This window comes from Urocitellus parryii, chromosome 3, assembly GCF_045843805.1.
Source record: "Urocitellus parryii isolate mUroPar1 chromosome 3, mUroPar1.hap1, whole genome shotgun sequence".
In the NCBI taxonomy this organism is placed as follows: Eukaryota; Metazoa; Chordata; class Mammalia; order Rodentia; family Sciuridae; genus Urocitellus; species Urocitellus parryii.
In genome coordinates this window covers 162,879,149-163,455,864 of record NC_135533.1, presented here as the reverse complement: position 1 = coordinate 163,455,864, position 576,716 = coordinate 162,879,149, and the positions used below count along the sequence as shown (strand labels likewise).

The 576,716-nt window shown below is 45.9% G+C and overlaps 1 protein-coding gene and 2 long non-coding RNA genes across 4 annotated transcripts; 2 read left to right on the top strand and 1 right to left on the bottom strand.

The window, feature by feature from the left end:
• Positions 1-182,190: 182,190 nt before the first annotated feature.
• Adamts9 (ADAM metallopeptidase with thrombospondin type 1 motif 9) lies at positions 182,191-336,722 on the bottom strand. Its single transcript, XM_077796192.1, has 40 exons — positions 336,608-336,722; positions 335,635-336,035; positions 330,683-330,845; positions 308,544-308,836; positions 305,734-305,817; positions 305,516-305,631; positions 303,423-303,463; positions 303,199-303,304; positions 299,808-299,954; positions 298,255-298,396; positions 295,063-295,167; positions 289,465-289,610; positions 281,375-281,556; positions 281,148-281,284; positions 279,358-279,475; positions 279,031-279,126; positions 271,621-271,787; positions 271,418-271,547; positions 270,122-270,248; positions 265,730-265,940; positions 264,900-265,064; positions 262,565-262,726; positions 258,591-258,710; positions 256,947-257,051; positions 256,652-256,819; positions 254,299-254,568; positions 251,667-251,828; positions 249,135-249,311; positions 225,004-225,171; positions 218,629-218,802; positions 210,023-210,193; positions 206,553-206,747; positions 204,970-205,102; positions 204,460-204,554; positions 204,280-204,374; positions 204,042-204,175; positions 201,703-201,794; positions 195,111-195,215; positions 184,742-184,836; positions 182,191-182,878 (listed from the first exon to the last, which is right to left on the bottom strand). Exons 1-39 carry the CDS (start codon positions 336,720-336,722, stop codon positions 184,747-184,749), a joined length of 5,808 nt encoding a protein of 1,935 aa, XP_077652318.1. The 3' UTR covers positions 182,191-182,878; positions 184,742-184,746.
• On the top strand, positions 225,825-233,949 carry LOC113189195 (uncharacterized). The gene is made up of 3 exons (XR_003301625.2): positions 225,825-225,897; positions 229,573-229,765; positions 233,841-233,949. It is a non-coding gene; the product is annotated as an uncharacterized LOC113189195 (long non-coding RNA).
• On the top strand, positions 333,967-574,317 carry LOC144253666 (uncharacterized). Of its 2 annotated transcripts, none has more exons than XR_013343358.1 (4): positions 333,967-334,390; positions 411,322-412,120; positions 486,240-486,346; positions 573,954-574,317. It is a non-coding gene; the product is annotated as an uncharacterized LOC144253666 (long non-coding RNA). The 2 variants fall into 2 exon arrangements; XR_013343357.1 differs by lacking the exon at positions 573,954-574,317 and adding an exon at positions 494,834-495,042.
• Positions 574,318-576,716: the final 2,399 nt, after the last annotated feature.

Here is a 576,716-nt window from a genome sequence, read left to right as displayed (position 1 = left end):
TGTGCTACTTCCTGACGACAGGAAGTCACCTACCTTTTCTTTACATGAGTTGGCTTCGTCCTCTGTAAGATGAGCCCAAGTATAATACCCATCTCCTAAGGTGGTTGTAATGATTTAGTGAATTAATACATGTCAAGTGACTAACTCAATGAATGGCATATAGTGACTGTTCAATAAATCTTAGTTGCTATGATCATTGTTATAATTCAAAACACAGCATAGAAAAAATGATTATTTATTTTTATTTTATTTTAATTTTTTGGGCACATGGGTGTTGAACCCAGGGATGCTTAACCACAATCTCCAGCCCTTGGTATGTTTTACTTAAAGACAGGGTCTAGCTGAGTTGCTTAGGGCCTTACTAAGTTGCTGAGGCTGGCTTTGAACTTGCAATCCTCCTGCCTCAGCCTCCTGAGCTGCTGGAATTATAGGCGTGTACCAGTGTGCCCAGCAAAAAAAAAAAACAAAAAAACCTAATTATTTAGAGCAACACCTTAGGAACATGGGTTCTGCTGTAGCAATTCCCTACAGCAGATGATTTCTGAATACTTACTACCTATTAATAGACTATGTGCATTCAAGATGAAGAGAACTTGGTTTTGCCTTCAAAGACATCTTAACAAGAAGAAATAGTGTTTACTCATATTTTGTACCAGGCACTGTTCTGATACTGTTCAATCCCACTCTGCCTTGTGCAGGCACAGTATCTGGGACTGACGGAGATGGAATAATCTGCCCAAGATCTCACAGTCAATCAGCAGGCCAACTGGAACCCTGGTGTGCCAGGCCAGGACACCCCTGCCCTTTACCAGTACTCTGAAGATCTACTTGGAGGCGTGGCCAGATCCTGAAAAGTTCTGAATTCACTCTGATCTTCACGGAAGATGGACATACATCCTCACCCTGAAAAGGCCTGGCGAAATCCCAATCATCCACTGGTGTGAATCTCCTGCTACTACTGAAGCCCACAGAGACATGAAGAAAGGCATGTGCCTGATTTTGGTGTGGGCTGAAGAACAGGACTGTTAACGGGAGAGGAAAGATCATGAATCTCAGTCTTTAAAAAAAACACCACTGAAATGAGTCAGGCACCAAGGAGCACACCTATCATCCCAGCAGCTCCAGAGGCTGAGGCAGGAGGATCGTGAGTTCAAAGCCAGCCTCAGCAACTTAGTGAGGCCCTAAGCAACTCCGTGAGACCCTGTCTCTAAATAAAATGCAAAATAGGGCTGGGGATGGGGCTCAGTAGCCAAGTTCCCCTGAGTTCCATCCCCAATACCTCCCCCACCACAAAAAGAAAAAAAAAACAGCAAATGAGCCACATTAAACCCTATTACAGGACGGGGGGCGTGGGGCATGCATGTTTCGGGGAGCGCTCTGGGCTTTCAGGCAATGCCAACGAAAGCAAGAGCTCTCCTTCGGCCACAATAGAGATCACCTCCAAATGAGACACGGAAATGTCACACACAATTTGTAGCCCCAATTACCAGCCATCCCCCTTACTGTACAATCTTTCAGAGAGAACGAAATGTGCCCCAGGGGCATGAAGCATACAGCTGGAGCCAGCCAAAAATATGGCCTTTAGGAAGAGCGACGATAAAGCGGCTATTATTTTTAGCAATTTCTCCTTGTTTGTCTTGGGAGGGTGCTTTTTCTTTTTCTTTTCCCCCCTCCTTCTTTTTCTCAAAAGATTCATCTTCGGATTAGTCATAAGGGCTGGGGAGGGGAAGGCGGCTCAGAGACGTCTTTGGGGGCAACGCTCCAAAGCTTTTCAGGGAAAAGAAGGATGCCAGGCGAGACCCCAAATCTGCAGGGGACCGCGGGAAGGCCCAGCGGAGGCCGGGACCTGGCCCGCCCGCCCTGCCCTGCAGCTGGACTTGGACAAGACCCCCACACTCAGGGAGCAGCTTCCCTAGGAATTATGGGAGCTGGACACAGGCTCCCCAGGAGCATCAGTGCCAAGGGAAACACTGGGGAAGACGTCCTGCAAAGAGAGGGGAAGGAGAAAACTGTCCAGAAAGCAACGTTCAAAAGAAATCCCTCATACAAGGTTGACACAAGCTACGCGGGGTGTCACGGTTTGGATCTGGACTGTCCCCAAAGGCTCATATGTTGAAGGCTTGGTCCCAGGCCAGCAGTGTTCAGCGCTGGGGCGTTTGGGAAATGATCAGACCATGAGGGCTCTGACCTCATCCGTGGATTAATCCATGGAGGGATTCATGGCTGAATGGACCATTATGGGCTGTTACAGAAACGGCAGGAGGTGGAGCCAAGTTGGATGGAGCAGGTCTTGGGGGCATGCCCTGGGGGACGATCTCTTTTCATCAGCCTATTCCTCTCTGCCCCCATCTCTCTCTCTGTGCTTGGGAGCCACCATGACACAAGCATCTCTGCTCCACCATGCCTCATCCGCCATGATGTTTGACCTCACTGCCAACCCTCTGCCATGGAGCCAGCCAACTATGGGCTGAAACCACAAGCCAAGATAAATCTTTCCTCCTTTAAGTTGTTTGTTTCGGGTATTTTGTCACAGCAATGAAAAGTTAACACACTGCGGGATTATGGATTGTTCAAAGAGAGCTTCCTCTCTCTAAAATATATATATATATTTAAATATATGTACACACACACACACACACACACACACACACACACGGCTGTGGAATATAAAATATCAAACAGAAAATGACCAGATGATCCAACAACTCCACTTTGTGCACATACCCAGAGGAACTGAAAGCAGGAAAGTGAACAAAAATTTGCAGACCCAGCTGGACATGGTAGCACATACCTATAATCCCAGCAGCTCGGGAGGCTAAAGCTGGAGGATCAGGAGTTCAAAGCCTGCCTCAGCAACTTAGGGAGGCCCTAAGCAACTCAGTGAGACCCTGTCTCTAAATAAAATATAAAAAGGGCTGGGGCTGGGCTCAGTGGTTAAACACCCCTGGGTTCAATCCCTGGTACCAAGAAAAAAAAAAATTGTGAACCCATGTTCATGTGCACAGAAGCACTATTTCCAATAGCCAAAAGGTGGAGGCACACGGGAGGATAAAGGATGAGTAGAATGTAGCATATACATCCACTGAAGTATAATTCATCCTTAAAAAGGCAGGGAATGCTGGCACATGCTACATCATGAATAGAGTTTGAAAATATTATGCTAAATGAAATGAGCCAGTCACAAAAAAAGAGACCCTGCAAGATTCCACACAGATGAGGCATCTCGCTAGGTCATACCTAGAAGAATGAAATCCACAGGTAGGAAATAGCATGAGGGTTCCCAGGGGACTATGGGAAAGGGACAGGAGAATGGGAAGCCGTCGTCCAATCAGGATGGAGTTCCGATTTCAGGGGAAGAAACAAGATGCAGAGATGGATGGTGGTGATGGTTGCAGGACCCTGTCAACAGAGGACCCTACAGAGGTCCCTCACTGTCTGTGGCTCCAGAGTCCCCTGCAGATACCAGCATCTGAGGGTGCTCCATTGCCTTCCACGGATGATCAGCATATCGTCCAGCTATGCACGTCCTCTGGTAGACTGTGAGTCACCTCCAGGTCACTCGAATTAGTTATGATACCTTAATACAAATTGAGTGACCCTTATTCAGACCGGAAATATTTTGGATTTCTGATTGTTTCAGATTTTGGCCCATCTGCATAGACAGAATGAAACTGTCTTGGGGAGAGGACATAAGTGTAATTCGCTTGTGTTTCCTGTACCCTACACACGGCCAGAAGGTAATTTTAGACATTTTTTGTGCACCTGCGTTTTGACCGAAACTTGTCACATAAGATCAGGTGTGGAATTCTCTACTTGTATCATATCAGCACTCAGAAAGCTTTGGATTTGTGTTTTTTTTTTTTTTTTTTTTTGTACCAGTGGCCCTTAACCACTGAGCCCCATCCTAGCCCTATTTTGTATTTTATTTAGAGACAGGGTCTCACTGAGTTGCTGAGGGCCTTGCTAAGTGGCTGAGGCTGGCTTTGAACTCCTGATCCTCCTGCTTCAGCCTCCGGAGCCACTGGGATTACAGGCCTGCACCACTGGCCCAAAGTTTTGGATTTTTAAGCATTCCACATTTTGGATTTTCAGAAAAGCAACACTGAACCTGATCAAAGAACTGTAAATCCTTGAAATGCTGGAGTGCTTAAGGGACAAGGACAAGGGTAAAAGGTCAATGTCTTCAGGACAAACACAGTTTCTTCCTGAATATCTTCCACCTGTGGTTGCTGAAATCCACGGATGCAGCGGGCTGACTACCTAATGCCGCTGAACCGCATACTTGACAATTGTGAAGGTGGCCGATTTTGTTATTTACCACTCTGATAAAGGTAAACTGAAGCATACATACAAATGTGCATGCACACACACACACACACACACACATACACACAGGCACACACACACACACACACAAACCCCAGCCCCTTTGCTCTTTCCAGCCCCTGTGTTCAAACCCTCTTTGCAGTAAGATATTCCTGACCTTCCCACTCAAAGCCAAGGTCTATCTCCCCAGCCCCTTTGTCTGAGTTGGCTCTGGGACTGCCTTTGACCCACAGAATGTTCTGGAAGTGACATTCTGGGAGCTGGAAGCCGAGGTCCTGTGAGGCCTTTGGAGCTTCCACTTTCACTCTGGGAACCCAGCCATCGTGAAAAGAAGTCCAGACTATCTGGCTGAAGTGAGAGGCCACAGGGAGAGACAGGCCCCGGCCGGGTGAGAGGCCATGCACGGAGGGAGGCCACCAAGGTTTTCCCAGCCACCACCAGCACCAAGAGCCCAGGGAGTGAGGACAACTGGGATCCCCCACCACCAGCTGAGGTGCCCCAGCCAGCACCATGCGGAGCAGAGACCAGTTACCAAGCCAAGCCCGGCCCAAAGAACCACCAGCCTGGCCCAGGTGTTGTTCTAAGCCACCACACTTGAGGAGTCTGGTGTCACGCAGGTTCCTGAGGCAATTGTGCAAATACACACCACAGGCTCAGGAAATTTCCTCTCACTAGTATTTATTAGTAGTGTTGATTATTAGCATTAATCACCCACTGGTTCGCAGATATTTATTGATCACCTACTACACAGCACAGATCTTCCCTGGCACTCAAGATGTCATAGACCCGAAACAAAGACCCCCGTCCTGCAGAACCTCACGCGTTCAAAAGACCAGGTCATGTCAGATCAACGCAATTGGTAATCATTCACCATGAGGGATGAGTTATAAAGTGTGATCGAAAAGGAAAAGATGGCCCCGGGTGGGAGACACCAGCTGAAGGGCGAGGGAGACAGGCATTTCTTCTTTGGGGATCCGTCCAAACTTGTTCCTGTGAGAAAAATCATTCATCTTTTCTGTCCCATGTTTTTTTTTTTTTTCTTTCTTTTCTTGTCATCTGACCTTTCCTGATGATGCCGTGGTTTTGATTATACGTAATCACTGTGCTAATGGAAATAAATATAGGCAATTCAGTTCGTTATGTTGATTACAGAAAAAGAAAAAACATATGATCTCTCGCCCCGCTACAACTATTTTAAAGAAACTTCATCTACAGGCCAAACCTTAAGGAAAGACCTGGGGATCTAAGATGTTCCAGAATTCCCACCCGGATCTAAAAGGGCACCTGTGGATCGGCTGTAAGTCTTTATGCAAAACTTGTACAGAAGCGTAACTCCACAGCCTGTCCCACCACGAGAATGGGATCAAAATTGGACTGGGTTGCACCCCATGTGTGTCTATGTAAAATACACCCCACCGTCCTGTATATCTAAAAATAACAAATAAAAACATTAAAATAAAACAAAACCCCCAAACCCCAAAACCTTGAAACAACAACCACAACAACAAAACTTGCACGGATCCCTGACCCTTTCTTAATGCTTAAAATGATGAACAGCACAGCCTTCTCGGCAAAGGCTTCTAAATGCTCCCCTTCACCTCTGCTTGAGATGAATTTGAGGTCGAGACGACAGCTGTGGTATCTGACACACCGTGGCTGGAATCCAAGTCCCACCACCTCCGTTTTCTGGTTTTGTAAATGGGATAATTGCCCCAAGCTCTGGCGAGTGAAGGACTCAAGGAGACCGTGGGCAACACCAAGCTTTAGCCAGTGGCCAGAATGTAAGCAGTACATAAATGTTCCCTATTATGGTGTGATTACTTTTAGAAGGTAATCGAAGACATTAAAAAAAAAAAACCCACAGGAAAAAAAAATATAACCGTGGATAGGAGCGTATGTAACTACGGAGTTATTTATGACTGGACATTTCACGGGTGTCTGCAGGTCTCACTGGGAATGTAAAGGAAAGAGCTCTGGACTCCAGGTACCTCCCTGGTCTGAAGCTAGATCTAAGTGACCTTTGAACATGCCTGACCACGTGTGGAGTCAATCAGAAGGGGTCAAGCTGAAAGACAGGGTCAGGTTGGTGCCATGGTCAGCTACTGTGAATGGAGCTGCTATAAACATTGAAGTGGGGCTCTGGAGGCTGAGGCAGGAGGATCGCGAGTTCAAAGCCAGCCTCAGCCACTTAGCGGGGCCCTAAGCAACTCAGAGAGACCCTGTCTCTAAATAAAATAGAATAAAGGGCTGGGGAAGGGGTCAGTGGTTAAGTGCCCTTGGGGTCAATCCCTGGCACCAAAAAAAAGAGCCTAGATCAGCCACGGCATAGACGAGATGGTGACCATGAAGTGACTACCAGCGCTCCTCCCGCACCCCAGACAGGGGCCTGTGGGGGGACAATCCTGAAAGCTCAATCCTTCCGCAGAGAAGCCCTCTCTTTGCCATCTCTCTTAGGGTTCCATGGCTGCACAACCAAGGGCCACAAGTTTAGCAACTCCACAACCTCATTTTCTCATGACTCAGTCCACTGGACGTCCACGGGATCTCTTGAGGGGGACGGCAGGATCCGCCAGCTGGCCTCTGGTCGGAGCCTCTGGGGGAGGATCTGCTTCCAAGCCGGGAGGCTCCTGGCAGAATTCTGTAGCTGAGCTTCTCAGGCTGTTTCCCTGAGAGTCAGTGGTCACTCTGGAACTCTGAAGGCTATCCCCAGGCCACCACGTGGGGCCTGTCCATGTGCACAGCCAGCAGCTGTGTTAAACCCTCCTCGTGTGTCTACACCCTTTTAACCCTTGCTAGTGTGACCGGGTCAGGCGGATCTCCATCATGCCCTGGGCCCTCTGTCACGCTCGGAACACAAACAGAACCAACACGAGGAACCAGGTGGCAGAGCCAGCGCCCGATTCTCGGGCCGGCTGCAGCTGTGATGTGGATAGTTTGAACAGAGTCAGTCTCCCCGAGTGAGGTTTTTTGAGTTGATCGAAGAGCAGGACTACTTTTAAGGTGACATGAGAGAAGTGACTTCAAGGACCAAAGAGGTCTAGGGGAAGGGACTGACAGCAGAGGGGCTGCAGGTGCAGTCCTGAGGAGGGGACTCAGCTGAAGGGTCTGAGGGACAGCATGAAGGGCAGACAGCCATGGCAGAGTGGAGATAAAGTCCCCAAAGGTGACAACTTAGAGGAGGAAAGCTTGCTTGGCTCGGGTCCCAGAGGCTCACTCCATGTCCGTGGACGGCATGCTCTTGGCCCAGGTGCGGCCATCGCCATGGCGGAGGGGTGTGGTGGAGGAGAGCAGCTCAGGACCCAGTGACCAGGAAACAAGGGATTTCTTTGCACCCCAACTGCCAAGGCGAGACCCAGTGACCTGCTTCCTCCAGCCCACCTATCTACAGCTACTACCAGGAAATCCATACCAGGGGATTAATCCACGGATAAGGTCACAGTCCTCAAAATCCAATCACTTCACCTATGAACATCCTTTTTTAAAAAAAAAAATAGATTTTTTAGTTGTAGTTGGACATAATACCTTTATTTTATTTATTTTTATGTGGTGCTGAGGATGGAACCCAGTGACTTGCATGTGCCAGGCGAGTGCTGTACTGCTGAGCCACAAGCCCAGCCCCACCTATGAACATTCTTGCATGACTTCACACATGAGATTTTGGGGTACACCTCCTATCTAAGCCATAACAGGAGTCCAGGTAAGGAATTTGGCTTTAACGCTGGGCAAAATGGTAGCCTCTACATGACTGTGTACTAATTCACAATTGAGAACATTATTCTTCTGTTGTGGTGTGGATGTGAGGTGTCCCCCAAACGCTCACGTGTGAGACGGTGCAGGAAGGTCCAGAGGAGACATGACTGGGCTGTGAGAGCCTTAACCCAACCAGTGAATGAACTCTTGATGGGATTAACTGGGTGGTGACTGGAGGAGGTGGGTGTGGCTGGAGGAGGGGGCATTGGGGGCGTGGCTTTGGGGTCTCTATTTGTCTCTGGAGAGTGGAGTCTCTCTCTGCTTCCTGATCACCATGTGAGCTGCCTCCCTCCACCACACTCTTCCTCCATGATGTCCTGCCTCCCCTGGAGCCCCGAGGAGTGGAGCCTGCTCTCTGTGGACTGAGACCTCTGAAACTGTGAGCTCCCAAATGAACTTTTCTTCCTCTACAGTTGTTCTGGTCGGATTCTTTAGTGCAAGCAGCACAAAAACTGACCAAAGCACTCTTCTCACCATGTTGAAGAACGTAGATAGCAAATGTGATTGTTGAGAGACCAGCTATGGGGCTGTTGCAATAATCCAGAGAAGAAATGATGGTGGCTCCGATCAAGATGGGTGACAGAGAAACTGACAAAGTGGTCAGACTGTGAACATATTCTGAAATAGAGGCACCCAGAGTGAGAGAAAAAAGACAAGAACGAGAAGGGCTTTGGAGTCGGTCAGCCCTGTTGTTAGTTCTGGCCCTAGCTTTAGCAAGCTGTGTGTCTTCAGGCAAACCAACAAAACTCTCCATGCTTAGTTTACAGGGTTGTAAAAATAAAACAGGGCATTACATATATTTCATGGGATTTTGTGAGAAGTAAAAATGGTCATGTGTTCCGGAGTCTTACAGCACTCCAAATGGCCATTTTTTCTTATTTGTTACTAGTTGTTTTTGAGTACATGCCTACTATAGAACCCCAGAGTAAGAATCAGAGTCTCCTGCCATGGTTCATTCTTCTTCGTGGCTGAGTAATATTCCATCAGATCATTCATTGCTTGTTGTAACCTCCTTTTCTTCTTCCCCAGCACTGCTCCTAAGTTAAAGTTTTAAAAAAGAAAACCCAACTCAGGTTGGCACTATAAATGGGGGAGGGCATGGGCACTGGTGCAGTCTGTCACCCTACATTTTAATCAAGGAAACTCAACAGGAAGTCTCCAGACAGCAGAAACACCTTACAATCCTCTCACTAGTGGGTATTAAAATGAGAAAAAAAGCTATTGGTCTTCCTGGTGGAACACCCCTACGCCCCTCTGACTGTCAGAGTGTCTCTCTGCTGGGGGGGGAACAGCTCAGGAAGAATTTGTTAAGTGAAAAGAAAATGGTCTCTGTACTGGGGATGGCATCAGGGGCCTCCCGTGTGCTGGGCAAGCACTGTGCCACGGAGCCCCCAGCCCGCAACGAGATCCCGAGGGACGAGACATCTCAGGTGTGAAGCTCTGACGTGGGTCTCCACGACAAAACTTCCAGGTTCCAGCAAAAGAACCCCTAGTAGGGCAGCAGGTGGCATTCGGATATCAAGCACCTATTATTTTTTTTTTAAATATTTATTTTTTAGTTCTCGGCGGACACAACATCTTTGTTGGTATGTGGTGCCGAGGATCGAACCCGGGCCGCACGCATGCCAGGCGAGCGCGCTACCGCTGAGCCACATCTCCAGCCCAAGCACCTATTATTGATGTGGCGGAAATGTCACCATCCTTATGGTCCAGTCCGTGATGAGGTGTGGCACCCTGGACAAATAACCTGAGGAACAGTTTTGTCACGGGCATTTCCTCAGGCACAGGATGACCTAGGTATAATATACTTACATATTCTGTGTATATGTTATACATTATATATCTATATTGTATATTTACATGAAATATATGTTTATTTTATATGTAGTATATTAATATCATATTAATATATAATATTTATATTTTACAAATAACAGAATGTATGGTATAGCATATATTTATATAACATATATTACATGTATATTTTATATATTTATGTTTTATATATGTATTATATATTGTATCTATTTATTTGTTACATATACAGAATTCACGTGCCCAGTGGCTGCCTGAGGAGTTGCATATATGTAGATACATATTACATATCTATGTGTATATTCATGCTGAATGTCAATGCCCAGGGCCTGGTGAGTAATCAATAAATGGCTAAGGGTCATTACCACCCTCGGTCCTATGGGAACAATGGTCTCAGCCGTCAGCACGCCCTTTCATAAGCCTGCCGCCCTGCCGCCCGACTCTCCTCCTGCTGCGAAGCCTGCGGGTTCCTCTCTGTCCCTTCCCCTGCCACCCAGCCAGCAGAGCCCACCTTGACCTGTGCGAGTGACTCCCACCGTGTTCCGAGGTGCATCGGGATCTTTACCCAAAAGCAGTGGCGATATGTCATTGGCAAATTCCACCAGCCTGCCTGGGAGAGGGCTGGCATTTACACAGCTCCGGGCAGGGTGACCACGCGGGGAATTTCTAATGAGCGAGGCATCGGGTCTAAGGAAATGACTATTTGGCAACTGGAAATTTCCAGAAGAACATTGATCATTTTAAACAGCCATTTCTTCTTTCCCCCTGGCCTGTAAGCCATGTTTATTTCCTACCCAGGTGTCTAGAGAGATGGGCCGAGAAGGTCCAGAAAGGGAAGAGGTGAGTGGATTGTCATCAGACAAGGTTTGCTGAGGTTAGTGACTGTTTGTGGTGGGAAAGTGGCAGGATGCCTTGCCCTCCAAAATACAGAGCATCCCAGACAGTGCCTGACCACAGGCGAGATGCTGCTGGACAGACGGCAATATTATTTATGTTTTCCAAACCTCCTTTGCCTGTTCTTCTAGAAAGAGCAGAGCCGTTTTCTCTTGGGAACATGCTCTTTCCTCAGTTTGGGTGGAAATGTCCATTAAATTCCTTCCTCCCCCAAACCAGACCCAGGACCCCAAGCCATGTATTTACGTCTTTCCCGAGCCATAGAGAATTTTAAGCAGAGGCAGAACAAGTTAGGCCAACCGACATCAGCGCCTGCTCTCTTGATCCGGAGGCCCCGTTCCGAGGTGAGCTCTGCTTGGCCTGGGAATCTATGGGGCACTCTGTGGATTTCCTGTCTTCGGAAGTTCGTAGAATCCGTTTCTGTTGCTTGCAATCAAAGAATCCAGAATGACAAAATCTCTGAATCCAGCCTTTGCAAAGAGAGCCTATCGTTTTAGAAAAGCAGTAAGGGGGACTGAATGTATTTGTGGGTGCTATTATTTATTGCAGGTAAGAAACTACTTTTCAAGACAGTAAGAAAATTGCCACTTATGTTATCTTATGGTTAGTTACTCCCATCCCTCCTGCCAGGCACTGGGGAGAAGTGGAGGTGCGTGGGAGGCTGAAGGGCACAGGTATAACTGATAGACCAGAACTCTGGTGGATTAATTAAATGAGGCTGGTGACTTTTATCAGCATACAAAAAAGAAAATGGTGTGAAAGGAAAAGAGATGTATGTCAAAATACTAATGAAGAGAAAGTAGAAATAACAGAGACATCTTAGAAGCTAGGTTCTAAAGTCAAGACACAAGGTGAAACTAATGTAGAGTCAAAATTAACCTGTACGCCGGGCACAGTGGGGCACGCCCATGATCCCAGTGGCTCTGGAGGCTGAGGCAAGAGGATCATGAGTTCAAAGCCAGCCTCAGCAACAGTGAGGCCCTAAGCAACTCAGTGAGACCCTGTCTCTAAATAAAATACAAGACAGGGATGGGGATGTGGCTCAGTGGTCAAGTGCCCGAGTTCGGTCCCTGGCACCAAAAAAAGAAAGTGTTAGTAGCCCCCGCCCCCCAGAATACATACAACTGAATATCAAAAAGTCAATCAACCCAATTTAAAAATTGGCAAAAAGTATTTCTCCAATTTGCCAAAACAAAGACCAAATGTTTTTCTCTAATCTGCGGATGCTAATTCACAATAAGGTAGGGGGCACTAGGGAAGAATAGCGTTACCTTAGGTTAGGTAGAGGGAAGTGATGGGAGGGGAGGGGAGGGGATGTGGGAATAGGAAAGATAGTAGAATGAAACAGACATTATTACTGTATGTATCTATGTGACTGCATGACCAATAGGATTCTGCAACATGCACACTTGGAAAAATGAGAAATTATATTCCATCTGTGTATGATAATCAAAGTGTATAAATGCATTCTACTGTTATGTATGACTAATTAGAACAAATTTAAAAAATTAAAAAGAAGATTAAAAAAGTTGCAATGGCCAATGAGCACATGAGTAGATGTTCAATATCACTAGTCTTTAGACAGTAACAAGGCTGATAATGTGGGGAAATCGAACCCTTACCCATTGCTCACGGAATGTAAGCTGGCGCTATTCCTTTGGAAAACAAATGCACAGTTTCCCAAAAGTTAAGCGTTGACGTTGACTTACTGCATGATCCAGCAATTACACTCCTGGTCCACAGCTAAAGGAAAAAATAAAATACGTCCACACCAAAATTTGTCCTCAATGTTTACAGCAGCATTTATTGACAGCCACCAAAACACAGAAGCAATCCAAATGTCTCCCAGCGGCAACGTATTTATACAACGGATGACTATTTGGCTTTGGCCCTGAAAAAGGAATGCTGTGTATTCAAGAACCCCTCCTGAAAGACTATGGATTGTCGGATCTACATAGGAGAACCGGCCAGAAACACAAATCTATGGGAACAGAAAGTAATTCAGTGGCCACGGGGGTGGGGGGGTGGGGGGGTTTGAGGGTTAGAAGACAGTGGAGAGAGACTGGGAATAGGAATGGAGTTTCTTTTTGGAATAATGAGCATGTTCTAAACCTAGATTCTGGTGATTTCACAACCCTGAGAATATGTCTACCAAGCAGAACTATAGGCTGGGCACAAAGGCCCATACCTGGGATCCCAGACACTTGGGAGGCCAAGGCAGGAGGACGCCAAGTTCAAGGTCAGCCTGGGAATCTAAGTGAGACCCTGCCTCAAAACAAAATTTGAAAAGGGCTGGAGACATGGCTCAGTGGTAGAACACTTGCCTAGCATGTGCAAAGGCCCTGGGAACCATCCTTAGTAACACACACACACACACACACACACACACACACACACACACACGAAACTATACAATTTAAATGAGTGAGTAGTAAGTGAGTTATATCTCAATAAAGCTGCCTTAAACACACACAGACACAATTATGGCCCCTAAACTGTTTACAGGCAGCTCTTCCTCTAGTCTGAAGGTACCCTCCTAGCATCAGAGTTCTTCCTCTCTGCTACAAACTCAGTCGTTTTCCCTTCCCAACTCCCTGCCATAGCCCCTGATAGTTGAAGGAGAATTCACCGGCAGCAGAACCCGCCTTCCTCCCCAGCAGGGGTGAGCGCTCAGGCACTCCAAGTTCCTTCCTCCCACATGGAACAGCAGCCCGTACCAGACTGTCCTCGGGCCATGATCACGGTACAGATCAGCCCGGAAACTGCTCTCTGACGCAGTCTGCTGCAGGAGCATCTGTTCTCTTAGCCGAACTGGGAATTTCAAAATGAAGAAAGAAGGAACCAGGTTTTTAAAGGGATAGAAAGCACTTTCTGCACCGCTGAGGGGAAGGAAAAGAGGAAAGGGAGATGGGGACAGGGGACTGGAGTCGTCCTGGAGTTTCCGCCAGTCCACCCGTCTGTCCTCGTCCAGGACAGAGCCCAGTTACCAAGGGGAAAGGCTTCCCGACCCTGGGTCTGGTGGGGCTGAAGCTCAGCTCCAGAGGACAGGCCTCAGCCAATCAGAGCATGGGTCCCATCAGACCCAGTGACTGATTGGTTCAGAGGAGATCCAAATGGGCCAATGAGATTCAGCCCCGGATTCCCATCAGAAGCTGGAGGAAGAAAAAGACTCTGTGCAGATTCCAAGCCATGGCCCGGGGTTGGGGGTGGGGGTGTTGTATTGAGAATGCAGAGGGCACAGGGAGGTCATGGCCACATCACATGAGGCTTGGATCTAGAACCCCTGGGCAGTGTGAGAGCAGAGTAGATCTTCCTCCATGCTCCGGCCCCACCCTTTCTCCTTAAGCCACCTGGGGTTAGAGGCTTGATTGCAATATAAAGAGTCTGTCATTGCAATATAAAAATTCTGCTTGACACAGAAGGCAGTCAGTAGAATGCCACCAGTCATCCCTGAGTAGCCTCCCAATGACAGAAACACAATCTGTGATGGTGCTAAGCCACCATATCCAGATACTTGATCCAGCATTCAATATTTTTGTGGTGTTTTTTAGATTGATGTTTAAGTCCGAAGAAGGTTTTGAGTAAAGCAGCTTACCTTTGGTGGTGTGGGTGGGCCTCATCTAATCAGATGAAAACCTTCATTAAAAAAGACTGACCTCTCCCAGAGAAGAGAGAATTCTACCAAGGGACCACCTATGGACGCCAACTAAAATTCTTCCATGGATGTTATGGTTTGGATGTCAGATGTTCCCCAAAAACCCATATGTGAGACGGTGCAATGAGGTTCAGAAGAGACATGACTGGATTGTGAGAGCCTTAACCAGTGAATGGACCCCTGATGGGATTAGCTGGGTGGTGGCTGGGGACAGGTGGGTGTGGCTGGAGGAGGGGGCATTGGGGGCGTGGCTTTGGGGTCTCTATTTGTCTCTGGAGAGTGGAGTCTCTCTCTGCTTCCTGATCACCATGTGAGCTGCTTCCCTCCACCACACTCTTCCTCCATGATGTCCTGCCTCCCCTGGAGCCCTGAGGGGTGGAGCCTGCTGTCTATGGACTGGGACCTCGGAAACTGTGAGCCCCCAGATAAACTTTTCCCTCTACAATTGTTCTGGTGGGGTCTTTTGTCACAGCAGGAAAAAAAAAAAAAACCCTAATAACACTGGCTCTCCATCCTCTGGCTAACTCTGCAGATTTGGGACTTAACCAGTTGAAGGAGACAATTCCCTAGAACAAATCTCTTTCTTTATGAACTGTATGCACATCCCATCCGTTGTTTCCGGTTCTCTGGGGCCTTAGTATATACTCCAATGGTGGTTCCAGGGCAACACATGGGCTGTCGGCCTCCCTTCACCTGCTTCGCCTCTGCCTTCAAGGAGACCACAGCCACTCACACCAGGATCCACGCCCCACCCCTGCCTCTACTAGCCTCATCCACAGGAACAGCCCATTTCCATTTTACAGATAACAAGAGTGGAGCAAGACCAGGATGCCAGTGCACAGTGACCAAGATTCCAAATAGGTCTCCCTTCATCCACCCCAAACCTCAACCACTAGGCAAGGGCCCAGGTTTCTGGGAGGAGATCCCTGAGGAGGCTGTTTTCCTTCTCAAAGACACGGAGCAGATTTAAAGTTACAGGAAGAAGCAAGACCACACCCATAACTCCTCTCCATTCAGTTGCGATTTAGACATCTCCTTGTGGGTGGCCTTTTCTGCAAGAGTCGCTGAATCTCAAGGCCATGGTCTCTGCTCCTGGAGATGCCAATGCCCCCAAAGCTGATCTGATTGGCTGCCTGGAATTAACAGATGCCCCATCCCCAGCCACTTTTTTATACTTTATTTAGAGACAGAGTCTCACTGAGTTGCTTAGGGCCTCGTTAAGTTGCTGGCCTAGAACACTTGATCCTCCTGCCTCAGCCTCCTGAGCTGCTGGGATGACAGGCATGTGCCAGGGAGATCCGGCATCCTGGGGTCACATGGATGCCAAGCTACCCAAGACAGCTCCCCTCTGTGTTTAAGGAAGGGCTGTAGGAACTCTGCTGGGACAGAATGGCAGACCTTCCTTCTTAGGATAGAAGAGCAACTGTTTCCATATATGGTCATCTAAATCCCACCTGCATGACAGATGCCATACTGGGGCTCAGAAAGTGGTACCCTAATGCCTGGCGTTTCTGTGAGCCCATGACTTTACGTTGAATGCACTTGCTTGGGGACTTCCCACACCTGCTTAAAGACTGGATCCTCCAGGCGCTTTTCTATGGACAAGAATCCCTCTCCCAGACAGTGCACCACCTGGACAGACCGACCCCTGTCCCAAGACCAGAGGCGGACGGCCAGCATCGCCCAGGGAGACTTGGGCACAGCCCGTCACCCACCCTTCTGAGGACTTCTACCTGGGAGATCTTTGTGTTTTTCACTGATGTGCAGTAATGATACAGATTTATGGGAGACAATGTGACATTTCCCTACATGTGACCACTGGGTCGTCATCCAATCAGGATAAGTGACACACCCATCACCGTAACATCGATCGGTTCTTTGTGTGGGGAGAGCCCAAACCTGGCAACTTTGAAGTAGACAGTTAACTTTGGTGTTGTTTCTTTTAGATCACATGTCAGCGGAGTGCGTTTTGACCTATCCTACAGACATGGAGTGTAGCTTCCCATTCCTGTGCTTGTCCACGATGTGGGGTCTCCCTGGTCGTGTGTTCACAGACGAACAGAGGAAAGTTCTGTCCACCACGCCTATCCGACTGTGCCAGAGAACACTTATCAGCATGGCAACAGAACCCCTGGTCACCCCACGCTGTCTCTCTCACCCTCCTGTCCCCTCACACAGAAGCCCCAAGCCCCTAGATCCTTCTGGAGCTCAGGGCACGACACTAACTTCAGTCCTCTGGCCCTTCTCGGAATCTTGGATGTTGAGAGGCTCTCATGCATATGCATGGGATCAATTTGCATGTCGTTTCTCCTGCTGATCTGTCCACTGTCAGCTTATTCCAGAGACTCCAGTGATCAATCCTCCAGAGAACCCAGAGAAAGGCCGAACTCCCCTCCAGCCAAAGCAGAAGATCGCCTTTAATAATATGCATTGAGCATCGGTATCACTAGATCCTTGTTTTACTCCCCCGCAAAAAAAACATTTTAAAGCAAGTTTTATATGATCATTACATGAAAACCACTTTCACTTGTAGTACATAGAAAATAAGTAAATTTTAACAAGTTGTCCAACTTTACTAAATACTTCCTTCTCCTTCAAGGGCTCCAGAGTCTCAAGCTAACACTTGTGGCTTGAGAGAGAGAGAGAGAGAAAGAGAGAGAGAGAGAGAGAGAGAGAGAGAGAGAGAGAGAGAGAGAGAGAGAGAGAGAGAGAGCATGTAATAGGAATAATTAAAGACCTGGAGACTGAATCCCTGTGATCAGAGACTAGATTATAAATCACTTGAAGAGGCCCCAGGTATTCTATTTTTAAGATTATAATTTTTGTGTGTGCAAACACCCAAAGGGTGGGAGTTCAGCAGACCCTCACTGAGCATCTACTTTGTGACAGATTCTTGACCAGTTACCCTTGACTGAACATTTCAGTAACAGTTCTCCAAGAAATGGTTATAGAAGAAGATCCGGCTTTTAATTCAATTACATTTTAATATAAAGAAAAACAGATTTTTACATGCTCCTGTGTTTAGGTGCCCATATGCATTCAGAATTCCCTGCTTTGCATGCCAGTCTTTGAAACAGTTTTCCACTAAGGTAATTGAAACCGGCAATCATTTTTTTGGTGGGAAGGACCAGGGATTGAATCCAGGGCACTTGACCACTGAGCCCCATCCCCAGCCCTATTTTGTATTTTATTTAGAGACAGGGTCTCACTGAGTTGCTTAGGGCCTGGCTTTTGCTGAGGCTGGCCTCAAACCTGGCAATCCTCCTGCCTCAGCCTCCCAAGCTGCTGGGATTCTAGGTGTGCACCTCTGTGCCCGGCTGAAACAATCTTAAACATTATGACATCAGAATTCATTTAAAAGGAAAAAGACCTGTTAATTGGATTCATCTTTTCCTTCAGCACACAATACATGTGACCACTCTTCAGTGGGAAGGTGGACACTGGCTATGTCCCTTCTTGTCAGGGATGACCACCTAAGGGACCCCAGGGGCCAGGCAGGTCCCATGAGAAGGAAGGAGGTGGGTAGCATTCTAATGAAGAAGTAATGCAGCCCAGGTTCTGTCTCTAGAGGCACAAGGGACTACTGTCATGTCACCAGCAGGAGCATTTGTTCACCTGTTTAAGGTCCATGGGCTTCATATCCGCTCACCCGTGTGACCCTTCAGTCCCAGGAGCAAGGCCTTGCTCTCATCCCCTGGTACACAGGGCAGTGGGGTCACAGGGAGACAGACTGTCACACCGCAGAGCTCGCAAGTGCAAGCCCGGTTTAAAACCCAGGCACCCGTCATTGAGAGCCAGGGACCACGGCCTTGGCGGTGGTTCTCCAGCATCAGGGTGGATCAGATGCCCGAGGAAGCTCTGCTAAGGTCAACCCAGCCAGTCAGGGGAGCCGAGGTCGGGAGACACAGGGCGGGGGCACGGACGTGCATCTCCTCCTCGTCCACATTCCCTGGCCTTCCTCTCCACTGCTGAGACTTTCTGGCTGAATGGAGAGAATCCTGCGCATCCCGTCAGGTCACCAGGGAAGAAAACGAAGAACCCACAGCAAGGAAAAGAATGGAAACCACGAAGATGCGTGAAGACGGAACAACACTCCTCTAAAGGAAGAGTGGATCATAGAGATGAGAGGAGAAATCAAGAAATTCTTAGAAACAAATGAGCACAACCTATCAAAATCTCTGGGTCCGTATGAAAGCAGTTCTAAGAGGAAAATGTGCAGCACAGAGTGCCTACATCTAAAAATAGATCCCACTGGGCTCAGTGGCCCACGCCTGTCATCCCAGCAGCCCAGGAGGCTGAGGCAGGAGGATCGCGAGTTCAAAGCCAGCCTCAGCAACTTAGTGAGGCCCTGAGCAACTCAGTGAGACCCTGTCTCTAAATGAAATACAGAATAGGGCTGGGGATGGGGCTCAGTGGTTAAGTGCCCCTGGGTTCAATCCTTGGCACCAAAATAAATAAATAGACGAATAAATAAATTAGATCCCAAAATAAATAAGCTTATAAGTAAATATCTTGACATATAAAAACTTTTAATGTTATATTTTAACAGTTTTTGTGCAAGACCCCGCCACCCCCAAAAAATAAGTAAGCAAAACCAATTCAGTTTCTGAGCTGTTAGTTTGTGATTTGTGCATCTCTAATACATTCTAAATGACATTTGCGCAACAGATGTTTATTAAGCACATGCTACATGCCAGGAAACTGGGCATACAGAATAAATACAGTACAAACAAGAATGTCGCTCTTCATGGATGTTACATTCTGGGTGAGAGAGTGTGAAGACAGTGGGAAAAATAATTAAATTGGTGCATACCTATGATCTCAGTGATTTGAGAGGCTGAGGTAGGAGGATTGTCATATTTGAGGCCAGCCTTGGCAACTTATTTTCTTATTTTAATTGTTGGTACTAGGGATTGAACTCAGGGGCATTCCACCACTGAGCCACATCCCTAGCCCTTTTTATATTTTATTTAAGACAGGGTCTCCCTGAGTGGCTAAGTGCCTTACTTTTGCTGAGGCTGGCTTTGAACTCACGATCCTCCTGCCTCAGCCTCCTGAGCTCCTGGGATAATAGGCGTGGGCCACTGTGTCCCCGCTCAGCCTCGACGACTTAGTAAAGCCCTAAGCAACTTAGTGAGACCCTGTCTCTAAATAAAAATAAGTCAATAAATAAATGGGGCCGGGAATGGGCACGGCTGGGTTCCATCCCCGGGGGTGGGAGAGATGGTTTCCCTAGCTACGGGAGGCTGTCTAAAGGAAAAACCCCGGGGTGGGAGGCTAGATGGCTGCCGAGCTCACTTAGCCCTCTAGAAGGGGGAGGGCAAGTGTGTAATTGTGTAATGCGCCTCTCCAGGAGATGAGAAGCAGGCACACATGCACACAAAGATTCAATTACGCATTACCTCCTCAGTCCCCGGGGGCCTGGAGGCCAGCACTACTCCGCAGACTTTCCCGTAAATGCTGATCCTATGACATCAGCCACCTCCCAGGGAGGGTGGACTCACCCCCGAGTGTGGAAGGTCAGACCTCCTGTCCTGCAGCCTGTCTCTGCGGGTGAAATGGGGCTTTAATTGTCTAATTGCTGCTCTGGCGGGGGCTGCCGGGTTCCTTGGAGCCCCAGGCACAGGTGCGCGGGGCGGCTCCGGTTCTGTTTTCAAGGAGGAAAGCAAGGAGCGAGGGAGCCTGATTTGTTCTGCTTCAGGAGTTAAGATGAGGTTATTTTTTCCCCCCAATCAACGCGTGTTATCTCATTTCAATTTTCCAGAGTGTCTTCTCATAAATTAAACTGGGCTGCCAAATCCCAGGGCAGGGGACATGGAAGGGTAGACAGGAGATGGAGAAGAAAAAGTGGGGGAGCTCACTGCCGAAAAAGGCTTCTGTCCTTGAAGTCCAGCCACGACAGAAGGAGCTGCATGCGATGATAATCATGCTAACGAGGAGGAGGAAATCATAATGGTGATGTTGATGATATAACCAAAAGGTGAGCTTGGGGTGGTGGCACACGCCTGTCATCTCAGCGGCTCAGGAGGCTGAGGCAGGAGGATTGAAAGTTGGAGGCCAGCCTCGGCGACTTGGCAAGGCCCTGAGCAATTTAGCAAACCCTGTCTCTAAATAAAAATATTAAAAAGGGCTGGGAATGGGACTTAGTGGTTAAGCACCCCTGGGTTCAATCCCGTACCAAAAAAAAATTCAAAAACCACCACAAGGTGATAATGCTGCTACTGAGGCTGCCCAGGTCTGGCACTGATCGCAGTCTGAGGGAGGTAAGCAGCCTGAGGCCTATCATGAATTTTTACAAAACACATTTTAAAAGCTCAATGTGAAGTTCTTAAAATAGTTCCCCGCATTCTCGATTCCAGTAGTTAACTCAATTTTAACAAGACAGTTTTCTCCCCCCTTCAAACACTTGGAAGACGGATGCGCTGATGTTACGTGTACTTCAAGTCAGCACAGAGCAGATGAGCTGCAGCCAGTGGCAGGCGCTTTCACACCCTTGACATGGGATGGAATGAAAACGCCACAGCGGAGAGCATTCACAAGGAGAATGCCAGTTAGTAAGTTCCAGAGCCTTCTACAACCTTCACAGTCACTCCAGAAACCAGCCCGGGGCCAGACCCGGACCCTGGAAACGTCATGCCAAATGCTGGTGGAAAGATGTCATTTCCCGAAGCCCCAGGCCCCACACCTGCCCAACGGGGACACAGGCTTGTGTGCTCTGACTGTGTCATGTCCTGGGTAGATGAGGCCGTGTGGCAAGGGGTCGGGGCTTGCAGGGGTCACGCTGGGAGCCCTCGGGAGTCAACATGCTCCCCTGCGGTAGGGAGGAGAGAATGGGGCGTACAGGGGCCCTGGCTACCCTCCGTGAGCTGCCCAGGGGACCAAACAGAAGAGAAGCTCACCTAGGAAACTGGAAAGTCACAGTACCACAGAAGCAAAGAGGTTACCCTGTGGGTGCTCTCCCCAGCTGGACTTGGGAGCTACTCCTGTAAAACAAAACAAAACAAAACAAAACATCTCGTGCTTTTTTTTTTTTTTTTTTCTTTTTGAACTCAGGGACACTGGACCACTGAGCCACATCCCAGCCCTTTTTTATATTTTATTTAGAGACAGGGTCTCACTGAGTTGCTCAGGGCCTCACTCAGTGGCTGAGGCTGGCCTTGAACTCACCATCCTCCTGCCTCAGCCTCCTGAGCGGCTGGGATGACAGGTGTGCTGCACCACTGTGCCCAGCTAGCTCATGCTTCTTTATACCTCTTTCTGCACTGTCCCCACACAGAAATGTCAGACAGACGAGAGGCTTGGTCAGGGCTGTTGATTTACAAAACTCTTTGTCCCTCTACAAAACCACACACCTGAGGTCATTTTTAGTCAACTCGGCCAACACATTTAAAATATGGTCTGATAATCCAGGAAATAGACAAACAGTCCTGGCTAAGCTCAGTCCTCTCTATCACTACTTCTTGGGCCACTGTTCCCATGACAAAGACACATATAGAACACAAGAGGTTTTTCCCATTGATTCTTTAAATTCCAGAACTTGGATGGGGGGGGAGACAAGCAGGGGTAGAAATTCATTGCATTTTGGTGGCTCAAGCCCTAAGCATGATTGGCCAACTTTATCCTGCCTTATCCAGGCTAAAGCTGGTTAAAAACTCAGATCTGAAGCCAGGTGCAGTGGCTTGTAATCCCAGCAGTTTGGGAGGCTGAGGCAGGAGGATCGTGAGTTCAAAACCAGCCAACAGCAAGGTACTGAGCAACTCAGTGAGACCCTGTCTCTAAATAAAATATAAAAAGCAGCTGGGGATGAGTCTCAGTGGTTAAGTGCCCCTCCGTTCAATCCCCAGTACAAAAAAACAAAAACAAAAACAAAAACAAAAAAACACAAGGTCCCCAAGTGAATCTATTATGCAAGAAGAATTATGAGGTCCAAAGACCTCAAGAGCTGCCCGCCATGCTGGCTCAAGGAGGCACAGACTCCCACCTCTTCTTGCGGAACACCCACTCCCCTCCTGGAGAGCAGGCCACGTGGACCACATGTTCAGGGGAATGGTCTCCAAAGAGGATTAAGTGGAAGTATTTGAGTTTAATTTCATTTTTACCTAAATTAAGAAATTAAATGTTACAAATACTTGACACCAGGGTCCCCACTTGATTTTGCCATCAGACTGTGGTAGAGCAAAATGGGGACTTCAGCAGTGTAAGAGGTGACGGGCTGTGGCTTTGCACACTCACACACAGCAGCTCTGCTGACTGACACTTAACCACAGAGGCCTGCAGTGGCTGACAGGTACCTGTAAGAGATAACTGCAGTGGCAGAAGCAGGAAACACAGCAACGGGACAGAACAGTCCCCCTTTAGGCTTAGGGCAGTGGAAGTCCCTAAGTGGTATGAGCTCAGAGTCCCTAGGCTGTTGACAAGCTTATATCATGTAAGCAACGCCCAATGCACCCTCCCATAGAATTGCACCAACTTGCCTTGATGTGCCCAGAACTTGCTTATGTAAAAGTAAAGGCCCTGCTGCACTCGGGGCTCAGACTTTGGGAATGATCCCTCTGGGCCATGGGGCCACTAATAAAGTGCTGCTTCCAGATCTCCGTGTCCTGACCCACGTTTCCTGCAACAAGATAGATGTGCCACCTGTGTGGTGCTGACCATGACCCCGTGGAAGGGTAGGAGGGTTTCAAGGGGAGACAGGAAACAGCAGGGGTGTCAGGGTTCGATTTTAGAGTACAGCAACATAAGACTGATGTTACCAGGTTATGGATGTGGGACATCTGGTGTCGCTTGAACTAACTTCTACCAATGACCTAAGCAGATGGCTATAAAAAATGCAGAGTGCCCCTGTGATAATGCAAGCTCAAGAAAGGCGGAGAAGGCTGGGGAGATGACCTCCTACCCTTGATACGGGCTCTTCGAATGCCCCGTTATAAAGTAAAAACAACACTGAGAACTAGCAACTGTAGCCAAGGGTCTAATGTTTTCTATCATATGCAGAAGCTAGAGAAGAATATGAAATGTAAAAAAAAAAAAAAAGGAAATTCCAAGAAAAGAGGAGGGAAAACAGCAAAGTAGAGGAAGGGGAGCCACGGGGCAGGAGGGAAGGGACAGGGGAGGAAGTGCAGAGGAAATTGACCAAATTATGCTCAGTGCATGTATGACCATATCACAGGGAATTCCACTTCGATGTGTACCTACATTGTACTAATTATCAGTGTGATAAAGAAGTGAGGTGCAGTGGCGCAGGCCTGTCATCCAAGCGGCTTGGGAGGCTGAGACTGGAGGACTGTGAGTCCCAAGCCAGCCTCAGCAACTTAGGGAGGCCCTAAGCAACTTAGTGAGACCCTGACTCTAAATAAAATAAAAAATAGGGCTGGGGATGGGGCTCAGTGCCCCTGAGTTAAATTCCTGGTACAAAAAAAAAAAAAAAAGATAAAGAATCAGAAGAGCCGGGTACAGCGGCACATGCCTGTAATTGCAGTGGTTCAGGAGGCTGAGACAGGAGGATTGTGAGTCCAAAGCCAGCCTCAGCAACCTAGCGGGGCCCCAAGCAACTCAGAAAGACCTTGTCTCTAAAAAAAAAAAATATATAGAAAAGGGCTGGGGATGTGGCTCCGTGGTTAAGTGTTCCTGTGTTCAGTCCCCAGGACCAAAAAAGAAAAAAAAATTAGAAAGAAGACCAATAGCATAGAGGATTGAGATTAGGGAGAGGGAGGAGGGAAGGGAATGGAGGACATACTGGAGATCGCAATGGAGTAAATTCTGTCTTACGCAATAATGAACATGTTGAAATGAACTTCCTTAGTCTTCAAAACTACAATGCACTACTAAAAACAGTACCAAAATGCTGATGACCACGAAAAATATCAAAATGATGAAGATAACTGAAGCATGGATTAGCTATGCATCAGGCTTTGGAGTGGAGAGTCCTCATTTTGCACAGCCGCTGTCTGCGCACACCTCAGTTACCAGGCTTTAAATAACACCACTTTCCCACCGCGTTCCAACTCAGTTGCCACAGTACATTCACTTCCAGACGCATAAACTACAGACTTCACGGTGGTCTCAGTCCACCAATCACCGTGTCCATAAGAAACGCACAACCCTCATCCATGACCAATCACATCCCTCCTTTCAAAGTCTGCCAGTGATTGGTTACTGTGTATCTGTCAGTCAAGTTGCTCCCAGACAGCAAAGCTGGTAGGTGTGCGGCTTCCTTGTCTCCCAGGGATGCATGGACGTGACCTTTTCCAAAAAACGAGGGAGTTGGCCACCAAAATTAAAAGTGCAGCCAAGAAACCAAATAAGTAATAATGCCCAGAGTGAAATTCAAATAGAGCATAAATGGAATGATTGGGGGAAAAAAATAGGTGACCACAGAGTGATGAGATTTCAGTCTTTCAGCCAGACGAATCTGATAAAGGCAAAGTTACTGGCGTTCCCAGGGAAGTGGCTGTGGCAAAGAGAAGGAATGTTCTAGAAGGAGTGATGGAGACCAACCAACAAACAAACACAAAAACTCCCCTCTAAACAAATTCTCGGAGATTTTTCGCCAGACCAAAATCACAAAGCATGAAATGCTAGAAACTGATCCCTGCTACGAATGGAGGACAGCCATCCGCCAGTCTGTGGCAGACGTGCTTGCTCTGTATGGTAGCTACATACCGGGAAGGGGCACTGCTCAAACCCTACTTGGTACATTTTTTATACAGAAATGAAATATTTTAATTCTCAATGTTTCTAATTTTAAGTTGCACTGTACTAAATAAATATCCCTTTTGCTATTGTTCTTATTTCCCCGTGCACGCATAACCAACAGTAAGAGAGTTTCTTTCTTTTTTTTTTTTTTTTTTAATTTTTAAAGGTCACATTACAATTGTAATTTCTCCCACTGCTTATTAAGATGGCTTTGCCAAAGTTTGGCTTGTGTGGTTTTTTTTAATGGTCCCATACTGCCTTGCAAAGCAAGTGCTGCTTGCTTGAGTTCGTCCCAGTATATGTGAATAATTTATGGATGTGTAAATGTACATGGATTGGCAGCTTATGTCTGAACGTTTTCTATGGAGCAGGTATGATTAAGAAAGTCTGCAGACTTCTGACGTAGGCAGTGTTAATTGCAGAATACAGGATGGCCAAAAGGAATGGTCTAGAATCCCAAAGAACTAGAAAACCCAGGACTCCTGGTGGTACCTCCTCGTTTCCTGCTTCTTCCCCTTGCCCCCCCAGCCTGCCCCCAGTGACAGAGGCCAGCTTGAAGACCTCTATCTGGGCTTGCCCGGGAGGACTCGCCACCTCTGAGGTGGTACTCAGAAGCACGTCACCCAAGAACATGTTAGAAATGTAGGCGCCTGGGCTCCACTCCAGAACTTCTGAATTAGAATGTGCATTTTAATACGATTTCCCCAAGTGACTCGTGTAGTCTAACATTTGAGAAGGGCTACTGTAGACTTCTTCGTGTCTGGCCTAAGAGAGAACTTAAGGGCCAGGCAGAGAGAGGGATTTCCTATGTCTTATAACCAAGGACTACATACTGAAGTCTTTGTTTTGTAGACAGACATCATCATAATCAAAAATTCCTGTTTCACCGGGCGCGGTGGTAAACGCCTGTAGACCCACTGGCTCAGGAGGCTGAGGCAGGAGGATCGAGAGTTGAAAGCCAGCCTCCGCAACTTAGCGAGGCCCTAAGCAACTCAGCAAGATGCTGTCTCTAAATAAAATATAAAGAAGGGCTGGGGATGTGGCTCAGTGGTAAAGCACCCCTGGGTTCAATCCCTGGCACCTATAAATAAAAAATGTTAAACAAATTCCTATGTCCCAAAGGATACCATCAAGAAAGTGAAAAGATAATCCACAGGCTGGAGGAAATATTTAGAAATGGAAACTATGTATTTGACTTGTATCCAGAATACACAGAGAACATTTAAAACTCAGCAATACAGAGATTAATCATTCGAAAACAGGCAAAGGACCTGAATACACATTTTTCTGGGCCAATAAGCACATGAAATGATGCTCCATGTCATTAGCCATCAGGGAAACACAGATCAAACTCACAGTTAGCCAGACACAGTGGTGCACGCCTGCAATCCCAGCAGCTCGGAGGCTGAGGCAGGAGGATCACGTGTTCAAAGCCAGCCTCAGCAACTTAAGGAAGCCCTAAGCAACTCAGTGAGACCCTGTCTCTAAATAAAATATAAAAAGGGCTGGGGATGTGGCTCAGTGGTTGAGTGCCCCTGGGTTCAATCCCTAGTACCAAAAAAACACACAGTGAAATCCCATTCATCCCCACTAGGGTGATGATAACCACAAGAAAGAAAATCAATACTGGTGACGATGAGGGCGAATGGTGACCATCATGCATTTCTGGTGGGCATGTGCCATTTCTATAGTAATTCGTATAGTGATTCTAAGGAATTCTCTGGATTTACTATATAACCCAGCAATGCCACCTCTGGCTATTTATCCAAGAGAAAACACATACCCACACAAAACCTGTACTTATATGTTGAGAGTAGCATTATTCACAATAGTTAACAAGTGGGAAAACCAAATGCACTTCGCCATTGGTGTAATCAGAATGCGGTAGAGCCACACACTGCAAGATTACCCAGTAATAAGAAGAAGTACTGATCCATGCTACTACACGGATGAACCCTGAAAACTGTGCTGGATTTTTTAAAGGAACAAGTCAAAAATGACCGGATATTGCATGATTCCATCTGTGCAAAATGTCCAGAAGAGGCAGATCCACAGAGACGGAAAAGTAGGGATGGTCTCCGGCTGGGGGAGGCTGGGCTGGAGGGGAAACAAGGAATTCCCCCCATCGGCAGAGCCGTCTCCTTCTGGAGTGGGCTGGGGCTGGGGCTCAGTGGCAGAGCGCTTGCCTAGCACGTGTGAGGCACTGGGTTCCATCCTCAGCACCACATAAAATACAGGTATTGTGTGCTTCTACGACTAAACATATTTTTAAAAAAAGAAAAGAAAAGCTTCTGGAGTTAGAGGTGAGAGCTGTCTTACCCTGTGAATATGCTAAGAAGCACTGAATTGCATAGGTGAGTTGGAGGATAAGTAAGTTATATCTCAATAAAACTGTTGAAAAAATTGGGGGCCTAGGGTCACCTCTCTCATTTACCTACCCTAAGGACAGTCCTGATGATTCAGGTCAGGGGCTGAAGGCCACCTCTCCCCTTCAACCCCAGCCAGTCCCACTTCTATATTCACCTGCTGCTGAAAAGATAATTTTTAAAAAAATTCTTGAGGCCTAATGAACCTGACGGGTGGTAGGTAAGGAGGTCCTTCCAGGCTTGGGGCTATTTTAAGAGACACAGCAAAAAGCTCACAGGCCAAGCCTCCCGGGTATTTTCACTACCTTCATGTGGCACTCAAGTTCCTGGTTTGAGACCCTTCTCTGGGGGCTAGGGAAGCCAACAGGGTGACTGAGTTCATGTCATGGCCAGGTTCAGTGGCACACACCTGTCATCCCAATGGCTCGGGAGGCTGAGGCAGGAGGATCTCTAGTTCAAAGCCAGCCTCAGCAACTTAGTGAGGCCCTGAGCAACTCAGGGAGACCCTGTCTCTAAATAAAATATAAAATAGGGCTGGGGATGGGGCTCAGTGGTTAAGCACCTCTGGGTTCAATCCCTGGTACCAAAAAAAAAAAAAGAAAGAAAAATAATAACCCAGCCTAAGGAAGAGGGCTCGGGAGAAATACTGTCAATGTGCTACAAATGCAATCCTGAATTTCTCTTTTTTCTCAACTAATTAGACTTTTCTCCTAATTAGGCGAACTCCATCTGCCGTCCCTTCTTCAATCCACGTACTAAAAGAACACGAGAATGTATCAGAATCCAAACTTTCTACCCGGATGGCTTTGAGACAGCAAAGAATTAAGAGAAGCCTGAATAATGGGAACGAGGCTTGTCTAATTAATAATTCAAAGAGCTCGGATACGAAGGGTAATTTACATTTCATTTCTGATCTCCCCGCCCCCTGCCCGTCCCCCATGCATGCATCAACCCAAGAGAAGAGGGCCTCCTCAAAATGCTAGAAAGACCTTCCCATATACCTCGGAGGTCCCCAGGACACCAGGAAAACCAGACAGAAACCTGCAGGCATGACTCAACAGAGCTGAATTCCCACTGGTGGTTACTCATGCTGCTTGGGAGGAAAGAAGACTCTCCAGTATCAAGTTGAACACAAATACGTCTGTTCCCTGCACATTTTCCAAACGTCAAACGCTGGGGTTCCTTCCAGACTCCCATTAAATGGAAAACGAGGTTAATTGCTCTGACCTACACCCCCCACACACACACAAGAGCGGTGCAGCTTAGCAAATGGGTGCATCTCACCAACGTACACGCATGCGCACCTTCCTCTAGGTCTTATGGACTAACATGCATTGCTGTCATTCCAGTGGTTTGGGAGGCTAAGGAACGAGGATCACGAGTTCAAAGCCAGCCTCGGCAACTTAGTGAAGCCCTGAGCCATTCAGCGAGACCCTGTCTCTAAATAAAATACAAAATAGGGCTGGGGATGGGGCTCAGTGGTGGAGGCCCCTGGGTTCAATCCCCCATACCCCTTCCCCCCAATAAAAACAATCTGGCAAGCACACCTGCTGTGTCCTGTGGTCACTTCCTATAAAGTTCTTAGCTGCAGTGGTCATTGTGTCAACAGCCGGGGTTTCTGAGGGGGTCACTCATTTCAACTCTGGGGACGCTGCCCATCAACTAGGAAATAAAAGGCCCTCATTCGTTATCATGTGTATACTCTTTTTTGTTGTTGTTGGGCAGTTCTGAATTTTCATGGCTCTTACCAGTTCAGTGAAGTTGTCGTCAATACCTTAAAATGAGGCCTGGAAAGGAAAAAAAAAAAAAAAAAAAGAAAGAAAGAAAAGAAATAGTCCTCCCCCTCGGATCCAGCTGGAGTTCCCAGTGACTTCCCAGCCTGCTGTTCCTGACCGCCCCCACCTCCCCTCTCCCCTGCCTGAGAACCAACTGCATCCCAGCCTGTTCACACTGGGCCGCCAGAAGGGAGCCCTCCGAGGTGCGGGGACCACCCACAGCCCGCAGCTCTGTTTGGACAGGAGGACCCAACCGCACACAGGGAACATCCTGCCCGCTTCCAAGAGGGGGCTGAGTCACCTGGCTTCAAGGAGCCAGCTCTCGCGAGCAGTCACACCCTGCCCACACCTGGGCCACTTACAGGGCCAGAGGAGGGTCCCATCTAGAGTCAAGGTGACCTGTGCTTTGTCAGACAGAGCACGGGACCTGCAGAGGTTGATAACACATTCAGAATCCAGGGCCCACACCCAGAGGTTCAGACACAGCAGGTCCTGGCCTGATACTGAGAACCTGCCTTCTGTGAAGTCCCCACACGGTGTGGGGGGGGGGTGGGGTGGGGATGGGCAGCCAGGCTGGGGGATTACTGGTCTGGAACTAAAGGAAAGGCCTTCAAAGAAGTGAGATGAGGAAGAACTATGGGTGGAAAACGACATGTTTCTTAACAGCAACACGATGGGACCTTTTTCTGGGTACCTTCCAAAAAAAGACACACATTGTGGGTTTAAAAAAACGTGTGCCTAGCTGGGCACAGTGGCACGCACCTATAATTCCAGCAGCTTGGGAGGCTGAGGCAGGAGGATCTCAAGTTCGAGGCCAGCCTCAGCCACTTAGTGAGGCCCTGAGCAACTCAGTGAGACCCTGTCTCTAAATAAAATACAAAAGGGCTGGGGATGGGGCTCAGTGGGGAAGCACCCCTGGTTCAATCCCCAGTACCCCCCCCAAAATTTTAAAAAGTGACATCTTTGCAAGTGAAGAAGACATGGCTTCCGGTATCTCTGAGATTGACAGACCAACTTCCAGGCCTCTTTATTACGTAGGAGGAGGGAAATCCTCAAGTGATAAGTGGGGATGGTAAGGCCAATGGTGATCAGGATTGTCATGAACAATCTACTCCCCGCTCTCTGCTCCAGCATTATAGACATCTGTCCCCCGGGGTGTTGAGAGTCTGAAGTCAGATATTTCCTCTAATGTGCTCAGCACACTGCCGCAGACACTGTTCAAAAGAAGCCATTGTTAGGGCCTTAGGGCCTTGGCCAGGAAGATAACTGCCCCTACTGTCTCTTTGAAAAGGATGAGGAAGTTCCACTTGCCTCCAGCCAAGGGCTGGCGGTTCCTGGCCCTGCACCCCTGTCTCCTCCTGCCCTTGACCTTGTTTGTGAGGTCGCCACTGGACACAGACCTTTAGGCTCTGGCATGACAGGTCCTGGCTCAAACAAAACTGTTCTCATGGGATAAAACACTTTCCTGTTAGACGTGAGAGAGATCATACTTCAGGTACAATTTGGTTTTCCAACCAATTCCTTAGCAGGATCCTAAAGAGTTCAGGATAAAAAAAGAAGACGGGGAAATCAGAAGTCAAAGTGTAAACCAGGGTAAAATTTGCATATCCTTCCAAGTTACAGATCTTCATCTGGGGAACAGAGATACCTCGGAAGAGCTCTCAGGAGCCACGCACTCTCTCTCCAGAGAATCCTAGGTGGGTGTGCGCATACATGCGTGCACATACACACACGCACGTGCGCACACACACACACACACACACACAGAAAATATTCTACTTGTAATTTCAGGGGATTCCATCCACAGTCTACAAAAGGCCATCAATAAATGCCCTTGGGAAATTGTGGCCTCTAAGTTTAGAAAATGGATTTTTTAGGCCAGGCACAGTGGCTCACACTTGTAATCCTAGTGACTTGGGAGGCTGAGGCAGGAGGATTTCGAGTTCAAGGCCAGCCTCAGCAACTTAGTGAGACCTTGTCACAGAATAAAAAATAAGAAGGGCTGGGGGATGTAGCTCGGTGGAAAAGCACCCCTGGGTTCAACTCAGTGTGTGTGTGTGTGTGTGTGTGTGTGTGTGTGTGTGTGTGTGTAAATAAAATAAAGAAAAAGGCCTGAGCATGTAGCTTAGTGATAAAGTGCTCCTAAATTCAATCCCCAGTACCAGAAACAAAACAAAACAAAACTTTAGATCAAGGCATGGTCACCTTTTTCTGTAAGGACCCAGATAGTAAATGTGTTCTGGCCTTGGAGGTCCTATGATCTCTGTCCCACTTACTCGGCGGTGCCTGTGTAGGAAACATAGCATCAGATGGTGTCTGACAAATCCTACAGCTGGGTTCCAATAAAACTTTATTTATAAAATGGCAGTGGGCTGGATCTGGCCCTATGGCTGCCATTTGTGGACCCTTGCTTTTGAGTTCTAGAGTGCCATCGTGAACCAGCCCCCAGTCAGCACCTGAGAGGACCCAAGGCTTCCACGAGGTGAGCTGGACAGGTGAGATTACCTGCTGCCCAGGAGGTGTGCCCAGTCTTGGTTGAGATGCTCCATGGTGTAGTGTTCTGGCTCAGGATGTAGCTCAGGGCTACAGCACTCTCCTAGCATGCAGGGGACCCTGGGTTCAGTCCCCAGCACCCCAGAAAATAATCCTAATCAACCATTCGCACAGTTTAGTATTCTGGATTTGTGGGATCATGGTAGCTCTGAGAAGGTCTTGCCAAATCACATCCAATAGGGTCCTCAGGAACTTAGAGCCCCCTAAGCTGTTTGCATTAAACCGTCTTCTATCTAAACAAAACCAGCTATTAAATGGAATATTTTCATCCCTGGAAAGTGCACATCCAAATACATTTACAGGATTGGATGGAAGCTGGGAATGAGGGTGCACCCCTACACTCCCAGAGGCTCGGGAGGCTGAGGCAGGAGGATCGTGAGTTCAAAGCCAGCCTCAGCAACTTAGTAAGGCATGAAGTAACTCAGAGAGACCCTGTCTCTAAATAAAATATAAAATAGGGCTGGGGATGGGGCTCAGTGGGAAAGCACCTCTGAATTCAGTCCCTGGGAGGAAGAAGGAGAAGGGGAAGGGGAAGGGGAAGGGGAAGGGGAAGGGGAAGGGGAAGGGGAAGAAGAGGAAGAGGAAGAGGAAGAAGAAGAAGAAGAAGAAGAAGAAGAAGAAGAAGAAGAAGAAGAAGAAGAAGAAGAAGAAGAAGAAAATATTGGATTGAGAGATTGGCCAAGTGGTACCAGTTCATTCCAAGAACCTGGAAGCGGGGTGGAGAAAGAAAAGAAATGCAAACCCAACCACATGGCCTAGAACAGGCTGGGCTGTCCCTGGCCATTACCAGAGTTCCCCAAGTGAAGCTGGCACAGGTTAGAAAGCGCCTTATTAGATTTGACAAATTCCATCGGAAAAAGCGGCCTCTGAACGCGAGACGTAATTAGAACATCATCCGCAGACAGCAGGAAGAGCCAGCCACTCCATCTTCCCCTGGGTCATGTTTTTTTCAAGGACCTTTTAAATAATACACAGGGCTGTAATCAGCTGCTACCCAGAGAGAGCAAGGACGCCACTATTCCCCACGGAGAGGGGCCCGATCCTCGTCCCTCCGGCTGCCACGGCCAGTCCAGGCCCACGTGGGGTGCACGTCGGGGCTGGTGCTGAGGGAGCCTTCTGCTGGGCGGTTGTCACAGGCTGCCTTCCCTGTCCCCAGTCTGGACTCACCCACCCACAGCAAGACAAGAAACTGGATTCCAACACCGTGTGGACTGTTTCAGCTCAGGTCCCAATTCCCTTTCTTCATTTCTGAGGAAACTCTTCTTTGTCATATAAATGTCACCCTCGTTGACATGAGTGGGGGAGGGAGGACAAGCCGGTTTGCATCCAGGGAAAACCGTGAGCTCAAGGACCAGACTCACGGGAAAGGTGTCTGGACCCGAGACCCCACATGCCACAGGATGAGTGGATTTAGTATCCTCAGGGTCTGACCCTGGAGTCCTCCTGCAGACAGTCTCTGGGTCACATCATAAAACTTTTGTTTTGTTTGTTTGTTTTCTTTCTTCTTTCCTTCCTTCCTCCTTTCCTTTCCCCTTTCTCCTCTCCTTTCCCCTCTCCTTCCTTCCTTCCTTCCTTCCTTCCTTCCTTCCTTCCTTCCTTCCTTCCTTCCTTCCTTCCTTCCTTCCGATTGAACCCAGGGGCACTTAACCACTGAGCCCCATCCCCAGCCCTATTCTGTATTTTCCTTAGAAACAGGGTCTCACTGAGTTCCTCACGGCCTCTCTGTTGCTGAGGCTGGCTTTGAGCTCGTGATCCTCCTGCCTCAGCCTCCTGAGCCGCTAGGATGCCAGGCGTGCGCCACCGCCCCCAGCTTTACATCATAAAACTTGTAAAGCCCCACGATGATCCCACAAGTGTGAATTCTTGAGCTCACTTGATTTGAAAACACACAGAGCTTGGGAACAATGCATCCTGCCCGGGACAGTTTCCGTGCACAGCCTTGGCGACCCTGCCATCAGAAAGGGTGCGTTTGCCTGTCCTACCTGTGTTCCCACTGACTTGCCCACGCTGTCCCAAGAACGCTAGGCGACGCAGGCCTGTTACTAGGTACACATTGGGTTTTCATAAGAGAAGTTTTCTCTTCCTAATGAAATCGATTCACAGCTTGCCCTTGGAGATGAGCGGGGGACGTCTCCAGGTCACCAGCGGCTGGGGGGCTGCGGGCTCAGGTATTTCCCCCAAAGCAGGAGCTCTGCGCACTGGTGTGTGTCCTTGGAGAGCTCTCTGGGCTCCTAACCGGGAAGGCCTGGAGAACCTCAGAGGTGGAGGATTATGCACTTGCTCCCCTGATGCGCTCTCCCCAGGCGCAGGTGACTCTCTCCCACAGGCAGCCAGAAGGGCAAGCTGCGGCGACCACGAGGCTGCCAACCTCCGGGCGGGGCGCAGGCCTCCTTCCTGAGCATGCGCACAGGCCTCCTGGCGGCTCAGCGCAGCCAAGGGCACAACTCGGGCTCCGTGGGAGGTCAGCTCCCTTCCTTGCAAGTGCAAGCCCAGTGGGCCCCCAAACGTTGTTACCTGGAGGAATGCAGAGTGGAGTCGACAGACACCCTGTTTCCTTGGTTCCAGAACTTTCTTCCATCACCCACAATCTGCTCCTTTTCTATTCTGTGCCTCTCTTTCCCCCTTCCTCCCCACCCCACCCCTGCACCTTTACATCAACCCTTTGCGTTCCCTGGAATAAAGCACTCCATCGCTTTTCTTTCTCGGTCTCGAATCTGTCACTAATTGGGATCCGAATTTTTTAGTTACATAAAGGAGCCTGGGTGGCTTCACAACATATGCTGACAGATCACTGGGAAACGGCTTTCTCTTGCAGCAGCCAGGCGCTGTGGAGGCCCGCAGCTTTGGCCACCACCGACCTCCACCTGTAATGAAGCAGCAGAGATAAGGAATTCATCTCCTGCAGACGGTGGGCTCTGGGGAGCCAGAGTCGTATTCAAAAGGAAAACAGTGATCTATGACGTAGGAGGGATGTTCCCTGCAATGCTTTCCAGATGGATCCAAGAGCCTCTGGGAGAGAGGTTACTAGAGAATTATGCAAGGGTCACTTGGAGAGCGCTGGCAAGTCACAATTTGCTTTGGAAGGATCTGCTCCCAGCTTTATCAATGTAATTAAGCCCCTAAAGAGGGCTGCTTCAGGCTGGACGGTGCACCAGGTTAAACGACAGTAAAGAATTAAAATTGCCCTCACTCCAGAAGGCAGAAGGCTGCACTCAGTCATTCAATAAAGGCAACCGAGAGGCCACTCTGCACTGATCTAGGCCCTTCAGACACATCGCTGCCTAGGACAAATATTCCTGTCCTTACATTCAGCACAAGACATGAGGGCCTACATTGAGCAATGGCTGACATAGAAAAAAACAGGCTAAATAAATAAGTTACTTGCTGTGTTAGAAACTGGCAAGTGCTTTGCATGAAAGAAAAACAGTATACTTAAGGGGACAGAGAGTCCCAGAGGAGGAAAGTTGAAATTTAAACAGACTGTCAAGGGAGATCAAAGTCAGACTGGAAGGAAGTGAAGGCAAAGGAAAGGAATGGCTGGTGCAAAGGTCCTGGGGCAGGGGCAGACCTAGCATGTTTAGCAAACTACACACAGCCCATCTGGCTGCTACGGAACAAGCCTGAGAAAGTGTAGTGGTGGGTGAGAAATGAGCAGAACAGTGGTGGGGGCTTGGGGGTGAGGATCACATGGTGACTCAGAGGCCATCAAAGGATTTGGGGTTCTTGACTGAGAGAGATGGGGAGCCACTGCAGGGTTTTGATTAGAATCCTGACTTATGCTTTCCCAGGACCTGGGAGGGGGGATGGTACTGGATGGAAGGGTGTGGTTGCTGGAATCCAGGCAGGAGATGGCAGTGACTGGGAGTGGGGTGGTAGCAGTGAGGTGCATTGGTCAGAGAATGAATCTATTATTTTGGGGTGGGTACTGAAAACTCAGGGACACTCGGCCTCTGAGCCCCAGCCCCAGCCCTATTTTGAATTTTATTTAGAGACAGGGTCTCACTGAGTTGTTGAGGACTTCATTGCTGAGGCTGGCTTTGTACCCATGATCCTCCTGCCTCAGCCTTCCAGGCTGCTGGGGTTACAGGCCTGCGCCACCGCACATGACTAATTTGAAGGTGGAACCCACAAGCCACCCAGGAGACACTGAGATGGCCACTCAATATGCTGGCCTGAGTTCAGGGCCAGGTCTGGACTTGAGACAAGAATCTGGAAGTAGAGTCGTGGGAAAGGTGGATCTTTTTTTTTTTTTTTTTTTGCAGGGGGGGAGGCATTTACAGAGGATTGAACTCAGTGCTTAACCACTGAGCCACATCCCCAGCCCGTGACAGGGTCTCACTGAGTTGCTTAGGGCCTCACTAAGTTGCTGAGGCTGGCCTCAAACTTGTGATCCTCCTGCTTCAGCCTCCTGAGCCACTGGGATGACAGGCATGTGCCACCGCACCTGGTGGGAGAGGTGGATCTTAACCCCATTGCTGGCATTTAGTGCACAAAGCCCTCCAAATCCAGAAAAGGTGTCCGAGTCCCTCACTGTCCAGTTCTGAGTCAGATTGCTCCACTGACCAACCTATCAATGGACAGGCGTGGAGAAGCAGTCAACCCTTGCACCCCCACAGCTGAGCGGGTCAGCCGGGAATTCAGTGAGACAGAGTTACGTGGAGGCGGGTGGGAGCCTGGCAGAGAGAGCAGGGTGGGTGACTCCTGATTATTCTGAAAATTATACAGCACTTCCGGAGGAGGAAGATAATGGGAAAACCTAGCAGGAAGTCTAAAGTCCCAGTGTGCAGCCCCTACAGGCAAAATAACCAGTTTGGGAATGAAAGGCGCCCTGACTAATCCCCATTGAATTCCCATTTCCTGTGCCTCCAAGGTGTTGGGGTCTCCCCTGGAGACCTCTTAGCCCCCCTCCCGTTCCCTGGAGGCCTCAGAAGTCACCTGGGAAACAGCGACTCTGTGAATGCACTTTATTTCAGACTCTCCTGAAGCTCTCCTCTCCACATCTTTCAAGCTGATGGATGGATACTTCGTCTTGCTTCGGAGAGAAGTTCGGGCGGTTTAGGAGGATGCATGAATACAAGATGGCATCGATTAAAAATAGGAACAAAGAGAAAAGAAAAATGAGGACAGGGACGTGAAATGGATCCAAGAACGAGGCTAAATTGCATCCCGAAAAGACGTATGGGCCACAAATTTGGCTCTGAGTTGGTTGCAGTCGGTGTGGAAAAAGAAAAAAATTATACAATTACACAATTCACTGTGTCCAAAAAGTAAAACTCAGTCCAGGAGCTCTGGAAAAATTAAAACACTTGCATGCATCCTAAATAACATCACTGCATCCCTGTCCTGCTTTGGGGACCCAGCTGTGTCCTGCCTATAGCATCTGTGGACAGGTGAGAAGCCAATCCATTCACCCATTTATTTATTGTTATTATTGGTTCTCTCAGACTGTAAATACTTCCTGTGTATAAAGGAGGTGGCAGGCCCCAAAGCAGGAGCTGGAGATAGGAGCTAGGATGGCCTCTGCCCACCTGGTTCTTATGTCACAGTGAAGGAGTGTGTGACAATACAAGTAAACCAACAAATAAAACAATTATAAAGTGCATCATGCCACAAAGGAAGGTTTGGATAAGGAGGGGTATGATGCAGACTTTGGATAGGTGTGCTCAGGTAAGGTCTCTCTGAAGAGGTGAAGATGTATGATAAGACCTAAAGAGAGAGGGAATGGGCTACATGAAGGGCCAGGGATTTCTAGGAGTCCCATGCAAAGGTCCTGAGACAGGAAAGAAACCAGCCTGAATAAAGTGCAGCCCAGCAGAGCCACAGATTGCGGCACCTCAGGCACAGTCAGCAGAAAGTGGCATTAGGTGACGCCTGTCCGTTCAGATCGGGTCTGGCGGCTGTGGAAACTGTGGGAAGAAGTTGGTTTTTATCTAACATGCAATAAAGGGCTTTATACCAGAGGGGTACCACTGTGGATTTGAAAGATGGTTCTGGTTGCATCTCGGAGCACAGACAGGGAGGGGAGAAGGAGGAGGATCAGGTAACAGATCGCTGTTGGCATGAACTAGAGAGAGGAAGAGTGGGGGAGAGGGAGGGGCCAGCTGATTACAGATGCCACCGTTGGGATCTAAATCGCCCCACTAAGAGCATGTGTGTTAGGAAACGCAGCCATGTTCAGAGGGTAAAAAAAAAAAAAAATGAGGATTCACCCATTGATGGATTAATTTGAATGGACCCCTGGGTGGGAACTGAAGGCTGGTGGGCGTGGCTGGGGGCGTGGCCTTGGACTATATCTGTGCCTGTCCACCCCCCCACCCCCTTGCAGAAGCTGGGAGCTGGCCAGCTCGCCCACCAGCCCTCCACCCCCCCTGCCTCACCCGGGGCCCAGAGTTAGGGCACTGGCCCACGTGGACAGAACCTCTGGAACCACTGTGAGCCCCAAACGTCTGCCCCGGGTTTCCTTGTCAGGGATCTTGGTCCCAGCAACAGAGAGCTGACAGGTAAACAGAGGGCTCGGAAGGCACGCGGATGCGCAAGCGGATTGGACAGTCAGGACACAGACAGAGGGAGGAGCTGAGACACCCCAGGAGTGGAGGGGAAACTGAGGCTGCATCTGTGCTGGGCTCTGTGCCAAGCCCCAGGTGCTAGGGACCACGTGCTGGCTCTGTGCGGCTGTGCACAGAGGAGGAGAGGTGGGATACAGGAGACCACAGACCCCAGGCCTCTAGTATAGGTCTGGGATGAGAAGCACATGTCAGCCGGGGCGGTGGCCCACAACTGTCATCCCAGCAGGAGGATCGCAAGTTCAGAGCCAGCCTCAGCAACTTAGTGAGGCCCTGAGCAACTCAGTGAGACCCTGTCTCTGAATAAAATATCAAAAGGGTTGGGGATGGAGTAGTGGTTAAGCACCCCTGGGATCAATCCCTGGTACCAAAAGAAAAAAGAGGAAGCATATGTGTGTTTAATACAGTTACCTGGGTACCGCCAACCTCCTGAGTTGGGAATCCGGAGGTGGAGCACAGCATTGGAACTTTTAGGACAGTGTGGGGGTGAGCCCATGCAGGGTCACACAGATGGGCTCTACAGTTGAAGAACGATAGATCTCTGCTTGGCTTACAAAGTTATGTTCAGAATACACATTACTGCTGACCACATGTGAATGATTATTTCTTCTTTTTGTAAACTGTGATTTTTTCCAGGTCTTGGGTGTTAGTGTGTGTGTGTGTGTGTGTGTGTGTGTGTGTGTGTGTGTGTGTGTTTTGCTGGGGACTGAACCCAGGGCCTTGTGCATGCGAGGCAAGTGCTCTACCAACTAAGCTATATCCCAGCCCCTTGGGTATTAAATTTTAGCAACAGAACCCACGCACCAAAGGTTCTGGAATCTTTTCTTTTCTTTTTGGGGTCCAGGAATTGAACCCAGGAGTGCCTAACCACTGAGAAACACCCCCAACTCTTTTTATTTAGAGATGGGGTCTCACTGAGTTGTTTAGGGCCTTACTAAGTTTCAGAGACTGCCTTTGAACTCATGGTCCTCCTCCCTCAGTCTCCTGAGTGCTGGAATTACAGGTGTGGACCACTGTACCCAGCTTCTAGAATCTTTCTTTTTTTTTTTTAATTTTTGTTTGCTTTAGTTAGTTATACATGACAGTAGAATGCACTTTGATATATCATACATAGATGGGGTATGATTTCTCATTTTTCTGATTGTACATGTTGTAGAATCATATTGGTCATGTAGTTACATAAAGTAATAATGTCCATTTCATTCTACTATCCTTCCTATCCCCACTTCCCCTCCCATCACTTCCCTCTACCTAATGCTTATTGTGAATTAGCATCTGCATATTAGAGAAAACGTTTGGCCTTTGTTTTTTGGGGATTGGCTTATTTCACTTAACATGATAGTCTCCAGCTCCATCCATTTACCAGCAAATGCCATAATTTCATTCTCCTTTAAAGCTGAGTAATATTCCACTGAATGGCACATTTTCTTTATCCATTCATCTATTGAGGGACACCTAGGTTAGTCCCATAGTCTAGCTATTGTGAATTGAGCTGCTATGAACATTGATATGGCTGTGTCACTTTAGTATGATGATTTTTAAGTCCTTTGGGTATAAACCAAGAAGTGGGATAGCTGGGTCAAAGGGTGGTTCCATTCACAGTTTTCTGAGGAATCTCCATACTGCTTTCCATAGTGGTTGCACTAATTTGCAGTCCCATCAGCAATGTCTGAGTGTGCCTTTTCCCCCACATCCTCACCAACACTTCTTGTTGCCTGTATTCTTGAGGATTGCCATTCTGACAGCAGTGAGATGAAATCTTAGTTTTGACTTGCATTTCTCTATTCGCTATAGATTTTGAACACTTTTTCATATATCTGTTGATTGTATTTCTTCTGTGAAGTGACTGTTCAGTTCCTTATTTATTGGTTGGGTTATTTGTTTTGTGTTTTTTGGTGTCGAGCTTTTTGAGTTTTTTATATATCCTAGAGATTAATGCTTTATCAGAAGTGCATGTGATAAAGCTTTTCTCCCAGTTATGTAGGTTCTCTCTTCACATTATTGATTGTTTCCTCTGCTGAGAAGAATATTTTTAATTTGAATCTATCCCATTTATTGATTCTTGATTTTACTTCTTGTGCTTTAGGAGTCTTGTTAAGGAAGTCAGATCCTAGGCCAAGGAGGTGAAGATTTGGGCCTATTTTTCCTTCTATTAAATGCAGGGTCTCTGTTCGAGTTCCTAAATCTTTGAAACACTGAGTTGATTTTTGTGAGAGATAGAGGGTTGATTTCATTCTGCAACATATGAATTTCCAGTTTTCCCAGCGCCATTTGTTGAAGAGGCTATCTTTTCTCCAGTGAATGTTTTTGGCAACATTGTCTAGCATGAGATAACCGTATTTATGTGGGTTTGTCTCTGTGTCCTCTATTCTGTACCATTGGTCTACATGTCTATTTTGGTGCCAATTCCATGCTGTATTTGTTACTGTAGCTCCATGGTATACTTTAAGGTCTGGTATAGTGATGTCTCCTGCTTCACTCTTCTTGCTAAGGACTGCTTTGGTTATTCTGGGTCTCTTATTTTTCCAAATAAATTTCATGATTGCTTTTTGGTTATTCTGGGTCTCTTATTTTTCCAAATAAATTTCATGATTGTCAATGAAGAATGCCATTGAGATTTTAATAGGAATTGCATTAAATCTGTATAACACTTTTGGGAGTATGGCCATTTTGACAATGTTAATTCTTACTATCCAGGAGCATGGAAGATCTTTCCATCTTCTCAGGTCTTCTTCAATTTCTTTCTTTAGTGTTCTGTAGTTTCCATTGTAGAGGTCTTTCACCATTTTTGTTAAATTGATTTCCCCAAATAGAAGCTACTCTAACAAATTGGGATGAAATAATTTTTTTAAATATTTATTTTTTAATTGTTGGTGGACACAATACCTTTATTTTATTTTTATGTGGTGCTGAGGATCGAACCCAGTGCCTCACACATGCTAGTCAACTGCTCTCCCTCTGAGCCACAACCTCAGCCCAGGATTAAATAATTTTTTAAAAAAAAATATTTTTTAGTTGTAAATGGATCTTTTATTTTATGTATTTATTTATATGCAGTGCTGAGGATTGAACCCAGGGCCTCACACATGCTAGGCAAGTGCTCTACCACTGAGCAACAACTCCAGCCCCTAAATAAAACACTATTGAATGATGAATTTATAGTAGAAGAAATCAAGGATGAAATAAATAATTCTTAGAGGTAAATTGGAACACTGATACAACATATCAAAATCTCTGGGACATGGGGCTGGGGATATAGCTCAGTTGATAGACCACTTGCCTCGCATGCATAAGGCCCTGGGTTCAATCCCCAGTACCACACACACACACACAAAAGAGAGAGAGAGAGAGAGAGAGAGAGAGAGAGAGAGAGAGAGAGAGAGAAAAGGAAAGAAAGAAAGAAAAAAGAATCACTGGGACACTAGGAAGGCAGTACTAAGAGGAAAATTTATTGCATTGAGTGCATTCATTAAAAGAATAAAAAGTCAACAAATAAATGACCTAACTACAACTCAAAGCCCTAGAAAAAGAAAAACAAATCTACACCAAAAGCAGTAGAAGACAGGAAATAATTAAAATCAAAGCTAAAATCAAAACAAAAGAAACAATTGAAAAAATTGACAAAATAAAAATTTGGTTCTTTGAAAAAAATGACAAAATAAAATAGATAAAGAAAAGAAGGAAAGAAAAAACTCAAACTACCATAATACAAGATGAAGAAGGAAATATCACAACAGACATGCCTGAAATACAGAAGATAATTAGAAACTACTTTGAAAATTTCTACTCCAATAAAATAAAAAATATCCAAGATATCAACAAATTTCTAGAGACATATGACCGACCCCAACTGAATGAGGTGGTCATACATGATTTAAACAGATCAACTTCAAGTAATGAAGTAGAAAATGCCATCAAAAGCCCACACACCAAGAAAAGCCCAGGACCAGATGGATTCTCAGCCGAGTTCTACAAGGCTTTCAAAGACAAGTTAACATCAATACTCCTCAAAGTATTCCATGAACTAGAAAAGGAGGGGACCCTTCTAAACTCATTTTTTGAGGCTAATATCACCCTGAGACCAAAACCAGACAAAGATACATCAAGGAAAGAAAACTTCAGACCAATATCCCTGATAAACATAGATGCAAACATTCTCAATAAAATTCTGGCAAATTGCATACAAAAACATATTTGAAAGATAGTGCACCACGATCAGGCGGGGTTCATCCTAAGGATGCAAGGTTGGTTCAACATATGGAAATCAATAAACATAATTCATCATATTAATAGACTTAAAACAGGAATCCTATGATCATCTCAAAAGATGCAGAAAAAGCATTTGACAAAATACAGCACACCTCCATGTTCAAAACACTAGGAAAACTAAGGATAGTAGGAACATACCTCAACATCATAAAAGCTATCTATGCTAAACCCAAGGCCAGCATCATTCTAAATGGGGAAAAAATGAAAGCATTCCCGCTAAAAACTAGAACAACACAAGGATGTCTTCTTTCACCACTTCTATTCAACATCATCCTTGAAACTCTAGCCAGAGCAATGAGAAGAAAGAAATTAAAGGGATACAAATAGGAAAAGAAGAACTCAAACTATCACTATTGGTTGATGACATGATTCTATATCTAGATGATCCAAAAAATTCCACCAGAAAACTTCTAGAACCAATAAGTGAATTCAGCAAAGTAGCAGGATAGGAAATCAACACCCATAAATCAAACACATTCCTATACATCAGCGATGAAGCCACAGAAAGAGAAATTAGGAAAACGACCCCATTCACAATAGCCTCAAAAATAAACAAACAAACAAACAGAAAAGCCCAGAAACTTTCTTAGCAGCTCAGACCAGAACTGAGCCTGAAGAGCATTAATAGGGAACATGCAAGATGTGGAATGAGCCCCCCCTCCACCCAATTTAGAAGCCTTACTGCAGGCTGTTCCAGATCATGGCTTCTCAGGTTTCACCAGAACCCAAGAAAGGCCACTTTACCCCTTGCCCTAGCTATGAACTCCCAGTTGGGTAACTTTGTCTGAAAGTTCCTTCTTATATCTAACTTAAGTCCCAAGGGCTGTTATTTAAACTCATTCCTCCTCAACTGCTGATGGAAATTCAAAAGAGTTGGCCTTGATCGTCTTTGAAGCAATCCTTCACATTGAATAATAATGCGAAGGACTTTTCTGAAGTACTTAGAAGAAAAAGAAAGGGATACATAAAGTTAGAGGAAGAAAGAGAAAGGAGAAAAATCGCTCTCGACTTCCATTCCCAAGAGTTGCCCTCCATGGAAATATAAATTGATTTATCGCAAGCATCTGGTGTGAAGCTAAGGCCTGCGCTTATGGTGAGCTCCGCTGAATCTCAGAGGCAGAAAGAAGAGAACGGTTAAAGGAGAACAACACCTAGAGAATAATAACTGTGACTCCCAGGAGCTCAGGTTTCTCATTTCATCCTCTCAGCCTCCTACAGAAAGAAATTAGCAGGCCTTCATTTCAGGGCCAGAAAATCAAAGCTGATAAGATCCCAAGGTCACAGTGGCCCCCTGCCGAAATGTCAGAACCCAAAAAGTCAAGACAGATCTGGTGGCAGCTCTCAACCAGGGTGACTTTGCACTTCAGGGAACATTCAGGGCCATGTGGAGGTATTTTGGGTTTTTGCACCAGGAAGGGAGGTGGAGTTGCTACTGACATCTAAACTATTATGGTTTGGATGTGAGGTGTCCTCCAAAAGGTCACGGGTGAGATGGTGCAGGAAGGTCCAGAGGAGACATGACTGGGTGGTGAGAGCCTTAACCCAACCAGTGAATGGACCCCTGATGGGATTAACTGGGTGGTGGCTGGAGGAGGTGGGTGTGGCTGGAGGAGGGGGCATTGGGGGCTTGGCTTTGGGGTCTCTATTTGTCTCTGGAGAGTGGAGTCTCTCTCTGCTTCCTGATCACCCTGTGAGCTGCTTCCCTCCACCACACTCTTCCTCCATGATGTCCTGCCTCCCCTCCAGCCCTGAGGAATGGAGCCTGCTGTCTATGGACTGGGACCTCGGAAACTGTGAGCCCCAAGAAAACTTTTCCTCCTCTACAGTTGTTCTGGTGGGTCTTTTAGTCACAGCAGTGAAAGGGATAACTAAAACATAGACTTTAAAGCCAGGATGTTGTTAAGCATCCTACAATGCACAGAACAACCCTACACTAGAGAATTATACGACCCTATATGCCAGAAGTACCCAGGTGAAGAGACCCTGATTTAGCAAATTCTGCAGTGAAAGCCTTCTCTGTCTCTCTCCCTTTAGTGCAGGGGATCAAGTGCACCTCATGCCCAGCCCTTTTAATCTTATTTTGACACAAGGTCTCACAAGTTACTTGGGTCTTGTTAAATTGCTGTGACTGGCCTCACACTGGCAATCCTCCTGCCTCAGTCTTCTGAGTGGCCAGGATTACAGGTGTGCACCACCGGCTTGTAATCCCAGCAGCTCAGAAGGCTGAAGCAGGAGGATGGCGAGTTCAAAGCCAGCCTCAGCACCTCAGTGAGGCCCTCAGCAACTCAGTGAGACCCTGTCTCTAAATAAAATACAAAATAGGGCTGGGGAGGGGGCTCAGTGGTCGAGTGCCCCTGGGTTCAATTCCTGGCACCATAGATAGATAAATAAATAAAGCCAGGTGTGCACCCCCCACCCACCCTGCAGAAAGCCTTTATTTTTGACAGATTCAGAAATAGAAGCACAAAGATTTAAATACAGAAAGATTTATTCACCTCAAGTTAATAGCTTGTTTAATTATCTGGGAGGTACCTGGAAAGAGTTCACCTCCTCACATACAGCAGGATACATCTGATTGATTTTGTTTATCATTTCAAAGATCTGGTGAAATAAGAAAAAAAAAAAGCATTTAGGGAACAGGCATAGCTCATTTCCTTCCAAAGCCAGACTGAAACCTGCTTAGAACAGGCTCAAATATTACTACCTGGGCCTTAAAGGAGTAGGCCAGGTTCTAAGTATTGCTCCCTGGGGTCTTTTGGACTTTTTATTTTGTTTTCTTTTGTTTGTTTGTTTGTTTGTTTGAATTAGGGGTTGAACCAAGAGGGGTGCATAACCACTGAGCCACATCCCCAGCCCTTTTTATTTCCTTTTGACACAGGGTCTCCCTAAGTTGCTTAGGGCCTCACTAAGTTGTTGGGCTGATCTTGAATTTGCGATCCTTGTGCCTCAGCCTCCCAAACTGCTGGGATTAGGGCAGTGGAAGTCCCTAAACTGTATGAGCTCAGAGTCCCCAGGATGTTGATGAGCTAGGACCCATACAAGGAATGTCAAATGCACCCTTCAATAGAATGGCACCAACCCCCTTGCCTTGATGTGCTCCAAACTCACTTATGTATAAAAGTAAAGGCCCTGCTGTGCTCAGGGCTCAGACTTTGGGAATGATCCCTCTGGGCCATGGTGCCACTAATAAAGGGTTGCTTCCAGATCTCGGTGTCCTGACCCACGTTTCCTGCTACACAGGCCATTACTCCTGCTCTTGCTTTGATCACAAGGAAAGGTCACCCATCAGGGGACACTGGCCTCTCCAAAGTTGTGAAACTTTTCAAGAAATATTAGAAAGTGGTCAGGTCAGGAGTGAGAAGAATTTGAAAAAGAGTTTCTTCCGGATTAATATGCAGAGCAAAACAGTGGCAGCTGTAATAGGGTGTGTGACTTCAATGTGGCAGGCACTAAGTGATATGGGTAAAATAAAGAAATAATAATGTCTATGTGTGTGCCTTTCCCCCTTAAGCGACTCCAATTTGCAGAAAAAGAAACTGAGGCTTAAAGAGTGGGTGCACGTGTCCCAAACGTGCACTGCTAGTACATGTGACAGTCACGGTTGGCACCCAAGCTTCTCATAATCAGAAACCAGGAATCAATGTTCTCAGGCCCACACACTGCCACCACCCCTTCCCCTGCCCTGCCACATCAGACAAGGTACCTTGAGTACTAAAAGCTACTTAAATACAGGAAGACCACACTCTGTGTCGTCTTAATTTCTAAGAACTTGCAGGAAATTCAAAGTCTGTTCCAAAGAATCGTCCCTGAAATGAGCTCATCGTTTTAGTGAATGTTCTGCTAAAGGCTTTTGTCAACAGGAGAATCCTTCTGCACAGCGTGTACCTGAAAATGTTTTGCACAATTTTGTTTTCAGACACAGCATTCAGCTGGTTTGAAAGGGGGACAGGGGGAGGTGTTTACATCTGCATTGCTTTCAATTCCACTGTCACCCTGGGTACATTAGAACCCTTCAGGAACTGACGGTCTTCCTTTGCATTATCCAAAACATCCAATTTTCCTTTCAACCTGAGAAATAATGAAAGGAAGAGGGGCAGTCAAATGGAGGAGGCGGCTGTACTGGCAAAAGCCCCACGTGAAAGGGGTGGCAGACGGTCAGCACTGGCCAGCCGTGCCATGCCGTGGGCCCAGTGCCAGGTGACCAGTTCTGAAACCCTAGCAATGGACTCCATTCTTTAAGGAAATCCGCACTCGTGATCCTCCTGCCTCAGCCTCCTGAATCGCTGGGATTAAAGGCGTGCACCATCGTGCCTGGCAGCCTCCGCACTTTCAAGGTGCCTCTAGCACTATTTGTTAAGGCCCCATTGAAGTTGTTGCAGGACCATAACATGGATAATAAATCAGGGCTGGTAAGTAATTGGCATCTAATCAATGGTTGAAAACTGATGAATGGGGCAAAGTGAAATAAGCTAAGCATTCAGAGAAGGAAAAAAAAATGTTTGGTGCTGTGGCCCACGCCTGTCATCCCAGCCACTCAGGAGGCTGAGGCAGGGGATCATAAGTTCAAGGCCAGCCTCAGCAACTTATAGAGGCCCTCAGCAAGTCAGCGAGACCAGGTCTCTGAATAAAGTATAAAAATGGCTGGGGATAGGGCTCAGGGGTTAAGAGCCCCTGGGTTCAATCTGCAGTACTGGGGGGAAAATAGGAGAGTGAGTGGAAATTCTACAAGACAGATGTTCAACCACCATTAACATTTTAGCATATTTCCTTCCTGTTTCTTTATACATTTATTATTTAAAAAAAATAATAAATCACAGGGCACAAACTGAATATACAACACTCATTTTCAACAGAGCACAAGCTTTCCCCAAGTCATAAAGATCTCTGAAAGCATCCCTTTTAATAACTACATTATTCCATATTAATATATTCCTGTTGCTATTGCTAGACTGTTCCATAGCCTTCCTGCTAGTTATATTGTTTCCAATTTGCAGTTATGAAAACATAACACTGTTCTAAATACCTGAGCAAGACCATTTTTTCTTCTTTTTGTAAGATTATTTCCTCAGGAAGGATTCCTTAAAGTGACATTATTGAATAAACAAAATTAATAGCTTTTAGGCTTTTTTTTTTTTTTTTTTTTTTTGTACCAGGGGCACTTAACTACTGAGCCACATCCTCAGCCTTTTTTATATATATTTTATTTAGAGACAGGGTCTCACTGAGTTGCTTAGGGCCTCACTAAGTTGCTGAGGCTGGCTTTGAACTTGAGATCCTCCTGCCTCAGCCTCCCAAACCACTGGGATTACACATGTGCACCACCTTATCCAGCCATTTGGAGCCTTTTGAGAACGTCTTGGCATTAGCTTTGTTCCTACAGCGTATGTCCCTAACAGCGCTGTATAAAATGCCCAGCTCCCAGCACTGAGCATTACCACTGACGACCTGAAAACCAGCGAGTCCCCTCCTCCCTCCAAAAGCCCTTGCTCATTGAACAGGCGAAGTGGCGTGGAGACCTGCTTTCATTTGCAGAATGTTGGGAGTCAACCAGCTCCAAAGACTAACTTCCCCCCCCCCCCCAGAAGAGCCCTCCAATGGTGAGCCCTGCTGGCTCACATGATCCTTACCCACCAATCAGAAAGCACCCCATGTCAACTGTCAAACCCTTCAACCGTTAAAGGGTCATGATTGTCAAACACCCCCCCATAAATATGTAGAGCTGTTCCTCAATAAACGGGCATTTTCTCTGACGAAGAGCCTTGTTCATTCTTTCACAGAGCACACCGTGCTGATGGGCTGAACCTTCCCAACTTGCCACGTGGGTTTGGCTTCTCCAGACTCTCTGTCTGTATCCTTTGCCCATCAGAAGGCACTGTGGAAGCCCACAGTCACCATGCAGGAAAAAGAGAACAGGTTCCCCCCTGCCCTTTAATACTGATAATGATAATACTAATACTAATATTATTATCATTATTATTATCATCATCATCATCATTATTTTAATGCATCTTCCCGCTGCTGATCTAGCACTGTGAAGTGAAGGTGGAAGCCAGCTAATCCCTTCCCACCTCCCGAGGAGAGACTGGCCTCTCATTCCCCACGCTGGAGTCCGAGTTCTGCATGTCTTCGACCTTCTCATCCCTTGGAAGCCGGAGTCTGCCGATGTCAGAGGGAGAAGGAGGCTGCCGGCCTCCGAGGGGGCTGGAGCCAGATTCACAGGGAGGCCCGCCCTCCAAGAAGAGCTTTCGATGAGAGAGGAAATTAGACACCTGTCAAAACCCATCTCTTCAACCATCCTTGCCCCTAATCTGCCTCCCAAGACCCAGGGAACCTGGTGCTGACCAGTGCTGGCCCTCACCACAGGACAGCCGCTGAGCAGAAGGCTCCGGAAAGCCTGCAGGAGGCAGGATGGAAACTCAGCTCATGGAAGCTGGTGGCCTGAGGAAATGGCTCAGGAGAGGCGCACCTGCGACAGAGCCGGGCAGGCGTCCTTTGGAAAGATCTTTACTGGAGCATGAGGGCGGCACAGATTGTGGGCTTGGGCTGCGTGCAGAGCTGCAGGAGTGCGGGGTGTTCGGTGGAGAGTGAGTGAACAACTCCATCCTTAACCCACCGAGGAGACCAGAGCCCCACCAGCATCACACAGGCCGCTAGCACAGCTCAGAAGCAGCTTCACTGCGAGAGACAAAGGAGGAGCCCTGGGTTCTACCACACAGCACCGCCAGGATGAACGGCGGCTCCCGGACAACAGAGCTAGGCTAATTTGCCAGAAGGGCCCACTGTTCTCTGGAATAAAATCAACAGGGAGCAGGACTTGGTGGTGCAGGCCTGTCATCCCAGTGGCTCAGGAGGCTGAGGCAGGAGGATCGAAAGTTCAAGGCCAGCCTGAGCAATTTATCGAGGCCCTAAGCAACTCAGTGAGACCCTGCATCTAAATGAAGTACAAAATAGGGCTGGGGATGTGGCTCCATGGTCAAGTGCCCCTGGGCTTAAAATAAAAAATAAAAAAGGGACCTTCATTCACTTTGGTGGACTTTAGGAACAAAAGACTGTTGTATTTGGTCTCTTTGTTCATAAAGCTAACTTCACAAAGGCCTGAGCTTACCCTACCTTGCAGGCACTGTACCATGAAGTGACCAGTATGCACTGAACCAGGGACCAGCAACTGCTCCTGTCACCCCTCTGCTCCTAGGTGCTGCCCAGCCACTCAGTCAGCTAGGGGCTTGACTGACTAGACCTCACCGAGGCAGAACCTCCCCCTGTCTCTGCATCTGAACACTTAGCTTTTCAGCAGAGTGATCAGATAAATAATCAAGCAAACTGACCTTGACCTCAGACTGCTTTTGACTTAATACCCAGCTCTGCTTTTACAGGTTGTACCGCAGCGGTCACGTTACCGATCCTCTCTCAGAGCAAACAAGCTGATAGTCAATGAGTTCAAATAAGACTATTCAAACAGTGCCTGGAACGTGGTAAAAATGGAATAAACTGCTCTTATTACATTTCCTCATCTCTAAGATGAACACTTATTTCAAACCCAAACTACCTTTTGAGGATTAAATGGTGGGAATTAAATAAAAGCAGTAAAATGTTCAGCATAAATGCTAATGCTCCATAGGGTCAGCTATTATGTGTAATTAATGAAGAGCTTGGGATTTAAAAAGAGTTGTACCTAGCATACTTCTGTGATGCAGCCACATCAATGTTTATAGCAGCTCAGTTCACAGTAGCTAAACCGTGGAGCCAACCTAGGTGCCCTTCAACAGATGGATGGATTATGAAAATGTGGTATAGATACACAATAGAATATTACTCAGCCTTAAAGAAGAATGAAATGATGGCATTTGCTGGTAAATGGATAGATCTGGAGACTATCATGCTAAGTGAAATCAGCCAATCTCAAAAACCCAAATGGCAAATGTCCTCTCTGATATGAGGAGGCTAACCCACAAAGGGGGAAAGGGAAGAAAGAAGTTCATTGGATGAGACAAAGGGGAATGAAGGGAAGGGAGGGGGATGGGAATAGGAAAGACACTGGAATGAATAGGACAGAACTTTTCTGTGTTCATATGTAAGCACACGACCAGGGAAACTCCACATCATGTCCAACCACAAGAATGGGAAGTTAGACTCCATGTATGTATGATAGGTCAAAATGCACTCTACTGCCATGGATATCTAAAAGGAACAAATGAAAAAGGTGGGGCTGGGTATGTGGCTCAGTGTAGAAGCACCCTTAGTTCAATCCCAATCCCTGGTACAAAACACCACACACACACACACACACACACACACACACATCAGGCTGTGCCACAGACATGACACCTTTCACCAACAGCACGCTACAGTGACACAGCCACATCAATGTTTACAGCAGCTCAATTCACAATAGCTAAACTATGGAACCAACCTAGGTGCCCTTCAACAGATGAGTGGATAAAGAAACTGTGGTCTATATACACAGTGGAATATTACTCAGCCATAAAGAAGAATAAAACTTTGGCACTTGCTGATAAACGAATGGAACTGGAGACTATCATGCTAAGTGAAATAAGCCAGTCCCCATCCCCCCCCAAAAAACACATGTCAAATGTTTTCACTGATAGTTGGAAGCTAATCCAAAATAAGGGGTAGGGGCAGAAAAGGAGAAAGAAAAAAAAAGGGAGAGGAATTTTATCAGGATAGAAGAAAGATCAGTAAAGTAGATGAAGGAGATTGAGGAGGAGGAAGGGGGAAGAGAAGAGGAAAGAAAAGTGGAATGAATCTGCCCCAAGTTTTGTAAGTACATACATAAATAGTCCACAGTGAATCCCAGCGTGAGGTATATCACAAGACACTAATTTAAAAAAACTATAAATAAATTACAGAAAGAACAGTACAATAGAGGGAAGTGGGGAGGGGGAGGGAGAGGGGGAGGGAGCAGTGCTGGGCACTGAATCAGAGCAAAATATATTCCATGCTTTTGTGACTATGTCAGGATGCATCCTCATGTTCCGTGTAAACTAAAAAGGATTTTTAAAAAGAGTCACATCCAATGTTGAGACAACTCAGTTCTAATCCTGGCTTTATCAATTCCCTCACTCACTCTGTGACGTAAACTCATTCCAGTTGTCACCTGGGAATGTGGCATTGGTGAGCCAATACTCATGATGTGAGATGCATAACTCAAACCACAGGATCAGGTGTGCGAGGCAAAGTCCCCAACAGAGGTGAAGCTAAATGAGAGGGAACCCAAGTTCAAACAAGACCACTAGTAAGGAATCCAGCCTGCACTGCGTAGCTAGAGGGGCCAGCTCCCGGGGACAAGAGAAGGTCCTTGTCCTTCCATGCTCTCTCTCCAGCCCAGCCTTGGAGAACCATTACAAAGATGGGTCCTGGGGATTGAACCCAGGGCACTCAACCACAGAGCCCCATCCCCAGCCCTATTTTGTATTTAGAGACAGGGTCTCACTGAGTTGCTTAGGGCCTCCCTTTTGCTGAGGCTGGCTTTGAACTCATGATCCTCCTGTCTCAGCCTTGCAAGGATTTTAGGTGTGAGCCACTGTACCCAACTCCTGTGAGATCTTTTTTTTTAAATAAGATATTTATAAAATTGTTCATGAAGTATTATTGTAAATGAGTAAAAATAAGCACACAACAAAGAGAAACAAGAAAATGGGAAAAATGTATTTGAAATAAGTTTAGATTTATAGATAGTTGCAAAAATATCTCCCGGCTTCCCTATCATTTATATCTTACCAAATCATTATACAGTGATCGACATTATATATAGACACACACATATATAACATGACATCCGAGCAAGAGAACATATGTATATATACATCTATAACTATATGTGCACTATAAACAGTACATATAGGTGTATACAACTGTACAAATATCTATATGTCCGTACAAGTGTATCTATGAATGAAAATTTCAGTTAAGTTTATTAGGCAAACAGCACAGAGATAATTGTTGCAAGCAAAAATCACCCATGGAGGCTCAGATGGGAGAGTGGATGGAGAAGTCTGGAGTAAATGAGGGTATGTGCAGAGCCTGGGAAGTCTCCCTAGGAGATATGTGTTTACCACAAAGTGAAAAGAGGATCTTCACCCAGAGCAGTGGGCAGGCAGCACTTTAAGCTGATGGTTACGATCAGCCTCATCCATAACCAGGCATGTCAATCAATCAGCCTCATCCATAACCAGACACGTCAATCAATCAGCCTCATCCATAACCAGGCACGTCAATCAATCATCCTCATCCATAGCCTGGCCTGTCAATCAATCAGCCTCATCCATAACCAGGCACTTGAATCAATCATCCTCATCCATAGCCTGGCCTGTCAATCAATCAGCCTCATCCATAACCAGGCATGTTCATCATTCAGCCTCATCCATAACCCAGCATGTCTATCAATCAGCCTCATCCATAACCAGGCATCCGGGTCCCGGGCCCCCTGATGCAGTGCACTGAGAAGGTTCCAGCATCGTTCACCTCAACTCACTCGTGCAAACAAACCAGAAAACTGCAAACGGAAGGACACTCTGCTAATCGTGGACCAGCTCTCTTCCACCATGTCAAGGAAGACAAGGACTGAGGCAGAGTCCCAGATGGGGGGAGAGACCGTAAGGAGATATGACAACCAAATGCAGCGTGAGACCCTGGATGGGATCCAGGAGCAGAGAAGAGGGTGTGAGTGGGGAGGCTGCTGTCACTGCGTTAGCGGTGCTGTCCCCACGTCAGGTCCCTAGTGTTGACCATGTGCAAGGACTTGCGACAGGAACCACAGAGAGGGAAGCTGGAGATGGTATTCAGAACTCCCGACTAGTTTTGCAATTGACTGCAAATCTAAGCTTATTTCAAAAGAAAACGTTTTTAAAATTACTGAATGAGCAGGACAGAACTTCCCTATGTTCCTATATGAACACACGACCAGGGAAACTCCCCACCAGGGACAAGCACAAGAATGGGACCCTCGGTGGAATAAGTTAGACACTCCGTGTAGGTACCATATGTCAAAACATACCCTAGTGACATGTGTATCTTAAAGGAACAAATAAAAAACGATTACTGAAATTTAGTAAGGTAAAAGTAAATATAAAGGGGTTTTTGTTTTGTGGGGTTTTTTTAGTATTTTCTTCCCTTCTCAACCGGGTCACCATGTGCATGTGCTCCAGAGATTCTGAAAGAAGGGATCAAGGTTGGCTGAGGAGGATGGACAGGGACCCCCATGGATAGAGGCGGGCTCACCCTTGAATGTGGAATTTTCATTCTAAAGCTCACGCTGATGGGCGTGTGAATCAGTGCGACACTTTGATAAGTGAGACGTACTGGGCAAGTAATGAGGGGATGATGGCAAAGTCCCGGATTGGGGTCCAAGGGACGCTCCAGTGTCGGTCCCAACCCAGTCAAGCTTTGTGACCTCGACTGGGTCTCTGTCCCACTGGGGATAAACAGACTTCCCTGCAGATGACCCTTGTGAGGTTCAAGTGAACAGAGGCTTCTGAGAGCATTGGTAAGTGGCCAAGATTAGCCATACCCTCCTGGCCAGCAGGATTCTGCAGCTTTACTCCTAAGTCCCGGCACCCCAGCATCTCATGGTCTCCACCCCATATGGAAGCAAATCTGTCTTACCTTCTGCCTGACCCTGGAGCCTGGGGCCACCAGTCTTCACCATCTGTCCTGAGTTAACACAACTCCTCCTTCCTTGAAGCGAGACACTCAGGCTGCCAGCGCTGGCTGAAGTCTAAATCCATGCAAGATGAAGGCTTCCCTGTTCTGCTTCTAACTCTGGGCAAGTGGCAGTCACCCCTAGGTGCCTACCCATCTGAATGGTGGGATAAAATGTTTTTCTGAACATCTTTTACAAGCATATAGATGCATTTGGTTCTCCTTTTGCTCACGACTCCTTAGCAAATAAGATATTAACAATGATAACAAGAAATAAAAATCAGTGAGAGGCTGGACTTCACTGCAAATCTGTTTGCCTGCTGCCCATATATTCCCTGTGGCCACCCTCCCCTTCCCTCCATGAAAAGCCCTAAGAATTGCTAGGCTCACTGTTCCTAGGTCATTTTTCTCATTGCTTAACAGTATTCTACTATGGCACCAAAAGCAAGCTTAGACATTTTGTTCATCCTGTTTTGTTGTTGTTGTTGTTTGTTTGTTTGTTTTTGGTACCAGGGATTGAACTCAGGGTCCCCTAACCACTGAGCTCCATTCTCAACCCTTTTTTATATTTTATTTAGAGACAGGGTCTCGCTGAGTTGCTTAGGGCTTCCTTAAGTTGCTGAGGCTGGCTTTTGAACTGAATCCTCCTGCCTCAGCCTCCCGAGCCTCTGGGATGACAGGCGTGCACCACTGCACCCGGCTATGCATCTGTTCTTTAAGTTGCCTCCAGATTCACTCACATGCATGCTAACAGCACCCAAGTTTTCCTTTGGGGACCCACCTTCCCTTGGCTCTCAGCCTGAGGTTTGAGGAGACTGGGCACCTTCCATGCCAGACTGAGAAGTCACAAAGGGACAATCCGCATTGTCGTCCTCCTGGCTGGGGAGCTCAGATAGGGGACCTGGCATGAGGCCTGCAGGAAGGAGTGGAGGAGCCCTCCCTGGCCCTGGGGTGCCGAGGGCTCTTCTTCTCTACCAGGCCTTTCTGAGCAAGGACACACCAAGAGGAGAAGACAGAGAGAGGGAAAGAGAGAGACGGGCAGACCCTCAGGCAGGGGAGACCCCGCTGATGTCACCACACCTCTGTGCTCCAGCCTGAAGCCAGCACCACCCCCTACACGCCCCCCCACAGACTGCTCAGCTACACACCCAGTATCCCGAGGTGTCCCCCCCAGCAGCCCAAAACGGTCTGAGCGAGAAACCAGGTACATACACACTAAGCGCTACCCTTTCTGAGCACAGAAGGCACTGCTAGCATAAATCAGGGGACGGGGATGGGGACTGAGGGGGACCCACAGATCTCACACCCTCCCCTTACAGTCAAGGGAACAACTATCTGCCAAGGAATCAGCAGGTGTGTCTGGCACCTGAGGTTTTCCATGCAGAAAATCCCCAGACCACCGGTCTAGCCCCGTCGGCCAGGAGACTCTGATACTCCAGACACAGGACGTCCTTCTTTTCCCTAATTCACAGCCAGCGGCTTCACGCTGCCCTACTAACGCACTGGTTCTCAGAGGCTTCCCAGGTCTTCCCCAGGTGGAGCTGGGGGCCCTTCCCATGGATTCCCATAGCACTGAGGGGGACTGAACTACAGCGTGGGGCCTCAGTCAGGGAGGCTCTCAAAGTGTGGGGCTGGCTTCTTTCCCTAGCATGAGAGTCTCCAGCTCCATCCATTTACCAGCAAATGCCATCCTTTCATTCTTCTTTATGGCTGAGTAATAGTCCATTATGTACCACATTTCCTTTATCCATTCATCTGTTGAAGGGCACTTCCTAGGTTGGTTTTGTAGCTTTGCTATTGTGAATCGAGCTGCTATACAAAAAGCCGGATATTTTCTCTGATATGTGGAGGCTAACACACAATCAGGGGAGGAGGAAAGAACGGAAGGTCACCAATTAGACAAAGGGGCATGAAGGGAGGGGAGAAGGGATGGGAACAGGAAAGACAGTGGAGTGAATGGGACAGAACTTTCCCGTGTTCCTATGTGAACACACGACCAGGGACACTCCACATCATGTCCAACCACAAGAACGGGGAGCTAGACTCCATGTCTGTGTGAGGTGTCAGAATACACTCCTTTCTCCCTGGCAGTAGCCCCATGCAGAGGTGACCATGGGACGAGACAAGGACTGATGTCCTCCCTCGCCTCACTGACCTGTGTTCTGCTCTGCCGAGCGGTTTCTCCATCAGCTCCCTGCACCCCGTCTCTGAGGACCTGTGTTCTCTGGGGATTGGATGGTGGGCCTTGGAGGAGCTGAACTGAGGGACAGTGACAACAGAAGAGAAGAAACCAGAAGGACGTGGGCGTGAAGGCCAGGGAATGTGTGTCCTCTGAGGGATTCTGGGGGCAGTCTGCAAGAAGAGGGTGGACAGGACCACAGCGCTGAGCGGAGGGGCAGTGGGGAGCGGGAGAATCCTACAGAAGCTCCTCCAAACAGAGCTCGGTGATGTCCTCGAAGAACCAGGGGAGGGCTTGGTGTTCGGCGATCCCCTGGGGTTGTCTCAGGGGCCTCCTGACTGGACACACAGGCCCCATCAGGCACCCACGGCTGCAGAGACCCAGCGTGCGTCCACTTCCCTCCTGAGCAGGCTCACTGATTAGGCACTCCTGGGTTCAAGCCCTATTACTCCCCGCCAAAAAAATAATAATAATATGGACTGGCATTACCCTAAAAAACCTACTATGTGCCAGCCCAATTAGTGGTACAAAGTAGGTTTTGCAAAAATAGACTGAGTCATTCAAATCCAATGTGAACCTATGTCCCGGTCTGTTCTGTATAAGAAGTCCCCAAGCTTCTGAGTGTTCTCCTGGGAATGTCTGGCTGGATTTCCTTCCTGAACCCCTCCGGCAGGGCAGGGCCATCCTTGAATAGTGTGTCGAAAACCCAAAGAATCAAGCCCTAAGCTCCCCACACGCAAAGCTGCAAGATGGACTCATGAACCTGGGCTGGGATGAGACCCAGAGCTCCCTAGGGGACCGGCTGTCGTGTCCATTGGCTCCTGGCCAACCCCTCACCAAATCCAACCCCATGGCTGACTACCTCGGGTTTGTTTGGCTTCAAAACACACACTCAGACAGAAAGCCAAGAGAGGGTGCCTGGGTTCTGCGGGCCACGGTCCAAGCAGCAGCCAGTCAGCTGGTGGCCTCCATCAGGAGCCGGGCAGCACGGCCTGCCCACCCTCCTGCGGTGCGCTGGACCTGGGTCTATACCTTTGCATGGAGCAGATCCAGGATCCCACAGTTTCTGCCCCCACATAGTCCAAAAGGGCCAGGGCTGCCTGGCATGCCAACAGCCACCCAAGACCCACCCGGGAAGAGCAGACCCAGAATATGCCCCAGCAGGTCCAAGCAACCACAGTATTTTATTTTACTTTCTGTAGCATCCAGTGTTTCCCAGAGAAACCGAACCAATAGGAGACAGAGAAAGAGGTTTATCTAAAGCTTTGGCCCCTGCGTTCCTCAGGGCTGGCAAGTCTGAAGTCTGTAGGGCGGGCGAGGAGGCTGAAGGTGAGGTCTGAGTCCTTACGGCAGCCTGGAGACTCAGGCAGGGATTCTGCTACAGTCCAGAGACAGAACTCCTTCCTCCTTGGGGGACCGTCTGTCTTTTCCCTTCTGATCTTCACCTGATTGAAATAAGGCATACTCACATTGCAGAGGGAAATGTGTTCTACTTAAACCTAACTAATGATAAAGGTCAATCATATCTAAAGATACCCTCACAGCCGGGCACGGTAGCGCACACCTGGAATCCCAGCATCTCAGGAGGCTGAGGCAGGAGGATCACAAGTTCACAGCCAGTCTCAGCAAAAGCCAGGCTCTAAGCAACTCAGTGAGACCCTGTCTCTAAATAAAATAGAAAATTGGGCTGGGGATGTGGTCGAGTGCCCCTGAGTTCAATTCCTTGTACCCACCCACCCCTCCAAAAAGAATACCCTCATAGAAACATCTAGACCAACCTTTAACTATTAAAACAAGTGGGCACCACAGCCTAACCAAGCTGTCACATGAAATCAACCACCATACTTTAATCCAACACATAGAGTGACTTGGTGGTTTTCAATCATCTTTGGACTGTGGGGACCCCCTCTTTAAAAAGGTCACTGAGGCACATGCTATTTTCATATCATAAAATTCACCCCCCCCCCATTCTAAGGGTACAAATTCACTGTTTTTAATAAATTTACTGAGTTATGGAACCATCACCACACTCAAGTTCTAGAAGATTTTAATCATGTCAGTAAGATTGCTCACGTCTATGGCAATCTTTTTTTAAATTTCAAGGGACACATAATGATCATCCACATCTATAGGTCATAGAGGGACATTTCAATACACGTGTACAGTTTGTCATGACCAGACAGGGGTAACTGGTACCCATCCCCTTCCATCTTTACCATCTGTCTGGGTGTGAACACCCTCTGCTAGCTACTGGGAAATCAACACTTCTCCTGTCTACCAAGATCCTCCTGGGCTGCAGAACTCCTGTTCCCCATCCTCTGTCCACCTCGCCCTCCCCAACACCCTTCCCAAGCCCGGGTGACCTCTATTCGACGCTCTCCCTTTATGAGATCAATTTCTAGCTTCCACACAGATGTGAGGATCTGTATCTGTCTTTCCATGCCTGACTTCTTCAACGTAACCTAACATTCCAGCCATGCGGCTGCAGATGGGAAATGAATGGATAAAGTAATCTGATCACTTCACTTGGAAGAAACAGGTAGAATCCTAAGGCTGTTTCCACCCAGCACCCAAGTCCCACCACTGTGAATCCCGTCGATAACCCTTTGCACACCTGCAGTCGGGTGAGGGATTTTAGGGGTCACGCACTCCGGTGGCTTTAGCTGTGCGTCTGGGCTGACGCCCCTGGTCTGAGTGTTCTCTAACCCTCCACTCCCTCTATTTCTCTGACCACTCTGTGCGACTAAACCCCCATCAGTCACACTGGAAACTGCAGGCTCCTTCCACGTCTCCATCTGGAATCCTGTCCCACACAACCATCCTCCATCCCTTGGGGTCTTCTTCTTTTTTTAAATTTGTTCATTTTAGTTATACGTGACAGTAGAGTGCAGTTTGACCTATCATACCTACATGGAGTCTACCTTCCCATTCTTGTGGTTGGACATGATGTGGAGTGTCCCTGGTCGTGTGTTCACATAGGAACATGGGAAAGTTCTGTCCCATTCCCTCCACTGTCTTTCCTGTTCCCATCCCTCCCTTCCCTTCATGCCCCTTGTCTCATCCAGTGAACTTCTATTCTTCCCTTTCCCATCTGCCCATTTATTATGAGTTAGCATCTGTACCTCAGAGACAACATTCAGCCTTTGGTTTTGGGGATCGGCATGAGAGTCACTAGTTCCATTCACTTACTGGCAAATGCCATAGTTTTATTTTTCTTTATGTCTAAGTAATATTCCACTGTGTGTATGCACCACATTTTCTTTATCCATTCCTCTGTGGAAGGGCTCCTAGGTTGATTTCATAGCTTGGCTATTGTGAATGGGGCTGCTATAAACAATGATGTGGCTGTGTCACTATAGTGTGCTGATTTTAAGTCCTTTGGGTACATCCCAAGGAGTGGGATAGCTGGGTCAAATGGTGGTTCCATTCCCAGTTTCCTGAGGAATCTCCACACTGCTTCCCAGAGTGGTTGCACCATTCTGCAGTCCCCCCAGCAGTGTGTGAGCGTGCCTTTGTCCCAGGTCCTTGCCAACACTTACTGCTCCTGTATTCCTGGTGATTGCCCCTGACTAGAGGGAGACAGTCTTCTAAAGTGCCATCACCCTTTGCTTAGAGCCCTTCCGGGACCCTCACCCCTCCACTGTCCAGTCCAGAGGTGGCGTCCACCCTCTCCATAACACACCCCAGACTTGCTCCAGCGCAGCTCCTGGCCACTCCCACTTTCTAAGCCCCGACTGCTTTCCTAAGCCCAGCTGCTCCTGCGGGGCGTGCTGTGGCCCTCCCACGTCTGAAGCTGGGAGGAAGAGGAAGGTGGGGCGGCCATTGCCAAAACATCCGCCTTCCCGTGGGATTCCAAGCAGCACCAGGATCTGTTCTGGAAGCTTCTCAGATATGGCAGGGAAGCCTGGGCCCGGCCGAGCACGTGTCCCAGAGCTACCATGTTCTTCCTCCCCACCAAGAGGATTCTGTTCTCACTGAGGGGCCTTGGCAGTTGGCCGTCCAGGAGACCCAAGGCTCCTGTGTGGCTTCAGATGCGGGATGGTCATCCCTACTGGCTGGGGACTAGGCGGCGGAGAGGGATGGACCGTGGGGCAAGGGGACGACTGAGCATCTCCTAACAGTGGGAAGAGGAGAGGAATTAACTGTGCACTTAGAGATGTGGATCCCCCCACCCAGGGCCAGCAATGGAGGGGGAAGGAATGTGGGTAAGGGCCATCCACTGCTCTGCAGGAAACCACGTTCACTTTGTTTACAGAATTCAGTCATTTGGTGGAGGTGGGAGTGGGGGACCAGGGATTGAACTCAGGGGAACTTGAGCACTGAGCCCCATCCCCAGCCCTGTTTATATTTTATTTAGAGACAGGGTCTCACTGAGTTGCTCAGAATCTTGCTAAATTGCTGAGGCTGCCCTTTGAACTGGTGATCCTCCTGCCTCAGCCTCCCGAGCCGCTGGGATGACAGGCGTGTGCCACCACAACGCCAGGATCAGTCTTTTATTTTGATCACAGAAACCCCAGTGTTTCTCCATTTTTTCCTCCATGGCGTTTATTTTAATAAGCAGCTAACAACAGGGATATTTATTAGATGACTCTTTATCTCTCTCTCCAATAACTTGAGGGTACGTAGAAACAAAGCAGCCTGGGTCTGTTGACAAGCATGCCCTAGGGGGACATTGTTCCCCCTTCAATGACCACCATGGGAGGCCCTGTGAAATTGTCATGGTAACCATTCAACTATTAATCAGTTGAAAAGATGATGACAAAATCCATCAGTCTGTCTGCATTGACATCTGCCATGAAAACCAGATCCTCTTCTGATCCCTGCCATCATGAGGCACGGTTGTCCTGTGTCTTCCTCCCCATGGCTCCAAGGTGGCTCAGGGGAAAATGGGGCAGAAGAAACACGGCAAGCCCAGCACGCAAAGCCTGGACAGGTTCAGCGCCCTTCCTGGCTTAAGACTCACTCCGAAGCATCTGTCCCAGCCCACTAGCTACGTGTCAAAATCTAACAGAGAGTCAAGAAGTGCAGACCACGCGGTAGGCTCTGAGCTAGGTGGCGACCCCAGGACCTTGAACGTGACCCATTAGGACTGTCCCTTCAGGGAGCTTACAGTGCAGTGGGGACAATGGACAACAGACGAGGAATCAAATGAGGGAACGGGAGGAGTGAGATGGGGCCCCGGAGGAAAGAGTGAGATTGACAGAGCACCAGAGACAGGGAGGGTGGCGAGTGGAAGACCCTGAGTTCACAGAGAGCTGCCCTGTGGGGGACAGGGACAACCTCAGCTGGGCAGGAGGGTCGGCCAATGCCAGGAAGCTGAGGCGGGACCGAGCCGGGTGTTCCAGAAGCAGAGGAGGCTGCCAGCGCCCAGCTCCGTGCAGTGAACCGGATCAGCCCTCGGGCCCTCGGGATCCACCCGACGGAGCCAGACTCTGCAAAGAGGGGAAGCAACCGTAACAGTGCCATCCACCACGGCGGATGAGGTGGCCTGAGGGCAAGCCTCACAGGTGAACTTCACCCGCCAACTCACACTTGGCCAGCAACACTCCCTCGACGTGAGACGGGTGGCACCAAGGCCACCGTCTTTCAGAAAAGCACTCTCAGCAGGGAGGGGTCCCCTCTCAGGGTTTTCCTGCAGCCGTTGAGCGGTGGTAGGGCTGGGCTTGGGACCCAGGCAGCCCATCCTGGACCCCCACCTCCCCGCCCCTGCCCACTCCAGGGGACAGCTCCAGAGCCTCGCTTAGGTCTTGCAGTCATGGGGATTCAGGTCGGCGCATCCACCACCCAGGCAAAAGCCAAGCCATCTTAGATAACGAGGCAGGAAGACAAAAGCCATTAGTCCCAATTTTCTAGCAGAGCTGCACAAGATTCTGCCTGCCGCCCACACCCTCTTTTATTAAGCTATAATAAGCCTCAGATGAAAACTGTTGCCATAGGTGAAACTCACTTTAACATATGGTTGATCCAACCAAAGGAAAACATGCTCAAATGCATTTTGAAATTTCATTTTACTTGTAAAAGATTTCTTTTCTTTTTTTTAAATCATTTATCATGTCTCTGGTCTGCAGACGCATTCCAAACACCAGGGTTTGGACACGTGTCAGGGTCCTAGGGTTGCCTGGTAAACTGATACCAAAGGTCCTCTGCCCCACCACCCGCTCCGCCCTGGCTGAATGTGGCTTTCGCTGTCTGAGCCGGTGCGTTGGGGTTTGGTAAACTTGGTGAAGGACAGCGTGTTTCTAACTTGAAGCTGGCTGGGATGTGTAAGCAGGATAAGTGCAGCTACTCGGATGCCCTGAGCTGAGGAAGGGGCACAGGTATCCTGCTCCCTGGGAGGTGAGCAAAGGGCCAGGGAGCAGGGACCAAACTGGGAAAGGGTGGAGGATGGCAAGGATCGGAGCTTCCTCTTGGCTGTCATTGAAATTGGCCAGCAGCTGACGCTTCATGGGCATTTAGGACCAGGCGGGGTCCCAGATGCTTCTCAGGTGACAACCACCTTTTCCTTACCGCAGGTCCACGAAGCAGACCTCATTAGCCGTGCCCATTGGGCTCGCTTAGCAAAACAGGCACTGAAGTGCAAGGTCCCCAGCACCAAGAGGTAGACAGATGCCTTGGATGATGCACATGTGTGGCCCCCGGAGACCCTCAAGGCCTGCATGACTCTGGGCCAGAGGGGAATCTTCTTCCTGACCCGTCTAGTCCAACAACATCTACGCCACCACCGGGCGCCAGTTCCCAAACCTGCTCCACTTGCATTTAACCGCGAGGGTGTCGAGTCTCTGGCCCGCCACCCATCTCCAAGGCCATTTCTACATTTTCTGTACACGTCACCTCTACTCTTTTAATCAAGTGTTGTGCAAGCTTACTAAGTTCTTGTTTGAATATATTTATTTTAAAGGGGAACTTGATAATCTCATAGAAAAAAAACCAATATACTCTGCTATAAATAGAAACCAACCATGATTTTTAAATCCATGAAATGTCCTGAACAAATATAGAAAGACAGAAAGTAAATTAATGGTTGCCCAGAGCTGGGCCCGGGAGGTTGAACTGGAGGGTGGTGGCTCAGGGTCACAAGTTTTCCTCTTGAGGAAGTAAAAATATTTGAAGATTTTCATGACAGATACACAACTCTATATTAAAAGCCATTGAATTGTATACTTTCAAAGGGTGAATGGTGTGGCATGTAAATTATATCCCACTAAAAGCTGTTTTTTTTTCAAGTCACTATAATGACTTCACTTTAAAAGAGAAATAAAAGGAAAGTATCGTTTTTTTTTTTTTTTTTTTTAAAAGCACACACACACACACAAAAAGGCAAAATCCTACTTAGACCCTACAGTTTCCCAGCTGACAGCTCCGAGGATCTACTTTCTCTGTTAAAAAAAGGAAATGCAAAAATAAATCCATTTCCACACACACTGAAAGATAATAATAAAAAAGGCACACAATAACAAGTGCTGGCAAGATGTGGAGGAATAGTGAGCCGCACATGCGGCTGGTGGGAATGGGAAACGGTGAGATCAACTTGGAAAACCAGAACGCGATGCCTTGAATGTTAAATTGCAGAAATCCCTGCCGGGTACGGTGGGGCACACCTGTAATCCCAGCAGCTCGGGAGGCTGAGGCAGGAGGATCTCGAGTTCAAAGCCCAGCCTCAGCCACTTAGCAAGGCCCTAAGCAACTCAGGGAGACCCTGTCTCTAAACAGAACATAAAAAAGGGCTGGGGATGGGGCTCAGTGGTTAAACACCCCCTGGGTTCAATCCCTGGGACCAAAAAAAAAAACCCTTGAAAAACTCAAACAAGACCAAACAAAAAAACAAAAACAAACAGAAATACCATTATGATTTAGCAATTCCACTCCTAGGTACATAAATCCAAGAGAACTGAGAACATGTGCAAAAGCACATATGCAAATACGCCCGGTAGTGCTACTCGTAATAGCCCCAAGGGGAAACAGCCCGAGTGTCCAGCCAGGTGGAGTGTCACACAGCGGAGCCTGAGTCGGCCTAGCCAGGAGTGAGGCACCGACCCTCGCTACAACATAGAACAGCCGGAGAGTGTAACAGTCAAAGAAGTCTGACACACACAGAAGGCCACACATGGAGGGATGACGTTCGTATGACATGCCCAGAATAGACAGAAAGTAAATTAGGGGCTGCCTGGGAGGGGTGGAGGGAGGGTGTCGGTGGAAATGCAGGGGCTTGTGACATATATGAGGCTCCTTTTCTGGATGGAGAGACTGTTCTAAAACAGAAGATGGTTACAGTTGCAGAACTCCATGAATAGACTTCAAAACACCAAATCATACCATTTGAACGGGTGAAAGACATAAAACGAGAACACTACCAATAAATCTGTTAATAAAATAAAAATGTACAACACACTATTTCCAAAATTTAGGAAAAGTCAGTTCACACTGTGACTTTGGGGTGGGGGCGGGGGTACCAGGGACTGAACTCAGGGGCACTTGACCACTGAGCCCCCATCCCCAGCTCTGTTTGATATTTTATTTAGAGACAGGGTCTCACTGAGTGGCTTAGTGCCTGGCTTTTGCTGAGGCTGGCTTTGAACTCGAGATCCTCCTGCCTCAGCCTCCAGAGCTGCTGGGATGACAGGTGAGTGCCACCAGGCCCGGCTCACACTGTGATTTAATAGTCACTGCTCTGCTTGAACATGTGTCCCCATTCCACCCCACCCCACCCCCAACATGTGCTGAACCTAATCTCCAATGCCACAGGGGTGACACGCAGGGCCTAAGGAGAGGTGGCGTGGTGAGTCGACGCCATTATCTCAGGAATAGGTCCCTAAGAGGGGAGAACACGTCCCTTCACACTGAGTCACAGAAGCTCTTTTGCCCTCTGGTCCTCTGCCATGGGACATGCAGGGAGAAGCTCTCAACATGTCACAGCCTCTCCACACTGGACTTTCCAGCCTCCTGCGACAGGGACCAGTACCTTTCTGCTCATGATAATGAACCAGTCTCAGCTAGTCCATTAGAGGAACACAGACGGATTAAGGCAGTCCCCTGTCCATGAGCGTCCGCGGCGCCCACAACCAATGCTGAGCATTGCACCACGGGCCAGATCTCACAGGAGCCCTGCCAGAACCGGAGCTCTGAGCGAGAAGTTCAAATGAGTCACAAATCCAAGACCCCCAACCAACTTCCTAGGACAAGGAAGTGCTCAGCTTTTCTCGTAGAAGCCTCCGGGATCATTTCCCTGTGTCGGGCTCTGTTAGGAGGAAACTCACTGTCGGGATTATTTTTGATTGCACAAGCTTCTCACGGGTTAATGCTGTCCACCAGGACTCACGGCGTCCCTCCCACGAGGCCAGCAGTGTCCTAGACCTAAGTGCACAGAGGTAAGGAATCCAAGAGGTCCCTGTCCTTACAGAGTTGACATTCTAGACAAGAAAATTTCCCCGCCGGATCTATTATTCAAATCTATGATACATGATGCTAGACGGTGAAGCACTATGAAGAGCAGTCCTCAGGTCCAGGGGCTGGTGGACGTGAGGGATGGCTGCCTACTCCACAGGGGAGGGCCAGGCAAGGGCTTCCTGAGGAGTCGAGATGGAGGAGGCCGGAGGGAAAGTCGGCAAGAAGGTGGGCCAGACGGGGACAACAGGACGGGGACAGGGGCCTGGGGAACTCTTGGTGCACTTGATAAGCAACAGGCTGATGTGGGTGATAGAACGTGGAGACTGAGGAGCTAAGGATACAGACTGAGCCTCGGGGCGACCTTTCAACCCATCTTTAAAGAAACAACTGAGTCAAAGTTGTCCTGGCCCTGCTCTGACTTAAGAGTCCAGGACAAACAGCCCATTTATTATTCTCAGGGCTGAGGGGTGTCTGTCCGAGACCCCTCCTTTTGACAAGAGAAATGTGGTTCTCCTAATCGGAGGCTGCAGAGCTCAAAGCCTGAAGGTCCAGGAAAAGAAAACAAAAACAAAACAAAACAAAAAAAAAAAAAAAAAAAACAGAGGCCGGTGTGGGCCAGAGTGACCAAAATCTGCCTTGGGTCCTTAACATGATCTCACTATAATTAAAAAATGTTTCACTCTGTGGGTTTCACTTAGATACTTATGGGGTAAAAACATATGCAGGAGAGACTTAAAAATCTGATACAGTCTTACTGTCATTCAAAAGAGAGAGGAGGCGTGGTGTCGCAGGCCTGTGATCCCAGTGGCTCAGGAGGCTGAGGCAGGAGGATCGCAAGTTCAAAGCCAGCCTCAGCAAAAGCGAGGTGCTAAGCAACTCAGTGAGACCCTATCTCTAAATAAAATACAAAATAGGGCTGGGGATGGGGCTCAGGGGTTGAGTGCCCCTGAGTTCAATCTCTGGAATTAAAAAAGAAAAAAAAAAAGATAAAGGCCTGAATAGACATTTCTCAAAAGAAAGATATACAAATGGCTAACAAAGATATGAAAAATGTCACCATCTCTAATCATCAGAGAAATGTAAACTCAAACCACCATGAAATATCACGTCACACCTGTTGGACTGGCTATTACTTTTTTTTAAAGGATGTGGAGAGAAGAAAACTCTTACACACCACTGGTGGTTTGTAAATCAGAAGAGACATTTTGGAAAACAGCATGGGGTTTCTTCCCAAAAAAACTAAAAATAGAGCTATCATATGAACAAACTCCCTCCTGGGTATATGCCCAAAGGAATGGAAATCAGTACGTCAGAGAGACACGCTCCCATGTTCCTTGCCAAGAGAAGGAGGCAACCCGAGTCCCCACCAGGGCACCAGTGGAGTCTTTAAATGTGGCATAAACGTGATGGAAAGCTATTCAGCACTAAAAAGGAAGGAGATGGGGCTGGGCTGGGGCTTGGTGACAGACCACTTGCTTAGCATGTGTGAGGCCCTGGGCTCCATCCTCAGCAGCACATCGAAATAAATAAGCAAAATAAAGACATTGCGTCCACCTACAACATATGCATGTGTGTGTATGTATATATATACATTTAGAGAGAGAGAGATAGGGAGAGTGTGTGTGTGTGTGTGAGAGAGAGAGAGAGGTGGGGGAGCAGGAAATTCCCCCTCCAATCTGACGACACTATGCAGGTCCAGAGAGAGAAAGAGCAAACTCACTCCCTGATCCTTCTCATCTGAAAAAGCTGAACTCCAGGAAGCAGAGAACAGGATGGTGGTTACCGGAAGCCGCGGAGGAGGGTGGCCGGGGACAGAAGAGATGCTGGCCAAACAGCACCAGGTCTCAGTGAGACAGGGGGCCCCGGGCTCTGGGTCTGCCCCACAGGAGGGACACGGGAGTTGATCATAACGTATGAAAATAGCTGAGAGGGCGGATCTTACGTGTTCTCACCACAAAGAACGGATGAGTGTTCGCAGTGACCTGGGTGTCAGTCTGATGGTGTCATTCCACAAGGCATCCGTATCACACCCCATAAATGAACACAAAATATCAGCTGCTATTATGGCTTGGATATCGGGGTCCCCCCAAACCTCCTGTGTTCATGCACGAATATCCAGAGGTGAAACGGTTAAGTGGGGAGAGCTGTAACCTAACCCGTCCACGTCCCCCCCCACCAGGAGGATGGACTGGCCGGGTGCTAACTGGGGGCACGGGGTGCTGCTGGAGATGGGTCACTGGGGCCGTGCACTGAAGGGTGCATCTTCTGGTGGCCAATTCTTCTCTCTCCCTCTGCCCCGAACACCACACCCTTCCGCCATGAGGCTTGGCCTCACCTGGGGCCCAGAGCCAGGGAGCCTGCTGTCTGTGGACTGAGGCCTCCGAAACCCTGAGCCCCCAGATAAACATTTCCTCCTCTTGGTCATTCTTCTTGGGTATTTTGGTCACAGCACCAAAAAGTTGAGTAAAATAGTTGTCGATTAAAAATAAAATGAGGGCTGGGTATGGTGGCGCAGGCCTGTCATCCCAGAGGCTCGGGAGGCTGAGGCAGGAGGATCCCAAGTTCAGAGCCAGCCTCAGCAACTTAGGGAGACCCCTGAGCTACTCAGTGAGACCCTGTCTCTAAATAAAAAGGCTGGGGTGTGGCTCCGTGGTTAAGTGCCCCAGGTTTAATCCCTGGTACCAAATAAAATTACATTTAAGTTAAAGAAAAAGCAGGAGAGAAGGGACATGAAGAGCTGAGGAAGGACAAGCAAAGACAACTGTCACCCAGATCAAGAGCTCTGCTCTGAACAAGCATAAAATAAACCTTCACCCAGGGGCTGTCACCCAGGTCCCAGGGCCTCCCTGATTTCCACTCCACTCCTTGTTCGACCCATCCCCCACACAGGCCAACACGTTTCTTTTGGTGTTTCCAGATTCCTTGGGGACCCGAGTCTTCACAGACGGGTGCCGTCCCCGTCCCTGTTTGACCCAACTGGGAAACGTGACCCGGCCCCAGCCACCGGAGCCTGAGGACCTCCCCCACTCCCGACGTGCGTGTGGGTCATTCACACCTCCACTGAGCACTGCCCGCCAACACAGGGGAAGCCACGTGGTCCAACACGGAGCTGACCTGCAGCTGCTGTGTCTATAAATGGCATCCCCCCAAAATATATCAACTGCATTTGCAAAATCTTTAAGCCCCGAGGAATCTCATACCCAAAATACATCCACGGCTCTTACTCCTCAAAACCATTTAGCTTTTGATCAGCTCCAAGGGGGCGGGCTACCTCTCCAGGACGGAGGAAAAGAGTCTCCCCCAGGGGACCCGTCAGTCAGCACTGTTCAAAGAGATGGGGGCGTGCACGAGAAGGCTCTCTGTCTGAGCCCTGATGAGATAGAATGAGTCTTCATCCGAGCAAAACTCCAACACACATCAAACTACCACTTAGCTCTTGGAATACACACTGGAGCATTTCTTCTGCAACGAAAGGTTACATAATAGGATTGATCTTAGAAAGCCAGTATAAAATCCCAGACCAGCACCGGGCACGGTGGCTCACACCTGTCATCCCAGTGGCTGGGGAGGCTGAGGCAGGAGGATCACAAGTTCAAAGCCAGCCTCAGCAACTTAGCAAGGCCCTAAGCAACTCAGTGAGACCCTGTTTCTAAGGAAAATACAAAATAGGGCTGGGGATGGGGCTCAGTGGTTAAGTGCCCCTGGGTTCAATCCCTGGTACCCACCCCCCAAAAAATCCTAGCCCAGGGGGTTCCCAGAGATAGAATAGACCTTACCATGGGGTAGAGTCTAATCTACTCTTCTATCCCCAGGCAAAAGAGAAAGTGTGGCTGTCTCACAGTAGGATAGATGGGGATACGTCAGTTCCTGTGAACTTTATTTTAAAACACTAATTTCTTCTTGCTAAATGCTCATCACTTCTTTGCAAGCAGGAGACAAGCTGTGGATGTGACTTCCCTGAGCTCTGGCCAGCTCCCCTGGCCCTCTGTCCCAGGTTGGCCAGTCAATATGCCTGGGCTCGTTTTTAAGAAAGAGAGTGAATCCCTTTATCCAGGGCCAAATCCATGCCAATATTTTGGGGACCTGTCTGAGCGTGGGGAGGAAAGAGAAATGATGACTTTTTATCCAGTGAACAAAAACTCCTTATAATTAGGTTGGTGGTTTCTATGGTAACGAGGAGCTGACTCTTATTTGAAATAAAAAATAGCAACACTCCAGCTGTCCTTGCCGTCCGGACGCTCCAAAGCAAACGAGAGAGATTTCTATTGCACATTTGCTATGGCTGCTGACGGCTTGAAACCATGGATTTTACTTGGTCGTCAAGTTTGGGCGAGACCCAGAGTTCCGTGCCTCCGAGAAAACAGGTGTGAACAACAAAGCAGAAAACAACCACAACCAAATAACCTTCCCTCGCCGCAACCAACGTGCTGTTTGTTCCTGTTTTCCTAATTATCATTTTTTTTTTTTTAAATCAAGCAGCTTCTTGATGAAACTACTGTTGATGGTTCATCTTGAAAAACCTTGGGGGAATCACCAAAGTGAATTTCTACATTGATAAGAACATTCACCATCCCGGGGGCTTTGCTATGTGCTCTGGGCTGTGACAAGGGGGTTTTCTGCAACATCTTGTGAAAGGCTCACAGCAGCTCTTAACATATTGTCATGTCCACTTAGTAAGAGATTTGTTCAAATTTATTCTTTTTAGATACACATGGCAGTAGAGCACACTTTGACATATCTCACACACATGGAGTCTAACTTCCCATTCTTGTGGTTGGACATGATGTGGCGTTTCCCTGGTCGTGTGTTCATATAGGAACATGGGAAAGTTCTGTCCCATTCACTCCACTGTCTTTCCCATTCCCATCCCCCTCCCTGCCCTTCATTCCCCTTTGTCTAACCCAGTGAACTTCTAGTCTTCCCTCCCCTGCTTTACTGTGTGTTAGCATCTGCATATCAGAACGTTAATCCTTTGGTTCTTTGGGACTGGCTTATTTCACTTAGCATGATAGTCTCCAGTTCCATCCATTTACCGCCATTCACTCTTCTTTAAGGCTGAGTAATATTCTATTGTGTATATGTACCACATTTTCTTTATCCATTCATCTGTTGAAGGGCATCTAGGTTGGTTCCATAGCTTAGCTATTGTGAGTTGAGCTGTCATAAACATTGATGTGGCTGTGTCACTGTAATGGGCTTGTGGCTCTGTCACTGTAATATGATTTTATGTCCTTTGGGTGTATCCTGAGGAGTAGGATAACTGGGTCAAGTGGTGGTTCCATTCCCATTTCCTTGGGACTCTCCATACTGCTTGCAGAGTGGCTGCACCAATTTGCAGCCCCACCAGCCGTATGTGAGAGCACCTTCTCCCTACATCCTTGCCAACGTTTCTTGTTATTTGTATTCGAGATAATTGCCAAGTCAGGAGATTTAAAAGGTGAAGTAATCGACTTCCTCCACTAAGTGCCCAGAGTCCCACCCAATTCTGATGACGGCAGGGCACACGGGCTGGGCCACTCTGCTTAAACTATCATTTTACAGCCTAGACCAGGAACCATCACGGGGACCGTGCTAGAAATGCCACCCGGAGGACCGTCACCCTGGAGGACCCTCGGAGTCGTCCTGGGAAGGCCCACTTTTCCTCTAGCCTCCCCTTGATCTGGCGTGGTGCCAGCACACCCAGGAACCCAGGAAGTCACGTCCCCTCTCGGGAGGACCCACCCGAGAGCCACAGGCCACAGGCACACCAAGGCCACGTGATGGCAAGGTCCAAGGGTGACTGGGGCCTGTACCCAGAAAAGAGAGTCGTGGAGCAAGGACAAGACCAGGGAGGCTCTCGGAGAAGGTGACAGGCCAAGGGGAAGCGTGACCCGGGTGACGGAGACAGAGAAGGGAGAGAAGGTGGCCCAACGGATGGCACCTTGAGGAGCCCGGCACCTGGGCCTGGGGCAGGGCTGGAGTGCAGCCAGTCAGGGGGCAGTGAGCACCTGCCTCCCTCTGCCCAGAGGGGGCCCTGAGGGGGGGAGGGCCCACTGGCCTTCCACAGAGTTCTAGAAGCCACAACTGGCTTGGCCTTCCCTCTGGGTGGAAGGGCTCTGGGTGTGAGCCCTACAGAGGTTCTAAGTAGTGCCAGGATGGTCAGGGCCCAGGAACACCCCCACCCCTCGGGGACACCAGAGCCCTTCCCCAGGAGTTTATCTTTGTCATCTTGATGCCACAGACAGTGGCCTCACCGACAGCAAAAATGTCACGACCCTGAAAGGAAGGAACCTAAATGACCGTGTTAGTCTGAAGATAGAAATTAAGGCATGTCAGCCCCGACGATCAGCCAGCTGCCCCACAGAGCCCGGTGGTGGACACGGCGTCTCAAGCACTCACCACACTCGCTGTCTGTGGGAGACCCCATGGAAGCCTCCTTGGTAGATTAAGAAACTGAGGCTCGGAAGACCCAGAAACTCACCGGAATCCACCAGGATGACAAATGGAAGAGTCCCAGTTCCATCATCCCAACGATCAGGCTCTTAACAGTCGATGGAGTGAAAATCAATTTGAATGACCACTGCAAAAACCCATGGCTGGCTGGACGCAGTGACACAGGTCTGTCATCCCAGCGGCTCAGGAGGCTGAGGCAGGAGGATCGCGAGTTCAAAGCCAGCCTCAGCAACTTACTGAGGCCCTAAGCAACTCAGTGAGACCCTGTCTCTAAATAAAATATAAAATAGGGCTGGGGATGGGGCTCAGTGGTTGAGTGCCCCTGAGTTCAATCCCTGGTACAAAAAAAAAAAAAAAAAGAAAGAAAAGAAAAGAAAAAACATGGAGGGTTTCAAGATGGCAGAACAGAGAAGGTCTCTTTCCTGGCTGCTCCATGGTGTGAAACCAAGAAAGCAGACAGGCAGCTTCTCAGCCAGGTGGGCAAAAAAAAAGAAAAAGAACACATGGTTTCATAACCCACCAATCCCAGCACACAGTAGGTACACAATGGCATTACATGGAATGGAGCCGTTATTAAAAAGCTGTGGTGTGCCACGTCCTGGGCCATGCTCAGAAACACGTGTGCTCCCTCCCTGAAGAAGCTCCCGGGCTGTGGATGAGCAGGAGACCCTGGGACCGCGGCTCTGGAGGTAGGGGGGCTGCGGCTTCTCTGGCAAGATTCAATCTCATGGAGACACAGAAAAATGACCTCTTGGAGGTTTCCACAGTGACCTTTCCATCCGCTCTGCCAACTGCATACCACCATGATAAATGAACTTTAGCCTTGAGACATCCGAGCTGCCCTTTCCCTCCACTCCAGCGGCCCAGGAGAGGCTGACCTCACACCCTGATCCAAGGTGGGGCTGCCCAGACCCCGCAGAACAGTCTGCTCGGCCCCAGCCCAGGAGGAGGAGCAGAACCGCAGGTTATTTCTCTCGGAGCAAACTGGAATCTTGGGTCCCCTGGGGTGCTGAGCCGAGGCTGGACATTGGATTGACATCTGATGGACAGGGGTGCAGACAGCCTCAGAGCTGAGCGGGTGTGCGACAGAGCACTGCAGCCCAGTGACCCGAGCGTCCGCCTTCCGACGCAGCCTTGCTGGGTATTCAATAAGGTCAGCCAGTGACTTCTCCTTGTTTTTAAACTAAATCCCTTGGAGATTGGTTTGTTGCTTCCAAATCACAGTCCAGTAAACACAGTTCTAAAGAGAGATTGAACCAACAGATGTGATCTGGGCCGAGAGAGGTTGGGCAAGATAAAGAGGGAGGGCGGTGTGTGCAGTGACTCCTTTTTTCTTGTTGTTGGTTTGGGTGACAAGGATTGAACCCGGGGCCCCTGAGCGACTGAACCACATCCCCAGCCCTATTTTGTATTTTATTTAGAGACAGGGTCTCACTGAGTGGCTTAGTGCCTGGTTTTTCCAAGGCTGGCTTTGAACGAGCGATCCTCCTGCCTCAGCCTCCTGAGCTGATGGGACTGCAGGTGTGCCCCACTGCCCCTGGTTCTTCAGTTACTCTTGAAGGGCCTTTTTATTGGATGCCTTAAAGCACACTCCACAATACAGCACAAAAGTGCTCACTCCACTCCTCAGCATTTACCTGATTCCTGCCTCGAGGCATACAGAGTTAGTCCCCTGGTGACCAGGAGAGGTCTATACAATTTCCAAGAGAACAGAAGGCAGTCATGCAAAGTCCTTTCAGATAACACAGCTCCAGGGCTCAGTCCCCAGGAGCCTCTCCATCAGGGTCACTCGCAAGGTCAAGTGGAGGGCTACTGTGGTCTGAGTCTTGGTCCCCTCAAAATCCACATGTTGGAAGTTAATTCCCAACCTATTAATGGGGAGGGGCTGGAAAGTGATGAAATTACAAGGATTCAGGCCTCATGGATTGAATCGATGCCTTTATAAATACGGAAAGGCACGCACCTGAAGATGCAGCAAGAAGGAAACACTTTTTTCTGGTACTGGGAATGAACCCAGGGGTGCTTGACCACTGAGACACATTCCCAGCCCTTCAAAAAAAAATCATTATTATTTTTAATTTTGAGACAAGGTTCACTAAGTGGCTGAGGCTGGCCTCCAACTCACAATCCTCCTGCCTTGGCCTCCCGAGTTGCTGGGGTTACAGGCGTGCACGGCCACGCTCAGCTAAGAGGAGCTATCTCTGAGGCAGACCCTGGGCACCTTGGGTGCTAGACTTTGCAGTGTAGGGTCATCTCTTCCCTCTGAAGATGGGGTCTATGAAATAAACTGGCAGTAGAGACATGAACAGGGAAAATTTCACACCAATTTATTAACAGGCAGAAACACAGGAGCCATTCCTAGAGGAAGGGCCAGCTAGGTGTCAGACCCTGATCCACTCTTCCTCCAGGCAGACAAGACAGCGAGATGCGGGGGGAAACCCACGTCCACTGCCCACCGATGACCACACACACACACAAACCTTCTTACCAAAGTACAGCTCTGCAGAACCACGCCTCTGGCTGCCGAGGTCCCCAGTTTCTCTGATCAGCCCTCTCGGTGACATCACAGAAGACCTCTGGGGCGGGGCCTTTTGCTCTCCTGTACCACCCTCCAAAAGTGTCAGAAATGAACTCCGCCTGCGATGGAAGTGGAATGTGTCCTTGCGATGCCCAGTGGAAAGGGTCTTTATGACCACAGCCCATGCAGACCTAAGACCAGAGCCCAGACACCAGGCCCAGGGCACAGAGATCCATTCTGCAGCCCAACACAGAGGAGGAGGCTGCCCGGCCTTGACCTTGGCCAGCACAGGCCTCCATCCACACCAGGGCTTAACTGAGCATCAGTGCAGAGCAGTCAGAGCCCCTGGAAGTCCTGGGAAAGCAGCTGCTGTGCTTTGAAAGACAGGCCCGGCTGCTCAGGACCCTCCTCGGATTGAAAGCAGCCCTGCTGCCCAGAAAGAATTCAGATGTCTGTGGAGGAGGCAGAATCAGCTGTCTGTTGGCTGTGGGTCTGAAGCTCCAAAAATCATGTTTTCTTTTCTTGTTCTTTTTTTTTTTTTTTTGACAAATTTTACTTGTTCTTACAACAGTCACAAGCAAAATATAACACGTCACCCTCCCGCCTCATAAATGGAGCATCTGAGAGGCCTTCGAGTCCTGCTGTCCAACAGCAGTGAGATGAGACACGTGGATGGTTTTAAATATCTACGAGCCACACCAAAAACAAAAACAGGTGGAAAATTTGTTTTCTTCTTTCTACATTTAAAAAAATATATATATTATTTATTTATATTTTGTACCAGGGATTGAACTCAGGGGCACTCAACCACTGAGCCACACCCCCAGCCCTATTTTGTATTTTATTTAGAGACAGGGTCTCACTGAGTTGCTTAGGGCCTCAGTAAGTTGCTGAGGCTGGCTTTGAACTTGCGATCCTCCTGCCTCAGCCTCCCAACCCTCTGAGATTACAGGTGTGGGCCACTGTGCCCAGATCCGCATTTTTTCCTTGGTGCACGACAGTCATACATAGTGGTGGGATTTGTCGTTACATATTTGCACGTGCACACAAATACAACAATATAAATTGGCCGATATCCCTCCCAGCACCTCCTCTCCCTTGGTCCCTTTCCCCGACTGATCTCCCTTTGATGTTCGAGATCCCCACCCCTCGGCCTTTTCTTTTTCTTTTCTCCCCCTGCCTGCCACATATGAGAGAGAACATAGGACCCTTGAACTTCTCAAGTTTGGCTTATGTCTCTTAACATGATGGTCTCCAGTTCCATCCATTTTACCTTCACATAACAAAGCTTCATTTTTCTTTATGGCTGAATAAAACTCCATTTGGGTCCATATACCACAGATTCTTGATCCGTTCGTCTGTTGATGGACACGGAGGCTGATTCCATAGTTCACTGTCCCATCGTGAATTGTTCTGCTGTGAACACGGGTAGGCGCTATCACCGCAGTAAGATGACTTCAGTGCTTCAGGATAAATACCAAGGAGTGGCAGAGCTGGGCCCCAGGGTGATTCCATCCTGGACTTTTGAGGACCTCCACACTGATTTCCACAGCAGTTGTACCAACACACAGTTCTATCAATAGTTGTAAAAATGTTTCTTTTTCTCCAAACCTTCTCCAGCATTTATTATTATTTGTATTCTTGATGACTGCCATTCTAAGATGAAATCTTAGTTTTGATTTGCGTTTCACGAATTGCTAACGAAGTTGAATACATTTTCATACCTTTGTTGGCCATTTGTATTATTTATTTATTTACTTATTTACTTATTTATTGAGTGCCAGGGATGGAACCCAGGGGCGCTTAACCACTGAGCCCTATCCCCAGCCCTTTTTAGTTTTTATTTTGAGACAGGGTCTTGCTGAGTTGCTTTGGGCCTCACTATGTTCCCGAGGCTGGCTTTGAACTCTCTATCCTCAGCCTCCCTCCCGAGCCACTGGGATTACAGACGTGCACCACGGTGCCCGGCCTATGTTGCATTCTTTAAAAACCAACTATAAAAAGTTCCTGTAGAAAACACCCTCGTTACAAGTGGAAAGAAATTGGACGAACCCTCCCCATCCGCCCCTTACCCATGGATGAGGAGAATCAAGGACTTTCACAGGGCTCTCCTTATACCCTGTCATCTAGTACCACTTGAATTTGATGTGTCCTCTCTCCTGAGCAGAAATCAATATGACACATTCCCTCCGTGGGAAACAGCCAGTCCCTCTGAGACAGCCCAGATCAGGAGAAGGGCTTCCGAGCTGGACCCAGGGGCCTGGAATCCTGCTGGCCTGCCTGCCTGGGTGCTGACTGGGGGCCGCTCCTTCTCAGTGCCCCCATTCCTTCACATCTAGAGCAGAGAGAGCCTCTGTACCTACCCCTGGCCGATTTCATGAGTCAGTGCTTGCAAGTGTTTCCTGTGTGCCTGGCCCAGGAGCTCAATAGAGGACAAACAGCGTCGCCAACATGATTAGGATGATTTTATTAAAAGCATCCATGTAGAACTTATTACCAGGGCGGGGACGGGGGGCAGGGGGAGCGCCTGAGACAGTCACCTGGGGAACACAATTTAAGAGCCCCCCCCCCAAAAAAAAAACTCAGTGATCAAGAGAATAATATGTTCATGCAATATTTATGATTGCCAAAAAAATGAACAATGAACAAAACGTCCAGCATTTGAAATAAAAATAGGGTTGACGCAACAGCTTTCTTTTTTTATAGTCTTCAGGCTCCAGTATAGCGCTTGTGTGACCCTGTCAATGTGGTTTTTATTTTAAATTAACTGAATTGATTTACTTAAACTTTTGATATTTTATTCTTCCACCAGGAGGGTAGGGAGAGATCTCTAAGCCCAGGTCCTTGGCTCATGGGAGACCAGGCAGCTCTTGGTCACCCAGCTCCTCTTGTCTCCTGGAGACTTGGCAAAGGAGACCAGAGTCCTAGGACAAGGGGAATTGAATGGGAGGCCCAGCTGTGAGGGAAACAGGGCGCTGTGTATGTCACATGGTGAGAACAGTCGTGAGGCCTCCATCCATCAGCCCCCAGGAGGAGCGAGGGGCACCAGGCAGCTAAAGGCCCCAGGGACAGCCACCGCCCTGGGTCATTCTGAATTTCACGTTGCCTCTTCTTCCCAGGGGATCTCCTCACAGCAGTCCCCTCTCCAGGGACGGCCACCCCTTCACCCTTCCTCTCTTAAAACCCCAGCAATCAGATGACGCAGACCAAGACTGTCCTCCAAGGTGATCTCCATGGCAAATGAACACCGTCTGTGGGGTCCAGCAAAATCAAGAAAGGTGCGAGTCCCACTTCAGGCCCGGATTATTTCAATGCACGAGCAGAACTGTCCATGAGCTGTAAAAGGAAGATCAGTAACTAAAAGAGAGAGGGGAAGAGACCACCATCGGCCCGGCATGGCTGGATGGAAAGATGTCTTGCATCTTCTTCTACCCGGGGCTACATCTTTGACTCAGGGAGGTGGCAGCTGGGTCCCCAGGGCCTTCTGTGCTGTCTTGAGTTTCATCAACCAAACTTTGCTCCCGTGGTGCTCTGGAGGTCAGGCCTGGTCTAAGAGCTGCTAAACACAGGGCCTTGCGGAGGAGAAATGCATCCTGCTCACCACAGACCTGTCCCTTTTACAGTTCTTTTCCAAAGCCTCAACTGAATTTTTCTTTCTTTCTTTCTTTCTTTCTTTCTTTTTTTCAATTTGGTGTCAGGGAAGCATCTTCTTTTAACAAAGATGCAAAAAAAAAAGGAAAAGAAAAATCCCTACCACACACCAGGATGGGTTTCTGCCGCCCTGCTCTGGAGGATGGCTAATGTGGCCCAGGCTTTCTGGGCCCAGGGGATTCTGAGAGAGAGTTCTGACCCGTCGGGTCTCCTGCTCTCACTCTGGGTCTCACTTCAGTTCAAGAGTGGCCGGGGGCACTCGCTCAGAAGAAGAAGCGCAGTCTTGATGGATTCCACCTGGACCCCAGGGCTCTTCATCCAGGGAGAGTCAACATCCTCCGTTGGATGCTTCCAATGGCGTCCATGTCCACAAGGGTCAGGATGCAACATCTTTTCCAGAAATGTTCTCTCCCGTTTCCCGAGCACGAAGAAAAAAAATCTTACCCGTTTTAATAGTGGAGATGATCAGACTCCTGGATAACGAAAGAAAATGCAAATTCCGTCTTCCCAGGGCCATAGTTTTTGAACACTTTTCCTTAAGAAAAACAGTGCCTTTGGCACAGTGAGTGTGGACAATGTCACCGTGTTTTCGTTCTCTTTCAACTGTTCACAGTCACACAGGGTGACACACACGCACATTCCAGGCTGTGGAGGGAAAACTTGGGCAGACAGAAGTGAAATGTTACCCTGAGCCATGAAGACAGCCCCCAGTAAGCAAGAGATACCGCTCAGTCCGTTTTCCCACCATTCCCACGCCTCCCCACCATGCCCCAGGATTCCCAAAAGATGCTTCATCATTTTCTGGGGGAAAAGAGAGAGCAATAGAGAAAAAAAATTGCTTCTGTGACCAACTGAGTTTGGGAAAATGCACCCTAGATACCCTTCTACAAAGTCTGTGATACATAATCAATATATTGAAAGCTCTAAGTTTTATGATGAAAAAAATAAGGCCAACAAACAAATTGATACAATCTGGACTCTTTGACTTGGTATGAGACAATATTTCCCAAAAAGTGGAAGCCCACTGTTGAGGGTATCTCTGTCAGATCTCTACTGGAATTTCCTCCATGGAGAGAGGCTCCAATAGGATCCCAAACACATTTTGTGCAAGAAAGATAAATCTATGTGTGCAGAGTGCCTTTTATTCAAAATCCTTGGTTGGGAACATGAATTGTTTTTACCACATCCATGTTTATTGCAGCTCAATTCACAATAGCTAAGCTATGAAACCAGCCTAGGTGCCCTTCAATAGATGAATGGAGAATAAAATCATGACATTTGCAGGTAAATGGATGGAGTTGGAAAGATCATGCTAAGTGAAGTTAGCCAATCCCCAAAAGACAAATGCCCAATGTTTTCTCTGATATCAGGAGGCTGACTCATAGTGGGGTAGGGAGGGGGAGCATGGGAGGAATAGAGGAACTCTAGATAGGGCAGAGGGGTGGGAGGGGAAGGGAGGGGGCAGGGTATTAGATGGTGGAATGTAATGATCATTATCATCCAAAGTACATGTATGAAGACATGAATTGGTGTGAATATACTTTGTATATAACCAGAGATAAAAACAAATTGTGCTCTCTATGTGTAATAAGAATTGTAATGCATTCCGCTGTCATGTATTCAAAAAATAAAATCAATTTTAAAAAAAGAAAAAGAAACTCAATACTGCACTGTAAAAGATACCGTAGACACACAGAACGTCAGAAACTTATAACAGAACGTAAAAATAATGCATTAGAAATGCACCAGCTTGGCTGAGAGTGGCCAAAGAGGGGAGGTGTAAGCAGTGGCATTGAGAAGATGGCATGGCAAATCACAACAAGAAATTAATTAAATAAATTTAAAAAGAGAGAGAGAAAACGTGGTATATCTATACCATGGAATATTACTCAGTCATAAAGAAAAATGAAATGATGGCATTTGCAGGTGAATGGACAGAACTGGAGACTATCCTGCTAAGTGAAATGAGCCAATCCCAAAGGCCAAATGTTCTCTCTGATCTGTGGATGCTCACCGACAATAAGGGAATGGGGAGGGAAGACTAGAAGGTCACTGGATGAGACAAAGGGGAATGGAGAGAAGGGAGGGGGAGGGGAACGGGAAAGACAGTGGAGTGAATGGGACAGAACTTTCCCATGTTCCTATGTGAACACACGACCAGGGAAACTCCACGTCATGTCCAACCACAAGAATGGGAAGGTAGACTCCACGAATGTGTGATCGGTCAGAATACATTTTATTGTCACATATAACTAAACAGGAAAAAAAAAAACAGTGCTTCAGACTTCACGGTGTTTTCGAATTTTGGGATCTTTGTACATGATGAGATGTCCTGGGGAGGGCCCAAGTCCCAAGATGAAGTTCCATAGGCACCTCGCGGGCATGGCTTGGAGGCGATTTCACACGGTGCCTTCAGTGCACCTGCACTGTGACCCCCCACCTAGGCTCAGTGGGGGTCCCACCTGTAGTGCCCAACAGTCCTGGATCTGGGGGCCTTTGGATGTTGGCCATTTGGGTTCGCCATCTCCACCTGTCTAGCCCCGTCCTTTTCCAATCTAATGTTGACTTCTCGGAGCCTCTCTGTCCTCAACAGGAAAATGAGGCTGATAAATGTCGTCCTCCTAAAGTCCTGGGGATGGGGAGGATGATCCAATCAAGACCCTGGGCTGGTGTCTATGGTGGACACTCAGCTTGAGCTGCCACTTCCCCTGCTGCTCTCCATGGGAGTTTCCATCACGGTTCATCATGACGTGAACAAGGCCCGTGTCACACTCACCGGGCCCCGTGCTTGGGGACCTCCTAGGACTAATCAGCCGGGCTCAGGGCTGGCCCCAGCTGCTCTGGCTTCCTTAATGTTTTTCCAGTTTTAGACGGACACGAGACCTTCATTTAATTTATTAATTTCCTATGTGGTGCTGAGGAGGGCACCCAGCGCCTCACCCGTGCTGGGCGAGCCTCTACCACTGGGCCCAGCCCAGCCCCCGGCCCCTGCTTTCCTTCCCTACTCTTGACTCCGTCCTCCCTCTTGGAATCTTACCTGCTTCTCCATCGAGTACCATGTTCTGTGCATAAATCCTCCAGCAATCCCTACTTTCTCCCTTAACTCTGGTCCTTAAAAGCCTTCAGGAGGGATGTTGGAAACAGAAAGCCACAAATGGAAGCCAGACGTGGTGGCCTGTGCCTGCAATCCCCGCTGCTGGCTCCGGAGGCTGAGGCAGGAGGATGGCAAGTTCAAGGCCAGCCTCAGCCACTTAGTGAGGCCCTCAGCAACTCAGTGAGACCCTGTCTCTAAATAAAATATTTTCAAGGGCTGGGGATGGGGCTCAGGGGTTGAGTGCCCCTGGGTTCTACCCCCCATACCAGAAAAAAGAAAGGAAAAAAAAAAAAAAAAAGCAAGAAATGGCTCAGAGCCCCAGGAGACCAGGAGAGATCCAAATGGGCTTGGCCTAGTGACTTTGAAGGAACAAACCAAGCTGCGTGTGACAACCCAGGGAGGGCTCCCCGTTTGCTCAGTGACACGTTCCTTTTGCTGAGGTTTTGATTGGTGACTAAATAATTATCTGTTTAAAAATTATTCCTGGGCAGGGTTTCAGCAATACAAGTCGATACAGATCTGATTTGACTACCATTAACCACGTCCTCTATGGAGGCCCGACTTTCTTTTCTGGAAGGCGGGTTGACAAATTAAGTCCTTTCACCTAAAGCCAAGGACAAACCAGGACTTAATGACTTAGGACCCTACCAATGTTGGCTAAACAGTCCTTTGCTACTCCCTGGCTCAAGCACATTTTGCTTTCAAATGCTAATACCCACTCAGGGGTTACGATGGGGATAAATACCCCCTTTTTCAAATTCTCATTGGGGCTGTTGATCATTATCAAATAGATTCAAAGTCATCCATTTCCTCTGCGCAGTGCTGAAAGAGCCATCTTAAAATAAACCAGGGAGCAGAAATCAAACGCATTTATATAGACGTTGGATCCTTTGTGCAAATACAAGGCACTGGGGGAAAAACCACTCCTACCACGTTGAGGGTAAGAGCAGATAGCAAAGCAATTATAATATTAACACACCAAAGCCAAACACACATTGGATATGGCCAAGATCCTTCAGGCTAAGACGTTATCTTGCCAAAGAAAACCAAGAGAAAAATCTCAAAAGGTAGCAATTTGTAAAACGAGAACGCCAATCAAGTTCAGTGAGCTCTGCATGCATGTGTGTGACCGCAAACCACCATGTTGGACAAATGTGAGGGGCCTGTCTTGAAAACCACAAAGGCGACAACACAAGCTACAGGACCCAGCTGGGATTCCCAGAGAACCCGCAGGCTGTCAGCAATCCGGATTAAAGGAGGGTGGAGCCACCTTTAGAAAGAACCACAGGGGGCTTGGGTAAGAAGATCTAGATCAGAACTGGTACAGAGTGGGGGAGAAGCCCCTGGATCTTGGCTTTAGAAAGTCATTACATTCTCAGCCAGGCACTGTAGCACTCACCTGTCATCCCAGTGGCTGGGGAGGCTGAGGCAGGAGGACCAGGAGTTCAAGGCCAGCCTCAGAAACTTAGCGAGGCCCTAAGCAACTCAGGGAGACCCTGTCTCTAAATAAAATATAAAAAAGGGCTGGGGATGGGGCTCAGTGGTTAAGCGCCCCTGGGGTCAATTCCTGGTACCAAAAAAAAAAAAAAAAAATCCATTTCCTGTCCAGTGAGATGGGATGGAAATCAAATGGAAATTCCCTGCCTGGGCTTCTGCTGCCCAGTGCTCTCAAGACAGAGGTGTTGACCCATTCTGTCCCACTGTCCCAGATGTTAGGCAGCTACAAAAACCTGAGTATCCAATACAGCACCTAATTACATAACGACAAGTATATAAAAACCTAACTCTAGTACAATAATATTACTGTTCTATATGATATATATGATATTATCGTAAATATCATACACAATGATATTTATCACCTGTGATATTACCTAAGCTTTAGATTGTGATTTCCGACGGACTGTAATGCACCTGGGTCAGCCTCCCTGCAGACCTCCCAGAACCCCAAAACTTGGAACTCACTGGGTTAATGCACTTCTGCTCAGCTCACAAATGTGAGTCCCTCAAGGACAGGAATGACATCCGATGGCCCACTGTGTCTCTGGCCCGGAGCCCAGTCCCTGGGACAGCGGGATGGCTGCATGGAGTGACATGAAAGATCTCCGATCCGCTACCTGTCACTCTTGAAAGGCAAAGGTCAGCTCTGGGTGGCGAGGGAAAGGTTCAACAGCTATTTTTATCCACTCCGCCTTTGTACCTTTTATATCCCCAACATATTTATAAAACCCAGCGAGATACTTCTCTTTGGCAAATCACACACTGGTTCTCCACCAAGGACGTTCCTGGGGAGCCCTGCGTGACCCACCCTCCTACCAGGAAGATCTAGAAATATTTGGGGACAATTTTGGATGCTCTCTTTTCTCAGTGAAGGACAAGGATGTTACTTAGGTGATTCAGTCCTATACCACAAAGAATCCACCCCACCCAAGATGCCTGCCGCTCTCTCACCTTGAGAAACCCAGATTCTATAAGTGAACTGGATTTTTCTTAGAAAATGAAAGATTTAGTAAAAACGCCCTCAAACTCCCTCCCTCTGTTACCTGTGCCTGGATATTTGGAACATTTGGTCACAGGCCAGGTGTTGCTAGACTTGGAGTTACGGTTCTCATGGACAGGTGTCGGTAAGTCACCTCTGAATCATTGATCTTGCAAATCCGTGCCTGTCAAGTCAGCAGCCAGGGGCGAACACTAAAATATTTAATCTACTGCACCAACCAGTCAGGATGGAGGTGGGTGTCATTAAGGGGTAGATCCTGCTCCTCGGCCCTGGAGGTCAGCTCTGACAGTGGCCTCCAGCTGAGAGGCAGGCTGAGGGTCAGGAGCTACTGGTAGCACAGATCTTATTTTTGGTGGGAAGTGGGGATTGAACTCAGGGGCACTCAACCACTGAGCCCCAACCCCAGCCCTTTTAATATTTTATTTAGACACAGGGTCTCACTGAGTTGTTTTGGGCCTCGCTGAGTTGCTGAGGCTGGCTTTGGACTCACCATCCTCCTACCTCAGCCTCCTGAGCCACTGGGATGATAGGTGTGCACCACTGTGCCCGGCTGTGTCCTCTTCTTGAAGCCTGCTAGGACAGTGTCTTTCTCATAGTTCTACTTAAATATTTGCCTATGGATTCTCTTTAGGGGGACATATGTCTCTTGTAAGCATACCTTAACTGTATTAAAGTGTAAGTTCCATCAGCATCGTCAGCAATAACGAAGTATCAGCTGTGTATTTAGCGTGCCAGGCACTGTGCCAAATCCCATGGGCCTGATGGGACAATTCTCACCCCACTCCTACAAAGCAGGGACTATTCCTAGTGCCTTGTATGTGAAAACTGAGGATCCAAAACATGACATGACCTGTGCATGATCACACATACCTCTAACTCTTTTTGTAGTCTTCAAAAGTACATGTACCGGCTCTGGGCTGCTCTCCCTTCTTGAGTGAGCACAGAGTCCCAGCGCGCTGGAATGGATCCCCAATAAATCCCCTTTTGCCAATTGCATGGAAAAAAAAAAAAAAAGTACATGTACCCACAGAGGGCTTAGCAGCAACTTATCGAGACATAACAGTATATCATTCATTCATTCATTCATTCATTCATTGGTTCATTTATCCCTCCACTCATTAATTATTGAGTTCAAACTATATTCTGGACAGTTCATGCACAAAAAAAGAATAAGCCCCACTTTCTGCCCCTAGGGGAATCAAGTCAACCGGGAGATGCCCCTTGCTTTAAAAAGGCGAGTAATCTGGGCATGGTGGTGCACAGACCTATCATCCCAGCTCGGGAGGCTGAGGCAGGAGGATGGTGAGTTCAAAGCCAGCCTCAGCCACTTAGTGAGGCCCTAAGCAACTCAGTGAGACCCTGTCTCTAAATAAAGTGTAAAAAGGTCTGGGGATGGGGCTCAGTGGTTAAGTGCCCCTGAGTTTAATCCCCAGTAACAAAAAATAAAAGGCGATTAAAGCCTCACGAAGTGACAGTAGATACTCAGATTCCTAACTGCTGTGGGAGCAGATATGCGGAAGGAGGTAGATCCAGGTGGTCCTGGGCATCGATTTCTGCCCAAGTCCCTGCCAGCGGGTCCTTCTGGAGAGCACCCCCAGTTTGTAAAACACTCAGGACATGTCACACTTGGTGCCATCCTGAGCAACAGTCAGTACACAGTCCAGACCTCCACAGCAGCTGCGATCGCCTCTGAAGTCTTGCTTGGTAGTGACCCAGAGACCTGGGATGTCACCCCTCTAAGTCCTCATCAGTAGAATTCTGTAGAGAGAGGAAGTCCCCTTCTTGTTTTTATAGATGATGGCCTGTGGCATTTACAAGCAGCTTCAAATGAGTACACAGGTTTTATTTCCCTGCAGACCTTCAATGGCAACGTCCTGCCACCCGCTGGAAATCTGGCTGGCACTCCTGAGGACACGCTGACTTGCAGTCACCGTCCCTTTGAGGCTTGGAACATCGTTGGAAAATGAAGAATTCAAAAGGCAAAAAAAATCCAACACTGTCCCCATGGAAAAACTGACTACGGGAACGTGGAGCTTCCTCCAGCCGGCTGTGTCCTTACGCGTGGAAACGATAATGCGGGCCCTGGTGGCATTTATTTCCCATGAACCTTTAGGGCTCACCCCAACTCGGCCGGGCTCCCTCATGCATCTGGGTGGCGGACTTGGGTGGAGGCAGCTGGTCTACCCAGCTCTCCTTCACTGGCTGCTCATCGTCCTGGACCCAAAGGCCACTACAGGGCACATGTTCCTCGAGAACAGAATCATATGATGCTGTTGGGAGTTTCTGCTCGCCACTGTGGTCCCGCCACTGGGCTCAAGGTCAGAGTGGAAGGGTACCGTAAGCAGTGGGAACAAGAGCAAGGTGAAGAATGATCAATGTGGGTGTGATTAGCCATGGAGCCACATCCCCAGCCCTTTTTTAAATTTTCTATTTTGAGACAAGGTCTCCCGAAATGGATGAGGCTGGCCTCTAACTTACGATCCTCTTGCCTCAGCCTCCCGAGCTGCTGGGATTACAGGTGGGCTACCTTTTGATGATATATCCCAAGTAGTACACAAATCACCTGGAGGGACGTTTCAATAGTTGGGACTGTAGTGAAAACCAGGAGGGATATCAACAGCAGACGCAAACACCAACGCACCTCTGAGCAAAGGTTGAGAGTTTCTGACAAAGATGGAGAAGGGTCTGTTTCCTGCCTGCGACTACTTAACAATAGAAACAGCAACAGAAGCTGCAAACTTTGGCTCAGCAATCACCTCGTCTCGGGCACGATGCTAATCAGCACTTTCAGCACATTTAATCTTTATAACCGGCCTATGGGATACAAATGTTTGATCGCAATGTCCATTTTAAAGATGAGAAGACTGAGGCCAGAGGCTAAACATGTGGGCAGGATTACTTCCTTCTCCTGAGATAGAAGGAAGAGGCAGGATTTGAACCCCGGACTGTCTGGGCACAGCCTCACGTTATCCTCCCTTGATTCCCATGAGCCCCCACGGCTGTTCACAATATGCTCTTTCTTTATAAAAAACCCTCCAAGCTCCAGAATGCTCCACATTTACTGACAGAAAGCCTATTCTGTCGACATTTTACCCAACGCTTGACTAGGCGAGTTTAGTGTTTTGTCCTTTTGCACATTAACTGAGACAGGTTCTGTGGAGCAGTTGGAGAAGACTGAAGACACAATACACATCCCACAGAGAGGAGATCAATACAGCTCCCGGGAGCAGAGGAGGGGGAAAGCCCAGCGTTTTGGTGTCAGACACCCCTCGGTGGCTCTTGTGTAAAATGAGACTTCTCATGGATCACATTCAACCTAGTAAACGTGGTAACATTGATCTGCAAACACAAGCCCAAATTTCAGAACCCGATTGATTCCCTTTGTTCTCTCCATGACACACCCGCATGTGCATCAAAGTGAGCTCTTACCAAGAACCGCCCTAGTCTATGCCATGCCACGTCCGTCGGATGCATCAAATTATTCTATCATTTGTTGGTTTGGGGCTTTGTGGGCACACTCTTGTCTGATGCGGTGGTCACTAGTAAATGATGCCCCCGTCTGAACCGTGGTTGGCAGAGGGGACCGAGCTAAGCTCCTTCAAGGACATTCCATGAACAGTCACCAGGAGCCCAGCCCCTAGCACTTTGCTGTCACCATAAGGAGGCCAGGTGCCACCCGTGCACCTTGGCCAGCAACCAGGCGTCAGCTCTCCCCACATGACCTACATCAAGAGACCCAATCTTGGCCCCTGATGACAATGTCACGAGCATCCCTGCCCCGTGTCCTTCTCTGAGGTCCTGCCTGGTGCCATCCACTCTGCAACTGTGGGCCCACTCTGTGGTCCCAAGACCTCCCAGCCTTTCCATGGGCACGCTTCCTGGCTCTCTCCACCACCATGCTGTTTAATATCGGTGTCCATCAATCCTGGAACCACGGTACAGCTATTCCAGGGCCTTATGACTAAATTTCAATGCTGAGAAATACTTATTTCTGTATCCGCCAGGGATTCCTGTGTTGTTTAAATTAGTTAATGCATGAGAAGATGTCTTCCCAAACAAACAGTAAATATTGCTTAAAATATGCTTTGGGACACCTTTTTAGCGACGGAATGTGCACTTGGAAAAGCAAAGAACATCCAAGCATTAGTCTCCTGTTCTTCATTTGCTCTCTGTTTACTAATTCTAAGAAACAATCTGCAAAGCACGTCAAAGAAACTATTTTAGTCAGCTGTTTCACTGCTGTGACTGAAGGACCCGATCAGAACAACTGCAGAGGAGGAAGAGTTAATTTAGGGGCTCACAGTTTCCGAGGTCTCCATCCCTAGACAGCAGGCTCCACTCCTCAGGACTCGAGGGGAGACAGGACATCATGGAGGAAGAGTGTGGTGGAGGGAAGCAGCTCACATGTGATCAGAAAGCAGAGAGAGACTCCACTCTCCAGAGACAAATAGAGACCCCAAAGCCAGGCCCCCAATGCCCCCTCCTCCAGCCACACCCACCTGCCTCCAGCCACCACCCAGTTAATCCCATCAGGGGTCCATTCACTGGTTGGGTTAAGGCTCTCACCACCCAGTCATGTCTCCTCTGGACCTTCCTGCATTGTCTCACACGTGAGCTTTTGGGGAATGCCTCACTTCCAAATCATAACAGAAACCAAAGGACTAGGTGTGTCAGCATACTGCAGAGCTAGGCAGAGTTCAAACAGTTAACACAGTAGGGTAAAAAGAGTGTTTTTCGGGGCCATCATGCATCTTATAGGCATCTAATAAAGGCAGTGCTCCCAGCACAGAGGGCCCTGTAATAAGGGTGAATATCTTCACTGGATGTGAAGAGTACCAAGACTTTCATCCCAACAGCATCCAGAGTCTAAGAGGCAGATGGTGCCTGTTCAAGGCCTTTCAAGGTCGTGGGAAGTCCGAGACAGACTGTGCAGAACAGTGGCAGAAAGCATTCTAGTCGTCGAGGTTCTCTTAGAGCAACAGAACCAGCGGCACACATGACAAGCTCATGTGTTGTGCAGTACAGCAATGTTTGGAGGGGAAAAGACTGGATCATGGGGGGTCTGACCTCACCAGTGGATTAATCCAATTGATGGATTAATCCACTTGTTGGATTAATCATGACTACTGAGAGGTGGTGAATGGGTGGAGGTGGGGTATGGGTGGAGAAAGCAGGTCCCTGGGGGTGTGGCCTTGGAGACTGTGTCTCTCCTGGCTCCCTCCTGTCTGTCTCTCTCTTTCTGACTCACAGCTACCTTGAGCTACACAGCTTTTCTCCCACATGCCCCTCCGCCATGATGCTCTTCCACACCACCAGTACAAAGCAATGGAGCCAGCCAGCCACAGACCAAGTCCTCTGAATCCGTGAGCCACAAGACACCTTCCTCCTCTGAATTGTTCTTTGTGTTTGTCACCATGACGCAACATTAACAGAGAGAGAGACAGGGAGAGAGAGAGAGAGAGAGAGAGAGAGAGAATAAGGAATCAGCTCACGCAATTATGGCAGCTGGTCAATCCAAAATCTACAGGATGGACTGTGGAACAAGAGACCAGGTAGCAGTGATGTCCAAGGTCAACGGCCAGAGGAGCCATTCATGAAGACAAAGTCAGAAAGCAAGTCAGCCAGGGATTTCTCTCATGAGGAGAGGGTCTGCCTCAGGTCTCCTGCAGGACGTCAGCTGCTCAGATGGCACGGTCCATGTCATGGAGAGCCATCTGCTTTACTGAAGTGCACAGGTTTCAAGTTAATCTCACCCAGCAACACCCAGAATAAGACCATGGTCAAATAGGTGGGCGCCTGGTGACCCTGCCAAGCCGACGTCAAGGTCCCCACAGCAAGCAGACCAGTGCGGGCATCGCTTAGCCACCATTGATGGTGGATGGTGGGCAAGATTCCTGGTTCCCTGCTCAGGAACAGCCCAGAAGGCTCAGGATTTCTGGTGGATCTGGAGAGATGGATTCTGTAGCACCTGGAAACCTGTGCCCAAAGTGGATGAGGGGCTGTAGGGGACAGGGAAACCACAGGGGGAAGGATGAACAGACAGTGAGTGGTCATCTCACTCCCACTACTTCCTGTCACCAAACAGCATCTCCGCCAGGCAAGGTCATGCTGCAGGGAGGGGCCAGGCAAGGTCATGCTGCAGGGAGGGGCACTGGAGAAAGGCTCCCCGGGATGAGACTCCCAACAGGGACCCCCCACGGTGCACAGTGCGCATGGCTGAGAGCGCCAGGCTCCGCCAGCCCTTCCCAAGGACGCCTTCTCCCCTTCCTCTGTAAATCCTCACTCCATTCTCTCCCCCAGGGGTCCCACTGACAGGCTGAAGTGCTACCCATGTCACTCCTGATTCCCAAATGTACCCACCCCACCCCAGATCTCCCTTCCCAAGCAGCGAGGGCACGTGGTCCCACTTCAGGTCCCACCGTAAGTCCTCTTCTCTGCAGTGGGGTGGCTTCTGGTCATGTGATCTGTAAACCCACAAAACCATTCAAGGATCTCACCCGTGGCCATGTAGAACAGCTGATGGGCCAGTTTGGAGGTGACCAAGGGACACCCACTGTTACTGCTGGGCCACTGAGCGTGGACCTTCCACTTCTGCCCTGTTGGAGTCAGGTTTTTCGCTGCTGTGACCAAGAGACCCGAGGAGAACCCGTTCAGAGTTTACTGGGCGCTCATGGTCTCTGAGGTCCAGTCCATGGTGGGCCAACCCCACAGCGCTGGGCCAAGGGGAGGCAGAACGTCACAGTGGAGGGCGCAGCAGAGGAGGGCAGCTCGGGACATGGCACCAGGAAGCAGAGAGAGCTCTGCTCATTAGGGACAAAATCTAAACCCCACAGGCATGTCCCAGGGAGCCACCTCCCCCGGCCACATGCTGCCTGCCTGCAGTTGCCACCTGGTTCGTCCCTTTCTGGGGATAAATGCACTGATTGTGTTCAGGCTCTCATCATCCAATCACTGTCTCACACGTGAGTTTGGGGGACACCTCACGTCTAGACCCTAACATGTCCCTATTCCACTAATGCTACACAACACCCAGCGTCCGGCCTAATAAAAAGGATTAGAAACACTCCTCTGAGTCTTGTGAGAGCGGTGGATGCCTCGTAGAATAAAACTTCCATCTAATAAGATGGCCACCAAGCCTGGCACGGTGGCGCACGCCTGTCATCCCAGAGACTGGGCAGGAGGCTGAGGCAGGAGGATCATGAGTTCAGCCTCAGCAACAGTGAGGCTCTAAGCAACTCAGGGAGACCCTGTCTCTAAATAAAATACAAAATAGATCTGGGGATGGGGCTCAGTGGTCAAGTGCCCCTGAGTTCAATCCCTGGTACCCAACACCCAGAAAAAAAAAATGTAAAAAAAAAAAAAAAAGAAAGAAAAAAAGTCTACTTAAAATGAACTCCCTTCTCTCCTTGAAGGCTCCTCCTCCGGGTGACAGGCGGATGGCCTGTGGGGCGGCAGGGGAGCTGCCTCCCCATGAAGCCTCCTGGTAAACCCCAGGGCCCTTCGGTTCAGGAGACCTGGCGGCGGTGCAGGCCTGACCGCGGGACACACTGCCCTCTACTGCCCGTTGGCGTTAGTGCAGGCGGTGTGCACCTCCTGCAGGGCCTGGGCCAGGCAGCTGGCCTGAGGCTCAGCCCTCCACAACCCGACAGGGTGCGCTACCCAGTGAGGAACCCCAGGGGTGTGTAAGCGTCCCAGACCAGAGGACCATGCCCCCAGCTGACCCCTGACGAGGCGGACCTGAGGCCACTAAGGGCTCACAGGTAGAGTCCAGGCCAGGTGCCTCTGGAAGCATCCCTCAGGTAAGGCTTGGCAAACTGTGACAGGGTGCCAAAGTGTGGGGCAGATGAAAGATGGCACGCTCCTCTTTCTGTAAAACTTAGACTCTCCTAAAGGTCACTGTGCCCATCAGATGTCTCTTATGGTACTGTGACTGGCTGAAAAATGTCACACACTTTAAGAACGATCCAACAGGGCTGGGGATGTAGCTTAGAGGTAAAATTTCCCCAGGGTTAGGGATGCTTGTGTGACGCCCTGGATTCAATCCCTGTACTAAAAACAACAACAACAACAACAACAAAACAAAACAAAAACAGATAAGTAAAGGATCCAATGGTCACATCTGACCAGTGACGGCAGCTTCCACCTCTCAGGGGTGATCAGGGTGTGGATGGCTCCTTGGGGATGGGGGGAATTCTCAAGACTCCAGCTTCAGAAGAGCAGCGAGTCGACTTCAGTGCTTTTCAGAGTTTGAGATGTTGCAGGAAAGAAAAATGAACAACACCGTCTTAAGGAGCTACGCAGGATTTAAGGACATTTATTAAAGCTACTATTTAATATCACCATGATTTCTTAGAAGAAGAAATGGCTTAAAACAGATTTAAATATCAAAGGAGAAGCATCAAGAGAGAAAGAACTATTCTTTGAACGGATCAAACTGGGTTCAATGCACTTCACAACACAGTCTCCATATTTTGATGTGAGCGGGTGATGGATACTCATCAAGCACTACTGCTGACCCTTAGCACGGAAGAAACACTTTTGAAAATCCAAAAAGTCGGACAGAACCATTTTCACTTTGGAAGAAATGAGAAAAGGTCCCACCCAACCCGAGTGTTTGCATGTGAGAGTTTTTAGGCACTTGAAACCATCAGAGGGGAAGGCCTTGGGAGTTCTATTTTTCTTGAATTGTGGTGCGAAGAATCAAACCCAGGGCCTTTTGCATGCTTTTTTGGTACCAGGGATTGAACCCAGGGACACTTAACCACTGACCACATCCCCAGCCCTTTTTATATTTTATTTAGAGACAGGGTCTCACTGAGTTGTTTAGGGCCTTGCTTTTGCTGGCTTTGAACTCGTGATCCTCCTGCCTCAGCCTCCTGAGCCTCTGGGATAACAGGCCTGTGCAATGTGCCTGGCTACCATGGCTATTTTTAACTGGAGATTTCCCTACTCCTGACCCAATGCTTGTCTTGGACAATGGCAACCGGGTAGAAATGGTAATGTGCCACCTCCAAACACAGGCCTTAAGAGACCCTGTGTTGGCTGGCTTGTTCTCTCACATCTCTGTCCCTGCCAGGAGAGAAAGCCCAGGCTAGCCCACTGGTCCCAGGAAAAGAATAAAAGAAGGAGCAGAGCCAGGCATGGTGAGGCACAGCTGTAACCCCAGCAGCTCAGGAGGCCGAGGCAGGAGGATCACAAGTTTGAGGCCAAACTGGACAACTTAGCGAGGCCCTGCTCAAAATTAATAAAAGAAGCTGAGTGTGTGGCTCAGGAGTTAAGCACCCATGAGTTCAATTTCCAGTTCCAAAAAAGGAAGGAGGGAAAGAAAGGAGGGAGGGAGGGAGGGAGAAGGGGAAAGGAAGGAGCAGAGGACCCTGCCAATCCTAAGGGAGAAATGGACACTCCGAGTCACATGCTGCTGAGATTCTGAGGTTAGCTGTTAGCCATCTCTGTGGTGGCAAGAGCTGACTAATGTAAGACCCAGATTCCAGAATTCTCCTAGCATAAAAGAGAGTAACTGATGCCCACAGGATTCAGTGCGAGACAGTGACATAAGGCACATTACAGTGTTCCCCTCCTCTCACCCACTCCCAGCTTCTGCCAAAGCCCTGGAGTCCTTGCCTATCGAGCTCCAGTGACTGGGTAAGAAGTCAAGAGTGCACTGCCCTTGAGCAATGGCCACTAAGAGCTGTGAGGTTCTATTCCAGCAAAGAAAAAACAATGACACAATGGAATATTACTCAGCCTTAAAGAAGAATGAAATGATGCCATTTGCTGGTAAATGGATGCAACTGGAGACTATCCTGCTAAGTGAAATGAATCAATCCCATCTGCAACACGGGGCTCCTGCTCACTTCCGAGAGCCGTAAGGAGGAGTGACTGAAGTTACGTCTGCCGTCCTTGGTTGTGGAAGGCACTCCTGACACCCCAGGTTGACCTGCTGATCAGTCTGGACCGCATCTGGGGATTGGGGAGACCACCTGGGGATGGGAAGAGGGCTCGGGTCTCACAGTCAGAACTGCATTCTCTTCCTGGCTCTGTCCCATGCCACCTGAGCTGAACAAGCCACCTTTCAGGCCCTTGTCAAAGGGTGACCATAAAAACAAACATAAGAGCTGGGGCTTGGGCTAAGCAGTAGTGCACTTGCCTGGCATGTGTGAGGCCCTGGGTTCGGTTGTCAGCACCACATAAAAATAAATAAAATAAAGGTCTATCAACAGCTAAAAAAAAAAAAATGCTCAGTATGCTGGCTGGTGTCATAAGATATATGCAAAAAGGTTTTAAAACTTAAACAAAAAAAAGAGTAAAGAAAGAATGGAAGGAAGAAGAAAAGAGAACTAGGGTTGTGGCTCAGTGTAGAGCACTTGCCTAGCAGGTTCGAAGCACAGAGTTCGATTCTCAGCACCACTATAAATAAATAAAGATCAACTGACAACTAAAATATATATATTCCAGCAGCTTGGGAGGCTGAAGCAGGAGGACTGTGAGCTCAAAGCCAGCCTCAGCAACTTAGCGAGGCCCTAAGCAACTCAGGGAGACCCTGTCTCTAAATAAAATACAAAATAGGGCTGGGGATGGGGCTCAGGGGTGGAGTGCCCCTGGATTCAATCCCTGGTGCTGATAAAAAGAGAAAAACTGCATGAAACTAAATAGGATCCATTTATTGAGAACATCTCATTAAAGATAAAAATGGACCTTACAGGAGTCTGGGTGGAAAACCTACAGCTCTGTTTATCTCCAATATTATGATGAACGTTCCCTTCCATGAGATCATATCCCAGGACCCAAAAGAAGGAATGCAGGATGCAAAGTGTCCTCATTTTATGGGCGCGAAGGAAGAGGTCCACTGCCACTCAGAGAATCCGGCTCAGAAAATCCAGCCCCTGAACACGGAGAACCACAATCGAAGTGGAGCTTTTATGTGGCTCGTGATCCAACCTGACCCGGGTTCACGTGCCGGAATGTATTCAACAGATGGGTCATCTTTCCAGAAAAATCTTCAACTTTATTGTTTTTGCATAGCTCTGAGCTGATGTCGCCGGCTGTCAACGGGGCATTGGCGGAGCGGGATTCCAAGCATCCCTTCAGCATGGCGGTGAGGTCTGTGTGCAGGAACTGGCCCCGGGGTGAATGTCGCAATGAGTTCCATGTGTGAGAAGGGGTGAGACGGAATACATCTCCACATTGTTCCTGCAAGATTTCTTTTTCTTTCTTTTTTTTTTTTTTCATCACATAGTTTTAAAGAGAACTTTTGTAACCCTGCTGTGGGACTCAGATTCCCAAAGATAAACGAAGGGGCCATAAAACAAAATATGTAGATACACTGGGTCTATCAGGACCCTGGTAATAAATCCCCTAAAATCAGGGGATGCATCTGAATAGGGGAGGAGAAAAAAGTTAGCACCCAATGAACAAATACCACCTTTTTCTGGTATGCATGGTGGGATTCAGTCTGGCTAACAGGGATCGCCGATTCCAGCCAGTGGAAGAAGCTCTTCATTCTTACAGGGAAATTGAGGGGGACTGCCTTGTTGGCCTGGCCTCAAGTTCAAGAGTAGAAATCAGCTACTCGAAGCCGGGCACGGTGGCACAGCCCTGTGATTCCAGTGGCTTGGAAGGCTGAGGCAGGAGGATCGCCAGTTCAAAGCCAGCCTCAGCCACTTAGTGAGGCCCTGAGCAACTCAGGGAGACTTTGTAGCTAAATTAAATGGCAAAAAGGGCTGGGGATGGGGCTCAGTGGTTCAGCACCTGTGGGTTCAATCCCTGGTACCAAAAAAGAAATCAGCTATTTATCATAATATTTAATAACAGCTTTCAGCTAGTGCCAGGCACTGTATGAAATCTTGACACGCACAGTTGGCCCTTCCTATCCGCAGGCTGTACATGGGGTGGGGGGGAGGTAGAGACTTCCTCTCCTTGTCATTGCTCCCTGAACAATAACGTCTTGACTGTTAACAGGGCATTGATGTTGCGTTAGGCTTTATAAGTCATCTTGAGACAACAGCAAAGCAGGAGAGGATGTGCCTCTGTTATCTGCAAAAGCTTCGCCATTTTATCCACAGGACGTGAACATCCTCAGGAACTGAACCCAGGCCCGTCTGCACCTGAGGCCACCCCCAAAGGAATGTCCACAGAGACGTGTGTAGCACCATGCACACCTTTTGATCTTCTGGAGTCAGAGGTCACAAAGTCACTTTAGGTGACAGGACAACTTTCAGAGGAGAAAGGGGTCACACAGCATCCCTGCTCATGCCAACTTGCCATCTTCATGAGTTATGGCTTACCCAGACAGAAACTGCAGCACCAAGTCCTGTGCCACTAGAGCATTTATGGGCTCTGAATCATCCATTATAAGATAGGAGTTCTGTGTTATAATGAATAAAATGATTTTTACAGAAATATTTTAAGGGCTGGGGATGTGGCTCAAGCGGTAGCGCGCTCGCCTGGCATGCGTGCGGCCCGGGTTCGATCCTCAGCACCACATACCAACAAAGATGTTGTGTCCGCCGAGAACTAAAAAATAAATATCAAAAATTCTCTCTCTCTCTCTCTCCCTCTCTCTCCCCCCCCCACTCTCTCTTTAAAAAAAAAAAAAAGAAATATTTTAAGCCATGTCTTTAAACTTTCAGAGAATGTTTGCAAAGGACCACACGGAGACGCAGATGCTGGCCTCAGCCATGCCACCAAGTAGGGTCCCCTTAGGGAAGGTCTCTGGTTCGCCCTATAAACCAGTTTTCTCAAGTGGATGTACCAGATACTCTGCAGGGGTCTTTGTAGGTCTAAGATTCTGTAAGTCAAAGAAAGAGAAGGTGGTTCCTATTTAGATTGCTTAAGAAAATTCTGTTCATCAGGCATTGAACAGTAGAAGCTGGGTGATATGGCCCACGCCTGTCATCCTAGCAGCTTGGGAGGCTGAGGCAGGAGGATCGCGAGTTCAAAGTCAGCCTCAGCAATTTAGCCAGGCCCTCAGCAACTCAGTGAGACCCTGTCTCTAAATAAAATACAAAATAGGGGATGGGGCTCAGTGGTAAAGTGCCCCTGAGTTCAGTCCCTGGTACTGACTCCCCACCAAAAAAAAAAAAAAAAAAAAAAGAATTGCGCAGTAGGGTGTAGGAAGACAGCAAGTCCCATGTTCAAGAAATTTCTCCAGGTCCTGATATGGATGTATATTGCAAAAAGAGTTTAATGAGCCAAATGATAGTGTAAAGGTAACAGCGGCAACTCCGACTCAAAGACTAATGACTGAACAGTGAGATCCTGTCTCAAAAGAAAAAAGAAAAAAAAATTAGATTTCTTCATGGAAAGAATTCCCTCTGAGGGCTACCTCTGGTGTAGTGAGTTTTCAGATCTCAAAGGGCACGTCTGTGCCTAGTTCCCTCGGGCTTCCTCCACCATCTTAAGATCAATCTTAACAAATCTCAGCAAGAGGCGGGGACTGGCATTTATGGAGTACACGTTAGGCATCAGAGGTCCGTTATTTCCTTTTGACGAGTGCTCTCTAATCAAGCACACGGAGGTCCATGGGAAAATTCTAGAAGGACCAAACTCTTTTTTTTCATACCAGTGACTAAACCCAGGGGCACTTGACCACTGAGCCCCATCCCCAGCCCTTTTTTGTATTTTATTTAGAGACAGGGTCTCCCTGAGTTGCTCAGGGCCTTGCTAAGTGGCTGAGGCTGGCTTTGAACTCATGATCCTCCTGCCTCAGCCTCCCAGCTGCGGGGATGACAGGCCTGTGCCATTGCACCCAGCCAGCACAAATCTCTTGATGGCCAACCTCATGATTCTGACTGATTGCCAGGTCCTAAACTACCTCGTTTGAGGACATCAACCCAAGAGAATAACAACGGAAGATAAGTCAGGCCCAGCCTCGGTTATGAATTCTTTTTATACAGTGAGTTCCGGAGGCAAAAGGAGACGACCCGCCCTGCTGGGAGAAGGATATTGCCTGCAGGAAATCCTCCGGCTCTCTATCACACACAGAGATCCTGGAGAAGAAACCCTGCTATCTGGTGACCCAGGAAAGGGCTGAGCAAGAGAAGTTGCCAGCAGCTGGTTCGACTTATGCGATACATTTCTCAACCGAGTTTCCAGCATTTTGGGAACGAGGACCTACACCACGGATCGGCCTGAACTTTGGATTTCCTTTCTCAGCTTTCCTGTGGAGCCTCTCCCAGTGGCCTGGCCAAATTCCAAATGCAAACACCATACTCCTGGGTTCCTGCCTCCAGCAGCCCATGGGTGCCCCGGGCCCGTCCCCCAAAGAGACACTGGATCAGAAATCCAACTTCCCCCCCAGAAAAGTCCTGATGTTTATGACAGACGGTTTCCAAAGGGGGATGATATGTTTCTGGAAGAATTTGGAGCATCTCTCTGAAGGGACCTAAAGGATGGCTCATGACCAAGAGCCCGGGAGAGCCGAGGGGAAGGGAAGGAGATGAAGACCACTCTCGGGCGTCTCAGAAACAGAAACCATCCATCTCTGCACACGTCAGGCAGGACGCACCCCGTCCTGTCCCCTGACCTGGGAAGAAACAAGAGGCCAGGAAAGAACCTCTCCTGGCCCTCCCCAGGCGAGCCAGCCTTTGGTCCTTAAGCCTCCTTAGAGTACAGGTGAGAAAGATCTAGAAGGGCCGAGGTGGCCAGGGCAAGATGGTGAGTGAGGAGGTCGGGGCGGGGCCAGAACAGAGGAGCACAGGGAGGGGCTTCTGATGAGGTCAGCCTCCTGCTGGACCAAAGTGCTCATAGTGGACACATGCGGGGACCCAATCAGACAGACACCTCTGTACTCGTGCTCCCAAGCAGGGGACCCAATAGAAAAACTAAAACAGATGTGTGCACAGGGGGGCAGCAATCAGGAACAGCGAGGAGAGCGTGGACGGGAGGAATTGATAAGCCAGGGAGAACATTCTAGAATGCATAAAAAGAACAGGCCCAAACGCCCCCACTGGACTCCCAGCCCTGGGCCCCTTCTCTGGGGAGGGGTCTGTCTCTGCATCCCTGTTGCTTTTGCCATGAACCTGCAGCTGGCTGGCTGTGTCTGCATCCTGGGCTTTAGTTCTTGGCTGAACAGAGACGACGCACCCAGCCCCCCTGGACGGTCACACAGCAGAAGGGAAAGGCATGTCACCTCCAGGCACTGGGATGATGAGGAGATCCGTGGGGGCCCCCGCATTTCTACTCACCCAGTCGGGAGGGAAGGGGGTGCGGTGGGAGGGGAGCGCGGGCTGCAGGCCAGGTTTCCCATGGTTACAGCTGCTATGGAAATCGCGCTCTCCTCTGGGGTCTCAGAGACCGTGCGGCTGGCTCCCATCACCGGTTAGAGAAGGAGAACAAAAGGCAGAGCTCGGGCAGGAATGGCTTCCTTGATTTAAAGTTTTAAAAAGGTTCCACACCGGGGCGGGCGGAGGACAGGCCCAGTCGCCCAGGGCGGCCAGGATGTCCAGACACTCCCTACCTGAGTCCAGCAGAGGACGAGGCCGATGGACCCTGGTCTGGAGAGCAGCCTGTGCTCCCCCGGCCCAGACGGGGACACAGGGATGACTTGGAAGACAAATGGATCAGGTCACTCCTGGGACGAAACTCCTTCCACAGCTTCCCGGTCACCGAGCTCAGGATGGAACCCTGCGTGTCCACCACGCTCTGGCCTGGGCACTCCCGTCCTGCTTCCTGTCCCTCTCCCCGCCAGGGGTCCCAGGTCTCCACACCCCTGGGTGTTAGCCCATCACATGGTTAATCTCCTTCCAGCTTTGGGGACACTGTGCACCCAAGTCCCTGCCTCGACCAAAGACTCTGTCCCCCAGTACTTCCCTCCTTCCACCCAGTGACCTTTCAGTTCACACTCAGGCCACCTTCCCGGGTCCCCCTAGAGCTGGGTCAGTCCCACCCTTCCTTCCCGACAAGGCACTTCCTGCAATTTAATTAATTAACTAATTAATTAAGGTACCAGAGATTAGACCCAAGGTTGCTTGGCCACTGAGTCACATCCCCAGCCCCTTTTAATTTTTTAATTTTTTAAATTTTAAGTCAAGATCTCACTAAGTTGCTTAGGGTCTCACTAAGTTGCTGAGGCTGGGGATCCTCCTGCCTCAGCCTCCCAAGTTGCTGAGGCCTCTATCATTTGATGTCTCAGGCTTTCTGGGTTCAGGGAGTCAGAGCCTCCTGAGCGCAAGGGAAGGTCAATCCTTGACCTGGCTGCTCCCAGGCCTGGGTTCATGGGTACATGGCTTAAGGGAAGAGGAAGGTAGATTCTGTTTGTCTGTCTCCCCACATCCCAGGACATTCTGCCCATGGAAGCTTTCCAGACACCACATGGATACGGACACAGGTGACATCTTAGGCAGGACTGAGGTTTTGCATTCAACATCCAGGGTCAGGTCAAGGACAGCAGTGATTCTCCACCAGGGGATTTGCTTCCCAGGGGACACACGCATCATCCAAGAACTGGGAATCCTTTGGGTTGTCACCATTTGGCTGTCACGACGCACAGGACAACCCCAACAATGAAAGATGATGCAGCCTAACCTGTTCATAGTGCCAAGGCTGAGAAGCCCCGTGGAACAGTGGAACTTCTTCTTCAGCAACCCATGGACAAGGGGTTTGTGACCGTTTTCCCTCACAGTTCATTTGGGCCACCTTAGAAAGTGGTATCCAGCTCTTCCGGGCTGTTCCAGCCAGTTCCCCCAGCTTGGGTACCCACTCTGCTTCCACTTGAGCACCAGAGAAGTTACCCGCTGAATTCAAGGGCCATTAAAAAATGAAACAGAGCCAGGCGAGGCCCACACCTGTGATCCCAGCAGCTCGGGAGGCTGAGGCAGGAGAGTTACAGGTTCCAAGCCAGCCTCAGCCACTGAGCAAGGCTGTAAGCAACCTAGTAAGACCCCGTCTCAACATAAAAAATAGAAAGGGCTGGGGATGCTGCTCAGGCGCTAAGGGCCTCTGGGTTCAATCCCCAGTACTTGGTGTGTGTGTGTATGTGTGTATGTGTGTGTGTGTGTGTGTTGGTCAGCTTTTTCCCTGCTGTGACTAAAAGACCTGACCAGAACAACTGTAGAGGAGGAAAATTTTATCTGGGGGCTCTCATAGTTTCAGAGACAGCAGGCTCCACTCCTCGGGGCTCCAGGGGAGGCAGGACATCATGGAGGAAGAGGGTGGTGGAGGGAAGCAGCTCACATGGTGATCAGGAAGCAGAGAGAGACTCCACTCTCCAGAGACAAATAGAGACCCCAAAGCCACGCCCCCAATGCCCCCTCCTCCAGCCACACCCACCTCCTCCAGTTACCACCCAGTTAATCCCATCAGGGGTCCATTCACTGGTTGGGTTAAGGCTCTCACCACCCAGTCATGTCTCCTCTGGGCCTTCCTGCACCGTCTCACACGTGAGCTTTTGGGGACACCTCACATGCACCCCAGAGTAGGTGGGTGGCTGAAGCTGGGGGACATCATGGTGAGTGGAGGGTGCAGACACTGCACGCTGAGAAGAGTCCAGTCACTCGTCACAGACTCCAGTGACACAGACCCTCTTTCCTCAGGATGAGAGAGAGTGGAAATGAACTAGGAATGCTTTTCGTGTGTGTGTGTGTGTGTGTGTGTGTGTGTGTGTGTGTGTGACCAGCATGGTGAGCTCCCACCTGCAGGAGGGCTGTGTCACCTCGGGCTCTCCTCTGGGACCCATGCTTCCCTCCCTCACCATCCCTCCTCAGCACCCCCTGCCCTGTCCTGAAAGGGACAGGTGGCAGCCTCTTCCATCCCCACCCCCACCCTGCACAAGCCCCTGGTCTGAGGCAGGCAGGGGAAGGAGAGCACCGTTTCCATGAACTGATGGACTGTGACGTCTGTGTTGATCCCATTGGCCAGGACGGGGTCACATGACTACCCCACCTTCCTGGGAGATGGAAATGGCACTGTCGAACTGGATTCTTTGCCATCTTGAGTTCCACATCAGGGTTCTGTGTGCAAGACTCTAGGGCCAAAGGGATGAAGGCCTTCATGAGTTAACAGTCAGCAAATATGTATTGAGCACCACCTGTATGCAAAACACGTGAGTATCGCCCCTCTAATGGCTCTGCTCTCACTCTTTTGGGGGGGGGGGTACTGGGGATTAAACCCAGGGGCACACGACCACTGAGCCCCCTCCCCAGCCCTATTTTACATTTTATTTAGAGACAGCGTCTCTCTGAGTTACTTAGGACCTCGCTAAGTTGCTGAGGCTGGCTTTGAACTTGCGATCCTCCTGCCTCAGCCTCCCCAACAGCTGGGATTATAGGCATTGCCACTGTGCCCGGTGGCTCTCCTCTCTTTATTGGACAGTCTTCTTTCAAATGGATCATGGCCAGCCCCGAGTCAGTTGTAAACCATACGTTGAGTATTTACGAGTCAAGAAGGGGTCTAAGTGCTTCACATTTGTTATTGCATTTGACCTTCACCTAGAATCTTCTGAGCTGGCACAGTTATATCCATTTCACAGGGATGGAAACTGAGTCACAGAGAGGTTCAGTCACTTGCCTGCTGTCACACAGCTGGTGGCACTGTTTTCTGTATTCTTTATGAACCATTCCAAAAATGGACCCAGATACTGTTCTGGTGTGGATGTGAGGTTTCCCCAAAAAGCTCACGTGTGAGACGGTGCAGGAAGGTCCAGAGGAGACATGACTGGGTGGTGAGAGCCTTAACCCAACCAGTGAATGGACCCCTGATGGGATTAACTGGGTGGTGGCTGGAGGAGGTGGGTGTGGCTGGAGGAGGGGGCATTGGGGGCGTGGCTTTGGGGTCTCTATTTGTCTCTGGAGAGTGGAGTCTCTCTCTGCTTCCTGATCACCATGTGAGCTGCTTCCCTCCACCACCCTCTTCCTCCATGATGTCCTGCCTCCCCTCGAGCCCGGAGGAGTGGAGCCTGCTGTCTGTGGACTGGGACCTCTGACACCCTGAGCCCCCGAATAAACTTTTCCTCCTGTACAACTGTGCTGGTCGGGTCTTTTAGTTCAGCAGAGGAAAAGCAAGACTCTCCCCTTGACCACCTTGGTCTGCTGTGTGCTGTGGCAGCAGGACTCGGAAGTGGCTCAGACCCAAGCCCCACCCTGCCCTGGTCAGGCCACGAGGGCGCTCAGAGGGTCCCGGGGGAAGGGCAGGTCTTGACAAAGGCCTTCTGGACGCTCTGCCCTCTGCCAAGAGCTCCTGACGTGGTGCCTCACCCGGGCCCTTGAATAAAGAGCCATGTGACCGCCATGTTTTATGACATGTGGCCTCTGTGGTCAAAACAAAGCAGGCAGAGGGGACACACGGCCAGCCCAATGAGTCTGACAGATATTGCTATCCTGAATCCCATGGGCACTTGACGGTGGCACTCAGGTAGGTTCATGTGGAGTGGACGATGTTGCAGGGGTCTGACTCCATCCCCCCTTACTTAGAAGCATCCCCATAACTAGCCAATCGACTCTGCAGTTTTACGAGGCAGTTTTTCCCTCTTAATTCATACTGCACCCCACCAGGACGAAATAAAAATTCAAAAGTCTTGCCAGGCGCAGGGTGCACACCAGTCACCCCAGCAACTTGGGAGGCCGAGGCAGGAGGATGGCAAGTTCCGATGCCAGCCTCAGAAATTTAGCGAGGCCGTCAGCAACTTAGCCATACCCTCTAAAAATAAAAAAATAAAAATAAATAAATAAAAGGTTGGGGATGTGTCTGTGTGGGTCAGCAGCCCTGGTTCAATCCCCAGGATCAAGAAAACCACAGAAGCCTTCCAAAGGGCACACCAAGTTGACCACGATGCATGCAGCTTAGCAGATGATGAGAAGAAGCATCGGGCCATGCACACCCCTGTGCTCCTACTGCCCCCTTTGGAAAGACCCTCGGCTTTCTGCGACCACACAGGCATCTGGGAATAACGTCCATCCATCTTAGCTGATCTCCTCTGTGATAACTTCATGATTATTTATGGGCAGCTTCAAAAGCTCAGAAATGCTACACAAACAGAGAGATAAGTTGCCAGGATGTTCAACATTTGCCCTGAGGGACCTCACAAGATTTTGCTAAGGGGAATTCTTCTCCAGCCTTGGAAATTATCACTGGAAACCAAATGCCGTGATAACATCTTTAAAAAAAAAAAAAAGATTTATCCTAGGCCAGACTGAGGAAGCTCCCAAACAACACAAGGTTATTTTTAGAAGGTTGGCTCCTGAGAAAAAGAAATAAGACGGGAATACGATTATAAAGCTTGGGTTGCTTTTTTCTTCACAAACTGTTTTGACCTTTACCAAGCCTGGAAACTTCCGGAGTTTAGATTAAAAAAAAAAAAAAAGCCTAATTAAGAATCACTGCTGTTCTTTCGGTTCAAGTCAAGGTAATATGCCTTTAAAATTGTCAGGCGAATACATTTCATTTTCCAGAGCTCATCTTTCATAATATTCTAAATTGGATATCTGTGAATTTCTTCCTTTCCTTTTTAAGCGGGTGATGTTAAAATGATTTTCTCAAATGCCTTTTTTTTTCTTTTTCTTCTCATTTTTAAAGAGCGTGGACAGATGTGAACACAAGGACAAGGGGAAAAAAATGTGCACTCTTGAAGAAACAAAAGAGACAGCACTCTTTTCACAGAATCTGTATCCACCACGGCAGAAAACAAAAGTTAAAAGTGAACTAATTGGCCAGGCACGGTGGAGCACACCTGTAATCCCAGATGCTTGGGAAGCTGAGGCAGGAGGATTGCAAGTTGGAGGCCAGCCTCAGCAATTTAGTGAGGCCCTAAGCAACTCAGCGAGACCCTGTCTCTAAATAAAATACAAAATAGGGCTGGGGATGGGGCTCAGAGGTGGAGTGTTCCTGAATTCAATCCCTGGTACCAAAAAAGAAAAAGAAAAAAGAAAGTGAACTAATCATGCAGTGAAAGATTCAATGGATAAGAAGAGGCTCTGTCTTTCCAGAGCATTCTCATTAAAAAGCCCTTCCCACAAAATCACATGTTCTAGCCCCAAGGAACAGCCATTACCAGATAACATTAAAGGCACACGCTCAGTAATGAGATTGAACACAGACCTCCAAACCTTCTGGGCTTCACAACAACAAAAGTTAACATTGATTAAATACATCTATTTGTCAAGTATGGTAATTAGCATTTGTGGAAGAATTCAATATGTGCCAGATACGTTTTAAAACATTAATATACTATCTCATTTAATCCTCAAACAAAAAAACCCCCTTCCTAAACCAGACACAATTCCTCGTGGGTTGGACCCCATCACAATTACTGTGTGGATGGTGCCCTTGTTTTCACATTCAGGTGAAGCAGGACAGGTGGGGGAAATCAAGCCACTGTCCCATCTTTTCAGACCAGCTGGGGCCTGAATCCAAATGTGGGTTCTAGCATTTATCAGCATCAAGAGCTGAGCCAAGGCAGGGCGCAATGGTGCAAGCCTGTCATCCCAGCGACTTGGGAGGCTGAGGCAGGAGGATCACGAGGTCAAAGCCAGCCTCAGCAAAAGTAAGGCCCGTGAGACCCTGTCTCTAAATAAAATACAAAATGGGGCTGGGGATGGGGCTCAGTGATCTAGTGCCCCTGAGTTCAATCCCTGGTACCAAAAAAAAAAAAAAAAATTATGCTGAGCCAAGACCTGAAGCTGAGAATCAGTTGGTAGAGCGCTTGCCTCACATGCCCAAGGCCCTGGGTTCAATCCCCAGCACCGCCTAAAAAAAAATAGAGCCCACCACTTAGGGCTGTTGCGAGGACCGTGTGTGACGTGCACAGCACAGAGCTGGGACCTGGCTGGCCTTGGTGGTCTTTCCCTTCTGTAGGGCCGTGTGTGTCCCCCCTGCTTTGCCTGGTGGGTAACGCTGGTGTCTCGTGGTCTACTGTCCCTGAGCCAAGTGAGCCAAGAGCTATTAAACCCTTCCCGATGTCACAACCTGTTCCCAGACCTTGTGACTCAGGACAAGGAGCAAGACCCCCCCCCACCCCCCCACCCCCCCGGTGACCGTTCCCATCTGGTCTCTTCTTTGGAGCATGTGGCACACATACCATGGGGGTGGCACTGAGTGTCCCAGTCTGGTCGTGTGTCTCTAGATGTCAGTCCTGAGGGTTCAGCTTAGGGAGGGAAAGAGTTCAAGTTCTCGTTGGTGAACTTTCATCCACACGTTACACTTCAACACAGGTTTATGTCCACGTTTGCGTAGCCTCTTGGAAGGACCTCCATCGTAACCCTCTGGGTACCCACACCCCAATCCAAATTCCAAGCCTCAAACACGGCCCCCTCTTCCCCGCACCATCAACCTTGGCCTCTGCCCTTCCGGCCTCTACCCCAGGATTCCTGGCCTCCACCCTCAGGTTCCATCCTGCCCCCCGACACAGCCTGGCTCTTCCCATGGCTTAAGTTGCAAGTAGACCCACAGCACAAAACTGTCTCTTGGTGACAGAGAAGGTCCTCAGATGTGGCAAAAGGAGTGGAGGGGACACAGAAATGTGGGCTCTGGGAAGAACTGCTCTATACATGCTGCCAAGCCCCATCCCTTCCCAAGGGGCACATGGCATTTTCCTACAGTGACCCTGGCAGGCCCTGGCCACTCCTGGGTAGCCTTCCTCTCTTATGAACACTGCCTAGGAGGAGCACTGGGGAGCACGCAGTGAGTCAGAGGGAGGGAGCCCAGAGGGACCTGTGTGTACACGTCAGTGTACAGGAGGGACAAAACCATGAGCCAAAGAGACATGCACACGACCCTTTTCTTTTGGTACCAGGATTGAACCCAGGGGCACTGGACCACGGAGCCTCATCCCCAGCCCTGTTTTGCACTGAGTTACTTAGGGCCTTGCTAAGTTGCGGAGGCTGGCTTTGATCCTCCTGCCTCAGCCTCCCAAGCTGCTGGAATTACAGGTATGGGCCACGTTCTTGCTTCTTTTTTTTTTTTTTTTTTGGCTGGTGCTGGGGATTGAACCCAGGGCTTGTGCACGTGAGGCAAGTGCTCTACCAACTGAACTATCTCCCCAGCCCTTTCTTGGTTCATTTTTAACAAAACTTCCAAGTCATCTGCCCTTTCAGTCTGCTTCCAGTGACACCAATTCCATTGTCCCATGTTAAATCTTTTTTTTTTTTTAAAGAGAGAGTGAGAGAGGAGAGAGAGAGAGAGAGAGAGAGAGAGAGAGAGAGAGAGAGAGAGAATTTTAATATTTATTTTTTAGTTCTCGGCGGACACAACATCTTTGTTGGTATGTGGTGCTGAGGATTGAACCCGGGCCGCACGCATGCCAGGCGAGCGCGCTACCGCTTGAGCCACATCCCCAGCCCCCATGTTAAATCTTAAGTGACCAAGATTGAATGGAAACGAGGAGTAAGATTTGTGAGAATTCGTAAGAATGTTGAAGAATCAGCGCAGCCCCTTCGCAGAAGGAGTGCAATTAAGAAAGGCTCCGTGGGTTGGAGCTGTAAAAAGCGATGAGTCTCCAGGACAGAGGCCAGGAGGCCTGACTTCTAGGTTCCTGCCTCCAGCAAGAGCCACCTAATTTTTTATTTTTGCATTGCTGGCGGGAACATGGGTTAATGCTTTTTCTTTTATTTGTTCTTTTTAGTTATACATGACACTAGAGTATATGTTGACATTTTTATACAAACACAAAGTATGTCTTATTCTAATAGGGGATCCCAGGCTTGTGGTTGTACACGATATGGAGTTTCATTGTGGGGCAGCGTCACTCCACTGTCTTTCCTTTTCCCATCCCCCGCTTCCCTTCATTCCCATTTGTCTAACCCAATGAACCTCTATTCTTCCCTCCCCTTCCCTCTAGTTATGTGTTAGCATCTGCGTATCTGCAGAGAAAATTCCACCTTGCGTTTTTCGGGACTGGCTTATTTCACTTAGCAAGATAGTCTCCAGTTCCATCCATTTACTAGCAAAAGTCATTCTTCTTTAAGGCTGAGTAATATTCCATTATGTGTATGTACCACATTTTCTTTATCCATTCATCTGTTGAAGGGCAACTGGGTTGGTTCCATCGCTTAGCCATTGTGAATGGAGCTGCTAAAACCGTTGATGTGACTGCATCACTGTCGTGTGCTGATTATAAGTCCTTTGGGTATAGACTAAAGAGAGGGATAGCTGGGTCCAAGGGTGGATCCATTCCCAGTTTTCTGAGGAATCTCCAGACTGCTATCCAGATTTGTTGCACCAACTTGCAGTCCCACCACAATGTCTGAGTGCCTTTTCCCCACATCCTAGCCAACACTTACTGTTGCTTGTATTCTTGATGATCGCCATCCTGACTGGAGTATCCAGCTAAGAAACTTCTTCACAGCAAAGGAAACTATCCAAAGCATGAAGAATGGGAGAAAGTCTCTGCTACCTGCACCTGAGATAGAGCACTCATCTCCAGGACATATAAAGAACTCAAAGACCACACACACACACACACACACACACACACACACACACAATGACCCAATCAATTAACGGGCAAAGGAACTGAACACGCACTTCACAGAAGGAGAAACATGAATGGTCAGATACTGGGAAAAGTGTTCGACTTCTCAAGCAGTTAGAGAAACGCAAGTCAAAACTGCACTGGGTCTCCATCTCCCTCCAGTCCCAAGGGAATCTGGGTTAACTCTGCACCTCAGAGGCGTCCCTGCTCCTCCTTTCTTTGAAGACGACTAGAGAAACGGCTCCTGCTTATTTAGAACCTGTTTGCTCATTTATTTCATCTAGAGACGACTCTTAGCACCCGGCTCAGAGACATCCTGTTGGGAAGAGGGTCAAAGTCAGCACTGCGGCCTGAAGTGGAGCAAATTATATTCCACGCATTTCCCATTAGGTCAAAAAGAATCCCAATGAATCATAGGAACCCATAAAGAATGAAGAAAAAAGAAATCTCCTGTCCCACCCGAGGCTGACATCCACGCTTCTCCCAAGAAGCCTCGGGTGGTAACTTTGTCGTGGAACTTGCCTTGCAGTCGGAGGCAGCCGCGGGGTGAGTCTCCCTGAACTTCCTCTGGTCCTGTTTCATGTCCCTGCACCAGAGGACATCAGGACGGACAGCACTCCCAGCCACTCATTCCCTTCACCAACCAAGCCTCCAGCACCCACCACGGGCCAGGCACAGTACTGCTGGGTCCCAGGACTCAGTCCTCCCAGAGATCACTGTCTTAGGGCAGGGAGGAGACAGGGTCAGAGAGGAGACAGGATCAGAGAAGCGTTCTGAGAAGGAGACGATCCAACTGAGCGGTGGATGATGAGACAGAGAAGCCACAGCTAGAAACAGACATCCCAAGGTGGACGGAGAAAGGACGCTCCAGGAAGAGAAAATCAAACCTGCCAAGGGCTGCAGAGACGTGACGGGATTGAACACAGACAGTCAGTGCCGTGGCCCACGCCTGTAATCCCAGGCGTGGAGGCTGAGGCGGGAGGATCATGAGTTCAAAGCCAGCCTCAGCCACTTAGTGAGGCCTTAAGGAACTCAGTGAGACCCTGTCTCTAAGTAAAATATTAAAAGTGGCTGGGGAGGAGGCTCAGGGGTTAAGCACTCCTGGGGTCAATCCCTGGTGCCCCAAAAATAAAAAATAAACATAGACAAGAATGAGAGGCAAACGGCAGGTCACCCGCTGGTGGAAGCACAAGCTGCCCCAGCCCTTTGTAAGGCAACACGCCCTCACCTAGGAAACCCGTGGCCACACGCTGCAGGCCTGGCACGCTCCGGAGAAGCTCTGGCACCAGAGTCCCCGAAACAACACATGCAGACCCACCAAAAGACACCCAGTGGGCAATACTTCAGGAAGAGAGAGAGAGAGAGAGAGAGAGAGAGGATGATGATTCCAGACAGTGGTACCTGGGAGGGGGGAGAGGATGGAGAGGGAACAGATCATTACAAGGCTCTATTTCCTAAAGGCAGGTGGCAGGCTGGGGGCGCCCACGGTGTGACTCCTGCTTATACATATTTAATGGATACTTTTGTATTTTGTATCTGCTCAATATTTCATAAGAGCTGCTGCTTTTTTTTTTTTTTCCTTCATTTTATTTTTAGTGGTGCTGAGGACCGGACCCAGGGCCTCTCCATGCTCGGCCAGCGCCCTGCACGGAGAAGGGCAGAGCTGCCTCCCCCTGCAGGCGGGGAAAAGGGTGGAGGGACAAGGCGGGAGAAGAGGCTGGGGGTGCTGGTGGGGGTCGGTGCTGGGGAGGGCAGGAGGGGGAGACTGCTGGGTGCTGGGGAGCAGGTGGGGTGGGCGCCCAGGGAGTCGGCGCTCACCCCTTAGCGATGCTGTGTATCGGCGATCGTTGGCAGCAGAGCCGGGCGGGGGTGAGGTGGGGGAGAAGGCGCACCCTCAGGGCACCTGGAACCTGGGGTCTCCACCTGGCTCAAGGGTGAATACAAAGTGGGGACTCTCGCCTCCAGTCCCAGCGGCTCAGGAGGCTGAGGCAGGAGGATCACAAGTTCAAAGCCACTTAGGGGGACCCTGAGCCACTCCGCGAGACCCTGTCTCTAAATAAAACATGAAAAGGGCTGGGAATGGGGCTCAGGGGTTAGGCACCCCCAGGTTCCATCCCAGGTACAAAATCAAAACAGTCTTTACAGCCAGGGAAACCTCTGGATGGCGAATTTCGTGTACAGGCTGCCAGGGCTCAGGCCACCTATTTCTGCACCTTTGTCTGCCAACGTGATGCCTGCCCAGTCTGGTGGAAACACGCAGGGGCCACCAAGGGAACTGACCGCCTGCCTTCACCTGCACCCTTTAAGGCTACAAGCAGTGTGAAATGCACTCCCCAACAGCAGCACGTGAGCTTCCTCGGGTGACATTCCTGAAATGTCCCTGATTATTCCTCTGTAGATAAAGGTGCAAGTTTGCAGAGCAGCTGGATTCCTGTTGGGGGGCGGGGATTCCTGTGGGGGGGGGGCGGGGGGGCGGGGTCCAACTACCCTATGGAAAGTCAAGGTTTCAGATGAAGTCATCCCAGCTCAAAACGGAACGCGTGTCCTTCACCTGCACTTCAAAACCTGAAAGAAGTAGGGTGCAGGGGCACGGGCCTATGACCCCAGCAGCTGGGGAGGCTGAGGCAGGAGGACCACAAGTTCAAAGTCAGCCTCAGCAACTTAGCCAGGCTGTAAGCTGCGTAGTGAGACCCTGTCTCTTTAGAGGGGATGTGGCTCAGTGGTTAAGTGCCCTTGGGTTCAATTCCCAGTACAAAAAAAAAAAAAAAAAAAAAATCTAAAAGAATGATTCTGGAGTCTCCACCATGGAGAACATAATGTATGTCATGTTGTTGGAAAAGAAAGTTCTAGCATTCTGTTGGAATAACCTAATTTAATTCTTGACCTGAAGGCAGTACCTGGGATAAGAGAACTTTTATTAAACATAATCAACATCTATAGTTGGTCAGTTAATTTTTTTTAAAAATGGAACTGGTATGAAATTCAATTTAAATCCCCAAATAACAGTGTCTTTAATAAGATGGAAAGTCATTTCTTTCCCTCATAAATATAGCACAGCCTGGAGTTATGCAGTTCAGGCTACCACAGCATCTCTATGACCATCAGAGACCTGGACACTGCCTCTCTTTGTTTTCCTCCATACCAGGCTTCCAACTCACTGTTGAATGTAGCTGCCTGAGCTCCAGCTATCACATCCACATTCCAATGGAGAGGAAGCAGGGAAAGGTAGGCACATTCCTTCCCTTGAAAAGCACTTACTTTCCAGGAGTTGTGCACAGTACCTTCACTTATCCCTTTGACTAGAATTTATTTAAATAGCAAGCCTTACGAGAAATGAGGGCTGAAAAATTTTGTCAAGTCATAATGGAATCTTAAATCTTTACACATATTTTTTTTTTTATATTGGAGATTGAACTCAGAGGCACTGGACCACTGAGCCATATCCCCAGCCCTGTTTTGTACTTAGAGACAGGGTCTCACTGAGTTGCTTAGGGCCTCGCTGAGTTGCGGAGGCTGGTTTTGAACTGGCCATCCTCCTGCCTCAGCCTCCTGAGCCACTGGGATGTCAGGTGTGCGTCACCATGCCCGTGGAGATTTTTGGTTGCTTACAAGGGGACTGAATGAAGAACTTCTGTTCTCTTGAATTTCTTTTCCACAAAACTCCCTCCGTTGGCTACTCCCACAGCCATGCCCAGCCACGCTATGGCCTAGTATTTACCAAGGTGGGTGTGCCCCTTCCAGACTCTACCATCTCTCTCAACTTCCAGAGAAGGAAACTGAGGTCCAGAGAAGGTGAGCGGGTTTCCAAGCCCGAGAAGCACAGTGCACCTTCCCAAGGCCTCCGCGCTCTCCAGACCCCTCCACTGCTCCCCAGGTCAGAGGCTCCAAAAGCACTAGACAGGGCTACCTCACAGACTACACCTTAACACCCCAGCCCCAGCCCCCCTGAAGGCCAGGGGCACACCCCCAAGTCACAGTGACAAGAAGAGACACGTACATGTGGCTGCTGGTCATGGGTGCAGGTCTCAAGACTCAGGAGTTAGTTTTTTAAGGTTGTAGGTCTATCCTGCTTAGATCCATGTCTATCCTGCTTAGATCCATGGGCAAGTCTAAGGAAACAATTCAGAATGTAAGAGAGCCGGACAAGGTGGCACATGTCGATAGTCCTAATGACTTGGGAGGCTGAAGCCGGAGGATCACAGGTTGGAGGCCAGCCTCAGCAACATAGGCCCTAAGCAATTCAGTGAGACCCTATCTCAAAATAGAAAATAAAGGAGGCCAGGGATGTGGTTCAGTGGTTAGACCACCCTGGGATAAATCTGGGTACAACAAAGACAGAGAGGGAGGAATAATCAAGTAAAATGCATTCCTCAAAAAGCTGCCTCCAAGTGCCGGCCCAGCCATCCTGGGTCACCGCAGTCTGACGAGTAGCACATCTGGAAAGCCCTTATCGGGCACAACACTTAAGGGACGAACTGTGTCTATTTTATTATCATCATGGCGACTGTGGGTTGAATATAGTGTCCCATCCTCCCAAAACATGCTGGAAGGAAAGATGTATCCCCTCCTCCCGAAAAAAGGGTGGTCTCCCTGGAACCTCTAAATGTGATCTTGTTTGGAAAAAAGGTCTTGGAGATGTTATGAATGCTCTTGAGAAAGATCATCCTGGGCTAGGGGTGGCCTAAGTCTAATGCCAAGACTGTACAGAGGAAGACAAGAGCCTGGGATGAATGTCATGTGACGGGAGGCTGAGATCCACCAGCCGGAGACACCCAGGGCTACCAGCAGCCACTAGAAGCTCGGAGGGAGGCACGGGGCAGGTGGGCCTCAGGGCCTCCAGGGGAGCTTGCAGACACCTTGAGTTCGGACTTTTAACCTCCGGAAATCAGAGTAGATAAGTTCCTGTTCTTTTTTGAAAAAGTCACTCAATTGCTAGTAATTTGATATAGCAGCTCCAAAAACCTAAGACATCTATGTGAAACTCTATGGAAAGCCAAGACTAGAAAGAAATCACACCTTGCTGGGCACAGTGACCCATGCCTGTAACCCCAGCGGCTCAGGAGGCTGAGGCAGGAGGATCTCAAGTTCAAAGCCAGCCTCAGCAAAAGCAAGGTGCTAAGCAACTCAGCGAGACCCTGTCTCATAATAAAATAGATATTAAAGAACAAGGTCTGGGGATGTGGCTCAGAGGTTAAGAGCCCCTGGGTTCAATCCCTAGTAACAAGAAATAAGAAATCACACCTGAACACTAGAAGTACTCATCTTATTTCCTCATCACTTAACTTTGCTGATTTTTTTCACCGTGTGTATACTTATGACCCAACAACTTGATCAAAACTGATTTAAAATCAGAAATGAGCATGCCTTAAAAATTCTGTTAGCACCAGGATTGAGAAAATAATTTTTTCCATGACCCTAAATCCCTAACGGTTGGACACATCCCTTAGTTGTTCTATGCCTAGAACCCAAGGAACATACTGATGTGCCCTTCCCCGTGGCTACAAAGGGTCGAGGTCCAAGGGGAAGCTGACATTCCCCGGTAACCGGTAACCTACTGTCTCCAAATGTGGGGCTTCACCAGGATCAAAGGAACCTGTCACTGCGATTTCCCAACGATTCAATAAGTCACTGGAGAGGTGCCAAAGGCCCAGCCATCAAGGAGGTAAATGACAAGGGGCACCCCTGGGTGCCTGGTGGGAGAACAAAAGACTCAGAGAAATCATCTCATTGGAGTAATTTTAGAGTCGCTGAAGACAGAGCCCCTGCCTTCTCTTAATAAGTCCCCTGGAGGCCTGATCTCTCCGCCCTGCTAGTGGGGACGTCCACGGTGGGTGTTCTACGCACACATAATCGAGCCCGCTTTAAAGAACCGTAAACAGCAGCTTCTGCATCACCAAGTAGTTTACCAAACATAAAATCGCTCATTAAATGCCTTCCACAGGCAAACGTGCTGGCGTCTGTTTGGTCACCTTGACACCCAGATCGCCCAAGTGGCGGGTAGCCCAGGTTCCAAAGCACAGGGCCACCGGCTGGCCGAGGGCCACCGACTGGCCGAGGGCCACCTGGTTCATCTCGATGCATGTTGATTCTAGCTGGCTGCAGAGGGGCTGCGGGTACTCCCTCCCTAGGCCGATCCCCTTGGTGGAGATTTCTTCTAGAAAACATGATGCAAATGGCATTGATAAGATGTCCTCGTGCCCCCAACGGAACCCCAGGGATATTTGCCAGCTGAAGGGGGCTTCCCTGGAACAGAGGGAGGTCTGATTAGAAAACCAGGAGAGACCCCCCCAGAACAGGAAATCCTGCTGGGCTTGAGTCCACTTCTCCCAAGGTGGCACCTGCCAGACACCTCAATGTCACCCCGGCTGCTTTGACAGGAGTCTCACCTGGAAGATGGCAGCCCCCAGAAAAATCAGCTCACCCAAGGACTTATGTCCACAGCAGACACTCATCAGATCCCACCCCCCAGGCCCCTGAGAACACAAGACGGTGCCCCCCAATGCACAGTTTTACCTCTAGACTCAGAGACTCAATTTGCCAGAACTAAACACCTTCCTTTGGTTAAAGATCTAACATCATTTTTTTTCTTAGCTGTAGATGGACACAATACCTTTATTTTATTTATTTATTTTTATGTGGTGCTGGGGATCAAACCCAGGGCCTCCCACATGCCAGGCAAACACTCTGCCACTGAGCCCCAGCCCCAGCCCAGGACAAGCCATCTCGAGCCCCAAAGATCTGGGTTCCAATTCTTACTCTGCCACCTGCTACTTGTGTGAACGATGGCTCCTAATTTTCTTATATTTAAAAAGTAGAAAATAAAAGACATGCCACAGAAGACTGTTTTCAATATAACAGGAAGTAGTTGGAGCACGCAGGAAGTCAGGCACAGAGTAGGGATGCAGTAGCGTTAGCGGCTTCCTCACACCATCTCCCAGACAGGGAGGATTCTGCTGCTTAGTGCCCTGCCCTGCACAGCGGTCCCTGCCCAGCAGGGACTTTGTTCCATCTGCCACTCACATCATCCTTCCAGGCATATACATTATTCACTCACTAGTTGCTTTCAAAACAACAAATAATGTCAATGAGCAAGGCAGGCCCGGGGTAGGACTATAGAGAACAGTGAGGACTGTGGAAAAGTTGAACACACGTATTTCATCTAAAAGCAAAGAAGAAACGTAAGAACACAGTTACTAGATATTCTCAGTTTCCCAGAGGCAGCCCAAATATGCACTTGGACACGTACTCAGATGTTCACAACCAACCCAACATTTCAATCCTGTGCAAAGCTAAGAAAATCCATACGCAGGCCAGATCTAGCCTCAGGAGTTGCCAGAAGGTGACCTCACGTTCACATACTGTAGAAAGACCCTGGTTTCTCTTGCCTCAGGAGAGAGAAAACTTGGGCTTGAAGACTTATGTTGGGGTCAATGGAGAAGTGTAGCCGGGTGCACACTCACAAGAACTCACATGTTCTAGGTGGGCTAGAGGGAGGCACGATACATAGAGTTGATCCCATGTCAATGACGTGGATTCTCATCTTGGACTTGAGTTTTCAAGATCCAGCTGGTAGGATACACCGGGGCTGGAGTTGGAAGTGATCCTCCTCTTACCGTTAGCAGACTGTCTTTATGATCCTCCTCTGTCCTCAGCCAAACAGACGGTGAGAGGCCAATTCCACCGACTCTGTTTCACCTGAAGTCTATGTGCCCCTAGGTGAGGACGTGACATGCCATGTACACCACTCCATCAGGAAGTCTCATTCCCTCAGAAACGGATGCCCCATGTGAGGGCAGAGGGCAACTCTACTGTATTTTATTGCATAATGGCTGCCCCTGATTCCTTTCAGTCCAAAACTTGGTTTATAACCTTGCACTGCATCATCGTCGCCTGGTACAAGTCTGTTGTCTCTCCGTTTAAAAGGTTAATAGCAGCACCAGGCACGGTGGTGCAGGCCTGTAATCCCAGCGGCTCGGGAGGCTGAGGCAGTAGGATCGCAAGTTTGAGGCCAGCCTCAGCAATTTATCAAGGCCCTAAGCAACTCAGTGAGACCCCATCTCTAAACAAAATACAATCCCCAGTACAAAAAAAAAAAAAAAAATTCACGTAATAGTTGCATCCCACATTTTTGCCAAAAAAAAAAGGCATAAAATCTGCTACAGATATGCAGTAAAATATCTCCTCTCTTCAGAGCTCAGTCCATGAGCCAAGAATTGTCACTGCCATTTAACCAAGGAAGGGCTTCCGTTCACAGTGCAAAAGTGGCTTTTTATCTGTCACAGGATCTACCATTTCTAGGGTCCTAAATGAGCATCTTCTTACCCCTCATTCATCCCTGTTTCCACTGAACCTTCTGAAACCAGAGCACTGTCAAGCCAGGCCACTCGCGGTGTACAGAAGGACGCACTCGGCAGGCATCGTCCCACTTCATCCTCAAAACCACCCCAGCAGACAAGTAATGGCATCCCCATTGGACTAAGGAGTAAAACAAGGCTCAGAGAGGTTAAGTCATGGGCCCTGTGACAGTCAGCCAGTAAGAAGCAGAACCAAGGCTGGATCCCAACAATCCAGCCCTTTGGCCACTCAGCGTCATGTCCCACATAAGCTCTTAAAAGCTTCAAAGCGATTTTTCTAACACTGGCTAGAAACACATTTCTCCCCAGAGATCATCCCCCAGGATACTCCATAGATAGGCAGGTAGAGTCCCTCTGACCTCAAAAGATCAGAACTCTAGGAATCCATTCCCGCCAGGGAATGTTCCCTCACTCCACAGGGAGAGCCCTCAGGGCCCTCATTAATGGAAGGGGTGAAGGATAACCTTTGAGCCTTCTTGAACCAAAAACAAAACAAACAAACAAAAAAAAATACCCAGCATTTTCATTAGGTCTTCCTTCCTCCCACTACCCTCAAACTATGGAGGCATTAGGATCATTAGGATGAATGATCACCTCTCAACAAAATGAGGTATTACTTTCAGGATTTAAGACAAAGAAATGCATTTCTGGGGGGAAAAAATGAGACTGACTGCTGGGCACAGGGTGCACACCTGTAATCCTAGCCATTTGAGAGGCTGGGGCAGGAGGATGGCAAGTTGGAGGCCAGCCTCGACAACTTAGTGAGACCCCGTCTCAATTAAAAATATAAACAGGCCAGGCACGATGATTTTGCATGCCTGTAATCCCAACAGCTTGTGAGACTGGGGCAGGAGGACTGCAAATTCAAAGCCAGCCTCGGCAACTTAGCGAGGAGGCCCTGTCTCTAAATAAAAATACAAAATAGGGCTGGGGATGTGGCTCAGTGGTCAGGTGTCCCAGAGTTCAATCCCGATACCCAAAAATAAAAAAATAAATAAAAATAAATAAAACGGGTTGGAGATGTCGCTCAGTGATAGAGCACCCGTAGGTTCAAATCCTAGTACCCCCCCCAAAAAAGATGGCTGATCTCCATGCGGCCATGACTCCTCACTATTCATCAGGCACAAGTTGTCACTGGGGGTGATTAAACAAGGATTAATTACCAGCTTGCTACCAGAGCTGAGATGTTTTAACGGTGCTGCCCAGAGAGCACACAAATACACTCAGACTTTTGAAGGACTGAGGGTGGAATTTGGCACCATTTCTTTGGAGGACAATTTGACAAAGAGCTCTTAAAATAGTCAATGTTCATATCCTCTGACCTGGAGATTCCAATTATGCCACAGAAACATAATTGGGGAAATAAACACAGGCATGTTTTAGCCCAAGAAAAGTGGTTGCTACAGCACACAAACAGCAGATCCCGTCAACGTGGCCGTCGACAGAGAAATTTTTAGCTCTATAAAAATATCCATGTAATGGATTCTAAAAGCTAATAAAGGTATTAGACTTTTATAGACTGATAGGGAAAGATGTCCAGAAAGTATTCCTAGGTTTCATGAAAAGAGAAAATGAGGTAAGACAATCCAAGGAATGCTTATTTTCTGTCATGTTAATAAATACTAATTTCAATGAATCAGAGGAAATAAATGCCAATCTGTACACACTATATCGTTCTAGCTTCAGGGTCAGCAAACTGATTCAAAACCCTGTCAAGTAGTAAATACTTAGTTTTTCCAGCTGCAAGTTAGTTTTAACTAAGCAACTTGGTCATGGCAAACGCAGCCCAAGATGCCACTAAATGAATGGGTGTGGCTGTGTTCCAATAAAACTTGATTCATGGACTTTAAAAATGAAATTTCATGTGCTACAAAATGTTCTTCTTTTTTTTTTTACTCCCCCCCCCCAAATATGGAAAAATATAAGCTGGATGTGGTGGTGCATTCCTGGAATCCCAGAGACACTAGAGGCTGAGGCAGAAGGATCATCAAGTTGAGCCAGCCTGGGCAACTTAGCAAGACCCTGCCTCAAAACTAAAAAATAAACAAAAAGGGCTGGGGACGCGGCTCAGTGGTGAAGTGACCCTGGGGCACAATTTCGGCTACCAAGAAGAAAAAAAAAACAAAAAAAGGAAGAAATAGAGAGGCTGGGGGTGGAGCAAAGGGGTAGAACACCTCTGGGTTCCATCCCCAGTATTAAATAAAATAAAAACACAAAACCAAATAAAAAGATAAAAGCCGGGGCTGGGGCTCAAAGCGCTCTCGCCTGGCATGCGTGCGGCCCAGGTTCGATCCTCAGCACCACATACCAACAAAGATGTTGTGTCCGCCGAGAACTAAAAATAAATAAATAAATATTAAAATTCTCTCTCTCTCTCTCTCTCTCTCTCTCTCTTAAAAAAAAAAAAAAAAGATAAAAGCCATTCTGATTTTGTCCCACTAGCTACAGTTTGCTAACTCCAGACCTCAAAGGTGCAATTAAGAAGGGGTTTCTCTTTTATGAAAGGTATGCTTTATATGTGCGTGTGATTTTACTATCTGTAACAACAGTAATAGCTATTGAAAAATCAGAGATAATAATACAGATATCTCAGACTGAGTTGATTTTGTTTTCCAAGAGAAAACCCCTATCAAGATACTTCAGCTTCTGCCAAATACGGTGGTGCGCTCGCCTGTACTCCCAGCAACTCGGGAGGCTGAGGCAGGAGGAGCAAGTTTGAGGCCAGCCTTAGCAACTTATTGAGACTCTGATTCAAAGTAAAAAGGGCTGGGAAATGGCTCAGTGGTAGAGCTTCCCTGGGGTCCAATCCCTAGAACCAATAAAAAACAAAACACAACAAGGGACCTCACCTTCTCTCAGACATGTTCAAATAGGTGGGCCAACCAGCAGCCTTAGCTGCTAAGCATCTTCTCTGGCTGGAAGGTTCCAAAAACCAACTGTGTCTGTCTGTCTCTCATACACACACTTTCCTTGTTGGCCTACCCATCATGGGCTGAGAGTGTTTTTCCTTCCAGAGCAAAATCATCAGCGGGAACCCACTTCTAATCCAATTTGCAATCCTCTGCAGGAAACCAGGACTGCGTCACCCCCCAAATTGCGGGCCCCCCGTCATCAATCCCCAGAATCGCCAGGGCAACAGGGGAGGGGCACTGCTTTGCAGGCTTGGCTTGGCTGGCCCAGCCCCAGCCCCAGCCCCAGCCCCAGCCCCAGCCCCTGCGCTGCTACTGGAGCAACGGAGATGTGGCCAAAGCATGCTGCCTGGAAGGGCCTTGTCCAGAGACAAACCACGCCACAGGATCAAGCAGACCTCAGGGGCCAGCCCCGCAGCCCCGCCCCCGGCTGGGGCCAGCCCCGCCCCCGGCTGGGGCCAGCCCCGCCCCCGGCTGGGGCCAGCCCCGCCCCCGGCTGGGGCCAGCCCCGCCCCCGGCTGGGGCCAGCCCCGCCCCCGGCTGGGGCCAGCCCCGCCCCCGGCTGGGGCCAGCCCCGCCCCCGGCTGGGGCCAGCCCCGCCCCCGGCTGGGGCCAGCCCCGCCCCCGGCTGGGGCCAGCCCCGCCCCCGGCTGGGGCCAGCCCCGCCCCCGGCTGGGGCCAGCCCCGCCCCCGGCTGGGGCCAGCCCCGCCCCCGGCTGGGGCCAGCCCTGCTTGGCTTCCCAGGTCAGCTGCGCCCAGCCGGGGGCTACAGGGGACCTGTTGACTGCCCGCCTTCTGATGCTCCAGCCAATCTACAGTCATCAGCAAATGGCGACATTAAGGGGATTACAAGGGGCTTAGAAGCCACTGGAGATTCATTGATGTGGTGTCGCTAGCCTCATGGCCACATGCCCTTTAGGAAGGGCTTTGGTCTGTCCAGGGTTCTCGGTGGCCTTTGATCTTACCACCCCTCTCTCCTCGTGGTGGGGACGTTGCCTCCACCCGACTCCACGCCACTTTATCCTCAGGCTACTTTTATTCTTCAACCTAAAGAGCGCCGTGCATATTCGTCCAGCTGGACAGAGCAGGGGTCACCCACTGCCTGGAAGGAGCCGGACACTGAGGAGTCGTGGGGGTGCGCACGGGACCCTAGGCCGCAGCTACCCCGCTCTGCGGTCCACGAAAGATCCCCCTGCGGAGGGTCAGCATTCGGACCTGCACCTGCTCAGCTACGCTTTATTTGTGAGCACTGAAATTTGAATTTCATAATAATTTTTTTTGTAAAAACAAGAATGCTCCTTCAGGATTTGCAAACCCCAGTGACTTCTAGTACCTGGGAAGGGACCGGAATATTCAAACAAGTCCTTGAACTAACTGGCACACTGGGAGACAGGGGTGAGTCCACAAAACACCCATCTAAAGGGAGACCACTCACGTCCTGCCAGCTATTGGAGATGCAGGACCACTGGCCAGATGTGACATCTCTGGTGGTGGCTGTGTTTTAATGGTACTGGGGATGGATCCTGGGGCCTTGTGCATGCTGGAAAAGTGCTCTCTCACTGAGCTGAACCTCACAAAGAAAGTTAAATATCTGAATATTAGAAAAAGCTCTCTTAGCTAAGTTCAAAGCCAGCCTCAGCAACGGACTGAGGCCCTAAGCAACTCAGTGAGACGCTGTCTCCAAATAAACTATTAAAAAGGGCTGGGGATGGGGCTCAGTGGTCCAGTGCCCCTGAGTTCAATCCCTGGTACAAAAAAACAAAACAAAACAAAAAAAAACCCCACAACTCTCTTACTTAATATGTTCTACAAACCAAACAACACCCATCTGCAGAGTGGATGTGACGTGGGAGCCTCTGGTTTGTGACCACCGCCTAAGTCACAAGAAGCGTCCAGCCACAGGAAATAAGCCTAGGTTCTGGAATTGAATCACTGCCCCAGCCTGGTGACCCTGGCTACGTTACTTAAGAATCAAGAGCCTCAGTTTCATTAACAGGAAAATAATCACTTCGATCTCACAGGGCTTGGTGAGGATTAAAAGAAAATGTGTGTTAAACAGGGGGACATGACACCTTCATGGGATAAATCCTCCCAGTGATTGATTGCCAATGTTTTTTGTTTCTTTGGTACGAGGATTGAACCCCAGGGATGTTTAACCACTGAGCCCTATCCCCAGCTCTTTTTATATTTTATCTAGAGACAGGGTCTCATTGAGTTGCTTAGGGCCTCCCTGAGTTGCTGAGGCTGGCTTTGAACTCACGATCCTCCTGCCTCAGCCTCCTGAGCCGCTGGGCTTATAGGCATGCCCCATGGCGCCAGCTTTGATTGCCAATATCACTTAAGTACTATTATTACTATAATTTCTTCAGTTTTGGACACGCATGGAGCAATTCTACACTGTAAAAATGGCTCTTTTTCTCTCCCTTCTCAAACTGGTTGCAAATAAGCAAGCCCACTGGCCCCCCTTGGAGAGGCCTCTTGTAGCAGATACACCAAGTGCCCAGTTTTTAATGACTTGGTTCCAGCCACAGTCCATGGAACTGCCATCCTCTTCCTGTTAATGGACATTCTTCTGCAGCCTGGCAACCTGGGGCTTCCCCTAGGCGACAGGGAGGTGATGCTTCTTCCAGGCTGGGCCACCTGTAGAGAGCAGAGGCCAGGTTTGCTCTCCAGCTGCCTTACCTTACATCAGTGGAGGGGAAAGGCCAGCCATCTGCTCTCCAAGACACACAAACCCTCGATCAGTTTTGTTTTTAGAATTTCTAAAAATTCCCAAATTTGCCACCTAAAGGTATGCATCACAATGAAAACACAGAGATTAGGGTCACCCAGGAAAAATCCCCATAAAATGGAACAGATTTGAACAAGAACATGGGCATCTTTACTCCCCCCAAGGAAGACCTAAGGTGGGGAAAGCTGTCTGCCATCCACGGTGCTTTGACCTGGTGCCTCTCCATCTTCAGGGGCACCTGAATCAGCCAGGGCTCTTGTTCCAGCTCAGATTCTGGTTCAGTGGGTCCGGGTCAAGGCCAAAGCCCATACATTAAAAAAAAATTTTTTTTTAATTATAGATGAACAAAATACCTTTATTTTATTTATTTATTTTTTTATATGGCACTGAAGATTGAACCCAGTGCCTCACACGTGCTAGGAAAGCACTCTACCACTGAGCCACATCCCCAGCCCTTTTTTATAGTTTATTTAGAGCCAGGGTCTCACTGAGTTGCTTAGCACCTCACCAATGTTGAGGCTGGCTTTGAATTTGCAATCCTCCTGCCTCAGCCTCCCCAGCCGCTGGGATTACAGGGGTTTGCCACTGCACTCGACTGAGACGACGCATTTTAAAAGGGTCCCCCAAGACAAATCGAGGATGCTACCTGCCCCCTGCACCTGCATGAATCAGCACGGGCTTGGCTTCATTTAGGTCTCTGCTCAAAAAAATCACCTCTTGAGAGGGTCCTTTCCTGATGGCCTTATCAAAAGTGTCACTGCTTGTGGAATGGGGTCCTGGATCCCATCTGTTTTGTTCTTTGCTGAATCCCCAGCATCAGTGGAACACCTGGTACCAAGCAAGCACTCAAATATTTGTCCAGTGCACAGATCCCGGTGTGACAAGCAAGCAAAATGAAACTCAGGGAGCCGAAGCCATGTGTCCAAGGTCACACAGCTAATCAAAGCCAGAGCAGAGGCTGGGCCTGCTCTGTCTGCACTTCAAAGCCCCAGGTCTCTCCACCAGGCCAAAGGGAAACAAGTCTGTTTACAGCAGGCTTCCTCCCGAGGAAGGGTCTTCCTGCTGTGAGGCAGTAACACAGTTCTGCGGGCTGTTTTTTAAGAGCTGCCTGGTTATGTGGACAATGACTGGAGGGGACCAGAGTGGAAGCAAAGAGGCCAGTTCAGAGGATGCCACAGTGGTCCAGGACGATGCATGGCAGTCTCAGGGTTCCTCGGTATTTATTTATTTATGTATTTGGTACCAGAGATTGAACCCAGGGGTGCTTACCCACTGAGCCACATCCTCAGATCTTTGTATATTTTATTTAGAGACAGGGGCTCACTGAGTTGCTTAGGGCCTCGCTAAGTCCCTGTGGCAGGCTTTGAACTTACGATCCTCCTGCCTCAGCCTCCAGATCCCCTAGGATTAGAAGCATGGCCCTCCACACTCAGTTGGTTCCTTGAGACTTGGGGTAAGAGGAGCTCTACTCTCCTGGGGTCAGAGCCAAGGCAGCCTTCCTGTTAGGTCTCTATCAGGCCTACTGGGGCCCAACCCTCCCTCCAGGGGGTTCATGGTCTCCCAAGGCAGAGGAGGGTAACATGGATTTCAAACTGCCAAAAAGAAAATTGTGGTGTCACACAAAAGGTCACCCAACAGTACACCTGTGGGGGAAAAGGAGGAGCGGCTTCCTTTCCAGCAATGGGTGGAAATGCTATGAAAAACCCTTTTCATGGGTCAAAGCGAAGCCCTTCTGCTGCTAGCAGGGAAATGGCTTCAACATGAAAATCCTTCCCACCCCAATGAGAGGGTCTCTCTCCAAAGGAAAAGCTCCAGAGTCGACTGAAAATCAAGCACTGTCTTCCCATCGCAAAATGAGTTGGGTTAAATGTCTTAAAATTCTCATCGCAAGTTCAAAGCTAGCCTCAGCAACTTAGAGGCCCTAAGCAACTTAGCAAGACCCCGTGTCTAAATAACACACAAAAAGGGCTGGGGATGGGGCTCAGTGGTTAAGCACCCCTGGGTTCAATCTGAGGCTTAAAATCCTCCAAGAAGCTGTGGTCATGAGGTCTCAAGGGACCCCAGACACCTAGCATCCTCAAAGACCCTATAAGTCCTCCTGAGCAACAGTTGAGAGGAAGCCAAAATAGTTAACAAAATGAGTGAATATTCCCTGCATACCTGAGAGTAGGCAACGTTGACAACTTCTCCCCTCATCCCTGCAATAAGTGTGTAAGGGAAGTGCCCTTGTTCTTCCCACTGAACAGCTAGGGACACTGAGAAACTGGGAGTGTTAGTGACCAACCAGGGGTCAGAGGTCAAGCGGGAGGGGAGGACAGGCACCAAGCTACACCCCCACACTACCCACAGGCCTCTGGTGGGAGCTGAGCCACAGGCAGGTAGGGGAGAAAAGAGAAGTTGGAACCCACCTACCCTGCCCTGCCTCATCCCCTCTAAAAAGCAAATGGATCAAAAAGGGGGCAATAGAGCCAGGTGCAGTGGCAGGATCCTGTAACCCCAGTGGCTCCGGAGGCTGAGGCAGGAGGATCCCAAGTTCAAAGCCAGCCTCTGCCACAGCGAGGCCCTAAGCAACTCAGTGAGACCCTGTCTCTCAATAAAACACAAAATAGAGCTGGGGATGTGGCTCAGTGGCCAAGTGCCCCTGAGGTCAATCCCTGGTACCCAAAAAGAAAAAAATAAAAATAAAAAGGGAAACCATCAGTCTTCTCTCTTACACTGAGTTTGTAAAATAAGCCTTCTACACCCAGTCCCATGTATGACCTGTGATCACGCAGGAGCCCAGCACAGCCCACCCAGGAGCCCACCTACTGGGGCTACAGCATTGGCACTATTGATGGACACCAACGTCTGCCAATTACATATTTATAAGGTCGCCTGGCTGGACTGTGACACAGGAGTTATTAAATGCTCCAGAGCATCAGGGTTGCGCTCAGTGCCCTGAGACAAAGGCAGAAGAGCTGCCAGACCCATCCAAGCTGGAACAAAAGCATTTAATTTCTGAAGAAATCGACGGCGGGTTTCCGTAGAACTGGGTGCCGGGCACACTTGACCCACGAGACCCAGGAAGAAAACCCAAGTAGACTTTCCTCCCTGGCACCCAGAAACAGCAGCGCTCTTGCCAGCAGCGTAGGACAGTAGGAAAGGCGCACACATCCAGACAGAATGCTACAGGCAGCAGTGTGTGCTCACTGTCTCCTTCCTTTGAATGAAGCCATCGAAGAGAATTGACCTCTTCTCTTTCCATCGCCAAACGGACAGCCAGTTTGCCTGCACCCCAACTTTTTCCCAAGCAGTGCCCCAGCAGCCAGATGCACTGGAAGGACACTCAGATCCCTGACTCCCAAACAAAACCATTCCGCTCCAGGCTGACTCTGCCTGGAAGTCAACATTCAAGGCACATTAATAAGAAACATCTGGCCACCGAAGACGGTTGACACAGCACAGGCGGGCAGTGGTGGATTTGTGGTCGGGACCCAGAGTTACAGGGACTGAATTGAAAACACCAGCCAGTCCAGGCAGTGCTCCACACTGCTGCGCTATGGCACTTGGTGACGCTACCAGGCCCGGGTTGAGTTGTTTGGGGCCTAGTTACCTAGGCACAGGGTGGTGCCAAGCCTCTCAAGCTCTCCCATCAGGGAAATGCAGCCTGAACCGGGCTCTCCTGTGTCCTCCCATGTCTGGCCACCACTTCCACCTTGAATATTTGTAGCAGATGTAGCCCGGCTTTTAAAGGCACAGACTTTGCATTCTTTCCATGTGACTTACAAGTCAGATTGAAAAGGGGAGAATTTTATTTACTTTTCTCCCTGCAGTGTTGTGCAGGTTTTAAAGAGTCCTACCTCCATTTATGCAAGGCGAACCCAGGACACTGGTCACCGCAGGTGTTACATGGCTGGCCTCTCTCTATCCGCCCCAGTCCGGTCAACTTCAAAACAAAAAGATAACACAGGCCACGTGTGAAGATGAGGGCTTCCTCCAAAACCCCACTGTGCCCCAGATAGGATGGCCTGCCTCTTCCACCCCACCTCCTGGGATCTGAGTCAGGGTTCCTCTGCTATGTGGGGGCCTGGGTTGGGGGGCTGCCAGTGCCCCAAGTGTGGCCTCTGCCTAAGACAAGGCTGCAGACCCAGGTGGGCTGTCTCCAGTATCAAAGCACTAAGAAATGGCTTTGGCTGGGGCTTTGTCTCCCCCCAGACACATTGGTCACAGGTTTCTAAGAAACAAAAGCAAGATCCTTTGGTTCCCCCAGAGCGTGCCCGAAAAGGGACTCTCGGGTGCCTGCCGAGGTCCAGGCTGCTGCTCCTGGGAAAGGGGTAGCAAAGGACACCCCCAAAGACAGCCCCAAAGTGCAAGCTCCAGGCTGGAGCTCCACACGCTGGACGCTGCATGGTGCTGTGGCTTCCGATCTGCTTTCCCTGGGCGCCCCAAACTGGGACACTTGGGGCCATGGTTCCTGGTGGCACTGTGGCCCGGCTGCCGGGGGTCGGGTCTTGGCCCCTCGCGCGCTCCCCGGTGAGCTCATGGGCGCCCCAACTGGTTACCTGGGGCCACAGGTGCGCGACCGAGGGGCGGAGGGGGCTGGGCACGGGCGCCGGTGGCGACTGCAGGTACCCGGAGGGTGGGTGGGGGACACTCACCGAGCGGCTGGACAGTCTTTTCCGCGAGCTGCGGCTGAACATGGTCGGGCGCCTCCGGCACGCAGCGCCGTCTGTCGATCTGTCCGTCTGTGCTGCGGCGGGGAGGGCGGGTCGCCTGGGCGGGCCCCCTCGGCGGCCACCGGCTGCTGTCTCCGCGCAGCCCCGGCTCGCGCTCCAGCGCACGCCTCCCTCCTCCCGGCCACCGCCTCCCCGCCCCGCCCCGCCCGCGGCCCCGCCCCCTCATGAGACCCCGCCCCGTCTGCGACCACGCCCCCTGGCTCGCCCCGCCCCGCCCCATCCCCGCCACCGCTGCGCCCGGGCTCTCCCTTTCCCAGCCTCAGGGGCCCAGAGGTCCAGCTACCCAGGGCTGAGCTCTGGTGGGTCACCTGATCCCGCTCCGCAAGATCCTTCCCTCACCCTGTGTCCGAAGTTCGGGGCGGGGACCCCTTCACGGCCCCTTGCTGATGTAGCCGGGGTGGCGGGTGGAGATGGAAGGATGAGGGTTTTTTACGCGATGGTGTCATTCACGGAGAGTTGAAGTCAACCGGTGCGGTGCACAGTGCTGCCTACTGGGACAAATTCACACAGCCTTGGAACCGCCACTACGTGGAGTCTTGTCACTCTGTGAGATGAACTATTTTTAAAGTTTGCCTGGAATCTAGTTAGTATTGGATGTTGGAGGAGGAGGAGGAGGGGGCTGGGAGAATGAATTACGCCTCTCATGGTTCAGAGCCTGGGATGCAGTAGATGCTCATTATGTCATTCTCAATTATTTCATGCAATCGTCAGTCTTTGAAGCCACCGTGCCTATCTATGTTCCTTGAGTTTCTCCGCCATTTACTAGCTAGTGATCTACAAATTAGTTAACTTCCTGTGCCTCTTCTGCCTGCCTGTCAACTTCATTTACACACACACACACACACACACACACACACACACACGTCTTAATCTCACAGTGTTTCTTGAGAGATGAGTTCAGACATGTATAGTTGTTAAGACAGGCACGAACTCAGGATTCATTAAAGATTAGGTGTCAGAAAAAAAATATTGTAATTTTCAGAGGTATGGCCATGATGTCCACTTATCATCAATGTTTTAGCTCAAATATCCTCTCCTCTGAGAACCTCATACTGTACCATCTCTCTCATACTTCCTGACCTCATACTGTACTCATCTCTCTCATTCTTAGCCCACATAGCTTTTTTATTTTTCTTCATACCTGGAATTAAACCCAGGGGTGCTCTAACACTGAGCTCATCCCCAGCCCATTTTATTTTTATTTCGAGAAAGGGTCTCACTTGTGTTGGCCTCAGCTTGCCATCCTCCTGCCTCAGCCTCCCGAGGCACTGGGATGACAGGTGTGCACCACCATGCCTGGCTTGTAGCATACATTGAAATGATCTTGTTTACTTCTTTGACTGTCCTCACCCAAACCTAAGTTGCATGACAAAAATATGTTCACATTAGTTGTATTAGAGCCTGTCACAGAGCTTGCACATAGTAGGTCCTCCATGAATATTTGTCAAAAGTGGACATTCTTGTCAAGGTTGGAAAAGATGGCTGTCCTGCTTGGCATTTTACAGAATAGACACGGAACTTGAATGAAGAAAAGCTGTTGGGCTGGAATCACTGCAAATTAGAGCAAGATCAGTCTACCTATCCCTGAGATTCAAAAGACGGGAGCGCTGGGACCCAGAAACCCTGTGTCAGCTGACTGCCTTCATTGCCCAGAGAGTAAAGTTCAGTTTGGTTTCTGGGCTAGAATTGGGGTAAGGCACACAAGGCCTTTCCCTCAGGAGCAAAACTGACCGCAGTTCCAACAAACTCAGTAACCACAATAAACAGTATTTATATGCAGTATTCCAAAGAGTCAGAATGTAAAAAAAAAAAAAAAAAAATCATTGAGGACCACGTATGGCACTGCACACCTGTAAACTCAGACTCAGGAGGTCCCTGTAGGGCAGGAGAATCACAAGTTCAAGGTCAGCCTCAGCAACTTAGATTTTTAAAATCTGAGAATTTAAAAAAAAAAATCCTTGATTTAAAAAAAATTCTAGGCATCGTGGCATATGCCTGTAATACCAGCACTCCAAGGAGGCTGAGCAGAAGGATTGCAAATTCAAAGCCAACCTCAGCAATTTAGTGAGTCCCTAAGCAACCTAGTGAGACCCTGTCTCTAAAAAAAAAAAAAAATATATATATATATATATATATATATATATATATATATATATGGCTGGGGATGTGGCTCAGTGGTTAAATATATATATATATATATATATATATATATATATATATATATATATATATATATATATATATATATATATATATATGGCTGGGGATGTGGCTCAGTGGTTAAATGCCCCTCCACTTAATCCTTGGTACCAGAAAAAAAATTTCCTGGTGAACAGACATTAATATTTTAAATAAAAGAGGATCCTAGCCCATACTTATACTTCTCTGTCTCATTCACCTCACCCTAATCCTATTCCTGGTTAATATATATATATAGTCCCAAACTCAGACACTGAGAATGGAATCCCTTATATTGTATTTATCTCTGTAGTTACCACCCACTGTCACATTCGATGGTACCTTGGCAGAGGCTTATTTATCTCTCTGCCCAGCCTAGCATAGAGGCTGGATCACTTGAAATGCTCAACAAACATTGGTTAAGTGACAAAGTAAAAAGCAGACAGAGGCTCCCCTACACTCTCAACAGGGCTAGTGCATACCCAGCCCTACTGCACGGTGGCCTCATACCTTGTGGAAGGGGCGGGTGGGGTGAGAGGGCGACGGGGATCCTGCAGAGTGGCCCATGTTGTCTATTTGTATTTTAATCACAGAAATACCTTTCCTAGCAAAGGTCAGTAACTGCATAATTAATGCATTACAAATTCCTAACAGATGGAAGACAGGTGTCTTGGTGCATTTTTTCCAAATCCTGTCAAAGGAAGGACAGAAGCTCATGGCAGTTGCCCTGTCCCACATCTTGCTTCAGGATAGATGTGGCTGCTAAAGCCTGTGATGATCATAAGCTCCTTGGGAGCATGGCTCTTTTTTTTTTTTTTAACTTTAGTTGTTTTCTCCAAGTGGAAATGTGGAGAAGAGGTCCGTGGACGTCACAAATGGTCCATTAAGCCACAAAGCACTCCTGACATGTGTCATGAAGGAACCTCCCCAGGTCTGTTTCCTCTCCGGGGGAGCCGGTATCCTACAAGTTATTTGCACCTGAGTCTCCGGTAGCAGGAACATCTCCTGATCTCTTCAACAACCACTTGATCTTGCTTAGGAAGACACAGTTTAGAAACCCAGGGAGGACAAAGGATCCTGCTGTCAGGCGTAGGTGAACAGTAAGCGGTTTCCTCGTGCTTCACCATTTCCCTGGCTATTCATAGACATCATCTTGGTGATGTCTTTTCTTTGCTCATCTCTCCAGGCAATAAATTACTAACAGAACTTGAAATTCCTCCAGAACAGTTGCCAACAGGGGAACGCGCCTTTGTCAAAATGTAAAGTGGAAATCCCAAACCAGGAAAGGCTGTTGGGCTTCAGTTAGTCTTCCCATGTGTATTCAGAAACTAGAAAGACATCCACAACCTCTTAAAAGTGGATTGATGGGGAAATTTTTAAGGTTTTCCTCTTTCTGGCTTTTGAATTCATGTGCTCTAAGGAACATGTGTTCATGTTATAATTAGAAATCTAAATATAAAGTTATCCAAAATGGAGAAGTGTGTCCCACCTGACTGAGGTCTTCTAACGTCAGATCTGAATACAGTAAAGTAGAACTGTGTGTCATTGCCAAGGCTGGTGGCACACCCCTGCGGCCCCACGGAGGCAGGAGGATGGAAAGTTTGAGGCCAGTCTAGGCAACTTAGCAAGGTCCTAAGCAATGTAGTGAGGCCCTATTTCAAATTAAAGAGTAAAAAGGGTTGGGGGTGTGGCTCAGCGGTAAAGCATCCATGTTCAACCCCGAGTGCCAAAAAAATAAAAAATAAAAAAGACCTGTGTGTCACCCTTTTTCAGGTGCCTGGCTTCTGTACTTTGGCTTTCCTGTTTTTTTCTTATATAAATCTGTGATTTTTGTTAAAGCCAAATGAAGCTTCCGGACTGCTCTTCCTACTTATGGGCATTCAGAGATGTGTTCATAAGGATTTCTAAAACGGGGAAGAAGTCAGATGCAGTGGCTCATGCCTGTTATTTCAGCGGCTGTAATCTCAGGATTGCAAGTTCAAAGCCAGCCTCAGCAACTTAGCAGGGCCCTAAGCAACTCAGTGAGACCCTGACTTGAAATAAAAAATAAAAATGAACTGGGAATGTTGCTCAGTGCTTAAGCACTGATCAGGGGTTGAGTGCCCCTGAGTTCAATCCCTGGTACAAAAACAAATTAGATCAGAAAAGAACTAGAATAAAGACACTGCTGGTAGGCTAAATATCTCAGAGTGGGGCTGGGGTTGTGGCTCAGTGGTAGAGCCCTTGCCCAGCATGTAGGAGGCGCTGGGTTCCATCTTCAGAACCATATAAAAATAAATAAATAAATAAATAAAGGTATAAAAAATTTCAGAAGACATTAAAACATCTGAAGTTTGTAAATGCATTTTAATCTATTTAAAGCAAAAATACTTGAAAAGATAGAATGTATTGCACTAAACAACTTGTATCCTTTTTCCTGAAATGTCTTACAGCTTGCAAAGCCATTAGCCTAGTGTATCCTAGATTTTCCTAATGTATGGTTGATAGGCATCAAGAAACCCACGCTATTGATTTGACATAGAAAGTTGATATTCTTCCTCAATCCAAATTCAAAATGCAAGGTAGGACAAATATGTGGATAAGGAATAGGTCAGCATTGTTTCTAAGACAAAAAGGAAAATACACAAGAGATCCAAATGCCTAACAACAGAGGACACACTAAAGAAAAATAAATAAGGGTTTGTCCTTTGAATGATTAAACATTAAAAATGATATCGGGGGACAGGAGAAAATCTGCAACAATATTGGTCCCTTTGTAAAACACTTTACAAAATAACAATACAAATTCATATTTGGCTACCCATATACTTCCAAAAAATATACATGTATTTGAAAAAAAAAAAGTCCAAAGATTACAGTGAAAAAAATTTTACTGTTTTTGTTCATTTGTTTTGGGGGTGGAATTTCAAGTGATTCAATCGTTTCTCTTTTGTTATATCTAATTTTTCTAAAATGAATCTGTATTTCTTGTATAATAATTAAAGGTGAAAATATAAAATAATAAAGAATTATTTGACTTTAAAATTCTTGAATTTTAGTGGGTATCTTTAGGTGATAGAATACTGATTTTTTTCCCCTAATCTTTTAACTACATATCTCAATTTTTAATAATAAATAAGCATTATTTTGAGTTAAGAAACCTTTCAAATTGAACTTTAAATGTGTAAATAATTATAAGACAAATACTAATTTTTTTAGAAGAAGAAATTGCAACTTATATCTATTTGCAATATTGTATGTTTTCAAGGGTTGTTTTTCCCATGAACAGAAATCCGTAATAACAGAAAAATGGTTTTAATCTGTTTTGTTGTTGGTGGTGGTTTTTGTTTCGTTTTGTTTTTGTACCAGAGATTGGACCCAGGATCCTCTTAGCCAGTGAGTCTCACTAAGTTGCTGAGGCTGGCTTTGAACTAGTGATCCTCCTGCCTCAGCCTCCAGAGCCGCTGGGATTACAGGCATGCGCCATGCCACCGGGCTCTGGTTTCTCCCTTCATCCAGGCATTTGAGAGCATATTTACCATGTTTCACTCCTTGTTTTCCTAATACCTGTGCAAAAGCTCAAAGATGCGGGACTGGTTTGTTGATCATCTTTTCTTGCGTCACGCTCCATTCTTCATATTCTTAAGTGGCATCTTGGAAACCGAAGACTCATAATAAGGTCGGAAGCAAAAGCTTGTTGAGGTGGGTGACTAGCCTGAACTGCAGCAGCGTGCTGCTAAGAGGTGGTCTGGTCCCCAGTTTCCAGGATCCTTATTGCCTTTGGGGACAGCTTTCTATCAAAGTGCTCCCTGGAGAGCGCGCGCACACGCACACCCAGGACTGTCCCCACGTGCCCCAGTGTGGGAGCTGGGTACCTCGAGAAGAAGGAGTACCTCCAAATTTACACAAAGCTGTACTTAAACCACCAGAGTCATTTATGGGATGTGCATATTTGGGGGAGTTCGGTGGATATTCACTCCCCGCCCCCCACCCGTGTATCTACATTTCATTTTTATTTATTTTTTTTTAATTTTTTCCCCTTCTTTCGTTACTGAGGATTGAACCCAGGGGCACTCTACCACTCAGTTACATCCCCAACTATTTTTATTTTTCACTTTGAGAAAGGGCCTCGCTAATCTTCCCAGACTGGCCTCAAATTTGAGATCCTTCTGCCTCAGCCTCCAGATTCCCAGGGATTACAGGGTGTGCCACGGAGTTTGCGCGCCAGGCTGCCTCTGCGCTGGAGCGCTCCCTGCATGCTGGTGCTGTTTCTCGGCTTCCGTCAAATGCAAGGAAACCATGCAATGGACAGAGAAAAGACCTTCCATGCACAATGCCCCCGCCCCCCACAATTTCCTAATCTGTGCTTCATAGGCATCAAGAAACCCAGGCTACTGGTTTAACACAAAAAGTTGATATTCCTCTTCAACTGTATTTCAAAAATAGGTTATTTCTTCCTTCTGTCCCCGCCCCCTCCCCTCTGAGTCTGTGTTTCTGAAGAACTTTGTATTTGCCATGCTCCGGTGCAGGCAGCCACCTGCAAGGTGCTTAGGAGAGGGCCATTTATTGGCCTCTTGGTCTTTCTGAGATTCAGAATTTCTGAGTGATTCTCGAGCTTTCTGCGCTTCTGCTCATGGAAGGGATTAAACACGCGAGCTCAGAACCCAGGCAGAGCAGCTACAATGTACCCACCAGGGCTCCTTTCTACTTGCCCTTTAGCACAAAGTGGCTTAGGTAGAAGGCTTCTCTAAAATTTGGCTACACATTAGGAAGGGCAAGGGGAACTTTGAAATCCTAATGCCCAGCCCACGTCCCAGGTCAATTAAATCAGAATCTCCAGGGGATGTGGCCCAGTCACCGGCGTTTTAAGCACTCCTGGTGTGGTTCCAAGGAGCAATTATGCCACAGGACTCACTGTGTCGGCTTGACCTTTAGATACAAGCTTGCCGTGACCAGCCTCTTTGGCGGGAGTTTTCTTCCTACTGGAAGCTGTATTCTGCCTACGGGGCCTGGAATGACCCTGTCAACATCCAGGTAATGGATTACAGTGTCTGTCTAAAAGGCTGGGTCTGCATTTCTGGAGAGCTTTGTATTTGCCATGCTTGGGTGCAGGCGGCCACCTGCAGGGTGCTTAGGAGAGCTGAGGCTGGCTTTGTCTTCCTAGTATCAGGAAATGAACCCAGGGGTGCTTAACCACGAAGCCACATCCCAGCCCTTTTTAAAAAATTTATTAGAGACAGGGTCTCGCCGAGTTGCTTAGGGCCTCACTAAGTTGCTGAGGCTGGCTTTGAACTCGTGATCCTCCTGCCTCAGCCTCCCGAGCCACTGGGATGAGAGGTGTGCACCACCATGCCCGGCTTGGGCTTTGTCATTTTTAAAAGGAACAAAAGAATTGGCAAGAGCTGGGGGAGGGTGATGGAGGAGAATCCCCACATGGGCTACGTGGACAGGGATTCTGGAAGGTGTTTCTAATGGGGATGGCTCAAATAAATGCTCAGTGTCTGAGTGGAGCCCACCCCAGGACAGAAGGAATCTTCCACAAAAACATAACATTCCCAGATGATTTCCAGGCCTAGATCTTAAGGATTCCTGAAAGTGGGCTGAGATTTGTGTCTGGTTAGCAGAGGCCATCTCTTAGCTGGCTTCTGGTCACAGGGAGCCCCCTACACCTGGGCCTCAAGAGTATGAACTCAGTTGCAGCAAAATTCACGCTGCTTCCTGGCCGGAATGTAGGAAGCCCTGTGCTGGGCAGGGTGGTGCCATGAAACAGCCCCAGTGAATGAGGCCTCATTCGTTAATGCTACCGGAACAGGCGGGCTGTGCACTCAGGGGACATCAACCCACTGTCTCCATGACCAGGACCAACAGACCCACATGTTAATGACAGAAAAGAAAGTCCCAACTCTAAGAAGTGGCAGAGATCGCTCTTTTTCCATTTGCTCCTGAACTTCCCAACAGACACATCACTTTAAGCACCTAGATTTAACTTGTTGTTTGAGTTAGGGAGTGTTTTCCTTTTATTCTGGGAGGTGGGTACTGGGGATTGAACCCAGGGGCACTCAGCCCCATTGTGTTTTTTATTTAGAGACAGGGTCTCACCGAGTTGCTGAGGGCCTCACCATGGCTGAGGCTGGCTTTGAACTCATGATCCTCCTTCCTTAGCCTCCCAAGTCACTGGGATGACAGGCGAGTGCCACTGTGCCAGGCTAGTGTTTTTCTAACTTGATCAAATGAACCTGATTGTTCAAGCTTTCGCCCAATTGATGTGTCTTGCCTGTGATTTCCATGAAGCTCTTTTTTTTCCTGACCTAACTAGCAGCTCTCCCCAAACCCAACCTGACATAATATCTTGATAAGGTCATTTCAAGTTGGAAAAGGCTGCGTCTTGGGTCTAGTGCAGCATTTCTCAACCCTGATTACACACAGAATAACCTGGGGAGTTATTTTCTTTAATATGTTACATCTGGCTCCATCCCAATCAATTAAATCAGTATTCCTGAGGCGGGACCAAAAAATGGATAGTTTCCAAAGCCCTCCCGGTGAGCTTCAAGTCCAGTCCGAGTTGAAACTCTTTTCTCCTCTGTTCAGGATTTCCTTTGGTGTGTTTACTCTACATTATCCTCCTTCTCAATGTCTTCCCGCCCTGGCTACTCAAAGTAGACTGTACTTCTCTTTTATGTGGGTAACAGAAGAGGAAAACACAGGACACAACCTTTAATTCCTTGCTCCTCAAACGTGAGGTCAGCTGGGCGCGATGGTGCACACCTGTAATCCCAGCAGCTAGGGAGGCTGAGACAGGAGGATCCCAAGTTCAGAGCCAGCCTCAGCAACCCAATGAGGCCCTAAGCGACTCAGTGCAACCCTGTCTCTAAAAAAGGGCTGGGGACGTGGCTCAGTGGTCGAGTGCCCCTGAATTTAATACCTGGTACCCCCTCCCCCCCAAAAAAATAAAGAAACAAAACAGGTGTCACCGCACAATGTTCAGAAACAGGGATACAGAGTAGGTCATTTGCTGCTGTCACCCCAGCTCTTCTTGCTTTGGACTGAAACTTAGAAGACTCTTTCTCTGCTGCTACCAAAGAAGCAGAGGGCTGTTGTCCTGCTCCAGTGGCCAGTCAGCTCCTCACTTTGGCAATGAAATGGTAGCGTGGTGTCTACACCCAGGCTGAGACCTCCTCCCAAGGCAGCTCTGTCCTCTAGCCTCTGGGCAGATCCTCCCTGGACCCAATTCATTTAGGAAAGCTTTTCTCCATGTGCTCTTCTTTCAAGTGAAAAAATTTGTCAAACCAGATGGCCTTTCTCTGTCATGAATGGGATCTGTACAGTTTTATAAGGGTCGTTTAAAAAAAAAAATGGAACTTGATTTTAAATGGGATCCAGTCCTCCCTACATAGCTTGCAGCTGGGGTCCGTGTGGCCAGATGCTGAGTGCCCGTGAGGTCACCTCTTATCTTCAACAGCAGGATGATCAATGCTGTAGTTGTGAATGAAAGCCCCCAGCCCAGGCCCTTGGCATTCCTGGAGCTTGTGAAACAGAGGACGAGTAGACGGAATTGTCGTCGTTCCTTTGTAAAAGCGGTTGCCAGGATTGGGGTATTAGTCAGGGCAGCTTCGCTAGTCCTCAAACGCCAAGTCTCATGGACCTATCGAGAGAGCTCTTCTGCCATGTGCACCTGGTATCCCAGACACCTGGGAGACAGAGGCAGGAACGTGGCAAGTTCAAGGCCGGCCTGAACAACTTAGCAAGCCCTGTCTCAAAGTAAGAAATAGAAAGAGCTGGGATGCAGCTCAGTGGTAAGTCACTTGCCTAGCACGTGCCAGGCCCTGATTGATCCTTTTCACTGCAAAAAGTGGGTGGTGGGGGAGTGTTCTTTTGCTTTTGTTTTCGTCACAGTGGACTAGGGGGTGAGGGGGGACAGCAGCAGGAGGTAGAAGAGGGTAGGGGGCTGGGCTACACCTAGATCTTTGGGGCCTGTACTTCTTTTTTTTTTTTTTTCCAGTACTAGAGATTGAACCCAGGGGTGCTTAACTGAGCCCCATCCCCAGCCCTTTTTATATTTTATTTAGAGACAGGGTCTCACTGAGTTGCTGAGGGCCTCGCTAAGTTGCTGAGGCTGGCTTTGAACTTATGATCCTCCTGCCTCAGCCTCCTGAGCTGCTGGGCACCGCCCCCGGCAGCCTATGTTCTTCCGACAATTGCATCTGTCACCTTCCAGAACTGTGCTGAAGAGGGCAGTCACCAGTCATTTGACTACTGACTTTTAAATGAAGTGAAAGTCAAAGCAGACTCTGCAAAATGCCAGGCGCCATCCTGACTTGTTTACAGACCCTAACATTTCCCCCTTTTGTTTAATTTAAATAACGACCATAGTAGTTTTTACACAAACACCATAAATAATCTGCTAAAAGCAGAAGGGGAGGATACAAAATGCCATAACACCAATCCAATTGATGGCTCCATGCAAGAAGCCCTTGGAAAAATTATACCAGCAATGACACCGTTAGCAAAGATACAGTTTGTTGTCTCAGTCCAGGTAAAGCAGTGTCTCAATAGATTAACTCACAGTCCAGGTAAGTTCTGCAGGCAGCTAGCTTGATCCGAAGTCTCATCCAGTTCTCAGCAACACTGGAAATTCTTCCACCTTTGTCTTCACTGGCACTGGGACGAAAGCAGGAACTCCTATGGCTAAAGAAAATCCTGTAGTATTCCAGCAGGCACTAAGAAAACAACCTTCTGAACAATTTAGTACATTATCTCAAGTTTTTTTTTACATTTGAAATAGGCCTTAATGGTGCTCATTACTCATTCGCTTTCAGGTGTGGGAGAACCATTGTAGTTATTGGAAATGATCAAACTTCAAATGATCAAACTTCAGGGATGCCATGTGCATCCTCCGCCCGGCTGCAGCGACCTCGGGCAGCCCCAGACGGGGAGTGTCCAGTGTCTGGGACTCAAACTGCCACCGGGCACAGGGAGCAAGAGCCTGTGATACCATGCCTCCGGGTCAGGTCTGGGTTTGGGCTCTCAGCAGTGGCTTCCTGTTCCCTGGGCGGGGAAGAGCCAGCTGCCACCGCTTGGAAAGTCCTTGCTGTGCTGTGTCCCGCTCGCGCACGTGGCAGCCCCCACACCAATTCACGCACCCTCCTGTAATGAAAAGTATTCCGTAATAGCCTTTTGCTGCAACTTTTTTCCTGATAATTCTCTTCCCTCTGAATTTTCTTCTTCTTTCTGACTAGAGTTCCTGGGCTTCCATCAACACATGCCCTAACTATTCTTGGTTCCACTGGGGTGTTTCCTTCCCTTAGTAATTTACCTAACACCCCTTCCATATTTTCATCACAAAGACAATACAATACACCAAGACAAAACAAGACACAAACATACTGTATCAATCCTCTCCATTTTCTCAAAATGACCATTTTTCCTCTCGCCCTATCTAGGGACGAGCAGATTTGCTCCCGTCCTATCTAGGGACGGGCAGCTTTTTTTTTTCCATCACTTACCCCTGAGTGTCCCGGAGCTCCCCGTACGGGCCACCATCTGCCGTAGTCTGGCTGCAACAAGATAACGGGGTGGGGGGGGGGTGACGAGCAACTTGTGTACATTGATACAGCAGGAGTGGGAGCCGTTCATTGTAGGACAGGAGCGGTATATATACATTCCACACAGCTTATCTAATTAACATAAACTAGATACAGCAGTCAACCAATAAGGAATCTCCACACTTAATGGCTCACTGGCACTGCCTCACAAACCACTCCCTCTGCAAAATGCCAGGTGCCATCTTGAGTTGTTTATAGACCCTAACAGACTTCCTCAGTTGCATGAGCCTCATTTCCAGTGTTCCACAGCCACATGTGACCAGGTGACATTTTACTAGACAGCGCAGAACAGAAGCAACCTATTCTTCCAGAAAGCTCCATTGGACAGCTTGCACTACACTTGGACCCTGCATTAGGTGGAGTCTGTCTTGCGGTCAACAGAGAGGAGAGAATGTGCAGGGTTCTGAGAAGGGGGGACTTATTTCATCCCCGTTTTCAGTGGTGAAAACTTGAGAGCTGACCTCCAGGAGGAGGATCAAATGTACACTTACAAAGAAGCCGAGAAGCACCCGTCCCCGTGAGCCCTTGGGTGCCCCTGTTCTGGTGGCCTTATTAGAATTTCAATCCTATGTCCTACTCTTTTCCCTGTATTCCCAGTAGAACTCGCCAAGCTTTTAAAGGACATGCTCTTCCTTGGGGTGGTGGTCAGGTTTTTGTGGGTGCTGGGCAAGTTTCTACCATGGAGCTCCCTCCTCAGTGCCAACACCTCTGTATTGCAAAGGTAACCAGAGGAGCCACACTGCTGTGTGCCATGACCTCGGCCAATACACTGGGTGAAAACTGGTGGTGTTTAATTTTAATTATTTATTTTTTTATTTGTTCTGATTAGTTGTACGTGACAGTAGAATGCATTTTGACACATCCTACATAAATGGAGGATAACTGCTCATTCTCAGGTTGTGTGATCACATATGCACACAGGGTAATAATGTCCAATTCATGCTACTATCCTTCCTACCCCAAACCCCCTCCCCTCCCTTCATTCCCCTGTGTTTAGTCCAAAATACCACTATTACCCACCCACCCCCCACTTATTGTAAATTAGCATCCACATATCAAAGGAAACATTCAGCCTTTGCTTTTTTGGGGGGATTGGCTTATTTTGCTTAGCATGATAGTCTCCAGCTCCATCCATTTACTGGCAAATGCCATCATTTCATTACTCTTTAAGACTGAGTAATATTCCATGGTGTGTGTATGTATGTGTGTGTGTGTGTGTGTGTGTGTGTGTGTGTAAATATATACAGACCACATTTTCTTTATCCATTCATCTATTGAAGGGCACCTAGGCTGGTTCCATAACTCAGCTATCGTGAGTTGAGCTGCTGGAACACTGATGTCGCTGCGTCACTGTAGTAGGCTGACTTTACATCCTTTGCGTATAGACCTAGAAGTGGGATAGCTGGGTCAAATGGCAGCTCCATTCCAAGTTTTCTTAGGAATCTTGGTGCGGGGTTCTTGATTGGGCTTCATAGATGTAACACTTTGCTGGGGAAAAAGGGACAACAACTTCACTTGACGAAGAAGATCTACTATGACCTTCAGCTGGGAAAGACCATGAGACAGCTATTCTGTTTTTATACTCTAGGCCAAGACTCGACAAACTCGTAAAGAGCCAGATAGGGCATACTTTGTGCTTTGGGGGCTGTAGTCTTTATAGCGCTAACTCAACTCTGTGACTGCACAGATGAGGAAATGGGGGTGCAGTTTATCAAACAGGTTGGTGAGTCCAATTTGGCTCTTGGATATGGTTCACTGATTCCTTCCTCCAAGTCGTTCACCAGATCCTCCTCCTCTCCTGCACAAAATCACCCTTGCCTTCTTTCTATCCCCTTCAAAACTGAAAAATGGAAATAGTGGTGCAGATATAGAGTCAGTTCTTCACTGTGCTGAGCCCTTTCATAGAGTGAAACTTAATTTCATTTTCTCAACTCTTTGGATTAGATTTTACGGTTGCACACTCACAGATGAAGAAACGGAGACCCCGTCAGGATAAATGACTCACTCAGTGTCACACAATAGGCGAGGGGTAACGCTGGGTCCAAAAGCCAGGTGTAGTTCATGCAGAAACCAGGATTCAAAGTTCAGGGGTGTAGACTTCTCTATAAGTCACTGGTATGTGTGCAAAACAGTGTGGCTTAAAATCCCCCCGCAAGGCCATCAGGGAAGAACTTGCCATAGACACTCCCAGAGGGACAACACCAGATCAGGGAGGGGGTGGGGAAAAATCGCAGACAGCAATGAGAGTTGTGGGGATTTGATCGTGAACACCTGTGTGCTAGGATGAACCGAAGAGGAACCATATTAACCACACAGGGCGGGTGGTCCTGGGATAGCAGACAGCGAAGGCATGACCAGGATGAGCAGGAGACTCACCGAAGTGCAAGGAGCCGACTCCAACCCTCCCCCATCCTTTTCACTAAAGGGAAATTTGTCCTTGACCTCAACTTCTCCTTTCCTTTGTTCTTGGCTTTAAAAATACAGTAACTCGGGCTGGGGCTGGGGCTCAGTGGTAGAGTGCTGGCCTAGATGTTCGAGGCCCTGGGTTCAATTCTCAACACTCCATAAAAATAAATAAATAAAGGTGTTGTGTCCAACTACAACTAAAAAATAATTTTAAAAAAATACAGTAACTCGTTCCCCTCCATCTAATCCAAAGAACTTCTGTTCTCCCCCAACCTTTATTGTGAGTCAATATCTGCACATCAAAGACAATATTTGCTTTTGGTTTATTTGAGATTGGCTTATTTCACTTAGCATGAGAGTCTCCAGTTCCATCCATTTACCGGCAAATGCCATCATTTCATTCTTCTTTATGGCTGAGTAATATTCTATTCCAAAGACAGTGGAATGAATGGGACAGAACTTTCCTGTGTTCCTATGTGAACACACGACCAGGGAAACTCCACCTCATGTCCAACCACAAGAATGGGAAGGTAGACTCCATGTTTGCATATATGTCAAAATGCACTCTGCTGCCATGTAGAGTATCTAAAAACAACAATAATGACAACAAAAACCCACTAAATCAGAATGTTGGGTATCAGGAAGCAGATCCAGATGGAATGGGCGGAAGGGGGAAGGTTTCATCAGGTGGATAACTAGCGGGCTCTCCTTTGTGGTGGAGTCTGGGTGGTAGGGAAGACAAGAGAGAAAGATGAAAAACAGGCAGAGAGTAAAAATTAATCTAGATACTGTATCACCGGGGAGAGAAAGAAGGCGGAAGGAAAGGGCCTGACGAGGCCCATGATGGCTCTTGGAGAGCTTGGGGCCAGGGGATCAGGGGTGTAGACTTCTTTATAAGCCTATAAAAAGGAAGCGGCCGCAGGATCATCTCTGATGCATCTAAGAGAGTGAAGGGAAAAGGATTTTGAGAAACACCGCTGGGGATTATTAATGGACCACTTAACATCTTTCTTTGGGAATTGAAAGTCAAGTTTCCTTTATAATGAATTTTTTGCTTTTGAAGATGTGATTCTAGGCAGAGATTGGACCACATGGGGCATGGTGATTTATCTGGGTTACATTAGCAAAGTGACTCCATTTTACATTTTATGGGGGGTACCAGGGATTGAACCCCAGGGCACTCGACCACTGAGCCCCATCCCCAGCCCTGTTTTGTATTTTATTTAGAGACAGGGTCTCTCTGAGTTGCTTAGCACCTTGCTTTTGCTGAGGCTGGCTTTGAACTCGAGATCCTCCTGCCTCAGCCTCCCCAGCCTCTGGGATGACAGGCCTGGGCCACCACCGAACCTGGCTAAGTGACTCCATTTAAAATCTTTGAACTGGTTGAAGAAATTCAAATCATCTGCAAAAGGAAGATTGGTCATAGGTACAGCTGTCCGAGAATGGAGCAGGCCAGCTCAGGAGTTAGAAAACTCTCAGTCTGTTTGGAAACCACCAGTGGTGACCTTGAGGAGCGGGAACGGAGGTGCTGTGTAGAAAAGGGACCTTCCACCTGGCTGATGGTGGAAAGAATCAGAGCTTTTCACAGTCTCTCGCCCCAGCCCCTTCTATTTTGGGAACTCGGTGAAGCCCTGACATTGACTAAAGCTCTCCAGGGGATTCAGAGGGTTGGGGACCGTGGATGGCAAGAGCCGGGCAAGGTGTCCTCTAATGCCTCCTCTGACGGAAAGATCCTCATGAACCTCTCCTTTGTGAGGGCACATCAGAGTCAGCCACCCACCTCCTATAAAAAGGCAGCGGTCACAGGATCGCTCAGATGACACAAAGGCAAAGAACAAAGCCCAGGAGGCAGCATCCGCCTCCTCTGGGGTCTCCTTGGATGATATTTTGGTCCCACTGAACGAGTCCACTGACTTATTTTTAGTGCTCTTTCTCCTGGTCTGTGGGATGCCACTGTGTCTCTGAATTCACTCCCCAAATACTTTTCCTAGGAAAAGAGAGCCCGACAGAGAGAAAAAATAAAATAAAATAAAAGAGAGAGAGAATTGGTCCTCAGGTCTGCCGTACCAACCACCACTGTTCTAGAGTCCAAGGAACTGGGCTAAGAATTGTACCTGGAAAGTGGTTGACAAACTGAATTTTTAGAATTACAGTCTTATGTGAAAAGCCCCAAAGGTTCTCCTGATCAAGAGTCTGGAAACGGGATGGTATCAAACTAAAAAGCTTCTTCACAGAAAACGAAATGATCAAGAGTGTGAGGAGAGAGAGAGCCTACAGCATGGGAGAAAATATGTGCCACTTGTACCTCAGGGAGAGCGTTGATCTCCAGGATAAAAAACCAAACTTAATATCAAACACACAAATAACCCAATCAACAAATGGACCAAGGAAGTGAACAGGCACTTCACAGAAGAAGAAATATGATCAGTCAACAAATATATGAAAAAATGTTTAACATCTCTAGCAAACTAGAGAAATGCAAATCAAAACTACAACACTCCAGTCAGAATGGCAACTGCAAAGAATACAAGTGGCAATAAATGTTGACGAGGATGTGGGGGAAAGGCACACTCAGGCATTGCTGGTGGGACTGCACATTAGTGCAAACACTCCGGAAAGCAGTGCAGAGATTCCTCAGAAAATTTAGAATGGAACCACCATTTGATCCAGCTATCCCACTCCTCAGTCTATACCAAAGGACTTGCAATCGGCATACTACAGTGACACAACCACTTCAATGTTTAGAGCAGCTCAATTCACAGTAGCTAAGCTATGGAACCAACCTAGGTGCCCTTCAACAGATGAATGAATGAAGAACATATGGTGTACATAAACAATGGAATATTACTTGGCCATTAAAAAAAGAATGGCTCTGACATTTGCCAATAAATGGATGGATCTAGAGACAATCATGCTAAGTGAAATAAGCCAATCCCCCAAAACAAAACCCGAATGTTCTCTCTGATACGTGGATGATGACACACAATAAGAAGGGCACAGAGAAGAGAAGTTCACTGGATGAGACAAAGGGGAATGAAGGGAAGGGAAGGGGATGGAATAGGAAAGACAGTGGAGTGAATGGGACAGAACTTTCCCATGTTCATATGTGAACACACGACCAGGGACACTCCACGTCAGGTCCAACCACAAGAATGGGAAGTTAGACTCCATGTGTGTATACGATTTCAAAATGCACTCTACTGTCATAGATATCTAAAAGGATCAAATTTTTAAAAAGAAAAATACTAAGTTAGAGGAAACTTACTATAAGCTGAGGGTATACCACTAAGGTATTTATTTTCAGTGTTTTCCTGGATCTCAGAAGCAATATATTTTTAGAAAACAAAACATTTAGAAAAACAGAAGAATTTAAAGTATGTGTAATACCATCATTGAGAGAGAGGTATTTTGAATATTTTGAAGATGAACATAGGTACGTGCCTGTGTGTGTGTGTGTGTGCGCCACACACACACACACACACACATTTGTATGACTAGATATGTACATGCCATACATTTTTCCAGAAAATGGGATCAAACTGTTTACATATCTCAATACCTTTCCCCCCAATTCATCTCTCCTAAATATTTTCTCACATCACAAATTTTTTTTTCACAGTCACATGCTGTACATGCGGCATGAAATCCTATCATATGAATCATTATTTTTTGGGCATTGAGGTTGTTTCCAATTTTTGACCTTATCAATCATGCTGCTTGCCGACATCAGTATTGTTTGAAGTCAAAAGGGCACTGCTACATGAAATGGTGACATTTCTGAATGCATTCTGAAATATTGAAGCTGAGTTTTGGGAACTGACTAACTATGGTGCATGTGAATTCATCACTCTCTCTCTGGGTGAACTGTGGCTGCTGACCGGCTGGGTCAGCCTGCCTGGGGGTTAGGTGAGATCAGTCTGTCCCCGAAGGTGCTCCAGTACCTGCCTCCTGCTTCCCTGGGCTCCAACCCACAAGACCTTCCTCAGTCACTCCAGGAATAATAATGGGAAAGGGACAGCAAAGACAGGACAGATGGCTTCTACCGTGGGCTGCATGGTGCTCCCTGCAAATTTGAATGTTCAAATCCTAATCCCTCGTGTCTCAGAATGTGATTGCATTTGGGAAAAAGAGCTTTAAAATGATCATTAAGGGCTGGGCATGGAGGTGCACGCCTGTCATCCCAGCAGCTTGGGAGGCTGAGGCAGGAGGATCATGAGTTCAAAGCCAGCCTCAGCAACTTAGTGAGGCCCTAAGCAACTCAGAGAGACCCTGTCTCTAAATAAAATACACAATAGGGTTGGGGATGTGGCTCCGTGGTGGAGTGCCCCTGGTATTTAAACACTGGTACCAGAGTGTGGGTCGGGGGAGACAGAATTGCTTTGTCTAGCCCAGAAAGTTGCTTTTTTAAAACTTCAAATTCATTGCTGATATTTTAAAAACAGGAAAACCTACTCCAATTCTGGATTTCTGGCTTTTTGGAAAAAGAATCACAAGATCTGACAGTGCTGGGCCCTATTCTCTGGCTCATTATGGTTCCTGGGTGTCACGTTCCTAACGACTGAATCACTCAGGGTCACTCCAGGGGAACTGGGCTGCGTGAAATAACCACACAGAGACACAGATACCTTTTCCTTTGGGTCCTGTGACGGCTCCTCTGACCTTAGAGGCCCATGGAGAGGGAGAGAGCGAGCCTACACTGACCCCTTTTATTGGGGAGAAGCCATTCAGATGAGGCCAGGGGTCAGGTTTCAGGGGCTGAGTCTAGCTTCATGATGTCTGCTGTCAGCAGGTTGATTGACACCTAGGAAGGCCAGAGCCAAAGGCAGAGCAAGAGAAGGGGACACACAAAGGGAGCTTCCATGGAATATTCTATCCCAACCAGGGCAAAGGGGTAGGATGACAAAGGAACAGGTGAGCTTAGCTCAACCCCACCAGGTGACACGCCTACACCTGAAGTCACGCCTTCTACTTCCCAGTGCTGGGACAACGCCCAAGTCACCAGGAAATGTAGTGATTGGTCAGAGCTGGAAGGCCATTCAGAGAGGCCCCCACACCTGGGTATGAAGTCTATCTGTGCACCTGCCCAGCCCTGTTCACCGAATTTGTCTCCCAAACCTTAATGTTACACTAATTTTATAACCAATCACACACGCACATGTATTCATGGATCTGTGTCTATGTTAGCTTGTGTTTTAATGTGTATTCCACAAGTCATATGGAAATTATTATTATTATTATTATTATTATTATTATTATTATTATTATTATTATTTTAGTACATGAAATTGAATCCAGGGGTGCTTAACCACTGAGCCACATCCCCAGATTTTTTGTTTTTTTTTTAATTTCAATACAGTGTCTCACTGAGTTGCTTAGGGCCTCGTTTTGCTGAGGCTGGCTTTGAATTTGTGATCCTCCTGCCTCAGCCTCCCGAGTCGCTGGGATGACAGGCGTGCTCCACCACGCCCAGCGTGACTATTTATTTTACACGAGGTCACACAGCTAATTGATGGCCCCAGTTTTAGTTTTGAAAGTGGCCTCAGGAATTACCCAGCCTTCGTAAAACCCTCACTGTCGCCAGACACCTCATAAATTTAGGAAACATTTCTGTTATCTGATTTGATTTTTACTAAAATAAAAACCAAATCAAATAGGAAGTTGGAACATTTAATTAGCCATGTTAATTTTCTTCCTTTCCCTTCCAACGATCTCCAAGTATCATTAAAGTACTCCAGGTATTCCTAAAACAGGCTCACCTCCACCCAGCCCGTGAGCCTCAGTTGTCTTGTATCAGTTGCTAGGTAACGGAGGAAGATTTATGCACATCTATTGTTAATTTCAAAGACAGTTTTCAGCTCTGCTATAAACATCACTGAAAGCAGACACCACACTTGTGCAGACACTCCTCCAGCCTGCCCTGAGGTGGGGCATTTCAGGGCACATCTACAAAGTCCACAACATTCTGGTAAAAAAAGAGAAGGAGAAGGAGAAGGAGGAGGAGGAGGAGGAGGAGGAGGAGCAGCAGCAGCAGCAGCAGCAGCAGCAGCCAGGCTCAGTGGTGCACACCTGTAATCCCAGTGGCCCAGGAGGCTGAAACAGGAGGATCACAAGTTCAAAGCCAGCCTCAGCAAAGGTGAGGCCCTGAACAGTGAGATCCTGTCTCTAAATAAAATACAAAGTAGGGCTGGGGATGGGGCTCAGTGGTGGAGTGCCCCTGGGTTCAATTCCTGGTACCAAAAAATAGAAGAAGAAGAAGAAGGAGGAGGAGGAGGAGGAGGAGGAGGAGGAGGAGGAGGAGGAGGAGGAGGAGGAGGAGAATGATGGTGAATTCACAAATATCTGCAAAAGCAGTTGAGCAAATCTGAGACATTTGGCCCATCTGCAGGGCCCTCTCATGCCAGATCCATTAGAAGTTTTATTCACAGAATATCATCTGCCCTCCTAGTTTGCCTGCATGAAATTTAATACGGTGCTTCTCTCCCTACTCTTTCTAGCAGTGCCAGAATTCCCAGAAGCATCTGCAAAATGATTTCTCAAGCCAGTGGCTTCATAAAGGCTAGTGTTATGGACAAGTACCATTTTTACTGGCTTGGACCATGTGCACGGATGTTATGGTCACAGCTTGGGTAAGAGATGAGGAGACCCAATTTTCATAATGGGCCCCCAAACCAAAGATTTATAGAGTTATCATCATCCTAATGACCCTTTGTGTGGGGAAGCTGTTCCTCTTTCAGTCCACACCTTCCTGCATCAGATTTACACCATGAACCAGTAAGAAGCTTGGCTGGTGGCCTCATCTCTTCTGGCTAAAATGACTTCCTGACTTTCAGGATCCACCAACAGGTGGCTGGCTGCACCTCTTCCTAATTCATCCTCCAGAAGGGTCTTTCCAAAATGCAAACATGAATGTGGCACTTTCCTGCTTAAGATCAGCCATTGAGCTGGGCCACGTGCCGTGGTGCACACCTGTCATCCCAGCAGCTGGGGAGCTGAGGCAGGAGGACTGAGAGTTCAAAGTCAACCTCAGCAACTCAGTGAGGCCCTAAGCAACTCAGGGAGACCCTGTCTCTAAATAAAATACCAAAAAGGGCTGGGGATGGGGCTCAGGGGTCAAGCGCCCTGGGTTCAAGCCCCAATACAAATATATATATATATATATATATATATATATATATATATATATATATATCCATTGATATTTTCCTGATTGTCAGGATTTCAATTCATGTTCTTTGGCCTCTTCAGGCTCCTCTCCCAACATCCTCCCCTGGCATTCTACCTTCCAGCTGACTGCTTTTTAAAATATCCCCTGCACACTGTATTTTTTCTTGCCCCTCGGTCTTTGTTCATACAGTTTTTCTTTCTTTCCTTTCTTTCTTTTCTTTTCTTTTCTTTTTTTTTTTTTTTTTTTTTGGCACCAGGGATTGAATCCAGGGGTGCTTAACCACTGAGCCCCATCCCCAGCCCTATTTTATATTTTATTTAGAGACAGGGTCTCACTGAGTTGCTTAGGGCCTCACTTTGGCTGAGGCTGGCTTTGAACTCACGATCCTCCTGCCTCAGCCTCCGGAGCCACTGGGATGACAGGCGGGTGCCACCACGCCTGGCTGTCCATTCAGCTTTCTCTGATGGAAATACTTCCACCTCCCAATTACTCCAAAACCTTCAGGGCTAACACGTCCTGCTTCCCCGGCCTCGCTCGCCCCTCCCTTCCGTGTTCCCAGCCTGGTCTACACCGACCTCCTCCTCCACCAGTGCGTCTGCAGAGCGGCTTTATGATGACGTGTTCGTTTGTCGGTTTCCCCAGGGCGGGGCCTGCTCATCATTTCACTCCTGTTAGAATCCCCAGAGCCCAGCACCTCAGGGGCACCTGTTTGCTGGAGGGAGGGATCCAAGGGAAAAGGAGCGGAATTATAAGGAGGAAGCCCAAGAGCACCATCATCCTGGGGCACAGAGGAGGCACCCAGCCTCCAAGAGATTTAAAGACCCCAACCACATGTTTGTCTCTAGGGAGAACCAGGGAGCAGGAACCTTAGAAATAACCCAACTCATTCTTTATTGTTCCTTTTCATTTTTTTCCCTTTATGGTATTGATTTTTGTGTGGTGCTGTGGATGGAACCCAGGGCCTCACGGGGCTAGGCAAGCGCTCTGCCCGGAGCCCCAGCCCCAGCCCCTGAACTCCTTCTCTCATGAGGAGCAAGGGCTGCTGTCTACCAGCTTGCAGGGGTGGGGTGCTCCTGCCCCTCCCAACAGCCACAGTGCAGCAGCTCTTCTGCGGGGGAGGGGGCTCTTCTTTCTTGGGCGGTGCCCAAATCAGCTCTTCCCCCCTTTGCACCAGGCTGATTCCACTTGGGTCCTCCATGGTTCTCGTCTGAGGGGAAACCTCATATTTCCTGTGTTCTTTGCAAATCACCCTCAAACTGCCTCCTTCCATCCCTATCAAAACTGCAAAAAAAAAGGACCAGATTGAGCCTGAATGGAAGGGCTTTCTCTGCACCATCTAATCCCAAACGCCGCCATGAAGCACAAGTCAAAAAAAAAAAAAATAATAATAATACATGCATGCCCCAAATCACAAAACTAGCAAGTCCCCAGTCAGGCCCAGACCCCCAGGGGTCTAACTCCAAGTTCACGGACTTAACCACCTCACAATGCTCTTGCCTGTCTGAGCCCCTCAGCTGTCTGGCAGTGAAAAGCTAAGCAGATTAAAGGCTCATAATTCTCTCTCTCTTTCTCTCTCTCTCTCCTTTTCCCTTTGCTCTAATACCAGCTTTATGGAGAGACCTAGACGCTCTCTTCCTCCAAGGATTATTTTTTTTAAAAAATGAGTTTCTTATTCCTGCCCCCCTCCCGAGGCTGCTGGGGGACCCCCATCTCCGGGGTGCTGCCTTCGCCTGCACCAGGACAAGCCGACTCATTAGTTTCAAAGCCTCGAATGAATCTTACATGCCGGCCCCTGGAGGTGAAAGGTCATGTTTTATCTTCTTAGCTTTATCCTCCACTCGGGAGGAAATTGGATCTTGAGGCAGGAGGGACCCTCTCGCCCCTAGAATCCCCTGAGGCCTCCCCTTTCTGTTGTGAGTCAAATCAGACCCAGAGAGCAGGGGTCCATGCTTTAAAACCAGGGATTTTTTTTTTTTTTAAGTAGGAGCATTTTGCAAAACGCAGGGCACAGAGATGAATAGAGGCTGCTACTAGGAGTGTTGAGAAAGCTCCAAATAAAACAAAGTGCTGCTGTCGGAGGGAGGCTCAAGGGAACGCAGAGGTGGAAATCCCTGCTCTGCCCTCCAGCGTTGAGGCCGCTCTCTGGTGCCGCCTAGTGGCGGAGTCGAACATGGCACCAGCCGGCTGGGAGAGACCCGTGTTCCAGGCACCAAAAGGTGGCTGGGCTTGGGGTGGAGAGACAGCGGCTTCCTAAAGGTCACTAGCGGTCATGCATGGAGCATATGTGTGCACTAACAGCAGTTGGCTCGATGTGTGGAGGCTCTGGTGGGGTGGTAGTCTGTGATCATGGAACATGGCAAGCTGGGTCCGGACCATCTCCCAAATGGTGACAGAGGAGGCATGGCCACAGCTTGGGGGACTCCAGTTGGACTGCAATTCCTCCTGGGTAGCCGGGCCGGGATCAAAGTTGCTTTGAGGACTAAAGAAAGCTGCATTGATATGCACTGGACTCTGCCTGCTTGTGTTCACAGTAACCATTGTCTGGACCTAAGGGTGTAATCAGAGCCAACACATCACCAGGGTTTGCTTTCCCCAGGCCAGGCCCTCTCCCAACACGGCTCCCAGCTCCACGGGGAGGTTGGGCATTGAGATCAGGGGGAGGGCCACCCCTGGGGATCAGAGAAAGTAAAACCCTCTCTTTAAAAAAAAAGTTGTTTTATTTGTTCTGTTTAGATATACGTGACAGTAGAGCGTATTCTGACATATTACACGTACCTGGAGTATTATTCTAATTAGGATCCCAGTCTTGTGGTTGGACGTGATGTGGAGTTTCTCTGGTCGTGTGTTCATATATGAGCCTAGGAAAGTTCTGTCCCATTCATTCCACTGTCTTTCCCATTCCCTTTCCCCCATCCCTTCCTCTAATCCAGGGAAGTCCTATTTTTCCCTCCTCCCACCCTTATAGTGTGTTAGCATCCCCATATCAGAGAGAGCACCCAACCTTTGGTTTTTTGAGACTGGGTAAAGTCCTCTCTTTACAGCTCTGTTTTGCTATCACAGATGCCCCTCAAGAAAGGGCAGATGCCAGGCAGCTTTGGGATACCCTCAGAAGGAGACAGGAAGTTGCCCTGCCCAACTCAGTGCCCATCAGAAAAGCCCCATGATGACCACGGAGCTGAGTGGCCTTCCTTAAAGACAGTAGCCACTAAATGGAGCAAGCAGAAAAGGTCAGACAGGTGGGATTCGGGAGAAGAAAGCCAAACAGAGCCACTGCGGGTTTTAAATCAGCCTCATTGTAAGTCGTATTCAGCAGAAGTATAATGACCCCAGAGAGCAGGGCAAAAGGGTTAAGTTTATTGCACATCGAGCTTCCAATTCAGAGCTATTCTTTGTCAAGGACGGACGCAGAGGAGCACCAGCTGCACTGGAGATTACAGCCCCCGGAGAGCCATTGAGGCCCAGGACTGGCAAAGGGGCACTTGGCCAAATCAGGGCCAGGCATGGACCAGCAACCATTCTGGCCATTAGTTTTCTCGTCTGAGCTGAGCTGGCTCTGCAGGGAGCGAGTCAGGTGCCAAGTGGCAGTGTATTAGCCGGCCAATTCCACCTTCCCCCATTCTGGCCTGGAAAGGGAGCCAAGTAAAGGTTAGGTCCTGGTGGTCCGAGTGGACCCCACACACCACCCATTGCCCTTGCTACCTGGCCAGCTGATGGCTGGTAGCAAGGTAGTCAGTTTTGTTATTGTTGTTTGCCCTTGTGACCTAAAGACCTGACAAGAGCAATTTTAGGGGAGGACAATTTTATTGAGTGCCATGGCTCTGGGCCTGAGGCAAGGCGGAGCATGGCGGTGGAAGAGCTCAGAGACAGCGGCCACTTATCAGGTTCAAAATATAAACCCCAAGGGCAGGTCCCCAGGGCCACCTCTCCAGCCACACCCCACCTGCCTCCAGTTACCCTCCAGTTAACCCCGATCACTGATGCTCTGATTGGGTGGAGGCTGTAACTCAATCCTTTCTCCTCTGACCCTTCCTGCATTACCTCCTACATGAGCTTTAGGGGGCACCTCACATCCAAACTTTAGTACTGCCCTCTGCAGGTAGATGTAGGTAAGGCAGGTTCCTGGCTTCACAGGGAGCTATGGGACCCGGTTTCTATAGCCCCCAGTGGTGACACAATAAGAATCAGTCATTCTGGCTGCTCGGTAGCCTCCTTATTTCCTTCTTCAGAAGCACGAGAAAACAAAAATGGCCAGATGTGGTGGAGCACGCCTGTCATCCCAGCTGCTCAGGAGGCTGAGGCAGGAGGATCGAGAGTTCAAAGCCAGCCTCAGCAACTTAGCGAGGCCCTAAGCAACTCAGTGAGACCCTATCTTTAAATAAAATACGAAATAGGGCTGGGGATGGGGCTCAGTGGTCGAATGCCCCTGAGTTCAATCCCTGGAACCAATAAAATAAAATAAAATAAAATAAATAAAAGGCGACAGACCATTTCTCTTAAGACCCAGACTTAGAGTGGACACACTGTCATGTACAGCCATATGCCTTGGGCCAAAGTAAATCACATGACTGTACTCAGCATCCGTGAGATGGCACATGTCCTCCACCTCTGCAAAGTCACCTGCACAAGGCCAGCACACAGGAGCAGCCATGCCCGGGAACGGTTTCCACTGGGTTTCTGTCATTTGCGACAAGGAGACACCTGGCCCATTGGTGTCCCCCAGGAAGCAGTGAGTCCATAGTGTTCAGTATACAAAGCTGGAATCCAGGGAAGCGGGGTCTGGAGGTGAGCCCCGAAGTCCACCAGTGTCACTGGACGTGGGTGACAGGGTGGAGATGTGCAGGAGCTCATGGGTGCGGACAGAACACTGAAGGGACATTGTGCCCTGGGAACCCTCCAGCCCAAAGGAACAGAGGGCTTTTGTTCCTTTGGCATCTGATAGAAATCAGACACACCCTGGAGGGGTCCACACTGACGCCAGCCACGTCGCCAAGCCCAGGGTGAGAACGTGCGCTCGGAAAAGTGCCATCGGGGTGGAGAGTGCAGGCTTCTCCAACCTTGATCTTGTGATCCTAAAAATGGAATCAAAGATTCCAGAAGAGCAGCTGGGGAGGCTGAGGCAGGAGGATCGCCAGTTCAAAGCCAGCCTCAGCAACTCAGTGTGGCCCTAAGCCACTCAGTGAGACCCTGTCTCTCAATAAAATGCCAAATAGGGCTGGGGAGGGGGCTCAGTGGTAGAGTGCCCCTGAGTTCAATCCCTGGTACCAAAGAGATGTGGGGAGAAAAAGACCCTAGAAGAACAGAAGACTGTGGCCCTCGAGGCAGAGTCCCCAGAATGCTCACATTTCAGCAGCAACTGTGGTCCTGTAGGAGGCCCAGCCTCGCCACGCCCCAGGGGAAGGGTTGGCCTGCAGGGCATCTGCACTCCTGGCAGCGGGTTGGCGAGGTGGGTGTTTTATCTCCACTGGACGAGGGACAGAAATGAAGTGAGCTGTTCCATCCATCTCATGTCCCAGGGCCCAACTGCTGGCTGTCCCCAAACCCTGCCGTGAACCCAGGCTCTGAGCCTGTCTGACGGGTGACTCTTTGTCCCCCCTGACCCGGGAGCCCTGCAGGGACCTTTTCATCACACTTCCTTCCCTTGCCCTTTTTGTAGCCTCCTGTTCTTTGAAACTTGGGCCCCACATCAGACTGCGGAGAAAAATACCCTCTCTGTGCAACGCTTCTCTGTGGCCCCATTGTGGAGAGCCAAGGGCTGCGCCTGCCAGGCCCCCGCGTCCCTCTCCCCTGGAGGAGCACCGGGGCCCCCGTGGGGCATCACCTCCCCACCTCGGATCTGTGCAGATGAAGTGAGCTGACCCCTCAGAGCTGCCGCCACCCCCACTCCTCATGCCCCCCACGGACCCCAGTGTCCCTGGGTGGGTCCAGAACCTTAGAGAGACTCACAGGTCCTTGGAGCCAGAGTCTGCCAGCTCTGTGGGCTGGGGCCATTCACCGAGTCACTGCTGTGCCTCAGTCTCCCCGTCAGTAAAGTGGGATGATGATCTTATGCCCTGCTTTGTGGAGCTGTGGAGAGGAACAGTCAGGATCGTGTCCATAAGGAACACTTTCTCTGGGCACAGTGGTGCACGTCTGTCATCCCAGTGGCTCGGGAGGCTGAGGCAGGAGGATGGCTAGTTCAAAGCCAGCCTTAGTAAAAACAAGGCGCTAAGCCACTCAGAGACCCTGTCTCTAAATAAAATACAAAATAGGGCTGGGGAGGGGGCTCAGGGGTGGAGTGGCCCTGGGTTCAATCCTTGGTACCAAATGAACAAACAAAAAGCCCAAACAAACCACTTTCCACATCCTCCAGGAAGGAGGGCTACATGATCATTGTGGGTCCAGGCCAGGGCATGTGACATGGCCAGGGCAGGGGGACTCTTGGTTGGTATTTTGCAGGAGCTACGGATAAAGTGGATCAGGGTCCATGTGTCCGACTGTCCATCTGTCTGTCCCTCTCACCTCCCCTGGTGGGGGTGGCAGGCCTGCCTGGACCAGCTGGTGGGGGGAAGATCTGATGGACCGATCCTCAGCATCGTTGAGAGCCTGGGTCTGAGGGAGGCCCTGGGCTCCCTGGTAGCTGGCAGAGATGGCCTCCTGGGCAAGGTCAGGCGCAGGTGGGCTGTGCTGGGGCAGGAGGACGGCGGGGGACTTCAACTCCCTCTGCCTCTCCTCTTCCAGCCCCAGTCCCAGGGAGGGCAGGGAAGGACGAGGGAAAGACCCCGTGTGGCCTGACCCCTCCCTCCCCCTCACCTGGGAAGGAGTGTCCCTCCGACACCCCCAAGACAAAAACTCGGGGCCACTTTTGCAAGCCCTTGGGAAAGAGCCACTTCAGGCTCGACTTGGAGAAATGGGCCTTTTGTCTGTCCTGAAATGATGGCGAGGGACAGTGTCGCATCCTTCCAGGGAGCAGTTCCCCCTGTGGAGTCTGGCTGGGATTAAGTGAGGTGACATGTGCCACTCTCCATCACCGTGGCAGATGGCCAGGGACCGTCAGACATGGGAACAGGAGCACAGATCCCAGGCGACGTGAGCGCTACTGATTTCAGTGAGGGACTTGGTACTCCACTGTCCTGATGTCCCCATGTCTTGCTCTCTGGGTGTGGGCTGTTACTGACCCCACGGAGGGTTCCCAGAGGTCACACAGGAAGCTGGGGCCTGAGGTGTCTCTTCCTCTGTCACGAAAAGATCCTCTAGGGTCCCTGGGCTAAGTCCTGATCACCCAGGAGAGAGGAGGGGAGGGGAGGGGAGGGGAGGGGAGGGAAGGGGAGGGGAAGGGAGGGGAGAGGAGGGGAGGAGGGGGAGGGGAGGGGAGGGGAGGAGGGGGGAGGGGAGGGGAGGAGGGGGAGGGGAGGAGGGGGAGGGGAGGGGAGGGGGGAGGGGAGGGGAGGGGGGAGGGGAGGGGAGGGGGGAGGGGAGGGGAGGGGAGGGGAGGAGGGGGAGGGGAGGAGGGGGAGGGGAGGGGAGGGGCTGTTTCAGGATTGCCTCTTCTATTTTTAAATATCTCAAGTCAATGAAACCCTTTCCAATTCAGTGACAACTGGAGTATTTGTTTGGATCCTGGGCTCCTCACCCACCAGCCAGTTATTTCGGTTTCAAACAGAAGAGCATTTGTTTTCTGAAAGGTGAGATGTGATGTATCCTTTATTCTCATTTCCTAAGTCTTCAGGGTGTGGCCACTGAGTTATTCAGGCTGTCCCCTGAGGAGGGCTTAGAACATTCTCCCTTCTTCTTTTTCTTTCCTTTTTTCTTTTTCTTCTTCTTCTTCTTCTTTTTTTTCTTTTTTTTGGTACCAGAGATCGAACCCAGGGGCACTTAACCACCGAGCCCCCTCCCCAGCCCTATTTGTGTTTTCTTTAGAGACAGAGTCTCCCTGAGTTGCTCAGGGCCTCACTAAGGGCTGAGGTTGGCTTTGAACTCACCATCCTCCTGCCTCAGCCTCCCGAGCGGCTGGGATTTCAGGTGTGGGCCACCTCATGGAGCGCATTCTCCCTTCTGTGCACCTTGTTTGCTCTTACAGAGGCTTAGCTTCAGTGTGACTTCATGACCCTCCTGGGTCACTGTCCGTCTCCTGGCCCTGCTGCTGCATGCCCCCGTAGTACTTGGTAATTGTTCTCATAGTGCATTATCACTCTGGAATCTTCTTCCCTGTGTAATGTTCTACAGAGAATCCATTGTTCCTACTGGGCTCTGGGCTCTGAGATGGCAGGTACCGACTGCTTCTTCTACATTGTCCCCAGGACCTCACTTGATGCACGGCACACTGTTCATGCTGATAAAGTATTAAATGTATGAATTAATTATTTGATAATTCATATTGCTTTAAAAAAATTCATTGATTGGCACAGGCAAGAGGTTGCAAAGATGCTATCTGGTTCATCCTTTCAGAGAAAAGCAAAAGGAAAGAAAATCTTTTGATGTTGGGTGTGATGGGGCACGCCTGTAATCACAGCGGCTTGGGAGGCTGAGGCAGGAGGATCATGAGTTCACAGCCAGCCTCAGCAAAGTAAAGGGCCTAAGCAACTCGGTGAGACCCTGTCTCTAAGTAAAGTATATAAAAGGGCTGGGGATGGGGCTCAGTGGTTAAGTGCCCCTGGGTTCAATCTCCGTACTAAAAAAATGAAAAAGAAAGTTCTGGAAGAGCCAAGGTGGATTTGCAAGAAAGAATGCAATTGAGGGACCCTGTCTCAGGTAAAAGGGAAGATTAAGTAGGATGATCATCTAGTAACTGTGAACATATTTTTCTTTACTCTGGCAAAAAACAAAAAACAAAGTGAGTCATCTTAAGTCAATAAAATCAGAGTTGTTTTTAAATAAGAGGTTGGCCATGCGTGTCCTTCTAGGTCTCACCAGACATGAGACAGGATTCTACCTCTTGCCTTTCCACCAAGGTATGGCCTTGGCCATGGGACCTGCATTAGCCTCTGAAATACCCAAAGATGTGAGACTTTTTTTTTTTTTTGTACCAGGGATTGAACCCAGGGGTGCTGAACCACCAAGCCACACCCCAGCCCTTTTATATATTTTATTTAGAGTCAGGGTTTTGCTGAGTTGCTGAGGCTGGCTTTGAACCTGAGATCCTCCTGCCTCAGCCTCCCAAGTCTCTGGGATTACAGATGTGCACCACTGCATCCAGCTTCCAGCAAAAGTCTTTAGAAACCAGCACATGGCTGGAGCCCCCGTGCACTGCTGCACTGACCAAGCACATGCAAGTGACCACGTGGAACTTCTGGTCAGGGAACTCTACTAAATGACAGGAGGGAAGACCCCTGCTGGTATTCCTTAGACACGTAGCATAATCCAGAATTCAAGTCTGTTGTAGGAAGCAGAGAGAAACACAGACAGATGGACAGACAGGAGGAGTGGATTGGGGTAAATAGAAATGATGGACATGGAAAATAAGTTGTTTTTAAAAAATATGTTTTAGTTATCCATGGACACAGCATCTTTATTTTGTTTATTTACCTTTACATGGTGCTGGGGATCGAACCCAGCACCTCACACGTGCAAAGCAAGTGTTTTACCACTGAGCCCCAGCCCAGCCACCTGGAAGCTAAGTTCTCACTAGGAAGCTGCACGTAGGGCAGAATCTGCAGTCTGCCGCTCACCACCACACATGTCAATAGACAGGGAGGGCCAGGGCCCCAGGCCTGACGCTGCCACAGAGCCTACTCCCTCCTGGGAACCTCTCTCTTAATACAGAAAATGCGTGGAGTCTAAGGACCCACCCTCTGTAGTCCTTCTTCCTTCCTTCCTTCCTCTGTCCTGGAATTTAACCAAGTGGCATTCTACCCCCGAGCTACGTCTTCAACTGTTTGTAAAAAAAATTGTTTTATTATTCTGTTTGGATATACAGGACAGTAGAGTGTATTTCGACATGTTGTACCTACATGGAGTCTAGCCTCCCATGCTTGTGGTTGGACACGATGTGGAGTTTCCCTGGTCGTGTGTTCACATAGGAACACAGGAAAGTTCTGTCCTATTCACTCCACTGTCTTTCCTATTCCCATCCTCCCCTTCCCTTCATTCCCCTTTGTCTCATCCAGTGACCTTCTATTCTTCCCACCCCCTCCTTTCTTTGTGTGAGTCAGTATCCACATATCAGAGAGAACATTCGGCCTTTGTTTTTGTTTTTGTTTTTTTTTTTTTTTTGAACTGGCTTATTTCACTTACCCTGAGAGTCTCCAGTTCCATCCATTTACCAGCAAATGCCATCATTTCATTCTTCTTTATGGCTGAGTAATATTCCATTGTGTATACATACCACATTTTCTTTATCCATTCATCTGTAGAAGGGCACCTAGGTTGGTTCCATAGCTTAGCTATTGTGAACTGAGCTGCTATAAACATTGATGTGGCCATGTCACTGTAGTATGCTGATTTTAAGTCCTTTGAGTATAAACCAAGAAGTGGGGTGGTTGGGTCAAATTCCCAGTTTTCTGAGGACTCTCCAGACTGCTTTCCAGAGTGGTTGCACCAATTTGCAGTCCCACCAGCCATGTAGGAGTGAACATTTCCCCTCACATCCTGGCCAACATTTATTGTTACTTGCATACTTTTTTTTAATATTCATTTTTTTAGTTGTAGCTGGACGCAATACTGTTCTTTTATTTATTTTTATGTGGTGTTGAGGATGGAACCCAGGGCCTTGCACAACCATAACCCCAGGCCCCGTGACTTGTATTCTTTTTTTTTTCAATATTTGTTATTTTGGGTGTAGATGGACACAACAAAATGCCTTTATTTTTATGGGTGCTGAGGATTGAACCCGGGTCCCACCCGTGCTAGGTGAGCGCTCTACCGCTGAGCCACAATCCCAGCCCACTTGTATTCTTGATTGTTGCCATCTGATTGGAGTGATATAAAATCTCAGCGTAATTTTAATTTGCATTTCTCTAATCTTTGTAAAAATTTTTTTCGAGATAGGTTCTCCCTAAGTTGTTGAGGGAATTTGTGATCCAACTTGTGATCCTCCTGCCTCAGTCTCCAGAGTATCTAGGATTACAGGTTTGTTTGCCACTACGCCCATCAAGTTCAAAATCTTTCTAATATGACCTTTATGAATATAGAATCTGAGAGCAGATTATAGAAATAAAATAAAGTAGACCTTGACATATACCTCACCATGTTTCCAATGGTTCGTTGCACAAAGATAAAGGGCTTGTGCCAACTTCAGGGTTTCAGGGTGGTCTAAGGGATTCTTCAAGATCAGGGGTGCAGTCTGGTGCCGTGAGTGCCAGCAACACAGGAGGCTGAGGCAGGAGGATCGCGAGTTCACAGCCAGCCTCAGCAACTTAGTGAGGCCCTGAGCAACTCAGTGAGACCCTGTCTCTAAATAAAATACCAAAAAGGGCTGGGGATGTGGCTCAGTGGTTAAGCATCCCTAGGTTCAATCCTTAGCACCAAAAAAATAAAATAAAATAAAATAAAAAATCAGGGGTCTAGAGAAAACTAAATTGTAAGAGATCAAGGGCAAGAGCAGCCTGTGGGGGAAACTCTTCACACACACGCAGGAAAATACCAAATAAAAATGCTAGAAAACTGCACTCCAACTCTGAGGCTCCAGGAGGGCTCTGATGAGGAGCAGAGTCCACGGGAACCTGAGCTTCGTCTGTGATCTATTAAGTGTTTTCAAAGGAGCACGAATTCACTCCTACTCGGGTAATTAAAGCAAAATTGGTAAATAGCGCTGCTCATCCAGGGTCCAGCTCTCCAGGGAGGAGAGAGACACTTCTCTGGCTGCAAACCCCGAGGCCAGGTCAGGGTTCAGAACCCGGCTGCGGAATTCCAGCATTTCACAGGTGACTCTGCCAACTTACATCACGAACTGGAGGAAATGAGTGACTTTCTGGAGGCTGAGGGGCCACGTAGACGTGGATGTCAACGGGGAGACGTCTTTTTTTTTTTTTTTTTTTTTTAACAAAGCATCTGGTTGTGTTTTCCCAAGTATCATGAAGACAAAATTAGACCAGAAGACAAATGTGCGCATATGGCTATTTTGGGGGACTCCTGAGAAAATCTTTAAAAATGAAGTCAATGAAGCATCAGGCAAATTCGTCCAGCTGTCGATGGCACGGTCAGTGGTTTCTCAGTTAATCGCACATCCCTCCCTCCTCCTCCTGATCCTCAGGGGCTCCGATGTGGAAAATCACGTCGTCTAACCCTGTGACAACCGTCCACGGATCAGACACAAAGATGGGGAATGTGTCGCCACAGATCTCAACATTTCCAGGCACACTGCTGTTTCCCAAATGCCTCCTCTGCCGTCTAGATCAAATCCACTGCAAAACCACAGATGTATAGACTTGGTAGCCACGCTCTCCTCTCTCCTGAGCACGGGAGAGTTGCTGTGAGTTCTCCCTCCCACTGTGCCCACAGCTGGGTATGAAAAGATGTTCCTGCCTCTTGAGGCCTCCGCCCGTGGCACTGTGGATTCCCAGAACTTCACAGAGGACACTAAAAATCATAATGCAATGTTAAGTTTCTTTTTATCAGTCTTTACCAGCAACTGTGGGGTATATTCCATCTAAAATATGAGAACTAGGCCACAGGCTGGGCATGGACAGTGCACATCTGGAATCCCAGTAGCTGGGGAGGCTGAGGCAGGAGGATCGTGAGTTCAAAGCCAGCCTCAGCAACTTAGTGAGGCCCTAACAAATCAGGGAGACCCTGTCTCTAAATAAAATATAAAAAAGGGCTGGGGATGGGGCTCAGTGGTAAAGAATTCCTGGATTCAATCCCCAGCACACACACACACACACACACACACACACACACACACACATAACAAAATTTGCAAACTGGCCCCAATACTGTCAGAGTAGAAGTTACCCTCAGGCTAAAACAAATGAGCATCCCCACCCCCGCACCCCATGCAGACTGGACTCTACAGAAACACAGGCCTCCAGCCTTCAGGAGGCCCAATACGTGAGCTCTACCAACTGACCACCGCTCACACACAAAGCCCAAAGTCCTACTGAGTTTTGGAACTGAGAAACACACAGAGGAGCACGTCTCCTGGGGTCTGATTATTATAATATTTACCTTTTAAATCTTTAAACCTTTTAGAGAGGGTGTCTGGTTTGCAAAATTGCAAAAAAAAATCTGAAGTCAGGGACATAAAATAGGAAGATTTCTTTAGTCAGTGAATTTAGTCATGAATAAGGGGAATTTGAGTGTACACTATTAACTAGGACATATTTGTTCTCTGTCTCCTGCCCTCCCGCCTCCTCTATGGGTAGCAAAGAAGTATTTAAAATTTTTTGCTTGAAGCCGGGCAAGGACAGCAAGCCTGGAATCCTGGGAGGCTGAGGCAGGAGGATCACTAGTTTGAGGCTAGCCTCAGCAAGACCCTAAGCAACTCAGCAAGACCCCATCTCTAAATAAAATATTAAAAGGGCTGGGGTGCTTAGTGGTTAAGCGCCCCTGGGTTGAATTCCTGGTACCTAAATAAATAAATACGCGCTTATTCAGCTTATCATTGAATAAGGGGACAGCACAATTCTGGGTTTTCACAGTGGTCTCTACCTCCTATGAAAGCATTCTAGGCAGAAAAGCTGCCATTCACTGAGCCCTTCCACTGAGCCATAAAACAAGGTTCTGGGTTAGTTATGTAAGACCACTCCCCAAAGCCTCACTATCTCATATCTCAACTTATTTTAGAGATGAGAAAATGAGCAGCATGGAGAGGCTTAGTAACTTTCTCACCATCACACAGCAAGTGAGTGGCAAAGTCAAGGCAACTGGACCTTGAAGCCTTGGCTCAGCCTGGTGATGCCACCATCCAAGAGCATCTCTCCAAGGATAAGAAAGCACACCATGGGTAAGTTGGGGATCCAGTCCTTTCTGCCAGGAAAAGTGACCACAAGCCTTTAGGGTCAGACAGGATAGAGGACCAAATCCATTTCTGCCACTGCCTAAGTAAGTGACAGTGGCCAGCTCACTTCTCTGAGTATGTATGGGGTGTGTGTGTGCTTACAGCACCCATCTTTTTTGGGGGGAGGGATACATAGGATTGAACTCAGGGGCACTTAACCACTGAGCCCCATCACCAGCCCTATTTTGTATTTTATTTAGAGACAGGGTCTCACTGAGTTGCTTAGGGCCTTCCTAAGTCGCTGAGGCTGGCTTTGAACTGGTGATCCTCCTGCCTCAGCCTCCTGAGCCACTGGGATTACAAGTATGCGCCATCGCATCTGGCACAAGACTCATTTGAAGACCTATGAGGATTAAATGGGAAAACACACGTGCATTTGGCGTAGTATTGGGCAAAAGGTAGCCACTTAGTGAAGCCTGCAGGATCATCGTTTCCGGAGTCAATCTTTCCCTCTTGGATGCCTAGAAGCCAGGATCTGCCTCGCTCGGCTGCGCACATTTCCGAGTCTGGCGCGCCCCCTTCTGGGCACTCCTGTGTACGTCATTAGGTCCCGCGTTCTCCCCTAGGGGACCCATCCTGAGCGTGGAACTCGGGTGACTTGGTGAAAAACAGGAACGTCCTGAGGGTTCGGACAGACATGTGCATTTCAGCTCCTTTTAGCCTCAGGGGAGACTTAGAACCTGCTAACTCTGCTGCCATCTTCACTGCTGCCTGCTCTGTCGGGCGGAGAGAGAAGATGAGCCTGTGGGGTCCCCATTCTCCAAGTCTGGCCCAGGGGGGTCTCCCCGCGGCAGGCCACCCACAAGCACAGGGCTGGGATTCTCACGGCTGGCATGACCTCCCACCTGATGCTGAACGTGAATCTCCCCTCCCGCCCCCATATCCTGCAATCGACAAGTCCCATTGATAATTTTTTTTCCTCCTAAATATACTTAAAATCTGTTCATGTGCCTCCTTATTCTCTGTGACATCTTAGTCTAAGCTGGAGTTTTAGTCAGCCTTTTTGCTGCTGTGACTAAAAGACCCAACCAGTGCAAGTGTAGAGGAGGAAATGTAATTTGGGGATTCACAGTTTCCGGGGTCTCAGTCCACAGACAGCAGGCTCCAACCCTCAGGGCTCCAGGGGAGGCAGGACATCATGGAGGAAGAGTGTGGTGGAGGGAGGCAGCTCACAAGGTGATCAGGAAGCAGAGAGAGACTCCACTCTCCAGAGACAAATAGAGACCCCAAAGCCACGCCCCCAATGCCCCCTCCTCCAGCCACACCCACCTGCCTCCAGCCACCACCCAGTTAATCCCATCAGGGGTCCATTCACTGGTTGGGTTAAGGCTCTCACAGCCCAGTCATGTCTCCTCTGAACCTTCCTGCACCATCTCACACGTGAGCTTTTGGGGGACACCTAATATCTAAACCATAGCTGCGTTAACTTCCTCAGCTGCATCTTCAGACAGGGACCTGAGCTCTGGTCCTAGTTACTGCAGTTCTGGACCACCTTGGGGAACATTCAGGAACTACCAACAGCCAGGTGCTAATCCCTGACTATTGCATCAGTCTTGAAGGTGGGGGTGGGGGCGCAGGAGTCCCTCATCATTCATTGAAGATGATGGGTAATTTTTTTTTTAAATTTAGTTTTACGTTGTGCTGAGAATTGAACCCAGGGCCTCACACATGCCAGGCAAGTTATTCTACCACTGAGCCCCAGCCCAGCCCCCTCCTGGTGGGTTTCTTCTGTGCATCTGGCGTTGACAGTCCCTGAGCTCCTGGTCTCCACCACCAGCAGCCTCAGCCTTGGGAAGGCCGGATACCAGAAGACAGCCAAGGCCCACTCCCCAGAGTTTCTGGAGGCCTCAGATGGGCCTGAGAATTGCCATTTCTCACCAATTCCTAGGTAATGTTGCAGGTCTGAGACTCACAGTGAAAACCGTTGCTGTCACACTGTCCTGCCATTCTAAAACCTCTGTTTCCACGTCTCCTAGGCTGGGGGCACAGCCAGCAGTGGAGGACTTGCCTGGCACACCCGAGGCCCTGGGTTGCATCCCCAGCACCAGATGTATGGACGACTTCTCATTGCTCATATACTTTTCAAAAATTCACATTCTGTACCGTGGCCTGCCAGGCAGGGTGTGGCCACTCCTGAACCGAGGCCATTCACCCTCGGCCATACCCCGGCCTCCCGTGTGCCTCTCCACCCAGGATCCTGACCACTAGAGACCTTGGCACCAGCTGCCTTCCCAGGTGGGTGCTCTTTCAGCTCTTCTGTCACCTGGTTGCCTTTCAGTCCTCAGGGGTTATAATTTGTCACCTCCTCAGGGGACCCTTCTCTGATTGCCCTATGCAACATGTACCTCACCTTCCTCTCACCCACCATTCTCTGTCTCAGCAACCTATTTATTTCCTTTATAGCACTCTTTTTTTTCTTGTGATACTGGAGATTGAACCCAGGGGAGATTGAACCCACTGAGATATGTGCATCAATCCTTTTTTTAAAAATTTTGAGGCAGAGTCTTGCTAAACTGATGAAGGTCTGGCTGAACGGCTGAGGCTGGCCTCGAAATTGCAATCCTCCTACCTCAGCCTCCCAGGTCACAGGGATTATAGGCATGAGCACCTGCTCCCAGCTCCTTTATAGCATTTATTAAAATGTCCTACTTTTTAATGGGTCTGTTTACTTGGAATATATTTATCCATCTGCCAGAAGGCAAGCTTTATGAGCACAGGGACTTTATCTTGTTGGTCACTGCTTAGCACGTAGTAGGTGCTCAAAAAAAAAAGGAGGATTGAATAGAGACACAGAATGAGAAAATGTAGCACTTGTAAGTTGCAGTAATCATAAGAGCTGGAGATACTTGGCTCTGAGGGCTTCCTGCCCCTCTTGTCTGATGGCACTCCATCTATAACCCACCCAAGGACCTGTCAAGGTAGGCAGCCTTCTCTTCATTGCAAAGATGTGGAAATGGAGACCCAGAAAGGTAGAGCGAGTTGGTTGAGGTCACACAGCTAAAAGTGGCAGTGCTGTCCTTGAATATCCAGGCTGCCAGCTTCCACATTCATAAGACAGGGAGAAGGGGGGGGGGAGGGACGGGGGGCGGAGCAGGGAGAACTCTTCCCAGGGGGAATTTTTAACTCTAAATTCTTAGCCAAGGCAAAAATATCAAACGGAGCTGAAATCAAAGAACCCTTGCCCTACTTTCCAGCTCTCTGATTCGGGAGAATCAGAGAAGTGTCTCTTCAGAAGCCAGCGATCAAGCCATGATGGGTAGCTCAACTTTTAAGATTTTTTAAAATAGCTCCCTGGGAGAACAGCCCAGACAGGAAGTGGCCGAGGGGACCTAGGCTCAGCCCAGCCTGCCCGACCTGCCCTAGCCTCATTATCTACCACCAGAGAGGACTGGTGTCCCTCCAGTATGCAAGGACAGTTCTAGGATCCCGCACAGATGCCCAAGTTCAAGGATGCTCCTGACCTCTGTGTGAAACGGCATCCTAGGTGCATATAACCCTGCACTTTCTCCCAGAGACTTTCAACCATCTCTCCATCGCTTAGAACCCTTCATACCATGCCAACATGATGTGAAGGAGCTTGTAGACAGCTGTTGTGTTGCACAGGTTATGGAAGAGGGATGAGGGGACGGAGTGTGTACATGCTCAGTACCGAGGCAACCGCTGTAGCTTGACTGTGCAGATGTGCCAGCTGTGGGTACAGAGGCCGAGTGACCGCCACTCGACTGCCTTTTGGGGGACCCAGCTCATGGCTGAACTAGTTAAGGGAATACTAGATACTGTCATGGTGCTCTGGTTGGATGGGAAGTGTCCCCAAAACCTTATGTATGAGACGGTGCAGGAAGGTCCAGAGGAGACTTGACTGGGTGGTGAGAGCCTCAACCCAACCAGTGAATGGACCCCTGATGGGATTAACTGGGTGGTGGCTGGAGGCAGGTGGGGGTGGCTGGAGGAGGGGGCATTGGGGGCGTGGCTTTGGGTCTCTATTTGTCTCTGGAGAGTGGAGTCTCTCTCTGCTTCCTGATCACCCTGTGAGCTGCTTCCCTCCACCACACTCTTCCTCCATGATGTCCTGCCTCCCCTGGAGCCCTGAGGGATGGAGCCTGCTGTCTGTGGACTGAGACCTCGGAAACCCCGAGCCCCCAGATGAACCTGTCCTGCTCTACAGTGGATCTGGTGGGGTCCTTTAGTCACAGCAGGGAAAAGCCGACTGAAACACACAGTAGTCAACCCCCTCCCCAAACCCAACAGCTTAGCACCACAAAATGTGTCTTTCACTCCAGTAAAGGCCGAAACCGGTCCTGAGGTGCAGGGAGGGGACTTTGTCAGGGGCCCCGCCTCCCTCCATCTGTGGCTCCTCCTCCTCCCGCAGGTGGCCTCCAATGGGGCGCCAAAGGAGAAAGAGAGAGCAAGGCACAGGGCAGCTTCATGGGTCAAGCCCGCAGGCAGCACCCGCCACCCCAGCCTCCAGCCTCAGCCAGAAGGTCACATGACCACACCTCCCAGCCAGGGCAGCGGGAGGGAGCCTCCCGGTTCAGACTGCGGAACAGCCGGGAGCCTCTGCCTCCGTGGGTGGGACCACCCGCCACCTGGCACATCTCCTCGTGCTGCATCGGGGTCTGCCTCCTTCCAGAGGAGGCTCCCAGTGCAGCTGCCTCCGCCCCATTCATCTTACAGTCAGGGTAAAGAGCGAGGAGGGTTTCTCCTGGAGCGGAGGCTGGAGTGTAGATGGAGGCCCAGGGGAGGGGGAGGCGGCTGCCTGTGAAATTGGCTCCAGTCTGATTCTAAGAGCAAAAGACAGCTTGGTTCACCTTTTTGGTGTGGGTTACCTTACCCGTTTGACCTTGAATTTAATTCCAGACTTTTAAAAAAAAAATTTATTATTTTTTTTAGTTGTAGTTGGACACAATATTTTTATTTTATTTGTTTATTTTTTAAATGTGGTACTGAGGATCGAACCCTGGGCCTCATGTGTGCTAGGCCAGTGCTCTACCCCTGAGCCACACCCTAATTCCAGACTTTTCAAAATTTCACTAGAACTTTACTGAACACCCACTATTTTACAGACATAGTCCTAGGCCTTTGGATAACCGAATGAATAAAAGAATAAAAGAGAGAGAGAGAGAGAGAGAGAGAGAGAGAGAGAGAGAGAGAGAGAGAGAGAGAAGAGAAGAGAAGAGAAGAGAAGAGAAGAGAAGAGAAGAGAAGAGAATTGTAAGCCCTATTCTTTTCCTTTTTTTGTACCAGGGATGGAACCCAGGGGTGCTTAGCCACTGGCCACATCCCCAGCCCTTTTTATACTTAATTTAGAGACAGGGTCTCACTGAGTTGCTTAGAACCTCACTAAGTTGTTGAAGCTGGCCTTGAATTTGCCATCCTCCTGCCTCAGTTTCCAGAGCTGCTGAGATTATAGGTGTGCACCACAGTGTCTGGCTACTGTATTCTTTCTGTGACTGAAATTTTGAAGGCAGTTATGATACAAGTTTGACACAATTGTAACAATAGATAGGACTGTTCTCAACACCTGACAAAGGATCTCATTTAATCATTATAGTAATCCTATGGGGTAAATATTATTATTAACCCCATTTTACAGAGTAGGAAACTGAGATGTAAAGAGATGAAGATTTGTTCCCAAATCTCATGGCTTTAAGGAGCCAGGAATGATTCTTAGCTATGTCATACTGTCCTTATGGTTAAAGTCCAGGACTAGCTACATGTTGGCCACATATAAATACAATTTGATTTGTTTCAAAAAAAAAGAGAAGAGGGTGGTAGAGTTCTGAATAGTTCCTGAGGAGAGGCTGGGAATAGCTCAGGGGTAGAGCATGTGCTTAGCATGCATGAGGCTCTGGTTCAAGCCCAGCACCAAAACAGAGGAAATAATGCTCCCAAGTAATTCAAAGGTGACCATGGAGCCAAACAAGCTCTGGGATCCTGGAGAAGATAATCTGTCTCTCTGTTCTTATTTCTCCTTTCATAAAATAAGGGAGCTGGCCTCCCTGACCTTGAAGTCCGCCTCCACACTGGAGATTGAACCCAGGGGCACTTAACCACTGAGCCCCATCCCCAGCCTTTTTTTATATTTTATTTAGAGACAGGGTCTCACTGAGTGGCTTAGGGCCTCACTAAGTTGCTGAGGCTGGCTTTGAAGTTTCGATCCTCCTGCCTCAGCCTCCCAAGCCGTTGGGATGACAGGTGTGCACCGCGGTGCTCAGCTTGAGGTTTCTTTAGTCAAAGCAGCACTGTAGCGGGAAGGGCACTCACTTTCATCAGCCAGATTCAGGGTGAGTCTTTTTAGCCTCTCTCATTTACAGTTCCATCTGTCAAACTGGAATTAGATCTGATTGGTTCTTTTTTCTCTCCTTAGTTTCTGGCACAGGGAAATTGATAAGAGCTCAATAAATCCTGGGCATTGCCTTAATCTTCTACCAGATTGCAGGTAGCAGAAATCCTTGGGCTTCTAGCCACCTCAGAGAGCACAGGGCATTTGCACCTCCATTCTGGAGCATCTCAGCCAGCTGCCTCCTGGCTCGGGGAAAGGGTGCACAGCTGAGGACCCACAGCTGAGGAGCCATCTCACAGAGCCCCCGGCTGCCTCTGTCCCCCCGCCCAACCCTCCCCATCCAGCACAGGCCCCAGCCATCTACATTCCCAGCACCACTCAGACTCCCCAACAGGCGAGCTCAAGGCTTCAGGGCTCAGGGCTCAGAAGGCAGAATAGCAGATGTCCCCTGGGCCTCCCAGCAAGCCTTGCTTCTTTCCTGACTCTGGGGAAGGTCCCAGGAGCCATCTGCCTGACAGATATTGAATAAGTCAGAAGCCAGCGAGGAGCGGAGGCAGCATCTTGGAACCGTTGCCTGGTTACAGGGTGGTCCAGGCCAGGCTCCCTCCCTTCAGGGTGAACTGCTGAGGAGGCCAGCAGGGGGAGGAGGCTGGAGCCAGCTGCTGAGCGCCCTGCCCTCCTCCCTCCCCAGCCCACAGGCCAGGCCAGGCAGGGGATGGGTGGGCTGACCCAGAGGTCCCTCCCTCCCTCCCACAGCGGCCATGGGATTTGGGCAAGCTGACTTAGCCTACTTGGACCTCTCTTTCCTCACCTTTGAAGCAAGTCTCATAAGAGTTGGGGACAGGGGCACACTTGTAATCACAGGGACTTGGGAGGCTGAGGCAGGAGGATCACAAGTTCAAAGCCAGCCTCAGCAACTTAGCAAGGCCTCAAATAATTCAGGGAGACCCTGTTGCTAAATAAAACATAGGAAAGGGCTGGGGATGGGGCTCTGTGGTTAAGCACCCCTGGGTCCAATCCCTGGTACCAAAAAATAAATAAAAATTTAAAAATATAAAAGGAGACTAAGAATAGTACACAGCTCCCTGGGTTGTCACAAGACTTAAAAAAGGACAAAAATGGAATTTCAAGAATGGGCTTCACACAGGACCTGGAAGGCAGTAGACCCACCGTGAATAAGCCACCGTGTCCAGCAAGCTGCCCCCTGGCTCGGGGAAGCCATAGACAGGCGTCACAGAATTTCTGAGTCAGGACTGGCCAAGGCATTAAGATCCCAGCACAAAAATGTTCCAAAGGCTGCAAAAAGCACCCAAGTACCAAAGCAGAAGCTCCCCTGTGGCCCTGTTTTTTGTTTTTTTGTTTTTTTTTTTTTTAAGTACTAGGGATTGAACCCCTGAGCCACACCCCCAAGACTTTTTATTTTTTATTTAGAGACGGGGTCTCCCTGAATTGCTGAGGCTGGCTTTGAACTTGTGATCCTCCTGCCTCAGCCTCCTGAGAGGCTGGGACTCCCGGCCTGCGCCACCACACAGGGCTCTCTTGTGTTTTTTAGCTGCTGCTTGCTGTCACTCTCCCTTGGGAGGCCTCACAGGGACCCCGGAGCCTGCCCTGTCACTGGGCAGTGATGTGTCCTGGGGAGGCTGGAAGGGGAGCCCCGCAGCCTCCTTTTCCATGGGTCCTTTGAGCCCAGACAGGCAACCCGCAGATCGCACACCATCCAGCGCAGGACGCCCTAGGTTCCTGAATCCTGAGGGGCATGAGGCTCGACTCTGTCCAGGTGCCCAGTGGCCACCCACCTAGACCTGTAATGACACCCTGCCCAGGGACACCAAGCAGTGTGCACTCAGCCCTCCCAGGGCAGGCACCTGCTGGATCCAGAGAACTGAGGGCAGCTGCGGGGAGGAGGGCAGAGCCCAGGGGACAGCAGGAGCCAGGAAGCTGTGGCTGAGAGACCACCTGGGGAGGCATCCGCTGCACTCACCCGCCTTGCTCCACCCAAGCAAGCCGGTGCCCTGCGCTTCACAGACAAAGGACGCACGGGTTCAAAGGTCAAAATCTTACAGATTTCACTGGGCTGTGGTGGTGCCCTCCCGTAAATCCCGAGGCTCAGGAGGCTGAGGCAGAAGGATCCTGAATTCAAGGCCAGCTTCAGCCATTCAGTGAGGCCCTGAGCAACTCAGTGAGACCCTGTCTCTAAATAAAATAGAAAAAGGGCTGGGGATGGGGCTCAGTGGTCAAGTGCCTCAGCTTTAATCCCTGGCACCAAAGTAAGTAAGTAAATAAATAAATACCTTACAGATTTCAAGACTCAACGGCAGAACCTTAAATCTCACCTTCTTGTGAGACCGGAGTGGTGGCACGTGGTGCTGAATTGTTCTGAATTCTACCCTAATTCTCACTATCTTGCCATCTCTGAGCCTCAGTTTCCCCCTCTGGACATCAGCAGACGGGCCTGGATGGGTTTAGACCCTCTTTCCGTTTTAGAAAGGCCCCCGTGGACGTGGCTGTGGCGAGGGGGCAAAATGGTGTCGTATGCGGTCGAGGGGAGAAATAAAGAATGTCCACGCACCTCTGCCCCTTTCAATGCTTTATTCACTCACATTACTCCATACGGCTCCACTCTATGGGACACTCTTTAGTGCTAGGCCCTGCAATAGACAGGATCGATTCACAGCAAACAATTCTAGATTGATTCTAGCACTGCAAACACACTTGATCGTGACAGGCTCATGACAGACGTGTCCTCTGCAGGCTAAGTTCCAAAGTCTCAAGACTTAGACTTCACGTCCAGCAGAGGCACACGCAGACGGCGGTGACCAGGTAGGGAACCCAGGCAGGCTTTCCCTGGCGTGGAGTGGACGACCGGTTGAGGAGAGGGTCCTAGGGAGGAGCTGCGGCTCTCACCAGGGTCCAGAGGAGGCGGTAGAGTTTGAGAGTGATGAGGATCACGCAGAATCTCAGGAACGATGGCAAGTGACGGGATGTCAGGTCCTCATCAGGCTCTCCGGCTCCGGTGCCTCCTTGTTTCCGCTGGCTGAATCCCTGTTCATTGGCTCTATTATTTATACTAGATTGGGGAACTTGCGATCCTCCTGCCTCAGCCTCCTGACCTGCTGGGATGACAGGCGTGCACCACCGTGCCCAGCAACAAGGGATATTTTTGCCTGTGTGTTTACTGCTCTGTGCTCCTCCGGGCTGTGTGTGGTATATAGTAGGTGCTCAGGAAAATTTTGTTGAGCCTAGATGACTACTGTTTGCCCTTGGCCCTACAGCTCCTGGGAGCCTTGTGCATCCTAGTGAGACTAAGGATGGAAGGTGCCCAAGATTTTACAGAAATTCAGATCGAAGGGTGGGAGGACCTTGACTCCCTGTGCTCCTGCTCCTCAAAGTACTTCTGCCACCTCCTTCAGGAAGTCCCCACTGCAATGAGAGTAAGTCACATGGTCCCCATGACCCAGTGGTCCTTGTCCTTGTTTCACCCCCTCTTCGGGGCTGCAGGGCTCTGAATCTCCACACCATCCCTGAACGAGCCTGTGGTGCCTTCGGAAAGCACATTTGTGCCCCATTGAGATCACAGCCCAGGCTCCTGGGTCAGACGGGTGGGATCAAACCCCAGTTCCATGACGCAGTCGCACGAGGCCTCAATCCATGTTTAAGAAATACGATGAGAGCCAGGCTCCGTGGGGCAACTCAGGAGGCAGAGGCAGGAGGATCGCGAGTTCAAGGCCAGCCTCAGCAACTTAGTGAGGCCCTCAGCAACTCAGTGAGACCCTGTCTCTAAATAAAATACAAAAAAAAAAAAAAAAGGCTGGGGATGGGGCCTCTGGTTCGATCCCTGGTATCAATCAATCCATCAATAGATAGATAGACAAATAAAAAATAAACCCCAGCCTGGATCTGCTTACCAGTTGACTTAAGATATGCCCATAGACACCTGGCTGCCAAGGGCCAGGCCCACCAGGACACGCCGGCTTCCTGGGGGGCAGTCTGAGATGGTTTCTACCTGGGCTTCAAGATTCATCCACGGAACCAAATCCGGAGGGAGGACGGAGCTGGAGAAGATGGGCCTCCCCTTAACTTGTTCAGGAGGCACCGGAGCTGCTTCCCGGTTGGGCCAGGGAAGCTCCACGAGAGGGAGAGGGTGGGTTGGGTCCAGCTGGAGGGGAGGGCGGGAGGACAGGGGCGACAGAACACACTGCAGACCACTGCATGCAGGCGGGTCTCCTGGGATCTGCTGGAATGCAGCTTGTGACTTGGGAGCTGAGCTGGGGCTTGAGACGGCAGATGTCTACCAGACCTCCAGGTGACTCCAACTCTGCTGGTCTGTGGCCCACACTTTGAGTAGCAACCTCTCCTAGGAAGCGTTATGCAAAACCCGCAGTTAAAGCAGACGTACAGACAAATAAGCTGAACCCCCAGAAGGAGCAGTACTGGCCAGTCCTTTGTTCTTATTCATCTCAGGTAGGTGTCCTAGAAATGGTGCCTTAACATTAAAGCACCTTGGAACAAAAGCTGGTCAGATTGATTTATTTACTCCACATATATTTATTGAGAACCTATTACGTGCCAGGCTTTGCTCCAAGTTTTGAGGTGCAGAGATGGACAACCACGACAAGTTCTCTGCCCTGGAGGAGTTCACACTTCATTGTGGGAAGACTCACAAGAGTCGCACACACTCACAAAAGACAGATGTAAAACAGATGAGATTGTTTCCTCTTCGGGAACTATGATAAAGGACCAAAGGAGACAGTATAGGATTATGGGCTAGCAAGTAGTTTGGGAAGAAAGTCTCTTGGGAAGGGGTGAGAAGTGATCAGTCATTGACCATTCTAGGGGGAGAGGCTCAGGAGGCTGAGGCAGGAGGATCGGGAGTTCAAAGCCAACCTCAGCAACTTAGTGAGGCCCTAAGCAACTCAGCGAGACCCTGTCTCTAAATAAAATGCAAAATAGGGCTGGGGATGGGGCTCAGTGGTTAAGCACCCCTGGGTTCAATCCCTGGGACCAAAAAACCAAATAAATAAATAAATAAAGTTCTAGGAGGAAAGTGTCTTAAGCAATTAATACAAACATCCTAAGTTGAAACAGCTTGCCAAATTCCAGGGAGAGTAATTCAGTGTAGTGGAGGCCTAGTGACCAATGGCTAAAGCATTAGCCAGTGGCCAGGTAACAGAGAGGACAGGTGTGTCCTGGGGCGCTCTCCTGGGGTTCTAAGCAGGAGAGTGGTGTTGTTATGGGCCGATTTGAAATGGAGTCAGGCTGACCTCATTCTGCTTGGACATCTCACCTGCGCAGACTCGGACCCCCTTCCTCACGGGCCACCGGCGGAGACGCTGACACCTCCGCCCTCACCCATCTGCACCCGACCACTATGTCTTTAAACTACGGAGGAGCAGACCTTAGCCTACTTCCTGAATGGGGACAATAAAAGGCCACTTCTGAGAATGTACTAGGACTGTGCTTGCCTCCCTGCCCTGTCCTCACGTGGCCCCCAGCTGCGTCCTGTGCCTTGGGCTGCGGAGCTGAGTGCTTCCTGCTCCCCTGGCCCCAGCCAGAAGAAATCCTTTGTCTTTACCTCTAAAGGACCCAGAGGGCGATGGCCCCGTTGGTAGAGCGCTTGCCTGGCAGGCACCAGGCCCTGGTTCCATCCCAGCACCATCAAAAAATAGAGCCGGAGCTTGACTTGGGATTTTGGAATAGGGCCTTCAGAAGGGGAACACTTAGAAAGACCGCTCTGCCCCTCTCCAAACCTCAGGTGGAGGCACACCTGGCCATCGCCTGAAGGACACCCTGTTACTTCCAAAATAGTCCTGCCAAATAGAAGGAGCCTCCAGTTAGGGTCGGGTTCACAGGAGCCAGAGGAGTTAGAGGAGCCAGTTCAGGGACACATCCAGAAGATGGGCCTGCTGTCCTCCTTTCTTTTAACAAGTTGACAGTTTGAAAAAAGGGTGGTGGTGATTCAGATTAAAAGAGAGTTAAAAGGGACAATGAAATGACATCTTTTTAAATTTGTTTTTTTGGTACCAGGGATTGAACCCCGGGGCACTCGACCCCTGAGCCCCATCCCCAGCCCTGTTTTGTATTTTCTTTAGAGACAGGGTCTCACTGAGTTGCTTAGTGCCTTGCTAAGTTGCTGAGGCTGGCTTCGAACTCTCCATCCTCCTGCCTCAGCCTCCAGAGCCGCTGGGATGACAGGTGTGCGCCACTGCGTCCGGCTAGTTTTGAATTTTTATGTGGCTCCAATGGGTAATTTTTCTTATTTATAACTTCTGCAATTTTCTGCTCTTTCTAAAAGGGTGTTCTTTCTCCATGATGATGATGATGATGATGATGGTGGTGGTGGTGGTGATAGAGTCAGAGGAGTGTCAAAACATATTTCCTGGGTCTTGTGCACCCGGCACCCCCTGGGGACTCTGTGTGTAGGATTTCACGTCTCCCTGAATGGCACCAGGATGTGGGCGCCTGATTCTAACCCTGATTGGCAGACAAGGAAACTGAGGTCCAGAGAGACGTCCCCTGTCCCCATTTCAAGCGGCTGCCCTCTTCCCCAGCCTGCGCTCCCAGAGGCTGTGTTTGGCAGGGGTCCTCTGTGATCTTATGCCCATGCAGAGCACTCTGGCCTGGGTGACCACAGCTCCATTTCCTGGGTTCCAGGGAGGGTTGTCATGATTTCTCTTCACCAAGGAAGCCTTTTAAGCCATAGCAAAGTGGAGCCATAAGTGATTTTGCACATTCAGGAGGCACACAGGGAAGTCCTTGTTGAGAGCCAGCCTCCATCCAAGCCCTGGTTTGGGACTGGACCAGAAACCCTGCTTTCTGAATTGCTCACAGCCTATACCCATTAAGTGTTGAGGGACGAGGACAATGGCTTCCTGATGAGCAAATCCCTTTGAAATACAGGAGTGGGTAGTTAAAGCCATTAGTCCCACTTGGAGTTCAAGGACAACCTCAAAGAAAATGTTTTGTAGATTGTAGGAGAAGCAAGGATTGGCCAACCCCTGGGTCAGCCGAGCTGGTCAGGCGATTGCTTTTAACACTTTACTTCCTAAATGGACTAATACCTGGGGGGGGGGGGTGGGGGTGACAAACCTGACTTTGGGAAGACACCCCGGTCTCTTTGCATGAGTAAAGGACTTGGCTCTTTGCTGGGACCAAGAATTTCTATCTCAGTCCCAGGACGGAGCATCCAATCAGCCCAGTGCTTCTTGCTGACCTCTGTGCCCTGGAAAGTTCTGGAAATAGCCGGAAGGACAGCCTGGCGGGGTTTCTAAGTGCTTCTTGGCCACATTAAAAGTCAAGCCACAAAGAACAATGGAGCAGGAGGGACGTCTAAGTAACTGACTGGAAAATCACTTTACCTTGAGTTCTCCGAGGCCCGTGGCTCTTGACTGTCAGGATCCACTACAGAATGTACTGGACGACTGTAGGAAGCACTCCAGCAGGGACTCATTCTTTCTTTCTCTGCTTGCTCAGGGGAGGCAAGGTTCTACGTTTATTTTATTTTATTGTCTTTTTTTGTTGTTGTTGTTTAATATCTTTGTTCTTTTTTTTAATTTTTATTGTTTTAAATTTGAGATAAGGTCAGGTACTGGGGGTTGAACCCAGGAATGCTTTACCTCTGAGCCACATCCCCAGTTCTTTTTAGTTTTTATTTTGAGACAGAGTCTCACTGGCCTCTAACTGGCCATCCTCCTGCCTCATCCTCCCCAGGGAGCTGGGATCACAGGTGTGACACTTGGGCTCGGCTCATCTGTTCTGTGAGGAGGCTCGCTGTGGGGAAGGCCAGTGTGTCAGGAGCGAGAGGGTGTTGACTCTGGTATTGGCACTGCTTTTTTGTTTTGTTTTTTGGTACCAGGGATTGAACCTAGGGGCGCTTAACCACTGAGCCCCATCCCCAGCCCTATTTTGTATTTTATTTAGAGACAGGGTCTCCCTGAGTTGCTTAGGGTCTTGCTAAGTGGTGGAGGCTGGCTTTGAACTCACGATCCTCCTGCCTCAGCCTCCCGAGCTGCTGGGATGACAGGCGAGCACCACTGTGCCTGGCTGTGGCACTGCCTCTGACCTCATTGAATACCTGAGGCGGCAACTTTGGGGTCACCTACTGGGTATGAGACTTGGGCTGTGACTCCCCCTGACTTCTCCATTGTGAAAATGGGGATCAACACAGCAGCTTATAAATAAAATTTCCATGGGAGGACAGGGTGATGTTGACACGATTTCTGGAACACTGGGCTCAGAGTGGGTGGCACTTGCTGGAGGTTATGTCTGGCTCTGGATGATTCTGTCTCAGTCATCCTCAGGGTTCTCTGGACCAACAGAGTCAACAGGATGCAGAAGCAGAACCAACCTGAACTAGAGGGGTCTCTAGAGATCTGTATCTCCGTCCACACCTATCTATGGGTGGGGGACACAGGGAGCTCAACAAGCTCCTGTGACTGTGGGACTGGCCATCTGAAGTCTGCAGAGAAAATAGGCGAGCAGGCCGGAGCCACAGAGATGATGTTGCACCCTGAGGCAAGGTACTGTCTCAGGTCAAATCCCTTCTTCTTTGAAGGGGGCCTCAGGCTCTTGGGTCTTCAACTGGTTGGAGGAAGTCCACCCACACTGTGGAGGGGAGTCTGCTGAGTCGGATCTCAATCTTCACCACATCTCAGGCAACATCTTCACAGAAATATTGTTCTGGTGTGGATGGGGGGTGTCCCCCAAAAGCTCTCGTGTGAGACAGTGCAGGAAGGTCCAGAGGAGACATGACTGGGTGGTGAGAGCCTTAACCCAACCAGTGAATGGACCCCTGATGGGATTAACTGGGTGGTGGCTGGAGGAGGTGGGTGTGGCTGGAGGAGGGGGCATTGGGGGCGTGGCTTTGGGGTCTCTATTTGTCTCTGGAGAGTGGAGTCTCTCTCTGCTTCCTGATCACCATGTGAGCTGCTTCCCTCCACCACACTCTTCCTCCATGATGTCCTGCCTCCCCTCGAACCCCGAGGGATGGAGCCTGCTGTCTATGGACTGAGACCTCCGACACCCTGAGCCCCCAGTAAACCTTTCCTCCTCTCCAGTTGTGTTCTGGTCGGGTCTTTAAGTCACAGTGGTATAAAAGCTGACTAAAACAAATGTCTACCATGGTGTTTGATCCCAAGATACTGTGGCCTACTCAGGTTGACACATAAAATGAACTGTCACATTTGGTAAATGGCGAAGGTGACAGAGTTCTAGTGCAGAGTCCTTATGAATGGGACCCTTTACTGTGTGGGGTTACAGAGGGGACGCAGAAATCAATGAGAAAGTGACCCCTTGGCAGACATGGAATGCTCTGGAGTCTGGATCTTCGACTGCCTGACCTCCAGAACTGGGAGGAATGAACTTCTGTGGTCTGTAAGTCACCTGGTCCTTGTTGTTTTGTTGTAGCAGCTCACAGGGACTGAGACTGGCTCTGTAAATGTATTCCCTATTATTCTTGTGACACAGTTATTCTGTCTGTTGGTCTGTACGTCCTTCCAGGCCCTCTCATGCTGCCTGCTGTCCTCCAATTCACAACTTTCATTCACATTTTGGAAAAACAAACAGAACTGCAGTAGGGTGTGTGCAAATGGAATTGGAGAAGGGGGCGGGTAGGAAAACCCAGTTTCCTCAATCTAGGTTGAGGTTAAAGGTGAGGCCAGTAGCTTCCCCATAATAGCGGACCCCCAAGTAAAGCAGAGCCCATGATTCATTCATTATGTATTTCCCTAATAGCTAAGAGAGGCAGAGCTCTGGCCACACACTAGGCTGTCTGGTCAGTGCTTCCTAGGTACTACCCCGTCCACGCCTCAGGGCCACACCAGACCTGGGAGCCATTAAGGCCCCTGGTCTCTCTGAAGAGGAAGGTGTGAGTTGTGTCCGAGGTCTCATGGGGGCAGGGCAGCCAGTGCAGGGCCATCACCTTGCTCTAGAGACCTGCATATGGGCTGAGCACTGGAGAGGTGGCCTGAGGGTGGGGTGGAGGCCCCCAATTTGGTGTGGGAAGGAGACCTTGGAAGGGGGTCCTCCATGGTGAGCTCACTGGTCTCCCAGGGAGCTGCAGAAAGGGACACAAACCAAGTAAGCCCGAGGGGTGCCCAGGAGCCTAGGAGCCCTGGGGCTCCCAGACACGCACGCACGCTGTGGTGCCATGAAGCTGACTGAGAGCACGGGCGGCGTGTCCTGGCCCATCCGGAAAGATGAAGGCTCTGTGACCAGGCTGCCCATGGAAGAGCCTGGACTTGGCAACAGCTCACGTCTGACCGGCTGTTCTGTCATAAGAAGCCCCACAGGGCATGATGAAACCGGGGATTGAACCCAGGGGCACTCAACCACTGAACCCCATCCCCAGCCCTTTTTATATTTTATTTAGAGACAGGGTCTCACTGAGTTGCTTAGGGCCTCGCTAAGTTGCTGAGGCTGGCTTTGAATTCATGATCCTCCTGCCTCAGCCTCCCTCCTCCTGCTGAATGTGGCTCTTTTATTTAAATGTCTTCTTGTCTTCCCGGCAGCTCTGGAGGCTGAGGCAGGAGGATCGGAAGTTCAAGGCCAGCTGTGGCAACTTAGCAAGACTGTCAGGAACTTAGTGAGACCCTGTCTCAAAATAAAAAAATAAGCCACACTGGGAATGTGGCTCAGTGGTTAAGTGCTCCTGGGTTCAATCTCTAGTACCAAAAGAAAAAAGAAAAGCAAAAAAAAAAAAAAAAAAAAAAAAAGAAGTAAAAAGTTCATCGAATGCATAAATTTTGAATAAAATAATTCATAACTTTAAATTTCTAAGTTACAAATGAGGCAAACCTTATTCAAAAGTATTTTAGTAAACCTTAAAACCCAAGTTGACCAATAAATAAAATCACAGGACCAAACTAGGCTTGGTGGTGCATGTCTGTAATCCCAGTGACTCAAGAGGCTGAGGCAGGAGGATTGCAATTTTGAGGCCAACAAGTTAAGGAGACCCTGTTTTAAAATAAAAAAATAAAATGGGGTAGGGATGCGACTCAGTGGTTAAGTGACCCTGGGTTCAATCCCTGGTACAAAAACAAAACAAAAACTTAAGAAAAACATAGGTTTTTTTGAACAGTAAATTAAATACGAATTGCATTTCCTACACACAAACCCTCCCTCAACCACACTGTGTGGTTCATGTCAATGGCCCCAAAGGCACTTAAGCCTAAGTCCTGACAGAGTGCACGACACCACTTACATAGGCAGGTGCACATTTCTATGCACAGGTACATTTTGTTTCTCTCCTCCTAGTTGGTGCCCCCTCTATGACTCTTTGTGCCTTATGTCCCAATATCACAGTCAGAATGAAGTCAAACTAGCTGGGCCACCTCCCCGGCGAAGCTCATGCCCAGGGCCACAGCAAAAATGCTCTTCTGGTATCTGATACTTGGCATTAAAATAGTCTTCCATGAAACAGACCAAGTTCGTGGCCTGGAGGTATTTTTAATTTTGAGGCACAAATGCAAAGGGAGCTGTCTGATCTTTGCAGGGCTCAGGCTCTACCGACCGCCAACGCCTCGGCCCTCGCCACCACCCAAATGAGCAGAACCCAGCGACAGCGCAGCAGTGCCACTGCTCAGACTCCCGCCATCTGTTGGTGACAGGTGGTTTCCACGCCCACTGAGCTGGGTGGCAGGCTTTGAGGGTGACCCGCCGCCGCTTTGTTCGCAGCTATGGAGGCACATAAAGAAGAACCTCTACCTAAAAGAGCATCATGCTCCGCCTCGGGCTTTCTTGGCCGCTTCTCTCCATGGATTCTTTTGGGGGGCGGGGGCGGATATCCGAGATTGAACCCAGGGACACTTAACCTCTGAGCCCCATCCCCAGCCCTATTTTGTTTTTTATTTAGAGACAGGGTCTCACTGAGTTGCTTAGCACCTGCTTTTGCTGAGGCTGGCGATCCTCCTGCCTCAGCCTCCACAGCTGCTGGGATGACAGGTGAGCGGGACCGTCCTGGTGAAAGGATTCATTTCTTTTGTTCAAGCCACTGAGCCAGTGGCAGTTAGAGCAGCCTCATCAGACCAAGCCTCTAGAACAGCGGTCGGAAATTAATAGGTGTGCAATAAACAATATTTGGGTAAATGAATGAATGAGCAGGACGCTGCTGCTTTTGCCGTCTCCCTTCCATGGCCTGCTTTCTGGTAACTCACTGGGTTTCTCTAAGGGACACCACCACCTCATTTTCAAAGCTGTCAATCCCTGGATTCTAAGTGGGTGCTCAGTCCCACCCCCTTCGACAATGTGATTGGTCCAGATGTGGCATTGTGGCCCAATCAGAGCCTGTTGCCACTCATTCAAGCTCGGGACTATTTGCTTTTTAAAAAAATTTTGTTTTGCTGCTGGAGATGGAACTCAGGGGTGCTTAACCACTGAACCCTTTTTACTTTTCACTTTGAGACAGGGTCTTGTCGAGCTGTTTAGGGCCTCGCTAGTTGCTGAGGCTGGCCTCAAACTTGAGATCCTCCTGCCTCAGCCTCCAAATTGCAGGGATTACAGGTGTGCCTCACCACACCCAGCCCAGTCTGGCAACTTTAAAAGACAGACAGTCTTATTCCAACTTGAGTCCAGAATCCAGAAAACAAAGGGTTTGGATGTGGTCATGGTATTTATTCATAATATGTTTTCAACATGTGTTAATAATGGAAAACAATACTTATTCATACACTGAAGATACCTCTCCCTGGAGCACTGTGGAGTTTGCTTGGAGTTGAATATGGCCAGGTGTTTTTTTTTCCCCAATCTCTTTGGTTTTTGGACATGGGCAGAGTTTTTCAAACCAAGGGTCTTCCATGGGCCACTTCCCTTCCAATCAAGTTGGAAGGGCACAAAGACCAAGGCTTCCCCACTTCTTGGAAAGAAGTAATAAAATGTGGATTCACAGAAGATCAGAAAGAAACCGGCACCTTGTGTTCCAAAGTCCATCTCTTCACACAGCATCGGATACTACAGGCGAACGGCGGGGTATCAGGCCAGTCCTCAGCAAAGGAGAATCCTAATGACTCAGAACCTTCCGGAACATCTCCAGGGTGTGCTGAAGGACACTCGTAGGCTGTGCTTGCTCAGTGACCTTGGATGTCACTCTAGAATACCTTGGCCAAACAGTGTGAGGATTTCAATGTCCCAGTGTGTCTCTGCCAAATCCTCTGTCCCAATGCAGAGAGACCCAGGAGCCCCACACGGAAGCGGCAATACCAGCGAGAATAAAGTTCCACTCTCTTCCAAAAAAGGCATGTCCAAAACATAAGGGTGTCGTTGGTCTTATTCTATCCAAGTGACTCTGTCCACTGGAAACTGTCTTTCTGTTGCTCCCTTTTTATTAGAAGTCTGAAAGTCACTTAAATACATACAACATTAGCACCAAGGCAGCATACATATATATATATATATATATATATATATATTTTTTTTTTTTTTCCCAGAGATCACATGAAACCGAATAGCTACTGAATATAATTCCCAGTTGGCACAGTCTGCGTGCCATGTCACTAACTGGTTAGCTAATGAGACTCATTGGCTAACGAACCTTTTCCAGAAATGCCCAAACTGCCCTTGTACGACTCTTGTAGCACCTTGATGATGGGATGGCTGGATTGTTTCAAAACGCAAATCACAATGTAAAAAAAAAAGTATCAGCAAAACACGGACAGATAAAAAGTAAACCGCAGTGTACCGTGATAAGGAAGAGTCACCTCTGTCGTAGTCCTACATATAACGTAGAGTACGTAAAACGCAGTGGTCTTGACTGCAGGGGACAAAAGTGATTAACGTGAAGGCAGTCACAATAAAATCATTTTACGTACAAAAATATTACATCACAATAAATAATTTCAAACATATAAATATTAAACTTTACATCATCAGGCTATTCCACAGGTTGAAGATCCCTGATCCAAAATGCTTGGGACCGGAAGTGTTTGCAGATTTCAGATTTCGTGATATTTGCACACACGGAATCTGATGTTCAGATTTTTGGACTGAGGATGCTCAACCTGCACATATATATATTTATATATATATATATGCATATGTACACACATATACACACACTCTCTCTCACACACACACGAGCATACAGGCCTCTCACACACACACAGGCACCCAGATTTAAGGTGGAGGTATTGCATGACTATCCTTCATCCATCCCATAATGGCTTCCTCTTCAGAGCACCTGAAATAAACAAATCAGAAAATGTAAACCTTCTGCCTCAAATGTCAAAAGCCAAAGAGTAGGTAAGCCATATATTTTTACATATATAGTTTTAAAATGACACTATTATTTTCTACTGATTTAAAAAAAATATATATTTTTTTCTATTTTGGTATCAGGGGTTGAACCCAGGGGCGCTTAACCACTGAGCCACATCCTCGGCCCTTTACGTATTTTATTTAGAGACAGGGTCTCACTGAGTTGCTTAGGGCCTCGCTAAGTTGCTGAGGCTGGCTTTGAACTAGAGATCCTCCTGCCTCAGCCTCCCCAAATGCTGGGATCATAGGTATGTGCCACCTCATCCAGCTATACTCAATGAATTTTGCCAGCATTAATTTTGTTCTCCTTTTTCTGATAACAAATATGTTCTTGTCCCTTAGGAATGATGTCTCTCTTGAAGCTATCAGTCACTTGACTCTAGGAGGGTATGTGATCTCAGGCCCTTGGATATTGTGATTGGTTCAGAAGTAGCTATGGGACCCAATCAGAGCCAATCAGAATTCTTTTGCATAATGGATGCTGGGGGTGAGAATTTATTGGGTCATGAGCTATGATGAGGATGATGTCATTCTGGAGCTGCCAGGGACCATGGTGTGGGGGAGACCATCTGTCTGAGAAAGAAGTTATTTAAGAGGCAATCGCTGCTGATCAATAAAAAAAAGAAAGAAAACCAATAACTTTGTTTGAGCCTCTGGACGCAGCCGTGCCCAAGCCAGCCACTGGACATCTTATTTATTTAATATATTTCCTTTGTCCCTTGTAAATAGAAATAATTCCAATTTAAGAACATCATTTCGGATGTGGATACTTAATTAAATATTAAAATGCTCATAAATGTCACATAAGTACTCCTGTGTCAGGTTTTCATAAAGAGCTGCTGAAAGATCCGGGAAGATTAGGAGGCCCACGTGAGTTGGCTGAGCTTGTCCCTTGCGGCTGAACACACCAGGACGATGTTAAAACATAAAAATAAAAAAATAGTGACCAATTCCACCCTGCGTCCAGCAGAGGGAGCCCGCGCCAGCATGATGCGGTTAACCAGGGACTGCGGATCTTTATGCAGGATTTCTCTTCCCCAAGAGAAATTTCTCTTCCCCGTTTTGTTAAAATGCAGATTCTGATTTTTGTGGGTGCAGGGTGGGGTCTGAGACTCTGCATTTCAAACAGGCTCCCAGGTACTGCTGCTGCTTCTGGTCCCAATGCCACACTGTGAGTGGCAAAGCTGGTGGCACTGTACCTTGGCCGAGAGCCCTCCTGAGCACTTGGAGGGACCGTGAAGCCGCTTTTTAATAGATGTGGGCCTCAGCTTCTGTAAAGCCCCAAAGCCTCACTTCATGGGTTCCTTGGGAGAATTCGATTAAATCATGCCTGTAATTTGCTTAGCATGGCGAGGACTTGACAATTACCATTGCTATTATTATTATCATCGTATTCCTGGACAGTAGCTCTCAAAAGATGGTCTGTGTGCTCCCTGCATTAAAAATACAGATCCCTGAATCTGCCTGAAGCAAGACTCCTAGAGATGGAGCCTGCCGGTAGAGAAGATTTTAAATACTCAATGCAGAGAAATTGCATTCATGTGGCCTTGGGAGGGACCTCATATTCAAGGGTGGAGGACAGATGGCCTCACTCATGAGAAAGCAGATGGGCAAGAGAGAAAAAGATAGGATAGTATCAGGCCAGTTTCAGTACCCTTACTAGTGACCCTGACTGGGGGAAATGACTGGCCCACAGCTGCTCCTCAGTAGGCGGCAGAAGAAATGGTGGGGGTGGGGGGGTATGAGAAAAGAGAGAGGAGAGACAGATCAGAGATGGAACACATACCTTAGCTATAAAACTTGCACCTCCAGGCCAGTACCAGAAGATGGAGTGCATTTTCCACAGTAACCACCACATTTCCCTACGACTCGGGTACCATCCTGCAAAGAGACACATCAACTTAGATTACCTAACATTTTCAGAGCTCACAACACCTTTTGTGAAAAATCATGATTGTACACACAGTAGGCATGACCTTCTGAAATTAAATGAAACCTAAGATGCTCACCAGGGTCTAACGCTGGGGTTGGCCAACCATGGGATAAGGGCCAAATCCAGCCAACCACTTGGTTTTTCATGGTGGACGAGCCAAGATTGGTTTTTACATTTTAAAATGGTGGATCAGGGCTGGGGTGGTGGCTCAGTGGGAGAGCACTTGCCTGGCATGTGTGAGGCACTGGGTTTGATTCTCAGCACCACATATAAATAAATAAAATGAAGGTCTATCAGCAAGTAAAAAAATATTTTAAAAAAGTCCATCAACAACTAAAAAACATTTTTTTAAAAAGTATTTTTTTTAAAAAAATGATTGATCAAAAGCAAACCAAGAATAACATTTTTTTTGACATGAGGTGATTCTATCAAATTCAAATTTCAGTGTCCCTTAGTAAAGTTTTATTATAATCAGCCATGTTCACTATGTTACCTAAACTCTATGGCTACTTTCACTTTGCAACAGAAATGAGGAGTTAAAACAGCGACACTGTTTTAACTTGATACATCTTATTTATTTGTTTTGTACCAGTGCAATCATGAAGACAGATGAAGAAAACAAGGGAAAGTGGGCTTTGCATGCTATACTTTTGGGCTGGGATTAGGGGTCCAGCTCAGTAGTAGAATGCTAGTCTTGGGTTTGATCCTTAGCAACAAATAACCATTCCCCTCCCCCAAATGAATGTTATACTTTTAGGATATAATGGCAGGTAGGTTGTTTTGTTATCAAATTTAGATGACAAAGCATTGCATTCATTATGTAATGACAATATAGTCTTGCTAAAGAAAAATGATATACACCAACATTACCAAACTAAAATCATCACAAATATTCCCGTAATGGTTTAGAAATGTATAAAATGTAAAATGGGGTATATTACCAGAGCATGATTCTTACCCAAAAATAAAATATGAAAATGAGTAAGTCTCCAGTTTGCTCACTTGTTAGTTTGGCAAGGAAAACAATTTATTCATATGAATTAATGTGAACTAATGACACCTTATTTAATTGCAGCAGCTCAAGAAATGTGTCCAGCAAAAATAAACTAATTTAAGGAAACTACCCTTTTGGCAAGAAGAATTGCCCCAGAAAGTTGAAAACGTTGGCAGCCATGCCAATAGGTACTTAAGAACAAGGCAGATGATTTTGAGTGGGTTTCTTAAGTTCTTGATGAGTCAACAGATATTACTGATACTATTTAGGGGCTGTTGTCATTTGTGGAGACAAGGGCCAATCTGAACTGACTTACAAATTAGCCTTTATGAATGGCTCATATGAAACAAGCATGGGTGACAATATTTCAATGAGGTTGAGAAAAAACACTCTTGCAGAAAAACTGAAGTGGAATCTGCTAAGAGGTGTTGAAACAGATTGTGGTAAAACTAGGTTTGGAGTGCAAAGAGTTTTAGTTGGAAAACTTACAAAGCTTGTGAAACTGTAAGATTTAAAGCCTATGGTTATTCATTGTATTATTTATCAGCAGGTACTGTGTGGAAAATAATTGAACCTATCAGGTTTAATAATGTATTGAATATATAGTATTGTCAATATAGTAATGTCAATCATGAATTGTCAATAATTGAATATATAGTATTACCAATGAAGTATTGTCAATATAGGATTGTCAAGAATTAATTCATTTGTTATAAGTTAATCATCATCAGTCTTGTGCCTTTTTAATTTTGTAAAAAAACTAGAAGCTGAATACCTTGACTTGTCTTACCACTGCAGTGTAATCACTTAGCAGTAAAGTTTTATTTTGACTTTTGAGCGCAGGACCCAGATTAAAAGTTTTCTGAGTAAGAATTGTTCCCAGTCATTCCAACTGGATGCTTAGTGTTTGAACTTTAGTCTTGCTATAGACTTGGCAATACTTCCTAATGAAGTATACCTAGGGTGATATGGCAAATCTGCAATTACTGGCGAAACTCCTACTGTGGTAAGGGCATTTCAATGACAAGGAACATTATTTAAATCACAAGTAATGTTAAGCTGCTTTAACACCTCCCCAGACTGTCAAAAGTTAAAATGAAAAAAAACCAAAAAAACTACATCTCATCGCACACAAATTTACAGTGGTTGTATTTTCTGAGTTTAAACGGCAGTGTGATTTGGACTTTGATGTAAGTGCAAAGGAAATGTTCATATTTCAAAAGTTCATTTAGCTAGGTAATTGAGGAGCTTCCATTTCATTTTCAGCTGCAAGTGTTTAATGGTGATTAATGTGCAATGAAATGATATGCTAAAAGGCAAATATCAGGAGAAAACTCCAACAGAATTCTATACAGGCCTGCCAAACCTTGAGTACGCTCAAATGAAATTAGACAGCGTGGACAGATATAGGTGTCAGACAATATGTAGGCATGTAAAAGAACACTTTGCAACAGGCATGAATTAGATATGATCTCATTTCAGATCTGCATCAACAGGTAAATATCTACAATACATTTTGATAACTAGAGAACACTAATTAAGCCAAATGTTTCCTCCACCAATACGCCAGTCTTCTCATTGGTAGATTTGCATTATAAAAAAAGTACTCAATCATTACATGATGCATTTATCCAAAATTTTTACATATTCTTTCTCTCTTGACATATAAATACACATATGACATCACTGATTTTGCTTCTTGGTCCTCAAAGCCTAAAATACTTGCATTCCGGCCCTTTCTTTGTCGATCCCTGGTCTACAGACATGCGTAGTTTGTCTTTGACTTTTCAGATTCATCTTGTGCTATTCTTTCCTTCACGATGGTATTTCTTTGGGCTGTTCTTCTGATATGCCCCTTAGAACACAGGGCCTCTGCACATGCCCAGTCTCTCTAATTGGAACTTTCTTCTCTTTCCCTGCGTGTGTGCATTATACCCACCCCATTATTTGCCTAATAAATTCTTCAGAATTCAGTCAAAGGTCATCTCCTCTAAGAAACCTTCCTGACCCAGTTACTCGCTGCACAGCACCCTGCAATTGGGCAATTAAAAAAAAAGTTTTTTTTGTCTTCTTGCTGGAAGGTAAGCATCATGATGCAAGGTGAAATTTCTCTCTGTACTTGGGATTGAACCCAGGGATGCTGAACCACTGAGCTACATCCCCTGCCCTATTTTGTATTTTATTTAGAGACAGAGTCTCATTGAGTTGCTTAGGGCCTGGCTAAGTTGCTGAGGCTGGCTTTGAACTCATGATCCTCCTGCCTCAGCCTCCTGAGCTGCTGGGATGACAGGCATGTGCTACCATGCCTGGCCTAATTTCTCATTAAAATCCAAAAGCATCCATAACTTAGCATGGTGTGTGGCTTATAGTGATGCCAAACACATATCTATTAATGGGTAAATGAGTGAATGAATGAATGTGGCTGAAGCTGCCTTGTGTTTCTGAAATGTGGAACACTGCCTTGCTTTAATGCTATAATTGTTTCTGTTAATTGTAGCATTGCATTGCATTATGTATTTACCATGTCACTTAAATCCTTTTCCACCTCCCTCTCCAAACCATGTTCCACTATTTCTGCTACTGGGACTAACACAATGACGAAGAGATCAGGGTCTTAATTTCAGGGTGTCTTTGGGCTGTGTTCCCAGAACTGGGTGAAGGGGTATGAAGATTTGGCTCAGGTAGCCCATCTGTGAAGCCTCCTGCAAACCAAGGATCCCCTCCTTTTCTTTTTATAAAAGAAAGTAAGAAGTGTGGGGGAGGAGGAAGAAAACAGTGAGTTTAACTATGAAGAAGAACAAAACATTTTCTCTTTAGTTTAAAACTGAAAGAGACCCTGCCTGGAAGAGTTCTTCCTTCCTTCTTGTTGGGACGGAACCAGGACCTTGCCAATGCTAGGCAAGGGCTCGGCCACTGGGCTCCTCTGAGCTCAGGAGAGTTGTTTCTAGGACCCTACTTGGTTCTGGTTTTAGGGGTCCATGTTAGTTCTGGAACTAGTTGGTACAGGTACTAGTTGGTACAGATACCAACAAGAACTAGGTTTGATGACAGAACAACTGATCCCCTAGCTAGGAACTTCTCCCAGGCATGAGTCTAGGGCTGGTGCCCTTCAGGATGCCACAACATGCTAGAAAAGCCTTTAGGATCCTCAAAGCTAAGCTTTACCCAAACTCTCCTCATCCAGCAGAGGAGGTAACTTGAACCAGATTTGCCTGGTACTGGCACTGCCTCTCTACACAGGCTCCTGAAAGCCTTCGTGTGCTGGGGCATCTGTAAAATGGAAAGCACGAGAGTTTCTCTAACGTGTTTGCCGTAAGCACTTAATAAGTGCTCAGCAAAGTGCTTGGCCCAATGCACATCGTGCTCAGGAAGGGTTTGCTCTCTTGATCATAAAGGCATTGGAGGGCGGGGGGCTCTCCATCCTGTTTTCCTGAGGACGAGAAAAAAATGTGGGTAATTATAAGATTATAAAATCGAAAGGTAAACGTGGTTCAGGCTTCACGCCAATCCTTTATTGGAAGTCTGTTAATTTGATTTAGGTAAAAGCAGAGCTAAAATTTATTTTTACTATAAGATAAAAAAAAAAGCACCATACCAAGCAAGCAAATAAGATAAACACAACATTGTCATGGAGACGGTGTCTCTTTCAGGGGGAAAAAAAAGCAAAAAAAAAAAAAAAACAAAAAAAAAAACAAGTAGATAAGAAGCATCCACCCACACAGCATGCAGTGTTAATTTTTATTCCTTCATTAGAGTGGGCCTTCCAGAATTCTCTTTTCAGCTAATGTGCAATTAGCGTAGTTGAAACTATTACATATAAGTCAAACGGATGGATCTCTGTTCCATTAAGAAGAGCTTGTATTTTACACTTGGCACTAATTTTTTTCTGCGTTCTCAGTTATATAACTAGGGAGTGACTACCGTGATTTAGGAAGGCACGTGCTTGTCTGATGGCAGGGCATTTACCGGTGTGTCTTTGGAGGGCACTGTAAGGGGAGCCTGCTGGGCTGGAAGGTGGGCAGTTTGCTGAGAAAACCCACAGAGATCCTAAGTAATGGACACATGATTTCAGGACCCCAAACCGAAATGTTAGGGTTGAAATCATGTGCAATGAAATTTGCTCTTGACTATTGGCTATTGCCCATGGACACTATTCATATACATATATGTATGCATATGCACATATACACATACATATATGCATATTCCAAATTTAGCCCTTGACAGTTATGTATATACAAATATATGTATAAACATGGCTGGTTTCTATAAGAATGTACAGAATAAAAATGCATGCATGGCCAGATGTGGTGGTGCATACCTGTGATATCAGCGGCTCAGGAGGCTGAGGCAGGAGGATTGCAAGTTCAAAGCCAGCCTCAGCAACTTAGCAAGGCCCTAAGACAGTGAGACTCTGTCTCTAAATAAAATATAAAAAGGGCTGGGGATGTGGCTCAGTGGTTAAGTACCCCTGGGTTCAACCCCAGTACCCCCTAAAAAATTAAATTAAAAAAGAAAACCATCTTTCATTAATATTTAATTCCAAAACGACTCTGATGGCCCTTTTCCTAATGCAAAGAATGTCAGGTAGATGGCAGGATGTAGAGAACAGTCCCCTGTCCCCTGCCCCTGCACATTCTCCAGGCACACAGGGTACACAAAGCCCCTTGCCCTCCTGGCCAGGAATTCCCCCAACCCCAGGGCTCTTTGTGCTGCCTGGCTGTACAGGCCTATTCTAGAACCTTCTCCTGGACTTGCATTAGAGGAGCAGCTCTGAGAAGGGCATTTGGGCCTGCCAGGGGATTCTGGATGGGCTGGAAGGGCATTTTTGTATCCTGAGCACATTGGTGAGTTGAGGAGCTCTCCCCTGGCGGAGGAGCTCAGAATTCCATCATCTTCTCTCAGATCTCACCTCTGGGCCATGGTCCTGCTTCTGTCCATCTGCCTCTCATGCAGAGATCTGACGGATGAGTAGAAACTCACCTGCCCTCGTGCAGAGATCTAACGGAGCGCATGGAAACCACTAGGCCCTGTGCTGAGTGGGCGCAGCCAAAGCATTGGCCTAGAAGTCTAGAGTGGGCCCACGTGCACAGGCTCACTCAGCTCACACCGCAGTCCGAGGTCCTTCCACCCAGGCAAGCTCACTCCCTAGTCTGCTCTGCCCGCCTGCGACATTCACACGGAGACCTTGTGACACCCACAGCCAGGGCGCCACTTCTGTTATCTTCCTGGAGACACCAGATCAACTTCACTTCCTTACTCCATTAATGCTTCTCAAGAACCCAAAGAGACCACGAGGGACACTACAGTCTGCACGGCACAGATGGAGAAAGCAAGGGCCCCCTTCTCCGTGCAGCCACTGAGGGCCTGACTGTGGCACCCAAGGCTGGGCCTGCTGCAGGCTGGACTGAGCCCGTCACCCAACGACGTTAGGCTTGTATTCCTCTGCCCACCTCCTCACCTTGCTCTCCCAAGAACTGACCTCACTCTTAAACCTCGCTGTCCCAATCCTTTGTGATGTGACAGCCGGGAGGAACACACAGAATTCATGCCTGTAAACTGCCCAATAAATAGCTACAGTAGCCTTCCTCTTATCGGAGGTTTAACTTTTCACAGTTTCCACTATCTGTGGTCAAGGGAGGTTCAAAAATATTCAATGGAAAATTCCAGAAACAATTCATGAGTTTTAAAGCGTGTGCCAAATTGGAGTAGTTTTCGCCATTATATTCTGTCCCAAACAGGATGTGAACCATCACTTTGTCCAGTGTATCCGTGCTATATATGCTAACCCTCTCCTTAGTCACTTAGTGGCCATCTATCAGATGGACTTTCATGGTACCACAGTGTCTGTGTTCACGTAAACCTTATCGAGTAGCCCAATGCTACATCACAATGGCGACATCCCTCACCTCACTTCATCCCATCCAGTAGGCTCTGTGTCATAGACATCATCACAAAAAGGGTGAATGGGTACAGCATGGTCAGATATTTTGAGGGACTACATCTGCATAAATTTTACTATAATATATTGTTATAATAGTTCTGTCGTATTATTAATTATTGTTGTTAATATGTTACTAGCTCCATGGTTGAGTGCCCCGGGTTCAATCCCCATTATCTAAATAAATAAATAAATAAAATACAACTTTCATTAATCTTTAATCTCCAAGCCACTCTGATTTATAGATAGCACTCTTCCAAAATGGCACACATTTAAAAACATATGAATCGTTTGTTTCTGGAATGTTCCATATGCTATTTTTGGACTTCAGTTGACCACAGATACGGTGCCTGATTTATTAAGTTAAGCTTTATCGTAGATATGAAGGTACAGAGAAAGACCTAGTGATTCTAGGGTCTGGCACTCTCTGAGATTTCAGGCACCCCCTGGGAGTGAAGGAGGAACTAGTGTATTTGAATTACAATCATGGTTATTTTTCTGAGGTGAAAGTAGGAGAGAGTTATTTTCATGGCACACAAGGAAGTCAACCACAGGGAACTTGGTGTGGAGGCTTCTCTTTGACGGGTTTTGCCCTGGTGGTGAGGCAACACCTCAGCTCTGCATGGGCCCCAGAGATCCAGTTCCACCTGAAAGTCCTGATTTTGCTTTCTTTGAGTGTTGCCTGGGGAAATATTTTATTGCTAAGCAGGTTTGGAAAAGGGAGGCTTTCACCTTTGGAAAAGAAGGTGTTATAAATGGCCAGGGCCCACACTGTAGAAGGCTTGTGCCTCGGTCCCTTAGGGCAAGATTGCAGTGAGCATCCGGTGGGGGCAGGTTATTTCACCATTTCCAAAGCGTCTCCCATGCACACTGGCTCTGTGGGGATATTAAAAAGGTGTGCCTATGACAGGTTTCATGGTTGATTTAAGTTAGGTCAGTGGTTCTCAAAAGAGGGTTACTGACCCGAGCACCAGCATCACCTGGAAACTGTTATAAATGTACAGTCCTGCTGGGTGTGGTTGGGGTGCCTGAGGACACCTTTCATCCCAGTGGCTCGGGAGGCTGAGGCAGGAGGATCGGGAGTTCAAAGCCAGCCTCGGCAACTGAGTGAGGCCCTAAGCCACTTAGAGAGGCCCTGTCTCTAAGTAAAATATAAAAATAAGGTTGGGGATGTGGCTCAGTGGTTGAGTGTCCCTGAGTTCAGTCCCTGGTACCAATCAATCAATCAATCAATCAGTACACACAAAAACCAACAAAACAAACCCAAACCAAACCCAAACCCCACGCAAACTCTGTTGAGGCTCACACACACTCCAGCCTGAGAACCACTGCCTGAGGGGAATGTGGGTTTGAATGAAGTCCCGTGGGTTCCTTCCCTGGGTGCTTGCTCCCGTCTCCAGCACTGCATGCTCCCTGTGACTCTTCAGGAAGGGGATCCCACGTGCATCCTTCCAGGTGAGGCCGGGGAGCCCCATCGTCACCGAGCACCCTTAGGGGACCCTGTTCTGTGGTCTAGACTGAAGGTCAGCCACAGAGCAGCACTTGTCCAGGCTGCCAGAAGCCAGGGGGCGTCCCAGACCCGCTATTCATAAGGAGAGCTCCACAGGCCCTGGAGATGAATTTTGAGCTCAGGCTCTCCAAACTGTCAGAGAACACACCAAGATTAAAAAAAAAAAAAAAAACAATGGTGACAGGCTATTGTCAAACCAGCTTCCTCGGCTCAGGCAGAGCCCTCCCTGCAGGTGTGAGGAAGAGCCTTTGCTCTTCATTCTCTCCATAAGGTGGCGCTCCAGGCTTTCATTATTTTGTTTCCCCTGAAACTGCAGTATCCTTGCCAGGGGCCAGCCCGCCATCACCACGCACATTATGCAGTTTACTGAGATGGTTGCTTCCCCACACCTACAACCATGATTTGGATATTTTTTTTTTTTTTGATACTGGGGAGTGAATCCAGGGGTGCTCAACCACTGAGCCAAATCCCCAGTCCTTTTTTATATTTTATTTAGAGACAGGGTCTCAGTGAGTTGTTTAGGGCCTCGCTAAGTTGCTGAGGCTGGTTTTAAACTGTTGATCCTCCTGCCTCAGCCTCCACAGCCGCTGAGATCACAAGTGTGCACCACCACGCCCGGCTGGACAGTCAATTTTTATTGTTGTTGTTGTTCTGGGTCACTGAAACAATGTATAGTTTAAAAACACAATAAATATAGTTTTATTGTACACAATAAAACTATACTAAACTTTGTTTTTCAATAATAATGATAATAATAATAAAACCCATAATGCACAGTTGCTGGAGGAGAGAGGAAAGGCAAGAATGCTGTAATCTCAGGCACATTCTTAATCCCGGGTACTGTTTCCATTCCTTTCAGTGCTATGAAAATATTTAATGATCAAATTGGGAGCAATCGATATGGCTATTTAGTTAGTTCTAATGGAGGTCAGTGATTGATTGGCTCAGGCTGAGAAAACAAGGAGTGAGGTGAAAAAGGGATCAGGAAACAGATTTCCTCCAAAAAACAAAACTGGGTGTCTCCCTTCCCAGAGGCAGGGCACTGAGCTGCTTCCGTATATTCTGATTTTGACTAGGCAGAATCATTATTGATAAGATTGCCACATTGAGTGAATAACGTCCACATGGCCCTTGGACCACACCTGGAGCACAAGATTTAAAAGCACTAACAAACTAGAGCAAATAAATAAACGAATTAATTTTAAAAATAATAAAATAAAAGCACAAAAACATTATTATTGTACAACCTGCATATGTATCCCTGATTGTCCAGAGATATCACTTGATACGTTATCCCTTTCTCCCAGACCCATTTGAATGGCAGTTGTCTCTAAAGATTTAAAAAGGGGGGAGTGGGTGGGAGGGAGGCATGGTGGCACACACCTGTCATCCCAGCAGCTTGGGAGGCTGAGGCAGGAGGATCTCGAGTTCAAAGCCAGCCTCAGCAACTTAGCGAGGCCCTAAACAACTCAGCGAGACCCTGTTTCAAAGTAAAATATTTAAAAATGTCCGGGGTTGTGGCCACAATGACTTGTTGCAAGGGCATGTTAGAGGCTTCTCCCTGCTTTTAGCCTCCAGGCCAGGCGGCCTCAACCACTGGGGTGGTTCACACAGTCACAGCCCCATGAGGCTGCCACCCTGGACTTCAGTCCTACACTTTCTTCCCGAAACTTTGCAAAGAAATAGCAGAGCACACTCGCCCTAGGCACCACCACCGTGGCTCCAACACCTAAGAGAGGCTGAAAGCCAGCCCCGCCGTGCCACCCCGCAGCCTTACCGGGGACTTCTTGATGTCGGAGACGGCGTAGTTGCCTTGCGAGGTCCACCTGGCCGAGTCCGACAGAGACAGGCCCGTCCCGTGGAGGTTGATGCTAAACCGACCCTGCAACACAAAAAGCCAACACGAAAAGCCTTTTTAGCCCACGTGATGTCCCAAGCCACCGCAAGGGGACACCAGGAGAGGTGCCTGGGAGGGAGGAGGACGTTCATGAGCTCTGATGGCCCCTGATTGTGGAGGGTATTTCGTTTGGGGCAGGGCCAGGCACTTTGCAAGCATCGCCTCATTTTTCCTCTCGAGAGCTCTGAGAAGGGGTTTCTTTACAGATGGGGAAACTGAGGCCCGGCGGTGCGGTGTCCCCGCTGGAGCAGGAGGAGGGAGGCTCATCCCGGCCTCACTTTTACATCCTCCTCCTCCTCCTCCTCCTCCTCGACTCGGCCTCCCTAGCACGGCCATTCTGGTGTTGCTCACAATTATCAGATTCCTCCGGGAACAAAATGCCACCGTGTAATTTTTCTAACAAGATCTCGCTGCCAAAGCGTCCTGGCCTTCGAGCTCCCCGGGACGCTGGGCACAGAGTGGCCTCGGCACAGCGGGGCGGGACTTCAAAGAGGAGGCGCTTCCCGCCGCGGCCAGCAGAGGGCGCGCGTGGCCCGCGCAAGACCGCAGGGCCCGACGGGCTGCTCCTTCCAGGCCAGGGACACAGTGCGCAAAGGTTTCCCGGGTGGTTTGCAAAGCATTTATTCCTAAGGCGTGGAGCAGCAGAGCGATCCTCTGGCTGCTCCCTCCCTCTGTTTCTCTCTCTTAAAAATGACCCTGCAAAGGCTTCTGGAACCGGCTGCTTCTCGGAGGCTTCCTCCCTGGTGAGCAATTTCAGGGCTGGACATATTCTCATGTGCAAGCTCTCTGATTCGGGCGCCTCAGGGCTTTCATCAAGGCACTCCTTACAGAGCAAAGACAGAGTGGGAGCGGGTGTTCACGAAGACAGACCCCAGTATGAGGTGAGCTGTTTTACCAGCAATTATATCCTGGACAGTTTTTTTAGCATCTCAGAATCTCAGTTTGTCCATCTGTAAAATGGAAGGTAATAATAAAAGTAACCCCTCTGTAGTGAGAGAGAAATGAAATCATCCCCAGGTAGGGAGCAGAGATGCAAAAACCCTGATATCTGTCCTGCATTCTCTACTTGTGTCGTGAGTTAGTTTACTTTCCCCAGTATAACAGTAAGCGTATTGAAGGCAGGGCCTTGGTATTGCTTTATGCATATTAGTTATGGTTTATAACATGACTAGTCACTTGATGATGATGATTATTGATATTTGGACTATGGGGGTGTTCTACCACTAAGCTACATCCCCAACCCTTTTTATGTTTTTTACTATTTAATTCTGAGACAGGGTCTCACTGAGTTGCTGAGGCTGGTTTTGAACTAGCGATCCTCCTACCTCAGCCTCCAAAGCTGCTGGGATTACAAGCGTGCCCCATTACGCCCGGCCTTGATAGACTCTTAATAAATATTCCATTCTAGCTGATCAATGAGATGTGCAGGACCAGGACTCTCCTCTCCCTGCCTGTTCCATAAACAAGAGCTGATGGACCCCTTTGGAGCCTTAGATTCCACAAACACAAGATGAGGACAAACAGGACTCCTATCCCTGGAGGAGACCAGAGGGCTTGGTCTGGTCTCACCCACAGCAGCTCTCAACCATGGGCAAGATTCTTGCTGCCAGAGGAAACCCTTGTCCAGAGACATGTTTAATCATCTCACCTGCTGGCAATGAGAAGAGCCCGAGGATGCGTCTCAGCCCACCACAGAGAGTCTGCCAGCCCCCAGGGTCCAGAACACTGCGCATGGGAAGCCTGGGGAGGGCTGGATCTCTGGGGAGGGCTGGATCTCTCTAGAATGCCGACTCCTGTGTTCTCTTCAGTGTGGTCTCTGGCAAACGGCTCAGCCCTCCTGAGCCCAGGTGTAAAATCACCTAGTGAGACCTAACCTGTGACTAGGAGGCAGAACGCTTGTAATTTGTCACCTGGCAGAGAGTAGGAGACATTTGGAAACTATTTTTGGAAAGATTTTCATGACAGTACTACACAGATGTCAGGCAGCGGCCTCAGTACCCAGGTGTTGGTGTTGTGGGGGGACTGTCCCCGATTGTCCCTTAGACCCTGGGTTCTAGCTTCTGCATCCTCCCATCTGGCCGTTTGCTTAGTCGCTGTCATTCATACCCGGAGCTGCGGGTCTCACCATGCATAATACCCAGACCGCAAAGTTGCCAAGGATGGGTTTTTTAAAAAATATTTTTGGCTGTAGATGGACATCACACCTTTGTTTTATTTGTTTATTTTTATGTGGTGCTGAGGATGGAACCCAGGGCCTCACACGTGCTAGGCAAGCGCTCTGCCGCTGAGCCACAACCCCAATGTGATCACCTTCTTTGCAACCCCTCTGATCCTGCTTCCACTCACACCGTTTGATCCCTTGTGTGTCCTGTCCCAGCGTCCAAGTTCCTAGGGAGTCCAGGCCGCTGACCTGGCTTCTATCCCAACAATGGCCCCAGCTCATCTGGGTGTCCCGTGTCTGAGCACCTGATACAGAGTCGACCAGCTCTGTCTTCTCAGCAGGGTAACAAACCCAAACGCAAGAGAGATGGTCCTCACACTCCTCCTGCTTTTTCTGGATCAGGAAACTGCAAACATCCTGGCTAAGTATCCGTACTTTGAAAGCTGAAGACTGCCAAAGAGGCAAAGAGCTTATCTGATGTCTTTTTAGCTCCATTCTGGGACACCTTTGCCCCTAAAGGCTTTACCTTCAAGGCCTAAATGGCGTAAGAGTTGTAGCTATTACCTCCTGTTGCTGATTTAAAAGAGGGAAAGTAATTAAGAGTTAGGCACATCCCCTAGAGATCTGCAAAAGACGTGCTTAGGCCAAAGAGAGATCCTGTCCTCTGACCTAAAGAATATGAGGCAGAAATCTTGCCTGGAAACAGAATCAGAAAAGACATCTAGCCAGGCGCAGTGGTGCACGCCAGTCAACCCAGCAGCTGGGGAGGCTGAGGCAGGAGGATCACCAGGTCAAAGCCAGCCTCAGCAACTTAGTGAGGACCTAAGCAACTCAGTGAGACCCTGTCTCTAAATAAAATATTAAAATATGGCTGGGGATGGGGCTCAGTGGTTGAGTGCTTCTGGGTTCAATCCTTGGTACCAGAAAAAAAAAGACATCTACTATCACAGATATGGATTCAGACACACTTGGGATCCAATGCAGCCTCTCCCATGCGCTGGTTGTGTGGTTCAGACAAGAACCAAACCTCTTCCATTTCCTCACCACAGAATGCTGGGCTATGGACCCAGGGAGCCTGGTGCCTGAGACACAGAGGAGGCTCAGAATAGCAAGCTATGAGTGCCAGCAAGGGTGATCCCAATAATGCACATGCCTGATCAGGGTGACCGTCTCACATACATACACTCCTGCCATTTCTTTTTTTTTTAATTTTTTAATTTATTGGTACTGGGCATTGAACCCAGAGGTGCTTAACCACTGAGCCCCATCCCCAGCCCTTTTTTGTACTTTATTTAGAGACAGGGTCTCGCTGAGTTGCTTAGCGCCTCACTAAGTTGCTGAGGCTGGCTTTGAACTCGTGATCCTCCTGCCTCAGCCTCCCCAGCTGCTGGGACGACAGGCATTATTCACCGTGCCTGGCTCACTCCAGCTTTCTCTGGAGGCGAGAGCGCTTCTGTTGGAAAAGAAATACTCTAAGCAACAGGAAGAAGAGTCAGAGTCTGAAACAGAGAATCTCTCCACTGGGGAGATGGTGCAGGGGCAGTGCCCTGGCCTAGCACGCTCAAGGCCTGGAGTCTGATCCCCAGGGCAGGGTGGGGGTGGGGGATCCAAACAGAGCCCCTCTCTGGTTTCTGCACAATCACCAGGAGCAAGGACTCATCATTTTCTCCAGAGCAGTGTGCACAATCGTTCTTTCTGCAAACCTTTCCCCGGAAAACGGATGTGAGAAGCTCCCCTCTCTCATCAGCACCCGGGGCTCCCTAAACGTCTCAGGAATGGAATCCCAGAGGACACCGTGGGGTTTGAAAAAAATACCCAAGAGCTCCTCCCCGGCTGGGGCTTTTCCCCTTTAGCAATTGCGTTCTTCGTCAGAATTCAGCAAATCCATCAGGCCATTTGTCTCTGAATTATGAAAATAAATGAATGCAAATGACCCTTCCTTCAGTCATGTTTCCCAAAAGATGAGCAGACAGAAATAGGAGACCTCGGAGCCATGTGAAAGAGGCAAGGCAGGCCCATCTATGAGCCATTAAGACGCGACCCGTAGCACCCGGGTGTTGAAGCCAGGCGGCCCTAAAGAAACAGCACTTCAAACGCTTTCAATCCCTGACCAGTAGAGGAAAGGCCCCTTTTACCATCAGGGCCTGTGTTTACTTTCTTCCTCCCTGAAGAGCTCTCTTTTCCCTTCCCTAAACGTTTAGCGATGGGGGCTGAGAAAACACTTCCTTAAAAGAAAACTCCCTTGTGTTTGTCTCGGGCCTTCTCTGTGGTTGGGGCTGAATCCATCCATCCTACGGGAGGCCAGGGCCTGAGCACAGCCTTCTGTCCTGATCCCCAGACTTCTGAAGGCCAAGTGGGAAATTGCCAGCACAGAGTGGAATAACAGCTTTGTGAAGACCTCACATGGACCAAAGAAAAACCCAGGCCAAGTTCCCTGGACCAGAATGCACAAGTTCATTAGGTTTTGTCCTGCTTCCCAAGCGGAGAAGCTTCTTGCAAAGACTGTTGCTTGTTTTGCAAAATTAGCCTGGGATGATGATTCCAGCATGTCTCAAAAGGCCACACTTCTGGCTGGGTGCCGTGGTACATGCCTGTAACCCCAGCGACTTGGGAGGCCGAGGCAGGAGGATTGCAAGTTTGAGGCCAGCCTCAGCAACTTACTGAAACCCTGTCTCAAATAAAATAAAATAAGATCAAAACCAAAAAGGACACACTTCTGAAGAGACTTGAAAGGGTAGAACTACAGAATGGACAGATCCAGTAGAAGATGATGAATTTGCACTTCTGACCTGAACATTGCAAATTTTATAGACCTGAAGTAGGACTAACCGATTGGGCTAATGACATCCACAGAGCCCCAAGCTTCAGTCCTACCAGACTTCTAGAACATACTATTACATCATGGTTTTTAGTTTACTTGTTATTCTCCTCAAACAGCTATAAATCCCTCAGGAGATGGACATTTGTGGGTCTCTACTAACCAGAATGGTGCGTATCAGAGAGATCAATGATCTGCTAAGATGATTCTAGAAGTGTTCCGATTACAGAATCAAAGGGATCCATGTAGTGCTTGCAAATTTTGAGACCCCCAGGTTCAACATTAATTTCTCAAAAATGTTTAACAAAATATATCTCACTAGTGTTTAGAAAAAGGTTCTTCCAGACTTTGTTTCCACTTAGATGTTTTTTAAAACACATCGGAGCTGGGCATGGTGGCACACGCCTGTAATCCCAGCAGCTTGGGAGGCTGAGGCAGGAGGATCAGGAGTTCAAAGCCAGCCTCAGCAACTTAGCCAGGCCCTAAGCAACTCAGCACGAACCTGGGGGCTGGGGACAGGGCTCAGTGGTGGAGGCCCCTGAGTTCAATCCCCCGTACCCCAAAACAAACAAACAAAACATACACAACACACAGGAACTTGGGAAGGGCTCACTGTGGCGCAGGTGCTCAGCAGGCACAAGGCCTGGGATGGATCCTCAGCACCACAAAACCCAAAACCCAAACCAGAGAGGGGACATAGCGAATACGGCACTTATTTTTGATCGCTAAATCCATAAGCATTTTCTACATTATGCAAACTTCAGAATTTTGAGTGGCTGAGCGGAGTGCGGTGGGGCCCCTAAAACAGGCTTTTTAGTCAATGGTGAGCATCTCTCTCCAACTTTCCTTTCAGGGACATCAGACTGGCAGCCTGAAATCAATCATGGGGCATTTTTTTTTTTTTTTTTTGTACTGGGGATGGAACCCAGGGGCGCTTAACCACTGAGCCACATCCCCAGCTCGTTTTAAAAAAAAAGAAAATTATTTTTTCAGTTATAGGCGGACACAATATCTTTACTTTATTTCCACGTGGTGCTGAGGATCGAACCCAGTGCCTCAGGCATGCTAGGCGAGCACTCTACCTCTGAGCCCCAGCCCCAGCCCTTTTTATTTTGAGACAGGGTCTCACTGAGTTGCTTAGGGCCTTACTAAGTTGCTGAGGCTGGCCTTGAACTTGTGATCCTCCTGCCTCAGCCTCCCAAACCACTGGGATTACAGGTGTGTGCCACCATGCCCGGCTATATCTGGTGCCTTTTGCCTGAACTCAGAGATCAGGCGTGCAGCTCTGGTTACTTTGCTGGGAACCACTCTGGGAATGGAATCACTGGATTAGACTCTGCACAGATTTGCAAGACCCGCTAATGCATGTGTCCACACGCCCTGCAGAGAAGCTGTTCCCATTTCATCCTTGGAAGCATATGCCACCGAGGAGGGTGGCCCTGGGGTAGGCAGGGCGTGGAGGCTGGGTAAGGGGCGAAGCTCTGAGGACATACCTGTGGACACTTGGCAGCACTGTAGCAGTCCCCAGCTGTGGCAAAAGGCACGGGGTGCCCTTCACTTGTCCTTGCAAACTGTAAGTCAGTGGCTGTTGGAGGGGAGAAAGGGTTAAGGGGAGAGGAAGAGAAGGGGGGGGAGGGAGGAAGAGAGGGACAGGATATGAGTGAGGAGAAAGAGGGAAGAAGAGGAGAAGAGGAGGAGTGAGCAGGAATGGGAGAGAAAGAAACAATTCCAAGGATTAGCCAGTAACTGGATCCAGATGTGCTGCGGGGGTTCCTCCTTAGATCTGTGGTTCAGAGACAGAGCTGCGCTCCCGGGGTTTATCAGCACTGACTGTCTCCCCCCAGTATGGAAGCCCAAAGGGAGTTTCTTGCGACTTTGGAATCTAGTCCTACATAAATAAATAGGTGAGTCTCCTCCCTGAAAGGCAGGACCCTGAGGGACCTTCTGTCACTCTGCCTCCCAGGCTTAAGGCTGTGGCCAGGGGAGCTTTGCCAGCCACTCAGGGCCTATCCCCCGAGGGTCCATCTGTCCTTCTGTGGCCTGGGCACCCTGATTGCCAAAATGTAGAGCAATTAGAACCCACATCTTGAAATGATTAATGGCAGTTTCCCAAGTGTAGCTAACTGGAGTTTTTTTTTAAAAAAAGGAACAAGAAAAAGCCAATCAAAATACTGCTGACCCAGAGCTTGCGTTTTTAACCCTGCCGTAGCTCCAGAGCCCAGTTCTGCAAACGCCTAGGAGCCATCAAAGTGAGAAGGCTGTCGGACATGTCTTCTGGTGGGACTGGAGGCCGGAGTTTATTTATCTTCCGCTCTTTTCTTTTTCTTTTTGGTAACTTGAGATTGAATCTGGGGGCACTTAACCACTGAGCCCCATCCCCAACCCTTTTTTATACTGTATTGAGAGACAGGGTTTTGCCAAGTTGCTTACAGCCTGGCTAAATAGCTGAGGCTGGCTTCGAACTTGCGATCCTCCTGCCTCAGTCTCCGGAGCCGCTGGGATCATAGGTGTGCGCCACTGAGCCCAGCCGGCTTTGATTTTTTCAGGAATGGCCAAAGCCCTTCATCTTTCTGCAGAGAACCACACTTGGGTGGGAGGGAAATGGGAGAGCTTTGTTCTGCAAGCTGAGGTGCCTTCCAAGGGGAGAAACTGCAGTCCCTGTGCCTTGAGCCCTCATCAGTCTGGCCGAAGGAAATTAAAAATATGTTGGAACAAATCAGGTTGAATCTACCTCGAGAGGAAAAGCCATGCATATTCTGGTTCAATTTAATGAGGAAAAATTCATTATTCATCGTTTCTGTTTTTCCTCTGTTGGAGGGAGCACGTTTGGATAGCTGAGCTGTCTCTAAGCACTCTGGTGATTAATGTCCCCAACAGAAATGCAAGGTGGCCAGAGCATGGAGCAGCCCTCCTGCAGGCTTGTTAGAAAAGGTCACTCCGTGCTCCATGTTTCTTCTGGAAATTGACAATCAGGTGGAATACGTTTCCGCCGTGTTTGGGGGGCACTGTGCTGGTGGGAGCTGCTGGGATAAAATCTGCTCAGCTCTGGGGCTTTCCACCTGTTGACTGTTCTGGAAGTTTCTGCGTCCACCTTTGCTTTCCTCACACTGACACCCCTGTGCCTGGCTGACCATGTTTTTTTCTTTTTCATTGTTTGATTGAGCCCAGGGGCACCTAACCACTGAGCTGTGTCCCCCACCCTATTTTTTAATTTTTATTTTGAGAGAAGAGCTTACTAGTTGGCATACAGTCTCCTTAAATTGCTGGGGCTGGCCTCAAACTTGCTCTCCTCCTGCCTCAACCTCCGTGAGCAGCTGGGGTTACAGGCGGGTACCACCGTGCCCTGATCTGGGAGGGGAGGTACAGGGGATTGAACTCAGGGGCACTCACCACTGAGCCACACCCCTAGTCCTATTTTTGTGTGTGTCTTAGAGACAGGGTCTCACTGAGTTGCTTAGCCCCTTGGTTTTGCTGAGGCTGGCTTTGAACTCCTGATCCTCCTGCCTCAGCCTCCTAAGCTACTAGGATCACAGGGGTGCGCTACCAAACCAGCCTGAGTCCTTCTTGATCCTCATGTCATAGCAAGTGTCATTTGTCTCTGGTTCTGTCCTGATTTCCCACACTGCATCGGGGTCTTTCTAAGGGACATGGGCCTCGGTCATTCATCACAAATCTGCCAGGTACAGTACAGGGAGTGAAGACCAGACCCTGCCTCGGGGCATCCTAGCTAGGGACTGTGGTTACCGAAATGCAAGCTCTCGGGCCTCGTGGCCTCTGCGGCCTCCGGCCTCACCCCCCTCCCCCGCAGGACAGTGGGTGGCCCGGAACTCACTGACTATCTGCATGCTGCTGAGGTCCAGCCGGATCTTCTGGAAGCTGGAAAACCCGGCCGCCGTGTAATCCTTCCTGCACGGGCAGTCGTCGCGGCGGCTCCCGTTGTAGGGACACTCGGTGGGGTTGTGCAACCTACGCCACGGAGAGGAGGCTCAGACAGGAGGCTCGGGTGGGGACAGCCCGATTTCCTGGGGCTCCCCGGGTGTCTCCTGGCTGTTTCTGAGCGGCTGTCCTACCTGTGCCCGTAGACCTCAGAGAAGTTCTCGGCGTCCCCGCGGGCCAGTGTCACGTACTCCTTGGGGCGGTCCGACTTCATCCCGGAGCAGAAGACCTGGGGAGGCCGGAGGAGGCCGTGGGGAGCGGTTCGGGGACACAGGACGGGTGGGTCCCCAAACACGCTCCCGGATGACACTCACCTTCAGGGGCTTCCCCCTGATGATCAGGAAGTACTCGCCGTCCTCTCTGGCACCGGTGAGTCGTTGGACCTCCCTGCAGTTCTGGGGTAACTGGCCTGGAATACCCGAAATGCAGAGAGGGAGTGGATGCGCCCAGATGGGTGGGGACCGACAATAAAAAGGATGGTGTCCTTGGCACCAAGATGTATGAGCAAAGGGGAAGATTTCTTTAACAATAGCGTTAATAGTGCCCGCCTCTAATCCCAGAGGCTGGGGAGGCTGAGGCGGGAGGATCGCAAGTTCAAAACCAGCCTCAGCAAAAGGGAGGCCCTAAGCAACTCAGGGAGACCCTGTCTCTAAATAAAATTCAAAATAGGGCTGGGGATGGGGCTCAGGGGTCAAGTGCCCCTGGGTTCAATCCCTGGTAACCTCCCCCCGCCCCCAAAAAATCCTGCCACTGTGTTTCTAAGACAGATGAACAACGAACCCCGTTCCCAATGCTGGAGAAAGGGCTCCCGTCAGACCACTTACAGTTATAAATATTATGGCAGGTTTTTTGTTCCTCTGGCTTCAGATCAGCGGGACATAAGTGGCTGGGCTGGTCCTCGTTGGTTAAACACTGCACCGATCTGCTCATCACCCCGATGCCGCAAGACACGGAGCACTGCGAGGGAAACCAGGGTCAGCGGGAGGCTGTCAACCCCGCTGGCAGGGGCTTCTGGCCGGGCGGGGCTCAGAGCCCCAATGTCACAGGCAGGGTGACCATTCAGACCCAGTGTGGATGACAAGAAGTTGGCATGTGCTGAGCACTCACTATGGACCAGTCTCTGTGCTAAGCCTTAGACAGACACATTTTAGCTTTATGCATAGGTATGCAACATACCCAGGAAACACCTTTACATATGTGTAAAATTACATGTGATTATATGCATACATACATTTTTTTTTTTATTCAGGCTGCACAGTAGTCCTGTGAGAAGGACTACCATTGCCCTGTTTTTACAGATGAGAGATTGAGGCTGAAATGTTAGGGAATTTGTTAATGTCATGGTGAGGCCAGGATTGTGTGTGTATGTTGGACACAGGGCATTGAACCCAGGGAGCTGTACCATTAAGCTACAGCCCCAGCACCCTGAGTTGCTGAGGCTGGCCTCAAACTTATGATCCTCTTGTGTCAGCCTCCTGAGCTGCTGGGATTACAGGTGTGAGCTACTGGGTCTGGCACAAGTCACCACATACTTGAGCCTAATCACCTTTCAAGAATGAGAATCTCATAGCCCAGGCAGGAGGCTGCAGCAGTTCTCCAGCAGGGCCGACTCAGTTCAAAATCCTCTGCCTTGTTGAACCCGTAACACCACGACATACTCCCAACACAGGACAAGAAGAACCTACAGACTCCCTGAGAACAGAAGCTACAAGACATAGCTGCTACCGTCAGTAACTCCTGCCAAGGGCCAGACTCCAAGTGCTTTTCATGTTGTTTTATTTTTAAAGTGCTGGGGATCAAACCCAGAGCCTTGTGCATGTTAGGCAAGCTCTTCAGCACTGGGAGAATCCCCCAGCCCTCCTTTGAAAGGAAAGGGTAGTAAGTGGGGCACGGTGGCACACCTGTCACCCCAGCAGTAAGGAGGCTGAGACAAGAGGATCCTGAGTTGAAAGCCAGCCTCAGCAACTTAGTGAGGCCCTAAGCAACTCAGTGAGCATCTGTCTCTAAGTAGAATACAAAATAGGCTGGGGATGGGGCTCAGTGGTCTAGTGCTCCTGGGTTCAATCCCTGGTACCAAAAAAAAAGTAATTAAAAAATACACACACACACACACACACACTCACACACATATATAATAAAATTAGCATTCTAACCATTTACATATTAAGCCTTTTGCATATTGACATTTCACCTCCACCCACTGTCTAGATGAGGAAACCCAGGGCTGTCCAGCTCACATTGCCCTGGAAGGTGGACAACCCGCGATTCAGTTCCAGCCCAAGTGGCTTCCAAGCACAGAGCCGTCCTGTCAGAGACCAGAGAGGCCCCTCTCCTGCTCTGTGCAGCCCAGCGCTAACATGTGGCCCCATCAGGCCGGCGGGGCTCAGGGGCAGGGTCCTCTACTCACGCTCCCCCAGTTGCCAACTCTCCAGGCGGCCGAGGCGGGGCAGGTCCCGGGGTAGCAGGGGCGGACGCTGGCGGGCTGCGGGCCGGGGCAGGGGGCGCTGGCCTGGTAGGTGTACTGGTAACTGTCCTTGCCTGCGTAGACCTCGCTGCACGACACCAGCCTCTGCTGGTAGCCCTTCCCGCAGGTCACCGAGCACTGTGGACAGAGGGCCCCGAGGGAGCTTCAGGCAGGCCTCTGGGCAGCCCCGGGGGTCGCTCTCCAGCTGGCCCTGTCTCCAGGGTGCCTAGGGGCTCTCTGGCGGCCAGCTCTGGAAGTCCATCACAGGGCGGCCCGCACCCCGGGGGACAGGCAGCCCAGGCACCCCGGGGACAGGCAGCCTGGGACACTCCCACACCTGGGGCTTCCACTGCAGGGACCTGTGGAAGGGTTTGAGTGGCCCCTCTCTGAGGAGGGAGAATCATGCATGTTCTGCTGTGCTCCCTGTCCTGGTTTTATATGTGGGATTCTTCCTGAGCCTGTCTTCCTGATCTAATTTGAAAATAAACCAGGCGCAGAGGCACACACCTGTGATCCCAGCAGCTGGGGAGGCCGAGGCAGGAGGATCGCATGTTTGAGGCCAGCTTCAGCAACTTAGCAAGGCCCTAAGCCACCCAGCAAGACCCTGTCTCTAAATTAAAAACATCTCCAGAAAGGGCTGGGGATGGGGCTAAGTGGTTAAGCACCGCTGGGTTCAATCCCTGGGACCACACATAAGAAAATAATCATCATAAAGTAAAATAAACAGATATATAAAGAAAGAAAATAAAAAGGAAGCACAGGACGGTGTCTCCTTCCCAGCAGGACCCTCTAGGCCGCACTGGAGGGCATCTCTGTGGGGGTGGGACTTCTCTTTGCAGGTCTTTCTCTGTTCTCTGCAAACCTAGAGGGGTGGCCTCCAGAAGGACACAGAGAGCTCTCTAGGAGCAGAGGTCCCAGGGACAGGGCATGCTTTGCGGTGGCACTTGCACGTTCACAGATCCTTCTAGAAGGAATTGCTCTGCCAACCCCTCTCTGCATCTCTCCCCTTGTAAGCTCCCTTCCCTGTGGTCCTTCTGTCTGTGCCCGGTCCTGCTTTAAGGCTTCTAGACCGTCTGCAGATCTGCACAGTTTTCAATTCATAATACAGCTGAAAATCCGTGCAAGTGTGGGACTATTATTTTTTAAAAAATCTTTCTACCTCCTCTGTCAGGGGTTTCGTGTTGTATTAAAGCTACAAGAGTGACATGACTGAAGTCTTAGAAACGCGAACTCTTTTAACATAAAAAAGCAGCACATAGAAGATTGGCTGAGAGGAGGCTGTCATAGAAGGCTGAGAGGAGGCTGTCATAGAGGCTGAGAGGAGGCTGTCATAGAGGCTGAGAGGAAGCTGTCATAGAAGGCTGAGAGGAGGCTCTCATAGAGGCTGAGAGGAGGCTGTCATAGAAGGCTGAGAGGAGGCTGTTATAGAAGCTGAGAGGAGGCTGTCATAGAAGGCTGAGAGGAGGCTGTCATAGAGGCTGAGAGGAGGCTGTCATAGAAGGCTGAGAGGAGGCTCTGTCATAGAAGGCTGAGAGGAGGCTGTCATGGAGGCTGAGAGGAGGCTGTCATAGAGGCTGAGAGGAGGCTGTCATAGAAGGCTGAGAGGAGGCTGTCATAGAAGGCTGAGAGGAGGCTCTGTCATAGAGGCTGAGAGGAGATTGTCATAGAGGCTGAGAGGAGGCTATCATAGAAGGCTGGGAGGAGGCTGTCATAGAAGGCTGAGAAGAGGCTGTCATAGAGGCTGAGAGGAGGCTGTGAGTCTTGGCCAGTGAGAGGCACAGCAGCTCCAGCCAGCTCTCAACTGAGTAGCACTTGACTGAGCTCAAGTCAAGAAGCAGAGTCCCCAGGAGGCAGAGGAGTGCACAGTCACAGGGATAGAGGTCTCAAGCGGGAGAGAGGGAGGGAGGGAAGGCAGGATGTCTTTTCCCCTGCTGAGATCCAGGAGTAGCTTCCTGTGAAAGCCTTGGGGACAGAAGTTGGGGACGCTGTCTGATGAAGAAATAAGGGGCAAAGAGAAGACCAGAGGAGCCACTTCCCGTGACTCCCTCCTGCCTCCCTGGCCTCAGGACAGTGGGGATGCAGGCCTCAAACTCGGAGGCAAAGACTTCTGAACTCTCACCTGGTCACATGCTCCTGCCCGGGGAACTGTCCGTCTGTTTCCTAATAGCCTGACCCGTGTCCCTTCACCCTACAGAGGCCATCAGAGGGCACAGGGCGTGGCAGGGCAGGACCACCCCTCAGCCAGGACCCCTTTCGGACCCAGCTGTCCGGAAACGTGGCCCCCTCTTCCCTGGCCCGATGTTCCCAGAGAGGCCACACAGCTGGGCTTTTGTGTGAGGCCTCCTAACCCCCAGTGCAGCCTGTTTCTGCTGTTGCTATTTCCAACCCTGTGCAGGCCGGTCCCGTCACGTCTGGCAAGGCCAATGTGGATTTCCCATTTCACCAATTTTTCCCAGAGAAACACAACAATCTTCTGTGATAGCCAAAGAACCTCAGGGGTCTATCTCCCCTGTACACCCCCCTAAGCTGCCTACCTAGACACCTCTCTCTATCGGTCAGTCCACACAAGTGATAGCATGACTATTTTCTTTTCAAACCTTATGATTTTTTTGGGGGGGGGCAAGGATTGAACCCAGGGGCACTCCACCACTGAGCCCCATCCCCAGCCCTATTTTGTATTTTACTTAGAGACAGGGTCTCACTGAGTTGTTTAGCACCTCTCTTTTGCTGAGGCTGGCTTTGAACTGGAGATCCTCCTGCCTCAGCCTTCGGAGCTGCTGGGATTATAGGCGTGGGCCACCCTGCCTTGTAAACCTTATGATTTCTTTTTAATGCTTATATACTTAGTTTGGTACTGGGGATTAGATTCTGGGGTGCTTTACTGCTAGACTACACATCCGGAACCTTTGTCTTAAATTTTTTTTTTTTTTTTTTAACTGGGAATTGAATTCAGGGGCATTTAACTATTAAGCCCAGCCCTATTTTGTATTTTATTTAGAGACAGAGTCTCACTGAGCTGCTTAGGGCCTCACTTGAGTTGCTGAGGCTGGCTTTGAACTTGGGATCCTCCTGCCTCAGCCTCCTGAGCCACTGGGATGACAGGTGTGCACCACTGCACCCAGCCCTTCTTAATTTTTATTTACTTTTTAAAATGTAAGCCTGGGTCTCACTATGCTGCTAAGGATCTTCTTGCAGTCCCTGTCACAACTCATCATCTCATCCAGCGGAGTCCGCAGCAGGAGGAGTTGAGGGAAAGGAGACCCGGCCGCAGACCTCCCCGGTTTGCACCCAGGACCCACCCGAGAGCATGAGGGTTCTCAGGGCAGAGCTGGGAGGTGGGTCCCGCCCCTTCCCTCAGCTGCTCCCAGGCCAGGCTGACCTGGAGGCGCCCCCCCGTGTCCCGGGGACCGTACCTCTGACCACTCGCCCGTGATCCACACGTACTCGCAGGGCTGCAGGCTGCAGCTCTCGCGCTCGGCTGGCCGCTGGCCCGGGGCGCAGTGCGCGCTGTGCACCTCCGCTTCGCGGGCGTCCACGCACAGCACCCGGCGGAACCGCGAGCCCTCGCCGCAGGTCTTGGTGCACTGCAAGGACACAGCGGTGGGAGAGAAGGTGAGGCCCGTCCTCCGATGTCCCCGGCTGCCTTCGGTTACCTGGCCACCTGGTTCTGAGCTCCTAAGGCTGAGGCCCGGTCTTCTGAGAAGTCCCGGTTCAGCTCCGTTGCCCACTGATTGATCGGGCTATTTTACTTATTTATTTTTTTGTAGTTGGAGATGGACACGATACTTTTTTATTTAATATTTATTTATTCATTTCTATTCATTTTTGATGGTTTCCTTTGCTGTAAAGAAGCTTTTTAGTTTGATTCCTGATTTTACTTCCTGTCTTGTTAAGGAAGTTGGTTCCAAAGTCAACATGGTGGAGAACTGGGCCTATTTTGGGCCTACACATTCATGTTTATAGCAGCTCAATCCACAATAGGCAAGCTATGGAACCAACCTAGACGCCCTATGGACAGATGAGTGGATACAGAAACTGTGGTGCTTATACACAATGGAATATTACTCAGCCTTAAAGAAGAATGAAATTATGGCATTTGCTGGTAAATGGATGGAACAGGAGACTACCATGCTAACTGAAAAAAAGCCAATCCCCCAAAATTAAAGACTGAATATTCTCTCTGCTGTGCACATGCTAACACACCACAAGGGAAGGTGGGTAGGGAAGAATAGAATTTCATTGGGAAATGAAGGGAAGGGAGGGGGATGGGAATGGGAAAGACAGTGGAGTGAATGGGACAGAACTTTCCTATGTTCATATATGAACACACGACCAGGGAAACGCCACATCATGTCCAACCACAAGAATGGCAAGTTAGACTCCATATATGTATAATATGTCTAAATTCAATCTATTCTCAGGTATATCTAAAAAGGACAAATAAGAAAAAAACCCTGAGATCCTGAAGCAGGATGTCAGAGCTCTCCATTTTTTTACCCTCGGCTCCCCAGGGCACCTGATGAGCCTGACGAGGAAAGGAAAGTCGAAGGAGTGACTCTCAGTCTTGGAAAGGCCCTCAGGCCTGAAAACTCAACACCGACCCAAATGCAGACTCGCCTTTAAAACCAGAGCCCCAGGGTCACCCAGCTTCCACCTGAATACCTCTGGTGCCAGGAACGTGGTGATGGGTGCTGATTCCAGCCCTTGCCCTATCTCCTATCCCGGGGACCACGAATGACAAGTCCCATCTCTCCCCAGGAAGCCCCACAGACGTGGAAATGTGCTGTCCTGGCCACAGCCTGTCCTACCCCAGGGTGGACGGATCACACCCCCAATCACCCACACACTCCAAGTCTCCGCCAACCGCCAGGCCCAGGGCAGGTCCTGGTGGGGCAGAGTGGACGACAACAGGGAGTTCCAGGGTCTCAGGGAGGCGCTCCTGTTTAAGCACTAAGGATAATAGCAAGAAAGTGAGATTTAGGGTTTTCTTTCTATAATTTCCACATTTCAGATAAAGGAACTGGGATTTAAAAAAAAAAAAAAAAAACAGGAATTGAATTCAGGGGCACTCAACCACTGAGCCACATCCCCAGCCCTATTTTATATTTTATTTAGAGACAGAGTCTCACTGAGTTGCTTAGGGCCTTGCTAAGTTGCTGAGGCTGGCTTTGAACTTTCCATCCTCCTGCCTCAGCCTCCAGAGCCCTGGTATTACAGGCGTGCACCACTGTGCCTGGCAAGAAACTGGGATTTTAAGAGCCTTAAGTAACTCATCCCTGGTCATACATGTTTGCTCCTGTCAGTCAAGACTGGAAAAGAAAGCTAAGGATATATTTTGTTCTAGAATGATCTCTGTGTTGTCCACAAAGTTCTTATCTTTTTTGCTCCAACCAACAGCAAACTCCACCTTAGAAGTCTCATCTTGGTGATGTGTTGCTAAGGTCACCAAAACCTGTTCTTTCTAAAGAGTCCCTCCCTGTCTCTCTCTTTAAGACTCCAGATGACTTTGGGAGCTGATGGACACATGTGCTGAGCCCAGCGTCCATTTCCTTAACCCCAGTGATAATCCTGTTGCCCTGGGTTATCGAACAGTCAGTGAATTCTCTAATTTAGGAGTCCAAGGAGAGCCTCAGATCTCACCTCTCACAGACAGACTTTCCCCCAAGGCATTTGAGATCCAACCTCACTCAGAGAGGTCTTTCCTAATCTGCCCAATGGACATTTTTGAGTAATGTTACTATGAACATTCAGACTGTTTACAGACTGGTAAACCCAGCTTCAAATCTTATTTTTTATTTATTTTTTTGGTACCAGGGATTAAACTCAGGGGCACAACCACTGAGCCATGCCCCCAGCCCTATCTTATTATTATTATTATTATTTTAGAGACAGGGTCTCACTGAGTCACTTAGGGCCTCGATAAATTGCTGAGGCTGGGTTTGAATGATCCTCCTGCCTCAGCCTCCTGAGCAGCTGGGATTACAGGTGTGTGCCACTGCGCCTGGCCTGATTTCAGATCTTTAGGGTAGACTTCTAAGAAGGGAATGGCTGTCGATCCTTTAGGAATGACCTTGTTCCTTTAGGGAGCAGAAGCCATCTCCTGCTATGTGCTGTTAGCTTCTCATTATTCTCGAACTTAAAATTGCTTGCTTGGAAGCAAAAATCTCAGAGTCTGGAATGCGGACCCTCATCCATTTCCCAGAGAACAAATCTGACTTAAAACCCCTTTGAGGAGAGCTGGGGGAGCAGACATCATGTCAAGGAAGGGCCTGCTTCCCCGGCTCACCCCTGCCTCAGTGATTCTAGGGGTTCCGTTTTCCTGAACTAAGCTGAAAGCTACTGCAAAGGGATAATGTTTTTGTTTTTTTCATTAGTCAGCCAGGTACAGGGGTGCATGACTGTGATCCCAGCGGCTCTCGAGGCTGAGGATGGAGGATTGCAAGTTCGAGGCCAGCCTCACCAACCTAGCGAGGCCCTCAGCAATTCAGCCAGACCCTGTCTCAAAATAAAACATAAAAGGGGCTGGGGATAGGGCTCCGTGGTTAAGCACCCCTGGGTTCCATCCCTGGTACCAGAAAAACAAAAAAACAAACCAAAAAGTGTGCAGATAGCTGCAAAAGAAATTTGTAGCTACGTGTGCAAAAAGTAATGCCTTAAAAAGCAAAGACTTGGGTGACTCAGAGAAGATGGTGATCAGTGAGCAGCCGACCTGGACTACACGTTCCAGGCCTCCGGCTCCTTTTCCTTAACCCCCAAGGCTCATCTTGGTGTCAATCAGTAACAGCTCAGAGCAGCAGCACCCAGACTCCTGAATGCTCTCTGCCTGCTACGTGCCTGTCCCTGCATCTTGAGGAACAGCTGGTTAACTACCAGGAGAGCTATTTGACCACGAGTAGAGAAGTGAGCTGGGAAAACCTCTCCCTTTTCAGAAAATTAAAAATTAAGCCAGGTAAATCAGTGACTGGCCCGTGCCTTGGAACTGGTCAATAGCAGCTCTGAGAGTCACGTGAGGAGGGTTTTGTCCTGGAATCTTTAATCCTAATGAGACGGTGGGGGCTGGGTAACCAGAAAACCAGTCCTGCCGTGAGACTGGGGGTTCAGCAGCGTCTGCTGAGACTCCTCCCCATCCTGTCCTGGAATATGATCTAGAATGTTCTAGAAAGCACCCAGGAAGTTCAAGGAGTCTTATTTTCATGTCCAAAAGGCTTTCTCTGATTCCATTATAGCTTTTAGAGGAAAACCTCCAATAAATGCATAAGAAACACCTGCAGCCTCCGTGAATTCCAGCGCACTGTGTAATTCAGGAGGAGAATAATCACAGGGCTGGACTCAGTGGGGTAGGTTGCTGGGGGTGCTTCGGGCTGCATGTGCCTTTAAATGTGCTAAAATTAACAGGGGGAAATAGCTTTCCAAATTGGAGGTTGAGGAAGCCCTAAAATAAACTCTTTAAGGTACTGTTTTGCTCAGCCAGGTAGGAAGGCCATGGGGTGCCTGTCTAAACAGGATCATTTAATGCGACAGGTGGAAATTGTCTGTCCTTAATGATTGTAATCAGGTTGCTTTATACTTTCAAATATACTTTTTGGTGCAGTTCCCTCACCATAGGGGGAGACCAGTCACGTGCTATTCACAGGCTCTGCCTTTTGAGATTGTTGATTCTCTCCAAGGAGGGAAGACTCTGCACTTCTAGAGTCACAATGCCTGCAGAGCATACAGAGGAGAATCACAGACTGCGGTTGGAACCCAGGGTTCCTCGTGTGACCTTAAGGGGTTTTTTTGGGGGAGGTACCAGGGATTGAACTCAGGGGCACTGAACCACTGAGCCCCATCCCCAGCCCTATTTTGTATTAGAGACAGGGTCTCACTGAGTTGCTTAGGGCCTCACTTTTGCTGAGGCTGGCTTTGAACTCATGATCCTCTTGCCTCAGCCTCCCGAGCCGCTGAGAGTACAGGTGTGTAGCACCACGCCCAGCAAAGACTTTAAATTTTTATATTATGAGATGCAATGATGGAAAATCCCCCACCCCACAGTAAACTGTTTTTAAATCACCAAGGGCTTCTATTCTTAAGCTCATTTTAAAGTCAGGGTCTCACTGAATGGCTTAGGGCCTCCCTGAGTGGCTGAGGCTGGCTTTGAGTTCTCGATCCTCCTGCCTCAGCCTCCCCTGGGATTACAGGCATGCATCTCCGTGCCCAGAAAATTTGGACATTTCTGTCCCCTGATTAACAGACTTCTAAGGAAAAAAGGAGGCAGAAATGTTACCACGGAGACATTTTACAACTTTGACGTCACTCAGTCAGCAGGCCTGGTTCTGGGCTGGGGACCGACACACAGCCCGGACAGCTCCGTACCCAGCTTCCCTCCCTACTGTGCCACGCAAGGCTGCAACTACTCTCAGCTCGGGGTCCTGAGTGTCACTCAGTCGGCTCACTGATGGTCACCGGGCTTAGCACCTAGGGCCACCTGTACAGCTCTGTGAGCAGACGTGGGTTCCTCACAGAATATACTTGAGTATATCTCAGGGAAAGAAGAGGAGGCCAAGGGCATCTCCAAATGCTAAAGGGGGGCCCTGCTCACTCAGTCGGGGTTCTTGGATGGCATGATTTGAGGACTGGGATTTTAAACGCCTTCCTAAAGCACAGTACGTGGAGCTTTGCAAGTGGCCATACGGATTTATCAAATTAAGTACTGAATGATAGGAGCCCTGTGTCCACATCCCACCCTGGTCCCACCCCACTGTGACCATCGTGAAGATCACTAAGACCTCCTGCTCGTCCTCAGAGTCCAGATCTGCGTGAGCAAAACCACGTTCCTCTGCTGGGCCCAGGAGCAGGTGGGCAGAGCTGCAGAGGTCTTGCTTATCAGGGCAGATGCCTTTCTGACAAGGAAAGGGGGTCACGTGCTGAAACAAGACATCTCACCAACGTACAGGTGAGTTTACGACCTCAGAGAGGAGGAGCAGAAAGCACAAGATACTCGCCACATGTCAACAAGATGTATAAGGTGTTTGCCAAGAACTGCTAAGAGAGAGAGGGTCCTGTCCAGGGAACTCCAGCTGTCCCACTCTGGAGGCCCGGATGTTGCTCTGGGCTTTCTCGCCAGATCAGGTCAAGGGTCATTAGGGAGGAAAGTCAAAACATGTGCCTGAGTGAGAGGGTCCAGGAGAACAAGACAGAGCGGGGGGTGGGGGTGGCTGTGTTCCAGGGGCCAGGAGGGGGCTGCATGGGGAAGCAACCACCCTCCTTACTGTTTAACCAGGACACCTGTGACCACAGAGGTAGGAACAATCAAGGATCCCATCAGGTGGCCCCAGGCAAACAGGTCGGACGTGCAAAGGGTCACACCGCTCCTGATCTGGGCTCCTGATCTGGTCGGCTCAGGTTCTCAGGCACCTGGACACTCCCTCTCCACTGTGCTGCCCTGGGGACATTCTGAGAAGGCCACCAACAACCTTGTACCTGGGGACATAAAGGTCCGGATGGATTTCTCAAGCTTCCAGCTGCCCTGAGCGTCACTTTGCCACAGTGCACTAGCCACCCATGACCCCAGGTCCTCCTCCAAACTCTCAAGCTCGGGGGCAGGCAAAGGAGAAAGCACAGGGGGCAGGAGGGAGACTCTCGGACCTGCCTGCCATCGTTAATGGGGTCTCTCTGGTTAATCTCTGGAAACATCTTAAACACAGGTCCCAGCCAGACTGGGTCCTTAGGTCTTCTTCTGTTTTTTGGTACCAGGGATTGAACCCAGGGGCGCTTAACCAGAGCCCCATCCCCAGCCCTTTTTATATTTTATTTAGAGACGGTCTCACTGAGTTGTTTAGGGCCTCCCTAAGTTGCTGAGGCTGGCTTTGAATTCACATCCTCCTGCCTCAGCCTCCCACCTCAGCCTCTGAGCCACTGGGATGACGGACGTGAGCCACTGCGCCCGGCAGGTCTTCTTACTCAGAGATTGAAAGCAATACCTGAGGATAGATTTTCAAAGATCCATCTGCATAGTGTATGTGAAGACATAAACTTCCAGGTTTACTTTGTATGACAGGAAAAGAGGAATTTCATCAGTGCTTCTGGGGCAAGGTCCCCTCTCCACCTTTTTTGTTTTTTGTTTTTTTTTTTTTTGAGATTTAGAAGGAGTCTCAAGGGAGCTTGGGGTGGGGTTTGGTGATTGGTTCTAGCAGGTTCAGAAACTGGCTGAAGCCTGAACAGTCCCCTTTGGTCCATTTCTAAATGCTCTCTTACTTCTACTCCCTGGAGCAGTCACACAGAGCAGAGTTGGCGTGAGATGGAGAGGGACAGGGCAGAAGCAGCCAATAAACAAGAACTGCACGGAGAAGAAGCCGGGTGTGGTGGTGCACGCCTGTCACCCCAGCAGTGGGGGCTGAGGCAGGAGGATCACAAGTTCAAAGCCAGCTTCAGCAACTTAGCGAGGCCCTAAGCAACTCAGGGAGACCCTGTCTCTAAATAGAAAAATAAAAAAAATGTCTGGGAATGTGGCTCAGTGGCTAAGTACCCCTGGGTTCAATCCCTGGTACCAAAAAAAGAAAAAGACAATTGCAAGAGAATTAAGAGGTATTATTAAGGCAGGGGGACAAAGGAGCCTCCAGTTTCTTCTGCATTGGACATGCCAATTCCCAAACCATAACTGATGCTTCTCTCCATCTTTCTCAGAATAGCTCTGCATAGTTCCTGTTATCCCCACCCTGCAGACGGTGAAGCCAAGACTCAGAGAAATCTAGAATCCCTGCTCTGAGTCTCGTGGCTGGCAGGCAGCAGAGCTGGGGTAGGAACCAGGTCTGTGTTCTAAGTCTCCGGGTTCCCAGTAACGTACAGGGCTCCCGTGCAACGAACCGGAACTGTATCTGATGTAGGCACTGCTGCCCGCTACCCTCTGATGGACGCAGACCTGCCTCATGGGCTGGGGATGTGGCTCAGTGGTTGAGTACTCCTGAGTTCAATTCCTGTTAACCCCCCCCCCAAAAAAAAGGAATGCAGGTGGACATCTCATCATAGTTAAGAAAACAAACTTAAGATCCCAACTTTTGTTTCTTCCCGGTGATTAGTATGTGACACGGACTCTCAGAACCTCAGTTTTCTCATCTATAAAATGGGCTGATAACAATATACATCTAATTTAGTGGTTGGAAAGATTGAGTGAGGTGACATGAACACAAAGCACCCACCTCACTACCAAGTATAGTGTCTGTGCTCCCCAAATTGTAACCCTTTCTGTACATTCCCAGAGCGATTCTGGGTCCGGGGGACTCCCGACCTATCTTTGAGCTTTAAACAGCTTGCAATTTTATTTACTGCAACATCAGAGGAGGTGGTCTTGCTTTTCATTTTCTTTCCCCCCTTTGTGCAATCAGAACACACACACATACTATGCTCTGGAAACTGAGGTCACCTCTTATTAATGTCTTACCTTCCCAGACAGACTTTTCTCCAGGGACACTTAGTGTTTTCTTTAGCTAAACATTAACTGGGGATGGGGCGGGGGGAGTAAGTCCGGCTTATTTCTGCACCCATGGAAGAGTTTTGGATGCTATCCTTCTTTCACAATCACTGGAAATCCTTCACTAGTGAATCCCAGTTTCACAGGAGCACCCATCTTCTACCTGACAGCCCAAGTCATGCAAAAGGGGGAAAAGTACACAGCACGTCCTACCTACAGTCTGCCTTCTGGCTGGCGGCTATTGCAAGAATACAGAATGGCCCAATCTGGACCTGCAGAGTTAACATGTCCCTCCCGCCTGCCCCTCCTGTGAGCCTTATCTTTAGGCATTTGGCTCAAGGCCTGGAGAACTTGTCTGGCACAGTCAGACCCAGGACGTTGGGGACACACGGAGCCTGGGGAGGAGCAGCTTCTGCAGGGCGCTCCCCACCCCGCCATGGGAATGCTGCAGACTTGACAGCCCGCCTTTGGGAAAGGGCCAGCCACCACCCACCCTGCTGCAGGGCGCCGGGCTTCCCAAGGTGGAGGTGACGCCGGCCAGGGGCGGGGCAAGCGACAGGTGTCCCCACTCACCTCCTGCCACTGCTCGGCCCTCCAGGCGAAGCGCGGGCAAGGCGGGCTCTCGCAGGCGCGCTCCGACGCGGGTCTGGCGAAGGGGTCGCACTGGGTGTCGCGCGCTGGTCTGTGCGTCCCGATCTGACAGCTCACGCGCCTATGCTGCACGCCGCGGCCACAGGACGCCGAGCACTGGGAAGACAGAGGACGGTAAGTGGCCGCTTTGGCTCATTTTTTGGTGGGGGAAGGTGAGGAGGCCGGCGGTGCCCTCCTAACCCAGTGACCTTCACTGCTAGCGCGACAATGGGACCCACGGGCACTTGGGAACTCAGCCGCTGGAGGGGCTGGGGGTTTGGGAAGAGCCACCCGAGTGTCAGGGGGTCTCTGAGTTAGCAAAGCCCCCCGAGGGGGATTGGAGCGCTGGGAAGAGTGGGGTGGAGCAGTCAGCCCCCCAGAGGACAAGGCTGTCACAGGGAATGACAAGTCAGGATGATGTCTATCCTGGAGGGTCTGAGGTTCTTGAAAATCAGGAAGAATTCACAAGAAATCGAAACTCTACAATTCAAATCCAAACTTACAATTGGTCTAAGAAGAATTTCTTGGCAGATTCAAGTCAAAACCCAAGGAGAGTAAATCCCGGACCATTTTAGGGCCATATAAGCAGAATTATTTCCTCTAGTCTCTTCCTTTTCTGGCTCCTATTTTTGGAAACAGTTTTTTTTTTTTTTTTAAACCATGGAATTCACTAAAGTATTTGTGTCTATTTACAACCTCAGATAAATGTATGAAGAATAAAAGCTGACAAGAAAAAAAATCACTTCCTCGAGCTTAATGTGCTCTGCTGTTGAAAAATAACTGTTAATCACGCAGAAACATTTTTGTTTGACCAAGTTGCAAAACACCATATTAAATCTGCAATTAACTTTCCTCTAAATTAATTTTTTAATGGCTTCCTCATTGCTGGGTTTCATAATCTCACTTATGGTCAGGCCCAAGAATGATGGTCTTTATTAAGGTTTTGACAGGAACGAAAGGCAACCTTTGATTGGAAGGAGCTGCATCTTACTGCTTAGAGCAATTACAAATGATGACCCAGTTTTTGTGACCCATTAATTTGCTGGGGTTGAGACAAGGAGTTTGATATACATGAAAGCTACACGGCTAACAGAAGTCTCCCTAAAGAACAGGATCTTGCTCTTTTAACCTAGAAAGACGGTCTGGTTCAATTAACCCTCAGCAGTCTCTGCTGTCTCTGGGCTAATGACCTTCCTCTGTGCACAACCCAACGGGTTCTGCTGGATCTTAAGTTCCCCCCTATTTCAGATTTTAAGAAAACAGGTGACACTCTTTAGAAGGCGGTGGGGACGTCGTATTGTTTCAGCTGAGTCTCTGCTCGGGAGGCAGGGTTCACATCAAAGCTAGCGAAGGAGAAGGAAATAGGTTGGATCCACGTTGCTGTATTATTTGGGCTTAATTGTATTAATTAAGTGAGTTTAATTAAGTTAATTGTATTAATGGAACTGAGTTTGTGACCCGCAAGGAGCCAGACTTTTGAAGTCATTATGTCCTGGGTGAGAGGGGAGGTTCCTGGATGCCAGGGACAGCTCTGTCTCCAGGGAATGGCCCTTTAATGCTCATGGGAGGGACAGGAATAATATTTCTCAATGATTACTCCATGAAAGAAAATGAGCTGAGGCACAGCAAAGCTACCCAAGTGACAGAATTGTTCAAACAACAATGCCACCAACCATTAACAGCGAGAACCAAGAAGCCCTTTGGCTATTCATTCACAAACTCATAAATATTTGAATCACCTAAAGGAAAATAAAATGAAAAAGAGCTGAAGACTTTTAGAGTGTATAATACTATGTTGGCTATTCAGTAAATGGAACCTCTTTTTGATGCTCTGGTTATTGAATAGTTAAATTATGGTTAATGGAGGGAAGGTGTAAAGGGTCATAATGATCTAAAAATTTTTTAAAAATCACTACTTAAATTGTTTGATCGTTTTTCAAAAGACAATTGAAGACACACACACACATACACAAAAGAATTCAATTATGCAATGTGTTGTTCGGGGCTTCTGATCTGCATACTATCAAAACCAGCTCTGAAATAACCCATTCAGAAGTTTCAGCCCCCCTGAAATGGTACAGCAAACTACAGGGCCTGCCTTTCTGAATCCTGCTTTTATGCTCATTGCTCAAACATCCTGCGAGTTCATCTTTGGTATTGGATCTTTCTTCCTGGGCTGTCTCAAGGGACATAACAATTTGCATACAGAGCTGGCCAGTCTTGGTTGGTGAATTCTAAGAGATCTGTGCAGAAACTCCATGAATAAAACAGCTTCGGAAAGACCTCTGTGTGACCCTGGAGGTGGTGGCCAGGGGTGTGCTCATGTGTATTTAATTTTGCTAACTCCACTAAGTGTACCTCTGAGTTACTTTGAGTGGCCTTGGTTAATGTGTTCCCCACGGCCACCTCTGCAGCTGCTGCCAACATCATCCGAGCACAGCGGACTGCGCAGGGTTGAGAGAGGTTGTCAGTGCTGATCTACGGAGCAGGGAGCTGCTGGAACCCAGAATCCACCAACTCAGAGCGGGAACTTGGTGCTTATCTATGTAGATAGGAAGAATCTCTGCGGAACTTCTGGCATTTGGGGAATCATAACACATATGTGAAAACCTGGAGAGAATTTTTACACACTTTCTTCTAGCATTACCGCTAAAATTATGGAGAGGGGACTTTATTTTAGAGTAGGAATTAGATAGAAAGATAACTATATCAAACCACTTTTCTGAATAATAACAACAATACTAGCAGACTTTTACCAAGCCCTTAATAGATATCAGACTCTATGAAGGGTCTTCAAGCTAACGATTCATTTTTGTGGGGGCTGCATGTGCACTGTGGGGCATTGAGCAGGATCCTTGGTTTGTCCCCACTAGGTACCAATTACACTTTCCCTCACCCCGAGCTGTGACAACCCAAGCTGTCTCCAGACATTGCCAAATGTCCCATGGGGTATAAAATTACCCCCAGTTGAGGGCTTAGTTCTATGCTCAGCATTTTCCATGAAACATCTTTTTTATTTCCTAACGAACCTTTAAATGTAGGTATTCCACAAATAAGTAAAGAACAGAGATAATCACCTTAGCTCCAACAAAATCAAAAAGGAAAAAATGAATCCAAATAAACCTTGTCCAGGGCAATGCAGCATAGATACGGTGGGTTGGAACTGACTCCAGTTTTAAACTACGGCAATCATGGTGTTTTCTTGTACTCTCTCAGCAAGAGTGTTGGTGAGGAGTGCAAACAAAACCCAGGCAAATGGAGAGCAGAAATCATGAAAGCAACTTTGTTCTCATCCTGGCCATATGCATAAGGTTTCCTTAACCTCTCAGAGGACACAAAGTCAACATATACTCGTTTCTCCATTACTCACTGAGGCACGTGTCACTCTCAGACACCACCACCTAGTGGCTTGCATTGAAATTACAAGAAAAGTCATAACTCAGAAGAGCTGCTATTTCAACTTTAATACTGAAGATCTTTAAAATCTGGATCCTTATTTCACTACATCGAAGACACCATGGACTACAAACATATCCTTGCATTTTTGAATAAATAAGAAAGAAACCCGGGCTGTTAATTAAATCACAGCATTCCACCGTGTGTTGGGCCCATGCTAACTGCAAAGGTGTTGAATCATGATAGAGACCTACATCTCAGGATTGACGCATGAACTGATTGAAAGAATCATGACTAATGAATGGTGAAGTACACTCTCATTCCAAACCAATCATTGATTTTTATTTTCAGCTTCATTTTAAGTAAAACAAAACAAAACAAGCAAAAAAAAAAAAAAAAAAAACCAAGCTAACCAACCAGCCAAACAAAAAATCCTTTATATAGGAACAGGAATAAGTTTTAAAATTCTGCCCTGAACTGTTTTTTAAAAATGAGAATACAGAGCCTTCAAATTTATCAAGCTGAATCAAAAAGCTGATGGTGATGTTTGTTTTAAAATTTTATGGGTAGCTGGGCACAGTGGTGTATGCCTATAATCCCAGTGGCTTGGGAGGCTGAGGCAGGAGGATTGAGAGTTCAAGCCAGCCCCAGCAACAGTGAGGCACTAAGCAACTTAGTGAGACCCTGTCTCTAAATAAAATACAAAATAGGGCTGGGGTCGAGTGCCCCTGGGTTTAATCCCCAGTACCAAAACAATAAAAACTAAAACTGAACATGAATTTTCAGTAATGGTGGTGGGGAGCCCCTTGAAGTCTTCAGTGATAATGTTTTTTTTTTTTAAACAAAAACAAACAAACAAACAAAAACCAACCCAGCTTATTCCCTTCAAAACTTCAAGATTTCTAAAAAGACATTGAAACAAAACATTCCACTTCAAATCACAAAACACCAAATTTTGAGGAGAGACTATTAAGAGTAACATGGCTATAGGAGTCTCCCATCCAATATCTGTCTGCCTTATTATCATCCAGTATTTTTGACACCATGAAAAATTTCACTAATTATTCTTGCTACCTTGAAGACAGGAAGACTGAAACATAGCTACTAGCAAAAGAGTAGGAAGACCAGATATAAAATCTCCTAAAATATCCTTGCCAATGGGCCATAATCACTCTTGCCTAACAGTCCTGCCTTGGGGACGCTGCTGTTTCCTGCTGATCTCTAGGGAGCCAACAATCTCTGATCACGTGTGGATGAGTTTCAGGCACGCTTCTAAATTGCACAAAGCACACCTTCCCAGGCTGCACCCTGTCTGCCCAGCTTTTATAACGCATTTCTACAAATCAAATCAGGACATTATCAAGCTGGTCACAGACCGTTACATAACTGGGTCTGCTTGCCTCTCCTTTAAAGGTGGCAACTGGTTTGAACAATCAGTGTGGTTTGTTTGGGAAGGCATTCTGATAATCCCATTACCTTATGTTTACAAAAATTTAAAAAAAAATTAAAAAGCCAGGTGCGGTGGCACATGCCTGTCATCCCAGCAGCTCAGGAGGCTGAGAAAGGAGGATCCTGAGTTCCAAGCCAGCCTCGGCAAAAGTAAGGTGCTAAGCAACTCAGTGAGACCCTCCTGTCTCTAACTAAAATACAAAATAGGGCTGGGGATGGGGCTCAGTGGTCCATGCTCCTGAGTTCAATGCCCAGAACCCATTCCCCAAACCCCCCAGAGTTAAACCTAATCATCCCAATTTTGTAGGCTTCCCCCATAAGATCATGGGATACTGAGTAAACTCCCTGTATTTACCAATAAGGAACAAGAGAGTCTTTTAATCATCTCTTTAGTGAGTAAACTGGCCTTTAAAATGAGCATTGCATCGTTTATGTGCTCTGAGCTGAATATTCAGGGAGAAATGTAGAATAGATAAATAGAGGCCAAGGGACATTAAGAAGAGCAAGAGTGTAAAGTTTACAAGAAGCCAAGCTAATTAGTGTGGCATCTTAATCACGCTGGCTGCAGGCTTCAGATGAACCAGAGAGCTCCCCAAATAAGGAGGACGGGCAATTAGCAGATGACAGTGGTCATTAGAAACCATGAGAAGGCGAGCAGTAGGACACAATGCTTGAATGGATTCCTTAAGGAACCATCTCTACCTGGGCACAGACTCTTTGTTGAATTAAAAACAGACAGCAGCTCCATGTTTCCTGATGATGAAGGGCTTGGGAGGGATGAGGTTACTGTGCCGGGATGGTGTCCTGTATGTCACACTTCTGTGATACGAAATGTGTCTGGGGGTAGGGAGGAAAAAGCTTCCAGCAGCTCTAGACATTTAAGAAAAATCTGGGCTGGGTGCTGTGGTGCACACCTGTCATCCCAGCAGCTCAGGAGGCTGAGGCAGGAGGATCTCAAGTTCAAAGCCTGCCTCAGCAACAGTGAGGCCCTAAGCACCTCAGTGAGACCCTGTCTCTAAATAAAATATAAAAAGGCCTGGGGATGTGGCTCAGTGGTTAAGGGCCCCTGGGTTCAATCCCTGGTGAAGGAAGGAAGGAAGGAAGGAAGGAAGAAAGGAAGGAAGAAAGGAAGGAAGGAGAGAACCTCCAAGATAAATTCAAACGCACTCAGCCTCCATGGGACCTGAATCAGTGGTTTTCTAAGTGGTGAGTGACCAAGGCCATTAGCCAAGGATCAAGGGGTGCAAGACATCAGACACCCACCACCACATGGAACTCCTCCTTGCAATCACCCCCAGAAGGTATTATGCAAAGCTCCAGGGACTGAATCCACCTGCTCAAGGTCACCTGGTGAGTGTCCACAGTGTCCCATAAAGACTCGTCCCTCCCAGTCTCTGTGACACCAAGCCCATGCAGAGAAACGGGAGTGACCGCGGCGGGAGGCAGCAGCCGGTAGGGAGAAGCATTGCTCACCTGACTCCACGCGCCAGCCTTCCATTTGGGGCACCGTCCTCCTCGGCACCTTCTGTGCCCATGTGGCTTAGCCAGGTGTTTACAGTAATCACTCTCTAACTGGCTTCCATCTTTTGCCATGCAGTAAACATTTCGCTGTTTGTGCCCTCGACCACAAGACACAGAGCACTGCAACATAAAGCAACGGCAAGGTTGTAGTTGTTGAATCACATGGAGGTGGGTAAAGCCTGCCTGAGAGAAGTCAAGGTCAAGAGCGCATCTAACCAGAGTCACCATGCCCTCCTTTTCCAGAGCCATTTTGGATCCTGTCTCAAGGCTCCACTGGGAACCCAGGGGGCATTGGGAACACATGTCCCACAGCAACCCTGGGGTGGCATCCTGTCTCCCTTAAGAGTGTGGATAGATTCTGATCACCGAGGCCAGAAACAGAGCTCATGTACCCAGAGTTACCTTGAGAATCTGATTAAAAGAGATCCTTCTATCAAGGCTGAGGCAGGAGGATCCCAAGTTCACAGTCAGCCTCAGCAACTTAGCGGAGCCCTAAGCAACTCAGTGAGACCCTGTCTCTAGATAAAATACAAAATAGGGCTGAGGGCATGGCTCAGTGGTTAAGACCCCTGGGTTCAATTCCTGGTACCAAAGTAAATACACAAACAAACAAGCAAACAAATAAAATAAATAAATAAAAAGTCCTACTATCAAATAGTAAGATAAGTTTTCAAAATCCCCTGTGATTCGCTGATGGGGATAAATGTGCATTTCCAAAACTGTGTCCATATTTTTATGATATTTTTTAAGGAAAACTCTTGGGCCATTTTCCAGAGAAAAAGCTCCCATGTCTCCAGTCCATTGGGAAGAGGTGCAAAAGGCCAATGGAAAACCGGAAGATAGCAGGTAAGCCTGTTCCAACTGTGTGTGTGTGTGTGTGTGTGTGTGTGTGTGTGTGTGTGTGTGTGGTGGGGGGAGGCGTCACCTTTCAACTCTGATCTGCAGGTTCCCTGGGCTGTTTTAAATGTGACCTTGTCTGACCGCATCTGAGAAGCTTGACTTTGATTTCAGATTAGGTTTCTCAGAAAGGTTCAGGAATCAAAGTGCCCACGGAGTCTGGACAAAGATCTGATCTGACAGCTTCTGTGGACCAGGCAAGAGGCTGGCCCTAATCAGCGCACCGAGACGGTCAACGTCCACCCCTCATTAGCGGTTCCAGAAGTCATTACCGCTGGATCCTAAGCTGCTGGCTCAGGTTTTCAAGACGCATTACTCCCCAATATAATGGTCCGGCTTTTTGGAGGGAAATGAATTTAAGAATGAAGAACAAAATGTGAATATGCGATAAAAATAGATTTCAACTGTCCTTTCCCTCAATTCAGTATTTCTCATTTCCCCCCCACTAACTGGGTGATTTTCTTAGTTTACATTACCAAAGTGCCCTTTTATGCCTCATAGATAAATAGCTCCATGTCAAACAAGGAGCCTCATGTTAATTCAGCCACGGTCATCAAGCAGGCTCCTGGTTAAACCATCCAAAGGCATGCTTTTATAGTAAATCAAGCCATTATAAAAGTTTCAATGGGAGCGAGTAGAGAAGTTTAAAATGTGGGTGTCAACACATTTAGGTTTTTCACTTTAGAAGGTGGAAACATGCATTTGATCTTTCATCTTCTGAATGCTATGATTTGGAGTAGTTATTCTGGAAAAATCTTAATAGTATTCAGTATGGAAGAAAAAAGTCCAATTCACTGGGTGAGGTGGTGCACGCCTGTAATCCTAGCCGCTCGGGAGGCTGAGGCAGGAGGATCCTTGAGTTCAAAGCCAGCCTCAGCAACTTAGTGAGGTCCTAAGCAACTCAGGGAGACCCTGTCTCTAAATAAAATACAAAATAGGGCTGGGGATGGGGCTCAGTGGTCAAGTGCCCCAGAGTTCAATCCCTGGTACCCCCCAAAATTTTAAAAAAATAGAAACAAATTTACTTTGGCTACTCGGTGGAAATTGGATATGAATATAGCCTGGGTGGAAAGAAGAAGAACCACTCAGAAAGCTACTGAAATTGTCCTGGCAAGAGACAATGGTGGCTTGGATTAGGCTGCACTGTCTGGGTGGGGAAGGGTGGCAAACTAAAACCGTGTGTGTTTGTGTGTGTCTCTCTCTCTCTCTCTCTTTATATATATATATATATATATATATATATATATATATATATATATATATATATATTTTTTTTTTTTTTTTTTTTTTTTTGGTGTATACATGACATGATATTGCCCAATGAATCCACTGTGGGGTAGAGGTTGGGGGGCAAAGTCAAGAATGACTTTCAGTTTTCTGTTTTGGAGGATTAGATAGACAATAATAACATCTACCACCCTGTTAAGAGATGGGGAGTACCGGGAAGAACCGCATGGGGGGTCAAGAATATGTTCATTGGTAGGAAATGGGTTGGACCTCAGGGATATGGCATCGTAGGTGGTAGCATTTGCTTGATCAGAGTGAAGAAACATAGTTCTATTGAATCAAACGAACAGGCCTGAACTCAAAGCAAGGGTATCCTTAGGGACAGTCATCCCTCCATACAAACAGTCCGAACAAGCTGTCTCTTGCAATGAGGAGGGTGATGGAAGGTGATGGAAATACTGATTAAGTAACCTGCTATGGTCAGCAGAGGATGCAGCTTAAAAGAAGGCAACCAACCAGGATGGCAGAATCAGCAGAGGCTTAACTGTCTCAAACACGTTATGTGCCAGGAAGTGCCCTAAGACTTGATGTGTATTATCTCACTTAATCATTTCAATAACCAATGGCGCTCAATACCAGAGAGAGGTGCTATTATTGGAGACAAGTAGTGCTTTCACAATGGTGTCCCCACAAGGGCTTTGAATCCCACTTCTCACAAGCGGGTCTATTTCTGTTGGGAACAATAACCACACATTGGAAAAGTAATTTAGTCATCAACAATCTACCTGCTAGTAATTCATCTGATGTGTGTCATTGATGCTGCCACCATATATATAGCTAATGAAATGGGGTGGGATGAAGGAATTTCTACATAGCATGCCTTAAAGATTTTTTTTTGGAGGGGGAATACTGGGGATTGAACACAGGGCACTCGACCACTGAGCCCCCATCCCCAGCCCTATTTTGTATTTTATTTAGAGACAGGGTCTCACTGAGTTGCTTATGGACTCCCTAAGTTGCTGAGGCTGGCTTTGAATTCTCAGTCCTTGGCTTCCAGGGCCGTTGGGGTTACAGGCAGGCACCACCGCCTCTGGCAATATCTTTTTAATATCTAGACTAGCTGCATCCTTCCCATTCAAATGTGCATTTTTCCCCCCTTCCTTGAGGACTTGAATGGAAGCGCCTTGGATGTGGGGGGAGGGGAGAATGTAATACTTTGCATGAGTCACCACACATATTCCTTGCCTGAAATCATTAAGATCTGAAAGTGATTAGGAGCCACTCAAGGTATCTAATCTGACAGCAAACACTTCATTTAATGCTTTCTAAATGACCAATGAAGAAAAGCAGCTGTTGATGGAAATGTTCAAAAATAACAGGTTTATTCATGGGTCTGGGGTGACTTCGTAAAGGAGCTGTCATTTCGATAATCAAATAAACACAGGTTTTAGCTCTTACGTTCTCAGGGAAATTTCCATCTGATCACTTCTAGTCCTTTTCCAGGCAAAGAGGACTTTCACATCAGCGTGCGTCACTGGGCTGTAATAGCTATATTTAGTGCATCACCTACTCCGTGTTATTTATTGGCTACGTATCGGAGAGCTCTTGGTCTTGGGAACATTTAATTCCCTAAATTTTCAGCTGAAATAGCCTCTTGCTTTGCCAGTAGGATTCTAACATTTTTTTTTTCCTCCTGGGAAACAACCCAACTTATTTAGGAGATTGATTTCCCCCACAACTTGGAGCAAGACTGGCGAACAATGTAGAATCACGAAATCAAGTATCCCAAATGCTGGGGCTTTCTGGCTTTGTTCTTTTTAATTAATTTTTGTATTTGTTTTAATTAGTTATACATGACAGTAGAATGCATTTGTGCACTTTGATAGATCACACATAGATGGGATATGATTTCTCATTTTCCGGAGTGCACATGTTGCAGAATCCTCTTGGTCACACAGCCACAATTTCAGGTATTCAGAGGGGATGCTGGGATGAGGAGTTTTGTTCGGATCTGGGGTTAACACCTTCCATAAGGACAGACTAAGAGTTTGAAGTCTTACATTTCAACTCATCTGGTGGAAATGAAATTTGAGATGTGGACAGTGTGTTCACAACCTCTCTCCTGGGGCTTGCTCTCCCTTGAGTGGATACAGCACCAAGAGATTTGGGTCCTGTGTCTTCTTCTGGTTCCTTTTATTGGTTCCTTAACTTACACTGGGAAGCATAATTTCTTTTCTTTTTTTTTGGTGGGGGAGATTGAATTCAAGGGCACTCAACCACTGAGCCCCACCCCCAGCCCTGTTTTGCATTTTATTTAAAGACAGGGTCTCCCTCAGTGGCTCAGGGCCTCACTAAGTTGCTGAGGCTGGCTTTGAACTCACGATCCTCCTGCCTCAGCCTCCAGAGCTGCTGTGATGACAGATGGGCACCACCATACTCAGCGACAATTTCTTAATCATTAAGAAGCCAGTGAATAACCCAGTGTGTCTGCCTGGGTGAGAAGACCTGGAGACCTAAAGGGAACAAGATCCCCTAGGATATTGCTGAGGCCTGGGACCTCACCATGAAGATGGAGTCACACACAGAGTTGGTAAGTCCACCAAATGGACCAAGAAGGAGGAGGAGGGGAAGGTGAGGGTCAGGGATGCATAGGCTCTGGTTAGAAGGAAGCTTCTGGGTGGGGCTACAAGATGCTGGGGCTTAGAGGAAGTCCTGGTGAGGGCGGGGTGCCAACCAGGACCATCCGAGCCAGAGCATATGCCTCCTGATACCTACGGGTTAATGGATGGCCCCGGGGGGTGGGTGAGGTGGGGGGGGGCAGCTTTTGCTTATTTAGTCTCTAGGCATAGATGATTCACAATCAGGATGGATGAGATGGAGACTCTGTATATTGCAAATGTGTCACAGGGGATGCTGATAAAGGATATATATATATACATATTTGTACCAGGGATTGAACCCAGAGTGTATAACCACTGAGCCCCCTCCCCAGCCCTATTTTGTATTTTATTTAGAGACAGGGTCTCACTGAGTTGCTTAGGGCCTCGCTTTTTCTGAGGCTGGCTTTGAACTCAAGATCCTCCTGCCTCAGCCTCCCCAGCCTTTGGAATTACAGGCCTATGTCATCACGTTCATCAAGTATTACATATTTCCAAACCCAGAGCTGGTTAGAAATGACAGGGACTGAAAGGCCAGGAGGAACGCTGTACCCTGGATCCCTGCCAAGTTAAGTCAGGACTCTCCTGGAGTCTTTTTCTAACCAGGTGGTAGCATCACCCCAAGGCAGGTGGGTCAAATCCTGTTTGCAGACAGGAGATGGTCTTCCTGTCTTTTTCAAGGTCTTTTGCCTGTGATTTCACAGAAATTGAAAATAACATCTGAAATCACTTTCCTTTAAATAATATTCGGTTGTACCTTTTCATCACAAAAAAGCTCTTATTGAAACAAAGTCAGAGCTCACCTGAAAAGTTCACTATCGGAGATGTTATGTGTATGCTCAAGGCACGTGCCTGGCTGTGCCAATCTCAGTGACAAATGGAGATGCATGTTGCCTGCGGGTCACACCATTAGGAAAGGGGAACAGATGCCTGCCAGTTGCTACTGTTCCATGGGAGAAAGAAAATCCAAATTCAAGGATGCAGACTTAGGGACCAAAGTCTCACACACAGCTCCACGGAAGGCCCAGGAAACCACGTGGGCTCGCCAAGTAGGAAAGACAGAAGGGGCCACTCACGCACGTGTCCTTCCTGCTTCCTAGGCTGTGGCCAGTCAGCAAATATGGATGGAAATCCACGATCACGTGAGAGCTATAGCCACGGACACATCATCGACCCAATGTCCTGTTTCCATAAAGAAAGATCCACCTAGAATCAGACTCACAGCGCTAATCCGGCACAAGCTACTTAGATTCAAAAGAGCTACGCTAAGCTATTCTTTTCCTTGGAGCAAAATGACCTTTTATTGAGTTTTAACTGTAAGCAGACACTGTGCTAAAGTCCACTGGCTTCTCTCAATTCCAGAAGTGTCCTTATGACCCAGGTGTCATCAGGATTCCTTCTTATAGATAAGAAGACTGAGAATCAAGGAGTGATATCACTTGCCCTGGGTCACCAAGCCAGGTCGCATGCAGCAGAGTCAGGCTTTCTAGATAGCACAGAGGTATCTAGAACCATCTGGTCATCCTAAAGCCATCCTGGAGAAGTGACCTGATTAAATCAGCAGGTTGCTCAAGTCTACCTACTCAGGACAAGGTGGCAACAGGACCCCGGGCTATTTCAGAGTTGTCTGCTTCCTCTACTTCCCAGGAGGAATGAGGATAAGCCAGATTTGATGGTTCACACCTGTCATCCCAGCGGCTTGGGGGGCTGAGACAGGGGGTTCAAAGCCAGCCCCAGCCACTTAGTGAGAACCCAGCTTGTAAAAGTCTATTCTAAAAAAAAAAAAAAATTGTCAACAGAGTCTAAGCTGAGGACTCTTTTTCTCGGGAGGTGATTGGGCCATAGCACATGGTAGGCAAGCATGTACCCACCAAGCTATAGCCACCGCTCACTGAGGAGTTTGCTAGAGACTTCAACAGGCACAGCAGGAATAAGTCACACAAAATCCCATCCCTATGAATGAGTGAAGTGCTGTCTTTTCTAAAGGGCACAGAGAGGTCCACGGGACAGACACACATGATGAAGATTCTGTTTCTGGCGCCCCTTTTCCTCCTATAGATGATACCAATACGGGGACCTCTCACCAACAAACCGAAAACTAAGGTACCTCATCCGGATGCCATGGGTCTTTTCTATTCTATATTTTTCTTTCTCAACTCGAGCCGTTTCTCTTGAGTATTTTGTGATATCAGTTCTTCAAAGGACCAGAGACACAGACTTGGCATCAGAGATAAGAATCAGCAACTGTGATCACGTCACCCTATGCATTCTCTGTAGTCACTCGAATCCTTGCTGTGCCCAGGTGCTGTGGGAGTGGTCACAGTCCTGGATCAAAAAAGCCTAGCTCCAGCCAGGTGCGGTGGCACACACCTGTGATTCCTGAGGTTGGGGAGGCTGAGGCAGGAGGATCCTGAATTCAGAGTTAGCCTCAGCAACTTAGCAAGGCCCTAAGCAACTCAGTGAGACCCTGTCTCTAAATAAAATATGGCTCAGTGGTAGAGCGCTTGCCTGGCATGAACGAGAATCTGAGTTCCATCCCAACACCAAAAAGAAAAAAAAAAAAAAGGCTTTTATAGGACTTCTCACAAAACAAGAATGGCTTTGAACAGAGCCACCAAGAACCAAAAATATTGAGGAGGAACAGGGAGCAAGCTTCACCAGGAAACAAGGTCTCTGACCTTCGGGCATGAAGCCAGGGTTGACAGTCCTGCTGATGGCTGTTTGTGTCTGGGACCACCCTGGCACCTATGACCATGGAAAGAAGCTGAGAAGCATGAGATTGGCAGGGAGTACCCTAGAAAAAAAGGGGATGTGGGAGTTACTGTCATTCCAGCCAGATGGGACATTTGGCCATCCCCACTGGTCCCCCAAAGTCCCAGTCTTTGCAATGCTACAAAGATCTAAGAAAAGGAACTAAGACTCCCATGTCAACTTTTGGAGCACATGTGAAGGCTGATGTCAATGTAAGAGCCAAGTAGGTGGCCCTGCCTAACAGGGTTCATGGCAGGACCAGGAATATAAGGGGACACAGCAAGAGGCGTCCCTGCCCTCCACTTCCCATTTTTACCCCCCCCCCACCCATAGAGAATTAGGGGACACAGGGCTCTCCAGCTATCCCTTCACAATGTAACAACTTCATAGTAGAAGGGGAGATATATTTTAGCATTAGATACAGCAGTACTTGAAATTAGTTACATAAGCTGTGGAAACCCAATCAGGGTTCCTTTTGCTCTGCAAGGCTGTGATTATTACAGTTTTTCTCCCTATCAAGAAAGAATCAGAGCTGGGAGTGGTGGTGCACACCTGGAATCCCAGAGGCTGAGGAGGCTGAGGCAGGAGGATCGCGAGTTCAAAGCCAGCCTCAGCAACTTAGTGAGGCCCTAAGCAACTCAGTGAGTTCCGGTCTCTAAATAAAAAGAAAAAAAGGTGGGGGGTGAGGATGGGGATCAGTGGTTAAGCACTACTGGATTGACTCCCCAGTACTAAAAAGGAGGAAGAGGAGGAGGAGGAGGAGGAGGAGGAGGAGGAGGAGGAGGAGGAGGAGGAGAAAGAAACAGGGAGGGGATGGGAACAGGAAAGACAGTGGAATGAATGGGACAGAACTTTCCCATGTTCATAGATGAACACACGACCAGGGACACTCCACATCATGTCCAACCACAAGAATGGTTAGTTCTACTCCATGTAGGTATAATATGTCAAGATGCACCCAACTGTCATGTATAACTAAAAGGAAAAAAATAAAACAATTTAAAAAGAGAGAAACAAAAGCTAAGAAAATCTGCAAACTTGGTAGCTGATGAGTTCTACTGGGCATATCCAGGGCACCCCTGGGAACATGATGCCTGCCCCATCACCAGGCCCTGCCACCCCCCAAGTGTTCTTGGAGTCCCCTTTCTTAAGCACTTGACCTATTTCTGCAGGACTGACTTATGTTTTCCCTTTCAACCTTATAGCTCGTGATTCTTTGCAACCTGGCATTAGAATAACGATGTTGGCGTTTTTCAGGGAAGACGCATCAGGAGCCCTCCCTCCCAGCCGGCTGCCGGAGTGTCTATGAAAACCATCAGGAGGACAGGGAGGGGCAGGGGCCAGGATCCTGACTCTCAGCTGTTCCAAAGGTGAGTGAGGAAATGTCTGAATACATCCTTGATGGGGAAGCTATGGCGGTGGGGGACAGCGACCAAAGGTTTTGGTACTTTTAGGTGATCAAAGATCTGGGCTGAAGGGCCCAAGGCCACCTGGAGATGTCCGTCTGCCTCGGTGACAGTGCTGGAGCAATCTCACTTGATGTTCTATGCTATTGCCCAAGGTGGTCAGGGACAGATCTGGGGAACTTAGGACACCATCAGGAATGTTTCTGCCCCAAAACAGTCCCTGCGGCCTGTCTGTGCTACGTGCAGTTGGTCTCATGTTCCCAACACACATCCACCCCCTAAACCTCAACCGTTTCTCAATAAGCTACGTATGTGTCCATCAAACATTTTAAAGACACCAGGACAGCCAGGCAGGGTTGCATAGACCTGTAAATCCCAGCCACTTGGGAGGCTAAGGCAGGAGGATTACAATTTTGAGGCTAGTCTAGGAAATCTAGAGAGACTTTTTCTCAAAAATAAAGAATCAAAAAAAAAAGGACGGGGTGGCTCTTACCTGTAATCCCAGCTGTTTTGGGGAGGCTGAGGCAGGAGGATTTCGAGTTCAAACCTAGCCTCAGCAATTTAGTGAGACTCTGTCTCAAAATAAATAATAATAATAATAATAATAATAATAATAATAATAATAATAATAATGGGCTGGGATGTGGTTCAGTGGTAAATCGCCTCTGGGTTCAATCCCCAGTACCTAAATAAGTAAATTTAATTTAATTTGATTTAATAAAAGCCACCAGGACAGAGTGCATTCCACTGTCTGAATTCTTGCCTTTCCTCGTAAGCTTAGTGCTAGGGTAGCATCTTTACAGACTAGCTGCCCAGTACACCATGGAGTCTGCCCTTTGTATCTCTTTGGAGTCGGGGTTCCTGGATCCAACCGACCTCATATTAAAAACATTCAAGAGCCAGGTTCAGTGGAGCACACCTGTAATCCCAGTGGCTTGGGAGGCTGAGGCAGGAGGATCGCAGGTCCAAAGCCAACGTCTGCAAAAGCGAGGCGCTAAGCAACTCAGTGAGACCCTGTCTCTAAATAAAATTCAAAATAGGGCTGGGGATGGGGCTCAGTGGTTAAGTGCCCTCCCCGAAAAAAAAAAAAAAAAACCATTCAGGAAAAACCAAAAACTGCATCTGTACCTAACATGCAAGATTTTTTTCTAGTTATTATTTCCTAAAAGATAGGATATAACAATCCTTTATGAAGCATTTATATTTTATTAGGCATTATAAGTAGTCTGGAGAGGATATAAAATGTTAGAAGGAGATGCATAAACCATATGCACGTACTACACCATTCTCCGTAAAGGACTGGGCATTTGCATCTGCAGATTTGGGTATCTGTCTGGGATCCTGGAACCAATTCCCTATGGTTACCAAGAGGGCAGTGTGCTGAAAAGTTTGCAACCTTTTATGGGGGGGTGGGGCGTCAACTTATATAATCACTTGGCTTTGGTTGGACATTAATGCCACCTAGAAACTGAGATGAGAATAAATATCTGAGTGGAATCCAGGGAAATGTATCTCAGCCGGAGGGGAAATTAGCTGTTCGCCCTCCAATCTTTCATTGCTGGGCTACTAGTTCAGAGAGCACACAGTCACTGCTAATATGCATGATTCAAAATCTTCCTGTCTTTTCTTGTTCCCTCCTCCTGCCCATCTCTGGGCAAAGAAATGACTCACAAGTGCCACCATGAAAGGATGAATACAACACCGATATTGGCTAACATGCAAATGGCAGACAACAGCAAGGCTGGGCATTAGGAATGACTACAATTATATTTGATGGTTTTCTGAAAATTGAAGTTATTTCTGTACTACTCTAAGATTTATTCAGATGGGAGTCCAGGGACTGAGGTAGAGAAATGTGATGGTTATGAACACGGTTTTGGGACTAGTCGGAACTGGTTTGTCTACTGCCACATATTCCTCAGTTTTCTTATGCAAGATGCTTAGCTGGGTGCAGTGGTGCAATCTGTAATCCCACCAGCTAGGGAGGCTGAGACAGGAGGATCGAGAGTTCAAAGCCAGCCTCAGCAACTCAGTGAGGCCCTAAGCCATTCAGCATCTTCTTTCAAATGTCTCCTTCTTAACAGAGACTTCCCCAAACTTTCTTAAAATAATAGTTCCTATCCTCTCTCTTCCCTACTATGCCCTATCCATTTTTCCTTCCGCCTATAGCACTTATTTCCTCCTTTCATGAAATATATTTAATTCCTCTTGTTTTGTTATTTACAGGTCTCCCCAAACTCTAGAATATAGGCTTGATGAATTCAAGTTTTTCTGTGTGTGTGTGTTTGTTCAACTGCCTAGTGTATGGAAACGCTCCACTAATGTAATTCACAAACTAATGCATCCAATAATAGTCCAGGACCTAAAGCCATTTATCCCACCATAATACATAAGGATGAAGTAAAGATTCTGCCCAAAAAAAGACCAGGTAAGTAACTATGGTACTCTCTAATCTCCTGTGTCCGTTCAATCCCAAACTGAGAGAGTACTCTTATGGCTTAAAATTTAATTCATAACTGCACAGCTGCGTAGATCACAGGTGACATTTAGGACGAAGGTCATCTGAGAATGTAACATCAGACAAACAAATAAGTCACAGAAGCTGGGAACTCGAAATACTACGCCACCTTGGAAAAGCCAGGAGAGCACTGAAAATTCAGCTCAGAGCCACTGATCTTGCCAGGACCCCGATGCCACACAGTGTCTTCCAGACGGAAAAACCACAACAGACAGACTGAAGATAGACTGCAAAGAAATGACATACATAAGACAGAGTTCTAGCTAGGCTCAGTGGTGCATGCCTGTAATTCCAGTGGCTCTGGAGGCTGAGGCAGGAGGATCGCAAATTCAAAGCCAGCCTCAGCAAGAGCAAGGCCCTAAGCAACTCAGGGAGACCCTGTCTCTAAATAAAATACAAAACAGGGCTGGGGATGGGGCTCAGTGGTTAAGTGCCCCTGAGTTCAATCCCCACTTGGGGGTGGGGGGAAGCAATGTCCTCCTACTTCATGCCATTCTTTACAAAGCCGATCACTGGTGCCAAAATGCAGACTGTCTGCCCATCACTGAGGCACCTAGGCACACCCTGACTTCTTCCTCCCTCCCAGTTGAGTGGTGCTGTTAGATGTTCAGATTCATAGCCTGGAAGGACGATTGCACACTGACTTCTGGCTCATCCTTGAAAACCTCATTTGGATCTGGGAGCCCTGCATGCCTGCCTGGGATCTCATGCAACGTTTCGCAGGAATGTGAACTCTCCAGAGAGCAGAACTTCTAATGGCTCTGCTGTCATTACACACAGAGTTGGCAACTGTCCCTTTAACTCTGACTTCTGAATGGGACACCTGCCTGTCCTCACCAGAGGCTCCAATTTTGGCCCAAGTTCAGTTGAGATAATCCTTTGAGATCAGGGAGGGGGCAGGGGAGGGTTAGGCTGTGCCTGGTAAGCTGGCCCGTGACCTCCCTGGTCACAACCTCTAGATCCCAGGAGCACTTCCTGCACAATATGTCATCACCAAAACTGTCCCCAGGCATTGCTGTAGGCCTACAGGAGGGTCAAAATCACCACTCATTGAGAACCACTGAACTATCCCTAAGGTTCTCAGGAGTGACTTAGTTTTAAGTCATAGCTTCTTTATGTTGGGAGTTTCAAAAAGCCTTCTGCATATCAATGCAGCCAGGTCAGGGGCTCAGGGCTAACAGGTGCGGAGGCTACCAGGGGGGTTATGGAGAAGGTGTGTGTCCACTGGGAAATCAGTTCCCACACACAACAATAAAGATCCCGGTCACAATGAACAAACGTGTTCTGTGGGACAGCACTTCCTCCTTGACGTCATGTCTGTGACCTCCACCCAGGGGGTTCCAGATATGTCAGGTCTGACTCAAACACAGCCAAGGACAAGGGTGAGTCCGGCAAATAGCAATGCAGGGATTGAGGCTATTTATTTATTTATTTATTGTTAGGCTCCGGGAAAACTAACAGCATACATTTTTGGAAAAAGTCTTTAGTTTTCAAAGGAATGTGGAGTTTGGGTAGCAATGGGTTGAAAAAAAAATATGAGGGGGAGCTCTTCATATGATCTGATATTTACTGGAATTTAATAGTAAGACTCGCAGTGAAATCCAGGAATTGGCATTATTCCCAGAGACATTTTATTTCAGTTGCCTGGGTGGGAGGAGAGACAGGGAGGAAAGGAGAAGACCAGGAAAGAGAAAATCATGGGGAAAAAAAAAAATCAATGAAAACGTAGGAAGAGATCTGTTTCTCTTGTGCTGTGACTGCAATAGCTACTCCTCTTACTATGGTTACAGTGCAAATCTGGGATTAAAAACAGCTTCCTAAAATACGTCAGAATTATTTTTGGGGGCGTACTAGGAATTGAACCCAGAGGTGCTCTACCATGGAGCCACATCCCCAGCCCTTTTTATTTTTTGAGACAGGCTGCTTAGGCCTTTGCTAAATTGTTGAGGCTGGCCTCGACCTCATGATCCTCCTGCCTCAGCTTCCCAAGCTGCTGGGATTACAGGCCTGCACCACCGTACCTGGCCCAAGTCAGAAATTTACAAATACTATAATAAAACCAGCTCTGTTCTTCACTCCCTTGGGAAAGAAAACACATACTCTGAATATATATATATATATATATATATATATATATAAAATTTTAACAAATAACTTATTTTGAAAAATTTCCAACTTAAAGAATATTGCAAAAACATCACAAAGGTCTCCTTTATCCCTTCCGAATGGGATACCAGAAGCTCCAATTTTACCAACCTTGCTCCTTCTGCCTCTATATTCATTATTTAGTCTTTTTCTGAACAACTGGAGAGCAAATCATAAACCTAATATCCTATCATCTCCAAAACTTTGGTCTCCAAAACTTTGCAACATGAATATCACATAACTAAGTCAAGGTATAGAAGGATCCTATGTCTTTTTTTTTTTTAATGATTTCCTCCATTAAATTTTTTATTTTTTTTTAATTTCTAGATTAGTGATAAGAAGCTCAGCTCCTGAGTAGCTCAGCTCATTTATTCATTCATTCGTTTAACATGTATGTCTGCCCACGTAAAGTATGTCATGCCCCTTAACTGTGGGCATGGTATGCCAGAGGAAATTAAGGTTTGGAGCAGTTAAATAAATCATTTGGCCAGTAAGTTTGTCACTTAACCCTTGATGGGATCTGTCTACATTTCCTCCCTTTTGTCTTCGCTAAGAAAAAGAAAGCAAATCCCTCCTTTTTTTTTTTTTTTTCTTTTCTTTTTTTTCTGTTATCCTTCCCTTCACCTTAGCAAGTTCCCCAACCATAAGCATGTCTTGTCATTCTCTGGCCACAGGGGCCAACAAACACAGCAGGAGTTGGGAGGATGAAGGGGAGGGGAGGAAGTGGAGTCAGCCCAGGAGTCTCAGGGGCTGAAGGTTTACCAGTGGGAGTGAACTGGACTTCACATTGCTAAGAATTCGAATCCTCCAGTTCCTGTTAGCTCACGAAAAAGTCTGGGTGACATTTTGATGCTTGGAGGGGCAGGTTTTATTTCAATCTGAGCTTTATTAGTGTGATGCCATTTTCAATAAATTTTAATTTCATTATTTTTTGTTAATTTGTTTGTAGTGCTTCAGCACCTTGCTCCTCTCCCTGAAGAATCTGGCCACCGCCACCACCATCTGCAAAAATCTCCTAAGTGGCTCTAATCAAGTCTGATCTGTCCACCTAATTACCTAGATACCTACTGGGAAGCATTTACATTTATTTTCTTGATTTTTTGTCTGTTCCTCTTCATACATTAAAATGTTAGAAATAGCAACCCCAAAGGGTGCTTAATAAATACCAGATGAGTTTCTCTTGAAATCTTTTTAAGACCTCTGATAACTTGCACTTCCCTTGGTTTAATTTTTTATTTTTTAGATACCAGTATTTCATTTAGAGACAAGGTCTTACTGAGTTGCTTAGGACCTCACTTTTGCTGAGGCTGGCTTTGAACTCATGATCCTCCTTCCTCAGCCTCCTGAGCTACTGGGATTGCAGGTGTGTGTCACTGTGCTCCGCCCCTCAGTTTATTTTTAAGAGCAAGGATTTTCTCATATTTATCTTTAATTTTCTTGGGTTACCCCATGAGCAAAGTCTGCAAATAACTCCAGAATGTTTGAAATCATTACAGTCTGGCACGACAAAAAAAAAAAAAAATCTTAAATTGTGACTTCAAAGTCAGAAAATTCTGTGTTCAAATTCAGGTAGAGCTATTCCCCAGCAATGTGATCTAGGATCAACTAATTTCTCTGATAGTGTTGACTTCAACAAGAATAGAGGAGTCAATTGGACAACGTGGGTGAGTTGCTTAGCATAATCTCTTGCCCAAAGCAAAAGATCCACAATTTAAGTGATATACGAAAAACTCAAAGTCCTCCCTATAATTCTGGAGGACACACACTAAGTGGGTGAAAATCAGTTCTTTTGTGGATTACTGCAACTATCAAACTTTGTGAGCTACTTCAGAAGAAAGTGGCTTAGGGAGAATCATTTGAATTATTTTTCTTTTTGGTGCTTAGACAACATAAGAAGGAGCTTCATAGACCAGAAAGAGCTTCAGACCACCTGACTGCAGGATTATAGTTTAGTTCAGGATGAGGGGTGTGGGAGACCGTCAAACAAACAAACAAATAGCTCTATCTGACCACTAGAAAAAAAAAATTGATGACATCACTCATTTGTGGCTAATGCTGTTCCATAAATTTAGATTTCTGGGGTCCTCAACATGAGGTGACTGAATGAACCCATAAGGGTTTACTGAACACTGAAAAGGTTGAGGATTGCAAAGTTAACAGATGACAAGCTCTCTGGGCTTGGTGGCACATGCCTGTCATCCCAGTGACTCGGGAGGTTGAGGCAGGAGGATCGAGAGTTCAAAGCCAGCCTCAGCCACTTAGAGAGGCCCTAAGCAACTCAGTGAGGCCCTGTCTCTAAATAAACTATAAAATATGGCTGGGGAAGGGGCTCAGAGGTTAGCACCCCTGGTTCAATCCTTGCTACTGCCCCTCAACTAAAAAAAGCAAAAATAGATGAGAAGATCCGTGCTGGAGGAGACACTGCCTCAACTCTGAATCTTCTGATGGGTCCTTAAAACAGAACCCTACAAAGCTAAATTGCTCCATGTCACAACCAGGAAGTGCTGTCTTCCTAAAACTTTCCCTGCGAGGAAAGAACTGTCTCTGGGAACATCCAACCGTGCCCTTTCGACCCAATGCACACATAAACCTGCTTTCTCCTTAGGTGAACTTACTGCCACCGTGAACTTGAACTGTGAGATCCATGAGAGGAGAGTTTGTTTTAACAGCTGCTTTGACCATGAAGCCTTGCATCTCCTCCTCTGGGGCCAGCTGGTCCCTACAGCCTGTCTTTCAGCTGATCTCTGATTTCCCTCCTGCCAGCTGTCAGGGAACACCCACCCACGTTTTACCAAATGAAGGCCCCAAACACAAGGTCCAATCGCTGATGGCTGGATGAGAGGGCATCCTACCCAGAGACCTCCTAAATGCTGACGCAGGGAATTTCTCCCCCATTTATTTTTGTAAGCTTTGTTTTTGTGGCTAGTGCATGGTTAACTGCTGAGATATACCTCTGCCTGAGGTCACCCTGTCCAATATGGTAGCCACCAGCTAGAGGGGGCTGCTTAAAATGAAGAGTCATCACATTAAATAAAATTGTGGAGGTGTAGTGTTTCCTTCTCACTCGGGCACATTTGAAGGGCTTGGCATTAGCAACCTGAGGCTGGTGGCTTCCATGTGGAGAAGCAAAGCCACAGAACAGGCCCATCACACGGGAGTTTATTGGACTGCGTGGGCCAAGGCGTGATCTCTTTCTTATGAGAGACAGCGGATGCAGATCTTGGTAAGAACGACAGATTTCTGGGGTTGGCTTTTGTGTTATCTTCCTTACTACCCAATGAACCTCCTTATCTTGGCTGCCCATTTTATATTTCAGAAAGTTCTGGAAAGGGAAGTTGGGGTCTTTAAAAAACACCCTTGAAAATGAGCACACTTGAGAGAAAGCATCAAGATGCAAAGACAGTGGTGGAGAAACCCTCACATTCCAGATCTTTTTATTGCTAGCCATCAAATAACAAAGGGGAAATGTACCCTCAGGCCACAGCTTCCACAGCTGCAGGAACCTGAGGACCCCAGCAAGGAGGAGGCAAAGTCAAGTTCACCTTGGCTCTCAGACCACTGAACTCACATTGCGATTCCTTTTCTTTTTGGTACTGGAGATTGAACCCAGGGGTGCTTAACTACTAAGCCATATCCCCAGCCCTTTTTATATTTTATTTAGAGACAGGGTCTTGCTAAGTTGCTCAGGGCCTCACTATGTTGCTGAGGCTGGCCTCAAATTTGTAACCCTCCTGCCTCAGCCTCCTGAGCTACTAGAGGCTAATTAATATTTTTGAACAAGCATCATCAGCGTTCATGAGGCTGTATATTCTTATTAGCAATTTTTATTTTTATGGTGGTGGTGGGGCTGTGAGGGAAAGAAAAGTGTCAGTGCTTGAATCACACGATTTTAGATTTCTTCAATTAATACTAAATGTTCCCTTTTTTTCCATTAGAAGCTCTGACTTGTTTGTGGCTATATCTTTAGCACCTAGAAAAGTGCCTGGCCCACAGTAGGCACTTTAAAAGCATATGTTGAAAAATGAATATCTTTATTTTTAAAGGAATGATGGGAGAGTTTTAATTCCTGCATCCCATCCCCCCACAGAATAAATCTTCCGGATGCTTTGCTATAACCTCCAGGGTTCCCTCCCTGCTCATGAGGCTCAGCCTCCCCCTCCACATTCCAAAGTGGCCGTTCCTTTCAATTCCAGAAGGACAGCACCAGGACAGGAGCTGGGGAGAAGACACACTCCTTGGGGTCCAAGCACCTCCTACCCTTTCTCCCTGCACCGTCTTTGGACTTTTACGACTCATGAAAACAGAAATCAGTCCAGCTACCAGGAAGCAGCTGTCCAAAAGCAAGAACAGAGTCCAGTAGGCACACAATCACCGTGGGGACAAGAAAGGGTTTCAAGACTGCTAAGTTTTGTCTCCAGTGAAATCCATGCAGTCGCGTGTTTACAGTGTTCTAAACACACTGGAGGGGAGGGCTTTATAAAGTCTACATTAAATTCAGAGAAATGCTGTTGTTCTATAGGTCATTTTTTTTGGCATTTTTCTTCTTTTTTGGGGGGGGGTGGGGAGGAGGGAACTGGGGATTGAACCCAGGGGCACTTAACCACTAAGCCACATCCCCAGCCCTATTTGTGTTTTATTTAGAGACAGGGTCTCACTGAGTTGCTTAGGGCCTCCCTAAGTTGGTGAGGCTGGCTTTGAACTCATGATCCTCCTGCTTCAGCCTCCTGAGCTGCTGGGTGTCATATTCTTCTAATTTTTTTTTTAAAAAATCTTATCATTTATACTCCACACTGACACAGCCAAATCATGGGCTCTTTTTGTATTATTCAAAGTGCTGGGGCTGGGGCTCAGTGGTAGAGCATTTGCCTCTCATGTGGGAGGCACTGGGTTCGATCATCAGCACCACATAAAAATAAATAAATAAAATAATGGTATTGTGTCCATCTACAACTAAAAATTAGTTTTGAAAAAGTGCTAGCAAGCAAGATGTTTAAAATATGTCTTCATTTTTATAAAAATATATTTACAAAAAACACATGCTTAGTGTGACATCTTTTCATGGTGACAGGCTTGATATCATTTCCTTTAATCTGACTCAATTTGTATCTTTAACAGGTATGAGAGGGATGTTTTCTTATTCCCTAAACTTGAACAAAAGTTTTCATAACTGCTCATTTGGGGAATTTATCAACTGGTGTACTAAATTGGGATTTTCTATTGGAATCAAATGGACAATGTCAAAATTATTTAATATTGTTAAAGTTAGGTGATGTTTAAATTTTACTGAATATCAGCAGAAGCCTCAAGCATGGTGGTGCACACCTGTAACCCTAGCAGCTCAGGAGGCTGAGGCGGGAGGATCGATTGTTCAAAGTCAGCCTCAGCAACTAAATGACACCCTAAGCAACTCAGGAAGACCCGGTCTCTAAATTAAACATACAAATGACTGGGGATGTGGTTCAGTGGTTAAGGGACCTGGGTTCAATCCTTGTTCCCCCCCCAAAAAAAAAAGTTCATTCTGAAATCTGGGCTTTTTTTCCCCCACTGAAATAGGGTTAATAGATTAATACAGTCAAGCTACTGACATGAGGTCTTCTCACTAACACAGATCATCACGTAATCTAGAAACTTCCTTACAGCACCTCCCCAGGGTATCCTGGTTGATGTGATGTGTACACTGGACAAGACACATAGCAAATGCTCAGTAGAATTTAAGTATTACCATCATTTGCTTTTGGAATGTTTTTTGGTACCTTAGGAAAAATATTCTAACGCTCATAGGAACTCCTTTATTTCAGTCCTTTCATAGTCAAGGATCATAGTCAACTATAGGGCAATATGGAGGCTCCGGAGGGGAACTAGTTACCCATAGGCCTTTTGGTTCATTTTTATGGTTTACAAATAAATATATATTTTTGCAAAAGGTAGGCTCTCTTGAGACTTCCCAGTTTATTGGGATAATATTTTTTTAAATAAGAAATGCTTTCTGAACTATATTGTAGGTAAACAAGAAACAAAATTGACAAATTTTATAAAGCCTTTGGCAGTTATATGAACAAAGAATAAGGTGCGATCAAATTTATGCACATTGTTTGCTTTTTCCTGTACCTAGCTTCTCTTATGTGTTCAGAACAATTTCTCCTAACTAATTTTTTTTTTTAAATCTTCTGGCTATGTTTTATCATGATCTACAAATTCAACAAATGGAGCATTCATATTTCATAGTGGAAACTCAATGAATCAGGACAACAGTATTGGAAAAGAAAAAATACCCAACAAATTGTTAAGCCTCATATATTTTTTGTTTATGTAACTAAGTATCATTTCCAATTCAGAAATATTTTTGAAAGTATCTCTTTAAAAATACACAACTTGAAACTATCCAATTACATAAAGCTTGACTCTTGGCTACACAGATTGGAGGGGAAAGGGTGTAGTAGTACAGGTTGGAAGGAATTTACAAAATTAAAATGTATCTTTTTAAAACCGGAAGAAACATATACATTCATTTCTAATTCACACAGCCTACTTGCCTTTACAGTCTGCTCATAAACACTGATTTTTTAAACATGGTATATAAAATTAAATAACATGGAAAATAAATATGCTTTATTATATAAACATAGAAATCTGTACTGCTCAAAATATTCAGAAAATACTAGGTGTGGCTGCTTAAAACTGTCCAGGAAATACGGTCGTGCTATTTACAATCTTTATTTTCTTCTAGAGACAGGTGTCATGAGGTGATAAAACACTGATGCAAAACATTTTTCTCTTCCTACCTACGGGAAGCTGCAAACTTGAACATGAAAATGAGGTAGACACAATTCATCAGTTGGCCAGGCAGAAACCAAAGCATGATCCTTCACGAGCTCATAAATTCTCATTATGAGGGTTGACAAGCAGTATTCTAAAGCACCTGAAGCAAGGCTCAGAGAACACACACTTTTAGGTTGGTCACGAAAAATCCCAACAAGCCATGTCTCCTAAGGAGAACCACCATCTCCAAGTTGATTGGCAGGGAGATACACAGGGCCAAGCAGAGAAACTCCATAGAACCATCTGGAGCCATAGCACCACCCAGCAGAACTTGCTGCGTGAGCTATCTGGATGGGTGAGCTTGCTCTAGATGGCTCTTGAGTTTTAGCTGATTTCTACTTTGGCTGGAGAGCATCAAGCTTTCTTTACAATCTGCCGTTCTAATCATGGGGTATGTGCATTCATGACACGACGTCTACCTCTTGGCTTCAGGAGTACACTCAAAGGCACAGTGGTTGGAGAACCTTATTTCAAAAATGAACATGGCCAAGGGAGAGTCCAAGGAGACACACACACACACACACACACACACACACACACACAATATTTTGGTTCTGGGGATTGAACCCAGAAATGCTTCCCCAGCCCTTTTTATTTTTTATTTAGAGACAGGGTCTCACTAGGTTGCCTAGGACCTCGCTAAGTTGCTGAGGTTGGCTTTGAACTTGCAACCCTCCTGCCTCAGCCTCCAGAGTCACTGGGATTATAGGCTGGCATCACCATGCCCAGCTTCCAAGGACATATTTTCAAAAGGACAGAAAAGACTGAATCATGATTCTTAAATCTGCAATGATGTGAGTCAGAGCCAACCATCTGTCTAAAGTGGACCCTTGAACTTCAAGTTCACTGAAGCTTCATTTTGGAGACTCTGGAAGCCAAAGATAACAGTGATTTGGGCTTTCTCACCTAGATATTGCTCTTTAGTAGCAAGCGCTGGAGTAGGCTATCTCCACTGCGACCTTGGAGAAGGCTTCCTTTGACCTTGGGGGAAGCCACCTCACTCAGTGTAGCTGACTCTTGGCATGAGAGCGTCTATGTGTGGAAGTCCTTGGGAAGAGAAAAAAACCTGCAGGCACCTTTCCTACTCCCAAACTCTAATAAATCTAAGTTGCCTTCTGTTAAAAGCAATATATTAGTGCCTCAAATGTACTTTTTATGGTGAATTCCACTGTTGGTGACAATGATCAAGCACCGTAGGAGTGACTTTATGGCTATGAACACATTCATTGAGGTATGCTTAATTCAGAATCACTAAGATGTTGTATACCAAAGCATCCACCACCATGGAAATAGACAGAAGAGGAAAATTTTTTTAAAAAATTTTTAAAAAAAAGAATCTGAAAGACTATCCTCTCACACATCTAGTTAGGAAAAGTAATATATTACAAATGTATCTTTTTCCAGAAAATACTTTTGATTTAATTTAAAAAAAAATCACAACTTAAAAGCCTTGCAGAAGTGGCCTTGCCCTTAAGACATTAGAGGTGTTGAAAGAGACATTCAGATAATGATCACTGTACAAAGGGAGTGTTAGACATCACACAGCCCGCACACAGAGTTTACAACTCCACCGACTTGTTCTGCAGTGCCAGAGCACTGGGGTCTGACTCTCTCTCCCTCTTTCCTCCTCCTTGGCATTTCAGAAAATCGTACACAGGCCCAAGAAGAACTATATTAAATAAACGTCATGTCTTCAGTTAAGATAATCAGCAGTTCATATTTTACAATTTAAGCATGTAAGCTCTTAAAATATCTATGGGGGCGGGTGGTGATCCTGTGCAGAGAAGGAAAAAAAAAAAAAAAGCCATACTAAGAATACATTCAAGTAAGAGAATTCTGTGGAAATTAACCTATATGTACATAAGTGTGGATGTTCACAGGTGTATTTATGTACGTAGGTGTGTACATGGACGTACACATGCATAGAACCCTGGCAAGATGCCATTTTCCCAAGGAATACTTCATAGAAAAATACAGGACAATCTAAGGAATTAGAGCATGGGAAATACAAATTTCTGTTTTTCTTTTTTTTTCACCCAGTTACAGGAATATGTAACAAGGAGTCTCATGTTTTTTTGGTGAAAATTAGTGACATTCTTTTTTTTTTTTTTGGTACCAGGGATTGAACTCAGGGGAGCTCTACCACAGAGCCACATCCCCAACCCTTTTTGTTATTTTATTTTATTTTGAAGTAAGGTCTTTCTAAGTTGCTCAGGGCCTTGCTGAGTTGCTGAGGCTGGCCTCAAGCTCATGATCCTCCTGCCCCAGCCTCCAGAGCCATAGGATTATAGGCGTGGGCCACCATGTCTGGTGGCGTATTTCTTTTTGGAGGGCTAGGAGGCTTTTTGAAATGTGACTCTGGTGTTGGTGTTACTCCTGGTAGAGATGAAAACGGAATAAGTTCGAGCGGGAACATTTCATGGAAAATATCATGAAATCCGTGATAAGGGAAGCTGGACATGTGGGGATGTTCCCAACACCCTGAGGTCATCTCTCGTGCTCTTCAGAGCATGCACCTGGGGAGGGTGCCATTACTGGACACAGACGTGCTCCCAGGGAACTGTCCATGTGACTCAGGGTGACATTTCTTAAACTCTGGAATACAGCTCAGTGATACAGTACCAGTCGAGATAACCCTTCTCAATTCTTCTAGATTTCCACCTAACAAAAGTACAGTGGTCACAGAGCTATTTCTGCAGACACAACCTCAGACACTGAAAACCTTGGTTTCCAGAAGCATCCACAGGTATCAACCATGTCAATTCAATGAATGTGCTTTTCAGCTGGTTTAGGGGTTGTTTAAATCTTTTCCTCAGAGTCATAGTGAACAAAAAAGGCCTTCTGGATAGGACCTGATACAATACTAAGTTCAACTTCAGTGCAATTAACGTATTGACCAGAACGTTTGCCCTAGCTCTATGAACCAGCCGCAATGGCTCCATAGCTCGTGGCACAAGCTAGCCAAGGTGATATGGGACACAGTTGAGCCTTCTGTTTGCCAAGAGCTGCCCTAGAAGTTTGCAGAGTGTCACCTACGGTGGCAAACCTGCCTCACCATGTCAGCTGCTGGCTGAGCAGTGAGCAGAGACCAGACGAAAAAAAAAAAGTCTCCAACAGGCTTCTGGGCAGAAGAACATTCCAGACACCTTGAAAGGCCCCAGGTCACTGATTCCACTGGGGGTCATTCATCTTTTCATAATGACTTCAGTCTATTTGGTGGGCCCAGGCTTTTTGTGACAACTGTGTTTGAGTTGTACCCCGAATGACAGGGAAGCAAACTATTAGTCATTGAAGAAAAAAAAAAAACTGCAGAAGCCTCAATAAGCAGAAATGGTCCCCCAGCGTCAACGCTACGGTAGCTTAGAAAGGAGAGAGTGTCTGCTAATGAGCTGTCACTATCTAGGGACATGGTTCTTCTAGAAAAGGAAGCTACTTCTTGGCACCAGGTCCTGTATGAGGTACACGGATTCTTGTGATGTCACCTCTGGCCATGTCGCAAAAAATGTTAATGCTACTGTCAGTGACTCGGAGAGGATGACACACTACTCCCCAGGACGGCCTCTAGGACACACTCATCAGGGGACACTGATGTCGCAGGGACCGCACCAGAACACCCTGGGATTGGAGAGTTTGGGGAACAAACAGGAATAGTTAGGGCCGTACCGAGCTCCAAGCGCCAGTACTCCAGGCGGCGTCTTGGGGACAGGCGTGTGTGTTACACTGCTCACGATCTGGAGGCTTGTCAAGGATTTCACAGCTCAGATCTGGGAAGCGTTCGCCGTTGGACCGCTGACAGGCCACCAGTCGCGTCCGGCTCCCTCCACCACATGGCTTTGTGCACTGCAGAGAGGACAGCAGACATTGCGGTGATTTTGTCTGAATGGCAGCGACACATTTTCTTTCCCATAAGGAACCTGTCTTAGCCAAACTCGATGACAGCATTGGACAAGGTGACTCTGACAGCTAGAGCCAGCGGTCACCACATCAATACTATCTTACAGTGGACCCAAGTCCTCCTCCCTGGGTGGTAGGGGTGGCTCACTGAGGGCTTCCCCATACCTAAGAGGGGTTTTGTATCCATTATCTCCTCAGGTGCAGAGTATAACATTTGCCCCGCTTAATATTTGGGGCCACTGAGGTTAAGGAGTCAATTAACTTGATCAAAGTTAATTTATGAACAAATGGCTAGGGTAAAACTCAAAATCTAAAAACATAAATAAAGCTGGGTGCAGTGGTGCACATCTGTAATCCCAGTGGCTCAGGAGGTTGAGGCAGGAGGATCGAGAGTTCAAAGCCAGCCTCAGTAAAAGCGAGGCCCTAAGCAACTCAGCGAGACCCTGTCTCTAATTAAAATATAAAATAGGGCTGGGGATGGAGCTCAGTGGTGGAGTGTCCCTGAGTTCAATCCTTGGTACCCAGGAAAAAAAAAATAACAAAAACAAAAACCCCCAAACTATTCAATATTAAATAAAGGAAATAATGACCTAGCCAGTTTTATTTTCTGGCAAACATGTTATTTTATTTTTTAAAAATAGTGCCTGGAACCCAGGGCCCCACATATGCTAGGCAAGTGCTCTACCACTGAGCTACTTCCTTAGTCAGACTCCACCTTCTGGCAACTTCTTTTTATTTTTAGGTACCGGGGATTGAACTCAAGGTCCCTTGACCACTGAGCTACACCCCCAGCCCTTTTTATTTTTTATTTTGAGACAGAGTCTCACTAAATTGCTGAGTCTGGCTCTGAACTCACCATCCTCCTGCCTCAGCCTCCCGGGTTGCTGGGATTACAGGCGTGCAGCACCGCGCCCAGCTATTTTCTGGCAATTTCTAAGCTGTCACCAACCTCTGATGATTTTCTGACTCTAATCTCTTTAGATCTTTATGATGCTAATGTATTTCTCTCTCTCTCTCTCTCTCTCTCTCTCAATCTTAGGACAAGGATGACTTGCCCCTGGGATGAATAAGCAATGGGGTGGGAGATGTTGGCTCAGACTCCTGGCGGGACTCAAACTTCTGAGGCAGGAACAAGTCGAATTTCTTGGACAGTACTGCTGTGCTCACATCCAGGGACCCTGACAGTCAGTTCCCCTGCTGTGTGAGGCCAGATCTCCCTAGAATCTGGAAGGATCGCTCTGTGCTGACAGCTCACATCCCAAAAATGCCTGCCCTTGGCTGGTGTGGGTCCAATTACAGAAGCTTAATCGCGGGTCCCAGAGGACAGGGGTTTTGCAAGGAGTTCTGGGAAACCCACAATCCACCAGGCTCCGAGCCTCCCTCCCCCTCCCTTCCCTTCGGGGAAGCTCTCCAGGATGAGGTAACTGTCGATGACAGTCAGCCAAAGCCCCTGCTCTGCCTGCCACTACCAGGTGGCGCGAATGGAACAGGGGAGGTGGGTGCCACTGCCCTCAGCCAGAGCACGCATCAAGGGGCCCGCAAGCTGGTTTCTCATTCCTCCTCTTGGCACCAGGGTCTCCCAGGTGCTAACTGACATTTTTCATTTCATAAATTTTACAGTCCAGACAGAACGGCTCGATGAGCTTTAAGTACGTGCTCTTCCTGTGGATTTAGCAGGAGAGGGCTGTATTCTTGGTTAAACGCAAAACCAGAAGCTTCTCAACTCCACCATTAAGTGCAACAGGGACTCAAGCTCCCTTTCATAACAGTACCATGAAGGATCATGAAGATTTTTAACATTAATGTTGTCAATTATTATTTTGGGGGGGTACCAGGGATTGAACTCAGGGGAACTCAACCACTGAGCCACTTCCCCAGCTCTATTTTTTATTTTATTTAGAGACAGGGTCTCACTGAGTTGCTTAGGGCTTTGCCATTGCTGAGGCTGGCTTTGAACTCATGATCCTCTTGCCTCAGCCTCCCATGCTGCTGGGATTATAGGCAGGCACCACCATACCCAGCTAAAAGCATCCATTTTTTTAAAAAAAAAATCATCAAAGATTAGTTAATAAATAACTTAAACCAGCATTTATCAACATTTTCTCCTAATCTGCCTTCTGTATGTATTCAAGCTGTCTCTTATTGGTTATAAGCAAATTGTTTAAATAAGAACAGCACGAAGCCAGGTTTCCTAATGTATCCCAAACCCAGAAGTTTCTATTCAAGCTGGTTCTTGTTCCTTATAATACAAACGATGATAGGATTCCTTCAGAGGAACAGGGACTGGTGGTTTGTCCTCACCTCTCCCCAGTTGCCGTAAGCCCACTGGGGACAAGGACCGGATTCGCAGGCCCTCTGCTCGTCGGGTTTGATTCTCTCCACACAGTCGTTTGCAGTGTATCCATTTTCATCCTGACATACCACGACACGCCGCTGGGCCCCTCCAGCACAGGTACTGGAACACTAACACACGGGGTGACAAGTTAACCCTCAGCACCATCTCCGCTGGAGAGACAAGCAGCAACTGGCTGCAACTCAGACAATGTGACAGAAACTGTTCCTGAGCATCTGCAACCAGGACAAAGCAGCTGGGTTTTTTTTTTTTTTTTTGTAACTGGGATTGAACTCAGGGTCATTCAACCACTGAGCCCCATCCCCAGCCCTTTTTTATATTTTATTTAGAGACAGGGTCTCACTGAGTTGCTTAGGGCCTCGCTAAATTGCTGAGGCTGGCTTTGAACTCGAGATCCTCCTGCCTCAGCCTCCCAAGTTCATGAGACTTCTAAATTAGTCCCATTTATTGTCGCCCTTAATTTCTCTGCAAGGTGGGGTGAAGTGGGTGGGGGAGGGGAGGGTCAATGGACATCATAGTTTATTTGGAGATTCTTCTTTTTGTGGCACTGTTGGGGAGTGAACCCAGGGCCTTGTGCATGCCAGGCAAGCGCTCTGCCAACTGAGCTCTCTCTCCAGCCCCTTTGGAGATTCTTTTCAAAATTTGGAGAGTTTATTTGGAACCAACGTTGGACGTCCCTTTCAACACAGAGGTCAAATTACTGGCTTAATGAATTGCCACTTGTTGAAATGAGGCTTCCCCAGGACCTCACTCAGTTACTGCAGGAGGCAGCCTGGAGTGTCATTGAGACAGGACTCCCTAGCAGGCTGACGTTCCCTCCGCCCCCTTGACTTCAATGGTTTCATGGGAACAAGATAGATATGTTTTGTTCATTTAATTTTTTTACTTCCCCAATGAACCTAGTTGAATTCGTCTTGAGGAGCCTGTCTTTGGGCACTTCAGTCTAACACGCTGATGGCTGAGGTTGGCATTCCCCCCCCCCATTTCCCACACAAGCTGCTCAGCTCTCTCGCGAAGCCGCACCTGGAATGTTTTGTGTTCCCTGATTTCCTTACCCTTTTAACCCAGAGTGATTGCCTGCATCCTTTACTCTGCCCCTTCAGTTATAAAATGGGTTTGCCTCCAAAATAACCATCTGGCCCTGGGAGCTATGTCATTTTTACAAGTTATCAAGTTGCACATGGCATTTGCAATCTTTTTTGGGGGGGGGGGTACTGAAGATTGAACCCCGGAGCACTCAGCCACTGAGCTATTTCGTATTTTATTTAGAGACAGGGTCTCACTGAGTTGCTTAGGGCCTCACTTTTGCTGAGGCTGGCTTTGAACTTGGGATCCTCCTGCCTGAGCTGCTGGGATTCCAGGTGTGCACCACTGCCCCCAGATCATTTCATTTTAATTCATACTACCAAAGAGAGCAGGAATTAATGGTACCCTCACTTTACAATTGAGGACACTGAGGCTCACAGGTGAGAGGACCTCTTCAGCCCCCTCAAATCTGAAAGTGCAAGTTTTTGGTCAAATGGAGACATCTGCAGTCTACCCGCACTGCTAACTTTTAGGGAATAAGATGCTCCCCTACCCCAAGCAGCACTTAGGTTATCTAACAGGAGTATTTCCTCTTTAATCTAATACCAGTGAAACAGCAACTATGCCACTATAGACAGTATTCATCTGGAAAATGGCAGAAAGAAAAGCCACTTTCTTTAAGAACTCCCTTTCCATGTTCATAGCGGCTCAATTCACAATAGCTGAGCTATGGGACCAACCTAGATGCCCTTCAACAGATGAGTGGATAAAGAAAATGTGGTATATATACACCATGGAATATTACTCAGTCTTAAAGAAGAATGGAATTTTGGTGTTTACCAGTAAATGAATGGAACTGGAGGCCATCATGCTAAGTGAAATAAACCAGTCCCAAAAAACCAAAGGACAAATGTTCTCTCTGATGTGCAGATGCTAACACACAATAACGGTGGAGAATAGAAGAAGTTCACTGCATTAGACAAAGGAGAATAAAGGGGGGGATGGGACTAGGAAAGACAGTGGAATGAATGGGCAGAACTTTCCTGTGTTCATATATGAACACATGATCCATGAAACTCCACATCATGTCCAAATACAAGAATGAGAAGTTAGACTCCATGTATGTGTGATAGCTCAAAATGCACTCTACTGTCATGCACATCTAAAGGAACAACAACAAAAAAAAAGGACTCCCTTTTAGAATAGTCTCTCTGCTCTTTCCCTCCAGGTCTGAGATGCCTGACTCATTCTGGTTTTCACAATACTGCCCAAGAGGCCACCTGCTTCTGTCACCCAGCAGTGACACCCGCTCCTCCATGCATTCCCTGCCCCTTTGAGGAGTGAGTCCTCCCAGAGCATCTTTTCGGGGACCATACTGAGTGGCTCTAACTACACATCTAACTATACATTGCCTTCACCCAGAGCCCGTTAAATCACACACCAGTCCCTAAGGAAGAGCAGACAGGTGCAGAGGCATTTCTAGAACTTTCCTTCCCCAAACTCGACCTCAGGGAGAGAAGCCAGTGTGTGAGGGGTGTCTTCTGTGATACTCACGGCTCCCCAGGGGCCCGTCCTCCACTGGTTTCCCCCCAGCACGTGTGTGCGGCTGGGGTTGGGGCTGCGGGGCCGGTAGTCCTCGTTCTGGAAGGGGTGCTGAGGGAGGCCCTTGTCCGGGGTCCGCTGAGGGCACGGGGACATGGCGCAGTCCTGTTCGGTCTCTGGGATGTAGTCGGGGTCGCACTCGCTCTGGTCAATCCCGTGGTCACTGTAGTTGACACATACCACCTGCCGGGTTGCCCTACCTTGCCCACACGTCACAGAGCACTATGTCGGATGTTCAGAAAGAAAAAGGGGTGGTCACTGGGGGGCGCGGTGGAGGCCTCGCATGTTCATTTCTGCACACGGCTACTACTTTCCCGGATGCTCAGGCCCCAGAGGCTTGGAATGGACCTTGACTCCTCTCTTCCTCCTGTCCCATAACTCAGTGTTCGAGGTATGTCCCTGATCCAGCCACTTGTCACGATGGCCACAGCGACGGTGGCCTGACTTGGAGATCTGGCCTTCCCTGGGGTATTGCGATGGCCTTTCAACCAGGCTCAGGACCTGATGCTCTCCGCCTGAGTCTGCTGTCTGTAGGTCCCACAACATGACCCTTTAGGACAAAAGTCACATCATGGGTCCCTCCAGTGACTTCCCAGGTCACTCACAATAATAACCAATGTCCTTCTGCTGACCTAGTAGGCTCTTTCTGGGGACACCACTGGGTACCTGATGAGCGCCTCTCAGTCACCCTCACTACGCCCTAGCCACCCTGGCCTCTAGGGTGCTTGTGCACACTCCAAGCTACCGGCTCGGGGGCCTCACCCCGCTGTGCATCCTGCTGCACCAAACAGAACCCGGGCGGCTGACTGTCCTCACTCAGGTCCTGCTCACGGCTCTCTCTAGGCGCTACTCGACTATGTCTAGCTCTCATCAGGACCTGCTGCTGTAGCAGACATTGCTTTATTTGTTCGCTGACAGGTTTCTCCACTGGGATATTCTTGCATAAGGCAGGGACTCTGTTATTCTTGGTTCGCTGCTCTTTCACAAATAGCTGATGAATAAACACCAGGATCTGACAGACAGATGCCTGGACTGAAGGATGGACACTGTTTATTGAGGACCTACTTTCTGTAAAGCATTTACCATCTATAATCTCAAATAACCCTCACAGCCATTTTGCAAAGTAGGTGCTCTTTTTGTTTTTGAGAGCAGAAGAAAAATGAGAATTGAAATTGCCTAGGATGATACAACTGGTAAATCATAATGTTTGGGATTTTAGAGAGTTCTATTTGACTCCTCCAATTTTATGTTCATATTTTGATATTTACTACTATAACCTTCATTCCTTATGTTTCCTTTTCACCTATGCTAAGCTTTTTCCTGGACTCCATGACTTTTTCAGGGCAGAAAGCAATAGTTTCCTGTAGACAAAGGTTCATCTACTTTTATAAAAACCCACAGAAATGTACATATGCACAATGGAATTTACTCAGCCATAAAGAAGAATGAAATTATAGCATTTGCAGGTAAATGGATGGGGCTGGAGACTATCATGCTAAGTGAAATAAGCCAATCCCCCCAAACCAAAAGCTAAATGTCCCCTCTGATGTGTGGATGCTGAACTCACCATGGGGCGGGGAAGGAGGAGTGGAAGTTTACTGGATTGGAGAGGGAGGAATGGGGAGAAGGGAAGGGGATGGGAATGGGAAAGACAGTGGAATGAATGGGACAGAAATTTCCCATGTCCATATATAAACACACGACCAGGGAAACCCCACATCATGCACAACCACAAGACTGGGAAGTTAGACTCCATGTATGTGTGATGTGTCCAAATACACTCTACTGTCATGTATATCTAAAAGGAACAAAGAAAAAGTAAAAAAACCCCACAGATGGTGGTTGGTGTGCACAGGGCACTGGGGGAGGATACTCACTTCCCACTCTTGGCAGGGAACTAGACCCACTTGACTTTGAGGGACCACAGTACACAGGAGGCCCCCAGACTCAAAGAAAGAGGGTGTCTTGCACTCTCCCCCCACCCATCCTGCACCCTGCGGACCCACTACACGCTGACATGTCTCCAGGAAGACTGGGGTTTCCAGCCAGCCCAGCAGGAAGGTCTGCAAGCCCATGATAATCAATCTACATCTTTTTAAAAATGTGCATCTTTTGTACCCCTGACCAGCTGTACTGTGGGTGGAATAACTCCATCACAAATTCAGCCCCATTCTAAAATCTCACCACTGACACTGGGACCCGGGCCCTTCCCCCCTCTGCCCATCCCCCACCCTCTCCCCTGTGCCCATCCCCCACCCCTGCCCATCCCCCACCGGTTCCCAATTCCTCAGAAGTCAGGGCTTACAGGGCTCCAGTCCAGGGCTTTCCACCTCCCACAGGGGGTCACGGAGCACTCCTCCTTGGCCACCGGTTTGGGCAGGGCAGCACATGCGCTGTCCTCAGCCACCAAGCCGTCCTCGTCCCGGCAGCTGACATACCTCATCCGGGTCCCTTTGCCACAGGTGGCTGAGCACTGGGTGGGAGGGAAACAGTGCAGCAGGGGACTGAGGGAGGGTCTTACAGGCACTGGCCACCCCCCGTCGTCCACCAGAGAACACCTGTCCTCTCTGCCCTCCCTGCTCCCCCCATCTATTTCTTACTGGAGTCCAAGATCCAAATCGCCACTGGGTTCTTGGAACATTGTGTGCGCTTCTCCTTGTTTCTGGGACCACTGGGGAGGGGTGGCAGGATGGGAATTCACAGTCCTAGATGCAAAAGGGGAGAAAACCTGTTTACTTCAAGTCATCACACATTTAGAGAGCGGATGAGAACACACGGGCAAGCAGTCCTGACCGGCCACACAGAGGGGGCACTGAGGGCATCTGCAGTAACGGGTGGGGCTGAGTGAAGTGAGTCAGTGTCCAAACCAAAGGCTGAGTGTCCCCTCGGATGTGCAGAGGCTGACTCACAATGTGGGGAGGAGAGCAGAGGTCACTGGCTGAGACACGGGGGGGATGAAAGGGACCGAATGGAGATGGGAACAGGAAAGACAGTGGAGTGAATGGGACAGAACTTTCCTGTGTTCCTATGTGAACACACGACCAGGGAAACCCCACATCATGTCCAACCACAAGAATGGGGAGTTAGACTCCCTGTGTATGAGATATGTGCAAATACACTCTACTGCCCTGGATATCTAAAAGGAACAATGACAAAAGAAAGAGTTCCCTTAACCCTTGGCCTTGGGGACTACATCTCGTCCCTGGTCCCTTCCTGTGTGACTCTTTCTGTTTCTGCCTTGAGCTGAGCAAACCCAGATCAGATTCCTGTGTGTCTCCTGATGGTCCTGGCTGGATTTCGTCAGTGCAGAATGTGATACCATGGGAATCCCTTTTCAGATGTCTGGCTTCAGGGCAGGGTCTACTAAATGATTTTTAAAGTCCTATTATAGATCCACTTGCTCATCTAAAAAGAGACGTCAGTCAATCCAGAGTCGGGAAGGTGCTGAGCAGCACAGTGGGCTTCCCCCACACAGGTACCAGAGGCAAACGGCCCGAGGGCATAGACAAGAGTGACTACTAAAGTAATCAGGAAGCGATAAGTTTAGGTATTTATCAGATTCATCTTTAATACCTTCTACTTAAATAAAGATTTGTATTTCTCATGTTAAAATAATGGCTATATTTAATCTCCAGCTCACCTAGTTCCTGTGACATTGACCCAGGCTCTGGTGAGCGGGTCCAAGCTAGCTTCAGCACACACTGCCTGAAATCATGACATTAGTTACTGAATTCTTTGAAGAAATCATTAAAAATTAAATCTAAGTTCAGGTAAAAGGAAGTCAACCAATATTTGCCACCTGATTAGAATAAAGTCAGAGTCAGGTGTGGTGGCGCATTCCTGTCATCCCAGTGGCTCGAGAGGCTGAGGCAGGAGGATTGCTAGTTCAAAGCCAGCCTCAGCAACTCAGTGAGGCCCAAAGCAACTGTCTATAAATAAGATATAAATGGGGCTGGGTGTGGGGGCTCACTGGTTGAGTGTCCCTGGGTTCAATCCCTGGTACCAAAAATAAATAAAAATAAAATCAGATATATATATCAAATAACCAGAAAAGGACAAAAGCAATGAAACAAAATATCAGACTCTAAACACAACATATAAGTAAATCCAGGTGATTTAACCAAGTGGCGGCCTGACTGCTGTCCCACAGAGGAGGAGAAGGTTCTGATTCTGTCTGAACCCCTGGGATGTTGTGGCGTCTCAATGCCCAACGCTGGTCACTGAGGTGGACAAGGGGGACTCACCTGGGTGTCCGTTGGTCTGGTGGCTGCGTTACAGTCACTGTCGTCTACCGCTGACCCGTAGGTCCCAATGATGCACTTCACTGCCCGCAGCTGGTAACCCTGTCCACAGGTGACACTGCACTGGGGAGGAAAACGGACACAACATTCAGAAGTCTTCCCTTTCCCCACTGCCCCAAACATGTGCCCGAGAAAAGCATTTCCATCATAGGAGGCCAGAGGGGCCGACACCCAAAGCACTTAGCTGCTAGCTCTGCACCGATCAGTAGCTTCATTTGCCCGTGATTATGATGACAGTATAATGATTGGACCATTCATCATAATGCATCAGTCTATTTACTGATCAACTATTATGTGACACTTGTAATTATTGTCGCCTCCTAGTAGAATTATATACATAGAGGTTTGTTACAGTTTGGATATGAAGTGTCTTCTGAAGACCCATGTGTGACGGCTTGGTCCCCCACACAATAATGCTCATCGGTGTGGCTTCTGGGAAGTGAATAGATCATGTGGGCCTGACCTCTTTAGTGGCCTAACCCATGAGAGCCACAGGGTCAAATGGGAGGTGACAGAAGTGCAGGCAGGTGGGGCACAGTTGGAGAAAGAAGATCACTGGACTTGGGGACCATATCTTGTCCCTGATCCCTTCCTGTCCAACGCTTTCTGCCTCTGGCTGCCTTGAGAATTTCTTCCCCTGTACCTTTCACCATGGGGTCCTGCCTCAGGCCCAAACTAATAGTGCCATCGGACTACAGACTGGCACCTTGGGCCAAGATGAACCCTTCCTCCTCTAAGTTGTTTCCGTCAGGTAGTTGAGTCACAGCAATGAAAAGCTCAGTGACTCGGGGTTCAGTCCCTCGATTGTGAGCCCCAAGGGGAGGGAAGAGCCCCCTTTCACGTGCGACCTGGACAGCACTCTAGTTCACACAAGGACTTCGCAGAGCTCTGCGGCCTTCCCTGGCTTCTGAAAAAACATTCTGAGGAAATAATCGGAGTTCGCGTCCCTACTTTTGAACAGCACGATGCTCTTATAATAGATCACAAGATGTTAGAAACCACCTAAAAATGCAATAATCAAAAGTTAGCTAAAAAGACACCATTGTATCCAGGTAGGAAAGGAAATAAATAAAAGGGCAAAATAAATCTAATAGATAAACATAGATTTTGAAAAGCAGTCTAACAGAGGCGTGAGGTCAGAGACATGGCAGAGTAAGTAAGAAGTTCCAAAAATTAGTCTCTCCACTGAAGCAACCATCAAGCTGGTAACAACGGGCAGAATCAACATTTTTGGAACTGTGGCATCTCAGAAAATCTTATGGCCACTCTGAGAGCACCGACCAATTTCAATAAGTGTGGTGGCATCTTTGCTCACCCACCTACCATATTGCACATTGCTCTCCAACGTGGGAACATTTTCCAAAACAGGTCACACGTTAGGCCACCCAAGAGGGCTCAAGACATTTAATAAGAAGGTAACACAAAGCATGCTTTCTGAACACAAGGGAATCAACAGAGGCAAATTGGCCAAGTTCACAGATGCGTGGACATTAACATGTGTTCAAACAACCCACAGGCCAAAGAAGAAATCACAAGGGACACAGGAAAGTACTTGAGATGGATGAAAACAAAACAGAAATAAGAAAATTTACAAGATTCAGGGAAAGCAGGGCTCACAAGAAATTGATAGTTGCAAATGACTGTGTAAGATAAAGAAAAACAACCTCAAAACAATTAGCAAAATGTGTATGTAGCTTAAGAAGGAAGAAACAGAAGAGCAAAGTAAGCCCAGAATTAGGAGAAGAAAGAAAATAATAAAGATTAGAAAGTTGGGTGTGGTGACACACGCCTGTAATTTCAGCAACTCAGGAGGCTGAGGCAGGAGGATCGTGAGTTCAAAGCCAGCCTCAGCAACTTAGCAAGGCACTAAACAACTCAGTGAGACCCTGTCTCTAAATAAAATACAAAATAGGGCTGGGGGTGGGGCTCAGTGGTTGAGTGTCCCTGAGTTCAAACCCTGGTACTTCACCCCTGCGCCCCCCCAAAAGGAAATGGAAAAATTAGAACCCTTGCGTATTGCTTTTATGATGTAAAATGGTACAGTGCTATGGAAAACCACTTGGAAATTTAAAAATTAAACATAGAATTGATGATCCAGCAATTGCATTCCCAGGTATATAGATCTCAAAGGAGTTAAATCAGGTACTCAAATAGATATATATTTGTGAATATTCAGCTAGTAATTCACAGTAGCCAAAGAGTAGAGACAACCTAAATATCCATAAAAAATAAAGGTATAAACAAATTGTTTTACATCCATAGAATGGAATATTATTCAGGTAAGAATTGGAATGAAATACCAATACATGCTACCACATAAGTGAACTTTGAAAGCAGCATGCAATACGAAGACAGATACAGATGGCCACATACTGTATAATTCCATTTCTTTTCAGGGGGTGGGGTACTGAGGATTGAACTCAGGGGCACTCAACCACTGAGCCACACCCCCAGCCCTATTTTGTATTTTATTTAGACACAGGATCTCACTGAGCTGCTGAGGGCCTCACTAAGTTTCTGAGGCTGGCTTTGAACTCACGATCCTCCTGTCTCAGCCTTCCCAGCTGCTAAGATTAAGATGTGCACCACCATACCCAGCATATAATTCCATTTCTATGAAATGTCCAAACAGGCAAATCCGTATGGACAGAATGCAAACTGATGGCTGCTAGGCCCTAAGGGAAGAAGGGTGCAGAGAACAACCCACTTGATGTGTCAAGGTTTCTTCTGGGGGGCTGATGAAAATGTTTTGGAAGTAAATAGAGACTGCAAAACATTATGAATATGTTATAGGTCTCTGATTTTTTTCATTTAAAAATGTTAGTTTTTGTACTATGAGTTTCACTTTAATTTTTAAAAACATGGCTGGGTGCAGTGTCGCATGACTCTAATCCCAGAGGCTCAGGAGGCTGAGGCAGGAGAATCATGAGTTGTAAGCCAGCTTCAGCAATAGCAAGGCCCTCAACAACTCAATGAGACTCTGTCTCTAAATAAAAGACTAAATAGCTCTGGGGAAGTGGCTCAGTGGTTAAGTGTCCCTGGGTTCAATCTCTGGTACCACCCCTCGCAAAAAAATATGGATGGCAGACATTGCAGAAATGAAGCAATGAAGCTGCTGTCATTGACTGCACGGAAATTTGGAAATGAAGACAGAGGCTAAAGGACAGAAGGGGCTATGGCTGGTCAGGGTGCAGGGAGAGTCATTCTTCAACATTCTTCAGGAGGTTACATAAGTGACATCCCACAGCTGCTCTAGCCCTGTGCTGGGAACTCGGAGTCCTGCTTCAACAGTACATGAACATTTGCTTCTATATTAGGGAGGACTGAATTCCAGGGGTGAATGCAAGACCCAGGGAGGCCCCCTCTCTCCTTTAAGACTGGATCAAGTTAAGACTACAGGACCCACAGAGCAGGAGGACTTGGGAAAGGTTCCCTCCAAGCCTGATGACTCTGTGCCCTTGATCTAACTCATTAGGTTGGAAGAGCCTGCTTCTTTCTGGGAAGCCAGCTTTGGAATCGCGACATTGGGAGCCAAAATAGCCCTTCCACATCCCACCCCAGACCTCCTGCCAAAGGCTCAGGCACGGATCGGATCATACTCTGTAGCAGCCCCGCGGAGGCAGACGCAGAGTCGGCTGTGGATTTGTTTCAGGGCGCACGTGCAGTTGAAGCCAAAGGGTGGGGCTGCGGACAGAGCCCTGAACTCTGGCAGGGAAGCGGCAACCTGGTGAGGGGAGCTGGACGGGGCAGAGGGTCTCGCGTGCTTGCTCCAGGGCCACGGAGCTGGGGAGGCCCAGAGCTGGGGAGGCCCAGATCTGGGGAGGCCCTGAGCTGGGGAGGCCCTGGAATGCCCAGCACAAGCCCTCCCCAGATAAGACGGGAAAGAATGTAGCCAAGAATCTTATCAATTGAAATACCTGTCCCCAGGGACCCGCCTGCCAGGATGCACATTCCGGCTGCTGACAAGTTTGCATGGACACTGGCTTGGTCTCAGGGTCACAGAGCCTGTCGTTTACTCGGTCTTCAAACTGACACCAGACCTGGCGATGCTTGTGCCCTTTTCCACAGGTGACCAAGCACTGCAATGAAAAGCAGAGGCAGTCAGGGGCCAGGCCATCCAGTCACCAGTGAGAAGAGGCGTGGCCTATCCCCATGGCTGTCTAGACAGACAGACGACGCACATGCACGCATGTACTCTCTCTCTCTCTCTCTCTCTCTCTCTCTCTCTCTCTCTCTCTCTCCTTTTTTTTCCTCCTCCTGCCCTCCTCTCTCTCTTCCTTTCTGTACTTAGTCTCTGAGCCACTTTTAAACAGAGAATAAACTCAACAGAGTGTCAATCCCTGAAATACTAAAAAGACAGCATTTGTGATTCTCTAGGGGTTTAAGTCCAACCGACTTGTGTTTGAACCCCAATGCAATCAAGTCAGAGGGGCCCCCTGGGCTTTCATTTTCTCATCTGTAAAATGGGTTAACAGCCCTGCCTACTGCAGAGTGTTGTGAACACTAAAGGAAAGGCATCCGGGTAAAGGACTTAGCACAAATATTACCTCAAAACACGTCAAATATCAACGTCATTATTGTTCATGTCCATTTAAGAAACATTTTTGGGGGGCAAGCACTGGGGATTGAACCCTGGGTGCTTAACCACTGAGCCCCATCCCCAGCCCTATTTTGTATTTTATTTAGAGACAGGGTCTCACTGAGTTGCTTAGGGCCTCCCTAGTTGCTGAGGCTGGCCTTGAACTCGCCATCCTCCTGCTTCAGCCTCCCAAGTCTCTGGATCAAGTTAAGACTACAGGACCCACAGAGCAGGAGGACTTGGGAAAAGTTCCCTCCAAGCCTGATGACTCTGTGCCTTGATCTAACTCATTAGGTTGGAAGAGCCTGGCTCTGGGATTACAGGCGTGTGCCACCATACCCAGCTTACTTTAGAAATTTTGAAAAATAAAGGACATTACTATAGTCAAAATCTCACTGCACGAGGGCCAAGTGTGAACTACACTTAGCTGTTTCCCTTCCAGTGTTTTTATCTAAGGAATTTTGGACCATTCTGAGTTCTTAGTCTGATCTTCCCCACCCCTAACTGATCAAAGGTCTGTTACCTAATTTGACATGATACTTCACCTAGAATTAGCCATCTAAGTAAAATTCAAGCCTACTACCACCTTTCATTTTTTTGGTGAGGTGGGTACCAGGGATTGACCTAGGGGTGCTTAACCACTGAGCCCCATCCCCAGCCCTTTCTATATTTTATTTAGAGACAGGGTCTTGCTGAGTTGCTGAGGCTGGCTGTGAACTCCTGATCCTCCTGCCTCAGCCTCCAGAGCTGCTGGGGTGGCAGGTATGGGCCACAGCACCCAGCCTCTTCCTTTCCGGTTTTTTTAAACCAGATAAGAGAGAGTTTAACTGAGACCTCAAACTTAGGTCTCCGGGTCCCCTTGGCAGGAGCCCTCACCACCGCCTGTATCTCCGTTTCCCCACCATTCATTGCACCGACAAGCACCCTCTCCTCCTCAGACCCGCACTGTGTTTGATGGTGAAGGTCAATGGTTAAGGCTGCACTTCCATGGAAGAGGGAAGGATACGGCTGTGGCGACTGTGTCTGTAAGGACCCTCCTCCCCACTCCTGACTTGGCTCCTTCATACTGGAACCTTGATCCCCTTCCTCCTGCGCCCCTTAGGAAGGTGGAAGGAGTGGGCCTCTTGGTGACTCTCCTGGGCTGGGCTCCCCGGGGTGAAGCTCAGAGCCCTTCTCCTCACTGTCCTGGACACAAACTTCACAAGCTCAGGGATGAGAAAGGCCCGGGTCTGGACCTCGGCCTGGTCCTTTTCTCTTTCATCTAAGTTTTCCTTCGGTAAATGGATGCCCAAGTCAGAGGTCCCTCCCTGGGGGGGACGTCTCTGATTTCCAAGATGAGGACTTGAGGCCTGAGCTAGCCGAGCCTCAGGATTACTACAGTCCTGACTCCCACTCCGATACTTAGGGCTCAACGAGGGGGCAGGGTGAGGGAGCTGGGACTCCAAAGTCACCAACAGAAGCTCTCATGGTGGATCCAGACACACCCCGTGACGTCAAGGTCTCTGGTGGACAAGGCCCAGCCAGTACTCAGTCAGAGCCTGGGTGGGGAACGGGCCTGCTGCTTTCTCAAGGGGTGGAGGGAGAGGTTCTGTAGGCTCAGCCTTCAACACACCAGGGGGACCCACAGTCAGCCAACCAAGGCCACCTAGGGAACAGCAGCTCCTCCATCTCACCTCTGACCAGTCTCCCGATTTCCACTGTGGACACGGGAACTCATTGCACCTCTGAATGGTGACTTTTTCCTGATGGGCACATTTGCTGTCATCCAGGACGTCATTGCGGGTGTTGACACAAATAGCCCTTCTCCTTTGGCTTCCCCCATCGCAGCTTTTAGAACACTGTAAGGAAAAGTCCAATCAGACCACTGCGGAGTCAAGATCCTCTTCTAACCTTAACCACCAACCCACCCGGCTGACTCTACTTTTTCTTTTGGAGAGATTTCTTTTGCATGCTCTCACTTTATTACCTGGGTTTATATTGAAGTCCGCAGTAGCTCATTGGCATAGGAAAATAAAATTGGAAATGGACTGAGAGGTCTAGAAAAGTGACTGGTTGATTTGTTTTACCACTTGCAATTGTTATTACCAGTTCTGCAATTGTTCTGCCTGGGTCAGACATTACCAATCAATCATGGGATTCTTTCCTTCGGAACTTGAATGGGTTCAGGCATTACATATCAATCACAGTACTCTTTTCTTCTTGTTCTCCTTTTTTTTTTTTTTTTTTGTACCAGGGATTGAACCCAGGGGTGCTTAACCCACTGAGCCCCATCCCCAGCCCTTTTTATATTTTATTTAGAGACAGGGTCTCACTGAGGTGCTTAGGGCCTCGCTTTTGCTGAGGAACTCACGATCCTCCTGCCTCAGCCTCCCCAGCTGCTGGGATGACAGGTGTGCACCACTGCTTCCAGCTAAATGGGGCTTCTTAATGCAATCCTGCAAGGAGCCACCATCAAGTCATCCGACTCATCCAAGAGGACGCTCTTCTATGAGAACCAACTTACTTCAGTCCAAGCCGAATAGCGCCAGCCGCCTGTGTTACATTCTCCTGAGCATTTCTCCCGGTTGCTTGGTTTGGGGTGACTGTTGCAATAACTATCATCCACCTTCTCGGTCTTGCCATCTAGCCTGCTGTATTTGGCACAGAAGATGTCTAACGTGCGGTAACCTAAACCACACTGGGCACTGCATTCACTCCTGCTGGCCACGTGCCACCTGTGAAGCAGAATAAAGAGAAACCAATGCATCTGTTAAAACACTCAGCCAATGAGCGGAAGAGGTGAGTTCTTTTTTCTTCCTTAACTCAAATACCCTGGAGCTCAAAGCCCCAGTGAGTTACTGAAATCCAATTTCAAACCAACTATCCATGTATTTTTCATGGCTGCGGGTATGCATAGAAGTCAAAGAATGATGACCAGAGTCTCTATCTTTGGGAAGATTCTCTCTGATACAGTCCATCTGAAATTTAAGGAACCAAGAAGAAGAAAAAAATTTTTTTTGGAATTCAACTGAGCAGAAAGAGCCACTTTATATTTAAAAAGCTCATGCAATCTAGCATTTCATTTGGCTTTTTCTAACAGAGAACTTCTCTTGGAAACCAATCACAGGAAGCCTCTGCTGCCTGGGCCCAGGCTAGGAAGTGCTCAATGAACATTCTGTGAGTTACTCAAAGAATGAAGAATTTGCACTGCAACTGTGAATTTCCAGTATGTTAAACCCTGTGCACTATTATCTGAGAACAAAGACTAAATTCTGCAAAGATGTGATCTACATGCTATAAAAATTAATTATAAGCTTTTAAAATTAGATTTGAATCTATAAATCTTTGTATCCCCAGTATCTTCAATGAAACTTTGTAGGCACACAGTAAGTGCTCAATAAATACCAATAAATTGTCAGTTTCTTTTAACACCCTAGAAACAAAGTCAGGAGGGCTTAAATTTAAAAAAAAAGGAAAATTAATAAAATGAGTCTTTTTTTTTTTTTTTTTTTGTACCAGGGATTGAACTCGGGGGCAATTGACCACTGAGCCCCATCCCCAGCCCTATTTTGTATTTTACTTAGAGACAGGGTCTCACTGAGTTGCTTAGGGCCTTGCTTTTGCTGAGGCTGGCTTGGAATTCTTACTTCAGCAGGAATAAACTAAATAAAAGAACTTGAAATACAATTTTGTTGATTGGATTTACAAATTCAAAAAAGATGATTTCTTGAAAATCTTCACTGGATTTGACTTTTGGAATTTGGCTACTGCTTGGAAATTGGATGGCTTGCTCATCTCCAGTGTTTTAAGAGTTCTTCTATGTACAACTGTTTGGAAAAGGAGTCGGGGGCAGGGGGAGAGGATTATTGCATGATACTCTTGTCATGGAATTTCTCACTGATGCTCAGAAGCAGGTCAGAGGTGCCCATTGGCAAGGACAGTAGGCTGGAGACTGTCCCTTGGAGGGACATAATATCGAGAGGATTTTGTTCTAACCCAGAACACATTCAGTGGGGCTTGAGGACCAGCGCTTCATCTCATCCCATCACAGTTTAACAGGGGCTAACTCTCCCTTCCTGCAGGAAGGAGGGCAAAAGTGTGGACCCATTCAACAGAAGCATCTGGAACTTTCAGCTGCACTTTGATCTTGGCTGCTCTCTGGGACAGGTTGTTTTCCATCCAGGATCAAGGAGGCAGGCACCCCAACCAAAGTCATTTCCCTGATGTCCACATGATGCCCAGAATCTCAGCAGAGAGGCCTGCAGAGTCTGTGGGAAGGTCATGTGAAAAATTCTTCCCAAATACTGTCACATGACTTAGATTTTCTTTCTGGACAGTGGTCTAACTTCGGTGTGCTGAGATCATTCAGTTCATTTCATGGGAAATTAAACACAATTATATCTAATGAGTAAATTTCATAAAAGCATCCCCCAATGTCTCGTCGATAAGTGGAAACTGAGGGACAATGTGTGATTGTGTTTGTGCTGGGGGACGGGGGAGTGTCTGGGTGAGGATTGTGGGATTAAATGATTTTATGAACTACCAAATTAAACTGGTTTTGATATTACAGATCTTCTCAGAGCCTCCAGGGTATTGATCAGTGTTATGCATCTCCACTGGGGAAGGACTTGTTTGTTAGGGCTTTTCAAAAACACTGGTTTGAGCTGGGTATGGTGGTGCATGACTGTAATCCTAAAGACTCAGGAGGCTGAGGCAGGAGGATCCTGAGTTCAAAGCCAGCCTCAGCAACATAGCTAGCAACTTAAGTGAGATTCTGTCCCTATGTAAAATATTAAAAAGGCCTGGGGGACGTGGCTCAGTGATTAAGCAACCCTGGGTTCAATCCCCAGTACCCAAAATAATTAGCACAAATCATGATTATATTGACATCAGGTTGACGGAGTGAAGGTGGCACTAGCTGGCTGTGTGACCTTGGGCAATCTGCTTAACTTCTCTTAGCCTTATTTGTAAAAGGGTGATGATACCTGTGTTACAGTGGTATTTGAGAAATCAACAGGCTATTAGGTCTATCAATAGGATAATATAAGATTTATATACAAGGCAATAAGAAATATAAATACTATCCTATCAATGTGAGACTATTAACAGAATAACATGTGTTAAAAATAATTCTTAGAAAACACGTGACCATATCCCATGACTTTCACAGTGATAATTAGAAAGAAGGCTAACCTGAAAGTGCTACCTTTCTCAATTTATTAAGGCTGTATCTCAAGGTATCTATGCACCAATTTAGTTTTTTTCTGCCAAACATTAGTGATTAATTCAGTCCAGCAATTAGTCCACTAATTATTTTTTCTGAAAGGACCTTTAATTCTAATTTAACCGAATTGACTGAAGCAAATGGATTTATTTGGATACTTCTGAAAAATAAAAATATTGTCTTAAATTGGGCATGGTGACAAGGTGTAATCCCAGCACTTAGGGAGGCTGAGGCAGGAGGATCATGAGTTCAAAGCCAGCCTCAGCAAAATCGAGGTGTTAAGCAACTCAGTGAGACCGTGTCTCTAAATAAAATACAAAAAGTAGGGATGGGGATGTGGCTCAGTGTCCAGTGCCCCTGAATTCAATCCCTGGTACCTCCTACCTTGCTGAAAAAAAGAATGTTGTTAGTGTGAATGCTCACCTTTTAATGACTGATATTTTATTTTATACAATAATATGGGACTTTGGTCAATGCTTTTGAGCAAGCCAATGAGCAAGCAGGTCAGTAACAATGTGTCAAGAGGAAGTGTGTGAGGGTGGAAAGGTAGTGTCTTTGAAGTCAGAGCCTCAGGTCAGGACTGGCTGAGAGCACACTTATCACAATTTCCACTTTGACTCCCATGACAGGCATTACTAATCAATCACAGCACTCTTCTCTCCCCACCTCCAAATCTGCATTCCTTCCAGCACTATAGGAAGCCTGCTGAAGGCTTTGGTCCAGTGCTGTGGGAACTTCAAAATGTTCAAGTAGTCACTCTGCGGCTTACGAATGGTGAGACCTTAACATAGCCATATACCACTCTGACCCTAATCTCTGGACTGCAAAAGAGGGATGAGGTGGCAGCACACCTTAGCTGCATCCACTTGACATGTAGAATACACAAGGCACCCCTAGGTTCTTCACTAGGACACTGTTAACCTTGCAGACAAGAGGAAAGCTTCAGGGTTCTCCACCCATTCAATACTTCCTGCCTCTGACTTCGCTTTCATAAATACTTGTTTGAATATCTAGATAGTTCTAAATAGACTTTCTTCTTGCTCCTCCATGCAACTTTGGCATGCCTAAGAGTTCATGTTCTGAGTGGAATGTGCCCTGGGTGGATGCAGAACATCACAGGCATAGAGGGATAAAGTCCCCCCACTCTTTGTTTTGAAGACTTTTAATTATTACTTTAAAAATTTAATTATTAGTAATATTATTGGTACTGGGGATTGAACCTAGAGGCACTTATCAGTGAGCCCCATCCCCAGCCATTTTTACATTTTATTTAGACACAGGGTCTCCCTAGATTGCCTAGGGCCTTGCTAAGTTGCTGAGGCTGGTCTTGAACTCTTGAGCGTCCTGCTTCAGCCTCCGGAGCCACTGGGATGACAGGTGCGTGCCCGGCTAGTTTCCCCACCTCTTGCTGACTTTGAATGCCTCATCAGTGAGTTCTGAAGATCTAGGTGGAATGTTTTCTGGCAAGTGCCACACTCTACTCATTATTTAATTCTTGGGAGAACAAGAAATCCACTGACATGTGTCTTAGATGATAGGATCAAACGGATGGAGAACTGGCTAGAGCTCATCTCACAAAATATCAGGAAGAAGGATTAAAGCTGAACACCCCCTCCTTCTGATCCACACGCCCAGACTCGCCGCAAGACCCTCTCCACTCAGCATCAAAGAGCAGGAGGCGCACGGGCCCACCTCAAGTCACAGTCTGTGCCGCAGGCTTCCGTGATGGGTGCTGGCTGGGGCAGCCCATCGCACCTCTGATCCGACACGGTAAGCTGGTCAGATTCCCTGCTGCAAACAGGCTTCCGTTTCCGCTCCCCTGAGCAAAGAGGACAAAAAAATTATTCAGAGCACACAGTCCTACTTAGACTGAGGTCTGGAAAGCATTTTCTACGGGAACACCAGCTTATAAATATTTTCAGTTTTGTTGGCCAGCACAATTTCTGTAGCACGTCTCAACATGACAGGGCAGAAAATACAGCTGTCACAGATTATCTGTAAACACATGGGTATGGCTGTGTTCCAATAAAACTTTATTTATAAAAGCAGGTGGCAGGCTGGAATTGGCCCTGTGGCTGTAGTTTGCTGACCTTAATTTAGCAAAAGAAAAAAAAAATCAAGAGTATGCGACTACTGAAACCATGTCTCTGAAAAATTAAAGTGGCAAGTGGATCTTGCTTGGCTATGCGCCTATGTGCCAAGCTCTTTAGATAAGAAAACCTAGCATAGCCCGAATTTGCCAAAATGACACCAAGATTTCATGTAGCTCCAGTCAGAATGGCAGTCACCAAGAATACAAATAATAAGTGCTGGAGAGGAATGGCGGGGGGAACACTTTCACACTGTGGGTGGATCCTAAATGGGTACAACTGTTGTGGAAATCGAATGGAGGCTCCTCAGAAGACTAGACAAGGAACCACCACAGGTCCCAAATTTATCACCCGTCTGTATTTACCCTGAAGAATTAAAGTCATCTTCCCACAGTGACACATGCACAGCCAAGTTTACAGCAGCACAATCCACAACAGGCAGACTATGGAACCAGCCTGGGTGTCCACCAGTGGATGATTGGATAAAGAAAATATGGTCTCTATACACAGGGGAGATTTATTTGGCCATAAATAAAAATGAAATATGTCATTTGCAGTAAAATGGATGGAACTAGAGATCATTATGTTAAGGGAAATAAACCAAACTCAGAAGGTCAAGGGTTGTATGTTTCTCTCATATATAAAAGTGCATGCCTATAATCCCAGGGGCTGGGGAGGCTGAGGCAGGAGGATCGTGAGTTCAAAGCCAGCCTCAGCAAAATCAAGGCTCTAAGCAACTGAATGAGACCCTGTCCCTAAATAAAATGCAAAATAGGGCTGGGGATGGGGCTCAGTGGTCAAGTACCCCTGAATTCAACACCTGGTACCAAAACTCATCATCATCATCATCATCATCATCATCTCTTGGAATCCCCACAAAAAAACCCGCAGGCGGTACCTTGGCAGGGCTTGCTGCACGCCTGCCAGGGGCCGTGATTGTTCCAGTAGAACTGCTGAGGCTTGTCTTCGATGGGAACGTTGAAGGAGTAGCGCACGTCGGGGTTGTAGAGCTTCCCCACCGACAGGACCTGCGGGCGGTGAGACAGGGGGCAGTCAGCCGAGCCCCAGCCCAGAGAGGGGCGTGGCCAGGGCAGGTCCTACCTGCAGCAGCAGCTCCTGCTCAATGCGGTCCGTGGAGTTGATGCGCTCCACCACGTTGTCCGACCCGCTGTACTCAATCACGGCGCTCCCAACGCGGATTTCCCTTTTGGACATGGTGACGACGAAGTCTCCGTTGAGCAGGAATTCACCTTTACTGCTTGATAAAGCTGTGGGTGAGGACAGAGAACCTGCTGATCCACTGCCCAGCAGCATTTGTGTGAAATATGAAATACCCCGATCATCAAGAATGCGAGTAACAGCAGATGTTGGCCAGGGTGTGGGGGAAAGGGTCACTCATGCGTTGTTGGTGGGACTGCACGCTCTGGAAAGCAGTGTGGAGATTCCTCATAAAACTAGGAATGGAACCACTATTTGACCCAGTTAGCCACTCCTCAGTATATACCCAAAGGACTTAAAATCAGCACACTACAGTGACATAGCCACATCAATTCACAATAGCTAAGTTATGGAGCCAACCTAGGTGCCCTTCAACAGATGAATGGATAAAGAAAATGTGGTAAATATATACAAGGGAATATTACTCAACCTTAAAGAAGAATGAAATGATAGCATTTGCCAGTAAATGGATGGAACTGGAGATCATTATGCTAAGCAAAATAAGCCAATCCAAAAAAAAAAAAAAAAAAAAAAAGTCCACGTGTTCTCTCTGATACACGCAATTGGAAGTAGGGAGGGAAGAATAAAAGTTCACTGGATTAGACAAAGGGGAATGAAGGGAAGGGAGGGGGATGGGAATGGGAAAGACAGTGGAATGAATGGGACAGAACTTTCCTATGTTCATATGTGAACACACGACCAGGGAAACTCCACGTCATGTCCACCCACAAGAATGGGAAGTTAGACTCCATGTATGCATAATAGGTCAGAAAACACTCTACTACCATGTATATCTAAAAAGATCAAATAAAAAATAGTAAACAAAAGAAAAAGAAAATGAGATCCCACCCTGACAGGCCGAGAGTCCACAGATCAGGGGCTTTGCAGCCCCACAGGCACGAGCACATTCCTGATTCGCCCAATGCCAGCTGTGTGTCCTTAGGCAATCCACTTTCCCTCTCTGACTCCATTTCTTTAAAATGAGGTAAAACATCTACTCCTGATGGTGACTATGGAAACCAAGTGGAATAGAGAAAACTAAGAGAAACAGAATACAGGGATCTGGTGAGCCTGGGGCTCCCTGAAGAAGCCCCACAGTCACAGGACCACAGACGGAAGCCAATGTATTTCATTGTATTTCATTTGGTTTGACAATGTGTAGCCGTCCGTGCATGGAGAAGGTCTGCAAGCGGTCCCCTCCCACACAGGCACACTTGATGTATGCCTTCATTACTTGAGCCTGCTGAGTCTTTGTGGGGTCACCTCTATTTGACAAATGGTGATACCTGCAAATACACAATATGATGCTCAGTGCCACCTTTCCAATGAGGCCCAGGGGGGCGGCCAGCCTCACATGTGGCCCTGGGGATCCTTTTCTCCAGGCAGTCACCCTGTTTCCCCCCCTCCCACACCCAACAGGAATGACTAGGAAAACCAGGGACTGAACCCAGGGGTGCTCAACTACTAAGCCCCATCCCCAGCCCTATTTTGTATTTATTTAGAGACAGGGTCTCACTGAGTTGCTTAGGGCCTCACTAAGTTGCTGAGGCTGGCTTTGAACTCGTGATCCTCCTGCCTCAGCCTCCCGAACTGCTGGGATTAGAGGCCTGTGCACCATGCCTGGCCTCTCTCTTCCTTCAATCTCTAGTTTTAGGGGAGGCTAACTGCAAGGTGATGGGATGCCCAGGCTGAGGTTCCTGCAAACACCCTGGGGAAGCTCAGAGAACTGAGTTCTTCTGCCAACTGCAGGAGTGTAAGCCAACCAGGAGCGGATCCTCCAGCCCCAGGGGAGCCTTCGGATGAGACCACAGCCCTAAATGTCGTCACCTCACACCAGCCTTCAAACCAGAAACACCCAGTTTCACTGCTCCCACATTCCCGATGTGAGAAACAGAGACATTTCCTACCCTGTGATGTCACACTGTGTCTTGAGATAACTCGTCACATGTTAGCAGCCCCAGACACCTGCCTGGACCATTCTTTTCCAAACTGCAAATGTCACTCAGGGTCAGCACAGATTCCATCCCTTTTCCCATCCTAGTTTTTCTCCATGGCCTTTTGATTCTGCACAACTATCGGGGCCCCCCAGGGGTGAGGGTGGACACTGTCTCACGACCCACTACTACTGTGCTTCTTAAGGGGAAATAGCAGGTGCTCACTAAAGTCTTCTTTATTTTTTTAAGTGAATGTTCCCCAAATCTTGCAAAAGATAAAAGAATCAGTGAAGTTGAAGAAATAGAATTGGAAAACTGCATGGATTAAGTGCTAAAACACTGGCCAGATGAGGAGCTGGCTGAATTGAAGCAATGATGAAAACTAAGAATGGTGGTTACAGGGGGCTGGAAGGAGGGGGATTGGGAAGAGGGTTCAAAGACAAATAAATGTTGCAGATCTGATTTACTGCACGGTGACAATGAGTCCAGAGGGTCGGTCATCAGTGTCATTTCCAGCTGGATGTGCACATGCACAAATAAAGGTAAGGAAATGGTCACTATGCTAAAACATGTAAATTATCCTGTTTTGGCGATTATTTCACAGTGAAGAGTTATATCAAAATGGCAAGCAAGGCTCGATGGCCCACTCTTGTCATCCCAGCAGCTTGGAGGCTGAGGCAGGAGGATCGTGAGTTCAAAGCCAGCCTCGGCAACTTAGAGAGGCCCTAAGCAATTCAGTGAGACTCTGTGTCTGAATAAAATACAAAATAGGGCTGGGGATGGGGCTCAGTGGTTGAGTGCCCCTGGGTTCAATCCCCAGTACCAAAAATAAAATAAAAAGGCTCCATGTCACTCTTTAAGAAGGCACTATTGTCTTGTCATTACAACTGACTGCAAGCAAAACTTACAGAAATATATGTACTGATGGCTTTTGATCTCCAACCTAAAACACTCGGAATGACTCCAATTAAAATGTAAGTTGTTGAATATGAGCTAAAAAGAATCTTATTTGCATGCTTTCAGATTTACTTCTCAAGATAAAATTCCAACCATATATTTTCCCTCTATTTGTGGAAAAACATTGGTTTCACTTTTAGGGAGCTGGCCCTCTACTTCCCAGTCATCCAATGCTTCGGGGCCATTTAACCTGGAAGGTCATCATGGATTCCCATGCACGGTCCCCTCACCACACCTCCGAGACATCCACCTGCTGTTCCTGACTTAAGGGAGAAACAGGCCTGACTTGGTATTAAATTAACTTCCCGAGGCCAGGTGGCTTCTAATCAAGAAAATCTCTCTCCAGAATTTGGGAGCCACTAACATTTTCCAAGAAGGGCCTTGGCAAATGTTCAATGAATGAATTTATGCATCCTTTCCTTGGTTTACAAGTGGAAATCAAATTTGTTTAGGTCTGCAGCTTTTAAAAAATTTAAATAGTGGGTCTTGCTAGACAGCCTATGCCTTGTAGTAAAGAAATCATTTAAAAATTTGCTTTTGTAAACCCAAGAAAGATCCCTACCCTTAGTAGGTGTGCTACTGATGAAGTGGTGGCACACACCTGTCATCCCAGCTGCTGGGGAGGCTGAGGAAAAAAAGGAGGATCATGAGTTCAAAGCCAGCCTCAGCCAAATCGAGGCCCTGAGCAACTCAGGGAGACCCTGTCTCTAAATAAAATACAAAATAGGGCTGGGGATGGGGCTCAGTGGTCGAGGGCCCCTGGGTTCAATCCCTGGTACCCAGAAAAAAAATAATAAAGAGCGAGTGATGGATTGAACCTGACACTGGTGACAGAGAGAAAAGAGTGCTTCCAGCCCAGTGACTGTCCCCAGTTGGTGTAACCCTCGGGCAGCCCTGTCTCGCCTGTAGCCCCTGCAGTGTGAGGCCCACCTGCCATGCAGGATGCCGGAGCTCCAGTGGGTCACTGACCCGACAGTGGTTTCCATGGCACCTCGGGTGTCCTGGGGCTGCTCCCTCAAGCGGGTCACTTACATGGTGACGGCATGATGTGCTGTCAACCAAATCACCTAATTCTTTCAAGCTAAGTTACGTGCTGGCTATGCCGCTGACGCTTCACTGGAGATGGGGAAGTGGAATGTCACATGCCAGCCCCGCCAAGAAAGCCACAGTGGAGCCTTGTCCATGCTCACCGCATGGCAGTGCCGGCGAAGGTTAACCTGGCTTCCTCTCCTAATTACGCCCACCTAGAGGGATGCCATCCTGCACCCCGTGTTTCTTATTCCATTTCACAGGGAAGGGAGAAGAGGCCAGGAGCTGGAATGCTGGGATTTGCTCTGGTAAATGGCTCCGTCTCAGGTACAAGTAAAGCCGTCCGGCAAAAGAAAATTTCTGCTTTATCTTTCACTGAATCCGTTTCTGTTTTCCTACTGCCACAGCTAGCCAAGGGCCTGTCATCCCAGCAGCTTGGGAGGCTGAGGCAGGAGGATCGCAAGTTTGAGGCCAGCCTCAGCAACTTAGCAAGGCCCTAAGCAACTCAGCAAGACCCTGTCTCTAAATAAAACATAAAAAAGAGCTGGGGAGGGCTGGGGATGTGGCTCAAGCGGTAGCGCGCTCCTCTGGCATGCGTGCGGCCCGGGTTCGATCCTCAGCACCACATACCAACAAAGATGTTGTGTCCGCCGAGAACTAAAAAATAAATATTAAAAATTCTCTCTCTCTCTCTCTCTCTCTCTCTCTCTCTCTCTCTCTCTCTCTCCTCTCACTCTCTCTTAAAAAAAAAAAAGAAGAAGAAAACTTAAAAAAAAAAAAAAGAGCTGGGGATGGGGCTCAGTGGGTAAGCACCTCTGGGCTCAATTCCTGGTACTCCCCCCCCCCAAAAAAAAACCAAAAAAACAAAAAGAAATGAGCACCTTCCCCAAGGGATAGGCTCAGAACACGGTGAGGCCGTACAACTTGGCTTTCACCCCGTGGCAGGGAGGGGTCTATGTGCAAGGACCACCTTTGACTGGGAGGCTTTCTGCTTCGGTACCTTGTGAAACAAATAGTTTCCTGAAAATCAGAGCCTCCTGCTCCACCTCCCGCTAATGCGATTAGGAGAGCTGATTTCCTGGGGGCTTTCCTCCCCGTTGCACCCATCAGAACCCGACTGCCACAAAGGCGCTGTCTTCTGGAAACTGCTCCCTCATCAAAACACACAGGAAGCGCCTGGCTGGACTGATTTGATAAAACAACCAGGGATCAGGGTGAAGATCGCTTAGCAACAGAAGAGCCGAGAGACGGGCGCATGCTTAACCCAGCGCGGGCTGTGGTCCCCCTCCACCACGCCAAGGGTAAATCTCCACGCCTCAGCCTTGATGACATCAAATTGTTCCTGCCTTCTAAGACACCTCTGTGAGGTTCAAAGGCTCTGAGGTCTCCGCTTTCACACTCGACGGACTGTGTCTCCAAATCTGTGCTTGGGCACTTTGGTGTCCAGAGAAACTGTTCTTAGGCCATCCAGGGACATTCTCCTACCATTCCATTAAAGAGCCACGAGAGGCTGGGGCTGCCTGTTCCAGATGACAGATCTTCTTTGATTTTGTTTTCATCCTTTGCAAGGAGATTAAGATCCTCCAGTGATGAATAAGAGGTTCTCTGGAGGCCCACCCCAAATTCCAACACCTGACACGGACTGATTGAGTTGAACGGAATTGAGGCTGCTTAATTGGAGAGCGATCATTTTCCCAAACAGGAGGAGGAGAGAAGAGAATCCTCTTCCTTTGGAGGAGAGGAAAGAAACAGCTCAACATGGCTTTCAGCTAGCAGGAATTCAATTTCCCCAGGAAGCGGAGTGTAGCGCTGCTTGATTTAATTAGGAAGTAGGAAGGTCACAGTCACAGGCACAAATTTATAACCAAATACATGGAGAAAACTCTTTGACCCATTTTGCACCATGGTAAAATGAGAAATCCTTGAAAATATCATTTGAGAATGGTTTCCAAGAACTTTGTCCATTGTCTTATTTGATTTCTTGCTATAACTGTGGTGTCAGGGATTGAACCTAGGGCCTTGTGCCTGCTAAGCACGTGCTGTACCATGGAGCTATACCCCTCACCCTGGTAGTTTTCTTTTTGTTTAAAATTAATTAATTATTTTGGCTCTGGGGATTGAACCCAGGGGCACTTTTAAGCACTGAGCCACATCCCCAACCCTTTTTTATTTTTAATTTAGAGGCAGGGTCTCCTTGAGTTGCTCAGACTGGCCTCGAACTCACAGTTCTCCTGCCTCAGCCTCCTAGGACTCTGGGATTACAAGTGTGCACCCTGCATCTGGCTTATTCATTTTCCTATAATGTTGCCAGCTGTTGGGTGTTTAGGGTGGCAAAAACCTGAGGCATCGATAGAGCACTTAATTACAAGGAAGATTTTTTTATAGTCTTTAGAAGAAGAAATGAATCTAATATCTCCAAAGTGGCTCTATTCCCCATGAAGCTCACGGTAGGAGCAATGCCTGTTGAACAATTCAGCAATCATTTACTGAGCACCTATCATGTACAGGCTTTGTCTCGGGAGCAAAGATGCAAAGACACAGTCCTGACCTAAAACACTGGTAGTCACATGCACAAATAAGTTCCAAATCTCAATCTCAGTGGAGGATGACACCTTCCTTTTCATTGCTCATGTCAAAACCTGAGAGTTTTTGACCCCTTTTGATTCCAAGACATCTTTGGCTATTTTTTCCCATGTACCTGCATATTTAATCCATCAACAAATCATAGTTAGCTGGGGTCGGTGGCACACTCCTGTAATTGCAGTGGCTCTGAAGGCTGAGACAGGAGGATGGTGAGTTCAAAGCCAGCCTCAGCCACTTAGTGAGGCCCTAAGCACCTCAGTGAGACCCTGTCTCTAAATAAAGTACAAAAAAGGGCTGGGGACGTGGCTCAGTCATTAAGCACCCCGGGTTCAATCTCTGGGACCAAAAAAAAGAAGAAGAAAGTCATGATGGTTTGAACTCTAAAATGTCCCCAGAACCTAACCACATAGGTCCACCTCCACATTCCTGCTTGGGGGAGCGCCATGAGCATCTCTGTCTCTCTCGGAGTTTTGCAGCAACTCCCTAAGCCAGGCCACCCTCTACCCTACGTGCCTGCCCCATCATCTACGAGCACGGTAATCTGACCTGAAGCCTATCTATTTTGTAAAATCCAGAGTCAATCCCTTGATATTGAACGGGGCAACCAATTAACCCCTGAATCAATATTCTGAGGGTGTTACGTACGAGTGTGAAATAAAATAATGAATTTCGAGATCAACTGCTTTTATGGAAACCCATCGGAAGGTGTCAGAGAGGAGGGAGGAGTTTGTGCCAATTGCCCCAGAAAACCGGAATGTCTGTAGAAAATGGCAGGGGCACCCCGTCTCACCCAAGTAGTTGTCATCTTCCGATTTCCCTGAGAAACTGTGCTGTCGCACATCAATATTGGTAGCACCGGCTGGAATTCGGACCACAGTATTGTAACCTAAAAAGAATTTAACAAAAATTCAGTGGTTCACTTTCTCTAAGAATGGAAGCCAAGGTGGGTCACAAGGAAATGTGATTGTCACTATTAGGTGCCCTATGGCCAGATGGATGAAAATGGACTGTAACCAGATTGACTTTAAGCTTGACATTAATATTTTCACATGATATGTACAATTCAACTTTTTTTTTAAACTTTTCTTTCTCACAATCCTTAGAAGCAGATTCTTACCATAATGTACAGTATTGAATGTTCCTGCTACTGTTTTGCATGAAGAATTATCGCCACCACAAACCCCACATTTATCTCTCCGGGCTTTTGAGTTCAGAACATGATCACATCCAGCTTGCTTTAAAAAAAAAAAAAGAAAAGAAAACATTAGAAATAAATGGTGAAGCATGAATGAGATAATAAAATGGCAATGAATGTGTTTCTTTCAATGATGCAAATTCAAAACCACAAGGAAGAGATGGCCCTTGAAACTTTCCAGGGTTGGGAACTCATATCATCTACGGCTTTGCCATTTAAAATTTGATCCAGCAGCCGTGGACATCCTTGATGTTGTTAGGAACGCAGACTCTCAGCAGTCACCCAGACCTACGAATCAGAGTTGGGATTTTAACAAGACTTCATCTGCAGAGAAAAGTTTGAGAAGCACCGAAGAATAAGCAGAGTGGGGCTGGGTGCAGAGACACACACCTGTGATCCCCAAGCAGCTCAGGAGGCTGAGGCAGGAGGATCTCGAGTTCAAAGCCAGCCTCCGCCCTAAGCAATTCAATGAGACCCTGTCTCTAAATAAAATACAAAATAGGGCTGGGGATGGGGCTCAGTGGTTAAGCGCCCCCGGGTTTAATCCCAGGTACCAAAAAAAAAAAAAAAAAAAAACACCTCACAACCCCCCCCCAAAAAAAAGAGTAAGCAGATTAAATGAGAAAAAGAAGGGGTGGGGTGGTGAGGGGCTGTATTTAATCGAGGAGCTCAGGCTCCACCTTAGGGAGGAGCTGCTGACACTCCCTGCTGCTGGACCGGTTAGCAACAAGAACTCAGTGTTGACGTTTTCCAAATTGTTTTTCAAGAGAAGTTGGAAATTTGGATATTATGCAAAATCCCCCATGTTTAAATGCTGGGCTGAGCATGCAGGGGAAAGCAGGACTGACAGGTGGCAGCTGGAGACCCTGGCTGCATCCCTGGCCTCTGGAATCTGCAACATGCATCAGTACAGACTGAGCCCTGAGGTCGACCCTGGCAACAACCTGAAGACCTGGAGAGGAGAGGCCACAGGCTTGTCCCTTTTGTCCCTTTGTGTGAACCACTCTTTGAGAAGGCCCTCAAGGTGTTGCTATGGATTGGACGGAACAGGGGACCTGTTGCAGGTGCAGGCTGGGAAGGGGTGAGGCTCTTAGGGGCTCTGTGCATCAAATCCTTGTCCCCAGGAACTGTCATCTGCATCTGGACCACTCTCAGGGAGAAACACATCACCTGATGAACCTGGCACAGTTAGCACTTGTTTCTGGTCAGCGGGAACTGCGAAGAGGTACCAAGCACTCCGCAAGTCACAGAGACTTTGCTGTCTGCCAGAAGTTTCTCAATTTACCTTCCAAGAATAATTAACAGGCACGTCTCAGGTGGAAGCAATTAGGGTTAAAATCACAAAGAGGAATCTGAGCGAGGCCAGCTCTTCTCCTGACATCTTTCTGGAACACAGCTATTCACTCTAGGAAATGCTGTCAGAGAGCATTTGGGTTTAACCTTGGACTCAGGTCACACTAAAGGAGCGTAAATTAGCATAATAAACCTTCAGGGGAGATCTGGGGGCCCCATAGAGGCTAAAACTGTCAGGAAAAACCCAGGGCAGTGATTCTGACAGAGCACGGGTCAGAATCAGATGATACTGGCCGCCACTCATGCTGGTCCAGGGACCACACTTGGAGAAGCCCTGCTCAGGACTGCGTGCTGTTCTATCAAGGAAGCCACAAACCACAATCCACAGCACCATGAAGAGAAGGCCATCTGTGACTCACCCTGCAAAGGCCTTGGACACAGATGTCATTGGTGTCCTGGCCACAAGGCGTTCCATCGATCACTCTGTCCCGGAGCTGGTAGTAGGCGGTGTTCCCGGCCACTCTGCAGAACAGCTTGCAGCGGTCCTTCATCAGAACTGCAGGGGAGACGTCATTCCATGGGACATGTGCGCACCTGGACCTAGGGCCAGCCCGCTGTCCCGGGGCCCTTGCCCGCAGGCACTTACTTCCGCTGTACTTGGGGACCCAGCGCACATTAGGGTGCAGACCGTTGATGTTAAAATGCTTCCCGTCAAAGTGCGCACACTGCTCATCGCGGAAGTCTCGCTTCTGCTTGAGGCAGGGCTCCGTGTTGCAGGACTTGAACTTCATTCTGCGCCCCACGCAGTACTTGCCACCGTTTTTGGGCCTGAGAAAATATAAACAAGCACACGCAATGGGTTTCTCTGTACATCTTTATCTCATTCATGACTTCCTGTGATGGAGGGAAGCAAACTGGTGGTGGCAGATGACCCAGGGGAGGCCAGGGGCTCCGGATTCTGGGTTTGCATTCTGCTCTCTATTAAAGATGCCGGCATTAGTTTCACATAGACCATGGAGGCCCATCTGGGCAGCTCTGGCAAGACTCGGAATTGACATCTGTGAAATGGGCTGTTGGCTCTTCCACCTCCACTCCTCCGGCAACTCCCCTCCCTGTTTCCCAACCACTGTTGGTTTGGTTGGTTTGTTTTACAATAAAATGGAAGAAAAGGCACGTGTCCCCTTGTGGACTGACTCGATACAAGAGGAGGACATACTGCTTCATCACCTTCGTGGGACTGTGAAGCCATGGACAACACCACAGCACAAATTGACCCTCGGCCTGCAGTCCTGCACCTGCGCTTTTCCTGGAGGACACACCACACCACACAGCGACCAGCAGTCAGCAGCTGGCCAAATTCACCACGGAAAAGGGGGAGATCACGGAATCGTGGGACACTGGGGTCACCCACCAGGGCTGGAACAGCTACCCTGGGACACCCCGGAACTGAAAAAATTTTACCTTTGTTTTTTAAACATTGAATTTGAGAGAGTGATCCTGACTGTAAGAGTGCTTTGCTTTGTTTTGTTTTGTTTTCCCAAACCGGGCTTCTAGGATACAGGAAATAGCTCCACAGACATAAAACATGGAATGAGACACAGCCAGAGTGCTGGAGCAGGGACCTGGGTTCCAGTCTCACCCTGTCCTCACTGTGTAGCTTTAGACTAAGAACTCAACCTCTCTGAACCTCGATTTTACCCCTTCCTTTGAAATGAATGTTGCTAATGGATGATGGAAAATGTTAGCTACTGTGACATTATGTGTCAACATTGCCCAGTCTAATCTGAGTTTAGCCAGCAGTCGGTTTGAGTACCAACTCTATACATGGAAGGGCAACTCAATGCTCCTGAAGAGTGGCCAGGACTCAGGAAGGGCCCCTGGGGGAAGCCTGGCCTCATACTGCTATAAATGTGCTCCTTAGATCAAAGATTGTAAAGTAAGGAGAGAGCACAGTTAAAAGCTTGGAGTCTTGGGGCTCCATCTTTATGTGAAAGAAATGTGAGGCTTCTGGATGAATCTGAGGAGCTTATCAGGAGTTGGATGAATATTTGCCATTATTTATCACGAAAAAGCGAAATCTAAGAATACAAACTGCAATGTCACTCAGCAGTGTCTATGTCTGACTGTTTCCCTGTTCAATACAACTAAGTCCATGTGCTTTGAATCTGTAGTATGCACTTGACTTTCATTTATTGCCCAAGGGTAGGCAATAAATGTACTTTTAAACCATGAGACAGGAGGTTCAGAGAAGTTAAGTACTTTGCCCAAGGTCACACAGCCAATAGAGGAGCAGAGTCAGGACTAGAATCCAAGTTGTCCAGGATTTTGCTCTGTGCTCTTTCTGCTATGCTCCCCAGAAACTGTGAGTCTTGGCTTTTTGGTTTTATAGCCACTTAGAGATGCAGGCTTGGTTTCCTGGATACCAGACCCTTTCTCTAAGTAGCAAACCACCTCCACCTCATGCATAAAATATCACGAATTACACATGAATAACTCATTAGGCCCACGTACCTGCTCAGGTAAAACCTGTTCTAAATGTACTAAAGAGGACCCCCTTCAAGTTTTCCTAAGGTAGGAACTATATGGAAAGTCCCTTAATGTTCCAATTGACTGTGGTAGAATGATTATTGATTGCCCCAAAGCATCTCGTATTTCTTTCCCCTTTGAAAACAACATTTTTAAGCAGATTTTGTTGTTGTTGTTGTTCTCTTATGTACCGTTTTGGCTGATTCTTGGAATTTATTAATAGTTTCCGACTTTGCGTATTTGGAGCATGAGGAAATAGCAAGCTATGATTTATTTCTATTAAAACATTTTAAGATAAACAACATGTAAGAACCACTATCTGTAAGAGGAAGCCCTGCTAGGGGCTATTTCCACGGGTTCTAGAAACAGAGGGTCTGAACCCCAGCCCTGCATCAACAACATACCATCTCAGGCCAGCGGGTTCACCCCGCTAAGCCTCAGCTTCTCAGTCCGTAAAAGGGAGAAAACACCCACCATCTACTCCGTGGGGCTGTAGGGAGGGTTAACTTCACCATTACATTCAAAGCACTTGAACATGGCTTTGCATACCGTGTTTAATAAACACTTAGCTATTACAGGGTATGGCAAAATATGGTCCATGGCATGCCGCATGGCTCATGGTCTCAGACTGATTATCATTTTAAAGAAATTGGAGCATCACAATAGCTAAGCTATGGAACCAACCTAGGTGCCCTTCCAAAGATGAATGGACAAATAAAATGTGGTCTATATACACAATGGAATATTACTCAGCCTTAAAGAAGAATGAAATTTGCTGGTAAATGGATGGAACTGGAGATTATCATGCTAAGTGAAATGAGTCAGTCTCAAAAAACCAAAGGCTGAATGTTTCTCTGATATGCAGATGCTAATTCACAGAAAGGGGGGCGGGCTAGGGAAAACAGAAAAAAAAAAAAACAGTTCTTTAGGTAGGCAGGAGTGAAGGGAGCCACATCCCCAGCCCTTTTCTAATATTTTATTTAAGACAAGGTCTTGCTGAATTGCTTAGGGCCTTGCTAAGTTGCTGAGGCAGCTTTGAACTTGTGATCCTCCTCCCTCAGCCTCCCAAGCCATTGGAATTACAGGCTTGCACCACCACACCCAGCCTTCATATGACTTTAATGAATGTAAATGTGCCCTTCTGAACTATATGGCATTTCTTAGACAATGTGGTTTCTGCTGAATTTGCATGGCACTGTGTGCTAGCGAAAGCTTCAGCCAGCTGAACTTACCTTTCAGCATGGAAAAAATAAATTTATAATTTAATAATTTAACTGGATAGGAGGGTAATGTTTCCATGTAGACAAAACTCTCAAATTATAGAAAATTCAGCTTTAAAAATAATATCCACTACATTTTCTAACTATTAAGATCCTTTAAAAATATTGCATGCCAGAGATAGGTGGGAAGGACTGAAGGAAATTGCTAAAGTCATTGTTATCTTGTACAGCCAAGTTAGATCTTTCCTCTGGCACATTACACAACCATGACCTGTAAACAGAGAGGAAGTTTGGGATGATGAGTGGCCAAAGTTAAGAAGGGATTTTTGCAAAGATCATCACAGGTGTATTCTACCTTTAAGTAAGATTTCATCAGCAGTTGCTATATCTAGCAGGAAATATGTAGTTCATGATCCCTTTTCTCATATCTGAGTTTATTATTATTTCCATCAGTCTCTTAATCTAAAAGTAAAATAGTAGCACTGGAAGAGGAAAGTTCTTTGCTTTACCTAGAGAATTGGCACAATTTTTTTTTTTTTTTCTATTTTGACAGACTGGAGCAATTCTATTACCTGTTTTATTTAGGCTACCAGGAAGCTCAAGTCCAAATTTAGAACACAAAGTAACAATCAAAGGGCCCAGCAGCCTGATGATACATCTTCTAGCTCTGACACTTGGTCTTATTTTGATGTTCTAACTTTTACATTTTCTGGTGGGCCCAGTTTAAATTTTACTCTTTCACGTGTTTCTTATGGGTCAGGAAACCCGCATAATTAATTGTCCAATCCAGGACACTTTTCACAGGAGTGAAAATGAGAGCTATTAATAATTTCCCCAGGGGAACAGACATAAAGTGGGATTAACCTTACAAACCAAGACATGTGGGCATCTTGTTATGTACAGGGTGGATCAAATGGAGAGTTAAAAAGTCAGGAATGGTGGCCCGGTGGCCCACCTGTGATCCCAGCTGCTCGGGAGGCTGAGGCAGGAGGAGCCCAAGTTCAAAGCTAGGCTCAGTGACTTAGCAAGGCCTAAGTAATTTAGTGAGACCCTGTCTCTAACTAAAATATAAAAAAAGGGCTGAAGACATAGCTCAGTGGTTAAGCAGCCCTAAGTTCAATCCCCTATACCATTAACGACAAACAAACAAAAAAGCAAGCAAGCATTTTAAGACAAATATCAGGCCTCCACCTGTAGTAACATATACCAGTTCAACCCAAAACTTGGGGAAAGCTACTTTTCTTATCTTTTTTTTTTTCTTTTTACTGTACCGTGGATTGAACTGAGGGCAACTCGACCACTGAGTCCCATCCCCAACCCTATTTTGTCTTTTATTTAGAGACAGGGTCTCCCTGAGTTTCTTAGGGCCTTGCTTTTGTGGAGGCTGGCTTTGAACTCACAATCCTCCTGCCTCAGCCTCCCGAGCTGCACCTGCACTATGTATCTTCTATGACTTTTTTGATTTCAGGGCAGGGGGAGAATCTTAAAAACATGGCATAAAATTTCCAGATACTAACTAAATACATTCTTAAATCGCATTGATACTGTTAAAATGCTAAATAGAACAATCCAGTGTTCCTAGGAGACACATGTATCGGGCCCTAAAAATGGAGCTTACCATGTATTCTAAAGGCTCATCCAACTGAGAAAAAGAGGATTCCCACTGAGGAGGGACTGTTCCCCTCAAGATCCTTGTGAAACATGAAACCATGGGTCCTGATAACACATCTTCTAGCTCACAGGGCTGGAGCCAGAAGAAACCACTTCCACCTTATACAAAATGAGCCCTCTGCTCTGAAGTTCTCTGAACAAGCTTTTGCACTGAGATTGGGTCAGGATTTTCTCTGCTTTGTGTCCCTTTCACTTTTCCAATGCACGCCCCCCCCCCCAAGTATTCAGAAGCAGTCTCCTTTCCTCAATTAACAGGAGCACCCTAAAGAGCAAATGGCTCAGAGGAGTTTCAATGGCACGATGTGGCACTGACCCTCGAGGAGGTGGATTGTATTTTTCCCCAAGTCTCTCCCAGCACACAGCAAGGACAAAGGCCTCTAATTGAGGTCTTTAATGACCGGCTCTTAACTTCTGAATGGGAGGATCTTTGTTTCACTTTGAAGCTCAGACTCCTTTTGGTGAGAGCTTCACACTGGGGTGATTTTCTTTGTCTGCCCTTTCCAATTAGGGAGTGATTTATCTCTCTTCACTTTCCTCATTTCTTCAAGAATGGCTTTAAGACTTAAAAAAAAAAAATCCCAACACAAAACCAAACCAAAAGGGCACTTCTTTTGGAATGGAATATTCTGGAATCAAAGTTTAAGAAGCACTTATAAAGCATCTACTATTCGAAATATAGTAATACAGCACTTAGTATATAATTTGGTTCCAAGGTAGGCACCCGATGAATTTTAATTCGTTAAAAATAATCACTGGATTTGCTGCTAACAACAAAGGTCTTGTTGATGTTCATTGTTTGTTTTGTAGTTGTAGATGGACAGCATGCCTTTATTTTATTTGTTTATTTTTACGTGGTGCTGAGGATTGAACCCAGGGCCTCACACACGCTAGGCAAGAGCTCTACACACTGAGTGACAGCGGAAGCCCAACAGCAAATGTTGATCAAAAGACTTGATTTTAAACTTCAGCAATACAAGCAGCTAGGATATATATATAGTTAGGTTTAAAAAGTAACACGAGCCTCGCTTTAAATTCTGGGATACTGATTTCATATAATACACACAAGATCCGCAATCTGTTTGAAAAGTCTGAATTGATACACATCAAATTATTTTTTGGCATATATATAAAAAAAGAAAAACATTATTTTTCAGCAGAAATTTCTTAAGGGGATAAGAAAAATGGTGTCAAAAACTTTCACTTTTTGTGCTTGAATTTTTCTGAATATGAACACTATATCTCCAACTATAAAAATGCAAAGGATATGCTATGTAGAAAATCTAAGGTTTATTCATTTTTACCTATAGCTACAATGTTAGTTTTATGAACCAGTCTTTGGGCTTTTTTCTTCCTTGGAGACCATTTTGTGTGTGTGTGTGTGTGTGTGTGTGTGTGTGTGTGTGTGTGTGGTGGTGGTGGTGCTGGGGATTGAACCCTGGGCCTTGTGCATGAGAGGCAAGTGCTCTACCAACTGAGCTCTATCACCAGCCCAAGACTAGTATTAAACAGACAAGATATTTATACTATACTGTGAGCAAAAATAAACTTATCATTATTTATAATTTGTACCATAGAACATTTACTTAGACCATTGCTTATAAACCAGTGGTTTATAGCTCTGTTTTTTTTGTAAATAAAATGCAGATTTTTCTTATACAAAAAATACACTGTCAACATTAGATATGAGCAGCACCCAGCACAATTGTACCACTTTTACTCTAAAATAAACATTTTTTTTTTTTTTTTGTACTGGGGATGGAACCCAGGGGCACTCAACCACCGAGCCACATCCCCAGTCCTTTATATATTCTATTTTGAGACAGGGTTTCGCTGAGTTGCTTAGGGCCTCACTAAGTTGTTGAGGCTGGCTTTGAACTTGCGATCCTCCTGCCTTAGCCTCCAGAGCTGCTGGGATGACAGGTGTGCACCATGATGCCCAGATAGGATAAACTTTTATAGTCTGCTAGCCCTTCATTCTTTTTTACTTCTCTTCGAAACTGAGTTTGCTATCGCTAATCAAAAGTATTAAAAAAATAAATGAGTACTTCAAGGCAGACTTGTTTTACATAATCCCAAAGCAGATGGGCTGGGTGCAGTGGTGCATGCCTTCAGTCCCAGCTACACAGAAGGCTGAGGCAGGAGGATCCCTTGAGCCCTGGAGCTGGGGACCAGACTGGGCAACAGAGGGAGACTTTGAATCAATCAATCCATTGATCAATTGATCAATCAATCAATCAAAGTCATTGATTTATACATCTAAAGCTATCCCTACACTGTGAAGACTCCTTGGACAATGACAAGTCCAAGAAGTGACATGTAAACCATTACTTCTGGCATATTCATGCAGAATCAAATGTCGTGCTTTACTGTAAAGATATGCTTTACCGTCTACACCCCTGACAAACACATAGTAAATGCTGGAAAAAAAAAAAAACCCGCAAGATCCATGCCTTACTGGAACATATAAGTGCTAGCAAGGCTAGGCTGGCAGAGGCTGCAGGGTCACATCTTGAGAACTGAGAGGTAGGCCAACTCCCCACCTGGACACAGTCAGGCTATGGAATGGGAACCCCAGGAGTCTCGCCTATAAATTTAGACTGATTCAAAAGGTAATTCCCTGCAGTGGAGCCTGCCTGTAATCCCAGCAGCTTGGGAGGCTGAAGCAGAATGATTGCAAATTCAAAGCCAGCCTCAGCAACTTAGTGAGGCTCTAAATAACTTATTTATAGCAACTTATTTATTGTGACCCTGTCTCTATAAATAAAATATAAAAAAGGGCTGGGGATGTGGCTCAGTGGTTAAGCACCCCTGGGTATCAAATAATTATAATAATAATAATAATTATTATTATTATTATTCCCTGACCTGTGGCTCCAGGATATCTGGGGTCTGCTGCTCATAGCCATAAAGGATCCTGGGAGCCTTTGTGGCATCTCAGTGTTATTTAACTGAACTCTGGATGAATATGCCTTGTGTATGTTTTAAAAAGTTCCTTGTGCAAGTAAGTGTGCCCTCCATGAGCAAGCTGGCCCCCGCTTCAGGTGGCACTGAGACCCATCTGACTGCCAAAACCGGGAAGCAGACCCACCAATCCAAGCAGACCTCCCAACTGCTTGGGAGACGAACCTAACACTGAAGGACCTGGGGGGCTAAATAAGGAGAAGATCGAGAGGTGCCTGGAGTTACCTGCTGACTATCTTGGACCATGGTCCTGTCAGCCTCCTGCTACAGTATTCCCCCAGGAAGCTCCCCAACCCTGCCCCCTGCCCCCTGTCCCCACCCCCCACCCCTGGCAGGCAACGATAATTCTAGAACTTACTCTGGTCTGTTGCACTCTCGGATGGCTGTTTTGATCCCCCCTCCACATGTTCTTGAGCAGGTTCCAAAGTGACTCCAACTTCCCCAGGATCCGTCAGTCGCGGGGACCTCCATTTCTTTGGGAACACAAAATCCATACTTGCAGTGCTGTATTTAATAAGGGTGACAGTGAGGGAGGGCTGGTGCCGGGAGTCACTGCAGGACCTTGTCCTCTTAAACATGCCGTCCTTCCTCTCTCATCTCTTTATTCTTTACCATAGTTTATGAAATGCTGCGCATGTGCCATCTATAGGGAGAGTGAGCACTGTGCGGATTTAGCCCTGTAAGAATCTTAATATTAGGCTGGGTCTTCGGGTATAGCTTGCTTGTGGGGAAAAAAAAGCCAGTTGAGTGAGGGGCTGCAGGCTGGCAGGGTGACTCCAGTGGCCAGCTTCAGACTGCTCAAGTCTCCATCTTGGAAAAAAATGGAGTGGACATTGGCAGGGTGGTGGTAGGCAGGACAGGACAAAGTGAGATTTGCATATGGACCTCCATTCACAAGGCCTCCGGTAAAATAGCAATGCTTTCCTGCTTTTCTTATCTTTATTTTTTGTACCAGGGATTGAACCCAGGGGTGCTTAACCACTGAGCCCCATCCCCAGCCCTATTTTCTATTTTATTTAGAGACAGGGTCTCCCTGAGTTGCTCAGGGCCTCACTAAGTTTTTGAGGCTGGCTTTAAACTCACGATCCTCCTGCCTCAGCCTCCCAAATCTTATTGAGGCTCTAAGCAATTCAGTGAGACCCTGTCCAGCTCCCCTTGGATTTGAAAACCCAATTTTAATTCACCAGGGAAGAAGGAGGGGAAAAAGTAGTTACATGATTTCTATAAACTCACTTCAAGAAAATACTTAGGATCAGGAAGTACAAAGGGCCCTCACAGGGTCCCCTAAAGTTGATTCCTTTGTTGTTGTTGCTGCTGTTACTAAGGCTTCAGCTTCTGCAGCCTGGAGAGCAGGAGGGAGGCCATGATTTTAAAAGAATCATAAAAAATAAAATAGGGGCTGGGCTGGGGCTTTAGCAGGGGGCTTGCCTCGCACACGCGAGGCCCTGGGTTCCGTCCTCAGCACCACAGAAAAATAAACAACAAAAAAAATAAAGATATTACAAAAATAGAATTAAGTTAAACTCCTCAGCAGGACAGGGAGTGGCCCACGTGGACCCTCTGCCATTGTGGGGGTGGCAAGCCTTGACACAAAGCCGAGGTCACTGAGCAGTGGACAAAGGCAGTGGCTGCAGGAGGGTGACACCCCGCCGCTCTCTCAGATCTCTGGAGTGGAGCGGCCTGTGGCTGTGTGACGGGTCTCAGGGGGACAGAGCCGCCTCTGGAGGGCCGAGGCAGAGGTGCCAGGCTGGGCCCCCGCCCAGGAGGAGCTAACCAGGCCCAAGAGAGGACAGAGAATTCTAGAAGCACACTAAAGCATTTTGGAAACAAAAATCGAAATAAATCCTAATGGCATTTAACCCAATATATCTAAAAACATTATTAATTCTACATGCAGTCAGTATAAAAATTACTTTGATTTTTCTATTTCATTGTCAACTATTGCTGTTAATCCCTTACCATGCCAAATCTAGAAATCAGATATTATCATAGGTATGTGTGCCTAGGAAAGACATTATATATATCACATGTTTGAAATGTTATATATGAATGTATAGACATATATTTTTTGTATTGCTAATATATGTTTATATATTATATGTGTATGATATATGTGAGTATAATTATACACACATATGTATGATTATATATGCACATATATGCATAATCATACACATACCTAATATGTATAACATTATAAATATATATTACATATACATGCATATATTCCATGTATATACATGTTATATACACATATGTATTTTATACACATAATATACATATAATATATGAATATATAGATGTAATATACATGTGATATATGTATATTCACACATATATTACAATTATAAATAATAAACACATATATTACAAATATTATGAATGATATACATAAATATTATATGTATACTTATGTGCATACACATATACTATATGTGATATATAAGATATGTATGTCATATATGTATATGTGTGTATATGTATATGTATACATGCATATACTATATGCAACACATAACATCATAATAACATATATATTAATAATTATTGATGCTATAATAATCACATACAATATACCATCATATATATACCATATATCATCATATTATGTCTATCACTATATAAATAATACATAATGTTGATATACACTCAGTACCACCCAATATCTCAAACACTTGCAAAGTATCAGGGAACCTAGGGCCTCACACATGTCCTGGGTCTGATGACAGAATGAGAGGCGGCCACTGCAGGAAGCTTTCTCTTGCCCTCTAGGGCCCACAGCCTGGCTGTATTCCACTCGTCAGTGCACCCCAGACCAGACTGGCATTTCAAGTGCATGGTAGCCACACGTGGCCACACCCAGGACCAAGCAGCCTGGGGCCAAAGGTCAGCAGGCCTGGCTGTAGCAGTGGCTCCTGGAAACTGGCTCTGTGGCCCAGGGCAGGGTGGGAGTCCGTGTTCACAGCTGGAAAGGGAGCCCCTCTGCCCAGGCTGTCCTGGGTCTGATGACAGGAGGCCTTGGGAACAGCTGGGCACAGGGTGCAGCTTAGGTAGGATTGGGGTGCCGGCGGGCATCCACACTGACCAGGGCCAGGCACTGCTCTGAGCAAGCTGACTATCTCAGTTCCCAAACGAAAAACCCAGAAGGCCCCCAATCCCAGACTTGTTAAGGGCGGACACGAGGCCACGGTCACTGTTCCCCACTGGACTTGACGTGATGGGTGCTGATCAGAACCAAGGGAGACCAGAAATATTGTGGATGACTGTCCTCAATCTGTGTGTCCAAGATGCACAGGACCTGGGTCCCGTCACCAAGGTGCTCACTACGTGCATGTGAATATCCCACAGTCCAAGAAAACTCTGGAATCTGGGCCCCTTCAGACCTCCAGCCCTTCAGATAAGGGACTAGCATGACCTCCATTTCTTTTTTCCCCCTTAGTTGTAGATGGACACAGTACCTTTATTTTACTTATTTTTATGTGGTACGAGGATCAAACCCAGGGCCTCACACATGCTAAGTGTTCTACCACTGAGCTATAACCCCAGCCCTAACACTTCCATTTCTTTTTCTCTTCTCTCTCTCTCTCTCTCTCTCTCTCTCTCTCTCTCTCTCTCTCTCTCTCTCTCTTTTGGCAGGGTGGTACTGGGGATTGAACCCAGGGGCACTTAACCACTGAGCTATATCCCCAGCTCTTTTTTATATTTTATTTAGAAATAGAGTCTCGCGGAGTTGCTGAGGCTGGCTTTGAACTCACAATCCTCCTGCCTCAGCCTCCCGAGCTGCTGGGATGACAGGCATGAGCCACATAATAGCTCCATAACTTGTCTAGTTTTTGTATCATATAAAGAGGCAATTTGCTTAAAACACAATAATTGGATTGAACCTGAACAAAATTCTTAACTAACACAAAATCAAGGTGAAATTCAGCCTTCCCATCTTGCTACCAGGAACCCGAAACTGAGAAAGAAACTCAGAGAAATAGGGTGACACAAGCTGGGGATGTTTTGGAAATATGTTTAAAAAAAACAAAACAAAACAAAAACTGGCTGGGCACAGTGGCAATCACAGTGCAGCAGCCTGTAATCCCAGCAGCTCAGGAGGCTGAGGCAGGAGGATCATGAGTTCAAAGCCAGCCTCAGTAACTCACCGAGGCCCTAAGCAATTCAGTGAGACCCTGTCTCTAAATAAAATATAAAAAGGGCTGGGGATGAGGCTCAGTGGTTGAGTGCCCCTGGGTTCAATCCCCAGTATAAAACAAACAAACAAACAAACAAAAAAACTATTTACCAGGCAAATGCGACAAATCATAATTCCATATGGGAATTGCCATTACATCATAACAAAGCTTTAAGTGGCTGGTGGAACTAGAGCCAAAAAAAGTCAGCCTTTCTTAAAAGTTTCCCAAACTATTTAACTGATATTTTATATCCATGCATCTATCTAAGAGGTTGGAAGGTAGATGTGGAGGCCAACTTCAATTCAAGGATTCTCTGGACTCAAAAAACAGGGTTAAAGTGAAATGTTAATGGACTTAACAAGAGAGCACAGCAAATAAAGAGACATTAGTGAGTTATTCATCAAAATAACACTGTGTCAGCAGCTCAAGATGGATTACTACGGAGGGAGCAGGGCAGAGAGAACAGAAAGAAAAAAAATTAACCCAGCGGCAACAGGAGTCGGAATGCTGGCATGCAGACCAGAGGCCCACACTGCCAATTCTGTGAAATCAACACCAAACAAGAAAAATCACAAAGCACTCCTGTGCAGCCTGGGTACCTTCTCCAGCATTTGCAAAATGCATGATCTTAAGAGTACCTGTACATCCCCACACCTTCAGTAAAAGCTGTTAGACTTGGCCACTCTTCTAGAATATGATTAAAATGGACCTATTGTGCTGATAGGGTGATGCACACCTGTCATCCTGGCAGCTCAGGAGGCTGAGGCAGGAGGATCGAGAGTTCAAAGCCAGCCTCCGCAACTTAGCAAGGCCCTAAGCCACTCAGTGAGACCTTATCTCTAAATAAAATACAAAATAGGGCTGGGGATGGGGCTCAGTGGTTAAGTGCCCCTGGGTTTAATCCCTGGTACAAAAAAAAAAAAATGGGGAAGTGGGAGTAAAACCCTGTCATCAATTAAGATCCCTTTGAAGGAGGCATTCTGGGTCCTAATAATTCTACAAAGTAAAAGGAAAGAAGATGAGAACAAATGTATTAAAGTGAGTAAAACAGCTAACAGGTAAAAGAACTACATACATATAAAGACGACAAATCTCAGAAATAGAATCCAGCGACTAGATCACTGTAAATGCTAAATGCATTCATCCTTACAGAATTACAAAATAAAAAGAAAAAAAAAGAATCAGGATTTATCTTTCAAACTTTGTGCCACCAAATTTTTGGGGGGAGGGATGATGATATCACTAACTCATGACTCTGATTTTTCGATGTACACAGGACAGGAGGGTAAGTTAATCATACCCCTAGGTGCGTGGGACACAGCTGTCCCCAGGCCACACAAGGAGTAGATTTCTTTTAGTAATTAACAAAATCACTGGGAACCATGACAAGTAGCTCATGAGAATCTGGACTTGGATATGTACCAAGTGACATCATCTCTCCTTAAAGGGAACAGCAGAGGCTGGCAAGAGCCTGGTGTCACAGGAGAGGACAGAATCCATTCTCTGCTCCTCCTGATTCTGAGATGCTCCGTCAAGTTTGCAGTGCCGCTCTCAAAACAGAAAGCAAACAACCCAAAAAACACTCCTGCACACTGCATTAGGATTTCAGAATGGCTAAAACGAGGGAAGTGTTCAGTTGCGAGACTGTCCCTACATGCAGGCAATAATGATCTCTGGTGTCATGATCATGCCTTCATGTGAGTCTCACATTTTCAAAAGCTCCCCGAACGAACTTTCTCTGCAGCCCCAGGGTGGGGGGAGGCAATGGGGGTACTTGCCTTTCCAGGCTCACACTCGGTCCCGTCAGCCCAGGGCGTGTGCTGAGTCCGGCAGCCTTTGTGAGCTCCATCCACGTTATTGCACCAGAGCCGTCTACACTGCACCTGCTCGATTCAGTTGAATGAAGAGACAGTGGAATTAAGACAGAATCTTTCAATGAATGCTTTGCCAAGGGTATAGGGGAACTTGGAAAGGCATTTTTTTTTTCTTCATTAAATGATGAAATAGTCCCAGGGTGATAACAAGCAGCCCTGAGCAGCCCTGTCTGCCTGGGAGGATAGACTGTAACATAAAAGGGGATCCACCATGCATTTGAGATATACAGATGAAGAGACTGAGGTTCAGAGAGACAAAGGAGCATGTGGGAATTGTGTGATGTGAGTTTGGTTGTTGAGTTAGGAAGTGATCAGATATGATTTGTGTTTCAGTTTGGCCTGACTCAAAGTGCATGCATGCATGTGTGTGTGTATGTCTCTGTGTGTGTGTGTGTGCTTCTACTAGGGCCATGTATTATCATGATCATATTATGAATCGTTTCTAAGGCTTTTAGGGGTTGTTAGAGGATAGAAGGTATTAGATAGTGTACAATATTTCAGACCTACACAAAGTATTAAAAAGTAACATTAAAGCACTTCACAGAAGAAGAAATGTGAATGGTCAAAAAGATACCAAAAAAATGCTCAACATCTCTAGAAATTAGAGAAATGCAAATCAAAACTACACAGAGATGCCATCTCCCTCCAGTCACAATGGCAATCGTCAAGAACAAAGCAACAAAAAATGTCGGCGAGGATGTAGAGAAAAGATTCATTCATCCATTGCTGATGGGACTGCAAATTGGTGCAATCACTCTGGAAAGCAGTGTGGAGATTCCTCAGAAAACTAGGAATGAAACCACCTTTGACCCAGCTCTCCCACTCCTTGGTCTATACCCAAAGGACTTAAAATCAGCACACTACAGGGACACAGCCACATCTGTTTATAGCAGCTCAATTCACAATAGCTAGACTACGGAACCAACCTAGGCGTCCTTCAACAAATGAATGGATAAAGAAAATGTGGTATATACACATAATGGAATATTATTCAAACTTAAAGAAGAATGAAACTGTGGCATTTGCTGGTAAATGGATGGAACTGGAGACTATCATACTAAGTGAAATAAGCCAGTCCCAAAAAAACAAGATAAAATGTTCTCTCTGATATGCAGAGATAAGGGAGGGAGGGAGAATAGAAATTCACTGGGTTAGACAAAGGGGAATGAAGGACAGGGAGGGAGATGGGAATGGGAAAGACAGTGGAGTGAATGGGACAGAACTTTTCTGTGTTCACATATGAGCACACGACCAGGGACAACCACAAGAATGGGATCCTAATTAGAATAAGCTATACTCCATGTATGTATGATATGTCAAGATATACTCTACTATCACATTTTTCAAGAAAGAACAAATAAAAATGAGCAAAAGAAAAAAAATAACATAATGGATACCAATGTACCCACTGCCCTGTTAAGGAAAGAAGGGTTCACAGGTAAGCTAAAACCTTTGGTACCCACCCTGGGTCTCTTCCTTGTTCCCTCTCTGCAGAGGTGACCCACTCTGATTGATGATGACTTCATTGGTCCCAAAGTTTTTACACAACAGCATAAAAATCTAGCAGTTACACAGCATTTAAGCTTCATGCAAACTGATTTTGATACATTCTGAAACGTTGTTCTTCCTTCGAATATTATGTTTTAAAGATTTTTTTTAGCAGGGCTGGGGTTGTGGCTCAGAGGTACAGTACAGCGCTCACCTAGCGAGTACAAGGCCCTGGGTTCAATCCTCAGCACCACATAAAATAAATAAATAAATAAATAAATAAATAAATAGATAAATAAATAAAGGTATTGACAACTACAACTAGAAAATAAAAAAAATTAAAAGAAAGATTTATTTTAGCTATTTCAATGCATACTTTTTTTAAAAAAAGATTTCTCTAATTTATATTTTTCCTAATTATTAAAATAAGCCAAAATCAATCAGGCTTATGGTAGAAAAATTAAGAAAGAACTAAATATATACTCTGAAAAATAGGGGAAAAAAAGTCCCTCGAGCTCTCCACCCATTCCCTGTCACTTTTCCCCCTCTTTGAGACTTGAAGACACACTCTATGCAATTATTCATCCTTTTCTTTAACTTAAATTACATGAGCAGGAACATGTGTCTTGTGTAGATCATTTTCATCTGCTATGTAATATTCCACTAAATGGAGATACTAAAATATGCTTACCTTTCTTTTGTTTAACACTTCAATGACTCTTTTTTTTTTTTTTTTTTTTTTGGTACTAGGGATTGAACTCAGGGGCGCTCAACCACTGAGCCACATCCCCAGCCCTATTTTGTATTTTATTTAGAGACAAGTTCTCACTGAGTTGTTCAGGGCCTCACTAAGTTGCTTTGAACTCGTGATCCTCCTGCCTCAGAGTCAATGACTCTTAATTCATGTCATCATGGGTAACATATAAATGGGTATTATTAAGGTAGAGTGACTCAAATTTTTAAATTATTTCCATGGATTCACTGTACTTTTTGCAACTTACTCTGCAACCTCTGAAGGGTCTCCCAGCAACACACACACACACAGCCCCAAAGGGACAGAAGGGGGCAACCCACAGGAGCACCATTCTCCTCATTTCTATCCAGTCACCCCTAGATGATATCACTGGTCCAGACATTCACGGCACAAACCACAGCAGCCCGGCTGAGCAACCACCAGAAAGGATCTGAAGCTCCAAGTGGACCCAGGACCCAAGGCTGGCAAGCTAGGAGGAGCAGCCAGGCCTGCCTCCTGTGTCATCCTTACTGAATCGCTGTAAGTCACTTGGACAAGTCGGAGGAGGGCATGAGAGAAGACAAGGAGAGAGAAACACCCAAGCTCTGGGATTACCAGCTCTGCCCCTGCACCCCCTGGGAGCCCCACCTCACACTTGCAATAGCATGTCCCTTCTGGCCAGTCAGGAGGGGAAAATAAGAGATGCCACAGGGCGCCAACGTATGGAGCCATGACTGATACCATCAGCACAGTGATCACCCTAAGTGCCAACTGCATGTTTGACTGTCCTTGGGCCGAGTGAGAAGCTAATGGGAAGCCAGGCAGAGCAAGACGTCCCAAATGTGACGAGGACAGAAACGGCCCCAAACACTCACCATGTACGGGCACACCTGGGAACCGGGGCCAAAGATGAGCTCACATTGCTTATTCACGTTGTAAAGGAGGCCAGGCAGCTGGGGAGGCAGCGGGTAGGGTCTGGATTCGGGTTCGTTAAGCAGACACTCGCCATACCCGGTGCTACAGGAAGTAGAGACACACAGAAGGTAAGAGGAGGGACTGACAAAGGTCCCCTCAACGTGGAGGCCACACCCCCAGTCCAATGAAGAGGACAGTTCCTTTTTGATCTTGGCTTTCTTCTTCTTTTTAATTTTCTTTTGGTCCCAGGGATTGAACCCAGGGGTGCTTAACCACTGAGCCCCATCCCCAGCCCTATTTTTTTATTTTATTTAGAAACAAGGTCTCACTGAGTTGCTTAGGGCCTCACTAACTTGTTGAGGCTGGCCTCAAACTCATGATCCTTCTGCCTCTGCCTCTGGGATTACAGGTGAGTGCCACCAACCATCTTAAGTCCAGAAGTTGGAGTAGTATCCTTGGTATATACTTCTAGAACCAGATCTACATACAACATACAGGAAGTATGAATCTCTTAGGGCACTGGTTGCACTTGGAGGCAGTTATCAGCTTATTTTTTGATCGTCTTCCTCAAAAGACTGTAAGCTTCTTACAGTCGAAGGCAGGGCCCGGTCCACAGCAGCAGGTGTTTAATAAGTATTTGCCAAAGGGAAAAGTAAGTAAATCAGTGACTCACAGAAAGAAAACATCCCCTGCTGAAGAAGAAAAATGGAATCCTCCAGTTCTTTCACTTTTTTTTTTTTTGCAAATGATGTTTTCCCTGTTTTGAGAAAGTGTCACCCCTGAGTTCTGATGAAGAAATCCACCCATTCCCTGTAGTGGCAGAAACAGGCCAGAGACTTGGAGTTTTTGCTTTAACTTTGGTGCTTTTTGGTAACTGGGAGAGAAGACCAATATATTTGTGGCATGGGGGCATTTTATAATGAAACTGGATCTTTGAGCAGCTGAGTGGGAAGTTAAAAATAAATAATTAAATAAACTCAGGAGGCTGAGGCAGGAGGATCATGAGTTCAAAGCTGGCCTCAGCATCCAGGCCCCAAGCAACTCGGCGAGACTCTGTCTCTAAATAAAATATAAAAAGGGCTGGGGATGGGGCTCAGTGGTTAAGTGTCTCTGGGTTCAATCCCTGGTACCAAACAAACCAACCAACAAACAAAAACAGGAAAAGGAAAGACAGATAAAAAGGGAAGGGGAGTGGTAAGGAGAGTAGGAGAGACATGCACCCTCCATTCAACAATAAGGAGGCTGCTCCAATTTCTACCCCCTTGGGGATCATCTCCTGATCCCTTCCTTCCTGTGCTCAGGTCACTAAGCTACAGGTGCAGAGATGTGGGTGGCTTTCGTTCAGGCCTTTACAGGGCCTCTTCCCAGGTGGCCACACATGTCCAAGCCCAACTGGGCCACGGCCACACGTTCCCTTTCAGACCCCAGGCTCCTCCTCGGCTCCGCCCTGACCTTCTGAACACTGGCTAGGAATCTGCCCCAGGAACCCGGTTAAAAGAAAGTGGCGTCTTACTCCAAAAACTCGGTGATGTATTTCCGACTGCACTTGGACCACATCCAGGGGTTGGTGTAGAAGTTCAGTGTCGGTGCCATGACGTGCTGGGGGCTCTTGACACCCTCTTCTTTACACTTGTTGTTGTCGTCGTGCGGCATGTTGAACCTAGGGGACACCAGGGCGGGCTTCGTGAGCACCAAGGCTACTGGGTTATGGATTAGAATCGGAGTCCAGGGCAGCAGAACAGATCTGAAGCTACCTGAGACGGGGTGGAGAACACGACAACCTGGGCGCAGTGGTGCCCACCTGTAACTCCAGCGGCTGGGGAGGCTGAGGCAGGAGGATGGCGAGTTCAAAGCCAGCCTCAGCAATGGCAAGGCCTTAAGCAACTCAGTGAGACCCTGTCTCTAAATAAAATATCAGTAGGGCTGGGGATGGGGCTCAGTGGTTGAGTGCCCCTGGGTTCAATTGCTGGCATCAAAAAACTAAAAAATAAAAATAAAAAACAAAAATAAAAAATAAAAATTCTGAAGCCCAAGCTTTCTAATAAGGAGCTGACTGTGAGTCTTGGCATCTTCTGTTTTGGGCCCCGGATGACAAATGTTACACCTGGGCAGGTAGGTCATTAAAAAAGGTCTGTAAAGTGGGTGCCCATTTTCATGAAAGAAAATGATGGTCATGGAGACCAGAGGCATGCAGATGGAGTGGGCGGGACGCAGCGATGGCAATAGTCTTGTGCTCTGTGCCAAGGTCACCATATGGGGGCTGGCTTGATGAAAACCAGCACAAAGGGTTCTTAAACTAACCCAGGTTCTGACCCCAGAAGGCCCTGAGGACCGCCCCCATCCTCCTGGGCCTGGGAGGGAACCTGGCAGCAGCATGAATACATACTTGCCATTCTTGGCTTGGTCAGAGGAAGGGGGCGGGGAATGATGGTGTCCCTCACTCCAGAGGCATCCATTGCACAACCAGGAAGTGTTCAAACCTCAGCTTGCTTCTCTGTGGTGCAAGGTAACTGGCAGATATTCCTACCCCATCATGAAATCAAGTTTACTTAATGAAATCAAGTTTACTTCATCATGTGAAATAACAATTTGTTTTTATCCAGATGCCAGACACATTTGCTCATGGCAGGGGTTAAATAATAGTAAATATTTATGGAACCCTGGTTAAATAGTAAGAACCAAGTCTTTTCAGGGCTGGGGTTGTGGCTCAGTGGTGGAGTGCTTGTCTAACACATGTGAGGCACTGGGTTTGATCCTTAGCCCACATGAAAATAATTACAGGTGCACACCTGTCATTCCAGCAGCTCAGGAGGCTGAGGCAGGAGGATCACAAGTTCAAAGCCAGCCTCAGCAACTTAATGAGGCCCTAAGCAAACCAGTGAGACCCTATCTCTAAATAAAATACAAAATAGGGCTGGGGATGTGGCTTAGTGACTGAGTGCACCTGAGTTCAATTCCAGGCATTCACAAAACACAAACATATAAATAAATGAATAAATAAATAAGATAAAGGTATTGTGTCCTTCTACAACTAAAAATAAAAAATTAATTAAAAAAAAAAACACTTTTCAGCATTCACAATGTACCCAGAATGTGATTACTGTTTTAAATGCTTTATTTAGTTTAATCAGTTATTTAACCTCCTGGGCAGCACAGTCTGCCGGCCAAGTCTGCACATCCTTCGTCTACAGGCTTCACTAACTGCAGGTGGAACTTATTCAGAAGAAAAAAAATGTGCATCCCTTTTTTTTCTTATCATTATTCCCTAAATAGTACAGTGTGACAACTATTTACACAACATTTATTTTGTATTACGTATTATAAGTAATCTGTAGAGATGATTTAAAGCAGATAACATGCAAACACTAGGCCTCTGCGTTGTGGCTCAGTGGTAGAGTGCTCGCCTAGCACATGTGAGGCACTGGGTTCCATCCTCAGCGCCACTTAAAAATAAATAAATAAAATAAAGGTATAGCTGGGTGCAGTGGTGCACCCCTATCATGCCAGCAGCTTGGGAGGCTGAGGCAGGAGGATCACAAGTTCAAAGCCAGCCTCAGCAACTTAGAGAGGCCCTAAGCAACACAGTGAGACCCTGTCTCTAAATAAAATATAAAATATGGCCGGGGATGTGGCTCAGTGGTTAAGCACCCCTGAGTTCAATCCCATTTTACCAAAAAAAAAAAAAAAAAAAGTATAAAAAAGTTTATAAAAAAGACTTGCAAATCTGCACATTTCCCTATCCACAGGGGTCCTGGAATCAGCCCCCACAGACATACAGGGATGACTGGGCTAGTACCCACATTTTTCTGATGAGGAACTGAACCACAGAAAGGTCTAATGACTTGATGAAGGTCAAAGGGGACAAGGGGAGGGGGACTGAAATTGGAATTTCTCAAGGAGTCCTTGAGGTTCATGGAGGTGCCTTAGGAGTCTTCAGGGCAGACAAGATGCTGGGGACTGTCACAGCAGCTACCTAGAAAGCTGGCTGTTTATGTTCTCAGTTAGTGGTCACCTGGAGCTCTCCCTATCAGGATGAGGAGCGTGTTCTTAAAATACGATTGAAAGGTCTTCATTTGAAGATACACCCACTGCTTCTGAAGTGGCTTGGAGATACCTGTGTGTGCCTGTGGGCATCTTGATCTGTGTGAGTGCACTGCCCACAGGTGAGTCCAGAAAACATCTGCACGAAAAGCTTGCTGATTGTACAACGTTAGCTCTAAAGTCAGCGTCTGACACACAAATAGACACATGGGGATGTTCTTCTAATGGCATTGATTGAGAAAATTATTTTCCAAATATAGAGGGTAAGTGATTTGATTATTATAGAAAGAAAAAAATGCAGATTGAAAATCAGACCGATTTCTAGTCAATTCACATTGATGAGCCCACGTTCTAACCGGGCTCTGTCTCTACAGAAACAAAAGGGAAGACCCATTTCATTATAGCCAGGCGCTTGGAGGCCTTGATTAGGAAATGACTGTTTTCTGGGGATCCTGGCTCACTCTCTTCCCTGAAAGAGGGACATTACAGTCTGCAGGTGCTTCCTGTCTCAATTACAGCTATGCATAGCTCAATGCAGAAGTGAGCTGGACTCGTAAAAATCTGAGCCCCCAAATAAACTACTCCCTCCCCACTGTTGTTCTGTCAGGTCTTTTAGTCGCAGCTGTGAAAAGCTGACTAAAACACAAGCTCTGGCTGAAGAGGGTGCGGTGCACCGTGTTCCTTTAACTTTGGAAGTCAAGGTCACTTCTCCCAACTAGGTTCAAAGTTCTTCAACCTTGAAACTCTACTGTGACATGGAAAGTGACTCACATACCCTAACATCAAGCAAAAGCTCACAGAATCCAAGGAATGCAAGTTGTAGGTGACTCCGAATTAAATGACATTATTGAAGTGACACTTACACATGGCCCAGCTCATGGGCTATGGTGAACGCTGTACTCAGTCCACTATCTTCACTGATAGAGCAGCTTCTGTAGGGATCACAGATGGTTCCCAGTTCAGCAAGACCTATTAGAAAGGGGAAAGAAAAGACCAACAAGGACTTACTTTAAAGAGCAATTGTGACTTAGAACAGAAACGTGTAGCAAACTGTTTTAGCCACAGAGGATATGAATGGAGGACTCACCTAAGGTGTCACATTTGTCATGAGCTCTGCAGATGTCCTGTCTGAAAGCAAAGCAGACTTAGGCCTTGATGACACCAAAGAGCAAAGGTCAACACAAGAAAATACTTCAGAGGGTTCTAGGCATTCACAGTACCACACGCTACAGTGGGGGGTAAGTGTGGGGGCTGGGGGGAGGTTCGCTCCCCAAAAACAAACTAATAAGACCCAGGTTTTACAATGCAAACATTTTGGGAGGCACTGATTCAGGATTAACAGCTCCAATAAGAAGATTGCTCCTGCTGCCTCTCTAACCAGGACTTCCCCAATACCCAACATAAGTGATTGTAACTTGCAAAAAAATGTTTTGGTACCAAGGAGTTCTCAGGGGCTCTTAACCACTGAGCCCCATCCCCAGCCCTATTTTGTATTTTATTTGGAGACAGGGTCTCACTGAGTTGCTTAGGGCCTCGATAAGTTGCTGAGGCTGGTTTTGAACTTGGGATTCTCTTGCCTCAGCCTCCCGAGGTGCTGGGATTATAGGCCTGCACCACCACACCCGCGAGTGATTGTAATTTTATATATAATTTGTAAACATTCCTAAAAAAGTGCTAAATGCTTTTCACTTAAAGGAGCACCCCCGCCCCTCCCCCCGCCAAAAAAAAAAAAAAAAAAGCCCTGGTTCAATCACCAGCACTGTGCAAAATTTAAAGAAATAAAAAATTTTTGAAAAATCCAGTGTACCCCCACAATGGATGGGAGGTATGTTTAGGCCAGCAACTTTCTGTTACCCTGTGCAATGTCTTAAACACTTTTATTTATTTATTTTTTGGTCCTAGGGATTAAACCTAGGGGCACTTTACCACTGAGCTATATCCCTAGTCCTTTTTTTTTTTTTAAAGAGAGTGTGAGAGAGGAGAGAGAGAGAGAGAGAGAGAATTTTTAATATTTATTTTTTAGTTCTCGACGGACACAACATCTTTGTTGGTATGTGGTGCTGAGGATCGAACCCGGGCCGCACGCATGCCAGGTGAGCGTGCTACTGCTTGAGCCACATCCCCAGCCCCCCTAGTCCTTTTTAATATTTTATTTTGAGACTATGTTGCTCAGGGCCTCTCTAAGTTGCTGAGGCTAGCTTTGAACTTGTGATCCTGCTGCCTCAGCCTCCTGAGCCACTGGGATTACAGGCGTGAGCCACTGCACCCTGCTCTTTTGAGACAACACTTTTGAGACAAGTGCTACCATGTAAATATAATGCATCCATTAAAAAATAAATAGAAGGAAGACAGATAGAACAGAGAAAGGGGATCACAGGGAATCGAGAAGGGAAAGGAAAGGGGGAGGGCTGGGAATTGAAATAGAGAAAATTATGTTATATGCATTTATGGCTGTTGAACCCCACTATTATGCATAACTATAATACACTAAAATTTGGGGGGATTTCACACTTTTTTAAAAACCCATATTTCACTGGATATGGTGGTGTATGCCTATAATCCCAGCAGCTTAGAAGGCTGAGGAAGGAGGATCGCAAGGTCAAAGCCAGCCTTAGCAACTTAGTGAGGCCCTAAGCAACTTAGCAAGACCCTGTCTGCAAATAAAATATATATTTTTTAAAAAGAGCTGGGGATGTGGCTCAGTGCTTAAGTGCCCCTGGGTTCAATCCCCCATGACCCTCCCCCAATCCATATTTCTAGCTTCTTACAAAATCACGGGACTCTGATCCGAGTCACCACAACCTGCTTCATCTGAACAGCAGCTGTCCCCTGTATATAAGGGCATTGACTTTCAGAGCTGCCTAACAAATTGACTCTTAGCTGGCACCTCCACAGGAGTCGTTCTCAAGGAGGGGTAATTCTTCACTTCCTCCCTCCTCCCCAGGAGGATGCTGGACAGTGACTAGAGGCACTGTCACCATTGAGAAGACAAAGTGCCACTGATATGTAGTGAGCCAAGGGCAGACGTGCTACTAAATGTTCTGCAGTATTCAGGGCACCCATAAGGGATTATCTGGTCCAAGACATCAATAGCATCTAAGTTGAGAAACGTCCTACAAAGGTTGCTCTAGATGACCCTGACCTGAACAGAGAGATTGGAGGAATCAGAAATCCACATACCTGGTTACGAGCACAGCTGTATCATGCTGGATTCCACCTGGATAGTTCTTGGAATGTTGCCACTGGCAAAAATTTTTTAATGTTGCCTGGGCATTAAAAGATATGGAAGGTCCTTCCTAAATACAGAGAAGAATTACGGTTGGTCTCTGCTAGCAATACCAATCAGAGATGCCATTTCGGATACAGATAGAAGAAAGAAGAAAAAAAAACGTGATTACCTGTTCATTATGAATCACAACTAAGTTCACAATAACAATATTAATTAAATTTCCAATACTTGGGTCTTTATAGATAGAGGCTACCTGCAACCGAGATAAATTTTTCAAAGTTAATTGTGAACTCTCTGTAAGCAATAAGCAATTCACTTCTTAGGTTGGATTCCATCTTTTTTTTATGTTCCATGACATATACACATTCTGTTGTTCTGAGTTTTCATTCATTCAACATGCATTTATTGAAATCTCTTTGTGAATCCACAGATGGCACTTTTAGATAATAATGAATTCAAACAGGTTTAAATGCCAAATGGTATTTTCTTTTGAAACTGTATTGCTGCCTCACAGTTCTCTGTACCCGAACATTTGGATATTAATTTCCAATTACAGTCTCTCCTCCCATCTGAAGTCCTGGATCGCTAACTTAACAAAATCACAATGGCTAACTTACAAAATTACCTTCGCTAATAACTGCGGTTCTTTATGCTTATCACCCATCTGCATTCTCAAGAACCTGCGAAACCTGCTTTTGTTTTATTTTGCTGTAATTAATTATGAGGGCAAGCATTCACGGAGTGCTTATTATGAACTAGATCCTTGCTGAAAAACTCCATTAGGCGTTTGCATTCAGTCTGCATAGCAAAACTCTGGGCTGGTTACTATGACAATCTCCGTGCAATGGATGAGGAAACCAAGCCTCAGAGAAATTGAATATACAGTGGTGAGTGGCAGAGCCAGAAATCTCAGGCTAGGCCATCTGATCCCAAGCTGTGTGTGTCATCAAGATTCTCATCACATTTCTGAAATTATGGCATAGATATGGACTTGGGGCTGTGGAAGGTTGGTTTTCTTCCTCTGGTCATAAGAGAGCTGGGGCATATGGGACTGAGCAAGGGGAGGGGGTGAGAGAGTGAGGGGTGGCAGGGTTGGGGCAGCATGGAGGAAAGGTCCCCAGCCATAGGGTGGGAAGGAGAAAACCTAATGCAACATTCCCAAACATGTTCTTTCACACTCATCTGTGGAATTTATTAAAAATAGGTTCTGGCCGGGTGCAGTGGCACAGGCCTATAATCCCAGCAGCTCGGGAGGCCAAGGCAGGAGGATTGTGAGTCCAAAGCCAGCCTTAGTAACTTAGTAAGGCCCTAAGCAACTCAGTGAGATCCTGGTCTCTAAATAATATATAAAAAGGGCTGGGGATGTGGCTCAGTGGTTAAGCACACCTGGGCTCAGTCCCCAGTACAAAAAAAAAAAAAAAAAAAGTAGGTTCAGGTAAATTAGGGTTAGTCGAAAAAGGGGAATGTCAAGCTAAGGCTAAAAATGAGCTAGACAGATCTATCTGGGCTGCTATGGAACAATCCCTATTAGTTCAAGATAATAGCAATGTGTTAAACTGCATGAGATGCTCCTTTTTTGTATAAGGTAAAAAAAAAAAAAAAAAATTTGCTCAGTTGTTTCTCCATATCCAGGGGGGTTGACTCCAGGACTTTCAAGGATACTAAAACCCGAGGATGCTCAGATTCCCTCATATAAAATGGTATAATTTTTGCATCTAACTTCTGCATATCCCCTAAGCTTTAAAAGCAGCTTTAGATGATTTATGGTTTCTTATAATGTTATATGCTATATAAATAGTTGTATTGTTCAGCGTATAATGACAAAAAAAAGTCTGTATGTGTTCAGTACAGTTCAATTAGTTTTCCAAATGTTTTCAATCCACAGATGCTGAATGTACAGCAACAGAGGGGCCAATAGCATATGCACATATTTACATAAGTCATTAGCTTATATACATATCCAGAGTTAGCCTGCCCAATGTGGTGGCCAAATACCCTATGTGGCTATGGAGCACTTGAAATGTGGCCAGCCCAAATGGAGATGGGCTATGAGCATAAAACAAGTTGGTGTAAAAAACAAAATCAATAAAATCTCACTAGTAATTTTTGAAATGATAATATTTAGATAAGACAAATCATACTATTAATATTAGTCTCACTTCTTTCTCTTCTAAAAATAATGCCTCTTAAAACATGTGAAATTAAATATGTGGCTTTTATTGGGCAAAGGTCAAGGAACTTGCATGGAAAACTTATTTTCTAACAATAGTTTGGGGTTTCATTTGTTTTTTTTTTCTTTCTGCATTTTTTATAAGAGCATTATGATTACACATAGTATTTGGGTTCCTTTTGATGAAATGATATATATAGGGAATGATTTTTTAATCACGCAAATTTAGTGTTTAAATTCAATCCAATTTCAATGGGAGAAGAAAAATAGATTCCCATGCTTCACCCCAGGGCTACTTAATTAGACTACTGAATGTAACAAAAGCTCATGGGTGACTCTGATTCACAGCCAGCAACACCCAGAAGGACTGAAGAAACACACCTGGCTGAGCAAAATTCAGAAATCAGATCATGGGTTTAGGGAAGCAGACAAGATAAAGCCATTTGCAACATCTAAGCCACTTGCTAGATTTACCTGACGGTGGTCAAGTGACCTAACTCCTCTGAGACTCAGTGTGCTTATCTGTGAAATGAGTACATAATTCCAACTAGTGGGATACCAGCAGAGTCAGCAAGTAGGCCTCTAAACTAAGAAGCAAAGTCTCTAACACAGAATAAACACTCCACATCAATAACCGTTGTCATCACCATACAAAGGCAACCAATGAGCCATCTCAGGATCCCTTGGGGGTACTCGCCTGAAAGGTTGAAATGCCAGCCCTGAATGACCCTCCAAAGCCCTGGGGGGAACCCATTCCCCCAGGGTGCATTTCGAGAGCTCTTGAATGACCTTCTTCTGTGCATACTTACAATTGACATTAACGTTAGAACATAGTGTTGTAGGTCTGCTCCGTGGTATGATACCATCCTGTGGTCCGCGACCACCATCACCTCTACAAACCGTGGGTAGGATAAGAAACGTTTGTTTCTTCTGTGCGTCCTCCTTTCCCTCATGCTGTCTGTCTTGTTCCCATAGGCAGAAATCGCCTTGGTGGCCAAGCCACCGTTCAACACTGCCAAATCATCAGCCAGGCTAGTGCTCCTCGCTTTACGTTTTCTTGTCCTGGTTTTCCTCCTGTCTTTACTGTGACTGCTTCTGTGCTCTGTAACAAATCGAACAGAGTGCATTACACGACAAGCCACATCTATTCCATAGGAAGAATTTAATTTGAAATGTGGCCATCCCAAATGGAGATGAGCTATGAGCATAAAACAAGTTGGTGTAAAAAGCAAAATCAATAAAATCTCACTAATTTTTGAAATGATAATACTTAGATAAGACGAATTATACAAATCTGGGCATGGAGACACATGCCTTGTAATCCTAGTGGCTTGGGAGGCTGAGGCAGGAGGATCGTGAGTTCAAAGCCAGCCTCAGCAACTTAGTGAGGCCCTAAGCAGCTCAGTGAGACCCTGTCTCTAAATAAAATTCAAAATAGGGCTGGGGATGGGGCTCAGTGGTCGAGTGCCCCTGAGTTCAATCCCTGGTACAAAAAAAAAAAAAATTAAATTTGAAATGACTTAAAATGCTGCCTCTGGACTCAGATTTGATATAAAACTTGATTGGCCCTATATCGTATTGTCTTACAGAGAGCAGTCTCTATAGGTACAACTCAGTTTGCAATCTCATTTAAATGACTGAGACTCTGAGATTAGTTTCCCTGGGAAGCTACAATAAATGTACACTTAAGATACTAGAAAACCAGGGGCTGTGGTTGTAGCTCAGTGGTAGAGCGCTCGCCTCGCACATGTGAGACCCTGGGTTTGATCCTCAGCGCCACATAAACATAAATAAGCGAAATAAAGGTATTGTGTGCAACTACAACTAAAAATAAATATTTTTTTAAAAAAGATACTAGAAAACCAGGCTCGAGTTTAGGCAAACAACGCACAAGATTCCTTCCACTGGGTACCAGAAGCCTTGCTGGGATTTGAGAGGTTCTCCCTCAATGTCTTTGCCATAGATATAGTTAGGGCCAAGAACAGAGCTCCAGGGCTCTAAAGAAGGGAAATGGAGATGTTTCATAGATAAATCACTTTTGAAACTCAATGACATGTTAGATAGAAATCTGACAGGTGGGCAGGCCAGGAGGCAGCGCTGAGGAACTATAGAAAATACCTACTGCCGTATTCTATTACCTTTGTAGATCACTGTAAAACTGGAAATAGAAGAACACAGTTGGTGGAATTCAATGCCCCTGAAGTTTTAATTAGTGGGTTCAGGGCTGAGTTAAGGAAGGAGACTAAAGTCCGAGTGCGCGCAGGGGTCTACAACATTAGACCAGCTCCTGCCTGGGCCTCTTGGGTTCCCACAGTCCTGCTGCTCAGAGTGTGGTCTGTGCACCAGGAGTTCAGGCAGTACCTGGAATCAGATGGAAATGGGATTTTTCTGTTCTACCCCAGACCTGAGTCTCCACCTTGCAGGATTCCCCAGTGACTGGTATTCACACTGGTATTCACACTTCTCTTTTGAGAAGACCTATCCAACTTTCACACCACCCACCACACACAGTCCACAGAGTGTAAGCACAGAAGTGCCTGTCTGGACCCACTTTGAGTAAAAACAAAATTTCATCAGTTATCTTGCACATCAGTTCACCAATGTGCTTGAGAGCTTTAATGGCACTAGCTTGGAGTCTAGATTAAGCAACAGAATTGTACAAGGAAGAAACACACTTAGGTGGCTAAGACCTAAGGAGCAGAATTTGTTACCCCAATACCAAAATATACAGACAAAAAAGTAAGTGGTTGACTATTTGAAGGGGCCAAATATTTCACCAAGATAACCAATTGCTGAACCGATCATTTGAGTCTGGCACATACACGTTGCTAAATCAAACATAAACACTTGGGCATTTTGGTGATAATGTGAATAGTGAGATCTGTCCAACCTGTCAAATGGATGATGCAGATCCCAAGTATGGACAAAACGACTGGCCTGAAGCTGGATGTGACATTGGTTTTTCTTTCAGTCTCTTTTAAGGATATTTCACATATGTATACCAGTGTCATAGGGCCAATCAGTTGTCATTCAAATTTGAAATCACCAAATGAATATAGAATAGACACTAACTAGGTTTTTGGGGTTTTTTTTTTTTTTTTTTTTTGTACCAGGGATTGAACCCAGGGGCGCTTAACTATTGAGCCACATCCCAGCCCTTTTTATATTTTATTTAGAGACAACAGGATCTCCCTCAGTTGCTCAGGGCCTTGATAAATTGCTGAGGCTGATTCTGAACTCATGATCCTCCTGCATCAGCCTCCTCTTGCCCCCCCCCCCCCGCCCCAAGCCATTGGGATTACAGGGTGGGTCACCAGGCCTGGCATCTTCTTTCTTAATACAGGTATTCACAGCTATAAATTTTCCTCTAAACACCACTTTATCAGCATCCCACAAGCTTACGAATTTTGTGTCTTTGTTTTCATTTATCACAATATATTTATCTTAGGACCTAGCAGGTCATCTATTCTGGAGGTTGCTCTGTGTAGACTTCAGAAGAATATACATCTTGCTGTCATTGGATTGGATATATTATAGCTGTCTGCTAGACATACCTGGTGTACAGCCTGTTCAAATTTTCTGCATACATGTTTATAACTACTATACCTTCCTACTAAACTGACCCTTGCTTGTTTGTTTGTTTTATTTTTGGTATCAGAGGTTGAACCCAGGGGCCCATAACCAAGAGCCACATCCCCAGCTCTTTTTATATTTTATTTAGAGACAGGGTCTCGCTAAGTTACTTAAGACCTCGCTAAGTTGCTGAGGCTGACTTTGAACTTGTAATCCTCCTGCTTCAGCTTCCCAACACACTGGGATTACAGGTGTGCACCACCATGCCTGGTTAAGCTGTTGTTTGTTTTTTTTTTTTAAAGACAATATACCACCAAGTTTGTGAAAATAATAATCCTTAATATCTTAGGTAAATATTTTGGATTAGTCTGTTCTCTGTTGCTATAATAAAATGGTTGAGGCTACATAATGTCTAAAAAAACAAAGTTTGCTAGCTCACAGTTTGTGGGGCTAAAAGTCTGACACTGGACAGCCCATTTGTTTGGCCTTCTATTGCCACAGACTGGCTGGGCACAAAATCACGAGCCACTCAAACAGGAACAAACTTTATTTTGAAACTCCCACCAATGCCCTGTATGCTCCCCGGAAATATGCCGACCCACACACTTGAGGGTCCTCCCCCCACCACACTCTAACCGGAAATCCCTCCTCCAGAATTCTCTTCTACTGCACTTCCCCAACCAAAGGGAACTCTCCAGGAGTCCCTTAGCAGGCCCAGGTGGACAGCAGGGGTCTAATATCCATTTGAATGCAGATCTTAACATAATCATATCATCTCAATGGCTTGCTGGCATCACCTTTCAACCAAAAATGCCATGCATCATTACTACTTGGCTATGGCTCTTAGCATTTGATGAGGGCCACGTGGCAGATGGCATCATGGCAGAAGCACAGGAGAGAGGTGTCACAGGGTAAGACAGGAAGCCAGAGAGCAGAAAGCGACCAAGCCCACTCTTTTCTGACAACTTACTCTTGTGAAAACCACCTGGGTTTTCATGAGAACTACCTCACTCTGTTCTGAGAGCAGAGCAACCAACCACCTAATCTCTTCTTCCTAGCCCCTACTATTTAAAGGCTCATTGCCTCTTGAACTGCCACATTGGGGACCAAGTCCAAACCACAGCATAGTCTGATTTGACAGATTAGATTGATTCAGAATAGGTACACTTTTAGTGGGAAAGACACTTGGGAAAATATTGCATATAATTCATTTTTTTTGGGGGGGGGCGGGTTCCAGGAATTGAACCTAAGGGCACTTGACCACTGAGCCACATCCCCAGCCCTTTTTTAGACTTTATTTAGACACAGGGTCTCACTGAGACCCTTAGTGCCTCACTAGGTTGTTGAGGCTGGCTTTGAACTTGTGATCCTCCTGCCTCAGCCTCCTGAGCCGCTGGGATTATAGGTGTGCACCACTGCACCTGGCAGAAGCAACATCTTCCAGTACATAATACTCCCCAGTCTTTTATCTAATGGGTTAGAATAATATTTATTGACCTAATTAGCCCAACTAATTTCTAGCACATTAACCATTTTTGCAAGTAATTTTAAATTGAGCATTAGAAATGGCATAAAAATAGCTACTATATCTTAGATACCTACTCAAAGTCCTTTCCCCTGAATAGAATCATAATAACAGAGAATAATTTCCACCATGGGACCACAGACTGTTAGGATAAAAAGAAAGTCATCTACCTTTTTCGTTAGTGACCTTTTAGCAAAATGGAATTGGGCTAATGTTTCAGGAATTTACAAGGTCACTTTGCTAATCGTTTTATAAGACCCGACTAAATAATAAAATTTCACCCTTGTGGAAATCACAGCACGAATGGTCTAGGTATCCTTGTTCGTCTTTGTTTCCCTCTCTACATAGCTTTACTGTCATGATTACTTTTCAGTAACGGTTTCATTAAAATAAAATTCAGAGTGCATTAAATTCACCTTCTCAAAGTATATCCTAATTCAATGTTTTTAGTACATTCCTAGTTGATCACTGCTATTATTTAGTTTTAGAATATTTTCATTGCTCCAGAAAGAAATGCCAGACCTATCAGCAGTCCTGGTCCCCATTCTCCTCCTTCCCCAGCCCTGGCAATGGACAACCTCCATCTTCTAGGATGGACTTATCTGGACAGGTCATTTGTTTAGAGCCTTACAACATATGGCTTTTATGTAGCTTCTTTCTCCTGGGATAATGTTTTCATGGTTCATCCATGCTCTAACATGTATTCCTGTTTCATTACTTTTTATTGCCAAATAGTCTCCTGAATAGAATATATCATGTTATGTGTGTCCATTAGTCAGTTGATGAATATGTGGGATACTCAATAATCCAACTGGCCAACTGAATAAAGCTGCTATGAATATGTTTGGGAGGGTACTGGGGATTGAACTCACTGAGCCCCATCCCCAGCCCTTTTTATATTTTATTTAGAGACAGGGTCTCACTGAGTTGCTTAGGGCCTCAAACTTGGAATCCTCCTGCCTCAGCCTCCCAAACTCCTGGGATGATGGGTCTGCTCCACCACACTTGGCTAAGCTGCTACAAATATTAATGTACCAAGTTCTGGGTAGATATATTTTCATATCTCTTGGAGATGCGCGCGCGCACACACACACACACACACACACAACTGAAATAACTGCTGGGTTACATGGGCCCTCTGTTGAAGATTTTGAGAAACTAACAAATGATTTTCCAAAGGTGCTTCCCCATCTTCTTGCCTCCGCTTTAACCTCAAATGTGACATTCCAAAACAGGACATTCTTTTTTTCATGTCTCTCCTTCTTTGAAGAGTCTTCAAAAATTTATCACCTTTTACTTGACTAAACAGCTTACAAAAAAATGGCCAAGTTCAAATTCTAAAACAACACATCGATTCCTCCAGGAATCGAATGCACTCTTACATTTGCAGAATAACATTTAGCAAGATAAACCTCACATATGCATGTAAACAAATTTAGGCATATCTAAAAAAATCTCTAAAAGGCAGTAGCGGGCTTGCCGTCCCCACATAGCAGGCACTACTGCTAACACAGAACTCCCAGGACCTGGGTTGATTTGGTGTTTGGAACTGTTCCAACTTTGTGGCCATCAAAACCAAAGTAGTGACACTTATGCTATCAACAATAGCCAATATTCTAAGCGCTCCTGTAGTAAAGTGGGTATATGGGACTCAAGGACCTTGGGCACATCGAAGACTCTCACTCACCCTGCTCTCTTTTATAAAAGGAGATCAGTAAGAACAGTACCTACACAAGGCACGGTGGCACATGCCTGTAATCCCAGCAGCTCAGGAGGCCGAGGCAGGAGGATCCCAAGTTCAAAGCCAGCCTCAGCAACTTAGTGAGGCCCTAAGCAATTCAGAGAGACCCTGTCTCTAAATAAAATATGTAAAGGGCTGGGGATGGGGCTCAGTGGTTAAGCACCCCTAGGTTCAATCCCTGGTTTAAAAAAAAAAAAAACAAGACCCATTTCATGGAGTTTCCTCAGGGACTAGATGGAGACGGCACTTGCAGTGAGCTGGCACCATACCTACTGCTTAGGAAGGAATGGGTAAATATTGCATCATTATTTTTCTATTTTTACCAGGCATAAAATTATGGCAGGACTTAGATGCAAAAGGAACCTTTTAAGGTAGAATGACTGAGTGTGCCTAAGAACAATTTCCTGGCTTACTGTCCCAATGTCAAGGACATGAATTGTATCCTAAGTGGGGCACCTGGGCACAGAGTGGGCCCGACTTCACTTCTGACCCCTGGCCTTGACATCCTGGGAAGGGGCAGTACGAACCAAGCTAAGCAGGTGGGACTTCAATCTGCCACATCACTAAAGGGCCTTTTCTGAGTCATTTTTTTTCCCCTCAAGTTCCTTGGGTTCTTAAATAGGCATATAAGTACTGCTTCCATCTTAAGACTCTCTTGAGAATTAAGAAAGCGTATATAGAACTTCTTCAAAATGATAAATTGAATATTTGAAAACTCTCTTAAAATTCTCTTCTCGAGCACCTATTCTGTACAAGGTACTGACCTACATAAATTATTTTAAAAAGTGGCCACAGAATAAGAATAAAACCTAGGTTCAGTCTTTAAAATAAAGTCTTATAAAAATGTAGGATGGAACCCGGTGTGGTGGAATTCCACACCTGGAATCCCAGCTGCCTGGGAGGCTGAGGCAGGAGGATCACAAATTCAAGACCAGCCTCTGCAACTTAGCAAGGCTCTGAGCAACTTAAAACCTGTTTCAAAACAAAAAATTAAAAGGGCTGGGGATGTGGCTCAGGTTAAGTGCTCCTGGGATCAACCCCCAGACAAAAAAAAAAAAAAAAAAAAAAGTTATTAAAAATATTTCACAGGGGCTGGGGATGTGGCTCAAGCGGTAGCGCGCTCGCCTGGCATGCGTGCGGCCCGGGTTCGATCCTCAGCACCACATACCAACAAAGATGTTGTGTCCGCCGAAAACTAAAAAATAAATATTAAAAAAAAAAATTCTCTCTCTCTCTGTCTCTCTCTCTGTCTCTCCTCTCTCTTTAAATTTTTTTTTTTTTCACAAAGCGTTAACAATACTTGGTGCAAATGTCGGAAATGAGCTTCACTGCACAGGGAGATCCATCACTGGGGAACTGCCTGGCCTTGCTATCCAGTGGTTACTCACTGAAGTGTTTCTCACCAGCTGGGCCCGCCCTGTGCAGATCCGAATGCTAACCTCCACAGCTGGGAAATTCACGATTGCTCTTTCATGAGGTTGAGCAAAATTTAACCCTACTTCCTTAAGGTAATGAGCCACCTTGTGACCTCAGGTCTAACTGGCTGGGGAATCACTGGTACAGGACCAGCCAGGGGCCTCGGGAGCACAGCAGAGGTCCCCGTTCTGCTCCACCTGAGCTTGGCAGAGGAGGGGAAAGCTGGGCAGGAGCCACAGGGGTCTTCCCCTCGGACTCCGGAGTCAGATCCAGGCTGCTTCCCTTCCTGCCCCTCTCAGGGCTCTAGCTGCCATTGTGGAGGCAATTTCCTGCCTCCCATCCTCGGTTTCCTCATCTGTCAAGTGAGGATAATAACAGCAGCTATCTCAAAGGGCCACGATGGAGACGGTGAGAGAGAACACGTGAAGTTCACTTGGTGTAGGGCATGACTCATAGGAAGATCCATTAACTATTCAACAGGATAATAGTAACTAATAATTATCCTGGTAAATATTTAATACTTATTATTAATAATTAGTGGCCAATAACAATTATTATCATTAATGGTTATTGTTTAGTAGAAGGCAAAATGTCCCCTCTTATGAATTACTATATGTACATCAGGGAGCCTCAGACAAACAATTCTACTTTACAAACAATCTTCTAAAGTCAGAGAAGGGAGGAGGGAGGGCTCTGCAGAGAGGCTGCCCTGGAACTTCTCATGCTGTGCCAGCCCTTGCAGTTGACAGTGAGAGGAGATGCCAGCCCAGGGGACAGGGGACAGGGGACAGAAAGCAACCAGCTGCTGTGCTTCTCAGCTGGCTCCAGACACTGACAGCACTTTTCTGCTTTCTAGTGTCCTCCAGATCCGAGATGTGCACTGAGGGGCACAGGCTCAGGGGGACCTAAGGAAAGAGCATCAGTCAGGGTCCCCTGGGGGGACAAGGGAAGGAGTTGGTCAGGATCAGAGGAAGTTGAGTAAAAAAGCACAATGTAGCAAGAAAAAGAAAGGAAAAAAAATAAAACAGCCACAAAACCAGGATTGTTTCAATCACAAAGAGCAATGTGTTTCTAGAATCTGGGTGGAGAAGGAGCTGGGGGCGGGGGATGGGGGCGCGCACAGGGACCTCTGGTGTGCCTGAACTTGAACTCAACAAGATTTAATGTTTTAAAGGGTCCACGAATCGCCAGCTTTAAAAAAAGCAGCGACTCCCTGGACACTGTCTGGATTGTGTTCCCAAGTTCATTTTCCTTAACAAACTGTGAGCTGTGTTTAAAACAGTGACAACCCGCAGTCTGCAGCCCGTGGACCCGGAACGTGCACACTGCTGACGTTTTATAATAAATAGACACCCCGACAGTGCTGGGGGAGGTTTTGGTGACGGAGATTCCTTTTTTAGCTGGCCTGAAACTTTATGGACAATGTTTCTGTGAGAGCAGTTTATGGAACATTTGTCCCATAAGATATTTCCCCAAACACATCCTTTGGGTTTGCTAAACACTCTGCACAGCAGACACATCTGGAACTTTCTCCATGCACAGGAGTCTTGGCAAAGCTCTGAGAAATCTTGCAAGAAAGAAACCGGTTTCCATGAGTTTAACCAAATGATTGCCAAAACTTGGGGATCCTTTCCTGACTGGGAGGCAGAGGGAGGGATGGAAATAGAAAAGGAAATAGAAAAAGATGCAGGACACTGTGCCAGCGTTTTCTTCTGGGAGAAAACTACCGAAAAGCAACAATGGTGGCCGTGGCTTTGGGACACAATAATACTGGCTAAGCTGGGTGCAGGGGTGCCCACCTGTGATCACAGCGGCTCGGGAGGCTGAGGCAGGAGGATCTTGAGTTCAAAGCCAGCCTCAGCAACTTAGTGAGGCCCTAAGCAACTCAGTGAGACCCTGTCTCTAAATAAAGTACAAAATAGGGTTGGGGATGGGGCTCAGTGGTTAAGCGCCTCTGAGTTCAATCCCTGTTACTACTACTACTACTACTACTACTAGTAATAATAATACTAATAATACTGGCTAAGGTCTGGGAGAGCTTTTCTGAGTAAGGCACTCTTCAAAGCATTAAAGGGAGTAACTCGGTTCTTATTTCTCCTGAAACCCTTATCTGCATATCAGAAATGAGGAAATGGAGGAACACTTGAAATAACTTAAGAAAATATTCAAAGATATCTTCTTGAAGTAACATAAAATGCAGAATGTATCCGGGCCTGTATTTTACTAAGGAACTGTTTGTTTTGGCTATTAATATCCAAATATTCTCTGGCAAATGTTCTTTTTGACTCATTCCATCACTAGGCAGCAGGGGAGACGGGGCTTTTCTCCAGGGTGATGGTACCACCCTGCCCACCGCCCTTAGGGACTGCATAGCCTCACGGGCCCCTTCGTCCCTTGGCTGGGAAACTTTCCAACTAAGTGCTCTCCAGTGGAAATAAAATGCAAGCTATACACTGAAGGTAAGAATTTCTATGAGTCGCGTTTTAAAAATACCAAGACAGATGAAATTAATTATTTTATAATGTTTTTAGCTGTGGATGAGCACATACCTTTGTTTTATTTATCTATTTTTATGTGGTGCTGAGGATGCAACCTAGGGCCTCCCACGCGCTAGGCGAGTGTTCTGCCACTGAGCCCCAGCCCCAGATGACACTGATTTTAATAATGTGTTCCCTTTAACCCCACAGATCCAGAATGTGGCCATCTCAACATGCAGCACTGGCCCCACGTCAAGGACACACTGGAGACTGTAGAGGTCAGTGCGTTCTGGGCGCTGCTTGCAGAATGAACAGAGGGCGTGGTGACAGGAACAGCAAAGAAATTGGGCTCGGGAGTCAGAGGGACCTGGCTTCAAATACCCAGTTGGCATGACCTCGGGCAAGTCACTTGAGTCCTCTGTGCCTCAGGCTCCCCATTTGTGGAATGGGTATGACCACAGGGAGGTGGGTCAGGTAAATGACTGAACGGACCATGGATCACCGTGAGCACTCCAGAGGGTGCTGGTGGGCACCGCTGTCAGGCTGCCCAAAGGAAGTGGCTGCTGGGCTCCCCACTGGTGACCTTGGCCCCTATTTAGCCTTTCTCAGCAGCCTGTGGCTCTGGGAGGCTATGCAGGGTGGGGCCCCAGGCCCTGTCCACAGCAGAGATGAAGGAGCACAAAGCTCCCCAGGCTCCTCCTGTGGGACACCCACCTCCCTCATGGGCCCCGGGCCAGCTGTCCTGCAGCAGCCACGCCTCTCACCCGGGGAGAGGCCATGGCAGGGAGTGGCCACAGGGGCACCTCCCCAGCCACAGGCTGCCTTGGGTGGCATCCTAAGCCCTCAGAGGAACTGGAGGTCTGAAGGCTTTCTCCACAGCTTTGCAACAGTTTCTTTCTTTTTGAGGGGTGGGGGGGACCAGGGATTGAACTCAGGAACACTCAACCATGGATCCACATCCCCAGCCCTGTTTTGTATTTTATTTAGAGACAGGGTCTCACTGAGTGGCTTAGCACCTTGCTTTTGCTGAGGCTGGCTTTGAACTCGTGATCCTCCTGCCTCAGCCTCCCAAGCCCTGGGATTACAGGCGAACACCATTGCGTCTAGCTGAATAATAAGTCTTAAGCATTTCCTTTCTCTGTACCTGTGTCTTGGACAAACTTTATAGTTCAGTATCTACCATACTCTTTTTTAGGGGGGAGGGAGGTATCAAGGATTGAACCCAGGGGTGCTTAACCACTGAGCCACATCTTCTGCCCTTTTTATTCTTTTTTTTTTTTTTTTTTTTGATACAGAGTCTCACTAAGTTGTTTAGGGTTTCTCTAAATTGTTGCAGCTGGCCTCCAACTTGTGATCCTCCTGCCTCAGCCTCCCGTGAAACTGGGATTATAGGAGTGTATCATTGTATCTAGCTCCGCCATATTTTCTTAGTGTATAATTCCATGAAATCTATAATGCATAAAGTGCTGGCAGTAAAAGAAGGATCTATGTGTCAAATAAGGGCCTGAGAATTAAGGAACTTTTTGAAAAGACAAGCCACAATCCAGGAGATGATATTTACAAACTACATAAAGGGTCAATATCCAGAATATATAAAGAACTCTCCAAGTTCAATAATAAAAAAACAACATCTTAGTTTGTTTAAAAAAATGAGCAGAAAACTTGAACAAACATTTCACCAAAGAAGATATATAAATGATAAATATAACTACAGAAAGAGATATTCAACATTAATAGTCATGAGGGAAATATAAATTAGAACTACAATGAGACTCCACTATGTTCCTATTAGAATGACTCTAACTAAAAATAAAGCCATGATTTGTGGATGCTGACACACAATGGGAGCGGGGTAGAAAGTCACTGGATGAGACCAAGGGGAATGAAGGGAAGGGAAAGGGTTTGCAATAGGAAAGACGGAATGAATGGGACAGAACTTTTCCATGTTCATATGTGAACACACGACCAGTGAAATCCCACATTATGTCCAACCACAAGAACGGGAAGTTAGACTCCATGTATGTATCATATGTCCAAATACACTTGACTGTCACATATATCTAAAAAAAAAAACCATATAAATAAATGAAAGTAAGAAAAAAAGAAACCCAAGCACTGGTGAGGATGCAAAAGAAATGAAAGTTTATATCCTGCTAATGGTACTGAAAAATGGTACAACCACTGGGAAAAGTAGATCAGTAGTCCTTTGTGAAGTTAAATATACACTTAGCATATAACCTAGCAATGTCTCTCCTAGATATTTACCCCACTGCAATAAAAACTTACATTCACACACCAAAAAACCTGTATGCAAATGTTAATAATGGCTTTATTTGTAATGGCTAAAAACTGTGCTGCTCATTTGCATACCATAAACTGCAGTATATCCAACAATGGAATACTACTCAGAAATAAAAAGGATGAATGACTGATACAGGCATCAATGTAGATGAACCTCAAACGCACTCTGCTTAGTTATTCTATGATATTCCAGAAAAGGTCAAACTACAGAGACCAAAAACAGAACGTGAGGGGGACGGGTTGACTACAAAGGACAACAGGAAATATTTTATAATTTGATTATGAACATTTTCAAGACTGAATGTATTTGCCAAAACTTGCAGAGCTATACACTAGAATGGGTGAGGTTAGAGCATAAAAATTATACCTTCAGATAAGAATGGAAACGTTAGAAAATACTAAGGGGAAATAAAAAGATTAAAAAAATATCTTATAAAAAGTCTTGGAATCACAGCAACTTGAACTTTTCCCATATGCTAACTGCATGTTTAAGTGCCTTACTCTGATTCTAATGTATATGAGAACTGAGGATCGGTGAGAATTGGGAGTCAATTTAAACGAATAATTATATTAATAGTTGCTCCTCATTTTATTTTGCTCCTTCTCAAAGGAGGTTCTCAGTGCCCACAGGCTGTATGTGCACCTATCATCACCTTGTGCATTCATCTGTGATCCTTTTTATGATATTAAGAACATTTTCTATTTATTAACGGTTTGCAGTTATATGGAATGTCCTATGTTGGGAGTGGTACCAGGGATTGAACTCAGGGGCACTCAACCACTGAGCCACAGCCGTATTTTCTATTTTATTTACAGACAGGGTCTCACTGGTTCCTTGGCACCTTGCCATTGCTGAGGCTGGCTTTGATCACCCTGTCTCAGCCTCCAGAGCCTCTAGGATTACAAGCGTGCACCACCGCGCCCGGCCCAGAATGTCCTATTTATTAATGATATACAGAATGCCTAGGCAGATGTGTGGTCCAGACGTAAAGAGACAAATGAGAAAAGTAACCCATAAATGACCATAACAGTGACTCTGTAACAATCTGATTATCAAAAAGAGCCCAATTCTGATGGATATAAAGTTGCAAATTTGAAATGGCAATTATATGATAAAAATAGCATTTTATTAAGTGAGAGGGCTTATTTCTGCATAGGAAGAGACCCCACAATTCTTTTACTTCAAAATCATAGCCCATTCAAGAGAAAGCTCTGAAGGGTCCTCACATTGACCCCTGAAACCTCCTGTTGCTGGGCACAGTGGTGTAAGCCTGTCATCCCAGTGGCTCCAGAGGCTGAGGCAGGAGGATCGCAAGTTCAAAGCCAGCCTCAGCAATTTAGGGAGGCCCAAAGCAACTTAGTGAGACCCTGTCTCTAAATAAATATTTATTTATGTATTAGAAAATACCAAGAAATACTAGAGTACTAGAAAATACTAAGAGGAAATAGAAAAACCAACAAACTTCCTGCCCCTGCAGGCCAGAGAGCCCCCTGCCATTTCCTGAGTCCCTATCACAGATGGATGTGCTGCTCAGCAGGTTTCCAGTGACTGCCCAGAAGGCAACAAATTAGCAAGTATCTGCTTTATCCTTTTCCTCCCACTGGCTGGGTTTCTGAAGCAAAGCAAAGCAATCAGGACTCCCAGGATCTGATGGGTAGGAGACAGAAGAGGCCCTGAGACTGGGTGGCTGTTGAAGCAGGCACCCTCTGGCTGTCTCTGGATCCAGAACCTGGGGAGAAAACGCTCCAGGGAGGGAACCAGAGAGTCCATCCAACATCAAAGAGCCTCAGTCTCTAGGCCAAGCCGCCTGCCTGCCTGAAGTTTCCAACTGAGAACTGGTTCTTCAGGGTTTCAAAACACAGGTGAGAACCAGGTACAGTGGGAGGGCCATAATCCCAGAGGCTAAGGCAGGAGGATGGAAAGTTTCAAGTTAGCCTCAGCAATTTAGAGAGACCCTGTCACTAAATAAAATACAAGACAGGGCTGGGGATGTGACTCAGTAGTTGAGTGCCCCTGGGTTCAAAACCCGGTACCCCCCAAAAAGGAAAAAAAATTCCCCAAACCTAAAACTAGAAGGAAAATGTTAATTTGAACAATAGTAACAATAACAATGAAGCAAAAAGCAACTTAGGAGATGACAACCCAATGCAACATAAAGACCTCATTTAGATCACCCTCTAATCAAACAGGCTGCCAGGAAGTTATCTGGGGGACAATGAGGAAAACTTTAATATAGAGACTGTTTTTGATATGGAGAAACTGTTAATTTTGCTCATGGTGTGAAATCATACTTCAGTTACATATTAAAAGACCTGTATTGGGATATTTAGAGATATTTTAGAGATGGTATTTGGGTTTGCTTTAAAATATTCCAGAAGATGACACACACCTGTAATCCTAGCAGCTCAGGAGGCTGAGGCAGGAGGATCACAAGTTCAAGGCCAGCCTCAGCAACTTATCGAGGCCCTAAGCAATTGTTTTAAAAACGACTGGGGATATGGCTCAGTAGTAAAGTACCACTGGGTTCAATCCCTCCTACCCAAAAAATAAACAACTAGATAACTAAATTAAATGGTACTAAAAAAAATAAATGTTTCAGAAAATAAAAGAAGGCAAATGTGAAAATATCTTAGTCATTGTTAAATGTAGATGACGTGTTTAGGGTGATTCATTTAACTCTGGCCTCTACTTTGCTTGTGCAAAGAAGACATTCATAATCAAATGTTTTCATAAAAACAAGATGAAAGAAAAAGTTTCACTAATAAATGAGAACAAATGAAAGGAGAAATTGTTCCTATATTACAAGTTTCTGTTTCATTATCCTTGAATCATAGCTTTGGGAAAATGGTACTGTTATTACCAATGTTTGTTAAAGAAAAATAGGAAAGCAATGTTTTTATATAAATGCTGTACAGATCAAGCTGAGGAAATTAAACTTGAGAATTTAGTTGCTTAAAAAAATATGTTATAATAACTTAGGATGGGTTCCAGAGGTTACTGCTTATATTGTTAAGTTATATTAGACATAAAGTTATAGAAGAATATTTTTTAAAATTATAAAATTTCAAAAATTATAAAATTAAAAAAAAATCATAAAACACTGATATGGGTGAAACAGGGGTAAATGAACAAGAAACACCAAACTGATCCAACTATCACTTAAACTTCAGGCTCAGTTCCGGGTCGCCACATCCACTGTTTCCTGGTTCCCATGCTGCGGTCAAGTTCAGTTTCTCATCCGGGAATAACCTGAGCATTCTCTGCCTTGGGAGTGGCTTCTGGAGTAGTGCAGGGATCCCTGAGGACTTCCTTCATAGGGTGTAAAGCCTGAGGCAAAGGACCTGGGGCTGCAGAAATTGGGTACCAACAGGGAGGCAGCAGGGCTCCCCCTGGGACTGCCACTGCCACAGAGTTATTTGCATAACCCCTCCCCCTTGCCTCATGGGGCTCCTGAGTTCTGTCTCTCACTCCATCAGGGCCCAACTGGCCAGGCAGCTAATCTAATCAGCTAATCTATGCTAAATTATTAATGGGATCCAGGAGGTTAATGGGTAACCTCTAGACACTCCAACAGGGGCCTGCGGGAGACACTAAGAGGCATTAGAGTCTTGGTGGGAATTTCAAGTACCAGCAACCCTCCTCAAGCCAAATCAAATTCCAGGCAGGCACTTAAAAAGTCCTGCCAGCAGAAGGAACTCAGGTGAATGCAATCAGAGCCAGAAAGGGACAGGCCAGAAAAATCCTCTAACAATGGTATACGTATGAGATGTGTGATCTTGGATGAGTCAACAGTAAGGACCTCTCTGAGTCTCAGTTTCCCCATCTGCAAAAAGGAGCTAAGGGAAGAATTAGGGCATCTACAGCTCAGAAAGCTCTTGGAATAGGGCCGGCTACATGATACCTGCTCAATGAAAGTTGGCCATCCATAGGTCATTTAGGGATGGGAAGCTAGATGGGAAGTCCAAGAAGATGCTCTGAAAACTGAAGTTGGAAAGAGTTGTCCAGCAGCTCGGGAGGCTGAGGCAGGAGGACTGTGAGTTCAAAGCCAGCTTCATCAAAAGCAAGGCCCTAAGCAACTCAGTGAGACCCTGTCTCTAAATAAAATACAAAAAAGGGTTGGGGGTGGGGCTCAGTGGTTAAGCACCCCTGGATTCAATATCCAATACCAAAAAAAAAAAAAAGTAAAAAATAAAGATTGCTTATGTTCTTGGCAACAAGAAATAATCACTGTTAATATTTTTATGCCTTTGCTTTCAGGTACACATATACATATCCTAATTTTAGGGGGTGATACTGGTGAGTAAAACCCAGGGTGTTTTACTGAGCCATATCCCAACCCTTAGAGACAGAGTCTTGCTGAGTTCCTTAGGACCTTACTAAGTGGCTGAGATGACCCTGAACGTGTGATCCTCCTGTCTCAGCCTCCCAAGCCACTGAAATTACAGGTGTGTGCCACCACACCTGGTAAATCTTAACATTCTTAAAAAGTGACATATCATACATACTAGTTCATCTCCTGCTTGTTCACTTAACGTGTACATCCATGTTTGTTAACAAATCTATGCCATCATTTTTCATGGCTGCAGAGAATCCATCATCTGCCCACACTATAATTTATTGATCTATGCCTCTACTCAGGGGTACCGAGGTTGTTTCTGTTCTCTTGCTATAAAAGTATGGTATTGGCACAATGGAATATTGCTCAGCTATGAGAATATAAAATTATGGCATTTGCCTGTAAATGGATAGAACTGGAGACTATCTGCTAAGTGAAATAAGTCAATCCCCAAAAAACCAAAGGCTGAGTGTTCTCTCTGATATGTGGATACTAACACACAATAAGGGAGGAAGGATGGAAGAATACAAGTATTTTGGATGAGACAAAGGGGAATGAAGGGAAGGGAGGGGGATGGGAACAGGAAAGACAGTGGAGTGAATGGGACAGAACTTTCCCGTGTTCATATATGGACACACGACCAGGGACACTCCACATCATGTCCAACCACAAGAATGGGAAGCTATGTCCATGTATGTGGGATAGGTCAAGATACACCCTACTGCCATGTATAGCTAAAAAGAACAAATAAAAAATTATAAAAAAGAAGGAGCCTGGTACTGGGCATCATTCATAACTTCTTGGACATAACTGTCCAGTGCTGTCTTAGAAACAGCACTGGCAGGCCAAGGGGCAATCCCACAAGACACAAAGAGAGCTGGCCTTGCTGAGATGGGAAGATGCAAGAGGAATTTTAGTAACAGGAAAACACTGTCCCACAAGCCCAAGCCAACAGGGGGACCTTCCTCGGGCCGCCTCCCTCTCCCACACCTACCAGGGAGCCCCTGAGGGTCACTAACTAGAACAACTCCTAAACCACCTGGGGAAAGTTCAGGGTCAGAGACAGAACTGGGGATTTCACCTGGAGGCCAGCTGTGAATCAACAGCAGGAAGGGCCTTACCAAAGCCACCTCCTCTCCCCAGGGCTCCCACCAGCCTGTCACTGGTCCCCTTCAGCCTGGGGCGGGCAGGCTGGCAAGCTCCTTGGACCTGACAAAGACCCACTGTGGAGGGACACTGCAGTCACAAGGGCCTGGTATAGCAAACTGACCCCTCGCCCCTCATGCTGGACCCAAGGAACTTACCAACAGGATGCAAAGACAAATAAATACGGTCACGCTCAAGTGGCCCAAGGTACACAGAGACATAACCCATGATATCAAAGATGATCTGGAAAGGGAGCCACTGGGCCAAGAGACACTTTCGCTTTCGAGAAATAAAATGTCAACAAGCAGCGCTGGGTACAGAGGAAACAAGCAGACGGAAATCACTCTCAACCCTGCCACCAGCAAGTCCCTTAAACCTTTTCTGACCTGGTCCCACCAACCTGTAATCTGGGTTAGGCCAGAGGCCTTGCCCGGCTCAGATCCCCGGAATCCAGCAACTCCAGGGTGACACCAAGCTTAGCAGAGGACTCAGGGGCACCCGTCCCAAGACTTGGGCCAGAGACAGTTCTGTCACATGGTCCCTAGGTAGGATCACTGCTGGAAATGAGAGAGGGACCCCACAGCGGAGCCTCAGTTTCCTACACTGTCTACAACTAGAGAATTGGATTAAACCTGACTGCTAAGATTTCCCCCATTGCAAATACTGTATTATCCTATAAGATAAAGAAGGCATCAACATGCAAGGTCAAGTCCAGCAGGAGACAGATCACCAGAGACACGCCCACTGAGCTCTAGTCTGAATCTCTTGGAAGACGCAGGAAAGCCACTGATTCTAGTTCCATCCCATTTTCCTGCAAGATACGTTTGTTTCTAAAGAATCTGCATTTGTGTCCCTGCTCCTGGGTGGGAGGACACATGGCTGAAGCTGCATGACTGGCCTTGGGAGGTGGCCCTTGTCCTCTCTGGCAAGAGGGACCACACCCACCCCCAATCTCCCTTCACTCCCTAGAGGAGGGCTACCTGGTGTCGGAGATTTCCATGACCTGCCTAGCCGTCCCTCTAATGGTGCTTGTGGATTGTGCCACAGTTCAAAGTGCCTTCCACCTGTTTTGAGCCTCTGTTCTGAGCCGCCTGCATCTGAATTCAAAGAAGAGGTGCAGAAGCAGCTGGAAGAGAGAAACCAGAGTGGCAGAGTCCCGCAGCGATCTTTGGAAGGGCCAGTGGAAACTGCTGGGCTCCTGATCCATCTCAGGGGGTGAAGGAAGGGCACACCATATTGGTCACTGGCAAGGAAACCGAACAGCAGCATCGGGGCTGAGAGGTGGCTCAGTGGCAGGGTGCTTGCCTAGCATGGGGGAGGCACTGGGGTTGTTCTCAATGCCACATAATAATAAATATATAAAATAAGGGGATTGTGCCCATCTACAACTGAAAACTTTTTTAAAATATATTTTTTTAAATCGGCTTTTGTGACTTGGAAGGCGTTACATACAGCCCAGATGTCAGTAATGATTACAACACAAATAAGCTTTTGTGGAAAAAATAAGGTGACTTCCATTGGTAGTTCTCAATCTTTACTTTTTTGTTTTGGTACTGGGATTGAACTCAGGGCCACTTGATCACTGAGCCCCATCCCCAGCCCTATTTTGTGTTTTATTTAGAAACAGGGTCTCACTGAGTTGCTTAGGGCCTCACTTTTGCAGAGGCTGGCTTTGAACTCAAAAAAAAGTTCAGTTCCAAGAGGGAAGAGGACACCAGATACTATCACCAGGGGATGACCTGATCCACACACAAGATGAAGCAAGCAGCCCTATTTTGTGTTTTATTTAGAGACAGGGTCTCACTGAGTTGCTTAGGGCCTCTGCTTTTGCAGAGGCTGGCTTTGAACTCACCATCCTCCTGCCTCAGGCTTCCGAGTTGCTGGGATGACAGGCGTGAGACACTGAGCCTGGTTCAATATTTACTCCTAAAATTCCTTCTTCTTTTTAACATGACTTGACAATGACTTGTCCTCTCAGAAAATCAAATGTCCACTAACTTGGATAATTGGTTTAGAAAAATGAACCTTGAGTATTTCTTGGAATGTCAGCACTGAGACGTTCTCTCCCCAGCCAACTTCCCTTTTCCACCAGTCACCTACACAGACAAAATGGTTCTTGGAGTAAGAAGATCGTGAAACTCTTACTGAGGACTAGGTATAAGATCTTGGCGAGGGTACTTCATTGCTCTAAGCCTCAGCTTCTTTCCCAGATACAACTGAAATCAGAATGGCACCTATCTCATAAATTTGTGATAAAGAAGAATGAAACAGCCCGAGTGCAGTGGCCCACGCCTGTAGTGCCAACAGCTCGGGAGGCTGAGGCAGGAGGATCGGGAGTTCAAAGCCAGCCTCAGCAACTTAGCAAGGCCCTGAGCAACTCAGTGAGACCCTGTCTCTAAATAAAATATAAAATAGGGCTGGGGATGAGGCTCAGTGGTTGAGTGCCCCTGGGTTCAAATCCTGGTACCAAAAAAAAAAAAAAAAAAAAGATGAATGAAACAGTATAAATAGTATACTTGCAGTGCCAATAGTAATTTTTTAAAATGTTGGTTTGTAGCCACTTTTGGGCAGAATACATAATGTTCCAAAAGTTAATCAGTGAGAATATTTTTCAGTGTCTTTTGAACATGTTATGAAGAAAGAAGAAGAAGAAACACATGTTTTCTATCACATGCTATACATACATTTATGGACATATTTAAAATATGTACTTGTGCCAGGTACAGTGGCACACACCTGTAATCTCAGAGGCTTGGGAGGCTGAGGAAGGAGAATCGTGAGTTCAAAGCCATCCTCAGAAACTCAGTGAGGCCCTAAGCCACTCAGTGAGACCCTGTCTCTAAATAAAATACAAAATAGGGCTGGAGACATGGCTCAGTGGTTAAGCACCCTGGATTCAATCAGTATAAAAAAATCAGTACAAAAAAAAAGTGTACTTTGGAATATGGATTTGGGAAGTCAAAAAGTGAAGGGCAATGGTCTTAGCAGTATAGGCAAATAAATAAATAAATAAATAGTGACAAATGCCTTGACCATTAAACTGGCTGGTGGTGGCAGTCTTGATGCTACACAAGCTCCGGGCCTACTGTCTATGAGTATGTCCACCCAATCCCAGCTCATCTTGAGCAAGACAGAGGACTTCAGTGACATTCATCCAGGCTTGGAGGTCAGAACACAGAGCTGAATACAGTGAAGCCACAAGACCTAGGATGCCGCCCTCTTAGTCATCGGTTGATGCTATCTTTAATTAAAGGGTTCACTTTAGAAATAGCACTTCCAAGAGGGAAGAGGACACCAGATACTATCACCAGGGGATGACCTGATCCACACACAAGATGAAGCAAGCAATCATGTGAGAAGCATTTGAAGAACTCCCTGTTGGTCTGGAAGGTTTTGTTGTTTGCACATACTATGAAGACTCTGAAGAGCTGGTTAATTTGTTAATGTAATTTGTTTTTGTTTTGTTTTGTTTTGTTTTTTGTTTTATACCAGGGATTGAACCCAGGGGCACTCAACCACTGAGCCACATCTCCAGCTCCTTTTTATGTTTTATTTTGAAACATAAAAATGTTACTTAGAATCTCACTAAGTTGCTGAGGCTGGCTTTGAACTCATGATCCTCCTGCCTCAGCCTCCCGAGCTGCTGGGATTACAGGAGTGGACCACTGAGCCCACCCACTTGAGGGATGATTTTAATGATAAACTATCATTAAGTAGAAAGCAACCAGGCTCAGGAGACAATGGTGGGTTGCCGTAGGACTGTTGATGGAGGAACAGGGATCAGCATCAGCTTTCCAAGGTATCTGCAATGACAGATCCCTGATAGTGGCCATACAGATCAGTAAGCAGCCTGTGACAATCTGGTCAGAATGAAAAGAGATCTAGTAGTGGGTACAGGCCCACTCCTTTATTTCCTGAAACCACAGGACATTAGCAAAAGTGAAGTTGGTAGGAAAATTTCAGATAAAACAGAAGATTTTGCAAATTCCATTTGTAAGGCAATTCTTGTAACCCTACACAGGAAGAAGCCCAGAAAAACAAAGTCACTAGAACACACCAAGAAAATACAAGCAATTGCTGATGGGGTATATTACTGTCACAGCTTCAAAAAACTACTAAAGCTGAGCCCTAAAAATTAGCAACTTGCAACAGAAGATGCAGCTCTGCCCACACAGGAATTGGAATCACCACTTCATGCGTTTGAATCCTCACTTTGCCAGGTTTCAGCTGTGCAACCTTTGAAACATCACTAAACCTCTCTGAAGTTTCCATATCTACATGGAGCCGAGGGTATACCTACCTCACTGGAGGACTGAACAAAAGACAATGATACAGCCTGCCTTGCAAACTGCAAAAGAGCTACATCCCTGAAGTCTGGCTAATGAACCCATCTCACAGAGTTGGCATCTCCGCTTAAACGAGAAGCAAATACCTGAGGTGTCACACGTATGACTTCCTGGAGAGGGCCCCCTCTGGGGACGGCTGCGCCTATAAATAATGTGGGGCTTGTTTTGCTCCTCTTCATCATCCTGTTTGTCCACGGACAATAGCGGTTCAATAAAATAATCCCCATCGTGGAACCGAAATGTGCCCAGCTGCAAATGAAGAGAGAAGTTGATTTAGCAGAATTTAGCCAATGGAAGGGAAAACAAAACAAAATAAACAATCCCAAGGAGAAACATGCGCATTCTATTCAACCCCTTTCCTTCGTGGGCAGCTCTGCCCATAGAGGAATTGGAGTCCCTGTTTACAGTGAAAATACTGAAGCATGTGTGGAGAATATTTTCACCCTCTGCCATCTTGGTACCTTCTTTTCAGGGATTGAACCCAGAGGTGCTTAACCACTGAGCCACATCCCCAGCTCTTTTTTATATTTTATTTAAGGCCTCACTAAGTTGCTGAGGCTGGCTTTGAACTCATGATCCTCCTGCCTCAGCCTCCCGAGCTTCTGGGATTACAGGTATGTGCCACCACACAGGGCAAGTGAGTTTCTTAACTGCACTGAGATGGAGCTTACTGTTTGTCAGGTGGAGATAAAGATGCTTTCCTTCAAGGACCATTGTGCAGATTAAATGAGAGAATGCAAATAAAGTGCCTGACACCTTAGAAGGGCTTAGAACTCATTAGTGGTTTCTGGTATGGCAGGATCCACCAGGGCTCCTACCAACCATGCTAAGCATCTTGAGAAAGGCCACTCTTTCTACTCCTAACAAGTTTTGCCAACCATCCATGATACCTCAAGCTCCCACCACCCAAATCAGACAATACTCCAACCATACTCCATGTCGTGCCAGTGGGCGGTGTCTAAGAGAAGAAATCAAACTCTTCTCTTTCTCAGCAGTCCTGTTTCCCACACCAGAAAATAATAAGCAGGCTTCTGCCCTTCCTGGCACAAGAGAAATGACTGTCCCCAAAGGCCAGCATCTGCCACATGCAGAGCTTGTTAGAAATGCAAATGATTCTACACCAACCCAAACCTGATCCACTGCATCAGAATCTCTGGGGCGGGCCCCAGGAATCAGATTTTAATGAGCCCCCAGGGTATTCTTAAAAATGATAACAGGTGAGAAGCACCAGGCCCCAAACCAGGTAATATCAAAATTGCCCCGGAAGTTCTGTTTTTTGATACTGGGAATTGAACCCAGGGGTGCTTAACCACTGAGCCACATCCCCAGCCCTATTTGGTATTTTATTTAGAGACAGGGTCTCACTGAGTTGCTGAGGTTGGCCTTGAACTTGCGATCCTCCTGCCTCATTCTTCCCAGCCACTGGGATGACAGGTGTGGGCCACTGCACCTGGCCAGAATTTGTATTCTTAAGATAGTTTTCCACATGATTCAGGAGGACTTGTTTAAGGAGGAAACAGGTCTATTGTCATCGGAGAAACAGAGTGGCTGGTTACCAGGGGAGGCTTTTGAACACATTTCCTTTCACCCAGGGACCTATCTCTGAAATTAACATATAACTTCGGGGCTCTCTGAGCACAAATCAGGTAGATCCACCAAATACGAGAAATCTACCGGAGATAGGAATACTGAAGAAAAGCCTGGGAATGCACTTGGAGAAGTTGGGCCACCTGCAGTTGGTCAATGGCGAAACCACGGCACAGTAAGGGAGTGATCTGTTCAGAGTTCCCCTCCAATGGTGAAGAAGCAGCCGGACAAGTCGAGAACTGAGGATTCCAACTAAAATAGGTGCCTTTTCTATAAAAAATCCTGAAGTTCCCGTAAGAGCGCAGATGGAGTCTCTGACTCATGGTTCACAGCACAGAGCAGAAAGACCAGAGTGGGTCCCAACTGCCACTCACCAGCTGGGAGGCCTCGGGCAAGACTCCAGGTCAAAGCCTCAGTGTCCTTACCAGTAAAATGGGTTTTTGGAGCACTGTCCTCAGGAGGCTCTGGGTAAAGCAATGCATATAGTAAAGTGCTTATTGTGGTGCCAAGACAATAATAGTATGGCACCAAAACTGATTTTGCCATTGGTTCACAAACAGCTGCTGGGCCAGAGTTACCTTTTCTTGGCTAAGGGGTCCTTTTTCAAATGTACATATTGAGTACACACAGGATTGAAGGAGCCAATGCCAGAGAAGAATTGATGGTGACCTGGCTACTAAGGATGAAGGAACAGAATCTGTGCACCTGAGAACTTCAACGCAGGAAAGAATGCAGCAAGCATCACAACAGAGAGACAGCAGAGTGGACTGGAGAGATGCTATCTGTCTGCAGGGCTATGGGAAGGTCTCCCTGGGAAGAGGATGTACTTGACGCTTTAAGAAGAGTGTGTTTGGGCATGGGAAGCTGTATGAAGTGATTCAGAGGGAATAAAGCAGATTGCCTGAAATATAGGATTTCAGGAGAAAAACTTGAGTGTGAGATGGCTGTGGTGTGAGGGAATGTCATGTAAAAGGTCTTAACTGCTCAATGAAGGAGTCTATGGTTGTTCACTAGACCATGGGGGGTTACGCAAAGTACCTGGGCAGAGTGGTGATGAGTGCTTGTGCTCAGTCATCTTTCAAGTGATGGTGGTGTGTATGGGAGGGGGCAGGGATTTAGAGAAAAGACTGGAAGGCAAGAGCCTGTGGAAGTTTGTCTTAGACAACAGTCCTAATGAGAGACTGGGATGGGGGAAGGGGGAATCGGGGGAGGGGGGAGAGAAGGAAAATAGAAGAGAGGTAGGGATGTTCAGAAGTAAGCAAAACACCTGAGCTGGAACTCTGGGGAACGGATAACTGACATGCAGGTGGCCCCGCCCACTCCAAGGAGTGGAAGACTTCCTGGACAAAACATCTGGAACATCCTAATTCCAAGGCTCCAAAAAAACGGTAAGGAGAAATCTCAGGAGGAAATAAAAATTGCAGAAGGAACACAAAGGGGCAGGGCGCTGGAACTAGATTAAGGCTTGAGGTACAGTGAGCACCTATCTTTAAGATCCATGCAGACTCATTTCCCCAAACGAGGCAGATGACAAATCAAACGCAATATGAATATGATGGCCATTGCCCAGGGAGTGGCTTCGGTTCTCAGTTACCCCCAAAGACCACGTGTTACCACCTAAAACTACCAATGGAAATGAAGGTTCTGCGCAGCAAAACATTCAAACCAGTGCTGGGGCCACCGGGCTTCAGCGGGGGGCGGAGGCGGGGAGAGAGGAGGAGAGAGGAGTGTTTACAAACTTGACGTGCACACGCAGCTCGAGTCGCAGGGACCAGGGATTGGAGGGTACTACCTTGAAACCCCGGGGCGCTGAGGCTCGCTCGGTCAGACGCCGGACTTCGCGCCCACCTAAGCCATCACCTGCTAAAGACCCAAGGGATCCCACCGTTCAGGCCCTAGGTCTCGGGGCAGCGATGACTCACTCACCGCAGCACCCCTCCCCCGCTGCCCAGCCACACTGCGGTCTCCGCCTACCCCCAATCTCCACGACGCGCTTCGGGCGCAGAGATCCCCGGCGTTTAGCTGGGGTGAGCAGGGGTTCAGCCCCTTCCCCACATCCCAGCAGGCTAGACCTCCTCCCTCCCCGTCTTCAAGCTGGCTTACCCCTCCCTCGAGAGCCTTCCCTCGTGAGGAGGAGGATGCGACGTCCAGATCTGGAGCTTAAGACCCAAGACCGAAGCGCGCCACGGGGCTGCCGAGCGCCCTGGGTGAGTACTTAAGCCCCCACTTAGAAAAGATGGTGGGGGGAGTGTGGGTGCTCTGGGTGAGAGTAGACACATCATAGACGCAAGGTTTAATACCCAAAGGAGCGTACGACGCCACGCCGTGAGCTAGGCGAGCCTGCCCGGGAAAGTTTCTGCGTCATACGCGCGTGGCAGAAACGCACGTCGCTTGGGAAAGTCAAGGATCATTCTGGCTGGGGCCAGAAGCGTACATCGGGTCCTCGGATGTTGTGGGAAGAGGGAGAGGATGCCCTATAGACCTAGTGGAGGGTAATGGGATGGGGGTTGGGGGTCGGAAAGCAGGGGGGCCAGGTACAAACTTGGATCCCCTGCCAAGTGCGTATCTGGCAGCTCCGGGAGGTGGTAGCCCCGTCCAGCCTCCCTAGGGAAACCTGCCCCGAGGATCCCTTCTGCCTACACTTCCAGGGAACCACCACGGGTTCCAGAAGAACCAAAATCACGTCCGGGCAGTCTCTCTAAGCTCTGTCCCAACAATTCCTGCGTCTTGGGCCACCCCGCCAGCAGGGTGCAGAGTCGGACTGCGCTGCACCCCCACTCACGGCTTCCACCCTAAATCGCAGAGTTGGAAGCAGGCTCCGCCCTCTCCCCCGCCCTCAGAGCCTTTGGCCCGCCCTTCCGTTCCTGGGACGCGACCTGCTCCCTGTCATTCCGGTTCAGTTTTAGGATTCTTTGCGCTAGATAAAAGGTCCCGGGAGAAGGAGGAGAATCCAGATTACTCGCCTCAGTCCCCCAAACACTGAGAAGGAATTCCCAGTACCCCTGGCTGGGAATTGTCAATCCACAATCCCGACCCAGGATGCGCCAATGAGGAGTCGGGTCCGCCCTGCGCTCAGCTGCTCCGCTCGCGGGCAGCCAAGTTGGTTGCAACAAACCACAACTCCAGCAACTTTCTCCGAGTTTGGAAACCGACTTTCAGGTCGCCTTGCAGCGTTGGGCAACGCACAGCTGAGCCGACTCTGGCCCCTAGAAAGCCCCCTAAACATCCACCAGCCTCTCGGGGCGGGTGCGTACGATCCTTGGGTGTGTACGTGCACGCAGAGCGAGCAGCCCCCAGCCCCAGGGACCCAGACGAGTTTCTGGCTGATACTGAAGGCCAGAGTGGAGACTCGGTGCAGGGAGCGTCTGTCTCCGGGCCTGGAGAGCAATTGAGTCTTAAAGAAGCAGGCGACGAGGCGGAAGGGCAGGGCAGGGGGCACGCGCCCACTTACCATTCCCGAGCAGAGACTGATGACGGCCGCGTGCTCGGGCTTGGTATTGACATGGCCTTTGTAGAAACAGTGCTTGAGTTCTGCTTCCTCTTCGGAATAAAACTTGGTCTGGTTCACCCCGGGCGCCCCGAGGAGGGTGACAGTGAACTGTGGAGCGATAAATCCGGCATGGGCGGTGAGATTAAATAGAAACTGCTGGCCGAAGGCGGAGAGGCGGTAATGCGCCTGGGAGGAGGTAGAGGAGGAAGAGGAGGAGGCGAAGGCAGGCCAGGGGTCAGAGGCAGAGTTAATGCTCCGTCGCCTTCTTTTGAAGTGCACGTTCGCTGGAAAGGGTTCTCCTAGAGCGTTCACTCGGATGGGAGAGGCGATTTCGTATTCGCTCAGGGTCTCTAATAATTTCACTGCAGAGAGAAGCAGAGGTATATGAGCCAATAGTCCATTTCCCCACAAGTTTTCATTTTAAAACGAAGATGGGGACTTTGTCCGGACTTATTTTCTAGACCATTTGACTCGACCCGTTCACCTTTTATCATTGGGCAAATATTTGCTGAGCACCTACTATGTAACAGTAACAGTCAAGAGCAATGCTGGGCGCAGAGGATACAACCACTGGAAGTCAGACAATGAACGAGTCAAGATACATAAGATAATTTCAGATCTTTGATGAATGCCTTGAATAAAATAAAACGTGCGCTATCTGGTGGCCCCAGTTACTTAGTAACTTTAATTTGAGGCGTGGGTTAGGGAAGGTGAAAGATCAGGCTAGAAGCAAGGGTGGGGGGGGGAACTAAATTAAAGTGTGTCCCTAACAATTGGCTGGGGGATGACCCAAAGAAGGAGAGGTTCCAAAGCGGGAGGTAATTCTTTCTAGGAAAAGGAGAGGTCTCCGCTGCGGGGTGCCCCCGCCCGGGAGCGAGTTCAGGGAGGCAGCGACCGGGCCAAAGGGGTTCCCAGGGGCCAGAGCCTCGTTTACCTTGCCTCGGGTGCAGCCTGTCCTTGCGCACGGCCGCCGCGGCGTCAGGGCTCCCCATCTCGGCCAGGTCCCGCACCAGTAGCGTTAGCAGTGTGGCCCAGGATACAAACTGCATGGTGCTCCCCACCCCTCCCCCCTGCCCCCACCCCCTCCCTCCTGCCCGCCTAGGCTGCGGCGGCGACGCGAGGCAGCAGCCGTGGAGAGCGCGCGGAGCCCGGCGCGGCCGCCAACTTTTGACTTTAGGAGTCGCTGAGGTCGTGCGGTGAGGGTCCCGTCTGCGCTCGGCTGAGCAACGCTGCCGCCTGCCGAGAGCTGAGCCGCTCGGGCCGCAGGAGGAGCCGGAGGAGCAGGAGAAGGAGGAGGAGGACTGGGGCTCCACTGCTCGGCAGCATAATGTCCAGCGAGCGGGCGCGGAACGTGCGCTCCAAGGCGCTAGGCGCCCTGTGCTGGCGCGGATAGCAGAGCGGCTTCTTGAATGGGGGCCGGGGGCGGGGGCCGGGTCCTCCGCCGCTCAAATACCCCCGTGCACGCCTCTAGGAGGAGCAGAGGGGAGGAGGAAGCCAGGCGAGCGCGGCCCGCCTCCTTCCAGACCGTGTCCCCTCCTCGGCCCGTGCGCGACTTGCAGAGAGAGAGAGAGAGAGAGAGAGAGAGAGAGAGAGAGAGAGAGAGAGAGAGAGAGAGAGAGAGAGAGAGAGAGACCCCTCAAGCCACAACAGGCAGGGGCCAGAGGCGCCAGCCGCGCTTGGCCCGTCGGTTGCGGTCAGCGCCACCTCCCTGAGATGGGTTTTCTGAGACTCCCTGCCCTGGGGAGCAGGAACAGAGAAAGTTCTCTCCCTTTCCAGACGCGCAGCCCGCCCCCCCCCCGCCCCCGCCGCCCCTCGGATCTCTTTCCTTCTCTTTACCTCCCGGTCCTCCTAGAGACTCTTGGGACTCAGACTCTCTCCGGTGCCCCCACCGCTGGCCTCTTTCTCCCCTTACCACTGCGCCCTTATTTGCCGTATTTTCCCCCTTTCCTTTCTCTCTCTCTCTCCTGTCCCGTCTCTCTCCACCAATCCTCTTTTTTTGGTGTTTCTTATAAGTGAAAGTAACCCAGTGAAGGGTGCCTTGGCGTCCTACGCCTGCTCACTCGCGCCGGGGTCTGGCACCTGAGCTCCTCTCTCGATTTAATTGCCCCAAGTCAAGAGTTTAAAGACAGGGTTCTCACTCCTGCAAATCGAGCCCTGTTTCCAACCCGCGGTCCCTGGAAAGTTTCGCAACATTTTGAAACTGCTTTCTCCCAACTTCTGCCCTTATCCCGAGAGGGTCTGTAGGTTCCTGTGGGTCCCCAGCCCAAAAAAGGTTAGGAACGGCTCCGGCCAGCGAAAAGGGGCGGGGACTTTGGCGCCCCTAACTACCCCGGGGTTTAGAAAGGGGAGGAGAGAAGGAGGGACGCAGTGCGAGGTTGTGGATCCCTAGGGGAAGTACCAGTAGCTAGAGGGATTTCTCATTCACTTCCGTTGGCTTTGGGCAGAGATGCTTGGAGCTGCTCAGAGCAGACTCTTCCAGCTACAGCTCCCTGCGACTGAGGATGCATATTTGAAAGTCAGAACTTAGCCAGAGAGAGTGGGAATGGCGGGGGGAGGGGCAGGGAAGAGAAGAGAAAGAGAACTGTTTAATCCTGGGTGGTTCAAAAGCTCTCAGGGAGAGAGGATGTGCTGATTTCAAGAGAAAGGAAATGGCAATTTCAGTAAAAGATATGATATAAATAAATAGATGATAAATAAATATATATTTAAAACATAAATATATATATATGTTTGCCCAAGTGTCCTAGAACCAGGGTTCTCTGTTGTTTGGTAGTCTACCACTCAGGACTGAAAATACCAAAGATTTGGCACCAAAGAGCAATATGCTAGAAGCACTCACAATTCTAGAAATATTCCTATGTGCATTTGTCCAGGTAGAGAGGAAAATGACTTGGCAAAATTGGAATTTCCTAAATAAGTTACTAATTCAAATCCGTTACTGTGGCCACGGTGTGGCTGTATTACTGGAATTTCATAATGGGTATATACTACATAAAGTTGGTAAAGTACCTGTCATGCACACAATCTGAGATTTTTAAAGATGGCGTTTTTTTCTCTTTCCACATTTCTTATCGGTATGTTATAGTTGTATAATGATGAGATTTGTTGTTAGGAATGCATCCAGTTTAACAATGTAATTGGGCTCTCCCCAGCCCTCCCCCAACCATCCACACCTCCTAGCCCCTGGTCCCTCTCCTCTACTGATCTCCCTTTGATTTTCATGAGTTCCCTGCCTCCACCTCTCTTTTCCTTTTTCCTCTCTAGCTTTCACATATGACCCTTGACCTTCTCAGTTGGGCTTATTTGGCTTAATATGATGGTCTTAAATTCCATTCATTTTCCTGCCAATGACACAACTTCATTTTTCTTTTTGACTGAATAAACTCGATTGTGTATAGATACCGCATTTTCTTCATCCATTCATCCGTTGATGGACAGACACCCAGGCTGATTCCATAGTTTGGCTATTGTGAATTGTGCTGTTATAAACATGGTGTCCATGTGTCACTGTAGTATGATGGCTTTAATTCCTTAGGATAAATGCCAGGGAGTGATAGCTGGTCCTAAGGTGGTTCCATGCCCACTCTTTTGAGGAACCGACATACTGATTTCCAGAGTGGTGGTACTAATTGACAATCCCATCAACAGTGTAGAAGTGATTTAAAGGATTGGCAGTCTTGATTGTTTAAAACAATCTACGGAAGTGTACTTCTGATATGTCATCTTTCATTATGTGATAAAATTCCTCAGGGCCTGGGACTTGCTAAGGGTTCAGCATGGAACAGAAAAATATCAAGAAATCAATCTATGAGCTGATTTCAGTAAAAACTATGATAGTACTTTTACTCAAATTACTCAGAAATAGAGCACTTTTCAGTATTTTTCCATTAGATGATTTCCCTCTCTTTCAAGTCAAACCACTCCTGATGAAGAGAACCCAAGAGGGTATAAATTTTACATGTAGCTGTGTGAACCATCTCCTGTGCTTCTTTTCTAAAAATTTGCTTTATGAATGAACTTTGTCTACAGTTTGGGAAAATTGTTTCTGATACAACACAGTATTATCCACAAAAGCTGAAGGGGAAGGAGATATCAAGTATCTCCTGGAGACCACCCGAGGTGATGGAGACCCTGGACTTCTGCATTTCACCTCCTCATTTCCTCGGTGGATTATTGCACCTCTGCATCTGTGCTATAAAGGAGTTTTGTTTTAGTGCAAGGGATTGAACCCCAGAGCACTTGCTAAGAGTTCAGCATGGAACAGAAAAATATCAATCTATAAGCTGAACCACTGATGGGGTTCACCCACTGAACCCCATCCCCAGCCCTTTTTTATATTTTATTTAGAGACAGGGTCTTGCTGAGTTGTTTAGCTCCTCCCTAAGTTGCTGAGACTGGCTTTGAACTCAAGATCCTCCTGCCTCAGCCTCCCGAGCCACTGGGATAACAGGCATGTGCTACCATGCTTGGACTTTGGAGTCTTAGAGAAACTTAGGAAGAGATGTTTGGAATGATGAAGATACTTGAGCTAATTCAGATCAAAACCTTTTGTCTAAGTGGTAATGAGTCCTTATCGAGTACCAGCCCATGTGCTAATAAACACTGCTTAGTTTTTACAGCTGCTGTACAAGTCAAGCAATGTCAGTCAAATTTCGTTTCACAGGTGACAATAATGACGTCCCAAAAAAGTGAAGTAATTTGACCAGAATCCCTGCCTAGTGATAGTGAGGATTTAAACTCTGTTTCAGTGGTATGATCCCATTTCATAATTCTTAAAATAATGAATAAATTATTAATCAGAGTTTGCTAGATTTTAGGAGGGACTGGTTGGGGAGAGGGTAGTAAAAATTGTCCAGAGGATTGCCTCGATTTTCTCTTCTATGTATGATTTTTCTTTGACACTTAGACATGTTTGTCTAACAGTGAGGACTTGATGAGAATCATCCCGGATTTTCACTGGTGTTCCATGTTTTTTTTCCTTCAGCACCTAGGAGAGGTCTGACATAGTCGATGCTTGACAAATATTGACCAAATGTGGTCTCTCAGCTTTGGTTCAACTGTGCTAACATGGCTTCTTTATTATGTATATTTTTAAAATCAGTTTTGAGTCTGGTTCTATAAAGAACTATACAGAATAATAAGAGTCCAGGAAGAGAAAGTAGATTTTTCTTTTTCTTTTGGTACTGGGGATTGAACCCAGGGGCGCTTAACCACGAGCCACATCCCCAGCCCTGTTTTGTATTTTATTTAGAGACAGGGTCTCTCTGAGTTGCTTAGGGCTTCACTAAATTGCGGAAGCTGGCTTTGAACTCGAGATCCTCCTGCCTCAGCCTCCCAAGCTGCTGGAATTACAGGCGTGCACCACCAAGCCAGGTGGGAAAGTGGATTTTGAAAATAAATTGACCCCTCACAAAAGTTTGTTCTCAAAGATGCAGAAATTTGTGGTTACTTGGAATTAACAAAGAGTTTTTAACCCATTTTTTCCCCTCTCCTGGGGCTTTACCAGAATTGAATGTTTTTGTGGGTTAAAGTGGAAGTCGTCTTTGGCTGATTTTTCTTGAAAACTGGGCCCCAGAGGAGTGATAATCGACATCAGTCACTAGCCCGAGATAATCTGGGGGATAGAAATGAAAGAGATGGCATCACAAATGACCCTCTTGGCTGAATACCCCTGAAGCAGCAGGAAGGGACCTGAAGTAAAGTCATCTATTTCCACAGAAAGGGAAAGCCACACCCAAATGATAGAGCAGAGTGGGCCAGTGAATGGCTTCCTGAGCAGTCAGCAGCAGGTGACTTCAGGGAAAACATAGAGCACCAGACTGTGGAGAGTGAAGTCTCTCAGAGGAACTGAGGGTGGCTGAGCTCTGTGACCTTGGGTATCACCCTCTCTGATCTAGTTTACTCACAGGATGGGAGTGGGGAGAAATGGTATCGTATTTGCTGGCCATGTGGGCAAATGGCCTTAGTGTACATTTTTTGGGTTTTTTTGGTACCAGTTTTGCTTCCAGGGATTGAACTCAGGGCACTCGAAAACTGAGCCACATCCCCAGCCCTATTTTGTATTTGATTTAGAGACAGGGTCTCCCTGAGTTGCTTAGGGCCTCACTAAGTTGCTGAGGCTGGCTTTGAACTCCTGATCCTCCTGCCTCAGTCCCAGTCCCCAGCCACTGGGGTTACAGGCATGCACGGCTGCACCCAGCTATACTTTTTTTTAACAGTCTTCCTACTACTAACTTCCAGTGGAGCATAATGTTGAGAAAGTATTTGATTAATGGTGACAATAACATTAGATTCTCTTTTTTTGAGTTCCTACTATGTGCTAATCATTGGGTTCTCTGAGCAATCCTGCCACTTGCTCTCATTTTACTTATGATGAAAATAAGACTTAGCAAAGTTAAATGACTTGCCAAACACCACAGAGCCAGAATGTGAAGAGTTGGGGTCCGCACAGGGATTGGTTCACCCCCAAAGTGTGTGATTCCATTATTTGGAGCAGCGTAAGGAACACAGAGCCTTTTACCTAATTGTTCTTGGTGGCTCAGCCCTTGCACTTGGCCTGGTAAATATGATCTAGGAGAACATTCCTCTTTCTTCTAGTGCTAAATCCCAAGTTCTGAAGAGCTTCTCTGGAGCATGCTCAGAAAGTTGTTGCTCCAGTTGTTCATGACTGGCTCAGGGTGGATCTGGAAGGGATGCTCCGTGATAAGCCTTATTTCTTGTTATTCCAGAACACTATCCTCAATTCTATTGCTCAGGCTTCAGAGCCCATATGTGAATCCCACAAATGTTTGAGACTTTATCCTTAGAGCCTCAAATCCTTGTGCTATCTTCTCTAACATCCCGTGAAATGAGATCTTCAGACCTGGGGTTCAACATTAGAACCACCAACAGAACTTGGAAATCCCGGACTTCTGGCTGAAATCCAGACCATGCTCACACTAAAGCCAAATTAAATGGAAACATAGTGTGTCCAAGTGCAGTGTCATGATTTTCCAACAGTGCAGTTAACCCAGCTATTTACGAGCAATAGGCTCTCATGTACTCATGTAAGTCTCACCATATCTGAGGCCCACCAGAAGGCAAATGCCCGCCGAGCCCAGGACTTTTCCCACCTTGTTAGGTTAGCTGGTGGCATTTGTTAGACTTTAAGAAGCATGAGAGCAATGGACGAGTCTGTCTTCTTTTTAGTATTTATTTATCTATTTTGCAGTACTAGGCACTGAATCCAGGGTCTCGTACAGGCCAGGCAAGCACTCTACCACTGAGCTACATCCTCAGCCCAACTTTATCTTCTGAGCTGATATATATATATACCTGTTATAGTTTCGATTTAGATAGAAACTCATGTGTGATACAATGCAAGGCTTAGAGCCCCATCCCCAGCCCTATTTTATATTTTATTTAGAGACAGGGTCTCACTGAGTTGCTTAGGCCTCACTGTTGCTAAGGCTAGTTTTGAACTAAAGATCCTCTTGCCTCAGACTCCCCATCCGCTGGGATTACAGGCATGCACCACCCATGCCCAGCTCCTCTGCCACACTCTTCCGCCATGATGTTCTGCCTCACCTTGAGCCCTGAGGAATGGAGCCAGGTGTCTATGACCTGAGGCCTTTGGAACTGTGAGCACCAAAATAAACTTTTCTTTCTCTAGTTATTCCTATCAGATCTTTTGGTCACAGCAGCCCCCCCCCCAAAAAAAAGACTAATAAAACAGTCCCTGTGGCACATGGTGGGTATTTACCAATATTTCTAAATGAGTTAACTATTGCCGCCAGTTTGGTTCTAGTTTTCAGAAGCAGTACTTCTTCCAATTTAGAGAAGTCCCACTTCACACCCATGTACCTCATTTCTGTTTCTTACAGTGTCATTCCTCTTGGGGAGGCAAATCCTGCTTTAATCAACATCACCAGGATTCCTTTTTTCCTGGAACCACACATTTCTAGAGCTCGGCTTTCTCTAGGGGCTGCTTGAGGGCCACGGTGACCAGGATCGTGGGAGCATCCTCACCTGCTCAGTACAGCAGGCAGGAGACCTCTTCCTGGGCAGGTTCCACATCCTTTGTGTGTCCTAGAAGGGGAGTCATAGTGGTTCCTGGCCTCCCAGATGCCGGGAAAATGACTAAAGTGGTGACAGTGTTGGCTTGGAGCCTGGTGTGGAGGAAGTGATCTCCGTGGTTGAAGTCAGCAGCCTCACTACCTGCTAGTTAGGAAGGGTGGTCTCTTCCTTCCTCCAGGGCCTGTGTGTCCTTGATTGAAAAATGCTTTCCATGCTTCTATTTGCTGTTGGCCCCTTCATCTTCTTAAAGATTAAAAAAAAAAATTGAAAACAGATTTACTCTCTCTTTCTTACTATCTGCTTAAATGAGCAATTCATATAAATCCAATTTAGTAATTTTCAAGTAGGTTTTTGTTCCCAGCAGAATCTTTTTAAATAGTTATAACATCATTTCCCTTTGTCCATAAAAAAAAAAAAAAGTTTTTTTAGGGTAAGCACATTTCATACATGCAAATAAGTCATTCAAAAAAAATCAAACACCTCTGCTCCATTGATGCCAGATAGGTTTTCCGCTCTAATAATATTGATTATAATGGGTATTTCCAGGAACGATGGATAATACTGTATTTAATTCTCCTGCCAAACCAAGGAGATAGAGAATGCTGCTAGACCCCTTTTCTTCCTCCCTTTACTTGTTAGTTTTAGACAGACTAGCCCACCTTTTCACTGGAGGAAGTGAGGGTACAAAGGAGATATGTAACTTGGTCCAAGTTGCACTGCTAGGTGCTGAATGGAAGGTTCCAGGGCCTGTACTTGTTTATGTTTTATTGGGCTTTACACAGGATAAACTGGGAAGCTTAAGGATGTAGTTTCCAAGAGTAGAAATCCAAATACATGTGGAATTCAGATATGGGGACGCTGGGATGGACTAGGCCAGAGGGGATGGTTCAGGGATGGGGTTCAGGGAGTCCGTCACTAATATGGGATTCTGGACCCAGGCCCACTGGGACTGAGGAGGAGAAGGTGTTTCTGGAAAGGCAGAGCACTCACCTGTGAGACTGGCCCTGGGAGCCTCATTCTCCAGTGGCTTCATTGCTGCACCAATTCTTGGGAACCTCCTTCCCTCGTCTCCAGATCAGCCCAGGGCCCTGTATTGTTTGGATGTGGTCCTCACTATATAAACACTTGTAAAAATGGCACAGGCTTTGAATTCTTTGGGATGAGCTAATTTGAGGGGCCCTCGACAAAGAAGCTTTTCAAAGACCTTTTCAAATCATTTTAGTTGTTTCCTGAAATGTAAGCCTAGCAATTAGCACCTTCTCCAGTCCCTATCAGATGTTGGCCAAATAATCAGTTTTGCATTGATTTTTATTCCCCACTGAAAACAGGTCTGACAGTCCATACTGATGGCATTCATGGCAGTGTAACAGGAATAAATTTCAGCTACCTGGGCTCTGTGTAACAGGGAGTTAGAAAAAAATAAGAACTTGCTGGTATAACTTCCTTTTAGATACCTTCAGCATGGCAGTAGAGGGTCTGAATTCCGATGACAGGAGGTAACACAAATTCACTTAGCTCATTGATTCTGAACATGAACCTGGTTCTTAGGAACTTTCTATTTGCTCTGATACCTCCTCCAACAACATGGAAGTTGAAGTAGAGAAGTGGCTCCTTCCCTGATCCAGACTTTCGGCCTTGTGTCCAAGAGCAGCACAGTCCTTAAAAACAGAAATGTGACAAATTTATGACTCTCTCCTCCCCCAGTACTAACATGGTAAAGAGGGAAGGGGACTTTCAAGGGACAGTAGGTGAATGAAATACTAGGCAAATGTTGAAACAGGGTCAGGAAGCCAGGTGTGGTGGTGCATGACTGTAATCCTAGCAGCTCGGGAGGCTGAGGCAGGAGGATCCCACAGCATCAGCAATTTGGTGAGGCCTTAAGCAACTTAGTGAGACCCTGTCTCTAAATAAAATATAAAAAGGGCTGGGGATGGGGCTCAGTGGTTGAGTGCCCCTGAGTTCAATCGAAAGAAAGAAAGGAAGAAAGAGAAAGAAAGAGAGAGAGAGAGAGAGAAACCAGGTAAGGCCATATGTTTAGCACATAAACACATCCAAGATGTATTGTTCAGAATCCAAGTCACAGAGCTGTTTCTCTAATTGGGCCCAACAGTAGTAAAATTGAAATAAAACAACAATAATGAATTCTCAGTTTGTGCTAGAATATCATGTGCATTTTAAAAAGTCTAAAAAGATGGATATACATTCAACTGTGACCCCTGGTCCTCTCTGGGACTGGGAATTATGGAGATCTTTTCTTTCTACATTTTGACTTCCTCATTTCCATACTGTTTATTGTTACACCAAGAATAAATTAATTTTTAATGAGAAAAATAACGTTTTTCTTTTTAAATAAAGAGACAATATATAAAGAAAATATAGAGTGGTATCATTACTCTTAGGGAAAAAAGTTCTCATAAATATGTATAACCTTACCTTTTTCTGTAACATTCAATATGCACTTCATTATTTGAAAATAACCTTATATATTTTGTGTACATGGGAACAAATGCTGAGAAGAGATTTATGATGGCCATGAGGCTTCTGGGGGAAGCTAGTGACTTAGAAATATAAGCGTTTGACAGATGGTAATCAGGGATTTAAAGCATGAATGGGGAATAAAGCCACGTAACAGGAAAAATACACACACACATACACTCACACACATACACACACACATATACACAAATATATGTATGTATTTAAGCTTTCCAAGCTCTGACTGTATAAACCAGAAAGATATTTGTGGATTCATTCACTAAATATGTTTATTGAACACCTTCTATGTACTTTGCAGGTGGCAGAGTGGGGAAGAGGTGGGGAAGAGGTACACAAAATCAGTAAGTCATAAATAGGTGTAGAATGATCCTACTGAGTATTGTAAAAGAGATTAAAGGGGAGTCAAGAAAAAGAAGGTAGTGTGTTTGAGAATCCAAAGAAGCCTTGGTCACTCCAATTCCAGAAATGAGAAGAGATGGTTTAGAACAGAATGAGTCTTCACCTTCATGGGAAGGAGTTTGCATTTCCTTCTAATCCAAGGAGAAGCCTCAGAAGTATTTTAGATAAGGGAACAGAAAAATGCTTTCTGTGGCTCAGACCTCTTGAGGCTTGGTCTCTGCTGTATTGTTGGGAGGTGCAGGTGGATCATGTGAGAGCTGCCCTCATGAGGGATTAGGGTGTAAGATAGCTTCTAAGAGCAGGTTGTTATAAACCCCCGTGGGGCTCCCTTGGTTTTCTGTACCTCTTTCCTTGCTGTGTGATCTCTTTCACTTTTTGACCATGTTTGATGCCCCATGTGGCTCTCACCAGAAGCTGAACACATGAGGCTGCTACACTCTTGGGGCTTCCAGATCTGTGAAGTAAAGAACTCTTTTCTTTACTGATCACCCAGCCTCAGGTACTTGGTTATAGCTACATACAAGTGTCTAAGACAGTGTTCTTTTTGTGTTTAAAAAGATCTTTCTGGCTGCTGTATGGAGAATGGAGTTAACGGAATATTGCAATTGTCTGGATGAGAAATCTGTGGGGTTTTTTTCTATTTTGTTCGGTATAAGGGTGCCCATATATGACATATGACATATGACAGGCCCCACTTTTTTGTATTTTTGTTTAGTGACAAGGTCTTTCTGTGTTGCTTAGGGCCTCGCTAAATTGCTGAGACTGGCTTTGAACTTGTGATTCTCCTGCCTCGACCTCTCCAGCAGTTGAGATTAGAGGCATGCGCCACCAGGCTTGGCTGAAATCAGTGTCTTGAAGTAAGGTGACACATAGGTGTTAGTGGCGCTGCCAAGAATCAGGCACATCCAAGTATCTATTCGAGGTAGAATCAACAGGACATGGTGAAGGATGTCATGGCAAGTAATGGGGACACACACCAAGGAGTCCTAAAATTACTATGCAGAAATTGCTCTTTCAAATATATAAATAGCAATTATCCAGAGAATATGAAAGAACAAAACCCCATAGAGAATGGCAAGAAAAATCACCTGGCACGGTGGCCCAGGCCTGTCATCCCAGCAGCTCTGGAGGCTGAGGCAGGAGGATTGCGAGTTCAAAGCCAGCCTCAATAACTCAGTGAGGCCCTCAGCAACTCAGTGAGACCCTGTCTCTAAAGAAAATATAAAAAAGGCTGGGTATGCGGCTCAGTGATAATGCATCCCTGGGTTCAATCACCAGGACCAAAAAGGAAGAAACAAAGGAACAGGAATGCGCGTGCCCTATATGAAGAACATTTCAAAACATTCAAGACCTCTTAGGAGATGTGAGTAAGACTATTGCAAAGGTGCCCCTCTCCCTAAGATGTCTATAAAATGATTAGATTCTCCATACAGTTTTTCCTGCTTATTTTTCTTTTGTTTGAGACAAATCAAAGTTTTATTTGAGAAAAGCCAAAAGATGTAGACAATGAAGAGAATCTAGAAAGAATGCCAGATAATAAAACAGAATAGAAATCCTTCATAATGAATTTGGGCCATACTGGGTTGTAAATGAACAGACAGGCCAATGGAAGAGAATATTAAAATCCAAAAAGAGATCTCACGGTGAGGACTTAGTTCTGATAGAGATGGTTTCTCAGTTAGACTAGGAGCACAGATCACTCAATTCTCGGTGCTGAGAGGAACTTGATAGTCACCTGTGAAAATGCAACTCTAAATAAAATAGAAAAAAGGGCTGGGGATGGGGCTGCGTGGTTAAGCACCCCTGGGTTCAATCACTGGTACAAAAAAAGAAAACAAACAACAACAACAACAACAACAACAAACACACACATGCAGATAAAGTGGACTCTGTATGTCAGGCTCTTAACCCGTGTGTTGTCCATATCAGATGATCAAGAATTGAATGTAAAAAACTGAATCAAACTTGTCTAGAGGAGGCAGCAGGAGTAACAGCTCTGTATTGTGGCATAAGGAAGGCCTCTGAGCATGACTCAGAACCCACAAGCCATTAAAAAAAACCAAAACTTGAAAAACTTAACCTAGTTATAAAGCAAATAAAAACAAATTGCACACAACAAGAGACAGTGTGTCTTAGTTCACTTTGTGCTGCTACTCAGAATGCCAGAGAAGGTCATCTGCAACCCCAGGAAGGCCGTGGCTGGCAGTTCTGGAGGGCCAGCACCAGGGAGCTGCATCTAGTGAGGGCCTTCTTCCTGCGTCACAACATGGCAAGGGCATGGCATGGCAGAAGGGCAGAGAAGAAAGGGGTGCCAGTACCCCCATCCACCTGCAGTACTGGTGTCAAGTCGACACGCTCTCCCCTCCTGGCCCTGTCACCTCTCCAGAGACTCCACCTCTCAGCATGGTTGCATTGGGGATTAAGTTTCCAACACATGCATTTTTGGGGGGACACCTACAAATCACAGCACATCATACTTACATCAGAATTGAATGAGGAACTCAGAAAAAATATTTTCAGGTCATAACAGGAGAGATCCTTCCTTCCACCTATAAAAAAAAAAACCTACTATTGATATCTCACAAGAAAGAAAATAAAAATGGCCAAGACTTTTGGAAAGATACTTCATTTTACTCCTAAAAAGAAAAATTCAGATTGTACCAATCCAAACTTTTCAATTACCAGACACACACAATCTAAAAGTTTGAGGAACACAGTCCATTACTAAGGCTCCAGGGAACTCTTTTACGTGGCTGTTTCGTATCTAAAGGAAATCTGATAAGATCCATCAAAGTTGTGCCATCATACCCCCCACCTGGCGTTTTACATTTTACATACCGGTTGTGTTTGCTTGTGTAGAAAATGGCATATACAAAATTCCCCAGAGCACTATCACTTCTAATGGCAAGCATCACAAAAAATATAAACGGGGAGGGCCTGAGTGAATGAATCAGAAAACACCCAGACAAGGAAATGTAGTTCCTCTGTGAAAGGAATGTCTGTGTGTGTGGGGGGGGGGGCGTGAAAAAAATAGCAGTACATTTCCTCATTTTGCTTCTATATTCTAAAGAAACTCTGAAAGATTATGTAAGAAGCTAAATACAGTAGTTATCCCGTGAGGAAGATGAACAACTGGGAAGAGGGGAGGTCTTTGTCTACTAATGTTGTACCTTAGGGATTAATTGGAGTCTTCTAGAAAAATGAAAAGAGTTAATATGTTCGTGTGTGTAGACACACGTATTTACACATGTGTGTGTAAAGCTGTACACATGCTGACTTAGCATAAGGAATGGGCCCAGGTGATCATGAGGAGTGGAGTCCCAGTGTCTTCCGGCTGAGCTGGAGGCTCAGGCTAGAGGGTGTGACAGTTGCAGTGTGAGTCCAGAGTCTGAGAACTGGAGAGCCCCAGTGTGGGTCCCATCTAAATCCAGCAGGCTTGAGACCCAGGGGGAACCACTGTTTCACTTCCAGTACGAAGTACAAGCACCAGCATCCCAGTGTGCAGGCAGGAAGAATGCACCCACTCCGGGGCTCTGCCATCTTTTTCTTCAGGCCTGACTGGAGGAGGGCACAGGAGGGAGGGAAATCTGATTTACTTAGTCTAATGATTTAAGTATTAATCTCATCCAGATATACCCTCACAGAAATACCCACAATAATGTCGCAGTAAACGTCTGGACACCCTATGGCCCAGTCCAATTGACACCTAAAAATGTCCACAGGCTACCAAAACACAACAGCCCAGCACCTCCACCCGCCCCCCCCCCAAAAAAAAAATATCTGCTGTAGATAAGAGAAATGTATTTTCTCATAGTTCTGGAGGTTGGAAGTGCAAGATCAGGGTGTGGACAGGTTGGTGTCCTGAGAGTCCCCTGGGTGTGACCTGTAACAGGCCTTTCCAACAGCCTCCCTGGATTAGAGTCCATCTCTTATCTCACTCACTGTTAATCCCCTTCGAAAGGCCCAGTCTCCAAATATAGTCACACTGGAGGTTAGACTTCCTTCCACACATCGGGACTTGTCGGGGACACACAGCTCATGAGGAGTGGAGTCCCAATGTCTTCTCCAGAAAAGGGGAAAGGGTGGGAGGCTGAGGGAGCCTTCTTTCTTTACCTTTCTGTACCTCCTTGGTGTGAGGTCACCTCCCAGGTGTTAGATCACAAGCTCCCAAGTTTTTGCCTCTCACAACTCAGAGGAGATTGGTGCCAATCACTGTAATTGGGAAAAATAGTTTGGTGAGGGGAAAACGTGTTGGGGACATTGGAAACGCTGGGAGACCCTGTGGAGGAAGGTCAGCCAGAAAGACAGCTGGTGTTCCTGGAAGAGGCCAGGCTGGACAGCAGGAGAAGGTGGTCTTCTGTGTGCTCCCAATTCCTAGGAGGGCAGGAGGTCCCCAGGGCAGAGCTTCCCACACTTTACTCAGCAGGCCTCAGAATGGCCTGCAGCGCCCCATCCCCAGTTTCTGATTCTGAGGGCCGAAGAATTTGCACTTGGAACAATTGTGTGCGGCCCAGGCATTTGCATGTCTAACACTTTGCAGAGGAGGCAGATGCCCGGTTGGGGGCCCCAGTTGGAGATCCTGGTCTTGGGCAATGCTTCTCTGTTCTAGCCCCATAACAGACAGCCTGGGGAGGCTGGAGGGGAGTGCCATTACCAGGGAGCTCCTTCAGAACAGACCCAGAGAGGCAGAATCTCTGCAGAGGGGGCCTGGGCATTAGAGGTTTCAAATCACCTCCCCAGGTGACTCTAATGTGCAGCTAGGGAAGAGGGCTTCTGACCAGGGCAAGGACTCCAGAGAAACAAGAGAAGGCCCAGAACAAAGGCCTATGGACAGACGGACTGAGCCTTTCAAATGCTGGGCAGGCAGGGGAGGACCAACCATGTGGTTGAGAAGTGAGGAGAGGAAACTGGTGCCAGGACGCACACCTGTCATCCTAGCTAGAGGCTGAGGCAGGAGGATCATGAGTTCAAAGCCAGCCTCAGCAACTTGGCAAGGCCCTAAGCAACTCAGTGGGTAAGCATCCCTGAGTTCAATCTCCGGTACCAAAAAAAAAAAAAAAAAAAAGAATAAAAGAATGAAGAGAGGAAAGAAAGATCAGGCCCAGGACACTTGTGTCATGGGAGCAGTTGTTAGGTGATGGGCTCCATGTTGGGTCCTTGAAATAAAGACAGAAATAAGACCACGCAGCCTTCAAGAGCTCCCTCGGAGTTAAGGGCCCGATGTGCCTTAAGTGTTGGCATGATGTATTTATGGGTGTCCCTGAAACAGCACCTTAGGAACTTAATGCCCAGTACAATAGTTCTGAGAGGAACTTTTTAAAAAATTTGTTCTAATTAGCTACACATGACAGCAGGAAGAAAATGAAGCCGCAGCAAGGTTCTACCTGACGTGGAGAGAAACCAGATACAGAAGTACAGCCCAGGTCCCCCACAATGGAACGTCAGTGACAGCAAACAGTCACTCTCAGCGGTAGCGATGGAGGGCCACAGTGGGCTTCTGGGGTCTGCCTCTGTCCCACAGATTGACCGGAGGGTGCCCTTGTGGACGTGTTCACATTGACCAAAGTCATCACGGTGTACAACTCTGATTTGGGCACTAACTGGGGACCTGCTTCCGAAAAGGGCTAAGTACCCAAGGTCAGCTTCCCCAGGACAGGACCAGGCGGGATGGTGAACCAAGACTCACATGGAGGCTTTGAGGAGCGGATCCCTGGTGTGGGAGATGGTCTCCCCTCTGGAAAATCAGTCTCCACCTCTACATGTGTCCCCGTCTTGTACTATGAAGGGAAAGCTGTGGCGTTACCACGGGGCTCAAGGCCCAGCTGTCCGTGGGCAGGTCCAACTCTCCTTACTGCCCTCAGGCCCTGGGGCTCCCCCAACTGCTCTGGGGTGGAGGCCGCTCTGCCATCAGGTTTCCAGCTCCCACCTTCCCACCCCTGATGGGTGGATATTTCTAAACACCTAAGCAGACCAGGGAGAATGGGACAGTCCCCCAGGGAGTCCAGACATGTGCAACCTGGAAGATACGGGACATCTACCACTGAATAACCACCAGACCGACCAGCTTTCTAATGTTTCATTTTCTCTTCTTGCTCTCTCATTTCTTTTTTAATGATATTAAAATATTATTTTACGATCCTTAAATGTAGTGACTTAGTAATTTAACTTCACACACACACACACACACACACACTCTCTTTCTCTCCTGTTGGTAGGTAAAGTGGTATATTTACAAGATCATCCACAGCTCCATTGTCTCTGACAGCTAAAGGTTAAAGGCAGCTTAAATATGCATCCAACGGGGACTGAGTAAGGACATAACACTCAACAATACAGATGTATACAGCTGTAAGAAGAATAAAGATGCTATGTCCAAACAGTTCAGTAGATGGAAAATAATAAGATATTGTACAGGAATAATGCATTTAGACTAATATTTATGAATGCACAGATATCTGGAAGGATTCATGAGGAGCTGTGAGTATTGGTCATGCCCAGAGGGGATGGTGTGATATATACATCTGGGCAGGAGATTTTCCTCTAGGCACTCTATACTTCAGTTATTACTTAAGTCACATTGTGTATTGTTTGATCAAAAATGAAATTTTGATGGTGGCGCATGCCTAATCCCAGCAGCTCAGGAGGTTGAGGCAGGAGGATCTCAAGTTCAAAGCCAGCCTCAGCAACTTAGTGAGGCTTTAAGCAACTCAGTGAGACCCTGTCTCTAAATAAAATACAAAATAGAGCTAGGGATGAGGCTCAGTGGTTAAGCACCCCTGGGTTCAATCCTTGGTACAAAAAATAAGTGCTATTTTGAAATATTTAGTGACAGAGAAAATTACTCATAACGTTATTAAGAAAAAAATATATATATATATAATGTATCCACCCATGACTGTGTATACCTGTAGGTGTACCCACATGTGTGTACAAAGCCAATATATATATATATTTTTTTTTTTCTAGGTAACAGAACAATGGGGATTTTAAAAATTTTGTACTTTCATTCTTATGTGAATTTTTAAAAGAAACAATGATACTAATGTTTCACACTAAAAATGTATGATAAATTAAATGGTATGAATATTTTTTAAAGGTGAACATTTTTCAATGTAAGTCACGCCAACATATTAGAAATGTGGTCTGGGAGGTACAGGTGTGACACTGTGAGGGTTTGGATCTGGAATGTCCCTGAAAGCTCGTGTTAAGGGCCTGGCCCCAGGGCCGCAGTGTCCAGAGGTGGGCTTTTAGGTGGTGACTGGATCTTGAGGTGCTGACCTCATCAGTGGGTCAGTGCCTGGAGAGTCCAGTGGCTACGGTGGGGGTGAGTTGGAGGAGGTCGGTCCCTGGGGGTGTTTCTCTTGTCCCTAGAGCCTGCTTCCTTCTCTCTCTTGCTTTCTGGCTGCCACACACTGAGCAGCTAGTGTCCCTCTCCCACGCCCTTGCGCCATATTGAACTGCCTTGGAGTCAGCCAGTCATGGATGGATCTTCTCCAATAGGGCGTCAGAATGAACCTCCCCCCTCTAAGCTGGCACATCTGTGGGCCCCCGTGATGCGAAGATGACCAACACGGACATGGGGCACATGGGTATTATGTGGAGGTGACTGACAGGACAGGACTGAAGGTGCTGAGGAGGACAATTACCACCTCTTTTAGTTCTAAAATATTTTCATCATCCTCCACCCTACACCAATTTTTTAAAAAATGGACACATTAAGTAGTTGGTTCCATTTCCTTCCTTCTCTAGCCCCTAGCAACCACCAACCTGCATTTTGTCTCTGTGGACTTATTTGAGATATTTCATAGAAATGGAATCATGTAGTATGTGACTTTTTATGTCTGGCTCATTTCATGTAACATAATGTTCTTAAGGTTCATTTACATGGTAACATGTATCAGTACTTCATTTCTTTTGTGGCTATATAGTATTCCATTATGTGTATAAGCCATAATTTGTTTATGCTTTCATCTAAGACACATATTTGGGCTGTTTCCACATTTCAGATACTGTGAAGAGTGTTGCTATGAACATTCAGGTACACATCTCTGTTCTTTGTCCCTGATTCCAATTCTCTGTATATGCCTATGAGTGAAATTGTTGGATGATGTGGTAATTATAAGTTTAACTTTTAAAGGAACCGCCAAACTGTTTTCCACATGGGCTGAGACATTTTAGATTCCTACCAGAAATATTCAGAGTGTTCAATTTCTCCACATCTTCTCCAACACAGGCTATTTTCAATTTTTGTGCTTTTGATGTGCATTTCTTACATGTCAAATGATGTTGAGCATCTTTCCCTCTGCTTGCTGACCATTTATTTGTATGTGTACTCTAAATATCTACTCAAATTATTTTCTCATTTTTTGTGCAATTGCCTTTTACTGTTGATTTGTAGATGTTCTTTATATTTTCTGGATACTAGACCCATATATTTTCTCCCATTTTGCACACTGCCACTTTATTGGCAACATCCTTTGATGTATTTGTTACTTTTACTCACTAATACTGATATGGAGAAATACTATTTTCTTTTCTTGTAATTTCTCCTAAAATTATATCTTAGTCATACTTTTGTATTTGTATACCTTATCATTTTGATGATTTCATACCTCTTTGTCATGTTCAACATCATTCCTGGTGTTCGCAAATCATTTAAAGTTCTTTTGATTAAATAGAACAATTAAATCAAATACAACAATCAGGCCATGAGAGGATTGGAAACCCCAGGACTTTGAGGGTCTCATGAGTTTGTAGACTTTACTTTTAAATAGCAAAAGATGGGGCTGGGGGTGTGGCTCAGTGGTATTGCGCTTGTGTGAGGCACTGGGTTCAATCCTCAGACCACATAAAAATAAATAGATAAAATAAAGGTATTATGAACATCTACAACTAAAAAAAAATCACCAAAAAAAGCAAAGGAAACCTCCTTATCATTCAGGAAATTTTAGGTGCTCTTTGCCAGAAACCAGAGACAAAAACCAAATATGTTTCTTCTTTCACCAAACTTCACGAGGCACCTAATTTTCAAGTCTCTACCTTGCTGACTGTATGACAGGATTTTTACACACATTATAAATCATAGTCATCCTGTTGTTGAAGGTATAGAAATAAACATACCTTAGCTTGTTCTCTCCACAATCATGCCTTCTTACCTCTCCTGACTCAGTGCCTTCTGACTTCTGGGTAAGGTAGGTGTGGATGTTATCCTTGGGTGAGCAGAAGGATTTTTTAAAGAAACTTGTTTACCTGCAAAGTAAATTTGATCCCATGAAATTTACAGACGGGTAGTAGCACTTGCTGTGTGCAAGACTGTGCTGAAATAAAAGTAAGAGACCCAGTCCTTGTCCTCAAGGTGCTTAGAGTCTCATGACATTGATATATAATTTTAACCCAAAGTAGATGACAAGAACATCATGAGAAATACTCAGAGTACTAGAAGACTTTGAGTCCTAGAATATTTTGAAGTAAAAAAAGTCATCCCTCTGTTGAGGCTAAAGAAGCTTCAGGAAAGTGGTGACCTTTGAGATGAATCCATAATTGCTGGAAGAGTTTGCATAATCCAAAAGTTTGTGTTTTCCTAGTTTTTAGTGACAGAGGTTCAACTCAAACTAGTTGGAAGTAAAAATAGGTAAATATGTTGCTTACCTAATTTAAAAAAAATGCAGGGCATCCTGCTTCAGGTTCAGATGTATCCAGATACCTTATGATCCCATTAGAGAGCTGTCTCTCCATTTAGGGGTTATTTTACCCTGTGTGACCTTGTTTTCTGATAGACTTATTTCCTGTCTAGGTAAAGATGGATAGCAGCTCTGCAAAGCTCACCTTGATATTGTGTCCATCTGTCCAGAAAAAAAAAATGAAGTATCTTTTTTTCCTGATAAATCCAGCAAAATATACAAATAGGGCTCCATTTTGACAATATGGTCATTTTTCCTTTGGCCTCTGGAGTGAAAGACGGTCTCACCTCCACTCAACTGATGGACTGAGCTTGGTCTGGATAGTTCCTTCCCAAGTTAAAAAAGGGTGCTATAAAACCAAGCAAGAGGAGAAGAGGGTGCTGGGTGTGTCCCTGGCAGGTCTCATGGCAGAGCTAAAGCCTTGGGGAGGTTTCCAGCAGCACCCAGTAAAGGTGGGGGGCTAAGATAATGTTCGAGGTAGAGTTCAACAAGAAGACTTGGGAACAGAGAAAAATAAAGCTGGAAATGTGGTGCCAGAAGCCTTACAGTTAACAGGGGAGGCTGAGGCAGGAGGACGATGAGATCAAGGCCAGCCTCAACAACTTAGTGAGGCCCTAAACAACTCAGTGAGACCCTATCTCTAAATAAAAAAGAGTTGGAGATGTGGTCCAGTGGTTAAGTGCCCCTGGGTTTAATTCCAGATCCCAAAAAGAAGGCTTAACCGTCAAGACAAATTGTGCCAAATTTTAAAGACCATGGAGAGCCAAAGAGATGTCCCAAATTATCACACCCTACAAATTCACATTATCAAATCTAATTGAAAATCAATTCATTTTCTTCATGGGTCTTGTATGTAGTTACATGCTTCATTTATAAGGTATTTATTTTCAATTAAAGTATACAAGCATGCTTGACTTACTATTGGGAAAACCTTTATTACATTCGTGAATGTTCTCTCCCCCAGCTTATTAAATCTCCTCTTGCCTGTAACTTCAGGGTTTGGCTAAACTCAAAAATGCATATCAGTAAAGGCAGTCCTAGGTGGAGGGTCAGGGAGCTCTCAGAGATAAATAAAAAGAAGGCAGCCAGCCATGAATCCTTGGACTGATGGGCAATTCACAACCTCACCCCTTGAAGGCCCTCGTTTATGCTGTGGTTAAAGTCGTTCTCTCAACCTTAGCACAGACTTTGGAAAAAGAAATGCATTTTGTTATACTAATGATCTAAAGGTGCCTCTGGAGGAAATCACTTGCTGATGAAGATTGATTTCTCTCTCCCTTCCTCTCTTATTTTCTGTGTATCTTCTCTAAACACAGAAGGGAAAAAGTGGTTTACCTGAGCCCAGAGTAATGGGCCATGAAATTCCCAGGGGAGGTCAATGGAAGTAGACTGTAACTTGGTTTTGTGGCCTCTGGTCACAACATTTGTGATCATTTGTGATCATTGCCTTGATTGCCAGGTGGGATCCATGTGGTGTTCCTGCTGGTCTGCCACATGGTTAGCTGGCCCTCGGGCCTCTGACCAGACAGTCCTTATCAGGGCTGAGCTGTCCAGAGTCTCACCTGTAAAGTGGAGTATTCATTTGTAATTGGGGAGGTAAACAGGAACATGAGCCATTTGGTTCACCCTGGCTGTCTTGGGCCTGGCTCAGTATGAGCACCCTAAATCCCATATTCTAGCAGTCCTGTCAATCATAGGCAAACTGAAATGGCTCATTATCCAGGACTCAGGAGCTCCGCGAAAACTTTCTTAGAAAATATTAGTATCCTTTTTTTTTTTCAGGGGCCGGAGGTAACAGGGATTGAACTCAGGGGCACTTAATCACTGAACCACATCCCCAGCCCTTTTTATATTTTGTTTAGAGACAGGGTCTTGCTGAGTTGCTTAGGGTCTCGCTAAGTTGCTGAGGCTGGCTTTGTACTTGTGATCCTCCTGCCTCAGCCTCCTAAGCCACTGGGATTATAGGCATGCCATCGTGCCCAGAAGCTATTCTTATTCCATAGGGGAAAAGTGACAATTAAAATGCTTGGAATGATGTAACAAACACAGGCATCATTTCTTTTTTTCCAAATCACCTTTTATGAAAAAGAGTCCAACCTTTAAGATTTATCTGTAAGGTGTCAACACCTTACCTGTACCTTTCTCTGATGCTTTATTTGTTCTTTCAATGGTTCTTCATTCGTTCTGTCAATCCCTATCTTCCTGTAAAGATGCTTTAGAACGTGGACATTTCCTATGTAGTCACGTTACCAATTATTGTAAAATGTTGTTGTGCTAACAGTGACATCAGTGACCGCACTGGCTGGTAATTTCTCGAGGGATTTTCTAGGGATTTTTCTGAACTCTCTGCGCTCAACTATTTCCACTTGGTGTTCTTCTGTAGGGTGGGCCCACTGGGGTTTGCTCTGCAGGCTCTGAGCCGGAAGAGGAGAAGGCCTGGAACGTCCTCGCTGGGTCTGGTTAGTGGACAACTTCTTTTTCTGTGTTAACAGAAGGAGCTCACAGACCCTGAATGAAGACACAGTTTGTCCTCTTTGGTGGTTGGACTGATCATGGCAGATAGGCTCCCAACCAAGGGTGAGGTCTTTTGTGGTCCACGCAGCAAGCCAGCGCTGCCTTGGCCTGCCCAGGGCCAGGACACAGGAGAAGCCCAGGTCCTACATTTCAACCGCACTATGACCATCCAGAAGAAAGAAAACGTGGGCTTTCCCACTCTGTTCCCGTCACCCCACTGAAGAGTCCTCTATTTGCATTTCTTGAGCCAGGAGATTCAGAACCACTCACCTGGTTCGAAATACAGCCACTGTTTGGAATGATGTTCATGGGCACAAAGGCCAGGGAAAGGGGATATTGCCTCTCTCAGGGAGACTGGCCTTTTTCAGCAGTCTCATGTTAAAAAGCTCAAGAGGACTCTGCGCTGGGTCAAAATGCAACATGCATCCCCACTGGCACGGCAGGCTGAGCAGGGGAGGTGACCTTTAGCAAAATGAGATTAGATTCCACCAAAAGATACGGAAAAAGGATACAAGATGGCTCACAGTGTCTCCTGTGGAAATGAAAGAACAGAAGGGCCGATGGGATGGTTGTTTCTTCAAAGCATAGCCTTCTCTGGACCGGCTCATGTCAAACCCACTTCTTCCTAGCCTTGGAGTGGCTGGTGGGGAATGAAATCTTTACAGAGTTAGGTGTCTTCTTTCACTGTGTTTTTAATTAGGAGATATTTTGGGAGAGGTTTTTGAGGTGTTTACATTTAGGCAGAAACACTATAATCTGGTGCCAAGAAGAAAATAGGGTTTATTTTTGGTCTGGGGCTCATTGGGGACAGGCGATTAAGAGACCATTGAAGGGCAATGATTCTGTGACATCAGGAACCAAGAAGCTGGTTTGAAAAAAATATGGCCTCAGGAGTGTCCGGGCAGCCTTGTTTATTAGCGTTTTCTTTCCTTTCTTTCCCTTTTGAAATGGCAGAAAGTCTGGGGCTATTTCTTAAAGGAATTTAGTACAAAAGTTGTGCCCCTTGCTAGTCTGAGATATTACCCAAGAATTGAAAACCTGCCCAGTGCAGTTGTGATCTGATATTTCAAATGAAGAAAAGAACTTAAAAAATTTTTCTGGGTAGAGTAGGCTGAGTGAGTGTTAGAGAGAAACAACATCTGTTTTTCTTTCTTTCTTTTAAAAGGAAGATTCTTTATTAATCAGACATCTAGCATGAGAGGAAAAGGAAAGATCAGATGGCTAAACTTGCCCAAGGATTTTTATAGGTTGAATGGTGTCCCCCACTCCAATTCTGATGTGGAAGTCCCACCTTCAGCACCCCAGAATGTGAGTACATCTGGGGATAGGGCCTATAGGGCCTTTAGAGAGGTGATCAGGGTAAAATGAGGTCACAAGGGTGGGCCCTCATCCAGTATGACCGAGTCCTCATAAGAAGAGAAGATTTACACACAGACATGTGCAGGCACAGGAAAGACTATGTGAGGACACAGTGACAAAACAGCCATCTGTGAGCCAAGGAGAGGCTGCAGGAGAAATGGACCTGCCAGCTCCTTGATCTGGGACATCCAGCCAGGGAGAAAATGAACTCCACTTGTGGTGTTTTGTTACAGCAGCCATACCTGACTAATACATTGAGTCAAATGACTGTTTCCACACCAGCTGTGAGAGCCTTCTGTTTATACTTTTCTGGCTCATCTTTTGAAGGTGCATATGGAACTCATGGAATTCATGTTTCATTTATTTTTTGAGGTAGTGGAAAGGAAACCAGAAGATGTCAGTCCCATTTATCAATTTGTATGTATTTTAATGTACTTAATAAAATTCATAGTCATTCATGGAAAATAGGGCAATTTAACAATGAAAGAATATATGTTTCAATGATTTTGATGTCTTTGCATGGCCTAATCTTTCTCTGACTCTCTTCTTCATTGTCTCTCTTCTTTCTTTCTCTCCTTCCTTCCTTCCTTTAATCCTGGGGATTGAGCCCAAGGTTGCTTAACCATTGAGTCACATCCCCAACCCTTTTAAAACTTTTTTTTTTTTTTTTCAAATTCTGAGACACAGTCTTGCTTATGGCCTCACTAAGTTGCTGAGGCTGGCTTTGAACTTGTGATCCTCCTATCTCAGCCTCCCAAGCTGCTGGGATCTTTTATTTTTTTCTAAACAGAAAAGGACAGTGTAATTTCCCCTCCTGACCTATGTAAATTGATTAAAATGTCAAGCTCATCATGAGAGTAATTAAGACAAATATAATACAGCCATAGATGCATTTGTTCAAAGAGAATGGAATAATACCCTGTCAAAAAGCATTTTTAGATCGGGCAGGGTGGTACACACCTGTAATCCTAGTGGCCGGGGAGGCTAAGGCAGAGGCTTGTGAGTTTAAAGTCAGCCTCAGCAACTTAGTGAGGCCATAAGCAACTCAGCAAGACCCTGTCTCAAACAAAAAAGGGCTGGGGATGTGGCTCAGTGGTTAAGTACCCTTGAGTTCAATTCCTAGCAACAACAACAAAAAAGAAACATTTTTAGTGTTAATTGAAAAAATAATTAAATTATTATATATAAATGCAACTATGCATAATTGCATGTGAAATACATATATTAGAATTTTACCTAGAGGGGCTGGGCTGCACCTCAGTGGTAGAGCATCATCTGGCATGTGTGAGGCCCTGGGTTCGATCCTCAGCACCACATAAAAATAAGTAAATAAAATAAAGGTATTGTATCCAACTACAACTAAAAAATATTAAAACACAAAAAAGAATTACACAGAGTATCATCATAACTAGATTTTGGAAAGCCTAAACATGGGAATGTCCATGCAAGAAAGCAGATTGAACTGTGACTCCCTCAGGGGGATGGGGATATGACTCCTGCAGCCTGTCTTCAATGTTGCCACATTTGCTCAATAAGCATATATTAATTTTGTGATTAAATAAAATCACACACCACCAGTGGGAAAAATGTTTCATTATGTATCACCAGTTAAATGAGCTAACCACTAGGTGTGAACTACTAGTCATAGAGCTGGGTGCACGGTATAACTTCAGGGAAGGTAACTTCTTTTTTGATGCTTGGATCTGACTAGTTTCCAAATGTGCAACAGGATACAGGTGTCCTGGGAGTCCCCAAAGATACTCAGATATAGCTATCAGGGACACTGAAAACAGGACTCACAGAATTTAAAAATTTGAGATATGAAGTAAAGGGGAGGGAATATAGGTCTTAAAATTAGCAGAATATCATCTTTAGTGAGTTTATATTTAGTATTCCTCTATGGCAGACTTGCGTATTTGTTTCTTAAGAAATGATCAATGATAGCCAAGCAAGATGGCGCATGCCAGTTATCTGAGCTGCTTGGGAGGCTGAGGCAGAAGGATCTTGATTTCAAACCAACCTGAGCAACTTAGCAAGGCCCTAAGTAACTCAGTGAGACCCTGTCTGTAAATAAAATATAAAAAGGACTGGGAATGTGGCTCAGTGGTTAAGCGCCTGGATTCAATCCCCAGGACCAAAAAAAAAAAAAAAAAAAAAAAAAATGAAATGATGAATGATGTATATTTGTGGAATTGCAAATGTCTTGCATGCTCCCTGCCCCCACCTCCAAAAAAGCAGATATTCTCCTCTAGAAAGATGTGTGGAAAAGGAAATGATACATGGCATGTTAGTATAGTCCCTACCTTGACTTTGCATTGAGGAAGTTCTATGGGCATCTTTGTGGGAGACGCTGTTTCTGAAATTACTGAGATGAGTAAGAAAGCCTTTCTCTCAACAGGCTGCCCTTTGGAGGCAGCAGGGACAGTGGTGGAGGCCCTGGGACCCCATGTTGTCCAGCAAAGGTGTTAACTTCAGTAGACGCACCTGAACAGGACAGGCAGGCACAGAAGTGTGCTGCTTCCTCTGACTACTCTCCCGGCTCTCTTCCTTCCCTGGGGGAGTCCCACAGCCGCTTTTGGAACTAAGGAAGTTGTGTAATGAAGGGCAGGAAAGGCTTTGGCTCTAAGGAAGTGACTTTCTTCCTCACCCCTTTTTTTTCTTGGTACCGGGGATTGAACCCAGGGGCACTTAACCACGGAGCCCCATCCCCAGCCCTTCATATATTTTATTTATAGACAGGGTCTCACTGAGTTGCTGAGGGCCTCGCTAAGTAGCTGAGGCTGCCTTTGAACTCGTGATCCTCCTGCCTCAGCCTCCCCAGGCGTGTGCCACCACTCCCAGGTTCCCCCATATTTACTGTGCATTATTGTGATATGTAGTGGTAGGATCTGCTGTCACATATTCATACACGCACAGTGTAACCACATGATTGCCAGTACCATTCCCCGGTATGCTCCCTTTCCCTCCCTGCCCTGTTCTCTTTCCTCTGTTCTAGTGCTCTCCCTTTGATTTCCATGAGGTCTTCCTTTTCCTTTCTCTTCTCTAGTTTCCACATATGCCTTTGACCTTCTGAGTCTTCCCTTAACATAAAGTTCTTAAGTTCCATCCATTTTCCTGCAAATGACATGACTTCATTTTTCCGTAGGGATGTTTAATAGAGCTCCACTGTGATATACACCACATTTTTTAAATTCATTCCTCTGTTGATGGACCCCCAGGCTGGTTCCATAGTTGGGCTATTGTGAATTACACTGCTATAAACATGGGTGTGCACGTGGCACTGTGGTATGATGACATTAGTTCTTCAGGATAAATACCAAGGAGTGGTAGAGCTGGGTCATAGGGTGATTCCATGCCTAGTCTTCTGAGGAAACTCCATACTGATTTCCATAGTGGTTGCACCAATTTACAATCTAGGGAAGGGATTTTCAATATTGTCTAGTCAGCTTTAGAATTTTCAAATCCTGAAAGGTTTTCCCAATTTCCAAATTTCTGATGGTACCTGGAGGCCTAGAACCCAACAAAATATAAAATACAGTGCAGTCTGAAATCTGAGACCATATTGAGTGGATTTAAAAGATTTAAAACTTTTTTTTTTCAAATTCTGAGACATGGTCTTGCTTAGGGCCTCACTAAGTTGCTGAGGCTGGCTTTGAGAGAAAAAAAGAGAAATCAAATAGCTAAACTTCCTCAAGGTTCACGGGTTGAATGGTGTCCCCCACTCCAATTCTGATGTGGAAGTCCTACCTTCATCACCTCAGAATGTGACTGCACCTGGGGATAGGGCCTTTAGAGAGGTGATCAGGGTAAAATGATCAGGTAAAATGAAGCAACTGCAGGCAAATCCTGATGAACCACCCTGTGACCCAGCTCTATCACTCCTTGGTATTTATCCTGAAGAACTAATGTCATCATACCACAGCCATTTAAGGCATGGTGTTGCATGCCTTAAATCCTATCGACTCAGGAGGCTGCGGCAGGATTATGAGTTCAAAGCCAGCCTTGCAACTTACCAAGGCCCTGAGCAACTCAGGGAGCTCAGGTCCCTAAATAAAATATAAAAAAAGGATGGGGATGTGGCTTGGTGGTTAAGCACTCCTGGATTCAATCCCTGGTACCAGAAAAAGAGAGACAGAGACAGAGAGACCATACTGATCATCCCTGTGGATGGCCCTTCTGTAATGATCAGGCCCTTCTCCTGCTTGTCAGACATATTTGTTTCAGGTTCTCAGTTGGACTGGATGGACCAGCAACTGCAGGCAAATCCTGATAGACCACCCTGAGACACGTGGAGAGCACAAACCATTTGAAATCTGAGACTCTGAGCTGAGTAGCTCCATCTCCACTGAACAAAGTACTTATTTTTGACTGTAGTGTGAGTTTGACCTGAAACTCTAGACCCAGGCCAAGTCACAAATGCACCTCACTAGGAATTGGCCTTGTTAAGAAATTCCTAAGTGGAGTCCCATCTCACCAAAGTCCAGCTGAGCCCTGCGGCCGCAGGAGAACTTGCAGTAACAATATGAGCTTTCACAGCCCTGCTATTTAAGATTCTTTCTCTCAGACTAAATAAGCAAAACTGCTCCCAGACATCCATCCCAAGGATCACAGACGGATTTACATATCATAGAACTGGGTTGTTCAACTCCTTCAGGCTTCCTGACTGTAGTTAGCGGCATCTGCTAATGGGGGAAAAGTGTTTTGAAGACACTGTATCATGTGGCCAAGAAAATGGAGGGCCAGATGGCTTTGCAAGAATATTAAATGGCATGAGGCTGTCTTGGAACGCTCAGTTGTTTCTAGAGATCATGCTTCTATTTCTCAAACAATGTTCCCTTTGGGGCAGAATGTTGCTATTTTATCCAAACCAGAGATGCTAAAGAACAGTGATTTCAGGATATTTCTAAAACAAAATCAAAAAAAGCTTTTGGAACAATGGTACATGAAGTTTTGAATCTTTTTGATGGTGTGGTGGTTAGGATGTTCTATTGTGTGGACATATGCTATTTTACTAGGGAAGGCATCACTTTTACTGGTAGCTCACAGAAATGTTCTCTCATGTCCGCAGATTTTTGTAGATTAGGTTGATATCCCTTGATTTTATTTAGGAGACTTAAGAAGAAATCAAGAGGGCGTCAATAATTTGATCTTTACTATCTACAGGATCCATAAAATTATGTGTCAAAAATTCTTAGAATGATGCCTGGCACATAATAGTTGCTCAATAAAATCAATTGCTGTCATGATTGTGGGTGAGCTCTAAATTTAGAAAATCAGCTAGTTTGATATCTCCACATGGCCATCTCACAGGCATCTCAACGTGACATATTCAAGGCTGAGTTATTTCTCCTCTGTTGCAAATCTGACTTCTTCCATAGTCTTCCTCATCTTAGTAAACAGCACCCTATCTTTATTCAAGCCAGAAATTTGAGGAGTCATACCTAATACCTCCCTCTCCCTTTGCCAATCTACATTTCATCTATCACTAAGTGCTCTTCTTCCATAGTTAAAAAAAAAAAAAAGATTAAAAATGGAGTTCAGTTACTTGTCTCCGTCACCACCCCAAAACCTCCAAACTGTGGGCTCCCATCCCTGCACCACTGACATTTCAGGATGAACACTTATTTGCTGTGGGCATTTTTAGGACTGTGAACAGCACCCTGTGCTCGTCCCACTGGATGCCAGCAGGATGCTTCATTCGAAAGTCTTTTCTGGTTGAGAACTTCTGATCCAGTCCAGGTCCTACTTCAGCTCCCATCAGACCTTCTCATGGTCCTTCCCCAGTAAGATTAGACCCTCCCAGAGAGGTCTTGACTACCCAGCAATCCCCTCAGTGAGGGCCAAGCCAAGATGCTTTCACCACTTCCCTTCACACTCAGGATGAATCCTTTGGACTGTGTCCATCTTCATAAGTCCTGACTCTCCCGAGCTTGCCCATCTCCCTCGTCTGCCCCAGCCATGGAAGCACATGTGCTTCCCACACACACCAAGGACCCATGCACCTCAGCACCCTCACGGATGCTGTTCCCTGGCTGGAGTACTTCCCAGCCTCCCGCAGCACACTGGGCTTCAGGGCCTTCCACTTCTTTCTACCACAGGACTCTAGCCATTTCGGATAATTCCCCTCAGCAACTGTGCGTTTTTAACCTTACTTTGGTTGTTTGTCTCAGATGGGACTTAGAAACTCCTTGGAGGTAGGAGCAGGGCTATTGATTCTTACTGTATACCAGCACCCATTACAGTGTCTTGCATCTAAGAGAATCAGTGCACATTCCCAGGATGGATGAATTATGAATGAATGAATGAATGAATGAAGTGCCAAAAGTCTGGATGGGTATTGCTTTTCCCATTTTTCTCACTAGGGGGTGCCAAATGAAATAAATAATAATAATATAGATTACTTATATATTATATATTCATAATACATACATAATATAATAATATATACATATATAATATATGTGAATAGAATTTATATATAAAATTATGTCTATTTTGTGATACGTATTATTTATATTAATTACATATACTATATACATATATACATATATAATATATAAATAAAATTCATATATAAAATTATATGTATTTTATATATTTGTTACATATGTGTAATATATACATAATATGATAAAATAATATGTACATACACAATATATAAACAAAATTTATATATAAAGCATGCATTTTATGGTATAGATTTATATGTCTTATATATACTTATATGCAAATGTATATACACATACACATATATAACATACAAATAAAATTTATAAAAATCTCATAATTATATATATTTTGACATATATTATACATAATACATATACATATACACATGTATATGTAATACATATATAACAAATGAAATTTATATATAAAAATTGCTATGATGTTACATATATTATGTATGTATAACATACATATTATAGTATATAATACTATATAACATAATAATATATACACATGTAATATATAACTGATATATATCATATAATATATAATTTTTTAAAAATAATAATAGACATCATTTTTATTAACAGTACTTGGCAGTTTGGATGTTTGGATTTTAAGTGGATGATGCCACTTAAAATCTTTTAAAAATATTTTCAGTTATAGATGGATACAATACCTCTATTTTATTTACTTATTCTTATGTGGTGCTAAGGATCCAACCTAGCATCCCACACATGCTAGGCAAGTGCTCTGCCACTGAACCCCAACCCCAACCCCAACCCCAGCCCCAGCCTTCCAAGATGTCATTTAAACATGGAAGCTCAACCATTTGTCACTTCATAGTCGTTATCAAATTCAAAGAGCTGGGCTAAATCAAATGATATATACCTAGAGAGTGCTTAGCCCAATAATGCCAGCCAATTGGAAATGCTCCATAGGTGCTAATTATTACTTGAAGCTATTACTAATTTAAAATTCAGTTTTTCATCTGTCTCCCCACAGTAATGGTTAGAAGTAGTGGTTTTAAGCTAAGAAGTCGTTTCCCTTGAATGGCTCTCCTTGCATGTCCCAGGATTTTCATTATTTGCAATGAAACATGAACTTCCAACACTTAGCATCTGTGATCATGTGTAATGTACAAAATGACTGCAATGTGTAGGATAAAGCATTCAATAAAAATATCAGATTGACTTCATTTTAAGTTCTAACTCCTAAATGAAAAACGTCAGATACTTATCTGGGAAGTCGGGCTTGGCTCCATTTCAATTTATTAAGGTTTTGGAAAGCCCTATTGCTCAACGGAGATTTTATGACACATTTCATGAAGTTGGAACAGCTACAGGTGAAGTGCTTCCCTTTGCCAAGACAGAAGCCAGCTCTTGGATAGCAGTGTCAAATGCTAACATGTTGTTTTGATTCTTCTCAGCACATTCAAGTTGCCTGCTATTTGAAGCCTTCACTTCATCCAATATGCTGAAATTCTACCATCCACGTGCATTAAAACCTAAAGTATGTGAAAAAGTAGTGTCTTACAGATATCACTTTCTCATATGTTCATATATGGATATTTTTCACATGCCAAGAAGATACAGTTACAAAGTAATTTACTGTTTGCTATTCTCCGTTCAGGTGTTCATATTACCTGCCTTCTGGATTTTTTAAATTTTTATTTATTTTTTAAATCTGTTCTTTTTAGATATGCCACACATACATGGAGTCTAACTTCCCATTCTTGTGGTTGTGCATGATATGGAGTTTCCTGGTTGTGTATCCATATATGAGCATACGAAGTGATGACAGATTCACTCCACTGTTTCTCCTATTCCCATCCTCCTCCCTTCCTTTCATTTCCCTTTGTCTCATTCAGAGAATTTCTACTCTTCAACCCCTGCCCCTATTGTGTGTTAGCATCAGCCTATCAGAACATTCAGCCTTTGGTTTTTTGGGACTGGCTTATTTCCCTTAGCGTGCTGGTCTCCAGCTCCATCCATTTATCAGCAGAAGTCATAAAGTCATTCTTTTTCATCTGCCTTCTTGTTATTAAGACATTTGCATCTTTGTGCCCATTTGATGATCACAAGGAAATGGAGTATTATTCTTATAGCTGAGAAGACATGTGACCACTGCCCAAGCCTTTGCCCAGGAACCATTACCATGGGAAGGAAGATATTCCAAATGTAAATTCACTGATGATGACAATGATGATAATAATAATAGACATTTCTTGAAGCCAGTTCTATGATGGAGCCCAAGAAAATAACCCAGGGACTAATTTGGGATTATATTCATCCCTCATGTCAGACTAGTTAGCTTAGCTGGGTATGAGATGGTGCTAACGAGGCAGAGATATTACTCAGGTTGTGTCCCTGTCTGGGCCAGTTAGCTTTGTGCAAGCAAAGAACCACCTACAAGCAAAAGCTCTATTCAAAGGACGACCTGACCTAAATACTACGGAGAGATGATTTCAAGTTGTCCTAGTGGTTGAAACACTATTCAAAGAGTTTTGTTCTGCAGTGATAGCAGCCTGCTGTTTTTCCTGGGGATTATCTCTATTTCTGACTCTGAAACCAGCCTTCAAGATAACATCCTGGGAGTGGAGGTAAGGGTTGGGTGGGAGACAGAATCCCAGAGCTGTCACTGTCAGGCTTACATTTTTATCTTGATTATCCTCCGCGGCATCAGCAGCATCATCGTAGTCATGTCATCACCATGGCCACATCGCCACTGTCTTATCATCATCCAGACACTGAACTTGGTCAACTATGTTACTTAGTTTAGTCTTCCCAGCCATTTCTTGAGGTAGGCTTAGTAATCCCTATCTTAGAGCTAACAAAACCCAACTCGTGCAAGTACTCCCTGTTAGTGACTTTCAGAGCCAGAATTCAAAGCCAGGTGTCCCTAACTTCCAAGTTCATAATCTAAACACCCACATTCGGGACTAATCTCACAGCAATGAGTCTGCCCACTTCTGTTCTCTGATAACCTTCTGTCCAAAGAGTGGGTTATCTTTTTCTAACCAAAACTTTATGGTTGGAAAATTTAAAACTCTTTTGAGGGGAAACTTTACAGTGACCCAATTTCCCATGGCCTAGTTTGTCACAGTTAGCTTACAACTGGTACTTGCTCTATAAAAACTTATTATGAAACGTACTTCTGTTCAGGTCCCCTAAAGGGTACACAGTGCTCAGTTTATGCCCTTGTGCAAATAAAATGAAAACTGCCTTTAGATACCTGACACCCAGCATCCAGCACTGGCAGATAAATCCTGCCTTCCTACAAAGAAAGGGTTTTCTAGAAGAAGGCCCTCAGGAAGAGGATCAGGGGAGGAGGAGGTGGGAAGGAGGTAGCACTGAGGATTGAAATGGAGAAGGCTATGTTCTATTCATTCATGACTATGTCAAAATGAACCCCACTGTTATGTATAACTATAATGCACATTTTTTAAGTTAAAAAATAAAATAAAATGAAACAAAATTTTAAAAAAAGGGAGGGAGGCCTGAGGATCAGTGGTTCCATGTTTGAGACAATGTGAAGACTTCTTAATAATATCAGTAACTGGAGCCAGGTATGGTGGCACATGCCTATAATCCTAGTGGCTCAGGAGGCTGAGGTGGGAGGCTAAGGCAGGAGGTATGAGAGTTCAAAGCCAGCCTCAGCAACTCAGTGAGGCCCTGTCTCTAAATAAAAATTATAAAGGGCTGGGGATGTGGCTCAGGGGTTAAGCACCCCTGGGTTCAATCCTTGGTACCAAAAACAAAGAAAACAAAAATCAATTATCAACATTACTAAGTATTTTCCTTAAGAGACTGTCAAGTGATTTAAATATTTTATGTACACATGTATATACAGCTTTTGAGAGCTTATTTATTTAAAAATTTTTTTATAATGTGGGAATTCTAAAGACTGGGATGGTGTTTTATCCTTGTAACCCTTCAGTTCTTTTTTTTGTTAAGAATTTACCAGCTGATATTGACTTATACTGGGAAAAAAACTTCTCTAGTTACTAGTTTGTGAGCTCCACAGGCAGCATCTGCCTTGATTATTGCTATATCCATAGTACCTAGTACAGTGCCAGAAATGTGGTAGAGACTCACCATGAATAGTTGATAGATTAGGACTAAACCTTATTTTGTTACCCAGCAAGATATCATCCATTGTATTAGATACAGAACATTCTAGAAACCTAGTGAAGATTTGACCTGACTTGTCTACTTGCTCTTAGCTCCCTGGTAATGGATTTGCACCAGTCTACCACTCATTGGCCCATGGAATGGGGCCAAAAAAGGCAATAACATCTTGGAGCTTGAATAAGTAGTACTGACCCTTACATGGATCAAAACCATGACCTTCACCTCTTTAGTTACTGCTAGAGCAATAAAAGAAAAAAAGGAAGAAAGCAGTCTTGCAATAATAAGAGAATAAGTTTAGGAGCAAGTGAATACCATCTGGTCAGAAAGTCTGCATTAAAATGCTGGATTCCTCCCAAGTGTGCTTCCTAGCACCCCATTAAATTAAGTTGTATTTCCTAAAGTGAGGTCGGAGCTGCCAGGTGGCATGTAAGGCCACTTTCTCAGGAAAGGTGTTTTTTATTGCTAAGACATTAGTCTAGAAAATTCATAGCTTGGGCTTTAAAAAAAAAAAAAAAACCCTTTTATGGGATTCTTGAAGGAAGAGATTCCAGTATAGAATGACTTTGAATGCCAAAGAAGAAAATTAAAAAGATGGAAAAATGAGCCAGTTTCATTTAGGAATGTTATTTTGCAGCCTGGTATAATGGAACAACTCAGAACTTTCTGTTAGAAGACCTGGATGTGCATACCTGTTTTTCTACTCTCTCTGGTTACCTTGAACGAGCTATAACCTTAGCCTCAGCTTCTGTCTGTCACTTGGGAATAAACCTGGTGACCCAGCACAAGGATCATTTGACCAAGTCTCATGTTCATAGACTTTCAAATGTAGATATAACCACCAAATGAGGTTTCATTTAACATTGCTTATATCCACTGACAAAACAGGAAAAAGTTCATCATATTGCTTTAAAGTTTTGCTCCATTACTAGACCACACTACTTCTGGTGCATTATAAATTAATGGTTTTTGTTATTATTATTATTATGATGATGATGATTTTTTGGTTTGTTTTTATTTTTGGTAAATTCTGTCATCTTTCTTTAGCAGAAGTATATTACAGGGCACTTGCTTTCTTCTGTTGAAAGTAGTAACCCAGTTAATGTAAATACGAACTTAGCATAATTTTTTGGATAGAGGTAGCTCTATAATATCAACTTAGGGGTGCTTAACCACTGAGCCACATCCCCTGCCCTTTTTATTTTTTCTTTTGAGACAGGGTTTTGCTAAGTTGCTCTGGGCCTTGCTAAGTTGTGGAAGCTGGCTTTGAACTTGCGATCCTCCTGCCTCAGCCTCCTGAGTTGCTGGGATTAGAGGCATGCACCACCACATCTGGCTATAATGTCTTTAACTGACTTAGAAGCTGTGTATTAGGAAGCCAGACCCAAAACGCCCCTTGAGGCAAAATTTACATAGACATTCCCTGATTTTACTTACTATAATTTATTTGGAGGGATATGGGGTAGTCTGATGGTCATAAGAAGGGGGGAAGTCCTTGACTTCTGCCTGGAAACAGTGTCTAATCCATGCCAGATATTTTTTCCTTTCCAAAGTACTTGAGATCTCAGAAAAGGGAATCAGCTTAAATTATTTAGGACTTCTGAGATGGTCTATGCAATTCCTTTGACAATTGATTATGATCAAAATTGGATTCCTCCTAGAAATGTTCTGTAATCCAGAGAGGGCACTGTAAGACATAATAATCGTATCTAACCAATTGCCACAAATATCTTTTTAATTTGAAAAGGAAATGATTATTCATTCCTCATTCTGATCACCAACTGACTGGCATAAATCAGACAATGGAAATATCTTAGAACTATGGTGCTAATTTGGAAATATTGATGGAGACTTGAGATTTCTTCTGTTTCTCCTTATCTTCTGTTTCTCTTTTTCTCTATACTGAGCTTGCACTTATTTGCTGGTGCTCTTTGAAGACATGGGAAAGGGAAGGAGGATGAAGAAGTCTGACACTCAAGGATTTTATCTTTTACTGGTGGGGTGAGAATGGATAATAAGTTGAAAAATAATGGCAGATGGAGACAAATGCCATAAAGAAGTTGGCAGGAAAGGTCGGATGGGGAGTACTGAGTGGTGAGTACTTCTTAGAGACAGCTGTGGTTTGGATATCATTTGGGGCATCAAATTTCAACTCATGTTGAACTCTTATTTCCAACATAATGGTGTTGAGAGGGGCCTTTAAGAAGCATTTGGTTCAGGAGGGATCCTATGTGAACTGGTTAATGTAGGTCTCATGAGAAAGGGTTAGTTCACCTGAGAGTGAATTGTTCTAAAGTAAGACTACCCTAGGAATTTCTCTGTGTGAACTCACTTGCCCTTCTGCTTTCCACCATGAGATGAAGCAGCACAAGGCCCTCATCAGAAGCTGGTCAGATGCCAGAACCATGCTGTGGGATTTTCATAAACCATGAGCTAAGACAGAAAATCCCTTTTCTTAAACAAATACCCAGTCTCAGGTACTCTGTTATAGTAATAGAAAGTGAACTAGGAGACCCAGGGAAGGCTTCTTGCAGAAGAACTATTTGAGCAGAGACTTGAAAGAAGTCTTTTAGGGAACAAGCCTGAAAACATCTGAGGGAACAGCTGTTTCTACATAGTGAAGATAGCAAGTGCCAAGGCCCAGATATGGGAATGTGTTTTGTATATCCAGGAGACACTGAGGCCTCCTGGAGGTGGAGGATGAATGTTGAAACAAAGTTGCAGATACAGCTGAGAGACAGATTAGTTAGGGCCACTGGGTCATTCTACAGTAGAGCTACTGAGGCCTAGAGTAAAGTAGACACTGAGCCCAATCTAAATAGACAATCTAAATCTTCCATCTGGAAGCTGGTCAAGGTCATTAAAGTCACTCTGTGTTTTTCTCACCTGAAATTTCTCTTGTCTATGTAGAGCCATAAAATTGTATTGCAAATCTACAGATCTTGTGCATTTTTTTTTGCTTGTTCTGAAACCCCAAGTTCAAGAAGTTAATTATACTAGATGTTAAAATAGACTCAATGATCTCTCTCTCTCTAATTTTGTGAATACGTACTCATGATTTGCAGGAAATGTAAAAAAGGGGTGGTGCACTGAGAATGTTGTTGTTAATTTTATTAGTCAACTTGATTGGGCTAAGAAGTGCCTAGACAGCTGGTAAAACATTTTTCTGATGTGTTTATGAGGTTGTTTTTGGTAAGAGATTGGATCAGAATTGGTAGACCGAGTACAGAAATTTCCCCTATACCAATACAGATTGGTATTGTCCCATCTACTGAGAATCTGAATAAAAGAAAATGTGGAGGAGGGGCACATCTAGTCTCTGCTTGACCTGGGGCTTTGGACTTCAAATGGGACTTACATCAGTGACCACCACCTCTACCCTTGCCCAACTGCCCCTTCAGGCTTTTGACCTTGGACTAAGGGCTTACACCATGGGCTCTCCTATTGCTCAGGTCCTCAGACAGGCTTTCATTTTTAATTCAGAGAATGTGTACTCTGTAGTCAATTTGAAATGGCTTTTAAGCTCAATCCAAGCACAGTTTGATAAGAGTTGTAATGTGCACAATTAGGCAAGCTTAAATTCTATATCTGAACGTATTTTTTAAAGCTATGCATATTAGATGCATGAAATTATAATACTTTCCATCAAGTATTTTTAATATTGCAAAGCAGATCCCAGCTAGCAGCCTGCTGTTTTTCAGGTGTGCTGTATGTCTTTGTGTTAAGTTTCCTGTTCTTTTGTTCTGAAAGCCAGTGGGTTTTTTTTTTTAAAGTCATTATTTAGCATTGATTTCTACATATAGGCATTGAGTTGCTGTTGTTTTTTTCCCCAGAGTTTTAAACATGCTTCATTTCCTAGCCACACAAATCAAATTCCAATCTTAACTGAGACAGAGCTAGCATGCAATTACTCTAACTTGCAATTGTTCTGTGTTTCTGTAGCCACTTGGAGGTGTTTTCCCATATGTGAGTAAGGGATAAGTCCATGTGGCCCACCTCCCAGATTGTTATTTGATGAACTGAAAGAGAGGGTTTTAGGCGTAAAAGGGCCTGTACAAATGCCCTAATCTGCATTCAGTACAAGAATTCCCCAGTTCTAAGAAGCTCTTTGTGGTGGACAGAAGTGCCAGGACCACGGACTTTAAACACTGCAGTAAGCCAGCCCTCTCCATCTTTGACAGCCATCCTGCAGCCAGAACAATCTTTTGAAAACAAATCTTGAGCTTGCCACTTCTGCTCTGAAATCTCTTCACTGCCTCTCCAGTGCTTGGAAGACAAAACTCAAGCTGTCCTGAGCACAGCCTTTTGGGTTTTGTTCGATTGCTTGCCTTCCATGCATGCACGCCCAGCCATGGCCAGTGACCAAGCACAGCAGGTCACATAGCTCAGTTTCTATCTGGGATGGCTCTGTCCCCTTGGTCAATACGCTGCAAAGGTCTAGTCCATCAGTTATGATCTCCATGTTCCCAGCCCTATTTAATACTTTATTTAGAGACAGTGTCTCGCTGAATTGCTTAGGGCCTCACTAAGTTGCTGAGACTGGCTTTGAACTCATGATCCTCCTGTCTCAGCCTCCTGAGCCACTGGGATTACAGGCCTGTGCCACCACACCCATCGTAGATCCCTGTTTATACCTTCAACTTACATCCTCTTTCTACTGATCCTGCAAATTCCAAAACTATGCTAGTAGATAGAATATAGCTATCCCTTGGTATCTGCAGGGGTTTGGTTCCAGGTCCCTGACAGTGAGAAAGTCTACATATACTCAAGTCCTGCACAAAATGGTATAGTCTTTGTGTAGAACCTATGTACATCTTTGCATGCTATGTTATACATCTTTGCATTCAAATCAGCTGTTTTAGTCAGCTATTTCACCGTTGTGACTAAAAGACCCAACCTGCACAATTGTAGAGGAGGAAAAGTTTATTTGGAGGCTTACGGTTTCAAGGTCTCAATCCATAGATAGCAGGCTTTATTCCTTGGGGCTCAAGGTGAGGCAGGCCATTATGGCCAAAGAGTATTTCAGAGGGAACCAGCTCACATGATGATCAGGATGCAGAGAGATTATATTGCCAGACAAAACTATATACCCCAAAGTCATGTCCACAATGCCCACCTCCTACAGCCACACCCTACCACTCCAGTTACCACCCAATTAATCCTATCAGGGATTCATTCACTGACTGGGTTAAGGCTCTCACAACCCAGTCATGTCTTCTCGACTCCTTCTTGCATTGTCTTGCACATGAGCTTTTGGAGGACACCTCACATCCCCAAAAGCTCACGTGCAAGACAATGCAAGAAGGAGCTGAGAACACATGATTGGGTTGTGAGAGCCTTAACACCTAATACAATGTAAATTGTGACTATGCTCCATGATTTAGGGAAGAACAAGAAAAAAGTTGGACATATTCAGTACAGATGTGACCATAACTATGTAGTTCACATTAGCAACAACATGACTATTTTTTTTTCAAAATTTCCTATCCGTATTGGGTAAATCCAAGGACTTGGAACCCAAGTATACAGAGGATTAACTATAATTGGTGTTGGATTAGTGTGTATTTGAGTAGCAATATTATTTTTTCAAGTGGATATTATAAACATTTCTAAGGAAGAGTTTAGGATGTATTATACACCATGGTCCCTCAGGCCCAGCAGATTTCTCACTCCAAGTGTCATTTCTGCTGTTCACTGGGATGTCGCTGGCAGATACCAAGGGTGTGGCAGAGAGATATGCTCACCAGTATGTGCAGAATCCAGGTGAAGTATTTCCTCTGGGTCACTTTCTAAAATGTATTGTTGACATACAATCAATGGATGATCAAAACCATCTTTTCTGTAAAAACAGAATCCAGTTAAGTGTCACTATACTATTCAGTGAATCCCTGTGCAGTGATCACATTTGTAAATCTCTCAGTTGATCATCATCCATATTATTTTTATTTTTAGCCACAGATGTACACAGTGCCTTTATTTTATCTATTTATTTTATGTGATGCTGAGGATGGAACCCAGGGCCTCGAATGTGCCAGGCAGGTGCTCTACTGCTGAGCCCCAGCCTCAGGCCCATCATCCATACTTGACTTCTGTATTCCAGGGGTTCTAACCCTTTTCTTCCCAGTCAGGCCATGTGCAGCTCATGTCTCCAGGGGTGTCTGTTTATTTTGCTTCTGCAGGATGGTTTGAAGGGCCCAGTGACAGAATGTAAGTTTGACTCCCTGCAAAATGATCATCGCTAACTGCTATTTCATCTTTGGGGGTACTGTACTTTTGTACCCATCAATTTGCTCTTAGTTGTGATGGCTCAAGAAACGGACTGATTATTAATCTACTGTTATGGTTTAGAGCCTAAGAGTTCTTCAAAGGCCCATGTGCTAAATGAAGGCTTTGCCATCAGTCTGTGGCAGTGTTGGGAGGTGGGGTTAGTGGAAGGAAATTAGGTCACTGAGGGTATGCCTAAAGAGGACACTGGAGCCCAACCCCTTCACCTCTGTGTTTGTGTTATCTCTGTGTTTGCTTCCTGGTGATGCTCTGCATCACAACAAGCCCAGAGCAAAACTTCCAAAGTGACCATGAATGAAACCTCTGAAACCAAAATGACTCTTCCCTCTTAAGTCATTTATCTCAGGTATTTTGTCACAGCATTGGGCAGTGAACACACAATGACCACCTTCTCAGCACTTCCTGACTTTTCATTCCTTAGACAGAAATGAAGCCATAAATTAGATTCACTGTCTACAAAGCTGTCCCCTCATTCCATGCTCAGACCCAAACTGGAAACTCCTGTTTCTCATACAGCTGGGTTCAAATTCCCAGGAATCACATAGGAAAGTGTGACCAATAGCATGTTACTTACTCTTCATGAAGTGCTAACTGTCTCATCTGTAAAATGGGAACAATAAAGGTAAACTTTCTCCTTATATAAAATGAGATAATATAAGGAAAGCTAATGAGTATCATATTAAAAAGTAGTAAACATTATTAGCTATAATATCATCATTATAATTTATCATTATCATCAACACAATGTTTTGGGCAATTTCAGATGTGGCTAATTGCAAATCCAGCCTATTGTCTCCTATTTAAAAAAAATTGCTATGCAAGGAAATGGAAGAGTGGTTGGTTTGGATAACCTTATTTCTGGGCCAAGTTATTAATTCTCAGGGAGCCTTCATATACATTGATACCTTAAGTACAATTCTTAACATATTCCTTTTGTCAAGTTTTACACAACTTATTACTTTGATTATTTTGTTCTGGTGTTTATTGGTTCAATACATCGAGGTAATTATGACACCATGCTCATATGGGTATCCTGGGGGGTATGTGAAATCTAGGGATTTGAAAACAACCTGGCAAAAAATTGGAGTCTTCAGATTGTGCTGAAATCCATGGTTTCCAAAGAAGCCCTCCCAACAGTTACCTGATTGCTACCAAATGCTTTGTGGCCTCTGAATGCCTCCCAAGAACCTGCTTTATGATTGACAGTTCAAGTTCCAGGCGTGAAAAGAGACTGGTCTTCTCTAACAATAATTTTAAAATAATTATTACGACATTAATGGAAGTAACTGTTCTTTGCTAGTAGCTATGGTCAACAGACTTTGAGTGCATTTCTGTGAACTGTCTCAATCCTTACTAGTCTTATGAGGTGTCTTTGCACTGTTTATGTTGGGATACTGAGGCAAGGAAAGAGAATTATACTCTTCATGGTCATGGTCCTGGGATATAGCAAAGCTAGGAACTGAACCCAGGTATTGCCACTGCAGAGTTCATGATCTCCCAGTAGCCTGTCTTACTGTTTCTCCAACATTCTTTTTCTTAAGCTGAAGAAATCACAAGTGATTTTCTAATCATAGGAACTCACATTCACTGAGCATATACTGTGTACTAGGACTCAGTGTGGGTGGGGGTGTGCCCCTTTTCTCCTTTCACATTTCCAGAAGTATAAGGAGGAAAGGAAGGAAATTTGTAGAAGAAACAGATAAGGAAACAGAGGGTCTGAGAGGTTGGGCAACCTAAAATCATACAGCTCCAAGAAGATTTCTGCCTCCAGAAATCCAGTACGTCTCATTTTCCAGCACACATATTCCCAGAGCATCTAATGATTGCAAGAACTTGAGTTCACTGTGTGGCTCTGCAAAGAAAAATTGCAAAGAGGTTATGCTCTGTGATCAGAGAGACCACGACCACAAACAATCTTAATTGTGTTGAACCAATAAACACCAGAACAAAAATGTTTTCTTCTGGAAGAAGAAATGATGCCATTTTCAGCAAGAGCCAAGGTTTGTAAACCCTAGCACCCTTTTAAGCTTCTCCAAGTGCTACACGGAGCCCTTGATGATTTTCTGTTAGGAAATGTCCCCGACGCTGACATCCTATCGCATGACAAGAAGACAACAGCGAGGGACTTTCCCAAAAGTGACTCCAAGAGGCTGTGGAGATGTTTTCAGGTTCTAAAATAGTCACTTCCATTCAAAGTCCTACGGGGCAATCATTAAAAAAAAAAAAAAAAAAAGCTCTCCCATTTTTCCTGGCCTGGAGGTGAGCCAGAAGGCCACTCTTAATACTTGGCTGGCTTCGCTTAGGTCTCAGAGAAACTTTCACGTGGATATGGGAACCAGTGGAGCCTTCTGAGCATGCTATAGGGTCCAGTTCTCCCTGGATCACCCCTGAATCATTGGGGGAGGTCACGAGGAGGGAGCACTCAGCAGGAAACCTTTAAACGAGCCCAGAAACAACTAGAGCAAATGCAACATGCTCTGAGGTGGATGCACGCCCTTAATTTTTCCTCCAGGTTTCTGCGGGGTGTGTATTTATAGACGGTCCCAGGGAGCGGAGGGTCGGGGTGACTTCTTCACTAGAGAACAGGCCACACCCTCCCTGCTTCCCTATTTCTTTTTAAGGCCACCAGTGACGTCATGCTCACCGTCCACCCCGGGGCAGGGGCTGGGTGTTTTTCTAATTGTCAGCCACACTTCCTCCACCGAGTTGCTTCTTCTTGTGGGGACCGGCTCCTGGAGTCAGGCACGAAGCAGGATCCAGCCCCACGTGCCAAGGAGGAACTCAGGAGCCACGGCGTCCTCCAGGCGCGACCTGTGGCGCGAGGCTGGGACATGTGAAGTAGGAGGACGTGACTGGAGCCGGGAGAGGGAAGCCAAGGAGATCCACACGCACTGCGGCTGCGTAACATCCTGGGCCTCTCTGCCTCCCTACAATCCTATTGGCCAGTCCCCTCAGAGGGGCTCATGGGTCTGGCCAATCACCAGGGCTGGTGCAGGAAGAGGCGGAGCTAGATGAAGGCGCCTAACCACCAGCAAGAGTGGGCCTGGCCTTACATCCAGTCAGTCGCCTGTTCGCTTTCTCGGTGCAGGAGCTCTCCCATTTTACGGGTAGGAAGACTAAGGTTCAGAGAGAGAGAGAGACACTTGTCTCAAGCTACGTGGCATCTTGGTTCATGTGCAGCCCTGAAGCAGGTCCCATGACAAGGGTTCAGTGAAAATAGAGTACGTGGGTTGGGAAGGCAAGGCTGCTAATACAGGGTGCCATAGCAAGCCAGTGGGAGGCCAGTGTCACCAGGCAGGAAGACTCTTGGGACAGGGGTGGGAGGCCAGTGTCACCAGGCAGGAAGACTCTCAGGACAGGGGAGGACGGATATCTCAAAATTATCTCTCCCAAAGGGTGAGGAATCTGGAATATTTTTATTTATTTATTTTTAGACACAATACCTGTATTTTATGTATTTATTTTTATGTGGTGCTGAGGATCCAACTCAGTGCCTCAGGCATGCTAGGCAAGCCCTCTACCACTGAGCCACAACCCTTGTTTTGACACCAACTTCTTCCACTACTTAAACAAAAGGGCGTGGCTATACGCCAATAAAACTTTATTTACACAAACAAGGGGCGGGCCAGATTTGGCCTCTGGGCCATATTCTGCCAATCCTTGGGTTAGACCATACTTCAACACACAGGGCTGTTCAAACAGTCAAGGCAGAAACTACAAGTCCTCCTGGGGCCTAGGCTAAGAAGTCAACAGAATCATTTTGGCTTGTTCTGTTGGCCAACTCAAGTCACCAGCCAGTATGGATCTATGGGTGGATGACTAGACTTCACCGCCTGATGGAAAGTTCTGCAATATCATATGGCAAAGCCTTTGAGGACAGGAGGAAGTTTTGTATCCTTCTTTACCAATAGTCTATCCTCCAACCTAAGGCTGTTTGATTCCGGAGTTCTCTATAATACCCTACCATACTTCCTCTTTTACCTTTTACCTTGTACAACTGGTTGAGGGTGGAGCTCAGGATGACAGCCACATCCTGATAAGTTTGTATCATGTTCAGTTCAAACTATGAACTAAGTATTTATTCCAGGTAACAAACTTTACATGTGTGTGTGAGACTTTATATTTGGCAGAATACATTTACATAAATAGTTAACTGATTGTTGAAATAGTTTTTTTCCACTCAATTTTTTTAAAAAGTGAAACATTTTAAAAATATAGAAAAATACAGTGAATTATTTATCAACTCATTTATCCACCACCTGGTTTAATAAGTGTTACAATTTTCCCTCCTATTTGACTCAGATTACTTTTATGAAGTAAAATATTACAGGCTCAACTGGGTGTGGTGGTGCACGTCTGTAATCCCAGCAACTTGGGAGGCTGAGGCAGAAGGATTGAGGCCAACCTCTGTAATTTAGTGAAACTATGTCTAAAAAAAAAATCAAAAAGATCTGGAGATGTAGCTCAGTGGAAAAGCAACTCTGGGTTCAGTTCCCAGTACCAAAACAAACAAACAAACAAACAAAACCCCCCAAAACCCCAAATCCTATTGGATCACTGGGTGTGTGGTACATGCCTGTGATCTAAGCTACTTAGAAGTCTGAGGCAGGAGGATCACAGGTTTAAGGCCAGCTGGGACTACCTAACAGACCCATGTTGGCCAACAGAATACAGCCAGAATGATTCTGTTGACTTCTTAGCCTACACTCCAAGAGGGCTTGTAACTTCTGCCTTGATTCTTTGAACAGCGCTCTGTGATGAAGTTTGGTTGAACCTAAGACCCTGTCTCAAGAACACAACAAACTACAAGTTCAGTTTAAGTGCCTTCTCTATCACTTTAGAATTTCCTTCCCATCTTCCCTCCCTGAAGTTGGTGAGTTTGTTTTATAACATTGTTTTTATACTTTCAGTACAAATATTGTTTTTATATTCAGTGCATGCACATGGATCCACAAAGCATGTGGAATTGTTCCATGTGTTTTAAAAATATATTCAAGTACTGTTGGGCTGAGCACCTGACATTCAGCAATTTCCCTTTACACGATGGTTTTGAGAATTCTCCTTGTGGATCTGTATACATCTAGGTCACTTCTTGTTAAGTGCTATGTGGTGTCTCATGGTATGAATGTGTCACTATTTGTTTATCCATTTATCTACTGATGGGCATTAAACTTATGCTTGTTTGCAAGATTTGATGTCACAAGCTTTTGTGGATGTCACCTTGGGCATAAGTGCAAGAGTCTTTCCAAGAGAACTGTGTCAAGAAGCCCAACTGCCAGGAGATTAATGGCATTTTTTTTTTTTTTTTGTACCAGGGATTGACCCCAGGGGCACTCAACCACTGAGCCCCATCTCCAGCACTTTTCAAAGTTTATTTAGAGACAGGGTCTTGCTGAGTGGCTTAGGGCCTCCTAAGTTGCTGAGGCTGGCTTTGAACTCATGATCCTCCTGCCTCAGCCTCCTGAGGCACTGGTATTACAGGCGCGTGTCACCGCACCTGGCAATGGCACATTTTTCCCTAACATAACAAATGATAAGTCTGGAGATAAACATTCCAGGACTAAAGTTCTTGATCTAGATTGATTCCTTCTGCCTGTCTGCCATGTTTAGCGGGTTCATTTTATTCTCAATTTGCATTTTCATGGACATAAAACAGTGATGGCACCTCTGGACGTCACATCCAATATTCCCGTCAGGAAGATAGACAAGGAGCAAAAGGCCCAGGAAGCACTCTGGACCCCATAGAAAATTTCTGGTGGAAGCCCTGCTCCTGGGCTTTTCACTTACTCCCTGTTGGCCAGAAGAGCACCACATGTTTCACCCACCAGCAGGTGAAGAGGAAGTTTCCCAGAGGCTGTCGACGGGGTGGGCTTGGCTGCTCAGTGGTGTCTGCCATCCTGCCAGGGCGTCATGGCTGGACCCTGATATGCACATCATCCCCACTCTGAAACACTGCACAGGTCATCTCCAAAGGGTTCATCCATTTCATAGTGCTGCGAGTGCAGCAGGAAGGCCCTGCTTTCCAAGTCAAAATCAGATAATTATGAAGAAGCTATAGCTTGTGTATTGCTAGATCAAGTCACAAACCAAACCCCAAAGCCTGTGCTCCCAGAGCCTGAAGCAGGATGCATAGAGCTTGGAGCATATGCCACACCCGATGTGAGAGCCCTTGCCTTGCCACCTAGTGGCCCGCTGAGTCTGTGTGAGTTAAAGAGCCTCAACATCCTCGTCTGTACAATGGGAGAAAAGCAGTACCTATTCATAATATATCTCTTAATGACTAAAAGGTAGAATGAAGGGACCAGGGTGCAATTATGGAGGGAAACTTCAATCAGTGTTTCCTTCCGATATTGGCAATATTATGTAGAGATTGTAGATCATAGGCAGGTTGGCAGTATTTTTTGATCCCCAAATTAGGAAATAGATATGACACTTAAGAGTCTACTCATGAAAAAAAAAAAACAGGTTAAAATATTTGAAATGTAAGCCTGTAAAAATATAACATGATTTCTAATATCTTTCTGTAGGTGCTTATACTAAACCATAGGCTTCATATAATCTTTGACTTCTAGAATATCGTAGAAAGTTTTAGCATGTCCCAATTGTGTGTGTGTGTGTGCGTGTGTGTATCTCACTGGAATCAAATACAGCCCCTCCACATACCCAGCATGTATTCTACCACTGGGTCACATCCCTAGTCCCTGAGTATGTAGTAGTAAAATAAAATAAAAAGTAGGTAGACTGAGACCAAATGATCATTCCCTGAACCCTAATTTTATTCCTTACTTTGTAAATAATACAGACCTGGTTTCTGTTTTCATTATAATTTTTTGTCTTTCGGGCTGGGGATGTGGCTCAAGCGGTAGCTCGCTCGCCTGCCATGCGTGCGGCCCGGGTTCGATCCTCAGCACCACATACAAACAAAGATGTTGTGTCCACCAAAAACTAAAAAATAAATAAATATTAAAAAAAAATAATTTTTTGTCTTTGGAGAACAAAGGTTAGAATACAAACCTCAAACTTCCTTTATATTCATATAAGATGTAACATAAGAACTAAGTTATGAGTCATTTGGAGAAGCATGAAAACAATGAAAATTAATAGTTTTTTATAGGAAAAATTTGAAGCTGCTAACATTATTAAATCCACAGCAGAGAAAGCTAAATGAAAATGTCGTAATTATCATTCTGCCCCTGAGCATTATCTTCACAGAAAACCTGTTAAAGTAGAATGATTGTAAATAATAGAAGGGGATATTGAATTTTTTTTTGGGGGGGGAAGAATGTTCTAGAAGCTGGGACTGCTAAACATTCTCCTGGTTCCCACATTATAGTGAGTGACCTGAGGAAACAGTGGCTAGTACTTTTCTAGAATTGTCTAAATCCCTTTCACATCATGAAAACCTTGATCTTCAATAGTTTTATTCCACAACCTCTGATCCTTAAAAAAAAAAAGTGGCATGCTTCATAGTTATCATCAAAAGTACCATTCCACATAAATGTGTGAAATGCCTAACAAAATATCAGGCAAAATGGTAGACTCTAGGGATATAGTAGAATTCCTGCTGGAAGAATATCCTGCTCTCTGGCTAGATGAGAGATACACAGCACTTAGAATAGTCGGCCTCCTATGTGTGGCCAGCCATGACTGTCATTCTTACTAAGTCCTACGGAACTTCCAGCAGAGAGTGATGACAGTAATGGTTCTCAGTGGTTGAGCTTGTTATGTGATGGTCACTGTACTTATTGCCTTGTCTTCATTGTCCCCTTAATATTCTCCACGACCTTGTAAGTTAGCTCTTCTTACAGGAATAGGATCTGAGGCCCCAAAACAGTGGCGGTGTAAAGACCGGAGGCCCAGGCCTGTACCCGGCCTCATTCAGCCCCACCTTGACCAGGGAGACTGGGTCCTGGTTTCTTTTACTTTCTACCCAAAGTACCTTGTTTTCTTTAGAGCTCTGTTGGTAGGCTCATTTTAGAACCATGCAGTCAGTCTGGAAGTATGATCAGCTTTTTAAAAAGCTCCTTGGAGTTATATTAATAAACACAGCTTAGATAAAGTTTGAGAACTGGCCACCATAACCAGAGAACAGCCGAAGGAAAATCACCAGCACACCTAGAGTTTCTAACAATGTATAAATGTGCATCTGGGGCCTAGCTGGTTGTGACTTGCCACCAGGGACGAGGATGGTGGTGGGACTTGGTTTTTACCTGCAGACATAGGATGCCTGCCTCAAAGAAGCAGAACTGGCCCAGATATAGCGTGACATTTGTGAGACAACTTGGCAACAGAGCTGAGAGTATAGGCTTCACACTGCCAATTACCTGGGTGTGGAAGCTTGATTTCCTCCCTGTAGCTGCATAAACAGCCAAGGGTTTCCATTTCATTTTCCTTTTTGGGGGGTGGGGGGTACCAGGGATTGAACTCAGGGGCACTCAACCTCTGAGCCCCATCCCCAACCCTAGTTTGCATTTTATTTAGAGACAGGGTCTCACTGAGTTGCTTAGGGCCTCCTTTTTGCTGAGGCTGGCTTTGAACTCATGATCCTCCTGCCTCAGCCTCCTGAGCCACTGGGATTGCAGGTATGCACCACCATGCCCAGCAAAGTTTTCCATTTCTGAGTACCAGTTTCCCTAACCTATGAGAATGTACATCCTTACATCCCAGACTCCTTGTGACTTGTGAATATTATTAATTAGTTAACAAATAACAAGTAAATATCAATTAACAAAGCATGAGACACAGCCTCATGAGGTTGGGACTGTTCTTTAGCCCCCCTCCCCCAGCACATAATCAAATGCTTTGTTTTTGGGAAAGAGTCTATTATTCCCCAAAGGTTATCAGAAAATGTGCTCTGCTGCAGATGGTCAGTGTTAAAAAAGAAGAAAGAAGTTCAGAGAGGGCACGGACATTGCCCAAGGGCTAGGGATGGGGTGGCAGAGGAGATAGAGATCTGAGTGTGGGACTTGCTTTTAGTGGTATTCCCTGAGGCCTGGGTTCTCTCTATTCCCATCCCAGACTTTAAGGGAGCTTGAAAATTTGGGAGAAGAAAGCTAATATTGCAAGAGAAGATGGCTTCAGAGATGGGGAGTTGGGTGGTCCCGTCTCTCCTTCCAGACATTGATTCACGATGACTTAATTCTAGAAGGATCGTCAGCAAGTAAAATAAATAGGCTAATCACTGTGGGCAAATTGTATGTTAATGCATCTGAACATTGTTTCCAGTCTGACCCTTAAATATACGTTTAATCAATCTAGACGGATGAGTCATCCTGCTCTTAATTCATCTTTCTGGACATTTATAGAGAAAAGGCCAAGTCTTCACGCAGACCTTATAAACGTGCCTTGGTTTGGTATGGATTTTTATTTATGTGCAGAGCCCAAGCAGCCGTTGCTTCTAAATGATGGCTTGTTTTGAATGTTCTCAGACCTTCAAAATGTTTTATTTCTACCCTTGGGGAGGGAATGGGGTGAGTTAAAAGAAAACACGGAATGGTTGTTTTTCATGGCAGGAGCCGGCAGTCCTTCTGGGCTGTGCGTTGTGTTTGGGCTTTGTCGCGTTACAATGGGGGTGGGGAGAAAGACGGGGTGCATGCGATTCAGAAGGCCTTCTTTGGGGAACCATGTCTCACTCAGATTTATCTCATCACAGGGACCCTGTGTTCAGTTTCCTTTGCCACCGAAATGATCAGTGTCATGGTTTGGATGTGAGGTATCCCCCAAAAGCTCATAGGTAAGACATGCAGGAAGGTCCAGAGGAGACTTGATGGGTTGTGAGAGCCTTAACCCAACCAGTGAATGAACCCCTGATGGGATTAACTGGGTGGTGGCTGGAGGCAGGTGAGTGTGGCTGGAGGAGGGGGCATTGGGGGCGTGGCTTTGGGGTCTCTATTTGTCTCTGGAGAGTGGAGTCTCTCTGCTTCCTGATCACCATGTGAGCTGCTTCCCGCCACTACACTCTTCCTCCATGATGTCCTGCCTCCCCTCGAGCCCCCGAGGGATGGAGCCAGCTGTCTATGGACAGAGACCTCAGAAACTGTGAGCCCCAAATCAACTCCACCTCTTGTCCCATTGATCTGGTCGAGTCTTTTTGTCACAGCAGCAAAAGGCTGACTCAAACAAGGAGTCTCATGAAAGCACGTCCCTGGAAACTAAAGGCTTGCACTTCACCAAAGGCCAAGGCAGGGCCCAACTGCCCAGGCCAAGCCCAGGGTCATCAGACATGCCGGGGATGAACCATTGCTCTTAGGCTAGGAGTGTGGCTCTAGAGCTATTTGCTCCAGGGATTGCCTTAAATTGGAATCAGTCCTCTGGGCTCTGGGCTGTGCATGTGCGCAGCAGATAATGGCATTATCACTCCGTCCTCAAGTTCCTCTTGTCCACCAGGCTGTTGTGCCCCAGGATCAATGACTTGCTAATTTTGTGGTCCTGCCTTCAGCTCTTAGCATTCCTTTGTATGAAGTCCTCTGTAGCAGACACTGTAAAATTCCAGAAACTTGCTATATCCCCCAGGTTTGGACTTTGTAGGTATTCCTGAGATTGACATTCCTATGATCATGAAATAAAGCGAGGTCATAAGAATGGCATGTCTTGAGCTAGAAATAAATCCACTGTGGCTGGAGGAGGGTGGACAAGGAATGGGGGTGGCAATTTGGCCAGTGGCCAGGGCCAGGTCATGATGGGTCTCAGGAGATACCGTAGAGAGTTTGGGTTTTACTCCAAATCCAGTGGGAAGCCATTGCAAGGTTTCAAGCAGAGGACGGATATGATCTGATTTAGGTTCTGGAGAGCTTCTTTGGTGTTGTGTGGATTCTTTGTACTCAAGTGTGGCCCATTTATGGCCCATCCATGGACAAGCATCATCTCTGAGCTTGTTAGAAAGGCAGAGTCTCAGACTGTTGGTGAGAATATAAGTCAGCACAGCCATCATGGAAAACAATATGGAAACTCCTCGGACAACTAAAAATGGCACCACTGTATGACCCAGCTGTCCCATTTCTGGGTCTGTTTCCAAAGGAAATGAAATCAGCCTACCAAAGAGACACCTGCATTCCTGTGTTTATTGCAGTACCCTCTTCACAATAGTCAAGACAGTGGTATCCATCTGTGGATAATTCGATAAAGACAATAAAGAAAAATGGCCTCTATGTAGAAGGGAATATTACTCAGCCATTAAAATAGATGAACTACTATCATTTGTGGAAAAAAAAGGATGGATCTGGCTGACATTAGGTTCAGTGAAATAAGTTGGCCACAGAAAGACAAATACTGAATGTTCTTACAAGTAGAAGCGTAAAAACTTGATCTCACAGAAGAATGTAGAATACAGGTCACTAGAGATTGGGAAAGAGAAGTGGGTGGGAAAGGGGGATAAAGGGTGGTAGAAAAATAGGCACAGCTATATGGGAGAGTAAGAGCTACTATCCTAAGACACAATAGGATGACTATATAGTTTGAAAAGCTGATATTTTTATAAAGAACTAGGGAAGAAAAGTTCTTAGGATTCAAGCACAAAGATATGATAAATGTTTGAGATGGAAGTGTTGAATCTCCTGACTTGATCATTATACATTGTATACATGGGTGAATTATTATCTTGTACCCAGAAATATGTACAATTATTATGCAGCAGGAAAAACCTGTAAGAGAGACAGAGTGTTGGGCCCCTCCTAGGTGAGGGAGGCCTCATCTGCACTTTCCACAGGACCCTCCTTAGAGAACTGCTCTTGTGGAGAATGGGTGGGGCAGAATGAGGAAGAATCAGGTGGTAAGCTCCCCCACTTGCTGACTTTTCAGGTATCGGACATGTGTTGTTCAAGATAGATCTCAAAGGCCAACCCAAGCTTGCTTCCATATTTCACTTCTGATTGGACTATTGCTTGTAACGTTTCATTTGTTAACTGATTTTCCAAGTTCCTAGGTGACTGTCATTTTTGGCTTTTACTTGGCAGCTGAACTGCCCATTGAATCTTTGCCTGGGCGTTTTCCTTATTTATCTATTGATTACATGCATCCTCAGCCCTCAAGAAATAGCCACTTTATCCATCATAATCCCAAGTAGCCCTTGTATCAAATATCTGTGTCTTAAAAGGCAGATAAATGGATCCCTGAAGCTGGTGTAGCTTCGACTTTCAAACTGGTAGGCAGCCATTACCCTATCACGTTACTATCAGGGAATTATAGGTTGCCATTGGCATTGAGTCAGCTAGGGTTAGATTTGACTTAAACTATGAAACTGCTAACAACAGCTTATACCAGATAAGCCTATTTCTCTCTCAGGTCAGAATCTGGAGGTAGATAGTGTAAAGTTGTTAAGAAGGTTCTACGCTCGAAAGACTCCAGGGACCAGGGTTGTTCTACCTCATTCCACTTTGTGTAGCTTCCATTCCCAGAATCACCATGGTCCAAGATGACGACTCTTTCAGTTAGCCTTTTTGCTGCTGTGAACAAAAGACCTGACCAGAACAATGGTAGAGGAATAAAATTTTATTTAGGGCTCATGGTTTCAGAGGTCTCAGTCCATAGATAGCAGACTCCATTCTTTGGGGCTCAAGGGGAGGCAGGACATCATGGAGGAAGAGTGTGGTGGAGGGAAGCAGCTCACATGGTGATCAGGAAGCAGAGAGAGACTCCACTCTCCAGAGACAAATAGAGACCCCAAAGCCACGCCCCCAATGCCCCCTCCTCCAGCCACACCCACCTCCTCCAGCCACCACCCAGTTAATCCTATCAGGGGTCCATTCACTGGTTGGGTTAAGGCTCTCACCACCCAGTCATGTCTCCTCTGGACCTTCTTGCACTGTCTCACATGTGAGCTTGTGGGGGACACCTCACAGCCACACCATAATAGTGGCTTTCCCTCCAGCTACCACATTAAAATTCCAGCCACCAGGACAGAAGAGATAAAAAAGGTGGCACAAAGAAATCATGGCAGCAGACTGAAGAAAGCTTCATAGAACTAACGTATGATATTTCTTATTTGTGGATTATTGGTCTGAACTGAGGCTGTGTAGGGCCCCAACTCTGTGACCCCAACTCTGAGAAGTGGCCTCTGTTTTTGCTATACAGGTACTGAGCTAGTTCTTAGTTTGAGAGAAGAGGAGAAAAGTATTAGGAAATAAGCAGTGGTTCCCAATGCAGCGAGTCTCAGGGAGTGTGATGTGATATGTAATCTAAACAGATAAGGGTGCCTCCCCACTTTTATCTAGACTGAATATTCCCCCATCATGATCTCATGACTGTGTCTTATAATTCTTTCCACTTTTTGTTCCAAAGAAAAAGAGGTGTGTGATTGAGCAGGAATGCATTCCTGCATTCAGAGTTGAAATATGCAGATGACCCTCACCCACTCGAAGCAGGATAAAAGAGATCCCCTGGATAGTTCTATTACCATAAGCATCATTTCCTGAGCTGGGTCCTTGGGCAACAAAGGAATGGAAGGGGAGCTAGGCCTCACCAGGAAGTCCTCCTTGACCCAGCAGCCAGACCCCATCCTTGCTACCAAAGGAATGGAAGTGGGCAGGCGCGAAGGCTGGACTTCCAGAGTGGCTTCTACCAAGGTGTTGAATCTTAGGTCTGGAATGGGTCTGTTTCACTCTAGCGGCTAGCAGGACCGGCTGTGGAGCCAGCTGGGCCAGAGTGGAGGAATGGCCGTTCTACTTACAAGCTGGCTACTTCCGGGCAAAAAATCTCTGATCTCAGTGTGCATGCTTGAAAAAGGCCATCAGTTGACAGTGCATAGGCAAATCAATGAGACACTGCATGAGAAGCTCTTAGTGTAGAACTTGGGCCTATGTTAGGACTTAAAAAATGTTGGGTATTATATTTTCAGCCTATATACATATATACATATATATGTGTGAAAAAATATATAAATGTAATGGTAATGATTTTATATATAGATTTATAAACATAACGATCATACATATATATGTATATACATATATATAATTTTTTTTGGCCCCTAGGATTGAACTTAGGGGTGCTTAACCACTGAACCACATCCCCAGCCCATTTTATTTTTTAAGACAGTGTCTTGCTAAGTTGCTCAGGGCCTCACCAAGTTGCTGAGGCTGGCTTTGAACTTCTGATCCTCCTGCCTCAGCCTCCTGAGCTGCTGGGACTTACAGGTGTGTGCCCGAACACCCAGCATAATATATATATTTTAAAGGCATTTTAAAAGGACATCGTTCTTGAGTCACATTTTTAATATTATTTATTATTATTTAAATGTATATTATATAATGATGTATTATGCATATATTATTTAAACATATGGATATAGAATTAAATACATAGATATAATAAATGTATAAGTTTATATATGAACTTATATATAAACTTATGTATTTATCATATTTATATATTCCTCCATTAACTCAACAAATATTTGGTACCTACTATGTGCCAGATCCTTGTTGGTAGCATTTGCTGGAGGGGGCAGGAAATGAATGAATGAATGAATGATTCAGTTCTGTGCTGAAAGCAGCTCATTGCTTAGTGGAAAAGAAAAGAACTGAACCACTAATTCTGCTTCAGTGAGGAAAAATGCAAAGTATAAAATGTTATTAAAACGAGAATAGAGAGTTATATTCCTGACCATCAACTCTGTGTCATTTCTTCAGGTCATCATGAATCATATGCGCCGTCTTTTTACCATCACCTTGTGTGGGGGGGATAAAGACAAAACAAATCTTACCTTAAATGTATATAGTGATTGTAGGTTGTGTCTTAGTTTCAGAAATGTATGTGAAGAAAAATCAAAATGTAAATGGGTGTGGTAGTGCACACCTGTAATCCCAGCAACTTGGGAGGCTGAGGCAGGAGGGTTGCAAGTTCAAAGCCAGCCTCAGCAAAAGTGAGGCCTTAAGCAACTCAGTGAGACCCTGTCTCTAGATTAAACACAAAATAGGGCTGGGTGTGGCTCAGTGGGCGAGTGACCCTGAGTTCAATCCCAGATACCCACACACACACAAAAAGACCTTTCACAACAGGATGACTAGTTATTTTGATTTAAATGCCCATAGAGAACCAAATAAATTCTTGTATGTACATACACAAGACTTAGCTTGCTTATACTTATTGGAAACACTTCCTTCCAAGGATGGCTCAGGCTCATCCCACCAGCTGTAGGATTGCAAAAGTGAGGATTTTTTTAAAAGGAATTTCAGTGTAAGGGAAAAGAAAACTGTTCCCCCTAACTTTAATGTACATCACATTCACCTGGAGGGCTTGTTAAAATACCAAGTCTTAACCTCTCTTCCCTAATTTCTGGTTTATTAGGTCAAGAATGGGGTCTAGGAACTTTTTTTTGACACCAGTGTCACTTTTAGTGTTTGTTTCCAAGGCTTCCCTTAATTGTGTCTGCCTGAATACTTGAGAACATCTCCTGTGTCCTTGACCAACTGGAATCTCTTCTCTCTCTGCCTCTTGGTATCCGGTTCACTGTGGCTGGACTCAAGAACTTTCTTTGAGAACTGTCCGGTTCCCTGAGGGGTGCTAAGAACTATACCAGCACCATCAGATGAGCAGAGTGGTCTGTGGTGCCAGCTTTGTGGCATTTAGGTGTCCCACCATCCCTATGAGATGTGGACTGTGTCATTCTTGCATCCCAGAGGAGGAAACTGAAGCAAAGAGTTTAAGTGACCTTCCCTCTTAGCTGAACAAGAATTCAGTCCAGGCCCGTGGGACCCGAGTGTAGGCACTTGAAAGCCCAGTAGTCCAATCCTTGGGTCAACAGCAAGAAGAAAGCAAACGAGAGCAACCCCATCCACCACGATCCAGAAGGCCCCCTATTTTCCCCTCAGACGCCTGCTTCCTTCCTAATCTAAAAAAAAAAAAAAAAAGAAAAACAAAAACAGAATACCTATTAATCAGAAACAAAGACTCCCTGCCATCGCACGTTGCTGTTCGTGCCAGCATCGCCAGGGAGAAGCTCCACCATCCATTATTTTGATGGGTGCTGAAGGGAGGAGAAGGATGAGATCAGCCCTCAATGGATCCAGAAATTATTGGCAGGAACCACCAGAAGGGGTGTTTCACTGAGGAGAAGCCGCGTGTGCGGTGAGCAGTTATCTGCTTTGAAATGCAACCTCAGACAAAAGTCTTACAAAGGGAAAAAATGAACATCAGGAATGGAGAAGGAAGATGACCAGGGGGAAAGGCTGTGCTCTCCCTTATCAGAGATCTCCAGGGTTGCGCCATATTTCCGCAACACGAGAGGACTGACGCGAGATGACTTCCAACCTTCTGATCCAGGTGTGTTCCTAGGCAGAAAAAAAATGGCCCTACATTTGTCTGTTTGCACTGATAAAAGGTTAAAAAAAAAAAAAAAAGGCCTGGTGTGGTGGTGCAAGCCTGTAATCGCAGCAGATTGGGAGGCTGAGGCAGGAGGATCACAAGTTTAAGGTCAGCTTCAGCAAAAGTGAGCCCCTAACAACTCAGTGGGACCCTGTCTCTGAATAAAAACAAAATAGGGCTGGGGATGGGGCTCAGTGGTTAAGTGCCCCTGAGTTCAATCCCCAATAAACCCCCATCCCCAAAAATAAGGTATAAAAAAGTTTTTTGTTGTTTTTATTTCCAGATTAATGTAAAAATTCTGCATGAAATTGAGCTAAAACTGCAGCTTGGCAGGAAGAGTGTTTATGAACGGTTGGAAGGAATGACAAGAGCGTGGTGTCTTTTTTTCTGTGCTTTTCCTTTGGAAGCGTGTGTGTTTAGATTTGCTCGACAACCTGCCAGGCGGTTTTGTGTGGGATGGGTCTTGACTCCAGTGTCTTTTGTGTTTATTGTTTTAGAATCACTGGCCCCAATAAGTCTTCCTGTTCAACATGGATTTTCCAGTAAATGGCAAAGGCCCCCTTAAATCTGTCTGCAGTTCTCAAGAGACTGGTCCAAAGCCTTCCCAGGAACCATGGGTGGGCATCTATGGAAGGGCTCACGGTCATGTTTATTTACTCACTTTGGAGGTAGGAGACTGCCCTTCAGCTCAGAGAAGGAACACAGACGGTGATCTGCAGTTGAAAGCTAGTGAAAGCTAAATGGTTGGGCTTGAGGGGGCTGGCGGGAACCCAAATCCAGCCAAGGTCAGTGTGGAGTGCTGCTCGGGCTGCATTAGCATTATCACGGTCAACATTATTTCCCCAATTATCCTTTAATGGGTCCAATTTACCTTCAAGTCTGTAACTAAGACACTGATTCCTTATCTTCTGTTCCGCTGTCCTCAGACAGATCCAAAGCAAATTTCAGCCTTCCCAGCTCTGAAGCCAATCTTGATCTTTTCCAACAGTTATTCTGTTCTTATTTTTGTGTCTGCCTCAGACTGGCCATTATACCCAGACTCCCACTGTACAACGACGATTGTTCATATAGATACGGGCTACTCAACTTGTAAGTCCATGGAAGGTGCCTTTATAAATTAATGTTCAGTGTTATTTTGGGTATTGGATACAAAGTTTTTTTAAAAATCGAGAAATTCTCAGTAGGGCGAAATGTCATATACCTATAATCCCAGCCACTGGGGAGGCTGAGAGAGGAGGATCCTGAGTTCAAAGCCAGCTTCAGCAAAAGTGACAACAAGTCTCTAAATAAAATACAAAATAGGGCTGGGGATGTGGCTCAGCAGTTGAGTTCCTGGGTTCAATCCTCAGTAGCCACTCTCCTCCAAAAAAAAAAAAAAAAAAAAGAAATTCTCCAAAATGTCACTGTTGAAGTAGCTGCATTTTTTTTTCTCTTGCTTTTTGCTCTTGGGTTTGGCTTGAGTATTTACGGAGGGGATGGTGAGGAGGTAAAGCAAGCAGCTGATAGGTGGTCGATTATCAAGACATTTTAGTTCGCTTCCCGAATTTACTGTTGAGTGGTTGTCATTTTATTTGATCCCAGAAGGCTTAAAAATCATCCAAATCCATGCATTAAGACTGAGAAGAGTGAACATGTACCCAGTTCCCAGTTACTGAATTGACCTTTTTTCTTTTTTTACAGATTATTGTTTTTAAAATTATTATTATTATTATTATTATTATTATTATTATTATTATTATTTGGTACCAGAGACTGAACTCAGGAGTGCTTAACCAGTGAGCTTCATCCTAAGTCCCCTTTTATTTTGTATTTCCAGCCAGGGTCTCTCCAAATTGCTCCTGGCCTTGCTAAGTTGCTGAGGCTGGATTTGAACTCATGATCCTCCTGCCTCATCCTCCCCAGCAGCTGGGATAACAGGCCTGCACCTCTACGCTGGCTTTCTTTGCAAATTAAAAATAAACACAAAACAAAAAACTGACACCTAGGGTCCACCAGACTGGGAGCTTCTTGAGGTCAAGGGCACTTCCAGGCCCATTTCTGTGTCCTTGACCTCTAGCACCCTGCTTTCCTCAAGAAACAAGGTATGCAGTGATTGCTGAATGTAATGGTCTCAGTTCACCCTGTGCTTCTGCTCTGCTCTGGGTACCTCCAATGCAGGATGATAGAATAAGAGAAAATAGTTCCATATCACAAAGGAAGTCTTTGGGAAGATGGAGAGATGAAGGGACTATCCCAGGAATGGAGACAGAGACTTCAGGACCTGCCGTCCTGGTTGATAGGCATGGATATTCTGAAGGGTTATATTCATGACCACTAAACATTAATGTGACCTGGTTGAGATCCTAAGTGCTGGAACCTCAGTCGTATTTGGAGTTAAGGACTCTACAGAGGTGATGAAGTTCAAAGGAGGTTGTAAGTTGCCCCCTCAAACACCATGAAGGGTGTCCTTGTAAAAAGAGGAAACTTGGACATAGAGACTCACATAGAGGGAAGAGTCCCAGGAGCCACAGGAGAAGATCATCATGGACATGCCAAGAGAGAGCCTGGAGAGATCCTTCCTTAGTCCTCAGACGGAGCCAGCCTTGCCCCAGCACCTCAATTGACTTCTAGTATCAGAACTCTGAGAGAATAAGTCACCGAGACTGCCATACTTTGTTATGAAAGCTTCAGATTTTGGTATTATCTTCTTCTTCTTCTTTTTTTTTTTTTTTTTGTACCATGGATTGAACTCAGGGGCACTTAACCACTGAGCCACATCTGCAGCCCTTGTATATATTTTATTTAGAGACAGGGTCTCTCTGAGTTGCTTAGGGCCTCCATAAATTGCTGAGGCTGGCTTTGAACTCACAATCCTCCTGCTTCAGCCTCCCGAGCTTCTGGGATTACAGGCGTGCACCACCGTGCCCGGGACACTTTAAATTAAATCTCACATGTTGCTAATATCTCCTATACCCTACAGCTTAGAACACAGAACATGAAGCTCTTCATTCAGTCAGTTGTTTTCAAACCCCTTTACCCTCTCCTGCTCTGACTTCTAAATGAACCTAATCTAATATCTGCGTTTTTTCCTCATGGGACTTAATTTTCTCACGTTGGTTTCTGGACTCGCCAGTCAATGCTGCAAACCAAGCAGTCTTCAGAGGTGCGATCACAAAGCAAAGCACTAGATTTTTAAACAAACTGAAAAAAAGGGTTATTGGTCTAAGAAACAGAACAAGGAGTAGAAAATAATTAGTCGGCTCACGCTATTGTGAGCCGGCCTCTGGGTGCTCTGAGCAAACTCATCTCCTGCCATTCGAGGAAAGTTGCCAACATTTGCTCTCCTGTCCTCTGCGGACCGTTGCCAAATATGCTTTCATTTCATCCTGTTTGGACAGTTGTTTTAATGCCCTTTCCTGATGTTATCCCTGAACACACAATTAACAGATTTCTACCAAGACACCAGCTGCAAGGAGAGCTGTCCGCCTTCCATTGCGCTCCAGCCCTGGCTCGCTAGCTCGGCTTGGTGAGCAGATTCTAGAATCATGTAGGCTCTTCTGTCTGAGCCACGAAGCTCTGAGGGACTCCCGTCTAACCCTTTCTCCCTTGGCCCTTTTGGGAAAATGTGCTCTTCTCATCTCAGCCTCTGTCAAGACTGCCATGCCTCTCTCAACAGGCTGTGACAGTTTTATGGGGTTTTGACCATTCTGCATCTCTCGGGGCATTTTGATGCCAAAGATATCAGAAGCACACCCCGCCTCCCCCAGCCCAATGCCGGTTTTTGCTGCTGCTTTATTAAATGGGCAAACATGGTTGAGAAAGAGCTCTGAGATTCCCTGGCATGATAAAGGGGACTGGATATGGAGTCTGTGGTTTCAGATTCCAGCCGTCATCCTCTCAAACTTGGCAGGCAACTCCAGAACCACATATCCTTTGGGCATGGTGTCTCAGTGGGTCCCGCACCAGGGCTCCTTCTCTTTCAAGGTCAAAGGCACAGTAGTGGAGCTTCATGAGGACTTTGGAAAGAACTGTGGATGTTCAAATGCCTTTTTAAAAATTTTACTATTATTTTTTAGTTGTCGATGGACACATTACCTTTATTTATGGATTATGTGGTGATGATCCAACTCAGTGCCTCAGACGTGGTAGGTAAGTGCTCCGCCACTGAGCTACAGCCCCAGCCCCTCAAATGCCATTTTAAAATAACTTATTGTTTAAAAAGGTGTCATGAGGCCAGGCGCAGTGGTGCACGCCTGTAATCCTAGCAGCTTGGGAAGCTGAGGCAGGAGGATCATGAGTTCAAAGCCAGCCTCAGAAACAATGAGGTACTAAGCAACTCTAAATTGAGTCCCTGTCTCTAAATAAAATACAGAATAGGGTTGGGGATGTGGCTCAGTGGCCGAGTGCCTCTGAATTCAATCCCCAAGACCTCCCCCCCAAAAAAAAGAGGTGTCATGTAACATTGAAATGAAAATAATCATGCATATATCCTATATCCTAGCAATTTTGTTTTCAGGCATCTATCATCTAGAAATAGTTAATACAGGTACCCCCAAAGAAGAACATTAAAGGAAAATATTGTCAGGGTTAGAGGTTGGCAAATTAATTAAAACTATCTAAGTGTTCATTCAAAGGGAGAGTGGTTAAATGAATTGTTGAATATCTTTACAATGAAATCATTTGCATATATTTAAAGATGACATCGGTTTGTTTATAAGTGCTGATATTGGCTGGGCATGGTGGCGCATGCCTGCAATCCTAGGGGCTGGGGAGGCTGAGGCAGGAGGATCACAAATTCCTAAGCTCTAAGCAACTCAGTGAAACCTTGTCTCTAACTAAAATATAAAAAGGGCTGGGGTGTGGCTCAGTGGTTAAGTGTTGCTGGGCTCAATCCCAAGTACCTAAAAAAAGAAAAAGTGCTGATATCAAATGATATTTATGATGAATTAAGAGAGAAAAGCAAATTGCAGAACACTATATTTAGTATGCTTCTATTTGAGTACTTAAGTGATTTATTTATAAAGAAAATCCCAGATAACCACACATGTGCCTCTGTATGCATAGAAAAATTTGGAAAAATACTCAGGAAATTGTGAAAAATGTGATGATTTGAAAGAGGTAGAGTTGTTTTATTTTATTCCTTATGTACTATGAATTTTGGGAACCAGGAGCATTTTAAATTTTTTCCAGTAAAAATTACTTTAAAAAGACAATAAAAATCATCTCTGGTCCCTCTACTCAGCAGATTTTTTAAAATGTTTTGAAGTGTATCCTTCTAGATTTTTCTTTTACTCACATACGGCATACATTAGTCAATATAATGCAGCCATTTGTGATTCATTTTTTTCCTGAAATAAAAATTTCTTTTGTCAATACATATATTTGATCATTTTCTATTTTTCTTTTGTCTGGATACATTTTATTGATCATAAAATGCACAGAATAACAAAATTCACCCATTATAAGTAAAGTAAGAAAATAAAGTGCAGTTTTGGCTTGTTTTTGCAATACTGAGGCTTGAACCCAGGAGTGCTTAACCACTGAGCTACATCTCAAGCCCTTTTATTTTTAACTTTGATTAATTAATTTTTTTGGGGGGGATACCAGGGATCGAACTCAGGGGCACTTGGCCACTGAGCCACCTCCCCAGCCCTATTTTATATTTTATTTAGAGACAGGGTCTCACTGAGTTGCTTAAGGCCTCGCTAAGTTGCTGAGGCAGGTTTTGAACTTGCAATCCTCCTGCTTCAGCCCCCGAGCACCACTGCACCTGGCTAAAACGCACCTATTTTTGGTATATTGTGGTTTGTTTTGTTTTTTGTTTTTGTTTGGTACTGGGGATTGAACCTAGGAACCCTCAACCACTAAGTCATATCCCCAGCCCTTTTTTTGTATTTAATTTAGGGTCTCTGTGAGATGCTTACTGCCTTACTAAATTGCTGAGGCTGGCTTTGACCTCATGGTCCTCCTGCCTCAGCCTCCCCGGCCGCTGGGATTATAGGATGGGCCATCTTTCCCAGCCACTCCCCTGCTCCCTGTGCCTGGTGAATGCAGCCAGATATATAATTAAGCAAAAATCACTGCTTGGCCAAGACAATACAGGAGGTTAAAATACATTTGAAGTGACTCTGATTTCACAGAAGGAAGGTGTTCTATGTGGCTTCTACTCCTCGGCCCTGACAATTGCTGTTTGAAAAGCAATGAACTGTGATAGGTGGACCAATCAGAGAGCAGTTTACTTCACAGGTTAGAAAGCACAGATGTAAGTGTACTTGGTCATCACAGCTGGTTCTATTGCTCACCTTCCAAACAGGAAACTGAGTCCTCATGGGACTGTGGACTTTCCCAAGGTCATGGCTGTCTTTCCTGACCCCAAACCCAGCTTTCTTCCCACCCCAGTGGGGTACCTCACAGTTACAGGCTCTGTCAGTTTTCTTGAAGGAAACTGTCCCACTCTCTTGTCAGTGGAAGAACCGTACAGGTTGACATCTGTGCCAGGGACTAGGAAGAGGGCAGGAGTCCTGCATCCTAATGTTAGCTTGGCTGGCAATCCCGTATGCAGTCTCTGGGAACATTCTGTCTGTGGGCCTCAGTTTCCTCCTCCATGAAATTGGGGAGGTCAAACCAAATGGCCTGAGGTCTCTTCTAGCTTTGTATATTCCATGATCTTTTTTTTTTTTTTTAATAAAGTTAAGATCTGTTGAATCTTTTTTTTAAATTTTTTTAATTGTTGGTTGTTCAAAACATTACATAGTTCTTGATATATCATATTTCATACTTTGATTCAAGTGGGTTATGAACTCCCATTTTTACCCTGTATACAGATTGCAGAATCACATCAGTTACACTTCCATTGATTTACATATTGCCATACTAGTGTCTGTTGTATTCTGCTGCCTTTCCTATCCTCTACTATCCCCCCTCCCCTCCCCTCCCCTCTTCTCTCTCTACCCCCTCTACTGTAATTCATTTCTCCCCCTTGTATTATTTTTCCCTTTCCCCTCACTTCCTCTTGTATGTAATTTTGTATAACCCTGAGGGTCTCCTTCCATTTCCATGCAATTTCCCTTCTCTCTCCCTTTCCCTCCCACCTCTCATCCCTGTTTAATGTTAATCTTCTTCTCATGCTCTTCATCCCTACTCTGTTCTTAGTTACTCTCCTTATATCAAAGAAGACATTTTGGCATTTGTTTTTTAGGGCTTGGCTAGCTTCACTTAGCATAATCTGCTCTAATGCCATCCATTTCCCTCCAAATTCTATGATTTTGTCATTTTTTAATGCAGAGTAATATTCCATTGTGTATAAATGCCACATTTTTTTATCCATTTGTCTATTGAAAGGCATCTAGGTTGGTTCCACAGTCTTGCTATTGTGAATTGTGCTGCTGTGAACATCGATGTAGCAGTGTCCCTGTAGCATGCTCTTTTTAGGTCTTTTAGGGAATAGACTGAGAAGGGGAATAGCTGGGTCAAATGGTGGTTCCATTCCCAGCTTTACAAGAAATCTCCATACTGCTTTCCAAATTGGCTGTACCAATTTGCAGTCCCACCAACAATGAACAAGTGTACCCTTCTCCCCACATCCTCGCCAGCACTTGTTGTTGCTTGACTTCATAATGGCTGCCAATCTTACTGGAGTGAGATGGTATCTTAGGGTGGTTTTGATTTGCATTTCTCTGACTGCTAGCGATGGTGAGCATTTTTTCATGTACTTGTTGATTGATTGTATGTCCTCCTCTGAGAAGTGTCTGTTCAGGTCCTTGGCCCATTTGTTGATTGGGTTATTTGTTATCTTATTGTCTAAATTTTTGAGTTCTTTGTATACTCTGGATATTAGGGCTCTATCTGAAGTGTGAGGAGTAAAGATTTGTTCCCAGGATGTAGGCTCCCTATTTACCTCTCTTATTGTTTCTTTTGCTGAGAAAAAACTTTTTAGTTTGAGTAAGTCCCATTTGTTGATTCAAGTTATTAACTCTTGTGCTATGGGTGTCCTATTGAGGAATTTGGAGCCCGACCCCACAGTATGTAGATCATAGCCAACTTTTTCTTCTGTCAGACACTGTGTCTCTGATTTGCTATCAAGCTCCTAGATCCATTTTGAGTTAAAAATGTATCTTTGTGCATGGTGAGAGAAAGGGATTCAGTTTCATTTTGATGCATATGGATTTCCAGTTTTCCCAGCACCATTTGTTGAAGATGCTATCCTTCCTTCATTGCATGCTTTTAGCCCCTTTATCAAATCTAATATAGTTGTAGTTTTGTGGATTGGTCCTCTATTCTGTACCATTGGTCCACCCGCCTGTTTTGGTACCAGTACCATGCTGATTTTGTTACTATTGCTCTGTAGTATAGTTTGAGGTCTGGTATCGCTATACTGCCTGATTCACACTTCCTGCTTAGAGTTGTTTTTGCTATTCTGGGTCTTTTATTTTTCCATATGAATTTCATGATTGCTTTCTCTATTTCTACAAGAAATGCCGTATACCTAGGAGACCCAAAAGGGTCTACAAAGAAACTATTAGAGCTAATAAATGAATTCAGCAAAGTGGCAGGATATAAAATCAACACGCATAAATCAAAGGCATTCCTGTATATCAGGGACAAATCCTCTGAAATGGAAATGAGGACAACCACTCCATTCACAATATCCTCAAAAAAAAAAAAAATACTTGGGAATCAACCTAACAAAAGAGGTGAAAGACTTATACAATGAAAACTACAGAACCCTAAAGAGAGAAATAGAAGAAGATCTTAGAAGATGGAAAAATATACCCTGTTCATGGATAGGCAGAACTAACATCATCAAAATGGCGAAATTACCAAAAGTTCTCTATAGGTTTAATGCAATGCCAATCAAAATTCCATGATCTTTATAGGAAAAATCTGCAAAGGACAAATAGATGCTATCTCTCAGTGGAGGTTGCTCCTCCTGCATTAAAATTCATGAATCCACATTGTTTCTAATCTGTCTGCGTCTGGAAAGGTTCCCCGCAAGGAAGTAGCTGATCACCCCCGTGTCTGCTTAGGACCGGAGAAAGTGTCAAAAAGAAGTACCAGTGCTGGGTTGATAGTGCACACTTGGCTTGGGAGGCTGAGGCAGGAGGATCGCGAGTTCCAAGCCGGCCTCAGCAAAAGTGAGGCCCTAAGCAACTCATATGGACCCTGTCTCTAAATAAAATACAAAACAGGGCTGGGGAATGTGTCTCAGTGGTGGAGTGCCCCTGAGTTCAATCCATTGTACCCCTTTCCCTCAAAAAGTACTCTGTAAACTGATAGTAGAAAATACCATTCTGAGGATGGGGAATTCCAAGTTTTTGTAAGTTATAACTTTCTGTCTCAAACACTTAGTCTGAGTGTATAAACATGCCTTCTATTAATTAAGACTCTTGTGAGTCAGAAGTCCTGGAAACCTGACTCTAACTTGAGCAAAAAAGAAAAATTCATTGGGTCGCCATCCTAAAAATTTCAGAAGGGATGTTAAGCTTCAGGTAAGGCTGAATCAAGAGCCCAATCATGTCCTTAGAACTCTGACTTTCATTGTTGCTCAGCTCTTTCTTTCTGTCTCTGTTAACTTTTAGAGGCTGTCAGTTGCTTCTGACTTAAATGCCATCTTCTCAGTTCACCTAATTCTTGCTAATATTTCTCCCAGAAGTACCAGGAATGATTTGGATTAGCTTCACCTGAGTCACTAGTTTATCTGAGATGGTCTCTCTAGCTAGGGAGATGGAATACAGAGGAGTGAATCATGGACCCACCTCTGGGTTACAGTGTCAGATCTTGTTGCGGCCAGACCATATGAATGGCAAGAGAGAAGGGACAGTTTCCTATGTGAACAGAAAAGGAGATGTAAACCAGGCAGGGGGGAAATTAAAAAAAAAAAAAAGAAAGAAAGAAAGGAAAGAGAAGAAAAAATTCACTTTTCTTTATCACACTCTCTTTTCCTTGCTTCTGCCTCTTCCAGAAGTTGCAGGGATGGACTTTGTTGTAGTAGACAGTCAATGTCATTCCAGAATTAGAGCATTTGAAAATTGACTTTGTGCTGAACTACTAGGGACAGAAGAGAATTCCTGTATTCCCCCACAGGTCCCTGGAGATAGCCAGGCCTGTCCAAACAATACAGCTTTAGATGTTCAGAGAAACAGCCAGAAATGCTTACCCAGGAACTGCCCAGGCTTGCTGGAAAGTGAGCAGCATGAAATGGGCAGGAGAAACGTGCCTTATGCCAAGGGCCCTCGTGAGCAGGCCTCAGGAGTGGTGCTGGCCAGGGCCCACCGGCATGCTAGAATCCAGAAGGCTGACCAGGGATAATCTGGGATCTTCAGCAGAACCAGCAGACCGGGACTTAGAGATCTGGAGGTAGAAATGCCCCATGACCTTGTTCAGAGACACACAAAGACCAGTTTCTTGCTAACTAGCCCCCACCCAGCCCCCACAGTCCAAAGACAATGTTGGTGTTTTAGAAAACCTTTTGGCAAAAGGACTGACTGTGGAAGAGCAAAGCCAGTCACTGAGACTGACTGGATGATTGACAGACTCTTCCATGTGTCTTTACCTCTGACTACTGTTCTCAACAGCCACTGAATGTCATGTTGCATGCTACAGGCTCGTAGCGAATGGGAAAAAGAGAGACTTACTTAGTCCCAAGATGACTTATGGTCTCTGATTAGTGTCTTTTTTTTGTATTGGGGGTTGAACTCATCAGCACTTAACCACTGAGCCCCATCCCCAGCCCTTTTTCTGTTTTATTTAGAGACAGAGTCTCACTGAGTTGCTTAGGGCCTTGCCAGATTGCTGAGGCTGGCTTTAAATCTTCCATCCTCCTGCCTCAGCCTTCCAAGCCACTGGGATTACAGTTGTGTGCCACCACACCAGTCTCTGTTAGTGTCTTGACAGGCTAAAGAAAGTATGACAATAACTTAGTCCTTTCTCCTGAGATGCTCATGATCTGATGAGGGTCTTGAAAGGCTGATGAAATTATGAGAATGTAGATCACAGGTTGGAAAATCCAGCTGCTGTCTCTATTTGTCAAAAAGGTCTTAGTGAAGTTTGGTCACCCTTACTTGTGTAGACTTCCATATTTCAGAGCAGAATGGAGTACTTACAAGACAAAGTCTGAAATATTTACTCTCTGAATCTAGTACCTGTCCCAGAATATTTGAGAGGATACTCCCAGGGATGCAGGGTCATAGCTGAGACACAGGCTAAGAGGTCAGGGGAGGCCGAGGCAGCAGGGGACTCGAGGTCAAGACAGGGAGATGAGAGAGAGCATGCAGAGGCTAGGATTATTTAAACCACGGGGACCTAATTATCCCACTCCTTGGTCTATACCCAGAGGACTTAAAATCAGCATACTACAGTGACATAGTCACATCAATGTCTACAGCAGTTCAATTCACAACAGCTAAGCTATGGAACCAATCTGGGTGCCCGACAACAGATGAATGGATAAAGGAAATGTGTTCTGTGTACACAATGGAATATTACTCAGCTATAAAGAAGGATGAAATGATGTCATTTGCCAGTAAATGAATGGAACTGGAGACTCTTAGGCTAAGCAAAATAAGCCAGGCCTACAAAACCCAAGGCTGAATGTTCTCTCTGATATGTGGATGCTAACATACAATAAGGGGGGCTGTAGGGAAGAATAGAAGTTCATTGGATTAGACAAAGGGGAATGAAGGGAAGGGGAGGATGGGAATGGGAAAGACAGTGGAGAGAATGGGACAGAACTTTCCCATGTTCATATAGGAACACACGACCATGGAAACTCCACATCATGTGCAACCACAAGAATGGGAAACTAGACTCCAGGTATGTATGATGTGTCAAAGTGCACTCTACTGTCACACATATCTAAAGAGAACAAAGAAAAAGAAAAAAAAAAAAACAAGAAGTGTGTGTGGGGGGGGAGTGAAAATTTTAAGCAGGGGGCGGGGCTGATCAGCCGGCTCTCTTGGAAGTTCCCTGTGCGGTCCGGTCCGGGATGTGTTGAACCCAGATTGCTTCCTTTCCCTGTGGTCCTCCCCTCCTCCACCTCGGAAACTGTGCAGCCTCTTGGAAGCAAGCCAGCACAAATGTCCCAAGTTATGTAGTGTGGCCCTGGTGACCTTGGGTTACCCACGTGACCCCGGGGTCCCTCCCTTCTGCAGGGGCCTCGTCCTTCCTGCTGCAGTGCGGTAGGAGCCCGGACGTGGGAGGCTTCACAGGCCATTTCTCCACTTGGCACCTCCAGCCCCCTCCGCCTGCAGACCGAAATCTGAGTGGCAGTAATTGGATAAACAGTTTAATTTAATAGTAACAGAAGAACCAAGCCCAGTGCAAGGGATCTCATTGCCCTTTTCTCAAAGTGACTTTCCTTTCTATGCATTCTGATGTAGTGTGGCCACCGGGGAGGCAAAGAAATACACGAGATTGATTTTTGCCTGGAAAGCGGGTCAGACTGTAAGAAGCAATTTTAACAGGCATGTTCTGTAAAGAACGCGCAAAAGGATGGAGAGAGATCAGACCCACAGAGAGGAGAGGGGAAGGAAAGGGGGAGGGGAAAAACGATATATTGGAGGTTTCTTTTAGATGTAGTTTCAGAAAATAGTTGATAGTCATCCCCAATTTTGGAGTTGGTGTAATGGCTGGATGTGAGGTGTCCCCCAAAAGCTCACGCATGAGACATGAAGGAAGGTCCAGAGGAGAAATGACTGGGTTGTGAGAGCCTTAACCCAAACAGTGAACAAATTCCTGATGGGATTAACTGGGTGGGGACTGGGGGCAGGTGGGTGTGGCTGGAGGAGGTGGGCATTCTGAGTGGATAGAGGAAGCCAAGATTTCCTTCCTATCACATTTTGCAAACCTGGCAGACATGCGAAGCAGCCTTGTTCATCATTAAACCTGATTTCACAGCTCTGGGGAGTATTGCAGCCCTGGAAACCCAGAGAGGGAAGGGATTCATGGGCAGTTCTCAGGAATGCACTCAGACATCCGCAAGCAGGGCCAGGAACAGCCAGCACAGCAAGACTTTGTCAGAGATGCCTCTCTAATACATTTTACATAATACACCTTCTGCCTTCCCATCTAGACGTCACATAGGAAACTTGAACACAGGTTCTACTCCCTAGGGGAGGGTTAAGGAAACAACTCCGGTAGGAACAAGATGGTTGAGAGAAAATTCACACACACATGAGCCTATGTGGGTGCTGGATTCAGGCTCAAACTCTTGCTTCTTCTTTTCCTCTGCCTTTGCTGTCTTCTGAGTGACTGTGTTCCTCCCCAAATTCATAACTTGTTAACCCCCCAATGTGAGAGTATTGACAGTTGGGGCCTTTGGAAGGTGAGTCCCTTAGGAACAGGAAGAGTACTCTTAAAAATAGGTTTAAGGGCCAAGTGCAGTGGTGCACACCTATAATCCCAGCAGCTCTAGAGACTGAGACGGGAGGATCACGAGTCCAAGCCAGCCTCAGAAACTTAGGGAGGCCCTAAGCAACTCAGTGAGACCCTGTCTCTAAATAAAATACAAAACAGGGCTGGGGATGTGGCTCGGTGGTTAAGGCCCTTGGGTTCAATCCCCAGTATCTAATTAATTAATTAATTAAATTTAATTTAATAAGCTTGAGGATTTCCTTTTGCCCTGCTGTCACATGAGGACATACAGAAGGTAGCATCTGTAAGGAACTGAGCCCTTGCCAGACACCAGACCTGCTGGCACCTTAATCTTGAATCCCCCCAATCTCCACAACTGTGAACCATGAATACACATTTCTATCATTTGTAAATTCCACAATTTATGATATTTTTGTTATAGCAGCTGAAACAGCTTAAGACAACTTTCCTCTTTCTGCATTTCTCTCTATATAAGGATCTAAGGAGAGGTGTAGCCAGGACTTTGTTGCATGCTATAGAATAAAATAGAATCTTAAAATAATGGCTGTGTTGTTCAACAGACTCAAGGACTCTTAGGAGGAAGTGAGTTGTGCAAAAGTTCATCTCCCGAATCTCCTGCTACGATCTGGGTGAATCTTGAAAAAGAGCCATCCTATCAGATGACACACAGGAAGGGCTCAGCCCCATGCCTGGCTATTAGAATTCTATTCCAAGAATCAAATAGCTTTTTTTTTTTTTTTTTTTGGTACCAAGGATTGAACTCAGGGGCACTTAACCATGGAGCCACATCCTCAACCCTATTTATTTTCTATTTATAGACAGGGTCTATAAGGCCTCTATAAATTGCTGAGGCTGGCCTCAAACTTGTGATCCTCCTGCCTCAGTCTCCGAAGCCACTGGGATTACAGGTGTGGGCCCCTAAACCTGGCTAGAATCAAATACCTTAACTCACAACATTACCTCATGTTATGAGTTAGGAGGCAGGTAGTAGAAGACAGGTGGCCGACATGAATAGTTCATCAGATGAGAATGGAAAGGAATGGAAGAGAAGTGGAGTGTGGACTGAATTTAAATCAATAGTTATTATTCAACTCATACCCTACCCCTGACACAGTGATGGTGGATACAGGTAGGATCACTGCCCACAAGAACAGCACTACAATATTTAGGGTTTGGGAAGGCTATGAGGGGGTGGAAAGGGTGTTAGGGTATGGGTGGAAAGATAGGATGGAAGAAGCAGGTAGAGGAGAAGGCATATAAATTACATGCAGGTGTATACCCAAGTCTGTTTTGAAAGCCACACTGCAGGTGTCTTGCATGTCCTCTGACTCACCCAGTATCTCCATCCAAAATCATGGAAGGCAGACAGGAGGGATCCCTCTCCCTCCTAAGTACCAGCCCTTCTCAAGAGATGGCAGCCACTTCACCGAACCACACCCTCTCTAATGGCATCTGCCCACTTAGCCACCCGACCCATGCTGACAAACACAGCTGTAGGGGAATTATGAAGCCAGGGACTGTTTACCTTTTCTCCCCAACACACCACTGCTACATGGTTTTGATGGAGACCAAACAAGGGAATCTCAACAAGACACCAGAAGGGGCAGCTGTGTTTCTAAGCACCACACAAGGTTTGAATAATGCAGAGTTTACATTAAATACCTCACAGGACTAACTAGGTGCAGAATAAACTGTCTACTGATAAGGTCTGGGCCTTGGGATAGGGGTGAGTTCTTCTCAGCAGCTTGTGACTTACGCTGGCAGAGAAAGCAGTCACAGCCACCACCCTTGGGGGGCCTGCTCTCAGTTATCTCTCTAAGGAACAGGTACATCTGGGAATCTGAAGCAACAGGCCATCCAGAAACCAGCGGAGTATTTGGCTCTACCAGAAGGCTGACTCTTGGTTTTCGATATGCAAACACTAAGGATGTTTGTTTTCATCTTCTTTACCAGGAAGATAAATGTCGTTTACTTTTCAAGAGGATGGTTTGGGGCCAAAGATTTTCCTTCACTTACAAATAGAAACTAGAGAGTGGAACTGAGAGTGTATAAACTTGGGTTCCTACTGTTGGGAAGCAGACCTTAAAGCCATCTGCTCATGTCATCAGGCATCCAAGGGGATCCCCAGGTTTTAATCTTAGAGCTGCGCTGGATCTCGAGAGGCTGGCCGCATTTACTGAGGCTCAGTCACCTCTCAGATTATTTCTTGATTTTTTTGGAGCAGGTACTGGGGTATGAACTCTGGGGGCACTCAGCCACGGAGCCCCATCCCCAGCCCTATTTTGTATTTTATTTAGAGATAGGGTTTCTCTGAGTTACTTATCACCTTGCTTTTGCTAAGGCCAGCTTGGAACTCACAATCCTCCCACCTCAGCCTCCTTGAGCTGCTGGTATTATAGGCATGTGCCACTGCACCCAGCCTCCCCAGATTATTATTGTACCCAGAGAAGGGCATTTTCATCTCTCTCTCTCTCTCTCTCTCTCTCTCCATACACACACACACACACACACACACACACACACACACACATATATTTGTTCTAATTAGTTATACATGACAGCAGGAAGGGCATTTTGTTGCAGTCTTCCTTGACCTTTATCCTCCGCACTTGAGTGAATTGTTAATTAATGCAGACCCTGCTAAAATACCATTCAGTATAACTCTCACTTCTCCTGGTCTTTTTTCCTTTTTGATCTAGCAAAAGTTTCTAGAAATGATAGCTGGTCTCTTGGACTACCCTGGTGACATTTACATACAACTGAAAATTGCTACCAAGCCCTTCTCTCTCTTTTTTTTTTTTTTTTTTTTTTTGCTGGTGAATTGCTAGAAAATACTGGAATAGGTTATTTTGGCTTGGCCCCAGCTATGTGTGAAATGACAGACCCAGCAGGGCCGCACTGGTTCATGTTTCTTTGAGGACAGGAGAGCAGCAGAAGTTGTACCAGGGTTTGGAAGTGGATGGGGTTGGGCTGGGCACATGGGAGGCCTCCACAAAGCACACACAACAGGTGGGTTATTTGCTATGTATGCCTCCAGCAAATTACCACTGAGGTGAGATGACAAAGGCAGAATGGCTTTGACTTTCAAATTCAGTGAACTTGGAGCATCTGATCCTATTGTTAAATCAGTCAGGACACAGAAAACTGCCTATCCAGAGTCAAGACCATCAAAGAGGAAAAATTGGGATGAAGATGATATCAAAACTGTATTCAGCTGTATTCAAGTGGGCACAGTCTTGCTCTCCTATAATCCCAGCGGCTTGGGAGGCTGAAGCCCAAGGATCACAAGTTTGAAGCCAGCCTCGGGAACTCAGAGAGACTGTAAGCAACCTAGTGAGTCCCTGTCTCAAAGTAAAAAAAAGGCAGGCTGGGGATGTGGCTCAATGGTTAAGTGCTCCTGGGTTCAATCCCTAGTACAAACAAACAAAAAAGAAACCAAACCCCAAACTGTACTCAGAATGCACAGAGAAACTTTAAATAAATTCACATGTGTATGTACATTTGTGTTTATGAATTCTTTTTTTTTTTTTTTTTTTTTGGTACCAGGGTTTAAACCCAGGGGCACTTAACCACTGAGTCACATCCCCAGCCCTATTTTGTATTTTATTTAGAGACAGGGTCTCACTGAGTTGCTTAGGGTCTCACTAAGTTGCTGAGGCTGGCTTTGAACTCGTGATCCTCCTGCCTCAGCCTCCCGAGCCGCTAGGATTACAGACATGGGCCATTCCATCCAGCCTATATGAATACTTTTTAAGAATTAGGTTCAAGTCTTTGTTCTGCTACCATCCTGCCATATGGACTTGAGGGACTTATATCATCTCTCTTAACTTGCATTTCCTTATCTGTAACACTGCCAACATCATAGGATTGTCAGAGGCTGCAACTAAATAAAGCTTGTCCTATGCCTGGTACATAGTGTGTGCCCACCTGTAAGTAGTAGCTTTCAAAATCATGGACAACCTTTTACTACAGTGGGTACAAACAGGTTCTGTTTCTACTGTCAACGCAGAAATGACTTGTGGCTGTCTGGGGTGCTATGTTAAGAAAGACCTGTGGCTGGGCTTGGTGGAAAAGATTCACCTAACCCATTATTGACGTCTGCTACTAACAAACTGGGGAGGGGGTGTATTTGCCCCACTGAGTCCAATGGAAAGGTCAAAAAGTGTCAGAGACGGTCACCATGAGCGGGATAACATGGGAACATCTTTCTTCCCTTCTCAGCCTCATTTTTCCCAATGAGAAATGAATTAACCAAAAAAAAATTTTTTTTTTTTACTGGGGATTGAACCCAGGGGTGCTTACCCACTGAGCCCCATCCCCAGCCTTTTATATTTTTTATTTAGAGACAGGGTCTTGCTGAGTTTCTTAGGGCCTCGCTGTTAATGAGTCTGGCTTTACTTTACACTTGTGATCCTCCTGCCTCAGCCTCCCAAGACCCTGGTATTATAGGAGTATGCCACTGCAGTCACCAGAGCAAAAATTTTTGATTGCTGTGGTCTCTCTGAATCGGAAACTCTTGATTCTAATCTAAGTGCTGCACACTGTATTATTGGCTTGAAATGTTAATGCATTTCCATAGGATTATAAAGTTAATTTTTCTGTGTAACCTTGTTCTATGGCCCTGTTTTCAGGAACGTCCACCATCCCATCAGCAAAAGAGTGTGTAAGCAAGAAAATGAAGCTGTGTTTAAGGAGTCTTCCTCATCTGCTGTGTGCTCTTATCCAGTCAAAAACCTCTCTGGGCTTTTTCTATCACCTGGAAAATGGAAGAAAGATTATTTCTGTCCTCTCCTGACTCTGAGATATGGACCAAGTGAATGAGTTCATGTTTCCACCATGCTTTGAAGTTGTCAGAAGACAGATTGTATGTGACTCTGAAGTCTTGGGTCTTCCCATGAAAATGTGGCTCAGAAATTCCTCCCTGGATATGACCCACTTAATATCTATCTGATGGCCTATAGTTTTGCTATAGCACAGCCATGCTGCAGAAGGAAAAAGAGATTAAAAAAAAAAAAAACCCAGACCTGATCATTTTCTTTCAAAGTCGAGCTTTCCTTAAGAGTAAATTATATGGCCTCTGCCGAGGTTAAAATTATCATCAAAGCTGAAAGAAGGTTGGTTGAAATAGTCCACTTGGCAAAAATGGCTTCCACAGGACAACAACTAGAGCTGCTTTCAAAGAGACTTAAAGCCACCTTGTTGGGAAAGGAGCAAATGGCTCCATGGGGTTGAAATATCTTGGCTCCTTAATAGTGATGACAGTTGATCCCAGTGCCAGATTCTGTTCCAGTGGATAAAGTCTGAACTTGAAAGATGTCACAGTATTCCCCAAAGCTAACATTCCTAAGAAAGACTGCATTGTCAGCAGGGGAAAAGTGACCCTGGCTCTCACCTTGGTTATACTTCTGGGACAGAAAGACCTAAGCCAAGGTAGGTAAACAGAATAACTTTTGCTTCTTCCTGAGCACCTCAGGGACCTAAAGCAAGGACTACCCGTAGGTTCTAGGCAGCAACAAAGAGTCATAGATAGTGCAACAGGATTTTATTTTCATTTTTTGGTACTAGGGATTGAACCAGGGGTGCTTAACCACTAAGCCCCATCCCCAGCCCTTTTTGTATTTTATTTAGAGACAGGGTCTCACTGAGTTGCTTAGGGCCTTACCAAGTTGCTGAGGCTGGCTTCGAACTCGCAATCCTCCTGCCTCAGCCTCCTGAGTCTCTGGGATTACAGGCGTGAACCGCCTGTTAGAACAGAGCTCTCTCTCAGTTTCAATCGAGGTGTGTTGATATGACAGATTCAAAACAGTAAGGCAAACCCGACAACAGTCAGCCCTCTATTCCTGTGGGTTCCTCCTCTGCCTGGTCAACCAACTGCTGATGAAAAATATTTGCAAGAAGAAGTTTGCCCCTATGCTGAACAAAAGTATGGACTTTTGTCATAATTATCTAAAAGATAGTTTTCCATTTACATCATCTGAGGTATTATAAGTCATACGAAGATAACTAGAAATGTATGGGAGGGTGGGTCCAGTTTATATGCCAATACTAAGTCCCTTTATATAAAGGTCTTGCACATCTGAAGGTTTTGGTGTCTGCGAGTGTCTTGGACTCAATCCTGTGTGGACACTGAGGGATGATGTGTACGATCAATCGATCCAACTCTATTTATTTATTTATTTATTTAGTTGGTTATTTAGTGGTGCCAGGGATCGAACCCAGGGCCTCATGCTGCTAGGCAAGCTCTCTACCACTGAGCCACGTTCCCAGCCCTGACCCATTTCTCTTGACAGATCATCTTTTATACCCAGCCCATGTCCAGTCCCACCTCCCCATGTCCCTCCTTTAAGGGTACCCAAAGAGGCCAAATTACCATGTGGAATTATACAACCAGATCAGTAGAGCGGTCTCGAGTGTGACTCCCCTCATTTTCCTTTTGGAGGGAACGGTGGAGACGCATTGCCTGATGTAGCATCTGGGTATGACCCACTTAATATCTATCTGATGGCCTACAGCTTTGCTATAACACAGCCATGGTTGCAGAAGGAAAAAGAGATTAAAAAAAAAACCAAAAAACTTTCTGAGTTTGTTCTGTGAGCTCAGAATGGTTTTTGCATTTTTTAATGGCTAGAGTAGGGGGTGTGGGGGATTGAAAAACATTTCAGGGCATGAAAATCAACTCGGATTCAGATTACAGTGGCTACAAACAATGCTGTTGGGTATAGTCACACCCCTTTATTTACACAGTGTGTCTGCTGCTTTGGCAATTACAGTCGAGTAGTGGAGACTTTCTAACTCACAAAGCCTGAAATATCTAAAGTCGTCATATTTACAATGCTGACCCTGGTCTAGTCACAGTCTGGTGAAAGGGGGTTTCAAGGGGTCCTTGGAGAAATGTGAAGTGTGTTCCCTGTGATTTAGATGTTCCCTTAGATGACTGGTGTCGGACTTGGGCTTGAAAATGGATAAGGGGTCCATGGTCCAGGGTCCTCCTCCTTGCAGGGAATCTGAAGGCCAGAGAGAGGTTGACCAGTACTCTGGCATGGATACTGGCCAAGCTGCATTTCCAGAATATGTGGGGGTTATGGATGCATGGGTTATCCCAAGGATCAGATCTGGGATAGGAGGGGGTGGGAGGGAGGGAGAGAGGGAGGGAGGGAGAGATGGAGGGGAAGGGGGAAGGGAGGGAGAAGGAGGGGAAAGAGAGAGAGGGAAAGAGGGAGAGAGAGGGAGAGAGGCAGAGAGAGGGAAGGAGGGAGAGAGAGGGAGAGAGGCAGAGAGAGGGAAGGAGGGAGAGAGAGAGGGGAAGTGAAGGAGGGAGGCGGGGAGGAGGAGAGAGAGAGAGAGGGAGGAAGAGGGAGAGGGGGGAAGCCTACAGCATATGTCTCACCAAAAGGTGAAAGATGGAGAAAGGAGCCAATATGACAGCCATTGGTTACATGAGTATTTGAAATGTGTCTTGTCTGAATTGAGGTGTGCTGTGTTAAATACACATTAGATTCCAAAGAATTACAGACAAAGAAAATGAACATGAGAGACGAGAGGGAGAGAGAGAGAAAGAAGAAGAAGGAAGAGGAGGAGAGGAGGAGGAGGAGGAAAGGAGAAGAGAGGAGAAAGTGTGGGCTCTTCTTGGTTGGGGGGACCTCAGCAGTAAGAGGTCGGGGTACTCCACTAGGGCCTAGAACGTAGGACGGGGACACAGGAGGCCACCTGGCATAGATGCCTTGCTTTTGTCCCAGCAAAGTCAAACCTTTCTATCCTGCTGTGAGAGAACAGTTAACAGGAGAAGGTGAGAGGGAAGGTGACTGTGACAAGAGACAGCCATCCTATCTGCTCTCTTCAGCTTCTCACGATTACCTTTCCCAGATTCAAGTTTATAAAGATGGTGAAACCAGAAACAGGCAAGTGTTTTATTAATGTCAGGAGCTGTGTTCACCCCATGTACCACTATGGGTTGAGCAACCCACCATGCCAGAGCGCATCCATATGCTTATTTATGAGTTCTTGCAATTCTCTGATATTGGTATGGATACACCTGTTTTGTAGGTAACGAAGCTGTGGTTCAGGGGGTTTAGGGGACATGCTGAAGATCTCACATGAGCAAGCATGAGAGCTAGGATTTAGTTTCCTGGATTCCCAAATGCATGCTCTTCCCACTGTACCCTGGAGGACTTTCACCTTGGGAGTGGCATTTTGGTGCAGTATTTGTGTCAAGAACCCCGTCCCTTTGTTATGGTAGTATGCACCAAACCCTATTATTGTCAAGGAACAAGCGTTTGCAGGTCATCTTAGGAAACAAGTATTGTTAGCAAAGATACACACTTTCCTATGTCTCCAAATGGTGAATTCCAACTCTGATGTGGCAGTTTCAAAATCGGAAGTTCTTGACCTCAGATTGCAGTATTGCCTCACAGCCAGAAGCAGTTTATGGCATGGAGTAGCTTAGAGTCATCTGAACCATTTCATACATGTTGTGTCAGTTGGCTGCATTCTTACAACAGCCTGGGGGGCAGGTAAGGAAATTACCATCCTTATTTTTCAGGTGAGTAAACACAGGCTCAGATGCTCAAAAAGTAACACTCAGTGAACAGTGTATTGGGTGAATGACTGTACCCACTCCATGATGTGGAGACCTAGTCATTGGTCCATGATCATCCATTCTCTGACTTGTTTACCAGCCTTGGAGCCCCCATCTCTGTATACTGTATTGTCCAGCATAACTTCCAATCCATTAATCACCTTGGGTGTAGTGGATTCAAAGTAGGCATTAGTGGTCTCTCATTATGCTCTAACAGAAGAGTCATGTTCTAAGCAAATCTTTTATAGTAAGTAGCATGTTGAAGTGACTCAAGAGTGTCTTAGGTTTTCTTTCTTTCTTTCTTTCTTTTTTAAATTTAGAGGCAGATTTGGAATTAAAGATATCTTGATCAAAATCCTCTTGCTAACCAGCCACAGTGGCTCATGCCTGTAGTCCCAGTGGCCTGAGAAGCTGAGGCAGGAGGATTGCAAGTTCAAAGCCAGCTCAGCAATTTAGTGAGGACCTAAGCAACTTAGGAAGACCATGTCTTTAAATAAAAAATAAAAAAGACTGGAGATGTGGCTCAGTGGTTGAGTGTCCCTGGGTTCAATCTCTGGTATCTCCCTACCAAAACAAACAAACAAAATCCTATTGTTTCCCCTAATTCAGTATGTTTCCATGAAGGCAGCAGACCTGGTGTCTAGTTCTACTCTGACATTTATTGGCCATTCAACTTTGCACAAGGTATTGTCTCCATTGTAAAATGGCCTAATGATACCACTGCATAACATTGAGCAGTAATACGAATTTAAATATATCTACACACCATGCCTGGCCTATAGCAGGTACTAGAGAAATGGTAACCATTTTTATTTAAGGTGACAGTTTTAGTCATCTTTTTTGTTGCTATGACTAAAAGACCTGACAAAAACAATTGAGAGGAGGACAAGTTTATCTTGGTTCATGGTTTCAGAGGTTCAGTCCATGGTCAGCCACCTCCATAGCTCTGGGCCCAAGGTGAGGCAGAACATCATGGCAGAAGGGTGTGGGAGAGGGAGTTAGATGGGGACATGACAACTAGGAAGCAGAAAGACAGACAGCTTAGTTCACTAGAGACAAAATATAAACCCCAAAGTGACACCCCTGACTACTTTCTCTAGCCACACCCTACCTGACTCCAGTTACCAGCTATTGATCCATATCAGTGGATTAATCCACTGATTATAAAGCTCCCATAACACAATCATTTCTCCTCTGAATATTCTTGTGTTGTTTCAGACATGAGCTTTTGGGGGACCCTTGGTACCTAAACCATAATAGTGACCAACAAATTGATTTCTTGAGGTTCACTATGCTCTCTTCCGATGACAGAGGGTAACCATGACTTCATAGGAAAGGAACTGGGTTAGGCTGTTTTGTCCAGACAACAGGAAGCAAACTCAGAGAGTCTATAGACCAGCTCTCCTCAGACCTCTGAGAACCATCTCGGGGGCATTGCTGAGCACAAGAGTCCAAGTCAATGAAAATCCTGGGGGCTTGAGGGAGCCATATTTTGAATTCTATTCTGTTCTATCCTGGAATTGGTAGGTTCTGTTTAAAAGTTCCAATCCTAACTTTCCTACAGGTAAACTAAAAGAATAATCTTTCATTTATTCAGTCCAAATTCAGCCCTTTTTGCTATTGTAGTTTGGAAGCAGCAATTAATCTTGAAGGATGAAAGGATTGTGTAGTTAGAAAAGACAATTGGGGAAAACAATGTTTTTCAAGAGTGTCTGTATACATTTTCCTCTCGAATAAACTGAACTCACTAAATAAATTAGATCCCACGAAAGTATAATTTTCTAATTCATCAACTAATTAATCACGGATGCAATGACTGAGCCCAAATGATTTTTTTTACCACATAGATATAAATTATTATTGTGCAAGTGAAAAACAATTTATTTTTAAAATAATGGATGAAAAATCTCCCTTGGAAATGCCTCTAAAATCTTTTCCCTGAAGAAATAAGACTCTGATTGAAAAATTTCTTTGTGTCATCAGTTTCTTCCTTAGTGCCATACAACAAAGCACTGCCAATTTGCACTTTATTTACTCTATTTTGTTGCCTATGGTCCTGGACCGACTTTGTTAGCATCACCACAACTGCACATATTTACCTTTGTGCAAGGTTTCTTTTTCTTTTAGTTTTCTAACTATTCAGAGTGCCTGTTATGGCTAGGATGGGAGGTGTCCTCCAAAAGCTCACATGTGAGACGGTGCAGGAAGGTCCAGAGGAGACATGACTGGGTTGTGAGAGCCTTCACCCAACCAGTGAATGAACCCCTGATGGGATTAACTGGGTGGTGGCTGGAGGCAGGTGGGTGTGGCTGGAGGAGGGGGGCGTGGCTTTGGGGTCTCTATTTGTCTCTGGAGAGTGGAGTCTCTCTCTGCTTCCTGATCACCCTGTGAGCTGCTTCCCTCCACCACACTCTTCCTCCATGATGTCCTGCCTCCCCTCGAGCCCTGAGGAATGGAGCCTGCTGTCTGTGGACTGAGACCTCTGTGACCATGAGCTCCTAAATAAACTCTTCCTCCTCTACAATTGTCTGGTCAGGTCCTTTACTCACAGCTGTGAAAAAGCTCACTTAAACAGTGCCTTTCAATGGAGGGTCTACTGTATTTTTTTTTCCTACCCACCCCTTGACCTAGCACATAGTCAGCAATAAATATCACTAGATGTGGAATTGAATGCTTGGGTATTTTGTTCTGAGGAAGACCACCTTTGCCACCATTTGGGTAACAACCCGTTCAATGGATAAGAGAGAGAACAGGCCATGTTGTTTCACACGGGGTGAATCTGGGAAATGCACTTCCACTGGATTTGGGAGTATTTATCTTCTCTAAGTAGGAAAAGTCCAATTAGAATCCTCCAGGCTAATATTACTTGGTCACAGATCCCTTTATTTCCTTTAAGGTCACATTCTTTCTGGAGTGTTCCATGCCATAAAACACATGGTCAGGGAGCCTGTGTTGCATTGAATGTCCCTCCAGGCTCTCTTTCTTCCACTTGTCCCATCTTTTCAGATTGTTTTTGTGGCCACACGTCTCCAGCTTGAACCCAAGCATCCCCCGGTTGCGAAACACCCGCAGCCCTGGGGCTGCAGGGCAGGCATCTGCTTCCAGGCCAGACAAACAGATAGAGCCTCTCTCCTCTGGGCACCGGTCTTTACGACCACAGCAGCTATGTTGCTCTCAGGGTAATCCCAATCTAAACAGCCAATATTTAAACGACATAAACCTTTTCCTTGGGAGCATCCACTTTTGCAGAAGACCTCACACGGCCCCTCCTGAATGCTACAAATTTGCCCTCCCTTCCTTCTGGGCGGCAGACGCTGTTCCTTTTCAAGAGCTGGCTTGGGAGATTATTTGGATTGGATCCTGCTGGCCTGATGCGGGGTGCTTGGCTGGTTTGGACTTCCTGGCTCTGCTGATGATACTGTATAGCAGGAGCAGAGAATGAGACTTGGTAAATCAGCCACCCTGATCTTGGACAATTTACAGCATATGATGAGAATATAATATAATTTAATATCTACGTATGTATATATTGTCTAACTATCTACACATTGATCCATCATTTCCCAGGAATCATTTTTAGGAGCCATCTTGAATATCAGAGTGACAGTTGCAGCCACTGTACTGTATAGTGCACAGTACATACAACTGTACATAGCAACTTTGATCACCATGATGTAACATGTGTGGAACACTTACTATATTCCAGTTGTTTCCATGAACTACTCTAGGAATTTTCATAACCACCTTGTGAAATTTTACTGTGTGTTTATACATGAAGGTACCGAGGTTCGGAAACTGGGGATGGTAGACAAATATAATTTATCAAGGGAAAAACCGATTCTGTAATCAGGAAGGGTGGTTAGCAAATGTGCTCTACCTATGATCCTCAAAGAGGGGACATTTCTTCTGGGGGAGGGAGGTGCATTATCAAACTCTCCATGCGTGGGGTGATGAAGTGTATGGGAAGGTTACACAAAAAGCATTGTCAATATTTTATTTTATGGGGCTGGGGTGGTGGCTCAATGATAGAGCGCTTGCCTAGCACACATAAAAATAAGTAAATAAATTAATGAAATAAAGGTACTGTGAAAAAAATTTAATTTCATACTTGCAAATTAAATAAAAACTAATCATTTTAAAAATATAATTGAGAGAAAACAATTATATTTTGAAGAGTCTTGCCATGTAGTCATATAGAGAAGATATTTCTATATTTGGGATTTTATTGACTTTTTTTTTTTTTTGTACTGGCAATTGAACCTAGGGGCACTTAACCACTAAGCCCCATCCCCAGGCCCTTTTAGATTTTATTTAGAGACAGGGTCTCACTGTAAGTTGCAGAGGCTGGCTTTGAATTCGAGGTCCTCCTCTCTCAGCCTCCTGAGCCGCTGGGATGACAGGTATGTGTTACCACGCTCAGCTGAGGTTTTATTGACTCTTAATGAAAGGAGGAAGAGATCAGCCTGTCCCTCAAAGGGGTGTATTTCTGAAACTCTGGGGGTTGGTGTGGGATATTCAGGTTCACCAAAAAGGCTATAGGTTGCAAAAGGCTGCGCTGATCCAAAGCACTTGGCAACCGTTACATTTTCACTCCTTTCAGAGTTGCGCTGACCCAGCACAGGCTGAAAGTTAGGTTCTTCCTGCAGTTTCCCCATGCGGCCCGGATTCCCTGAGCAAACTGACATGGCTTCTCAAGTTCCCCCTGGGGCATTCTGGCTGGGCTAGGTTGGGCATTGTGCAGAGCATGTCCAGTTCCCTGGGGTGGCTGTGGAAATCGGACCTCAAACTTGGGAATTTATGGTCCGATGAGCGAAACCAGCCCTGCGGGGCCAGACAAAGATCAGGAAAAGGGTGTTTGGACTGAAGGCAGCAATAAAATCCTCTTTCCCCATACATGGCTATCTAGGAATTTTTTTTCCTCCCCAAATTCAAGGTTAAATGAAGAAAATCATAGCTACCTAATGGTGGAAAGGACTTTGGCCACTGTTGATGGCAATTGCTATATATTCATAGGCAGAAAACCAGGGCTCAGACTGGGCTTCCCAGAGGGTGCAGAGAAACGGCTGAACCAGTGCATCTGACATTGACCCTGCTTCCCCATGTCCTGCTTCATGACAGCTAAGACCAGCAGCCAGAGTGGCTCGCTCTCTCTTGCTTATGTTTTGCTTTGTGTTTTTATGTTTATTATTTTGGTTTTGGTACTCGGGATTGAACCCAGGGGCACTCAATCCCTGAGCCACATCCCCAGCCCTTTTTATATTTTTATTTTTAGACAGGGTGTCACTGAGTTGCTTAGGGCCTTGCTAAGTTGCTGAGGCTGGCTTTGAACTTGCAATCCTCCTGCCTCAGCCTCCCAAGCTGCTGGGATTACAGGAGTGTGCCACCGTACCTGCCTGTTGTGTTTTTAATGGACATATATGGTATCTGGCAGATGTCCTTTAGACTATGGCCTGAAACTTACTTGGGATGGTGGGATGTTTGAATCTATTTGGGATGCTCCATGCATTTCCTCCTTTCTTTTGGGAATTAAGATTATTCAGCCATGGTACTCTGATCTCTGACCTGGAGGTGAGCATGGGATGACCCCTGCTAGTCCAATCAGAGACTTCACTTCAGATCTGTTTGTACTTGAAGTCTTTTGCATTCTGACCAGGGAACTTATAGCATCAGAGCAGGGAGCTGTGAGTTACCATGAACTCCATGTTTGGAGAAGAAAACACACCAAACAATAAAATTAACACTTGGGGTTCTAGGGTCTCTGTTTCAATGTTTGTCTCTTCCTGTGTGACCTTAGCCTACTTATGTAGTTTTTAGGAACTTGAGTTTGTTCACCTAAAAATGAAAATATCAGATTGAAAATTAAGTTATATATTAAAAGTACCATTTAGAAACTGGGACTGGTGGCACATGCCTGTAATTCCAGCAGTTTGGGAGGCTGAGGCAGGAGGATCACGAGTTCAGACCCAGCCTCAGCAATTTAGTGAGGCCCTAAGCAACTCAATCAGACCCTGTCTCTAAATAAAATATAAAAAGAAGGGCTGAGTATGGGGTTCAGTGGTCAAGCGCCCCTGGGTTCAATCCTGGTACCAAAAAAAAGTACCCTTTAGAGTGCATGATATATCATAAGTGCTAAAAAAACCAAACTAATTAGACTCCTGCTGTATTTCTATGTATTTTGAATAACTACCTTACTCTGTGTTCTGTTTAATTAGGGTAGTTTTGGAAAAACTAAGTACAGCATTTAAAATGTCTTATGACTCAGAATGGCTTCACCCCAGTGTGTCTCCACTTACAAAATTAAAATGTTGATTCCCTAAGTTCAGTGGGGTGGTATTTGGAGATGATGCTTTGGGGAAATGATCCGATTTAAATGAGGTTGTGCGGGTGGGCCCTGACTATGAGATTAATACCTTTATCAAAAGAGACCTGAAGATCTTGTCTACACTCTCCCTTTCCTGACCTATGAGGACACAGCAGCTCCTTAAAAGCCAGTGCCGCAGCCCGCCTGGCTGGGCAAAACAACAGGGGCTGACGAGCAACTTGTGTAGATTGATACAGCAGGAGTGGGAGCCGTTTATTGTAGGACAACAGAGGTATTTATACATTCCACACAGCTTATCTAATTAACATAAACTAGATACAGCAGTCAACCAATAAAGGAATCTCCACACTTAATGGCTCACTGGTGTTACTTCACAAACCACTCCCTCTGACATTTTGCCAGGCACCATCCAGACTTGTTTACAGACTCTAACATTTCCCCCTTTTGTTTAATTTAAATAATGACCATAGTGGTTTTTACACAAACACCATAAATAAGCTACTACAAACAGAAAGGGAGGATACAAAATGCCACAATACCAAGCCAATTGATGGCTCCATGCAAGAAGCCCTTGGAAAAATTATACCAGCAATGACACTGTTAGCAAAGATTCCGAGTTACAGTTTGTTGTAGATTACAGTTTGTTGTCTCAGTCCAGGCAAAGCAGTGTCTCAATAGATTAACTCACAGTCCAGGTAAATCATAGTCCAGGTAAGTTCTGCAGGCAGCTAGCTTAAATCACAGTCCAGGTAAGTTCTGTAGGCAGCTAGCTTGATCCGAAGTCTCGTCCATTTCTCAGCCGAAGTCTCGTCCGGTTTTCAGCAACACTGGAAATTCTTCCACCTTCATCTTTACTGGCACTGGGACGAAGGCAGGAACTCCGGCAATGATGCTAAAGAAAATCCTGTAGCATTCCACTAATAAAACAAACTTCTGAACAATTTAGTACATTATCTCAAGGTTTTTTACATTTGAAATAAGCCTTAATACTGCTCATTACTCATTAGCTTCCAGGTGTGGGAGAACCATTGTAGGTAGTTACTGTCCTTGGAAATGATCAAACTTCAGGGACTCGGGCCGTCTTCCACCTGCAGCTTCGGGGCAGCCCAGATGGCCCCGGGGAGAGTCCAGGAAGTGTTCCGGACTCAAACTGCCACTGGGCACAGGGAGCAAGAGCCTGCGAGACTGTGCCTCCAGGTCAGGTCTGGATTTGGGCTCTCGGCAGTGGGGGAGCCGGCTGTGCTGTTTGGAAAGTCCTTGCTGCACCTTGACCGGCTCGCACTTGGCAGCCGCCTCGGCGCCGATTCATGCACCCTCCGGTAACGAAAAGTATTTAGTAATAGCCTTTTGCTGCAACTTTTTTCCTGATAATACTTCTTCTTCTGAACTTTCTTTTTCTTTTTGACTAGAGTTCCTGGGCTTCCATCAACACATGCCATAACTGCTCTTGGTTCCACTGGGGTGCCTCTTTCCCTTATCAATTTACTTCTCACCCCTTCCATATTTTCATCACAAAGACAATACAATACACTGAGACAAAACAAGACACAAACATACTGCATCAATCTTCTCCATTTTCTCAAAATGGCCATTTTTCCTCTCGCCCTATCTGCCTAGGGACGAGCAGATTTGCTCCCGTCCTACCTATGGATGGGCAGCGTTTTTTTTTTTGTCACTTACCCCCGAGTGTCCCGGGGCTCCTGGTACGGGCCACCATCTGCTGCAGCCCGGCTGGCTGGGCAAAATAACAGGGGGTGACAAGCAACTTGTTTAGATTGATACAGCAGGAGTGGGAGCCGTTTATTGTAGGACAGGAGCGGAATATATACATTCCACATAGCTTATCTAATTAACATAAACTAGATACAGCAGTCAACCAATAAGAAATCTCCACACTTAATGGCTCGCTGGCCTTACTTCACAAACCACTCCCTCTGGCATTTTGCCAGGCACCATCCAGACTTGTTTACAGACTCTAACATTACCCTGGCAAAATGCCAGGTGCCATCCTGACTTGTTTACAGACTCTAACAGCCAGGAAGTGGGCCCTCACTGGGGAAGTGAATCCTGAGCACCTTGATCTTGCTTCTGCCAGCCTCCAGAACAGGTAGAATTGACTCCTGTTGGACCTCCATGCATTGCTGCAAGCCCCTCATTCTCTAGCAGAAGTCACTTCCAGAGGTTTTACACCTGTAATCCCAGCTGCTTAGGAGGCTGAGGTAGGAGGATTGTGAGTTCAAAGCCAGCCTCACCAACTTAGCAAGATGCTAAGCAACTTGGGGAGACCCTGTCTCTACATAAAATATTAAAAAGGACTGGCTCAGTGGTTAAGCACCCTAGGTCCAATTTTAGGCACCTCAAACAAGAAAACAAAAGTCAATAACTGCCCCCCCACACACACACTGGCTTCATTTATCTTCTTTCCTGTCTTGTGAACCATGCATTCAGGGAGGGCACTTTCAAAATCATGTACAGGAAAAATTAGAAAGTGACTGAGCATGCCTAGGAAGAGCGCAGTCAGTGGAAAAACCTGAGAAGACCTTAGTTTACACCTCAGGCTGATCCTAGACATAGGATATCAGCTATGATAGTTAAAAAAAATAAAAATAAAATAGTTGGAAACAATCAAACCCTTCAAGACAGAATATGATCTGATTTCCAGAGTTATATTATTAGGTTCATATGTCCAGTTTTCTAAAAAAAAAAGAGAGAAAGAAAAAATCATGAGGCATTTAAAGAAAGAGGAAAACTATGGACCATTCAAAGGAAAACAAAAACAAAGCCCCAAAGACACTGAATCCATAGAAACTATCCCTTAAAAGGACTTGATGGGTGGTTCTACTAGACAAGGACTTTAATGCTGCCTCAAAGATGCTCAGAAACTAAAGGAAGACGCAGCAAAATGGAGAAAAATGAATATGACTCAAACAACAATATATATACACAGAGAAAACCTAAAAAGAAACAATGGGAGGTTCTGGAGTTGAGTGTAACTGAGATGAAAAATCTACTAGAGGGGTTCAAAGGCAGATCTGAGCAGGTAGAAGACAGCACCAGGGCATTTGAAGATAGAATGATAGTAATCATCAAGTCTGGGGAGCAGGAAAAAAAAGAAGAGTGAAGAAAAGTGAGCAGAGCTGGAGGAACCTGTTGGATACTATCCAGCACAACAGTTCAGGCACCATGCAAGTTCCAAAGGAAGAGAAAGAGAAAAGAGCAGAAAGGCTATGTGAAGAGGTGATATTAGAAAGTTTCCAGCTTCAAGGAAAGACAGGACATAAATATGTATGAGGTTCAGGCTGGGAATGTGGCTCAGTGCTAGAGTGCTTGCCTAGCATGGGCAAAGTCCTGGGTTCAATCCCCAGCACAGCCAAATATATATATATATATATATATATATATATATATGTTTATATTTACATTTGTGTATTGTATATTTTTGCATATCTGTGAAGTTCCATAGCTCCAAATTAGATGAACCCAAAGACCCACACTGAGGCAAATTATAATCAAACCTTCGAAAACAAAAGACAAAGAGCAGCAAGAGTGAAGTGACTCACCACCCACAAGGCAATCCTCTCAATGAGATTAGCAGGCTTATCATCAGAGACTTCGGGGAACAGCAGGCAGCAGGCTGATACACTCAAAGTGATTAAAACAACAACCTCCACCTGTAACTTGCAGGTATCGTACTGCCTGGCAAAAACTGTCCTTCAAAAGTGAAAAAAAAAAATATTAGGACTTTCCAGCTTTGGTGTTTTTTTTTTTTGTTGTTGTTGTTTTCATTTTTGGTTTGGAGGTGCTGGAGATCCGGTCCAGGGCTTTGCATATGCTGGGCAGGTGCTCTCCAGTTGAGCTGCTACCCTGGCTCAACTGGACTATGAGCCTGACAAGATGGCAACTCTGGAAATCACGTTCTATGTTTTTCTAACTGTTTCCAGATAAGTAAAAGCTGAGGGAGTTTGGTCCTAATAGGTTTACCCTGTAGACACGGCTTACAGGTGTCCTTTGAGGTGAAATGAAGGTACACTGGACAGTAACTTAAAGATATGTGAAGAATAAAGACCTCAGTATAGGTGACTGCAAGGACAATTATAACAACTAAGATGACCATGACAGAGAGGTAGGGCTCTACTCTTTGTTTTTTGTGTGATTAAGAAGTTGATATTAAAGAGAGGACTATTAGTCTCAAAAGGATTACCAATAAATTTAAGTTTAAATGTAATGGACAAATTTCTATTAGTCTCAAAGCTAGTATTGGTCTAATTTGTTTTACCTCCACATTTAATTTTTAAAGGTAATGCATTTAAAAGAATTGTTAGTTTATGTTTTTGGACTCTTAATGCATAGAGATGCAATTTGGGGATAACCAGAAGAAGGAAGGGGGGGGGAATGGATCCACAATGGAGCAGAGCTTTTTTGTAGGATATTGAAGTTAAGATGGTAAAAAAATCATATTAGAGTGTTAGAACTGTAGGATATTAAATGTAGTTCCCATGGTAACCACAGGAAAGTAGCTGTAAAGTGTATACAAAAGAAATCAACTTAAGAAGACATTAATGCAGGAAATGAGGGGCAATAAATACAAAGCATATAACCATAAGTAAGAAAATGACAGAAGCCCTCCTTAGCAGTACTTACTTTAAATATAAATGGGTTAAACTCTCCAATCAAAAGACAAAGAGTGTCAGAATGGATGAAAGCAATGATGTGACCCTACATTACCCATAAGAGACTCACAGAAGAGCCAGAGATACCACAGACAGAAAGTGTTTGGATGGAAGAAGATACTGTGTGCTAATGGCAACCAAAAGAGAGCAGGGTGATTATGTAAATTAGACTTTAAGTTTTAAAAGTTACCAAAGAAAAAGATAGTTTACATGAATAAAGTCCAACACAAGCAAAAGTACTCAACAGTTATGAATCATTTGCATACCTAATGACAGACCACCAGTATATACGAAGGAAAACCCAACAGGATTGAAGGGAAAAATAGACAGTTATACAACAAGAGTTGGAAACTTTAATAATCCTTCTCTGTCATGGAACAACAAAGCAGAAAATAAACAGGAAAACACAGCTGGATCCAACAGCTGTTGTTGGGTAGATGTTCTGTATACAACAGTGTACACACACTCTTCTCAAGTGCAGGTGGAAGGTTCTCGAGGGTAGACCATGTGTTAAACCACAAATTGTCTCAATAGATTTTCATAAATACGTACAGTACAAAGTACCTTCTCCCATGATAACAGGATCTAGTTAGAAACCTATTACAGAAGTAGAACTGGGAAAAATCACAAAACTGTAGAAATTAGACAATATGCAACTGAACAGCCAAAAGATCAAAGAAGAAATTATAAGATAAATTAGAAAATACTTAGAGATGAATGAAAATAAACAACACACATTATTTCAAAATTTATACGATGCAGTGGAAACAGGACTAATGGGGACATTTATAGCCACAAATGCTTATAAATAATAAGCACTTAATTAACAAACAAGAAAATTAATAAACAAGAAAGATTCCAAATTAGCAAAATGGCTTTACAACATAAGAAACCAGAAAAGGAACAAATTAAACTCAAAGCTGTCAGAAGGAAGGAACTAGTGAAGATTAAAGCAGAGATAAACAAAACAGAGAATAGGAAAACAACCACAGAAATCAATGAAACTAAAGTTAGTTCTTTGAAAAGATCAACAAAACAAACATTTAGCCATATGGACTAAGAAAAAAAAACAAATACTCAAATTATGTTAATCAGAAATGAAACCGAGGACACCACAAAATAAAAGGATTACCAATAAATTGGATAACTTAAATGCAATGGACAAATTCCTAGAAATGCAAAACCGACTATATTATGTATGAATCCTGAAGAAATAGAAATAAGTAGAAAATCTGGATAGACCTCATAATTGGTAAGAATCAAAATCTTCCAGACAAAGAAAAGTTCTGGACCTGATGGGATCATCAGTGAAGTATGCCAAATGTTTAAAGAAGAAATTACAGAAGAGATTTCAGAAATACTTCTTCAACTTTTCTAGAAAATACAAAGAGGAAGGAATATTTCAAAACTCATTCTCTGAGGCCATCAATTCCTTGATATCAGAGCCTGTGAAAGAGTCAAGGAAGCTGTGGAATATTCCTGTGAACATTAATGTGAAAATTCTCCACATTCTAGTAGGAAACTGAATTAGCAGTATATTAAAAGGATTATGCACCATGACCAAGTAGATTTATTCCTGGAAGCAGAGATGTTTCAACATATGAAAATATATGAACAGAATGCACCACATTAACAGAATGAAGGGAAAAGAAATGCATGGTGGTCTCAATTAATTCAGAATAGGTTGTTGATAAAATTCAATACCAGTTCGTGATAAAAACGCTCAACAAACCAGAAATAGAAGGAAAATATGTCAATATAATAACACTACTTGTGAAAAACTCACAAGAATATCATATTCACTTTTCCTCTCAGATCAGGAATGAGGCAAGGATGCCTAATATTACCTCTTCTGTTTAGCACAGTACTAGAGATTCTAGCCAGAGCAATAGGCCAAGAAAAAGAAATAAATCATATTCACATTATAAAGAGTGATGCAAAATTACTTTTGTTTCAGAGGATGTGATTTTATATGTATAAAACTCTAAAGGTTCTAAAAAGAAACTACTAGAACTAATAAATGAATGCAGTAAAGCATCAGGATATAAAGCCAGCATGCCAAGATGAGTAGCATTAGCATAGGTTAACAATGAAAAATCTGAAAAGGAGATTATGAAAACAATTCCACTTTTAATAGCATTAAAAATGATAAAATACTTAGTAGTAACATCACCAAAGATGTGAAAGACATACATTGAAAATTCTAAAATATTCCTGAAAGAAATTAAAGAGATATCAAAAATGGAAGCATCTCCCATATTCATGGCTTGGAAGGGTTAACATTGTTAAAATGTTCATGCCACCCATTGTCTGTTGTCAACAGACTCAATGCAATCCCTATTGATGTCCCAGTGACTATCATCATCCTAAAATTCATATCTCAAGAAACTATGAGTAGTCAAAACAATCTCAGAAAAGAAGAATGAAGCAAGAGGACTCAGATTTTCTGATTTCAAAGCTTACTACAAAGCTACAGTAATCAAAATAGTAGGATACTGACAAATACGATTAAATAGAATATAGACTAAAGGGACAAAATAGACAGCTCAGAACTGATCCCTTGTATACATAGTTTTTTTTTTTTTTTTTTTTTTGCACCAGGGATTGAATCCAAGGGCGCTTAACCACTGAGCCACATCCCCAGCCCTTTTTAACATTTTATTTAGAGACAGGATCTTGCTGAGTTGCTTTAGGGCCTCACTACATTGCTGAGGTTGGCTTTGAACTTGCAATCCTCCTGTTTCAGCCTCCCCAGCTGCTGGGATTACAGGTGTGCACCATTGTGCCTGGGTGGTCAAATGATTTTTTGACAAAAGCTAAGACCAATTGGTGGGGAAAAGACAGTCTTTTCAAAATATGGTACAGGGCAGCTGGATGTGTGTATGCAAAAGAACAAAGGTCCTCACCTGATGCCATATACAAAAATGAACTGAAACTAGACCCAAGAGCTAAATATAAATCCATAACCAATATAACTCTTAGGAAAAAAAAAACTTCTTAGGACAAAACTTCATGTCATTGAATTTGGCAGTAATTTTTTAGCTATTGTACCAAAGGTACAGGCAACAAAGGAAAAGTTAGACAAGGGATTAATATCCTGGATATGTAGAACATTTCTAAAACTCAACAACAACAAAGTCCTTACACAAAAATGGGCAAAGGACTTCAATAGGTATTTCTTCAAAGAGGATAGACCAATGCCCAATAAGCACATGAGAAAAATGTTCAACATCATTAAGGAAATGCAAATCAAAATCCCAATGACATGCACCTCACCTGTTAGGATGGCTACTGTCAAAAAAGAGAAAGAAAATTGAGGGTTTTTTTTCTTTCTTTGCTTTTTCATAGGCTTGACAAAGTGCTTATCAATTTTATTTATTTTTTTAAAGAATCAAATTTTTGATTTGTTGATTTTTTAAATTTTTGTTTCAATTTCATTGATTTTTGGCTCTCGTTTTAATGATTTCCTGTCTTATACTGCTTTTGGCTATGATTTATTTTTCTTCTTCTAGGGCTTTGAGGTATAATGTTAGGTTATTTATTTGGTAACTTTCTCCTATTCTTTTAAAGAATGTGCTCAATGCAATAAACTTTCCTCTTAGAACTACCTTCATAATGTCCCAGAGATTTTGATATGTTGTGTTGCTATTCTCATTTACCTCTAAGTGTTTTTTTTTATTACATCCCTGATTTCTTCCACTATCCATTGGTCATTCAATAATGTATAATTTAGTCTACAGGAGTTAGTGTAGCTTTTATTTTTAATTTTATCCTTGATTTCTAATTTTATTCCATTATGATCTGATAGAATTCGAGGTATTATCTCTATTTTTTCTTTGTTATTTGCCAAGAGTTGCTTGGTGGCCCAAGTGATGGTCTATTTTAGGGCAGGATCCATGTGCTAGTGACAAGAAAGTATATTCAGATCCTAATTAGAATTAATTATACTCCATGAATGTATAATATGTCAAACTATAATCTGTCATGTCTAAGAAGAACAAATGAAAAATTAAAAAATAAACAAAAAAAATAAGGAGAAAGAGGGAAGGGGAGGGAAGGAGAAGGAGAAAGAAAGCAAAACAGAGTAAAACAGATAATTACAAATGTTAGCAAGAATGTGGAGCAATTGGGACCCTTGTGTACTGATAGTTGGAATGTGATATGGTACAGCTGCTGTAGAAGACGGTAGGGTGGTTTCTTTAAAATCTAAAAATAAAATTACCATCGGATCCAGCAATTCTGCTTCTAGGTATATAGCCGAAAGCTATGAACAGGGGGTCTCAGATCTCAAAATATTTGTTTACTCCACGTTCATAAGCACTAGCTACAATATGAAGCACACAAGTGTGCACTGATGTCAGAATGGATCAGCAAAATTTGTCATCCCACACAATGGAATATTACATAGCCTTCGGAAAAAAAGGAAAGTTTGCAGAGTACAAGAGGGGCCTGGGAGAGGCTGGGTGACTTCATGTTTTAGGTAAACAGCAGCTGAAAACCAGCATTTTTAAAATACTATAGTTTCTAATCAAAATGACCATGTTGGTGTGTCCTGCTTTGTGCTGAAGAATGCAGAAGTCAAAGAGATGATTGGTTTATTTGCGATAGCTTTCTAAATGGAGCCATGTTTAATTTTTATTTCTTTCCTTTCTTCAGCTCCAAACATAGCTTTCGTGATACATGCAAAGTCTCTTTCGGATGAGACAGTAAAAAAAAAAAAAAATCCTCAAATATCGCAAAATACAGTCTTAGAGAAAGGGGGAGAAGGGTCCAAGCTAACCCAGTCACTTGGCACTAAAGACAACCAGCTGAGACCCAGCCTAGTTTTTTTTTGTTTTTGTTTTTGTTTTTTTTTAACACATTTGCTCGTCTTTCAAAGACAAGCTATCTGTTCCAACAACTTGGAGGGCAAATGTTGATAGTGGTTGGTCTGTCTCCGCCAAGCATTTTGGATCATCCCACTTGTGGCTGAAAGGCCACTGGGGGCCTGGCATCTTCAGGAAGCGGGGCAGCAGGAGGGACTAGTTCTAAAGCTGCTCAGAAAGCCAAACCTTTTCTGCAGCCTCCTCAGGAATTGAGAATTTGGTAATTTATCTTCCTGCCCCAGTTTCCAAAAGTTTACTTAGGTGCTGCTGAAGGTCATGTATGGTTGGGAGTGTAGCACAAACAAGTGAGAATTTTGCGTTCTTTGGTTTGTAAACAAAGAGGAAAGAATAGGCAAGCTCAGCTTTAGGTGTGGGTAAATGCAGACGAATGGCTTTACTGTGAGATGCACATTCTCATGGCTGAAGTTCCGCAGAGAAGCCACTGGGAACCAACCACGAAGGCATGGACCTGTCTCCACTCCAGCCCAATGTGTCCTGAATGTGGACAAGTCTGGATCTGGGTTTTCTCACCTGTATCATGAAATGAATACTCACAGGTTTCCTTAGGTAGGTTGCCTGCCTTTCACTTCCCCTCTGTCTGTAGGGACTGTTCTACACAGACCTGCAGTATCCCTCCTGCCCTCCCTTCTTTTGCTCCTGTGTTCCCTTCCCCAACCTCACACACACCCCTGTAATCCCTCTTAGCTGAGTATCTTCAAATGGCTCAGCAAACAGTTCCTGAAGATCCAAACACACAAGCTGACTTAATCAGCTTGGTCACTGCTGTGACTAAAAGACCCAACCAGAACAACTATAGAGCAGGAAAAGGTTATTTGGGGTCTCGAGGGGAGGCAGGACATCATGGAGGAAGAGTGTGGTGGAGGGAAGCAGCTCACATGGTGATCAGGAAGCAGAGAGACTCCACTCTCCAGAGACAAATAGAGACCCCAAAGCCACGCCCCCAATGCCCCCTCCTCCAGCCACACCCACCTGCCTCCAGCCACCACCCAGTTAATCCCTTCAGGGGTTCATTCACTGGTTGGGTTAAGGCTCTCACCATCCAGTCATGTCTCCTCTGGACCTTCCTGCACCGTCTCACACATGAGCTTTTGGGGGACACCTCATATCAGAACTATAACACAAGCAAATGCTAAATCATTTGAAACATATGTGGAATTAGTGAATGAATAACTAATTGTGTCAATGTAAATTTACTCTGTATATCAAAATGTGATTAGTGTTTCCTGAACTTCAGTTACTTACATAGTACCATCATGAATTTTGTCATATACTATGCATAACTTATCATATTTTTTAGCTCATTTTCTGTGAAATGTAGTTTCAAAGCAAACCTTATATTATTTTCATAAATAGGAAACTGTACTAGTTGGGAAATATCTCTTTAGAGAATCACAAAGAACTTTTACTGGAAAAGATTGACAAATGAGTATATTAATATTAAGAACTTTTATTTATAAGAATGCAGTGAAAATATTGCAAAGATAAGCTACCAACTGCAACAAGACAACATACAATATATAATTATTTACAATCAAAATGTGTTCAAAGGCCTAAAAATCAGTAAGAATAGCATAAGAGGCCAGTGGGAAATGGACAAAACCCCCAAACATTGTTCTTCTCTGAGCATCATTTCAAAGAAGAGAAACATACACACACACACACACACACACACACACACACACTATATATATATATATATATATATATTTCTAGAAATGTCCAATATCTTTAGCAATCTGGGAAACACACCAAGATCAAATGAGGTACTATTTTGGACAGTTAAATCATAAAGGCTGACAATCCAGGGAGTGGGAGAAGGATCTCACATGTGCCGCTGGTAGGCGTGTGCATTGGAGTCACCCTGCTGGATTCTGGTTTGGCATTATCTTTGAGAGTGAGACATTGACATACTCTGTGACCTGGAAGGTCACACGTGTCATACACATCAGAGACATCCACTGGAGGACTGGGAGCCCCGCAGCTCATGATAACAAAAACCTGGAGACAATCTAAGGGGTTTTCAAGGGGCAAGCAGATACCCACAATGTAGGGTGTTCATGTATGAACCTAATGCAGCAGGCAATCTAAGTGATCTTCGGAGACATACAACTACACAGATGACCCCAGTGATGCGATAAGTGAAAATCATCTCCAAACATTATAGAAGCACAGTACCATTTTTATAAAGCTAAAAGCAACTGTGATGAGAAAAAATACTCAGAAAAAAAACCATACAAGGCAATTAATTGGTACAACCACTCTGAAAAGCAGTATGGTATTCCTCTGAAAACTTGGAATGGAACCACCATTGGATCCAGTTATTCCACTCCTCAGTTTATACCCAAAGGACTTAAAATCAGCATACTACAGGGACACAGTCACATCAATGTTTATAGCTGCGCAATTTACAATAGCTAAACTGTGGAACCAACCTAGATCCCTTTCAATAGATGAATGAATAAAGAAAATGTGGTACATATTCATAATAGAATATTACTCAGCCTTAAAGAAGAATGAAATTATGGCATTTGCCACTAAAGGAATGGAACTGGAGGCTATCATGCTAAGTGAAATAAGCCAGTTCCCCCAAACCAAAGGCGGAATGTTATCTTTGATATGCAGATGCTAAAACAATAAGAGAGAGTAGAGACTGGATTAGACAAAGGGGAATGAAGGGAAGGGAGGGGAGATGGGAATAAGAAAGACAGTGGAATGAATTAGACGTAGCTCTCCTATGTTTCACATGACCAGTGTAACTATATTATGTGCAACCAGAGGAATGAGAGATTATGATCCGTGTATGTATAATAGGTGAAAACACACTCTACTGTCAGATATAACTAGTAAGAATAAAAATATTTGTGTGTGTATAAACATATGATGAAAGAAAGCAATTAAACTATTTACACAGTAAGAGAATGGTGATCATGTTAAGCAGATTCAGATAGAAGGATGCCAAATTTTTCTTTTAAAAATGGACGTACTGTATGAGTAGATATAGGTACTGTGAATTTTTTTCCTTTTCAGAGGTAGGTATTGAACCTAGGGCATCACACTGCTAAACATGTACCCTACCACTGAGTTATATTCCAGGGCTTTCTGTGAAGATATTAGCTTTTGTTTTGCCTGGTGAATGTGGTGATCCTGATTAAGGTACAAACTAACCAGCAAAATAAATAGAAATAGGTTACACAAGGACCAGTGACAACTGTATTGTGAAACAGAGATCATGGTTAATCTGATTCTGTGCATCTGTGTTTCTTAAGAAAAAAATAAACATCTCACATTATAAAGAGAAAATATGCATTGAAAGTATAGAAAAAGAGGGCTGGGGGAGAGCTTGTCTAGCATGTGTGAGGCACTGGATTCCATCTTCAGCACCACATATAAATAAATAACGTTATTGTGTCTATCTACAAATAAAAAAGAATTTAAAAAAAAAAGTATAGAAACAGGTTAAGAATTTTAAAAGGAACCAGGTGCAGTGGCACATGTCTGTAATCCCAGGGGCTCAGAAGGCTGAGGCAGGAGGATCAGGAGTTCAAAGCCAGCCTCAGCAACTTAGCGAGGCCCTAAGCAACTCAGTGAGACCCTGTCTCTAAATAAAATATAAAACAGGGCTGGGGATGGGGCTCAGGGGTCAAGTGCCCCTGGGTTCAATCCCTGGTAACCACTCCCCCAAAAAAAAGCAAAAAAAAAAAAGGCAAACAAGCTCAGGAAATGGGACAAGAAACCAGCCTGGGCATCTGGGAACTCAAGAGGATGCCAAAATCAAACTTTGGACTTGAAAATAAAGATATCTTAGGCAGAGAAACCCCATGTACAAGGGCTTGAGGGTGAGATGTTTTGAGTTTTTGAAAGTAGTTGCGTGTGATGGAGGCAAGGAAATGGGGCATGGGGGAGGAGATGGGACTCATTGCAGGGGATTTGTAAGCCACACAGTGGACTTGGGACCTTATCTTGACACCACCGGAAGTCATTGAGGACTTAAGCCAGGGAGTGCTATGATCAGATTTTTGGCTTCACCGTCAGCAGGAGCAGAGGCAGAAAGGGGCCAGTTGGATGTGGTGGAGGCTGAGGCTGTTTCCCAGCTGTGCCATGGAGGTGGCTAGATGCATTGGCATTTGGGGGTGAAGAGCAGTAGGGAGGTTGGGGGTCATCATCCTGGCAGAATTAGTAGACTCAGAGATTAATGTGAGATTGATCTCCAGGATATATAAAGAAATTAGAAAACTCTTACACCAAAAAAAAAAAAAAAAAAAAAAACCAAATAACCCACTCGATAAATGGGCCAAGGAACCAAACAGACACCTCACAGAAGGAGAAATACAATTGATCAACAAATGTATGAAAAAAATGTTTAACATCTATAGCAATGAGAGATGCAAATCAAAACTATTCGGAGATTCCAGCTCTCTGGAGTCAGAATGGTCATCATCAAGGATACAAGCAACAATAAATGTTGGTGAGGACGTGGGGAAAAGGCACACTCACACACTGTTGGTGGGACTGCAAATTGTTGCAACCACTCTGGAAAGCAGTATGGCGATTTCTCGGAAAACTAGGAATGGAACCACCATTTGACCCAGCTGTCCCACTCCTCAGTTTATACCCAAAGAACTTAAATCCAGCTTACTACAGGAACCAGGTGCAATGGCACATGTCTATAATCTGCAGCCACATACTACAGTGATGCAGCCACACTAATGTTTATAGAAGCTCAATTCACACTAGTTAAGTTACTGAACCAACCTAGGTGCCCTTCAACAGATGACTAGATAAAGAAAATGTAGTGTATATACACAATGGAATATTACTCATCCTTAAAGAAGAATGAAATTATGACACCTGCATGTTAATGGATGGAACTGGAGACTATCATGCTAAGTGAAAGAGGCCAATCCCAAAAAACCAAAGGCCAGATGTTCTCTCTGATATGTGGATGCAAATACACAATAAGGGAGGGGTGGCTAGGGAAGAACAGAGGTACTTTGGTTTAGGCAGAGGGGAATGAAGACAGGGAGGGATGATATGGGGGTAGGAAGGATAGTAGAATGAACCGGAAATTATTACCCTATTGTACACATATGATTACGTGACTGGAGTGATTCTATATCACATAAAATCAGAAGAATGAGAAGTTATACTCCATCTATGTAGGATGTGTCAAAATGTATTCTACTGTTATGTATAACTAATTAGAACAAATTTAAAAATTTTTTTTAAAGATTAATGCGAGAAAGCAACCCAATAAGAGGGAAAAGGCAAGAATGATTTCACAGATGGGTGAAGGTGATGTCAGATGGAGACATGGGAAACTGGGAGCTAGAACACGCAGTGCTTCTCATACCATGTGACCCATTTGACTAGATATTGACATTGGCATTGAGGAGACTAGGCATTGGTTTACACTGTCTAAAAGCCTTTTCAGCTGAAACTGATGCTTTCCCAACAAACTCTGGGCTTACAAACTCTAGAAATGACACAGATCCTCTTCTTGCTTCCAAATCCCTGGACTAAATCATTGGATGCTGAGTATTGCAAGCCACCATGTGGGAAGTCATGAAATGAAGATTTCCAAAACTCATGACCAACCCTAATAAACCTGCTCTGCTACATTTTTTAAACCCCTGGATTAACTATGCGCACCACCGACCTCCAGATTATAAAATAAGATCAGAGGTCCCCTGAGATTACAGCGGGCCCTTGGCATTCTAGGATTCAATTAGTCATAGATTTTAAACCTGCAATGAAGGGAGGGGTGGGGGATGGGAACAGGAAAGACAGTGGAATGAATGGGACAGAACTTTCCCATGTTCATATGTGAACACACGACCAGAGAAACTCCACACCATGTCCAATCACAAGAATAGGAAGTTAGACTCCACATCTGTATAATATGTCAAAATGCACTCTACCGTCCTGTATAACAAAAAAGAACAAATAAACAATAAAAATGTTGTGTCTGTACTAAACCAGTACAGAGTTTTTTTTTTCCTTATCATTTCCCCTAAACAACGCAGCACAGAAACTATTGAAGAATAGCATTTGCATCGTATTAGGTATGATAACTAATCCAGGGTTGATCACACACAGGAGGATAGGTTCAATGCAAATACTACACCATTTTATATAAGGTCTTCAACTCCTTCAGGTTTGGATATTCACACAGGGTTCTGGAACCAATTCTCCTCAAATACGGAATTTTTCTTCTTTTTAAAAGCAAAATAACTACAGAAGCATTGCCATAAAGGGCGGCAGCTAAATAATGAAATCTTTTTGCATTGGGTACAGCATGAAACAAGTACACATATTCCTTTCTTTCATACCGTGGGCTATAAACATGGGAAGGAAGTAACATTAATTTCCTGTCAAATGTTTGCCGAAATGAAATTTTCAGATTATTGGTTTCAAAAAAGCATATATAAACCTACCTCCTATAAGAGACCTGAAAGACGACTAGGACTTTGGTCATTTTTTATAGATAACTCCCAGAATCTTTTAAAGCAAGATGGCCAGGCTACAAAAAAAATATTGGCCCATTAGCCCCAGATCAGTCCCTGAAGGGTTATTGTTAATATTTGGCCTTGGGGAGAGAAGTCGATAGAAATCCTTGTTCATGATGCTTTATATACTTGCGGGCAGGCAGAGCGAAGCCAGGGGAAGTAGCTTATTACTTCCTTTATGCCTTATTACATAGCACATCAGGATCGTTAATATCAGTTGCCAGTTCTTACACTACCAACGTCTGTGTTTATGTGGACAATATATCGCATAGTAGTTAGTAGCCTGGGGTTTGGTGTCAGACGAACTGAAGTCCAGTTTTGGCTTGGCCACTTAAGAAGCAATGTGACTTTGACAAAGGGGAATGAAGGGAAGCGGGGGGGGGGGGAATAGGAAAGACAGTGGAATGAATGCGACAGAACTTTCCCATGTTCATATATGAACACACGACCAGGGAAACCCCACATCATGTCCAACCACAAGAATGGGCTCTTAATAAGAATAACTATACTCCATGTATGTAGAATATGTCAAATACACTCTACTGTCATGTGTTTCTAAAAAGAACAAATTAAAAAAAAAATTTAAAAAGAAGCACTGTGACTTTGAACAAACTGTCTGAATTCTCAAAACCTTACTTCAAGGGGACGAGGTACGCTTTTCTTATATTGGATGACTTAAGGAGCATGCAAAGACTGTGGACCAAACCCTGATGGATCATAAGCATCCAACAAATGAAGATAATGTAAGTAATGTAAAAAAACATAAATGCATTCTAACCATCCATAGCAGGCTGAGGTCTGGTATGGGGTCCACAGGCCCACTAGAACCGAAATACTATAAAATGTACCTTAAATTTATGATGCTTGGTTTGTTTTTAACATAGTCTATAGGCGACATCATAATGCCATGTTTTATGGACTCTAAGATGTGAATTTTTAAATATTTCAATGAGAGGCATTGACTTTGCCTGTTCGTACATATCAAGACCATACATACCAGGACTGGGGTGGTGGCTTAGCAGCAGAGCCCTTGCCTAATGTGTGTGAGGGACTAGGTTGGATTCTCAGCACTGTGGATAAATAAATAAATAAATAAAAATAAAGGTCCATCAACAACTAAAAAAATAATATTAAAGAACCCCCAAACCATACATATTAAAAATTGTGGAAAGAATGAGAGAAGCTTGGAAGGAAACTTCTGGTATGGAACATTTGTTTAAGGACTGCTCTGCCAATGGGGACTTTGTTGACGTGGAGAATGACATTGTGGAAAAACACGCACGCTAATGACCCTGATCTGAACAATGATTCAGAAGAGCCGGACTCCTGTGCCATCGCGGTTTTTTTTATGGGCACAGCAATGATGTTAGATAAAATATATATCTAACAAGGTCTATTTATTAACTCGAGCACTTTCGATCAGTATAAAGTAAAAATTCCAGTGATAAAGCATTGTGCCATCATCTGCCAGCCTCGGCCTGTTGTGTTGGTCCATAAATACTGGAGCATCTGGCAACGTGGGACAGCTTGGCTTTACTGAAACCCAGTAAATAAAGCAAGCAGGGACCATCCAAAGGATTTAGAGAGGCCAGCGAGCCAAGCTGATAAAGGCAGACAGACTGGGGTTCAATCTTAGCGCTCCCAAACTTTGGACAAACGACCATCCACTCCGAGCCCCTGTAGAATGACAACTTGACTTAAGCCATTGTGTAAATTATGCAGGGAAAATGAAATCACATGAATGAAATGCTTAACATCATATCATGCCAGTGTTTCAAGACTGTAATAGATGATGATTTTATTTATTATGATGGCAACCCACTTTTGTAAGTGAAAATACTTCTAGATATTTTTCATAGCATATAAGGGAAAGCTGTTTGTTATATCTCTCAATGATCCACAAAAAACGAAGCTATACATTTCAAATAGATTAACTTGGGATGGGAATAAGAAAGACAGTGGAATGAATCAGACGTAAACTTCTTGTGTTCATTTATGAATACACGACCAGTGAAACTCCACATCATGTCCAGCCACAAGAATGGGATCCTAATTAGAATACTTTATACTCCACACATGCAGAATATGTCAAATTACACTCTATGTCATGCATACCTACAGAGAACAAAGAAAAATTAAAAATAAAATATATTATGTAAAGGTATAAATTAAGTTTTTGTATTTTTGTTAAAGTAAAATATCAAAAAGAAAGAAAGAATGAATAGTCACTAGATTTGAAAGATACCATTAGAGCCCTCCTCAAAAATTTAAGTGGGGGACTCAGGGGCTCTGCAAAGGCAGGTGGGTATCTTCTAGCACAAAAAGGTAAATAGGAAGAATAAGTGAAAATCAAAAAAGACAGGCCATAGTTACAACAATTGTAGAACCATCATTGTCAACAACATAAGGCTTAAAGGCGTATATAATAACCCCAAGACTTATAGTCAAATGGCTTCATATGTTGGTAATTAAAAATGAGTATTAGCTGGGTGTGTTGGTGCACACCCATTATCCTAGAGGCTGGGGAGGCTGAGGCAGGAGGATTGTGAGTTCAAAGCCAGCCTCAGCAACTCAGTAAAGCCCTAAGCAACACAGTGAGCCCTTGTCTCAAAATATAAAAAGGGCTAGGGATGTGGCTCAGTGGTTAAGTGCCCCTGGTTCAATCCCAGGTACAGGAAAAAAAACAAAAAACAAAAAACAAAGGAATAAAGGATTATTGGAAGGTATTACTCCATTTGGCAACAGTAAATGAGACAAAAGTGGGTTATAGATACACGTGCTCTTCTTTCATGTACCCACTGTAGGTTTTTGCTTTGTGGTTAGTAAGTCTTTCATGGAACACCTTAAAACAGGCCATGTGGAGCTGATGACTAACTATTTAACTGCTCAAGGCTTTTAGCTGATATCATGTCTTTCTGGGGAGCCTCCCATAAAGATTCTCAAATGTAAGTTTTCTGTTGAAGAAAAATCAATTGCAGTGCTCTCATGTTGACTTCATAGAGTGCCATGTAAATAGATCATATAAAACTAGATATAAAGAATCACAAGTCAAACAGAACCAGAGACAAAGCAAAACATCACCCTGCATGATCAAAATTGACTGCAGTTAGCTATTAAACATCACCAAAGTTGTTTTGCTTGAAGCCAGTGCCGGGTGATGACTGAACAGAGCAGAGGCTCTTTTGTTTTAGTAGAACCAACTGGAAACACAGACTTGGGGATGATGAGGAGAATTGATTGATTTGCTTATTGCAATAAACAGTCTCCCTAACGTGGAGCAGAGAATGTCCACATATCATCGTGTAGGAGAGGATGCTCAGAGACACAGGGAAAGAAGAAAAGACAAACCCAGAGAATGTTTTTGTTTATTTGTTCTTTTTGGATGTACTGACAGTGGAGTGTGTTTTGACCATTATACATACATGGAATATAACTTCCCATTCTTGTGGTTGTAAACATGAAGTGGAGTTTCACTGGTCGTGTGTTCATATACAAACATAGGAAAGTTCTGTCCCATTCATTCTACTATCTTTCCTGTTCCCATTCCCCTCCCTTCCCTTCATTCCCCTTTGTCTATTCATGAACTTCTATTATCTACCCATCTTATTGTGGGTTAGCATTTGCATATCAGAGAGAACCGGTTACCTTTGGTTTTTGGGGACTGGCTTATGTCACTTAGCATGATAGTCTCCAGTTCCATCCATTTACCTGCAAATGCCATAATCTCATTCTTCTTTAAGGCTGAGTAATATTCCATGGTGTATATATACCACATTTTCTTTATCCATTCATCTGTTGAAGGGCACCTAGGTTGGCTCCATAGCTCAGCTGTTGTGAATTGAGCTGCTGTAAATATTGATGTGGCTGTGTCACTGTAGTGTGCTGATTTTAAGTCCTTTGGGCCTATGCTGAGGAGTGAGCTAACTGTGTCAAATGGTGAGGAGAATGTTCTGTGAGTAGGTGAAGCTGAAGAGGTTGATGTGTGTGTGGATGACTTCATATCTTCTCCAGTGCCTGTTCCCCATAATAAGTTAAGAGCCCTCCTCCATAAATAAGTAAGACGTAACATCAGGGTCTTACGATGTCCAGTCATTACTTGGTGAACACCATGAAACTAACGCCCTGCTGGGGCCCTGGGGTCTGACTGTAAGAGGAACAGTCTCAGCCCTTGTGGGTGCTGTGGGTCTAGGTGGGGAACAGCACCAGCCAAATAATTTAAAATGTAACAAGAACCAGAAAAAGGAAGCCGTAAGGTGCTGTGGGATTGTAACTCTGTCTGCAGAAGCAGCTAGAACAGGCAATGACGTGAACTCTAACACCCAGAGGCCAGGAAAGAGCTCACCAGTCAAATGTGAAGGGTTGTTTTCAGGTCTTCCCATGGATCATTGTGTGTGATACCTCTTGCTTCAAGCAGAATACCAGAAAGTTGGGGCTACCACTGAAATACATTTCTGGTCCATATAAGAATGTTATTTTTTATTTTATTTATTTATATATTTATTTTTGGCACTGGGAATTGAACCCAGGGGCGCTTACCCACTGAGCTACATCCCCAGCCCTTTTCTGTATTTTATTTCTGTATTTTATTTAGAGACAGAGTCTTGCTGAGTTACTTAGGGCCTTGCTAATTTGTTGAGGCTGGCTTTGAATGATCCTCCTGCCTCAGCCTCCCAAGCTGCTGGGATTACAGGTGTGCGCCATTGTGCCTGGCTAAAAGAATGTTCTTGATGGATGTTCATACTGAATCCTACCTGAGAATTAGTTGATCTATAAATCCTGGTAGACTCCTGTCCCCTGGTTAGGCAGAACAGAGGAACATCTACTGAAGTGGTCTCCCCTAGTTCTCTGCCACCCCTCAGCTCAGGAAGTCAGGCTTTCGAGATCCAGATGGTTTTCTGAGTGGCCAGCAATCCACAGCTGCCTCATGCTGAGATTCTGTGTTTTTGGCCCCTCCTCCTTTAGCAATGTTTTTATCCACCTCTAAAGGTCAGAAAGTGGCTACATGGACCTTATTTGGTCTCCAGAAACCCACAGAGAGGATGCGTGCTTCTGTGTCCCATGAACTTCAAGAGGATCATGGACCTGAATGTCCCTCAATGGTGGCTAGAATTTCTGCCTTTCCAAAAAGAACTAAGGAAGGCAAAAGAAGAAAACCCATCTTGCCTTCTGTAGACCATTCAGGTGCTTCTCTGAGGGGAAGGCATGTGTCCCCTCTGCCCTCGCATGCTGTCTGGAAAGGAGATGGAAAGGCTCAAGTGGGGTCCAGAAGCCAGAGAGACCTCTCTCTCCACCTGACCTCCCCGTTGCCTTGGGCACAGTTGGCAGTTGACACTGTCTTCCTCTTTTCCTTGGATCAACAGTGTCCATGACTGAGCTAAGTCCCATCATTCACTCACTACATACCCATCCCCTGTGCCGGGTTTTGTGTCCATGAAGCACTCATGTTGGCCTTGACCTCTCAGGGTAGATACTAGCCACTGGCAAGGAGCAGGGTGCCCCCTGCCACAGTCCGGCTGCAGCAAAATAACCGGGGGGGGGGGGGGGGGTGACTAGCAACTTGTGAAGACTGATACAGCAGGAGTGGGAGCCGTTCACTGTAGGACAGGAGGGGTATATATACATTCCACACAGCTTATCTTAATTAACATAAACTAGATACAGCAGTCAACCAATAAGGAATCTCCACACTTAATGGCTCGCTGGCGCCACCTCACAAACCACTCCCCCTGGCAAAATGCCAGGCGCCATCTTGACTTGTTTACAGACCTTAATAGCCCCCTGTAGGGCCAGACATTAAATCTTTGATTTCTGAATGGTGGGGAGGTCCTGGAACCCCAAGGGCAGAGGGACATAGTCTCAGAACACTGCAGTTCACTGCGTGGTCTGGAAATGTCTTAGAAGTGTAATAGCTGATGTGTCTGTAACCATGGTGCCTGATGAACGCCTATGGACACATACCCCACAGCAAGAGGATCTGCACTGGGAACTGATGCCCGGGGACCAGATCCCAGTGCCCGCTTCTTGAACTTGCTGTTGAACTTGGGGTAAGTCACTTCTCTTCCTCCTCCTTTGTTTTTCCAGCAGTCTGAATGGTAGTGAGGCTCCCGTCTTGGTACAGATTTCATCCTCACGATTCTTTAGCCAATGACTGGGCAAATCATATTGTAGTTGAAAACCTGGGTCCCCGTACTTGGTCTGAATACTGCTCAGAAATCCATGGCAGATTCTGCAAGTTTTCTCAGCCCTGTTCTTTCAACTGTAAGATGGGGATTATAATAGGAATCTCCAGGTTCTGGAAGTTTTCTTCTTTTGTGGGGAGGGGATTGAACTCAGGGAATTGAACTCAGGGGCACTCGACCACTGAGCCCCACCCCCAGCCCTATTTTGTATTATACTTAGAGACAGGGTCTTGCTGGGTTGCTTAGTGGCACACCATTGCTGAAGCTGGCTTTGAACTCGCAATCCTCCTGCCTCAGCCTCCTGAGCTGCAGGGATTACAGGCGTGTGCCACCGTGCTCAGCCAGATTTTGGAAGTTTTCCAGGCCCTATTTTCCTCTACTGTAAAATTGGGATTATGATAGGACCTATTGGGATGGAGATTATAATAGGATTGTCCAGATTCTGCAAGTTTTCTAAGCCTTATTCTCTCTACTGTAAGATGGAGATGATAATAAGACCTACTATGTCGGGTTGTGGTGGAAGTTAAAGGGAATGTTGGCAGGAGAGAATCAGCACCATGTAGCTCAGAGACGTTAGTTTCTATTAGATTTGGTGGCTAAGGTAGAAAAAAAAAATTGCAGAGAAAATTTCTTTCTCCCCCCAATCCATCCATGAATGGAGGTTATTTTTGCAATCCAAGCTGCCCTAGCACGTAGTCCACTCCTAGACATAAGGGAGCCTGGAGAGTGAGGGGGGACAGTGGCATTGGGCCATGTCCTCAGAATGTGGGCCAGGCACTGCCCAAGGGCTTGTTCCCTGATGTCTCAATCTGTTCAGCAGGACTCTGCCTCGTGCCAACTTCATCTAATTCAGAACAATTTTCAGCGCATGGTGCAGCAAAATGTTCCACACAGCCGAATTCTGCTCTCCATTTCAGATGTGCTCTGTCCATCTGGAGCTGAGATGAGGCCCAGAGAAGCAGGTGAGGCTCTGGACAGACCATCTCCCACTTAGAATTACCCCACTAAATTCTAACCTGAAGGACATGGAAGAACAGTGGACTCAATTCCAATATGAAAGGGAAAAATAGCCAGTGTGGTGGTGCATGCCTGTCATCCCAGTGGCTTGGGAGGCTGAGGCAGGAGGATCGCGAATTCAAAGCCAGCCTCAGCAACTTAGTGAGGCCCTAAGCAATTTAGCAAGACCCTGTCTCTAAATAAAATATAAAAAAGGGCTGGGGATGGGGCTCAGTGGTTAAGCACCCCTGGGTTCAATCCCAGATACCAAAAAAAAAAAAAAAGAAGAAGAAGAAAAGGGCAAAGGTCGTTGCCCCAAAAGCAATCAAAACCCAACAGATCCCATTCTGAGCAAGAGTTTAGGATGAAGGAAGCCACTAATAAACATGTGTCCACAAAAAGAACATGTACCTGGAATCATCCTGATGGATCATTTTTCTGTTTTCTTCTGGCAAAGTCCCTGAGGTTCATTTATCCTCCAAGCTTCTGGTAAGCCTCTACCCTGTGCCTGGTACTTTGCAAAAGCTAAGGAAAGAGAAGCAGCAAGACCCGTAGAGAGCCAGTGGCCCAATGTCCACCGGAAAGCCAAAAGATGCCACGAGTTGTTCAACTTCTCTCCAACAACATTTTTATAATCTATCCTTAAGTAAGGCTGGGACTGCCCTCTCTCTGTATTCAGGCTCCTTGGTCTCCACAGTCTCTTGACTGGAAGGCATATTATGAGACGGAATGTCCCATTGGAGAGGCAGGTAAGAAATCTGAACTGCAGGGCCTCACATGCCCCCACCTCTGTCCTGGGCTCCTTCTCCCTCGCAGGTGGAGGGACAAAAGGTCCTTTGTCCTCAGGATCCTATAGGATAAATAGAGAGAACATGTTCTTGCCGGCTAATCTGCCGGTGATAAAGAGGATTGTTTTATCTCCTGCCATCTCTGGGTTCCATGGGATGGATTCTCTTGGGGAGACAGAGTGGCCTTTGTCTTTCCAACCCACTGAGACGTTTAAATTGACCTTTCCTGTATTCCTCGGTTGTCACCGCCTGAGCACTGGGTTCTCATTATGCATGGAGAATACTGTCCCCACGAGGGAACCGCCCTCCAAGGAGAGGCTGTGATGCTGAGAAGCAGCTTCATCCTCTTCTGCTTAATTTTTGTTAAAATTAAGACAACCTCTTGTGCAGTCAGAGGCTTGTAGGAAAACGGAAGAGACACAGTACAGAGATCCCTTCTTCCCCTCCTTCCCCTGCCTGGTCGCTCTGGTCAGCATGTCTTGCGTGAGTGTGGTGCCTGTGCTGATCCACAGGGCCATGCCGTCATGCACTGGAGCCCCGAGTTCACATTCAGGTTCACTCTTTGGACAGTACAGTTTATGGATCTTGTCAAACATGGTAACATGTTCCTACAGCAGTACACAGAGGAGTCTCCCAGTCCCCAGGTCCTGGTGTTCTAGCTATTTTCCCTCCCTCCGTCTGTCTGTCGGCCCCTCCATCTGTCCACCCATACCTCCCTTCAACTGTCCATACATCCCTCCCTCTACCTGTCCATCCCTCCATCTGTCCATTCCTCCCTCTGTCTGTCCATGCCTCCCTCCATCTGTTCATTCCTACCTCTTCCTGTCCATCCCTCCTTTCATCTGCCCATCCCTCCTTCTGTCTGTCCATCCCTCCCTCCATCTGTCCATCCCTGCATCTGTCTGTCCATCCCTGCATCTGTCTGTCCATCCCTCCTTCTGTCTGTCCATCCCTCCACCCATCTGCTCATGTCTCCATTTGTCTGTCCATCCCTCCATCCGTCCATCCCTCCCTCCCTCTGTCCACCCCTCCATCTGTCCATCCATCCATCTGCTCATGCCTCTATCCAACCAGCCCTTCTTCCCTCTCTCCCTCCTTCCATCCTTCCCTTCTTCCCTCCCTCCACCTGTCCATCCCTCCATCTGTCCCTCTATCCGTCCATCCCTACCTCCATCTGTCCATCCCTCCCTCTGTCTGTCCATACATACTTCCATCTGTCCATCCCTCCCTCCATCTGTCCATCCGTCCATCTGACCATCGCTTCCTCCCTTCATCTGTTCCTCCCTCTGTCTGTCCATCCCTCCCTCCATCTGTCCATTCCTCCCTCTGCCTATCCATCCCTCCATCTGTCCCTCTATCTGTCCATCCCTACCTCCATCTGTCCATTCCTCCCTCTGTCTATCCCTCCCTCCATCCGTCCATCCCTCCCTCTGTCTGTCCACACATCCTTCCATCTTTCCATCCCTCCCTCCATCTGTCCATTCCTCCCTCTGCCTGTCCATCCCTCCCTCTGTCTGTCCACACATCCTTCCATCTTTCCATCCCTCCCTCCATCTGTCCATTCCTCCCTCTGCCTGTCCATCCCTCCATCTGTCCCTCTATCTGTCCATCCCTACCTCCATCTGTCCATTCCTCCCTCTGTCTGACCATCCCTTCCTCCCTTAATCTGTCCCTCCCTCCGTCTGTCCATCCCTTCCTCCATCTGTCCTTTCCTCCCTCTGCCTGTCCCTCCCTCCATCTGTCCATCCCTCCCTCCATCTGCTCATCCCTCCCTCCATCTGCTCATCCCTCCATCTATCTGTCCATCCCTTCTTTCATCTGTCCATCCATCCCTTCCTCCATCTGCTCATCTCTCCATCTGTCCATCCCTCCCTCTGTCTGTCCATCCCTCACTCCATCTGTCCATCCCTCCCTCTGCCTGTCCCTTCCTCCATCTGTCCACCATCCCTCTTACCTCTGTCCACCCATCCATCCCTCCCTCCCTCCATCTGTCTGTCCACCAACCCTGGGCCAGCACTGATCTTTCCTCTGTCCCTAGCCCTTCCTTTCTCAGAGTGTCACAGAGTCTGAATCACACACCATGCAGCTTTTCCAGGGCACATCGTTCACTTGGAAGTGTGTGTGTCAGGGTCCTCCGTGTCCCATGGTTGGGTCACTCGGTTCTGCTTTTGCTGAGTAGCCGTGGCTTCATTTTTTGGAGCTTTTTGTAGAAGGAAGCCAAGTACCTGGCCCCACCTCTCATCTTGTTTTTTTGGATCTTCCTGATGGGGACATGATCTGAACTTGGGAAGGTGGTTCACTGTGTGTTTTATTTCAAAGAATGGAGTGGAACCTCAGAACAATTTCAGCACTTTTTGGGTAAGGCCAGAGAACTAGATGGCACATTCAGAGGTAGTCTGCGGGGAAGTCAGCCAGGGTCACAGGCAACATTACTGTTTGGGGGCAATTTCACCCAGAATAATTTATAGTCATATAATTAGGATTTTCCCTAAAACATATTATTACTTTTTTATCTTCTTAGCAACTCTGGAGGGCCCACTTATCTGGCTAGTAATATGACTCACAAACTCACTTTTAATGCATGGATCAAACATTTCCCTTTTCTATTTACATTTCTGAAACAGAAATCACCTCGTCTGTCAGAAGGGCAGGGTGGCAGCAGGGCAGCGCCCCCCGCCCATGTACCTTATAAGATGGGAGGCAGCAATCGGTGCTGATTGGAAAGGGGGCAAATGGTAGGATACCAGGAAGTGAGCAGAGTGTCCCCACGATGCCCTCACCAGTTCTCTGTCCTTTAATGAGCCATCTCTTCTCTCTGCGACCCGGTGTGCTCTTCTGTCAACCACAGCTAATGGCAGTTGGCACTTTATAAATCTGTCCCTGAGATGGAAGGAGCTAGGGAGATGACCCACAGAGAATGTTTAGCCCAGTCTCAGCCACAAAACAAAACAACAACAACAACAACAAGAAGACAACAAGTCCACACAAACATTACACAGGGCCCACGGGGCATCTGGCCTGTGAAGGACAGGGAGGCTGGGTCCAGTGTAGTTGCTCAATAAATTAGCCCTGATTGCTCACGGGAGCAAAGACAGGGGGCGTGTGCTCTCAGAGGACACAGCCCAGGGCACGAAAGCCATCTTCACGGAAGTCCAGCAGCCTGGAGGGGATTAGCATGGAGGACAGACTGTGTACCATCTTACGGGGACGCCACGTTTGGTTCTGTCCCTGCTAAGAGAAAGTCACTGCTAATGACTGTCATTCTTCCCTCTTCCCCCTTCAAACACCCATTTCCTGAGCAAGTGTATGCATTGATAAGAGCATCAGCAGAAACACACACACACACACACACACACACACCCCGGGTTCCTAAATTCAATCCACTCTTTTTTTCATATGAAGCCAAAGAATACAAAGTCTCCTCACTCCTGCCCTCTTCTACAATGTAACTTATTACCTACTTATTAAGATCCCAAGGGTGCAGGAAATCTAATTCCCACACAACACCCCAAGTCACTAAGCGCCCTCAGCATTATTATTTTTTTGAATCCGACTTTTACTTTTTACACACTTTCCTTTTGCGGAAAAAGCCTCTCCTGCCAAAGGCAGGGTAAATAAACGCAGCTCCATCCTGTTTCCCCACATCTGTGTTTATCCAGTGACTGTCCCCGAACGCACACGCCAAGGCCCAGTGAGATGGGAGCAGAACAGCTTGACGTTAGGGGAAGCTATTACCTAAAGTGACACCAAGCAGGTCCCGTGAAATGACATGAAAAAAAGTAGAGACAGCCACAAATGATGATTGGCTGTTAAGGAATGGACTCCGTTGTGTTAAAAAAAAAAAAAAAAAAGCAATAGTGCAAAAAAAAAAAGTGCATCAATAAGAGCATGTGGAAAGATGTTGGTGACAAGATGATACAGCTTAGCAGCTCAGAGCATAGACTTGGCAATGAGAGTGGATTTGAAACTTGGCTTCACCTTTAACTGGATATCTCAGTTGGCCACGCTGACCCTCAACTTCCTCATGTGCACAATGGAATTAATGAATATCTACCTTAGTGCTTTTTGAAGATTTGATTAGATAAAAATGGCTAAAAGTAGCTGGACATGGTGGCGCATGCCTGTTATCCCAGCGGCTCAGGAGGCTGAGGCAAGAGGATCAGAGGTTCAAGGCCAGCCTCAGCAATTATTTGAGACTCTAGCAACCGAGTGATACCCTGTTTCAAAATAAATAATAATAATGATAATGATAATAATAATAATAATAAAAAGGGTTGGGGATGTGGCTCAATGGTTAAGTGCCCCTGTGTTCAATCACCACCACCCCCCTCCCAAAAAAAAGAAAGAAAAAAAAAAAACCCAATCTAAAAGTATTTGATGCTTGGCTCAGGTAGATTTTCACTAACTGTTAGCACTTACTAAAATGTTAACAAAGATTATGAATCAAAGGGCACATAGCATAAAGCACTGTCCCAATTTTACCACAAAAAAACCTTTTATTCCAGAGCATCCTAGGAAGTTAGTGTTGGGAAGGAAACAACTTGGTAGATGTTGCCTTGAAAAAGAAACCTAAATGTGTGTACCTAATGTTTGTGTATCTGTGGTATCTGTTTCTAATATCCTCATTGAAATTTAGGAGATTTAAAGTGAGACTTATGGGGCATCAGGATTGGGGTCAGGAATGTACCATTAGTTGCTGTCCCCCCACTTTTTATTTGGTACCGGGGGATTGAACCTAGAGGCGCTTAACCACTGAGCCCCATCCCCAGCCCTATTTTGTATTTTATTTAGAGACAGGGTCTCCCTGAGTTGCTCAGGGCCTCACTAAGTTGCAGAGGCTGGCTTTGAACTTGGGATCCTCGGGCCCCAGCCCCCTGAGCTGCTGGGATGACAGATGTGCACCACCGTGCCTGCTGCTGTCCCTGTTTCTAGGAGGAACTGGATCACATTTACATCATTGCTACTTAGCAACTTTTCTGAGACCCAACTACAATAGACTCAACTAAAATTCCCTGCCCAGTGGAACAAGATTTGCAAAAGACAGTCTTCTTGTTTGATCTCCACTCTGGCAGGCCTCTGTCTGACGTGGCTCTACTGCCATGTCAGAATGTCCCCTTGTGTCATATGAGATGGAACCCATCACCTAACCCTGGGGGAGGTACTATGAGCCTGGAAGAGGCATTCGGAGCCTCTCTGGAGATAAGAAAACTGCACGGAAGGTTCTGGGTATTTCTATGATCTGTTATAGATGGATAATTCAAGGTACAGGCTCACAGCTTGATTTTTTTTTTGAAGATAAGTTTCACAGTGAAACTCATTTTCCATAACTCCCAAGGTGGTTTTGCAATCCATCTGTGAATTTAATCAGTCTCCTCTGTTGAGGCAATCTCTGCTAATTGGGTTTCTCGTGAGGGGTAATAGACATGATGACAGAAGCACTTCGTCTCTGGAAAGGAATCCAGTCTCATCAATAACACTGATAATAACGGGTCCATCCCCCAAGGAAACGGAGCGCACGCCTCAGGAGGGACTCCCCACAACGGGCCACCTGGGGTGGGGGGGTATTTGTCTTCTCGATGACCATTCTCAGACTCCTCCTTCCTGGTGGACAGCCGGGAAATGATAATCCTGGAATGAAGACCGAAAGCCTCTAGGACTATTAAGTGGGCTTCTAGAAGTTTCTCAGAAGACAAGAGCAGAGGAACGGGGAGCCGCATTACCAATGAAAACAAAGGTGGAACACAGAATCCAAATGTCTTGGTGTTGTCCCCTTTCCCCGTCTCCGGGGATTCCCGTGTCCCTCCTGCAGCAGTGAAGGGGTTTCTACACCTCTGGCCTTTCAGGGCCCTGGCCAGGAATGCGGAAGGCACAGCTGTTACTCTGAACTGGTGAAGCATCCTGGCACAGAGGGGGGATCTGGGGCGAGAAGCCTCACATTCCTCAGCCATTAGGTAAACACACCCCCGGATCTGGCTGGCTCTGTCCTAGGTGGGTGGGTGGGGGCTGCGGTTCCATTATCAGAGGTTGACCTTTCAGGGTTAGTCATCCCATCTAAAGGGGCTGGAGAACAATAGCAGATACAGCCGAGGTTTTTTCCATCTTGGAAAAGGAGAGAAGCAAAGCCTGGTAATTCAATTAGAAGTGCCAGGAAGAATTTCCAAGGCTGTCATCTGTCTCCATCCAATGGAGCCCCGTATTCCCATGCCCCCTCCATTCTCTCCATGAGGACACCCCTTCTTGGCTGGAGGCTGGGCGTTAGTGATCCATGGATACTCTTGGTGATCAAGACAGAATTCACCTGTGGGTCAGCAGACCCAGGAGCCCAAGATGGAGGAAGAACTATAGAAATGCCAACTTCTCTGCAAACTGGACACACTCCCTCCCGCGCACAACAAAGAACTAGTGTGTTTCAGCCTCCTCTGGCCTCAGGCCCTCCCGGCCTGTGAATAGGGGCATGGAGGGGGCAGAAATGCAATAAAATCCTAGGTTCCCTCATTGAAGTTCCAAGCTGTGGTTTCCCCGTTTCCTCCCACTGAACAGTTTCAGTATGAACGCTCCCAAAACCAACAGTAAAATTTAACCACACCGCTCCTCCTCGCAGGAAAAGAAGAAACCCTGACTTCTCCTGGGAATTTTCTTTGGCTGCGAGGCTGGCCCTGGCATCCCCCTCCTCGCCCCCAGCCCAAGCCATGGGAGGAGGAGGGTTCCAGATAATTATCTTATCTAGGCCACGGGTCTGTACCAAGTATCAGCAGCACCTGAGAATTCTCAGTCCCACGTGGTCCTCCTTCACCAGAAGACTCCATAACCTGGGTTAACAAGCCTCCAGGTGACCCCCATGCACACTGCCTGCTGAGAATCCCTGCTCCCAGTGGGCTGATCATTGTTCTAATAATGCTTCACATTCTCACTCTGTGTGTTTGGTCCTTCTCTTCCCTCCTTTGAGCATGGTTTCTCCTTGTTCTTTCTGGCAGGCTCCTATTCCATCTTCAAAGCCTTCCCCAAAATACCCCTTTCTGTATGGAAGCCTTTCCTGCACCCTTCTCTTTTCTTTATCCTAATTTTTTTATTGGTGCATTATAGTTGTGCATATTGATGGGATTTGTTGTTACATATCCCTATATAGTGATATAATTTGGCCAATATCACTCCCCAGCATTTCCCCGATGCCCATCCCTTGGTTCCTTTCCTTTATTGATCTCCCTTTGATTTTTGGGAGATCCACCCCCACTTTTATATTTCTTTTTCCTCTCTACTTTCCACCTATGAGAGAAAACATACAACCCTTGATCTTCTGAGTTAGACTTATTTCGCTAAACATGATGGTCTCTAGTTCCACCCATTTTCCCACAAATGATGTGATTTCATTTTTCTTTATGGTTGAATACAACCCCACTGTGCATATATACCACATTGGCTTTATCCATCATCTGTTGGCGGACACCCAGGCGGGTCCCACAGTTTGGCTGTTGTGAATGGGTGCACCTTCCTCTGGATATTTTGTTCCAACCATCAAGTTTCTGTTTTCCATACCAGTCTGAGACGGCAGGAAGATGTTTAACTCAGCAAATATTTTATAGAAAGCATCAGGGGTCTATTATGGGGATACTTTTGGTGATGCCAAAATACAATAGTAAAAATATAATTGAAAAGTGGGACACTCTGTCACCTTATCTACTTTATTGATCATTGTGTGCCAAATGAGACTTCATCCCTGGCTTAAAGCTTTACCTCTGACCATGTTAGCTGTCTGACCTCGGGCAAGTAATTTGACCCTTTTCAATCTCAGCCACAGTAAGAAATTGCTAGAAATATTTAGTTCAGTGTTTACAGGATGATTTTATATATAAATATATAAAATCATATATATATATATATATATATATATAGTGCTAACATGGTAACATGGACATAGCCAGAGGACACATGGGAAATGCTAGTTGTATTTGATGTTTATGACATTATTAATGTTGTTATCAATATCGTTCTCATCATCATGATTAGCAACTTGTATCTGGTGCAGATAACGTGGACATTAATGCTTGGGATGATTTAAAAAGATCAGGGCTCTGGACTTATCTACCATTATGCTTCTGGGGTACTTTACCCTTACTTTAGGCAAACTTGATCTTACATAAAATGTTTCATAAAATATGCAAAACAGCACCTGGGAACTTAGCTATTGCCTCCCTCAATGGACCAAGGCAAGGACTGGTTAGCACTGAGAATCCTGCATCAGTCCTTTCAAGATTGTGATAGGTCTATTCACCCCCATCCCCCTCACACCATCTTTAAACTCTGACTTTGTGTTATGGTTTAGATATGAGTGTCCCCCAAAGCTCCTGTGGGAGACAATGAAAGAAAGTCTAGAGGTGAAATGATTGGGTTAAGAGAGCCGTAACCTAACCAGTGCATTGATCCCCTGATGGGATTAGCTGGGTGGTGATGTAGGCAGGTGGGTTGTGGCTGGAGGAGGTGGGGCACGGGGAGCATGCGCTTGAGGTTTGTATATTTTGTCCTTGTTAATGGGAGCCCTCTCTGCTTCTGGCTCCACATCCCCAGATGCTTTCCTCCACCACATACTTGGGCCATGATGTTCTGCCTTACCTTGGGCCCAGAACAAGGGAGTTAGCCCTGAAACCATGAGCACCAAACTTTTCCTCCTCTAATTGTCTCTGTCAGGTCTTTTGGTGCAAACAGCGAAAACACCTACTAAAACACTAGGATTCTCCAACCTAGTTTCATGTTAGAATCACCTGGGAAACTTAAAACAAATACTGAGATCTGCGTCTCACTCCTAAACACTCAGGCTCAATCACCCTGAGGTCTGAGCTGCACCTAGGATTCCCCAGGGATCCCCAAGTGCCGCCATGATTTCAACTGTCCTGTTGGATAATGTACAGGGAGAGTCAGCCGTGGCTCAGGAAGAAAAGTATTTAAATAGACAGGTCTTGACATTTTTCATAAAAGTCACATGCAGCGAGATGGTTGCTGGTGGTGTGATAGTGTCTGCAGAAAGGCTTTGAGTCCTGAAGCAGTGGAGGTGGCTGGGGACATCCAGGACAGCATAGCACCTCCATCTGTGAGCTTCTGAGCAGCATTTGGGTAGTACTCTACCCGCTGCGTACCCCTCTCCCTTTTAGTTTTGGGAGTCCACCCACTCACCTTCCTGCTGTCATCCCTAGCCAACCACCATTTATCAGCAGTGCCTCAGAAGATTAGAGGAGGGTCCCTTCCTGACAGCCTAGATTTTTCATTCCTGAGACGGCGCTGTCTAGTGAGAGCAAGGCCCCCCACACATCTGGAGGCTGGTATTCTCTCTTGGCTTGGATCTACAGGTTGTCTTTGATGCCGGGAGCTCCGTGGGTTAGCAGTCTTCTTCTGACTCCCCATCCATCTCCCCATTTGTATCTCTGACTCAGTAGCTGGATTGCAAGGAGGTGGCTGTGGGACAGGATCTTGGGGGCCCTTAGAGTGAGGCCCAGAGCTTTGACTGTGAGCCTCCATGGTCCTCTTCCTGGGCCCTTGTGAAGACCAATCATGAAGTGTCTGAATGGCAGAAAACAAGAGGCATTTCCACAGCAATTACGTGAGGAGAGGCGCCAATGGCTTTTAAAGATGGGCCTAATACTCAGATTGCGAATGGGAAAAAAATCAAAGAATAGACAAGCCTGTGGCGACTCTACGGAGTGGAGGAATCCCCTTGAACCGCTGCTTCGGAACCACAGCTGCAAGGCCCCGTTTTCCTAAGGCGCACTCCCAGGCAAGGACCCGCGCGAGGTTTCTTCATTTCCCTTTCTCTTTTCCTCCCTGTTCCTCCCTCATTTTTCCTTGTCTTCTCCCATCAGCAATTTTTGGGGCCAAAGAAAATATATCATGGTACACTCAGCAGAAAAGTGACAAGCTAGCTGCCAACCAACACTTCTGGAGAGTTCCCTGCCTGCCCTGGTAATCACTAAGCCCCAGGAAGGCAAATTGGACACTTTTTTTTTTTCCTTGAAGATGAGGAAAACCAGGCTCAGATGATAAAATACAACTTTACAAAAAAAGCTATCCATAGCAAATGTGAGAGCCAGGGTCCCATTCTGAACTATATGATTATGATTCCAAAACACTTTTTTTTTTTTTTTTTGGAACCAGGGATTGAACCACGGAGCCCCATCCCCAGCCCTTTACATTATTTATTTAGAGACAGAATCTCACTGAGTTGCTTAGGGTCTCACCAAGTTGCTGAGGCAGGCTTTGAACTCGTGATCCTCCTGCCTCAGCCTCCTGAGCCACTGGGATTATAGGCATGTGCCACCATGCCTGGCTTAGTCCTATTACTTTACTTATTGGTCAGACTAGGTTTTAAAATTGACTGAAATACTTTTGAATAATGTTTGCTTCATTTGTAACTTAGGTAGTTTAAAGGTACTTAACCACTGAGCCACATTCCCTGCCCTTTTTACTTCTTATTTCGAGACAGGGACTTGCTAAGTTACTTAGGGCCTCACTAATGTGCTGAGGCTGGCTTTGAACTTGTGCTCCTCCTGCCTCAGCCTCCTGAGCTGCTGGGATTGGTCTGCACTATTGGATGTGCCTATGGATGGAGAAGAAGATACCACTTGGGCCCCTTGGCTCCTCTGGCTAGACCAGACCTTCAGAACAGCTCAGATGTCAGTCTGGGTCTCTATCTTGTACCCTAACTCCATCCATTTCAATATGTCTCAGCCTGGACCATGGGGATACGAAATGAGAAGTTAGAGGAAGGGACTCCCGTGATCACAGGGGCAGAGCCACACCAGAAGTTAGTTCTCTCCAGACCCAGCAGCTCCCTCATTCCTCACAGCAGGCAGTGCTTGGATGTGTGGGAGACAGAAGGCAGAAGCTTCCAGGTCAGCACCAACCTCTGGAGAAGCAGCAGCACAGATTCACATACCACTTGCCAATCACCGGCTCTTCCGTTCCGTCAGGCCAGGCCCAAGCACCCACAGGAGGAGGCCCTGGGACTGAAACACGCTCTGCTTCTGGCCAGGCCCATTTCTTCCCTGGGAGCAGAGCACACTGCAGGAAAGGGGGTTGCAAAGCCAGGCCACCCAACACAGGAAATGGAAGCATTCGCTGAATCTCTCGGAGTTCTTGCAGATCCTTACCCGGTGATGGCTGTGCACCAAGGGGAAGAAATCCTCAAAATAATATCTTTTCATCACAAAGCTAGGCTATAATTTTTTCAGGGCTCAAATGGGTACCATTTTTTTTTTTAAATAAATCTCTTTGGGCTGGTTTGGTGGTGTCATAGAAGAAATTTTTCTCCCTCTTTTTTCTGAGGTTGCAGTGGACAAGCAAGTATTCAATTTTTGAAGCTCTATAGCTACAATGACACCCCTACTTCATGGTTTGGGGCTGTTTTTCCAGGAGTGGGTACGGAGGGTGTTTTTTGTTGTTATTGTTGTTGTTGTTTCTGTTTTGTTCTCTCCTCCAGAGAATATTTTAGGATGTCAAGTCTCCGAAATAAATGATTCAATAGAGGCCAAAATAGTCTTCTGGAAAGAATAGGAAATATCATCAGCCTGGCTAGGCTGGGAAAAAAATGCAGTTTGTTTGTTTTGTTTTGTTTTGTTTTTAGAAATGGCAATATTTGTAATAATGTCTGTACTGGGAATATACTGAGACCCGGAACTGTGGAGAGTCGCTTTTTCTGGGAAATTTAGTGATGGTCTTTTCTTCTCTCTTGGGGTTTGTTGAAGAATAGGCAGGGGCCAGGGTTTCTAAAACTCCAGTGAGCATGTGAATTACCTGGGGATTTTGTTAAAATACAGTTTTGTTTTGCTTCATTTTTGTTTCTTGGTACTAGGGATTGAACCACTGAGCCACATCCCCAGCCCTTTCTATATTTTATTTAGAGACAGGGTCTCACTATCTCTAGTTACTTAGGACCTCCTAAGTTGCTGAGGCTGGCTTTGAACTCTCTATCCTCCTGCCTCAGCCTCCTGATACTCAGGGATTCTAGGTGTGTGCCAGTGCACCCAGCCAAAATATAGGTTTTCATTCTGTAGATCTGTTGCGAGGTCTGAAACGGCATTGCCAAGAAGTTTCAAGAAGCTACTGTCACCGACCCACAGATCACCCTTGGAGTCACGAGTGCTAGGGGAAGTTCAGATGAATTATGTAATAGAGTGAGACTGGGCTTTGCCAACCTAGTAAATTAGCTATTTCATTCATTCCTTCAATAAGTATTTATTGAAACCTGCTTTGTGTTGGGCGCCAGGCCAAGTGTTGGGGATAAAACAGACCATGTGCCTGCCTTAATTGAACTTGGAGCCTAGTGTGTTTGACAAACTTGAGCCAAATAACCATATATCGAGCTGTATTATTGCCGTTGTACTGAGCTCAGTGTAGGGGAGTACAGAGACCACGGGTCTTACACCCGGGCACCTTCATTGGATAGTCAGAAAAGAATCTCCTGAAAAAGCAATGCCCAGCTGAGACGCAAGGGTAACAACCATAGTCACTAATATTATAATAACAAGCAGCTGATCATCATTTGTGTCTTTGGGACTGGTACTTTGCTAAGCATATTTCTGTGAATTATCTCATTTAAATCCCATAGCAACCACCCAGGGTAGGTGCTATTGTTGTCCAAGTTTAAAGCTACAGGAGAGAAAGCTGAGGCTCAGAGAACTTCCAGAAGGTCACACAGGTAGCACACAGCAAATTCACATAACCAACACAGGTCACAGATGTTCTTAACAACTTAAGTGCTTCCTTTCTCATTGAGAACTTTACCCAGGGAGCCCAGTGAACCGACTGAATCGGTCACTCAGCACCTTACCGCCATACAGCAGCTGTATTGAGATCTGCCCTGCTCGTGCTGGGGTGGTGTGGCTGAGAAGGCCTTGGGCAGGCCAGGTGTAGACCTGTATTCCCAGGGGCTCCAGAGGCAGGAGGACCAGGAGTTCAAAGCCAGCCTCAGCAACTTAGCCAGGCCCTAAGTAACTCAGTGAGATCCTGTCTCTAAATAAAATATATAAAAGGGCTGGGGATGTGGCTCACTGGGGTAAGTGCCCTGGGTTTAATACCCACACCAAAATACAAACAAACAAACAAAAGCAACCCAACAAACAAACAAACACAACAAAACTCTGGGCAGGAATCAGAAGAGATGAATTTGGACTCTGATTTTCAGTAACTTCTGTGGCTTGGCAACTGGGGTCAAGACAGGGACCACTTATGATTGCTTCAAAGATAAATCAGCAAGATCCGAGTTATGGAATTCACATCTTCATTTTAAGTGGGGGACTGGAGCTTGGAGAAGATGCTGTTTGTAAGGGGCAGGGCATGGGTTAGTGCTGCAGTTCTCCAGATCTGATCTGTGGACCCTTCCAGGGGCCTGAGACCCTTCCAGAGACCAAGTGGGCAAAACTATTCCCATCACACTGTGACATTCTTTACCTTTTGGATTGCACGGACACTTGCAGAGATGACTGAAAAGCAGTAGTGAGCAAATCGTTAGTGCCTTGGAAAAAATACTTAATTTTTTTATTAAGCGATGTCACTCATATGAGTTGAAATAGCTTTTCCCTAGATATATGAGGATGTCTTATAAATGCACTCATATGAATAAACAAAGTTCAGAAGCAGCTTGGGCAGGCCTACAAATATATATTGGTAACCATATAGGCCTTTGAGACCATAACCGATAAATCATTGTTGCCAATAATACAATTCAAGTTCTCAAGCCAAAGTTAAAAATTTCTAACACATGTTTGTGCCATCATGAGCTTGGGCTTTCTAACTGACTTTCTCCTCCTCCTCCTCCTCCTCCTCTTCTTCTTGTTTTATGCTGGAGATGAAACCCAGGGCTCTAGGCATGCTAGACAAAGTGCCCTACCACTGATCCCCAGAGTACTGGTGACATTAACAGCCTGCATTTAAAAATATATTTCTTGGTGAAGGCAGATCTGCAAAACTCAGTGAACCAATATCTTCCAAATGTCCATTGTATAATATTAAAAGGACTCATGCTTGGGTAAAGAAGTGAGGAAAATACAAAATGAATCCGTGGATTTTACTGCAACCAAGTCTGAAAAGTTCATTGATTATGGTTTCAGATTCCACATTACAACTAACCTTTATGAAAATATCACTTGTCAGGTTTTGTGTATTATTAAAGAATAGCTACAATGATCTTAAAAAGCTATTAAACTTCCCCCGATCTTTTCCAATTATCTGTGGGAAGTTGGATTTTCTTCATATACCTTCAATCAAAACGACATACCATAATAGATTAAAGGCAGCAGCAGATAGGATAATCAAGCTGTTTTCTATTAAGTCAGATATTTCATGGAAAACAGAACCACTATTTATACCAATTTTTTTAATGTCGGAAAGTATATATTTTTTTCTCCTCTAAATATGTGATTGAGGTTTATGTAATGAGTTTGTTGTTATTTTATTATTTTTTTGGTGGTGCCAGAATCAATCTCAGGGTCTCCTGCATACTAGGCAAGCACTCTACCACCGAGCCACCCCCCAGTCCTGTTAATATTTTTAAATAATTTAATGAAGACATTTAAAAAACTTACTTCTAATTTCAGGCACAGTAAATATCGATAGCTAGAAAGCCCACAAAGGAAGCTCTTTGGGCCCTCATTATGTCTTAGGAGCCTAAATGGATCCTGAGCCAAGAAGTTTGAAGACCCCGAAACCAGATGTGCTTGGTGGGTCCTGACCCCACTATCTGATTTTGAACCCTGAATGGTGGTGCACACCTGTAATCCCAGTGGCTCTGGAGGTTGAGGCAAGAGGATCACGAGTTCAAAGCCAGCCTCAGCAAAATTGAGGCACTAAGCAACTTAGTGAGATCCTGTCTCTAAAGAAATTTTTTTAAAAAGGCCGGGAATGTGGTTCAATGTTTAAGCACCCTTGGATTCAGTCCCTGGGTACCAAAAAAAAAAAAAAAAAAAAGAAGAGAGAGATTTTGCACCTTGGGAAAATTATTCCTATACTCTCTGCCTTGGTTGTTCCCATCACCTGATGGAAATGTCAACAGCTCCACTCCTGGGTGGTGTGGAGGGTGGGTGAATGAACAGTCTTGGAGTCCACTGCTTGAAGATTTGCCTCTTGTCCAGTCAGTGTCCTTCCTTCTAGATTCACTTTCTTGAGCTTTAACTTCCTTATTTCTGAGATTTTTGAGGGTCCTTTTACCTTAGCCACTGTCTGCTTCTGTACACATATTCCCTATGAAGGAAAAAAAATCACGGAGCTGCATTCTAGCCCGACAGGGTGCCAGCCTTGGGGTGGAGGTTACTTGCCATAGATCAGAGGTGCTCTTGGATTTGAACTGAACCACAGTGAGGAAAGATGAGAAAGGGGCGGAATGTGGGCTGCTGGTTTCACTAGAGAGGCCTCGAAATATCTCCCTACAGAGAGCATTTTAGAGTAAAAACCCGAGGGTCTTTTCTAGGCAAGACATTCCAGCATGGGGAATCTCAAGTCCAGGGATAACTGGATTATTATTATTTTTTTTTGGTACCACATCCCCAGCCTTTTTTTTATATTTTAGAGACAGGGTCTCACTGAATTGCTTAGGGCCTCGAAGTCACTGAAGCTGGCTTTGAACTCTCGATCCTCCTGCCTCAGCCTCCTGAGCTGCTGGGATTACAGGAAGGGCAGGTTTTGATGTTCATTTTGGGGGTGCTTTCTAGGCATCCAAGTTTGAGCCAAATCGGCAAAATCCCAATATCATTAGGAATTGCTAAAAAATGATGATAAAATGAAATAAAAGCAGCTGCATCTCTTTCTTGGGAAAAGAAAAGCCTAAAATTTTACATATAAGATTTTTTTTTTCTTTTTCCTGCATGTCATTCTGGTTCCAGAACCAAACACCCTGGGCCAGGTGCAGTTTTTATTAAAGTTTGGGGTAAGAAAAGGCGATCTGTTCCTGAGACACAATGCCTCTACTTGTGGAACTAAAAATAGCTCAGCCCTCCCTCCCCAGGGAACTGGGAGCTAATTGGCTGTCCACTCCATGTCCACATGGGTTTGACAAGTTCTCCAGGCTCACCTGTCTACCGCCCACTCAGCATCTGGCTTTTAGATCCATTTGACTTTTCCATCGCCCCTGGTCCCCTTTCTCCCAAATGTCATTTTCTGTCCTTCATCCCTCTGGCTACTGCCGTTGTTGAACTTGGCCACCACCGGATACTTCATAGTCTTTAATAACAAAAGCAGCCATTCCCAATTTAGTATCATCTGTCCATGTCATTAACTTGATGTTTGCACTTTGAACCAGATAGTTTAAAAGGATGTCAAATAATGTGGGTGATCACCTGACAAAGTAAGGGAAAGGTTGTCTTTTTATTTTGCTTGAGGATAAAAAGGGACATATTTTCTATTGTTCTGAATAGCTCAGTTGCTCAGCAATCAGACAAGAAAGAAGTAACAGGGACAGATTTTTTTTTTTTTTTTTTTTTTTTTTTTTGGTGAGGAGGTCAATGCATTCATGGGTTGGGGAGAGTGGGCCAGAATCTTAACCCACGTTCCTCATAACCATGGATGCTGCCTATATTTTTGAAATAAAGACAAGCAAGGAAATGTAGATTTCATAACCTCCAGTCTCTTTAGCTTCATCAAATGCCAAGAAAGCAACTTCAGTGGCAGAATAAAATGCGTTAATGTGTCTTGACACAAGAATCCATTTTTGTGTCTCCGCCATGAGCCAGGCGGGGGATTTCCAACTGCTTCAAGGGCCAGGAAGGGCCGTCACAGCACCAGATGTGCTCCATGCTTCTAAGGGGGCATTTGCTTAATGGGCCACCGGAACACTTGTCTTCATGTCAGTGATGATGCCAACATGACATGGCTCAGCTTGAGAGTGTCCCCTGTGAGCAGACACCTTTATGAAGTCATGGGATGGGGCCCACACAGGAACTTTTGACTGGGAATACATTTCACGGCTCAGCGGCAGGCTGAAGACGCTGACCGAGATGCTCCCCTTTTCTCTAAGTCCAGAAACATCTCCTTAGTGTTTTTGGAAGGACGGCTGCCAACTCCTGGTGATTCATTTTGTTTCCCTGGGGTGTTTCTTCTCACCTGGAAAAATCCCCAGCTTAAGAATTTTCTAGCTGATGGACGCATTGGCTCCCATCCCATCAGGTTGTCTGAACCTGACATCCACTTGGGTTTAGTGAAATAAAAAAAACGAGGATCTAACCAGCTGGGGTGCTTTGCACCTATCATCCCAGCTACTCTGGAGGCTGGGGCAGGAGGATTGCTTGAGCCCAGGAATTTGTGACCATCCTGGGGAAGGCAGCAAGTCCTTAAAAAAAAAAAAATGAGGCTAGAATAAAATGCAGAGATGTTGCGATGGAATTGTGAGCAGGAACACAGCATGTGTTCAGTAGAGCCCAGAGGAGGCAACTGGAGGGCAGCGGCAACCAGAGAGGGCACTTTTCTGTCTCTGTTTCTGTCTGAACATCTGCTTCATTTCTGTGTCTCAGCAGAAACATTCTCTGCTCTTCATTCCACGTGGTGGGGGAAAGATGCCCACCCACAGCTCCCAAGGCCACATGTTGTCATTCCAAGCACAGGGAATGACTGAATCAGTTCTGTCCTTGATTTCTGCCCTAATTCCAGATTGCTGGGTTGAAAAGTGACCCGACTCTCTCCAGGCTCCCAAACCTGGTGCAGTTGGCTGTGAAATCCCCAAACATGGCTTCTGTTAGCCAACTGCTTTGGATTAGCTAAAAACTAAGGAAATGACCCTACATCGTTGACATACACCCCAAAGGTCTCCTTTTATTGGAGGATGCCCAAGAGCAAATGAGTTTAGATAAAGGATAATGGCAGAACTTAGAAAGGAGAACCCTATATATAGTCAGTCTCCTAACATTTTTGTTCCACAGACACTGTCAAATGATCCACTGGCTCGGTGCTGTGGCCCATGCCTATAATCCCAGCGGCTCAAGAAGCTGAAACAGGAGGATCGCGAGTTCAAAGCCAGCCTCAGAAAAGTTGAGGTGCTAAGCAGCTCTGTGAGACCCTGTCTCTAAATTAAATACAAAATAGGACTGGGGATGGGGCTCAGTGGTCGAGTGCCCAGCAACAACTTAGCAGATGGGCAGAACAAATCAGAAGGCCCATCAGCCATTTTCAACACCTTGGCTTGGGTGCCTCATGCATTATTTAACCACAGTACCTCCCCTTCCGACTGTGTCACATGCTAGAGGAGAACAGAAAGTACTGTCTTCAGCAAACATATGTCAAACGATGTCTTCAGCCCATGTGGAAGAAGATGAAGCTCCATTGTCTGCTGGATTTTGGTTTGAGGACCTTGACACATAGACAGATGTCAGTTTGTAAAGATGCCATTGAATTAGCTGGAGGAATATTTTCTGATCATTTCCACTGGCCAGATGTGCTTCCAGGTAGTTGCATTTAGGAATTCTGAGTTGGAAGCCTCTGAAAACGGAAATGTACCAGCTCACATTCTTTGAAAAAGCTGGGGGACCTTGGCTAAACCAAGAGGTTCATACAAAGGGCTTTAGGATTTGGCCTCCTTGAGTCTTTCTACTCCAATTTCCTCTGCAACTGCTTCACTTCCACATAAACTTTCTCTATATGGTGGCTCCAGGTTTTACGTCACCTGATTTTTAATTTTTTTTTTTTTTTAACAAAGACCCTCACGCCCCGCCCATCCCCAGCTCTTTTCTCTTGGCTCCTTTCAGTTTGGGGGGGGGGGTGAGAATGATCCTTGGTGAGTGCTGATTGGGCGGTGGACCCAGTTCTCAGCCAATCCCTGAGTGCAAGAGGAAGTGCTTCTCTGATTTGCCGAGCCTGGGTCACATGCTCAATTCTGGAGTTGCAGCAGAGAGGGCTCAAACCTAACCGCAGGGATGGAGCCCCCTGGGGACTGTAGATCCCCAAAGGAGCTCAGGCTACTGGCGAGCAAAGAAGGGGAAGAGGGTTCCAGAAGGCAGAATCCATAGCTGTCTGACACCACCCCCCCACCCCCCCCACCCCACCCCCACCCCACCCCCCACCCCCCCACCCCCCACCCCCCCCACCCCCACCCCCCCCCCCCCCCCCCCGGCTAGGAAAGAAGGAGAAATAGGCACAACTTGCCATCATCAAAACCTGATGCTAATAGGTATTCTGAATGAGCTATCTGGAGAACAAGGGAGAGAAGTCATCCATTTGGACAAGTTTAGAAATTCACGAGGGTTTTTCAGAAAAGACAGAGTCTGTGTTGGGCCTTGAAGGGTATGAAAAACTTGGTGAAATGGTTGTGGAAGCTGGGAAAGGTGGGGCATCACATTCCAGGGTGTTATGGTTTGGATGTGAGGTGTCGCCCCCAAGCTCCTTTGTGAGACGGTGCAGGAAGGTTCAGAGGAGACATGACTGGGCTGTGAGAGCCTTAACCCAACCAGTGAATGAACCCCTGATGGGATTAACTGGGTGGTGGCTGGAGGAGGTGGGTGTGGCTGGAGGAGGGTGCATTGGGGGTGTGGCTTTGGGGTCTCTATTTGTCTCTGGAGTGTGGAGTCTCTCTCTGCTTCCTGATCACCATGTGAGCTGCTTCCCTCCACCACACTCTTCCTCCATGATGTCCTGCCTCCCCTCCAGCCCTGAGGGATGGAGCCTGCTGCCTATGGACTGAGACCTCTGAAACTCTGAGCCTCCAATAAACTTTTCAGTTATTCTAATCACACAGCAAAAAAAGGGACTAAGACACAAGGAGAGGGAGCAATATTGCACATATACTCTGAGCTATCTAAGGACATAGCACATTTTGCAGGACGTTAGACCACTGGGTGAGGAAAGCATGTAGGGTGATACGCATAGTCCATTTCTGACTTTTGAGGCCTGAGTAATTTCCCGTTCATGGATGTATACACACGTGTGGACTATTTAATGACACCTATAAGCCTTCAGTCCTCATGTACATGCCTGGACATGTCCCGTGCAATGGTCAGTTCACCAAGGAGTTTGAATTCTTCATTCCTGGCATCAATCTCAGTTCTGGCACCTACCAGGCGTGTGACTTTACAGAAATGATTTAAGTATTTTAAAGTATTGTATCCCCTATATTTCTACCTGAACGATAGTGAAATATGTACTACCTATTGCCTTTGTAAAATGAACTGAGGTAGCATATGCAAATCATCCCAGGTGGCTCCTGAGATATAATAGATACTCAATAAATCCTTTTCTAGTTTCTTTTTCTTCTGCTTCCCCATGTATACATCTGCTCCCTCCCTCCCTCCCTCCCCCCACCCCTCTCTCTCTCTCTCTCTCTCTCTCTCTCTCTTCCTTTCTATTTTGGTACTAGGGATTGAACCTGGGGGCGCTTAACCACTGAGCCCCATCCCCAGCCCTGTTTTGTATTTTATTTAGAGACGGGGTCTCACTGAGTTGCTTAGGGCCTTGCTAAGTTGCTGAGGCTGGTTTTGAACTCGGGATCCTCCTTCCTCAGCCTCCTGAGTCTCAGGAATCACAGGCGTGTGCCACCAGGCCCGGCACCTTCTTTGTTTTTAATAAGAACATGACATTGATTGGTTTTAATGCAGGTATTGTACCCATTTATTGCCACAGCATTCAAAACTACCTCTGACTGGGCAGGATGTAAATATTAGGAATTGTGCTGGATATTTTCTTTTGCCCTCTAGAGCAACTGTCTTGGGACTCTCCACTGCCAAGTACTCAGGTTGTTGACCTTTAAGAATGGACGCAGTGATGCTCACCTGTAATCTCAGCAGCTCAGGAAGTTGAGTCAGGAGGGTCATGAGTTCAAAGCCAGCCTCAGCAACTTAGCGAGGCCCTGTCTCAAAATAAAAAATAAAAAGGGCTGGGGATGTGGCTCAGTGGTTAAGCCCTTGGGTTCAATTCCTGGTACACACACAGAAAAAGAAAGATAACCTGGCTCCTGATGCAGGACTGTCGCCTTGGCAGCCCCCCCTTGGTGCCCCCCAGCCTTTCCCCTCCATCCCTGTTTGAAGGCCAGTATGCTTGCCTTTTCCCCTGGCCATCTTCAAGCGATCATTTCCCCACCCGACTCCTTGACTCCAGAGTTGTATTGACTCTTCTGACTCTTTCCACTGCATAGAAATTCTAAAACGAGCCCTTGAACCATTTCTGGAATCTATGGCACCGATTTGTGATCACATTCCCTTAAGTGTTTGATTCCAGGTCCACTCCTGAAAGGCAAAACATGTACTCAGTAAATTCCAGAAACTTGACAAGAACCCTTTGGCTATTATTCAAAAATGTTTCATACCAGGAACTAAAGTGGTAAGTTATTTCTGCACTCCACACACAACCCCTTAACCCTTCAAAGAGGAGAGCTAAACTGTTTAGCATGGGGCCCAAGACCATTTCCCCTTGAAGATAATCTGAAATAATTTGGTAATGATGGTGGATTGGAAAGCTCTGTTGATATAAATCTGTTGAAATCTGCTGTGTTTTAAGATATATTTTTTAGCTGACCACATTGTGTATACCATAAACTGTTGGTATATGATTTTTGAATTAAACTGCACACACTGTTGACACTGCCATTAGTAAACATGCCTATTTCCTCATATATTAACTTGGTTATGCTAAGGGTGAAAGCACTTTTAAGTTTTTTTTCTCCCTCCAAAGTATAGTCACTTTTTCATATATAAACAATACATTTTTATGTGGGCAAAGCCAGCAAAAGCCAATATTCAGCATATATTTCATACTTCCTGTACATAAAACCAAGCAGAAATGTTGGTCTCACATCCAGTGTAAATTAAAAACAAAGTATGAGGCCCTGAGCAAGACCCTGTCTCTAAATAAAATATAAAAAGGGGCTGGGGGATGTGGCTCAGTGATTAAGCACCCCTGGGTTCAATCCTGGGTACCAACCAACAAACAAAAAAACCAAACCAAAACAAACAAAAAAAAAATCAGAAAATGAACAAAACCCAACAAAACAAAAGAAAAAATAAAAACATACAACAACAAAAAAAGTTTGACTTAAAAGTTTTCCCTCCCAAATTTATGAAAAGATAAATTAGCCATTAAAATTTTTTATTAGACATTTTTATTTTTATGGTTTGAATTAATGGAAAAATAACTAAGGGCTGGGGTTGTGACTCCAGAAGTAGAGCACTGACTTAGCATGAGTGAGACACTGGGTTCGATCCTCAGCACCACATAAAGTAAAATAAAGACACTGTGTCCACCTATAACTAAAAAATAAATATTTAAAATAACTTAAAAGAGGTTTTCCCCCCCTTTTGGAATAAGCAATCATTTTGGAGTACTTTCCCTTGATCTGCTAACTAGTTAACTAGCATGACCGTACTAATCTGCATGGTCACTGTCACACCCCCAACAGCACAATTCAGACCGAACCACCAGCCACAGAGTTGCCCAGTCCCATTTAAGTGGGTGTCCAAGGCCGTTCCATTTCATGGAGCTACTTTCCCCTTGTCACCGTTCCCATATATTTCTATCCCAGCAGGACAGTTTTGAGAATCATTTTGCATTCTGCCTAGAAGCCACCAGCACTATTTTCAAAATCCTAAAGTAAATACTTGTAATCCCTGTCCACTTTAAGCGATCCGTCAAAGGGGCATGTCATGTTCTTTCAAGTGCCAAACAGCTGTTTCATTTCCCAATTAGGGGCCAGCACTGTCAATGGCAATCCTAAATAAATATATAATATAATCTACTGATAAGGACAATGTAAATATTTATGGCAATTAGAGAAACAAATGCACACATATTTGAATATTCCCCAGGAGCTGAAATCCATCCATCGTGAACTGTTGCCACAGAACTAAGTGTCTTTAGTGGGCTCTGCTGAGAAAATTGGGTCACTTGGGTCTTTGGCTTTTGTGAAGTCTCTGGCTTTAGAAGGGGCACCCAGGAGGGAGAGGCCTGGGATGGAGCCATTTTTGGTAAATTACTTTCCAAAATGGAAGCCGGATTCCCTGTTCTGTTGGTTCCAAAAATCCTGGGTGGGGTGAAGCAGGATGTCCTCCGCCCCCAGTTCTTGGGTGAGATGTGCCGAAGAACTACAGAAGGAAAGACCAAAGACAGGGAACTTGCAGGGGCCTGGGAAATCTGTCCTAATGATGGCCCTACTTTAGTTTTCACATATGCATGGTAACTGCAGAGATTCAAAGCATTTCTTCAGTGTGAGAACTTTTTTGTTCCCAGATAAAGTCGTACTCCCCCATAAGGCACAGGAAAAGGAAAACTAAAATACTATACATGACAGCCTTGCTACCTTGTTTAAATTTGGGTCACTCAATTTGGGCCTTGGTTTCATCATCATTATAGAACAATCATGCTAGTCCCTCCTGATCATTAAAATAAGAAATTGCTGGGTGCCATGGCACATTCCTGTAATCCCAGGGGCTCAGAAGGCTGAGGCAGGAGGATCACGAGTTCAAAGCCAGCCTCAGCAACTTAGTGAGGCCCTAAGCAACTCAGTGAGACCCTGTCTCTAAAGAAAATACCAAAAAAAAAAAGACTGATGATGTGGCTCAGTGGTTGAGTGCCCCTGAGTTAAAAAAAAAAAAAAATCAAAATAATACTGCTAGTCCCTCCTGATCATTAAAATAAGAAATGAGAGATGGTTGTTGTCATGGAAAGATGATTGAATAATAAGACCTAAAACACTACTTTTTTTAATCATCAAACTTTTTTATATATAATATACAAGATCATTTGATTATAATTTTGTTATCATAATTAAAGCTTCCATCTTCAAGGGTTAGTGAATTTAAGTGTTAGTAACTCTTGCACTTAAATTCCTTAAGTAGTTAGCACTTATAATGCAAAAGAATGAAACCATATTTTGAAAGATTTTTTTTTCTATCACTTTTGGAGTAATAATGAACCCAATGCTTCGAGGTAAAAAATTTCAGTGCACTTGGAATGGAACCACCATGTGACCCAGCTATTCCACTCCTTGTCATTGAACTTTCCTCAATGTATGCACATGTCTGTGTGTATGCATACGTGCACACAATATATACAGAGACTTTTCGACCATGCACCTATAAATCTTGCTCTGTGACTTAGCTATGCTAAACATATCCCTGTGTCACTAAATTCTTTGTGGATTTTTGGAGGGGTAGGTACTGGGGATTGAACTCTGGGGCACTCAACCACTAAGCCACATCCCCAGCCCTATTTTTTTTTATTTTATGTAGAGAAAGGGTCTCACTGAATTGTTTAGTGCCTCACTGTTGCTGAGGCTGGGTGATCCTCCTGCCCCAGCCTCCAGAGCTGCTGGGATTACAGGCATGCACCACCATCCCCGGCATGAATACATGACTTTTAATGCTACATGATATCCCATTGTATGGATGGATCATGATATTCAATGGTCTCTATTGTTGGATATTTAATTTCTAATATTAATGATCTCTGCAAACATTGCCAGTCTGGCAGACTCTATCTGCTATCTCCCAGAGGACTCAAATGCAAAGACCATAAAGACAGGAAGTAGCAGTTTTGAATCCCTGCCTACTAGGGACTAGCTGTGTGATTTCTGTAAATGTTTAATTCTGGGGATCTCGGCTCCCAAAATTGACAAATGGGGCCCATGACCCTGCCTTTGGTGGCCACTGTGAAGGAGCATCCATATGTCTGTCAAGTGTCTGCCACTGGTAAGAGTCAGACTCCTCCTCTTTTCTTCCTTCTTTCTCTTAATCCGGAAGTTCAAGGTTAGGATTTGTAGATTAGTTCTGGAGTCCATGATTCAGTTTCAGTGTCTGTCAGAGCCTCAGGAATGGTGTGCAAAATTCAGAAATCATGTTCAGGTATTTTGAGGGGGAGAGAACATTATTTATTTATTATTTAGGGGTACTGGGGATTGAACTCATGGGCACTGGATCACTGAGCCCCATCCCCAGCCATTTTTTTTTTGTATTTTATTTAGAGACAGGGTCTCACTGAATTGCCTAGGGCCTTGCTAAATTGCTGAGGCTGGCTTTGAACTCATAATCCTCCTGCCTCAGCCTCCCCAGCCACTGGAATTACAGGCATGGGCCACTGGGTATGGTGGGAGAGAACTTTTAAAGTAAGAAATCTTCTTCTTGCCCTGTGTCTTTCCATTTGCTATAAAATGATAGGAATGACTATTTCTTTCTTCCTAATGTTCCATGGTCTTATTGCATCTGATTTCTCTCTTAATAGCTCTCTCATCTGTAGGTGAGCTCACTGTTCGATATGAATCCAGCCTGACACAGAATCTCTGCTCCATTTCCAAATTCCAAGGCAATCAGAGTGTTGTCTGACACACATTAAGAACTTAATAAATGTTACTTATGGCTCGTATTATCATATGTATTAGGACATTTTTGGAAAAGGTGCATGTGTCTTAAATGACTAGCTTGATCCTGGTGCCTATGAACAGGCCTCTCTCTTTTTCTTTCTCTGAGATTTGGCCAAATCCTAAAAACACTTCCAGGTTCCATTTATCTTGTGTAAGTTTATAAATGGATTAAGAAAGCCAGAGATTACAATTTCTTTTATATCATTAAAAAAAAGATGTGTGGTGAGGGGAAAGGAATTTGGCAAGAGGAAAACATCAGTTTGAGACTTTAAAATAGGGATGATGGTCCATCTGTCTTGAATAATTTAGACCACAAGTTGACTAGCAAGAGGAAACTGTTGAGATTCTTTCCAACTTAGTGATTCTCTGATCTTACAGATGGTTCTCTGGACAAATATCTCAAAAGCAAGTTTGTTGGGGCATGCCCATTTCGTAGCTGGTTGCCCAGGTTGTTGGTATATCAAAGCAACTGCTCCATGTTGAAGTCTCAGGAGGGGCTCAGAGATGCCACTGTATGCTTTTAAAATCATCGATTCCTAAAACATTAAACGTATGTATTCTCACTCAGAGCAGTAGCACTCCTTGACCCCAGTGTACAATGAAGGAATAAATAAATAAATAAGATTTGTTTTCTTTTTGTAATGAACAGGTGCTTTGGGAAATATCTGGATATTAACTCAGACCATCAGAAATGAGCAATCAGGGAAAACAGAGTGTGAATTCACTGTGTCCTTAGATTGGCCGAGGGGATGTTTTGGAAACACTCGATTTGTTTTGAACAAGCTAGTATTCAGTAGCAGGGCTGAGGACCTCACTGCGTGTGGAAAGTATGACTCCATCATCCTCCCTGATAATTTCAGAAGCCAAACCACAGGCGGGATCCTGAGTTGGTGCCTGCCTCCTCTAGCTCTTACCCCATGCTACCTGGGTTGATTATAAAGAACAGTTCCCTGCCATGTACCCCTAGCCCCCAGTACCTTCCTTAGTCCACATTCTTGTATGGTCCTCTCCCATATTGACTCCATGTGGTCATTTGATTGGCTTGGGCCAATATGACATTAGAACACGTGATACAAACAAAGCCCTGGTGCCCTGCGGTTGCCTCAGAATGATGCTACTCACATGGAGGCCCCAGATATCCTCCTGCAAATACATGATGCTCAAGCCAGCATCAAACACCACACATGTGAGTGCGGCCATCTTGAACACCTGGCTGGGTGGACCTGCTCAATGACAATACCGAGTGAACTCTACAGAAGAACCACTCAGCAGGCCCAACCCCCAAGTGCTGACCCCAAATTGGGAGCAATTGAAATGGGTGTTTGTTATGGTTTGATGTGAGGTGTCCCCCAAAGCTCATGTGTGAGACAGTGCAGGAAGGTTCAGAGGAGACATGACTGGGTGGTGAGAGCCTTAACCCAACCAGTGAATGAACCCCTGATGGGATTAACTGGGTGGTGGCTGGAGGAGGGGGCATTGGGGGCGTGGCTTTGGGGTCTCTATTTGTCTCTGGAGAGTGGAGTCTCTCTCTGCTTCCTGATCACCATGTGAGCTGCTTCCCTCCACCACACTCTTCCTCCATGATGTCCTGCCTCCCCTCGAGCCCTGAGGAGTGGAGCCTGCTGTCTATGGACTGAGACCTCTGAAACCGTGAGCCCCCAAATAAACTTTTCCTCCTTTACTGTTGCTCTGGTCGGGTCCTTTAGTCACAGCAGTGAAAAAGCTGAGTAAAACAGTGTTTTACGTGATCAGACTTTGGATGTAACAATAACCAAGACACTAATTTAGAAGGAGTGGAGAATCAGCAAACCCAGTGACGTGCTGACTGTTCAATCAGAGTTCTCTCTAAGTTTGCATGAAGCTGAAGGTGATAAGATGGGGGAAGTGGGGTGGAGGTCAAAATGGGATGGGATCGTACAGTGAGACAGAGAGATGGCTTCTCCTGCCTGGACCTTTCTGTTCCCCATTTAGCCCTTGTTTGGCTGGTTCCCCTTGGCTGCACATTTCGGAGGAAAGCCAAGAACACAGGACTAAGGCTTCTCTCCCTGCCTCAGCCCCTGTATCCCCAAAAGTTTTCTTGGAGGAGTCAAAGCTTATGTGTGATTCGCACATTTGAATCCCAGGGTACTGTCCTTGAAAGGAGAGCCACTGGATTCCGCAGATGTGCCCTGACACCCTTTATCACAGGCCACCCTTGATGTTTTCAAAGACAAGAGCTTCCATCCTGCAAGCAAATAAATACCAATGTGTGGCTTTACCCAAGCAAGTTTGGGGTTTCTCCTTCCCACTGGAATATAAATAGTTGCCCACAAGTGACACAAATTCCTTTCCTGTAGCCTACAAATGTGAAACAGAATGCTGTATCTTTTAAAAACTTTCTTTTTTTTAGTCTAAGGAATTACTATTTCATCTCAAACTATGATTATAAAGAAAATAAAATAACATCCTCTAGATCTTGAAGTTGTTTTTTTTTTTTTTTTATATACCAGGGGTTGAACCCAGGGGTGCTTAACCATTGAGTCTCACTGAGCTGCTTAGGGCCTTGCTAAGTTGCTGAGGCTGGCTTTGAACTCGAGATCCTCCTGCCTCAGCCTCCTGAGCCACTGGGATTACAGGCATGTGCCACTGTGCCCAGGTTTTCAGTCTTTCAGTTTTAAAGTGTTTCTCAACACAATTAAACTAAGAAATGTTATCTGGCTGTTCATCTGAGAAAAAATGAGTCTAGCTTCCTGCTTCCCCCTACCAAATGGCCCTGTGTTTCTTCAAAACTGTGTTCTGGAAGGGATGGAAATATTGAGCCCGGAGATTCCCCTCTGTCTTCCAGGCTAACCATTATGTGATCAAGGATAGTCTGGAATTAAAAAGCTGTTGTTTGTTAGGATTAGCGGCTGCTGGATTGTTCAAAAGAAACCCTCCTAAAATTACCCGGATAGACAAACAGCCTGAATAAAGCAATGAGCAAACTTTCCCAAGGTCGATGTCCTTGGTTGGCCGAGTCACTGAATGGCAGCTGACCAGATCTTCAATAATGCCAACTCAGCTGCTTCTCTAACGCTGGGTGCCCGAGCGTAATTAAAAGTGTTAACAATTTGGTAGCCTTTATCAGGACATATTCTCTCCACATACCTCCAGTGACCCGGTCGCAACTACTAGAGACAAATAACTCTTGTTTCGCGCTATGCACTCAGGTCAGTGTACCCTAGGCAACTTCCCCGTCTGCACGTTCCCCGAACTGAGAAGGCTCCCAAACCTGCCCAGATGGCCATGTGGGGTCACGCTGTCACATACTGAGCAGCATCCCTTTTCTTCCTCAAGATGACAGCGAATTAAGCTGCTGGGATATTTATGGAAAGGGAAATGCATGTGGTTTTGATCATTTTCTGTCAAATGCATGTTCCTTCCAGCGACACGGGTGAAATGACAGTGGATGTGCAGAGTTGGAAGGGTTGGGGAATCATCAAGTGTGCCCTCCGCACTCGACAGTTTGGATCTTTGCTTTAAGAGCTGGGATAGCCCTGGAGACCAGGTTTAAAGATAATTATTAGTGAACAATAGGAGGTTCTATTTTATTTGTCCTATTTAGATGTACATAGTAGTAGAGTACTTTTTGACATATGATACATACATGGAGTCTAACTTCCCATTCTTGTGGTTGGACATGATGTGGAGTTTCCCTGGTCGTGTGTTCACATATGAGCATGGAAAAGTTCTGTCCCATTCATTCCATGTCTTTCCTATTCCCATTCCTTCTCTCCTCCTTCATCCCCCTTGTCTAATCCAGTGAACTGCTATCCCCTGCCCCCCTTGTGGGTTAGCATCTGCATATCAGAGAAAACATTCAACTTTTGATTTGGGGGGATTGGCTTAATTCACTTAGCAAGCATGATAGTCTCCAGTTCCATTTACATTCTGGCAAATGCCATAATTTCATTCTTCTTTATGGCTGAGTAATATTCCAGTATTACTATATTATAAGTGCATTCTGATAAAGAATTCTTATCAAAGGAGAGTGCCTACCTAATATCTTGCATGGATTTGGTACAGAGCAAATCCTCATGATTATTTTGGTCCCTTGTGTGTATTATCGTAGACGAGTGGGTAACAGGGGATCAGGGTCAAGGAGGACACCGTCAGAGTTGACCTCAGAATTCCATCATAGCTCCAGCCTCGGAAGTCCTCCAAAGACTGGACTTCAATAGCCATCGTCGAGCAGGCTCCAAGTGAGACTCACCGTGCTGTAGGTTCGAACTGTGTCCTGTTCACCTCTGAACCCCCGCACTGCCCTAGGACTCCCAGGGCTTGGTGCATAATAGGCACTCAGGGAATAGTCTAAACACATACAATCACCTTAACACCAATGGCATAATTACAAGAGTGCAGCGGGGGAAATGAGGGGTTGGGGATTGCTGTTTATTCTAAAATCCCAAGGCTTTCAAGACTCCTTGCAGGGCGACTGAGAGGAGCAACGTAAAGGACCCTGCATGAACTAGATCCTCCGGCTCCTCAGAGCGCCTCTCCTCACTAACAGGACAGCCCTGGGGGGTGGCTCAGGGGCACCTGGACCTAAACTGAAGTCATGGGGTTCAGCTTGGAGCTTCCAAGTCAGTGGCGCCAGCGGTGGTGTCTGTAATTATTTCAGGCCAGTGTCTCCCTCTGGGTTTTGGTTCTGCATCTTTGTGGCTGGAGACTCACCAGCCTTGGCTTCACATGAATAATCGAGGGAGGAGGCCCAAAGCCAGGAGCTACCCAGTGCCCTGGACTCCCTCCCCAGCTCCAGATGGGCTTTACTGCCGGAAGACTCAGGAGGACCCAGGCTCAGAGATGAGTCACCATCGTAAGGACAGGGAGAAAAGCCCCAGGAGAAGAGCATTTGTCTGCAATGAGGTTAAGATTTAAAAGAGCTGGGCACGGTGGCGCATGCTCAGGAGGCTGAGGCAGGAGGATGGTGAGTTCAAAGCCAGCCTCAGCAACTTAGCGAGGCCCTAAGCAACTCAGTGAGACCCTGTCTCTAAATAAAATACAAAAAGGGCTGGGGATGTGGCTCAGTGGTTGAGTGCCCCCGAGTTTAATGCACAGTAACCACCCCCTCCCCCCCAAATAAGAAACTCTATCATGGACTGTGTTGTCGGATGCCAGCCTACACCGATGGGTAGACAGTGCTAGAACTGATAGAGTATTCTGTGTATTTAGAACAGGACTTCCAAATTTGAAGACCCTCAGAGAACGAGCTGGGATTCTGTATACTCAGCTGAGCTGTGGGATGAGACAAAGGGCAGAGGGATGCTGTGTTGAACCATCCTATTTTTGGTTTAATCTTCAAATTCAAATATTAATTTTATATGCAGTGCTGGGGATGGAACCCAAGCCCTTGCACATGCTAATGAAGCATTCTATCACCCAGCCCTGACATCCAAAAAAAAAAAAAAAATCATCTGCAGGTCAGATTTGGCTAATCCATAGGATTTTGCAACACTCCACTTAGAGACTTCCTATAAATGAATGCAAGACTTTAAAATATATATTCCTATGCTCACACAATAGATTCAGCAAGGTCAGTTCATTTTCCCATCTCCCACTTCCTCCCTATTCCCTGTCCCAGCAATGTAGAAATGGGCTGCCAAGTCAGACAAACTCATTGGCAACTGAATGACAGTCCTGCAGGGGCAATGTTAGAAATGTTCAGTAAACAGTATGGTGGAGATATTGATCAATGAGAAGGACTAGGGACTCCTGGGAAAGCTGGGAATTTAGTTCTTGAAATATGAAGAGGTTCACGGTGACCCAGACAGGGACCAGGAGAGCTAAAATGGGAGAGATGTCATTTGGAGGGCTTTGGTAGTGGCCATTTATTTTCCACTACAGAAATATTTAATATCTCTTTTTGTGTGGGGATACCAGGGATTAAACTGAGGCCACTCAACCACTGAGCCCCATCACCAGCCCTATTTTGTATTCTATTTAGAGACAGGGTCTCGCTGAGTTGCTTAGGGCCTCAATAAATTGCTGAGGCTGGCTTTGATCTCATGATCCTTCTGCCTCAGCCTCCCAAACCACTGGGATTACAGGCATGTGCCACCACACCCAGCAATCCTTCTGTACTTTGGAAAAGAAATATATCCAGAGCACTTGAATTTGTCCTCATTAATTCTATATGGCTAACAGGAATTTCAGAAAGGACAAGAAAAGTACGTTGGGGGGCAACAAAGGCCAGGCTGAGCCTAAAATCTGCCAAAGGGTCTGGTCACATTTGTCATAACCCAAGGGCCCCCAAAATGCCCAGGCAGTATTTAGGATGGTGGTTCTGAGATAAACAGACCTAATGTGAATCTCAGAACTACATACTGGCTGCGTAGTGACACCATGAGTAGAGAGTATTAAATAAGCATCAAGTACTAAGTAGGATGATGTCCCCAGCACGGTTGCTGGCAGGAAGGAAACAGATGCAGACAGTTCTGTGCTATGGATTGGGCCATTCGCCACCGTCTTGGGGGATGCTGTCTGTAGAGTACGGAGGAGGTCCTGGTTCACCTGATGAGTTCCTTTTGGCTGATGGAGTCCAACAGGCTCAATGGGAAGCCAATAAGGTGCCATTGGCTTGCAGCAGTGTTGGCAGCAGGAGGCCCTTCTGTTGTTTTTAAAGATTATTTTAACACAAGTGCCCACACCAGGGGCTCCTTCTCCAGAGGTGGGCACCCCTGCCTTGCTTAGTTCCGGGCTCCTGGCAGGTTGCATTTCCTTCCATGTTGACATCAGTGACAGACCCAGGAGGCAAAGATGCTTCTGTCTGCATTTGCTCAGCACCTGCCAGCCCTGCTCTAGCTGAGGCACACCAGCATTGCCACTTGTCCCTGCCACTGGGACCACACACCTGTGCCACCACATCCCGCATTATGTGACCCCCTTCCTCAGAAAATGGCTCCATTCTTTTCTGAAAAACTAGCATTTTCAAACTTCTCTGCCCTACAGGGATGTCACCCCATAGTGTGACAAATATTCTCCTAATTTTTTTTTAATCTTCTGTTGGGCAAAACTTTGCACTAGGAATAATCAGGATTAGAGAGGACATCAGCTTAGGTGCAGGCCACTCAAAACATAACCATCTTTGACACCAGAGCATTAACTAGTCCTTGGAGGAGGGAAATTTAGCATGGCTAAAGCCTGCCATGGTGGATCTTGAAAATTCACCCTAGCCAGGCACGCTAGTGCATACCTGTAATCCCAGCAGCTCAGGAGGCTGAGGCAGGAGGATCACGAGTTCAAAGCCAGCCTCAGCAAAAGCAAGGCACTAACCAACTCAGGAGACTCTGTCTTTAAAAAAAAAGTACAAAGTGGGTCTGGGGATGTGGCTCAGTGGTTGAGCGCTCCTGAGTTCAATTCCCCCAAAAGAGGGTCATATTCAGCAATTAAACCTTTACCCAGCTAAGTGAAATACCTGGGGTGTTCCTCAGGAATTTGCAAAATAGTTGGTCTCAGCAAAAATGAAAGGCCTACGGGGACAGTTAGTACCATTTATTCAGTGTTACCTGTTGTGTTTATTCTACCCATGCTGCATACTCTTTTAGGGTTAAAACAGACACTGTGAGGTGTATCTTATCCTTATTGTGCAGATGAGGAAACCGAGGTTGTCAGAGATCCTGGTACAGCCCTGGATATCTAAGCCAGCCAGAACTCAAATCCTAAGGTCTTCTACTACAGGAGGAGATACGCCACCAGTATCCCATGGAAGGACAGTGTGCTGGGCCCATAATTAAGCTCGAGAGCAGCTTGACCCAATGGAGATCTAATGTGAGCCATACATGTGAGCTACATAGGAATTTTAAAAAATGATGATAAATAAGCACGATATAAAATATGCCATTTCACCCATTTTTAAGTATGTAATTCAGTGGCATTTAAGTACATTGAGGATGTTGTGCTACCATCTCCACTTTACATTTCCAGAACATTTATCTTACCCCAGACAAACTTTATTCCCATTATGCAATAATTCTCCAATGCCTCTCCCATACCTCCAGTAAACCTTTTCTCTCTCTCTAGGGCTTTGCCTATTCTAGAAGCTTCACATAATATCATGTATATTTCTCTTTTGTGGCTGACTTTACATACCACATTGTTTTTAAATTTTATTCATATTGTAAAGGGTGGAATTTGTTCCTTTGTAAGGCTCATATCACACCACTTGGATATACCAGATATCCAAAATGGATATTGTACTTATCCATTCATCAGTTGATGAACATCTGGGTTATCTCACATATGGATTTTTAAATTCATTTTTAATTTTTAAATTAAAAATTTAAATTCTGATAAACACATTTTAATTTTTATTTTTTGCAGGGCTGGACCTAGGGCCTCAGACCTGCCAGGCAAATACTTTACCACTGACCACATACCCAACCCTGTAGCCACATGTTTTTAGAATCCAAAAGAAAGAAGTGGAAATTTATTTTAATACTATTTTTTACATTATTGGATACATTTTGGATTTATTATATTTAGGATATATATTGAATATATTTAAAACCTGTATACCTCAATTGCTATCAATTCCACCTGAAATCACTACATGAATGATCATTGATATATTTTTACCTTCTTTACTACTTAGTGTTCAAATCCAGGGTGGATTTTGCACTGTAGGCTCCTCTTGTTTCAGCCTAACTTCTTGATAACCACGAGGCTAGGGTTATCGTCCTGGATGGCACTGCGTCAGAGATTTAGCTGGGGCCCTTTTCCTGAATGATGTCCTTTTGAGCCCCAAACCTTACCTACTAATTTTCCTGTTTATGTTCTATGATATTTAAATTCCCCATTTCAGTTATCCACAATTGATGTGCTTTTTTTTTTTTGGTATCAGAGATTGAACCTTGGGGCACTTAAAGATTGAGCCACATCCCCAGCCCCTCTCTCTCTCTCTCTCTCTCTCTCTCTCTCTCTCTCTCTCTCTCTATATATATATATATATATATATATATATATATATAATCATATATATATGATTTAGAGACAGGGTTTTGCTGAGTTGCTTAAGGCCTTGCTATGTTGCTGAGGCTGGGTTTGAACTTGTGATCCTCCTGCCTCAGCCTCCTGAGCTGTTGGGATTACAGGTGTGTGTCACCATGCCTAGCTTGGTGTGCTTCTTTGAAACAATGGCTATTGTGAAAGATGCACTGGAATATTTCTTGGTCAAGACTATGCACTAGACATCTGAACAGATCAATACCAGGTAGTCTATTACTCATTGCCACAAGCAGGACTATACAATGTCTGCTGTATCTAGAGCCAACACAGTTCCCAAACTAAATAATTTCTCTTCTGATTTGTGGATTTTCTTACATGCAGTTTGTGACACGTTAAAAATCACTTTCTTCAAGCATTTAGTAAGTTATGGAAATTAAAAAGAATATTATGCTGGGCACGGTGGTGCATGCATGATACCCGTGGCTCAGGAGGCTGAGACAGGAGGATGGCAAATTCAAAGCCAGCCTCAGCAAAAGCGAGACCCTAAGCAACTCAGTGAGACCCTGTTTCTAAATAAAATACAAAATGGGGTTGGGGATGGGGCTCAGTGGTTGACTGCCTCTGAGTTCAATCCCAGGTACCAAAAAAAAAAAAAAAAAAAATCAAAGCGTGTTAGATAAGTATCTTAGGAGCCGCCGCAATGGTCTTGATTCCTCTGACTTCACCCCACCAGGCCAGCACTTCTGTGGAGCAACTGACCCTCTCCATGTCCACCTTTCAGGGTCTCGCCTCCCCCTGGGGTCAGTGGGAGGCTGTTGGGCTACAATCAGCCAAATTTAGAAGCTAACCATATTCACCATCTAGGAATTGAGGGACACAATTTCAGCCCTGAAGGCAGAAGGCTCCTGACTTCACCCAGCCATTTTCTGTCCCTGACCAATTGGGAGCATCCCTTGGTGAATAACATGTCTGGATTAGTTTGTCGAACAATTGCTTCATCTTAGTTAGCCTCTGATTGTCCTTGCTTTTGTGAGTCCCAAAACCTTAATCTTATTTGAATGCAATTTAATTCCCTAGAGAGCGGGGTCTTTAGTGTCTAGTTTGTAAAGTAAGTGCTTAGAGCTGACGTGGTGTTCCTTTAGAGCGAGGTCAATCTACCAAGGAAATAATTAGATGAATGTGCAATCCGGAGAGGAGGAGGAAAAGAATTTCTCCACAAATTACTTTTAGGACATTTAAGTGGAACTGAATTAGAATGTCAAGGGCCAGACAGCTCTCGGGAGGTCATTTGATCTAGTCCTCTCTTGCTGGGCAGGAGCACCCATGTGAAAATTTACCCGCAGTTCAAAAAACTTTAGAGAAGGGAGCAGATGTTTTACCTAGGCAGGTCCTGTGGGTGGGTCAGAGGACTCTGTGAATGTAAAGGAAAAGTCGTCATCAACCAAATAAGAGTGTATACTCATTAGTGAATCAGCTCATTAATTAAGCACATATTTATGGAACTCCTGCCATGTGTCACAGACTATCTTAGGCATTTGAGATATGTCAGTGAGTTTACATTCCAGGATGGGGGGAAGATAAACAATAAATCCAATCAGGAAGTTCTAATGTATGCTGAAAGGGGAGAAATGCATTAGAAAGCAGAAATGATGGATCAGGGACAAAGAATAGAAATGGAGAATTGTGACAGAGAAGGGCATTTCCACACACTTGTAAGCATGAAAGATTACTGCAGGTGAAAGCTTCAAATGGTACCTACCGTTTCTAAATTCTCCATAAATAAACTACACACATACTATATACTATATGCCTACACATGACATGTATATATGTGTACACAGAAGCACTCTGACAGTTTGGTTACTTCCTTATATTAGTTAGGGCTATTGGGGTACAAGAGAGGCACACCTTGCCCAATTTAAGCCAAGTATCAGAAGGGTGTGTCTTAGCTATTTTGCCTCTGTGACTAAAAGACCTAATCAGAACAATCGGAAAGGAGGAAGTTTATTTGGCTTCACAGTTTCAGAGGTCCCAGTCCATAGAGAGCAGGCTCCATCCCTCAGGGCTCGAGGGGAGGCAGGACATCATGGAGGAAGAGTGTGGGGGAGGGAAGCAGCTCACATGGTGATCAGGAAGCAGAGAGAGACTCCACTCTCCAAAGACAAATAGAGACCCCAAAGCCACGCCCCCAATGCCCCCTCCTCCAGCCACACCCACCTCCTCCAGTCACCACCCAGTTAATCCCATCAAGGGTCCATTCACTGGTTAGGTTAAGGCTCTCACAACCCAGTCATGTCTCCTCTGGACCTTCCTGCACCGTCTCACACGTGAGCTTTTGGGGGACACCTTTCATCCAACCATAACAGGGAGGTACCAGCAGCCCTGATGAACTGAATTAAGAAACAGATACCTGCCAAGAACCCCTCCCCATCTCTACCTGCTGGGAACTAGGCAGGGTGGGAGGAGTAAAGGAAATCATCTCAGAACAGAAAATGGGGGAAAGATGTTTCAGGAGATTTGAAAGACAGATGTGTAATGATCACAGTGTGACCTAGGTCAGTAGGATGGATTCAGTTTTAAAATGGAGTTATTGAAGAAGATGTTCCCTGTGCCAAATTCCAGCCACAGTCCAATATGATGTCAACTTTAATTGGATGGCTGTGAGCTTAATGGCATCTAATGCACACAGTCAGTCAATAATGGACAACATATGTGAAGGCACAGCCCCTGCGCCTGGGGGTAGAGTGGGCTACTATCTAGGTTTGTGTGAACACATTCAGTGATGCTCATGACAATGTCACAGAAGGATACATTCTCAGAACTTGTTGCTATCATGAAGGGACTCATGGCTCTACCGTGATTTCCTTATCTAAAATATTACCAAATTTTATTTGGAAATGGACAGTCTATAACCATGATCAAGGTAAATTCACTCTGGGAAACATGGAAGTGGATTCTGGATAATTAGGCAGTCTCTGACGGACAGTTACTGCCCCAAAGGTCGACCCTGGGTCACAGACAGACTGAAGCCAAACCATACACATGCTCATGTTCTCAAGGCTTAAGAGCACTCTTTTTTTTTGGGGGGGGGTACCAGGGGTTGAACCCAGGGGCACTTAACCACTGAGTCACATCCCCTGCCCTTTTTATTTGGAGACGGGTCTCACTGAGTTGCTTAGGGCTGAGGCTAGCTTTGATCTGGAGATGTTCCTGCCTCAGCCTCTCAGCTGCAGGGATCCCAGGAGTGTACCACTGCACCCAGCTTTCAGAGCACTCTGAAATTAAATAAAACCAATGTTGGATAAAACCATTTTCCCTGCACTTGGCTTTGCTCTCTTTGCTGCTTTAGCTGGGATGTGTCTACCTATTTAGTTCTGACACAAGAACTTGTCCACTTCCAGAGAGAAGCTTGACCCCCTCAAGATGGAAGGTATCGGGGCTCTGTAGTCGGTGAAAATGAGCTGCAGCATGTCTGAGAGCAGAAGGTCCACTTCCCTGCCATTGACAAAACGGTCTCATGTGAGACATAACAATTAAGCCCATTATTAGTCTACTTAAAAGTCATTTAAACACTTGATTTGTCGTCTTGAAGTTTCTCCCAATACATACTAAAGCTGAACTCTATTTGCCACACAACCTCATTTGCATAATTGATTTCCAACTTGTGGGCACACGGACTCTCGTACCCTCATGGTGCATCTGTTTTGGGGCAGAAACCTCACGTGCTTCAACAAATCATGCATCCTCTGGATGCTCACATGATGTAGGTGTGCGGAGATTTGGAGGTGGGATTTGAGTCTAAGATATAAATGATTTGGTTTTAAATAGGGTAGGCCAGAAAGACTTATTTGGTTTTTATGACCAAATGGAATAGTAATATATTTGGACATAAGGAATTCATATTATGTCCCATTTTCGTCAGCGTTCTTGGCGGGAAAGCCATAGCCAGAGAGATCATTTTCTTTTCCCTTGTGATCTTGCTTTAGCAGGGAAGAGTCACCGATCAACAGTTGATTCTCCCAGGGATCCTCTGCTCAGGCTAAAGAGTCACAAGGTCACGAGTTCACAATGGGGTCCTCTACTGTCAAGTGCTGAGAGACTTAAAGCTCTCAAATACACCCCTGCCCATAGTACTCTAATAATTTTATAGGTACTATGAGAAGTTTAAATGCTCAGACTTTTTATGTGTGAGCCAGATATCTTAAATGTCTCTTGCACATATAGAGAATTAGGACCCAGATCTCCACCCCAACTCCTTAGAGGTTGCAGAGACAAAATGAAAAACAGAGGAGATCCAAACCAGCATTTGGTAAAATGTGTTGTATTTGCCTATTTTGGTAGCAGGCGGTGTACTTTTTTTTTTTTTTTTTTTTAGTATTGAGGATTGAGCAGCTCAGGGGTGCTTTACCACTGAACTATACCTCTAGCATTTTTAATTTTTTGACACAATCTCACTAAATTGCTGAGGCTGGCCTCAGCTGCAATCCTCCTGACTCAGCCTCCACTGAGTCACTGGGATTACAGGTGAGCGCCACCATCCCCGAGGTGGGGGGTAGCAAGCAGTGTTCTAAGAACTTCACATCTATACACTCATCTGAAATCTCACAATAACGCACTGAGTAGACAGCCTTATTATCCTGATTTTTCAGATAAGGAAACAGGCACATAGATGTTAAATGACTCACCTTTCATCAGGAAGCTAGCAAGTGGCATAGCTAGAATTTATTTATTTATTTGTACTGGGGATTGAACCCAGGAGTGTTTAACCACTGAGCCACATCCCCAGCCCTATTTTGTATTTTATTCATAGATAGGGTTTCGCTAAGTTGCTGAGGCTGGCTTTGAACTAGTGATTGATTCTCCTGTCTCAGCTTCCTGAGCTGCTGGGGTTATAGGCATACTTCACCATGCCAGGCACATACCTGGAATTTAAATAGATGCTGTTTTGCCCCACTGTGTGTGTTTTGGCCCCTTCAACACTAAACCTGCCTGTTTCACCTGTATTTCTATTAATGCACATTTGAAACCGAAAGATAACCAGCTACTATGGCTTTGGGGAATGTGAAAGTTTTCAGGGTACAGCTGACCCATCTGGTACAGACAGTGTGCCCAGACATACCCATGATGGAGTCGACCTTCCAGAGATAGGATTTTTTTTTAAAATAATAGCACTTTAGAAGACTGTGTGGTATAATATTTTATGTTCTTAAAGTCAGTGCACTTATGTAAAATTGCAGATCTATTTTAAAAGCGTGGATTTATTCAGACGTTGGGAATAACTGTGAGGATGACTTCATTCTTTTCAGGGTCATAGAGCGGGGATATATTTTTCTCCAAAATGGCAAAAAAAAATTGAATGCTGTGTCAGAATCATTAAGTTCAGGATTTTAGTCTAAGTTCGCTAGTTTACAAATGAAGTATTAAAAGTCCAGATGGGTAAAGTAACTTGCTAAAGGTAATATGGTTAGGATTAACAGTGGGTAATAAGGTGTGTGTGTGTGTGTGTTTTTTTTTTGTTTTTTTTTTTTTTTACAATTATGTTCTGTTCTAAGTATGGTCATGAGGCTTCTAATATTTAAATCCAATCACAACTTAGAAGGAAACATTATTGTTATTATTCCCATTCTACACATAAGTTAGGCTTAGAGAGCATATACCATTTGTGCTGAGGTCGAGTATCTGGTGAGAGTTTGAGGGGGGACTAGAATCCCAGTCTTTCTGATGTGCACGCTCCAGATGTTCACTGCACATGTGCAATGTTAGCAGTGAATCACCTACAAAGCAGGTCCCCCTCTGTATTTCCTTCAATGCTCCCCAGCTTCGCATTGCTTCTGTTTGCTGAGATCCGCTACCATGAAATAGAACTTCAGAAAGAAAAGGTGGGAGGTATTCAGGCTGGAGTTTACCCCCTGCAAACGAAAGCACTATTTGAAAGTTTCAGAGTAAATGAAGTTCAAAGCTTCCAAACCATTAGCTTACCCGCAACAGTGGCAAGCGTTGTTGATTGTGATTTGTTGAAAGAATGTCACCAGGAAACCAAAGGATCATTTTAATGGCACATAAATGCATAGATGTTTTGGGAGACCGTGATGATGTTTTTCATCATAAGATGAGGTCACCAGTGAGAGATGAGCAACTCTAATTTCACTTCTCTAAGAAGTCTCCTTCTCCAACTCCTCTTACTCCATGCCCCCCCCCACTCTCATTTGTGTTTTTAATTTTCCCTGGGCACACAACAAATCAGGTAAGTCTCATCAGAGAGAGGATCCCACAGCTTCCCTTGTCAATGTGGGCTTGATTAACGGCTCCCTGTTGGTGCTGAGAAAATGAAGCCAAGTAAATAGCCTTCTGTCTCCTTTCCAGGTGAAGACGATGGCTGCTGCAGAAGTCATTCCTTAATTTGGTGGCTCTAAAGATGGACATTTTGCTGGAAAAAAAAAGTGGAACCCAGTGGCACCAAGCCGCCATGTGTAAGTAAGAACAAAAATCCCAGAGAAGGTGTGATAATCACTTCCTGGGTTTGTTTCTCCTCCGGGTCCTATAGCCAAGTGTCATGATCTCCATTTCATAGAATCGGGGAACTGAGGTGGAGAGATATTTACTTCTGTCCCTGGGGCCACATGCCATCAGGAAATGGAACCCAGACTAGCACCCAGTCTGCCTGGCTGTGAGTTCTTGTCGCCCTTCCCAGGGGGGTGGAGGAGAGCTGGCAGTGTCAGGGGTCCTTGGAAGGTGCACCTCTCTGAGGAGAATCCTTTCCCTCATTACTTCAGTTGCCAGACGCTTCCTGTGTGATTAAATGATTGCATTAATTACGATCGAGGCAGTTGGCCAGTATATATCAAAAGTCCCATTCAGGTAGGGTACATTCCTGGTTGGCAGAGGGCGGGGCATCCAATAAGCATCATTTGGATCTTATTTTTGGAGGCGGGTACCAGGGATTGAACTCCAGGGACACTCAACCACTGAGCCACATCCCCAGCCCTATTTGTATTTTATTTCAAAACAGGGTCTCCCTGAGTTGCTTAGGGTCTTGTTAAGTTGCTGAAACTGACTTGAACTTGTGATCCTCCTGCCTCAGCCTCCTGAGCTGCTGGGGTTATAGGCATGTGCCACTGCGTCTGGCTGGTCTTCTTTTGAGAGGTCACTTCGTCTCTTGGTCTGTACCCTGGCAGCCTGGACTTTGGGCATTAAAAAAAAAATCACTCCTGTCATTAAGGGCTGTCCTGTGGACCTTCTGGGCCATTCTCCCCATAAAGTGCATTATACTCAAAGGTACCAGCTTCAGGTTGAAAGTAGAAATCTCATCATAAAACATCTTCACCCTCCAGCACCCAGATCTGTCACGGATCCAAGAACTCTTTGTTCCAATCATCAAAATGGGTTGGATGGTGTCTAATCATGAAAGGGACAGACTCCAAGACGGAGGCCACCCTCAGCATAGTATCCAGATGCCTTCCCTTGACCCCCAAGACCCTCCTCCATGTGCCTGCCCCTCATTCTCTACTTCCCTCAAAGTCACTGACACCTTAAGCCTTTCCTGTGCCTGGGATTTTCTTGGGTCTGGCATCGCTTGTTCTGTGTCAGCTGAAATGTCACCTCTTCAGAGCGCCCTTCTTTCCTATGGGCGTGAACTTTGACGGGACCTTGTCATATCTCATTATCTCATTACAGCACTGTTTGCTGTCTGAATACCTGTGCACTGTTCTCTTGTGACTCTCTCCATGGCCAAGATGAGAGCTCTCTGGAAACAGACATGGTCTCTGGTCAAACTGAATTTTCTCAGTGTCTAGCACATCGCCAGACATGGAGTAGGTGCTCAATAAACACTTGGAATTTTTAATTAGCAAAATCAAGGACATACATATGGATAATAAAACTGTCTCTTTTTTTGGCCATAGAATCTGAGTTAATAGGGGAAGGAATATATATAATGGAGAGGTTATCCGTGAATAATTTATTATTTGCTAGTATTTTTTTTTCAAGTCTCAGCTGAATTCTCTGGTTTCCATGAAGCATTGTCCATAGGTTCCTTCTTTCCCATTCTGGTACTATATCAACCATGAGCTACTTTTCCTGCCCTGACCCCTTCCCTCACCTCCCCAGGGCTTCCTAACCTCACCATATCTTCTTAGCTCAAAGAATTTCCATCTTTGAGGATGTCCTCCAGGTAAATCAGACTCTTTCCCGTGACTTGGGAGATGCTTTGTGATTCTGCCTGTGCCCAGAAGCTAGCTCCACTGTTCATCTTCATTCCATCTACACTCCAGCCAGAATCCTGGAGTCCCCCCTCACTTGCCACTAGGCTTAGGTAGACGCTGGTCCCTCAGTCTGCAACACCTCCCCTCCCAGTTCCACCCTTCAATTTGCCAAACTGACACCCCTATTCCTCTTGTGCATTGAGACACTGGTGTTATGGTTTAAATGTGGTGTGTCCCCCAAAAGCTCACATGTGAGACAGTACAGGAAGGTCCAGAGGAGACATGACTGGGTGGTGAGAGCCTTAACCCAACCAGTGAATGAGTCCCTGATGGGATTAGCTGGGTGGTGGCTGGAGGCAGGTGGGTGTGGCTGGAGGAGGGGGCATTGGGGGCGTGGCTTTGGGGTCTCTATTTGTCTCTGGAGAGTGGAGTCTCTCTGCTACCTGATCACCATGTGAGCTGCTTCCCTCCACCACACTCTTCCTCCATGATGTCCTGCCTCCCCTCGAGCCCTGAGGAATGGAGCCTGCTGTCTGTGGACTGGGACCTCTGACACCCTGAGCCCTCAAATAAACTTTTCCTCTTCTACAGTTGTTCTGGTTGGGTCTTTTAGTCAATACCTTCTGAACCTTCCCCACTCACCACAGCTTCTCCAAACTGGGCTTCTCTTACATTTTACCCATAATAGAAGAATTTGGTACCAAACCATCCTGTCTTTTAGGCACTTTGGAATCTTCGGCAAGTCATTTCGTCATTGCTCTTAATTTCAGTTTATGAAATGGAGACTGGGCCTTGCAGGCAGAGTTCATGGACGATTGTGTGTGAAAGCATTTGCATGTATTAGGCCCGCTGTTGCAGTCTGGTGGTGAGCAGGCTGGGCTTGGCAATGAATGTCTTCACCTTGCCCTTCACCTTCCCCTCCCTACAAATGCTTATTGACAATTCAGGGCTCTTGATGCAATATCTTTCATCATCTTTTGATTCAATGTAGATGATTAATCTATAGATTAAGTCTTAAGATATCAGCATAGCTTCCCAGGTTTTAATACTTCTTCAAACTGACCATCCCACACAACTAAGTCTAATACTACTCTCCTTTTTTCTTTTTTTTAAAATGTTCTTTTTAGAGATCCATGACACTAGAGTGTATTCTGACCTATCACACATACATGGAGTGTAACTCCCCATTCTTGTGGTTGGACATGATGTGGAGTTTCCCTGGTGGTGTTCACATATGAACAGAGGAAACCCTCTTTTTAACCTGTAGCAAAACAAATGGATCACTCATGTGATTGGATGAATATTCACCAACTCTAGCAGAGAAGAGGTAAAGCCACTTTTTTTCCCTGTGTTGATCATAGTCTAACCATAGACTTGGAGGTATCCAAGTAGTGTCTTTTCCTTAGTTGCCCTTAGAAAGCATATTATACCATCTCTTTTCCAAAATTAAGATCCTGGCATTCAACAGACGTCTACTGCAATTAAATGAACAGCATTTTTGTACCCTAGTGTATTTCCCACTGTCCAAAATGGCTCTTTCAGATCTTTTCTTCAATTTCCTACCCAACACCAGCCCACCCCTATCCCTTTTCAGTTGATAACCCAGAGCTGTAGTTCAGATAGGGTCTGTTCCCCAAAGATTCGTGGGCTAAAGGATTGGCCTCCAGTGTGGCATGTGTTGAAGTGGTGGACCCTTCAAGAGGCAGGGCCTAGTAGGAGGTGATTATGTCATGACGGTCCACTCTCATGAATGGGTAAATGGTGGTCCGCAGGAATTCAGGTAGGAATGGATTTGTTCCCAGGAAAGTGAGTACTATGGTACGGATTGTTAGGATTGTTAATGTCACCCCCAAAGCTCGTGTTTTGAAAGCATAATCCCTAATACAGCCAGGTTCAGAGATGGGGCTTCTAGGTAATGATTAGGTTATGAAAACTGTAATCTCACCAGTGGGTTAATTAATTTGATGGATTAATAATTTTAATAGTTTTCTGGGTGATAATTGTAAGTACATGGCACATGGCTGGAGGAAGTAGGTCACTTGGGTGTACCCTTGGATTACCAAGATTACCAAAATATGATCTTGTACCTGGCTTTTCTCCCTCTCTCTCCCTCCCCTCCCACCCCTAACAAGTCCCTACCTCTCTCTCTCTCTCTCTCTCTCTCTCTCTCTCTCTCTCTCTCTCTCTCTCTTTCCTGGCCACTCTGGGCCAAGCATCTTTCACCACACCCTATCACCATCATGTTCTGCCTCAATAGGGCCCAAAGCAGGAGAGTTGGCTGACCATGGACCAGTGAAACTATGAGCCAAAATAAACTCCTCTCGCTGGTTTGTGCCACAGTAACTTAAGGTTGACCAAAGCAGTGGATGATTATAAAGAGAGTAGGTTGTTGCCAAAAAAGTGAACCAGGTCCCTCCCCATCTCTTTCTTCCTGTCTTATCATGTTATCCCTCCTACATGCGAACCGTTCTCCTTCCATTTTCTGCATGTTGTGAGGCAGCAGGGGTTTTGGGGGGCCTCTCCAGGATGCTGGTTCCGTGCTGTTTGGACCTTCCAGGCACCAAGAAACCTGTTTACTATGTAAATAAATATTTTAAAAGACAGTGGTGGGCAGACAGCAGATGCTACTGAGTTCCCCACTGCCTGGTTTGCCTCCCGGATCAGACGGCATTTATCTTGTGTACTTTTTGACCGCTTAGCTGTCACTCAGGAATTAAAAAAAAATAAAATACAGTGACATGAAATGATGCTTTATGTGGCTTTAAAGGAAACTTGGAGACTTTTCATCAGCTGTCAAATTGTCTGAGAAGCTCACCGTGCCCAGAAATTGCTTGGGCCCTTCTCCCCTTTGTGTGTGTTGACCAAGTGGCCTTGAAACCAACCCCCCAGGGAGTCTGAGCTCACAGAACCCACCATTTAGAGTGTAACGTAAGAAGGTCATTGCTGGCAGCACCACTGTGCATGGTGGTACCTTTCAGTGGAGCGAAAACTTGAAAAATAGGGTGGTCTCAGCCAAGGGTTGGATTGCAGATCCCAATGCTTTGTGTGTGGAGCAGGCCTGCAGACAAACACATAATCACAGAGGTATGTGATCTGGTCTGAAAAGTCGGGCCAGATAGAATAACACAGGGAGAAAGCCTTCCACACACACGTCACCAAGAGCACTCTTATTTGTAAAAACCACATTAATAGAGAGCAGCTTCCTACCTCTGAAGTGATTTATAAATTAAAATAATTGCTTCTTTGAACTGTTCAGATATTAATTGACCTATCACTAATGTAAGTACAGTCTCCAATCCATCCAAACATTACCTAAACATTTTTATTCCCTTTATTCGGGAAATCAAAAAAAAAAAAAAACCCACAAAAATAGACCCTTTGTTCTGGTGCCAAGGGTCATAAAGGAAAACCATCGTCTTTGATGACTTTGCAATTCCTATTCTATTTCTTCATGAAATTAATTCCAAGGGAAATGGTGAGTATTCTGAACCCTTCCCTCCCCATGTCTCCTGTTAAAAAGTTCATCCCTGAGCACATGGATCCAGTCCTAGCTCAGATTTCTGGTAATGAGAGCAGGGCAGTTCATTATATTTTCTTTTATTAACTTTAGCTTTGGGTACATACCCCAAAGCAGCTTAGGTTTGGGGCGAGTGATATTTCCTTCCTGGGTAAAACAAGGGAGAAACAAAATCTGGTCACAGTGGTTCCGGAGGCTGAGGCAGGAGGATCGTGAGTTCAAAGCCAGCCTCAGCAACTTAGCAAGGCCCTAAGCAATTCAGCAAGATCCTGTCTCAAAAAAAGTTAAAAATAAAAAGGGCTGGGGATGTGGCTCAGTGGTTAAGCAACCCTGGGTTCAGTCCCCAGTACCAAAAAATATATTTATTTATTTATTTATTTATGGAGTACAGCACAATACTTTGGTACATATATATAGTCCCAAATAATCCGATCAGGGTAATTAGCATTTCTACCTCCTCAAACATTTCTCATTTGTATGTGCTGGGAAACTTCAGACTTTTCTATGCAACATGTCATAAATTGTTGTGGACCACAATTGTCCCCCTGTGCTAAAGAACACAAGAACTCCTTCCTCCTCTCTAACTGTACTTTGGTAGCTGTTACCTGTATTCTCTCTGGCTCTCCCCTTTTCAGTCTCTGGTGACCTTGATTCTAGTCTGTTCTTCTATGACATCAACATTTTTGGTTTCCACCAATGCGTGAGAATATGCAGGTATTTGTACCCTGTGCCTGACTTATTTTACTTAACACAATGTCCTCTAGTTTTATCCATGCTCCGCAAATGACAGGGTTTTCTTCTTTTCTATAGTTGAATAATGTTCCATTGTGTAGACATACCACATTTTCTTCAATCACTCATCCCCCAATGGATACCTTACTTGATTCTGTATCTTGGCTATTTTGCATAGTGTTGTTGTAACATGGGAGTGTAGGGTTCTCTTTGATATGATGGTTTCCTTTTCTTTTGGTATATACCCAGCAATGGGATTCTTACCCTACGGTAGTTCGAGTGGGTTTTTATTTGTTAGTTTTCCATCTGGCAGAGCTAATGTACTACGAACGTACCACGGTATTAGAATTCACTACATCATCAATAGCACTTAGTATTATATTTGTCTTTTTTTGATAATAGTCATTCTAACAGAGGTGAGATGAGATTTCAACACTTAAATTTCAATTCTAAAGCCAAGGTTTATTTTTTCTTTATATTAGTGACAAAGGATACAAACTGAATTTCGATCGTATCTACAAAATAGAAGAATTTGGCAGTAACTGACTTGTCACTTAATGTGACTAATATTAATTTCAAAATGTCAAAGACCTATTCTGCTGCCATTTAGTACTAGAAAAGGGTTGATTATTAATAAAATTGATTATGAATCAAATTTTCCTCCATCTACACAGCTCCATGGTTGCTAAGACAGAAACACTTGCTTTACAGAAATATTTGCTTTAATTCAAATATTTTTTACTATTTGTCATACTAAATCATAAATAGTAAAAAAAAAAAAAAAAAAAAAAAAAACGGGCTGGGGATGTGGCTCAAGTGCTAGCGCGCTCGCCTGGCATGCATGCGGCCCAGGTTGGTTCCATCCTCAGCACCACATACCAACAAAGATGTTGTGTCCGCTGAATAAACTAAAAAAAAAAAAAAAATTAAAAAAAATATTCTCTCTCTCTCTCTCTCCCTCCCTCCCTCCCTCCCTCCCTCTCTTTAAAAAAATCTCTCTCTCCCTCTCTTTAAAAAAAAAAAAAAACTATTTACAATAGTTTTTAAACAAAACAAAATACAGGTTTTTCAGTGGCTAAAGACATTACTCCAAAATGCCCAAAGAGAGTGGAACAAAATGGGAATGTAAGTCATATTGTGATATGTAGGTTAAGTATGTAAATCAGCAAATATGATTTTTGTAGAATGTTAATTTTTGGGGGGTGTACTGGAGATTAAACCCAGGGGTGCTCTACCACTGAGCCCCATCCCCAGCCCTATTTTGTATTTGATTTAGAGACAGGGTCTCACTGAGTGGCTTAGGGCCTGTTTTTTCTGAGGCTGGCTTCGAACTCTCAATCCTCCTGCCTCAGCCTCCTGAGCCTCTGGGATTACAGGTGTGTGCCACCACACCCAGCTCAAAATTTATTTTTTATTTGATTAAAGAAATCAGTTTGGGCTTAGAACATGTTTTGCCCAAAAGTTTTCTGAAATTGTTATTTAAAATAAGAAGTATTTTGGTATTCCATAGAATTAGCTCTCTGTCAACTCTGAAGATTTTTCTCAGGACAGCTTGAGGTGTGGCAATCACATTCTCTCAACGGTTCCAGTTGATTTGATGGGCTAAAGAGCATAGTCTTTTGATCATTCTAGAAATATTTCTGGAGTCCCAACTACGTGTTCCCACTGGGGCTGGCACTGGGGACATATTCATGTTTGGAACATGCAAATGATCTGGAGGCTGTGCAGCTTGGTGAGGACTCAGAGCTCTGCACAGAGAGGTGTCTTCACTTCTGGCTACTCAACTTGCAAGAATCATTTCTTTTTTATGTGTGTGGTACCAGGAATTGAGCCCAGGGGCGCCACTGAGCCACATCCCCAGCTCTTTTTTAGAGACAGGGTATCACTGAGTTGCTTAACCCTCCCTTGCTAAGTTGCTGAGGCTGGCTTTGAACTTGCAACCCTCCTCCCTCAGCCTCTGGAGCCGCTGGGATTACAGGTGTGTATCACCACACCTGGCAGGAATGTTTCTTCAGGTGAAAATAGGGTGATGGAATCTTTCTCACAGGACTATTGAGGGGATGGTAGTAAAGAACAGTGAGTTTGCTGTTCATTAAGAAAATTGCTCCATCCAGGTGCTGTGCACTTACCTTGAAAGTCTCCAGTTCCACCCATTTACCGTCAAATGCCACAATTTCATTCTTTTTATGGCTGAGTAATATTCCATTGTGTATATGTACCACATATTCATTATCCATTCAGAGTTTAATGTGCTTGAATTCCTATCCAGTTTTACTGCCTTGTGGCTATGGGACCTTGGTATGCTCCTTGATTTCTTTGAGCCTGAAGTTTCTCTTCTGTCAAATATAATGGTCAAGTACCTACTTTGTGGGCATTTTATCAAGCCTGGAAGTTATAAGGGTTTACAACATTTTGTTATATATCTTTTACTGTATTTTAAATGGCAATTAAAATAATCATGATTTAAGGGGGACTATTAACTTTAAAAATGTTTATATTTTTGCCAGGTGCTGCAGTACATGCCTATACTCCCAGCAGCTCAGGAGGCTGAGGCAAGAGGATTGCAAGTTCAAAGAGGCAGGAGCATTGCAAGTTCAAATCCATCCTCAGCAACTTAGCAAGGCCCTAAGCAACTTATTTAGAGACCCTGTCTCCAAATAAAATACAAAATAGGGCTGGGGATGTGGCTCAGTTGTTGAGTGCTCCTGGGTTCAATCCCCAGTACCACCTCCCCCACAAAAATAAAAAGAAAATTGTTCCCAAATGGTTATATAAATTATTAAAATGACTACTGTGTTATTTGTTTTATCTAGAAGTTGGCTGTTTTTCTGTGGAAAGCTAGGGAATTTAAAAGGCATGATTCTGCAACATGTACACTCAGAAAAATGAGAAATTATATCCCATCTATGTATGATGTATCAAAGTGCATAAATGCATTACTGTCATGTATAACTAATTAAAACAAATTTAAAAAGTTAAAAAAGGGCATTGCTTATCAGAGGAGGAATCAAATAGAGCAGATGTCACAAGGTAACTTAGATTTCCTTTTGTTGTTATTTAAAAAAAAAAATAACAAAACCAAAAACACTTCTGATGGCCATAGGAAATCTTAACCCAATAGCCAGAGAAGCTTCTCTCCACTGCGTTGTTTGCATATTTTCCTTAGACATGGGAAAGTTGTTGGGAAACAAATCGCCTCACACATTCAGTGCCACTGTGGCTGTGCCCTGCTGGTGGATGACAACATCCCGGGGAAGACAAAATTCAGTTAACATGGCAAAAATCAAAAGACTGATATTTCTTTTTCACACACGTAGTATTTGTTTTCTTATCATGAAAGCTGTGTCCATTTCTTGCAGAAAATACATAAAAGCCCAAAGGATAAAACTGAAAATTCAACTCTACACTCAAAGCCCAGAGATAAGATTTTGGTTTTTTTGCACCTACATGTAAAATGTTATTTTCTGTCAATGAGATTTTTGTGATCAGGATCACTAAAGGTCATTGCAGAGCAGGGATCAGTAAACATTTTTTGGGAAGGTCACCCGTCAGCGCGGCTCTGTGACAACCACTGCACTCTGCCACGGTGGCGTGAAGGCAGGTGAACAGACGCAGCTGGGTTCTGCCCAGGGCAGCTTTGGGTCCCCCCTGCCTGCCGTCTGCTGACTCCTGTCAAGGGAATCCTGAGTTACTATCATAGTTATTAAATACAATGATGCTTAAAGCGGAAAGAAGTCATGTCATTTGCAGGACAATGGATGGAACTTGAGATCATCATGTTGAATCAAAGAAGCCAGATGCAGAAAGTCAAGGATGCATGTTTTTTCTCACGTGTAGAGCATGGGCAGGGTGGGGATTAGGGAGGCAGGGATCTCATGAAAATAGAAGGGAGACCAGGAGAGCAGAGGAAGGCCATCAGGGGAGGAAGGAGGAGAAGGAGAGGTCAGGTCTTGGGGAAAGGGATGGACCAAATTATCTTGTGTTCATGCACAAGAAGGCAACAACCAATAGTTCTCTATTATGTATAATTACAATGCACCAATAAAAAAGTTCATGATCCTAGCTGTGTACAGTGGCAAATGCCTGTAATCCCAGCAGCTCAGGAGGCTGAGGCAGGAGGATTACAAGTTCAAAGCCAGCCTCAGCAACTTAGCGAGGCCCTAAGCAACTCAGTGAGACCCTGTCTCTAAATAAAACACAAAATAAAGCTGGGGATGTAGCTCAGTGGATTAGCACCCCTGGGTTCAATCCCTGGTACCAACCCCCGCCCCTGCCAAACAAGCAAATAAACAACAACAACAAAACAGTAGCTCTCTGGAATAATGTGGTTTGCTACTAGATTGTTCTAATGGGAAAAAATTCCTTGAATTGATTCCTTTGAGTAAATTCTGTCGAAGAATAAAGCATGGGTAGGAGGTTATGCTCCAAAGGAAGCAGACTTCTGGATGAATGTTAGCGTGCAGGGTGCAGGGGTTTACTAGGTAGTGGGTAGGTGCCCAAGGGCTGGGGGCGGGACTGGGAGAGGAACTGGATGGACAGAGGGAGACCCTGGGTGGGGCTGAGACTCCATAAAAGCTTCAGCTGACCTCACTGGGAAGCTCTGGAGCTGGCCGGGCCCTGTGGCATTATCCTGAATTGGAGAGAAGGGCCCAAGGCCTTGTACACTGGTGTTGACCAGGGAGGGATGGGGACTGTCTCTGGAGATGCAAATGCACTCTTAGCAGAATCTCTCTCTCTCTCTCTCTCTTTTTTTTAAGTGTTGGCAGCATGATTGGCTTCTGGCCGTATTCCCAGCAGCGGGGAAAGTAAGTCCTACATTTGTGCAGGGGCTTCTAGGTGGCATCACTTGGCATCATGGGTTAAGTTTAGATGACAGGCTCATCTAGTCCATGGTCTGTTCTTAATCTGAGAAAAATCCATGTTTTGCAGCTAAGTGGAATTTTAAGTCTGGTTTCATTAAGTCATTTTGTTTAACAGTGTCATTCAGCCATCCCCTGAAGAGGAAGACCTGCAGGCCCTCTGTATGTGGGGCACTGGCAAAGACGTTTGAGTTAGGTGCGATATTCGAGGCATGAGTCTTGTCATGGGGAAGCGGATGACCACTTTTGGAGAATTGGGAAATGTGACCTTCAAGGTGAAATGAACAGTAGCAATCTTGGGGATGATATGGTGATTCTTTTTTCTTGTGTGGGGGTGAACTGGGGGATTGAACTCAGGGATACTTAACCACTGAGCCACATCCCCAGTCCTATGCTGTATTTTCCTTAGAGACAGGGTCTCGCCGAGTTGCTTAGTGCCTTGCTTTTGCTGAGGCTGGTTTTGAACTCGTGATCCTCCTGCCTCAGCCTCCCCAGAGCCGCTGGGATGACAGGCGTGCACTACCATGCCTGGCAAGATGGTGATTCTTCATCCCAAGACTAAGAACACCTGACTTATACAACTTATGAAATACATACAAAAGAATACTCAATTTAGTCTCAAAGCTGATTCCTTTATACATTTATTAAATGTTATCATTAAGAATTGTGGATCAATTTCCTTTCTTATTTTTTATTTGTTCTTTTTACATACACAAGACAGAAGAGTGTATGTTGACCTAGATAGAGTATATGACCTAGTGTATCGTATACCTAGATAGAGTCTACCTTTCCATTCTTATGGTTATACATGATGTGGACTTTCACTGGTCATATATTCATGTATGAACATAGGAAAGTGATGTCCCATTCATTCTACTGTCTTTCCTATTCCCATCCCCTCATTAACTCCTGGCCAATCCAGTGAACCTTAACCCCCCATTTGTGTTGGCATCTGCATATCAGAAAGAGTATTCAGCCTTTACTTTTTTGGGGATTGGCTTATTTCACTTAGCATAATGGTCTCCAGTTCCATTCATTTACTTGCAAATGCCATAATTTCATTCTTTTTTATGGCTGAGCCATTGTGTATATAGACCACATTTTCTTTATCCATTCATCTGTTGAAGGGCACCTAGGTTGGTTCCATGGCTTGGCTATTGTGAATTGAGCTGTTATAAACATGGATGTGGCTGCATCACTATAATATAACTGGGTCAAATGATGGTTCCATTCCAAGTTTTACAAAGCAGAACTTTATACTGATATGTGGAGGGTTGTGGACTAAGTTCAAGATTATGCAAAAGTATTTGTGGAATTCAAATGAGGGCAAGAAAGATCTCATTTGGAACACATCAAATGCTGAAATAATTGCTTCTGAGTGATGTCTCTGAACACTCATGTATGACACATGCTCATGGGGGATTTTGGAGTTTTTAGGAAACACTAGTTATCAAGTGTGGTTTCCTCCAATGAGGCAATTCTGTACCAGTGACCAATTATTTCCTCACTCCTCCATTCAGTGGTTCATTCTTTCACTCAATGCAAGGTTGTGTGTCATCCATCTCTAGTCAGGACCATTCATATCTCTGCCTACGTGGATGGTGCCCCTGGAGTTGGGCAGTGCCTTGCCCAGCCATGTTCGTTGGCTCTCATTCAACAACATTTGCAGGAGGAGCATGTTCTAGGCATTGTGTTAGGTGTGGAGAAGAGAACAAAAAGTGAGACATACTTCCTGCTGTCGTGGACCTCTATTTTCAATGAAATCAGAAGGAGAGAAGAGGGAGGAAGGGAAGAAAGAAGAGGAGGAGGAGGAGGAGTCTTTTGTATGTGCAGGGATTGAACTCAGGGGCACTCAACCACTGAGCCCCATCCCCAGCCCTATTTTATATTTTATTTAGAGACAGGGTCTCACTGAGTTGCTTAGGTCTCACTAAGTTGCTGAGGCCTGCTTTGACCTTGTGATCCTCCTGCCTCAGCCTCCTGAACCGCTGGGATTATTGGCGTATGTCTGTCACTGCACCCAGCTGAGGAGGACCAGGAATAGACAGATAACTACCGAAAGCCACTCAACCACTAATGGAGATAAATGCTACAAAGTACAGGAGAGCACATGAACCTGTAAGAGGGGAACTTTCTCTCCTGGGTTGGCAGAGAGGAAATTCTGAGGAAGCACCATTTAGGCCTGAAGACCAAGTATGTCTATCCACATGCCAACCAGCGTAGGAGAGCAAGTTCCAGGAAAAGAGAACCGTCAGCAGGTCTGGAAGGGGTTCAGAGGAGCCAAGAACTGAAGCCGAGCCTTGTGGCCAGATGCAGACGTGGGACAGGGAGGAGATGCGCCTGTAAGGACAGGCAGGGGTCAGACTCTCAGGGCGCTGGAAAGTGTGTTGAGATTTTATTTTATTTTATTGGTGGTGTGGGGATTGAGCCCAGGGCCCTGTGCATCCAAGGAAAGCACTCTACCAACCGAGCTGTATCTGCAGCCCATGTGTGGAGAATTTTGTTCCTCATCTTAAAAGAGGTCAGGGGGAGACACTGGCTGTCCTCTGCAGGGAGGTGGAGACCTTCGCTATTTTCCCTGTGGGGAAGGCATTGATGGGGGCCAGAATACATATGGCGGGCCGGATGGGCCTATCTGAGTAGCACACATGAGAGATGGTGGTTGTTTCCAAGGAGGTTGGAAATAGGTGGACAGATCAAAGGGACGATTCCAATGGAATGTCTCCACGTCATCTCCATCTGCTATTTGCTGGCCGGTATCTCTGAGTTATTTTGATCTTTAAATGCTCTCAGACAATATTAATTATCAACTATTGTGGGTGACAAGGAAAGGTAGAATTATTTGATGTCAACATCAAAGACCGTTGCAATCAAGTGCAAGGTTTGCCTATTAATATGTCATGTAGCCAATAAAATAGTCATCGCTATTTTATATATAAAATGCTACTTGACAACCCCAAATTTATTTCCTCTTTCCTTATCTATAACATGTAGTACCTACCTCAGTGATAAGAAAGACAATATATTCAAAGTACTTCAAAATGCTTCTCATGATGCCTGTGAGGTCATGGTTATTGTTAGATACTTTCTGCTACTGATTTTTCTTTGCAGGAGGGTGTACTGAGGATTGAACCCAGGGGCACTTAACCACCAAGCCCCATCCCCAGCCCTATTTTGTATTTATTTAGAGACAGGATCTCACTGAGTTGCTTAGGGCCTTGCAGGTTACTGAGGCTGGCTTTGAACTCGTGATCCTCCTGACTCAGCCTCCCAAACTGCTGGGATTGCAGGGGTGCATCACTGTGCCCAGCTTCTACCGTATTTTTTTTTTAATTTTCTTAGTTGTAGATGGACACAATACCTTTATTTTATTTATTTATTTTTATGTGGTGCAGGGCCCCCACATGTGCGAGGCAAATGCTCTTTCACTGAGCCTTAGCCTCAGCCCCTCTACTATTCTTATGCATAACTACGTTCAGGGCTTAGGATGAGAATTAGTCACATTATTTTTCTTCAATGTTGGAGACTAAAATTTGAGAAAATGGATACAGGAGCTGAATCAAGTGAGATGATTAGCTTTATTAAATATTAAATATTAGCTTTATTATTATTAGCAGGACGTAAAAACATGGATACCAGGTGCTGTGGCACATGCCCATAATCCCAGCAGCTTGGGAGGCTGAGGCAGGAGGATCACAAGTTCCAAGCCAGCCTCAGCAACTTAGTGAGGCCCTAAGCAACTCAGGGAGACCCTGTCTCTAAATAAAATATCAAAAGGGCTGGGGATGTGGCTCAGGGGTTAAGCACCCCTGGGTTCAATCCCTGGTACCAAAAAAAAAAAAAAAAGGACTGGTTTCTCTTCATTTACACCCAGTCCAGTGATGCATACACATGAGAAGCTGCGCTCCTCCTTGTCTCCACCCAGGACAGAGAGTGTCTGAGCAAGACCTGGGCCCCCGCTGACCCCACTGCACCCATTATGGTAGAACTGAGCGGAACACGCTCCCCCTTCCAGGTGAGTCCTAGAGCAGAGGCTCTGAGAGCATGAAGCCAGCATTGGATGGCCCAAGGAATCCTGGCTTTGCCATTCAACGGCCAGGTGACAGTGCTAGTCTCTGCGTCTGTGACTCAGGCTGTTCCTGTGCAGCGTGAGAACAATAATGGTACCACCTGATAGGACAGATGTGAGGACAGGAGGACAGAGTAAGCAAAACTGTTGGTGTATGGCCCAGAGAAACTCCAATCTATACCTACCATCAGCATTATCTAGGAAAAAAATATCTAGAAAACACGGTTACACACGACCTGTGAACCCCACACCCCAGAGGTTACTCCTGTCCCCAAAGAGAAACTAAGTTCAGAACTTGTAGACCTTCTGGAGCCTGATTTTCAGGACCAACCTGAAACTGCTGGAAACCCAAAACAAACTACCAGTCAGACCCTTAGCACAGGGCAGCCCCCTTCCAAGCCACCTCCCTCCTGTGGGCCTTTTTCTGACCTAGCATTTCTGGGATTCTCTATTAAAAGTAGAAGCAAAGAATTCAGAAGGAGTTTATTATTTAATGACTGAGTTGTGAGTTAGACTATTAAATGAAATACAATAGATGGAGTAGGTAGGATGTGAGGAGGCCAGGAACATAGATAAATGTGATTTTAACAGCTACATTAAAAAAGTCACAAAATAATATTAACTGAGTAAGCATCACACTGACCTGTCGTTCAATTATAACTTTAATATGAGATATGTACATTTTCTTCATTATACTTGTTACTTTCTGTTTTAGTCTGGTTTCTTGCTGCTGTGACTAAAAGACCCCACTAGAACAATTGCAGAGGAGGAAAAATTTAGTTGGGGCCTCAGGGTTCAGAGGTCTCAGTCCATAGACAGCAGGCTCCACTCCTCAGGGCTCGAGGGGAGGCAGGACATCATGGAGGAAGAGTGTGGTGGAGGGAAGCAGCTCACATGGTGATCAGGAAGCAGAGAGAGACTCCACTCTCCAGAGACAAATAGACCCCAAAGCCAGGCCCCCAATGCCCCCTCCTCCAGCCACACCCATCTGCGTCCAGCCACCACCCAGTTAATCCCATCAGGGACTCATTCACTGGTTGGGTTAAGGCTCTCACAACCCAGTCATGTCTCCTCTGGACCTTCCTGCACTGTCTCACACGTGAGCTTTTGGGGGACACCTCACATCCAAACCATAATGCTCTTTGAAATTATGTTTATTTCTTCGCTATTTATTTTCTGCCTTCTCCATTGGCACTACCTTCAATGGGACTCATCATTTTGTCTCTAGGGTTTGGCCAGGTCTGTCTCACTGTCTGATTTGTGAATGACCTTTTACTGGAACAGGGCCAGAGCCTTTTGCTGTTTACGGTCTGGGTCTTCTCCTGGACTTCCCCATCCGTGCTGAGAAGGTCTACAGAGACCTTGTGGCCCTCAAAGCCCAAACTTCTTGCCATCTGGCCCGTGTTGGAAAATGTTTGCTGATTCCTGCCTAGACCACTGACACAGATTAAGTACCTAATGAACACTTGTGCAGTGAGTGAACCAATAAATGAACACACATGGAAAAAATGCAGACTAATCAAAACGGTTCAAGGGACAGGACTATGCTTGGAATTGTTTTTCTTTGGAAACCCTGACGTTTTGTTTAATGATACAGATGACATTTTGTTTCATGATCTAGAAAAATACATATGTTTTAATATATATACTTTAAAATATATATGCATAATTTTATATTGCATTTGTAAATATTGTATGTATATATTACCTTAAAAGCAGAAGCAAAATTTAGAAAGTAATACTACTACCTATGTAGATCCTTGGGAATAGAGTTTCAGAGTCCTTTGAATGAAGAATTGCAACAATTCTAGATTACTGAGTGGTTTGCTCATTTTTTTTTTTTAAGTTCAAAAGCAAAGTGCCCTCCCTGCTAATTATGTTTCTATTTGTGAATTAACAGCAGGCAAACCCACAGGGATTCTTTGAGACTCTGTTACACAGCAGACTTTGTGGGTCGTTCAAACATGAATAGGGCAGATCCGACTGGTGTAGTTGGGTAAATACTATTTGCCATACTGGTCACTGATCAAAACTAAGTTGAGGCAAAGCCTTACGGGGGCTTGGTTATGTTGGTCTGTGCTGTAGATGTGACATAAATCTGACAACTCACAAACCTCCAAGCCAGCTCCATCCTCTGTGACTGAGCCATTCTTATTTGTTCTTTCCAAATGAGCCTTCTTTGTCTAAAACTCAAATCTATGAGCCAAGAAAAGAACAATGAACCTTTCTGGTTTTAAAAGTTCAAAAAAGGAAAATAGAAGGAGACATTTTATTTGTTTCACACAAAGATGAAAATGGGTGGCCCCATCATCTCCCTGCTCCTGAAGATACGGCTGCTTCTTTTTTAGATTTATTTGCTCATTGGCTCAAGGATCCTTTAGGGGCCTTTCTAACCAGTCACACAAGCCAAGACAGGAGAAGAAATCTACTCACCAAAAGGTGGCTTTTCAAAAGACAGTGTGCCTACTCCATTTCATAAGAAACAATGATTCTGGGAGCTCCGGGGCATTCATTTTTCACAGGCGAAATATTCATCTTTAATGCGCATGACCACAGGTTAAACGGAATGCTAAGTTTGTGTATGTTGGCCAGAATCATGCCATTCAAGACTTCCTCCCTTTTCCCAGATGCAAAAGACTTTTACCACACTGTGTTTTCCTTTGCATTTCAAAGCCTTGGAATCAAATGCAATTAAGGTTGCCTGTCGGATTGGATTTGGGAGGCCTGTGTGCAAATTTACATACATTTATGAACTTAATGAACAATGGAGGCATTTTTCCAAAGTAATTCAATAACAGGGAGCAGATAATTTGACCTTTTTTTTTTTACTAGTTGGTAAAAATTATCACAATGCCCCAGCAAGAGACCTGGCCACCCGAATGGCCTTATTAAATATGGCTGCCTCATCTCTCCCTCCCAGGGCTCCCATTTATAATTCATCATTAAAACAGCTAGGTTAAGTGGCATCTCATTATAAGGAAGGTAGAACTGAATACTTATATTTGGTGGAAAAAAAAAAAAACTAGAAATGATTCTGAGTCCTGAGATTTTTATGCAGCTCTTTGTCAAGGTGCATTTCATAGGTGACCTTTCTTGAGTGGAGAGAAGCAATGTCTCAGATGGGACAGGATGAGGTAGCAACTCCAGTCCGATGGCAGAGAGAGAAGAGACCAAGTGGGACAGATGCCAAGAATGGAGCAGGGATGCTCTCTGTGAACCTACTTCGTGAGAGACACCTTTCCTTTGGCCAATATCATGTCTTTCTCCACAATTTCCAATGGAGGCTCTCCCTTAGCTTCTTTTTCGCTTCATATCTGAAGCTACAGGAAGTTCCGCAGCCATGTACCGTGCTTTTATGAGGCGGAGCAGAGCCAGATGATTTTAATAAAGTTTTAAAAGGACATTCGTTCCCTGCTCTTTCAATGAAAACCACTCACAAGATGAATTTCCAGTGATCCATCTATTTCTTGTCAACACGTGCTCTCCTTACGCAAGTATGCCATTCCTTTGTAACAGCCAACCAAACAACACACCAACAATCGTCCGCTGCATGGGACCTGGAGAGAATGTCTCCGTTGTGAGTGTTTAATGGTGAAGAGATGTGAGTGCGCTTAGGGCCTGTGTGAGGTGGTGCTCATCGACCCCCATGGACTCGAGGTTGTCCTTGTCCCTGTCCGACAGGCTGGGAGCTGGATGTCTTGGCTTCTGGAGTCCCCTCTCTGAGAAATGTCCTTAGCCAAATACTGTCTACTCCTAGACCAACCTGTTCTGGTGATTTGGGGTGGGAGGTCAGGGAGGGTGTAAAAGCCCTGGTCCCCTGACACCAGGTGACCTAGGGGACCCGCATAGCTCCAAAGTTCCCCCTGAAAGCAATTCCTGTCTTCATTGTGACTGCATCACAGGTGGCTATTTCTACTTCCTAAACCTTCTGTGATGTGAACCTCAGGAGAGCCATCCCCCATCATCCCACACAAATCTCTACCTCAGGGCCAAGTTTCCAGGGAGCTCCAACTAAGATGACGAAGAGTATTTCTTTCTTAATGTCTTGATTTTATTTATCATGGAGAGGTGAAAACATTAAAAAAATAGCCAAGAAAATCATATAACTCCTCTACCTTATCAACATCTTGCCATTCGCATTTTATGTGATTTTTAATAAAACTATGCTTGTCAGGCACAGTGGCGCCTGGGACACACATTATCCCAACATACTGGTGGATGAACTGCCTGTGTCTTTGGAGAGGAACTCTGTGTTTGGGCTCCATCCTACTCACACCCAAATGTGCGGCTCCAGGGAGTCTCACTTGCCCTCTGGGACTCAGTTTCCCGAGTTGTAAAATATAAGACATGGATGGGGCTAAAGCAATGGCTTTCCAAAATTTTGTTAAGCCTATGAAGATTTTTACAAATACTTTCCCCGTGATTTAAAAGATTTTTTTAAAAAAGCGAATAGTAGCAATTGAAGTAATAATCAGTGATCTTCCCATTTTTTTCCCTAAATCATATAAACCACTTGATGTTTTCTCTTGAGTCTCATCACATATGTATGAGCACTTTCCACTGGACTTTCTAAAGTTGGACCACAGCATGGAGACACCATGGACTTCACGGATCCCTGATGTGTAAGGAATACGAGTCGGCAGACACTACTTTTTTTTTTCTTTTCAAAAAAATGTTTTAAATTTATTCTTATTAGATATGCATGGCAGTATATAGGTGACTCTGTGACCAGTGTGATTCTGCAATCTGTACAATCAGAAAAATGAGAAACTATACCCCAATGATAGATATGCGTGGCAGTAGAGTACATTCTGACACATCATACAGACATGGAGTCTAGCTTCCCATTCTTGTGGTTGGACATGATGTGGAGTTTCCCTGGTCGTGTGTTCACATAGGAACATGGGAAAGTTCTGTCCCATTCACTCCACTGTCTTTCCCATTCCCATCCCCCTCCCTTCCCTTCATTTGTCTCATCCAGTGAACTTCTATTCCTCCCCCCTTCCCTTATTGTGTGTTAGCATCAGAAAGATCATTCGGACCTTGGTTTTTTGAGATTGGATTATTTCACTTAGCATGATAGTTTCCAGTTCCATCCATTTACTGGCAAATGCCATAATCTCATTCTTTTTATGGCTCAGTCATATTCTGCTGTGTATACACCACATTTTCTTTATCCATTCTTCTATTGAAGGGCAGCTAGGTTGGTTCCATAGCTTAGCTATTGTGAATGAGCTGCTATAAACATGGATGTGGCTGCGTCACTGTAGTAGGCTGATTTTAAGTCCTTTGGGTATAAGCTGAGGGCTGGGATAACTGGATCAACTGGTGGTTCCATTTCAAGTTTTCTGAGGCATCTCCCTCCATACTGCTTTCCAGAGTGGTGGCAACCACTTCTCTTGATCATTTTTATGGTCGTTATTTGCTGAAAAATTCTGTGATGCTTTGAAATAAATCAGATGATTCAGATTCATTTCTTGCACAGTGTGGTCCTCTTGTCTGTATGTACTTATGTGGTGCATGTAATTTTTGTAAAGGGACCTAAGGCGTGGGGTCCAGTTTAGAGGGGCAGGCATAGCCCAGACACATAAGCCAAAGAGTTGGGGGCAGGGGTGGGGAGAGCGATTTGGACAGAAGGAATGGTGTACACCACAAGAGAGAATGGAGCGAGTTTGATTTTGGGGGAAATCTGTGCATGTGTATCAATGAGGAAGAGGAGGGCAGTTATGGGGTTTCTATCTAGAGCAAAAGCTGGAGGAGTTGAATGGTACCTAAATACCAAAGAGCCTTGTCATCCGTGTTGCAAAACTGATCTTGAGGACAATGAAGAAACACTGGAAAGTTTTAAGTGAAAGACACCATCCATTTTGCACATAGAAAACACCATTCCAGAGACCGGGGGGAGAATGACCCATCTGATGGGCAAAAAACTGAGCATAAGCCTTCAGCCAATGAATGTAACTATTAATAAAAATTGTGCTTAAAGTACAAGTACAGTGGTGCATGGCTATAATCCCAGCAGCTCAGGAAGCTAAGGCAGGAGGATCTCGAGTTCAAAGCCAGCCTCAGCAACTTAGGGAGGCCCTAAGCAACTCAGTGAGACCCTGTCTTAAAAAAAAAAAAAGGCTGGGGATGTGGCTCAGTGGTAAAGTATCCCTGGGTTCCATCCCAGTATCAAACAAAACAAAACAAAAAGAAACCCTCAATATTGGTGGGTTTTATTTTTGCTTTCCATTCTGAGTCATGAAATGAATGCCATGGGTCATGGCCAGCTTGATGGCAGGGGTTTCGGGGAGAAAGAAGAAAAGACTAGAAGAAGATAAAGGACATCAGAATGCATTGCACTTAGAAGGTTATTGGTTTATGATACTTTTGGTGAAGACTACCACATGAGTTTGTGTGACGATATGTGCATCTCTTCTGAGTGACAGTGCAAAATGTGTCACATGCTGTCCCATGTGACTCCAGACCTTGCGAAGCCTCCTTGGAGATGCTTGCTACAGATTGCCATGGGAACCAGGTGGTAGATGTCAACACAGCAGCCCAAATCCATCTTTCCTACTAAAGAATGAGGCTTTTCATTAAGGTAGGAGACAGCCTTCCTATTGTTGATAAGTAACAACCTCCCAATAAGTTCCAATTAAAAGAACTTGCCCTAGCATCCCAGGAATGGACTTCTCCGACAGATCATGCTTTAGTGGACTTCCTGTCCATGAGTAGCAGTTCTGGGCCATCTCTGTGGTGTTAGATATTTGTGGTCTTCTCAACTTCCTGTGGCTTGGTCCCTTGTTTCCTTAGCATTTACCAGAGGAGTGCTGGGACAACCCATCTGTGCAGGGAACTTCAAAGATGTGTTTTGGTTTACATTCTGATACAACGAAGTCCAGAAGTCCAATGCAAATTGTTTTTTATGGTTTTTTAAAAATTATTTTACTTTTTTTTTTTTTTGGATGTGGGGGCCGGGCTAATCAGAGGGAATGAAGGAGACTGGCTGTGATTTATAATATGGTATTGGTCTGGCTTTCAAAAAACAAAAACCTAGCCTGCAGATGTTAGATTTGATTCATTGTTTCTGTGGGAATTTACATTTTACTATTTTTCAAATTCTATTTGGATGCAGATTTGCCGTAGTAAGGGAAAATGCTAAATTTCTATTTAGCTGTACTTTAACGATGGCATCTTGCCATGTTCTCCTTCCTTTTCTTTACTACTAATTTTTTTTTTTAAGAAATAGCACAAACACTTCCTTGAACTTGAGGCTGACCTGGACTGTACTGAGTGCTCTTTCAAAGGCCAACTGAAAGGCAGTGTTTCTCATGTAAGAGAATCTCTCCATCAGAGTTCAGAGGGAACCAGAAGGAACCATAGAGTGAACTCAATCCAATTCCTACTGATTTTGCATATGAAGCAATAGACCTTCAATAGCTGAGCACATTGGCTTAGGACTGTAATCCCAGCGGCTCTGGAGGCCAAGGGAGGAGGATTGCCAGTTCAAAGCCAGCCTCTGCAAAAGTGAGGCCCTAAGCAATTCAGTGAGACCCTGTCTCTAAATAAAATATAAAACAGGGCTGGGGATGTGGCTCAGTGGTCGAGTGCCCCTGAGTTCAATCCCTGGTATACCCCACCAAAAAAAAAAAATAAAATAGACCTTCCACAAAGTCATGTAGTTTGCCCAAGGAATGAGCTCATAATGGTAGAGTTGGGCTTAGAAATGAGCTCAACTGGACTAGACAAGACTCTTCCCAACTGGCCGAATGGCCTCCTCATGTATAGTAGGAGCCCCTGCAAGATGGCAGCTTTGTGGGAAGCACTGGGTCATAGAGATTGGAGGAAATTCAGCACATATTTTCTTACTAACAAGAAAACTTCAAAATTCATTGACATTATAAACTTGGACATTTTATTCGTTGGTTAATTACATTTATTATCATAGCAGGACTCTCCAGAGAAAATTTTAATTTGTTAGGAATAGTTACAGGGACAGACAAGATAGAATTTTTCAAAGAATGGTTTCTGTTTCTTATCCGATATAGAGGACATTTCCCCCCAGCATTAGGAGTATTGAAAGCGCATAAACTACATCCTGAGGAATTTTCCCAAAAGCACGCTGGAGTGGGAACCAAGAAAGACAAAATTTCTCATAATCCAGACTAGGGTTTCTCAAAATTGGCACCACTGATATTTTGGACCAGATAATTCTTTGTTATGAGGGGGCTTTCCTGTGACCACGGGCTGTTTATCAGCATCCTGGCCTGTACCCACCCGATGCCATCAATATGACACTGATGGTGGTCCACAATTGTATCACCCTGCCAAGTGGCCCCCTGGGCGTGAAATAGCCCCCAACTGAGAATCACTAATTTAGATAAATTTGGATGTGTAACAGTTAAGGGGATATTTCCTTTTTTTAATGTGAAGGAAAATAGATCTAATTATTTTCCATTGTGAAGGTAGTAAATGCTTATATTTACAAAATATGGAAACAGATATGACTTAAGTAATAACAGATTGCCTTGTGCTCAGTCTGAGCATGTCCTTACAGTCACAGAGGCGTAGATTGGAATCCAAAAAAAAAAAAAAATCAATAAAAATAAATTCAGCTGTCTGCCAAAATCTCTCCTAGGAGATGTGGGGATAGGCCACTGCAGTGCCCGTAAGTCCCTCTTCATCTGTCCTCTCTGCCCCAAAGCAGTCATTCTTTCACCTTCTCTTCTTCTGTCCCAAACTTGACCCCAGCCCCCAGCCCCTGCTGGCTTCCCTTGTCCATACTTTAATATCTATGGACCCAGTTCTTCCTTGAGAGGTTCTGTAGACTTTCTGGTCTAGTTCCATGTAACCTCCTCCTTGGAGGTATCTTACATATTACCTAGACCACACAGCAAAAGGAGTTGAGCCCAGGCAAATACTAAGTCTTTCTGGAATGTTCTGAGATAAGGGAGGATTGTCAACCTCTATAGAAGACTATTTTAAAAAAAATCCCAGCCAGACTATAAAGAAAATAAGAACCAGCAGCAACTCTAAAGCTCATAAACTTCACAGTGAACAATCTGGTAGAGATCTAGGTAGGTGGTTTCGACCCATGAAGCTGCAAGGAGAGAATCCATGAGAAAAAATGCATCGTTTGCATCTTTCAGGCCTGGAGGGAAAACAAGAGGTGTTGACCTTGGCCTCCCCATCTTTTTTCCATTAAGTTATAAGACTGACTTCAGTGTGTTTCAGTTTAATGGAATCATCGTCATCATCGTCATTGATGAGGCATTTACAATGTGCCATGTTGTAGACATTTTATGACCACAAGATATATGATTTTCAGGACAACTAGTTACACAGGCACTATTAGTAGTTGTAATTGACAGATAGGGAAATTGAGTCTCTGAGGAGTTATATAAGCTGCTCCAAATTAGTAAAATTTTTGAACTTGTGTGTTCAAGAAAAATTCCCATGCTCAAGAATCTATGGCTCCCCCTCTTCCTTTGCAATGTATGTGGCTCTGAACATGTGGGGGGCCAGAAGAGGAGCATCTAGTAGCTATATCCACTGATCATTCAATGAACCTGCAGGAAACCTGGAGGAGAGCTGGTCAGCTGGTCAGCTAGGCAAAGAGAGACTCTGCCCATGATTTTTTTGTAAGACCCTATCTAAATCTTCTTCCCGATGCATGTCAGCCACACCTGCTTTAGGTGGGAAGTGACTTTGGGCCTTGTAACTCAATGTCCTGCAGCATGGACACCACCTGGGAGTTCATGAGAAATGTAGCATCTTGGGTCATACCCCAGACTTACTGAATACTTCCCCAGGTGATTAAAATATGGCCGCCCCCAAGATGGTGGAAGCTAGTTCCAGTACAAGGCTTCCATATGGAAGTGGTTCTCAAACTTGAGCTTACATCAAAATCACTTGGAGGGTGTTATGGTTGGGGTGTGAGGTGTCCCCCAAAAGCTCACATGTGAGACGGTGCAGGAAGGTTCAGAGGAGACATGACTGGGTTGTGAGAGCCTTAACCCAACCAGTGAATGAACCCCTGATGGGATTAACTGGGTGGTGGCTGGAGGCAGGTGGGTGTGGCTGGAGGAGGGGGCATTGGGGGCGTGGCTTTGGGGTCTCTATTTGTCTCTGGAGAGTGGAGTCTCTCTGCTTCCTGATCACCATGTGAGCTGCTTCCCTCCACCACACTCTTCCTCCATGATGTCCTGCCTCCCCTTGAGCCTGGAGGAATGGAGCCTGCTGTCTATGGACTGAGACCTCGGAAACCCTGAGCCCCCAAATGAACTCTTCCTCCTCTACAGTTGTTCTGGTGGGGTCTTTTAGTCACAGCAGCAAAACAAACAACAACAACAAAACTGACTAACACAGAGAGCTTATTAAAAAACAGTCAGAAGCTTCCCCTCCCTGTTTGGGTTTTGGATTCTGTAGGTCTGCAGTGGTACCCAGTGATCTGTATTTTTTAACAAGCCTCCATGTAGCTGTGCCATTTTGTGACTCTTTGCTCTAGTCAAAGAAATTGAGCAACTATTAGACTAAGCCAGTTGATTTTCTAATAGATCTTCTTAGAGCCTTGAAGTTGCTAACACTTGGTTTCCCAAACTCTTTGGCCTACTGAAACCACTGCTGAAAAATTATCACTAAAAATGAATGTTCCACTAAATGAACTTTGGAAACCACTGCTCTACAAACAACAGGGTCTAGCAAATGTGACTTTAAAAAAAAAAGAAAGAAAGAAAGAAAGAAAGAAAGAAAAGCTGAGTGTAATAAGATGACCTAGTTGAGGGGTGGGGAAGAGGGACTGGGTTTGGGTAGCTGTCATGTCACACAGCTGTTGTGTCTTTTAGCAAATGAATAGCACATTTCTCTAAGGGATTTGTACAGATTGAAAATAAATTCTATGTTATTGAGATTCACAGAACATAGGCCAGGAAAAGGGACAAAAATGTATCTGCAATGACATTTGAATTGCCGTTTCATCCCCCTTATTGAAATACAAGCCAAGAATAAAACATTGATTAAATAGAGAGCACTGACATTTTACTCCTATGGTGCTGGATACCAGCCCAGACAAAGAGCCCTTAAATGCGAAAGACAAAGAGTCCTTTTGTGAGGTAGTAAGCTCATCTGGGAGAAATATTAAGAGAAGTCTCAAAGGATAGAGTCCACCAGCATCTTTACCTCCAACACTCACCAAGAGACAATGGGTCAAATCAACTCAAAATATATAGGGGAAAAAGGTAGAAGGATTTCATTACAAGATGGATGAGGATCCATGTAAGATTCATCTTTTTCTATTTGCTGTGGTGGCACATGCCTGTAAGTCCAGCGGCTCTAGAGGCTGAGGCAGGAGGATCGAAAGTTACCGCCAGCCTCGGCAACTTAGCAAGGCCCAAACAACTTAGCAAGACCCTGACTCAAATTTAAAACTAAAAAGCGGCTGGGTATGTGGCTCAGCGGTTAAGCACTCCTGTGTTCAATCCCTAGGTATCAAAAAAAAAAAAAAATCAACTTCAACTCTTGTCCCCAGTGGAGACAATTCATACTAAAAAATGAAAATCAAAATGACCAATGAGAATTGAGCAAGGAAATACAGTCTTCTAATGAAACAAAACACAAAATGTCTATTTTATCACATTCTCTGTGGGTAGGAGATACAGGGATGGACAAGATGAATGTTTTGTCTACCCTCCAAGATCATGCACGTTTAAAAATAATGCGAATAAATCATTTAAGTGTATGGTTGGAGATAACGAGGCCAGGAGACGGGAACGAGGTTTGGGTGGACTGGTTTTAGAAAACATTCTTAGGAAAAGCTGCTCGGATGATTTATTTGAGCTGAGAAGGAAGGAGAAGGAAAAAAAGTGAGCCATGTAATTGGGGAGAAGGAAAGTTCTAGAAATTCAGAACAGTGTGTGAAAGAAATGGGGATGTTTATGGAACTGCAAGGAGACCATGTTTCCTGAGAACATGTGTAAGAGACCATGCTGCGTCACATGTTGCACGCAGGGTGTGTGCTCTGAGTTGGGTTGGGAGTTGGGGTGGGGCAGGGTGCTCAAGGACTTGGATACCATGTTGACATAGTTCAAAAACTTGAGCTTACGTCAAAGTCACTTGGAGAGTGTTACAGTTTGAGGTGTCCCCCAAAAGCTCATGGGTGGGACAAGGCAAGAAGGTTTAGAGGAGAAATGATTGGGCCAGACTTGGCTGGCCTCCTGGGTTGGGCCATTTCATTCTCCAGGATTCATTATCCCAACCCCCAAATGCTACATGGTCATTTCTGCCCTGTTAATAAAGGACCAATGAGCACTGGGCTGTGTCAGGTATCACAGGGAGCATCATGTGTACTAACTCTTGATCTTGCTAGAAGATTCTTTGATGTCCCTTGACATTCTTGCTAATAGTTCCATTTTGCTCAAACAGCTTTTACAATTTCAGGTTGCTCAATCACTTTAGGTCCTTCCCTGGCCTATCACATCTCTTCATAGCGGAGGGAGCTACAAGGAAAGAGGAGAGGAGTGTTAGATCCATGCTGGGGAACAGGGCGTCTATGATGAGCCAAGTTAGTTCTCCCTGTTATGTACTATTGCAGAAGGATTTCAGATGAATGGATATTTTAGGTAGATTTTGAACTTGAAGAGATCATTGGTTGAAGTGTTTGTGAAAGTATCAAGCCTTCTTAATCTAAGATTTTAAAAATAAATATTCAGAGGATAGAAATAGACCTAAGTATTATTTGGAAGCATATTTAAGGAAGTGAGCCAGGTGCTATATAGCACATGCCTGTCAGCCCAGCAGCTCAGGAGGCTGAGGCAGGAGGATCATGAATTCAAAGCCAGCCTCAGTAACTTAGCGAGGCCCTAAGCAACTCAGTGAGACCCTGTCTCTAAATAAAAATAATAAAAAGGGCTGGGGGTGTGGCTCAGTGGTTGAGCACCCCTGGGTTCAATCCCCAGTACAAAGGAAAGAGGGGAGGAGGGAAGGAGGAAGGAAGGGAGGAGGGAGGAAGAGAGAGTGGAGAAGATTGTTCTTAAACTATTTATTGTAACTAGAATGTAATTAAAAAGCACGCAGAGGGCCAGGACACACACCTATAATCCCAATGGCTCCGGAAGCTGAGGCAGGAGGATTGAGAGTTCAGAGCCAGCCTCAGTAAAAGTGAGGTCCTAAGCAACTCAGTGAGACCCTATCTCTAAATAAAGTACAAAATAGGGCTGGGGATGGGGCTCAGGGGTTGAGTGTCCCCTTAGTTCAATCCCCTGCCCCTCCCCCCCACAAAAAAGAAAAACATGAAGAGGGATCCCTCAGAGTGTCCCTTCCTGAAAGACGAGGGGGCAAGTGAGTTTAAGGACAGCAAGACAGCCTAGACTGGTAGAAAACAATGCACTCATCTTTCCTCCTGCGATGTCCAAGTGCTGTGAATCTGAATGTGCGCCTTCGAGGAGTCGAGGAGTCGAAATCCCTGAAATAGGCGTGCCCCCACTCTGGCAGCCAAGAGAGGCCTCCCTAGTCGGTCCTCTATCTGCTCTGAGCTTCTCAGTGGCAGGGAGTTAATGAAGGCCGGCTGAAGCTCTGGGAGGACCAGGATGGCTTGATTGCGTAATTGTATCCCCACGAATCTGGCCTGTGTTGTGGAGGAATTATCTCCTCATTAAAAACAAATCTTAATAGGCCTAATTTGAAGGCTGTTTTTGTCTGTAACTTGATCAAGAGGGTAATGAGTAGGAGCCAGGCTAAGCAAAGGGAAAGTCCCAAAAATGTTGGACAGGGGAGGTGACAGACCCCCTGGGAGGGGCTTTGGTATGCTAATGAGCTCACTTTCAAGAAAAAAAAAAAAGTGGATGGACCTGCTTCAGTTTGGTTTCTTGACAGTGTTCTGAGGGTCTGCAGGGAACCAATGTCTTCCAGAGAGGATTCAGTTTCAGAGACACACAATTGCTCTTTTTAGAGCCTCAGTCATAAAATGAGGATAATAATGTTTATAATTATTACAGCAGGGTGGTTAGAAGATTGCATGAGTTAGGACACGCACAGCGCTTGCAATAGTGTCTGGGTGTCTGATCAAGCACATGGCTAATGATAGCACTTACTCTTAGGTTTAGCTCTTATTATTGTTTTGTGATTTTTTTTTTTTTTTTTTTTTTTGGTACTGGGGATTGAACTCAGGGACCCTTAACCACTAAGCCCCATCTCCAGCCCTTTATATATTTTATTTAGAGACAGGGTTTCCCTGAGTTGCTTAGGGCCTCACTAAATTGCTGAGGCTGGCTTTGAACTCCCGATCCCCCTGCCTCAGCCTCCCGAGCTGCTGGGATGACAGGCGTGTTGTAATTCACCATACCCTGCTTGTGATTATTTTTTACTACCTTCTTTTTTTTTTCTACTCTCCATGAGCAAGAATAGCTGTCATAGACTTATGGAATTTTGGAACTGGAAGAACCTTTAGAGTATTCTTTCCTGCACTGTGTTCCATGAATATTCCCATGAGTTATTTGTTGTATATTAAAATAAATTGATTTTTCAATCAACAAGTTTTGGGGAAGGGTAGGTTCAATATTATCAACACTGTTTTCACTGTGGGATCTTTTCAGAGCCTTTAGGGTGATGGCGATCTGAATCTCCGGTCATGAATTTGACCGCAGAACCCAAGTGTCAGACAATGCATCACAACCCTTTAGGAACATTGGTTCTTGCAGAAAACTCTGGATGGGAACTTGGAGATGCCCAAAGAGGAAACAACTTCTCCTAGGCCCCTAGCTGGTCAGGGGCAGAGTCCTGAGTCCAGCTTGGGACTCCTGGTGCCTCTCCAAGAGGCTTTGCACTAAGTATGCCACTCGCCCTGACATGGATTTCTGCAGGAGAAGACCTTGGGCAACACAAGCAACAAAAACACCTACTGGTTAAAAACACGGGGCCTGAGGACATGCCCTGGGTGTTAAGTGCCTTCTTCTGCCCTGTGATCTCTGGCAAGTTGTTGCAGTCTCCTGGGCCGGGTTTGCTCTCCTCTGTAAATAAGGATGATTACTTTTGCCTTCTGGTGGTGTTGAGAATTTAAATGAAAACGTGCATGTAAAGCACAGACGTTAATTATAAACCACCTATCATTGTCCTGGTCTGTGGTTGGTGCTTAAAATATGTTGACAGTTGTTGGTAAACAGTGTTTTAAGAGGGGGGAGGAGCAAATCCAGCAGTAGGTAAAGGATGTCTGATCACAATCGCTTTGGGCTGACAATTTCCTTTCAAAGGAACTCCAAAAAGTAAGTCAGTAGCTCAAAAAACCAACAACCCTGGCTGGGGCTGGGGCTCAGTGGTAGAGCACTTGCCTGGCATGTGTGAGGCACTGGGTTCGATCCTCAGCACCAGGTAAAAATAAATAAAGATATTGTGTCCATATATAACTAAAAAAAAAAAAAAAAAAAAAAAATTAAAAAAAAACAACAACCAAGAACCCGATTTAAAAACGGGAAAATGGACTCTCCTCTGGTCCTATATAAACATAGGACCAGTGAAACTCCATATCATGTTCAGTCTCAAGAATGGTAAGTCATACACCATGCATGTATAGTATGTCAAAATACACTCTACTGTCGTGGGTTTCTAAAAAGAACACACTTAAAAAGGGGGGCAATAGGTCTTAGTGGACATTTGTCAAAAAAAAAAAAAAAAAGATTAACAAATGGCCAACAGGTACTAGAAAAATGTTCCATATGGCTAATCAGAGAAATGCAAGTCAAAACCACACTCACAAAAAAGCCCCTCCCTCCACTAAGAAAGGTCCTTTGCCCAAAGATAGTGGGCGCTGGAGAGGATGTAGAGAAAAGGGAACCCTTGTACACTGATGGTGGGAATGTAAATTAGCCCAGCCATTAGGGAAAACAGGGTGGAGCCTCCTCTAAAAACAGAACTACCCTATTGTCTGGCAATCCCCCTCCTGGGTGCACCTACAAAGGAACTGAAGTCGGTATATTGAAGGGACAGCTGCATTTCCACGTTCCCTGTAGCACTACTCACAATCGCCAAAATGGAAACGACCAAATGTCCATTGAGTGATGACTGGATGGAGTGTTGTCTGGCCACTGGAAAGAACGAAATCCCGCCATTTGCAACAACAGGGATGAGACTGGAGATCGTTAAGTGAAATAAACCAGCGCAGAAAGACCAGCTCTTCCTGATCACCGGCGAGTGGAACCTACAGAAGGTGATGTCATAGAAATTGAAAGTAGGAGGGTGGCTACCAGCCGCTGGGGGAAGGGACGAGGAGAGGTTGATTCATGGATGCTGAGCAACAAGAGAAGGACATTCCGGTGACTGTGGCTAGCAGAAATGTACTGTGCATTTCAGAAGGCTAGAAGAAGAGGTTTGAAACTTGGCTCCATAAAGAAATGATACAGGTTTGAGGAGATAGATATATTTTATCTGATTTCTTTTTTGGGGGGAGAGTGTCATGGGATTGAACCCAGGGGTGCTTAACCACTGAGCCCCATCCCCAGCCTCTTTTTACATTTTATTTAGAAATAGGGTCTCACTGAGTTGCTTAGGGCTTCGCTGAATTGTTGAGGCTGCCTTTGAACTTGTGACCCTCCTGCCTCAGCCTCCCAAGGTATAGGAGTGTGTCACCATGCCTGGCTTTAATCTGACTTAAACATTAAATGTTGAAACGTAAGTGTATTGAAATGTATGTTACCCCATTAATATGTATAATTCTTATGTTTTTAGGTATCCGTTAAAATAAATTTATTTTTAAAAAATGAAAAAAAAAAAAAGACTTGGTCAGCAGAGACAGATCTGGAATGTTCCACAGCGAGCAATGCTAGGAAACTCTCTGAACTGTTGAGCCATCCCTGAGACAAATCACCATCTTCCCCTTTATATCAGTTTTGCCAAGAAATTAAAAAAGAAAGAGAGACAGACTACTAACTATTACTGTCAGCAGAGTAGATTGTGGCCTTGTCTTGATGTCTTTGGATTCTACTCCAGCAATTTCTGAGACAGAAAGGATCAAAAGGCTCTTTTAACCAGGGCTTGTCAATCAGGCTGAGAGTGCCAGAGTGGGCCACAGATCCAAGGCCATCTGTTCATTGTCTGTAGCTGGTCTTTCAGGAGGTGCTAACAGTCAGCTTTTGAAAATTTTCAGAGCAGTTTGAAGAGTATTTTTATATATGTTGAAGTCAAATGATAATTTTTTTAAAATGAGGCTTGTCTTTGTATACCTTTACATCATTTTTTTTCCATAGTAATGTATTCTTATTGTGTTTTACAAAAGCATCAGTCCAAGTCAGATGGAAAATCAAAACAAAATAAGAATAAAACCAAACTTGTCCTTTAGTATAGATAGTTAGAGAATGGGTTGAGAAAAAATGGTTCTTAAAAGCATGTTCCTGGACCAACAGCAGCGGTATCACCCAGGAAATTGTGAGAAGTGAAATTCTCAGGCCCCATTGCATATCTACTGCTTTAGGAATTCTTGGGTAAGACCCAACAGCCTGTATTGTACCAGGCTCTTCTGAAATCTTATTCCAACAGGTTCCTTTTTATCTCCAGTTTGTAGTCAAGGATGTCAATACTTCTGGGCTCCGAAGCAGGGAGACCATGTCCTGGATAATTTCCCCATCTTCCAACTTTAGCGGAACAAGAGTAAGGGTCGATTAACTGAACTTCAGAGAGGGCAAAGGGGAAAAGGGGAGGGAGGGGAAGAGATGGGGCACAGGGGTAGAAAAGATGGTGGGATTCGGATGGACATCATTACCCAAGTACATGTATAAAGACACAAAGGATGTGGCTCTACTTTTTGTACAACCAGAGATATGAAAAATGGTGCTCTGTATGTGTAACATGAATTGTGATGCATTTTGCTGTCCTGTATAACAAATCAAAATTTTTAAAAAAGGGTCATATTGCAGACTCTGGTATGCAAAAATGTTAACACCACTTCCCTAAAATCAAATTTACCTAGAATGACCATTGATTCAAGTGAGTAGTAATTTCAGTCTAAGTTTGCATTAGGTCAAGGTTCTCTTGAGGCATGTCCTCAGGAGAATTCACCTTCAAGAGAATAAAACAGTCCATACCTCATGCAGGAAGAGAACACGGGCCTACTTCCCTTCTTAGGAATGGAAAACTCAGGAGCAAAGCCAGATGCCTAGGAACTGTCCTGTCTCATCATCAATAGTGTTGATGGATGCCAATAAGTAAACCTCAGTGCCAGTCTTGAAGCCAAACCAATATCTCTGAAGCCCGAGGTCCACCGTGAAGAGCCTGGGTTATTATATATCCCCACCCCCTTTAGCAGCTTCTGTTGAGATCTTTTAAATTCTCTTTGAAGCTTTCAGAATCCAAATCTCGTTTCTTCCTCATCTGCATGGATCCCCTCACCCATCGTGGGTTGGATTTTCTTGGTATTCTCTCCTGGAATTGGAACCCTCAAGCAGAAAAAGGGTGGGTGGAAGTGCATTTTGTAAATCCATTCTCATGCCTTTGGCCTGGAATCAAATCTCTAATTGAAAAATTAGTCTCTGAGGGGCACTAATTAATTATCTCTTCAGATTGATGCCTTGTGCAAAATTGTGTTCTTTCCCAGCCTCCATATTCCAACAGGTTCTTTTTTATCTCCAGTTTGTAGTCAAGGATGTCTATACTTCTGGGCTCTGAACAACTCTGCATACATGGTGATATTTTCTGTCTCTCTCTCTCTCTCTTTTTTGTTTTTTTCTTTTTGGTACCAGAGATTGAACCCAGGGGCACTTAACCTCTGAGCCACTTTCCCAGTCCCTTTTTAAAGATTTTTTATTTAGAGACAGTCTCACTGAGTTGCTTAAGCTCTTGCTAAATTATTGAGGCGGGCTTTGAACTTGAGATCTTCCGACCTCAGCCTCCTGAGCTGCTGGGATGACAAGCGTGTGCCAGATCAATATTTTCTTAAAAGTGATAAAATATGCAGCTTTAAAATAATTGATGGTACATTCTCCAAATGCCCAGTACCTTATCCAGTGAACTATGTTCAGTGTTTTTCAGTATATCAGAGACCCAATTATATGTTTTTTTTTTGTACTGCACATTCACAGGGCCGCGAAGTTTTCAATATATGAAATTTGATGGACTCCTGTTTCTGTTCCCTAGTGGAATTACTATTCCATGATCTGAATCTCCACCTTTTGTTTCAGAATTAAATATCCCCAGAAGATCTAAGCTTTTGAAGGAAGACAGGTCTGACTTTCCTCCCGTTCCTATTTACTTCTCTAACAAATGTTTCTAGAAAAAATAGGCAAAAGAGGAATCTTACCAAATCAAATGTTAGGTTACATTAATTATGTAGGAATAATATGTTATGCAGTTTGGATATCAAATTCATTCCTGCCTTCTTCTTAATTTTATAATTGAATACACTTTCCCCCTTACTTTAGTTGCTTAGCTTTTAAAAAGAAGATAGTTACTTACGATTCCACTCAATGACACATATTTTGAATATCTGGGTTCATTTTTTTTCCCCTAATCTCAAAGAAAGATGTAATTTTGGAAACATCACCTTTTATTATATACCCACATGTATTTTTACTTGTATGCTTACGAATTTTTTCTTGTCTATTTATAAAGTAATACATGCTTGTTATGACAAATTAAAACCAAATGAACTGAATAAAGGAAAGAACTCGACTGTATTTTGGTGCCAAATCTTTGGACCCAATCACCCAAAGATCAGGCAAATTGGCATGACTGCTCTAACTTTGTTAGTGAGATTTTTTTTTCTTCTTGCCAAATTACTGGCAGAACAGGCACTCCCTGAGAGCTCTTGGGTCAGTGTGGAGGGACTCCTTACAAAATTCAAAATAACATTTAAAATATACGTTATTTTGCAATCGCTCCTCCCAGGAAGTAGTGCCAAGACTCAACCCTCTTCCTTTGACAGCATGAATTGCAACAGGGCAGCCTGGTTCGTTGAGTGTGAGATTTAAATTTTTAAGTTTTTTTAATGCTTTCTAAAATGCTCTGGACAATTAAAAAAACTGGGAGTGTAAAGTGAGGGCAAAGGGTGTGTGGATCTTCACACAGCAGACAGAAAAGTCCCATGTCACTCAGTATGATGCCCATACACCAAGGACCAGATGAATCTTGGCTACACAACTTAAATCAAGGAAATACAAACCCCCGTAGCTCTTGGTTTCTGGAAGCTTGTCGTTTGCCTGGTCTTTCATTTTACACAAATCAGGCAGAGCCCCAGTGGTCACAAAGTGGAACTTTGTCCAGCAAGCTCTTCATTTCACTCAAACCAGAATCTATTAACTCTTCCCTCCTCAGCAGAGGAAGATAATGAATTCGGAAGATTGGCAACCAGGACTACAGAAAATTTTCATTTCTGATTGGACCCTGACAAGACACCCCGCTTGTTTTAGAAATTGAGGGAAAAGAAAGGCTAAAAATATAAAGACCAAGTAAGAGGAATGGTCCACCCAAGTGACTGTATCGTGCATGTTTAGCTCCCAAGGGCAGATGTGTGGCATGCTTCATTTCACACCTCTCCTGCCCTTGACAGACATCACTAATCAATCAGGAACTACTTCCCACTGAGCATGGATGCAGCCTCCATCTGTCTTGATACAGCCCTGTGGGTAGCTGCTCCCAACCCACCTACGTTGGCTTATGAGATTGATTTACTGAGCGCATTATTTATTCAACATTTATTGAACATCTGAACTGTGCCAGGCCCATGAAAAGCAATCCAGGAACAAGAAACTTCTATTCTTATGAAAATGCAACCTTTTATTGCCCTTTTAGCCCTGCACATTTGCTTGGTGTGCAGTAGGTGCTCAATAAATTCTTTTCGTTGTTGCGCTGAGTTGGCTCTGCAAGAGCGTTCTGGTGTCAGCCGACCCAGCTGAGAAGGGCGGCCATGGTTCTGGAGAACATTTGTTCCACCTCAGTTCACTTCCTGCTTGAGGTCTATTAAAAACACACTGACCCCCAAGATCAGCTCTCAGCTCGATGTGTTTTGAGGGGCAGGGGCAGGGAGCCAAGAAAAGAATCCTACACGGGACCCCTCCTCGCCCCTTGATGCTGACCTCTGAATGTCTTTCAGATTTGTTGATTGGATTTTTTTTTTTTTTTTTTTTGCTAAAACACAGTATCAGATTCCATCCTCAAAGGAAATAAATTAAGCGGCAGCACGCGAGGACAAATGGGTGACATTGTGTTCTTGCTGACATCTTGTGTGCAGCTGTGAACAGCTGTGTCAGTGCCAGTTCAGCTGCGATAGTGTCGTCGGGAGGGAGATGAAGGGCGATTCATTCACAGGGCGCCCTTCACAGGGTCGCACAGGTGTGTCCCAGGGATTGATTTTCTGCTCTCTCTCTCCTAAAACTGACACAGAGGCGAGGGGACCGGGTAATAGGCGGCTCTCGGAATTACAGAGCTTCTGTGCCCGAGGAGCATCGATTGTGGAACATGGGCACTGGGCGTTCACAGACAAATAGGAAATACAGAAAAGCACTCCGAACTTGACCAAGAGGATCAACATCTGACCCCCTCCAGGGAGGGAGTCTCTGCCCAGGTGTTCACTCCTCTGAGCTTCCGTTTCCTCCCTTCTCTGGCAGGGGCAGGCACCAAGTGTGCCCAAGGGAGAGCCTCGTGCAGAGAGATCAACTTTATCACACTCATTTGCCCTTTTACTGCTCTGGCTGCTGACCATAAGTGGTCACTCATTTCGTGGACAATAATGGGCTCAGCTACCGGGGACAAAATGAAATGAATGGAGGGCATCTAATAAATACAGCTGGAGATGGCATGTGGATGCTGGTCTCTCTTTTTTTTTTTTTTTGTATTAGGTATTGAACCCAGGGGCACTAACCACTGAACAACATCCCAACACCCCCTCCTTTTTTTTTTTAATTTAGAGACAGGGTCTCCCTGAGTTGCATAGGGCCTCGCTAAGTTGCTGAGGCTGGCTTTGAACTCACGATCCTCCTGCCTCAGCCTCCTGAGCTGTTGGGATGACAGGCGGGCATCCTGGTGCCTGGTTTCCCTGTGCAGATGGAAGACACAGGAAAGCTGTTCAATAAAGCCAGGCCTGCCCACCCAGGGGCTCCCAGAGAGTCACAGGTCACAGTGAAAGCAGCATGCGTAGTGCAACCAGAAACTCCTACGTGGCTGCAGGAAGGCAGAGGAGCCCTGAGCCCGGATGGGGAGTCAGTCTGGTTGGAGGTGATGATGCCTGAGCTGAAATCTTACAGGATGAGTAAAAGTGAGTCAGAAAATGGCTCAAGGCCAGGATGGGCATCCCTGGAGGAGCAAAGCCTCAGAGAAACGATGCACTAATTCCCAGCTTCTCTCAGTCTTCTCTCAGGAGAAGGGCGAATGGATACAAAGTGGCCAGAGCGATAAAGACTCAATTATTGAAAATAATTAATAATGATTATTATTGCATTGGGGATAATTTTAATAAATATCACATTTTTAATAACTAACATCAGTTGGATGAAATGAATCATTTCAAATGTTAGTGGCATAAAATGATACTTTACTGAGGCTGGGGATGTGGCTCAAGCAGTAGCGTGCTCGCCTGGCATGTGTGGGGTGCTGGGTTCGATTCTCAGCACCACATACAAACAAAGATGTTGTGTCCGCCGAAAACTAAAAAATAAATATTAAAAAATTCTCTCTCTCTCTCTCTCTCTAAAAAATGATACTTTACTATGCTCTTAAAGTCTATGCATCAGGATTTCTTTTTCTTTCTTATTTATTTATTTAGGTACTAGGGATTGAACCCAGGGGTGCTTAACCACTGAGCAATACCCTGAGCCCCTTTTTATATTTTATTTAGAGACAGGGGCTCACTGAGTTGCTGAGGCTGGCCTTGAACTTATAAGCCTCCTGCCTCAGCCTCCCCAGCTGCTGGCATGACAGGTGTGGGCCAGATCAGGAGTTCTGACAGAGCAGAAGTGGGGTGGCTTAGTCAGCTTTCGGATGACTACGGCCCCACTGGAAGTGAGCTGGCTCTCAGGGACACACAACTGTGGTTAGAGGGGTACTGCCAAGAGGCATGACTGAAGACTGGACCTAGGGAGGCTTCTGGCCAGAGCTCCTCCAGGTACCCTGTGCAGCATGGTGCCCTCTAGGAAGTGGGGCGTCTTCCCCAGTGGATCCGTGTCCTGGCAAACCAGGAGGGGCTAACGTCTTCTTGACCTTTCCTTCAAAGACACAAAGTGTCACCTTTATCATTCTCAGTGTTAAGAAAGTCACAACTTGTCCAGATTCAAGGAAAGGGGACACAGCTTTATTTTTTAGTGGGAGGAGCACCAGAGAGCTTATAGGCTAGCTTGTAAAATCATCCTGTGTGACAAATATCAATTCCTGTGCTGGGCCCCATGTTAAATGCTTATCCGAGGACTGTCTGATGGACATGCCACTATCACACAGTTCACGGATGAGGAACCACAGGCTTGGGGAGGATAGGTAACTTGTCCAAAGTCACCAGTAAATTGTCAACCTGGGAATTCACCCCAAATCTGTAGGGTTTATGAGCTTATACTTAAGCTGTATCACCTTGATAATCATCATAACTCAGCTCTGACGACCTCCTGGTCCAATGTGTATGTCACCATACATGCTTATGAAAAATCTGGGTGCTGTGGTGCCCACCTGTCATCCCAGCTGCCCAGGAGGCTGAGGCAGGAGGATCGTGAATTCAAAGCCAGCCTCAGCAACTTAGTGAGGTCCTAAGCAACTCAGTGAGATCCTGTCTCTAAATAAAATGCAAAACAGGGCTGGAGATGTGGCTCAGTGGTTAAGTGCCCCTGGGTTCAATCCCTGATAGCCCCCCAAATGAATAAATGAATAAATAAATTTGCTTATAAAAAGAAAGTCTCAGCAACTCCATACCTAAGGGGACCCAGATGCTAAATGAGGATTTGGGGCAGGGCAACCTCATTTCCACAACTATCATACTTTCTATTGCTCTTGTTGGAAATGAAGTCCTTAGGAACCAGTGGCCACATGGGCTTTGGGCCTGACATTGACATGTCTCAAACCATTGGTGGCCTCAACCCTAGAGGCCTTGTGCCTGAATCCTGAAATGAGGGACAATACGATTTGAAAACATCTTCTGTGTCAAAATTCTCCCAGATCAGGGAAGAAAACACAAGTTGGGAACATTCATTCTTGAGTATGTGGAAACATGTCTTTTGACTGTGCTTTACAACTTATGCCACTTAGAAGATGGTGGCATGTGGCATGTGAACACGAGTTAATTTTGTTTTTATTCATTCACTCAACCAACCAATGGACACTGAGCATCTACAATGTGCAATCAACGATCTGGCTTGTGAATATGCTCTGGTGAACAAGACAGAAATGTTCTCTCCCCTCACAGACCTTATTCTCTACTGTGAGAAACTAAGTAGTAAGTCTACAAATATGTATTTGATAATTCATAGAAGTGTTGTAAAGAAAATCAAATTAAGCCCCAGTGGTGCACACCTATCATTCCAGAGACTTGGGAGGCTGAGGTAAGGGGGTTACAAGGCCAGCCTCAGCAACTTAGCACAAGGCCCTAAGCAACTCAGTAAGACCCTGTCTTAAAATAAAAAATAAAAAAGGGCTGGGGATGGGGCTCAGTTGTAAAGCACCCCTGGGTTCAATCTCTGGTACCCCCCCAAAAAAAGACTAAGGTAATAAGATAACAATGAGGCAGAAGGATGAGGCTGGAGGTTTAGTTTATACACATACTCCTGGAGTTAGACCTTTCTAGGAGAATTCATAATGGAGCTGAAGTCCAGTGGAAGATAGGAAAAGAAAGGCCACCATCCTGCTTATCTTTATTCTGACTTATTCTTTGCTCCCAAACCCTGTCCCTAAGGGACTCAAGATCATTATTGTATTAACACAAGAATAACCTAGGTTGGGGGTGATGGCGCACGCCTGTCATCCCTGCGGCTCAGGAGGCTGAGGCAGGAGGATCGTCAGATCAAAGTCAGCCTCAGCAACTTAATGAGGTCCTAAGTAACTCAGCAACACACACCCTGTCTCTAAATAAAATATAAAAAAGAGCTGGGGATGGGGCTCAGTGGTTAAGTGCCCTGGATTTACTTCCCAGTACCCCCCACAAAAGAATAACCTGATTCTTATTCCAATAGTGCACCCAGAGCCTTTTCAGGCTGCACTTCTCCTCTGACACAGTGACCCTTGAGATTAAAGGACTCATTTTATTTCCCAGCAGCAGAGATGTGAGTCAGACCACCCATCAGCCTCAAGGGACCCACTCATGCGGATGTCAACCAAGCCCCTTGGACCCTCATGCAGGTGGGCTGCTCCACCTGCCTTTCAGAGCCACCTCAAGGAGCAGACATGGGCTAGAGCTTCAGGATGTTGAGAGACACTGAAAAATGTGCTTCCAAAAATCACACAGAAATTTTACTTTTCAAAATCCAACCATGTACATAGTTACTGAGATATTGATATGTAAGGACACCTGGTCTTGGATTTGGGGTAGGAGAATTTGCTAATAATGACCATTTAATTTATTTGCTACCATCTAGATACTCATTGATCTAGGGCTGGGGGAGGGTCTTTAATATTTGAACTTCCAACATCGGTGGCAGTTAATACATGGAAACTGAGCAGGATTTGGTTGGGGACATTTAAGCCATCTGTGGGATGTCTCAACATGGAATCATTATATGAGGCCATTCTTTGGAAATTGCTTCAGGCCCGTGTTATGTGTATAGAGAGACAATAAAATTGTGCAAACAAGGAAGTACTTGTATGTCAGATGAGACACACCCTGTCCAGCAGATTAGCTGCAAGATGCCCATGGCTATTTAAAATGGTTTAAAAATAAAGGGAAAGTAATTCCTCAGCTGCACTAGGTGCATTTCAAGTGTTCATTGGAACATTTCCACATCGTAGAGAATTCCGTCAGACAGTGCCAGAGACCGTAGGTCAGAAGTTTTCAATAGTGGCACTCTGGACATTTGGGGCTGGGTAACTGCTTGTTGGGGTGTGTGTTCAGCTGCTTCTGTGCAAGGTGGGATGTTTACCAGCCAGGACCTCTAGTCACCAGCAGTGTCCTCCCCCAGCTGTGGCAATCTGAAGTGTCTCTAGACTGTGCGAGATGTCCCCTAGGAAGAGAGAGCGAAACCATCCTAGCCAGAACCACTCTCTTAGACTAGGCCTAGGATGTCTGGTCTGAGTGAAAACTCAGGGTAAGTCACTTCAAATACTTTGAACTTAACTTTCCTCTTTTTTTATAGAAAAAACCCCCCCAGAATACATTTTCATGGGTTTTGGTGAGGGCTAACTATAATGGGTAAATAAATTGATAGATAATAAAAACACATTAAAGAATATTTAGAAGTATAACGCTTCTCATTCTACCCTTAACCAAGGGATGTCTAGATGAGCTGATGTGGTAACCAGAGGTTTGGAGACCAGTGTTTCTGCCCTTCCACTGTCCTATCCATGAACATGGGCTTCCACATTTGCATAACTAGAAGGCTGGAGACAATGACAGATTTGATTGATTTGTTTAGACAACAAATAAGCCTTGAGATGGAAATTCTTTTTAAAATAAGCAAACAGGACCCTGACTGAATACATTTTAAAAAAAAGTGCTTCTGCTTCATTGCCTCTCCACGCTGACGGGATGCCCCCAAACATTGACACCAATTTTAGTGAAATCGATTAAAACACATTAATAGGCAAGTGTCAGGAAGTTAATCAAAGTTTCAACTTCAACTCTCTCAACAAATGTTTGACCTATCTGTATATCAGAACAGACTACCATGTGAGTAGGATGGAAAGATAACCAGACGAATATTTTCCACGTTTGCATCTATACATGCCTTGGAGAAAAATCAAACATAGGTGTTCTGGTTTTACAGGACTTATAGGGGAAGCTATAAATAGCTTATTCTTATATGGACGTGAGATTGTCCATGGATATAGAAGTGATTTGAGTGTAACTTCATGAACATAAAGGTAGCATTAGATTAGGCAACAAAAATTGACATTTGACCATGTTTTCCTATTAAAAGGGAAGTTCCATAAGATTTAAAACTAATGCTTTGAAGAGAAGGAATAAAAATGGAATACAGTCAGTCATGTGTTGCATAACTTAATCCATTTTCTTAGAATGGATGACACTCTGAACAAAAAAGCATCATTCGGGCCAGGTACCATGGTACACACCTGTAATCCCAGCAGCTCAGGAGGCTGAGGCAGGAGGATCACAAGTTCAAAGGCAGCCTGGGCAACTTAGCAAGGCCCTAAGCAACTCAGTGAGACCCTGTCTCTAAATAAAATCCAAAATAGGGCTGGGGATGTGGCTCCGTGGTTGAGTGTCCCTAAGTTCAATCCTAGTATCCCCGCCCCCAAAAAAGCATCATCTGGGCATTCAATTTTTGTGCAAATGTCATAGAATGTACTTACACAAACTAAGTCAGCTCCAATGTCACTAGGCACTATCATCTTTTGGGACCACTGTTATATATGTGGTCTTTAGATGATTTATTTGTGGTTGCTACATGAAGTCATCTCTCTTACAAAGAAAGTTCGAGTTTATCAGCTCCCTAACAACCTGGCTGTTTGTCATGCATTTACGATGGGTCAGGCCCGCCCCCCCCCCCCAGAATTAAGAATTACTTCCTTGCTCTTGCTTAAACATCACAATGGGACAAAGGAGCCGTGATTTCCTTCTATTTTGAAAACCAGTCAACCAGGACAAAGAGGGTTTGGTTAACTCGCTTGTAAGGGGTGCAACCAGTTTGACCCTTAGTCCTGCAAAACTGCAAAGACTTTTGCTCACCTTCCCTCCTCTAGCTGAGGAAGGTAAGGAAGGTACTCCTCCTGCGGTATCAACCTACACCCAGCCTGCTCTACACCAGGACAAGTGCCCGCTGAGGATGAACAGCGTGGGACCTGGTAGCTGTTGTCCAGGTACCACGCCATGTTGGTTCATTCAACCAGATTAGGAATGAGTCATTGTTCACACTCTTGCTCCATAAAATATGTTTATATTAATGTGATGCAATCAGCCAAAATAGCTGGGGGAAATTATCTTCTAGGCTTCTTGTTCATCATAGAAAAATTTTAACTGGCCTTTTTTTTTAATAATAAAATTATATGAATCAATCAAACCAGTCTGACCCTAGTAGGTCCAAGACAAGAAAGAGATTCAAATGGTCTCAAAGAAAGAACTGGCTAATTTAGAATTAGTGAAGGGAGAGACAATTCTGTATTAATAACATATCTTAATTAAAATATGAGTAAAAAAAGAAAGTCTTATTATCTTTTTGATATTTGATGGATGAATGAATCAATCAAACTAGAGGGTGGGAAGAATAAAATTATATTAACTGGAAAAAAATAGAATCATGTGGAGCCCTCACAGGGCCTATTTTGATGAACCGATATAGCCATTTGAATATATCAGTTTCCTGTTAAGGTGTAGGTCAAGGTACTGCTGTCCTAAAACACTGTTACTGCAAACTGGGGGACATTTAATGCCACACTTTTCTTAGCTACCTCTTTATAAAAATCACCAAGGGAAGTAGTTCCCCAGACTCTATCTAAATAATTATAAATTCTGACTTGCTTTTTAAATTTTTGTTCTTTGTAGATATACGTGGAAGTAGAGTATATTTTGATATATTATACATACCCACAGTATAACTTATTCTAATTAGGATCCCATTCTTGTGGTTATACATGGTGTGCATTCATATGTCTTTCCTATTCCTATCCCCCTCCCTTCTCTTCATTCCCCTTTGTTTAATCCAATAGACTTCTACATGCCTTATTGTGAGTTAGCATCTGCATATCAGAGAAAATACTTGGTCTTTGGATTTTTGGGATTGGCTTATTTACTTAGCATGATAGTCTCCAGTTCCATCCATTTACCAGCTAGTGCCATAATTTCATTCTTCTTTCGTGGCTGAGTAATATTCCATTGTGTATATGTACTAGATCTTCTTTATCCATTCATCTGTTGAAGGGTTGGTTCTGTAGCTTAGCTATTGTGAATTGAACTGCTATAAGCCCACATCACTATAGTATGCTGATTTTAAGTTCTTTGGGTATAAAGCAGTGGGGTAGCTGGGGCAAATGGTGGTTCCATTCCTAGTTTTCTGAGGACTCTCCATACTGCTTTCCAGAGTGGTTGCATCCATCTGCAGTCCCACCAGCCATGTGTGAGTGTACCTTTTCCCCCCACATTCTTGCCAACACTTTTTGTTACTTGTGCTCTTGAAAATAAGTTTTGGATTGTTGAGAGTAGAATTCATGAAGTGTTATTATATAGTTACTATTGTTTAAATGTGTTTTGTTCCCAAAGGTTCAAGCCCTGGGGCTGGATTCTCGAGGTGGTGGAGCTTGAAGAGGTAGCTGAGGGGATTAGGCCCTGGGGTGCCGTTCCTGGAGATTAGTGCTGGTTTTATGCCGTCAGTTCTCACAAGAGTGGGTTGTTCTAAAGTGAGGCCATCTGTGGGCTTTGGCCCCTTCTTCCCCTGCCATGTTTTGATATAGTCAAGGGGGGCCTCGAACCAGAGGCCAAACAGGGCCAAAATGTGGGACTTAGAGCCTCCAAAACTGTGAGATACATAAATCTCTTCTTTATAAAGTATCTACCAGGTATTTGTTCTGGAAATTTAAAAAAATGAACTATTAGGCAAAAGTTTCTGAAATATCAACATAAAAAGAGACAACCATTTTTGATTGCTTCACTTGTTTGAACTTACATTTGTTCCATTAAATCTAGCATTCTTCTATTACCAATAACACAGGAAACCAAATGAGAATGTGACAGGGTGGTATTTACTTTGAGCTTGGTAGAGCATTCAGTCCTAGGTCTAATGTCTGCCTAAACTAAATTGCCATCGAAGTGATTAGGAACAGGTGGACCAGCTGGCAAGTGATAGTGGAGGAAGAAAGAAAACTTGAAAATTAATTTGAACATATTAGGTATAGTTTTAATCAGCTTGTTTCCTGCTGTGACTAAAGTCCTGACTTATAATTGTAGAGGAGGAAAAATTTGTTTGGGGGCTCAGAATTTCTGAGGTCTCAGTCCATAGATAGCAGGCTCCATTCCTCGGGGCTCGAGGGGAGGCAGGACACCATGGAGGAAGAGTGTGGTGGAGGGAAGCAGCTCACATGGTGATCAGGAAGCCCAGAGAGACTCCACTCTCCAGAGACAAATAGAGACCCCAAAGCCACGCCCCCAATGCCCCCTCCTCCAGCCACCCCCACCTGCCTCCAGCCACCACCCAGTTAATCCCATCAGGGTCCATTCACTGGTTGGGTTAAGGCTCTCACCACCCAGTCATGTCTCCTCTGGACCTTCCTGCATGTCTCACATGTGAGCTTTTGGGGACACCTCATATCTAAACCAGAAAAGTGACTCCAGATCTTAAGGGCTAAACACAGCAAGCATGTTACTAGCTCACAGTTTCTGTGGGTCAGGAATCTGCAGCCAATGTAGCTGGATGGTTCTGACTCAGATCTCTCCTGAGACTTCAGTCAAGGCACAAACCAGGGGACAGTCATCCAAGGCATGTGCAAGTTAGAAAGAGCCTTTTTGTGGCGCATTCGTGTGGCTCTTGGTCGGAGGCTTCAGTTACACACCCCGTGAACATTTTCATAACCTGGCAGCTGGCCTCCCTAAAAGTGTGTGTGACGTACAAGACAAAGAGAGGGACGGAGAGGGGAGATGCCCAGATGGATGCCACAGTTGTTTTATAACCCTTGGAAGCAACGTCACCTAAGTTCTACAAATTGTGTGTTTCCAGTGAGTCCCTGAGTCTGGCCCCCACTCAGAGAGAAGGAAGGGACTCTGGAGGGCTCAGAGAGCAAGAGGATAAGATCCCTGGGGCCATCTCAGGGACTGTCAACTATGATGATTTCTTTTGTATACTAACAGCCACGTTCTGTGGTCTATCTAAAGGTAATCAGCTGGGAAAAACATGTTCTGGGGACCCCAGGAGTAAAAGTTTCTAGGCCACGTGTGGCCACTGGATTTTTCCCCTGGGAAGCTTGCCCCTGGGGCACTTAAGGAAAAAGGAACCTGATCACAGGTGTCATGTGCCCAGGGTTGGCCACACTGAGGGGTAGAACGCTGGTCACTGCCAGGGCACGGCATGAGAAGAGCCAGATGCTCCTTTAGAAGATGCCCCATGATCCTTGGGGTATATGAGATACACCATCCAGGGGGCAAAGCACGCCTGCATTAGTCAACATTCACTGCTGGGACCCAAATACCTGATGACCGCAACCTGGAGGAGGGGAGGTTTGTACTGGCTCATGGTTTCAGAGCATTTAGTCCAGGGTCGGTTGACTCCAAGGCAGAAACATCATGGCGGACGGAAACGGTCAGCTTATGGCAGCTGGCGGGGAGAGAGAGGGGTGTGCGTGCAGGGAGAAGAGGAGAGAGAAGAGAGAACAGAAGAGAAGAGAAGACAAGGGAAGGAAACAGAAGAGAAGAGAAATCCTTCCAGGGCATGCCCCCAGAGCCCGGTTTCCTCCAACTAGGTCCTCCACCCCCGAAGTCCATTCAGCCATCAATGGATTAATCCACTGATTTGGTCAGAGCTCATGATCCAATTGTTTCCCCCAAAGCCCTCCCTCTGAACACATGAGACTTTGGGGGACATTCTAGATCCAAACCACAACAAATTTCAGTAGGGCAAAAATCAGTTCATGGGGACAAAAAATTCTCATTCTTTTCATTTATAAAGCAGAGATATACATCCAGTACATCAACAGATATATAGTACATTTGCGGTATCAAAATTTCACTGGAGCCAGGTGCAGTGGCACACGCCTGTAATCCCAGCAGCTCGGGAGGCTGAGGAAGGAGGATTGTAAGTTCAAGGCCAGACTCAGCAATTTAGCGAGGCCCTAAGCATCTTAACAAGACTCTGTCTCAAAATAAAAGAATACGAAGGGCTGGGGAAGTGGCTCAGAGGTTAAGCATCCCTGGATTCAATCCCTGGGGGAAAAAATCCCTCATGCGGGGTGAAGGTGAATAGGGAAAAATGACTTCAAATTTTCCTTGAGGGTAATAATGAAAAGAAGGTTGGATATTAAAAAGTTATAGGAATAAACCATAAGTGGACTCCTAAGGCTTGGTAGAGGGAAGGACTGGACCCCGATTCAGCGTGGGTGGAGAGAAGGAGACTGAAACGTGGCAGAGCATAAACAGACTTTTGTAGGCACGTGTGGGGCTGTCCTTTCCCTCCTTGGTCTGATCTGACCTCATTTCTACCTGCAGGGATTCCTCCCCATGGACGGCCCCTGGGGAGTCCTCTCTGGTCTTGTAGCACAGTTGGGTACACATTTCTGGAAGAGTCACAGCTGGAAGAGGAGGTGGCAGCTTGTGTTCAGTCTACCATCTTGAAATGGAGAATATTCATTGAAAAGTCAAGAAAAATGTCTCCATCTTCCCTCTGGTCCCCCCTTCCTCCCATTCCTTCATCATTTTCCTTTTTTTTGGGGGGGGCATAGTGGGGATGAAACTCCAGGCATTTTACCACATCCTCAGCCCTATTTTGTATTTTTTTAATTTAGAGGCAGAGTCTACACTGAATTCCTTAGGGCCTCGCTGTTGCTGAGGCTGGCTTTGAACTGGCGATCCTCCTGCCTCAGCCTCCCGTGCTGCTGGGATGACAGTGCCTGGCCCACTCCTTCTTTTGCACCAAGGTAGAGTCTGTGAGTTGAAGTGAGGCAGAGGAAAGGACAGGAAAACCAGCAGGGGCGAAATAAGAGTCAAGACAAGAGCACTTGAGCTGTCAGCCAGTGTGTGATTTTCTGGGTCTGCTGCACACTGCGTATCTAGATTTGTTTTCTCATTTTTAAAATGTTAGTTTTATAAAAATTAACACTGTAGGTTGGTTTCCGCCACAATGATACTCGATCCCGTGAAAAATCCTCTTTATCTTCATGATGATGTCTTCATGTTCAGCTGTTAGAATCGTACATCTCTGGGTTTGTAGTGGGAAATGGGGGTCAGGACACTGAGATCTGGAAGCAACCCTCTATTAGTGGCGCCATGGCCCAGAGGGATCATTCCCAAAGTCTGAGCCCCGAGCACAGCAGGGCTTTTGCTTTTAGACATAAGCAAGTCTGGGGCACATCAAGGCAAGGGGGTTGGTGCCATTCTATTGGAGGGTGCATTCGACATTCCTTATTTGGGTCCTAGCTCATCAGCAGCCCCGGGACTCTGAGCTCATACCGCTTAGGGACTTCTGAAGTTAAAGCAAAGAAGGCGGAACATTCTAGAACTGCTGTGAGAGTTTATAGCTTAAATTTCTGCATCTTGTCCCACTCCCCATGATATACAACAACCCAGCTAGAACCAAATTAGAAAATTGATTTATTAAAAAAATGGCAGCACTTTGGTCCTCCACAGCTCAGCCAAAGCCCTTTGGATATTTCTGTCTCTGTGATTTCCAATCTTTCTGGTAATGAACGTGGAGAGGCTGTGCTCTGGAATGACTGGAAATGCTGTTTGCCCTGTGGCTTAGGCACTGTGGTCTGACAGAGCCTCCCCCTCCCACCTGCAGAACAGGAACTCCCCCTCCCCCTCCCACATGCAGAACAGGAACTCCCCCTCCCCAGCCTCCTGGGGTAGCTGCATCTCACTTCTGCGCAGGCCTGACCTATCTTTGAGCAGAAGCACAGCCGAGAAGCAGGAGTCCCATATCACCTTCCAAGCTGTTTCCTTATTTACATGTCACTGTGATCAGCAATTCCCAGGACAACACAGTCAGCCATCTTACCCAGGCCAATAAACAAAGACAATAATAAATAAGTAAATAATCCTTCTCAGGGTCCCTTTCTCAAGGTCCTTCTCCCAGGACGACTTTCATCTGTCCAGAAGCAAACTTGAAGCACAAAGATAAGGATGTGGTTTGTCTCCGCCCGAGGTTCCTGGGCAGTATACATGTTTGATCTGCCAAAACTTTGAAAAGGAAGCAGACCGAACTGAGTTTCCCCAGCACTGTATTCCACGGCATGTCCGGCTCCTCGCAGGGCTTGTGGAAGTTCCACTGTCACTGGCCTCTGCAATCCGAGCGAGGAGACAGCTGCAAAAAGCATCTTCTAGCCAAAACGTGATTTGGGAAAGGTCATTTTATTACATGATTTATTTATACTGTTTCTTCACGGTACAAAACGTTCTGATGTGTACACAGAGTCCAGAGAAAGAGAAGAAAAATTTTAAGAAAACCTCCAGGCCTACAACTCAGAGGCACCAGAGAGTCCATGGAGATATTTGGGGTAGATTCTGAAAGCTGGGTTAAGCTTTTTCAATTATAGCTTCTTTGCATCCATCAAATTCAAAAGGCAGTTCTATAGGATAAGATCGATCTTCTACCAGATCCTGGGAGGCTTCATCAGTGAGAAACGGGATGAGAAGTAGGGCTTGCTTTTATACTCAGCAAGAACAATCAAGATATTCTTCCCTTTTCAGAAAAGAAACAAAAGGAAAATAAAAAAGAGCTTCATCAAATTTCCAATGGTTTATCTTCTTTGGATGGTATGTTGCCATTTTAAAGGATTTAGGTTTTCTCTTCTGGAATTCTCTTCCCCAAAGAGGCATGTTAGCTATATATTCAGCAAGATTACAATATTTAATATGGAAAGTTGAATGTCTGTGTAAATGAAAACAGATGGACAGTTTTGTTTATCTTCTCTTGGCTTTATCATTGTGTCCTAAGCACTTGGGTGGGATTTTAAAGTCCAAGTCTGTGATGGTGACAGGGAGAATTTACTAGTAAATACTTCTTGGACCATATATTTCATATGACCTCTCCCTGATGTGAAGTCCCAGTTAAATGTGTTGGGTTTTTTGCTTGTTTATCTTTTGCTTAATAATAATTTTTTTTTTTTTTGGCGGGGGTGGGTGGGTATTGGAGATTGAATTCAGGGGCACTCAGCCACTGAGCCACATCCCAGCCCTGTTTTGTATTTTATTTAGAGACAGGGTCTCACTGAGTTGCTTAGGGCCTCACTTTTGCTGAGGCTGGCTTTGAACTCTCAATCCTCCTGCCTCAGCCTCCTGAGCCGAATGCCCCATTGCATCCGGCTGCAATTCATGTTTGTTTATTGCCAGGGTGCCTCAGACAGTGGGGTCAGGTGTTTTGAAAATGAGAACCAAAGGAAGTTTTTCCTCTTCCTTCAGGGTGCTGAGACTTTGTTAAACCTCTCTCTCTCTCTCTCTCTCTCTCTCTCTCTCTTTTTTTTTCCTGCTTGCTGAATAGTATTTTCTAGAAAAGAAGCAAGACAAGCCAAATCTATTGAGAGTCAAGAATATGTCTTCCCTGGTGATGGGTCCACTCAACCCAGCCAGAACCAGGCATCTAACTTTCACAAATGTTTATATAAGTAGTCACTTCCAGCATGTTCTAGCTAATTGTAAGTTATTTGGTCATGCGCATTCATTCCATCACTGTATCTTCAGAAGTGGCTCTCCAGGGGATCAGGGGGCGCGGATCACATTCCCTGATAATGTCTGTGGTTACGTTTGACTGATTTGCCTTTTAGCTGCACCATGTCTCCACGGAATTCCATTTGAGAGAGATTTAAAAATTAAACATCATGAATATTCAACAAAGCTGCCTGAAAGTTCAGCTCCAAGTGACTTAATCACCGTCTTTTCAAGTTTTCCTTGAAGAAGCCCTTGTTGGACCCAGGGAAGCATTTTTATTCTAGATTGAAAAAAAAAATTAAAAGTTAAATGTGAATATGGTGTTGAACAATTCTATGAAATGTTGAATTTTAATGTCCCTGGAAAAACGTTTCACCCCGGCAGGGCTTTTGCTTCTTGAAGACAAGGTTGTTTCTTTTTTTTTTTTTTTTTTAAGAGAGAGAGAGAGAGAGAGAGAGAGAATTTTTAATATTTATTTTTTAGTTCTTGGCGGACACAACATCTTTGTTGGTATGTGGTGCTGAGGATCGAACCCAGGTCGCACGCATGCCAGGCGAGCACGCTACCGCTTGAGCCACCTCCCCAGCCCAAGGTTGTTTCTTAATGTCATCTCTGCTGGTGGACACACTGCATTAGTTTCCAGGGAACACAGGCCGATTCAGAACAGATATGCATTAAGTCCATTTTAGACTTCTTTGCTCCGAGTCAGAAAAGAGAATCTTATGTCACAAAAAATCCCTTTCAAAATTAAGAAGACCATCCTAATAGCTGGAATAGAACAAACAAAGGTGTTCAGAAAGATTACCCCAAAGTTGAATATCGGGCCAAAAGAGTACCATGAGCCCCTTGGAATTCATTACCCACTGTTCGACCTCAAGCCTCCTGAACAAACAGTGTAGTAGTCTTAAAGGCAAATGAGAAAATTATTTAATTACTGAAGGTCTGCTCACTTGCCAAACAAGCAAGAGAATCAAGACTGAGATCAATAGAAGGGGGCTGTGTGTTGGAGATGTCATTGGCCAAAGTCCCTTTGCCTAAGCTCCTGGTAATTCAAAGACTAGGCCATACTGGATCAAGTCCAAAGCCAGGAGGTTCTGTACCAATGTCTTCCCTGTGGTGGACATTGCGGCTTTCCACCTACAATCAAAGTACAATACATCCATTCACTGGGGTGTAATTCATTAGAGATGTCACTGCTGAAGAACCTATACTAACAATTGCACAGTACAGGTGTTCTTCATTTTATAGTTGAAAAATACTTTTTCATAATCTTAGGACCTTGACCTGGGAGGGGAGACACTGTTACCCTCGTTTTGCACATAACTATATACATGCCCAGAGAGGTCAAATAACTTGTCCCCAAAGTTCAAGTCTTTGGTGAGATGTTGTGCAAGGCTGTATACTTTAACACAGTTAGAGTTCAGTCACAGTTCTGGTACTTACTAAATAATCTCAGAAAGGTCACTTAACTTATCTGAGCCTCAGTTTCTTCATTTTTTAGGAGGGGTGAGGGTACTGGGGATTCAACTCAGGGGCACCCCACCACTAAGCCACATCCCCAGCCCTATTTTGTGTTTTATTTAGAGAAAGGGTCTCCCTGAGTTGCTTAGGGCCTTGCTAAGTTGCTGAGGCTGGCTTTGAACTTGCGATCCTCCTGCCTCAGCCTCTCGTGCCACTGGGATCACAAGTGTGCACCACTGCACCTGGCTTCAGTTTCTTCATCTTTGTAGAGGAGAAAACACTAATGAGCATTAAAAGACATCATTCATCTAAAGCAATTTATTCCTTGGCTGGCTCACAAGGAAACTTCTGTATATAGAAAATGAGATGATAACCTAAAAATCAATTTCAAAAGATTCTCCAACACATTCAAGGGGATGTAATGGAACAATAGAAAGTTCGGTTCCATCTCCAATCTCTGCAAAGGTAAATTACATTGAGAACTCAAGCGAGAAGGATGATGAGTTACAGGCACAGTATGGTATATGATATTACAAGTAATATATGAGTCATCATGTTTACTGTGATTAATAAGGCGGAAAGGTGGACACACATCAGAAAACTTCTGAACAACAATAAACCTACTGCTAGCTAGATCTGTTCAGTTGAAGGGAAACTGGTGGACAATCTGGCTCATGTAAGTGTCATGGTTTGGCTGTGAGGTGTTTCCCAGAAGCTCCTGGGTTAATGCAGGAATATCCAGAGGTGAAATGACTGGATTGTGAGAGCTGTCACCTGATGAGTCCATCCCAGGTGAATGGACCAGCTGGGTGGTAAAGGCAGGCAGGTGGGGCATGGCTGGGGGAGGTGGGTCACTGGGCTCCTGCCCTGGAAGGTGTGTCTCCCTTGTGGCCCTTCTCTCCTCCCTCTCTCTCTCTCTCTCTCTCTCTCTCTCTCTCTCCCTTTCTCTGGTTCCTGGCTGCCATAAGCAGGGCAGTTTCCTCCACCTCACCCTTCTGCAGTGATGTCGGGCCTTGTCTTGGGCCTAAAGCAATGGAGCAGGCCATCTGCAGACTGAGACTTCCGAAAAGCACCGAGTACCTGTCAGACATTTTGCCATGACAATCAAAAACAACTAGTTCTGTGTGTTTTATGTGTTTCCATAAGCACCCCCCACAACACCCCCCCCCTTTTTTTTAAGCAACCAGGAGAGTGAAATTTGAAGACTGAGAGCAATGTGGGTTTTCTTTTTAAACTTTCCTTTTCTGAAATCTCAAGTGACTTACAGCAAAGTTTACTTGACCTTCCAGTAAAGGCCTCAGCTTATTTGAGGGAATGTGAAAGAGGAAGATTCAAGAAATTAGAGTCACAGAGGCTGCCGGGATGGGCAAAGGAATTCCAAACTCAGAATCCTTGTGCCATCAGCTCCCTTCCGAGACAGGATCCTGGCGAATCCAGGGCAGAACACTCAGCTCTTGGCAAGCAAGTTTCAGTACAGGGCAAGTCAAACTCAACTGCTGGGATGGTGACCCAGAGAAATCACTGAAAAGAGCCACTGACAGCTCCATCCCCAGAGCCCGGACAAGTCATTAGGAGTTAGCAACCAGAAGCTTCTCATTTAATAAAGGCAAAAATGCTCTGGTACAGCTGGAGACCCTGAAGCAGGCAATCCTCCCAAGGCACAATTAGTGTATCTGTCCCGTTCTGAGTGTGGTACACCAGGGTCCTACACAGGGTCTCAATTACTCATTTTTAAGATATTGTCATATCATAAATAGTTCTTCCAAAACACATCCACAAAAATCCCTCTTGTGCTGGTGCAGTGGTGCACACCTGTAATCCCAGTGGCTCTGGAGGCTGGGGCAGGAGGATGGAGAGTTCAAAGCCAGCCTCGGCAAAAGCAAGGCCTTAAACAACTCAGTGAGACCCTGTCTCTAAATAAAATACAGAATAGGGCTGGGGGTATGGCTCAGTAGTGAGTGCCCCTGAGTTCAATCCCTGGTACCACCCCCCAAAAAAAAATCCCTTTTGTATTATTTTGTCATAAAGACAACATATTTCATACATTTAATAAAATGTATATTATATCTAATAAAATATATATTATATATAATAAAACATATTATATATAATAAAAATATGTTTTACATGATAAAATATATATTATTTAAATGTATCATATACATTGTAAAATATATATTATAATATCACATATATTTTATAACATATAAATTTTAATATTTATATGTAAATATTTAAAATATGTCGAAATATTTGTATATTCATGCATATATATGTGAACGCTTCATATATAATATTCACACATATGAATATTTCTCCCATTCTCTAGGGTCTCTCTTTGTGCTCTTGTTTGTTTTCTTTGCTGTGAAGAAGCTTTTTTGTTTATAATATATACATTTCATAAATACACGTTTTATATAATATTTATTTGATGAAATATATATTACCCAATATTTATCTTGTATAAAATGTATATCGTAAACAGAGAACTACATTTAAGGTTAAGTGAACCCACTTCCGTGGAGATCTTTCTGGGAACTCCATCCATAAGCACTTACGATCTAATGACCTCTTTACCCGGGAATCCTCTTACCAGAAGCCTCTCCCAGTCATTAATAATACCCAAGTTCAAAACATTAAGAGCAGTCCGCCCTGGCGAGTCTGATGGAGAAAGGGGCTGAGAACCACTTTGCAGGCTTTTCCCGTGACATTTCCTGCGGGCTCCCAGGGAGAGCGCGTCAGGCCCTGCGCGCAGCTGAGTTGGCTCACCAGCCAGCAGCCCGGGCCTGCGTCCTCAGCCTCATCTGAGAGTTGGAAGGAAGCCACCAACGGGCAGCAGTCTGTAAACAGATCGGTCCCTTCAGCTCCCCACAGCAGAGCAGAAAATAAAGGCCAATGAAAGGAAGCGTAAGGGAGAGAAAACTTGGGAACAGGCCAACGGATTTCTTTGAGCCCTTTCAAAGTGATACTGGTTGTTCTAGGGAGCTCACATCAGGGTCATTTGATGGTGCAGGACTCTGCTGTCCAATAGGGTAGTCACTCGTCACAGGCAACTCTTTAACGTTAACCTGAATGAATAAAAATCAAATAAAATGAGCAATTTGGTTCCTCAGTCACTCTAGCCACATACCCAGGGTTCAAGGCCAGGGCTGTCACATGGGAGGCCACAGAGAGAGAATGTTTGCCTCAGTGCAGGAGGTCAGCTGCTCTGAAACAAAGGAAGATGGCCCTAAAACTGGCTATTAATTAGAACCCAGACTCGGTAGGGTTAGAAGTCAACTGGTAGAAGATTGATAATTGCAAATGATTTCTGTTCCTTGGTGATGCGAATAACCCTACAGGTTACAGTTTTATTGCTCTGAAGGAAATTAACCAGTTTGGGATCTAAATTTGCCCTTTTTTGTTTGTTTGTTTATTTATGCACCAGGGATTGAACCCAGGGGTGCTTAACCACTGAGCCCCATCCCCAGCCCTTTTTATATTGTATATAAGACAGGGTCTGGCTAGGTTGCTTAGGGCCTGGCCAACTTGCTGAGACTGGCTTTGATGCTCCTGCCTCAGCCTCCTTCCTGAGCCACTGGGTAAATATGCCATTTTGTTCCAGCTTTTTAACTGACTCCATCTATATCAGTCTTTGGAGTATCTCTGAGCCGACTTTGTCCCCCTGCTGTGTCCCTTGTTACTGAGTTAAAGCCATACTTGACAGGTACTCACTATATATTTGGAAGGATTATGTTTCTGACTTTTTAGAAATTATTTGTTGACAAAGGGATTGGACACACGCACCCAGTAGGAATCTGATTTAAATAGGGCCTAAATTAAATATTGGGCACGTTGTTCTCCTGGCAACATTCTTAGTTTTTCCAACAACAAAGCAAAGGTGGCATAAAAATCAAGAGTTCAGATTCTGAACACCTGGGTCAAGGTCCATGAAGCTACTGTGAGCTATAAAAAGGAATGGAGGAAGAACTGTGTCTATGCCAAGGAAGAATCTGGAAAATAGTATGGTGGGTCAAAGAAGCCAGTTGTAAGTGGCTACCTGCATCCCGTAGGACTCCATTCACACGAAATGCTAGAGTAGGCAAATCCACAGAGAGAGGACAGTTAGTGGTACCCGGATGGGGGGGGAGGGAACCGGAGTCACTGCTCATGGCCACGACATTCTGGAATCTGACAGTGGTGGTGGTCACACAACTCTGAATACCTTAAAAACTGCTGAATTTGTATCTCAGAGGGTAAATGTTATGGCATGGGAACTATGTATTAATAAAATAAAATCATACATTCGCTCTGATATTCACAAATCAGTGTCCAGTGGTGATTGCGAAGGTCGGCTTTGCCACTGGATGCAATAGGAGTTCCTTGTAAACTCATAATGAGTATTGAATGCAGAAGAGTTTTTGCTAAAATATCTCCTTGTCCACTTTATGCAGTGTCCTTAGAAGATTCTTTAATATTAATTTTATTTACTATTAAATATTATTTAATAAATATTTAAAAATATTCATTACATGTTATTTATTTAATAAATATTAATTTAAATATTACTTTCAAAAATTAATAAAAATAACATTTAAGATGAACACTTAAAGGATTCCCTCCTTTGGGTGTAGGTAGGCTTTGGCCATGTCATTTTAAGATATTGGCTCCACCTCCAGTCCTGAGATTCTCCAAGGGCAGCGCTGAGCATGGGCCATGGACCATTCAGTCAATGCCAGCTCCTTGGCTTTGATTTCTGATTCATCTTGGGGATCATCATAAGGAGGCCACCTCTGGGTATTCCTCAAACTTATTGCGGAAAAGCCACTTGAGCCATTTTTCAGGATCCAGTCAGCACACAGGAAGGACGCTTTGCCAGCCCCAAAGCCGGTTGGGTTGATGATTGTCAGTGAAGGGGGTGTGGGTGTAGTTGAGGGAACATACAAGAGGTAAGGAAGTACCCAGCGAGCAGCCAACCCACACAGCCATGACCATTGACCCTTGGGCCAAAGATACAGGGGAGGGACTTCCCTATAGGAGACTTGAATTTGAGGGAGGAGGGCAGAAATACTGCAGCTTCTCTCCATCCTTCCTCTACTTTCTAGTCAATCTCTCCCTCTAAGGAAACCCAGCTTGAAGCAAGCTGGCCAAGGAGCCCCAGGGACGCAGTTTCCAGGGGTCAGCCTCCTCAGGGACCAGGTTTGGAGACAAATATATGGTTATTACAAGGTGCCTACTTGGTGCTGATGGTTGAAACTCTCTCTAGAGCCAAGTGTGGTGGTGCATACATTTCATCCCAGCAGCTCAGGAGGCTGAGGCAGGAGGATCGTGAGTTCAAAGCCAGTCTCAGCAATTTAGCAAGGTCCTAAGTTGCTTAGCGAGACCCTGTCTTAAAATAAAACATAAAAAGGGCTGGGGATGTGGCTCAGTGGTTAACTTCCTCTGGGTTCAATCCTTGGTACCAAAAAGAAAGAAAGAAAGAAATTCTCTCTGCAGGCCGCTCACAGCCCAGCCCCTTTCCTTCCTTCTGGCAACTTCTGTCTCTTCATTAGCAAATTCTGCTATTAGAACAACAACCTAAGCAACTCAGAGGGTATGCAAAGACAACTTGTGCTACTTAATTTCAAAGCTGCATCTCTTTGAACAGCGTTGAAATCTGTTTCTCGTAGAAGGCAAATTAGTTAATTTCAAATGTGCTTTGTGAATATCAACAGACCACCCAAATGTTTACTTATTTTAAGCTGTCCTCCTAGTGAGTTTTAAGAAAAAAAAATTTTTTTAATTGCTTTGAGAGAAGGGGAGGAGGTTTTCATGCGTATAAATTATCTGCATTAAGGGCCAGCTCCATATTAAAACAACATTAATTATTCACTTAGCAAGGATAAAGAATTACCTATCATAGGAAATCCCTAGTTTGACCTTCTTTTTGACAAACCTACTTGTAAGCCTCAAATGTTCCCAAATATATCTCTTACTCAACCTTTCTTCCTGGCAAGGAGAAAAGGCAATGCACAGAGAGACTGCTTTTAGGTCACTTCATGTCTGAAACGTTGGAGTATGTGAGGTCTCTTGGGCCAGGAGATCAGTTGCAGAATTCTAGAACTTTTTTCAGTGCTTAACCACTGAGCCACACCCCCAGTCCTTTTTAATATTTTATTTAGAGACAGGGTCTCACTGAGTTTCTGAGGGCCTCGCTAAATTGCCGAGGCTGGCTTTGAACTTGTGATCCTCCTGCCTCAGCCTCCCAAGCTGCTGGGATTACAAGCTAGAACTTAAGAACATTTTGTGGGGGGAAAAAATGCCCTTGTCTGTGACTCTTTAAAGTCCAAACTATAGAAAAAGTCAGCTAGGACAGTTCCAGGCTGGGGATTTGGGGGCCTAGCAGAGCAGGACCCCCTGAGGAGGTGTCTGAGGCCTGGTGAGTTTCCAAGTCCCCACTTCCCTTTCCTCGTTCCCCAGTGACTTTCTGGAAACAGAACAATCATTATCCAAACTCAACTCACAGTGGTCCACCAGGAGGAAAGTCTATCATCTGGAACGCTTTAGATTTTCTATACAGAGTGCAGACATGTCCTGGGGACTCAAGAAGATGAGTATCCAAAGAAGACATTTTCATTTGCTAGAAAACCCTGTGTCATTTGATCAGAAACCATTTAAGGATCTGAATCTTTTTACTGTTTTCATTTTTTTTTTTTTTTTTTTAGGTACCAGGGATTGAACCCAGGGGCACTCAACCACTGAGCCACATCCTCAGCTCTATTTTGTATTTTATTTAGAGACAGGGTCTCACAGAGTTGCTTAGAGCCTCACTTTTGCTGAGGCTGGCTTTGAACTCGTGATCCTCCTGCCTCAGCCTCCCTAGCAGCTGGGATTACAGGCGTGCACCACTGTACCTGGCTAAACTGCCCTTGTCAACCTCTACAAAATACTCTGAATCATAACAATGAACTTAAAAGAATTTTTGTTCTGGCTTTCACAAATGGGAAAGTTGGATCTATAGCTGTTGTGAGACGTCTTGTGTGTGAACTCGATGCTGCTGAGGGTGCAGGGTTGTTAAAATTTTGAGAACAACTGCCACCTACCTGGAGTCACCAAAGGAACCCTGGGGAAGGAGTGTCCACCCAACAAGGATGGCCCACAGCTCCAAACTGTAACTAGCTGGTGTGGCCAGTCTTTCCAGGTTAATTTATTAGTATCATTCAGCTGTTTGATTTTCTGTGAATCTCCTTTTCCACTGCAAATATCACTCTGAAAGGATACGGTATCTGTTGGGATTCCTGGAAGTTTTGGGGAAAGTGGCAGAATCCAAGGAGGGTCCCATGGCTTTAAAACAGGAAAGGGAGCTAAAACTGTTTTGACCTACTTTGAAATTTATCTGATGGTTTATCAGTGCAGGCCAGCTTCTTTCCAAAAGAAAGAGCTTAAAGTTGAGATGATTCCACTTATTAGTGTATGGTCTTTGAAAAATCTAAGCCTCGGTTTTACCACCAGGGAAATGGGGCTATAATACTACCTCAGCAGTTTTGTGAGGATTATGTGAAATGATGTATATAAAGTCACCAACATGGTGCTTGGAACGTAGTAGGTGTTGAGTTAAAGGAACATGGTGACAAAGATGATTCTGTCTGCTCACAGCACATGGCTAACCTGGGAAAAGCACTGAACTGTGTACAGAGAAGGGGAAACAGGGAGGAAGCAGATGGCTGGGACATTTCAATGGCAGCTGGCTCTGTGTGTCACTACTTTCGTCCCAAGCTGGGAATAGAGAGGCTCAATAGAAGAAACTCTTTGCTTTCTGTAGAGCTGATGGGATTCAGAGCCGAGAGGGAGGCCAGGGGAACCATAAATAGAGGAGCTGTCTAGTCCCCAGGTCTGTCCCTGGGAGCCTGTTTACTGAGCTCCAAGGAAACGGGTTTTATTTGGCAAATTAGGATTTTAAAGTTCCTTGTATCTGAATGCTAAGCTTTCCTCCCTCCGACTGCTTTGTAAACTCGAAGACCATGGCCTTGCAGATAGAGAGCAGAGGCTGTGGCTTCTGGTCTGTCGGACGGTGAACTCGTCTGATGTGAGAGAGGGAGAGGTGGTGGGTGGTGGACGGCCACCGAACACTGGCTGTCGTCCTCCCCTTGAATTGGATCGACAGTTTTGGAGCCACTGGGGGAGGAGCTGGGTCCCAGCTCAGAGGAGCTATGAACAGATGTGAGTTAGTCTCACTCTCTGTGGCATCACGAGGTGATAGGATGGCCTCGAACTTGTGATCCTCCTGCGCCAGCCTCCTGAGCCACAGGGATTACAGGTGTGCACCACTGCACGGGCTCATGATGTTATTCTTCAGTGGTACCATTCATTTCAGAGGGGCAAGTGCTTGTATACCCACAAAGAACCGGCTCAGTGGCTTGGTTTTCTGTCGTACGGTTAGCATCTTCAGAAGGAAAATTCATTTCATTAAATGAATATTGCATGTTCACAAGGGGTGTGTATGCAGTCAGTCACCCAAGGAGGACTAAGGACAGAGGGGGACCAGTGTGGAGCAGAGCTGCCATGCTCAACACACTGCCATGGGGCCCTGGGGCTTTCTCCATTTTTCTGCCATTTACATTTAGTTACATTGTAGCTGCAGGCACCAGGATCTCCAAGCTGAAGGCAGTACTTCCTCAATGGGATGTAACACCACATTTTGAGGCTGCCATGTCTCAGAGAGTCTCTGAAAAAGGGTCCCGAGGCCTCAGGTGCCAGAACAAGGCTGGACCACCGGCCACCTCATTTCCATTCACCTGGGAATGTCATTTCAAAACCCACTACGGACTCTTCTCCACTCCCATCCAAACGCAGACGTCCTGGATGACTGCTCTGATCCATGAGATTTTCCCAGACATGTTAGAAATCCCTTCTGGATTATCTAGTATTGGGGTGTCCATGCATCTCTAGGGAGAGGCACATCCCTATCTCCTGGGAATGAAAATTCCCATAAACACTCTGTATACAGAGACCAGCAACTTTCTGGCCAACAACTCCCATTCGGTCAATCGATTACTATTGACGTCAGTGACACCCTCCATCCTTCCCCCCATTCGTGGTAAAGAAAATGTAAAACCAAGTGAATGTAAAGTTCTGCATAGAAGGTTGAAGGCTGAAGGAACCCTGTATTGTTCCTATTATCCCAGCATCATTACTAATAGCATCTCTGTCACCCCCAAATTGTTGAAATTTCAGTGATAAAATATGTGATGGGGCTATGTTTATGTAAAGATGCTGCTGCTATAACAAAAGACCCCACCCCTGCCCCGCAAAGACATGGGATTAAAGAATATGGAGGTTCCTTCCTTTCTTATGAAACAGTCCTGAGGTTAACTTTGTTTGAGGTTGCTCAAGTCTTCCCCACAGGATCGTTGTTATGGTTTGGATGTGAGGTGTCCCCCAAAGGCTCACGTGTGAAACAGTGCAGGAAGGTCCAGAGGAGACATGACTGGGTTGGGAGAGCCTTAACCCAACCAGTGAATGGACCCCTGATGGGATTAACTGGGTGGTGGCTGGAGGAGGTGGGTGTGGCTGGAGGAGGGGGCATTGGGGGCGTGGCTTTGGGGTCTCTATTTGTCTCTGGAGAGTGGAGTCTCTCTCTGCTTCCTGATCACCATGTGAGCTGCTTCCCTCCACCACACTCTTCCTCCATGATGTCCTGCCTCCCCTCGAGCCCTGAGGAATGGAGCCTGCTGTCTGTGGACTGAGACCTCTGAAACCCTGAGCCCCCAGATAAACTTCTCCTCCTCTGCAGTTGTTCTGGTTGGGACTTTTAGTCACAGTAGTGAATAAGCCGACCGAAACAGTCTTCCAGGAACCCAAGTTCTTTGCACAGTGTGGTCCTTCCCTGTCTTGGGAGGCTGGGTTTGTTCACACGTCTGAGCTGGGTTATAGTTTGGGAAGAGGAAGAGGAGGCCTGAAGGAGAGCTTGCCCAGAGACTGAAGGCCCAGCACCCCCTGCGGCCCCCGTTTCTATTGGCATGAGTGTGAGTGACAGAGTCACGCCTAGAGTCTTTCTCTAAAGTTCCTCTCAAAGCAGAGACCAGGGTGGAAGCTTTGTGCTGTACTGTTAGGTAGCACAATGCCAAGAAGGGAAGTGGGTGCAGACAGAATGTGGGAGGGAAGAAGCTAGAGCAGGTGCAGGGTGCCTTACCGAGCTGGGCAGCTCACGGCCTGGGGCCTGACTGTTGGTTCTTGTGCCATCTTCTGAGGGCCCATGCACGCTGCTGGATGAGAATTTCTATTTCCTACTGGTGAAAGGTTCACAGTCACTAGATCCCTTGATATTTCAAGTTGTGCATCTTTTCGTCCTTGCTTTCTTCCTCCACCCATCCAACAGAGTTCTGTACTGTCCAGTCCTGTGAGTTGGGATCAGTGCATGAAGTTGTGTAGACACCACAAGTAAGGAGAGGGTCCATCATTGCTCAGTTGTAATCAGCCTGCCCTTCAACTCGGCCTGTGGCAGCCATTGGTTGTTGAGGGCCACACCCGAGTCGGGATGACGCATGGCATTTTTGCCAGAAGTAGTGGTTGAGAGGTGATGCCAGCGAGCCATTAAGATGATGACTTTTGAGTTCTCGCGGAGTTCCCGTTGAGATCCGGTTGAGCTCTCGCGGGGATTCCTGAAGAATTCGCATTGGTTGGGGAAGTGCCGGAGGAGGGATTTCCGGTTGGTGTTTCCCGGAAGAGCCGCGTGGCGGTCGGAAGAGTTGCCGGGGAGTGTGTGTGGAGTGTGCTGGTGGAGTTCAGAAATAAAGTTTGTTCCTGCTTGAGTGGCTCGTGATTTGTGCCCAGCCAGACTGTGGCAATTGGTCACCTCTGTTTTTGTCTTTTACAGAATATTGTATACATGGAATCATACTATACATAGCCATTTAATTCTAACTTCTTTCCCTTAACACATATGATGTTTTCCATGTTGTTCTATGTATTGAAACTTTTTAAATTCTTTTTTTTTTGGCGGGGGGGCGGGGTGGTACCAGGGATTGAACTTAGGGGTACTCAACCACTGAGCCACATCCCCAGCCCTATTTTGTATTTTATTTAGAGACAGGGTCTCACTGAGTTGCTTAGTGCCTCACTTTTGCTGAGGCTGGCTTTGAACTCATGATCCTCCTGCCTCAACCTCCTGGGCCACTGGGATTACAGGCGTGGGCCATCACCCCCAGCTTGAATCTTTTAAATTCTTGAGTGGTATTCTTTAGTGTGAATTGAGCATAATTTGATGATCCTCAGTTACAAACCATTTGGCTAGTTTCCAGTTTTGCATTCTTATAAACAAAGATGCTGTAAATATTCACATACTTGTTTCTGTATGCAGAGGGTTTTACTTCTTTTGTAAGCCTCACAAGAATCTTTTGAGATAAAAGCAAATACCCCCTACAATACAAGTGAAAACACTGGAACTCCGGGAATTTAAGTGACGGACCCAGGGTCACACAGTTGATTAAATAGCAAAAACTTAGACTTGAATCCATGAACTTTGAGAAAAGGACCCCAAAACAAATGCTTGCACTACTCTAAACAAGCCACATATTTAAAAAAAAAAAATGTGCCAAAAGAATACAGTGGAATCTAAGGAAAGTGCCTAGCCCTCCCTCGGTGATTATGATCTGAAGTTCTGCACTGGCAAGCAAGAACAGGATTTTTCTACAAGCAGACAAGGGAAGGCCATCATATAAAAATCACTGAGATAGTCACTTGCTTTGGTTGTCCACTGCTTCTCCAGGACCCCGAATGAGATCTTGGCTAGGGTAGGGACTCAACAAATATTTCATAAATGAATGAGTGGGTTTTAGCACAGGGTACAGTGCATATAAGGGCAGGTGGTCTGGTGTGCATTCAGTTCCCTTCCCTGGATCCCAGGGCCTGTCCTTCAAGTGTGAGAGAAACTCCCCAGTTGCTCTCTGTGATGTTCTCTGCAGAAATCTTAACATGATTTTTAGATTTCCAGCTGTTCAGCGGCCACACCCTGCACCCTGAGCCCTGAGAGTCAAGAGCCTTTATCTTGAACAAGTCTGTTTAGACAAGCCAGGCCCCCCGGCCTCTGAGCTGCCCCGATGTGACGATGTGTGACAACAGAATGGAGACGTCAAACTCTGGAGGCAAGCTTATCTTCCAGGGTCCTGCCATCTCTGCGGAGCACATGGATTTTGTTCCCTGCCTCCAAGGCCCCAGCTCAGATTCTGGCTGAAGAAGGCTACAGCACGTGGGGCTGCAGGTCCCAGGGAAAGACAAGCTATGATTCTAGAAGCTTCCTGGAAAGGAGGGCTCGGGGTGTGGCCGCAGGACGTCAGGAAGTTGACAGCCTCCTGTCCCCTTTCCTTCGTTAGGCAGTCTGTGGTGGCTACGACCAACACACCCACCAAGACCAACCTGGAGAAGGAAGAGTTGATGTGGGGCTCAGGCTTTCAGTCCCTGGATGGCTGACTCCATGGCTCTGGGCCTGATGGGGGGACATCATGGGACAGGAACCCTGCAGAGGAAAGCTGCTCAGCTCCTGGTGGGGCCAGGAAGCAGAGAGGGAGAAAGAGAAGAAGATGCATCCTTCCCGGGCCAGCTCCAGCCACCCGCCACTTCCTCCAGCCACGCCCAACGGCCTGCAGTGACCCCCCAGTGAGTCCACCCCAGGAGCAACGGGGGAGACGATAGCTCTCACATCCCCATCATTTTGCCTTGGAATATTCCTGCCTTAACAGGAGCTTTGGGGGGACACCTCATGTCCAAACCATAACAGGCTTTGTCACCAGAGGCAGGTTGTTCATGTTGCATCATTAGGTCCAATGAGGAGGCCAGCAGCCATGCACAGGCAGGTCTATGCAAGGACCCAGTGAGACGGTTCTTGTGAAATGCTTGGCTTGCACCCGGCAATCAGGACGTCCTTTGTATACACACTAGCCACAATCAATAGGGGAACAGAAGAAGTGATGGAGAAGAACATAAAATCAAAACATCACTTGCAGTCCTTCCATAGGAAGGTAACTGATGTTAACTGTCATATCACACTTGTGTTCTTTTTTTTTTTTTTTTTTTTTTTATGGTGGGGGGTGATTACCAGGAATCAACTCAGGGGCACTAGACCACTGAGTCACATTCCCAGCCCTATTTTCTATTTTATTTAGAGACTGGGTCTCCCTGGCTTTGAACCTGCGATCCTCCTGCCTCAGCCTCCCGATCCGCTGGGATGCCTTGCTGCAATTCAGCTGGATACAGTACCAAAGGAGGAGAAAACAGAGTCAAGCCCAGCAGAACAACAGTCCTAGGTCTTTGGCCTGGCCAAACCCTCACTGCGCATGCGTCCTGAAACCCACGCAGCCTCCTCTTGCCATCAACTGGGAGCGCGGGCGGAGTCAGGAAGGATCTGAGAACTGTGTCCCAGTTTCCAAATGGCAGCTGACCTTGATTGTTGCAGGCCTTCACCCTTCACCTGCATGCTCTGCTGCTGGCACTCAGAAGGATTCCAAAGGGAAACAGTGAGATTCCTGTGGCTGCTCCTGCTGACTCAGCAGGCAGAGGCCCAGCCAGCTCCAGGGCTGCGGAGGCCCCAGCCTCCTGGGGGCCAGATGAGGGGCTGGCGGCCTTGTTTACCCTGCATCCCAGACCAAACAGCTGGGGGAACTGTAACCACTTGAGTTTGCCCCACTGCCTTGGAAAGGAATTGGAGCGCACCACACAAACAGGAAGCTTCTTTTTCTCCTTCTTTGTGACCCTCCTCCTCTCTTTCTGCCCTTCATTCTCCTCCCCTCCTTTATTATCCCCTCCTCTTTTCTCTAGTTCTCCTTCCTTCCCACCCACCCCCCCCAACTTGTATAACAAAGTACTTTGGGAGAAAGTTTTTAAAAAGATAAATCCTTTATTTTTTAAAGCCAGGAGACTTTTTTTTTTTTCCCTCTCCCCAAAGATTTATTTGCAGCTGAACTAGTGAAATAACTGGGCCAAATGCTTCTTTCTTATTCAGGCAAAATGTCCATGGAAAGTTCTGAAAGGGATGAACCTCATGGTGACCTGAGGGACTATATTTTTGGAGAGAGAAGATGGCCTCCCCTGACTCCCGGGATCCAGCCCCTGCCGTGGAGAGGCCTCTACTCCTCTAAGCAAAAGAAAGAAAGAAACTGGACACGGAGGGCCAAACTCCCCAGCGTCAGCCTGATGAGCGTTGGACCCAGGACCTGCACCCCAAGTCCTCCTGCCAGTCCCTGTTCATACATTAGGAAGGTGTAGTTGAAAGTACCCATTCCAGCTCTCTGGTTCAACCGTAGGTGTCTTCAAGAACAGCTGAAGCAGAAAGATCGCAAGTTCAAAGCCACCCTCAGCAACTTAGCAAGGCCCTGAGCAACTCAGCGGGACCCTGTCTCTAAATAAAATATTTAAGAAAGGGCAAGGGATGTGGCTCAATGGTTAAGCACCCCTGGGCTCAATTCCTGGTTCAAAAAAAACCAAACAAACAAACAAACAAAAAGTTCACCTTTCTAAGCCTCAGTTTCTCCATCTTTATAAGTGAGAAGTGAGAATAACAATGGCAGCCATCTGACAAAGTTGTGTATGCTGCAGGCACAGCACAGAGCCTGGCTCAGGCAGTTTGCAGTCATTGGTAGTAATTATTAATAATTCAGTTAGCTATGACTGCAACTCATCAAATTATCATCTAGCCCATGCTCTCCGCAAAGAGAAGCATACATCTGTTTATCAAATGCTGGAATTGAAGGGCACGATGTCTGGAATATTTTATTGATCCATCAAAAATAAAACTATTGAAAGAGGAAATAGGTCAGCATGACTTGAACCTCTGCAGGATCCTTGCCTTCTCTGGCTGAGCTCTTTTTCCTAAATGTTCATAAAATTTGTGTGTAATAACCCATTGCCTTGGAGTTTTTAGAATCCACATTTTTCTCATATTTGAACACTGGAATAACATATTCCTGTCTCTGATTCTCTGGCCTCGCTCCCAGTCTCCGATTTCTCTGAGATTACTGACAGTGGTTTTGTAATCACATCTGCAAGTTCTTTCTCTTTTTTAGAATTTAATCCAACTTGAACTCATTAAATATCTAGTTCCCTTTACATTATCGCTTGTCAGCTCTCAGGCTTCAGTTCCTTCTCTAAAACTAAGTTTATTTCATATATATTTCATATATACCATATATAAAATATATTTATATATATATTAACATATATATGTATGTGTGTGTGTGTGTGTGTGTGTGTGTGTGTATATGTAGGTAGATGTAAGGCTGAAGCAGGAGAATTGCGGGTTCAAAGCCAGCCTCAGCAACTTAGCAAGGCCCTAGGCAATTAGTGAACCATGTCTTAAAATAAAAAAATTTAAAGAGGGCTGGGCATGTAGCTCAGTAGTTGAGCACTACTGCATTCAATCCCAGGTACCTAAACAAAAACAAAAGAGGTCAAGCATCATTAGTTAGACCCATGCAGAAATAATGGTGTTTCCTGAATTGAGATAACACCTTGTATTTGTGTGTGTGTGTGTGTGTGTGTGTGTGTGTGTGTGTTTTAATCAGCTTTCTTGCTGCTGTAACTAAAAGACCTTGACTAGAACAATTGTAGAGGAGGAAAAGTTTATTTGGGGGCTCATGATTTCAGAGGAAGCCACGCCCCCAATGTCCCCTCCTCCAGCCACACCCACCTCCTCCAGCCACACCCACCTCCTCCAGCCACATTCCCCTCCTCCAGCCACCACCCAGTTAATCCCATCAGGGACTCATTCACTGGTTGGGTTAAGGCTCTCACAACCCAGTCATGTCTCCTCTGGACCTTCCTGCACTGTCTCACACATGAGCTGTTGGGGGCACCTCACATCCCAACCATAACAGGTACACAAGCTGCTGGATAAACAAAGCATGAATATATTTCCATATGATTAATTATCTTCTACAACCTTATTTTTAATGTTAGCACACAATGTCGCACTGTGACCACTCGAGATCATTTTGGCTGAGCTCATCTCCCTTGGGTGAGCAGTTTGGTTTCTCAGCTCTTTGCTGCGCTACACCCGTTCCAGTCGCTGCTTTGGGAAAGGAAGGGGATGCCCAGGAGGTAGCTGCTGGAACTCAGAAATGACGAGGCTACAGGGACAGGAGAAGATAGACTGCAGAACCAGAGGTCTTGGCCTGCTGTCTGTCCTTCTCTTGCTAGAAGCTGATCTCAGGCAGATTATTGCACTCTGGAGACTCGGTGTTCCCCCTGACAGTTTTCTCCTATTAAGGTTAGGGGGTGGTGACAGACAGACAGGCTTCTAGAATGGGCTCTCATGAAGGTAAAGATGCAAACAGCAAATGTAATGCTTGCAGCAGGGTGCTTGGTTCTGCGGCAGGGCCCAAGAGTAGCTCTTGTTGCTAATATTATTTTTGTTATCAGATCCTGTGTGGTTCCAGATCTGCATACTCTGAAAGTAAAGATCTCATCCGAGAGCAATGGTTCTCTGAATTCAGGGATAGACATTTTGAGCTCATTGTCAAGTGAGTGGCCTACCATTGCCACTGTCAATAATATGAGTACCAGGACTCACGTGGAGACCCTCATCAGACCAGAGCAGGGAGTTCTGCTACCATGGGACATATGCATTCCTAAAAGTCACCAGGGCAGGGTCATAAACATGCCAGAGCTTCTGGGCAGTGGCATTTGACCACTCTGAAAAATCATGTATCATTTTGTCCCTCTCCCTAGGGGACATTTGGCAAGGCCTAAAAGCATGTCTACAAGGGGGCGGGGATGTGGTGCTACCACTGGAATCTGCAGTGGGTAGAGGCCAAGTTCAGGGTTGTTGCTAAATAACCCACAAATCACAGGCCAGCTCTACCCTGTGCAGCCCAAAATGCCAGTAGTGCTGAGACTCAGAAGCTCTGGTTTCTCGACGCTGAAAAATCTATCAGTGGTACATTAGGACAAGAAAAAAAGACAGGAATCGAATAAAATGGTAGCATAATTTAACCCCCATGAAATGGTTCAGAAATAATGCACTTGGCCTTGCACATGACCTGGTATTTGCTTGTGGAAGTGGGTGTTGGGTGGGCTGCAGCCTGTGAGCCATCCAGAAGGGACAGAAGGGATGATCTGAAATCCCAGAGGCAGGGACAGCACCTGCTACTCATGGGCATGGCTCATGACCACGTGGTAAACTGAGGGGGACGATGGATTTTGGAGGCGTACTGTTTTGTGTGTTCAGAGGACATTCAGTTCAGTGGGAGGTGAGTGTTGCTCAAGGACAGAGTTGGGCGCAAACATGAAATTTAGGGACATTCAGATTATTCCTAATATATTGAGGGTGCTGGAAAAAATTCATGTTGTCAAAACAGCCCCAGAGCAAAACTGACCATGGAGAGTGAATGCCACTGAACTGACTTTACTAAAATATAATTCACCACCATAATGATACTTAGAGAGTGTGGCAGACGTCATTAGCCAAAAAACTTTTAACCATAGAATTTAACAAACGAATGTTTCAAAGAAACAACTAGGGCCTGTTTCTTTCTCTCTTTTTTTCTTTTTCCTTTTTTTGGTATCAGGGATTGAACCCAGGGGTGCTTAACCACTGAGCCCCATCCCCAGCCCTTTTTTTATGTTTTATTTAGAGACAGGGTCTCACTGAGTTCCTTAGGGCCTTGCTAAATTGCTGAGGCTGGCTTGAACTCAGGATCCTCCTGCCTCAGCCTCCTGAGATGCAGGATTTTTTTTTTTTTTTTCATTTTGAAACAGGTTCTTCTATGTTGCTGAGGCTGCTCTTGAATTTACGAGCTTGCATCCTCCTGCCTCTGCCCCTTGAGTCACTGGAATTATAGGGTGTGTGTCACCATGACCAGCTCCTACCCAGATTATTTGAATGCAAATGCCACATATTGTATAATTTTACCCTTAAATATTTCAGCATTGTACAAGATTTTTAAATAGACTTTGGTATAAATAACCCAGGCCACTTGCCAGGTCATGGAAAAGTCTTTGCTATACAACATGTGAAAGAGGTTTATTGAAACTGGCACTAGGCTGGGCGCTATAGGGCACACCTATGATCCCAGCTGCTCAGGAGGCTGAGGCAGGAGGATCGTGAGTAAGCAACTGAGCTGAGTAAGCAACTCAGTGAGCCCCTATCTCTAAATAAGATACAAAATAGGACTGGGGATGGGGCTCAGTAGTCAAGTGCCCCTGAGTTCATTTCCTGGTACCAAAAAAAAAAAAAAAAAAAAAACAAACAAGGATTGAAGCTGTATCTCAGTGGTAAAACACCCCTGAGTTCAATCCCCAGTTAAAAAGAAAAGAAAAAAAAAATCCTGGGTTGGGACACTAAGTAGTAGGAGATAAGAGAAAAGACAATTTGCAGGAAGGTCCATATAAATATTGATTTTTAAATAGCAGTCCTGTTTTGGAACCTAGGGTTGTGCTTTGCTACTGCCACAGAAGATTATGCTAAAAACACCAATGGCTGAAGGTGTGCAAAGCATGCTCACTCTGCACGTGCTCCCAGGACCAGCTCTGCTGAATCCAGGAGGATGGGGATCAACATCAGGTTTCTATAGGAGAAAATGAGCATTCGAGTCACGGTCAGTGACCAGGCGAAATCCTGTGCCGTGTTTCCCAGACTTAGGAACATCAAACCCCATCAGGGAGGTGAGACTTGGAGCCAGAGCCGTGTCCTGAGTCCCTCCCTGGGGACCCTGGCCGAGCAGAGTGCTGTCCCTGTGGAGCAGGCAGGTGGGCCTGGGTCTGCCCTCCCTGGGGGGAGGCCTGGCTTCAGGGCGACCTCGGGAAAGTCCATTGGATCCCTCCAAGGAGTTCTGTTTCCCTGGGAGTTCTTAGAACTTGGATTCTCCTTGAAATGAAAATAACATGAGATTTTTAAACAAACCACTAAATCGATGGTTGGGATAATGAAAACACAAATCAGAATCGATTTGCAGGAGTTCTTAAGCAATTTTGAGTCTCTCTTTGGAAGATGTGATTAAAAACGAGAAATATTCTCTCCAGAAAAATGTCCATAACAATTCATAAAGAAGTTTTATGGGGAGGCCGGGGGTATAGCTCAGTGGTATAGCTCAGTGGTGGAGCACTTGCCCAGCATGGGTGAGGCACTGGGTTCGATCCTCAGCACCACATAAAAATAAATAAATAAAATAAAGGTATGGTGTCCACCTACAACTAAAAAAAAAAATTAAAAAAAAGAAGTTATTTTTGTAATATCAGGAGTTCACAGATCCCTTACACCCATCTAGGACAGTGAGTTAAGAACTTGGACTAGATCAGGCGTGATGGGATCACTCTTGTAATCCCAGCCACTCAGGAGGCTGAGGCAGGAGGATGGCAAGTTTGAGGTCGGCCTCAACAACATAGTAAGGCCCTAGATAAAAATTTTTTTTTTTTAAAAAAAGAAACAAGAAAGAAATAAACAAAACTTGGATTAGAAGCTGTGCTGACCTTTTTCTCCAGCCTAAAGTATTTCATGTCCGGGATGCCTTTCCCAGACTGAGGGTTCTACTGAAGTTTCCCTCTGAACTCTCAGTAACTCTTATCAGCGTTGCTATTTTGATCTGAAGCACACACTCCCTTTGAATGCTTATCTCTGGATGCCTGCACGGTCCCATCCCCCCCTCCAGAACCCGCAGGACCCCCGTGGACATGAAACTCTGCAGATGCTCAAGGCCCTGAGAGGCGATGGCTTAGTATACACACATAACCTGTATACAACTCCATGTCCTTTAGATGGTCTCTAGATGACTTATAATACCTAATACCATAGAAATGCTCTGGTCATAGCCGTTATTCTGTAATGCCTAGGGAATGATAAGAAGAAGAAAAGACTACATACGATCAGTGCAGATGCAATTTTCTGTTTTGGAATATTTCCTATCTGGTAGGTTGAAAGGTGTGGATGCAGAAGCCACCGATATCGAAGGCGGACGGTATTAGCCTGTGTGTGTGTGCCTGTGTGCATGTGCATGTTGCTTATGCAGTTCGATTGTCCGCAGCATCCAAGCCAGACCATTGATCACGGTACACGCTCCAGCATCGTGGAGAAAACTGACAGCTGTACAGTTTTAAAAGACAGGGGCTCATAAAATGCATTTCTTTCTTTCTTTCCCTCAGCTTGGCAGTCTCTGTTCCCTCGTGTAAGGAACACTTTTCCAGCTGCTCCTAAGCTCCTATGCATGTTCTGCATCTCAACTCTGAACCTGCAGGGGTAACCTCCATCAGCTACTTTCCTCCTCTTTCTGCCCCCCTCTGTTCCCTGGGTCCATCACCTCAGCCTCTGGGAGATCTGTCCCCACAGCATCCCATAAGGCAGTGACTTCTGGGGTCCCACATGCTCTGCTGGGGTAGGTGTGGGGTACTGAGTACGCGGCAGGCAGGGAACCCGTCTACCTGGGTAACCTGTCGTCCACACCATCGTTTCCCAGAGTGTCTCCACGAGGATGAGCCTCAAGGAGACGAGTAAGAGCCAAGTAGCCCGCTTACTGAGAAAGTGGGGTGTGTTCCCTCCATTGGGGTTTTGGGGGGCCAGGCCAGCTTTGGAAGAGGCAGGTGTGCGTGTGTGGTGCAGGCAGAGCCCAGGGCCCAGGGCCCCGCCCAGCCAGCTCTGTGGCTCTCAGAGCAGGTGCTCAGAGATAGTGGGCTGGTAGGGAGTCAGAAGGGACGGAGTTTCTAAGAACTGGCCTCACTTCCTCGAAGCACTGAGGGGTTGACTCCCTGGGACAGCGGAATGCTGGGGGCTGGGAAGGAATATCCCAGCTCCCCTTGCTCCCAACACGTCCCCAGCTGGAGAGCCTGGGTGCCATGTCCTTATGTAATAACTGGTTGCATCTGCGGCCCCCTCTCTGCAGCAGGTCTGCCCACTGAGGGCTCTACAGAGAGTTTTCTGGGCCTTTCATACAGTGAACCCATACTCTCAGGGCCTCTTGCCCATGAAGACCAGTTTCACCCTGGCCCCAAGTATTTCCTAACTGTACAGAACGTTCCTTTGATGGCTTGGATCCCAGGTGTCCCCAGAGGCTCCTGTTAATGCAGGGACATTCTGGAGGTGCAGTGATTGGGTCACGAGAGCTGTCACCTGGGCTAGTTTGGAGGTAGCTGAACCTGGCCAGCCAACACTTGGGGGACCAGAGGGCGGGTGGAGGGGGAGGGCTGCAGCTCCCCAGGGAGGCCCTGCGAGTCTTTGTGTGAGAGGCTAGGGGTGTGGTGAAGGGAGGGAGCCCAGCCCCAGGACAAAGACAGGAAAAGGGAAGGGCCCGCGCTCTCACTGTTCGAGGTAACGCAGTTGAATGGATCCAGCCTGGAGATCGCTCTCATCATTGGTGATTCATTTGGAGAAAAATCACAAAGGGCCTCCCTCCCTCCCCACCCCCAGTTTCCGCTCCTGGGATTTCCCAGGCTAAAAGGGCAGGCCGGTCGGAATCACTGGTTTGCAGAAACCCAGAAACGATAACGTGAACCAGATTGACTATGCTCCCGGGGGCTGTTAACCCTGTGTTTACAAGAATTCCTTGAAAAAATCATTTCTCTGCCATCGAATCTGGCTTCTCGTGAGTCTGGTGAGCACCGGGCGGGCTTCGGTTCCGTCCTTCCCAGTTTGAATGAGCTGAGGTTCCAGGTGACACATTGAAAAGACAGTCAGTTCTGCTTCATACTTGTGATCCGGTATAATAAAGGTCAGCTCCCACTCTTCATAGGCATAGATTTTACTAGAACGTTAATATAATTTCACTCTTTTTTTCTAACAAAAATAACTGCTATCATTATGATTATTTTTGAGGCTCTCAGCAGTTTTTTAAAAAATTTGTCTGTGTTTTTGTTTTTTGTTACTGGGCATTGAACCCTGGGGGCCTGCAACTACTGAGCCACATCCCCAGCCCTTTGTATTTTTTTATTTTGTGATGGGATCTTGGTAAGTTCCCTAAGGCCTCCATAAGTTGCTGAGGCTGACCTTCAACTTGCAATCCTCCTGCCTCAGCCTCCCAAGTCACTGGGATTCCAGGTGCGTGCTACCGTGCCCAGCAGCATTTATCATTATCGAGTGCCTTCTGTATTCCAGGCACTTCACATTTATCATTTCCTTTATTTTTCACAAGCCAGAGAGATAAGGAATGTCTCCTCAATGAACTGGTAAGAAAACCAAGGCACAGAGAGGTGAAGAAGGGATGGGCCCACAAGCCACCAGCTACTAAGTGACAGAACTGCAGGGTCATCGGGTCCAACTCATGTCTTTTCATTCTCTTCATCACTTTATAGAAACTGCAGAAAACAGATTTTTAGAAACCAAAAAAGGAATTTTGTACAACAGTCAAGTCAGTTAGGACTTTTTACTATATCCACGACATGACGTATCTCATGCTATAATTGAACAGACTGAAGTCTTAAGCTACATAAGTCAATCAGTCTCCCCCACTATAATGTTGATTTTGTTATTTTATTAATGGTTGACAACTGGAGAGAGCAGACACAGCTCTTTTTTTTTTTTTTTTTTTTTTTTTGGTACTGGGGATTGACCCCAGGGGCACTTAACCACTGAGCCCCATCCCCAGCCCTTTTTATATATTTTATTTAGAGACAGGGTCTCCCTGAGTTGCTTAGGGCCTCACTAGGTTGTGGAGGCTGGCTTTGAACTTGCCATCCTCCTGCCTCAGCCTCCTGAGTGTCTGGGATTAGAATCGTGCGCCACAGGGCCCTGCCAGCTCATGTTTGTTTGTTTGTTTTTTATAAAAAAATGATTTAATTCCTGATATTTGAGAATGCCGAGCCCATCATTCTCAGCAGTTGCACCTTCCATGAAGATCCAAGGTGAACGGAAAGTTTGATCAGGATGGTGGGCTCTCCGCTGTCATTTCAAACCCCAGGACGGTCTCTTGCAGTAAAATAGTCAAAGTACCTGAGTTGTGTATCTGAAGAGAGAAGCGAGGAGCAGAAATCTCAGAAAGGGCAGAGAATTAGAGGCCAAGAGGGGGACCCGTCCCTCAGGACCCAGAGCTCAGTGACTGTCCCTCCCAGACCTCCTGGCCCTGAGGGCCGGTTTAAATATCCCAGCCGGTCACTCCGATGCTTTTCATTTCAAACATGGTTTCCAGGGCTTAGGAATAACCCTGGGTGTCGTCTTCCCAGAACCAACCTCACGATGCGTGGACGTCTCAACTGATGGCCCAAGTCACCATGATAAAAATAAAAGACAAGGACTCCGCGTTTCCTAGTCACCAGGGAGCAGAGTCACTCAGCTTCCAGGGGCCACGTCAGACCCGGGTGACATCTCCTGATGCGTCCCAGTCCCGACTGTCCTTTGGAGAGGAGGTTCTAGTAGGAGCTTTTAACTTCCCCACGTGCTGCCACACAGGCCCCTCTAGCGTGTCCCTCCCCCAGCCAAATACCAGGACTCCCACTGTCCTTAGGTGACACTGTCCAGACCCCCGGAAGCCCATTCTTGAAAGCGGCTGGAACAACAGGAGCAGGCTGGTTTATGAAAAGGAGCAATCTGCCCCTCCCTCCAGTTCCCTCCCTGGGCACATTCTCCTTGGGGGGTGGGCGTTCCTGGGGTTCCGACTCTCCAAGCTTCTGACCCAGGGGACTGAATGGAGAGGGGAGCAGCTCATCCTGCCACCATTGCCACTTCCAGAGAGTGAAACTGACACCTCTAGGCCAACATCACTGGCCTCCTGTCACCAAGCTAATTCTCCCTCCTGGGCAGATTGGCACCTGGGAATTCCTAGCCGGCTGCGGTGGCTCGGGAGGCCGAGGCAGGAGGATTGTAAATTGAAGGTCAGCCTCAGCAACTTAGTGAGGCCCTGCCTCAAAAAAATAAATAAATAAATAAAAAGCTGAGGAGGTGGCCCCGTGGTTAAGAAAGAGCCCCTGGGTTGCCTCCTGGGTATCCAAATTCTAACCAACTGACTAGAACAAACGCAAGCAGACAAGACAAAACCCAAAACCACTTTGGAGGAAGGATCCTGACAAATGATTTGCACTGGGAATATTCTCATTTTCATCTGGGCCCAGCACCCTAAACCCAGGACGCCACCACTAAGGGGTTCAGTTTGGCACCAGCCACCTGGGGGGGGGCAGGTCTTGCTGGGAAATCTCCCTCCTAACCTCTCAGAAGACAGTCTGTGCCAATAGGCAGGTGGTCTAATGAGGAGACACGCCTTAGTGTGCCCAGGGAGTGCCAGAGAATGTCAGTATCACCTAATGAGAGAACCCTGTGGGGAATCAGGTTTGAGAAATTCTGGGTAAACCAAAATTAAACAAGTCTTTTTAATTCTCAGACCTTCTGGGAGCTTCGAAGATGCTACTGTGGTTATTCTTGAAGGCCTAGACATTATGGCTTTTCATGAACTTAGATTTTTTTAAAGTTTTTAGTTATACATAGTGGAGTGTATTTTAGCATCGTATACATACATTATACACACACACACACACACACACACACACACACGGATCATATTCTAATTACGATCCCATTCTTGTGGTTGGACATGATGTGGAGTGTCCCTGGTCGTGTGTTCACATATGAACACGGGAAAGTTCTGTCCCATTCACTCCACTGTCTTTCCCGTTCCCATCCCCCTGCCTTCCCTTCATTCCCCTTTGTCTCATCCAGTGACCTTCTATCCCCCACCCCCATCCCCATCCCCTGCTTATTCATCCACATATCAGACAGAACATTCAGCCTTTGGTTTTCCTGGGAATGACTCATTTCATGTAGCATGAGAGTCTCCAGCTCCATCCATTTACCAGCAAATGCCATCATTTCATTCTTCTTTATGGCTGAGCAATATTCCATTTTGTGTATGTATCACATTTTCTTTCTCCATTCATCTGTTGAAGGGCATCTAGGTGGATTCCACAGTTTAGCCATTGTGAATTGAGCTGCTATCAACATTGATGTGGCTGTGTCCCTGTAGGATGCTGATTTTAAGTCCTTTGGGTGTAAACGCAGGAGTGGTTCCATTCCCAGTGTTCTGAGGAATCTCCACACTGCTTTCCAGAGTGGTTGTACCAATTTGCAGTCCCACCAGCCAGGTCAGAAACTTATTTTTATAACACCAGATTTTATAGGCCAGGGGTCAGCACATTATAGCCTGTGATCCAAATCTGGTTTACCACCTATCCTTGCAAAGAACATTGTAGTGGAATGCTACCTCGCCCACTCATTTACAGATCATGATGGCTGCTTCCATACAATGGTACCTTGAATCTTTTTGGCAAGATTCGAGCTTCTAAAACCAGAACCCTTCACTGTGTGACTCTTGAAACAAGTGCATTGACCTTCACCTCCAGGCTGAGTGTTCTGTGGACTACGTTCAGGGACACGCTGGCTCGGAGAATGTGAATGGTGGGAAGGACCTTAAAGGCCATCTACCCCACTTGTGGTTGTGTGACTCCATGGTGACTCCTTCCTTCAGGGTCACCGGGGGAGCATGTTACAGGGGCAGAGGTTTGGGGATCCTGTCCTGACCTACTGAACCAGAGTGTCCAGCGGGGAGGCCCAGGGGCTGGTGCTCGACCAAGCCCACTCCATGTCTGTAGGCACCGCTCCTCGGGGTACACTGGATCTCACCCGGTTCCTTTCTCGTGCAGGTGGTGGAGAACTCAGCACCTCCCAGGCAGCCCCTTCCACTCTCATAGTTACCAGCAAGTTCCAGGAGTGTCTACCCACTGGCTCTCATCTCCTCCCACTCCTACCCATGGCTCCACCCAGCCCTGGGGCACCCTTAGGTAAAGGACTTTAGTTAGGCTTCAGTGTGCTCATCTGTAAAATGGGTGCCCTCGCCCTTACCTGGGGATCACAGCGCCCAGGTGTAAACGAGATGCCGCTGGCACAGGGCCCAGCACAGTCCAGGTCAGCAAGGAAGCGGGGGAAGACCTGTTCCCACTGGGTGGTAAACCTCTCCAGGAAAGGGCCGCGGACAGTCACCTTCCTTTGAATCCCCAGATGCAGGCAGCACCATAAACGCCGCCGACGAATCAAAGATTTATGGAAGGAGTGATTCAAGGCCAACAGGGCAGATAAAAACAGTGGTCAAGAGCAGCAGCAGGACCGGAAGATCCGCCGGTCTCCAATCCCTCTACCACCTGTTGCTCCCTCCGTGGGTGGTCTGGGGAAGGAGCTGCACTCCTCAGAGGTCTGCTTCTCTCCTTGGTCGGAGGAAGCCCTTGGGAGGATGGTTGGAGTAGGAAATCAAGCCGCGCAGGCACCGGGAGACCCCTCGGAGGCCATGTGGTTACTGTGATGATCATTAGGACGATGATGATTATCATTGACGTCTTCCTTACCTTGGTCCCCCAGGCTTGCTGGGAAAGATGGCTTTCTTTGTTCATGGACAAGTATGAAGTCTGTTTTTATGTCCCTAACTTTTTACCCTCGGATCCCTGAGGAAATTCACAGCCAGGGAGAAAGCTGGACATGGGGACAAGGCTAGCAGAGCCCCCTGCAGACCCACCCTGCAGAGACACACACCGTCCCTCCTGCCACGAGCCACACACCCGCCCTCGCCCAGGCCCTCTGGAGCTTGTTAGGTGCAGATTGGAGTAAACTCCTGAACAAGGAGACAGGGTCCAAAGGAGATGGAGGGAGGTTTTTGTGTCCAAATACAAAGGGACTCATAAATACCACAGCCCTGAGACATCCCCGGGGCACACAGAAGGCTCTTCCCAGGGCTAAGCCCCACTCTAATCCCTTGGAGGTCTGCCCCTGCTGCGGCTTCCCTCTGACTTGGGGCTGGTGGCCAAGGCTGAGCACCTGGGGTTTCTCTCACCACTCTATCTTCAGAGGTCAAATGAGTTGAATGTTCTCTTTCCTGCTTCGTGCGTGACCTGGGCACGGTTCTCAGCCCTGGGGCAAAAGGTAGGCAAGCGCTCTTCTTACACTGGAGCTCATGGTCTGGTGGGAGAGCTCAACAGAACCAAGGAACAATGTCAAATATGTGAAATACTGCTACTAACCAAGGTTAAGAGTGCGGTGAGATCCCAGAATGAGTGATCTGTCTCCAAGGAGGAGAAGGAATCTTGTACTAGGAGTTGATGAAATTAATGGAGATCAGATGAATGGACAGGAGTCCTTTGGATGAGGGGATTGGTTTGTAAAGGGAGGCCAGCAGAAGGAACAGCATATGCCAAGGCCCTGGGGCAGAAAGAAACAATATAGATCGGAGGCATTAAAAGAAGTCCCAAACCAAGCGCATGATATGAAATGAGGTTGGCAAGGACAGGGAAGTGAGACTGTGCTGACCCGAAGCCACCCTAACAAAACTGGTTTTATGGTAAGAGGACAGAGGGGACATTGAAATACTATAAGCAGTGAAATTTGAAAAGGATCAGCAGGGAACCACACTGCAGAGACCAATTGGGAGACTGTCCTAGGCAGTCAGGCAAGAGATGGTGGTGACCCGGATCAGTGTGACAGGCTTCAAAGGTGAGGATATGTGACAGAGGGATCTGAAAGGCAGGACTGAGGTGAAATCCCACCACTTGATCGGATACTAGGACACACAGATCCATATATATATATATATATATATATATATTTTTTTTTTTTTTTGGTACCAGGGATTGAATCCAGGGTTGCTCAACCCCTAAGCCACATCCTGAGCCTCTTTTTACATTTTACTTAGAGACAGGGTCTCATGGAGTTGTTTAGGGCCTCACTAAGTTGTTGACACTGGCCTCCAACTCACGATCCTCCGGCCTCAGCCTCCTGAGCCACTGGCATTACAGATGTGTGCCACTGCACCAGGCCAGAAAGAAATACATTTTACTGCCCCCTGCCAAGGGTATACTTTGATAGACTACATTCTATTTGATTAAGTTTTATGTTTAAAAAAAAAAAAAAAACCCTCTAGTCATGACTCACCAAAATGATTTCCTGACCTCCAGGTCACGGCCCCGGGTTTGGAGAACACCAGGTTAGGGAGTTCACAGGCTAGGCCTTCCTGGAACACCCTCACCCTCTGGAGTCTGTTCCCACACTTTGATTTCCTTGGCTCAGAATGATATCAGGCTGTGCCTCACCATGTGTTCCCAACTCTTTATCCCTCCGAAGATAAAGTCGATGCTGTGTGTCCTTCCCACACCCCTCCCAGCTGCCCCGGGACTTCAGACCCAGGGGACGTGATTCAAGAGCTGTGCGGGGAGGGAGGCAGGTGGGAAGGGAAACTGATTCAGATGAGCCGACGTTGGCTGAGGGCTGTTCTAGCCCTTGTTCTGCACAAAGCTTAGGGCAGAGGGGACTTCTCTAGATCCCCAAAGCCCTGGAGGGACGGGAGCAGACAGTCCTCCTGGAGAAGTCTCTAAGCTCTGGGGCAGAGACAGGACCCTAGGACATCTTTGCCCTGGGCCAGCGACACCTCCTTAGTGCCAGAACAAGGCTCCATCAGCCCAAAGAGCATGACAGAGCTGTCTTTGCTCACCTTTATGAAGTCACATCTTTGCCCTCAAAGTGCACACTCAAAGTGCACAAATAAGTAGCAAAACCAGCCAGGTACAGTGGTGCACGCTTGTAATCCCAGCAGCTTGGGAGGCTGAGGCAGGAGGATCGCGAGTTCAAAGCCAGCCTCAGCAAAAGGGAGACTAAGCAGCTCAGTGAGACCCTGTCTCTAAATAAAATACAAAATGGGGCTGGGGATGGGGCTCAGTGGTGGAGTGCCTCCCAAGTTCAATCCCTGGTACCTGTCCCTACCCCCCCCCCTCAAAGTAGCAAAACCATGTAAGGACTTAACTCCAGCAGGCTGAAGACAGAGTTGACCCAGTTTCTGGACAGAGATTTAGAATGGCACTGCAGACCAAAATGACTCCGGAATGACCCAGCTTCTCTGCCAAGGCAGGACTGCAAGGGTGGGAACTGCAGCAGGCTCTTCTGATCTTGCCTCTACCGCTTATTAGCTGTGTGACCGGGCATCTGTATCTTAACTTCTCCGAGCTTCTCTTGCCTTGCCATAAAATGCAATTATTCATAAAATCTATAGAATAAGATTGCCATGAGCATTAATCAGAGCAAGGCCCCAGCACCTTCCTAGGCACAGCCTAAGTCCTTAAGAAATAGGAGGTAGAGGTATTGAGGGTTTTTTTTTTTATTATTATCATTGTCATTATTTTTTATTTTGGTACTGGCGATCAAACCCAGGGACAGAGGTATTATTTTTAACACTCGGTACAGGGGGACAAAGGGCAGTTACCTAGAACAGGTTTCCCTCCAGCTAGCCAAAATGACATAGTTTCCTAGTGAGAAAATGCCCGTAAGCCGCCCTGGGAGAGTCAGATCTTATCTGGGGAGCCTTGTGTGAGGCTGGTGAGCAACACTGCTGGCCACCTATCAGCCTGCAGATGCTGTCAGCCAGTGGCTCCTGGGCTGAAGGTTTGAAGACAGAGACAGGAGACAACAGCCATCTGCCCCCCGGGAGCTTCCGGGCTCAGAAGTCACCAGCCGCCTCACAAGCCTTTAGGGGCTTTGGTAGATTCCCTTCTGGAAAACCTTGGGCACTGCCCCTTCCCCCATTTCCTCACCTGCTCCAGTGGGAAAGCTGGTCCCTGGTCCACACCCAATCCAGCTCTAATTAGTCCCCAAGACCTCCACGACACTCCACGACACTGTCCCCGGGGACTGTAGCCTGTCTGACCCTCCCTTTATTGGAGTTTCTGTACAGTGAAGTCACAGCACCTGGAGCCACATTATCCCACCCAGACTAACACTGGAGGCAGGACACAGCTTCTGTGCCTTGTCATTTTACTAAAGAAAGTTAAGGGATCAGAGTGAGACTGACATTTAAAAATCTATTTTGAGGGCTGGGGTGGAGCTCAGTGGCAGAGCGCTTGACTCCCATGTGTGAGGCACTGGATGGCTTCTCAGCACCGCACACTAAGAAATAAGTAAAGAAAGGTCCAACAATAACTTAAAAATATATTTAAAATTAAAAAAGAAATCTATTTTGACCCTGTGACTTGGGAGGCTGAGGCAGGAGGATCGTGAGTTCAAAGCCAGCCTCAGCACCTTAGAGAGGCCCTAAGCCACTCAGTGAGACCCTGACTCTAAATAAAATACAAAATAGGGCTGGGGATGGGGCTCAGTGGTTAAGTGCCCCCAAGTTTAATCCCTGGTACCTAGCACCCCTCCCCCCAAAAATCTATTTTGAAATCTCTAGTTGACTTTACCCTGAGAACACATTTTGATTTGGACTAGCCTCATTTCATGTGCTTAATAGTCACAAGTACCTAGGGATTCTGAGGACTTAGTACCAATAATAATAATAATAATAATAATAATAATAATAATAATACCTCTACTAATTTTTTGTATTGATCACATATTGGAATGATAATACTTGGGTTATAATGGGTAAATAAAATAGATTGCTTCTATTTGATACTCTGTGGCTCTCAGAGGCCACTGTCCTTCTGGTGCCTGTACTAGGAAGCACAGATTTCCTTCCCATCTCCACCGCTGGGTCTGCTGAGGGGCACCGGGAAGTGGCCAGGGACCCTCCTCCTTCCCTCTGTCTTCAGAGCCCAGCTGTTCTGTTCCAGCAGGTTTTCCCAGCTGCCCTCGGGGCTTTAGAGGCCTGACCAAACTCTGCCTTGGTGGCCACCAGTCAGGACTCAGCTTCTGGCAGGAGTCTGGCCTGTGGACTCCAGTGGGAGAGGGGAAAACACAGAAAACCAGGACCCATATCCTCACTCTGTCTTTCAGACACAACTGGGACTAGAAGCAGGGGTACTCTTGGGGCTCTTCTCTCTGTGTCCCACGTGCTGCTTCAAGGATTCAGGTAGCACTGGGCACAGGGGCTCATGCCTGTAATCCTAGCAGCTCTGGAGGCTGAGGCAGGAGGATGGCAAGTGGGAGGCCAGCCTCACCATCTCAATGAGGTCCTAAGCAACTCAGTGAGACCCTGTCTCTAAATAAAATACAAAATAGGGCTGGGGATGGGGCTCAGTGATTGAGTGCCCTGGGTTCAATCCCCAGTACCAAAAACTAAAAAAAAGATTCATGTTGCTTTTGAGCCTAGGCTAGGAGACACAAGAGGGCAAACCCAGGAAATCCAGGGGTTCTAACTTCCTTGGGTTCTGGTTTCTTCTGCAAGCTCTGTCACTCAGGTACAAGTCACATGCCTGTTGTCCAAGGTTTGGGGATGTACTTGGTGAGAGAAATTGGGTGGAGTGCATTGACTCCATCTTAACTAGAAGCAGAACCCAAGGGGAACTGTTTTTTTTTTTTTTTTCCAGTGGGTCTCCCTGTGGCCAACTCTGCAACACTTGATCACCTACAAATGGTTTACGAAGAACGTAAAGGCTGACTAATTAGAATAGCAAACCCCCAGGCCACGCCAGAAATCTATTATAGTCACATGCACATATTTAGAATAGAACAAAACTGCTTTTCACATTGAGGACAGGCACAAAGGGATCCCGGCCTGTCCTTGAGTCAGCAGTGCAGTAAGGATCATGGCTGACTGTGTGTGTGAGTGTGTGTGTGTGGTGCTGGGGATGGAACCCAGGGCCTGTGCATGGTCGACCAGTGCTCTACCACACAACTGCGTTCCTGACTCTCTGACCCTCTGATTTCTATTTATCTATTTATTTTTGGTGCATGAAGTGTTTGAACATCTATTGATCCACTCATAGACTCTGCCCATCGGTGTTCAATTAGGGAAGGTTTGTGGCCTCCAGGTTGGCAGACTGCAGCTCTGTGAGCCGCCATCTTGACAAGACAGCCGTTGGCTTTATTTATGGAGAATTGCTGCTGTTCACTATGGTGGCCCCTCATTTCCTTTTAGAGTAGATAATGGATTTTGAAGTTTGGTAATTAAGGGCGTCTCAGGAAGAAGTAGATCCATTTAGATGGGTCAACTCATTTCCCAACTTCGTTCCTATTGTCCACTTAACCAGAAAGGAAGTGGTCCACACTTCTAAAAGCCATTACAGGGCTGGTCATAATTTGGGCCACGGTATGTACGCAAACACACAGAGTGGCTCATGCTTAGATAAGGGTGAGCTAAATTCCAGAAACAGTTGTGAAATTTCTTGATGGTTAAGACCTTCTGAAAGCAAGAGTTACTGGGAAGGATAATGTGGATTTTTTTTTGTAGTAAGATTTACTGGACAAAGTGTTTTTATTCAATTGATTATTCATTTTAGTCATCATTGATTAAGTGGCAACGTATCATCATTTTGCTAAAAGCTTCTACTCATAATTTCCAAGTCGACTCAGATTTGCACTGCTAAAGTCTAAATTCACTGAACAGATACAATGATAACCAAACAACAATACAATGTTGAGTTCCTAAAATGACAAAGTTTAAAATGTTTTTGTGTTTCATAAAGATTATAATTATATGCACACTTTTGGAGACCATAGTAAAGGGGCATGAACTTCGGAATTGGAAACAGTTGGCTTCAGATCCTTAAAATTAACTAAGTATCAGCTTTGACATCTATAACTTTTAGAAGGTATGACTATCTATGTTAAAAGATTGTGGTCAATACAAGTAACAATAACTGTTGATGAGGTTGTGGGGGAAAGGTACATTCATACATTGCCGATGGAACTGCAAATCAGAGCAACTACTCTGGAAAGCAGGGGGATGCCTCAGAAAACTTGAAATGGAACCACCATTTGACCCAAGTATCCTACTCATCAGCATATACCCAAAGGACTAAAAATCAGCATGCTACAGTGATGCAGCCACTTCAATGTTTATAGCAGCTCAGTTCACAATAGCTAAAATGTGGAACCAACCTAGGCGCCCTTCAGCAGATGAACAGATAAAGAAAATGTGTTACATATACACAATGTGGAATATTACTCAGACATAAAGAAGAATGAGATTATGGCATTTGTTAATAAATGGATGGACCTGGAGACTATCATGCTAAGTGAAATAAGCCTGTCCCCCAAAACCAAAGATAACATGTTCTCTCTGACATGCAAATGCTAACCCACAATAATGGGGTGGGGAAGAATAGAAGTTCATTGGATGAGACAAAGGGGAATGAAGGGAAGGGAGGGGGATGGGAATAGGAAAGACAGTGGAGTGAATGGGACAGAACTTTCCCGTGTTCCTATGTGAACACACGACCAGGGAAACTCCACATCATGTCCAACCACAAGCATGGGACGTTAGACTCCATGTATGTAAAATATTTCCAAGTTCAAAATACATTCTACTGTCATATGTATCTAAAAAAGAACAAATAAAAAATTTTAAAAGAAAAGATTGTGGCCAAGCAGAGATGATTTAGTGCAGCACAAATTTTCAGCAGAATTAAGCATGTGGCAAGGTCTCAGAATCTACTTATTATAGAGGTGCTGCAATTTACAGAGTTCCACCCCAGTAAACCATTATATATTGGAAAGGCGATAAGTCAAAATACATTTACTACATCTGACCTACGAACATCATAGCTGAGACTCAACAATCATAATAGGCTCAGAATACTTATATTAGCCTATCGTTGGGCAAAATCATCTAAGACAAAGCCTGTATCTCACGTACAGGGCTGGGGCTGGGGCTCAGTGGTAGAGCGCTTGCCTAGCACGTGTGAGGCCCTGGGTTCGATCCTCAGCACCACATAAAAATAAATAGATAGATAGATAGATAGATAGATAGATAGATAGATAGATAAAGGTATTGTGTCCATCTGCAATTGAAAAACGTAAAAAAACTCATGTACACACACATGACAGGATGCAAAACCACAGAAAACTCAAAACATAATATCCAAAACCTCTGGCAGCACAGGACATAGCAGGGACTGAGATTTCCTTCACCTTGTGATTCTGTGGCTCCCTGGGAACTGCGCTCAGTGTCCCCCAAGTATAGCATATTGTCACCCCAGGCAAGATCCAAATTCAAAACTCAAAGCACAGTCTCTGTGGAAGGCATATTGTTTCAACACCATGGTAAAGTTGAAAAATATCAAGTGAGATCATCCTAAGGCAGGGGTCTAGGTACAACCACTAGGTAAAGACGAGGTTTATCTTCAGGGTATATAAAATGAATTTTTCCTAAGTGGTTGATATCTGTGCCAAATATGTGAGTTGGTTCCATTATCTGTGATGTTTAAGAAAAAAAATGACACGCAGAGAAAAGTTTATTAGGGATGTGTCAGTATGAAATATTTGAATTTCTGTCAATCTTACTCCCCAAATGAAATCATTTTAATATTTTTTTTCTTTTTTGGAATCAAGAATTCCACCTAGGGACACTTAACTACTGAGCCACATTCTGAGCCCTTTTTATTTGTTATTTGGACACAAGGTCCATCAAGTTGCTGAGGGCCTCACTAAGTTGCTGAGGCTGGCCTTGAACTTGCAATCCTCCTGCCTCAGCCTCCCAAGCCACGGGGATGACAGGCGTGTGCCACTCTCCTGGTCTATTTTCATTTTTGTAGTAACTAAGCACCCGCAGTGTGTGACTGAGGATCTCCAGGGCCCAGGTAGACATAACTCCTGCTTTTCACTGAAGTTACCTGCTAAAAATACAGGATGTACTTGAAACGCGCCTCTTTGGGGATGAGGATCACATGTGTCACTTACCTTCGTGCCAGGAGAAGGCAAGTATGTCTTCCCCCTCTTCACGTCTCGTCCCGAGGGCCTGTGGTTTTAAGGAGATAAAAATTCAGCCACTTTAAATGGGCGTGAGTCTTTCATCTGAGTGAGCAGAAAGTAAGTCGTTCTGATGATGAAGTTTGACATTTTGTCACACTGAGGTAGGTTAGAGAGTCCATAATCACTGTAGCAAAAATCACTATCATTTGTTAAGCACTTTCTGAGGGTTGGGCACCTTGCTCGGTATTCTTACATCTGACCCACAGAGCAAAAATGCACTTTTAACTCTATTTCACCTCCTTGGGCAACGAGGCTTAGAAATGCTGAGCCACTTGCCCCAAACACAAGGGCAAAGCCCAGATTTAGACCCATTTTACTATTTTCACATACCCTGTTCCAGTTGGCTTCTTCACTGCTGTGACCAAAAGACCTGACAAGAACCAGTTCAGAAGAGGAAAAATTTATTTGGCTCCCTGTTATGGTTGGATATGAGGTATCCCCAGAAGCTCATGTGTGAGACGGTGCAGGAAGGTCCAGAGGAGACAGGACTGGGTGGTGAGAGCCTTAACCAGTGAATGGACCCCTGATGGGATTAACTGGGTGGTGGCTGGAGGAGGTGGGTGTAGCTGGAGGAGGGGGCCAAGAGAGCTCCACTCTCCAGGAGCAAAATATAAACCTCAAAGGTTCACACTCAGTGACCCACCTCCTCCAGCCTCTCCCCCCTGCCTAGTTAACCCAAATCAGTGGTTAAGGCTCTCATAACCCAGTCATTTCACCTCTAAACGTCCTTGCATTGTCTTACACATGAGCTTTGGAGGGGGGACACCTCATATCTAAACCCTAACACTATCCTTATTAAAGAAAATGAAAATGCGGACCAGGGCTGAAGATTCCCCGGGCAGAGAAGCCTGTGTAGACCTCAGCTTTGCTTGATTTGCAAGCATTTGTGAAACTTGAATTATAAGAAACTGAAATTTCTTACAAACAGCCCCATTAAGGACAAATAGAACTTGGGCTCAACCAATCAGAAGCGGCAGACAAACTTAATGCCGGGTGCCCAGCGCCTTTCCCACAGGATAGACCCACGAGGTAACTGTAACCAAACACTTGCTTTGCTTTGCTTCTGTGACACCCCTGGGTGGGGCTTCTGAGTCCTTTTGACTGGAGCTGCCCAATTCATGAATTGCTATGGGCTCAAATAAACTGTTCAAAATGCTATTGTGCCTCACCTGACCTTTTCAACACTCCTTAGCTCATCTAAAGAATATGGAATGTTCTCGAATGCAGATGCCTGCTCCTCTTGGATGTCTTACCTGCCATCATTTTTTCCCCCTAGGTAAAGTGATGATGAAGAAATGATATTAGACCTCGAGGCCCTTCACATCTCGGGCTGGCAGACAGTACTAATCCATCACAGCTCTCTTGTCCAAGGAGCCTGGACTTGGCCTCAGTCTTCTTCACTGCCCCTGAAGAAGTCAGTCTCCACCAAGTGAAGAGAGTTAACACTCAGAATCTATTGGACGTCCTTGAGGCAGCACCTTGACTGTGACTCCATTAATACACACATGACACCATATTTTAATGACCTGCTTTTAATGATCTGATTTTCATTTCCATGATATACTTCGAGACTTCTGTGACAGGACCATTCATCTTCCTGTGCGCAGCGTGCCACACGACATGCTCGACACCCAGTAAAAGTTTTGTTGGATTGAATATAAGTCAGAACTTTTTGTGTAAACCTATTTGACTATCAGATGCCACACGTATGCTATTGCTTGATAATTAGAAGAGCTAACACGTATTGAGTCCTGTGCCATGGACTGAGCTAAGCAGTTCATGTGTATGTTTTGTTTAATCAAAACATGAAACAAAAATATTAAACACCCCCATATACAAATAATGATATTTAAATTCAGAGAGCTTAAGTGAGTTGTAGAAGATTATAGGACTCAAGTATTCTGACTCCTAAAACTAAACTTTTTTTTTTTTTTGTACCAGGGATTGAATCCAGGGGCAAATAACCACTGAGCCACATCCCCAGCCCCTTTTTTTTATTTAGAGACAGGGTCTTGCTAAAATAAAATAATAAAATAAAATAAAATAAAATAAAATAATAAAATAAAATAATAAAATAAAATAAAAAATAAAATAAAATAAAATAATAAAATAAAATATAAAATAAAATAAAATAATAAAATAAAATAAAATAGAACTGAATTCACATCTTGGACAAGCCTCTCTCCTTTTCCAATTTTTTTTCCACAGAACCATGTCCAGGCCTATCCTTAGCGGCCACTGTGATGGGTGCCATGGGGTACAAACACAAACAGGACTTATTCTCTGACACCAGAGGACTCACAGACTTGTGGAGTGACAGCCTCGTAGTGACAGGAGGCCTTCCATGGAGAGAAGCAGGTGATGCCCTGGGTGAATGGGGTTCACCTAAGAGAATCTTGAGTAGGAAGCAGTCACCCAGGTGGGGGAGGGACTCTGGGAGGAAGAAAGGACAGGCCCCAGAAGGGACTTGTGCAGCCTCGTGCTTTCAATATAAATCTGGGCTCTGCAGATGGGGCCACTGGTTTCAAAGTCCTCTGTCTGCACCTTTTTATTCCTCTCTCCAACTGCTCCAGGACTTTCCAAAGAGAATTCCCAGCAGCTCTGCCCTGGCCCACGAGCGTTCCAGGCGCTGAGCCACCGTCGTCCATATGCATGCTCCATCAACACATGGAAGTATTCTTCTATTTATTTATTATTTTAACGCCGTGATTGATCATGGTTGTTGAAGGGGACCATGAGGTTTGGAGGATTTCAGCACACCTTTTACCTCCCCTGAGGGTCCGCCTTCTGAAACCAATGAATGCCTCATGAGCCCTATTCTTTCAGAACTGAGACCTTCAAAAAGAGGCACGTAAACTTTCCCCAATTTCCTAGGAAAGACATTATTCAACTGTCCTCAAGTGACGGATGGTCTAATAATCCTCAAAAACGTGTTGCTTTCGCGCTGAGGTCAGTCCTGTTCTACAAGGGTTTGCGCTCACACAAGGGTACCATCTGGAGCCCACATCCTCTGTCTGGAGCTTCAAATAAATCCTGATTGGCCTCAGAAATGTTTGCCAACAGTCTGCTGGCTACAAAGATGGCTGGCTTCCCCCCTTGGAGGCATGCCTTTGCAATATACGACGTGTAGTAGACACTTAATAAATGACTGTCTACTAGGGTCTTCTTTAGAATGTTACACCAGATACCTGTTGGGTATCAAAGGTTGGGCAAGCACAGCTGTATCCTTTTTGTGAGAAGACGGATCTGGCAAGACTACAGATTTTTTTTTAGGGGGGGTGGAGGTCGGGGGCTGGAGCATCCTAATCCAAATTAAAGTCTTATGTGCTCTATCAACATTCTGACTCAATACCTCAGCAGTTTCTTTAGCAAACATTTTTTCAGCTCTCGGAATTTATCAGTCTGGGACACACTGTGATGTGGTTTTTTTGGTTTTATTTTGGGTACCAGGGATGGACCCCAGGCGCTTAACCACCGAGTCACATCCCCAGCCCTTTTTCCATTTTATTTAGACTCAGGGTCTCGCTTGAGTGGCTTAGGGCCTCACTTTTGCTGAGGCTGGTTTTAAACTCATGATCCTCCTGCCGCAGCCTCCCGAGCTGCTGGGATGACAGGTACCCAACACAATGCCCGGCTCACACTGTGAGATGATGATGTAGGTGTACAGAAGAGAAACCCATGGCCGCTGGAGGGTGGACTTCAAATCGCCAAGGGACCCTGTGCGATCGCCTCCTGGAGAAGCCTGGGGAACGCTTTGTTTCGTTCTGCCACAGAGCCTGCTGGTGGCATATCTGTGGCTAACACCTTGCAAAGGACAAACAGGGCCTTGCTGCTTGTGCTTTCTCTTGGGGACAAAGCCTAAGGGGTATATATGATTTCCAAAGTGTCACACACGCCCCATCCTGGGCCCAGTGCATTCTGGAAAGTTCCCTGAGCATTTGACCTGAGCCCCTGAGCACAGCAGTGAAGTTAATCCAGCTGCTCTTTCCTTTTGGTGCCAGCCAGTTGTTGATCCCAGATGCTCTGAGCTCTGGTCTGC

What these genes read in the sequence shown, in the direction of transcription:
- Adamts9 (XM_077796192.1), bottom strand. Translation starts at nt 336,722, where the DNA reads ATGCAGTTTGTATCCTGGGCCACACTGCTAACGCTACTGGTGCGGGAC. An exon ending in GGTCCCCAAGTACAGCGGAA is followed by an intron (nt 281,285 to 281,374) that starts GTAAGTGCCTGC and finishes TCTCCCCTGCAG; the next exon opens with TTCTGATGAAGGACCGCTGC. An exon ending in AAGCCCTGGACTGGAGCCCT is followed by an intron (nt 254,569 to 256,651) that starts GTAAGCCCTGAC and finishes CATCCGACATAG; the next exon opens with TGCTCTGTGACGTGTGGGCA.